This window comes from Ovis aries, chromosome 6 (assembly GCF_016772045.2).
Source record: "Ovis aries strain OAR_USU_Benz2616 breed Rambouillet chromosome 6, ARS-UI_Ramb_v3.0, whole genome shotgun sequence".
Taxonomy (NCBI): Eukaryota; Metazoa; Chordata; class Mammalia; order Artiodactyla; family Bovidae; genus Ovis; species Ovis aries.
This window is the reverse complement of record NC_056059.1, coordinates 98,143,655-98,720,370: the sequence shown is the minus strand read 5'-3', so window position 1 is coordinate 98,720,370 and position 576,716 is coordinate 98,143,655. Positions and strand designations below refer to the sequence as shown.

Below are 576,716 nucleotides of genomic sequence, written 5' to 3'. Positions count from 1 at the left end.
TCCCTGCTATTTACCTGGGCCAAACTATGGTGGGGGTGGTGAAGGTAATGGCAACATCCTTCAAAAGATCCCATGCATGTACTGCTACACTCAGTGTGCCCAACCCTGCAGCAAACCTGCCAAGAGTCTGTTTCCTCAGTCCTGTGTAAGTGCTGAAAGCTCTATGGTGGGGTTAACAACAACCTCCTCCAGGAGGACTTACGCCATACCCACACCCAGAGCCCCTGCCCCGCAGCAGTCCACTGCTGACTGTACTTCCGCAGGAGACGCTCAAACACAGTTCTGGCTGTCTCTGTGGGGTCCCTGGGTCCTGGTGTGCACAAGGCTTGTTTGAGCCCTCCGAGCATCTCTGTCGGGAATGGGGTTTGATTCTAAATGCAAATTCGCCCCTCCTGGCTTCTTGCTGGGGCTTCTCCTTTGCCCCTGGATGTGAGGTATCTCCTCACAGCCGCCCCAGCGCTGCCCAGCCGCCGCTCCAGCGCTCTGGGTTGGGGAGATCCCCTGGAGAAGGGAAAGGCTACCCACTCCAGCCCATGGGGTGGGAAAGAGTGGGATACAACTGAGCGACTTTCACTTACTTTCACTTATTTATTTTGCATTGGTGTATAATCCCCATCCCTGGAGACGGAAATGGCAACCTACTCCAGTATTCTTGCCTGGAAAATTCCATAGACAGAGAAGCCTCACAAGCTATAGTCCATGGGGTCACAAAGAGTCAGGCACAGTTGAGCACACACGCACAACCCCAATACAAAATTATACCCCAATACAAACTAAACAATGTTGTGATAACATTGTGTTAACACAAACATCGTGGTAACACAAATATTGTTTGTTATACAAACAATGTGATAATTTCAGGTAACAGCAAAGTCAAAGTATTTCTTTTGAATGAATTTGCCAGTCTTCTCCAGAGAACTTCTTACTGAACTTACATTTTGTCCAGCATGTTCCACAGCAGACTGCTTCGTGTAAAAATCGGGTCTGGAGATAGGTAATTCACCTTAACGACAATGATGGACTCGAAACAGAATGTTTAGAGGCTTTTGAAACTAAAACTGTCCCCTGCATTGTCCCAGTATACCAACTCCTGGCAGACTACATACGGTTCATCCCTTTTGCTTATCTGGCTTCCTCATTCTGAGTAACAGCTAAAGAAAGGAGTCAACCATGGAGGTGGGAATCCAACAATCATTTCATCCCGAGACTGCAATTTTTATTTACAAAAGACACCCCGACCTGGGTACTTGCCTCTGAACCCAAGTCCCAAGAGCTGCTTTTAAATTACCTTGTTGGGTTTGAATAGTCCTCTAATTCATTTCTCTGTCTGGAGATAGTCCCTGCATATGCTCTGCAGATACCAAGCATCATAATTGCTTTTAGTGAATATTTAACTTGAATCAGGTATTCATTAAACTTAGACTAGTTGACCATTTAGTAGTTGTGGAGAGACTTCCCTGGTGGTTCAACAGCTAAGACTCCATGCTTCCAATGCAGGAAGTCAGGGTTTGACCCCTGGTCAGGGAAATAGATCCCACAAGCTGCAACTAAAGATTCTGTATGCCAAAACTAAGTCCCAGCACAGCCAATAAATAAATATTTACAAAAAATAGTTGCGGAATGCCTTTAACACTCAAGAAAATGAAAACAGATATGAAGTTCTAGGAAAGAACTAAATATCATATGCTAATCTCTTCAAGAAAATTAGAGATACCAAGGGAGCATTTCATGCAAAGATGGGCTCGATAAAGGACAGAAATGGTATGGACCTAACAGAAGCAGATATTAAGCAGAGGTGGCAAGAATACATGGAAGAACTGTACAAAAAAGATCTTCCTGACCCAGATAGTCATGATGATGTGATCACTAATCTAGAGCCAGACATCTTGGAATGTGAAGTCAAGTGGGCCTTAGAAAGCATCACTACGAACAAAGCTAGTGGAGGTGATGGAATTCCAATTGAGCTGTTTCAAATCCTGAAAGATGATGCTGTGAAGGTGCTGTACTCAATATGCCAGCAAATTTGGAAAACTCAGCAGTGGCCACAGGACTGGAAAAAGTCAGTTTTCATTCCAATCCCAAAGAAAGGCAATGCCAAAGAATGCTCAAACTACCACACAATTGTACTCATCTCACATGCTAGTAAAGTAATGCTCAAAATTCTCCAAGCCAGGCTTCAGCAATACGTGCACCGTGAACTCCCTGATGTTCAAGCTGGTTTTAGAAAAGGCGGAGGAGCCAGAGATCAAATTGCTGACATCCGCTGGATCATGAAAAAACCAAGAGAGTTTCAGAAAAACATCTATTTCTGCTTTATTGACTATGCCAAAGCCTTTGACTGTGTGGATCACAATAAACTGGAAAATTCTGAAAGAGATGGGAATATCAGACCACCTGACCTGCCACTTGAGAAATCTGTATGCAGGTCAGGAAGCAACAGTTAGAACTGGACATGGAACAACAGACTGGTTCCAAATAGGAAAAGGAGTACATCAAGGCTGTATATTGTCACCCTGCTTATTTAACTTATATGCAGAGTACATCATGAGAAACGCTGGGCTGGAAGAAACACAAGCTGGAATCAAGATTGCCGGGAGAAATCTCAATAACCTCAGATATGCAGATGACACCACCCTTATGGCAGAAAGTGAAGAGGAACTAAAAAGCCTCTAGATGAAAGTGAAAGAGGAGAATGAAAAAGTTGGCCTAAAGCTTAACATTCAGAAAACGAAGATCATGGTATCCGGTCCCATTACTTCATGGGAAATAGATGGGGAAACAGTGGAAACAGTGTCAGACTTTATTTTTTTGGGCTCCAGAATCACTGCAGATGGTGACTGCAGCCATGAAATTAAAAGACGCTTACTCCTTGGAAGAAAAGTTATGACCAACCTAGATAGCATATTCAAAAGCAGAGAGATTACTTTGCCAACTAAGGTCCGTCTAGTCAAGGCTATGGTTTTTCCTGTGGTCATGTATGGATGTGAGAGTTGGACTGTGAAGAAGGCTGAGCGCCGAAGAATTGATGCTTTTGAACTGTGGTGCTGGAGAAGACTCTTGAGAGTCCCTTGGACTGCAAGGAGATCCAACCAGCCCATTCTGAAGGAGATCAGCCCTGGGATTTCTTTGGAAGGAATGATGCTAAAGCTGAAGCTCCAGTACTTTGGCCACCTCATGCAAAGAGTTGACTCATTGGAAAAGACTCTGATGCTGGGAGGGATTGGGGGCAGGAGGAGAAGGGGACGACCGAGGATGAGATGGCTGGATGGCATCACTGACTCGATGGACGTGAGTCTGAGTGAACTCTGGGAGATGGTGATGAACAGGGAGGCCTGGCGTGCTGCAATTCATGGGGTCGCAAAGAGTCGGACATGACTGAGCGACTGAACTGAACTGAAAAATAAGTCAATAATGATGTTTCTGTAAATATATCTCTTTTGAAGCAGATCTACCTATGAATTTAAACATTTTGGTACACATTTCAAGGATAAACTCTAAAAATAAGATAATTTGTTTCAATTGTCTCAAGCTACCTGAGACAAAGTCTATTATTTTCTAAGATTTAGTAGTTTGCTTTAGATCTATCTCATCGGGCTTCTTCAGATTTTGTGCTTCTAAAATGAGAGGAAAAAGAATTGCCTCTGTTAGTGTTACATTGCCCCCCCCCCAAACTGTATGCAAATAGCTTAATTTTAGATGATTACCCACTCCAAGATGGGAGTGGAGGGAGGATAAAGATGGAAGAGACATAGGTTACTTATGTTAATCTCAGTTTGTGTCAAGTGCATATACTTTTAAAAATAGTTCCTTAGTTTTAAAAAATAAATATTTCCTTAATACTTATTGATTTTTCTGCCTGCCTTAGGTCTTAGTTTCGGCTAGCAGGATCTCCTAGTTGCAGCATGCAAACTCTTAGCTGCCGCATGTGGGATCTAGTTCCCTGACCAGTGATCGAACCTGGGCCTCTTGCATTGGGAGCACTGAGTCTTAGCCACTGGACCATCAAGGAAGTCCCAGTAGCCCCTTCATCTCATTGGATCTTTCCATTCACATCATTTCCAGTAGTGTAGCTGCTAATTTACTTAATAAATGCTTGATCCCAATCTCTTCTGATCATTACCAAATCAACTTTATCCAGTACTTAAGATTGGCATTAGGATAAATTCGTGTAAGATTAGCAGTGCTTCCCTAGAAGTAGTAAATAGAATCTAGGGATTCATTAAAATGTTCAGTACCTATCATTTTGAAAGGAAGTGAGTAATATTATACTTCTGTCAGTTAGTATATCAGTTCTTAACCTGATAAACTGTTTCCATATGTATTACTATTTGAGGTATATGAACTCCCTGGGGACAACAACAGTTATATTTATGTTTTATATCTTACCTGTCATTGTGCCATCATCCAGATTTTCTTCTTTTTCTTTTTTTTTCTGAGGAGAGTTAAGAGGAAGCTTTTTTTTTTCCTTAAAGATTTGTATGCTTGGGAGATGGCAAATTGTATAAAAATTCCACATTTTACTGGCATTTGCTGGAAGGAAAGGAGATGAGACCAAGGTCTTTGGGGGCCGGGGTGGTGCTGCTCTTTGTTGTGGCACGCGGGCTCTCTAGTTGTGGCTCAAAGGCTTTTAGTTTGCCCAACATGCGGAGTTCCCTAACCAGGGGTTGAATCTGCATCCCCTGTGTTGGGAGGTAGATTCTTAACCACTGGACTACCAGGGAAGTCCCCGATGTAGAGGTCTTAATGGCAAAATTAAAAGACAAACTAATCTTTGGGGTAATCTTTGGTGGTATCATAAAATAAGATAGTTCTCAGTAAGATAGTAAAATCCCCACCTTGCTTCTAAGAAAGACTTGAATGCTAAAGAATTGGAGTGACAGAAAAATAGTTTCATCCATGCTAAGCCTTGAGAAATCTGTATGCAGGTCAGGAAGCAAGAGTTAGAACTGGACATGGAACAACAGACAGGTTCCAAATAGGAAAAGGAGTATGTCAAGGCTGTATATTGTCACCCTGCTTATTTAACTTCTATGCAGAGTGCATCATGAGAAACGCTGGACTGGAAGAAACACAAGCTGGAATCAAGATTGCCGGGAGAAATATCAATAACCTCAGATATGCAGATGACACCACCCTTATGGCAGAAAGTGAAGAGGAACTAAAAAGCCTCTTGATGAAAGTGAAAGAGGAGAGTGAAAAAGTTGGCTTAAAGCTCAACATTCAGAAAACAAAGATTATGGCATCTGGTCCCATCACTTCATGGCAAATAGATGGGGAAACAGTGGAAATGGTGTCAGACTTTATTTTTTTGGGCTCCAAAATCACTGCAGATGGTGACTGCAGCTATGCAGTCACATGGTGACGCTTACTCCTTGGAAGAAGAGTTATGACCAACCTAGATAGCATATTCAAAAGCAGAGACATTACTTTGCCGACTAAGGTCTGTCTAGTCAAGGCTATGGTTTTTCCAGTGGTCATGTATGGATGTGAGAGTTGGACTGTGAAGAAGGCTGGGCACTGAAGAACTGATGCTTTTGAACTGTGGTGTTGGAGATGATTCTTGAGAGTCCCTTGGGCTGCAAGGAGATCCAACCAGTCCATTCTAAAGGAGATCAGCCCTGGAATTTCTTTGGAGGGAATGATGCTAAAGCTGAAACTCCAGTACTTTGGCCACCTCATGCGAAGAGTTGACTCATTGGAAAAGACTCTGATGCTGGGAAGGATTGGGGGCAGGAGGAGAAGGGGACAACTGAGGATGAGATGGCTGGATGGCATCACTGACTCGATGGGCGTGAGTCTGAGTGAACTCCAGGAGATGGTGATGGACAGGGAGGCCTGGCGTGCTGCGATTCATGGGGTCGCAAAGAGTCGGACACAACTGAGCGACTGAACTGAACTGAAGCACACTTACACACATATGAGTACTTATTGGAGGAGAAATTCTTTCTATCAAAGGACACCTCAGAGATTCCTGATCCCCAGTTATTATTCTCTTACCGTTTCCTTGCAATGCTTAGTCCAGAGGTAGGTCTGGGTTCCTATGATGGCAGGATACTCACATCACTCAAGATGGTTCATCGTGTCCTCATTGATACATTAACCACAGGCTTCAAGTCAGAGGGGACAGTGAGATAAGAAAATCGTGTCTCCTGATCTCAAAATAGACTCAAGACACTTAACAGCAGTGACACTTTTACGAATTTCTGCTCGGTGTCTGTTTATTTTTCTCCTTCAAGGAGAGTCCTCTCATTGATATGCTATAACTTGGATAGAATATTTGGAAATTCCTGAATCTTGTACTTGAAGATATTTTGACTTTTTTGATAGCAAATCCTTTATGAGGCCTTTGGTCCTGAGATCAGAGCCAGCTGTCACAGGGAGGGTCCTTGCTCCACCGCACAGGACAATAGCAGTTATTTTTGCTGAATCTCACATTGACAATCTTTGAAGTCTATTAGGGAGGTCCAGGGTCTTTTGCTACCGCAGCCAGCATCACCAGGGCTGATTATACCTTGGTTTCCTCAACTCTAAGTGTCCTTACTCTCAGAGCAGGGGACATAATACAAGATTTCTTTCCAACTTCTTAGAACACACTCATAGCAAAATAATGTCCACATTCAATTGCAGTTGATTTGGTCAAGTAGTGTAGACGAAAAAGGAAAACAGAACAAGTCAGATCTTGAAGTCTGGTGAATCTTAGGCAGCCATCTTCCTTCTATAGCCAAAGCTCTCGAACCAACCCTCCAATGCCAACTTTAGAAGTTCCACCCTGTTTTTTATATAAATAATCTCTTACTTCCCCCTCCCTCCCCTTTATCATGAAGTTTATGGAGCAGAGACCATAGGCTGATGATGTGTTAAGAGGTTGAACACACTGATCACCAGTTTTAAGGTCTATGGGCTTTGCCCACATGGTTCCAAAAGTCAACATTCATTGCAGAGCATTCTAGCCTATCACAGAGGAATTCCACATTCACTCATTATTGGTTTACTCAGGATCCTTCAGCTCAAGGGGCAAACTCTACTCTTTCTTTGCTCATAGCTCTTTTACATTATTCTAAGAAAACACAGGGATGCATGCAGACTGGGTTTTTTTTTTTAATTAATTTTTTATTGGAGTATCGTTGCTTCACAATACTGTTAGTCTCTACTGTACAACAAAATGAATCACCCATACATATACATATATCCTCTCCCTTTTGGACTTCCTTCCATTCCACTCACCCCAGTGCATTAAGTAGAATTTCCTGTGCTATACAGTACATTCTTATTAGTTATCTATTTTATCTCAGTATGAATAGAGAATCTCCCAGCTCCTTCCACCCCCCTTTCCTCCTTGGTATCCATGTGTTTGTTCACTACATCTATGTCTTTATTTCTGCTTTGCAAATAAGATGACCTATACCATTTCAGACTGTTTGATTCTATGTATATGGAATTCTAGAATCGGCAAAATGAATCTATAATAAAAATCAGATCCATGGGCACCTAAGGCAGGGTCGAGGATGACTGACTGCATTGGGGCACAAGGATACTTCTGAGGTTGTTGAAAATATTCTATATCTTGACAGGTGTGTACATTTGTTGAAGTTCATCAAGCTGTCCAATTAAATAATATGCTTTTTTTTGTATGTAGTGTCTCAATAAATTTGATTTTTAACTCCTTTCCATTGCCTTTGGAAATTTTCACAAGTATCATATCATTCTGAAGATTGAGCTTCCTGAAACGTGGCTTTCAAAAAGGCCACACTTTAAATTTAATCCTCTTCCCTCTTTTGTGCATGTCCTTTGATATCTGAATTAAACTCATCTTTTTGTAGAGAATTTACTAGACTACCAGGTTTGTCTCTTTAGATAACTCTCCCTTTTCTTCCTATCCAAGATCATCTGTGTTTGCAAGATTTGGAATTGGATGTCAAAGTACTTCTCCCAAACATTTGTCATCTTCCTTTTGGGGGTCTCTATCCAAGAAGTCCTACCATTTATCAAAAACACCTTAGATCTGCCTTACCAAAGTCTAGACTATCTATCTGACCACATCCAACTCTCCCTGACTATCATGAACTCTAGATAACTTGGTCATTCTCTTCCCATGAATTCGTATCACTTCCACTTCTCCGCCTAGCTCTTTCTGGTGGCAAGCATTTGATACTTACTTCCTCTACTCTCTGAGAAAACTCCCACTTGAAAACAATTGGTGGCCCCTGGAGCATGGCATTCTTAGATAAAAAGGACCTTATAGATCAGTAATGACCCATTCATGTGTTATATGAGACATCCAAGCTTTTAAGGACTGATGTGTTTGCCCAAGTCAGGCAGTTAATAAAACTCTGCATTGAAATAGCATCTCTCTCATCTCCTGTACTGTTGGACAGGATGTTCATTTCATGAAAGCAACCAGCTGCTGGATGGATAGGGGCTGAATTTAGCCTGTGCAATGGCAACCCACTCCTGTACTCTTGCCTGGAGAATCCCATGGATGGAGGAGCCTGGTGGGCTGCAGTCCATGGGGTTGCTAAGAGTCGGACATGACTGAGCTACTTCCCTTTCACTTTTCACTTTCATGCATTGGAGAAGGAGATGGCAACCCACTCCAGTGTTCTTGCCTGGAGAATCCCAGGGACGGCGGAGCCTGGTGGGCTGCCGTCTATGAGGTCACACAGAGTCGGACACGACTGAAGCGACCGACTTAGCTGCAGCAGCTGCTTATTTTGCCAAGAGGAGTCCTGCTTAGGGCCATACCCCTCTGTAGAAGAAAGAACTTCTCTCTAATTTTCATAAAAGTATCATTTGGCTAATAGTAGCTCTGATCTATGATTACATTTTCTTTCAAATTATTTCAAATTTAAACTTTTATTAGAAAAAATTTTTATTAGGAAGAAATTTTTATTTTGAAAGAATTAGTACCTGTAACTTTCATGTTCCTAACAATTCTTATTGCATCATTTTCAAAAGCTATTGTGTGAATTCTTAAGCAATCCAGGACATTCCCAGATTGGATGTCTTTCACTTCAACTTCTTGAGAAACAGGGGCCCAGCTGCAGACCCAGTCCAGACTCTCAGGGCCCAGGACAGCTGGAAACGAGAAGGGCTGACCCAGGGCTACAGCAGGGGAGCCAAGGAAGAATTAAGTCCCTCACCACATAAGGCAGCTTTCAGTTTGACATAAAGGGCCTAGTCCAAGGAGACCAGAACTTGATCCTAAGGGAGAGGTCTTGAGTAGAAGACAAGCAGGACAGACAGAGCAGTTCGGAAGCAGAGCCTGGAAAAGCTCCCTGAGACCATGAAATGTATCCTTGGGTAAGGTGCCTCCTTGTGCCTTGGATGAGTCAGGAATAGTACGGAAGACCTAATAGGCTAGTAAGGTCAATGCAAAAATGCCGCTGGAGGCCAGGAGGATTCAGTGTGAGCAGATGCCCATGTCCTGAGCTAAGTGGGACAAGACCCTGCAACCAGAGCCCAGGAAGGGCCCACTGGACCAGACAGAAGCTTGCTGTGAGCCTATCACCACTCCAGTCAATGCTATGTGGATGCATACAGCTTCCTTCTCCCAAGCACCATTTTGGCTAGGGGAAGAGGGAAAGAGGAACATGATTGAAAACCTGAGCTCTTACCCAAAAGAGACTGGATGAACACAAAGTTGCCTCTGGTTCCCTTTAAATGGAGAGCTGATGTTTGGTGATCTACCCTCATTCCATCACACCATCTCTCAGAACGAGAGAAAATAGTTATAGAAAAGAAGAATGCCGTGTTTTTCTGACCCCTGAGTGCAATTTACCCCAATATACTGGTCCTTCTGATTCTAGAGGACGTGCTGTGCACGATATCCAGGGATCACAGAGTCAAACTATAAGTTGTCAGTGAGTCTGTAGATGCTCTTGAGGTTGTTTTTTGTGTGTTAAAAAAAATTCAGAGGTTACATTTTTTTTTTAATATGCGTGATCTATGGTGATCTTCATTTATTTATCGCCATGCCACATGTGGGATCGAACCAGCAACCCTTGCATTAGAAGCTCAGAGTATTAACCACTGAACTGCCAGGGAAGTCCCTACATCTGTTTATAAAATTAATAGTTAATTTACTAAAGTTGAGTCTAAGAACTTAGTTTGCCTTAGGATTTTAAGTTCAACTGAAAATTTGTATTTTTCTTTTATAAATATAGCAAATTTTAAAAACCACTATGAAAGGCCTTAAATGTTATTTGATATCATTTCTGCTGCTGCTGTTAAGTCACTTCAGTCGTATCTGACTCTGTGTGACCCCATAGACAGCAGCCCACCAGGCTCCCCCGTCCCTGGGATTCTCCAGGCAAGAACACTGGAGTGGGTTGCCATCTCCTTCTCCAATGCATGAAAGTGAAAAGTGAAAGGGAAGTCGCTCAGTCGTATCCGACTCTTAGCGACCCCATGGACTGTAGCCTACCAGGCTCCTCCGTCCATAGGATTTTCCAGGCAAGAGTACTGGAGTAGGGTGCCATTGCCTTCTCCGGAGAATGGCAACCCACTCCAGTGTTCTTGCCTGGAGAATCCCAGGGATGGTGGAGCCTGGTGGGCTGCCATCTATGAGGTCGCACAGAGTCAGACACAACTGAAGCGACTTAGCAGCAGCAGCAGCAGGTTGGTCATAACTTTCCTTCCAAGGAGTAAGCATCTTTTAATTTCATGGCTCTAGTCACCATCTGCAGTGATTTTGGAACCCCCCAAAATAAAGTCTGACACTGTTTCCACTGTTTCCCCATCTATTTGCCATGAAGTGATGGGACCGGATGCCATGATCTTTGTTTTCTGAATGTTGACCTTTAAGCCAACTTTTTCACTCTCCTCTTTCACTTTCATCAAGAGGCTTTTTAGTTCCTCTTCACTTTCTGCCATAAGGGTGTCACTAGGTCCACCCTAAACATAAGGGGAGGGGGCATGAAATACCAAGGGCAGGATCATTGAGGATTGCCCTAACGGAAAGCTACCATAATTGATAACTATGAGAGTGAAAGTGAGCTGCTCAGTCATGTCCAACTCTTGGCGACTCTGTGGACTATAGCCCACCAGGCACCTCTGTCCATGGAACTGTCTAGGCAAGAATACTGGAGTGGGTTGCCACTTTCTTCTCCAGGGGATCTTCCCCACTCAGGGATCAAACCCTGGGTCTCCTGCATTGCAGGCAGATTCTTTACCATCTGAGCCAGCAGGGAAGCCCTTGAACCTAGCATAATTGATAACTATATTTCAACGCAATTGTTTTTCTTTGTAATTCAGTGTGTTTTATTTTTAGCATTAAAATCGTTACTCTAAGAAAGGGTCCAAAGCCTTCTCCAGCTATATGTAGCATGTATATAGGCTAAGAGATCCTACTCTAATGCCAGACAGATCAGGGTTCAATCCCTGCCTCACCTACCAGCCATGCAGACCTTCGGCAATTATTTCACCTTTGCAAGCATTGGTTGATCCAACAATAAGATAAAGATAATAATAGTGTAGGCTTCCCAGGTGGTGGTAGTGGTAAAGAATCTTCCCACCAACACAGGAGATGTAAGAGACATAGGTTCAATCCCTGGGTTGGGAAAATCCCTTGGAGGAGGGCATGGCAACCCACTCCAGTATTTTTGCCTGAAGAATCCCATGGACAGAGGAGTCTGGTGGGCTACCACCCATAGGGTCACAAAGAGTTAGACATGACTGAAGCGACTTAGCAGGCACACAGTAATAGTAAGTATCACAGACATGCTGTAGGGATTAAATGAGATCCTACATATAAAACATTAACATTCTGCTTGGGTATACTCAGTTCAGTTCAGTTCAGTCGCTCGGTCATGTCTGACTCTTCAACCCCGTGAACCGCAGCATGCCAGGCCTCCCTGTCCACCACCAACTTCCGGAGTCCACCCAAACTCATGTCCATTGAGTCAGTGATGCCATCCAAACATCTCATCCTGTCATCCCCTTCTCCTCCTGCCTTCAATCTTTCCCAGCATCAGGGTCTTTTCAAATGAGTCAGTTCTTTGCATCAGGTGGCCAAAGTATTGGAGTTTCAACGTCAACATCAGTCCTTCCAATGAACACCCGAGACTGATCTCCTTTAGGATAGACTAATTGGATCTCCTGTAGTCCAAAAGACTGTCAAGAGTCTTCTCCAATATATTAAGATCCAATAAATGATAGCTATTATCAGTATAGAAAACAATGTGTCTAAATCTCACACACATGCGTAGTCTTCTGTTTCACATAATTACAAAGCCCCAGGTCATGTTTATTAATGATTGTGATCCACTGTTTCCACCTGTTATATTCTTTAAATATCTTAAGAAACATATGTGATGAAGACCAATGTCTGTACCTGCTCCTGCACCAAGAAGGCCATGTATTAATAAAACGAAGTATTATTGCACCCAGAAGTGTGAATACAAATGACATCAGTGTAAGAACCAAAAGCTGGGCCTTTGGTTCTTCCATTGGGTGAGGATGTATAACTCAGAAGCTTCTTGCTGACAGAATCTCAAGCCTGACAATCTGCATTTTCAATCAGTAGAACTCCTGCTATGCAGGACATGGGTAAATAGTGGAAGGAGAATTGAGGGAAGATAAGTCTTTCCAACCCACTCCAGTATCCTTGCCTGGAGAACCCCATGGACAGAGGAGCCTGGCAGGTACAGTCCATAGGGTCTCAAAGAGTCGGACACGACTGTAGCAACTTAGCACCCGCAATTTTGCCAACTAGCCGTTCCTCCCTGCCATTGCAGTTCAGAGAGGAAGAGGCCAGGAAAGGACCGCAGCTACACTGTTATCATGTCATCTGTTTGTAAAAGTCCTTTAACAGAGGATACTGGAAACCCGAGAGAAAGTCAGGAATGGTTCTCCGTGTGTTCACTCTTGGGATCTGAAAACTAGGAAGGTGAGTTTTGAAAGAAGCAGTCCCAGTGCTCTTGCAAGTTCCAACCTAGACAACCTGGTCTAGAAATCGCTGGGCTGCACTAACGCAGTCTCTGTTCCACCTGGTGTTCTCACCTGATGTGGCCCTGATTCACCAGCATTCACTCTGATCAAGAAGGGGTGTGAGTCACCACGGAGAAGAAAGCACATTTAGATGTTAAGTTTCAATTTCCCAGCCACCAAGAGGGCAAACTGAAAATACTTTGTTCCTCTCTTCTCACCACCTGTCCCCTGCAAGCTTGCTCTCATTTCCTGGGTACAGTTTTTTCAAAACCATAAGAGAATTGGATTTGAAGTACCTTGATTAATACTGGAATTAAAATTAAACCACGCAGGCAAAGGGTACATGGGATCTCTCTGTATTATTTCCTACAACTGATGTGAATCAACAGTTATCTCAAAATAAAAAGTGTGATTAAAAACACCAAGCTTCTCAGAATGTACTGTGACAGGAAGAAAGAACAATCTCCACTCCTCAAAAAAAAAAAAAAAAAAGAAAAAGAAAAAAGAAAAGAAAACCGTTCTGAAAAATCACCTTTGTGTTATTTTGTTAGATGGTCTTCCTCAATCAAGCTACACATAGATGCCATTCTGCGCCAGGTGGAAACCTGTGCAACAGAAAATGACATCTGGGCTTCCCCAGAGTCCAGTGGTTAAGACAGTCTAGTGGTTAAGACGCCATGCTTCCAAGGCAAGGAGTGTGGGTTCAATCCCTGGTTGGGGAACTTAGATCTTGTATGCCATGTGGCTAGACCCCCCCCCCCAAAAAAAAAGGAAAGAAAACAACACCTGCACCTCTCTTCTCCTTCCCACTTACCAAACCAACAAGTTCCTTATCGACAACTGTGTGGACTATCTCCGGTGGTATAAACAAGAACTGCTAAGAGTATTTGCCCCAGAGAGGAGGACAGGGGAGGGGCCAGGAGGAAAAGGAAGATAAGCCTGTCAAGAGAGATCCTTTTAAACTTTTGAATTTTATTTCATGTGTACATAACTACTCCTAAGATGATCCCCCAATCTCACACAGCCTCCGAAGGTCCAGCACAAAATGACCAGCTCTGTGAGCCTCTCCCATCCTACTGGTTTGAACTCAGCATCCCCTTCTGTGTGTTTCATGGCGCAGTAGCTCTCCAGCTGGCTGGTGGCTGAAAAACCTGAGGACTTTTAAAACAAGTGCCCCTGTTCGGGCCACTCCCCAGACCAACTGAATGAGAAGCCCGGTGGAGGGAAAGTCGGTAGGGATGTTTAAAAAAAATTCCCCAGGAACAGCGATGCAGATGTAGAGAGTGGGTATGTGATGCAGTGTGGGAAGGGGAGTGCGGGACGAGTTGAGAGAGTACCATGTGTAAACCAGCTAGCTAGTGGGCACCTGGCGTATAGCACACAGAGCAAGGCTTGCTGCTTTCTGATGACTTGGAGGGGTGGGATAGGGAAGTGGGGGGTGGTGGTGGGAGGGAGGCTCAAGAAGGAGGGAACATATGCATACATATAGCTGATTCACTTTGTTGTTCAGCAGGAACTAAAGCAACATCGTAAAGCAATTATACTCCAATAAAAAAAATAATAAAAAGAAAAAAATGTAAAAAAACTTCCCAGGTAATGGTAATGCCTAGGATTAAGAATTTCTGCTCTAGCACTTTATGGAGCCAAGATGCAAGCACTCGCCCTAAAAGTAAACAGTGAATAAATGGTTACAAAAATGAAAAACACTCACACACCTTTTATTTCATTTCTGTCTCCAGAGCAACTCTGTGAGCTGGGCATCATTGCCTCACTGCTCAGAAGAGGACGGGAAGAGTCACAGGGCTGCAAGTTGCCAAGGATCTCTATTTCTTTGTACTTCGCCTGTGTCTGACAGTCTTCCCTGAGTCTGAAACTGGATTTCATATTCTACACCCAAATCCTAGCACAGCACCACACACACTGGAGGTGTTCAACCAGTTTCTCAGCAAAGGGGAAAGGAACAGTCCAGCAGCAGGAAGCGTCTCAGCCATGCAGGGCTCCACCCGCAGCTCACCTGAGAGGCTTCCCAGAATTGGAATAAGTGTTGATTTTCCTGTACCTTACCTGTTTGTGTTTGTCTGTGCTAAGTTGCTTCAGTCGTGTCTGACTCTATAAGACCGTATGGACTGCAGCCCACTAGGCTCCTCTGTCCAAGGGATTCTCCAGGCAAGAATACAGGAGAGGGTTGCCATGTCCTCCTCCCAGGGGATCTTCCCGACCCAGGGATTGAACCCGTGTCTCTTACATCTAACCTGCAGTGGCAGGAGTGTTCTTTACTGCCAGCGCCACCTGGGAATCCCAGCAGCTTGTTGCTGCTGCTAAGTTGCTGCTAAGTAGCTTCAGTCATGTCCAACTCTGTGCGACCCCATAGACGGCAGCCCACCAGGCTCCCCTGTTCCTGGGATTCTCCAGGCAAGAACACTGGAGTGGGTTGCCATTTCCTTCTCCAATGCATGAAAGTGAAAAGTGAAAGTGAAGTCGCTCAGTCGTGTCCAACTCTTAGCGACCCCATGGACTGCCGCCCACCAGGCTCCCCCGTCCCTGGGATTCTCCAGGCAAGAGCACTGGAGTGGGGTGCCTTGGTTGTTAACATGTATCAAATCACCACAGTTGCATGTTCAAAATGTGTATTCCTGGGCCCTGGATTTACTGAACAAGGATTTCTCAGGATGATATTTAGGGATATCTAATTTTTCAAATATGTATTTCTGTTTGTGTGTGCATTGTTTAAATACACATAAAATTCATCACTGTCACCATTTTTAAGTGCACGGTTCAGTGGCATTAAGTATATCCATCCTTACCATCCTTACCATCTATCTCTCAGAATTGTCCCTCTTCCTAGACGGAAATTCTGTACCCATTAAATGATAATTTCCCAAGCCCCTGGCGACCTCCATTCTACTTTCTGTCTCTGTGGATTTGGCCACATTAGATACCTCATCGACTCAATGGACATGAGTTTGACCAAACTCTGGGAGATAGCGAAGGACAGGGAAGCCTGGCGTGTGCAGTCAATGGGGTCACAAAGAGTCAGACGTGACTTAGCAACGGAACAACAACAAAAAAGTAGAATGACACAGGATTTGTCTTTTTGTGGCTGGTCTATTTCACTTAGCATAATATCTTTAAGGCTCATCCACACTGTATCATATGACAGAAGTTACTTTTTTTTAAGGCTGAGTAATATTTCATTTTACATATATGACATATTTTCTTTACGTCTTCACCCCTCAGAGGACATTGGGACTGCTTCTCCTTCCACTTCTTGGCTATTGTAAATACTCCACAATGAACATGCATGTGTAAATATCTCTTTGAGTTCCTGTTTTCAGGTTTTTTTTGATATATATATATACACAGAAGCAGAATTGCTGAGTTACATAGTAATTCTATTTTTAATTTTTTGAGGAACTTTCATACTGGTTTCCATAGTGGCTGGCACAGAAGTAGAACTGCTGAGTTACATAGTAATTCTATTTTTAATTTTTTGAGGAACTTTCATACTGGTTTCCATAGTGGCTGGATCACTTTAGATTTCCATCAACAACATGCAAGGATTCCAATTTCTCTACATCCTGGCCAGCACTTGTTATGTCCTTTATTTTTATTTTTTTTCTTTTGGTGGTGGCCCTCCTAATAGATGAGAGGTGATATCTCATCGTGGTTTATATTTGCGTTTCCATGATGGTTAGTAATCTTGAGTATCTTTTCATACGCTTGTTGGCTGTCCATACATCTTCTTTGGAGACATGTCTATTGAAGTCCTTTGCCCATTTTTGAATTGGGTTTTGTGGGGGTTGTTGTTGTTGTTGTTGAGTCTTTTTTTTTCCCTGTTTTTATTTATTTATTTATTTTACTTTACAATATTGTATTGGTTTTGCCATACATCAACATGAATCCACCATGGGTATACACATGTTCCCCATCCTGAACCCCCCTCCCACTTCCCTCCTTGTACCATCCCTCTGGGTCACCAGCCCCAAGCATCCTGTATCCTGCATCGAACCTGGACTGGTGTTTCATTTCATATATGATATTATACATGTTTCAATGCCATTCTCCCAAATCATCCCTCTCCCTCTCCCACAGAGTCCAAAAGACTGTTCTATACATCTGTGTCTTTTTTGCTGTCTCACATACAGGGTTATCGTTACCATTTTTCTAAATTCCATATACTTGCGTTGGTATACTGTATTGGTGTTTTTCTTTCTGGCTTACTTCACTCTGTATAATAGGCTCCAGTTTCATCCACCTCATTAGGACTGATTCAAATGTATTCTTTTTCATGGCTGAATAATACTCCATTGTGTATATGTACCACAGCTTTCTTATCCATTCATCTGCTGATGGACATCTAGGTTGCTTCCATGTCCTGGCTATTACAAACAGTGCTGCGATGAACATTGGGGTACATTCGTCTCTTTCAATTCTGGTTTCCTCGGTGTGTATGCCCAGCAGTGGGATTGCTGGGTCATAAGGCAGTTCTATTTTGTTGTTGAGTCTTAATATTCTAAATATTAACCCCTTATCAGATATATGATTTGCAAATGTTTTCTCCCAACCCTGTATGTTGACTTTTAACTCTGCTGATTGTTGTCTCTGCTGAACAGAACCGAACAGACATTTTAACACTTGACGTATTTGCATTTGTCTATTTTTACTTTTGTTGCCGGTGCTTTTGGCATCATACCCGGAAATCATTCTGAAATACAATATCATAATGTGTGACAGGTTTTCTTCTAGGATATTTATAGCTTTAAGTCTTATATCTAGGTCTTTAATACATTTTGAGTTACTTTTTGTATATAGCATAATGTTAGGGTCCAATTTCATTTTTGTGCCTGTGGGTACCCAGTTTTCTCAGTATCATTTACTGAAGAGACTCTCCTTTTCCCATAGTGGTTTTGAAGATAATTTGACCATATAGTATATATGATGGTTTATTTCTGGGCTGTCTATTCTATTCCACTGGTCTATGTGTCTATTTTTATGCCAGTACTATATGATTTTGTTTAATATAGCTTTGTAATATATTTTGAAATCAGAAAGTATAAGGCCTACAGCTTTATTTTTCTTTCTCAAGAATGTTTTGAATACAAGGTGTTGAGATTTTACATGAATTTTAGGATGGACTTTTCTATTTCTACCATTGGGATTTTGATGAGGATTACATTAAATCTGTGGATTGATTTGGGCAGTGTTCAGTTTTAACAATGTTAAGTCTTCCAGTCTAAGAACATGGGATATCTTTTTATTTACTTATGTATTTTTAAGTTTGTTTCACAGTGTTTTGTAGTTTACCGTGCATGTCTTTTGACCCCTTCAGTTCAGTTCAGTTCAGTCACTCAGTCCTGTCTGACTCTTTGCGAACCCATGGGCTGTAGCATGCCAGGCTTCCCTGTCCTTCACTGACTCCCTGAGTTTGCTCAAACCCATGTCCATTGAGTCGGTGATGCCATCCAACCATCTCATGCTCTGTCATCCCCTGCTTCTCCTGCCTTCAATCTTGCCCAGCATCAGGGTCTTTTCCAATGAGTCGGTTCTTCACATCAGGTGGCCAAAGATTGGAGCTTCAGCTTCAGCATTAGTCCTTCCAATGAATATTCAGGACTGATCTCCTTTAGGATGGACTAGTTTGATCTCCTTGCCGTCCAAGGGACTCTCAAGAGTCTTCTCCAACACCACAGTTCAAAGGCATCAGTTCTTTAGAGCTCAGCCTTCTTTATGTTCCAGCTCTTACCTCCATACATGACTACTGGAAAAACCATAGCTTTGACTAGATGGACTTTTGTTGGCAAAGTAATGTGTCTGCTTTTTAATATGCTGTCTAGGTTTGTCACAGCTTTTCTTCCAAGGAGCAAGCATCTTTTAATTTCATGTCTGCAGTCACTATCAGCAGTGATTTTGGAGCCCTAGTTAAATTTTGACTCCTTAGTGAAATTTATTTCCAAGTATTTTAATATTTTTGATGCTATTAATATTTCAGTGGAATTCCTTTATAAATTTCATTTTCAGATTGTTCATTGTTGGTGCATAGAAATGCAACAGATATCTGCGTGTTAATTTTGTATCCCACAATTCTGTTGGTTTTTTTTTATTGGAATATAGTTGCTTTACAATGCTGTGTTAGTTTCCATTGTACAGTGAACTGATTCACTTCACGTTCACAGTGAAGTGAATATATGTATACATATATCCCCGCCCTGGTGGAGTCTTTAGAGTTTTCTACATATAAGATAATGACTATAAATAGAAATGTTTTATTTCTTCCTTTCCAATTTGAATGCCTTTTATTTCTTTATCTTGCTTAATTGTCTGGCTAGGACATCCAGTATTATTTTAAATAGAAATGGTTAGAATGGGCATTTTTGCCTTGTTTCTGATTTTAGAGGAAAGGCTTTCAGTTTTTCACCATTGGGGTGTGATATTAGCTACGGACTTTCCACATATAGCCTTTATTATGTTCAGGTAATTTCCTTCTAAGGCTGATTTGTTGAGTTCATGAAATGGTATTGCTACTGCTGCTGCTGATGCTAAGCCACTTCAGTCATGCTCAACTCTGTGCAACCCCATAAATGGCAGCCCACCAGGCTCCCCTGTTCCTGGGATTCTCCAGGCAAGAATACTGGAGCCGCCATTTCATTCTCCAGTGCACTAAAGTGAAAAGTGAAAGTGAAGTCGCTCAGTCGTGTCTGACTCTTTGCGACCCCATGGACTGTAGCCCACCAGGCTCCTCCATCCATGGGATTCTCCTGGCAAGAATACTGGAACGGGTTGTCATTTCCTTCTCCCGAAAAGGTATTGGATTTTGTCAAATACTTTTCCTGCATCAGTTTGAGGTAATCTTGTGAGTTTTTCCTTCTTCTGTTAATATGGTGTATTGGATTGACTGATTTGTGTAATTTTAACTATCCTTGCATTCCAGAGATAAATCTCACTTAGACATGGTGTATAATCCTTTCAGTGTGCTGTTTAATTCAGTTTGCTGGTATGTTGCTGAGAATTCTTACCTCAATATTCATCAGAGATATCAGTCTGTAATTTTTTTTTTCTTTTAGTATGTTTGTTCAATTTTGGCATCTGGGTAATGCTAAACTCATAAGGTGAATTTGGAAGGGTTCCCTTCTCTTTCTTTTGAGGAAGAATTTGAAAACTAGTGTTAATTCTTCTTTAAATATTCGGTAGCATTCTCCCGCCATTTAGTCCTGAGCTTTTCTTTGTTGGGAGGTTTATGATTACTAATTCAATTCTCATACTAATTATAAGTCTGTTTAGATTTTTTATTTCTTCATGATTCAGTCTTGCTGGGTTGTATGTTTCCAGAAGTTGATCTCTTTTCTTAGATTATCCAATTTGTTAGCATATAATTGTTGCAAGTAGTCTCATATAATCCATTTTATTTCTGTGATACCAGTTATAGTGTCTCCTTTTCCATTTCTGATTCTTGTGTTTTGAGTCTTCTCTTTTTTCTCTTAGTCTAACTAAAGGTTTGACAATTTAATGGGCTTAAAAAAAAACCCAACTCTTAATTTTGTCATTTTTTTCTTTGTTTTTCTATTTTCTATTTCATTTATTTTTGCTCTAGTCTTTATTAGTCATTCCTTCTGGTAATTTGGGGTTTTGCTCTTTCTTATTATTCTAGTTTCTTGAGGTATAAATTTAGGTTTTTGATTTGAGATTTTTCTACCCATGCCAGTATTCTTGGGCTTCCCTTATGGCTCAGCTGGTAAAGAATCTGCCTGCAATGTGGGAGACCTGGGTTCGATCCCTGGGTTAGGAAGATCCCCTGGAGAAGGGAAAGGCTACCCACTCCAGTATTCTGGCCTGGAGAATTCCATGGGCTGTATAGTCCATGGGGTTGCAAAGAGTCGGACACGACTGAGTGACTTTCACCTTCACTTCATTTTTAGCAGATAGGCATTTCCCTCTCAGTTGTGTTAGCTGCATCCCATAGGTTTTGCAATGCTGTGCTTCGTTTTCATTTGTCTCAATATATTTCCTAGTATCTCTTGTGATTTACTCTTTGACCCATTGGTTCAGTGCTAACTTCCTAGTTTTATGGGGGAAATTTTCTATCTGAGTGAAATCAGGAACAAGGCAGGGCAGAGCTCTGCTTACATGTGGCACGGACTTGGAAGACTCAGGCACTGAGATGCCTACAGTCTGGGGAAGGGTCATTAGAACCAGCCATGGAGACCATGTGGTTTGTTGAGCATCTTGACATTATGTGTGTATTTCTGGCTCTGTCCAGACAAATCTTTGGTTTGTGGTACAGTGGCTATTCCCAGAGCCCAACACAGCTGTGTTGGTACCTAATTTTGTTCCCATACTCAGAGAGAATCAACCATAGGCAGAGAGACGGTCTGGAGACAGGCACATCAAACAAGTCACAGTCGTCAGTGGTTTCTGATGCTGGTAAATTATCCATCTGGTATCCTTATCATTTCCTCTATCCACCTCTTCTTCAGAAATCACTGTTCACCTTTCTTCTCTCCTCTCTCCTCTCACTCAAACAGGATGAGAGAAAGAGTGAATAATACACCACGTGTTTTATAAGCATTACCTCACTGATATCTCACTAAGTATTACTATCCTCATTTTATAGCTGAGAGAACTGAAGCTCACAAAGGTTTAGTAATTTGCTCAATCAATGCTGAATAAGTAGACAGTAGGAGGAAGAGATTGGATCTGAAAATAGGTCTTTTGGGGTCTAACACCCAGACTCTTCTCTCTCTTATTTATTCAACAGATACTTAGTATGTGTTTCCTTGTACTAGGCACTCAGAAAGCTACAAAGAAAAACAAAATATGATTCCTGGAACCCAAGAAAACCACTGCCAGTAGAAGAGATAGATACCAAACTTGTAATTACAAGAGGCTTTTTTTAAAAGTGCTGCGATGGGTAAATACTATGGGAGCACAGAGAAGCAGGAATTATAGGGTGTAAATAGAGAGCCATCTCACATTAGAGCAGGGTTTTACAAGGGAAAAATGAGGAGGAAGAATTTTTTTTAATTTAATAAAATGCCAGAGAGTAAACATTTTAGGCTCTGCAGGCCAGACAATTTCTGCTGCAGCTACTGAACTCTGCTATGGCAGCACGAAAGCAAAGTCCAAATGAAAATGAATGAACGTGGTTGTATTCCAGAAACCTAATTTACAAAAACAAGAAGGCAGCTGGATTTTGCCTGGGTCAGAGTTTGCAGATCCCTACAAAATCAATGATTAAAGCAGGGAAAGGATCAAATCTTTGATCTAGAAAGAACACTCTGGGCAAGGTAAAAGAAAAAGTTCATGTTGTCATTATCTTTTTCCTTGGAGTAGTTCAGGAAAATTTGCACCGTGATTGACCTAAAGGAGGCATCTCTGGTAGCTTAGCTGGTAAAGAATCTGCCTGCAATGCAGGAGATCCCAGTTCGATTCCTGGGCCAGAAAGATCTCCTGGAGAAGGGATAGGCTACTGACTCCAGTATTCTTGGATTTCCCTGGTGGCTCAGATGGTAAAGACTCTGCCTGCAATGTGGGAGACCTGGGTTCGATCCCTGAGTTGGGAAGATTCCTGGAGGAGGACATGGCAGCCCACTCCAGTATTCTGGCCTGGAGAATCCCATGGACAGAGGAGCCTGATGGGCTACCATCCATGGAGTCGGAATTGCAAAGAGTCTGACGTGACTGAGTGACTAAGCACAACACAGACCTGAGGGCCTGGGATTTTGTGAGATGAGGAAGGTAGTACTTAGGGTGTTTTCACACAGTTCTCTCACTCCCTTCTCACTTGCCCTCCCGGTCCCATTTCCTCCTGTATATTTTTACCTGTTCCCCTTTTGAAGGGGTATAGAGTTGCTAGATTTAGCAAATAAAAATACAGGACACCTAGTTAAATTTGAATTTCAGATATACAAAACATAATTTATAGTGTAAGTATGTCTCATGCAATATTTGGGACACACTTTTACTAAAAGTGTATTCATTGTTTATCTAAAATTCAGACTTAACTAGGGACCCTGTATTTGTTTTATTCTTCTCACTTTATGTTTTTATTTTTTTGGCTATGGTGGGTCTTCATTGTTGCAGGGAGTCTTCATTGCAGTACACGGGCTTCTCAAGTTATGGCACACAGGGGGCTCCAGAGCACATGGGTTCAGTAGTTGCAGAACAAGGGTTTCTCTTGTTGCAGCATATAGGCTTAGTTACCCCACCTCATGCGGGATCTTAGTTCCCAGTGAAGTGAAGTGCAAGTTGCTCAGGCATGTCCAAGCAACCCCATGGACTATACAGTCCATGGAATTCTCCAGGCCAGAATACTGGAATGGCTAGTGTTTCCCTTCTCAGGGGGATCTTCCCAACCCAGGGATTGAACCCAGGTCTCCCACATTGCAGGCAGATTCTTCACCAGCCAAGCCACAAGGGCCCAAGAATCCTGGAATGGGTAGCCTATCCCTTCTCCAGGAGATCTTCCTGACCCAGGAATCAAACTGGGGTCTCCTGCATTGCAGGTGGATTCTTTACCAACTGAACTATCAGGGAAGCCCCTAGTTCCCAGACCAGGGATCAAATCCATGTCCCATGCATTAAAGGGCAGATTCTTATCTACTGGATCACCAGGGAAGTCCCGGGACCCTGTATTTTATCTGGCAATGCTCCTGGCAATGCTCCTTCAGTCAGAGTTCCTCAAAATTTTAAAGAAATGTAAGAGGACAAGCTCAGCATAACGTGATGTCTAGATTGGGTTGTGACTGATGGGGACACGTGAACAGCAGGTAGGTGTGGGTAGGACAGTAGAGTGAAGCCTTGTAAAGTGAGTATTAAGTGGATTCCAGCAAAGTCCAAAGGTTGAAGGAAGTGGGTGGGGGGAATGCTGATGAGAGGTTTCTGAGAAGCCTGTGAAACACAGCCTGGGCTCGGAAGTGGAACAAGGGTAAGAGTAGGGCGTTTTAGAATCCCTTCCGTCTGAACAGAGCTTTACAACTTCACACCGGTTATCTCCATTGACTCTTGCAGGAACCTTTCAGAGAGAGTGCATGACTCATTGATCTCAGTGAAAAATGAGGAAACAAAAGACTCAATATAGGTCAGGCAAGTTCCCTTGGATAACCTTGGTGAATGGCCCTGCTGAGACTCAAACAAGGCCTTTGACTACACTTCACTTCCTGTGCTTTCTGAATGTTTGTTCTACGGTCAAAGGAGTTAATCAGAGTGGTAAGAAGAAGCAACACCAGCATCAGCAGCTAACATTTATTGACCACTTACTTGGTGCCAGTTCTAAGCGCCTTATATATTTAATCGCTTCTCACAGTATCCTGAAGAGGTAGGTATTATTACCATCATCAATGTATAACTGGCACAGAGAGATAGAGCAAATTGTTCAAGACGATACAGAATGAGAATTCAAGTCCAGTTATTCTAGTTCAAGAGCCCAAGTAGCTGATGGGTTGCCATTTCCTTCTCCAGCGGATCTTCCCAACCCAGGGATTGAACCCAGGTCTCCCACATTGCAGACAGACACTTTAACCTCTGAGCCACCAGGGAAGCCTGATGAAGACTCAGTTCTGTAAGGCTCCTCTGAGACATCTTCCCCACCAGGTCTCAACCTTGTTGTCCCTGACCTGTCCTTGCTGAGGCCAATGCAGCAAGAATCTTGCTAAGTCCGTTTAGAGAGAATTCCTCACCCTTAATATCTATATGACTTTTGACTACACTGTGCGGCATGTGAGATTTTAGTTCTCTGACCAGGGATTGAACCCATGCCCCTTGCAGTGGAGGCTCAGAATCTTAACCACTGGACTACCAGGGAATTCCTCCCTGACTTTTGTATCTGATCAAATTCCTCCTCCCCCTCCTCCCCCACAGTTATCTCATCACTCTGGTCTGTCTTCAGCAAGAATCTTATTCAGTCATTTAGCAAGAACCTTATTAAGTCAGTTTAGCAAGAATCCCCCTACCCGTAATGTCTTCCCTTACAACCTCACAGTTTACTACTGACCTCCTCAGACTACTTGTCAGCTGTAAATTCCCAGCTGTGATTTCTGTGTTCAGAATTTTTGTTGTTTAGTTGTAAAGTCATGTCCGACTCTTTTGTGACCTGATGGACTGTAGCTTCCTCTGTCCATGGGATTTCCCAAGCAAGAATACTGGAGTGCATTGCCATTTTCTTCTCCAGGAGATCTTCCTGACCCAGGGATCAAACTTACGTCTCCTGCATTGGCAGGTGGATTCTTTACCACTAAGCCACCAGGAAGCCCAAGAGATAATTCTTATTTGAACTGCGTGGCAGGACAGACACCTAATAACAAGAATATCTGCTTTTCTTACCATTCCATAAATCACCACCTCTTTTTGAAGTCCCAGGGCCATCCCATTCCTTGGCTATAATTACCTAACTTGTCCTTGGATCTCATTGTCTTTGTGGGGCTCCTGTACAAACATAACTAGCTTTGTTTTTCTCCTGTTAATTATCTTATGTCAATTTCATTAACAGACCAGCCACAAGAACCTAGAAGGGTAGAGGAAAATATTTCCTCTCCTACACAAGTAATCCATTGATCTTGTGTAGTATGCAAACACTCTATTGGAAACAGATACACAATAACAGATAAGACAAGGGAGTCCCTTGTCTCCAAGGAGCTGTGGTTGGACCAGGAACTGAATAATCTGAAATTGGGACAGGTCCAGAAAGTCCGGAAAGCAAGATTCCTGTAGTCGTAGACTATAATCTATAGAAGAGCAGCAAGAATAAAGTCTTTGGTGCATCTTTATAACCCAGGGACCAACGCAATGATCCGCTCAGTTTGTTGAGCCTAGTGTATTCAGAGCTCTGCAACATTCAATGGCAGTGGTTAAGTTCATACAGTGTGTTAAAATGAATGTTAATTACAAGAATGCAAGTAACTGAAGAAACATGTTCTTTTTTTTTTTCTTTTAAGCAGAAGTGAGTTCTTTCGAATGTTACTGTTAATTTTTGCAATTGTGTCTTGAAAGCACTTTCCTGTCAACTTTTTCCATGATTGTGTCAACTTGGAGGAAGAGAGCAATGCAGCAGTCTCTTTTTCAAAATTTGTATCAAGTCAAACAACACTTTTCATCCCCACAAAGATGAGAGGCTCCTCCCTTGCTTGGAGTAGAGTAGGTGATGAGCCACGTGCTACTTTCTCACCCAGGATCTAATTTTAGTTTTTGCTCCAAAATAGTGTATTTAAACAAAATTTTTCATAGAGTGTGTATTTCACAGGATGTGAAAACCCAAACCAGCTTCACTGGTCTGGGTGGGGTTGAACCTTCTACCCACAATTCGATTGAACCCACCTGTGCAGTAACTGAATCATCCCACAAGGCAAAACAAGCATGAATGCATTTGGCTGTGTAGGCAATAGAAATTAAGGGCTGGGTCCTGAAGCTTTGTTTTCAGAAGGAAAATGCTTGTTTGTGATTCCCTTCCTACTATGATTCTTCCACCCCCTACCTCACTTCAGCCCAGGTGGGTTTCCCTTGTTTTACTCTCCCAAAGCCCCCTTTTGCAATGCATTTGTGATCTTCTGTGATTTTCCATCTTCTTGCAGTGCAACCTTGGCTAGCAAAGGACTGGTTTACTGGGATCTCATTTACTACTGGGTCCTGGATGCCTGGCAGAGTAAGTGCTCAACAAATAAGTGTGTTGATGACCAATCGACCGGGTCTTCCCAGGTGGCTCCATGATCAAGAATCTGCCTGCCAATTCAGGAGATTCAGGTTCAATCCCTGGGTCAGGGAAGATCCCCTGGAGGAGGTAATGGCAACCCACTCCAGTATTCTTGCCTGAAAAGTCCCATGGACAGAGGAGTCTGGCAGGCTACAGTCCATGGGGCTGCAAAAGAGTCAGACACAACTGAGTGACTTAGCACAGATGCACGACCCATTGACTGCCCACTTTCTAGCTGTAGTTAACATACGCGGAAATCAAGAGAGCTCCGCCTTTATTCAGAGCCACTGAGGCCATCTTGACTCTACCTTTTCTAGTTTTGTGACTCTGGAAAATTCACCCAGGCTTTCTGAACTTCATTTTTTCATCTGCAAAATAAAGATGGTAATAATAACATCCTCCTCTGGGGCATTTCTAAGGAGTTAATATGATGATGGACTTGTAAATACTTAGTAGACATTCCAAGTATATCAGCCAAATTTAGTTAAGTGGTGAATATATCAGTGTGGATGCTATAAAAGATGGTAGAAAATGAGTGACTTAAAAATTACAGAGACTTCCCTGGTAGCCCAGTGCTTGAGAGTCCGCCTCTCAATGCAGGGGACTTGGCTTTGATCCCTGGTCAGGGAACTAAGATCCCACACGGATTTTAGTGTCTATGAATCCACCCCTGAATTTTGTTTCCTCTTGGCGTAGAATTGTACCTAGTCACTAATCCTCTGGATTAATCAAATGACACACTAATTTCTATGGGTACCTACCAATTCTGGTTTCCCAGGGATGTCATAAGGACACCCACCCAGGCAGAACTTCCAGGAAATCGACCCAAAAAGAAAAGTTACCATCAGAGTGATTGCCAGGAGTGGGATGGGGAAGGAAATAGGGAGTTTTTGTTTAATGAATATAGAGTTTCAGTGTTGCAAGATGAAAAATTCTGGAGATTGGTGGAACAAAAATGTGAGTATATTTAGTTTTACTGAATTGTGCACTTAAAAAAAGGTGATCAGCGTGGTGACCCAAGGACAAAAGAGCAGATAAAACCCAGGAGGGTCTTGGAATGCAGGAATGGAAAAACCAGACCCTTATCATCTTTCCCTCCCCCATGTTGTAACTATTAATAGATTTCAGGTCCTCCTGAGCAGTATAACCTGTCTCCCCTGCTACCCCATAGGGAGAAGGTATTTTTTACTCTTTATTCTTTACTCTTTCCCCTACCCAGGATACATGCCTCATCCAATCAGCAAATGACCCACAAGACTCTTATCCCACTCCTTGTACATGGCTATAAAAGTGGACCCTGTTCACTAAGAGTTTACTAAGAACCCCTGTTCAACGTCAGCTCTCCCTTGAGCTGGCCCGCTGTTCTAACAGTGTCTCCCACTCTAATAAACTTTATTTCCCTCTCATTCTGTCTATGTCTGGAAATTCTTTTCCAACCAGTGCCTGGACCATGAAAAATCAGTAAGTTTTATGTTATGCATATTTTTACCACAGTATTTAAAAATGTAATCATTGGAAGTCTCCACCATACACTCAAGAAAAAGGATGAGACCTCCAAGGAATAAGGATACTACATTTTATTTTATGACAGATTATATTTAAAGCTTAGGTGTTCTTATCACCTCCTGGAATTTTTATAGCTACAGAGAAACATCGATCTGTAGGGTCAACCGGGAATAAAACATCATCCAAATATTTCACATTCCTAGACAAAAATGGAGCTTAGGAAAATTAGTGTCCACCCTATAAAACAGCATGTGAAAGTTATTAAATGCACAAAATACATGGACCCAAATTAGCTATAATGTTATAGCCATGCGTTCCGGAAACACTCACTCAGAAGGACAATGCAGATAGTGGAGTGCAGTTTATTACACCGGTGGACCCAAGGCAGAGTCTCCTCTTAAGCAAGGACCCCGACCAGTTTTTGTGAAAACCTTATATACCCTAAGTGTATGTGCTCAGACCCACCTCCCCAAATTCCTTGAAACTAGTCTGGACAAAGTAAAAGAGAGATACAATCAAAGTTAACCCATGATTCATGTGTCATAAGCCTAGATAGTTAAACAGTGGACATTTATCAATAGGCCTGTGGTCATACCCCATAAGCATAATGGGATTTACGACTTTGTTCTGTTACAGAGATAATTAGCACATTCTTTTAGGCGAAGGAGAGTCTAGGTACAAGTCCTGAGGCTCCTTCATCGGGGGATCTGGTTTTCCAGTTAGTATCTCGTTTCCATAGATACCGGGCATATAGCTCAAAGTCCACAGTCCGGCCCAAGATGGAGTCCTGCTTTCAAGATGGAACCTGTTCTGTCTGTTTCCTCCTTCAATAACACATGGGATTTTCCCCAGCCTTATTGACATATCACTGACATATAACATTCAGTGAGTATAAGGTTTGCAAACTGTTGAGCTGATACACTTACCTATTGGCAAAGATTACCACCTGCTGCTAACACTTCCATCAAGTCACACAATTACAGCTTCTTTTCTGTGCTGAAAACATAAGATCTACTCTCTTAACAGCTTTGAAGTGTGTCACACAGTATTAACAGTGTTAGGGTTTTGAACAAAAGTTGGTTAACTGGAAACTTCTCTAGCAACAACTGACCTGTGGGGTAGAATACACACACCTGGTTTTCCAGCGTTACTATTCAACATCTCCATTCAAGTTACTCTGCTGAATTTGCATGCCTTTTGTCTTCTAGCTTCACAGAGCAAGGTTACCTAGAGCTAACGGAAATAGGAAAAGTTTCAGTGCTTGCATTTCCCTTCTTTAGAAACCCAAAGACTTTCATCCATCAGCTTTGCCACTTTTCATAGTTACACAATTGTTTCAGTGGCAGCCACACTGTAACCAGAGCAATTTACAGTTAATCCAGGGCTTTCTCGCATTCCTCTCTCAGTTTTGCTTCTTAAAGCATACAGCATCATTGCCCTGCCTCCTTTACAAAACTGTTCTCTACAACTTGTCTCCAGCTGCGGTTTGTTGTTGTTGTTGTTGTTTTCTGGAGGGGGTTTCCTCCTCCTCCTCTGGCTCTATCCCTCCTGTTATCTTTCTCACTTGGTTTTCTCCTCTATTCACTCAGTGAATATTTCCAGAGGGGCTGCAATGTGCTCCCAAGAGGGAGCAAAATGGATGTACAGCCTGCTCCCTAGGGGGTGCCCCTGAGACCAGAGAGACAGGTATGAATCAAATCAACACAGGAAACAAAGGTGGGCTTGCAATGGCAGTTCATGATGGGGCACTGGGCCAAGGGGCGATCAGGGAAGACCGCTGGGTCTGAGATCTGAAGGATGGGTAGGTGTCTGTGGACCAGGTGAAAGGGTGAGGCCAGAACCCCAGTGCTCAGTGTCAGGCAGCACCACTCTCACCCACATCTTTAATTTGCATCATGCTTGCTGGTTTACAACCACGACCACAACCACTCAGACATCACGCTTATGTTCTGTGGAGTGGAGGGCAGATGTTAATATTAATAGCTCTTCGTGTAACTGAGTACACAGACAAGGTTCATTAAAGCCATTGAATGGTGTACCCAGAATGACATGGTCTGGAGGTAGCACTGGAGTAACAACTGGACTGGCCTCAGGTCTCCAACCATAACTCCTGGGAATATCATTTTCTCTTCCTTGGTAACTCAGCCATTCATAAGATCTCAACAGAAAGTTCTCAGACCCACTTCTCTGGTCCTACCAGAGAATGAAAATCGCATTTTCTCACGTTAGCAGCTGGATATTTCTACATGGGCATCCCCCAAAAAATGTCACTTAAATAAAACATCAAAACCTATTTGTTGTTGTTCAGTTGCTAAGTCATGTCTGACTCCGTGATTCCATGGACTGCAGAATTCCAGGCTTCCCTGTCCTTCACTGTCTCCTGGAATTTCCTCAAACTCATGTCCATTGAGACAGTGATGCCATCCAACCATCTCATCCTGTCGTCCCCTTCTCCTCCTGCCTTCAATCTTTCCTAGCATCAGGGTCTTTTCCAATGAGTTGGCTCTTCACATCAGGTAGCCAAAGTACTGGAGCTTCAGCTTTAGATACTATTTCCCTTTTTTATAGTTTTCTTAACCTAATATTGGACTTATCTTCCCCAATGAACTATATGATTATTTTATCTAATTCAAAGAAAGAAAAAAAAACCCTTGTTTTCATTCTAATGGAACTGCATGAAATCAATTTTAAAAGAATTGACTTTATTATAAGATTTCTCATCCAAAAACATGAAAATTTTCCAGCTATTCAGATTTTTTTTTTTTTGATTTAACAAGACAGTAAGATTTTGTTCTCTATATTTTCTCTTACATTCTTATTAGAATTATTCCTAAGTAGTTTATAGTTTTCATCGTTATTATAAATGGAAAAAATACGTTCCCATTTTTACTTTTTGCTGGTTCTTGTTAGAGCAGAAACCTAAAGGAGATCAGTCCTGAGTGTTCATTGGAAGTACTGATGCTGAAGCTGAAACTCCAATACTTTGGCCACCTCATGCGAAGAGCTGACTCATTGGAAAAGACCCTGATGCTGGGAGGGATTGGGGGCAGGAGAAGAAGGGGACGACAGAGGATGAGATGGCTGGGTGGCATCACCAACTCAATGGACATGAGTTTGGGTGAACTCCGGGGGTTGGTGATGGACAGGGAGGCCTGGTGTGCTGCGACTCATGGGGTTGCAAAGAGTCGGACATGACTGAGTGACTGAACTAAACCGATTAGAGCTGAAAAAGACCTTTTGATTTCTGTATGTTCATCTAGTATCCATCCATCTTATCATATTCTCTTAAGATAATATTTGTTATTGGTTTGGAATATAGTCTTTTGCCTGTTTAAATAATTTTCTTTTATACCTACCTGCTTCGAATTTTTATTCAGATTGAATGGTTGTTGAATTTAAGCAAGTGTTGTTAGAATATCTGCTGATGTTTTCTCTTAGTTTATCAGTGTAATAAATTATGGTGATGGATTTAGAGACTGACCCACTCATGCAGTTGTGGAATAAACCTTGCTTATTTATTGCCTTTTATTCTTTTGATATAATGTATAAAGAAGTCTTCTATAATTTTCCTCTCTAAATCATCAGTGATATTAATCTATAATTATAATTAGTACTTAAAAATAATCTATACATTTTTTTCTTTCTTAAATTTTGGTGTTAAAATTACATTGGCTTCAAAACATCATTTTAAAAGACTTTTCTATGGCTTGGAGGAGTGGCTGAATTTCCATTTCTAACCAGCTCCCAGGTGATACTAATACTACCAGTCCATGAACACACTTTGAGGAGCAAGGGTCTAAATTACTTGGCACTGGAATTGTCGGCATTTAGAGGTAGATTAAAGCCCAACTCTGAGGCCATCGGGTCCTAGAATCTTTTCAGTATTGACCTCCAAGCACATTATTGTTGTTCTGCTTTTGTTTTCTCTGTCTTCTTGGGTCTGTTTTAAATAGCTTGTGTTTTGCCAGGAAATCACACATTTCTGTAGGCTTTCATAAGCATTGCTGTAGACTTGCCTATAACGAGTCTCTCAAATTTTTAAATTTCTCACATGCCTATGGTCATGCCTTTTTTTCTCATTCCTACCCTCTTTTATTTCCTTCTCTTTTTTGACCTCGTCAACTTTGCGCATTATTTTGGTCTGTTTTATATACAGTTTATTAGTCTATTCACTAACTTTTGGAGTTATTTCCAGCAGATTCTAATTCATCCTTCTTACTAATACTATTTTAATCTATTATTTTTCTATATCATTAATTTCAACTTTTACCTTTGTTGATTGATTTCAGTTTTGTGTTTTCTTTTTCTATCTTTCTTAAGATGAATATTTAGTTCCTTTTTTTTGGTTTTACTTTTAAATTATGAAGGCATTTTAGAGCTCTAAATGTTCCTTTTAGTACTGTTTCAGGGTCCTATTAATCTCAATAAAAGTGAAATCTTTTTCATTGGTTTCTAGAGAGTTTTTTCTACCTACATCATTCTTGTGAAAATTACAAGTGTCAATATATATAAAAAGAGTAGTTGCCTGCTCTTTTTGGTGTAAGCAAATGTGGGTGTTAACTACTGTTATTATTTACCTATTTATTATAGACGATCTGAGAGGACAAGTCTGGAGCTGTTGGTGGCCCCTGTACCTCCATGTGATGTTTGAGAAGGAATGAAGTTGGCATGAAGCAGAGCAGAGCTAAGACCACTGAGCCTTGATCACATGGTTGGACCTGGAGCAAGTTGGTCCCAAAACTGGTTGCACCCAAGATTTTTCAGATATGAGGCAATAAATTTCCTTTTTTGCTTAATATGGTCTTCTCTGGTAGCTCGGGCATAAAGAATCTACCTGCAATTCAGGAGACCCCGGTTCAATCCCAGAGTCAGGAAGATCCCCTGGAGAAGGGACAGGCTACCCACTCCAGGATTCTTGGGCTCTTGGTGGCTCAGACAGTAAAGAATCCACCTCATGTTGGACTTTTGTGACTCCATGAACTGTAGCCCGCCAGGCTCCTCTGTCCATGGGATTCTCCAGGCAAGAATACTGGAGCGGGTTGCAATTTCCTTCTCCAGGGGATCTTCCTGACCCAGAAATCAACTCTGGGTCTCCTGCATTGCAAGCAGATTCTTTACCAACTGAGCTATGAGGGAAGCCCATGACTGACACTTAATATTTACAGTTAATATTCTGTGACTGGAGTCAGAAAGAGTCTTAAACAATACAACTGCCAAGCAGTGTCCCAGGATAGAAACTTGAGATCCATTTCAATTTTGCTGTCTCACTGTCCACATTCCATATAGCAAGTCTGCGGATTCTACTTCTTAAATTTCTTTTCGTTATGATTCCTTTTCCCCACTTCCTTAATTCAAGGGACGGGCGGGGGGGGGGGGGGGGCGAAAAGCAGTATTTGCTGAATACTAACCTGCCTTTTGAGAAATCTGTATGCAGGTCAGGAAGCAAGAGTTAGAACTGGACATGGAACAACAGACTGGTTCCAAATAGGAAAAGGAGTATGTCAAGGCTGTATATTGTCACCATGCTTATTTAACTTCTATGCAGAGTACATCATGAGAAACGCTGGACTAGAAGAAACACAAGCTGGAATCAAGATTGCCGGGAGAAATATCAATCACCTCAGATATGCAGATGACACCACCCTTATGGCAGAAAGTGAAGAGAACTAAAAAGCCTCTTGATGAAAGTGAAAGAGGAGAGTGAAAAAGTTGGCTTAAAGCTCAACATTCAGAAAACGAAGATCATGGCATCTGGTCCCATCACTTCATGGGAAATAGATGGGGAAACAGTAGAAACAATGTCAGACTTTATTTTTGGGGGCTCCAAAATCACTGCAGATGGTGACTGCAGCCATGAAATTAAAAGACGCTTACTCCTTGGAAGAAAAGTTATGACCAACCTAGAGAGTATATTCAAAAGCAGAGAGATTACTTTGCCGACTAAGGTCCATCTAGTCAAGGCTATGGTTTTTCCTGTGGTCATGTATGGATGTGAGAGTTGGACTGTGAAGAAGGCTCAGCGCCGAAGAATTGATGCTTTTGAACTGTGGTGTTGGAGAAGACTCTTGAAAGTCCCTTGGACTGCAAGGAGATCCAACCAGTCCATTCTGAAGGAGATCAACCCTGGGATTTCTTTGGAAGGAATGATGCTAAAGCTGAAGCTCCAGTACTTTGGCCACCTCATGCGAAGAGTTGACTCATTAGAAAAGACTCTGATGCTGGGAGAGGTTGGGGGCAGAAGAAGGGGACGACCCAGGATGAGATGGCTGGATGGCATCACGGACTCGATGGATATAAGTCTGAGTGAACTCCGGGAGATGGTGATGGACAGGGAGGCCTGGCGTGCTGCGATTCATGGGGTCGCAAAGAGTTGGACACGACTGAGCGACTGAACTGAACTGAACTATAGACATACTTATAGATTGCTATGTAGTGGCGGTATGACTACATGACTTTAGTCACAAAGTCAAGTCTGACCCTTGTGACCCTTCAGACTGTAGCCCACCAGGCTCCTCTGTCCATAGGATTTCCCAGCAAGAATACTGTAGTGGGTTGCCATTTCCTTCTCCAGGGATCTGACTCAAGGATTGAACCCAAGTCTCCTGCATTGGCAAGCGGATTCTTTACCACTGAGCCACCAGGGAAGCTCAGACTGCTAGGACACGTTCAGTATTTAATCCCAACAGTAACCCTATGAAGAATTTGAAGCAGAGATGGTGACTAGCTAGACCGAGGTCACACAGTGAGCCAGCAGTGATTCTAACTCCAGAAGCCATACTGGGCACCCGTATGCCAGACTGTCTTGATAAACATTTACTCAGTGACTAACCGCAGAAGCAATTGTTATAGAACTCCACCCCAGGCAGTGCCCATATGACGCAGGCCAGCGGCTACTTAGTCCTTTTTGAAAATGGCAATGACTCTCCAAAGCAGTCTAGTCAATACCCAACCTGATCACTTTTCTCAGAGAATTTGTTATCAACCACTAAATCTCCACATTCTCAGCCCCAGAGCTTGTGGAGCCTGTTTGCAAAGAAAAGAGTAACACCAGCCAGGTTGTGGCCATGCCACATCTTTTGATCAAAGAAAGACCAAAAAAAAAAAAAAATGGCCTGGTGATTTTCTCAGCAGGAGTTCACACATACACACACACACACACACACACACACACACACACACACCTGTTCACAAGTCTGTCTCCTTGAAAATATAGTTCTTGGACTTCCCTGGTTGTCCAGTGCTTAAGAAGCTTTCTGTCAATGCAGGGGACATAGGTTCAAGTCCTGGTCCGGGAAGATTCCACATGCTGCAGGTCAACTAAGCCGTACATTGCAAATACTGAAACCCAAGCACCCGAGATCCCATGCTGTGCAACAAGAGAAGCCAATGCAATGAGAAGCCATGCACCACAGCTAGGGAGTAGCCCCTGCTTGCTGCAACTAGAGAAAGCCGACACAGTAATGAAGACCCAGCAGAGCCATAAATAAATAAACACGTTTTAATATATATATAGTTCTTCATGGAGTCTTTTCTGTTGTTTTTGTTCTTAATTTTTTTAGTGTTTGGCCACACAGCGCGTAGGACCCCTGACCAGGGATCGAACCCACACCCCCTGCAGTGGAAACTCGGCGTCTTGACCACTGGACCATCACAGAAGTTCCTGTGGAGCCTTTCCTGAATAGTCCTATAAACCTCTCCCTTCTGCCATTCCAGGACTCCTCACGTAGACCATCTGAACACTTCCTACTTCTACAGATGCTCCTTTCACTTCCTCAAATCCACTGAGCTCACGCCGGGACTTTTGCCCTCTCTTGGAATGCTCCTCCCACCCATCCACACAGCCACCTCCCGATCCTCCTCGGGTGTCTGCTCCAGGGAGGCCTCCCCTGCCCATCCTGTCTGAGGTAGGTCCTGCCTTCCCCGACTCCCTCTTTCAGAACCACAGCCCCTTGATGACTGCCTTTACAACCCTTAGAACAATAGGCAACCGTTTTATTCACTTGGATGTTGGCTTGGGGTTTGTTTGTGTTTGCGTGTGTTTTTCTTTCCTCTTCCTCCCTTAGTAGGATAAACCCAAAGGGGCATCTTGAGAGCAGGAACTCTGTTTGTTGCTCTTATATCGCTGGTACCTCACACAGTCCTGTTGTATAGCAAGGACTCAGCATATATGTATATGTTTGTTGCGTGAATGAATAAAAAAGAATCAGAGACTAGAATATAGAACCTGGGGGGCTTGATTTAACTCCAATCACAGATGACCTGGTAGGTCCCTTTTTAAAGTGTTCAATTGGTATAACTGGGCAGAACGCATGAAGTTCCCAAATCCTGGATCCTTCCCCACTTGATGGAATTCAATTAATCCCTGGGTGGTTCTTTTCCTAATTCTGTGTGACTGGCTCAGTGAGTGAGTGAGTCAATGCTCAGTCATGTCCACCTCTGTGACCCCATGGACTGTAGCCCACCAGGCTCCTCTGTCCCTGGGATTTTCCAGGCAAGAATGATGGAGTCGGTTGCCATCTCCTCCGCTAGGGGATCTTCCTGACCCAGGGATTGAACCCACGTCTCCTGAATTGGCAGGTGGATTCTCTACTACTGTGACACCTGTGGCTGGCTCGGACCATAACTCTAAAGACATTTCAATGTGATCCCAAGGGTCCCTGAATTTCACTCATGCCAGTGACAGAGGCCTCCCCCTGTCCTTCAAAGGGCTCAGTGTCCAGCTGGAGAATGGGGCAGGTGAGATGTCCTACTGTGGAGGAGAGGGGTATACAGATGGCTTTGAAAGAACCTTTAAAAAGGGCCTCATCTTGGGAAAGGGTAGGGGTGAGAGGGGAGGGAAACGCAACTCTATTGCATATCATTCATGTATCCAGGCTCTCCCATATTATCTTATTTAATCTTCACCAGGGTCCTGAGATGTGGATGTTTTCACCACTGTTTTGTAGTTGAGAATCATAGTGGAAAAATACAGACTTTAATGTCAGATAAGCCTGGATTCACATTCCACTCTTTCAGATTAGCTGCTGTAGGGCCCTTGGAAACTACTTGACTTCTCTGGACTTAGTCTCCTTATTAGTGGTAGTAGTAGTAGTAACAATGACAGTTGCTATGAATGTCAAATGAGGAAGATATATGACACATTAGTTGAAATGATTTTGTGCTTTAAGCACATGCTGGAGATTTAATACATTACAACCTTTTTTGTTAAGAGATTTGCCAAAGATCCACAGAATAAGTGGCCTAGAACTTGATGACCTCTTGCTTTGACTCTTGGGAGTCACTTGGACAGCAAGGAGATCAAACTAGTCAATTCTAAAGGAAATCAACCCTGAATATTCATTGGAAGGAGTGATGCTGAAGCTGAAATTCTACTACTTAGGCCACCTGATTTGAAGAGTCAACTCACTGGGAAAGACCCTGGTGCTGGGAAAGATTGAAGGCAGGAGGAGAAAGGGGGTGATGGAGGACAAGACGGTTGGATGGCATCACCAACTCAATGGACATGAGTTTGAGAAAACTCTGAGAGATAGTGAAGGACAGGGTAGCCTGGTGTGCTGCAGTCCATGGGGTCCCAAAGAGTCAGACATGACTGATTGTCTGAACTGAACTGAACTGAAAGAACAACAAAAGGATATTTTCTTTCTTTCTTTCTTTTTTTTAATACTGCAGTAGGTTGCCATTTCCTCCTCCACAGGGTCTTCCGCATCCAGGGGTGGGACCTGTGTCTCCTACACTGGCAGGCAGATTCTTTACTACTGAGCCACCAGGGAAGGATATTTTCTATATGGGCCATACGGTGTGTCTCACCTCCCAGGTCATAAACTCTCCTAGGACGGGAATGATATCACAGCCCATTTTGGCTGAGTGCTATGGTTTTGGCTCACACTCCAGTCTTCTACAATAAGGTCATACGATTGTGCTGATACCTGGGTTTTCTACTCAGTGGTATGTGTGAATGTCAGTAGACTCGATGAAGGTCTCCCTAAAATCAGTGAGTGCCCAGGTATTCCTTTCCCCTTATTTTCCACCTCCAAGAACAACTTCTGTACATACAACTAACCAAGGAGAACATAAAGTAGTTTCAGTGATAAAACTCATTCAAGTTTTATATTCAAACACCATGGGAAAATCTCTACAACTTAGAGTCACATCGAAAAGGATAATGTTTTAACCTCTGCTAAATGAACACATTTTAAATCAGCAACCAGGAAACAATTGAAGTTTTCATATTCAGTATTGCGTATCTGTGTACCTATCTACTGATTCATGAAGTGATTCAGCTCCCTCATCGCTGTGCCCGTTCTCTAAGAACTGCCCATTCCTGTTGTGATTAAACAATAGGAATGCTGGCTTCCGTTAAAGCTACGCTTCTGTTTGCCATCCTTGCTGAGGTCCTCTGCATTCTTCATTGTTGTTGTTTAGTCACTAAGTCGTGTCCAGCTCTTTGCGACCCCATGGGTTATAGCCCACCAGGCTCCTCTGTCCGTGAGATTTCGCAGGCAAGAGTACCAGAGTGGGTAGCCATGCTGTTCTCCAGGGGATCTTCCTGACCAGGGATGGAACCCGAGTCTCCTGCTTTGCAGGCAGTCTTTACTGCTGAGCCACCAGGGAAACCCTGCACCTTCTCTTTCTATGAAATTGTCCCTGCAGTGATCTCCACGATGACAGTCTTGCCTTCTAGAATCCAGGCTCCACACCAGCACCAGACGGGTAACTCCAAAATTGCCACTGTCCCTCCCTGCACTCCTAACCTTCAATATCTTCTCTTGTCTCTCATTGGCCATACAGCACGTTAGCTTAGAAAACAATCTGACAAGAAGGAAATCAAATATGTCTTTAGCATTTTTGAATCGTAAGGCCAGCTGCTCAATTCTCACTTTTAAACATGTGTCAAAACCCTTAAATGCCTTAGGAAATAGATGAATTCTAAAAATTCTAAGTAAATAAAACTTGGACCTTCATAAGATGTGTTGTTTGCCCAATCATAGATACATCTTGCTGTCTAAGGAAGCAGTATCATCAGGCAAATGTCACATAAAATTAATGGAATCAGATGAACGGAGTGTCCACTTTCTTAAACGGAGAAACACTGACCACCCCACCCCACCCCAAGCAGTAAAGACAGGCTTGCTTTCTTTCCTCCAGTCCCACCTCCTAACTTTCCACACCTCCCTCCCACCCAACCCCGCCTTAACTGATGACAGCCCTGGGCTGCACAACAAAACAGTCGTGTTCCAAAGGTTTTTCCTGCTGATCTGAGCTGCTGTCCTCTGTAGTCAGCCTGTGTGTGGTGAGTATTTTTGCAATAACTTTAATGTTGCAAACTTCTTGTCTTTCTCTTTCATCCTCTTTCAAAAGAAAATTATTTTAATAAATTATTGAACCAGTAAATTCTTATCATATAACTAATATAAGATAAGGTAGAATTGAATAATAAGTGAATTTCTGTTAAAACCCACATGTCTGCAACATGTAATTGTCTTTTAAATTAAATTTGACAGGGGCAATTCATAAGATCCTGTGTATAGACTGTTTCCTAAAGATGAAGAGATATTTTTTAAGTGAAAAAAATATTCTCAGTTATAAAGAAGAAATTAAGACTGGTGTGTTTAGGCAGATTATTCTAAATTCCTTTGAGAAACTTTGTTATTTTATAATTAGTTTCAAGATTTGCTGTGGAAATTACCATTGCTAGAGTTTGCAGTTTATTATTACTTTACTGTCTGACGTTAATTCTATCTGTTTTTATATAACAAAAACAATTTTTTGAGATCATCACAGTCTGGCCATTTGTCACCTTTCCTGATTTGCAGTGTTGTTTTTACGGGCAATATTACCAAGGCAAATCTTAGTATTTTCACTGTTGAGGGAATGATTCATTCTTCTCATGTGTATGATTTAAAGAAAGGGGTCAGGGAGAAAAGTTTTTTTTTTAATTTCTTAAAGATGGTTGATAAAAGGCATGACATCTAGATGGATGTCTGGTCTCGAGACTTTGAAATTGTGCGTATGAGACTTACTGTGTCTGTATCCATACATTTGTTCACTGAGCCTCTACTCTGTCCCAGGCATCATGTTAGGATAAAAAGATGAGTGGCCAGAATCCATAGAGCTCAGACTCCAGTAGAGGCAAGGGACCTGAAAACAGCTGATCTTAAAATATCAGGTCAGACGCTCACACACAGCCACACAGTCGTGTCTGACTCTTTTTGGCCCCATGGACTGCAGCCTGCCAGGCTCCTCTGTCCATGGGATTCTCCAGGCAAGAACACTGGAGCAGGTTGCCATTTCCTTTTGCAGGGCATCTTCCCAACCCAGGGATCGAAACTGCATCTCCTGCTTCTCCTGCATTTGCAGGCAGATTCTTTACCATTTGAGCACCTGGGAAGCCTCGAGAGGCCTTGTGTGTGTGTGAGTCAAACAGTCATGTCTGACTGTTTACGACCTCATGGGCTATAACCCGCCAGGCTCCTCTGACAATTGAATTCTCCAGGCAAGAATACAGAAGTGGGTTGCCATTCCCTTCTCCAGGGGATCTTCCCCACCCAGGGACTGAGCCCAGTTCTCCTGCACTGTGGGCAGATTCTTTACTGTCTGAGCCATCAGGGAAGCCCTCTGAGAGGCCTTTTGTTGTCGTTCAGCCACTCAGTAATGTCCGACTCTGCGACCCCATGGATCACAGCACACCCAAACTGAAGGCTTCCATGTCCTTCTTCATCTCCCGGAGTTTGCTCAGACTCATGTCCACTGAGTCAGTGATGAGGTCTTAAACACACTGAAAAACGTGTGGTATGCTATTCATCTACATTCCTCCATATGTAAAGAAGTCCAGTGTAATTGTGATTATTTCCCTCAAAGATTACCTTTATTTGAGGAAGGAGAATAAATATTTTCCCTTTATTTTAGTTCACTTTATTGCCCAAACTTTATTGCAGCCCTGAGGACATGCTTAGTTTAGCTCTTTCGAAGCCATCCAAGCAATCCATCGGAAGTGCACTTCCATGTATTAGCACAATGCAGAGGAAGCCAAGAGTACTGAGCAAGCATCATTGTTTAGCCATCAGCTTTATTGAGAAATTAGCACTTAACACTACTTTTAAACTCATTTGGGTTTTATGGGGGTGGGGTGGGAGGCAGTGAGAATGGAGATAAACATACATGTGCGTTTTTGCATCTGCCCCTCTTAGTGCACAGATATGTAGGGAGGTAAGAACAGAGATAAACGCGTGCACGCAGAAAAATGTGTGGGTCCGTTTAATGGCTGCCCCTCCTAATGCATAGATCATCTTCTGGAAGGACATGTCCAGAGGCTTTTAGGAGAACAAAAGTTTGGTAATTAAGTGTATTGGCTCCTGCTTTTTTTCCTGAGTTAAATTTGTCAACATTTAAGTGTTTCGTGGCCACCAGCTAATCATATTTTCACTGAAGTTTTGAGATCCATTTATACTGACTAGAGCACCCAGAAATGGTTTTAGTTATCGTCGTAGAAAGTATTGGATAGGACTTGCTCAAGTTTTGGATTACAGCTGTTGCTGCTGTTGTTTAGCTGCTAAGTCGTGTCCAACTCTTTGGAAAACCCACTGTAGCCCATCAGGTTCCTCTGCCCATGGGATTTTCCAGGCAAGAATACTGGAGTGGGTTGCCATTTCCTTCTCTAGGGGATCTTCCCAACCCAGGGATTGAACCTGTGTCCCCTGCATTGGCAGGTAGATTCTTTACCACTGAGCCACCACGGAAGCCCTTGGATTACGGACAACACCCAAATTCACCATTCTGTAACTTTTGGCCTTTGATTTTACGGCTAATGACCAGCGCTATCTTAACCCTCTTTTCTTCCATCACCAATGCAATTTGTGGGCATTGAGTGGGGTGGGCAGCTCTTCCTGCTGCCTCCCCCCACAACCCCATCCCATGCTAATAGCACAAAATCTAAAATTATTTAGCAAAGTTGATTGTTGACCAAAAAAAGACTTTTTAAAAAGTCAGCTAAGTCCCTTCAAGATGTTTGTGCTGAAGTGAATGGAGCTATTAGCTGTAAGTGATCTTCAACCCACATGACTCAAAGGACTGATGATTCCAGTTCTAATTTAAGTTGCAGCAAGTTTTAAATTACAGTCCTGTACTTCTTAGGTCTTCTGGTTCTTTTAGCCAAGATATTAAATCTGAGACAGTTACAGGTTTACTATGCTGATAAGACCAGATAATAGATATTCCAAACATGGGTGGAGACAAGCCCTCTGCAAGTCCAGGAACTGGTGATCCCCTCTTCTCTTCCTGGGATTCTCCCCTGCTGAGTTCCTATTGGAGACAAAGATTTCCAAGAAAGAAGTCAAGAGACAACAGATAGAATAAAGGCAAGACATGAGTCTGAGAAAATAATAGCCTAAGGGAGGAATCTGATTTTAGTTGAGAGTTTTCATAGCTGTATATGACTTAAAACTTCTAACTCAAGGATTCATTCACTCAACCAATAATATTTCAGCCTTTTATTCTGCAGACAGAAATAAATTGGGGGATGAGCTGGAAGAACACAAACTCTTTCTTGGAAAGACTTTCTTTTCCTTTACACCAACTCAAGAGTCACGGTAGAAGTTTTAACTAATAATTCTGAGCTAGAGCCCAATGATTGGATCCCAATTCTAAAAGAGATAAATGTTCACTCTCCAGTTACAACAAAAAAGAAAACAGCCTTCTTTTCCCTGTAGGAAAAATGTTTTACTGCCACAGTTGGGAGTAAACTCATTAAAATGTGTTCCTACACACACAAAACAAATTTTTATTGGATTAAATGGAAGGACATACATCACAGATGTCAACAATAGTTAATCTTTGGACTTTCCTGGCAATCCAGTGGTTAAGACTCCGTGCTTTCACTGACAGGATACAGGTTTGATCCGTGGTCAGGGAACTAAAGATCCCACATGCCATGTGCCCCCCTAAAAAAAAATAGTGGTTAGCCTTGTATGCTGGATTTAAAAGAAACATTTTCTTTTGACATTTTTGTGATATTTAGATTTATGTTCATTGATTGTACTATTTGAACTAAGTTTTAAAAATTATACATGTTTGGGGTGAAAAATTAAGTGGGAGGGGAATGTGAAATTAGAGAGGAAATGTGTGTTTTATCTTTGTGTAAAAGACGTATGCACCATTACTTCAGTACTCAAATCATCATTTTGGATAGACGTCCTATAATAATTATGATAACTTAATTCTCAGCCCTCCCTGTACCCTGGAGTCACCTAGGAAGCTTTAAAAATATCAATTCCAAAGCCTCTTTCACTTAGACCAATGGGGCCAGAATCAGAATGAAGCCAAGTGGCCAACTTATCATATAATCTAAGGGTCCATGTTGTAATTTTTGTCTTCATAGCATTGACCAGGAAGTTTATTGTTGTTGCCTAGTCGCTAAGTCACACTGACTCTTTCGGGACCCCATAGACTGTAACCTGCCAGGCTTCTCTGTCTGTGGGATTTCTCGAGCAAGTATACTGGGGTGAGTTGTCATTTCCTTCTCCAAGTAGTCTTCCCAAACCAGGGATAGAATCTGTGTCTCCTGCATTGACCGGTGGATTCTTTACCGCTGAGCCATCACGGAAGCCCAACCAGGAAGTCATATTACGTAAGATGAGAGTCCATGAGCATTTTACTGCTTTCTTCTGTCATCACAATGGGTGGGTTTTGGTAACACCCGGTGTAAAAGTTTTCCAGCTCTCTGGTGTAGAACTTGGACTTTGATCAGTTGTACAGTCAGATGTGATTCATTGGTGTGTGCGGAAGATGCACTGCTCAATGAAACACCAGCTTGTTTTAAATGGATGTTTAAATGCCAGTCGTAGCCCATGTTGGCCAAGTCTCCTTTCTAAGCTTCCCCACTGGTCACTTGCTAAAACAGTTTTATTAATAGAATGGATTTATAAGGAAAACACATTCCTTCCTGCAGGTATGCCTTTAGCTTATCTCCATGTTGAATTAGGATGGCCATCAACTCGCCTCCACACTTCTATTCAGGTGCATGTCCTGTTTGCATCTTTTAATTTTTATAACACTACATTTGCTTTATATGCCTTTTCTTCTGCATACCTGTTGCTACGTGTAATAGGCAGCCCTCGATGGGTATCTGAACTCAGACTCTTGGCAAAGACTTCTAATTTAGCCTCAGTGCTGCACAAATCTTAACAAACCCCAGATGGTGAAAATACTATTCATGGAGGAATATTCAAGAATATCCATCCATGTTTTTCACTGAACAATCTAAAAAAATCTGGTTTTTAATCTTGAATCCTCACAGATTATCAGAGAGGTAGATACTCAGATAGGATCATTTTAGCTTCTTGCTTTCACTGATTCTACCCCAGAATTGTGCTATCACTGTGTATTAGGGAATAGGTTCGGGAAAGTCACTGCTCTTTCTGTTGTAGAGTTATTGAGATAGGCTTTGGCCACTGCATTTTATGTATCATCTCCTTGTTGAGGAAATTGAAAAATCTGTCTAGGTCTCAATCTCGTTTTATTTTATGGGCGTGATCAATCTCCTAAATGTTTGTATTCCCTCTTTGCTTTGCCTAGTGGGAAGCTCAGAGACTAATTTTCAGCCCATACCAAGCACTGTACAGGAACCTTAGAGTAAGTGCCACATTTACTCCTGGCTTTATTTTCCCTGATCTCTTTATTTTTGTGTCTAGTTTTATATGTAATTTAGTAGATGGTTCAAATCTTTTTAAAAACAGGGCAAGACTATGAATCAAAATTTCTCAGCCTTCATGCTAGTGAGTGAAAGAATTTCTTGTTTGTGGGAATGGATACGAAGTGGAAGAGAAGGGAAGGGGCAGAGAGAGAGGAAGAGCCTCCCTGGCCTCTACCTACCAGGTGCCAATAAGCCGTTGTCACCCTGAGCGGTGACAACCAAAATAACACCAGACATTGCCAAATGTCCCCTGTGGGCAAAATCACCCCTGATTGAAACTCACTGGTATAAATGAATCAATAAACTTAGTACTGAATATGTAGGGCAAGAAAAGCTTTCCTTGACCCTCTTAGGGTCCCTGGCTGGGTCTGAAAATTAAACTAAGTTTGACAGGGGAAATCCAGGCAAATGTTATTAAATTTTAACAGGTTCATGGGAACTTTTGCAAGAAAATTAGACTCAAAGAAGTGACCAGAGCAGGAAATTTTTATACTTTTAGACAAAGAAACCATAAATTTTTGGAGTTGACAAGATAAGAGGGTTTGCCCGAGGGGTACTAAATGGTGAAAAAGTAACAAGGTTTGCTTATTCTTAGCCCTAAATTCCATCTCTGGTGCTAAGGATGTCTGCCTTCCTTCTGGTTCAGAGAAGGTACCTTTCTTTTACTTACCTCTTGCTTTCTGGGAAGACATGTGAAGGGAGAGACCTTCCTGCTTTTGCTATTTTCTCAAACCCCTTCAGGAGCTTCCCCGAAGGTGGTGCTAGTGGAAAGAACCCGCCTGCCAATGCAGGAGACTCAGGAGACCCAGGTTTGATCCCTGGGTCAGGAAGATGCCCTGGAGAAGGAAATAGCTACCCACTCTAGTATTCTTGCCTGGAGAATCCCATGGACAGAGGAGTCTGCTGGGCTACGGTCCATGGGGTTGCAAAGAGTCAGATGTGACTGAGGCAACTTAATATGCCTGCAAACTCCTTCAGCTTCAATATGCCAAGGTGTCATATTTTAGGGTACTGGGTCCTGAACCCCACCAAGAACTTAGTAATTTCTAAGCTATGTGGAGGCCACTGTCTCTGAGGGACACAAGGATCACTGAAACCCACTGACCACACTCAACAAAGCCAAAAATAAGCCAAAAAAAAAAAAAAAAAGAAAAAGAAAACGGAAGTTCTCAGAGTATGCATAATTAGATTTGGCTTATATCTGAAGTTATTATAGCTACTGTAGCTCTCCTAATGACTCTGGGGAGAAGGAAGTGAAGGTACTATCATTGTCATTTAGAGAAAAGGCACAGAGGTAACCAAGTATCAATGGTGAAAGCTATGGTTAGAGTCCAGCAACCTGACCCCCAGGTCCAGGGGGCTCTTCACCACACCACCCAAGTGTTGTTGAGCAAGTTCAAAGGAGGGAGAGAGGCAACCCCAACTTGGAGGATTTGGAGTGGCTTCCTGGAGGAGATAGCGTTTGAGATGAGATGTTTGTTGACTGGTCAATAGAGAAAGTGGAGGTATAAACTCACAGCAGGAATGGCATAGATGGAAAGTTTGCAGAGTGGTGAGGAAGCTGACCAGATACGGGAAGGAGAGGGTCGGGGAAGGACTAGGAAAACAGAGTGTGTTGTGCTGTAAAGAGCTTCTGAGGGCAGGCTTATGGGGTTTGGCTGTGAAAAGGCAGTCGTTCCCTAGAACCATGTATGCCTGACAGCCCTTCATAACCTAGATAAAAGTAGAGAAGAAGCTTAATGAATTAGGTCACCAAAGAGATTACTAATGGTAGAATGATAGTGTGGGCCTGGAGGGATCCAGTTTATCAAGTGATCATTATTCTCTACCCTGTCCCCAAATTAAAGGCTTTAGTGAGCCAAGTCCCCTTCACCATCTTGATGAAAGGAGGGTAACTGAACTTTCCTGGTGTCCGAAAATTTCCCAGTCTTGCACTATCAAAAACGCAAGAGGTGGGTGGGACAGAGAGAGGAGTGGAGGGAGGCTCCAGAGGAAGGGGCCATATGTATACTTAAGGTTGACCCACGTTGTTGTATGGCAGAAACCAGCGCAACATTGTAAAGCAGTTATCCTCCAATTAACAAAAAAATATAAGAGGGCTCCCCATTTAAGCATTAGCAGGCATGAGCACCATTTTAACCATGAGGAGAAATGTTTTCCAGTGACCTTTTAAAAATAAAAAGATTTAGCTTCCATTAGAAAATGCCATACCATCAATTGCGCATAATCATTTTAAAATTACCTTATGACTGAGAGTTCTCATTGTTCTGGCTAAGATTTCAGAAATGACATAATTGGGAGGACATTAGGCAGCATCCTTCTAGGATACAGACAACAGGGATTCTTATGAGATCCAGATAATTGGCTCCAGATGCAGATTCGGGCCTGCCATGAGGGGCTGGGTGCTGGAAAAGATCAAGAAAGGAGATGTCTTCTTAGGTGCAGCGGCTGACGGTCTCTGGGGCCGGCTACAGGGGGTTGGAGGTCAGACAGCAATGTGAGACTAATCATCTCTCTTCACTCCCAGTCTATAAACCAAAAGGGACCATTTCCTTCTCTGTCTCCTAACATCACAGTCCAGTGGTTAAGACTCTGCTTCTGATGCAGGGGGCATAGGTTCAATCCTTGGTCAGGGAACTAGAATTCCACATGCCCTGCAGCACAGCCAAAAAAAAAAAAAAATGTTTAAAGAAAAGAAATGACACTGTAGGGGAAAAAAAATAATTTTCCCTCTAACCATCTATCTCCTCAGCTGGAGCCCTGTAACAGAAGATAAAGAGAAAAGCAGAAGTTGATTAACTCCTATATCTCATATACATGGGAGAAAAGAAGGAAAACTGTAACTCTCAGCAGTGGCTTAGACTTCAGGCTTAAATATCATCTTCTGCTAAAAGCAAAAGAGAAGCTGGGAATGGACCAGTTATGGGGAGGAGGCTAGGTCAACAAGAATAAGGTTTGTTATGCAGAAAAGGGCCTGGTCCATCCAAGAGTTTCTTATGATTTATATCTTATTAGAGTCATTCTTCTTTTCTTGGTAGGGCAGGGAGACCACCTTACAAATGGTGATCTTCTTTCTAAATATACATTTCCCTTAAAGCATGGCTTCTACTCTCTTTCCTATCTTCTCCCAAGTCTGCTGTTTCTCAAAATAATCAGCTCAAAATAACTTCCCTGGTGGCTCAGTAATCTGCCTGCAGTTTGGGAGACCCATATTCAAGCCCTGGGTCAGGGAAGATCCCCTGGAGAAAGAACTGGCAACCCACTCCATTATTCTTGCCTGGAGAATCCCATGGACAGAGGAGCCTGGTGGGCTACAGTCCATAGGGTCCAACTCTTTGTGACCCCATGAATTCACAGTCACGACTGAGCAACACACACACACACACACACACACTCCTGTAATCCTAACAAGGCCAAAATGGCATTTGGGGATGCCATTTTCTGGTTAACACTATAACTGGTCCAGTGTGACGGGGAGGCTGCAGAATTCTGCTAAAGACACATTGGAGCTGGGGGGATGGTGTGGGATGCAGACTTAGACCAGGAACTAGAAGACAGGCCTGCTGTGGGTTGCTAAGTGCTGCGGAATCTCAGAGTGATCAAAAGCAAGGCCTTCTCAACTGCCTTTATGTAACTTCCTTGTTCCAGAAATGGGTGGCATAGAACCCATGGAATGATCTGGCAGGAAGCTGAAAGCCAGAAGGAGGTGGACAGAGGAGAAAAGAGGGGATAATCAAGGGAATGAAGAGCCCTGGGAAGCCCTAGTGAATGAATGATAGGCAACAATCACCCAACCCCATCAAGACAGATCAGACTGGCTGAGAGAAACAGAGCCCATGTGAGACCCAGGCAAGTCAATGAAACTCCTTCCACGAGACAGAGGGCTTGATGGAATAGAACTCTGACTTTGGCTTTAGCTGGCCTGACATTGAACCAGGCTGAGCCACTTATCTTCTCGAAGTATCAGATTTCAACACAGGAAGCAAGATTGTTGCAAGGCCAATATCACACATCAGATTGCCAAACATGGAAACTGGCAATAGAAACTGCTCAATAAATTTCAGTTTTCCTTCCTCTATCCATGAATAAACAATTATACGTTCCCAGAGGAAATGCTCTTAAATAATTAAGCTAGAAATCAAATAAACCATTGTCCTTTGGGGCATTATGGCAGGGGCGGCAGGGGTGGGGCGGGTGGTAGTGGAGAAAGGGGCCTACTGCACAACCTAGAAAAGCCCACTGTTTTCACCTCCTCACCATCACTTCCCATTCCTGTAAGTGTGGGGAGCAGTAACTGCCCCTACACTGGTATTCAGTTCAGTTCAGTCGCTCAGTCATGTCCGACTCTTTGTGACACCATGAATTCACAGCATGCCAGGCCTCCCTGTCCATCACCAACTCCCGGAGTCTACCCAAACCCATGTCCATTGAGTTAGTGATGCCATCCAGCCATCTCATCCTCTGTCGTCCCCTTCTCCTCCTGCCCCAAATCCTTCCCAGCATTAGGGTCTTTTCGATATTACCTCATACCAAAATCCTTCTCCAACCCTCCAGATAAAATATAGGATGCCCAGTTAAATTTGAATTTCAAATAACAAATAATTTTTTTTCAGTTCAGTTCAGTTCAGTTGCCCAGTCATGTCCGACTCTGCGACCCCGTGAATCGCAGCACGCCAGGCTTCCCTGTCCATCACCAACTCCCGGAGTTTACTCAAACTCATGTCCATTGAGTTGGTGATGCCATCTAGCCATCTCATCCTCTGTCGTCCCCTTCTCCTCCTGCCTTCAATCTTGAAATGAGTCAGCTCTTCGCATCAGGTGGCCAAAATATTGGAGTTTCAGCTTCAACATCAGTCCTTTCAATGAACACCCAGGACTGATCTCCTTTAGGATGGACTGGTTGGATCTCCTTGCAGTCCAAGGGACTCTCAAGAGTCTTCTCCAACACCACAGTTCAATGTTGCTTGGGACATAATTTTCAAATTTAACTGAATAATCTGTATTTTTGTTTTCATAAATGTGATGACTCTATTTAATCATTTAACCCTAGTTTCTGTTTTTCTCAATTTTAAACCTAGGTGTCTGCTTCCCAGATTCTTTAGAAGCCTGTGAGTAAAAAGAAAGATAGTGGCATTTCCAGATATGGGCTAGGATGTGGAGCAACTGGAACTCTCATACTGATTACTCATTACTGATGAGTAATCAGTTCTCATACTGGAACTCATTACTGATGGAGGTAGCGCCACTACTTTGGAATACTGTTTGGCACTATTTGCAAACCTTGGGACCCAACAATTGCACTCCTAGATATAGATATAACAGAGATGCATACATTGTTCCCCTAAAGATATGTACGGAATGTTCGTAGTAGTATTGTATTATCGGTAACAGTCCAGACTGGAAACAGTACAACGGTAGCATGGGTCAAGAAATCATGGTACGTCTATAAAATGGGATATTATGCAGCAATGAGCAAAAGAAGCCAGAAATAGAAGAGTAAATAATGCTTATAGTTCAATAAATATAAGGCTCAGACACAGGCAGAATGAGCTTCTGATGTCAGAAGAAAGGAGAGAGGTTGCCTCTGGGTGGAGGGCTAGACTCCCTGTAAGAGTAAGGAGGGCTTCTGGGGTTCTATAATATCCTAGTTCTCGATTCAGGCTGTGGTTTCAAGAATTCACTTGATGAAAATTCATCAGTCATGTTTACAATTTCTATCCTTTACTGTATATAAAGAGAAGGGAACGGCTACCTACTCCAGTATTCTGGCCTGGAGAATTTCATGGATGGAGGAGGCTCGCAGGCTACAATCCATATGGTCACAAAGATTAGGACATGACTGAGCAACTTTATATTACATTTCAATTAAAGGGCTATTTAAAGAAAACAGTAGAACTGGAAAGGTTAAACTGTCAACTAGGAACAATAAGCAGAAGGAAGAGACGAGAGGCAGGTATGGGGACAAGTCCCAACAGGACTTGCCACACAGAAGAAGCATTACTGAATAGGATGTAAACACACCTGTGAGGGGACCAAGATCCCGTCCTGATCCTTGAGTTCCAGCACGTGCATTTTGAACATTTTTTAAAAAATATTTATTTATTTGGCTGCACAGGGTCTTAGTTGCGGCTTATGGGACCTAGCTCCCAGACCACGGATGGAATCCAGGCCTCCTGCACGGGAGTGCTGGACCACCAGGGAAGTCCTCACTTTGGACATTTCTGAACTCAGAAGCAAGGAGCAAGGTCTCATTCCTCATGAGGACTGCTGGTCATTGTCTGCTAGGAGACTGCATTCAACAGGCTTCAGGCTCATGTTTCGCCCCATTTTCCTTAAAACAAAATGTACTTTCAGGATGTTTAGAAATATCCTTGGCCTCTCTACACTTGTCCCCCAGTTGGGACAACCCAAAATGTCTCCAGACGTTGCCCAATGTCCCCCAGGAGTTGAAATCATCTCTGGTTGAGAACCAGTTCTGTACACATGTATTGTAAACTCCAGGTCAAGTTTTCATTGACTGATTTCAAGATATTAAAAATACATACATATATACATGCACACATTAAAAAGTAAAAAAGCAGTTAGTCACAAACTGTCTAGCTTCCTGAGACCCCAAAATTCACCTGAGAAGGGACCCTCTAGGAAAATACTGAACAGGGTTTGCTCATTTCAAGTGGTCCCTGATTGACAGAGGTCAGTGGGAAGAAGAATGAAGTTTCTGGAATCCCTTAGAACTAAATTCAAATCGCAGCCCTGCCAGTCTGTCACTTTGGACATGTGGCTTCTTTCCCTTTTACACCAATTTTTTAAAATATTTATTTATTCATTTGGCTGTGTCGGGTCTTAGTTGAGGCTCCTGAGATCTTTTTAGTTGCAGCGTGTGGGATCTAGTTCCCTAACCAGGGATCGAACCTGGGTCTCTTACTTTGGGAGGATATGCTTTTGGCCATTGGACCACCAGGGCTTATTTTCTGTGTGGCTTATTTTCTGTTTCCTCTATCAGTGCTCTTTCTTCTGCAGCCTTGTGGGAAAACTACATACACTTTACAACTCCTACAAGTATAAAAGAAGCATGGGACGGGGGAAGTATTATCTCCTCCAGGGCCCAGTACCACTGTTTTTATTTAACTAACATTCATGAAGTTTTTACTCTGCCAAAATTCCTTCGAAGGACTTTTCAAACATCAACTCATTTAATCTTCATGACAACTTTGTAACCTGGGTGCTATTGATATCCCCCATTTCACAGATGAGGAAACTGAGGCACAGAGAGGCGAAGTAACTCACCCAAGGTCATGTAGCTAGTCACTGGGAGAGCTGGAGCCTGGGGCCAGAGTCCACGACCTTAACCACTTGATCATGCTTCTCGGTCCACTTTCTCATCTTCTGGTTCCTATAACATTTCCCATAAGATGCTCCCCATATCTTTTCCCTGAAGAGACTAAGAACAGCATGTGGAGCCAACACGCAATCTTTGAGACAAGCTACATTTTCTCGTCTATAAATTAAAGAAGTTTGACTAGCGATCATGATTTTTCCTTGGCCTTGGCGCTTACTCTCCTTGATTCAGTTTTCTGGTCTGCAGTGAAAAGAGTCTTAACAGCCTAATCCCCTGAGTGCTCTGGCCTGCTGTGAATATTAAATAGAGACCAATGTGAAGTAGGAGCCAAACATGAGAAGCATAGCACTCTATATAAGCATCAGCTATGACTGAAGTGACTTAGCAGTAGCAGTAGCATGGTCGTATCTACAACACACCACGTTCAGATTTTTTCCATCAACGTCCATTGGCACTTGGGATGCTCTCCCATGTGTATGGTGATTTGCAGCTTTCAAAATGTCTTCATGTATGTATTCTTATTTGAGCTTCCCAAACACTAGCAATGACTAAAATCCAAGCTTTCTGACTTCTAACCCATTGATCCCAGGTGCTTTTCTGTATCAATAAGTCATGCATGGACACTGCTACTTGGCAGCATTTAGTTTAAAACAGACAATGTCAGGTCACTGACACACAGGGAACATGGGGTTTAATAGACAGTCTCATCACATTAACACGACAAAGAAGAAAGTCAGATTATACTCATTTTAAAGATGCTAAAACTGACGCTCAGAGAATTTAGTTTAATTGTCTGAGAACACAGCGCAGGTGGAAAATAGATTTGAATCCAGTTTCATTTGTCTCCACCGGTTCCTAACCATGATCGAGGCCCTAGCAAGTCAGAGTGTGGGCCAGATGCCAATAGCATTGACACCACCCACGAGCTTGTTAAAAATGCGAATCTTGGGTCTCACTCTGGATCTACTGGATAAGGATCTGCTTTCTAAAAGGACGCCTTGGTGAGTCCTGTGCACATCATAATTTAAGAATCACTGATCTCTATTGCCCCTTGGTGAAGGTCTATCTCTGATATTCAGAAATGCAAAATCTGTAAATAAGCACATATATGCACACATACACATCCATACACACATATATTGTATGGTGTTTTTAAAATACACCTCTTCCCTGGTAGCTCAGACTGTAAAGAATCTGCCTCCAATGCAGGAGACCCAGATTTGATTCCTGGGTTGAGAAAATCCCCTAGAGAAGGGTATGGCAACCCACTCCAGTATTCTTGCCCAGAGAATTCTATGGACAGAGGAGCCTGGTGGGCTACAGTCCATGGGGTCGCAAAGAGTTGGACATGACTAAGAAGCTAACGCTTTCACTTTTTTAAAAAAATTTTACTTTAAGAAAGGGAATTTAGGGATTTTAAAGCAAGTGGCATGAGTCCTTGTGTTAGACTGGGAATGGAATTAATAGATACTTAATACATACCAGGACAGATGTTTTCATATATAGCAATGGCAGCATTTGCCAATTCCAGGTTTTGGGGTTTTTTTTTTAATAAATACCTCTTATTTAGGAAATTATTCACTTTTTTTTAAAGCAAACACAGAAAATTTTATCCTTACCCTAAACGACTCAACACAACAAATATATGAAGCACTAGAAGAATATTTAAGATACAATTTTTGCCCTGGAGTAATTTTTAGCTTTGGGATCTGTAGGGAAGTACTTAAGGACAGTTTTCCTTTTTGATATATTGGCTAAACTGATTTTGGTTACCTATACTGATAACCAAAACATTGTTTTTTTTTTATAAAGCAGTTCTCCGTCAAGAGCATAGTCTTACTGTTACATTGCTCTTTCTTTAATAGTATACGCACACCCAGTAGCAGAAGCAGCTTTCTGTATATGTTAACTATACTGATTTTCCCAGTAAATAATTTTTAAAGTAATGGACAATTCTTTCATGAGGCCAGGGGTATATCTGTAACATTCAGAGCTGAACCACACATTACCTATACAACTTACTCTTATTTGTTAACTATGTCTTACGTATCTTGTGCCAACTCTGATCAAACAGTAGGAGCATCGGATACCCTGTCTTGTGAAGATACGTCCAGCAGGAACATTCTAGGATTGATTGGCAATGTCTGCTGCGAGTGTAAGAAAGAGAGCCTGAAGTACCCTTGTTATGCACTCTGACCCTGTTTTCCTACTCCAAAAAGCAAATGTCTTTACTGTTCCTCATGCCTTCCACACTCTTTTTGCCCCCTAGGCATGTCCTCACGTTATTTTCACTGTCTAGAATGTCTATTATCTTGCCTACACAAGAATCACACACATACTCTCCAGTCAGCCTTCCCAAGTTTCTCCAGTACAAATGATGAAAAAAAAAAAAAAAAAAACCAAGGACCCTGTTCCCAAATCATATGTTCAGACTTCAGCTCAGGTCCCTGGGTCAGATGTTTATCTTACACCCCCCATGGGATCAAAGAGATTCACAGAATAGACTTGTTTTTTTGCCTTTTTTTTTTTTCCACTTTTATTTGTTATAATAGTTTCAGGCGAACAGTGAAGGGACTCAGCCATACATATACATGTATCCATTCTCCCCCAAACTCCCCTCTGTCCAGGTTGCCACATAACATTGAGCAGAGTTCCCTGTGCTATATAGTAGGACCTTACTTGTACCCATTTTAAATATCACAGTGTGTACATGTCCATCCCAACTCCCTAACTGTCCTTTCCCCCACCTTCCCTCCTGCCCCCACCCCCACCCCCTGGGCAACCACACGCTCATTCTCTAATTCTGTGAATCTCTTTCTAGAACAGACTTGTTTTGATTGACGATAAATGCCACCACTTCCTCTGTGAACTATTATACCTGTCCTTCCGGGGCTATGCAAGAGTCTCTGCAGTTTCAGATCTTTTATTTCACTACTGGAGAGTCCTACATGATGAGTTCTCTTCTTCGTTTCTCCTCCTTATTCAAAGTTCTGATACCTCCCGTCTGGCTTTGTACCTACACCCAATACCAAAACAAGGCCAGACTTGCTGGACAAAAAGATTTTGAATGAATTATTCTTTTCTTTTCTTATACTCTTTTGATTTGGTTCTCAGAAAAATCAGTGGTTGGGAAAGCAGTCAAACAAATATGATGTAGATTTAAAAGCAGTCAGATTAGGCAATAAAACAGCTGGTCCCCTTCATCACTCTTACATTTTTTTTTATCAGCCCCTCTCCCTTAAGAAGCACTTTGGTACTTATTGAATACATAGATTCCTCAATCCCTTTCTAGACTTTTTAAGTTAAATCCAAATTTCTAGGGATGCATAATTTTAAAACCCCCTCAACTGGTTCTTACCCACAGTAAATTTTTTAAAAGTAAAAGAAAACTTTGTCGATTATAAGCAAGTTTTCTATTGTATTTAAGTAAGTTATATCACAAATGTTAGCTAACAAGGTGACAGTGATTTTCTAAGACAGGTTATCTGTAAACAAACCAGTGGAAAATAACTTCTATGTAGAATATCGTGTCCAACTTTGTGCGACCCTATGGACAGCAGCCCACCAGGCTCTGCTGTCCATGAGACTTTCTAGGCAAGAATACTGGAGTGGGTTGCCATTTCCTTCTCCCATTTTAATTGATAAGACTCCTTTATAATGAGAAATACAAAACACTTCTACATAAAAACTGAAAAGTTGTGTCTTACCCTTCATGAATTTAAATTCACTCAGTTAGACAAGGGAATATTATCCATTCTCATGACTTTTAACCATTACCGCTCTGCTAATTAGTTCAGCAATATCCTGTTGCATATCTACTGTATCTATCTGTAACCGAGCATGAGGATGAATGTGGTGCACAGTCAGGACTGGGAAGCACAGTGGTAGAATCTTTGACTGGAGACTCCCTTAGCAACATAGGGGAGGAAGACTGAAGGGAGCAAAGCAGCGGGAAATGTGGGTAGATGCTGCCCTCCAACTAGTCAAGGGAAGTATTGACAGTGACCCGGGACCAAACCACAGAGCACGCAGGCTTCCCTGGTGGTCCAGTGGCTAAAACTCCTCCCTCCAAAGGCAGGGGTCCCAGGTTCGATCCCTGGTCAGGGAACTAGATCCCACATGTGCATCTAAAAATTCTGTATACTGCAACGAAGATCAAAGATCCCGTGTGCCTCAACTAAACCCAACACAGCCAAATAAATAAATAAATACTAAAAAATAAAATTAAAATATAGAGCACGGCATAGTTAGATTCAATACAAGAAAAGAGAAAGTTTTAGCATTAGTCATTAGTGAAATCAAAGACATTTTCTCTCTTGAGAGCTCTTACTAGGTAACAGCTCACAAGACTTACCTTGATCACTGGATGAAATGTGAAAAGTATAGGGGGGACACCCTTTCCTAGTGGTTTTGCAACCACTGGGTTTTTCTGTGGGACTTGAAGCCTCTTTTTTCAGAGAAACATTCACAAAGAGAAATTCATCTTTTTCTGAGTAAACTTTAGCTGTCAGGATACCACTAGTAATTAGTTGGCTAATGCTGACATTAGCCAGAAACATCTGCTTTCATAACACCAGTTTTATGGAGAAGTAAACAACTTCATCTCACAGAGTTCTCCTACAGAGCAACTGAGAGAATGCCTGTGAACTTGCTTTGTAAAAACTGATTATAATGACCATTAAATGAAAATACTTCAAATGCAAAATAGTTGTCTTGAAAACAGCACACACACACACAAAAATCATCTTGCTGATAAAAGAGGAATCGTGAATGGGGAAAACACACACACACACACACACACACACATACACAACCAGACAACCTGAGGATGGAATCCTCATCCCTTCTCCTTTATGCTGCTTTTCTATCTTTTATATTTTTAATTCTCAAATATCAGCAATAGTCTGGAAATGTTATGCTAAGTTAGTTGAATGTGACTGACTCCAACCAAAGGAGGAGGGAAATGCTTTCTGAATTGAATGTTATATCCAACCAAAACAGTTAAGTGTTAAATAATTTTTTGGTTTTGTTTTCACAGGCAGTACCCTTTTGAACTCAGTCTTGAAAATGAACCCAGTTGTTTCGCAGCCAGGATATGGCTCTGCGGTCTCGGGGTCTAGTGACTGGCAAACCGGCACCTTTGACTGCTTTGATGACATAGGGATCTGTAAGTAAACGTAGCTGTTGCTTTCTCCTGGGCTACAATCACGCAGTCACTGCCATAACAAAAATCGCTTGCTTATCCTCTCACTGAGATCCATGTGTTATTCTAGAGATCAGCGGTCACAAGGTGGAACACCTGGGCAGACTTTACTACTGGGTGTGTTTTGTTTGTCCTGTACATAAAGACCCCTCTTGCTGTATTAACTTTAAAACAGTAGAAACCATACGAAAGTCAGATTCCGGGTACCTCCTTGGCAGTCCAGGGGTTAGGGCTCTTCGCTCCCAGTACAGGGGGCCCCGGTCAGGGAACTAAGATCCTGCATGCCACAGGGCATGGTGCCCTCCCCGCTCAGATCAGATTCCACACAAAACTGTAGCTTTCTAATCTAGATTTCCAGCTTCTCTTGAAAATTTGGAAAATCTGGAAAGAGGAGTCCTCATTCTCTACTGGCAGAAGTAGCTGCTGCCAAGCTGACTTATTGTTCAGTCGCAAAGTCATGTCCGACTCTATGGGACTCCATGAACTGCAGCACACCAGGCTTCCCTGTCCTTCACTATCTCCCGGAGTTTGCCCAAACTCATGTCCATTGAGTTTGTGATGCTATGCAATCATCTCAGTCTCTGCAACCCCCTTCTGTTGCCTTCAATCTTTCCCAGCCTCAGGGTCATTTACAAGGAGTCAGCTCTTCACATCAGGTGGCCAAAGTTCTGGAGCTTCAGCTTCAGCATCAGTCCTTCCAATGAATATTCAGGACTGATTTCCTTTAGGATTGAGTGGTTTGATCTTGCGGTCCAGGGGACTCTTGAGTCTTCTAACCCGCTTAGTTAACCCTATTCAAAGGGGCCTTCACTCTACACTTTGCCATATTCATGTCCATCATCCACTGTTGGCTAGTTTGTGTTCTTTTTTTCAACCAGTTTTATTCATTCGTTTTACCTGCCTGCCTTGAATTTATTATCCTTATCCAGATCGACCATCTGGCTTTATATCTCCCACCTCATTAGCTCCCCGTGTTTCTCCACTCTTCCCTTTACTTCCTCTTTTCCCTGCAGGGCTGAGTCTGTGTTTCCAGATTTCAGTATTCTTGTGACTCTTGTGGTCGGTCCATTTCAGGAAGCTTTCAGGTTTTTAGCTTTCCTAACCTTAAATTCTTTCACGGCACCAAACACACCTTGGTGTAAGACAATTTCCTGTTTCAGAGTCTATTGCCCAAGGGAATGTAGGCATTCTCTGTGTGGCTAGTCTTTCCACTGTCTTGAGAAAGAGCCTCTTTTGTGTGTGTGTGTATATATGATGGAAGTTCCAAGTTCTGTGCAGATAGCCTTTTGCTGAAAACCATCAATCAAAAAATAAGAGTTTTCTTATCTCATCTAGGGTAGAGCCACGACAAAACTCCGCCCTAGAGTTTCTCAAAATAAGCTTGAACTCGGCACGTTTGAGAACAGTTTCCTATTTGTCACTATTTTCTTCGGTCCTTTTTTGTCTCACACAGACTCTTAAAAGTGAAATTTCAGTATGTTTTTTAAGTTTCTATGTCAATATCCCTTAACTTTTACTTGCTTCGATCCTCACGACAATAATAAAACTTTCCTCTTTGCCAGAATGAGCATCTAGAATCTGTTTCCTACCGCTTTTCTCATTTTTCCAATTATTTCTTTACTCAGTGCTTTCTGATCCTAAGCATTCTCCCACAGTTTCCAGAGGGTCGCTCAGACATTCCGACGCCACAAACTTCCTATGCCAGTATGCTCCGTATGTAAACAAAGATAAGGAAGAAAGATACTTTGGACATGCTCAGATCAACAAGGCAGGAACGTTTTTTTTTTTGGATGACTATTTTGATGATTTAATGAGTTAAGGTTGTCGGGGGAGAAGTTAGCAATTATTTTTAAAGCAAATTTTTTTCTAAACTTTTTATTTTGTATTGGGGTATAGCCGATTAACAAACAATGTTGTGATAGTTTTCAGGTGAACAGCGAAGGGACTCAGTCATATGTATACATGTATCCATTCTCACCCAGACTCCCCTCCCATCCTGGCAAGGCAGGCATTTTTGCCATTAAATCTGACCTGGCATATGACGAGCAAGTTTCCCCAGTGTGTGTAGGATCTAGAAGCAAGGCATAAAGAGCCAGGTGACCCCATTGTTTTCACCAAGTGTCCATCAGGGCCATTTCCTGAGTGTGTATTTTCTTGAAAGCGGTGTGTGTTTGCGGGTTCAGTTGTGTTCGACCCTGCAACTCCACTGACTGTAGCCCACCAGGCTCCTCCGTCCATGGGATTCTCCAGCAAGAATACTGGAGTGGGTTGCCATGACCTCCTCCAGGGGATCTTCCCAACCCAGGGACTGAACCCATATCTCTTATGTCTCCTGCATTGGCAGGTGGGTTCTTCACCACTGAGCCCCCCGGGAAGCCCGTGGAAGAGGTATCATTAAGTCAACCTCCTTACAGTCTTGCCTGATTTCTGTGATTTCACCCTGCATTCAGGTCTCTGTGGGGCTTTCTTTCCCCTGTGCCTTTCGTGTCAGATTGCCTCTGACATGAATGAATTCTGCCTGTGCGGATCAAGTGTCGCCATGAGGACAATGTATCGGACCCGATACGGCATCCCGGTGAGTCACCCACGTCCACCAGGAAGTAATCACCCAGACAGCCCAAAGGCCTTCCTTCAGTCTGAGCGTGTCTCCATGATTGCCCTCCTCACCATCATGACTTGACCCTAGCCTTTTATCCACTGCCATCCTAAACATTTTCCCTTTAAACTTTAAACTTTTTATTTTGTATTGGGGTATAGGTGATAAACAATATTGTGACAATTTCAGGTGTCCAGCGAATGGACTCAGTCATACATATAAAAGTATCCATTCTCTCCCAAACCCTGCTCCCATCCAGGCTGCCACATAACACTGAGCAGAATTCCATGTGCTGCACAGTTAGCAGTGTGTACATGACTTTCTTGAACTCCCTAACTATACCTTACCCCTGCATTTTAAACTTTTTAAATGATTTATAGAGACTATCTATCTATCCCTTGGGATATATTCACAATAAAACTTTTTATTGATCCAATAGATGTGTCTCTGAAAAAGCTGCTGGAGATGAGCAAGTCAGCACAGAGTCTCTCCTGGCTTTACTCAGAGTCAGACAGTGGACTCTGCAGGGTGGGTGGCTGTTGCTTAGAAAGTCTTAGGTGAAAAATGGGTGTATATAGATCCCCCCAGAGCTGGCCCATTTTTGAGCCAGTTACCTCACTGCTAACTCGTAAAACAGTGTTCATTCACTCAAAAGATATTATTGAGCACCTAGAACCTTGTTAAGTCATAAGCTAGTGTTCACTCATTCAATGGGGATTTCCTGAATATGCAGAACATACCAAGGACTATTACAGATGCTAAAGACACACCAGTGAACAAAGGAAATAAAAATTCCTGTCTTCATGGAGCTCACTTACAATTTTTTTGAGATTTTTATTTTAACATAATTTCAGACTTAAAGTCTCTGAAATGTTACAAAGACTTCCTAAGCACTCTTCACCCAGATTCCCCCAATATTTAAAAAGATACCAGATTTGATTGATTTTCTCTCTTTCTTGTCTCTATTTACCTATTCTAATTTTTTTCTGAATCATTTGAGAGTAAATTATATACTTGATACCCTATTATCTCTATTTCAGTGTGTATTTCCTAAAAACAAGGACATTCTCTTATTTTATCACAATGTGATTATCAAAAGGAATTTAACATTGATACAGTACTATTAGCTAATCCGTGGGTATTATTTAAACTTTACCAATTATCCCAATAACTTTCTTTAGATGAAAAAAAAAAAATCAGTTGTCTGGACCAGCTTTTGCCAGCCCCTGGCCTTTACTTTCTTTCTTGACTATTCAGGGCAACGAAAATGTGAAATTCTGCCCTCAGCTGAGCTGAGTAAGGGCCCCTGGGGGTTGAATGGAGATGTCTGTGGTATCTGTCTGTCCCTAGAACTGCCTCAAGGGAGTGGTGGCAAAGCTGCAGAGATGAGATGGAGATGTTGAGGAGTTAAGCCAGCTGTTTGCCCTCTCTTGAAGAAGATAGGGTAACATGGGTGTGTGTGCCCATATCACTTGAGGCACAGAGCGCCTGTGGACAGTATTAGAGGGTGTAGGTGGGGAATAATCTGAAGGGAGATCTAATGATGGAAGCTGGCAGAACCTGGCAAGTGATTCTGTCAATGGAAAGTTGAAATCACGCAGGGGCTGGGAGGGTTAAGATGAACTGGGACCTCTGGAACTGAATGACAACTGTTTGTCTTCTATAATATGGAAGATTTTCTCAGTCTTTGTCTTTTTTTTTTAATGAATACAGATCAGTTATTTCGTAGACTCAGTTTGGTTTGTCAAATGTTTCCTCATGATAAGACTTCGGTTATACTTTTGGTATCAACTCTACAAAAGTGATGCTATGGTCATCTTACACCATATGACATCAAGTTATCTCACTGTGTCTAATGTTCACTTTGATTCCTTAATTAAGATAGTGTCTGTCAAGATTCTCCACCACAAAGTTGCTATTTTCCCCTTTATAATGGATAAGGATCTTGTAGAGAGATGCAAATCAAACTTTCACCCACTAGTTCTAACATCTGTGATAGATTCTTGGCTCCGTCAGTTATTACTGTGATGGTTGTCAATGGGAGAGCTTAGACACTAATGGAAGAAAACAGTTACAGTATAACTAAGAATGCTGCTGCTGCTGCTGCTGCTGCTGCTGCTGCTGCTAAGTCACTTCAGTCGTGTCCGACTCTGTGCGACCCCATAGACGGCAGCCCACCAGGCTCCCCCATCCCTGGGATTCTCCAGGCAAGAACACTGGAGTGGGTTGCCATTTCCTTCTCCAATGCATGAAAGTGAAAAGGGAAAGTGAAGTCACTCGGTCATGTCCGACTCCTAGCGACCCCATGGAGTGCAGCCTACTAGGCTCCTCCATCCATGGGATTTTCCAGGCAAGAGTACTGGAGTGGGGTGCCATTGCCTTCTCCAATAACTAAGAATAAGTAAGAATATAATGTATATGTTGGTGATACATACAACAGAGGAAAATGAAGCAAGAAAGAGGAATTTAGTGTTGAAAGGTTCTAATTTTAAATTGCATTATCAGGAAAGACTCAGTAAGAAGGTAAAGACCTAGTCTACACCTCAGTTCAGTCACTCAGTTGTGTTCGACTCTTTGCGACCCCATGAATCGCAGCACGCCAGGCCTCCCTGTCCATCACCATCTCCCGGAGTTCACTCAAACTCACATCCATCGAGTCCATGATACCATCCAGCCATCTCATCCTCTGTTGTCCTCTTCTCCTCCTGCCCCCAATCCCTCCCAGCATCAGAATCTTTTCCAATGGGTCAACTCTTCGCATGAGGTGGCCAAAGTACTAGAGTTTCAGCTTTAGCATCATTCCTTCCAAAGAATACCCAGGACTGATCTCCTTTAAGATGGACTGGTTGGCTCTCCTTGCAGTCCAAGAGACTCTCGAGTCTTCTCCAACACCACAGTTCAAAAGCATCAGTTCTTCGGTGCTCAGCCTTCTTCACAGTCCAACTCTCACATCCACACATGACTACTGGAAAACCATAGCCTTGACTAGATGGACCTTTGTTGGGAAAGTAATGTCTCTGCTTTTGAATATGCTATCTAGATAGGTTGGTCATAACTTTCCTTCCAAGGAGTAAGCATCTTTTAATTTCATGGCTGCAATCACCATCTGCAGCAATTTTGGAGTCCCCAAAAATAAAGTCTGACACTGTTTCCGCTTATACCACCCTAAATACGCTCAGTCTCTACTCAGTATCTAAACAGTGTTGGGCCTGGTTAGTGCTTGGATGGGGGAGAAAGTAAAGACCTAAAAGGATGACAGGATGACTCATCTGCGAAACGTCCCAGCAGAGGAATGAGCTAGAGCCAAGGTCCAGAAGTAGAGCTTACCTGGAAGGTCCGAGACATAGCAAGCAGCCAGAGAGATGGAAAGGCTGGAGGTGGGGTGGGAGATGGGGAGTGGTAATAAAAGAAGATGATATCGCAGCAAGACCTTGCAGACCATTTTAAGAAATATAGCTTTCATTTTAAGTAATCTAATGGCAACCCACTCCAGTACTCTTGCCTGGAAAATCCCACGGATGGAAGACCCTGGTAGGCTACAGTCCATGGGGTCGCAACGAGTCGGACACGACTGAGCAACTTCACCTAGCTTTCATTTTAAGTGATCTGGAAAGCGTTTAAAATGCTTTTAAACACAGAAGTGACCTGAAAACTTAGCCTCTCACTCATTGTAACCAATAACAATTCATCTGCCTAAGCCTTGGCTCTCTGATAAAATGGTACCAATGATACCTCCCCTAAGGTGGTGCAGTAAGAGTCACAGCAGATAATGCAGGGAAAGGACTTAGCACAGTGTATGGCAAGTAGTAAGTGCTCAGTGAGTAACTATTATAATTTTTGTTCTTAGCTTAGCTGCCTCCAGGCAGCCTGCATTCCTCCCATGGGCTTGCTCAGCTGCCTCAGCACTCCCTGTGCTCTCATTTACATCCCTCAAAAGGCAGCAGAACTTAACACGAGGGTTCTTAACTTTGTGACTGTTCCATAAACTTCCCAAAACCATACGCTAAGTGTCGGGTGTATGTACTTGTGTACATAATTGTGTACATGGATATATGTAGTTGTGAGTATGGGAGTGAGATTCTCAAAGTAGTCCCTAAGCAGGTAGAGGAAGGAGAGCTTAGCTGAATTCTGGAGCCAAGTTTCTGGAAACAGCTCAGCAAATAGCTCAATTTGGGGCTCTCTGACAAGTCATTTGTTAGCATCAGTTTTCTCATCTTTCATGAGAAATTCATGCAAGGTGATTTCTAAGGTCTTCCTAGGGTCTAGGATTCTATAATAAGTTTTCTTGCTGTATATTATATAAGTGTATTTATAGACAGTGTATCTCTAGCTTCTTTCTTAGAACAGAACTTTAAAATGGCTAATAAACCCTAGGACTGATTTGCATAGTTCAGGTTCTCTGCTTTGTTCCCCCTTTACATCTATGCAAACATTTATAAGGCTGCCCCAGCACAGCCTCTCTGACCTCCCCCTCCCTTCATGGACACAGACAGGCAAGAGAGCATCCCCTTATCCATGGCCACAACCTGCACAGCAGAGGAGAAAGAGAAGAAACAACCCATTGAACTCCTATGTGCTGGAATACTGCCTGGACATATATTTGCTCATATGCTGCTTCAAACGCTCTGCGGTACAGGCAGTGGTATCTCCACTTCATGGACATGAAAAGCAGGAATGAGAAAGCCTTAAGGTCATAGAACATGGAAGCGCTGAAATTTGGGCTCAAGTTTTTTTTTTTTAATTATTACTTTATTTGTAAAAATGGAAATATAAACAAAGTTTACAATGTTGTGTTCATTTCTGTACAGCAACATGAATCAGTTCTATGTATATATATAAAAATCCCTCCCTCTTGGACCTCCCACCCACCATGCTTCATCCCACGCCTCTAGGTCATCACAGGGCACTGAGCTGACCTCCCAGTGCTGTACAGCAGCTTCCCACTAGCTAGTTTACACATGGTAGTGTATATATGTCTATGCCACTCTCTCAATCCACCCCACCCCATGGGCTCATGTTTATTCTGACTTACAGTCAGGCCTGGTTCTTCCCACTTGACCATCTTGTCTTCTCAAGTCCCTGTGTGTCTTGGGTCACGCACCACAACTCATTCATTTGCTCAGCGATTCTGTAACCAGTCCTCATGACCAGATTTCTTTTTTTTTTTTTAAAACAGCTTCCAAACGAGTGAAGCACCAGTTCCCTTTTCCAAACAGAGTGATGAAAGCAAAAATCTTTGTTTCTGGTACCATTTCCCAAGAAGCTATTCTGGGCAAGGCGTCTATGTCCCTTGCTAACTTCAGCATGGTTTAAACCCATAGTTCATGTCCTCTCATTTGAAAGAGGAATTTTTTTCTTCTCAATATTCTTTATATCTGTATTATGAAACAGACTTAGAATTAGGGTATGTTTTCTAAAGTTTTCCCTAGGTTTCTCTGCAAATAATAGTGGGACTTTTTCTCCTACAAACTTCCTGAGATAAAGACAGGCATAGACATGCTGGAACAGAAAACTAGATACATCCTTGATGAATATTTTATTTTTTGTATTAATAATGTATTATGTATATTCAATAAATGTTGGTTTAATGGAGGCTTAAAAGATGAATAAATATAAACAATGAATTGAAGCATGGGAAAAAATCAAGCACTTTGAGGAAGGGTTAAAGGATTTGGATTATTTTTCAGGGAAAAAGAAATGGCCAAGGGACCAAACTGTCTTCAAACTGAGTATCCGTTCCTCTGTCTGATGAGGGTCAAGACTTTAGATTTCTAACATGGTTATCTCATTGTCCAGTCTTTGTCCCACACACTTTCTCCGTTAGATAAAAATCAAAATCACTACAGCAAGGAAAAAAGTTACGAAAAGTAAATCACTTTTCTCACCACTTAGGAACTCCCAAACTTTATAGGCTAAATCTACTCTCTTTCTCTTTCCTGCTCTCTCTGTGTCTTTCTGTTCACACTGGAAATTGGGAATTGTACTAAATTTTAAAAAAAATTTTGATTTTTAAATTTTAAAAAATAAGTGATATCCAAAAATGGAGTGCAAAATATTTCAGTCGGTTAAGACACACAGTCACATAACCTGCTCATCAGATTAGACCCCTCGGATTAGCCAGTGCTGACTATACAGAGCAAGAGTCCCTTCTGGGGCATCTCTACCCATACGTCATTGAAGACTCAACTGGACCTCCCATGGAGAGGGCCTTCAAAACTCTGCAAAGCAGCTCATCCTACAGGTTTTCTAGCCACTCTTCATTCTCTGATTTCTTCTTTTGCCCATAAGGTTTATGTCCTCTCTCACTATGGACTGCCTCCCTTGCAGAACATGAGGGATGTCAATGAAAAAGATTAGAGGGATACAGGGTGGCGTGTGATCTAGCACTCCACTCACAATCAATTGGAAAAATTGGTGCATTACACAACTGGCTTTAATGGGAACCATTCCACATCAGTAAAAAATAGTAAATCAAAAGATTTTTCAAAAGGAAAAAAATAGAGAGCTCTTCTAGAACAGATAACAGAACTGTGGCTATGATTGTAACCTGCAGATCACTTGAAACATGTTATTATGAACAGGGTACTGGCTTGAGAGGAGAAAGACCAGTCGCTGCCACCAGTCTACGTGATTTAGTTAGCAAGTCAGTTAACTTCACTTGGTCATAGAAAAAATAGGGATGCGCTTCCCTGATGGCTCAGTGGTGAAGAATCCACACGCCAAGGCAGGAGACATGGGTTCTATCCCTGATCCTGGAAGATCCCACAGGCCATGGAGCAACTAAGCCCGTGCGTCACAACTATTCAGCCTGTGCTCTAGAGCCCAGGAGCCGAAACTACTGGAGCGCACACACCTAGAGCCCAGGCTCTGCAACAAGAGAAGCCACTGAAATGAGAAGCCTGTACGCCACAGCTAGAGAGTAGCCTCCACTCACCGCAACTAAAGAGAAGCCCGCTCAATGACAAAGGCCCAGCACAGCCAAAAATAAATGAATGAATAAATAAATGATTTTTATTAAAAGAAAAATAGAAATAACATGATAAACAAGTGACATAAAATGTATGTTTTAAAGAGGTTTGAAAAGTGAAACAAGGGCAGGGAATTGTGACTATTCACAGGCTACCTGTTGATCCATTTGTTTGTTTTTTAACAGGGATCCATTTGCAAGGATTTCCTGTGTCTGGCATTTTTACCGCACTGTGCCCTTTGTCAACTCAAGCGAGATATTGAAAAGAGAAAAGCAATGAATGCTTTATAAAAGATGCTTGGTAAGTTGGCGGGACTTCTTTGATTTATGAGTAGCAAAAGGAAGTCTCAAAGGTATCTTTGATTTCTTTGGTTCTCTATCTCACAGATCCATGACATGGCCCTTGACAAAGGGAGGGCAAATGACTTTCAATGGCCAGTTTGCACCAATCAGTTGGGACTCAGCTTCCCAGAGAGCCTGGGTAGAGAGGGCTAGCCCTGATTGGATGGGAAAGAATTCTGGGATTTCTTAGGATGTCTGCCATAGGTGGAGTGGCCATATGATGTACCAGATAAACATGCCACATATCCTCCATGTGTATCTTCACAGCATGACTGAAGGTACCAGAGATATGTGTACAACTGAACATTCATTTCCCAAAGCCCACAGCTCAGGCCCACTGCTGTCAACAGTAACCCACTGAGACGTCACACTAACCGTGACTGTGTAATGGATCTAGTGACATGTTCTTGTCACCACCACAATATTAAAAGAGTAATTCATTCTCCAAAGTGGTAGAAAGCTACCTTAGTCTCTATGAATGAAGTGCAGACAATTCAACCAGTTATCTAAAATGCCCAAAGCTCCCGTTTAGGAAGAAGAGTACTGCCTTTTGGTGGGGATATCATCAAAGCTGGCCAGCTGCTCATATGCCTAGTTTCCTAAGCTCTCCTGGTCACATTTTTAATCTTCTTAGTTCTTCCTATTTTTCTTAGGCAAGAGGACAATGGCTTACTCAGTCCTGTCTTTCCATCTCTTGCTGCCAATCCCATGGAATTTATCATCCAAGTTTTATTTTCACCTGGAAAAGGCTGTTCTCTAAAAGTTCTATCTCCCGAGAGGTCTTTGAGAGCATTTGATCAGGATACTGCATTCAGCTGTGTGAACGGTTGGCATGGGCGCAATCTGTCTCTCTCTCAGCTCTTTTGCCACATGCAGCACAAAATTATGTCCTCTTCATGAACGTTTTAGCTCATTTCTTTTAGTGCCATTTTAGTATCTTAGTATTTGTCTTCTGACTGCTTTCCTCAATGACTGATGTGCTTAACCCATTTACAAGCAGAGTCAAGATGGTGAGTTTTCTTATTCTTTTTCTCCCTTGTACCCCTGCCTCCTGAGACACAACTGTTGTTTCTCTTCCCAAGCAGTGATGTTTCTTTAAAGCCAGTGGTTACCAATGCAATTCAGAATTTTGCCAAAGTAACCCTAGTCCCCTATATCAGTTCAGTTCAGTCGCTCAGTCGTGTCTGACTCTGTGACCCCATGGACTGCAGCATGCCAGGCTTCCTGTCCATCACCAACTCCCAGAGCCTGCTCATACCCATGTCCATCAAGTGGGTGATGCCATCCCACCGTGTCACCCTCTGTCGTCCCCTTCTCCTGCCTTCAATCTTGCCCAGCATCAGGGTCTTTTCTAGTGAATCAGTTCTTTGCAGCAGGTGGCCAAATTATTAGAGCTTCAGCTTCATTATCAGTCCTTCCAACGAATATGTATGTAGTCCCCTACATAGAATGTGGTAATTTACTGGTCCAGTCATCCAATTAATGAAAAAGATTGTTCTGGGATCTCTGCCTTTTAGAGACTCTTACCTTAGTGTGAATGATGATTCACTGACATTTGATAAGAGAAATTATCTCTGGCATTCTGTTGGTTTACCTAACAGTGTAGCAACAGTACCTGACATAGCAGTCACTTAATAACTATTGTGGATGAATAAATAGATGCAACTTTCAAGCAAGGAAGCATAGTAAGCTTCCTAGACGACTCATTGAATCTTAGCCAGTGGTTGTGACTTGTTCAAATATTGGGTTGACCAAAATGTTCATAAAATCTTATGGAAAAACCTGAATGAACTTCTTGACCAACTGAGTAAACTGTACTGAACCAGGGGTCATGATTTGATATAGATTTTAAATATGTAGCAATTTGGGGGCTTCCCTGGAAGTCCAGTGGTTAAGACTCTGCACTTCCATTGCAGAGGGCATGGGTTCAATCCCTGGTCGGAGAACCAAGAGTCCATATGCCATGTGCCCAAATAAATAAATATTTAAAATAAATAAATATGTAGCAATTTGGCAATAAGATAGCAGTGGGATGAAAGTTTTGATACTTGGAACAAGGTTAATGTAAAGATGGAATTCTTTCATTGATTTGGTCTTTCTTTTTCTGATTTCTACAGGTCAAATTCACATGGTAGTGAAAGATTATGCTGCAATGAAATACTGCATTTATTCAGTGCTATCTCACCTTAAATCTTAGAAACTAATTCAGCTAATCATATGGTTTCAAATGGCTTCAAAACATTTTTAATTTTTGATTTGCTTTGAAAGAAATATATTTCTAGTGCTCTTCTCTAAGATGACTGCCATTAAAAATTAATTTCTTCAACAATTCTTGTGTCTTTAAGTACTTCATCATGGAATTAACATTCCCGTATGCTTCTGTTTTTGTTGTTATTGTTGTTGTTTGTATTAGGGTATAGCCAATTAGGGGCTTCCCAGGTGACATGAGTTTGATCCCTGGATTGGGAAGGTCCCCTGGAGGAGGGCACAGCAACCCACTCCTGTACTTTTGCCTAGAGAATCCCATGGACAGAGGAGCCTGGCAGGCTACAGTCCATAGAGTTGCAAAGAATCAGACACAACTGAAGTGACTTAGCATGCACACATGTGACTCAATGGTAAAGAATCCACCTACCAGTTTAGGAGATACAAGAGACACAGGTTTGATCCCTGGAATGGGAAGATTCTCTGGAGGAGGAAATGGCAACTCACTCCAGTATTCTTGCTGTGATAATCCCATGGACAATGTAGCCTGGTGGGCTACAGTCCATGGGTCTCCAAGGTCAGACACAACTGAGCAACTGAGCGTGTCATAGCTGATTAACAATGTTGTGATGGTACCAGGTGAACAGCAAAAGGCTTACCCACGCATGTACATGTAACTATTCTCCCCCAGACTGCCCTGTCATCCAGGCTGCCACGTAGCATACAATAGGTTTCTTTTAAAAAATGAGCCGTTTGTCAAAATGTCAAAGTTGAATGATGAGTATGTACAGATGCTTCATTCTACTTTTCTACCTTTACACAAGTTTGAAAATGTCCAGTACAAAAAGTGTTTTAAGTGTTGTCAAAATGCTTTTGTTATTTTGGATTTTCCTTGCACCCGGAGACCAGGTGTTACCCTGCAAGGCTCCTCACCCCAGGAAAGTGTGGTTTCCTCCCCCAGGGAGTTTCATTGGCCTTGGCAGGTCTTCACAGTAAATCATTTCCAGGAATTAATTGCCTAACAATGCAGAGTTTACTGTAGAGCTTATACACACAGGGAGGATTTGTGCTATAAACCCCACAGCAAACCACCTAATTAAAATTCCCATTGCACATCTCTGTCCTCTCCCAAGTCGTCTCTGGTAGCAAGCCAGCCACAGGGACTCCACTTTATTTTTCTTTTATTTTTTCCCCCAGGTTAACTTGGCATTTTATTTCATTTTGCAATTGAGATATAGTTGACATATAACATTGCATTAGGGGTGTGTATGTGTGTGTGTGTGCACTTAGTTGCTCAGTCATGTCCAGCTCCTTGTGACCCATGGACTCTAGCCCTCCAGACCCCTCTGTCCACAGGTATACAACATAACAATTTGATACATGTGTATATTGCAAAATGGTCACCACAATCATTTTAGTTCACATCCATCACGGCACAGTTACAAGATTTTTTCTCATGATGAGAACTTTCAAAATCTACTCTCTCAGCAACTTTCAAATATGCAATAAAGAGAAGTGAAATGGCATTTACAAGGTCATCAGTATATACAGAATGGCAGTGCTGGGTCCAGAGTGCAGGGTTTTGAGTCCTATTTTGTTATTCATAACAGCACACTAAAGTTTTTTTTTTTTTCCTTATAAAAATTAACCCTAGGACTTCCCTGGTGGTCCAGTGGTTAAGAATCCGCCTGCAATGCAGGAAATACAGGTTTTATACCTGGTCAGGGAACTAAGATTCCACAGGCCATGGGGCAACTAAGCTCATGCTCCACAGCTACTGAGCCTGAGGGAAACGGACCCTGTATTCTGCAACAAGAGAAGCCTCTGCAGTGAGAAGCCCACACATCACAGCTAGAGAGTAGCCGCTGCTCACCATAGCTAGAGAAAACCAGCATGCAGAAACAAGGACCCGGTGCAGCCAAAAATTAATAAATAAAATTTAAAAAACTGGCCCCAGTGCTCAGGCTTCCAAGGATTGCTATTATAAACTTAGAGAATACCCTGTCTTTTGCCTTCCTAGCAGTCTTCATCTTTCTGTGTTTTGGTTTAACATCTGTACCGATGGTAATTGATAAGCATCATGAAAACAGAGACAGACCATATTTGTCCTAATTTCTTTCTTTCTCACCCAGCACATGGAAAATATTGTGTCAAGAAGTCACTAGATTAGGTTCAAAGGTATAAAAGATGGCAAGAATTGTAATCAGATAAGACATTTGTGCAAAATGAAACTATTTGGAGTTTTTTCCTAGTCATTTTCCTTATGAAATAACGGGGTGATGTGCATGCTAGTTTATAAATTGTCTTGTTTTATGGCTTAACCACAAATTATGAAAGATTTCTCATATTAGTAAATATCAAAAATAAGCAATACAATGTTACTGACTATAGTCAGCATGTTGTACTTTGTACCCCCATGACTTATTCACTAGAAGTTTGTGTCTTTGGACCACCCTCATTTGCCCACCTCCCGCCTCTGGCAACCAACAATCTGTTCTCCGTATCTGTGAATCTGGGTGTTTTCGGTTTTGATTTGGTTTGGTTTTTTAGATTCCACCTGTATGTGAGATCATATGATATTTGTCTTTCTCTGTCTGACTTATTTCACTAAGCATAATGTCTTTAAGTGGATATGTTTACACACACACACACACACACACACACACACACACACGGTTTTCTTTATCCATTCATCTGTCTTGGTTGTTTCCATGTATTGGCTACTGTAAACAATGCTGCAGTGAGCGTGGGGGTGAAACCCACGTACCTTTCTCATGCAGAGCAATTTAGTTCCATCTCAGCTTTCTAGTCCCGAAAACCATAGTCCCAAAGATGCTGAATGGGTCTCGTTGTTGTTCCGTCTCTAAGTTGTGTCCGATTCTTTGCAACCCCATGGACTGCAGCACACCAGGCTTCCCTGTCCTTCACTATCTTCCCGGAGCTTTCTCAAACTCATGTCCATTGAGTCAGTGATGCCATCCAACCATCTCATCCTCTGTTGCCCCCTTCTCCTCCTGCCTTCAATCTTTCCCAGCATCAGAATATTTTCCAATGAGCTGACTCTTTGCATCAGGTGGCCAAAGTATTGGAGCTTCAGCATCAGTCCTTCCAATAATACTCAGGGTTGATTGGAATGGGTGTGGAACTCTGCTATTAAGCAAAATAATGTGCTTCCCATGTAGCTTATTTTAAAATTACTTTAAAGTTATGATAAATTAAAAAAAAATTTTTTAATCTTTGCTGTAGCTGTTGACAGTTTTTAGTAGTCTCAGTTTCCCACTCTTGATATTATGCTGTATCCAATATATTCCCAGTGGCTAAGGTTCCCTCACACCAGGCCAGTTCCCTTGTGTGTTAGTTGCTCAGTCATGTCTGAGTCTTTGTGAGCACCACCAGGCTCCTCTGTCCCTGGGATTTCCCAGGGACTAGAATGCTAGAGCGGGTAGCCATTGACTTCTCCAAGGACTCTTCCCAACCCAGGGATCAAACCCTGGTCTTCTGCATTGCAAGCAGATTGCCATCTGAGTCACCAGGGAAACCTCCTGAAATAAAAACCTCCTTACATGCTACTTCATGCTAGAAGCAAATTGCCAGAGACAAGAAGGAGCAACTCTTCAGAGGAGGCTGAGGTTGGGGAGAAGACAAGTATTAATAGATTTACAAATTGACAAAGCCAAAGACAGCAGAAGAGAATTCATTTCACTTTTCCAGGGTATGTAATGATTATCCACGGAGCAGGCAATGGCACCCCACTCCAGTACTCTTGCCTGGAAAATCCCATGGACGGAGGAGCCTGGTGGGCTGCAGTCCATGGGGTCACTAAGAGTCAAACATGGCTAAGTGACTTCACTTTCACTTTTCACTTTCATGCATTGGAAAAGGAAATGGCAACCCACTCCAGTGTTCTTGCCTGTAGAATCCCAGGGACGGGGGAGCCTGGTGGGCTGCCATCTATGGGGTCACACAGAGTCAGACACGACTGAGGTGACAGCAGCAGCAGCAGCAGCAGCAATGATTATCCACACATTCTATCTGCCGTGGCTGCTCTATCAGAGTCAGCTGTTGCTGCTTAGTGGCTTAAACAACAGTCATTTCTTCTACTCAAGAGTCAATAATTTGTGGGACTTCCCTGGTGGTGCAGTGGATAGGAATTCACCTGCCAATGGAGAGGACACAGGTTCAATCCTTGGTCTAGGAGGATCCCACATGCCACAAGGCAACTAAGCCTGTGCACCAAACTACTGAGCCCGTGCTCCACAACGAGAGAAGCCACCACAATGAAAAGCAACTAGAGAGTAGCCCTTGCTAGCTGCGTCTAGAGAAAGCCCATATGCACCAACAAGGACCCAGTGCAGCCAAAAATGAATTAATTACTTAAAAAAAAAAAGAGTTTATATTTTGGCCCTTCCCTGGTGGCTCAGATTGTAAAGAATCCACCTGCCAATGCAGGAGACTTGGGTTCGATCCCCGGGTTGGGAAGATCCCCTGGAGAAGGAAATGGTTACTCACTCCGGTATTCTTGCCTAGAGAATTCTGTAGACAGAGGCGCCTGGTGGGCTACAGTCCAGGGAGTCGAAAAGAGTCAGCCACGACTGAGTGACTTTCATACTTTGGGTAGGATACTCTGCCTCTGTTCATGACGTGTGAACCGGGGAAGCTCAGCCAGGGCTGGGAAACAGTGCTGCCTCTTGGCTGTGGTTCAGCCAGGCCCGAGCCTAAGGGTTTGGGTTCCTCTCCACATTAGCCACGCCAACAGCTGCTCGGACTATCTCACCGTGGGGTTGTGGGTGTCCAGGGCAAGCATCTTGAGAAAACCATAAGGAAGTGAGTGATGTTTTTATGATCTAGTTTTAGGAGTCACACAGCTTCACTTCTGCTGAACTGTCTTTATTGAGGAAGTGGCAAAGGTTCGCCTGGTTTCAAGAGAGAGTGGACACAGACTCTTACTTTTTAAAAACAAAAAAAAAGGAAGAAAGAAAGTTTACTGCATCCAGGGAAAACAAGAACAACTTCTTATTTAAAGAACTCCAGACTCTAACTCGGCAGTCCCCAAGCTTTTTGGCACCAGGGACTGGTTTTGTGAGAGACAATAGGGGTTTCCCTGGTGGCTCACTTGGTCAAGAACCCGCCTGCCAGTGGAGAAGACATAAAGAAATGTGGGTTCAACCCCTGGGTCAGGAAGATCTCCTGGAGGAGGGAATGGCTACCCACTCTAGTACTCTTGCCTGGAAAATCCCATGGATGGAGGAGCCTGGTGGTCTACAGACCATGGGGTGGCAAAGAGTTGGACACGACTGAGGGACTAACATTAATTTTTCTATGGATGGAGGCTGGGGGGATGGTTTGGGGATGATTCAAGTGCATTAGTTAGTGTGCACTTTATTTCTATTATTACATCAGTTCCACCTCATACTATCAGGCATTAGATCCTGGAGGTTGGGGACTCCTCCTCTAACTCTTAACGGAGTGTGGCCAAGTGCTTGAAGAATGCAAGAGACAGCTACTGTTGTAGCCATTTTGGAAAATGCAATCTGCCACAGACACCTCGAAGTGCTCCATGTCGTGTGTCTTGGGTCAGAGCTGCAGGCCATCTGTTCTCAGTAAAGTTCCTCTTGGAGGGCTGAGGCAAAGTGATGGCACGCTGCCCAGCCCGGGTTGTCAGTTATAATGGCATAAATTCCATAGTACCAGCTAAGTCTTCCTGGTGACATTGAAAAGACTTCAGAGCATAAACGTGGTTGAAGCTTATAACAATGGCCTATTCTTCCAGAGATTCTCATTCAGATCTACGGTGGGATCCAGGAGTCTGAATTTTTTTAAGGACAGCAAGTTTTTCTTTCTTTAATTTTTATTGGAATATAGTTGCTTTACAGTTAGTTTCTACACTACACCAAAATGAATCAGCCATATGTGTATATATATATATATCCCTTCCCTTTTGGATTTCTTTTCCATTCTGGTCCCACAGAGCATTAAGGACAGTTCCCTCTGCTGTACAATAGGTTCTTATTGTTATCTGCTTCGTGCATGATAAGTGTATATGTCAAACCCAATCTCCCAATTTCTCCCACCCACCCCCTTTCCCCTTGGTGTCCATACATTTGTTTTCTACATCTGTGTCTCTATTTATCCTTTGCAAAGAGGCTCATCTGTACCCTTTTTCTAGATTCCAGATATATGTGTTAATATGCAATATTGGTTTTTCTCTTTCTGACTTACCTCACTCTGTATGACGGTCTCTAGGAAAAAGGACCACAAGTTTTCCTTATGCAGGCTGTCCCTCTGCTGTGAGACCAGTACCCTTCCCAGTCGACAGTCACTGAAGGAGCCCAGATGTGGTAACTCAGGTACAGACCATGCTTACAGCACTGGGGTTGAAGTTCTGAGCTGGGGTACCTGCTGTTTTACCCTCTGCTTCCTTTCTCAGTCCTCTCCACTTTAGTTTTCTTTTCCATTTCTGCTCTGAGTCCTATGTCCTGGCAATCTGGTTCTCTCTGTAGGGACAAAACCTCTATTCTATTCTGTTTTACTCCTATTCTATTCTATCCTATCCTATCCTATCTTGGGAACAGGGCAGAACACAGTATTGTCGTTGCTCAGTGGCTGAGTCGTGTTAGCCACTTGCAATCCCATGGACTGCAGCACGTCAGGCTTCCCGGTCCCTCTATAACAAGTCATTTTTTGCATTTCCCACAATCTCATCCTCCCGTTAATCAGTCTAATTTTCTCCACCCTCTACAGAATGTCGAGGTTTTCATTCTAGAGCGGCTGCTTTCTGCTCTGAATTGCTGGGGGGCTTCTTCTGGGGGAGGTATTTTTGCAGTACTCTAGTAGAGAATGTCCCTAAAGACTTCTGAGCTGGAGCCCGGTCCAGATCATCTTACCACCTGATGAAGGTGACCCCCAAGCTTTGTTCTTACTCACTTTCTTCTGTCTCAAGCTTTCACAGAACCTCTGCTTCAGACTAGAAGTTAAGTTCCATTCCGCCACAAATTTCCATGTGGCAGCAGGTTCTAAAACTGTTACCACTAATTTTTTCCAATATTTCTTATTGAGGTAAAATACACAACATAAAATTCACCACTTTAAAGTGCACTGTTCAGCAGTATTAAGTACATTCACACTGTGGTACAGCCATCACATCGCCCACCTCCAGAACTCTCTCCATCCTGTAAAACTGAAACTCTGTACCCAAGTTACATTCCCACCAACTGTGCCCAAGGGTTTTCTTTTCTCCACATCCTCACCGAAGTTTATTGTTTCCTCTCTTTCCGACTGTTCTGATGTGTGTGAGGTGATGTCTCATCGTGGCTTTGATCGGGATGTCCCTGATGATTAGCGTTGTGGAGCACCTTCTCACGTTGGCCATCTGTGTGCCTGCTTTGAAAAAAACAGTCTATTCAAGTTCTCTGCCCATTTGTTTAACTGAGTTGTTTTTCTCCTTCCAGATACAATGAGTTCAGAATCTTTCAGTCTGGCCTAGAACAACCCAGGAATGACGGGTGTGGTAGCACTCCCTATTTGGTGGGTGGGCCACTTACTATTCGGAGAAGGCAATGGCATCCCACTCCAGTACTCTTGCCTGGAAAATCCCATGGATGGAGGAGCCTGGTGGGCTGCAGTCCATGGGGTCGCTAAGAGTCGGACACGACTGAGTGACTTCCCTTTCACTTTTCACTTTCATGCACTGGAGAAGGAAATGGCAACCCATTCCAGTGTTCTTGCCTGGAGAATCCCAGGGACCGGGGAGCCTGGTGGGCTGCCGTCTCTGGGGTCGCACAGAGTCAGACACGACTGAAGCGACTTAGCAGCAGCAACAGCCACTTCCTATTTGGCATGTTCAATTTCAGATAATACTGTTTGGTTGTTGTTGTTCAGTCTCCCAGTCATGTGAGATGCTTTGAGGCCCCATGGACTGCAGCATGCCAGGCGTCCCTGTCCTTCACCATCACCCAAAGTTTGCCCAAGTTCAGGTCCATCGCATCGGTGATACCATCCAGCCATCTCATCCTCTGACACCCTCTTCTCCTTCTGCCCTCAATCTTTCCCAGCATCAGGGTCTCTTCCAACGAGTCAGCTCTTCTCATCAGGTGGTCGAAGAACTGGAGCTTCAGAATCAGTCCTTCCAATGAGTATTCAGGGTTGATTTCCCTAAAGATTGACTTGTTTGATCAACTGGTTACTTACATTTAAAACCACACCGCTTATCTTCTTCTCATTCCTCTAGATGTGTCTGATGAAGATACATTAATACTTTTAAAACCTCTGATGATTTGTTCAAACCAAGAAATGACTTACTTTCCCCTAAATCTGAAAACAAAAGTATTTCTTCCAGGACAAAAGAGGACTCTTCCCTATGAATTTGCAATTTTTACTGACAACAAATATAGAAATTTCTGGTGACTAAAATCAGCCATTTTTCAAGGTTCCCAGCTTTCAAAAGCATGTAGGTCCAAACTCTGAAAGGCACAATCAAGAAAAGCTAAACACTAATGGATTTAACTGAGGGATGTGAAAAAAGGGAAGAAATTCAGGATAATTTGTTTTCCAGCATAAGCAGCCAGCTGGAAGGGAGAGCCACTAAGCAAAACGGAGATTGGAGTAGGGTGAGAAAAGAGTTTCAAGAACAGGAATACTGCAAGTTCTTTGGGGACTTGTTGAGTTTGAGGTGAAACATCCAAGGGGAGTCAAGAGAGCAGATGTCAAGAGTTTATCAGTCAAAGGAGAGACTCAGGAGAGAAACACAAATTTAGGGTTCCATGACACTTGAATCCACGGGAATGAATGAGATCAGCAAGGAAGAGGGAAAAGAGAAGAGGAGGGTTGAGGGCCAGCACTGAAGAACTCCAAGATTGGGAAATCAGCTGGAAAAGGAAAGGATAGGGACTCCCTGGCAGTCCTTGGTTAAGACTTCACCTTCCAATGTAGGGGGTGTGGGCTTGATCCCTGTCAGGGAGCTAGGATCCCATATACCTTGAGGCCAAAAAGCCAAAATATAAAACAGAAGCAATATGTAATAAATTCAGTAAAGACCTATAAAATGGTCCACATCAAAAAAAAAAATCTAAAAACAAAAGGAAAGTTTAGCAAAACTCAGAAGGAACAGCTTGTGTAAAGAGAGAGTAAAACCAAGGAAGATAAAAAAGGAGAGTGTTTCAAAAGTGAGAAACCAAATAATATGCAGACACTCAGTTTGAGCAGGTGGTACCAGTGGTAAAGAACACTCCTGCCAACACAGAAGACATAAAGAGACACGGGTTCAATCCCTGGGTCAGGAAGATCCCCTGGCAAAGGAAATGGCAACCTACTCTGGTATTCTTGCCTGGAAAATCCCTTGGGCAGAGGAGCCTGGAGGGCTACAGTCCTAGGGTTGCAAAGAGTCGGACACCACTGAAGCAACATAGCACGCACACAGACCTTTTGGAGAGCTTCTCTCATTTTGCAGGAGCCTGGGAAAGGACAGAAAATGATTTCCCCTGGAGCTGGCTATGGAAGGGTAAACATCTTGGGGTAGTGAAAGTGCTGGATCTTTCCTTTGTACATGTTGAGGGTGATAAAGCCCAGAACAATGAATGGGGCAAGGGGAGGAGGTAGGAGGGAGACAACGAGAGGACTAAACCGAAGAAAACGTCCCTTGGGTCCCTCAAATGAACTCAGCTTTGTTGGCGTGGCTCACTGTCAAGCCCCAAGGGCCCACTCTACCGAATAATCACTTGCAAAAGACTGATTGCTCAGTTATCTGCATTTCTTTAGAAATAAACTATCATCATTCTGGCATTTTACAGGATATGGCTGTCGTCTCAACCTTGGGTCATTTTTTAAAGACGTGCTGACCTGCATTGCTTTCTCAGAGCTTCAGCCAAGAATATCATTCATGGCAGGATGGGAGGCGGGGGATGGACGGAGGCAGGCTCTGTCCACCTTCCCGGCAGTGTGATCAGGAATCTCACAGAAAGGATCCTGTCTTCTTCACTTCTTTACCCTCTTTGGAGCTTCACAGATAGCTTGGCATGCAGGAAGCACTCCACAAATAATTCATTCAGCAAGTATTTACAGAGTGCCTATGATGTGCCTCTCTGTGCCTCAGTTTTTGAGCTCACAAAATGAGGATAATATTAGTACCTACTTCACAGGGATGATGTAAAGATATAATGAAAAAATATATATAAAATGCTTAGAAGAGAATCGAACACATGGCTGTTCAGTTGCTAAGTCATGTCCGACTGTGCAATCCCTTGAACTGCAGCACACCAGGCCACCCTGTCCTTTATTATCTCCTGGAGCTTGCTCCAATTCATGTTCATTGGTAATGCCATCCAACCATCTCATCTTCTGTTGCCCCCTTCTGCTCCTGCCTTCAATCTTTCCCAGCATCAGGGTCTTTTCCAATGAGTCAGCTCTTGGCATCAAGTGGCAAAAGTACTGGAGCTTCAGCTTCAGCATCAGTCTGGTTCGGTTCAGTCGCTCAGTCGTGTCCGACTCTTTGTGACACCATGAATCGCAGCACACCAGGCCTCCCTGTCCATCACCATCTCCCGGAGTTCACTCAGATTCACATCCATCGAGTCCGTGGTGCCATCCAGCCATCTCATCCTCGGTCGTCCCCTTCTCCTCCTGCCTCCAATCCCTCCCAGCATCAGAGTCTTTTCCAATGAGTCAACTCTTCACATGAGGTGGCCAAAGTACTGAAGCTTCAGCTTTAGCATCATTCCTTCCAAAGAAATCCCAGGGTTGATCTCCTTCAGAATGGACTGGTTGGATCTCCTTGCAGTCCAAGGGACTCTCAAGAGTCTTCTCCAACACCACAGTTCAAAAGCATCAATTCTTTGGCGCTCAGCCTTCTTCACAGTCCAACTCTCACATCCATACATGACCACAGGAAAAACCATAGCCTTGACTAGATGGACCTTAGTCAGCAAAGTAATGTCTCTGCTTTTGAATATGCTATCTAGGTTGGTCATAACTTTCCTTCCAAGGAGTAAGCGTCTTTTAATTTCATGGCTGCAGTCACCATCTGCAGTGATTCTGGAGCCCAAAAAAAATAAAGTCTGACACTGTTTCTACTGTTTCCCCATCTATTTCCCATGAAGTGATGGGACCAGATGCCATGATCTTTGTTTTCTGAATGTTGAGCTTTAAGCCAACTTTTTCACTCTCCTCTTTCACTTTCATCAAGAGGCTTTTTAGTTCCTCTTCACTTTCTGCCATAAGAGTGGTGTCATCTGCATATCTGAGGTTATTGATATTTCTCCCAGCAATCTTGATTCCAGCTTGTGCTTCCTCCAGCCCAGTGTTTCTCATGATGTACTCTGCATATAAGTTAAATAAGCATGGTGACAATGTACAGCCTTGATGTACTCCTTTTCCTATTTGGAACCAGTCTGTTGTTCCATGTCCAGTTCTAACTGTTGCTTCCTGACCTGCACACAGATTTCTCAAGAGGCAGGTCAGGTGGTCTGTATTCCCATCTCTCTCAGAATTTTCCAGTTTATTGTGATCCACACAGTCAAAGGCTTTGGCATAGTCAATAAAGCAGAAATAGATGTTTTTCTGGAACTCTCTTGCTTTTTCGATGATCTAGCCGATGTTGGCAATTTGATCTCTGGCTCCTCTGCCTTTTCTAAAACCAGCTTGAACATCAGGGAGTTCACGGTTCACGTATTGCTGAAGCCTGGCTTGGAGAATTTTGAGCATTACTTTACTAGCATGTGAGATGAGTGCAATTGTGCAGTAGTTTGAGCATTCTTTTGCATTGCCTTTCTTTGGGATTGGAATGAAAACTGACCTTTTCCAGCATCAGTCCTTCCAGTGAATATTCAGTGTTGATTTCCTAATGCCCAAGAAAAGTTAGTCGCCTTTGTTATCATTCTTGTCATTTGCCAAGCATTATTTGAAGCTCTGGGGACACAGTAGGTTAAAAAAAAAAAAAAAAGACTCTATCATCATGGAGCTTAAACTCAAATCTGCCGTTATAGAATGAGCAAATAACCTTTCCAACAATTTCTGTACAGGAATGTTTCCCTTTGTTCTTTCTCTAGATCTCTGCTCACTCCCTCCAAGTTCCCCTGTGGTTCAGATAGTAAAGAGTCTGCCTGCAATGCTGGAGACTCAGGTTCAATCCCTGGGTAGGGAAGACCCTCTGAAGACAGAAATTGCAGTCTACTCCAGTATTTCTGCCTGGAAAATCCCATGGACGGAGGAGCCTGGCAAGCTACAGTCCACGGGGTCACAAAAAGTCAGAAATGACTGAGCAACTAACACACACATACTGCTCACTCCGTACAAGTTCTCCCATCTCTACTCATTAAAAAACAGAAGAAAACAAAGCAGAAATTTCCTGTGAGACTCTCAAATGAGTGATTTCTCTGGAATGGAAGGATTTGTTTTGGCGGCATGGCAAGGGGCCAGTCACTCTATGAAACTGGAGGGAATGCCCCACTCTAGGAGCACCCGCAGTGATGGGCTCCCCTCCGCTCAGCTAATGTGCCCTGAGTGTATTCTGTGGATGGGGGACATGGCATCTGCTCTAAAGGGCTCAGACAGGAGCCCAGCCTGGTCACCACTGCCTCGGCCTAAGCTGTCTGCCCTGCCAGAATTCAAACAGGTTTTCCAATATAGGATGAACTTGCGCCATCTGTAGTCAACCTGCATGAAGACTGCAGAAATCCTGATTTCCCAAACCCCACCTTGCAAGAAAATACTCAGAGGCGTAAGCAGGGTGGGTAGGGAGGGGAGAGGGAAGCTGCACTTTAGCACACTTACTGGTGATTCGGAGACACGCCGAAGTGTGAATATTGCTGCTTATTGGGTTAGTGGAAGTTTGACTCTGCTCTGTGGTTAGTCTCATTAACTATAGGCTTTGCATGCTAAGTCCCTTTAGCCATGTCTGACTCTTTGTGACCCCATGGACTCTAGCTCGCCAGCCTCCTCTGTTCATGAGATTCTCCAGGCAAGAATATTGGAGTGGGTGCCATGCCCCTCTCAGGGGATCTTCAAGACCCAGGAATTGAACCCAAGTCTTTTACACCTCCTGCATTGGCAGGCAAGTTCTTTACCACTAGCATCACCTGTGAAGCCATTCTGTATGCTTAATCCCAGGTTACTTCAATTTCTGAGCTCTCAAGTCTTGGGTGAATTACATGAGTGTTCAGTTCAGTTCAGTCGCTCAGTCATGTCCACCTCTTTGCGACCCCATGCACTGCATCAAGCCAGGCTTCCCTGTCCATCACCAACTCCCAGAGCTTACTCAAACCCATGTCCATTGCATCAGTGATGCCATCCAACCATCTCATCCTCTGTCGTCCCCTTCTCCTCCCTCCCTCAATCTTTCCCAGCATCAGGGTCTTTCAAATGAGTCAGTTCTTTGCTTCAGCTGGCCAAAGTATTGGAGTTTCAACTTCAACATCTGTCCTTCCAATGAATATTTAGGACCAATTTCCTTTAGGATGGACTGGTTGGATCTCCTTGCTGTTCATGAATGTTAGTTCTGTTTATGACAGCTACCCTGCTTTTGGTTTTTCAAAGCACCTTACCAGACGATAATTTTAAAATGTCACTTCATTCATCAACATCCAAAGAAAAGTTTTGAGATTTCATTTTTTTTGCAGATCATAAAGATGACTGTATTCACCGTCATTCCAACTTCTCCCATCTTTCTTAGTTCCTTATTCATGCACAACAAAATTTTCCTATACTTACTGGTTTAAAATAACAATCATCATGTATTCTACCTCATGGTTTCTACGAGTCAGGAATTCAGGCAGCATCAATGTGAACAGCTTATCTTTGCTCCATCATATCTGATATCTAATTGAAAGACTCTAAGGCCAGGATCTGGAACAATGTGAAGTTCATTCATTCACGTATCTGGTAGTTGATGCTGGCTTGTTGACTGAGGGCTTTGTGACTGTTGGCCAGAGCACCCACATGTGGCCTCTCCATATAGCTTGGTCTTCATCAAAATACGGTGGGGCTTTCCTGATGGCTCAGATGATAAAGAATCCTCCTTCAATGCAGGAGACCTGGGTTTGATCCCTGGGTTGGGAAGATTCCCTGGAGCAGGGAATGGCTACCCACTGCAATATTCTTGCTGGGAGAATCCCATGGACCAAGGAGCCTGGCGGGCTACAAGCCATGGGATAGCAAAGAGTCAGACATGCCTGAGTGACCAATAATTTCACTTTTGCAGGGATAAGCACGGAGGGTGAGACAATCATTTATATGACTGAGCTTGGAAGACACGTGGCATCACTTCCACTGCTGCTCCACAGGTTGAGCAGCCACAAGCCTCTATCCAGATTCAAAGAGAGGGACATAGACCCCTACGTGTGAGATGAGATTATCAGTCACATAGTGTGAGAAGATTATGACAAGCCTGTGGATTTTTATCTTTGGGAAATGTGATCTGCTATGTGCATGTACTTGGTAACAGGAACTTGTGATAAGATCCTTTCACCTTATGTCAATAAACTTATCCTTGAGCACTGACACATAATTAACGAGGTTTGTTGCTATTCAGTCGCTCAGTCATGTCCGGCTCTTTGCGACCCCATGGATTGCAGCACACCAGGATTCCCTGTCCTTCACCATCTCCCGGAGCTTGCTCAAACTCATGTCCATTAAGTCGGTGATGCCATCCAACCATCTCATCCTCTGTCGTCCCCTTCTTCTGAGGTTAGACCCCACAGAGGTTAAAACTCTTCCAGTGTGATACTAGAGCATCCTGCTTGCATGTACCACATGGAACTAGAATTGCCCTTCTGTCGGTCTTCCCTGAGAAAATGACCTAGACTCAGGAATTCTGTCCTGCTCACTTCTGCATTCTCAGAGCTCTGTGATGCCAGCTACATGCCTGGCGTTGATCGTCCCACCAGTGCTGGCTGACCCAAAAAGCTGACCAAGCACGTCCCAAGTGAAAAAAGAAGTGAAAGTGTTAGCTGCTCAGTTGTGTCCTACTCTTTCTGACCCCATGAACAGTAGCCCCCCAGGCTCCTCTGTCCACAGAATTCTCCAGGCAAGAATACTGGAGTGGGTAGCCATTCCCTTCTCCGAGGGATCTTCCAGACCCAGGGATCAAACTCAAGTCTCCCGAATTGCAGGCAGATTCTTTATCCTCTGAGTCACCAGCCCAAGCACATACCCAGGGACCAAGCAAATCAGGGACACACACAGAGAAAAGAAAGGGAACAAGGTATTTCTCACCATTTGTCTAAGATTTGGCAAATTAAAAATGCATTTGAATTTCTGCACATATAAATGCTGGGTCATTTCAAAAAGTAAACATTTATTTTGAACTAGATTTGGTAAGACAGAGAAACCATGATCTTTTCAGGGCTCAAGAGCTTGCAAGATTCCATCTGCAGCTCCGTTTCTTCACTATGGTGTGGTTACTTCCCCCCCCCCCCCCCATCCATCCCTACAGGCGAGATGCCGTGGAGGGGATGGCATTCTCATCACTGCTCCTTTCCTTTAATCCCTCCTACCATCACACACACAAGGCCTTCTGGCTGGATTATGCTTTTCTAAAACACTGGCAGCTATTGCAAGGAATTATTGAATTTAATGGACAGGGAGAAAAAAAGAAATGATTAAAACGTGTATAAATTTATAAACCAAGACACATAAAATACTTTTTAAAAAAAGTAGAGGTTGTACCTACTGGGATTTATTTTGTACTTTAGATTTTGTCAGAAACACAAATCTTCAAGATAGATTGACAAAAATGCAAACAAAACACAGAGCCAGGAGGAGCATACAGCCATCGTATATAAGCCATTGTGTCTTTATACAGGGAGACAGTATAACTGGGGGTCCAGAGAGGGAAAGGAGACTTACTTTTCACACTGCACTCTTCTATCGCTTTTGAATTTTGTATATTATCTTTCCAAGTAAATGACACAATATTTAGAAAGAAAAATAACCGAAAGGGACAGTAACTGAAGAGAAACAGAATTCACTTAATCAGCAGAACCAATCAAACAAGGCTTGTCAGCAAGAAAGTAGTGCCTGGGTCAACAAGACACAGAGGAAATACTGGACAATTTGACATCCTTGAGATGAGAGGCAAGACAGAAGGCCGGGGTGGGGGAGGATTTAGGAGGAAGCTGTGCAGAGAAATGGCAACCCACTCCAGTATTCATGCCTGGAAAATCCCATGGACTGAGGAGCCTGGTGGGCTACAGTCCATGGGGTCGCAAGGAGTCAGACATGACTGAGCAACTTCACTTCACTGTGCAGAAGTCATAGAACGAAACCATGTAAGGGAGACGGTCCAGCCCCGAGGTTGTGGGGCGGGGGTGGCGGGCGTATGTCGTATTAACGGAAAGAAATACACAGCACGAAGCGCTGAAGGTAGCAGGTCCGGAAAAGCTTCTCAAGGAAGCTGACAATTGAACTGAAATCTAGAAGATGATTAAGAATCAACCAGCCAAGAGGGACGGGAAGGGCAGTGCAGACAGTGAGTGAAAGAGCATGTGCAAAGGCAACGTGTGCAGAGAGCACAGACGCAGTTCACACTCAGAGCCCACACACCCGCTGCCACCAGGGAATTCAGATTTAGCAATCAGAATGTTCACTCCTCCCTCTGCCCAAGAGAAACCCTCCTCCACAGAGCTAAACTGTGGTGGGGAGCTGGCACCAATTATGTATCAGGGGAGGACATCTGATATAAATTGTGTGAGTGATAGTCACTCAGCCACGTCCAACTCTTTGTGACCCCATGGACAGCAGCCTGCCAGGCTCCTCTGTCCACGGGATTCTCCAGGCAAGAATACTGGAGTGGGTTGCCATTTCCTTCTCCAGGGGATCTTCCTGACCCAGGGACTGAACCTGGATCTTCCACACTGCATAACGCCTATGATTTTCTCTATTTACTCACTGGTATATCTAGCATAGGAGAGAGAAGGAGAAGAGGGTGGCAGAGGATGAGACGGTTTGATAGCATCACCGATTCAATGGACATGAACTTGGGTGAACTCTGGGAGATATTGAGAGACAGGGAAGCCTGGCGTGCTGCAGTCCATGGGGTTGCAAAGAGTTGGAGACGACTTAGTGACTGAACAACAACATATCTAGTATTATTACCTCCATTTGAAACTAAAGCACAGATAAGAGAATCAACTTCTCTGTCCTAGATTATGCAGTTAGTGAGTAAAGGGTATTTGGGGGCACTCATTCAGGTGTACAGGTATGATTTCATCCAGGCACAGACTTCAATTCCTTTAGCTCTAGGCAATCCTCTCCCATTGGTTCAGTTTTCTCTCTGTATCTCAGAAAAACTGACAGAGTTTTGTGCTGAAGAGTCAACAAACAAGCATTTAAAAGATATTCCTGAAGGCCTGATGCATGAGACAGAGTGCTCAGGGCTGGTGCACTGGGATGACCTTGAGGGATGGGATGGGGAGGGAGGTTGGAGGGGGGTTCAGGATGGGAAACACATGTACACCCTTGACTGATTCATGTCAATGTATGGCAGAAACCACTACAATATTGTAAAGTAAATAGCCTCCAATTAAAATAAATTAATTAATTAAAAAATATTCCTGGAGACTTATAGTTAAAATCAAGAAACTGGGAAAAGGGTCATCATAAAAAAGAAGAGAGTTCAGTGAATTTCTAGATGTAGAGTAGATGAGAAAGTGGTAGTTGAAGAAAAACTAGGGGAAGCTATATTCTAGAATGCTTGTCTTCTACGAAGCTAAAGAGTGGTGGGAGATGCTCTTTCCCGTAAAATCCTGAAGACTGTTTCAGAAATATTGAAAACAATGGGAGATGGGATTAAGACATGCACTGTCATCAGAAGCAATAGCTGAATGAAATAACATGAGATTTTCCTAGTGCTGAAGGAATGAGTTTTTAGAGTGAAAGGAACCACGCAGGACCCAGCACAATGAAGGGGGGAATAGCTACAGCTAGACACCTGAGGTTACAAAACTTCAGAAACATAAGCATCAAAAAGAAAATTCTAAAAGCTTCCAAAGACACATTGCTTCCAAGGAATAAGTACTAGGTTGACATCTCAGTCACATCAAATAGTAGAAGACCATGGAGCAATGCCTTCAAAATTCCAAAGGATATTTGTAAACAAGAGTGCATATAACATACAAACTTGGCTTTAAAATAATAGTAAATGAACACTCATGAATCTTCCACTTCACTGAAGACACTATAAACCAGGCCCTGTGACACACCCGCCAGCTCCACCATGGTCCTGCTCTTTCTTTCCCCACCAGAGGTAATCTGAATTTTGCACTAATCATTTTCTTTATTTCTATTATAATTTCACCACATATGTGAGTTGGACCATAAGGAAAACTGCACCGAAGAACTGATGTTTTTGAACTGTGATGTTGGAAAATACTTGACAGCCCCTTGGAAATCAGTCCTTAGAAGCATGGAAGGACTGATGTTGAAGCTGAAGAAGCTCCAATACTTTGGAGCTGATGTGAAGATGAGCCATCTGATGAGAAGAACTGACTCATTGGAAAAGACCTTGAAGCTGGGAAAGGTTGAAGGCAGGAGGGACGACAGAGGATGAGATGGTTGGTTGGCATCATCAACTCAGTGGACATGAGTTTGAGCAAACTCCAGGAGTTGGTGATGGACAGGGAAGCCTGGTGTGCTGCAGCCCGTGGGATCACAAAGAGTCGGACACAACTGAGCGACTGAACTGAACTGATGTGTATTTTGCTGACCGATATAAATTTTGGTTTGGAAATATTACTATAAAACATACATTCATTATGTGAAATTTCTATAAATATCTTCTTACCATGTGTACTCTTTTGACGTGCTTTTTCCATGTGTTTTTGAGCTCACCCGTGTGGGTATTGACCTCTGAGGTTTACCTACTTTCACTGCATTATAACATATTTGTCTCATAGTACTTAAATGATACTATCTTGCTTTTGGCTCGTTGCCTGGTAGATTTTTATCTCTCCCTTGACTTTTAAAGTCTCTGTGTATTATGTTCCTGCAACTCTTGATGAGAACATGTGGTTAGATTTATCGGTTTATTTTAAATGTCTGATCTGATCTTTTTTGTGTTATAATTGAGGTATTTAAAGTGAGTAATACGTCTGAGGGAGGGGGGAAATCTGCCATCTTATTTTCTGCTTTCTATTTCTCTCTCTTTCTTTTCCTTCCTTCTTGTCTTCTTTTGGCTTCTGTCTCTCCTTGCATCTCATTCCTCCTTCCCATTTAGGACTTTTCTTTTAATTTATAATGTGATAATTTATTACATGTCTTTTCCAGTATTCTGGCCTAGAGAATTCCACAGACTCTATAGTCCATGGGGTCGAAAAGAGTCGGACATGACTGAGTGACTTTCACTTTCACCTCACTTTTTCCCATAAATAGCTCAATTACATTCTCCGTATATTTAACAGTTCCATCTGGGGCAGCTCGTACCATACAGGGCAAAGCTGCAGTTTCTATTTTTCATTTGTGACTTGTTCCCATTAGAGAAGGTGTTTCCTCTTTTGCTCCATCCCTGGCTCCTTCCTCAACTCACCATGACAAGGCACATATAGCTCAGATGTATCCATGTTGTTTTAAGTAAGGAGAGAAATACAAAGAAAAAGAGGATCTGGTCCCTCCCCTCGAGGGGCTTATTATTTAGCTTGGGAAGAGAAGACTAAGACGCATAGAGCAAATGGAAAACAGCCCAGAAGACACACTAATGAAGCGCTGGAGCAGATGTCGTCTCCTTGTGCTGGGGGTTGGCGGGGCGGGGGGAGAGATGGAGCTGTGTATTAGTGGGCTGAGGTTATAGGAGGGGGTCCTCTCCTGGCTCACCTACTCATTGACTTGCACCTTCAAGGGGACTTTTCTTCATCTTTTATCCTCAGAGTTCCTGCAGCTTCAATTTCTAAGGGGAATTTATTTTAAATGTAGTTATAAGTCTAACTGAACTATGAGGTATGAAGGAAAGAAAAAAATTTTTTTTCAGATGTAGAAAGACTCAAAAAATGAACTTGCCAGACTTCTTGTCTTAGGAAGTCCCATTCAGTGTGATCGAGCTAAATGAGAGCGTGAACCATGAAAAAGGATGACTTAGACTCTGAAACCTCCTGAGAAGAACTAAAGGAAAGATTCGAGTGAATAGAAACACAGCAGGTCTAGAAAACAACTGGGTTGGCTGAGCGCCAGAGAACTGATGCTTTCAAACTGTGGGGCTGGAGAAGGCTCTTGAGAGTCCCTTGGACTGCAAGGAGATTGAACTAATCAATTCTAAAGGAGATCAACCCGGACTGTTCATTGAGGGGACTGATGCTGAAGCTGAAGCTCCAATACTTCGGCCACTTTATCCAAAAAGCCGACTCACTAGAAAAGACCCTGATGCTGGGAAAGATTGAAGGCAGGAGGAGAAGGGGGCAACAGAGGACGAGATGGTTTGATGGCATCACTGACTCAATGGACATGAGTTTGAACAAACTCTGGGAGATGGTGAAAGACAGGGATGCCTGGCAAGCTGTAGTCCATGAGGTCACAAAGAGTCAGCCTGACTTAGAAACTGAACTACAAGAACAAACGAGAACAACTGGTCCAAATTGGAACAAGAAGATGGAAGGTTTTAGGAAGGAGCCCTCCAGGTACAACAGAATTCCCAAGATTTGAAACTGGCATTGAGAAGGTGATTAAAGTGCATAAGAAATACAGGAATAGAAAATTCAGAGGAAAAAAATCCTGACTCTTCAGTTAACTAACTCTGTGACTTTTTGCTAGTTGCTTAACTTTTCTACCTGGCAGTTTCAAAACTCATAATACGAGGTTAATTATAGTCCGTCTTTATAGAGCTGTCATGAGAACTAAGTTAGTAATTGCACAGTAACTACAAAAGAGCCCAGCAATTAATAAGGGTGCATTAAATGCATAAGGAAAAATGAAGTTTGGCTCTGCCCTTAAACAGTAATATAGTCATAATAATGTTAATATTGCTTTAAAAAACTATTTAGATACAACAATTGGGCAATATACACATTTCTGAATTATGGGCACATAACAGGATGTAAGTTGTATCAGTTTCAAAAATGGAAAAGTAAAAACAGAAAGGACAGAAGCTAGGAAACAGAAATGGGAAGGAAGGCAGGAGGGTATGGTCATGACAAGACTCCTCTCACAAAAGGCAAAATTGGGAAATACGGTCACAAGTAGAGAAAACCAAAAACAAAGGTCTACATACAGCATTTAAAGTCACGAAGGAAGGACTTCCCTGGTGGTCCAGAGGCTGAGAACCTGCCTGCCGGTGCACGGGTCACAGGTTCAATCCCTGGTCCAGGAAGATTTCACATGCCAAGGGGCAGCTAAGCCTGTGTGCCACAACTACTGAGCCCGTGTGCCACAGCTGCTGAAGTCCATGAGCCCTAGAGCCCGTGCTCCACAGAGAAGCCACCACAATGCCCACGCACCACAGGAGAATGGCCCCCACGTGCTGCAACTAGGGAAAACCCACTTGCAGCAAAGAAGACCCACCGCATCCTCCCCCTCATCATCAGTTCAGTTGCTCAGTCATGTCCGACTCTTTGTGACCCCATGAACCACAGCATGCCAGGCCCCTGTCCATCACCAACTCCCGGAGCTTACCCAAACTCATGTCCATTGAGTTGGTGATGCCATCCAACCATCTCATTCTCTGTCACCCTCTTCTCCCCCCACCCTCAATCTTTCCGAGCATCAGGGACTTTTCAAATGAGTCAGTTCTCTGCATCAGGTGGCCAAAGTATTGGAGTTTCAGCTTCAACATCAGTCCTTCCAGTGAATAATCAGGACCGATGATCTCCTTTAGGATGGATTGGTTGGATCTCCTTGCAGTCCAAAGGACTCTCAAGAGTCTTCTCCAACACCACAGTTCAACCACAGCCATTAATAAAAAATTTTTAAATAAAGTTATGAAGCAATGAATGCAGAAGTTTAAAATAGTCCTGATGCTATATCGAGAGTGGAGAGAAGAAGGAAACTGGGAATGTGTAATCCTCCATCATGCAGCAAGCCAGAGATAATGTCTAAAATTATTAACCAAGAAAGAGTAGTATATTTATGAGAGATATGAAGATAAGCCCCAAAAAACTAAAAACAGAAACAAAAATGATTGAGATAACATGATTTTGCTCTATGGAACAAGATTGCATCAACTGAAGGGTGGAACAGAAAGCTGCTACTTCTCTGGTTATAAAAACCTTCTGTATCATTTGGAAAAGTTCAGTTATTTGTATGATCTTCACTAGTGGCTCAGTGGTAAAGAACCCACCTGCCAATGCAGGAGATGCCGGCTTAATCCCTGGGTCAGGAAGATCCCCTGGAGAAGGAAATGGCAGCCCACTCCAGTATTCCTGCGTGGAAAATTCCATGGACAGAGGAACCTGGCAGGCTACAGTTCATGGAGTCACAAAAGATTTGGACACTACTTAGCCACTGAACAAAAAAAGTTCACTTTGAAAAAAAATGAAAATGTTTTTGAAAATATATATTTACAATTTTTCTTGTAACAATTTTGCAGTTGTCAGATTCTTAAGTGGTTACTGTAATTTGTTATCATTAGCATCTGAAACTGTTTTCAAATTCCTTCTTTTTTTCCTTTGGAAAGATGTATATGTATATGTATGGCTGAGTCCTTTTACTATTCACGTGACACTATCACATTGTCAATTGGCTATATCCCAATACAAAATAAAAAGATCAAAAGCAAAAAAGATAGAGACTTTTATTCAAGCCAACCTGAGGGTTATAACCCAGAAGATAGTCTTTCTTTCTTTGTTTTCAATACAGTTCCAGTTTGGGGAGGCTTTTTTTTTTTTTTTTTGGTTGTTTTTTGCTTTTTTTAATGACTCCTTGAAGATTAAATTTCTCTCTGATGCTGGAAGGAGGTTTTGATGTTGAACAAATATTGGTAAGTTTGAAGTTTACTAGCTTTCCCAGTGAGTCCTCAAGCTGCAGTCTCTCCATTTTAGTTATTTATTCCCTTGGTCTCTTGTTCAAGAGCTGGCAGATTTGCACAAAAATTAAAGCTTTCTAAACCCTCTAGAAACTTCCACCACAGCTGTCATTTCTCTTATATGCGTCAGTTTTCTTTCTTGGTTGAGATGGGGAGGAAGTTAAGAAGAATCAAAGAATCAAGGTTTCCTTGATACTGGGAAGGAGGTTCAAGATCTTGCAAGGGTCCTCGGACTCAGTAACAAAGCTGGGTCTTTGCACATCTGAGCGCAAAGGGACGCCAGTGAAACCAAGGACACGGCTCAGTTCCCGGGTTCCTACTGAGCCATCACAGGGACCAAGGACACACTGGGGCAGTTGCACCTCCTCTTCAGTGTGCTTCTGCCAAGTGCCAGGCAAGCCTGTGATAAAAGACATTTTCACCTGTTGAGATAGAAGGAAGTCATTCTGGCTATGCATGAGTTAACTTGAATTTTATGCTAAGATATCCTGTTTGTGGCCTATCAAGGATACACCACCGTACATCTGTTTTAATTAGTATAGAAAAGGGCATGCTAATCAGAAGTAAAGAATGTCTGTGTGAAAAATATAGAGGGTGGGATGATTTGGGAGAATGGCATTGAAACGTATACTATCACGTAAGAAACGAATCACCAGTCTATGTTTGATACAGGATACAGGATGCTTGGGGCTGGTGCACGGGGATGATTCAGAGAGATGATATGGGGTGGGAGGTGGGAGGGGGATTCAGGATTGGGAACTCATGTACACCCGTGGCTGATTCATGTCAATGTATGGCAAAACCAATACAGTATTGTAAAGCAAAATGAAGTAAAAATAAAAATTAAAAATAAATAAATAAAATGCCGCTCTTCCTGGAATTCCAGTGCTGGTCCTGCTTCGAGGATAAGATTTCCTTCCTAGGTGGCAAGGCCACACTGACTGGCTGTATATGTGCTGATCAATGTGGGGTGATTTTTGGGGAAATCTTGAAGACATGTATGGGTTTCTCTGGTGGCTCAGATGGTAAAGAATCTGTCTGCAATGTGGATGACCTGGGTTCTGTCCCTGGGTTGGGAAGATCTGCTGGAGGAGGGCATGGTAACCCACTCCAGTATTCTCGCCTGGAGAATCCCCGTGGATGGAGGAGCCTGGTGGGCTATGGTCCACAGGGTCACGAAGAGTCAGACACGACTGAGTGCCAACGCACCGCACGGATATGTATTCCCAGGTTGGTTTGTTTTTGTTTGTTTTCTTTGTTTTTGTTTTGTTTGTCTGGGCTGAGTCTTCTTTGCTGCACAAGGGCTTTCTTTAGTTGTGGTGAGTAGGCGGGGGCGGCTTCTCTCTAGTTGCAGTGGTTGGGCTTCTCACTGCGGTGGCTTCTCATGTTTCAGAGTATGGGCTTTAGGGCACATGGGCTCAGTAGTTTGGCTCACAGACTTACTTGCCCTGATGCATGTGGGATCTTCTTGGACCAGGGATCAAACCCGTGTCCCCTGCACTAGCGGACAGATTCTTAACCGCTGGACCACCAGGGAAGTCCCATTTAATGTTCTTTGTTCTGACAAGATACAAAATTGTGCTGGAAACCATGCTTTTCTGGAGCAGCATCTCAGAGCTCTCTGGGAAACTGACTTCTGGGCTAGTCTGTAGTTGGGCTCAGATAAAACTCTTTTGGGATTGTTCATTGATTATTTTCATTGACACTGTTCTACCACAGGTAGAATCCTTGCAGCTTCCACTTCAGTGAGTCTGGAGGAGTCCCATCATTTGATATGATTTTTGTCCACCCTGAGCCACACACCCACTTCCTATTTCAGACAAGGCCAGTACACAGTTTTAAAAAAGATGAGATGAAAAGAGATCACAACCTTATCCAAGTCCCTGGTTCTAGACATTTGGAAGGGCTGTTAAAACCCCTGTCTCAGTCTCTTGTTTCTTATTTTTTATGTTTGCTTGGGGAAAGGCGGGGGGGAGTTGGGTAAGTAAGTGGGTTCTATTACCTGCAGCCTATACACGGCCTCTCCCTAAGGAGAGTTGCTACATTTCATGAAGAAAGTTGGGCCTGTCTACAAGTCTACAGCCACTGAGTATGGAGACCGGATTCCCCCAAGAAAGGGAGAGTTGTCTTCTAGCTATAGAAGGACAGGCATTTAACCTGCAGTTGGAGCCCCTCAATAAGATACAGGGAAACAAATGTCACAACCTCTTCTATAGCACTTCCTCATTTATCATAAAACCATGTTCTCAATTGCAACCTTCTGGAAATGTATATCCACCAGATATAAACTGACAGATTGCTGGCATGAGCTGGGGTGAATGCATATCTAAGCACAGAAATATATTTCCACAGAAACTGGTTTTGTAATATTGATCTTCTCCTCATTGGTACATATATACAATGGAATATTATTCAGTCATTAAAAAGAATGAAATAATGCCTTTAGCATGAGCTTCCCTGGAAGCTCAGCTGGTAAAGAATCTGCCAGCAATGCCGGAGACCCTGGTTAAATCCCTGGGTCGGGAAGATCCACCAAAGAAGGAATATGCTACCCACTTCAGTATTCTTGAGTTTCCCTGGTAGCTCAGCTGATAAAGAATCCACCTGCAATGCAGGAAACCTGGGTTCAGTCCCTGGGTTGGGAAGATCCCTTGGAGAAGGGAAAGGCTACCCACTCCAGTATTCTGGCCTGGAGAATTCCATGAATTGTATAGCAGCCCATGGGGTCACAAAGAGTCTGACACGACCAAGCAACTTTCACTAACGCCATTAGCAGCAACATGGACGAACCTAGACAGCGTCATATTGACACTGTCTGAAGTAAGTCAGACAGAGAAGGTGAAATATCATATGACATCCCTTAAATGAGAAATCTACAAAGAAATGATGCAAATGAACTTACTTACAAAACAGAAAGAGATTCACAGACTTAGAAAATGAACTTATGGTTGCCAGAGGGACAGGATAGGTTAGGGACTTTGGGAAGGGCATGTACACACCACTATATTTGAAATGGATAACCAACAAGAGCTATTGTATAGCACGAGGAACTCTGCTCAACGTTATGTGCCAGCCTGGATGGGAGGGAGGTTTGGGGGAGAATGGATGCATATATATGTATGGCTGAGCCCCTTTGCTGTTCACTTGAAACTACCAAAACATTGTTATTGGCTATATCCCAATACAAAATAATTTTTGGTGTTAAAAAAATTAAAATTAAAAAAATTTTAATAATAAAAACCTTTTTTGATTTTTTAAAATATATTCTTCATTTCCTTTAACAAGTGTGCTGTGAATCATCTGGTATTTATTTATTCATTTTCCTTCCCCAGGAAAGGAATAATTATGTGAGCTGGACCCCTCTCTGAGCTGCACTAACTGTGCCGGCCAGTTCCTCCTCAGTCAGAGGTCACAGACTCTTAGTCTTCTCTCCACAGGAAGCTTAATCATTTGTATGCTATAACTAAAAAACAAGAACTCATAAACCAAAAGAATCTTTGGGATGTCTTTTTAGGACAAAATATGACTGCTCCTGGAGAGCTGCCATGATTTCGAACAATGTTTATAACAATGAGCCCAGAGTAAAGCAAAGGAAACCAAGATTCATTTACACATGCCCTGAGAAAGCCCTGAGAAAGAGAAACGCTTTGCCCTCATTCACATCTGAAACTGCTCAATTTTTCTATGAAATTTTTTATATAGTGGTCAATTTTCTGGCTAGAGGAATATGAATTACAGTTTCAAAAGAAACTGACCCTCTGCTTGCTATGAATGATAGCTTCAATTATTCCAGATGCTGATTAGAAAATGGCATTCAGTACAGAACATAGCTCCAACTATTTTCTTTTTAAGAACGAAAAAGATTTCTAACTCACAGCTTTTTAAAATTTGACAGATGATTCACATATAAAATTCACCCTTTCAGAGTACAGTTCAGTGACTTTTGGCGTGTTCACAAAATTGTTCAGAGGTGTAGCTTGTGCTAGATGTCAGTTCCTCTCCACATGAGTACAACATAAATGAACGAAGAAACGAGAAACCAGAAACTAAAGAAGCTGGTTATCTACAGGGGATGGGCAGGTAAAGAAGGTGGGAGGGGGACGGGAATAGGGCAGCAGAGATGAAGTGGGATAACCCTTTTCTGGGTAACCACATCAAAGTGGACAGGAAAGAAAAGCAATAACCTACATAACTTTGGATACCCGTGCTTTGACCTGAACCTGTAAAGCTAAAAACAAAAGAACTGTACACAGCTGAAGTCTAGTTGGTACATTGGCTGCTCACAGAAGTATGGGTTAGCAATTCTGAAAGCATCCTGTGTACATACTAGGAGTGAACAAATAAGTAAATATATTGTAGAAACCGAGAGCTCACTTTTTCATTGTCTGAAAAAGAACTTAAAATAAGACAAGGGGGAAAGCTAGAATTAAACCTCATGGAACTGGATTAGAATTAGAAGTATCAGTATGAAGTCATGGTTTTTATGGATAATGATGGATGGATGTACATGTATACAGATTCATTCATGTGTATAAGTGAATATACATATATCTCCTCTCTTTACTAAAGGACCCTAAAAGCAATGAGAATCCAACAGCCATAAGCTTGCCTAAAACAGATCTTTTCTAAATACCATTCTCCAGTGAAAGAACCTAGGGCTTCTTGAGAAAGAGGTTAATTCCGCACAGATACTCTTCAAACAAGCCAGTCATGAAAACCAAGAGAAACCTGGGGCGCTTCTCCAGTTAGCCAACCCAATAGTTGAGGCATTCTCTACAGAGTTTGTCGTGTGTTGCTTTGTCAAACAAGACTAGGTTATTGAGCTTGTCACAAACTCTGCCTTCAGACTTCTTTTTGGCCTGGCCCCTGGATTTGTTCACTGGGTCTTTGTCTTTCTTGGCCGACTTTCCAGCATCTTTCTTCCTCTTGTCATCTTTGAGTGGCACAGTGAAGCTGAAAGAGCAGATGCTACCTCTGCCACCTTGCTAAGATGTTGGTCCAAAAGGCTAGTCTTCTAATTTTAGAGGTAAGGAACCCAAAGGTTACATTTTGAGTTGACTTCCAGAGGCCTCACAGCTATCAAGGTGCACAACCAGGATTTTATTCCACATCCGCTCAGCTACAAACATGTCTAATTTCTACACGTGATGTTACTACATCACATCCAATTTCTATATAACATTTTTTTTACACTTGAGCTTCTTCTTTTTGAAATAGCTTCATAACATTTTGATTTCTGATTCATAATTTAAGCCTTTCAGGTATGAGAGTGGCCAGTCTTTTCACTCCCTCTGAGGTTGTGTGGAATGGCAGATCTTTCTCCCTAGAGCAGACTGCAAGGTGAAAATGTGGGGCGGGATACAGCGTAGACCTCAGTGGACAAAGACTAGAGTCCCACGTCAGCCAATTCCTAGCTGCCACTTCACATTGCTGTGACTCAGTTTCCTTGCCAGTTAAATGGAGGTGACAATCATACCTACCCCACAGAATTGTGTGTGTGTGTGTTCAGCTGCTCAGCCATGTTCAATTCTTTGGGACCTCATGGATGGTAGCCCACCAGGCTCCTCTGTTTATGGGATTCTCCAGGCAAGAATACCGGAGTGGGTTGCCATTTCCTCCCCCAGGGGTTCTTCTCAAGCTAGGGATTGAACCCTCATCTCCTGCATCTCCGGCACTGCAGGTGGATTCTTTACCACTGGGCTGCCATACAATTTTACATACAGAATTGTGAGGAAAATTCAATAAATCAACACATAAAAAGCTTTTAGAGGACCTCCCTGGTGGTCCAGTGGCCAAGACTCTGTGCTCTCACTGCCGGAGGCCCAGGTTTGATCCCTAATCAGGGAACTAGACCCACATGCTGCAACTAAAAGCTCACATGTGTCAACCACAAGTTGTCATTTGCCATCTGCCTCTGCAGGAATTCCTTGTGACTCAGCTGGTAAAGAATCTGCACGCAATGCAGGAGACCTAGGTTTGATCCCTGGGTTGGGAAAATGCCCTGGAGAAGGGAAAGGCTACCCACTCCGGTATTCTGGCCTGGAGAATTCCATGGGTCCATGGGGTCACAAAGAGTCGAACATGACTGAGCGACTTTCACTTCGCTGCAAAGAGTCGAACATGGCTGAGCGACTTTCACTTCGCTTCGCTTCACTTCTGCCGGAACTGATTTCTGTGCTGCTGCGGCTCTTGACCTTCAACACGCCCTGAAGGGAATTCAGGAGTGGGGCACTCTGTGTTGGCAGAGTCAGGTCTTCAGAGAGTTAAATATTTTCGGGAACTGATTTTCTGAGCCCAATCCTTGCATTTCCTCGTCTCTAGAAAAGTACTAAATCCCTTCATGGGGGACATCAGCTCCTTGTGACTAGAAGAAAACTTTTGCCAATCAGGCAAAAAATTTTGCCTGATTGAATGAACTCCCCCTTCATCAAAACCACATGTATACCGACTGTCCCCCCATCACTGTGGAGCAGCTTCTCAGCACTATCTGAGGTGCTATCTCCTGGGCTACAGTCCTCATTTTGCCCCAAAGAAAACTTAACTAGCAACTCTCACGTTGTGCATCTTTTTAAGCTGACACATACCACCACTAAAGATCCCACATGACCCAATGCAACCAAATCCAAAATAAATAAATACTTAAATTAAAAAAAAATTTTTTTTCGTACAGTGCCTCAAGTATTCCCACATGGCTCAGTGGTAAAGAACCCGCCTGCCAATGCAGGAGACACAGTTTCGATCCCTGGGTGGGGAAGATCCCCTTGGAGAGGAAATGGTAACCCACTCCGGTATTCTTGCCAGGGAAATCTCATGGACAGAGGAGCCTGGTGGGCTACAGTTCATGGGGTTGCAAAGAGTCAGACACGACTTAGCAACTAAATAATAACAACAATAAGGGAAAACAAATGAGTCCAAAGAGGCAGAAGAAAACAAGCAGTGTATGATTAGATACAGAATTCCCGATAGCTTGTTTTCTCTTAACACTACCGAAGCTCCCCAGTTTAAAAATGGCAATAAATACACACTAAATCTTATTTATTGAGTTAAAGGGTAAAATTTTAAAATTGCTAAGTTCTGCCTGGCAGGGAAAATCAATCAAATTATATAATGAATCAAATCTGTTTTCACCTTAAAAAGATATGAGTGTACGTGATAAAAGGTAGGAGAAGGAACACTTTTTTTTCTTTTAATAGTTTCAGTTTGTAGGAAAAAGAAACATACTTCGAAAATTCTTCTGCCTGGATTTCACTGGCCAATAAAAAACCGCTGAGTATGTACTTTGACTACAACAAACTGCAATTGAATACACTTCTTTCCTGAGTCTTTCACTTCTAGTGAGATTCTCTAAGCCACAAGACACAGCTGCCCAGAACCTATTTCTTAACTGTAAGTACTTTGAAATGAAGCATTTCTTTAAAACTTATCTCAGCACTTAACAAAGAAAGTTCTTTTTAAAAGTATTTGATTTCCTTGTTTCTATTTCTCAACTATAGAGAAATGTTTTAATTTGAGGTTCAGCAGAAGGACCAATGTTTTCTTGTCTAATTGTTTTTTAACTGTAGTAAATTGAGTCATATTCAACATGTGCTAAGCGTGTGTGAGGTGCCGCACTTTTCATAAGGTAGTCTTGAACTACTGCTTTCAGCAGGAAACATATATTAGTCTTTGTGTCTATAACTGGGTCATGAATTTCACTGTTTATTTCATACATAGGTATGTTTACTTGTGCTGGTCTAATGTCTTTGTATTTTGTAAACATTTTGCTTGGTTTTTGAAACTTGAGTTTTGAAACTATTCTACTTGAAAACAGAAGATGAAATTTTGCAGTTTTAGCTAAATTATGAGAATAATGAACGAACGAGAATAAATCTTGAGAATCCTTGAATGTGAATTTTTGGTAAGAAAGTAAGGAAAACAGACTAGAATGCTTCAAACTTAAATTCTAGTGCTTTATTTATATGTGTAAAGAAAGAGACCATTTCTCACTATACATTTGTGAGCTTTCAAGATGAGAAGTTATGAGATGAAAATGCTTCCATCCAAGTAAAAAAAAAATTTAACATGGATAAACACCAGAAAGAAGAGGAAAATTGAAGTGATATATTGTTTAATATTAATGAATTAGTGTAGTGTATTAATACTATTAGAAAGATAAGGGGCTATCCTTTTCAAGATAAGGGGCTATTCTTAGAACAATGACGTGTTCCAAGACTGGAAAGACAGGTATAATATTAATTGTGACTATTAATGAATGAAATGAGAACGTTTAAATGGTGAACCAAATCCTGCAAGGTTTCTAGCCATTGAGATCACCTCATGAAAGGAGTCTTTTGCAGACAGGAGTCCCAGTCTCTCTTCCAAGCCTCTCCACCAAGATCCTCACTTCAATTCCTCCCACCTCCATTCTACCTTTTTTCCTGAGTGGCCCCCGTCAATTCTTTCATCACTCACTCTGCTCTGTGGGATCAAAGTTGGCAAGAAATGCAACAACCGTGTAGTCACTCAGTGTTGGGCAGAGTTGCTGATCATGGGAAGGGAACTACAAACTCTCTTGAACCTCCGCTACATTAAACACAGACACTTCACACATTGGGCACCCAGCAGTGTTTGCTAAAGTGGGTTCGATCTGCAGGTATGTTTGAATTTGTTTTCAGTTCTGCTGGGTCTTCACTGCAGCACACGAGCTCTCCTTGTGGTTTGGAGCATGGACTTGTGTGATTGCAAGGTGGATTCCTAACCATCAGACCACCAGGGAAGCCCTATGTCAGCAGTTATTCTTTTTATTTTTTAAATTTTTACTTATCTATGGCTGAGTTGGGTCTTTGTTGCTGCACAGGTTTTCCCTAGTTGTGGCAAGCAGGGGCTACCCTCTAGTCGTGGTACACGAGCTTCTCATTCCAGTAGCTTCTCTTGAGGAGCTCTAGGGTGCGCGGGCTTCCATAGTTGCCGCATGGGCTTAGCTGCCCCTTGGCATGTGGAATCTTCTTGGACCACGGATCAAACCCGGGTCCCCTGCATTGACAGGTGGATTCTTAACCACTAGACCACCAGGGAAATCCTACAGTTATTCTTAACAGACGAGAAATAAAAACGCCCAGAGATGTGGGTTAGAAGTGTCCCTGGTAAAGTCACTGATGCTCCATTTTCCTGAGATGCACGGGCACACAGCCAGGGGTGAGCGGGGCTAGGTCAGCCTGTGCTCCTTGACCAGCTGGAGGCCCTGGCATGACTGCATCTACCTGAAGAAGAGGAAGGCATTTTTTTCAGATTCTCACCAAGGTGGGTCTATGAAGAAGGGCTACATTACTCTACATGACAGCACCCTACGGCAAATGGGGCAGCAGGCCTGGAGGGTCTCAGTCAGATTCCTGGACCTCAGCCCAGCCCACCTAAATCACAATCTCCGGAGATAGTGCCCAAGAATCTACATCATAAACAGCCTCTCCGAGCGGCTTTTACGCACTGAAGCACTGAAGAACACTGAACGGAGGAGACAGGCTTATAGACAAGGTCCCAGAAATTCTTAGGAACGTTGCCAGGCACTAAAGTGATTTCAGGGAAGTTGTCTTTTGTTATCTTGCCCTCCCTCAACTCCTGCTGTTGATCTTTAACCTTGAGGGGTTACAGTTAAACACCGTCAGGGACTTAATGCCTGAAGCAACGAAATTTGCAGTTGTTTGGATGTTTTGTGTTTGTTTTTCTTTTATATTTTATTGCAACCTAAAGGATCCCTAGCGGAAAAGGCAATGGCACCCCAATCCAGTACTCTTGCCTGGAGAATCCCATGGACAGGGGGAGCCTGGTAGGCTGCAGTCCGTGGGGTCGCTAAGAGTAGGACACGACTGAGCGACTTCACTTTCACTTTTCACTTTCATGCATTGGAGAAGGAAATGGCAACCCACTCCAGTGTTCTCGCCTGGAGAATCCCAGGGATGGCGGAGCCTGGTGGGCTGCCGTCTATGGGGTCACACAGAGTTGGACACGACTGAAGCGACTTAGCGGTAGCGGCAGCAAAGGATCCCTAGACTTGTGAAATGCTATTTAAGCCTCAGAGAAGCAAGCGTGTTTGTTTTCTCTCCCACTTGATGACTATCAGAGAGTTGAGTAAGAACTTGAATAAGTTCTTGAGTAACAACTCTCATGTGAGAAGATGCAAGATCTTTTACAGGATAAGCTACATTGGTCAAAAAAGAAGTCTGGGATGCTGGTTCTTACTGCTGTCTGCTCTGAGCCAGGCTGGATGGAGCAAGCTTCCCCACTGCTATAGGAAACCTTCCCGAGAAATGAAATTTGAAACCTCCTGGGGCCCCCACTCTCTGCTTGCTTCTCTGTGCTGAAGTCCACAGGTGCACCTGGGGCCTCACCATTTTTCATATTCAAAAGAGGAAGTCAAAAGAAATGAAAGAAACAGAAACCAACCAGAACTTTGACTTTGGGACTAAAAACTGTTTAGGCTCCTGTAAACTTTCCAACAAACTAACTGGCAGTCAGCACACAGCTGCTGGCTACAAAATATTCATATTACCATTGGTGGACTTCAAAAGCACTCAGAGGATGCTCCAGTCTCTGCTTTCAGGGCTAACAGGAGCCAATCTGAATACACAAATACATGTAGTATATACTGAGTGAAGACAGTCAAAGGAAGGAAAGGATGGCTAGATAATTGCAGGCAGGTTTTTATTCTGAAATCTTCAGAAGATTATAATTAAATATTCATATAATGATATTAAAAATCACAGCATAAGTTTTCCCCATGGCTCAGTGGCAAAGAATCCACCTGTAAAGCAGGAGACACAGCAGATGCAGGTTCGATCCCTGGGTTGGGAAGATCCCTTGGAGGAGGAAATGGCAACCCACTCCAGTATTCTTGCCTGGAAAATTCCACAGACAGAGGAGCCTGGTGGGCTACAGTCCACAAGGTCACAAAGACTCAGAAGTAACTGAGCATGAGACAGTCAAACAGACAAACAAACATGTTTTTCCTGAAAGAGAACATGAGAAGCATATCAATTCATTCATTCATTCCTGAGTTTCATGAAATTCATGAATGCTAACTGTTTCCAGGCATTGGCTAGGGTCTAAGGAGAAAAACATTCAGACAGCTATAGGATAATCGGTGCAAACCTATACATTATTTTTTGGTCACTGCATTTTCTCTTTGTTTCCAAAATGGGTATTTCTTGCTTTGATTATAAAAGGAATAACTGCTAATTGTAAAACAAAGCTTTTTTCAGACAATGTACAAAATCACAAAGGTAGTTAAAAATATCTATCAACCAGGAACCTAGTGACAACCCCACTCTGCCCAGTTCTCTGTGCTGAAGAGAGAAAACGTGCAACATTTTGTATAGCCTTTCCTGGTTGTTTTGTTCTGATATGTGAAGATGAAAAGGAAAGGTAAAAGAAAGTTCAAACATACTTTAAAAAAAAAAAAAAAAGCATTTCCTGCAATGCCTCTTCTTCCCAGGCCCCAGAAACGGGAAGCCATCATTCAAAAGGATGGTTTCTGTCATGTGAGTACTGAGGTTTGGAATGTGGGCTGCCTGGCAGTCTAAGGAGTTTGGGAAAGAACTGCCACTGCTTAAGTGGTTTCCAAGGATGAGCGCTAGACTGTGTCTGATGCACCCCAGCTGTAGTCAGGACGACACACTGAGACTAGTACCAGGCACACTAATGGGCACCTACTGTGAGCCAGGCCCTCCACTGAGATTTGGAGATACGTCAGCAGACAAAGCCCACAAATATTCCCTGCCCTGGTAGAGCTTACATGCAGGATTGGGAGCTTCCTTTTCCTAAAATCAAGACAATTATTGTTTAAAAAAAAAAAAAAAAGGTGTGCAACAGAAATGGCATGACTGCAGTTTGTTGGAGAAGGCAATGGCACCCCCCTCCAGTACTCCACTCCAGTACTCTTGCCTAGAAAATCCATGGGCGGAGGAGCCTGGTAGGCTGCAGTCCATGGGGTCGCTAAGAGTCGGACACGACTAAGCAACTTCACTTTCATTTTTCCCTTTCATGCATTGGAGAAGGAAATGGCAACCCACTGCAGTGTTCTTGCCTGGAGAATCCCAGGGACGGGGAAGCCTAGTGGGCTGCTGTCTATGGGGTCGCACAGAGTCAGACACGACTGGGCGACTTAGCATCAGCAGTAGCAGTAGCAGCAGCAGTTTGTTTACTTTTTTGTCATGAATCCACAGAAGGAGTTTGTTTTGAAAGCTGTGGTTGCTTCTTCTTATAAAAAAAAAAAAAATAGACGTGGGCAGGAAGTAGAATCTGAGGCCAGCCTGTGTGTGTGCTGTGCTAAATCGCTTCGGCCGTGTGTGACTCTTTGCCACCCCATGGGCCATAGCCTGCCTGGCTCCTCTGTCCATGGGATTCTCCAGGCAAGAATACTGCAGTGGGTTGCCATGCCCTCCTCCAGGGGATCTTCCTTACCTAGGGATCAAATCTGGGTCTCCTATATTGGCAGGCAGGTTCTTTACCAAAGTCATGCCGTCTGGGAAGCCCGCTAAAGGGGTGCTAAAGTCAGCAGGGCCAGGAGTAGGGTGCTGGTGATGATATTTCTGTCTGTCTTACTTCCTGATCAGAAGTGAGCTGATCAGTCTACTCATCTGATGAAAACTTTTTAAAATGTATTATAAATGTCTGGTGAGGCTGGGTGACTCCTGCAGACAGAGCGACACGGGGCCAGGAAGGAGTGGGGCCCCAACCTCTGTCTCCGAGACAGGGACCAGCCCGAGTCCTGGCCTCGATACCCTCCCCACGGCCTTGAAGGTGCAACCGCCTGGAGCCAGCCTGGCCCTGATGGCCTGTGACCCTGCCCTCTGGCTCCCGGTTGGCTGCCCCCGGCGGAAAAAGGTCAAAGTCTGGCCCCAGCAGAGAAGAAAGCCGGGTGCACAACCCACATCCTGGAAGGCCGAGTGTGGGTGCCTTGTGAACACCGCACGCCGCGGGCACTCTCCATCCTGAGAGGCGAGCAGTCACCCAGGGGAGAACCCCACCCCGCCCTCCGCCCCGCCTTGCCTCCCCGCGGAGACCACACCTCCCGCGGGCACTGGAAAGGCAGGCGAGCGAGTTCTCAGCCCTAAAGGGCAAGGCCGAATCTCTTGCTGGGCAGAGATGGTTTGATAACTTGGTTCTGCCTAACGCGGACCTACCCGTCGGAACACACTCTGTCCTGCCCTTGTTACGGCCCCCCCTTGACCCTCCTCCCTGCAAGGGAGCCAGAGCCCAGGCAGAGAGGTAAGTTCACTTCGTTCTCTCGCCTGATGAACCTGCCCTTGAAGACAGACACCTCCTCCCTACACAAAGAGACCCACAAATAACACACGCCCACCACCACCAACACCAACACCATCCCTTCCTGCTTTTTGTTCACTTGCTAGAACCTTCTTTCGCATTGTTTCCTGAGAGATCCACAGTGGTTAGCATCTCTCTTTCATTGTAAAAAAGCAGTAAAAAGTCATTATGGCACATTGAAAAAAATAAAAAAACAAAATAAAAAGCCACCTTAATGTATATAAAAAATACAAACCTAGTAAATTTTAAATAAGCTTCACCTATTCTGAATGCATTTGACAGTGCTTTATACAAAAAAAAAAAAAAAAAGAAAGAAATTCTTTAGGATGGTTCCTAAGAATTATAAGGGGGAAAAGCAACCAGAGTTCAGAAATATTACAGCTATATTTACACCATATACTACTAGGATTTAGAAATATATATTTTTTACAGCTTTTGTGATAGATTGCTTTTGTATTTTTCGCTCTAAGTCCTATGGGGGCTTTTCCTTTTCCCATATTCTCTTTCATATTCTGTTTTTTATTTTTTGGAAATAATTTTAGCCTTATGAAAAGTATTGCAAAGTAACACATAGAAAGACAAGCAATAACAAATGTTGGCCACGACAGAAACTGCAAACAAAACCCAACCTTTTTGGAAAATAGTTTGAAGTAGTTGGAAACACTAAACATGGCTTTGATGGTATAGTGGTGAGCATAGCTACTTTCCAAAATGCTAAACATAAGTTAGCATTTTGACCCAGCAATTCTACTTCGAGATATGCCCAAGAGAAATGAAAATACATGTCCTCACAAAAACCTGTGTGGTAGGCAGATAGTAACAGGAGCATTATTCATAGTAACAAAAAAGTAGAAACAACCTCAATATCCATTCACTGATGAATGGATAAACACAAAATGGTCTATCCACATAATGGAATATTATTCAGCAGTTTAGAAAAAGTACTAATACATGTTGTGACAAGACTGAGCCTTGAAAACATTGTGCTAACTAAAGGACATCAGTCACAAAAGATCATATATTCTCTGATTCCATTTATATGAAATGACTAGAATAAGCAAAGCAATAGAGACAAAAAGCACATTAGATGTTGTTTGGAGGTGGAGGAGGCAAGAGGAAAGAGGAGTAACTGATAATGGATGTGAGTTTTCTTTAGAGGGTGTGCGTGAACATATTTCACAATTAGATTATGGTGGTGGTTGGGCAACTATAAATAGGCTAAAACCACTGAACTATATCCATTTGGAATGAGTGAATTCTATAGTATGTAAAATGATCAGTCCAGTGGTTAAGAAGACTCTGTATTTCCACTGTGGTGGGGCTGAGGGGGACAGGGTGTGCAAGTTCAATCCCTGATGGGGGAACTAGGATACGGCATGCTCTACAGGGCAGCCAAAAAAAAAAAAAAATACTGCTGGCTACTATATTGTATGTAAAATGAGTGTAAAATATATCTCAATAAAATATTTTTAAAATAACACACAGAGTCCCCATACAGCCCTCACCTGGCTTTCCCAGTTAATATTTTACAAACCATAGTATAATATCGAAACCAGGAAATTGATGTTGGCAAACTACTATCAACAAATTAACCTATGGATCTATCTTATCCAAGTGTTACCAGTTGTCCCACTCACATCCTGAGAAAGAGAAAGCAGCGCCTGCCACCTTGGAACTTGAGCGCGTGAGCTAGACTTTGGTCAGCTGTGAGCTGGCCTGGCACGCACACCAGGATGTTGGGTTTCTGGAGGGGTGGTTTGGAGATATAATTGACAGATAACATTATATTAGTTTCACTTGTACAACATAATGATTTGACATGTGTATATGTTGTGAAATGATTATCACAGTAAATCATTAACATCCATCACCACACAGTTACAAGTTTTTTCCTTGAGATGAGAACTTTTAAGACTTATTCTCTTAGAAACTTTGAAATATGCAATACATGTTAGTAATGATAGTCACCATGCTGTATATCACTTCCCAAGACTTATTTATTTTAAAACTGCAATTTTATACTGCTAGATAGTATAGCTTGTTGTTACTTCACCCATTTCACCCACACCCCACCCCTTACCTCTGACAACCCCCAACCTGCTCTTCATATACATAGTTCGGTTTGCTTATTTTAGATTCCAGGTATAAGCGAGATCATACTGTATGTGTCTTGCTCTGTCTGACTTATTTCACTTAGTGTAATGATAGCTCAGTTGGTAAAAAATCCGCCTGCAATGCGGGAGACCTGGGTTTGATCCCTGGGTTGGGAAGATCCCCTGGAGAAGTGAAAGGCTGCCCACTCCAGTATTCTGGCCTGGAGAATTCCATGGATTGTATACCATAGGGTCGCGAAGAGTCAGACACGATCTTTCACTTAATGTCTTAAAGAATCAGACACGATCTTTCACTTAATGCCTTTAAGGTCCATTCATATTGTCCTTCACGCTGAGTCCTGATGCTCTCCTCTAGCACATGAACAATTTCACAGAGCATCAACATCAGCTAAGACCATGAGGGATCAAATAAAAATACTAGCACTCCATAATCAAATTTGAACACAGATGAACTTTAAACATTATCCAAGCCATAAAATATCAAACACTTCCCTTTCTTGAATAATATGAGTGATTGCTGTTTCTTTGCCTACTGCATAGTCAGACATGCTCTAGTCACCCCTACTCCATAGATGAGATTTATTAATATATCCAGTCATAGCATTGTCTCCACTTTTTGGAACACATCAGTATGTCCCACTACTGACAACTACTAACTTTGGTCACTTGACTGAGATAGTGTCTGCCAGCTTATCCATTGGAGAGTTGCTATTTTTCCCTTTGTAATTAGTCAGCAGCCTGTGGGGTAATACTTTGAGATCATGTAAATGTGTTGTTTCTCATCATACTTTCGAAGTCTAGAACTAGCATCTACCCATGAGCCTTGCCTATAACAATTATTACTGTTGCTGTGCTTAGTTGCTCAGTCATGTCTGACTCTTTGTGACCCCATGGACTGTAGCTTGCCAGGCTCCTCCATCCATGGGAATTCTCCAGGCCAGAACACTGGAGTGGGTTGTCAGGCCCTCCACCAGGGGATTTTCCCAAACCAGGGATCGAACCCAGGTCTCCCACATTGCAGGTGGATCTGAGCCATCAGGGAAGCGCAAGAATACTCGAGTGGGTATCCTATCCCTTCTCCAGGGGAACTTCCTGGCCCAGGAATCGAATGGGGTTCTCCTGCCTTGCAGGCAGATTCTTTACCAGCTGAGCTTCCAGGGAAGCCCCAATTATTACTGTAGCATTTGCCAAATGATAATTTTATATTTCCATCACTCCTTCTTTATTAATTAATGGGAAATCTACCAAAAGAAAGCACTATCCCTTCTCCCTCATTTTAAAATTTATTCTTTTATTTTTATCAGTACTTGCATGTGTCCTAAGTTGCTTCAGTCGTGTCCAACTCTTTGCAACCCCGTGGACTGTAGCCCTCCAGGCTTCTCTGTTCATGGGATTTTCCAGGCAAGAATACTGGAGTGATTTGCCATTTCCTCCTTCAGGGAATCTTCCTAACCCAGGAATCGAACCAGCCATCTCTTATTGGCAGGCATGTTGTTATTTATTTATTTATTTTATAATTTATTTATTTTAATTGGAGGCTAATTACTTTACAATATTGTATTGGTTTTGCCAAACATCAAAGGTTTTTATTTTTACCACTAGCGCCGCCTCAGTATAGAATTATGGATAGTTACTTTGCCTATAAGTTATAACCCAATATTGACATTGTTTGGTTACTCATATTGTCCCAGATTTAGCTATTGGAAGAGCTCTGAGGCCCTGTCTCTAGTCCAATTTTGAACTTTTTCACCTTGTGATTCCACAGGATGTTCCAGGCTTATCTTGTACTTTACCTGCCCCAGTCCTGGAATCAGCCATTTCTCCAATAAACTCAGGCTCTTTTTTTAAACTGGAAAATGGCATTTAGAAACCAAGATTTGGGCACAAGATATGTTCATTGACAGTGGGCTGTTTTTGCTTCTAGGTCCTCTCAACAGAGAGGGCTAGGAAATATTTATGTATTCATACATATGCACAAACTTCCCTGGTGGCTCAGCGGTAAAGAATTCACCCGCCAATGCAGGAGATGTGGGGGTTTTGATCCCTGGGTAGAAAAGATCCCCTGGAGGAGGAAATGATAACCCACTCCAGTACGCTTGCCTGGAGAATCCCATGGACAGAGGAACCTGGTGGACTATAATCCATGGGGTCGTGAAAAGCTGAACATGACTTAGCAACAAAACAATGAATAACAACATACACACACATTTCTGTGTGTGTGTGTGTGTGTGTGTGTGTGTGTGTGTGTGTGTGTGTAAAGCTGTTGTTTGTTGCCTCGGTGGCTTCCTAAGTGCTTGTCTTGAACTTTGACAGGGTTACTGCCCATTTCTAAGTTCTAAGCGACTGTACTAAGTCGCTTCATTTGTGTCTGACTCTGTGTGACCCATGGACTGTAGCCCACCAGGCTCTTCCGTCCTTGGGATTCTCCAGGCAAGAATACTGGAGTGGGTTTCCATGCCCTCCTCCAGGGACTCTTCCCGACCCAGGGATTGCACCCACGTCTCTTATGTCTCCTGCGTTGGCAGGCATGTTCTTTATCACTGAGTCACCTGGGAAGCCCTCTTATTGTATAACTATAATCCTTTAATTGAAGTTTAGAAAAATATATGTTTGTATACTGCACTCACCAATGGAAAGGGAAATACCTAGAGCTATTTCTGGTGGTAGAAATGTCTAACAGGTATGAACATTTAGAAGAACATTTTACAGCTTCTTCTGTCTAAAAAATAAAATAAAAATAAACTCGTTTTATTCTCATCCAAAAACACTGAGTATTCTTCACATGAGGCTGTTGCTAGGACTCAGGGGACAATTTATAATGATAGATCTGGCTAATTTACAATTAGCTCCACTGGATCATAGAAAAAGTAAGAAAGTTCCAGAAAAACATCTACTTCTGCTTTATTGATTATGCCAAAGCCTTTGTGTGGATTACAACAATCTTAAAGAGATGGGAATAACAGACCACCATACCTGCCTCCTGAAAAATCTGTATACAGGTCAAGAAGCAAGAGTTAGAACCGGACATGAAACAATAGACTGGTTCCAAACTGGGAAAGGAATTTGTCAGGGCTGTATACTGTCACTCTGCTTATTTAAAGTATATGCAGAGTATGTCATGTGAAATGCCAGGCTGGATAAAGCATAAGCTAGAATCAAGATTGCTGGGAGAAAGATCAATAACCTCAGATATGCAGATGACACCACCTTTATGGCAGAAAGCGAAGAAGAAATAAAGAGCCTCTTGATGAAAGTGAAAGAGGAGAGTGAAAAACCTGGCTTAAAACTCAACATTCAAAAAACTAAGATCATGGCATCTGGTCCCATCACCTCATGGCAAATAGATGGGGAAACAAGAAAAACAGAGACAGACTTTCTCTTCTTGGGCTTCAAAATCACTGCAAATGGTGACTGCAGCCATGAAATTAAAAGATGCTTACTCCTTGGAAGAAAAGCTATGACCAACATAGACAGCATATTAAAAAGCAGAGATATTACTTTGCAGACAAAGGTCCATCTAGTCAAAGCTGTGGCTTTTCCAGTAGTAATGTATGGATGTGAGAGTTGGACCATAAGGAAAGCTGAGCACCGAAGAACTGATGCTTCTGAACTGTATTGGAGAAAACTCTTGAGAGTCCCTTGGACTGCAATGAGATCAAGCCAGTCAATCCTAAAGGAAATCAATCCTGAATATTCATTGGAAAGACTGATGCTGAAGCTGAAACTCCAATACTTTGGCCACCTGATGTGAAGAGGGGACTCACTGGAAAAGACCCTGATGCTGCGAAGGATTGTAGGCAAGAGGAGAAGGGGACGACAGAGGATGAGATGGTTGGACGGCATCACCAACTTGATGGACATGAGTTTGAGCAAGCTCCGGGAGTTGGTGATGGACAGGGAAAGCTTGGCATGCTGCAGTCCATGGAGTCACAAAGTGTCGGACACAACTGAACAACTGAGCTGACGATGAAGCCTGGGCAGATTTAGGCATGTTTGGATCATTGCTGATACACTGTCCCTGTGTGGATAAATATCCAGGGTGTTGCCCTGTGTTATGTACTGCTCTCCTTTTTTTGTTATGGGCACTACCCAACTATCCAGCTTACCTCAGACATGACTGAGTAGTGAAATCTAGAAAAGAAACCAGTGAACTCAAGAAATAGAAAAAGTAATATAGAACAACTGAGGTAATTTGCTTGTTTTTGAAACTGCCCTATGAGGAAAACAATACAAGAAAGCAAAGAGTATAATCATATTTCCTGAGTATCCAGAAGCACTGTATTTTCAATTTTAGTGTTTTTCTTTTGTCCTGATTCTGAAGTGGAAATGTATTACATCTCACTGTCTAACACACTGTGAGTGAATTAAGCATATAACAAGTGCTTAGTTCAAGAAGACAATGAAAAGTACCTCCTATGAGCCTAATGCTTAATGTGATGATAACAGAATAAATGGGAAGAGAGGGTTCCAGTTTCCAGTTCTCAAGGAGATCACGACAAACCAATGGCAATGCTACAATGCAGTCAGTGCTCTGAAGGAGCAGGCTCTTTAGCTGAGAGCAAAGGAAGGAACAGGGCCTGTAGAGTGAGCCAGAGAAGGGTTTGAATTTCACAATTTACTTAAAGTCTCAGAGCCTCCATTTCCTCATCAACTCAGTACTTAGCAGGGGCTATTGTAACATGAGGTGGACAGTGTGAGTCTAGTACAGTGCCTGATATAGGGTGACATCTCAGTAAATATTAACTGATACTTTTGCCAAGAATTATTTGTGGAAATGATCAAAAGAAATTTCCTTGCTGCATTTTTGTACATTTTAGCCACTCTCCTTTATACGAGTCTGATTTTTTTAAATTGTTCATTAAATTCATCCTTGGACTTTATCTTACTTAATGCTCTCAATGAGTATATAAGGTGGATAGGTCAGACACCACTTCCATTTCACAGATGAGTAGGAGGAAATTTAAATGGCTAGTTAAATGACTAGGCTGATCAAAGACTAGTCCAAGATCACATAGTTTAGAAAAAGAGAATTTGAGCAAAGATATTCTCACTTCCTGGTATTCCCTGGTAGCTCAGCTGGTAAAGAATCTTCCTGCATTGCAGGAGACCCCGGTTCAATTCCTGGGTTGAGAAGATCTCCTGGAGAAGGGAAAGGCTATCCACTCCAGTATTCTGGCCTGGGGAATTCCATGGACAGAAGAGCCTAATGGGCTACAGTCCATGGGGTCACAAAGAGCCAGACATGACTGAGTAACTAAGCGCAGAACAGCACATTCTCACTCCAAATCAAATCAGGGACTTTCCTGGCAGTCCAATGGTTAGGACTTTGCCTTCCAATGCAGGGGATGCAAGAGAGATCACTGGTTGGGGAGGGAGCTAAGATCCCATATGCCTGGTGACCAAAACATAAAACAGAAACAATACAATTCAATAAAGAATTTTAAAAATGGTTCACATCAAAAAAAAATTTTTTTAATCAAATCAATATTTAATTACTCCACACTGCCTTTCAGGATGGAGATAAATTAGGACAAACCTAACAAAATGTACTTCATAATAAGCTTTGCTTGGGCACGCTATCTTTGCTTGCCCCCTAACAAGGCTTCAGGTAAATTTCAGGTGAAGGATCAATTTGGATGCAGGAAGATTGGAGAGGATTACTGTCATATCCCTGAAGAATGGATAGGTTACCCACTCCAGCATTCTTGGATTTCCTTGGTGGCTCAGATGGTAAAGAATCTGCCTGCAATGTGGGAGACCTGGGTTTGAGCCCTGGGTTGGGAATATCCCCTGGAGAAGGGATAGGGAACCCACTCCAGTGTTCTTGCCTAGAGAACCCCATGGACAGAGGAGCCTGGTGTACTACTGTCCACGGGGTCGCAAAAAGTCAGACACAACTGAATGACTAACACTTTGACTTTTGACTGTGATATTGTGGTTTATACATATTTGACTTTCATTCCTGTTCAGGGTACAGAGCTCCTAAAACCTTTGGAATTTATTAAGTGATAAAAGTGATAAAGGTGTCTTGTTATTCATAACAAGCTCCTCTCAACTACAGAGTTTATGCTAATGAAGGAACTTTTGGAAAACTCTTGAGGATGGGGGCTGGTTGCCAGGGGAACCAACCTGTGATTGTTGTTGTTGTTGTTCAGTCGTGTCCGACTCTTTGCAGCTCCGTGGACTGCAGCACACCAGGCTTCCCTGTCATTTACAGTCTCCTGGAGTTTGCTCAAACTCATGTCCATTGAGTTGGCGATGCCATCCAACCATATCATCCTCTGCCACCCCCTTCTCCTCTTGCCTTCAATCTTACCCAGCATCAAGGTCTTTTCCAGTGAGTCGGCTCCTCACATCAAGTGGTCAAAGCTTGGAGTTTCAGCTTCAGCATCAGTTCTTCTAATGAATATTCAGGATTGATTTCCTTTAGGATTTACTAGGGGTGGAATGTTCAGCCCCACCTCCCAGACTTCGAGGCAGGGAGGGGAGAAGAGTTTGGAGACTGAATTCAATCACCAATGGCCAATGATTTCATTAATTACGCCCATGAAATGAAGCCTCCATAAAACCCCAAAAGGACAGAGTTCAGAGAGTTTGGGGGTTTGTGTGCTGGGAGAGTGACGCACCCCAAACTCCACAGGCTCTGAAGCTCCCCTTAGATATCTTTTCATCTGAGTGTCCATCTGTATCCTTTAATACCCTTTGTAGTATATCAATAATATAATAATACACTGTTTTCCTGAGTTCTGTGAACCACTTCAGCAAATTAATGGAAATGAAGAGGGGATCATGGGAACCTCTGATCTGCCTGGTCAGAAGCACAGGTGAGGACTTTCCTGGTGGCTCACTGGATTGGAAGTCTGCCTGCCAATGCAGCGGCACGTGTGTTTGATCCCTGGTCTTGGAAGGTTCCACATGCTGTGGGATGTGCGCTACAACGACTGAGCCCAGGCACTATAGCCCTTGAGCAGCAACCACTGAGCCCAGGTGCTGCAAAACTACTGAAGCCCATGTGCCTAGAGCCTGCGCTCCTCAGTAAGGGAAGCCGTCGAAATGAGAAGCTGGTGCACCCCAGTGAAGAGCGGCCTCTGCTTGTTGCAACCTGAGAAAGCCCGCGTGCAGTGAAGAAGACCCTGTACAGCCAAAACATTTAAAAATGAATAAATGAAAGAAATGCTTTAAAAAGAGGCACAGGTAACAACGTGGATGTACAGTGGATATCTGAAGTAGGAGAGGGAGGGCAGTCCTATGGGACTGAGCCTTTAATACGTGGAATCTGACACTGTTTGCAGGTGGCAGTGTCAGAATTGAGCTGAATTGCCCTGTATGGGCAGGCTACCCAAGGTGACTGTACTCTTGCTTTCTCTGTCCATCCTCTGCTTGACCAGTCCCGTGTCACCTACATTCTACTCAGATGACTGACCTTCCCCAATCAGTAGTTGCCTGCGTCCTTGCCAGCGACCCCAGCTATTAATTGTTCTAGGTTTTAGATCAGAACATCTCCACCCTGAGAGCTTATCAAAAGTGAAAGTGAAGTTGCTCAGTCGAGTCTGACTCTTTTGGACCCCATGGACTGTAGCCTGCCAGGCTCCTCTGTCCATGGGATTCTCCAGGCAAGAGTACTGGAGTGGGTTGCCATTTCCTTCTCCAGGGGATCTTCCCAACCCAGGGATCAAGCCCAGGTCTCTGGCATCTGCTGCATTGGCAGACAGATTCTTTACCACTAGCGCCACTTGGGAAGCTATCTGTCTCCCAGAGTTTGCTCAAATTCATGTCCACTGAGTCGGTGATGTTATCTAACCATCTCATCCTCTGCTGCCTCTCCTAGAACCTGTACGAGAGAAAGCTCATGCAGCAAAGAAGATCCAGTGCAACTGAGAGTAATAAATAAAATTTTTTAAATGTGAGATCCCTCTATCCATGAAATTGAGGCAGGATGTAGATAGAACCCTCCCCCGTACCCCACCCCGACCCCCTCCTCTGGCCCACAGGGTAAATCTCAGGGTAAAATTCACTCTCTGTGGACAGAAACCCCATGACAAGAGTTAAGGGAGGAGGCCAGGCCCTGCCCAGACCACATATTTCTCATTCTTGAAGTCAGAAGACCTCCTGTAGACTGAAACTCCAAGATAATAATAGCAGGACAATTAAGGGAGGACTCTGGGCCCTGCCCAGACCACATATTTCTTGTTATCAAAATCAGATCCCCAACCACACATGCACAGAAAGGTCCCCTGGCGGTCAAAGGCTAATGATGCCAAGGGATGCTCTACCCTTTTGCCTTTTTGGTAGAATCCATCTTGGCTAAGAGATAAGAGATGCATGCACACACATGGGAGGATCCTGTGATATACCAAATATAGACTGTGAACCAGGCAAACCAAAATGATTGGCCAAGGAAACCCAGAAGAAATGCCACATGGAACTGTTCAGACTGCCACAAGAGCAAAACTCAGTGACTCTCTCTGAGTCCCCCGCCTTGAGTCTATCCACATGTACTGTGCTCTCTTCCTCCTAATAATCACTTTATTTGTTTCACTACTTTCTGTCTTTGCGGGGATTCTTTTTTGCAAAGCCAGGAAGCCAGGGTCTTGTCACTGACCATAGGTCTAGTGGTTAGGATCTGGTGCTCTCATCGCTGTGACCCAGACTCAATCTCTGGCCGGTGAGCCCAAACCCCACTTCAAGCTGCTGCAGACTGAGGCCCCCCGAGATCAGATCTGGTATGGCAACTCGGGAATTTGGAAAGTCAAGATAAACCACGGGCTTCGCCCAGCTGTCACTTACAGCCCCTGACTTTTACTCCTGCCTTCTTTCTCTCATCTCCTCTTCACTTTCTTTTCAAGATTCAAATAATGCTTGGGTGACAGTTGATGCTGTCCTCTGGGACAAGGTGGACACGCAATTTCCAACCATGCAGGAGCCTGAAAGGCCTCTGTCTCTCCCTTGTTCTCACCATCTCTCTCTCACTGTCCTGTGTGAAACCCTCCACTACAGTTTTCTTTTCCACTTTACTCCCACAACTAGTTCTCTTTCTCACTCCTTATCTCCTTCTTATATATCCTTCTTCTAGGGAAGGATTTCTTGGATATCATTCCTAAGCTGCATCCCAGCCACTCTCACACTCTGTGCTGTCTGTGTCAGACAAAATCATCAGATGATTCTTAATTCTATCTCAGCTGCCAGGAAGACAGAGAAAAGGATTTGGGGGTTCTTCTGTTGTCTAGTCTCTCACCTCACTCAATGCCCAGAAATCTACTCTGAGAATTCTTTTGCCTGCTGGGCCTCAAAGCTTGAGCCCCATGCCGTCTTCCATAGTGCTCAACTCTAATCTCTCCAAGTTTCTTCTTTGCATCTATTGGACCCCTTCATTCCAGGCCTTGGTAGCCTACACATTCTTCTAGGGACAGCCTATTGGACTGGCTACTACCCAGAAGCCCAAATCATAATCATTGCAGATGCTCAGTAATGAGGAATACACCCCCGCATGGGAAGACTAATCATAGGACATAAGCTCTACAGACAAGGGATCCCTCCTAAGGAAAGTCCTGGCAACCAGTTTATACTTAGCTTGAAAGCACTTCTCTAATTGCTGTGTGGGGTGTTCTGCATGTGGTATTACGGAGGCCAGAGATATCTGGTCAGAAATCAGTGGGAGAGAAGAGGATGCTTGAAATACCATTAGGTCCAAAGAGAAACCCCTTCAGGTTAAAACCTGGTAAAAGTTTCCGGGATGATGGATTCCATCCTAGGAGCACTGTCTTGCTCTCAGTTGCAGGTTACTCAACATGGGAGGATCCCCCTCCAAGTCAGAAAAAAACATCTCTGGAGTGTATCCTTAAGAACTGGAAATTCTTTAAAACTGAAGGGTTCAAGAAGGAGAAACTTAAATTCTACTGTAGCAGTGCCCAGACTTTGTTTAAGTTGGGAAACGGAGAAAAATGGCCTGAAAATGGGTCTCTAAATTATAATAACCTTCTGCAATTGCATCTTTATTGCCACCAGATGAGAAAGTAGAGTGACATTTCCTATATTCAGGCTTTCGCAGTCCTTTACCAAAATCCTACCCTATGTGGCTCCTGTAATTTAAAACCTGGAGAACCAGAAGACTCTCCCAACACTTTAGATGATCCCCTTCTAAGCTCTCTGATCTCTCAAGGTGGAAAAACCTAGCATATCCTCCTCCTGACAGTATTCCCACTTAGCCAGTCCACCCCTCATATCAGGCAGAAACTCCCAAAATTACAACTGGGCGCACGAACGCCCATGCCCCAGCTCACAGATGTGGCCTTTGGGGTATTTAATAATCAAGACCAAGCTCAGGAGGAAGAGAGAACCCAACATGAGAAAAGACAGGCCAGGGCTCGTGCAAAACTGATAGCTGTTGCTCTCAGTCATGCTTTGTGGCCTCAGGGGGGCCAAGAAAGCTCAACTATTCATCTGGAAATAAGACCAACAAGAGAAAATGCTACAAATGCAAGTCAACTGGCCACTGTGCCCAAGACTGCCAGAAAGAACCTCTCCACCCGGGCTATGCCCAGAGAGCAGACAAACAGGTCATCGGAAGAGGGACTGCCCCCAGTCCTGAAGGGGAAGGGGGACTTTGGCTCCTGAGATGGCCATGCTGGACAACTGTTGTGGCCCTGGGGATTCTGGCAGCTCCCCCCAGTGAGATGCTAATCTCCATCAAGGATCCCTGGGTAGTCCTTGACTCCCATAGCAAAAAAGAAAATTGATTACTTAATTGATACAGGAGCCACTTGACTTTATCTTAATTTTTCACACTGGACCTCTCTCCTCCAAAAACTGTACTGTGACTGGCGTCGATGGAAATCCTTGCACTCATTATTTTACTGGGCATTTCACTTGCCAGTTTAAACCGGTGGATTTTGCATGCCTTTCTAGTTGTGCTTCAGTGTCCTACCCCATCCTTAGGAGAGATCTTCTGAGCTCCCCTGGGTCCATACTCACGTCAGGAGGCCCTGAGCAGGCTTTTATCTTGACTCTGACTAAGATAGAACAGCTGCAAGGGCCTATTCCCAGCCATATCCTACGGGCAGTAGACCCTTATCGAGATAAAGGAACCGTTGCAAGAGCAGTAAAGGCCCAACCTGTAAGAATGAGCCTTAGGCCAGAACCTGGCTATACGATAAAGCTGGAAGGGAAGAAGAGTTTACAACCCCTCATGGATAAATTCCTAAAAGCTGACTCCATAAGTCAGGTTATTTGCCTTTTTACTTTAGTTCTGCAAATCCTCCCCTTCTGTTCTATAAAAGAAACTGGCATCCAGACCCTGCCAAGATGGTTATTTTGAGACATTAGTCAACTATCCTCTCCGTCAGTCGGCTTTCCGAATAAAGTCGCATTCCTTGCCTCAACATCTCATCTCTTGGATTTATTGGCCTGTTGTGCTGCAAGCAAAGTGAGCTTGGACTCATTAACAGGCAGGTGTGAGTTAAGTTTTATTTGGGGCAAATGAGGTCTATAGCCTGAGAGACAGCTACTCAGATAGCTCTGAGGAACTGCTCTGAGAAGGTCAGAGGGGAGGTCGGTATGTATATGATTTTAGTGAAGAGGACACGTGCCATCAAGCATGCATTTGGGCAGAAGGTTGCTGCAGGTCACATGGAGCAGTTGTCTCCATTAATGATTTTTGTTCTTTTCTAGATATGAGACGATGTGAGAGACTGGGCTCATAAAATCTTGTCTCAAAAATATCTAACTCTCTGAAGGCCTGTTCCCTAGAGCACAGAGTGCTTCATTCCTAATTTCCTTTCAGGAACTCCTTTCGGGGCGTGTTGAAAGTCAGCAACTGGAGTGGTTAATGACTTAGTTCTTGTGGCACCAGATAATGAGTGACACTTTTTAGTTGGCATGGCTTTGCAGGTGGCACAGTGGTAAAGAATCTACCTGCCAATGCAGGAGACGCAGGAAACAAGGGTTTGATCCCTGCGTCAGGACAATCCCCTGGAGGAGGAAATGGCAAACCACTCCAGTGTTCTTGCCTGGGGAATCCCACGGCCAGAGGAGCCTGGTGGGCTATAGTCTATGCGGTCACAAAGAGTCAGACACGACTGTGCACACACAAGTGCCATTTACACAGGTTTCCTCATCTGTTTCCCTGTCTTGTGTGGAGACCAGATAGCTGTTTAAAACAGTACTTACAAGCCTGTCTCATTCCCTAACTCCAAGAGAAGCATCTGTTCCTTTAACCGATTCAGTGAATCCCTTCCTCCAGGAGCCTCTGTAGAAACAGGTTCTTCCAAGATCAGCCAGCAACTTGATCTAAACTGCCTCACTTGCCTGTGAAGCACAGTCCCTGAAAACAGGCTTCCAAGAGCAACCTCCAGACTACTGACACCAAGTTTTTCCTTTCAGATCACACCTGCCTAAGGCCCTGCATCGAAAATGCAAGCTGCACCTTCTCCAGTGGTCATTGTAACTCAGCCCGGAGTTGCAAGCGGTCCAGTACCTCAAAACTCCAACTGGCAGACAGGCATGTGTGACTGTTTCAGCGACTGCGGTGTCTGTAAGTGCTGGGATAACCTGTAACTGACTCAGAAGTGAATTTTAACCTTGTTGTCCAGTCACTAAGTTGTATATAACTCTTGGTGACCCCATGGACTGTAGCATGCCAGGGTCCTCTGTCCTCCACAATTTCCCAGAGTTCACTCATATCTTTCCTTCATTTCTCCCTTATGGTGTAATAAAAGTTCCCCTCTCATTCCTGCCTGTCAGGCAGTGCTTTGCTAACAGAAAAATCCTGTACCAGTTGTAGGTTCATTCTTCTTCACCCTTCAAAGGATAGTCTTACTAAAAAGTAAGTAAAAGTAAAAAGTAAAAAAAAGTTCTGGAGTTAAGATAACTGTAAAAAAAAAAAGCCAATGATTTGAACAATGAACAGGCTTGGCTTAATTATTATAAATAGACCATACATTATATTAGAAGAGACATTTAAAGTTTAACTTGTTTAAAAAGAAAAAAGACTGCTTTTGTTACACATCAATTAAACTCATTACAGTTACACTGTGGCCCATACACAAGGGTTCATTTTCATCCATGGTTTCAGCATGAGCTCACATAAGCATTCTTTTTATTTATACATTTAGAATTGTTATACAGACAAGAATAAAGAACTCTGAAGGCAATTAACTGCTCAGCGGGTAAAATATCTCTAACTCTGCTTCATCTTCTGTTTTGTTTCATTTTATGAGATCTAAGACAACCTGAGAGAAGAAAAGTTTGGGCTAAGATGTGCATGTCAGAGAGAACAAATGCTTAGTTCTCAACACCAAGCAAGAAACAAACCTGCCTACAAAATAAAAAAATGAAACAAATTTTACTCTGAGGTTTTTTTGTTCATTTGTTTCTTATTTTCACCTGTTTCAAATCTACCCAGTGTTCTGAGACAGGGAAGGAAAACCTTTTAACCTTTAACTTGGCAGAAGAATTAAAATTTGGAATGGGGTTGATAATTACATTGAAAAGCGTAGAGGGAAAGAATCACCTGGGACATGGAACCACTGAGCCTGTTGCTTTGCTCTCCTTGTCCTGCTGTATGACCCGGGCTGATGACTTGCACTTCTCAGGAGGTTAGTTCAGCATCTGCAAATCAGAGTGATCATGAAACCACAGTAATAAAACCTTCTAAAGAGGAATATTCTAATCCTCCAAACCCTAGGACTGTTACTTGAATAAGTGAATTACAAGTTCTAATATGAGCTTAAAACCTTCACATAGAATATCTTAAATCACAGATCTGACCAAATCATTCTCCCTTCTTAAAATATTTCAGAGGTTCCTCATGACTTCCGTGACCCCCTCTGAACACTCATACTTCCAAATCATCCAGTCCCCACCCTGCCTTGGATCCAGCTTCATCCCCATTCTTCCCCATCCCTGGTTCCAGCCACGTTATGTGTAACCAGCCATTTGCTAAGACAAACCAAGTTATCTAAAGAGGCTCTTTCCCCTTTCCTCAATCTATAAAATTCCTAATCATCATTACATATTCAGATCAAGCAATAGCATCTTCCCAGAGCACTGAAGGCCCCATTTCTGTGAGTGACACCTTGGCATCTTGAGTAGGTTCCTGTTGGAGAACTTTTCACATTATTTGACCTCACTCCTGGACTTCAGACAGAGGCATCATGGGTAGTGAGGATAACCTCTGGAACAGGGCCGGGTTTCAGTGAGTCATTCAATACATGGAAGAAGGCAGTACCGGGGGAGGTTGGGGGAAGCCGATGTGATGCTGAACAGAAGCAGTGAGGATGGCCTTGGCAGCAGACTAAGGCCCCAGGGTTTGGAACCCTGACAAAGGCCCCAGGGTTTGGAACTCCCATCCATGAGCACACCCTAACTCTCAACCACGGTGGAGGGCAGAATGGAGTAATTTGTACCTCTGATGTCATGCATCCAGGTCTCTGCGGCACATTTTGCTTCACGTGCCTTGCGTGTCAAGTTGCATCTGATATGAATGAATGCTGTCTGTGCGGAACAAGTGTTGCAATGAGGACCCTCTACAGGACTCGATATGGCATTCCGGTGAATCTTTTACAATATTGTATCATTCGAATATGCACCCACATTCAAAATAATTGTGATAAACATGGAGGCCATTTGATGGTATCTGTCAACTGAATGGGGGCTTCCCAGGTAGCGCTAGTAGTAAAGAAAGAGGCAGATGAAGGAGACGTAAGAGATGTGGGTTCGATCCCTGGGTGGGAAAGATCCCCTGGAGGAGAACACAGCCACCCACTCCAGTACTCTTGCCTGGAGAATCCCATGGACATAGGAGCCTGGCAGGCTACAGCCCACAGGGTCACAAAGAGTAGGACACAGCTGAAGCGACTTAGCAGGCCCACAGGCATCAACTAAATTTGGTTGGTAGGAGTCTCCTGGCATGTTCATTCTATTGTTGTAGCAATAGATCCTCTGGTTATGTGATCTCCTTCTACATTTCTGTGAAAACCGTAGAAAACAAACGACTCTCATATTTGCAATGTATGTCATACAATGAAAGAGGATTGTTCAGGGCCATGCATGTATTATGCCCCAAGTACATTACATGTTACATCACAAAACCTTGCACCATCTCTGTAAAGTAAGTAGGTCCATCACACTCCACAGATGAGAAACGTTTTAAAAGGTAGAATAACTCAGGCAAAGATATGCACTAGTCATAAAGGAGTCATTACTCAACTTTTCATCCCTGCACATTCCATTACACCATGCTAAGTCACGTCAGTCGCGTCGGACTCTCTGTGGCCCTGTGCACTGTAGCCCTCAAGGGCTCTGTCCATGGGACCCTGTCCATGGGATTCTCCAGGCAAGAATACTGGAGTGGGTTGCCATGCCCTCCTCCAGGGGATCTTCCTGACCCAAGGATCGAACCAGCGTCTTATGTTTCCTGCATTGGCGGGCAGGTTCTTTAGCACTAATGCCACCTGGGATGACCTCTTCATTACACCATAAGCTTCACTTACGTAACAGAAGATTTTAGTGCTCTCCAGAAACAGAAGCAAAAGGAGATAGAGATGATGTGAATACAGATATATAAAGAGAGCAAGAAATTTTAAGGAATTGCCTCATCACATTGTAGGGACTGGTAAGTCCAAAAAGCAAGATAAGCTGACAGGCTGGGAAGAGCTGCGGAGTCCAAAGGCAGGCTGCCGGCAGCATTCCTTCTTGCTCAGGGGAGATCGCTCTTTCTCTATTAAGGCCTTCAACAATTAGGTGAGGCCCCCCCACGTTCTGGATGGTTACTCTAAGTTTACTGATTTAAGTCTTAATTTCATCTGAAATATTACCCTCATAGAAACATCCAGAATAACATTTGACTGAATATGTGGGTACTATGGCCTAGCCACGTTGACACATAAAATTAACCATCACAGAAGAAATAAATAGAATATTTAAGGAACTAATTTTACTCCGTTGAAACTATTTTATTTTTTTTTTGCTTAAAATGTTTGTTAGATTTTTAATCATAAAAATACTACATGTATAGGTAATGTTATGACAAATTCAAACACAGAGATATAAAAAATGAAAATTTAATTGCTTTATGCCCAATTCCACTACTCAGTGATAAATTTTATTAATATCGATGATTTGCTGTGCACCCTCCCATAAGGCTTTACCTCTTAGTGGTAAAGAATCTGCCTGCCAGTGCAGGAGACACAAGAGACACCAGTTTGATCCCTGGATTGGGAATATTCCCTGGAGTACGAAATGGAAACCCACTCTAGTAACCTTGCCTGGGAAATTCCATGAGCAGGGGAGCCTGATGGGCTATAGTCCATGGGGTCACAAAGAGTAAGACACAACAGAGCACTCAGTCTTTGGGCTTTTGGTTTCCTCTAAGGCATATAACGGGGAGCAGGCAATGGCACCCCACTCCAGTACTCTTGCCTGAAAAATCCCATGGGCGGAGGAGCCTGGTGGGCTGCAGTCCCTGGGGTCGCTAAGAGTCGGACACGACTGAGCGACTTCACTTTCCCTTTTCACTTTCATGCATTGGAGAAGGAAATGGCAACCCACTCCAGTGTTCTTGCCTGGAGAATCCCAGGGACGGGGGAGCCTGATGGGCTACCATCTATGGGGTCGCACAGAGTCAGACATAAGCGACTTAGCAGCAGCAGCAAGGCATATAAACAGATAGATAGATAGACAGACTAGATGAAGCTACAGCTATAGCTGTAGAGCTAGACATATGTGATTTGGGATTTACAGGGCTCTTTTATTCTGTTTCTATGTTTTAATGGGTTCATACTATACTGTAACCTGTTTTTTTTCCACTTAATATATAGTAGACCCCCTTTATGTCCGTAATATAGATTCTTCTTCATGTCTGCATAGTATTCCATCATATAGATTATTTACTTAATCACTTTCTTATTAATGAAAGCTTAAACAACGTTGCGGTTGTACATATATGATTTTGTACACACGCTGGTATTTTTGTAGAATCAGTTCAGTCACTCAGTTGTGTCCGACTCTTTGCAACCCCATGAATTGCAGCACACCAGGCCTCCCTGTCTATCACCAACTCCCGGAGTTCACTCAGACACTGATCTCCAGTAGCGTGTTGGGCACCTACTGACCTGGGGAGTTCCTCTTTCAGTGTCCTATCATTTTGCCTTTTCATACTGTTCATGGGGTTCTCAAGGCAAGAATACTGAAGTGGTTTGCCATTCCCTTCTCCAGTGGACCACATTCTGTCAGCCCTCTCCACCATGACCTGTCCGTCTTGGGTGGCCCCACGGGCATGGCTTAGTTTCATTGTTTTTGTAGGGTAGTGTACTGTTAATAGATTTGATTGATAGATCACAGGATATGCACATTCAAAATCTGAAAGGTACTATCTACTCACATAACTTTTGTAATCTTTCCTTCTTTTCCCCTTCTTCCCAAAGTAACCACAAATACGCTTTCTGTCACGGTAGATTAGTTTTCATTTTCTGCCATTTTATATAACAGAACTACATAGTGTGTGGGCTTCCCTGGTAGCTCAGCTGATAAAGAATCCGCCTACAGTGCAGGAGATCCCAGTTCAATTCCTGGGTCAGGAAGATCAGCTGAAGAAGGCATAAGCTACCCAGTCCAGTATTTTGGGGCTTTTCTGGTGGCTCAGCTGGTAAAGAATCTGCCTGCAATGCAGAAGACTTGGATTCAATCCCTGGGTTGGGAAGGTCCCCTGGAGAAGGAAACAGCTACCCGCTCCAGTATACAGTCCATGGGGTTGTAAAGAGCTGGACAGGACTGAACGACTTTCACTTTTCACCACACACTGTGTACTATTTTATGCAGCTTCTTTCACTCAGTATGATTTTTTGAGGATTCATCAAGTTGTTGTGTACACCTAAAATGTGTTAAGAAGGCAGATCTCATGTTAAGTATTTTTAACCCCCCAAAAAATTAGAAAAAAAAGAAAATATTTGAATGGCAAATAAGTACATAAAAAGATGTTCAACATCATCAGTCACTAGAGAAATGCAAATGAAAACCATAGCGAGGTACTGCCAGACACCTACTGGGACAGCTAAAATAAACAGATGAACTCACACCAAGTGTTAGCTTATATGGAGGAACTGAAACCCTCATGCACTGATGGTTGGAGTGTAAAATATAGTTTCTTAAAAAGTTAAACATAGACCTGCTTTTTGGCCCAGCCATTCTGCTCCTAGATATCTACCCTGCAAAAATATATATCTGTATCAAGACTTGTACGCAAATGTTTAGCGTAGTTTTGCTTGCAATAGCCAAAAACTAAAAATAACAACCCAAATGCCCCCCAGCAGGTGAATGAATAAACAAATTGTGGTCTATCCATGTAATAGGATACTACTCAACAAAAAAAAGGAATGAACTATTGATACAATTTGGATGAATCTCAAGATAAATATAATATTAAGTTGCGGGTAAAAATTTCAGGATCATCACTAAAAGGATAAAAATTAGTTGTGGAACATCTGAAAGTACTAGACGAGGACTTCGCTGATGGTCCAGTGGTTAAGACTTCACTTTTCAACGTAGGGTGGGGCATTCAATCTCTGCTCAAGGAGCCAAGATCCCACCTGTCTCAAGGCCAAAGAAACAAACATGAAACGGAAGCAATAACGTAACAAATTCAATAAAGGCTTTAAAAACAGTCCCCATCAAAAAGAAAAAAAAACTACTAAAGGGAACAAAGGGCTTCCCTAGTGGCTCAGAAGGTAAAGAAACTGCCTGCAATGGGGCAGACCTGGGTTCAATCCCTGGGCTGGGAAGATCCCCTGGAGGAGGGCATGGCAACCCACTCCAGTATTCTTGCCTCCACGGGGTCGCAAAGAGTCCAACACGACTGAGTGACTAAGCATAGCACAGCAAAGGGAACAAAAGGAACCAGGAAAGGTCTATTCAGCCAAAAAAAAAAAAAAAAAAGTAGGAAAAATTAACATTTGATGAATAGGAAACATAAAACAATTTGCCTATCTCATCGGTGGGAATGATTTAGATGTCTCTGCTGTGCTAAAATGTCTTTACCTCTTATTATTTCTCTTAGCGCTTTTGTGGTGAGTCCTTGGGAGCCTGCCCTGTTATGCAGTGGGTAAATAGCTCCCCACTTATCTCACCCCTCTTCTTCCCTGGGGCCCCGAAACCCACATGAGGGCTGTCTGTTAAACAGCTCTGCACTGCGTCCCAGGCAAGGCCACAGCTGGCCAGCCACTGAAGCTGGCTTCAGTTAACCTCCCATCTTTCATTCCCCAGCCTGTTCCTTCCTCCTATCTGATCGCACAGGTTTTGGTTTGGGGTTTATCTAATGCAGTGCCCCTGACTAAGTTTCATGCTTCTGAGTTCTGTTTTACTTTCTCCATCAACATAATCCCATCTGCTTCATTTTTTTTTTTAATTTCTGAAGATCTCTGGCTTACTAAGTTCCCCTAGCCCTATTTTCTAGTGCAGCTTGAATGTTATTTAACAAAGCTCTGCAAGCACATAATTGTTAAAATTATCTAATTTACAAGGTTTGTTGAGAAAAATAATAGTCCCCAAACTTCTATTCCCTATTTCCTCTTTCCCAGAGCTGTTTACCTCCATCTCTAAATTGTAGACTGATATTGCTACCTTTTGACTGTTCAGTTGGGGGCGTTGTCTATGGGCCTCCCATTGTGGAAGATGAGAATTTAGTTCTGTTTTCTCCCCCTTCTGCACCACGGACATGCACCCTACCCCCATCCCACTGCCTCCAATATGTGAAGTGAAAGCTGCTCAGTCTTGTCCAACTCTTTGCAACCCCATGGACTATACAGCCTACAGAATTCTCCAGGCCAGAATATTGGAGTGGGTAGCATTTCCTTTCTCCAAGGGATCTTCCCAATCCAGGGATCAAACCCAGGTCTCCCACATTATAGGTGGATTCTTTACCAGCTGAGCCACAAGGGAAGCCCCCTTCCAATATGATTATATATAATTTTGGCTAAGTCCATATTTAGCATTTACATTATGACACCTATATTTGCTCTTCAGAGCTGAGTTGAATTGTGTAATGAACAATGATTGTCTTTTCTGCTAAACTTAGTTTTTCCTACTATTAATAACTTTTGACTTTTTCATTAGGAGTTTCCCATTTACTTAGAAGTAATCCAATCCCAAACTCTTTCCAGTTTTCTAAATCTCTTCCCTAAACATCAGACAGACATTATATCATCTTCATCTTCTTGATGAAATCACTCCAAGACCCTGCCATCTCCATCGTCATGACCTGGGGATTCCTTTAACCAATCCTGCATGTTAGGCTCTGGTTTCTTATACCCCACATCCTCTTCTTTCTTAGTCTGCTTCTTCATTCTGGTGGGGGCACCCTCTAGGAGCTTCCTGATACAGGGAAGGGTATAGGAGAAAAGAATTTTGAGATTTTACTTCCTGAAACCGTTTATTTTACCTTCCTTTGATAGTTTGTTGGATATTTTCTTTTTTTTTTTTTCAATCTTTTACCTCTCTTTAATCTTTTACCTCTTTTGCCTCATGGACTCTTTTTCCTTTTTAAATTTTATGTATTTAATTTCGGGGGCGCTGTGTTGGGTCTCTGTTCCTGCGAAGGCTTTTCTCCGGTTGCGGTACATGGGGGCTCTGCAGGGTGCGGGCTTCTCATTGCAGTAGCTTCTCTTGCTGCAGGGAACGGGCTCTAGGGAGCATGGACTTCAGCAGCTGTGGCACGTGGACTCAGTAATTGTGGCTCCTGGGGTCTGGAGTGTGGGCTCAATAGTTGTACGGGGCTTAGTTGCTCCATAGCATGTGGGATCTTCCCAGACCAGGGATCCAACCTGGGTCTTCTGCACTGGCAGGCAGGTTCTTTACCACTGAGCCACAGGGAAGCCCCTGGTTGGATATCTTCTATTTTATATATTATAAAGTACAGGAAAACATTTGATGTGATAAAAAGAGACAGGAGTTATATGGAGACATCAACTAACATTTTCCTGAATGTATCCATCCAAACTTCAAATTCAAAGGCTCAGCGCCTTCTGCTTCTCTTCAAAATGTCTTGAAAACCCACAAGTCTTTATTTCCACATAGGTGGGTTTTTACATTCTGTTTCTTTACCATTTTCCAACAGGGATCCATTTGTGACGACTACATGGTGACCCTTTTCTGTCCTCTGTGCTCTCTTTGCCAAATCAAGAGAGACATCAACAGAAGGAGAGCCAATCGCACTTTCTAAAAAAAGAATCAATGGTAAGTCCCAGAATCTGTGAATGTTTAGGAATGTAATAAAGGGCTTTGTAAATGAAGCATTATTTTGAACAATAATTCAATAATAGCAATTCTTTAAGTCTTTCAAATGTTATCTTAATATAAAGATAGATTTTGATTTCTTCTTATGAAGAAGATAGCCGTACTGGCTTGTTAAAGCTACTGTGACAAAATCGCCTGAACAGGTTAAACATCAGGAACTTATGTCTCACAGTTCTAGAGAGAGAATATGTTTTGGTCTTTCTTCTTATTAGGACAGTAATCCCATCAAAGGGACCTCATCTAAACCTTGGGGACTTCATGATCTCATCTAAACCTTATTACCTCCCAAAGGCTGCATATCCTAATACCATCCCAGTTTGGGAAGTGAGACACAAACATTCAGCTCATAACTCTGTATTTTGAAACTGTATTTTTATAAATAAAGGGATGACTTTTCTAGACTTCTCAGAATTCTGGTGGTCTAATGAAAACATCACTTGCAAAATCATATATATATATAATTATATATATATATAATACAAGAGTGTGGTGAGATACGAAAGTAGTGGAAAACATGCTCCCTCCTAATACAAACCAGCTGACAAAAGAAAATGGTAAATAATTATAAAGTAGTACAGCAAATGAAAATTATGTTCTGTAATATTTGGATTGATTGTGGCATAAAGCATATCAATACTTGAGGTGAGGTTAAACAGAAAAGTCCTATTGGAGATGGTGGAATTTGAAAGAGGTGAAATACTATATAGAATATTTGGAAATGTTATGTAGAATGGCATCATCTCAAATTCAATCAAGTCATTTTTCAACTCACTCTTTCAAGATTCTCAGAATTAGCTATTGAGGATGTAGTAAAGTAGAAATCAACCTGATTTGGACAATCTTCTATAGAACATATCTTGAGTATGGGAAGAAAACATTAATTTTCCCATTCTTTGCAAAAATTCCACTTCTTTTCTCAAGTGAATGAGAACTCTGCATAGGTTAACAAACATAACTCTTGGAAGGTACTTTTTTAAATAGTCACGCATTTAGCAAATAATGTCTCAAGTACCTAGTACCGTGCAGGACACTGTTAGGGGATTTGGGGGAACAAAAGGATATAAGTTGTCCTCTTGTCCTTTGAGACTTTATACTCCAAAGAACAGCATTGATAAAATGCAAACTTTGACCAGTGCCTTTAGTCAAAGTGCTATTTTATGCTCAGAGGAAGAAAAGGTGATATTCTGTGAGATGTACAAGTGAAAGTTTCTTGAAAGAAGTGGTTTTTGATTCTGAAGAGGAAGTGAGCATCAGGGTCTCAAGAGGAAATAGGTGGCACTCAAGCTGTGGGAATAGAAGGATTTAACGAAACCACCTGCAGGGTGGGCGGGAGGCACAGGGACTTGCGGGGTGGGTGGGAGGAGACAGAAGATGGGAACCACAACCACCCCTGGGCCTCTGGAGGAGGGGAGGGAGCAGTGACTAGAACCCCGAAGGAGAAAGCTGTATGATGGCTGCCCCGAGAGGACCTGAGCAGCCGGGGCAACCCTACAGGAAGAGTCACCGGGGAAGGCGCCCTGACCACATTCTGACATCCTTCTGGGCTTCCCATTGGCTGAACCCACCAGGAAGGCAGAGACAAGGGTGGTATTGCTGGGGTACACAGGTCAGCCTCCCAGAGCACGAGGCAGGGTGGACAAGGGTAGAAATAGATCAGATGGGACCAACAGAAGATTTCTGACTCAGGATGGGATTTTAATGAATAGAAAAGGGTGTTGCCTCTCAAGAGCAACATGAGTGAAACCTGAGTGCTGTGCTGTGATAAGGCGCTTCAGTCATGCCTGATTCTTTGTGACCCTATAGACCATAGCCCACCAGGCTCCTCTGTCCATGGGATTCCCCTGGCAAGAATATTGAAGTGGGTAGCCATGCTCTCCTCCAGGGTATCTTCCCAACCCAGGGATTGAACCTTCGTCTCCTACGGCTACTGCACTGCAGATGGATGCTTTCTGGTTGAGCCACCAGGGAAGCCCAATGATACTGCAGAGGCAAAAAGAGGAAAAACATATTTATGAGTTTAGGTTCCTCTTGGCAGGAACATAAAAGGGGGAAAATAATGAGAAATGAAATATTTTACTGCAGTGTCATGAATATTAGGCTAATGATCTGGGCTTTTATTTGGTAAGCACTGGGGAGTTATTTGGGGGCTTCCCAGGTGACCCTAGTGATAAAGAATCTTCCCACCAACGCAGGAGACATAAGAGACATGGGTCCAGTCCCTGAGTCGGGAAGATCCCCTGGAGAAGGGCACGGCAACCTACTCCAGTATTCTTGCCTGGGGAATCCCAAGGACAGAGGAGTCTGTTGGGCTACTACGGTCCATAGGGTTGTAAAGATTTGGACATGACTAAAGCAACTTAGCATGCAGGCAGGGGAATTATTTTAGGTTGTAAGTAAAGGAGTAACATAGGTAGAGTTATGTTTGAGAAAAATTAACCTGGTAATGTTATGTACACAGACTGGACAGGGTAAGATCAGAAGCAAAGAGGTGGCATTTCAACACTGCTTAAATAAACACATGAGACAATTTGGATAAAATATTAAGAGCTACCCACACATACATAAATCCTGGCATCTGAGCTTTTTTTTTTTTTGACTTCAAGGAAATTATTTCTCTGAATTTTTAAGCTGGTATGCTGTAGAAATATCTTGGTGGTCCTGACTCTTGCTCATCAGCTTGGACCCTATGTTATTCATTGACAATAAAACTTTAGATCTCCAAATATCTGTAATGGGAGAATCAAAAGATAAAGATCAATGAATAATGTGATTTATGTTGAAAACAGACTGAGGCAGAGAGGTACAAGAACCAACTAAAAAGGGAGAATATACAAATTTCCCAGAAGCACAGAATTTTAAATAATTAATGAAGGTATGCCTCCCCATAAGGAAAGAAAGCATTATTTCCCACCTCTTAAGTATGGGTTTGCATAGTGACTTTCAAAGTGTACAGTATGAAAGGGGGAGGGGTGGGGAGGCGAGAATAACCTTGGAAGACTAACCAGGTGGAAAAGCCTGACAAAATTACTTTAGCCAGTTATCATCATCGGTGGTGTCCTGTTGATAGCACATACCCCTGAAATGATGTGATGAAACTGGTGCTTCACCTCTGTGGTCTTCCTCTCAACACCCCACAACTCCATTCTAACCACCAGAAAAACATTAGACGAAAAACTGAGGCCCATTCTGCAAAATACAAAAATTAAGGCAGATTCTCCTCAAAACTGTCAAGGTCATCAGAAACAAGAAATGTCCAGTCACGGTTTAGAGGAGCCTGCTGCTGCTGCTGCTGCTGCTAAGTCGCTTCAGTCGTGTCCGACTCTGTGCGACCCCATAGACAGCAGCCCACCAGGCTCCCCCGTCCCTGGGATTCTCCAGGCAAGAACACTCGAGTGGGTTGCCATTTCCTTTTCCAACGCATGAAAGTGAAACGGGAAAGTGAAGTCGCTCAGCCGTGTCCGACCCTCAGCGACCCCATGGACTGCAGCCCACCAGGCTCCTCCATCTATGGGATTTTCCAGGCAAGAGTAACTCATTATGTTTCCTTAGGCACGACTGAGTGACTTCACTGAGTGGGGTGCCATCTCCTTCTCCAATGCATGAAAGTGAAAAGTGAAAGTGAAGTTGCTCAGTTGTGCCTAAGGAAACATAATGAGTAAAGGTAATATGCTCTCTGAATGGAATCTTGGAACAGCAAAGGGACATTATGTAAAAACTGAGCAATCTGAATAAAGAACAGGCTTTGATTAAATAATCTATCAACACTGGTTCATTAGCTGTGACACACCTACCATAGTAAGATGCTAGCCAGTCAGGAAACTGGTACAGGTATATGGAAACTCTCTTGCAACTTTTTTATAAATCTAAAATGATTCTAAAATTAAATCTTTGTTAAAAATTAAAAAGTAGATTGAGAAAATTTAACCATATTTTTTGTTTGTCCCTCGTAGGTGAAGAGCTCCCTTTCCCCTTTTTTTCTGTGGTCTCTCTCCTGACCCGGTGAAGAGCTCTTCCTGAAGCAACTAAAATCAACACCTCTTCAGCTTTTCCACTTTCTGCAAGTGAAATAAAATTGATATTTTAAATCACAATCAGTGGGGTTTAAAAAAAAACTGAACTTTTATTTCAAAGGAGTGTTATCCCTTAGTTTTGCTAAATGGTCCAGCGTAGTTTCTCCTTGCTATTAAGTTTTCCACCTTATAAATTCTGTATTACATTTTAAAACATAATCAAATAAAAGATTTTACTAGCATGACTCTTTACAGTTCTTTGCTGTCAATAAAATGTCTTTATGTCATTAGTCAATTCCAAGGGTCAATATCATAATTTTGTTCTCGTAGTTTGTTTTCCTAACAGGAGATTTTGGCCCACAGCAATTCCGCTCTCTTTCATCTAAGAAGTTTAAGAGAGAGAGAAAAAGACTATGGACAACTCTTCTAAGAAAGTGGTCCCCAACCTTTTTGAACCAGGGACCGGTTCCATGGAAGACAATTTTGCCATGAAGGAGGGCTGGGGGCAGGGGTGGGGTGGGGTGGGGTGGGTGGAGGAGAGAGAGGGAAGGATGATTCAAGCACATTACATTAATTGTGCACTTTATTTCTATTATTATTACATCAGCTCCACCTCAGATCATCAGGCATTACATTCCAGAGGTTGGGGACTCCTGTTCTAAGACACTCACAGTACATTTAACCAACGCTTTCCCTCCTTTTCATGCTACCTACAAGCAGTATTAATGCTGACAAAGCAATAATGCACTAAGCTCTGCTTCCCAACTGCATACCTGATGGTTTCATTGTTGTGTTATTAATTTTCTCTTTTGCAAATGAGGTATCAAAGCAGGTAATAAAAATTCAATTGTCAAATTCAGTATGATTCAATTTTGGTTAAAAACTGATAGATCAATGTGTGAAGTCATCATTTCTTTTTTTCACATTTCTCATCCTGTTTATCCTCTGCAACATTTTGCCCTGCTGAAAATCTCACTTCCTAATTTCCTTTCTTTCTCCCCCTACACTTCTGAGTCCATTTCATTTGTTGGGGTGGAGGGTGGGGGAAGGCAACCTTCAGACTAGTAGAAATAGCTACTGTAAGTAGAAATATCTATTAGCAGAAACATCTACTGTAAATAAATATTTCACTATAAGTATATTGTGAAATTTCAGTGAGAAAAAATGTAAAACCACCTGGAACTTAATAGGCACTCAAACTTGAGTCCTTTGCCCCCTTTTTTCACTTGCCTTATAGGTGTAGGTGTTTTGCAAGGTTCTTTCCTGGGTCCATTCCTTTCACACCTCCTAGTCTTCTTGGAATCATCTACTCTCATAGCTTCAGATGCCTCCTATACACCAAGGAGGACTGTATTTCTAGTTCTTCTCATACTATTGATCAGAATGTCTCTTCCACTGCTTACAAAACAAGTGCTTCTTGGTCCCCTACCCATTCTCTACCCAACAGGTCAAACGACTTCACTACCCAGGTTTTCAAGGTAAGAAATCTAGATATCAGTGAAACCTAGATTGTCTCATCACACCCTTCTCCCTTCTCACATCTACTCAGACACCAACTTCAGTCACTTAAACTCCACTTGATAACCCTAGTGGACGATCTTGTTTGTTCCTGTATCTGCAGTGCCTAGAAAAATGCCTGACACCTAGTAGATACATATGCAAATCGCTTGGGCCACCTGATACCAAGAACTGACTCACTGGAAAAGACCCTGATGCTGGGAAAGATTGAGGGCGGAAGGAGAAGGGACAACAGAGGATGAGATGGTTGGATGGCATCACTGACTCAATGGACATGAGTTTGAGCAGCCTCCAGGAGTTGGTGATGGACAGGGAAGCCTGGCATGCTGCAGTCCATGGAGTCACAGAGTCGGACATGACTGAGCAACTGAACTGAAGAGATCGTTTATTGAATGAATTAATCTGTCCTCTCCTCTTTGTCAGAGAAGGCAATGGCTCCCCACTCCAGTACTCTTGCCTGGAAAATCCCATGGATGGAGGGGCCTGGTGAGCTGCAGCTTATGGGGTCGCTAAGAGTTGGGCACAACTGAGCAACTTCACTTTCACCTTTCACTTTCATGCATTGGAGAAGGAAATGGCAACCCACTCCAGTGTTCTTGCCTGGAGAATCCCAGGGATGGGGGAGCCTGGTGGGCTACCGTCTATGGGGTCGCACAGAGTTGGACACAACTGAAGTGACTTAGCAGCAGTAGCAGCAGCTCCTGTTTGTCTCCACTGCCAAGAATGTAGTCCAAGCCCGTATTACATCTTTTGAGAATCATGTTTACAGCTCCTGAATTAGTTTCTTGGCCTCTAGTAACTCCAGCTCCCATTGCTTTCTCCCCAGTCCATCCTGTACACTGCTTGCCATGAAAAAATTGTAAACATCCTAAAAATCTTAAAAAACTTTCCCTGATCCTTCATGACGTAGCCTCAATCTACCTCTTTAGCCTATTCCACCACCATCATCATGTTTTCCCTCTCCAAATTTCCTGTTTTCCCTACTTCGAACACGCATACTTATTTCAAATTTCCAATTCCAAATGCTCGATGTTTAAAATATATCAATTGACTTTTTAAAATATATCTATCTGGTTGTGCTGGGTCTTGGTTGCAGCGCTTGGGATCTTCACTGCGGCACACAGGACCTATCGTTGCACTGTGGAGGCTTCTCCAGTTGTAGCACCGGGCTCAGTAGTTGCAGCATGTAGGCTCAGTTGCCCTATGACACACGGGTTCTTAGTTCCTGGACCAGGAATCAAACCTGCAACCCCGCATTGGAAGGCAGATTTGTAACCACTGGACCACCAGGAAAGTCCTGAAAGCAACTGACTTTTGTATATTAACCTCATATCCTGCAACTTTGCTATAACTGCTTATTAGTTGCAAGAATTTTTTCTTCTGGTTCCTTGAGATTTTCTACAGAGATAATCATGTCAACTGTGAACAGAGATAGTTTTATTTCTTCCTTCCCAGTTCAGTTCAGTAGCTCAGTCATGTCCACTCTTTGTGACCCCATAGACTGCAGCATACCAAGCTTCCTTGTCCATCACCAACTCCCAGAACTTGCTCAAACTCATGTCCATTGAGTTGGTGATGCCATCCAACCATCTCATCCTGTGTCGTCCCCTTCTCCTCCTGCCTTCAATCTTTCCCATCATCAGGGTCTTTTCCAAGGAGTCACTTCTATGCATCAGGTGGTCAAAGTATTGGAGTTTCAGCTTCAGCATCAGTCCTTCCAATGAATATTCAGGACTGATTTCCTTTAGGATTGACTGGTTTGATCTCCTTGCAGTCCAAAAGACTCTCAAGAGTTTTTTCCAACACCACAGTTCAAAAGCATTAATTCTTCAGAACTTTCTTTATGGTCCAAATCTCACATCCATACATGACTACTGGAAAAACCATAGCTTTGACTATACGGACCTTTGTCAGCAAAGTAACATCTCCATTTTTTAATATGCTGTCTGGGTTGGTCATAGCTTTTCTTGCAAGGAGCAAATGTCTTTAATTTCATGGCTGCAGTCACTATCTGCGGCCAATCTGTATTTAAAGGCTAACTTTCTTTTCTGGTCTTACGGCATCACCCAGGACTCATAATACAATGTCCAATAAGAGTGGTGAGGGAATTCCCTGGTAGTCCAGTAGTTAGGACTCTGTGCTTTCGGTGCCAAGGGTGCAGGTTCAATTACTGGTGGGGGATTCCACAAGCCCCTGGGCATGGCCAAAAGAATTGGAGTGGTGAGAGTGGACAGCTTTGCCTTATTCCTGATTTTAGGGAAAAGAATGTAGCAATCTAGTTTCTCACCATTATAATCTTAGCTATAGGGTTTATGTACATCAGTTCAGTTCAGTCGCTCAGTCATGTCCGACTCTGCAACCCCATGAATCGCAGCACGCCAGGCCTCCCTGTCCATCACCAACTACCAGAGTTCACTCAGACTCACGTCCATCGAGTCAGTGATGCCATCCAGCCATCTCATCCTCTGCCATCCCCTTCTCCTCCTGCCCCCAATCCCTCCCAGCATCAGAGTCTTTTCCAATGAGTCAACTCTTTGCATGAGGTGGCCAAAGTACCGTACTGGAGTTTCAGCTTTAGCATCATTCCTTTTGTAAATATTCTTTATTAAATTGAGGAAATTCCTCTGTATTCCTAGCTTGTTGAAATTTATCATGAATAGGTGTTGGGTTTTATAAAAATGCTTTTTCTGTACTTACTGGTATGATCAAAGAACTTTTCTTCTATAGCTTATGGATGTGATGAAGTACATTAATTGATTTTTTAATGTTGAACAATTTATACACCTGGAATAAATCCCACTTGGCCATGGCATATAATTCTTTTTATGTATTGCTGGATTTGACTCACTAATATTTTGTTAAGAATTTTTGCATCTATGTTCATGATAGATACAGAACTGCACTTTTCCTTTCTTATAATATCTTTATCTGGCTTTGGTGGAAGGATGATGCTTGCCTTAAAAAAAAAAATAAATGAAGAAGTGTTCTCATGCTTCTATTTTCTGAGATTGTAGAGAATTGGTATGATTTCTTCCTTAAATGTTTGATAAAATTCACTAGTGAACTCATCTAGGCCCAGTGCTTTCTGTTATGGAAGGTTATTAATTATTGATTTAAAAAATTTAATAGTTATAGGCCTATTCAGATTATTTCTTGTGAGAATTGGTAGATATCGCTCATAGAATTGGTCCATATCATCTAAGTTATCAAATTTATCAGCATAGAGCTATTTATAATCATCCTTAATTATTCCTCTAATCTTCATAGGATCCGTAGTGATGACCCTTTTATTTCTGATATTAGTAACTTTTGTCTTCTCTTTTTATCTTAGTCTGGCTAGAGTCAATCATTTTATTCATTTTTTCAAAGAAACAGGCTTTGATTTCATTGATTTTCTATTAACGTCCTGTTTCCAAGTTTCACTATTTACACTCTACTCTGATTTTTCTTATTTCATCCTTTCTGCTTACTTTGGATTTAATTTTCTTTTTTTCTAGTTTCCTCTTGTGGAAGCTTATTTAGATCTTTCTTCTTTCCTAATACATGCACTGCATCCCACAAATTTTGATAAGTTGTATTTTCATTTCGTTCAAAATATTTTCAAATTCTTGAGATTTCTTCTTTAATCTGCATGTTATTTAGAAGTATGTTGTTTAATCTCCAAGTTTTAGGGAAATTTCCAGCTATGTTTATTTTCAGTTTCGTTTCATTGTGGTCAGAGAGCATACATTTTATGATTTCTATTTTTTTTAACTTGTTAAGGTGTGTTTTATGACCCAGGATATGGTCTACTCTGGTGAATGTTCTATGTGAGCTTGAGTGTACTATCGTTGTATGTAGTTTAGAAATATCAGATTAGATCCAGTTGATTGATGGTGCTGTTGAGTTCAAACACGTACTTAGTAACTTTCTGCCTGCTCAATCTGCCCACGGCTGACAGAATGGTGGTGAAGTTTTCAAGTACAGTGGATTCATCTCTCTCTCCTTGCAGTTTCATCAGTTTTTGCCTCACATTTTTTGTTGTTGATTAAAAATATTGTGATTCCATTTTCCCCATCCTTTCTTAGTGTATCAATTATATATATTTCTAAAATTTTATAGTTCTGAAATTTCAATCTCTCTGATTACACTACCCATCTGTCCTTGACACCTTCAGTTTCAGTTCAGTCGCTCAGTTGTGTCCGACTCTTTGCGACCCCATGAAATCACAGCACGCCAGCCTCCCTGTCCATCACCAACTCCCAGAGTTCACTCAGACTCACGTCCATTGAGTCAGTGATGCCATCCAGCTATCTCATCCTGTTGTCCTCTTTTCCTCCTGCCCCCAATCCCTCCCAGCATCAGTCTTTTCCAATAAGTCAACTCTTGACATGTTGTCTAAAAAAAAAATTGTTGTTTAGTTGCTAAGTCATGTCATAAGTAGGCTAACAGGGACTGCAAATATCCAGCTGGCTTTTCCCCAGGTCAGATAAGGCCTTGGTAGAGTAATTTCCTTCAGAGGGCAGGCCTTTGTCATGGAAAATGATCTGGAAGTATTTCAAAATAGTCGCTTTCTCCTCCCCTGAAACACAAGGGGATCCCTCATCTTAATCATGAGAACTTCCTGGAGTACCAGGGGGTTTTAACTGTCCTGCCAATCCAAACTTATTGCTATTATTTCAACCCCATGGGCTGCAGCCCACCAGACTCCTCTGTCCATGGGATTTCCCAGGCAAGAATACTGGAGTGGGCTGCCATTTCCCTCTTCAGGGGATCTTCCCAAAGCAGGGATCTAACGCACATCTCCCGCATTGCAGGCATTCTTTACCACTGAGCCTCCACAGAAGCCCTAGTCCATAGTTAGCCTCCAGTAATTTCTCAAAGTTACCATTTCACTATTCACCAGTTACTGGCTCAAGCTGGTCTGCTCCTGGTAAGCTGACCTTTACTGTGACTCTGTTTATTTTTCCAGTTTTGGGAGTGGTGGTGTGCCCTGTGACCTCAATTCTCTGGTGGACCTAAGAAAAGGAATTGATTTTTTTCCACCTGTTAAGCCTTCTCTTGCTGTGAGGATGGAGTGACTACTTGAGCTCCTTACATGTTTGAGTTGAAACTGGTAGTTGCCTACAGACTCTTTTTTAAAAGTCCTTCCCCATGTTCTCTATGAAGGGAGGCTGGAATGATTCTGAGGAGTCTTTGCTGATCCTTCTCTGCTAAATAAAAAATTCCCCACTGTGTGCTCTCAGACTTGGTACAAGTATTTCAAGTGCTGACTCTTGGCTCTGTGACTGTGAATACCTAGGGAAGAGGCTTTTTGGCTTATCTTTTCATTTCTTGCCTACGGGACAAATAATTGTCTGCAGAAGCAAAAGGGAAAAGGAACAAAAGAATATTCACTAATTAAAAACAAAAGTACTACTTTTATTTGGCTCACTTCTCCATTTATTAGAATAACCACCTGTGGAGAGGCACAAAGCACTTATTTTTACATGACTACAAAGTTATCACAAATCCCAAACTCCTTAGCCACAGATATGTCACTTACTCTGTTTAAAGAAAAAGCTTTCAAAACATCTGAGTTAGCTTGATACACAGAGACCCTGAATAAATGGGAACTACATATTTTTTAAATGCTTGTACTTCCTGCTCTAATAATGTCTTCTTTAAATAAAATCCAGCATAAAAGGGATTGAACGATGCAAGGTCATGATGCAAATGTTTCTGAGAGATAGTGAAATGAATCTGTACAACATGGGAAAGGTGTAGTGTGCACAGACGGCCTGCAGGAGTCACTGAGCCATCTGGGCCTCCATGGCTTGAGCTGTCCATTCTGGTGCTGTCTGGCTAATCTTCTCCAGCAGGTTATTCACTTGGAAACACAGTGACTGGATCTGTTTGTCCCATGTTGGCAGGGCTTCTCGTGCTAGAGAAAAAAGGAATAATGTACAAAGCTGAAGTTACTCCTTTGCGACCATAGTGAATGTGAATTAGAAGACAAAATACAGAAACGCTGATTTTTAAAAGTTTAATACGAAACTCTTGGCTGATAAAATTAAGCTAATTAAGCAACAGTTAAGAAAAGTACTCCAGTCACTGGCACAGAATATAAAACAAAACAAAAATATACAAAATAAAACCAATCAAACCACCTCATCCACAACAGTAAGATGACTTCACTGAAGTTAAAGCACTGAAGTGCTTTTCTCACTCAGTTTATACCTTAAGATCCCCTGGAGGAGGGACAGGCTACCCACTCCAGGATTCTTGGGCTTCCCTGGTGGCTCAGTTGGTAAAAAATCTGCCGGCAACGCAGGAGACCTGGGTTTGATCCTTGGATTGGGAAGATCCCCTGGAGAAGGGAAAGGCTACCCACTCCAGTATTCTGGCCTAGAGAATTCCATGGAGTGTATAGTCTGTGGGGTCACAAAGAGTTCGACAGGACTGAGCGACTTTCACTTTCTTTCACTTTATACCTTCATAAGACACTGCCACCTACTGGGGAAAGTAAGCCTATTTACCTACTCCACGCTGTCTCTACTGGACTCTAAAGAATATTTTAATATTTAAACTCCAAACAAAAAACCTCATGATCTAGCAGGCTTTTCTCTGCACAGCAATCTGCAGTTAGAAATGAAAAACTAGGGAGGGAGCAGCTCCATCCAAAACAGCATCAACATTTACAAATTTGGGCACAGAATTAATGACGGGAAAAAAAACTATAAAATCTGACTAAAGGACATAAAATAACTTGAGCAGATACAAACCACATTTCCAGCTGGAAAGATGTAGTATCTTAGAAATATCAGTCCTTTTCTATTAATACATAAATTTAAAGAAATTTCCAAGACAATCCCCCCTTTCTCTGTTTTGCTTCCTGAACAAGATAAAATTACTGAAGTTAATATGGAAAAACTGATGTTTGAGAATAGCCAAGATAATTTTGAAAATTAAAAACAGGGGAAGGATTATAGTACATCTACACAACTAAGTATTACTCAGCCTTAGAAAGGAATGAAGTACTGACTACATGTTATAACATGAGTGAAACTTGAAAACACTACATTACGTGAAAGAAGCTGAAAGGTCACATATTGCATGGTTTCATTCATATCAAATATCCACAACAGGTAAATCCATAGAAACAACAGAAATTAGCTGCCAGGGCCTGGAGAGAGAGAGGTATGAGGAGTAAGTGCTTAAGGGGCATGGGGCTTCTTTTTGAGAAGATAAAACTATTCTGGAACCAGGCAGAGATGGTGGCTGTACAACACTGGAAACATACTAAATGATACGGAATGATTAATCTCACAGATGTGAATCTCGACTCAATTAAAAAATAGTAGTGGAGGGACAGGGTCTGCTCTATCAAGAGCAAACTCTCTTATAAATTATGCAATATTGTTACAGATCCATGGAACAGAAAGAGATCCAAACTAATTTGTGAAACGTGTGTGCGTGCTAAGCCGCTTCAGTTGTGTCTGACTCTTTGCAGCTCTACGGACTGCAGCCCGCCAGGCTCCTCTGCCCATGGGATTCTCCGGGCAAGAATACTGGAGTAGGTTGCCTTGCCCTACTCCACGGGATCTTCCTGACCCAGGGATCAAGCCCACGTCTCTTACATTTCCTGCACTGGCAGTCGGGTTCTTTACAACTAGCACCACGTGAAACCTAATACACTTCAAAGATCAGAAAGGATGCTTTATTTAATAAATGATACTCACATAATTGGCAATCTATCTTTAAAAAAAAACAGCTAGACTATGATTTAAAATTATACACAAAAATGAACTACAGACTGAATTTGTAAATATAAAACAATAAATAAAATATTAAAGAAACTTTAAATATTAATTTAACCCCAAAATGAAGGAGACTTTCTTACTCAATACAGAAAACACAAAAGTCATAAAATTAAAAATGGACAGATTTGGCTGCAAAAAAACTTTTAAATGTGTCTGGGGTTAGGGTTTATGGTACACATTGCCTAACAGAAACTCAACTGATAGAATGAGAAAAGTATCTGTAACATTGATATAGGAAAGGTATGGAGAAGAAAGGAAGGAAATATGTAAGAAAAAATAACAATTCACAGATGAGAAAATGCTAATGACCAACACATGGAAAGATTTAAACTTCACCAGTGCCAAGGAAATGTACAGTAAGACAATAATGCAGTATTTCCCCCCAACAACAGGCAAAAGATGAAAAACAAAGAATATCCAATTGTTAAAGCTTCATTTCTCATGTTGGTGGAAGCGTAAATGGCTATAGCTTTCTGAGTAGCTATTAATCAAAATACATATATCCTCTGAAACATCAAAGTATGCAACTTCTGAGACTTCATTCTAGAGAACTAAGTGTCCCAGGACTTAAAGATTTGCACAAGGAAACCACCTGAATGTCTAGCAACAGGTGAACAGTTGAACTCCATGAAATAACCACACAACTATTAAAACAAATAAATTAGATTTTATATCTAGTGACTTGAAAATATGTTCATGGTACATTAACTTAAAAAAAAAAAAAAAACACTTTGTAGAATACTATGTACTTTAAGGCAGGACGCCATTTTTTAAAGTCCCTACCTTTTTTTACTTCTCTATATAAGCATGCAGAAAGACAGACAAGATTTCAGACTGATATTAGTTGTGCCAGACAGGTGGGGTTAGAGGAATGCAAGAGACAGTGAAAAGATATTAGAGACTCTTCCTTTAGTTACTGGTGTAATATTTACTTCTTAATAAGAGCAGATTTACCATTGTAATTTTTTTAATCTAAGAAAATTAGAAAGGAAAATATTCCATATTCTATCAAGTTGGCAGACATTAATTTAAATTGTTCTTTTACTTGGTGACCCCTCTGCTATACTATTCATCATATACTGTATTTGTTAATTCAATAATTATTTATTTCCCACTTACAATAGGCAGGGCATTGGAAAAGATGTTGGACATATGGAGAACAAGAAACACTTAATATTGATCACTAGGAAGCTGAGCTTGGTAACAGAAACAGGCATTTAGACAAAGAGCTACAGAAATGGAAATAATTATGATTAATGCTAGCAAGAAATTCAGGGTGACAAGAACATATAACTTAGAGCTACTCCTAAACTGAGGAGTCAGGAAAATCATTATTGATTAACGCTGTTGAAACTAAGACATGGGGACCAATAGAAGATGACTGGAGAGGCTAGCTGTGGAGGGATGGCTATTCTGGAATGTCTGATATGGGAAGGAACTTACAGTGATGGAGAAAACAAAAAGACCTGTGGGCTGGACTGGAAAGAGAAATTCATAAAGGGTCATGCACGATCTTTTGGAGACTTTGCAGAATTTTACTCTACAAGCAATGGGGAAACCATTCAACCAGCATGTAATGGAATAGACACTGAATCATTTGGTTTTTATTTCTTTTTTCTGCCTGTTTGCATTTTTCAAAGATCATGATCACTCTGGCTATAGCAGGGCAATGGGACTAGAAAGAAGCAATTGCAGACATGAAGAAAAACTTAAGAGGCTATTTCTTAAGCCCAAAAGAGGGTACAGGAACTTAGAATAGAGTGGTCACAGGAACAAATGAAGAAAAGTATGTGGATTCTAGATACACATAAGACAGAAAGTTGAAAGGATTCTGAGCAGCAAAGAAAAGAAGGGGTCAATGATAAGGGTGCTGGAGAAGGTGAACACTCTAGTTCTGGATAGCTGGTTGGTTGTTCTGAGAGGCAGGCAGGGAGGGGAAATGGTCAATGTGGTTTTGGATATGTTCCTTCTGAGATGCCCACAAAGCAGTCAGGTGGGAAACACCTATTTGTCAATTAGAGCCGCTGAGTCTGGGATTCAGAAGGGAGACTTACACTAGAAATCTAAGTATTATCTGCATAGAGATGGATCAATAGGAGTAGATGAGAGGGTACCAGGTTACTAGGGTAACTCAGCAGAGCAAGAAGAAAAGGCCAAGGAGTAAGTCCTAAGCAGCCCCAATATTCAAATGTAAAGCACTACAGAGTCTACAGAGATGGCTGGAAAGAACACCTGGAGAAAAAGGCGGAGAAGCAGGAGAACATGGTGAAGGAGATGGACAGAAGTCAAGGGGGTGGGGGGCAATCAAAAAGGAGTAAGTGGTCAACCCTATGCGATATGATGCAAAGCCAAGATGAAGCCTGAAAGATAAAAGGATTTTTACTAAAACAGAAGAGACCCGAGTATGTTTAAATATTGATAGAAAAAAGCCAACAAAGGAGGGGGGAAAAGGATGAAAATGGACAAAATAATTGCTAAGCTCAAGTTCTTTAAAAAGATTTCTGTTGGGGGTAGGGAGTGGCAGAGTTCGGAGAAGGAATCCCAAGTGGAAGAACTAGAAAGAGAGATGGAAACCATCTCCAGCATAACATGAAAGAAGAAAAAGACAAAATTCAATCTATATTTAACATTTAGGAGTTTATAAATCTGATAAAGAAGTTAAGGTAATTTCATATGAACAGCTTTTTTTTCCTTCTTTCTATGAACAGGAAATGCAGTTTTCTCCTGGGTGAAGGAGGACAAAAGTCGGAGATTTAGGAAACTGAGATCAGAACCAGTCACAGCAGAGTAAGGAAAAAGAGTGGGCTAGAGAAATGTATGAAGAATCCCAGGCAGTGTGGAGAACCGAGGACCCTGGATTTGCAGCGCTATCAATCAATCTGGGACTCTTGACTCTTGTCCAGCAACCCTAGTTTAGCTACTCAAGGACAGGCCTGGAAAAGCCGAAGGATGGGGTCATTCAAGGTGAAGACCTGCTGGAGAGCAGGAACAAAGTTAGTAGGCAAGTGGTCTGGGGCCTCTGCAAAAGAGTAACTGAAATGATGAACCATGAACTCTAAGCTGGATAGGAAGAACAGCAAAACTTTAAAAAGGGAGACGTCCCTGGAGGTCCTGTGGTTAAGACTCTGTACTCCCAATGCAGGGGATCCGGGTTCAATCCCTGGTCAGGGAACTAGATCCCACATGCCGTAACTAAAGAGTTCCTATGCTGCAACTTAGGAAAAAAAAAAGATCCTGCATGCCACAACGAGGCACAGCCAAATACAAACAACTTTTTAAAATAATAAGATAAAGTAAAAGACTTTTAAAGGGCTAGGATGACAGGAGGAAAGTGAAAGTCACAGACGGAAGGCTCCAGAACGGTCAAGGAAGAGGTGAAGCAGACGTACCCGAGAGAGACCACTAGAAAGGCTGGGGAAAGGCCATGGCCAGAGTCGGGTATTTCAAGTCACAACTGTCCAAGCAGAATGGTTCTGGTACAGTAAGGTCCAGGGCACAAGTGAGGCGGCAAGAGGGGCTGAGGAGGCATTAAGACAAACGAGATCTACTTATCCGTCTGCCTCCATCAGTTTAGTGAGCTGTTGAATAGGAAATGCAACTGTCCTTTCTACACACCCATTACATGGTACAGTCAATAAATGTTTGGTGAGTAAATGAATGAATACAGCAATCCCAGTTTCAATTTTTCCTCCTTGCGTTCGGACTGCAAGGAGACCGAACTAGTCAATCCTAAAGAAAAGCTCCAATACTTTAACCACCTGATGCATAGAAGTGACTCCCTAGAAAAGACCCTGATGCTGGGAAAGACTGAAGGCAGGAGAAGGGGATGATAGCGAATGAGATGGTTGGATGGCATCACTAACTCAATGGACATGAGTTTGAACAAGCTCCTGCTCATGGTGAAGGATGGGAAGCCTGGCATGCTGCAGTCCATGGGGTCACAAAGAGTCGGACCCGACTGAGTGACTGAACAACAACAACAACAATTTCTCTAGGAAATAAGTTCATTCCAGTAGTAAGATTCTGCGTCAAAGGAAAATGCTTGGCAATTGCTCACTCAGCATGTTTTAATCACAAATACACAATACTGTCATTTCATCATGCTATAACCAAGCAAAACTTCTTACTTTCAAAATGAACTATCCCATCAATCTGATCAATAAATCCATTCATACGTCCTTCTGTGATCATTTGTGATGCTATCTTTTCTGCCTGTTTAAAAAAAAAACAAAACTCTTAGACATTTTAATTATCACATCGAGTTATTCACACATGCTCATCAACAGAACTGAAAGCTTTTGGGTTAGCTGACCATCACTAAGCCTTATGCATGTGTTCATCTGCCGTTTGTTACAAGAGCAAATCTTGTAAGTCTGCCTATTTAATTCCCCAATTCTTTCTGGGTACAATCCATTCTTTTACGCTAACTGGGATCTGTTTCTCTTGTAAGATTTTGAACAAGTACCTAGCCCTCTTAGCAATTTTTCCTCTCTGCTCAAAATCAAACTCACAATTTTTCTTCTCTCTGGGATCCACACCTCAAAAAAATCCCTAGCTTTTCTTATTCCATTTCAGTTCAGTTTTCACATTATCACCCCCAAAACTATTTAAGACAGTAGTTTTTTTGAAGGAAAAACTGAAAGGAAGAAGAGTGTTCAAATTTAACAGGGAAATGAAAGGACTTAAAAGACAATTAAAGGGGAGCAGAAAGTCCTCTGATTCCTAAAGACATACTTCATGTTTACTGTCTATTAAGGAAACTGGATTGTAAGTCATAGTAATTCTGATCATGTTCATAATCAACCCTAATTCACTCCCGAACAGACTGTGACTAGCATTTACTGCTAAAAATATATTCACTTCCCTTAGTCTCAGCAAGGAAGTTATGCCTCAAAGCCTAAGAAGCAAGCATCTATTAATGGGAACTAAAGCTTTGGTTCCAAAATGGTTCCACTGCCTCCATTATGTATGAAATGCATACATGTAAAGGAACCGTGTTAGTGAAATTTTAATTCAGTATTTTCTACCAGATAAAGGAGACATGACCATAACTGCATGACTTTAAGGTCTACAAGTTAGTAAAAGTAAGGTTGATTGCTTGCTTTATCTAAAATTAACAGAGTGTTCTGTAGATGACACCTGAAATACCCTCTAAATAATACTGGCACTTTTCTGGAATTTACACATAGCCAACCAAATCATGACTAAGAATGAAATCAACTCCCTAATAACGCAGCCAACTTCTTAAGTTAAATCCACCACAGAAGTTACAATAGAATAGCTTATAGTATTACCATAGTCATTAAAGGGCAGGAAAAAGAACTGAGGCAAATGGTAGTTAAAAATCAGAAACCACTTTGAAGTGGATTTGAACAGATACGAAACAAAGATATTCTTACAAAATGGGAATCATAACCTGGAACCCCTTTAAGATTTCCATTCTAGGTCACTTTACCATGAATTACAACTTAAAAAAAATCCAAAACCAAAGACAATTAATTCCATTATAGTACTATTTTAACACTCAAATAATTTACTTCCATTTATCTGAGGCTTTTTATTTATGTTTTTATTGTATACATACAATGTATACAATATTTACCGATTATAGCCATCCCTCAATATCAGCCCTGGGGGGTTGGTTCCATGAGGGCCCTGGCTACCAAAATCCACTGAGGCTCCAGACCCTTACATAAAATGGAGTAGTACAATGAATACAGCTGGCCCCCTCCATATCCACAAATTTTTCATCCACAGTTCTTGAGGTCCAACTGTATGTATTTTATTTTCTCTTTATATCAATGATTTAGTCTCTTAACTTCCTTTTTATGTATTGGAAATAAGAAAATACCTTAGCTGCAGGAATCTCTAAAAGGGCTCCAAGTTCTTCAAAAGTAATATTATTATATAATTTGCTTGCAGACAATAAATTGTGTTCAATAACAGCTCTGTCCAAGATGCTAGAACCTTAAATATAAATAAGAAAGTTATAATTTTGAAACTAGGTTTACACTCTTAAAAAACGTGTCTTTAAAAAAAAAAATTTCCAGACATGCAATAATTCATAATCATTGTCTTTATTCTTATCAACATTTTAAAAGCAACCAAGATACCCTAATTGGTACATTTGGAATCATACAATTAAATAAAAATAACATTTAGAAGATGACTGGCAAGTAGCTACTTATTAGCTGAACAGATTTAGTCCTCTGGATTTGGGCTTTTGCTTCCTTGGACTAGTTAGCAGCTTCATTGCCTTCTCTTCTCTTGCTATAAGCACAGATTTCATCAGCAAGCAGCAGCAAAACACTCATGCAATCATGCTTACAGCTTGATAAGTAAAAACATACAGAGCAATGGGAATGTCTCTATTTCTCTGGGCACTGCACAAGCACTGTCCTGAGGCAAATGTGAGAAGTGTTTGGATGGCAAGATCCCTTCGTGAGATCTCAGGCATAGGATCTTCCCCTAAGAAAGATAAAACAGGGCCTGACAGAGTTCTGGACCTAAGGTCCCATCCTGAAAGTGTTAGACTGTTGGGCTCACCCAATTCTTTTTTTCCCTTTTATTGAGATATAATTAACATGTAACATTGTATTCATTTAAGGTATATAACAGTGAGTTGATATATGTATATACTGTGAAATGATCATCACCAGTTTAGTTAACTAGCATCATCACCTCACAGTTATAATTTTTTTCTTGTGATGAGGACTTTTAAGATTGACTCTCTTAGCCACTTTCCAATATAAAGACCTAAATAAATAGGAAAATATAGAAGATTTAATATTGTTAACTCCCCAAATTGATCTACAGGCTCGGTGCGGTCCCTAACAAAATCCCATCTGGCTTCTTCACAGAGATTGACAAACTCATCTTAAAATTCACATGGAAACTCAAAGGACCCAGAGGAGCCAAAACAATTCTGAAAAGGAACAAAGCTGAAAGGCTCAAAATTTCTGATTTTCTGATTTTACTACTGAGACACAGTAATCAAGACCGGGGAATTCTGGTGTGAAGACAGACGTATAGAATAACGGAATAGAATTTAGAGTCCAGAAATAAAGTCACATTTACAGTCAACTGATTGCCACCAAAGATGCCAAGGTAATTCAGTGGGGAAATAAGAGTCCAACAAATGGTGCTAGGACAGCTGAATATTCACAGGCAAAGTAAAGTTGGACCCCTACTTCACACCACATACAAAAATTAATTTAACATTAATCAAAGACCTAAATATAAGTGCTGCAATTATAAAACTTATAGAAGAAAACAGAGCAACTTTTCATGACCCTGGATTAGGCAACAGCCTTTTAGATACAACACTTAAAGTACAAACAACAAAAGAAAAAACATAAATTGGATAAAAATTAATTAATAACTTTTGGGTCTCAAAAGATACCATCAACAGTGAAGAAACAACACATACAATGGGAGAAGACATTTATCTGGCAATGATAACATCTAGAATATATAAGAATTCACACAATTTAATAATAAAAAAAAAAAATAACCCAATTTAAAAGTGGTCAATAAGCACATGAAAAGGTGTTCAACATCATTAAGCCCTCAGGGAAATGCAAGTCAAAACCATAACAAGATACCACACTTCATACCCACTAGGATGACTAGTGGGTATGAAGACAATCAAAAAGACAGATAATAACAACTGTAGGAGAAAACATGGAGAAAATGGAACCCTCACACACAGGAAGGTAAACTGCGGCGGTCATTTTGGAAAACAGTCTGGCAGCTCCTCAAAAGAATAAATATAGTTACCATGCAGCTGTTGCTATTCAGGTGCCCAGTCATGTCCAACTCTTTATGACCCCATGGACTGCAGCATACCTCTTTACCAGCTGATGGACATTTAGGGTGTTTAATGCTGTTGTGAACATTCATGTAAGAGTGTTTGTACAGACATTACCTACCATATGACCCAGTAATTCCACTCCTAGATATATATCCAAGAGAATCAAAAATTAAAAAAATAAAAAACCTATGTCTGTACAAAAACTTTTACATGAATGTTCACAACAGAACCTAACTGTCCATCAACTGATGAAATAAAATGAGGTAACACAATGTTATCTGGCAATAAAAGCGAATGAAGTACTGATGTACACTACAACACAGATGAACCGTGGAAACATCAAGGCAAGTGAAAGAAGCCAGTCACAACAGATCACACACTGTATGGTTCCGTTTATATGAAATGATCAGAATAGTCAAATCTACAGAGCAGAAAACAGCTTAGCAGTAACACTGTAAAACCCTGGGAATATGCTAAAACCGCTGAATTGTAAGAGTAACAACACTGTATCTCAAGAGTGCTAGCCTAGGGGTTGTAATGACAATAAACAGAGACGGTCACGAAAAATAAATAAAGTAACAAAGGCTAAAATGGAAGAAGAAGACAAAATACCTGTCCTATATATACAGTCTCCTGTGAGAAATTTGAAAATCATTTGCATTCTCAGAGATCCTAGTTAGAATCCCTCATTTTAGAAGAGTAATCTGATTTTATTTTTTCTTTCTCTGGCCAGAAAGCACAAAGTCAAATCTGAAGTTTAACTATATCAGTTCTGGAAACTTTTTCTTATTTATTTAGCTTTTATCAGATAACTTCCTGCAAAATAATTTATTAAAGTTGCTCAGAATACACAGGAGACAAGAAATCTTAAAATTAAAAAAGAAAAAGAAGAATAGCAATGGTCAAAACACACCCATTACAGGTGGGCTACAAGTTTAATTTTTTAAACTTTCTAGCAGCCTATCAAATTAAGAAAATCAATCAGTTTATCAACTCACATTATTTAAATTAAATCAAGTGCTTGGAGAATTACAACTAATCCTAATGGAATTTTTCTCACTATCTTCATAAAGAATATTCTATAGAATAAATTATCTCCTTTAGACAGAAAGATAATTATTTGTTTCTTAATGTACAATTAAATAAAAGAAATTCAATAGATCAATATAATTGCTTCAGTAAATCTGGGATCTAGGGCAGTGACTGGTGAGGTATACATACCTTTTTGCCAAATCTTATATAAATAATTGTATACAGCTAGATTCTCTTCAATATGGGATGACAGTGAGTCCAAGGCAATGAGTTTGACAGATCTGCATGTCTGTCTTGACCTTTTCCATATTTCTAGTGATCTACATCTGTATTTTTAGTCATGTGTGCTACTGTTATAAGCTACCTTAAAATCTCTATAGATGAACATACATAAAATTATTGATGTTATGAACAAGCATCTATTAAAAAATCTTTCCCAGCAAAGATAGTCTGACTTAAGCAAATAGTAGGAAACACAACACCAAGTTCTATTCTTATTGGAAACACTTACCCCTTAATAAGCTTGCACAAGCTACTGTGCCAAATTTTGCTCTGTCTAGAACAGGACTGAGTAATTATGCTGTTACAAACTGATGTTTAAAATTCATTAAGGTACTTACCAAATGGTTTGAGTTTTAAAAAAAAATCAGGTGCTATAAGCCTAGCCTATAATTCTTCTGCCTTTTCAGTTTCCAAAAAATATTCCAAAAAATGCTTTCCAATAGGTCTACCCTTATATTTCAAACTCATATCCATGTATGATATTCATCTTCAGTCAATATTCAGTTTTTATCAAGCATTAGATAAAAATATTACAGAAAGATATCAAGACCCTTCAAATTTAAAATATGTTCCACTAGTGTGACCCGAATGTTCACTACCACATACTTATAAGAAGCAGTCATTACCATCAGCTGTAGTTGCTTTCTGGTGAGGCATCAGCATGGCAGCAAATTCTTGAAGTTGATTTCCTCTGATGATCCTATCTAGGTACATTTTCTCTAGGATCCCATAAGCAGCAAGCTGCTGGCACCTTTCATCCTTAAAAAGAGTAGCTAGCATCCGAGAACGCTGCTGTCCTAAGGGAAACAAATGAGCATCAAATATTCTCACTCTTCTTTCAGTGAAAAACAATCTTTCTTAGGACCCAATTTTTGCCTACTAAAATATACAGTTGATCCTCATCATTTGTAGTAGCTATGTCCTATAAAGTCACTGCCAACACTGAATTAGTGAATACTCAACTGCTGCTCCTACGGTTGACACAGGATTAGGTTCCTATGAGCTCCTGGTCACAGGATTTTTGTCAGCTGGTCAACATGTAATCTCGTCTCGTGTGTTTGTTTAAAGGTACCTTAATTTATGGCTTACACTATAAACTCATGTGAAAGAACTTATCTAACTTACCACATGTATATTTTCCATAAGACACATCACAGACTTGCCACACTTGAGAACACAATACTATGACACTATGCTTGGGGACCATTTAAAAACAGCAAAACCATCAACAAATGTGTGAAAATGTGAAGAGTATCAAATAGACCACAAAAAAGGACATTTGTTTATAGTAGGAGAGCTGAAACAATGTAGAACATCACCTTGTTTGACACCAGCTGGAAACAATATAAATAAGTAGAGGGGCTCAAATTTTTTGCTGCTCTGCACATGTCTGCAAATGACTGTAAAAGCACCTCAAGTATTGATTTGGGAGGGGGTGACAAATTTTAGCAAGGAGGTAGATTCACCTACATGGAATCTGTGAATAATAAGGATCAACTCTTTATTCATCTGTGAAGACTATGATACACAATCATTCTCTCAGTAGCCAACAGGGCCTGGTTCCAAGACTCCCTCATAAATACCAAAACCTGCCAATGCAAAAGTCACTTAAGTAAAATGATGCTCTATTTACACCACCTTCATATATCCTCTCATATTTTAGATCATCTCCAGATTATGTATAATACAATGTACATTGTAATGTAATGTAATACAATGTAAATGTAAATACAATGTAAATGTTATATAAATAGTTCTGGCTGGCAAATTCAAGTTTTGCTTTTGGAACGTTCTAAAAAATTTTTCCCCAAATATTTTTAATCCATGGGTGGTTGAATTTGCAGATGCAGAACCCATGGATATGGAGAACCAGTCATATGCCAAAATGTTACAAATGGTTCAAATTACAGCTAACTGCTATTTTCTTCTTCTTGCTTACTTATATTTCTGTAACAAACATGCATCCTTCTGGTAATAATAAACAATTGATGAAAGATGAACAAACATTTCTCAGATGGAAAACTTGATTTTCATAGTCTCAATTTACACCTTCGAGTACCTTTAAGTGATGGAAAATCGCATGATAACTGATGATATTAAAAAGTGAACTAATGGAAATAAAATTATGAATAAACTTTTTCTTTTTAAATTTATTTTTAGCTCTATATATTCAAAGAGCCTAAATGACAATGACATCCAGCATCAGTGAGCATATCTAGTATTCTGATCTTGCTAACCTCATTAAGAGGAACTAGAAATCCTTAAAAAATAGCTGATTTCATGTCTGGGGCAGGGAAAAAAACAAAAGGACCCTAAGGCATCTTCTTATACTATATATCAGGCAAGTACTCAAAGACTAACAGGGGGACCGTGTCAAAAAGACATAATTTGGTCATATTTGGGACAACTTGAGCATCAAGAAGAATCACAACCATAATTTATTGTAACACACAAATAAAACTTAAAAACTGAGTCAAATATGTAAAAATATTCATAGCAGTACTATTACTAATAGCCAATGACAAGGCAATAGGATAAACAATGCGGTATATTCACAGAATGGGATACCACATAACAACAAAAATGAAGAAAATACCTCTAACAATGTGGATAAATTTCATAAAGTTAAGCAAAAGAAGAAAGACAAGAGTATATATACTACATGACTTCATTTATATAAACATAAGAAGCAGGCAAAATTAATATATACTAATGACCACTCTTAGGGGTTGGGGGTTAGGGATAGAGATTAGGAGAAAGCAGGACAGAGGCTTTCATGGTGCTGGTAATATTTTGCTTCTTTTTCTGAGCACTGACTATATGGTGGCTTTCACTTGTGACAATTCACTGAAGTGTATACTTTTGATATGTACAGTTTTCTGCGTGTACATGTTTTCTGTGCACACACGTTTCTGTATGTACAGTTTTGTGTGCTTCTACATGCAGAAGAATAAGCACAGAAAAAGTTCACAGTGATATTTGGGAAAAAAAGGAACAAAGAATGAATAATTCACCATTTTTCATTTTCATTTTATACTACATGCAATGAGTGATCCAGCAAGGATTATTAACAGATATTAAATTATGGAAAGGAATTTGGAAAACAGAATTGTTGTGGTGTCAAAGCAGCACCCCATGAATTGCTTACAAAATACAGAGAGGACAATGTACCTTTACAATGGAGTTTCTGCCTTAATTAAATGAACAAACTCAGCATCACTAACAGTGGGACAATGTAGCAGTATGTGCTGACATGATTCAATAGCAAGTATATAGTATCATTATAAGGTATTCTTGCTAGAAAAAAAATTAACCTGAATCTAATATAACCTTTGGGTGTAACTTCTATTTTATAAGGAATCTATGGGATTAAGGAATAAATTAACTATATACATCATAGATACATGATATATATATGACAGATACATATATATATCTCAAAGAGGGCTTCCCAGATGGTACAGTGTAAAGAATCCACCAAGCAGGAGACGCAAGAGACACAAGTTCAATCTCTAGGTAGGAAAGATCCCCAGGAGGAGGAAATGGCAATTCCTTCCAATATTCTTGCCTAGAAAATTCCATGGACAGAGGAACCTGGTGGGCTATAGTCCATGGTGTCACAAAGAGTCAGACATGACTGTGTGACTAAGCACAGTACATATCATATAGATCAAAAAATCTAGGATAAAGGATATTCTTTATAATAACTTCAAAGTCAGTATTTTCTTTTTTTTGGACAGGAATGTAAGATTCATCGGTGGGCAAGAGGAAGGAGGCAACCGCGCCAAGGCTCTCAAAAGGGCAGGGCCCCTCATTTGTCCAGAGGGCCACCATCAGGGTTGTATACATAATATGTGACCCCTCGCCATCTGGGATGAGCTGTTTTTCTGCCACCATGCTTTCAAGTTCATCTGCACTAAACTTAGTAAACGCCCAGTTCTTGGAGATGTAGATCTTCTGGTGGCCAGGGAACTTGAACTTGGCCCCAAGGAGGGTCTCAATCACAGGCTCCATGTTCTGCAGCTCAGTGCGGATGGACATTATGACTTGGCCAATGTGGACCCTGGCCAGTGTGCCCCAGGGCTTTCCAAAGGGACCATGCATACCTGTCTGGAGCCTAGACTGGGGACAGCATGCTAGTCATGAATGTCCACTGGAAAGAGGTGTATCCAAGGTCCCTTAGGGCAACCTGTACAAGCAACAGGCTGCATACACTACCGAGGAGGCTGCTGTTTGCAGCCACTGCACACTGGGCCCCCATGGGGAAAAGAGCACAGTCGGCTTAATTGGCTGCAAAAGTTGTTTTTTTTTTTAAGTGAGGAAACTATATACAATGTTGTATGTGAACTATACCACAATAAAGTTGGGGGTAGGGGGAATGAGGAAACTCTTCTAGACTAAAAGAATCTAAAGAATCATAATCACCAAATAACACACATAAAATTCCTCCTTATTTAAGATGAAAAAGGCAGGTATAAAAGATATCCTTGAGCTAACTGAAGCAGTGATAATACGGACCAGCTGCTAAATTCTACAGTGTTAACTTTTTTAGGGATGATAATGGTATTACAGTTACACAGAAAAAAATGTTTCTATTCTTAGGAACTACATCATGATATATGAAGGAGTGTCATGATGGCCCTCAAATTACTTTAAAATGATACATCAAAATGTGTGTGTGTGTGTGCACGTGTGTGCATGCATGAGTGTGGGTGTGAGAAAGAAAGAGAGACAATGAGAGAATGCAAATATAACAAAAAGCCAGGAAATTTTAGGAAAGAGTAATGAAGAGTAAGAAGATCTGCTAAGACACTATAAAGATAAAGCTATAATAATTTGAAAAGCATAGTATTAATATATTCAGAAATACACAGGCTAATTAATGGAACAGAATACTATGTCCAGAAATCTATTATAATGTGCTTCAAAGCAACAGGGAGAAAAGGGATTCACAATTCAATAAAGAATGCCAACTCAAATAACTAGCCATTTAGAAAAACAAGCATGGACGTCTCTGATGGTCCCAGGGTTAGGATTCCATACTTCCACTAAAGAGGATATGGATTCAATTCCTGGTCAGGAACTAAGAAGCCATGTGGTATGTCCAAAAAAGTCACTTATGTTTATATGTAACAGATCTATTACTGTTACTTTTAAATGAATTAGTAAATATTTTTAAATTACTCACTTCAATTTCTAATACACTAAACAGCAGACATACTCTACATAAACAAAAGCTCTCTAGGGTTCTCAATTTTTCAGAGTCTAAATCACTGCAAATGGTGATTGCAGCCACAAAATTAAAAGACGCTTACTCCTTAGAAGGAAAGTTATGACCAACCTAGACAGCATATTAAAAAGCAGAGACATTACTTTGTCAACAAAGGTCCAGCTAGTCAAGGCTATGGTTTTTCCAGTGGTCATGTATGGAGATGAGAGCTGGACCATAAAGAAGGCTAAGCGCCAAAGAATTGAAGCTTTTGAACTGTGGTGTTGGAGAAGACTCTTGAGAGTCCCCTGGACTGCAAGGAGATCCAACCAGTCCATCCTAAAGGAGATCAGTCCTGGGTGTTCATTGGAAGGACTGATGTTGAAGCTGAAACTCCAATACTTTGGCCACCTGATGGGAAGAGCTGACTCATTTGAAAAGACCTTGATGCTGGGAAAGATTGAGGGCAGGAGAAGAAGGGGATGACAGAGGATGAGATGGTTGGATGGCATCACTGACTCAATGGACATGAGTTTGGGTAAACTCCAAGAGTTGGTGATGGACAGGGAGGCCTGGCGTCCTGGGGTTCACGGGGTCGCAAAGAGTCGGACACGACTGAGTGACTGAACTGAACTAAACTGAAAGATCAGAGGATTCAAGAACTTAAAGTACCAGAAGAAAACATGAAGAAATCTAAAATATGTAATTTCAGAATAGGAAAGACCTTTTAAGCAAGTCAATATAACCCCAAAGCTATAAAAGATTAAAATATTTAACTATATAGAAATCTAAAGTTTCTGAGTGGCAAAAATTAAAAAATAAATAAAGCCAAAAAAGAGATAATAAACTGGGAGAAAAACTTGTTAATTTCTTATATATGTGAACAGTTTTTATAAGAAAAAGATAAAAAATGGCTAATGAACATAAACAGACTAATCTACTCCAAAAAAATGGGTTTTTCAATAATGATTTTTTAAAAAATTTTTTTTAACACATGAAAAGATGCTCAAAAGCATTCATAGTAAATGAAATGCAAATTAAAACTAGAATGAAATATTACCTTTCTTCTACCAGGTTAGTAAGGATAGAAAAATTTGGAAATGTGTGTGTGAATAGCCAGGTACATCGGAAAAGACCTTGATGCTGGGAAAGACTGAAGGCAAAAGGAGAAGAGGGCGGCAGAGGATGAGATGGTTAGACAGTATCACTAATCCAATGGACATGAACTTGAGTAAACTCCAAGAGATAGTGAAGGACAAGGAAGCATGGCTTGCTGCAGTCCATGGGGTCACAAAAAGTCAGACACAACTAAGCAACTGAACAACACTACGACAATTAGGTACACACAGACATTATTGTTTACAGGGTAACGTTAAAAGGCAACTTTAATTTCTATCAAAATTTTAAATGTATGCACCATTAGATTCAAGAATTTAACCTATACATACACGTATAATCACTACAGCATCGTAATTGGCTAATTATGATAAAGCCAAAGGATAGAAAATAAAAAAGAATGAGTTTTATGAGTTATATAAAGACCACTGTGATGGACAGCCACATAAAAAAAGCACCCTGCAAAAGTGTGTATATCATCTTATAATTTGTGTATAAAAAGGAGGATACACACTTATATACTGAAAGAGATAGAAGAAATCAGTAATAGTTCTTCAGAGTAGAAAGTGGTACCATTTTATGTACTGTCTTTTCAGTAACAAAAATAAATAAGATCACCGCTTTATACAGAATGAAATGTGTAGTCTGAATATGTCATTAGGGTCTCAACTAAACACAGTTCAAAAACAAACATTATAAAATGATTTAGAAACACCATGGCTTAGAATTATCAGCATTTCTTCTCAATGCCCTTTCCTGCTTTATAAGTTGAATGATTTACATGCTGTAGTTTAGTAAAAAGGACAAAGAGCAGTTTCCTACTTATATTTACTGGAGAAAAAGATAAGTGCCAGGTCTAAACTGAGGCTTCAAGATTAAAAATTTTTAAAAATCCCCAAAGCAGTACATTAATTATATTACCCATTTCTAGATTTTAATTTTCATTTCCCTTTGTGTAATTCTCAATTTAATATCCATTTTGTTCAGTGATATTTTAGCAGAACTAACCTTCAGATTATCTCTTAACAATTCCTAATATCTGTGGGTAAGAGGCTGGTAAATACATATTTTCAAAATGTCTTAAGTTAGCAACCTACTCTTACTGCTTAAATGTTTTAATTAAATTTATCATAACTGTATTAATAAGACATTCTCTTGAAGAACAGTTTCTCACCAAATCCTCAAATAGCAGTGAAAGTCACTCCATCGTGTCTGATTCTTTGCGACCCCATGGACTATATAGTCCATGCAATTCTCCACGCCAGAATACTGGAGTGGGTAGCCTTTCCCTTCTCCAGGGGATCTTCCCAACCCAGGGATCAAACCCAGGTCTCCCGCATTATAGGTGGATTCTTTACCAACTGAGACACTAGGGAAGCCCAAGAATATTAGAGTGGGTAGCCTATCCCTTCTCCAGCGGATAGCAACGAACCTAAAATTATTAAGCAAAGATAGCTTTCTACTCATTAAAGCATAAATGATTTGTTTACCTGCTGACGCTAAGATGGTACAGTGCAGAGCATGTTTTAAGGCCTCTAGTCTTTCACTTTCATGTACTATTGTCTTGTAAGAGAGTTCATTGTACCTTTGTGCAGCTTCAATGAATTTTCTTCTATAATCAAGAACACGTGCATAGCATACCTTTAAGAGGGAAAACGTTTCAATTAGGAGGAAGAATTAAAAAGCAAAAGAAAAGAGAATTTCTAATGTATAACAACAGCATTTATCAGATATTCTGGAGCACCTTAATATTGTGGGATTCTCCAACACAAAATTAATTCCAAACCAGTTCATCAGTTACCTTATAATGTATCTGTAACTGTTCATTGGTTGATTCATTCTGAAGCAACGATGCCCGATTTATGTAAGCCTCTGCCTGGACTGGATCATCGTCCTCCAGATATAGCCGAGCAATCTTCAGATAGGTCTCCAGTTTATAATCAACATTGTACTGTCTAGGTGATAACAGAAAGACACAGAATGACTACTTCACCAAGAAAATTTTTAGGGGTGGTAGAAAATAAGTTATGTTTTCCTGATATGTACACATATATTCTGTTACTATAAGGGACTCAAACTTTTTACTGCATTGGAAAAACACAGAGAAGCTAAAAAACATTTCCAAATACATTTTACTGAATTTTCATTATTTTTGTCATTATTCATATCTATTTTAGCTTCTTCTAATCCTCAGATAATCTCACAAATCAAAGATCTTTAAAAAAATTTTAAAAGCCCAGTTCAAGGACATATCATGTACCACCACCAAAAGAACTATGGATATGTACATCCATTCTGGACAATTTGGCAGTATGCTCTCCAACCATTCTTTGAATCCTTTAAAATGCATATACTCTTCACCTACTGTATTCTACCTCTAAAAAATAAATCCCCCCCAAAATCATGCATGTGCACACATATATGTGTAGAGAATATTCATTTGTAAAGTTATTCATAAATATCCATAATAGGAAAAAAATGGAAATCACCCATAATGGTATTTATGGTAATTAAGTTGCGATATATAAAGATGACAGACACTACACAATTACATATATACAAATAATTATATACAGTGTCATTATAATAATTATTTTTGATAATAGTCATAAGTTTTCAGTAAATGAACAAAAGGATAAAAAAGCACACAAAAACACTATCAAAATGTATTTCCATATACATACATCAAGAGAGGAATCGCAATTATCTCTCGGAGTGATAATACAGGTAGTTTTCATTTTTCTTCTTATCCCAAAGGTCACATTTATACGCAAGAAATGCATAACTGAAGACCTTATATAATTCAAAACTCACATAATTCAAGATTTACCCTCACAGAAAAGTTAATTCTACTTATCACCAAAAGTGGTGTTACCATGTGGCAAGAACAGAGTTTACAATTGACTTGGCCCTAACTTTGAAACTAATTCTTCAAAAAATTTTATATCAATTCAAAATTTTCCATAAGTCATATATTATTAATATTTTCTATTATCTCTATTCACAACTCATATTTACATATATTGCTATAAACAGCACTGTATTTTTCGGCATTTTCATTTCTTATGCCAAGTATATCTATTACTTTCATAATCAGAATGAATCCTTTTTTAGGGAAACAAGCTCTCAATAATTTCTCCAAATCACTTTAACTTGTTTAGAAAACCATAGAAATTTCAGTTCTTGGTGTTCTCATACATAATGTTACAGTACTCTCAAAACGTTAACCACCACTGCAAAGAACAGTATTCACGTCAACTACCAATGAAAAATAAATCATTTGCTCTGTACTAACGAGACACTGCTCCGGACAGCATAAGACTAAAGCGATTAAGAAAGCCCTCAGCCTTTTCAGAGGCTTCCATGGAGGTTCAGATGGTAAAGAATCTGCCTACAATGCAGGAGACCTAAGTTTGATCCACGGGTCAGGAAGACCCCCTGGAGAAGGGAATGGCAACCCGTTCTAGTATTCTTGCCTGGAGAATTCTCTGGACAGAGGAGCCTGGCGGGCTTCAGTCTATAGGGTCGCAAAGAGTCAGACACAACTGAGAAACTAACACTTTAACTTTTTCAGCCTTTTCAAACTATCAAAGGAAAAAACTGAATTAACAAGAAGCCTTAGAAAACAAAATTCAACATCTATATATAAAGGCATTTTTATATACTGACTGCTTTTTCAAGGGGCATCATTTCACACAAAAGGCAAGATACCTGAAATAGCATTTGCCTTATGATCACAAATACTAAGGAAGACAAAATAAGAATCCCTTATTCATCTGGTGAAAGAGTAGAGAAGTAACTGAAAATATTTTTTGTCATTTAGTTCATATTTTTATAGTTGCCAACTGAGAAAGGAAGTATATTCAATAATACAACCAAGAGTTTCACAACTTTCATCTTTCTTATACAATATAAAGAACTATAAATTTTTTTAGAATCATATCAAAGGCAAGATTGGCTGAATAAGAGTTACAAACTATCATCTTAATTTTTCTAATCATTCTTCCATCTCATTTTCTCTAGTATCTCAAATCCAAAAATCCACTGAACTCACTGTGACCCCCAAACCACTGATCCTATTACATTGTTACTGTATTTTTCTCCTTAAAAGCCTCGCTTTCCTCCTGACCTCACTTGACCCCTATGGCCAATCATTACAATCACTTAATTGCGTATGCACTCGTCTGCCTTGTTCCTCTCATGCTGTTGTACTTGTTGGGCAAAATCAAAATACTGGTTAAATCGGAGAATTCATCCACTCCTTTCTTCCAACCATGTAGCTGAACTCCGATGGAGAAAAACAGCCGACCAATCTGCCAGATCTCATTTCACAGACTACGACTGTTAAACGAGCCTTAATGCTGCCAAGTATACTGTCCATCTTCAGTCTATTTACTATCCCGCTCTCCTAGAGAATTTTTCTGATATTCTTGTATCTCTTCAACCTCACTACTCCCACCCCTATCAGCTGATGACTCTGACTCCAACTTCGCTAAGGATACTGAAATAATCAGAGTACTTACACAAGCTCCACCGCCGTATTACTACCATCTACACCATATACTCTGTGTCCCTGGCTGTTAGGGTAGATCACTGGGGACTAGTCTGCCCACCAGGGACTATTCGGCAATGTCTGCATTTTTGATAGTCACAGCTAGGAGTAGTGGCACCACTGGCATCCAGTGAATAGAGGCCCCTGGTGCTGCTACACGGCTGCGTATACCTAGCACAGGCCCCCAACAGGGAACTATCCAATCTAAAGGGCCAACAGCACCAAGGTTGAAAAACTCTGCCAAGTATGAACTATCTGCTGGCCTATCTGAAGCCTATCCCTCCACTGGATTCCTTCCCCTCTCTTCTACTCCTGCAAGAATCCCCTCCATTACTCCCCAAGATCAGAGTTTTGCCTTCCACTGAATCATGGAAAAAAACAATCTCTACCTAATGTCTGCTGTCATCTTCTACCCTACTTCTCTGCTCCCTTTGATGAACACTTCCCTGAGGACTTGCCCATGCTCACCAGCTCCAATTCTTCTCTTCCCTCTCCTGTAAACAACTCCAGTTGGGCTTTCGCTCTCACCATTTCACCAAATCAGCTTCCGTCAAGGCCACCAATGATCTCCACATCACTCACTCTTATGGTTAACCTTCAACTCCTCATCTTATGTGACCATCAACACCGAATTGACCACTTGCTCCTTCCTGATACACTTTCCTCGTTTGGCTCCGCAGATACCACACTCCACATTCTCCTGGTTTCCCTCTTACCTCAGTGGACAATCCTCCTCTCCTGCCCTGACCTCTTAATGTCAGAATACCCAGTACTCAGTCCCCTTCTCTACCTCTATGCCCTGCCTCGGAGATCTCATCCAGTCTAATGGCTTTAAATTCCATTTATATACCAATGGTTCCCACAGGCGTCAATACATCTCTAGTCCAGACCTCTCTTCTAAACTCCAGACTAACAAATTCAACTCTCTACTAGGTATTTCTGCTTGGTTATCACATGTCCAAAACAGAACTCTTGATCTTCCCTCAAAACCTGTTCTCTACCATTCAGTAGATGGCAACTGTTTTTCCAGTTGCTCAAACCAAAACTCAGGACTACTTCTCTTGGCTCTTTCTCTTATATCCAAGCTGTCAAGAAATCCTTAGCTTTACCTTAGAAACATATTCAAAGTCCAACATTTCTCACAATCTGTCTCACCTACAGTAGTGCATAAACCTCTCAGCTAATGTCCCTACTTCTATCACTGCATGCCTACAGTTCATTCTCAACCCAGTAGTTAGAATGACTCTAAAATATGCCAAGTACTTCCCTCGTGGGCCAGTGATTAAGAATGCATCCTCCAATGCAGGGGATGTGGGTCTGATCCCTGGTCAGGGAACCAGGAATCCCACATGCTGTGGGGCAACTAAGCCCATGCAACGTAACTACTGAGCCCACGTATCACAACTAGAGAAGCCCGGAAGCCAAAACAGAGAGCCTGTGCGCTACAACTAGGACCTGACGCAGCCAAGTAAATAAATGTTTTTTTAAAAAATGAAACATAACTCAGATCACGTCAGTCCTCTGTACAAAATCCCTCAAAGGCTTTTCACAGTTTCACTTAGAAAAATGCCAAAGGCCTTACAATGACTGACAAGGCTCCACGTACTCTGGTCCCCGGTCCTCTCTGATCTCACCCTCCATCACTTTCCCCTTTGCTCATTCCACCCACAGTGGTCTCCTTGGTCTTCTTAAAACACTCTGAGCAAGCTCCCATCTTACAGCCTTTGCACTAGCCATCCTCTCCAAGAGGATCTATTGACACTCTTCTCTCAGGGAGTGCACAGCCTCTCCGTTACCCCCTTCAAGTGTTTAGAAAGGTGGTTATCAGGACCACCCTACCACTCTAATCACCCTGTTTAGTAACACATCCTGCCCCCCACTTTATCCCCTTTCTCTATAGCCCTTATCACCTTCTAACATGGGACAAAATTTATCTATTTATTCATTAAATTGTTCATTATCTGTTTCCTGTTCTAAAATGGAAGAAAAAAGTAAGTGAACAGTTATACATATCCATCCAATATCCACTATTTACTATACTTTTGTCCTGTTTCCAAAGGAATTCCCACCAACACTTGGGCTGCATTTCTCCAATCTTCTTCTTTTTCATATATGGATGCAAGATGCTGTCTTATGGAAGCAACCTGAAATAGGAAGTATATGGGTTAAATTATTTCTATTGATATTAGCAACTAATTAAAATAAATAGAATGATAGTCTATCATGACAATGCTCTTATTCAACACACTCTACAGGCAAGTAAATAGTAAAAGTTTACCTTTACTACCCAAATTTCTTTTGTGAACTTTGCAGTCATAAAATATCAAAACAGTGAACGAACACATTTCTGTAATGTGGATTATGGCAATAATTTAAATATTAAGTTTTGCTTTTGTGTCACTGCACATATAATGCTGGAGTTCTCCGATGTTCTCAGCCTAATTAACAATTTATTGATTTTTAAAAATAATCTAGGGCTTCCCTGGAAGTCTGGTGGTAAACAATCTGCCTGCCAATGCAGGGGACACAGGTTTGATCCCTGGGTCAGGAAGAATTCCACTTCCTGAGGAGCAACTAAGCCCATGAGCCACAACTACTGAGCCTGTGTGCCGAGAGCCTGCACTCTGCAACAAGAGAAGCCACTGCAATGAGAAGCCCTCACATTGCGACTAGAGAGTGGCCCCTGGTCCCCACAACTACAGAAAAGCCTGCGCAGCAATAAAGACCCAGCACAGTCCTAAGTAAATACATAAATAACTTTCAAAAATAAAATAGTCTAAAAAGTAGTACTTGGTTCACAAAAGAAAATTATAGTATATAAGCAAATGTCAGCTGGACTTAAAGGATCATAATACTTATTTGATCTTATATTGTAAAATGCTGTTTGGCACACTATTTTATAGAAATAAAATTGAATGATTATCTCCTTTAAAAATTTAATGGTATCTCTCAAAATAATTGCTATCTCAGGTTTAAAAATCACCACTCTTAATAGCCAATACTTTACAATATTAACTATAAATGGGATATAACCTGTAAAACTTGTGAATCACTCTACCATACACCTGAAACTTATAATCAACAATCAACAATACTTAAAAAAAAAGAAAACATAATGAACAAATTCCTAAAAATAAAACAAAAATCACTGCTCTAGGTATTTACCTGCTCCTCAAAGGAAATGACTCTAGGCTGGATCTTTTCCAAGGTGAAATGATAGATTTCTTTGGCTGTGCTATCAGGCAGGTTAGGGAGATGGGTGCAGAAATCAGTCAGCAACTGGCGAGAGATCACGAGGCTGACATTCTCATTTACCACTTGTTAAAAAAAGGTAAAGGATAAGAAAAACATGAATAATCTGTATATTTTCACTAAGCAATCAATTTTCACCTAAAATTAATACTAAAATATATTAGTGTACCTTTCAAAGCATTACTTACTGATCTCCATACTCCTATGACCTTATATTACAGAACCAGTTTTTCTTATTCTGAATTATTTGATCACTTAACAACTGCACCAAAACATTAAAAACACCTAGTGCCACCTGGTGAAGGCAATGGCACCCCACTCCAGTACTCTTGCCTGGAAAATCCCATGGATGGAGGAGCCTGGTAGGCTGCAGTCCATGGGGTCGCTAAGAGTCAGACACGACTGAGCGACTTCACTTTCACTTTTCACTTTCATGCATTGGAGAAGGAAATAGCAACCCACTCCAGTGTTCTTGCTTGGAGAATCCCAGGGACAGGGGAGCCTGGTGGGCTGCCGTCTATGGGGTCGCACAGAGTCGGACACGACTGAAGTGGCTTAGCAGCAGTAGCAGCAGTAGTAGTGCCACCTGGGAAGCACTTTAAATACCACAACTTTTCTAAGAATCAGAAATGGCTGAGAAAAGTTAACAGTTGAGAATTTTATGTAATTCCTTTCTCTTCTTTTGGACTTTCCTGGTGGCTCAGACGGTAAAGTGTCTGTCTACAATGCAGGAGACCCGGGTTCGATCGCTGGGTTGGGAAGATCCCCTAGAGAAGGAAATGGCAATCCACTCCAGTACTATTGCCTAGAAAATCCCATGGACAGAGGAGCCTAGTAGGCTACAGTCCATGGAGTCTCAAAGAGTCAGACACTTTAAATACCACAACTTTTCTAAGAATCAGAAATGGCTGAGAAAAGTTAACAGGCGAGAATTTTATGTTATTCCTTTCTCTTCTTTATATTTCTACAAAGTGAAGGCACAGAAGTACCTATATTTTTATTTACATCCTTATAGCCCACGTAGCTACAGAAAAAAAAGCTAAAGAAGAAACAGTGAAACAATTTTCATTCAGTTTAAATAAAGTGAGTAGAGATAGTTACTGCCACTTGTACTTTACCAACAAAAACAACAAATAAGAACTTAGGTCAGTACTAGGAAATTTCCTGGTTGTCCAGTGGTCAGGAAGCCATGATTTCACAGGAGTGGGCATGGGTTTGATCCCTGTCAGTGAACTAAGATCCATATGCTGAACTAACATCCTGTATGCTGCATGGTGAAGCCAAAAAAGAAAAGAACAAAAAAATTTTAATAAATAGAGGCTTAAAAATATTTTTTTTAAAAAGTTATTTTCTACTATAAAAAAAAGAACTTAGGTCAGCACAGATGTATGGATGGATTTCCCTGGTGGCTCAGAGGTAAAGAATCTGCCTGCCAACGCAGGAGACGCAGGTTTGAGCCTTGAGTCGGGAAGATCCCCTGGAGAAGGAAATGGCAATCCACTCCAGTATTCTTGCTTGGAGAATCCCCTGGACAGAGGAGCCTGGAGGGTTACAGTTCATGGGGTTGCAAAGAGTTGGACAGGACTTAGTGACAAAACAACAAGATGTATAAACATATTTTATGCCTTTGCTTGTAAACATTTATGCTGTATTATTATACACAATTAAGGATAAAAACTCTGAAGCCACACTGCTTACAAACCCTCCTGATTATATGCCCTCAGGCAAGAGACTTATTTCCCTGCGCTTCTCTTTCCTCTTTTGTGAAGTTAGGTTCACAGAAGAAACCTGTGAAGAAGGTTGCTGTGAAACTTAAATGCAATTTACCTAAAGCGCTTTAAGCAATACCTGGCACATATCACTCAACAAATGTCAGTTATTATTATCACTTTAATCACATTTTTAAAAGACGCATCGTGTTTGTAAACCACTCCTTAGATAAATTAAGTTTAAATCAGTAGTTACTAGGGAAATAAACGATGGTTCAAAAACTATTCAGCTGATGCAAATGATTGTAACAGTAGACTGCTTTTTTTGGGGGGGGTTCACTGGATTCAAAGTTTATAAAAAGCACTACTCTTACTACTAAGTGCAGTGGCCTTTAAAAAGCTATGAGTTTTTCTGAAACCACTGCCAGTTTGTTTCACATTGCAAGCCCGAGTTATCTGAGGCAGTAACTGACAGGCTGTGTAACTAATCAGTTTACAGTGTATTAATTGGAACTGGACGATACCGGATGTGACGGAGAACAGTTTCATTACAAATGCCATTAGGCACCTATAACTGTTAAAAGTCTAGGCTCTGCCACAGACTAACGAAATGTCCTTGGGGAAAAAAATTACTTAATCCTGAGACTCATTTTATAATATATTATATAGGGCTAGCGAAGACTCTTGAAAGTCCCTTGGACTGCAAGGAGAGCCAACCAGTCCATTCTGAAGGAGATCAGCCCTGGGATTTCTTTGGAAGGAACGATGCTGAAGCTGAAACTCCAGTACTTTGGCCACCTCATGTGAAGAGTTGACTCACTGGAAAAGACTCTGATGCTGGGAGGGATTGGGGGCAGGAGGAGAAGGGGACGACTGAGGATGAGATGGCTGGATGGCATCACTGACTCGATGGACGTGAGTCTGAGTGAACTGAGGGAGTTGGTGATGGACAGGGAGGCCTGGCGTGCTTGCGACTCATGGGGTCGCAAAGAGTCAGACACGACTGAGCGACTGAACTGAACTGAACTCACACCTATATTGTTAATCACAGGGTTACAAAACAGAGCCTGTGTGACGCATGTGCGTGAAAGCATACTGTAACTAAAGCACCATCAAGTATCATTAATACTGTGAACTCAGAATAAATTCCAGCCTGAATCCTGAGTAATTTTCAAAATAACTGGGTATGTTTGAAGTAAGGGAGTAGGGAAGACTATCTTAAAAGAATGGAAATTTCTAGTTCCCATTCAAAAGAAATGTTCTTAACAACAGCTAATTCTTCTCTAGCACTTATCATATGCCAGGTACTGTTGTAAGCAGTTTATTATGGATATTAACTCATTTAATTTTCCAACAATTCTACGGGGTAGTTATCATATCCCCATTTTATAGACAAGGAAATAAGGAGGCATAGAGAGGTTATATAACCTACCCAAGATCTCACAGCTAATAAAAGAGCAGACCAGGATTTGAATCCCGACTATTCTCTGTCATTTGCTATACTGCTTCTCAGCAGTTATTATATTAATAACTATGCAAAACCACATATGTAAACGTAACAACGTCTTCACAGTTGATTGAAAAACAAATATCAAGTGGCACGTAGTTTAAATTCTAAAATCAATCAAGCTCAATGCATATTTCATTTACTTGCAATGTAAATTATATTGACAATTTAATCTAAAACAAGGCTTGAGCAAGCTTTTAAGTCTTAACTTGGTAATATAAGGCAAACATGGAATTTTTCTTCCACTTACTTGATTCCACAAAAGCTTTTAAAGCTTCTAGTTGTTCTGCCCCAGATAACTGAATGGCTTTTTCCAGGATCTGACGATACCTAAAATAATACAGAGAAAAAATGTGTGTTTAGAAGTCACCTATATAGACTATGGGCTTCCCAGGTGGCTCACTAATAAAGAATCTGTCTGCCAATGCAAGAGATACAGGACACACGAGTTTGATTCCTGGCTCAGGAAGATCCCCTGGAGGAAATGGCAATCCACTCCAACATTTTGCCTAAATAATTCCATGGATAAAGGAGCCTGGAGGGCTGCAGTCCATGGGGTCGCACACTGAGCAACTGAGCATGAGCATATAATCTAATACTAACTTTGATGTTTATTTCTATTTACCCTGGTTTCTTTCATTGTGCTCTAGTTTGTGGCTTTCTTTATAGTAGTACACTACAGATTTTTTTTTAAGTTTTCAGTGCATCATAAGAAACATTAAATCTATAATTCAAAGTGCCACTTCTAATTTTCTTTACAGTATACCACAATTTTTAAAGTTTTCATGTCCATCACAAAAAGACTAAGTTACTGGATCTAAGATGCCACTTTTTCTTTAAAGTTTCAGTTCTGAATTTAAAACATCAATTTTCTTTCAAGTGCCTCAAAAGGTAAACTATATATCCTTCACTAATGTACACACAAGGACATTATTTGAAGTGACCCAGAACCTTTTCCTTATGGCCCTAATGAATATAGGATTACCAACAACAGGGTAATGTTGACTGGCAATGAAGCCAAATACTAGAGATCAAGTGTCTTAGTGTGTACAGAACACACCCTACCAAGCCAAATGTACTGACTGAACGTCCTTCATGCTGTCAGGCAGTGCCCGTTACTTCTTTACTTGCATTCGCTTCTAACAACTATTCTAATATTCATGATCACAAAAATTCAAAGCAGCATTCTAAAAATGAGGGGGTAATGCTAAAAACAAGACTGATAAGAATTATTAAGCGATAGCAAATTGCTTCCTAACCTGTCAACTCCATCAGGACAAGGATTTTTTGTTTTGTTTACTCCTATGTGGAGGAGGGCATGGCAACCCACTCCAATATTCTTGCCTGGAGAATCCCCATGGACAGAGGAGCCTGGTGGGCTATAGTCCATGGGGTCACAGAGGGTCAAACATGACTGAGCAACTAAGTATAGCACATATAATGCCTAGAACAGTACTTGGCACATCATAAGCACTCAAAGATACAATGGTATTAAAACATTTTATTTCTTAAATTGAGTGGTTGATACATAGGTATTATACTATTCTTAACCCTCTTTATTTGTCTCAATCATAATATTTATTAAAAGCATTCATTAATGCTTTTTAAAAACCTAATTGCAATTATTCAAAACAGTATCCAGAATATAGTCAAGAAACAAAAGCACACAAATAGAACCCAAATTCTTTCAAATTTATGACTTCTATTTGTAAGGCACATCCTCAAGCTACAGTTCAGCACTCACTGATTCTTATCTGATATTCTCACAAGCTTGACTGTCTGATTTCTCAAAACTGCAATGAATCAAACTGGCTTTGTAAAGCAGGTATACTGACAGAAAAGACAGCCAACTCCAAAAGAAAAGTCAAACTAGTCTAAGAAAGAAAGGAAATACTATTAAGCTTTAAAATAAAAATTGCTAAATTTGAGGGATAAAATACAGTCATCCAATAACTTATTCAGACGGAATCTCATTTTCAAGAGTTCCCTGGTGCCCTACTAGTTAGGATTCCAGGCTTTCACTGCCATGGTCCGGGGTTCAATCCCTGGTCAAGGAACTGAGATCCCACACACAAAAAATCTCATTCTCTCTGTATATATACATATACACACACTCATACGCACATCGATTTTTTTCCCTATCTACATTTATACATACACTTTATTGCCCTGGGCATGATTTTACTTAATACAGTCATTGGTTTATGATTTCTTTTTTAGATTAGCTTATTTTTCATACAAATTAAATCAAGACTATGGCTAAACCCTCTTATTCTTAAATCCCAGTTATCTTATACTAATAATATTATATTCAAAAATGACAATGTCTCACTTATAAAAATTTGCTAATAACTTAAGTTTTAATATACAGTTTCACAACTTAACTAATCTACATTGGGAACATCAAAAAATTTTTTTAAAATCTAAAACAATGGAAAGATGGAAAAATGCCTGATGTGGAGTGGTACATGACAAGTACCATATATTTTTCCTTAAAAAAAAAAAAATACTATGGAGGAAAAGAAATTTAGTTAATTAAGGCAATCCTGTATCTGTCCCATGCATTTATCATCAACAAATGTTTATCAAGCACCTATCACTTGTGTGAATTAAAGTTCAGTATATCAATTTCTGATTTCTTGGCGCTTGAAGGGATTTGGAGGTCAATAAAACACATACACGTGAAAATGTACCACAGTCACTATATATGCTCAAAACGAGTATAACAGGTATGTATTCACAGATCTTTCTGTTTATAATATTGGTGAACTAGAGATTGGACCACAATTACCTCCAAAAAAACATAGAAAGTTGAAAGAAATGAAAAAAAAAAAAATTTAACAGCATAAAATCCTAACAAGAAAGGGTAATCAGAAGAGACTAAGGGCACAAAGAGGTTCACAGCTTCTGCCTGAAAGCGTGGAAGGATGTCTGAGAGGCAGAGGCGCGCCTGGGGGGAGAAGGGAGTGGGCTGGCTCTGGGGTGTTCTGCTGTCTGCTGGAAACACGGCAAGCTGCAATTTCTGGCCAACTAATAAAAACTAGAACAGGAGTCTGAGGGGTTTTATGTGCCAGAGGAAGAAACACTCACACTTTGCAAGTAAGGTTACAAATTCTATTCTAAGGATCATCTGGTAGGAAGACCAGTAAATCTGGAAACCTTGGTCCTAGACTCCTAGTACTGTCAGGTACCTGGCAGAAGGAAATGAAATTCCTCCCTGAAAGGTAATGTCATAGGTCTCCAGTTGTTTCTAAAAATACATTTTAAAATAATTTGCCCAACAAAAAACATTACAAGGTATATGACAGTATTAATAATACGCTGAGATGCTCAGGCACGTCTGACTCTTTGTGACCCCACAGACTGCATGCAGCCCACCAGACTCCCCAGTCCATGGGATTTTCCAGGCAAAGATACTGGAGTGGGCTGCCATTTCCTTCTCCAGCAGATCTTCCCGACCCAGGGATCGAACCTGGGTCTCCTGTACCGCAGGCAGATTCGTTACCAACTAAGCCATCAGGGAAACCACTATGACAATATTACCTGGAATCAACAGAAACAACAGACAACAGCAAAAAACAGGGACTCCAGATACTGGTGTTATCAGAAAGACTGAAACACACTTATGCTTATCAGGTTTATAGAGAAAAAGACAAGCTTTTAAAGTTTCAGCAAGAAACTCAGTTCAGTTCAGTTCAGTCGCTCTTTGTGTCCGACTCTTTGTGACCCCATGAACCACAGCATGCCAGGCCTCCCTGTCCATCATCAACTCCCAGAGTCCACCCAAACCCATGTCCATTGAGTCAGTGATGCCATCCAACCATCTCATCCTCTGTCGTCCCCTTCTCCTCCTGCCCTCAATCTTTCCCAAAACCTTGCTTCTATCCCCAGTCCCATCCACAACTGGGTGTTGTTTTTGCTTTGGCTCCATCCCTTCATTCTTTCTAGATTTATTTCTCCACTGAACTCCAGTAGCATATTAGGCACCTACTGACCTGGAGAGTTCATCTTTCAGTGTCCTATCTTTTTGCCTTTTCATACTGTTCGTGGGGTTCTCAAGGCAAGAATACTGAAGTGGTTTGCCATTCCCTTCTCCAGTGGACCACATTCTGTCAGACCTCTCCACCATGACCCATCCGTCTTGGGTGGCTCCACACGGCATGGCTTAGTTTTGAGTTAGACAAGGCTATGGTCCGTGTGATCAGATTGGCTAGTTGTCTTTATAAAAAGTTCATTTGAAAAAAAAAATCACCAAAACTATGTAACTAAGAAGTAATGTCACCAAAACTTAAAACTCAGTTGAGTTCTTCCCAGTGGACTAGACACTCTTGAAGAACTGGTAAACTAGAAAGCAGGTCGGAAGAACTTATCCAGAATAAAGCACTGAAACGGAAAGTACAGAAGACAGAGTAAAGGGCAGAGGGGTCACAGTAAGACGGCCTGACAAGGGTTTCCCTGGGGTCCTAGAGGAGAAAACAGAATATGATAGAGGCAACATTTACAGATAGCGAGCTGAAAAACCTCTAAGACAATGAAATAATCCAATCCTTTGATTCAAGAAACGCAAGGAAGCTTAACCAGGATAATGCCATAGAGCATTTACAAAAATTGGCCCCAATTCTTTTACTCTCTCTATGTGCCTTTGCAATGTGACTTTTTGTAGGTCTTTGCATCAAGAGGTAGAGTTTATCTCCCCACCCTCTGATCTGAGCTTGTTTTGACCAGTAGAAGGCAGCGGAAGTAACATGCCTGTTCCAAGGACAGACTTCAAGAGAATTTGTGTTTATCTTTATCTCCTGGAACCTGACTTTGCCACATGAATTAGTCCAGGCCAACTTACTGGATGGGGCTTCCCTGGTGGCTCAGATGGTAAAGAATCGGCCTGCAATGCAAGAGACCTGGCTTTGATCTTTGGGTTGGGAAGATCCCCTGGAGAAGAGAATGGCTTCCCACTTCAGTATGCTTGCCTGGAGAATTCCATGGACAGAGGAGCCTGGCGGGCTGCAGCCCATGGGGTTACATAGAGTTGGACCCAACTGAGCAACTTTCACTTGCACAATCTTTTGGATAATAAGGTTAAGTAGCCTAGTCAGCGCCACTGCCCCAGCCAACTCAGAGAAGCAGAGTTGCCTACCTGATCTGATACACGTGGAGCCCCTGTGGAACCAAGACCATGTGGAGAAGGGAAGAATCAACCAGTTGGGCCCAGCTCAAACTGCCAACAACGCAACTGTGAGCTAAATAAATGACTCTCGTTTTAAGCCTCAAAGTTCTGGGGTGGTTTATTTCACAGCAAAACTTAATTGACACAGATGAGCAAAATCAAATCCACAGACTCATCATAATGAAGTTGCACAAAATTAAAGACAAAATCTTACAGCTAAGCACTAATATAATTTAGAAGAGAAATAATTTTCTAATGAGGTTAATCTGTAAGCATTTTAAATATCTGAACTTAGTGGTAAGTGGGAAACATGGGAGAAGAAGATACCCCAGGCAAAAAAAAAAAAAAAAGTCAGTATCTGAAAAGGCGTCCAGTTTGCTGAAATATAAAACCAAAAGGTAGGTGTGTTTCGAGTTAAGGGCATTGAGCCAAGCAGACAGACTGTATTCTGGCTTTGTCACTAGCTATGCGACCTTGGAGCAAAGGATTTCACCTGTTTTCTCATATGTAATGTAAATAATATCTGGGGCTTCCCTGGTGACTCAGATACTACAGAATCTGCCTGCAATGCAGGTGACCTGGGTTCAATTCCTCGGTCGGGAAGACCCTCCAGAGAAGGGGATGGCTACCCACTCTAGTATTCTTGCCTGGAAATTTCAAGGACAGAGGAGCGAGCCTGGCGGGCTACAGTCCATGGGCCACAAAGAGTCAGACACGACTGAGCAACTACCACCACCATCACCAATGTAAATAATATCATTTACTGTTTAAGATTAAAATGTAATTAAAGTTATGCTTGGCATATGGCAAACACTAGACTTTACAGAACACCTCTCTTTCAGATCACTGAAATTTGTATGTGGGAATAACAGAGAACCAGAGAATCTGCATTAGAAGGGGTCTTTGAGGCTATGTAATCTGCCTGTGGGGCATGTGTGTGTATAGTGTATGTAATGTGTGTGTATAGTGTATGTAATGTGTATAGTCTGTCATGGACAGAGGACTCTGGCGGGCTACAGTGCACAGGGTCGCAGAGAGTTGGACGTGACTGAGCGTATTTTTTGACAATCTATTCTACTGTATTATCAGAAAGCTCTGATCCAAAATCTCCCTCTGTGAGGCAGAAAAGTCTTATTTTCTTTTCTGCAAAACAACCTTTTTTATAGTCATGGCAACTAAAAGAGCCCCCATTCTCTTCTTTCTCCAGGTTAACAGTTTTCTTGTAAAATGCAATGTTTAGATTTCAAAGGCCTGATATCTTCCTCTGGGTACCCTCCATCCCACAGAACTGGGGGTGGGGTAGGCAGGGTCATATCTGTATAACATTGACTCAGCAAAGACCTTTAATCCATGACCTCAAACCTGCCCTCAGAGAAGTAACAATCTAGCTGGAAAAGCAGAGAAGTTAAAAGACAAAACAGTGACGCGCTATCCTAGAGGTAAACACAGGATGCCACTGGGCAGAGGGAGAGCAGATAACCGAGTCCTCGACGTGATAATGGTTGTTCCCAGAAGGCTTTATGGAAGAAGTAACATCTGAACTGAATTCTGAAGAGCCACACAGGTTTTAGCCAAGTGAATAAGCTAGCACAACAAATGCCCTCTCTCAAGGATTTCCTCTTATGAAACTTATATGAGATTATCAACACAATGCATACGTACAAAAGCAGCATATATAATCTCCAAAATTGCTTCCCACATGGCCGATTTTTTGTATCAATTTTAAACTGCAATATTATTTCACAGTTATGGGAAAGTATTTCTAATTGAAGTTTTGACAAGAAAAGCAGTGTAGTCTGGCGGGTTAAAAATTAGCTTTTTGGAGTACAGAAACCTGGTTTCAAATATAAACTCTACACCTTTCCAGCTATTCACTGAGTCAAGCAATATTTATTGAATAACTACTCATAGATATTCTGTAAATTGCTGGTAATTCAGCAATATTTCAAAAAGGAATTTATTCCATTATTTCTTAATATGGACTCCTCTGTTGCATGCATGCGTGCTAAGTCGGTTCAGTCGTGACCGACTCTGTGTGACCCCATGGACAGCAGCCCACCAAGTTCCTCTGCCCACAGAATTCTCCAGGCAAGAATACTGGAATGGGTTGCCATTTCCTTCTCCACCTTTGTTACTCCGCTCCTAATACAAACCCTAAAACCACTGGTATAAGAGTATTTCTCTCATAGAGCATGTAGCTGGCAGAACTGTTTTCTTGTGAAAATAAATATGACATATTCTTGCCCGGACAAGACCAGATATGTACCTACAGGCAAGGCCAAAACTTTCCTTAAGAAGCACTGGCTAGTAGTTATCAAGTACTTTATTCCATTTAACCTTCACAATAATCGGTGCACTAGACTCTTACAATAATAGCATCCAATTACTGCCTCCCCCTAACCCCGCCCCTCTGCAAGGTAACCTGGCCACTAGAGGTAGATTGCATTTCCTCTAGCCTTGAATCCAGCCTGGTCTTGGGACTTACTCTGACCAGTGCTTGAGACCAGATGTTGTGAGACTTCCAAGGGTAGCCTTAAGAGGACTTGCCAGCTTCTTCTTTCACCCCCTTGAAACCTTCCTAAGGCCCTGAATGAGTGACAGTGTGCAGAAAGAGAGACCCAGCCAACAGTGACATGTGTATGCAAGTCCATTTTAGCCCTACCAACCCCAGCTGAGCTGCCAGATGACTGCACTTGCATGACAAGACCAGCAAAACGATCTACTTGATCTAAAGCATATTGAGAAATTACACTTCTTTTACACCACTAAGTTTTTTATTTGTTACAGAGCAGTAAATAACTGACGCACCCAATAAGGCAGATACTATCGTTTATCTGCAATTCAGAGCTGAGGAAGTAAATGCTTAGCTTAAGTTTCAGAATTCTGCAAATACGTGAAAACTATATCTCTTCTGATAACTAACACACTTATCTTTTTTTTAACAAAACAAAAAGGAAAGCAAACATGGAAAAAAAAATGTGAGTTTTACTTTCATCCAAATCTATCAAAATTACATGCAAAAAGAATTGAGCAGTGAGACATATTCAATTTATTTCCAACCCAGGGATTAAGTCAATACGTACTTACCAGCTTCTTAATAATAATAAGGAGGACAATCCTGTGGCTCTAAGTGTCAGGTACTGTTCTAGGTGCATATACACACTCTATTTTGTCCTCAGACAGAATAATTATCTTATAATTATCCCATCTTCCTGAGAGGGAAATTGCCCCACAAAGTAGTTAAGCCCAATAGCACTGCTAAATTTCCCAATGATATACTGGATTACATTTACTAGCAGACAAAATACATTACAGCCTACATAAAACAAAGTCAATGTTTCAATGGCCAGGTTAAAACAGGTGTAGCCAGTTAAAATGGATCAACCTGATCTTAGCTGTCAAATGTAAATAGGATCAATTTGAGAAGCACACTTGAAACAGAATGCATGTTAATTACCAAAAAAAAATTTAGTGCTGTGAAATCTACAAAGAGGAAACAGACATCTATCTATCTCCCTGTCTATCTAGATGTAATTAACACTGTTGAATAACTGTCTGCAGGGCAGGCACAAATCACAAATTTAAGTTGGCGTGGACTTAACCCTTCTACATAAATTCCGACAAAATTTCTAATCATGTTTAAAATTCTGCAAACATCACTACTCTAGACATCCTGACCCACGTTGTGGTGACATTCCTCCATGCCCTCCTTCAGAGTTGGTGGCAGGGAGAGAGAGTACCCAAAACACAACCCACAGAAGATGGTTCAAGTAGTTCTGGACGTCATGATAGCGGCCATACCTGAGCAGCCCCCGTCAGCCTCAAGAAGCCATCTCCGCGGAAAACTCTAAACCAAGGTTCCAGAATACAAATGGCCCTCAGTCAAAGAGAAAAAACGGGCGCAGCAAAGGCAAACAGAGGCCAGAATTCGGTGTGAGAGGCCGGCCAGCGAAGGGAAGGGGCGCCAGGGTAGGTTTAGAAGGCCATGGGCGCAGTCGTCCCACAGACCGCGCTTCCAGAATCTTTAGAGAACGGAAAGGATGCCATCAAGGGCTGAAAAAGTTGACAGCCACTCCAGATCTATGGTCCTGAGCGCTCCCTGCACAAGGTCCCCTCCAGTTTTCTGCTGCTCCCAACATCTGCCTCCACGACCGACCTCAGGCCCGCCCCCTTCATCTTCAGGCCCGCTCCTAGCTTCACATCCGAAAGCCGCCGTCAATCCAAGGAGAACAAGTCTCTGGCTTGCCTCTCCACCTCCCAGGCTCCCGGGAAATACTCACTTGCCCGCCAGATCTTTATGAGAGCCGCTCGAATTCATGAGCTGGGCCAAATCCTGTCGCACGGCTGCCGCCATCTTTCTCCCAGCTCGGCGGAGGCTGCGGGGCCTCTCGCGGCCGAAAGAAACCGAGTGTAGTCCTCCAGAGTGCGGCTAGAGGGAACCCGAGATGCCACAGAGTAGCGCCTGTGTAGGCCAGACCGCCGAGCCTGCGTTAGGTCCGCCCCCAAGGTTGATTGACGCGAAGCTCCACTCCTCAAATCCTAGGCCCGCCCGGGCTTCTCTTACAGGCTCGGGCTCACGCGCTCCCACTTCGGATTGGCGGATGAACTCCAAGGGACTGTGTCGCTTGTGCAACCCCAGTAAGTGCCCGATTCGCAAAACTTCGGGGTTTTCGTCAAGTTCCGTATCTCATATATGTAGTTTACCATCCCTTGTTCTTTAAGGCTGCACTTAAACTACCCGTGGTAAAGAACGAGGTTTTTTGTTTGTTTGTTTACAATTCACTACAGACCGGTACTTTTGTAAAGTACAATAAAAAATGTCCCCATTCCGTTCCTACTCTGCGTCTGTATATAGATTGATCATACATCTCAGTTTATCCAGGACAGTGCCATTTTCCATCTGTCGTCCTGGAGTAATTGTTAATAACATGCCCTTTCACTCTGGAAACTGTTCCATTTAGATGACAAATTATATTATAGCCTTACTTTGATACGTAATTGTATTTATGTATTTATATAGGAGTGCAAATTTCTGCAGCCTTGCCTACAAAGGATGTTAAACTTGAATTTCTGCCATTTTATATGTGAAAAAGAACATGTTCCTTATTTGGGGAAGGGGAAAGAAAAGTCCAGAACAAAGAAATCCTTTGAGAAAGTACTGTGGCAATTTGTTGTCGTTGTTCCGTCTCTCAGTCGTGTCCAAAACTTTGTGACCCCATGGACTGCAGCAAGCCAGGCTTTCCTGTCCTTCACTATCAGTTCAGATGTCCCTCCATAGTTAAAAACTTAGTGAGATCTCCATGCCTGGTAACTCTGAGTCTGGATATTTAGTTTCCTTTTGCCTAGGACAAAGGAAAGGATGGTTTTGGAGCGTCAACCAGCAGTCTCCACTACCGTTTGTCCCTCTGATCATAATACAGTATCTGTGTGTATCCTTCCTACAGTAGGATACTCAACCCTAAAGAAGAGAGTTCAAGTTCCCACTCAGTTTCTGTATCAGCTTAAAATCCAGGATGTCTGATAATGTACAACCCTCTCCAAAAGTTTGGATGTAATTGTTCATGGTCCAGACACATATACACTATAGAAGAAATTATCAGCCTCAGGCCCAAACATGTAATACAAAACAATAGAGGAGCAAGGACAGAAGCAATAGGATAACTACAGTTCCAGAAAAGTAAGAGTGTGAAACACAGTAGTTACTTGTCCACAGCAATGGTAGAATCCTGCCCAGGAATTATGAACACCCACTACCGTTGTTATATCTGCATGGTGGTGAGACACCATGGTTAGTACTGCATTTTGAGAGGATAATTGCATTGTTCATTGTATTTGGTGGATCCCAGCTTTGCCTTCTCGGAGAAGGCAATGGCACCCCACTCCAGTACTCTTGCCTGGCAAATCCACTGGACGGAGGAGCCTGGTAGGCAACAGTCCACGAGCAGTCTCTAAGAGTCGGACACGACTGAGCAACTTCACTTTCACTTTTCACTTTCATGCATTGGAGAAGGAAATGGCAACCCACTCCGGTGTTCTTGCCTGGAGAATCCCAGGGACGGGGGAGCCTGGTGGGCTGCCGTCTATGGGGTCGCACAGAGTTGGACACGACTGAAGCAACTTAGCAGCAGCAGCAGCTTTGCCTTCTAAATACAAGTTAACTGGATGTTGGAGGGTATTCCCTCTCTGCTGCTGCTGCTGCTAAATTACTTCAGTCGTGTCCTACTCTGTGTGACCCCAGAGATGGCAGCCCACCAGGCTCCCCCATCCCTGGGATTCTCCAGGCAAGAACACTGGAGTGGGTTGCCATTTCCTTCTCCAATGCATGAAAGTGAAAAGTGAAAGTGAAGTCGCTCAGTCGTGTCCGACTCCCAGTGACCCCATGGACTGCAGCCCACCAGGCTCCTCCGTCCAAGGGATTTGCCAGGCAAGAGTACTGAAGTGGGTTGCCATTGCCTTCTCCATTCCCTCTCTAGAGGAACGCTTTAGGACTTGAACAGTTGAGGGCATTTGTAGTCCCGGTTTTTCAGTGGGATTTTTTTTAACATAACTTTATTGAATATTCAGTAAACTCTGCTTCCTTTACAGACAGTTTCAGGTGCCAATAAACATACTCAAAGTCGTTTTTGAAGTGAGGTGTTAATTGCTCAGTCATGTCCAGCTCTTTGCGATCCCATGGACTGTAGCCCACGGGGCTCCTCTGTCCATGGTATTCTCTAGGCAAGAATACTAGAGTGGGTTGCCATTTCCTCCTCCACGGGATCTTCCCGACTCAGGGACTGAACCCAGGTCTCTTGCATGGTAGGCAAATTCTTTAATGTCTGAGCCACCAAGGGAGCTCCTAAAGGTTTTTTTTAGAAGTAGTCATTAAATCTGCCCTATATCCTGACTTCCATATGCAACCCATTCTTAACATCTTAATGATGATATCCTTGAAATCATCTGAAAGAATAAGCTTAAGTGAGAAGAGAACTCTGTTAATAGTTTGATTTTTGCTTCAGTGTATCTTTCCTTTCTGTTGTTTTTTGTTTATGTGTGTTTGCCAAAAAAAAAATCACATTGGGCTCTGAGAAATCTCTAAGCCAAGTTTTCTCTCCTGTAATTTAGGGTTACACAAGTCGTCAACTTTTTCAACTTAGTGAAGCTCCAGAATTTCCAGACATTCTGTTCTCTATCTACCCTGACTTCAAACTTTACATGTAGTACCTTATGCCTGCTTGCTCAGTTACCCCTGACTCTTTGCGGCCCCATGGGCTGTAGCTCTCCAGGCTCCTCCTTGCCCTGGAATTTTCCAGGCAAGAAATACTGGAGTGGGGTTTCATTTACTACTCTAGGGGATCTTTCTAACCCAGTGATTGAACTTGAATCTCTTGTGTCTCTGGAACTGGCAGGCAGATTCTTTCCCACTAGCGCCACCTGGGAAACTCTTGTAATACCTTGCTGAAAAATAAAAGCAGCAGCCACATACATAAAGTAGCTCTTTTCAAAATATCTCCACTAGACCTACAAGCTAGTGAGGGAGGTTCTCTGCCTTTCTAGTTATTGTAGGCAACAGTTTTACTAAAACTTTTTGATGTGACAAAGCCTCCCTTTCCAGACTATTACGCATGCTCAACTATTACGCTCAACTATTACGCATGTAGTATTCTAAGAGAATACGACATAGTTTTAGGTTTGGTTATAGCAGTGAGAAAAACAATTGGGTGGCAATGAGAATTTTTCCCTCCCTTATTTCAGTTGCTTAACAAGAAACTAGCTGGGCATCTCTGAGTTATGGGAAGTGCACAAATCTTAGTTCTTTTAATTAGGTCAAACCTTGGGTCCCAGTCCCAACTTAACTGAGTCAAAACTGTCATGTTGACAAAATTCCTCTAGTAATCGTTGCACATTAAATTTGAGTAGCACTGCTTTAGCAGATGTCACTACTAGTAGAGCTCTTCTCACTAAACCCTTATTTAATAAGGCCATTTCCTTGGTCAGACATCTCCTGTTTTCACATAATCAGCTCTTAGTAGATGGTCTCTTCCTCCTTACAGTTTCCCTACAGATATGCAAAGAAGGCTATCCTAGGGTCCTTTTCCTGGCACATCTTCCACTCTGCGTCTTGTGTGCCCAGCTCAAATATGCCTTGCTGTAGAAGTAATAATAATAATTTTAAAAAAAGAATAGGTGAGTGCATATGTTCTGCTGTTTTCTGAGCACTAGTTCCTACTCTGAATCTGTTCCATATGTTCTTGATGCTATTATCAATATTGTTCTAGAGTTATCTTGTGTTTCCCAGACTACTCCCTGAATCAGCCATTTCTCCAAGAAGGCCTTGTTCCTTTAAAAAAAAAAAAATCTTTAAAAAATTTTATTTTTATTTTTTTTAACACCAAAAACATTTTGTATTGGGGTATGGCAGACTAATAATGTTGTGATAGTTTCAGGTGAACACCCTTTTATGTTTGAAAATAAATTTTCTTAGATATAATCAACCTTGGCTCACTTTTCTTTAGACTGTTAAGTGTGATACTCTATTTTCCTGGGGAATAAAGCATTGCTGAAAAATGCCTCATGAGAGTCTAATTTTCTTTTCTTGTAAATGACTTACATTTTTTTTTTTACCTAGATTTCCCCCAATTTATTTTCTTCTCACATTAAGTAGTTTTACTAGACTATGTGTTGTTTTTTGTCATTCTGGGTCATTCTCAGGTACACAGTGTGCTCTTTTAATACCTAGTTTCAATTTTTTTTCAACATCATTTTCTTTCATTATAATTTCTTGTACTTGCTGTATTCCCTTGGTTTCTTTCTTCAGAAACTACTATATCTATATGTTAAATCTGAAGATCTACCTATCTTTAATACTATCTACCTTTCTTCAAAATCTTTTTATTCTTATTTTAAAAAATTTCCTCCTTTTCACTCTCTCTGTCTCTTAAGGCATTATTTGTTATTTTAATTTACTCCTGGTTTCCTCCTAGTTTAGTCTTCATTTCAAAAATTATATTTTTATTTCTAATTCTTTCCCAAGTTCCACCATTCATTCTGGGTGTTTCTAATTTTATGGTGTTACCCCAGTATGTCCTCTGTTGTTTTTTTTTTTCAATTTCACTCATGAAAAAAGTGTATGAAGGCTTAAAAAAATATAGCATCTTCTTTTCAGTTTGACTACTGATTACCTTCCCCAACATGAGTTTGAGCAAGCTCTGGGAGTTGGTAAAGGACAGGGAAGCCTGATGTGTTGAAGTCCATGGGGTCACAAAGAGTTGGACACAGCTGAGCGACTGAACTGAAATACCTTCCCTCTTCTGACATTCACTATCAAACACTTTTTCTTCAGTAATATATGAGAATGTGTTTTCATGTTTCCTTCCTTTTAGACATGTTAGTACCCCCATTGCCTCTTTGTGGCAGTGGTTTAGTTACTCAGTCATATCCGACTCTTATGACCCCATGGACTGTAGTCTACCAGGCTCCTCTGTCCATGGGTTTCTCCAGGCAAGAATACTGAAGTGGGTTGCTATGGCCTCCTCCAGGGGATCTTCCTGACCCAGAGATCAAACTCAAGTCTCATGCATTGCAGGCAGATTCTTAACTGGCTGAGCCACCATGGAAGCCCTCATTGCCTCTTTATTACACCTCAAGAAGTGGGACTCTTAAAATTTTATTTCTACCCTCTTCAGTCCTAGTGGAAACCTTCAGATCATAGAGTATTTATTTCTGCCCCTTCCACTTCATTACATTCCTAGGTTTCACTGAGAAAAGTTGGTACTTTTATTCTATTCCACCAAATATTTTGTTTTCCTTTGCACTGTTTCTTCTATTCAAGGAATCCTTAATTTACCACGTGTGTTATAATCCCCAGTTACATTGTCATTATTCACTTGAACTACTATATAAATTTGAAGTGAATTACTCACCAAATTTCCTCTCTCTTCGTCTTCCTTGTCTTGTTATGAGGTCTCTGTTCCCGATTGTTTCGTTGTTTGGTAGTGTTTACTCTGAAGTGGTCCCCCAGATATGGTGCCTGGGTAACAAACTTGTGAATCTGTACACATTCATAAATATCTATCATCCTGACGTTTAAATGGAATTTGAGCTGAGTTGCTGTCCTTTTCCCTCAGTGATCTGTAAATGGTATTCCACACAGTCTTCTAGCTTCCAGGATTTCAGGTAAGACCAGTGCAGTGGCGGATATGTAGGAGACGTAAGAGATGTGGGTTCAGTCCCCAGGGCGGGAAGATCCCCTGCAGGAGGGCACAGCAACGCACTCCAGTATTCTTGCCAGGAGAGTCTCATGGACAGAGGAGGCTGGTGGGCTACAGTCCATGGGGTTGCAAAGAGTCAGACACGACTGAGCATGCATGCGTGCTCCAATGCAGTGGTTTCGCTCTCTCTCTATCCTGCTCCCTCTCTTTTTCTTTCTCCTTCCTTTACTCCCTCCCTCCTCCATTCTCTATCTTCCCTTTTTTTCTCTTTCTTTATTCTCTTTGAGAGACTAAATAGGCAAACAGGCAGTGGCAAGACCATATATTAAAATAAAACTCTTGACCCACAGTCTACAGCATCTGGACCAAGAAATCAATTCACCATCTGCATCAACCATTACAGGATCCGAACAGCAGCTCCTATAGCCTTCAGTTCCAAATAGTCACCACTTGATCAATAACTACCAGACTCCCGAATTTTTGCTCCCAGTTGTAACTTCAGTTCAATCCAGTCGCTCAGTAGTGTCCGACTCTTTGCGACCCCATGGACTGCAGCACACCACGCCTCTCTGTTCATCACCAACTCCCAGAGCTTGCTCAAGCTCATGTCCATGGAGTCGGTGATGCCATCTAACCAACTCACCCTCTGTCATCCCCGTCTCCTGCTGCCTTCAGTCTTTCCTAGGATCAGAGTCTTTTCCAATGAGTCAGTTCTTCGCAAAAGGTGGCCAAGGTATTGGAACCTCAGCTATAACTTAAGACCAACCAAGGAAAACTAAATATGCACCCCCTAACGATTCACATGATACCTCCCTTCAAGTTAGGCTGCTGGCAGCCTCCTCATGTCCACAGCCTCTTGTCAGGGCACACCTGAATTCCCTTTTTTCCACTGTAAAGATGCCTGCCTTTGACTCAGACACAAGTGATGGTGACCACCTCCTTGCTATAGAAAGCTCTGAATAAATAGCTTTTGCTTATTGTCATTTGATTGCTCCCTGTCTGTTTCCACACTTTCTTCCTCCGTTTTCTTCCCAGTACCTTGTCTCCCTCTCCCCCACCCCTTATCCTCCTCATTGTTCTTCTTTCTTTTTTCATCTTTTTGTAGGAAACTTGTTCTTTCCACCCGGAAGCTTTTAAAATCTTTTCTTAACAGGAATTTCCCTCAAATGTGCTTGGGTGTGTCTTTTCCCACTGATCTTAGTTTAAACTCAGCAACCTCTTTTATCTGTAAATGCAAATCTGTCTTTAGGTGAGGGAAATTTTCTAGTATCATCTGTTTAATATTACCTCTCTTTTTTTTTAAATCATTTTCTTTCTTTTCTTCTGAAACTGCAACTAGTCAAAAATGACAGATCTCTTGGGTATCTCTTCAAAGTGATTTGCCTTTTTCATTGTAATTTCTCTCCTTATATTTTTGTTTTGTTTTGAGTTCTCTCTTCCACTTTTTTGGCCACTTAGCAAGATTCAGTTTTCCTTCAATATATCTTCAATGTTATATTTTAAAAATCATGATTTTCATGTGGATAGTTGTATAAAAATGTTATAACTGCTTTATTTATAATGGTGCCAAGGACAGAAATGGTATGGACCTAACAAAAGCAGAAGATGTTAAGAAGATGTGGCAAGAATGCACAGAAGAACTATACAAAAAGATCTTCATGACCCAGGTAACCACAATGGTGTGATTACTCACCTAGAGCCAGACATCCTGGAATGTGAAGTCAAGTGGGCCTTAGGAAGCATCACTACAAACAAAGCTAGTGGAGGTGATGGAGTTCCAACTGAGTTATTTCAGATCCTAAAAGATGATGCTGTGAAAGTGTTGCACTCAATATGCCAGCAAATTTGGAGAACTCAGCAGTGACCACAGGACTGGAAAAGATCAGTTTTCATTTCAATCTTACAGAAAGGCAAAAACAAAGAATGTTGAAACTACCTCACAATTGCACTCATCACACATGCTAGCAAAGTAATGCTGAAAATTTTCCAAGCTAGGCTTCAACAGTATGTGAACCAAGAAATTCCAGATGTTCAAGCTGGATTTAGAAAAGGCAGAGGAACCAGAGATAAAATGGCCAACATCCATTGGATCATAGAAAAAGCAAGAGAGTTCCAGAAAAACATCTGCTTCATTGACTACTCTAAGCCTTTGACTGTGTGGATCACAACAAACTGTGGCAAATTCTTCAAGAGATGGGAATTTCTTATCTGCCTTACCTACCTACCTCCTATGAAACCTGTATGCAGGTCAAGAAGCAACAATTAGAACTGGACATGGAACAATGGACGGATTCCAAATTGGGAAAGGAGTACATCAAGGCTGTATATTGTCACCCTGCTTATTTAACTTATATGCAGAGAACATCATGCAAAATGCCAGGCTGGATGAAGCACAAGCTGGAATCAAGATTGCCAGGAGAAATATCAGTAACTTCAGATAGGCAGATGACACCACACTTATGGCAGAAAGTGAAGACGAACTCAAGAATCTCTTGATGAAAGTGAAAGAGGAGAGTGAAAAGGTTGGCTTAAAGCTCAACATTCAGAAAATGAAGATCATGGCTTCTGGTCCTATCACTTCATGGGAAATAGATGGGGAAACAGTGGAAACAGTAGCTGACTTTATTTTGGGGGGCTCCAAAATCACTGCAGATGGTGATTACAGCCATGAAATTAAAAGATGCTTACTCTTTGGAAGGAAAGTTATGACCAACCTAGACAGCATATTAAAAAGCAGAGACATTACTTTGCCAGCAAAGGTCTGTCTAGTCAAGTCTATGGTTTCCCCAGTAGTCATGTATGGATGTGAGAGTTGGACTATAAAGAAAGCTGAGCATCAAAGAATTGATGCTTTTGAACTGTGGTGTTGGAGAAGCCGCTTGAGAGTCCCTGGGACTGCAAGGAGATCAAACCAGTCAATCCTGAATATTCACTGGAGGGACTGATGCTGAAGCTGAAGCTGCAATACTTTTGCCACCTGATGTGAAGAGCTAACTCATTAGAAAAGACCCTGATGCTGGGAAAGATTGAAGGCAGGAGGAGAGGGGGATGACAGAGGATGAGATGGTTGGATGGCATCACTGACTCAATGGACATGAGTTGGAGCAAACTCTGGGAGTTGGTAATGGACAGGGAAGCCTGGCGTGCTGCAGTCCATGGGGTCAAAAAGTCCACATGACTGAGGGACTGAACAATGACAACAGGTGAAAACAAAAAACATATCATCAAGAAAGTGGGTAAACAAAGTGTGGTATATTCATTCAATACAATACTACTCAGCATTGAAAAGGAAAAACTACAGATATATGCAACAACATAAATGAATATCAGAAACAATATGCTGAGTGAAAGAAGCCAGACAGTAAAAAAAAAAAAAATGCATGTAATATGGTTCCATCTATATGAAGTTCTGAATTAGGAAGAGCTAATCTATGATAATAGAGAATCAGAAACTGCTTAAAAAGAAGAAAGTGGAGAAGGGTAGGAATTTACTGGGAGATAACAAGAGGTGTAAGTGATGGAAATGTTCCATATGTTGGTAGGTGTGTGGGTTACATGAAGTATATGGATTTATCAAGTTTTATCAGACTGTACACTTAAGATCTGTGCATTTCACTAAGTGTTAAACCTTAATGTTAAAAGGGAACAAAATCATGCTTTTTGTTCCATAATCTTGTGTGTATGTATTGAATTTAGCCTTCTTGGGTGCTTTTTTGAGTTTTATGTGTTTTTATGTTTATGGTTTAAGTTGTCTTAAGTTGTCTTCTGCCTTCTCTCGTGGTTTCAAAGGCTATGCTCTTAGAACCTTTGAGGAAGAGACGTTCTAACACAACTGTGTGGCTTCCCCAAAGGTCCTCTGATACAGATCCTCTAAACAATAGTGCCAGGGTAGGTTTTATCGTTCCACCGTGAGGTCCATAGATGTTCACAGGCTACACTCTCTTTATTATCCAGTTGTTCCAATCTTCTTTGCTTTCTGTCTCTATACTCACTGTAACCTGAGGCTTCATTTGTGCCACCTAACGCCTGCCATGTCTGTCTGCTGGTTCCCCTGTGTTTCAAGCGGAGTCATATCGTTGAAAGTGGGTGAAAGAGATGTGCTAGCCTGATTGTTTTTTGTAAACCACCCAGTATGCAGAACTGTGTGCTTTGTATTATGTAATCACTCAAAAAATACCTGTTGAGTAGAGAACACAGCTGGACACAGACTTCCCTGGTGGCCCAGTGGTTAAGACTTTGTCTTCCAATGCAAAGGGTGTGGGTTCGATCCCTGGTTGGGGAGGTAAGATCCCACATGCGTGGTGGCCAAAAATACAAAACATAAAACAGAAACAATATTGTAACAAATTCAATAAAGACTTTTAAAATGGTCCACGTCAAAAAATCTTTTCAAAAAGAACATAGTTGGATAAATAGGAGACCCAGAGAATCCCAGCATCATAGAATGTGCTAGTGTTTCAATCGAAGTCTCCCTTCTCTGGGGGCATTACAAACAAGGCGTAGACAACTCCAAAGCTGAGTAGGAACTCATGTTGGGAAGGTGAAGAGGATGATCCGAATCTGCCAGCAACCAGAAGCAGATATTCAACATGTGTTGTAAAGCAAGAGGTCTGTGGGCTACCAAGACAAATAGGAAGGGGTGGGTTGAGAGAGTAAGCAGAAGGATTGTCCTTGGAAAAACTGTGTAAGCTTTGTGGTCCAACAATAGAGACCCTCAGACCCCCTTAATAAAGTAACACCTGGAGGACTTCCAGCTTCTGTTTAGCTGGAGAGAGCTGGAAAAAACATTGCTCCCTCCATACAACAGTAATCTAGGTAACCTAAAGAATCGTAGATTTTATTAAGCCACTCAAAGAGCTGAGGACATAGAGCAACTCATGACCTGAAATCTCGGGAAAGATAGGTGCCTCTAAATGCAGAGGGGATGCAGGCACCGTGTCACCTGTGGGAGAGTGTGGGCAAGAAGATGGGGCAGCCATACAGAGAGGAAGGTAGAATTCTGCTGAATGTTTAAATACATTGCTAATGACTAAGTGCAGACTAGGGCTTCCTAGATGGCATTAGTGGTAGAGAACCTGCCTGCCAATGCAGGAAACATAAGAGGTGTGGGTTTGATCCCTGGTTAAGGAAGACCCCCTGGAGTAGGAAATGACAACCCACTCCAGTATTCTTGCCTGGAAAATCTCATTGACAAAGGAGCCTGGAGGGCTACAGTCCATGGGGTTGCAAAGAGTTGGACACGATGAAGCAACTCAGCACGCAGAGACAAGTGCAGGTTGGCATGCCTGTAGAACCCCGTGGGAACCACAATCATATAAAGAGTTCATATCCACTCACAGGCTCTTCTCCAGGGACCACTGAGCAGCCAAGACAAAGATTGGGGGCAGAGTGGAAGGTAAGGGAAAGACTTCTGTGTCCTTCAGGCCTAGCGGAGAGGCGTGGCTGCCATTGCAGGAAAAGCAGGGAGAAACCCAGACCCTCCTCCTGAAAGGAACAAAGACTTAAACTGATGGGAGAAGGCAGCAAACCCGGTTGTTCTCCAGGGGACAGGTAAAGCCCTACTGCAGCTGGAAAAATGGGAAAAATGAAACAAACAAAAAATCCCCAAAGCGTAATCCCCAAAGCAAAACTTCTAATCCTGAAGAGTGGCCTGGAAACTGTCTAATGCTCAAGAAAGGGTCAGGATCCCCAAGACCCAGAGACACAGAGCCTGCCTGAGAATGAACCTGGAACAGGACCACAGAGAAACTGTCTTCCTTCCCCATCACCACAAGCAGTCTAGTAAGCACCAAATAGCAAGCAGGTTACTGCTGGAAAAAGTGCATGACCTTAGAGGGACTCCTCTGAGTGGTAAAAGCACAGAAAGCCTAAAGGCTGAAAGTGGAACAGTAACACTGATGGGAAAAAAAAAAACAAAAAACCTTTAGAAAAGCAGCCCCAACTCTAAGCAGAAAATAACTTTAGAGGAATTTGAAAATGATGATGCACTGAAGGTAACCATAGCAACACTAAAACCCAAGCCCAGCTCAACTCCTGACTAGAATAACTCAAACTCTTACACTAACAGCTTAGCAGAAAAAGATGTGTGCTCATTTCCAGGCATATATAATATTTACCTCCATCTCTCCAGTTCACAGCTTCCCTGGTGGCTCAATGGTAAAGAATGTGCCTGCCAATGCAGGAGATGTGGGTTTGATCCCTGGGTTGGGGAACATCCCCTGGAGTAGGAAATGAAAATACACTCTAGTATTCTTGCCTGCAAAATTCTGTGGAGAGAGGAGCCCGGCGGGCTTCAGTCCGTGGGAGCACAGACAGTCAGACACAACTGCACGACTAAGCGCAGCACAGAAGGGTCACAAATTACGCGATTCAGAAGACAATGGAGTGATATGTTGGAGTGATAAAAGGGAAGGTGCCTGGACCTTACATTTTAATGGTTTTCCCTTCAGCTGTACCTTTTCTTTGGGGATAGTTCAATAAACACTATCATTCTAAGAAAACAGAAATGAAAACCCACTGCTACCCCATAACATCCTCACACCCATCTACGCATTGACTTTTCCTTTAATTTACCCCAGCAGCGGTGGATGATGGAACCATTCAGTAATGGTTTCTAAGATTTAACTCAGGGCTTGGGGAGAGCAGAGGAAATTACACGTGTGTGACGTGGCAATCCTAACACTGGTACTGTGCTCAGGGAAGGTAGGCCTGTCTTCATTTCCTAAGGCAGGTCATGGTCGGTCTGGGCAGGAGCCTGCAAGCGCTTTCTGTTAAGGGTCAAATTGTATTTTAGATATTGTGAGTCACATTGTCGTCTTTGCTGCTGCTTCTTCGTCTTTGGCTTCCTTTCCCCTTTTTCCCTTCTTCTTCCATTTACAAGTGTAAAAACAGAGAAACATTCTTAGCTTGTGGGCCATTGAAAAAAGGCCAAATGTGCCCTGTGAGACAATTTAATTTGCCAACCCTGCTCTAGGCCATTTACTGTAACTCCATTTCCTTTTGATAGTGAATGGTTTAAGATGACATATGCAGTCCAGGTCTGGCCAGTGCATCGTGATGGGAAGTCTTCCAGGGAACAAGTTGAACCTTGCAAATAAAAAGTGGTGCAGGGGAAGAAATCTCTCTCCCCTGTGGTTAATATTTGTGTGTTGTGTGTGTTATGTCTGTGTATGGTACTAGGTGATAGCCACTGGAAGGCAAACCTGTGAATTAAAACCTTGAGAACTGTGGTATGGCAAGGAGGAATGAGCCAGGAAGTTTAAGGATATCTTTTCTTTACTGAATTATCCCAGAGAAGTCTGCTGCTGCTGCTGCTAAGTCGCTTCAGTTGTGTCCAACTCTGTGCGACCCCATAGACAGCAGCCCATGAGGCTCCCCCGTCCCTGGGTTTCTCCAGGCAAGAACACTGGAGTGGGTTGCCATTTCCTTCTCCAATGCATGAAAGTGAAAAGTGAAAGTGAAGACGCTCAGTTGTATCCAACTCTCAGCGACCCCATGGACCCCAGCCTACCAGGCTCCTCCGTCCATGGGATTTTCCAGGCAAAAGTACTGGAGTGGGGTGCCATTGCCTTCTCCGAAGAGAAGTCCGTTTCTCTGCTATTTATTTTATTAGCTGTGCAGACAGTTCATGGTGGTCCAATGGTTGGGACTCCAGACTCCCAATGCAGGGGCCTGGGTTTCATCCCTGATCTGGAAGCTGGGTCCCACATGCCGCAACTAAAGACCCCTAGTAACTATGACACAGTACAGCCAGATAAATAAATAATACATAGGGGTAACCCATAAGGACCTGCATATAGCACTGGGAACTCTGCTCAATGTTATGTGGCACCTTGGACGCAAGGGGAATTTGGGGGAGAATGGATACATGCATATATAGGGCTGAGTCCTTTTGCTGTCTATCTGAAACTATCACAACATTGTTAATTGGCTATATGCCAATACAAAATTAAAAGTTAAAAAAAAATGAATGAAATATATAAGCTACTTTTCCTTGGGCTTTCTGTGGCTTGCGACTCAAAGCAGAGTAGTTACTATAGTCAGTAAGTTACAACTATGTAGCAGATAGCTTTGTGGGTAGCTTTGTGAGTTCACAGGCTCCAGGCCAGGGCAGGTCTAGAAGTTTTACAGAGGAAGAACAAAGAATAACAGTTTCACTGGAATAAGGAGGTTGATTCTGTGTAAGCACTGCAATTTACAAAAGATGGAAGGGTCATTTGTCTTCGTCAAAGAAAGGGGGTGTTTTCATGAAGATTATAAAGTGTGAAGTGCTCTGACCTCCTCCCATGCTACACCTGTTTAGGCTGATGTACACTGCATCTTCGCATTTACCTCTGCCGGTTGGAATCCACGCTCCCAATTCGTCATTTCCTCTTTGTATTAGAATTTGTAATACATCCATACCCTTTGCAGTACCTCTCACTAGAGTACAAAGAAATATATACCCTCCATCTCATTGATGTTGGGCTTGGTTGTAAGACTTGTTTTGGCCAATCGAACGTAAGCAGAAGTGACTGTGTGCCCGTTGATTAAAGGGGAGTGTTAGTTGCTCAAGTCGTGTCTGACTCTGTGTGACCCCATGGATTGTAGACCCCGCCGGGCTCCTTTGTCCGTGAAATTCTCCAGGCAAGAATACTGGAGTGGGTAACCATTCCCTTCTCCAGGGGATGGTCCCAAGCCAGGGATCTCCTGAATTGCAGCCAGATTCTTTACCATCTGAGCCACCAAGTTAAAGCAGAGGGGTAACCTTTAAAAGGATACCATGTTTCCATTCTATTTTGTTGTGTTCCTGTGATCCATTAGGAGAAGAGTGTGCCCTAGGTAGCTAATACCCTATTAGCTTGGGCCCAGAATTAAAATATATGGAACAGATGGAAGCCCAACCAAAAGCCTAGGTTCCCACCTGGCCTATGTGAGACCAGCGATCTAGGCTAAACCAGGAGACAAATAAATGCTTGTGATTATAAGCCATGAGCAATTTTAAGATATTTTATAATTACAATGAAAAGCAAAGCCTTCCCTGGGTTGTTCTGAAAGTGAAAGTCGCTCAGTCATGTCTGTCTCTTTGCAACCCCATGGACTAGATAATCCATGGACTTCTCCAGGCCAGAATACTGGAGTGGGTAGCCATTCCCTTCTCCAGGGGATCTTCCCAATGCAGGGATCAAACCCAGGTCTCCCTCACTGCAGATAGGTTCTTTACCACCTGAGCCACAATTCTAGTGGTTAAGAATTCCCCTGCCAATGCAGGGAACATCAGTTTGGTCCCTGGTCCGAGAAGATTCCACACGCTGAGGGGCAACTAAGCCCGTGCTCCACAACTAGAGAGGTCACTGCAGTGAGAAGCCACACATCTCAACTAAAGAGAAGCCCCCACTTGCCACAACTAGAGAAAAGCTCATGCACAGCAACAAAGACCCAGTGCAGCCAAAAATAAATAAATAAACATTAAATACTTAAAGAAGTCAACTAAAAAAAGCCTCAGTTTTTAGTCTTTCTGGAGGCAGACATTTTCTTTTCCCAACTAGATGGAAAGGGGAAATATTCCTTCAAACTCATTAAAGACTCTGTGAATGTATGTTAATTGCTCAGTCATGTCCGATCTATGCAACCCCATGGACTGTAGCCTGCCAGTCTCCTTTGTCCTTGGGGTTTCCCAGGCAAGAATACTGGAGCGGGTTGCCATTCCCTTCTCCAGGGCATCTTCCCGACCCGGGGTCTGCTGCATTGCAGGCAGATTCTTTACCATTTGAGCCACCAGGGAAGCCTGGAACTCTGTGTCCAAGTCTGAATAAACAAGGCTGAGAAGAAGCACTTCCCTCTCTCTGTGTGAACCCTTCTTTCAAGTTCCCATATCCTGTCTCAAGAAGTGCCTCCCAGGATGGCTGATATTAGCAATATCTGCTTCCTCCAAGGGAAAACCCCATTCCTAACCACAGGGATGGTTATAACCTGAACAGGGCAACAACCTCAGAACATAATAGAGGAGCCCCTACTTCTATCCTTTGTAGTAGAAAAACAAAAATGACTAATATGGAGGCAAAGGAATCATAAAGCCAGAGGAGATGTAAATGAACTTTACTTGATATCAACAGATGATTTTAGTGGTTGGTTTTGTTTTTTAGGTGGTTTGACATTATTAATCACATCCTGCACCATAAGTGAAAAAACCTGGCATGTGTTCAAAGTGATACTGATCTGCACCCGTGAGTCTGAGTTGCTTCAGTCATGTCCAACTCTTTGCGACCCCTATGGACTGTAACCCACCAGACTCCTCTGTCCATGGGATTCTCCAGGCAAGAATACTGGAATGGGTTGTCATGTGCTCCTCCAGGGAATCTTTCTGATCCAGGGATCGAACCTACAGCTCCTATGACTCCTGCATTGCAGGCGGATTCTTTACTGCTGAGCTACCAGGGAATCCCTGATACTGATCTGCTGCTGCTGCCACTAAGTCGCTTCAGTCGTGTCCGACTCTGTGCGACCCCATAGACGGCCGCCCACCAGGCTCCCCTGTCCGTGGGATTCTCCAGGCAAGAACACTGGAGTGGGTTGCCATTGCCTTCTCTGATACTGATCTACATTCCCTTATTCCAAACCGTTGGGTAGCGATGTGTTTTGGAATTGAGGATATTTTGAATTTTAGAAAGCAAGTGCACAAATTTTAAGAACTGTCTTTTTTTTTTTTTCCTTTTAACACCAACTTTAATGGATAATTTACACATGTGTTATAATAAAACACATCCATTGTAAGTATACTCAATGAGTTTAGGCCATGGTATATGCCCTTATACAACCAAGACCACAATTAAGGTCAAACACATTTCCATCACCTCAGGAAGTTTCTTCCAAACTCTTTAGCCTTTATCAAATTCCATAATCAAACACATTCGTATTTCTGCACTGACACATAGGTATATTCACACGAGATGTTCTAGAGAACATTAATACCTTATTGTCATATTGCTCTTTCTATTAAATGAGTTTGCCATAAGCTTCCAGAAACTTTTCAGTTTTCCAAACATTTTGGATTTTAAAATTGTTGATAAGGGGTTTGTGTATCTATTATAAAAAGTTATGTGATAATGAAAAAGAAATAAAAGTGATAATTACACCTATATAGATTTACACACGATGGTTGCTTTATAGAGACATCCTTGATTTATGAAAATGGACCCAAGAGCAAAAAACTTCTAAATAATCTTTTGGAAATGAATATATATTAAGAAAATTTTATTAACTTGTGTGTACTTTGTATCTAGCAGTATATCTGGCACATAATAGGTGTCCAGTAATACATTTTGGTTTTTTTCATCTAAGCAACTCATACCTCTACACCATCCTTTAATTTTTTTTGTTTTAATATCTTCCTGAGAAAAAATCTCTTAGTTTTTTTCCTGTTACTTTTTGCCTGTCACTTCCTGTAAAGCTGTTCTGTCTAGTGCTGTAGTCATCAGCCATGTGTGGCTATTTATTAAATTAATGACAATGAAATGAAATGAAAATTCACACTAGCCATGTTTCCTTTGCATGCAGCCACAGGTGACAAGTGGCTACTATCAGATGGTGTGGATACAGAACAGTTCTGCCGTGGCAGAAAGTTCCACAGGATAGAGTGCTCCCTCCTCTGTTCACCACTTCATTCTCACTGCCTTGCTGAGTGTTTGGCATTTGGTAGATGATCAACAAATACTTGCTAAATAAATGCTTTTAGTCCATCTGGAAAAGTCCTGAGGCAAATATAAACAAAATTTCCCTTTTGTTCGAACAGTGGTTCTTAGGGGCTAAGAATGCTCTCCTTGAAAAAAGTAAAAAGTTAGATTTATTTTAGGCTGTATTGTAGCTTTGGTTATTACTAGTTTTTCAGTCATGGTGCTCACCACATGCCAGGTACTGGTACATGTGCTTTACACATAATACCTTATTAATCTTCGTGACAACCTTGTGATGATACTTTTATTTCCAATTTATAGATAAGGAAGCGGAGGTGCAAGAGGAAAGTAACTTGCTTAGGTTCACACAGCAACTAAGTAGCAGGGCCAGAATTTGTACCCAGTCAGTCTGTCTCCAGAGCCCATGCAATTAACCACAACACTGAGCTCTTTGTGATTATTTTTTAATAAGGACCATTTTGTCTCTTTTTTCCACTACTTAAACCTCTCTATGTAATGTTCTTATTTATTGCATTTAGCTATGATGCCCTGAAAAATATTAAATAACTGTTATAACCCGCCTTTTTACTCTAACCTATGATATTCCTGTTGTTTTCTGATGATAATCTTGATCCAATTAAGGAACTGTGCTTCTATTTCTAGTTTGCTGAGCATTTTTAAAATTCAGAAATGGCTGTTGAGGGCATTCCCTGGTGCTTCAGTGATTGTGGCTCTTCCCTTCCACTGAAGAATGCCTGGGTTCTACCCCTGATTGGGAAATTAGGATCCTGCAGGCCACACAGCAAGGCCAAAAAAAAAAAAAAAAAAAGCTCTAATATTGACTGTGGTGATGGCAGCATAACTTTGTGAATAAACTAAAAACAACTGAATTACACACTTAAAAAAAGAGAAACGAATGTCGAATGTTATATGAAACATCTCTAAGAAATATAATTTGGCTCTTCTCCTTTAACAAGCGTCCTAAGTAGATTTCTTAATGTTAAATCATTCTTGAAATGAAGTGTACTTTGTTACAGTGTGAATTTTTTTATTACTGTGTTACTGAATTTTATGTCTTAATACTCAATTTTGTCTTTGTTACAAAGACATAGTGAGAATAGAAGAATTCTCCTTTTCTTTTGGTGCTCTTTGCCTTGGAGGGGTTTTAGCATCCAGATTATGCTAGCCTTGTGGAATAACCTGAGAATTTTTCTCCTTCTGTGGGAGAGTCTTTGTTTCCCTAGGTTCCAGCCCGGTTTGGGTACCCATCTCTTCTTCCTTCCAGAGGTGCCCCATGGTAACCACGAGGATATTTTCTTTCTGCTGCTGCTGCTTAGTCGCTTCAGTCGGGTCCGACTCTTGTTTTCTTACACTAGCTCCCAAAGCTCTTCATAAATGGAACTCACCTACTGATCCTTAATAACGCCTGGGCATCATTCAGCTTTCTCAACATTTCCTTGCACAGACCCGGCCTCTGCTAATTTCATGCCACTTGCCTTGCTAAATCCTATACAGTCCATGGAATTCTCCAAGCCAGAATACTGGAGTAGGTAGCCTTTCCCTTCTCCAGGGATCTTCCCAACCCAGGGATGGAACCCAGGTCTCCTGCATTGTAGATGGATTCTTTACCAGCTGAGCCACAAGGGAAGCCCCTGAACTGCCTTGCTAAATCCTAACCATAGAATTTGAGGTAGACGGGATGGGTGTGCTGTTGATTCTGGCAAAACAGAACTAACATTTGAGGCGGACAGTGTGTGTAGCTGCTTGACACCCCTCACTTTACATGATCGTCAGGATCCTGGGAAGCTTTGTTATTTTTCTTATGTAGATGGGAAAAGAAACTTGATAACGTTATATACCAATTAGTGAAGGTGCCAGAATTTGAAACCAGGACTGCTTGACTCCAAAGTGACTGCCGCTTCCACTACAGCATGCCTCACCTCCTCCATTGTGTTCCCAAGCTACAGCCTCCCTCGCTGACCTGTATGTCCTTCGTGCTCCATTAGCAATTACAGACTGTACCACACCATTTATATTACGTATACTCTGTATATTTTGTTGTTTCCTCGGCAGTTTATGTCTCACACAGGGCAGTTATTAACGGAATCTCTGTGCGTGTGCTGATCCGACTCCAAATGTGGGTATCTTTTCTTACTTTATAAAAAGAATAGCGGGAAAAATACAAGGAAAAGGTGACCAAATACCAAGAATTTGGATTTTGTTAGTCTTGGCAGTACACTGTAAAAAAAAAAAAAGTCCCTTTCAAAATAAGTTTAACTCTGAGTGCTGTTCCAGGGGCTTTTTAGCGACCCCTGCAAAAACACTGCCTCAGAAACTAAGAGATTTGGCATTATGTGACGACCGATCACTTTCCCACGCAAGAACATCAAACAGCGGCAAGACACTGGAAATCGCACCTACTGCACAGACTTCCTAACAAGGAAAGCTGGACGGTAAGGCAGTCCCTCCAACCGCAGGCGCGATCCCGCGCTTCGGCCCCCACCCCGCCCCTACCGGGTTCAGCCGGATGGAACATTCCATGCGAAAGGTTTGACAGAGCGCCCACTCGGCGTCACGTGGAGCCGGAGCGCACTCTCGGCGCCTTGCGGGATGACGCCGAGCAGGGTTGCCAAGGGGCGGGGCCAGGCGCCGCGGAAGGGGCGGGAAGGAAGCCGGCCGGGGAGGCGGGGCGGGCCGAGCGGAGGGGCGGGCCGAGAGGGGCGCGCGGGAGGGGAGGGCCCAGCGTATTATGGGATGCGGCGGTGGAATGGCGCTGGGCGCGTGATTTTGAACAAACCCGGGTCTGTGTCTCGGAGGCGCCGCCGCCGCCGCGGCTGCTGGGAGGCCAGGGAGCGCGGCGTGAGAAGGAGGCGGCGGCGCCGCCGGCTTTGGTGAGTGTCAGTCCCCCAGGGTGGGGGGCCCCCTGGGCAGGCGGGCGGGAAAGGGGGCGCGCGGGAGGGGGCGCCGGACCGCCCCCTCCGGGAGCCCGGGCTAGAGGGGTCATGGCGGAGAGCGGGAACCTGCAGTCTTGGGGGCCGCCGCGCCCCATCCCCCGGGCCGCAGGAGGCGGGAGGATCCTCCGGGCTCGGCCCCTTCCCGCCGGCACTCGAGAGGGCGGCTGTCACCCGGCTGGGCCGGCGCTCGGCCGGCAGCCCGCCCTTCCCGGCGATCCGGAGGAAGGGCTCCCGCGGCTGTTGACAAGCACGCTGCGCGGCCGGAGGAGCCGCCGTGTCGGCCCCGGGTTTCTGGGAACCGGTTTGGCTGCTGTGTCATTTTGTACCAGCCCCTCCTTTTCCCTGCTGCCCGCCGCCCCGACCTTCCTGTGCCCCTTTGTAGTGGTGTCTTCTTCGTGTCTGTCCGTTTTCCTCGCGAAGCCCACCGGCCAAATGTCATAATGTTCCCGAGGTGCACGGGGTAGGGAGCGGGCCAGCACTTAGCTTGGCCAAGCAACGGTAAGCACCAAGCGGAGTGCGGGTGGCCGGGGCTGGCGGTGGGGAAGTAAAGTTTACAGATGAAAAAATTGGGAAGGGTGGATACTCTCAGCGTCTAGCCGGCTGCATATAGAAAACGGCGACGGGGTTGGGTGATGATAGCACTTGTTTAAGCCTGAAGCTATCGACTTTTCTATGGAGTTGTCATTCAAGCCAGGTAAGGAAATGAAATGCCTTATTCAGCTTCTACCCTTCTCTTCTTAAACAAACTTCTTGAAAAAGACAGTAGAGTGGCTCTGTTCGAAACCTGGAAATTGAGTTTGCTCATTTCAGATAGATCTTTCAGAGCGTATACTGTAGTTGAATGGTGGGCACAGAATTGACCTTTTAAAAAATGGATGGTTATCAAATCTGAAATTAGCAAAGGTAGCCAATTTAGCTTTTTAGAAAAATTTTATTCTTTTCAGAAGCCATGCAGCTTATGTTTTCTTGTTATTTCTTTGATGATTAAAACATGCCTATCTTCTCTTTTAGTTATTTATTAAACTACATGATGAGAGATGCTGGTGGAGCTGGGTAGGTAATTCTAGGGTCTTTTCTAAAGCACGCTGCTTATTTTCACTGTATCAAAAATTTCAGCGGCAGATTTTTTTTGTTAATTTGATGACTTAGATTCTAAAAACTTTTGCCAAAAAAAATTTTTAACTCTGAGGTATATTTTCTGTATTGTAGAGATTGTTCACTCATGAGTAGGATCCGTACATTTTAAACCTAGTTGCTCTTTGACGTCTTAAACCAATGACAAACGAACTGGAAGTCACAGTGTTTATGGACAGAAATGATCAGAGGAAGTTAAGAGGAAACAGTTCGGAACTTTTGTTTTGAAAACTTAGACGTCGTGACCACTGTATCTGCATAAGAATCAATGCCTGTAAATTTACAAATGTATCCGAGAGGTCTGAAGTGCGGTGGGAAACAGCCCTTTCTGTCAAAAGCGGTGCTGGCGGTGGAGGAAAATGTCAGAGCTGGTGAATGACATTCCAGGTCTTGATCCTGTTGTTGTTTCGTGTCTGCGATGGACACAGCGCATCAAAGGCATTCCATCATCTCTCTCAAGTTGCTGTCCTGAAAGTGGCATAGAGTGGAAGCTCTTGGTGGTCCCTCTGCCCCCTTCCGCTTTTTTTTTTTTCTTTTTTCTTTTGCTCTTCAAAACAAAAGTATGCCGGACTGGGGACCCTGCAGGTAGCGCGATTTCCCCTTCGTGGCGGGGTGAAAGGTCTCGGCGTGGGCTGTGTGTGCAGTGGTGTCTCCCCGAGCATTTGAAGGTTGGCGGGGCCGGCGGGAGGTTTCCCCGGATATGTGGGTGTGCGCCTCTCCGGAGGGGAGGGCCGGGGAGGGGAGGAGGAGGAAGGGGGAGGTTACTGGCGGCGGCGGCGGCGGCCCGGGCTCGGGCTGTCGGGGAAGCTGCTGAGCTGTGATGGTGATGACGAGGTGAAAATGGCGGATCTTTCGAAATACAATCCCGGCCCCTGACATACCAGAGGCGGCGGCCGCGGCGGCGTCGCCACCCGGGACTCCGTCCGCGGCCCCCGGGTTCCCCAGTAGCGTTCCAGGTCCGGCAGACGAGGGGAGGAAGCGGCTGGCCGGAGCCAGCGTGCACACGCAAAAGCAGCACCGCCCGGGCTCGGGATTGCCCGGGACCTTCTGGAGCCCCCACCTCGGAGCCGGAGGGAGGAGAAAGCGGCCGCCGCCGGAGGTAGAGGAGCCAGGGGCTACCCGAGGGCTGCTCCGCTGCGAGGTCGATTTATTTGTGGGGAGGGGTCGGGTGGGCGAAGGATCGCCCCGATGATCAAGGAAGGGCTAGTTTAGAGTGGAAAGGATCGGCAGCCTCGTCATGACATCAACATTATTCTTTTGAGTATTAAGAGGACTCGAGTTTGCTCTTATACCCAAGGCTGCTGCTGAGGCCTAGAGGAACCGCTAGCAGTTATCCTGGTTTCCTGATTGAATGTTTAAAATATCCACTCCAGCGGGTGTTGGTTTGATGATGTCCAGCAGTTTATGGGGTTGTACGTTTCCTTAAGGAGGCCGAACGTTGGCATTTTATTCTGCATTTAAGCTCTGGGTCTTAGATCATAGTCTGTAACTTGTTGGGGTGTGGATGTTCACGTTTTGTGAGCCTGTGGACCAGTTCTGTAATCACTGAAAATGTTGCCTCTTTCTTTGATGGCTCTGTCATCTATAGAGGACTCCTTGGCCCCTGCCATTCGGCAGATGACAGTTGAGATACTGTCCGTCATATCTGATATCCATGTGTTTCCCTGCCTCTCATCCATTTCATGAATTCAGAGAGTAAAGTTATGGAAGATTTTACAGTAGATTTTAGGATCCAAGCGAAATACAGCTTTGGGAGCCCTATTTTGGTTCACAAGTTTTGCCTTCATTGTTAAGAAGGAAGTTCGTGATGACTTGATGCTCACACTTGATATGAGTCAAATTTTAAGTTGGTTAAAGACAAATTGAGACCTCTGTTTTATTTAACCTACTGGACTTTTTAGCCCTTCGTTTCAAGAGCTGGAGAATTGGGCTGATTGAGCTTTTGACAGCCACAGTCTGGTTTTGTTAGGTTGCCTAAAGATCCATGTATGCTTTAGATTGTGCTGCAGATCCTGGACAGTAGTGTTACTGAAAAGTTACATATGAATCACATTTTTATACATTAACTTGGGGCCCTCTGATTTTTTTTTTTCCTCCAGCTTTTGTAGTGGTAGGTTGGGTCAGTTGAAGGTTGAGTATATGAGTAAACAGAGAGATGAATGTTTAAGAAATGTCCCCTGGTCATGTAGCAATGGTTTTCCATATCCAAGTTTCCTACAAAGAGATGATGTCATAGCATGTCATACAGTTTTATTCTTTGTGTGTTCTATTCAGAGAAGAAATATTTTGTGTGTATGTGTGTGTATAGCTTGCACATTGTGTGTCCGAATTTATTCACTAGAGGACTGAGAGACCAAAAGTATTTTTTCAGGGGAACTAACTGAGAGGTACTCAGAGGTTTTAGTTAATGAGTTTTTAAAATCGTTTTTTCCTAATGTTTTATCCAGTAGGAATTTGATTGTTGTTACTGTTTTTTGGTTATAATTCTTACATTGCTGTTGTTTGGTCTCTGCCAGCTCAGCTGCTAAGTCAGTACTAAGAATTTTAAAAATAAAATAAGTGAAAGTCACTCAGTCATGTCCCCAACTCTGCAACCCCATGGACTATACAGTCCCTGGAATTCTCCAGGCCGGAATACTGGAGTGGGTAGCTATTTCCTTCTCCAGGGGATCTTCCCAACCTAGGGATCTAACCCACATCTCCCGCATTGCAGGCGGAGTCTTTACCAGCTGAGCCACCAGGGAAGCCGAGTAAATAAAGAAGCATGCTTATTCAGTGGCTTTTTTTGTTTTTTTTAAATCACCCATTGCCATTGTCTTTTTGTGATTCCTTGTGATTGTCTTTAAAGACCAGTTTTTAGATTATTGTTGAAAGAGTTGCCTTTTAATAGTTAGAAGTGTGTTAGAAAGAGGTGAAGAGTTATGCCAGTGGAGTTAGTCGGGTGTCTTTTTTGGTGGAGGAGCATTGCAGATTCCCACTACTTTTTTTTTTTTCGAATGTTACTATTGGGTTTCTACTGTGTGTCACATACTGTGCTAGGGCTTGTAGACGCCTCAGTATCTTTGCCTCTGCAGACTATTCATGGGGTTCTTGCGGCAAGAATACTGGGGTAGTCTGCCATTCCCTCCTCCAGGAAACTATAACTTTTGGAATCGGTGGAGGTAACATTGGAAGGATAGGTTGGGTAGGGCCGTAATGCAGAAGGCCTTCAGGGTTACAGAAAATGTTTGAGTAGGAGAATGACAGCCTCAGAGGTGCACTCAGGTGAGATAAGTCCTGTAGCTTTTTCTGTGGGATGTGTCGCAGTAAGAGAAGATAAAGGTAAAAAATACAGTAGTTGGCTCTGAGCTTTGGAGATTTAAAAACTCTTGGTTGCAGTGGGAAGGAGATATTGTGATGGATTAAAAATCTTATGGGGAGGGGATTCCCTGGTGGTCCAGTGGTTAGGACTCTGAGCTGTCACTGCCCAGGGCCCTGGCTCAATCTCTGGTCAGCGAACTGAAATCCCACATGTCATGTGGCACAGCCCCCCCCCCCCCCCAAATTATAAAAATTAAACAAGACAGAAGTCAGGAGAAGCTAATTTAGATAGAGAAAGAAGAGAAGAATTTTCATTTGTGCTTTAGCATACCACATAACTATCTTCACAGTAACTCTGCTAGTAAACTGGGGCTTAGAGAGATTAGTGCTTAGGGCTACACGATAAGCAGTGAGGAGAGTCAAGATTTGGAAACACATCTTTCTGATTTGAATCTCCATGTTTTTTCCTCCATGTTAGTCTTACAGCATGAATAATATACAGTCCCCCTTTAAAGGGAAAAAATATTGTGAATTGTCAGGATTGACCTAAATAGTTTCACTGTATTAAAATACTTAACTTTTAGATGTATATAAATTCCTTATGCTTATTGCTTTTAGGGAAGTATAAATGAAATATATACAAAACTATAGAGCCAGTAAAATTTAGGGTAATGAATGATGTTTTGATGAAACGGAAACTTTGCTTGCATAGTCGGTCTGCCATGACTAGAGGTGGAGCTTTCCATATGCTGTGTGTGGGTGTGCGTGCTCAGTCACTTAGTCGTGTCAGACTCTTTGGGACCCCATGGACTGTAGTCCACCAGGCTCCTCTGTCCGTGGAATTCTGCAGGCAAGAATACAGAGGGGTTGCCAGGTTCTAGTCCAGGGGATCCTCCTGACCCCGGGTCGAACTGCATCTGCTGCATTGGCAGGCAGATTCTTGACCACTGAGCCACCTGGGAAGCCCCATGCTGTGTATCATACGATAGATAACTCAACTCCTACACTATTTTTCTAAGTTTGAGTGTCGCAGAACTTTACTCCTTAGATCACCGGTTAGGTGGTTTGACTTCCACGTGGCTTAAATGTATCATTTACCTTGTAAGATTCTTAGATACCTTTTTTCTTTAGCTCACTCTAATTCTGGTACCACTGATGGTGGTAATCCAGAATATACTTAAAAAGAAAATATATTACTGAAATGAAAATACAAACTTCCCAGCATTTCTTCAAGACTCATGTCTTACAGTCCATTGCTCCCAGTTTAGTTTGAGAAATGTAATTCTGTACTTAGTTTTTGAGTTGTTGATGCTAGACCTTAGAAATGGAAGCTAAAATCCAAGTAGTATACTTAACCAGTTAGTGCTGGTGGTAAGCTTTAGATACAAAAGTGTAGTTCTTAAACACCCAGATGTTTCTGTCCCAACATCTGATAAGTTATCTATAATATGGTGGTAGTTCACCACTTTATATTATTATGTGCAAGAGTGAAAATAGTTGTTTACCAGGTTGTCCTCCACCTGTAACTAAGAAAAAGAACAGTGCTTCAGCTCTGGCAATAGTCTCAAAAAAAAAAAAAAAAAATTGAAAGTATGAAAGCATAGAGCATTTGTTGTTTCTATCTTACATTGTTTTTTTGTTGTATTTATTTATTTTAATGTCCTAAATCAGATCCTCCGTTTATCTCTGACTTGAACTAATTACTGTAATAGCCTTGTAACTGGTTTCCCTACCTTCCATCCAATAAAACTCCAAGATGAAGTTAATCCTCCCAAACTATAGCTGTGATCATGCCACTTTTCTGTTGACTTCTGAGGTCTCTGTTGATTTCTAAGGTCTGTCTGGGCAAGGGCTTTGGTTAATTTCTCTCCAGAAAGTTGGGAAGCAATACATATTTGTTAAGTAAATACTGATAAAAATTAAAAAGTAGTTTAAAACTAAAGCTTTAGAAACTTTGTTTTATGAGCAGAAAATATTGGAAGTATGGGAAATGTGTTGTACATTTGCTATTCTTTTCTTTCCATACCTTGAGAGGTAACCCTTCAGATACACGAGGTAAACTACAGCTCCTCTATCTTGTCGGCTTGTGAAGATCCTCTCTTCTCTCTCTTCTTGGAGTGGTCCTCAACACAGGGGTGATGAGGTTGCATGTGCTGGGGCATATCTTCCATTCCTAAGGGATAAAATTAGAGTGATGATTCATGTCACTAGATGGCCAAACCCTTTCCTGCCATGCCCACAAGCTCCTTCTGAGAGTTTTCTTTTAGCGGAGGCCACCCTGCCCTGCATGTGACCCTGATTGAAACAGCTAGGGATGTCTAATCATAAAGCAGTTATTACAATCTGCTCAGTGGCCTGTGAGGTGTGCTGGCTCCAGAACTCTGCACAGCCCATGCTACTTAGAGACCGGCCAGACTGATCAGACCTTTTCTGGTTGGAAGTTTGAACTTTACTCCTACTTCCAAGGGAGACTCCTAGTCCTATAGCTCCTGGTCTCTTTTAATAGGACCAGTCAGAAGAGGACATGCTCTTCCTAATAACAGAGCTTTAAAATACACGAGGAACTAAAAATGCACAGGAGAAACAAATCCACAATCATATTTGAGAATTTTAACAGTCTGTCTCAGTAATGGATAGAAGAGGAAAAAGAAAGACTGGAAGGTCTGAACAGCACTCTCAGCCATTTTGGCCTATTGGACATTTATGGGGCACTCCTCTCAGCAGCCACAGAGCACAGGTTCTCTTCCAACTGTTCACCAAGGTGGGCCATGCGCTGAGCCTCCAACAAGTCTCCAAATGTCATCTCACAGTGGAAATGGTAGAGTATTACACTCTCTGACAATGGTAGGAGTAAATTAGAAATTGATAATAAAAGGTAGAAAAGTCCCCAAATATTTGGGGATTAAATAGCACACTTCTGTATTTTCCATGTGTCTAAGATGGAATCACAAGGAATATTAGGAAAGATTTGAAGTGAATGATAATAAAAACATTGAGATTAGCAGAATGCAGTTAAAGCAGTGTGGGGGGAATTTTTAACACTAAATGTTTATTTTAGGAAAGAAGAAAGGTTTAAAATCAATGATCTAAACCATGTGTTGGCAAACTTTCTGTAAAGGGACAGATGGCAACTATTTTAGGTTTTGTAGACCCCTCCCCCAACTATTTACAAATGTAAAAATCATTCTTAGTTGGAGAATAATACATAAATGGACTATGGTCTTAATTTGATCTGTAGGCTATGGTTTGTTGAATCCTGATCTGTGCTTCCATTTTAAGCTTCTAGAAGAAACAAAGTAAGCAGAAGGAAGGAGATAAAGATAATGGTCAATTAAGTTAAAAATGGACAAACTGTTGGGAAAAGTCAATGAAGCCGAAATGATTCTTGAGAAGATCAATAAAACTGAAAAATCTCCAGACTGATAAGAAAAAAAAGGAGAAAAGACAGAAACTACCAAAATAAGAAATGAAGAGTTGCCACCTCTACAGACATTGAAATAATACTATGTGTAACATTATGCTAATAAATTTGGCAACTTAGAGGGATGGACATATTCCTTAAAAGATACAAACTATCAAATATCAAAGGTCATTTGAAAGAAAAAGATAACCCGAATAACCCTACATCTATTTAAGAAATTGAATTTATAGTTAAATAGATGGCTTTACTGGTGAATTCTAACAAACATTTCAGGGGGAAATAGTAACAGTTCCATGTAGATGCTTCTTGAAAATTGAAAAAGGGCAATGTCCCAGCTTATTTTGTTAGACTGGCATTGTCGCCAGAGAGCCACTACAAAAAAACTACAGACTAAGAGCTCTTATAAGTGTAGACAGAATTAATAAGGTATTAGCCAACAGAATTTGGCAATATATATAGAATATAATTATATATAATTTTACTGAGTAAGGTTTATTTCAGCAGTGCAAATTGGCTTAATAAAATCAATATAACTCAGAAACTAAAAGAGAAAATGGGTTTCCCTGATAGCTCAGTTGGTAAAGAATCCACGTGCAGTGCAGGAGACACCGGTTCAATTCCTGGGTTGGGAAGATATGCTAGAGAAGGGATAGGCTACCCTCTCTAGTATTCTTGGGCTTCCCTTGTAGCTCAGCCGGTAAAGAATCTGCCTGCAGTGTGGGAGAGCTGGGTTGGGAAGATCCCCTGGAGAAGGGAAATGCTACCCACTCTGGCCTGGAGAATTTCATGGACTGTGTAGTCCATGGGGTCGCAAAGAGTCAGACACAACTGAGTGACTTTCACAAAGGAGAAAAAGCCATATGTTTATCTCACTAGTTGCAGGAAAAAAAACATGATTAGGGATCCATTTGAAAAAAGAAACAACTACACTCTGGCACTATAAGTTGCCTTCCTCAACCCAACAGCGAATTTATGAAAAACCTACAGCTAAGATTAAGACTGGAAACAAGGTAACATGTCTGCACTTACCGCTTTTATGCAACATTCTGCTGGAGGTCCTAGCCTGTTTGGCAAGGCAAGAAAAGAAACAAAAGGTGTGCAGGCTGGAAAGGAAAAACTACAGGTTGTTGTTATTATAAATAATAATACAGAGAATTATTATTCTCAAATAATATGAATTATCTTTCTAAAAAATCTACACAAGATTTAGTGAGTTTAGCAAGGTTGTAAGATACATGGACAATGTAAAATAGTCAGCTGAATTCCTATATACTAGCAACAACCAACCAGTTGGAAAATAAGGCCATTTACAATACATCAAAAAACACAAAACACTTAGGGATAAATTTACCAAAATATATACAAGGCCTAAACACTTGAAGTACAAAACACGTTGCTAAAATAAATAAGTAGAGAGGTATACTGTTGGGAGACAGCTCCCCATGGATCTCTCTAGTTTTGTACTGTTACAGGAGAGGCAGTGACAGCTTTCTCCAGGATGTTTGTATAGCATAAAGCCTTGGGTAATCGAGTTAGTGACTCCTGTCGTAGCAGAGGGCAGGTTTGCTTATACGTCCAGTGTCATAAAGATAATATCTCCCTTTGGACAAAGGGCAGGTGTGCTTCAGCCCATGAGAAACGATTCAGGTTCCTTAGGCTCAGGGTTCCTCAGTGTAAACCCACTGCCTGCACAGCATACGCCTGGGCACCTCTCCATGTCTGCCCTGTGGGACACGGGGGCAACAAGGGAACCAAGACACACACGGTGCTTCCATTCCTTGCCGTGCTGGGTGTGATAAGTCCCCGTCTCTGTTCTAGGACAACCGCGGCGTCTGCCAGTCTCCACGAAACAGTGGCAGGCAGCTTTGTTAGCCTGCAAGGAGAGTCTAGAGTCTCAACTGCCTCCCAGTTCTGGACAGTTTTAAGCCATAAGCATAAAGTGCTGACATAGACGTGGCTTCTTGAAAGAGGAAAGATGAGCGCCTTGAAGGCTGGGCTAGGGGATCTGCAAAGACTGGCATCTGGTAGGGAATGCTCTCACCCACGTGGCAGGCAAGGGTGGTGGGGGCAGGAGGAGTAGGAGCCCTTCCCTGTTCTACCTCCTAGAATCTTCAGGGATTGAGCTGAGAGGTGGCCTGGATGATGCTTGCTTTGGTTGCTGTACACTCCACTCCATGGCCCTAGCCGAAAGGCAGTTAGGCTGTAGCTGCTGAGTCCAGGAGTCCCCCAGGCCAAGAGAAGGATCTCAGAAGTGAGGATTTGGGTGGACTGAAAACATTAGTAATTTGTTCAGTTGAGCTGTGAGTGTGAGTGGATGAAACTGAAAGTAAATGCACTGTCAGGCCACCATCGCCCTCTGTGGTGTGACCTCTCCTCCTCTAACACCTTGACTTCAGGTCTGAACCTGCCGGGGGAAATTTAGGGAGAAGAGAGTCAAACTTAATGGTTGCATTGGGTAGTGACACCCAAGTCATCCTCCTCCTCCTCCTCGTTCTTTGTCGGGTGGAATGTTGAGAAACAGCTGATAGGGCTTGGACAAGGTTTGCAGTAGGAATGGGAAGCTGATGTGCCACTGTGTGTGTGTGTGGCGGGGGAGTGTAGTTGGTATTGATGTTTCAGCAAGCCTGTTCCATAAATACCTTGTTCTGAAAGTGCGGGAAGGGGACTCTACTGACCAGGACGAGCTGAATCTAGAGAAGTGCTCATACTTTGGGATCCCCCAAACCCTAGTGATTTCCTCTGAGCTATAAGTTACTGCAATTGATGATGTTGTAATATGCATAAGGAACTCACCCAACTCAATAAGAAGATTAAAAACCCCAGTCCTTTTTTGTAATTGGCAAAAGACTTAACACACAGGTACTTTAAAAAAGAAGATATACAAATAGGTAATATTCATGTGAAAAGGTGCTCAACATATTTAGTCATCTGAAGATGACAAATGAAAACCACGATGAGCTATCACTTTACACCCACTAGAATGGCTGAAGTTAAAAAGACTGACAAAACCAGATGTTGGTGAGGAAGTGGAGCAGCTGGAAATCCCATGCATTGCTGGTAGGTGTACAGAATGGTACAGCTAAGTTGGGAAATAGTCTGGCATAATTCATTCAAAGTTTAAAATTGTCGTTGTTTACTCACTAAGTTGTGTCCGACTTTTGCAACCCCTTGGACTGTAGCCCACCAAGCTTCTCGGTTCCCAGGCAAGAGCACTAAAGTGGGTTGCCATTTCCTTCTCCAGGGGATCTTTCTGACCCCAGGATTGAACCGCTTCTGCATTGGCAGGCAGGTTCCTTACCACTGAGCCATAAAGGAAGCCCAAAGTTAAAAGTAAATTTCCCTTATGATCCATCAAGTCCACATCTAGGTAATTATTCAAAAGAAATGAAAATGTCTATCCACAAAAACCTCGAATGATTTTTAGCAATATTATTCATGATAGTCCCAAACAACGAACAGTCAAAATGTCCATCCACAGATGAATGGATAAACAAATAGTGGTGGATTCATCCAATGGAATATTACTCAGCAGTAAAAAGGAACTGAGCTACTAATAAATGTAAGAATAAAGATAAATCTCAAAAAGTATGCTAAGGGGAGAGGCTCATCCTTTATACCGTGGGTTTATATGTGTGATTCCATCTTTGTGAAGTTCTAAAACGGGCAAAAAAGGCAACACTAGTGAAGTTGTAGAATAGACCAGTGGTTGTGTAGAGTAGGAATGTTGGGGTAGAGGGTTGACTGTAAAGGAGTAGACTTATTTTTTAAGGCAGTAAATTGTGTGATTAAAATTATGAACTTTGGTATCATAAAACATATCCTGAGTTTGAGTTCTGGCTCTATCATTTACAAGCTATGTGACCTTGGGCATAGAGTTTAACCTTTCTAAGTTTCCTCATCTGTAAAATGGTGCATCTTGGAGTTGTTATCAGGATAGGTTAAATTATGCCATCACTGGTAGGTAGTAAATGCTCAATAATGATGATTAATTTTGGCAGTATTAGTTTTTATTAGTGCTACTCAATTATAATTTGCCACTCATGTCTGTTAACTATTAATCTTGGAATGGGTATTGCATTTTTATATTAAAAAAAAAAGGTGAAAGAAAGAATTACTGATTAGGTTGCTGTGAATCTTTGATGTACTCTGGGCAAATAACTTGTTTGGTGGTGGTGGTTTAGTCACTGAGTCGTGTACAACTCTTTTGTGACCCTGTGGACTGTAGCCTGCCATGCTGCTCTGTCCATGGGATTTCTCGGGCAAGAATACTGGAGTGGGTAGCCATTTCCTTCTCCAGGGAATCTTCCCGATGCATAGATCAAACCCACGTCTCCTGCATTGCAGAAGGATTCTTTACTGCTGAGCCAGCAGGGAAGTCCAAATAAGATATGTAGTCAGTCATAAATATGAGATACTCTTTAATATGTGAAGATAATGGTACTGACTCTTCTACTGGAAGTTTTTCATGACCTTTGGCTGAAAACATCACAGTTCTGATTTGTGATCTGCTTATTATCATTACCATCTTTTTTTTCCTTTATGGGAACTGGTTGTATACCTCTTAAATGGTTCCCTTTTTGACATTCTAAATAGCTGAGGAGGAGTTGAGAATCTTTTTTCCAAATAAAAATTTCTTTAATATGAAGCTGATGGATCAAACTGGGGACTTATAACCCATTTGACCTACAGTTGCTGAGGTGGCTTACTCTAGAAACTTCTTTAACATCAATTTGCATATTTAATGGATTTTTATAAATAACATAGTAACCTCATTTTAGGACCGCTTTCACTAGAGTTTCGACTATATTTTCTAATACCTGTTTTTATTTAAATCTTTATTTCCTTGTGCAAATCAGAAGTTTTCAAGTGTTGTTAGTAGAAAACCCTAGAACTGGGAAGAAATAAGATGATCAGACATGTCAAAGATTAAAAGGTTTTATTTATGAGCAGGAATTGGAAAGGAGTTTCCTGTAATTATGTATTGCCTGAATGCAGTATACTTTAGATTGAGACATGGTAAATGAGAATGTTTGCTTCTAGTTTTGTGTCCCGTAAGACTTATATTTCAAATTTTTGAAGGTTGAGAATTTGTTGAAATGTTTTAACACAGATACGCATTAGGAATATTCTTCACTCAGCTATACCTCAGTAGAAATTTTTGTCATTTGCATTTTCTCTTGGCTTATTTTTTTTCTCTTGTATGTGTTTTGAAACATAGTAATTTATTCATTTTTTAACTTTTATTGCAGCACCTGATCAACTCTTTCGAAGGAGAACGATCATGGAGGTGGTGCCAGCTGAGGTGAATAGTTTGCTTCCAGAGGAGATAATGGACACTGGTATAACTTTAGTGGATGATGATAGTATTGAGGCTGTTATTGTTTCATCCCCAATTCCCATGGAGACAGAACTGGAAGAAATTGTCAACATAAATTCTACTGGTGACTCTGCAGCCACGCCCATTTCCACGGAACCAATCACAGTGCACAGTAACCACACTACCCGAGTTGCAGTGAACACCACAGTCACTAAAGCAGATTCTAATACCACAGTGAAACCAGCTTTTCCAAGTGGCCTTCAAAAACTTGGTGCTCAGACTCCTGTGACTATATCAGCCAATCAGATTATTTTAAACAAAGTATCACAGACATCTGATCTTAAACTTGGCAATCAGACCCTTAAACCAGATGGACAGAAGTTAATTTTAACAACTTTGGGCAAGTCTGGTTCACCAATTGTTTTAGCACTACCCCATAGCCAACCCCAGGCTCAGAAAGTTACAACTCAGGCCCAGTCAGGAGATGCTAAGTTACCACCGCAGCAAATTAAAGTAGTTACCATTGGAGGGAGGCCAGAGGTGAAACCTGTCATTGGTGTCTCAGCATTGACCCCAGGAAGTCAACTGCTTAATACTACAACTCAGCCCTCTGTGTTACAGACCCAACAGTTAAAAACAGTACAGGTAAAAAAAAAAAAAAGAGGGGGCTTCTTAATGAAAATGCATGTTAAATATTAAATTGATTCATAGTTGTATGTGTAGGGTGATAAATGCATAGTTGTTACTGAATCCTGTTGAATGTTGCTTTTAGTAATTGTGCTTTTTTTTTTTTTTTGTAAAGTCTTTGATATGTCTAATGCTTTTGATAATTTCTGCCAGAGAACTTAGAACTTAATTGTGGTTAAATTCCAATGTGTAGTGTATTTATAGCTTTTTACTCATTTTGAAACACATTTTATTCTCAGTCGTAGTTTGAGTCCAAGGATGTTCTGCTGGTGTAAAGATGGCAGAGTTGATGCTGGGCTGTCAAAAAATCATTCAGACATGATATTTTCAGCTAACAGATGGCCAAAGTCTAGGAGAAGTTGCTGCTCTGAGAAACCGTTCGAGCCAGCAGTAGTGCAAACCAGCCAGTATGTGCCTCTTTGGAATTTACTGTCCCCTGCATCACTCATATTTGCAGTGTAGAAAGACAGTGCTGTGTGACGGAAGGTTTAGAATTGGACCAACTGGACTTCAGTCACATTTCTGCAGGACTGACTGTGCTGTGGAACTTTGGACAGGCTACTTATTTTCTCTGAGTTTTTTACTTTAGCTATAAGATGGCTATTTGATCATGACGAAACACGTAAGATCAATACTTGGTATGGTTCTCTAAACACTGAAGATCCTTCAAAATAGTACCCATTGTTAGTATGAGTAGAAACCCAAGCTAGAAGGTTATCAGAACATATGTTAAGTGGTTGCCCATTTTTCGTGTCCAGGTAGGCCTTTCTAGGTCAGCACTATGCTTAGAAATACAGTGATCCATTTAAGACCAGGAAACACAAATGCATCTCCTGTTTTAAAGAGTTGGCTTTTAGAAAAAAGAAGAAGGCATGAGAACTAAATGCATAAAAGGAAGGGAGGAAGGTTTGGGGAATTATCCACTCTCAGCTGATACTAGAAAAAATGTTTTTGTTATTATGTTGGCAAAACAGAATCTTATTTTTCGTGGGCTTTTTATTTAAGAATTTCATACGATTTCTCAGACTTTATATATAATTTGCCCATGTCTCTTTTGCCACTGTTAAACACTTAATGTTCTTTGCTTTCTTATTCACAATCATCTCTCACTTATCTCTGATTTCCTTTTACTTCTTTTGATGAGGATCTCTTGAATGAGATCCTGTCACCATCAAGCACCTTGTCCTCAACTTGTCCTTTTAAAAATCAGTTGTGAAACTTGTTTTTACTGGTTTACCAGAGTTTGTCTGGCTTTGGGGATGTGGATGATAGCCATGTTTATAAGATACTGATAATGTAAATCAGAATGTTGTGGGTTTTTTTCCATTTAATAGAGCGTGTATACATACTGTTTGTAAGACCAGTTTACTTGTACCCACTAGTTTTCTTCTATAATCCCCCAAGTACCAACAATAAAAACAAAAACGGGGGTCTAATTTTTATAACTTCTCTTATTGTCATTACCTTTATAACATGTGATTCTATTTATTTAAAAAGAACTTCTATTTAAAAAACAAAGGAAACCGCATTTAGAATATTGTTCTTCTTGGCCAGTTATTTTTAGGCAACTCAAATCTTTTCAGCTCATGAGTAGCCTCTAAAGCTCTGAGGCTCAGAAAAAAACAAGCAAAAAGCTACATGCCTATCTGTATCCATTTTAGGTACCAGAGTGTTTGGTTTAGTATTACATAGTGTGTATGATCATCTCATTTTTTTTTCCCCAGATGGTCCTCAGCATTGTCTTAAGTTTAATTGGATTGAAGCTGTTAGGGAGTGGACAATAGGAAAGGGTGGAAGAAGGAGACCCATCTTGAAAAATGAAGGAAAGAGGTGACAGTTGAAACCAGAGGCAGTAACAGAGATAGTTACACCTAATTACAGATACATAAACCCCTTCCTATGATTCGTCTGCATAGTATGTAAGGATAATAAATAATTAGCAGTCTTGAACAACATAACTCCTTATTAGTTCCTAAATCTGTACAACACAGTGCCCGAAATTACCTGCATGTATTATTTGATCACATATTTGGCAGTCTTATTTGTAAATATCCTTTTCTGATTCATTTTTGTGTTAATCTGTTAATTAGATACATTTGTTTAAAAATGATCCTTTATGCTCTGTTCTATTTAATAAAACTAAGTTTCTCCTAGGGTAGTTTAATTCATGATACAAAAAGCAAGGTTCCTTAACAGAACTGGAAATCCTTATTTTCAGCTATGCTCCATTAAAGAAACAAAACCACACGGGCAAGTTAAGATTGTTCGTTTGAATAATTAATGAGCTTTTGATAGTATTGTTTACATTTTTTTCCTTGTTGGTAAGTATTTGTGTTGTTGTGTGATTGTGAAAATCAGTTAAAAATGGGGAAATACTTTAAGTTCCCAAACTGTAGCTAAGATTATTTTTTGCAAGATACAGATTTCCAAAAATATCAGGACCTCTGCCTCTTGAGATTCTTAATACTAAGTCAATAGACAACCTATTCTAACTTACTTTAGAGTTCTGGGCCTGTAAATACACTTGGGAAATATTTCCCCTTTATGTCTCTCAAATAGCATCAGTTTTGTAAAGTACAATTATGGATTTATTTGGGTATGTCAGAGTTTTGCAGTCTGGATATTTTTTAATATGTAGTTGTAGATCTCTCTGGTTTGTTTTTTTAAAGGTGGTTTGTATTTCCTGTACATTTTGTTTTGTCAGTAATGTGTTCTGAGTGTAAGGAAGTAATTTATTCTAGATGGAAGAAGATATGTTTTTAAGTTTAATTTATAGTTAGAGTACAGAGCTGATGTTTACCTGGTTCTGTGATCAGTTGCAGCTTCTAGTATGTTTTGTAATTTAAGTTGGTCATGTTTGTTCATTTTGAGTTATTATTTCCAATAATAGTACTTTCAGGGCCTCAATTTTCATATCTGCCAAAGGTAAAGTTAATATTTAATGTCCTTCCTGCTGTGAAAATTTGTGATTTTTGTCATTGCTAAATTTCTGCTTCTGGCTTTTAGAAAAAGCTTTTCTTTGCATACATTGATAATTTAAATACAAAAACATCAGTAATTCTACATTCCTTGACTTGTGAAGAATTTTAGTTCAGGGCAACAATGGACCATGTATTATGTAAAATCAGAGGTGAATAAAACATAGACTCTCCCTTCAAAGAATTTATAGTCTAGTAAACTATAGTAAATCATATTTTAGTCAATAATATTTCAGAGGCTTCACCTTCAGAATAGTCTTTGTTTTGCCAAACATATCTCTTTGTATCCTAAGGCATTAACTTGTGCAGTTTTTATCTGCCCCTGATACATAGATCTAAAGTTGAAGATGAAGTCATAAGCCTGTCTTTAATGTGGGTTTATATTTTGCTTCCAGGGGCCAGTGAGATTATATTTACAGATGTCTTTATCATTTGCACTATGCTTTCTTATGTATTCTACTCCATCTTTTATTATTGAATAATTTGTTATTTGGAAAAGAATACTGCTATGCCATTTTTTAGTTTCATTATTATTTAACATTTATTTTAAACATTATTTTTAAAAATTAATTTGGTTTTCATGATATGCATATGTCTCAGAGACTAAGATAAGGATTTGAAATAAAATTCAAAGGTATTATTGCATAATGGCTTAAGGATGTGATATTAGTATTTGGGTGAATGGCTGCATTTTGAATGTTTTTAATATTAATACTGAGATATGTTTTTGTTAATTGAGCTGGTTTCACATGTACTTCTGTATATCAGTCTTGTCTAATTTTGATTGAGTAGGTGTTTTATAGAAAAATGGTTTTCATAGTTATTTATATATTTCAGATTGCTAAGAAGCCTCGAACACCAACCTCTGGTCCAGTAATCACGAAGCTGATCTTTGCAAAACCAATTAATAGTAAAGCAGTTACAGGACAGACAACTCAAGTATCACCACCAGTCATTGCAGGTTATATTTCTTTATAGTTTGTTAAGCTTTCCTTTCCTTTAGTTTTAAAAAAGGCTGTTCCATCACCTTGAAATGTTTCAGTGTTTGTTACTGTAAATCACACTGGTTAACGAGATACATTACACTTGTTAAATGTGTGCTTTAAGCAAAATGCCTCATCTCAAAATCAGTCCATCGCTTCGTGTCCTTAGTTTTTGGTATACCTTTGGGAGAAGTGACGCCTCAAACTCTGATCATACCAGCTAACATTTGCATAATGTTTACTGTGGGCCCCATGCTGTTCTTAGCCCTTCACAAAGAGTGATGTATTTAATTCTCTGGCAATCCTACGGGATAGGTTCAAGTAACATCCCCATTTTGCCAGTATGGGAACAGGCACTCAACTAGTAAATGGCCAAGCTGGGATTTGAATCCAGGCAGTTTGTCTTCCGAGCACATGCAAAGCCTAGTAAGTTTAAAGTAGTATATGTAATTGTATAGTATCTCATGGTTTCTGTTTGAATTTTTGGTTTCAGTGTTTTAATATTTTCAGTATGCAATTGTCTGTGAAACAAAAAATTGTCGTGACAATAATAATTACTTCAGTGCGAACAGCATTTTAGTTGATTACTTTTACCAGCAAATTCTTTAGTGTGGCCCAATTCTTTTATTATATACATTAAAATTTGTCATCACCAATAAAACCTCCAAAATCTTGATTTTTGAGTATTTCATTCTCTTTATTGTTCTAGTTCATCTGCCTTTGTACTTCCAATCTGGCAGTTCTTTCACTTTGAAATCTCTGATCTATTAATTCTTCCACTCATTAATAACGAATTCTTTTCTGTCCTTAAATTCATCTCTATTCAACACAGAGTTCATAACCCATCATTATTGCTCCCTGAAAACACCGTTGATTTTCTTTTCACTCTCTTTCCATACTGGCCCAGCTCTCTTATTTCTTCTTGACTGGCAGGTACCTCAGTGCTTCTAGAGAATATCACACAGCCATGGTACAGCCCCAAGGACTGTAGCCCAAGGGCTCCCGCGCCCAGGGAGTTTCTCAGGCAAGAATACTGGAACTGGTTGCGGTTTCCTGCTCCAGGCCACAGCGGCTGGTCTTTAATTCAGAGCTACGCTAACACTACTCCTTTCACCATTTAGGAGTTCATTTCTACTTTCCATTGTGCTAGGAGCTTACGGAAGCATCTCTGGGTGGTAGACTTTGACTAGAGACTTTCAAATGCTAATTACCCATTTCCACAATGTGTATTTTTTATGAAGGTACTTCAAATGTTAACAAACCATCCCTGGGGTATGTATTAAAGCCACCTAGTACTGTCTTTCCCTGTTGACTGAGATGGTAAAGAAAGAGTGCAGAAAACCTGGGTTTGATCCCTGGGTCGGGAAGATCCTCTGGAGGAGGAAATGGCAATCCACTCAAGTATTCTTGCCTGGAGAATCCCATGGACAGAGGAGCCTAGCGGGCTACGGTCCATGGGGTCACGAGGAGTCTGATACGACTGAGCAACTAAGCATTTTTATAACAGTAGGCAACTCTGAAGTCAGTGGCAAAGACTTAATCGTTTTCCCGAGGCTTTGAATTATTTGCAGGGAGGCTTCTCTTTTGTAGCAAGTGAGAAAAGGCCTGGGGAGGTGGTTGTTAGAGGACAGTGTTGGGTAAATTCTCCTTTTGTTCTTTTTCTTTTGGTCTTCAGTAGAGATTTGGGGTTATACAGGATGCTGTGTCTTGAGGGCTGTCATGGGAGCTAGGTATAGTCCCAGAGGAAAAATTGGAAAGGGTTTAGGTTTAGAGCTGCCTTAGGAACTGGGCTTCAGTTGGCTGAAAATGAGTAAGGCTTGGGTATACTGGTGATAAAGGGACCACCAGACCCTTGGAAGGTAAGGTGGGTGGAAGTGGTTAACTAGGAGGACTGTCTCAGTGTAAAGTTCTTTACTATTTTTGAGTTTGAGAGCATCCCTTAAAACTTTTAATCACAAGTGGGGCAGGGGGAGTTGTATGCTAAATAATTGTAGTTTTTCAGAAGTGTATCTGAGTGAATATTTGGTAATGTCAAGATTGTACCTCTCACATTTGACTGTAATGGATGTCATTGCTGGGTCTTTGGGTTATTTACAGTGTGTTCCACACTAATCATAGCTTTACCTTTTAATTACAGACATTAACCCTCCCAAAATGCATAGGGACAGACTTCTGTTAAATTTCACTAGGGTTAAGTTCAGTTTGGAGGGATAATTTCAACTGGTAACTAGTAGTTCATAGCTTTTAAAATTCATGTAAGCCAAATTTAAACCACCAAAATAGCTCTCCTGTTGAACTGTCTTATCGAGGCGATTCCATTGTCTTTAAGTTGTAGCTAATGATCTTTCAATGGAGAAGGCAATGACAACCGACTCCAGTACTCTTGCCTGGAAAATCCCATGGATGGAGGAGCCTGGTAGGCTGCAGTCCATGAGGTCGCTAAGAGTCTGAGCGACTTCACTTTCACTTTTCACTTTCATGCATTGGAGAAGGAAATGGCAACCCACTCTGGTATTCTTGCCTGGAGAATCCCAGGGACAGAGGAGCCTAGTGGGCTGCCATCTATGGGGTCGCACAGAGTCAGACACGACAGAAGTGACTTAGCAGCAATCATCTTTCAAACTACATTTAGACTGCTTTTTAAGATTTTTGGGCTTCTCTTGGAAGATGAAAATCATTTTTCTTTCTTTCAGTCAAGATGAACTTAATGTTTATAAAATTGACTTTTCTAAAATGCTGATCTTGTCACTCCTTGCTTAAAATCTCCTTGGTCACATCCATTTCTTTTCCATATCCTGGCCTTATATCATCAGGTATAGGTTCAAATGCCAGAGCTCGCTTAGCATTAAAGTCATTTATTATCTAATATATACCTTTTTCATTTTCACCTTCTGTTCGCTCCAGGCCTATTGATGTAACTTATTTCTAAGAGGTCATCAAATTGACCATGTTCTCTTAGAACTTAGGCTCTTGGCAATGTTGGGTTTACCAGAAATGATTGTTGTTTTTGCTTCCCTCATGGCTAAGTCATCCATTTTATCTTTGGATTATCTCCACTGTCCCGTAGTTTTTTGATCCTTAGGTTAGCAAGGTACTCTTTCTCTGACCATCTCCTACGTATTTCCATAAAACTTGGTTCTGCCTACCAAATACTTGAATACTTCTGTTACATTTCACAGTGACTTTTAGTGTTTGTGTTAGTCTTAATGTATTGTAAAACTTGATTTCTTACCTGTCTGTCTCCCCTACTACACTTAAGATTTCTCTCAATAGTAGTTTTAGATTTTGTTTGCCATTTAGTTTTTTTAAATTATTTTTAAAAATTGTGATAAATATGCATAATATGAAATTGACCATTTTAACCATTGGTGGCTTTAAGTATATTCATGCTGTTATGCAACCATCATCACTCTCTAGGACTTTTCATGTTGCAAAACTAAATCTCTGTATCCATTAAACTACAACTTCTCAATTTCTTCCTTCTCCCAGCCCCTAGCAGAGACTTTCTGTCTCTATCAATCTGACTTTTCTGTGTATCTTGTATAGGTAGAATCAGACAGTGTTTATCCTTTTATGACTAGCTTTTTATGAGTCTCTGGTACCTCCAGTTTCTGGTACATAATGTGTTCAGTGAATGTGTATTGTTGAGTGAATGTGTATATCATGGAGGCAGTGTGGTGTGGTATGTTGGAGGAGCTATTTGGAGACTTGGGTTTTGGTCATGGTTCTTCTATTAATTTTCTCCCTGATCTTGGGTAAATATATTTTCTGTTCCTCTTATTTCTTTCTATAAAATGTTGATCATTTTATAGAACTATTGTATAGTATTGTATAGTTCTATAAAATATAATAATATAGAATATTATAACCCATCACTTCACGTGACTTTTGAGATGGTTAAATGAGGTACAGAGGTCCTCATTGTCAGAGCTTGCAAGGTAACAAGTTGCTATATTAGAGTAAACTTCATCAGTTAAAATATTTGATAATGAATTAATCTCTTTAGATTTAGTCCTGGCTCAGGTAAGCTAGCTCCTGCCCCAAGCCTGTCCTGTCTGTAGCTTTTTGGATTATGTCTCTTGTTTCTTGGAGAATACCTGACAGCAGAGTGTGAAATGCCTTACAAATGGATTTCATAGTGAGACTGTGACTTGTATATGTTTGTGTGTCTGTATGAAGAGCCAAGGATACATGGGGATTTGGACATTAATCAGGAGAAATGCTATCTGGGTGAAAAAAAAGTAGCCCTTCAAAAGAGAGTAATTTGAATTTTAAAGGATGTAGAGGGTTATTGGGAAAATTGATGAAATCCTGAGATATTTTTTCAGAAATCATCTTCTGTGTCATCATCTCCCCATCAAATAGGATGTGTCATTGTGCTGTCATATTAATTTTCAGAAGAATCCTCTCTCCCTCAAATTCAACACTTTATTCTAAGAGACAGTATAGTTGAAATTATAAACAGAATTTTTATGAAATATTACCCAATAACTTTTAGAGGTTTTTGTTGTTGTTAATTACAATGACATTTTTGTCCTTATTTTAAATGTAATTCACTTTAAGTGGCCTTTTCTTTTCTTTTGATGTACTTACCCAATTTTCATTTTAATTTTTAAAATTTTACAAAATACTTTAACTATAATCACATTTTATTACTTATAACAACCTTCTGACTTACTATTATTCCTTTGACAGATGATAGAATGCTTAAGGTCATGTTGTTTTTATTTTTTAATATTTATTTATTTTTAATTGATTGATGACTGCTTTATGATATTGGTTTGATTTCTGTCATATGTCAACATGAATTAACCATAGGTGTACATATGTCCCCTCCATTTTGAATCTCCCTTCCACCTCCCGTACAGTCCCACCCCTCTAGGTTATCTCAGAGTAAGTGGCATTTTTTGGTACCAGTTATCCTCAGGAATTGGAGATTTTATTTATATATGTTTTCTGAAATGTATGTAATGCTTAACAAGAAATTATAGTAATAGTCATTAAAATGAGCATTTTATAAAAATGTGTCTTTATTGTTAGTTTTTTTTTTTTTCTTTTTTCTTAAAATAATGATTGCTGGGGCTTCAGGCTTATCCCACAGGTATTAGTTTTGGAAATCAGAACAGATAAACATGTTACTTGAGGCAGGCTCCATGCTTGAGGGTGGCCTTCTAAAAATATTTGATACAGATTGATTTAGTTTCTGTAGAATTGACTTATTTAGTTATGATGTCAGTCAATTCCATCACTAAGTCATGTCTCACTCTTTGTGACCCCATGGACTGCAGCACGCCAGGCTTCTCTGTCCTTCTCCATCTCCCAGAGCTTGCTCAGACTCGTGTCCAGCAAGTCAGTGATGCCATCCAACCATCTCATCCTCTGTCATCTCCTTCTCCTCCTGCCTTTGATCTTTCCCGGCATCAGGGTCTTTTCCAATGAGTCAGTTCTTTGCATCAGGTGGCCAAAGTATTGTATGGGAGCTTCAGCTTCAGCGTCAGTCCTTCCAATGAATATTCAAGGTTGATTTCCTTTAGGATTGACTTGTTTGATCCAAGAGACTCTCAAGAGTCTTCTCCAGCACCACAGTTCAAAAGCATCAATTCTTCCTCACTCTGCTTTCTTTATAGTCCAGCTTTCACATCCATACATGACTACCCGAAAAACCATGTTTTTGACTAGACGGACTTTTGTTGGCAAAGTAATGTCTCTGCTTTTTAATGAGCTGTCTAGGTTGGTCATAGCTTTTCTTCCAAGGAGCAAGCGTCTTTTAATTTCATCGCTGCAGTCACCATCTGCAGTGATTTTGGAGCCCAAGGAAAGAGAGTCTCTCAGTTTCCGTTGTTTCCCCATCTGTTTGCCAGGAAGTGATGGGACCAGATGCCTTAATCTTAGTTTTCTGCATGTTGAGTTTTAAGCCAGCTTTTTCATTCTCTTTCACTTTCATCAAGAGGCTCTTTGATTCCTCTTCACTTTCTGCCATAAGGGTGATGTCATCTGCATATCTGAGGTTATTGATATTTCTCCGAGCAATCTTGGTTCCAGCTTGTGCTTCATCCAGCCCAACGTTTCTCATGATGTACTCTGCATATAAGTTAAATAAACAGGGTGACAATATACAGCTCTGATGCTCTCCTTTCCCAATTTGGAACCAGTGCATTGTTCTATGTCAGGTTCTAACTTGCTTCTTGACCTGTGTACAGATTTCTCAGGAGGCAGGTAAGGTGGTCTGGTATTCCTATCTCTTAAAGAATTTTCCGCAGTTTGTTGTGATCCATACAGTCAAAGGGATTGATCCACATAGTCAAAGGGGTTTTGGTAGGGTTTGCTGCTGCTGCTGCTAAGTCGCTTCAGTTGTGTCTGACTCTGTGCGACCCCAGAGACAGCAGCCCACCAGGCTCCCCTGTCCCTGGGATTCTCCAGGCAAGAACACTGGAGTGGGTTGCCATTTCCTTCTCCAATGCATGAAAGTGAAAAATAAAAGTGAAGTCACTCAGTTGTGTCCGACTCCTAGCAACCCCATGGACTGCAGCCCACTGGGCTCCTCTGTCCATGGGATTTTCCAGGCAAGAGTACTGGAGTGGGTTGCCATTGCCTTCTCCGGGTAGGGTTTGCTAGGATTTTTTGTTGTTGTTGTTCAGCTTAGCTATGATGTAAGCCAGGCTAGAAAAACCCTAGCAAAACTCTCAGCTAAAATTCACTAAGGAGTATGGCTGTAATATAAAATGTAATTATGAAGTAAAAGGAATTTTTAAAAATATATTTTAAATAATTTAAAATTCATAAATGGCTGGTAAAATTTAACTCATTTAAAAAAATTTTTTTAATAACTCATTTGTAAAAAATTGCTATTAGTAATAGCCCTGAAACTCTTACATGCTAGTTTTCTGTTAAGTCCCATCTTTTTTCTTCCTCTCTCCTTCTCTTTCATCTTTAACTAATAGTTGTTGTTTTGTTGTTCAGTACTGCTCTGAGTCACGTTCGGCTCTGCGACCCCATGGACTACAGCATACCAGGCTTCTTTGTCTGTCCTTCATGGTCTCCTGGAGTTTGCTCAGACTCATGTCCATTGAGTCAGTGGTGCCACTGAATCACCTCATTCTCTGTTGCCACCTTCTTCTCCTGCCCTCAAATCTTTCCCAACATCAGGGTCTTTTCTAATGAGTCAGCTCTTCACATCAGGTGGCCAGAGTATTGGAGCTTCAGCGTTATTCCTTCCAATAAATATTCAGAGTTGATTTCCTTTAGAATTGACTGGTTTGATCTCCTTGCTGTCCAAAATCATAGCATCTAAGGGGATCTTAGAGATAATTTAGTTATCTACCCTCTCTGTTTCTTGAGTGCTTGAGTTTCCTGTTTAGCCAGTAGATTTGATTATCCAGCATCTGTTTCATACAGCTTCAGCGAGTAGGAACTCACTCATATTAGAACAGTCATTTCAACTGGAAATTTTTTTTGGAAGTTCTTCCTTACTGATAGACTGAAAATTTTCTGTTCCTGTATATTAGTGCTATGCACCTCGATGGTTCTGATCCTTCAGCCTGACAACCTTGGTTTTTCTGCCATAATAAACAGTCTAAATCTCAGAAGTTAAAGAAGTTTTCTTTTAGATTTTTACTTCAGGGTTATCTACATGTCTCTTGTGGGTTCGGAAGTGGTGGGTCTTATCAAGGTCCCTCAAGGACCCAGGCTGACAGAGGAACCACCATCTCAGCTGTGGAAGAAGAGACAGCCTGGCAAGGTCTTGCATAGGCAGTAAATGATACACGTCATGTCTGCTCACAGTCTGTTGGTCAGAACTAGTCATATGGCCCCAGTCTCACCGCAGGGAAGAGATGGGGGTAGGAAGGGCAGTCCTACTGTGTGCCCAGGATGGGGGGCACCAGAAGGGTAAATGGCACCATCGCTCAGTCTTTGAGGAATTTGGAGGAGTTGTCATGTCTTTGTAATCCTCTCCTACCCAGGATAAAAATTCCTAATATTTCAACACCTCATCTGATTTCCAGTTCCATTAGCCATCCAGACACAGTGTAGTTTTTCTGTGTTGTTCCGAAAGTGTATTTCCAGACTGTTCAAGTTAGCCCAGTAGCTGTCTGTTTTATAGATGTGGACTTAGATCGTATGCTGAGGTTTAAGTTCAAACAGGAAGAAGCTGAGGTAGAGAACAGAGACTGAAGCTTTAAGGCTTGGATTCACGTCCTGGCATTGGGAACCCCTTTCACAGGACACACTGCATACTTGTTCTGAGCCCATTTTCTGATAGGTATCACTTAACAGTATTATTGATGAGGCCCGTCTCTGGTGGTCCAGTGCTTGGGGCTCAGTGCTTTCACTGCAAGGGTGTGACTTCACTCCCTAGTTGGAGAACTGAGATCCCAAGAGCGGGCAGAAAAGCCCCCACAAAACAGTTTTGATGAGAATGTGAGCAGAGGTGTTTTTGTGGACTTTCCTAAGGTGGTATTAAGATGCTGAGTGCTACTAAAGAGCATTGTTTGTGTCTTTCTGTCTAGGTCCATCATAGGTCAGTAGGTTCACCATGGTTCATTAGACCTCCTTACGTGTTTCAGTTCATATGTGGCTATATGTGAAGTGTTGAGCATATGTACTGCAGTGGGTGTAAATCATCACCACATTCGTTTTTATACGATTATTGAAAAAAGTCAAACTGATGTGCTGCCTCTCATTTGCAGGTAGGGTTCTTTCACAGTCTACTCCGGGGACTCCATCAAAGACCATAACAATATCTGAAAGTGGTGTTATTGGATCAACTTTAAATTCTACAACACAGACACCAAATAAAATAGCCATCTCACCTTTGAAATCGCCAAATAAGGTAAAAAAAAAAAAAGAATTAGCCACAAATGTCAAGTATTGTGGTTAATGACTTTATTTATATTCCCAAACAATTAATAGGTATTTGGTGAATACCAGATTTAGTAATCAAGAATGTGTGGCAGATAAAAAGCTTAGTTCTAAACGCGTAGTAACACAGTAGTCATTTTGCATGCTAAGATGATTTCCATGGCCCATGTGCGTGTGGGTACAACATAAATCTTTTGAATGAAGTATTCTATGTAAGTATGTGATTCCTCTTCAGTTTATATTTGTGCACAATTATTTTCTTTGGGTCAGTCGCATACATAGTGACTCTAAAATGCTAAATTCAGGTTTTTTGAAAATAGGATATTGACGTCTTCTGCTTAAGCTGTCCTTGATTTTGTAGAGAGCTAAGATTTTGCTGGGTAACAGAGCACCCAGAGTATGAGCAATTGCCATCAAATGCTGGTTACCATATTACTGGGTTAACACAGTCCATGCAAAGCATTTGAAAACTTGTCATAATTTGTTTTCATTTTAACAGTGTGAAGTACCTATCATTTTAGGTGAAGTAGGTAGTCTTAGCTCAGTTTCCTAAAACGTACAGATGTCATACAGTGCAGCATTTTGAAAACAGTATATTTGAATGGATATGTTCAAGGGAAAAGCCAGGAATCTATTCTGTAAGGTGCCATCCTTGGGATTCCGGAAACACACTACCATTTGTACCTGCCTTTTCCCTTAACTTGTTACTCTGTTCATGAATAGAATGAACATTAAATGTTTGCCTTACATGTTTAAACAGTCTTAACTGTTGGCTTCTGTTTCAGTAAGACTTGACTATAAGGTATAAATATGGTATCTATTACAGTTTATTAAAATGATCTCCTACCTGCATAATAACACAGATAATTATTTACTTAAATGGAATGAATTTAACAGAAATTTTGAGTGCTCACTGTGTGTTCTTCATAGTGATAGGCTAGGCATAAAAACATAGATCAGCTTTAGTTTCAGGTAGTTTAGTAGGCAAGTTAGTCTTAAAAGTTAAAAATTACTCTACAGGATTGTCACGGTTACAAGTGGATTGATGAGCCCTGCTGTATGTGTCAGGGGTTTTTGTACAAAGACTGCTGTTCCTGAAAGGTCTTAACCTTAAAGGTGGTTTGGGCCTTGGCTGTGCGTGGATTGAGGTAATACTTTACATGAAAGCATAAAAGCATGGCCCATGTATAAATGTAGTATAGGGAGCTACATTGCTTTGGTAGTGTGGAAGCTGAGGGTGCTAAGGTAGGATGCAAGTTTTCTCTGCCCTCAGGGGAGTTTGGATTGTACTGTTCTTGAAGACTTGCTGTGACTTCCCATTGCTTCTAGGACAATGGTGCTCAGCCTTGTCTACACATTAGAGTCATCTAGGGAGTTCTGATAAAAACCAAGGCCTGGTTCTTATCCCTAGGGCCTCTGTTTTAATTGGCCTGGAGTTAGGCCTGGTATCAGGAATCTTTACAGTATGTGATTCTGAAGGGGCAGCCTAGATTGAAAATGTGGGATAATACGAAATTTGCATTTTTAAAAAGATGACTCTTATAGCATAATGAAAGATAGTTTGGAGGAAGGTAAGCCTGGATTCTAGAAGAGATCAGGTAGGTTAAGTTATTCTCAATCTTGGCTGTACTTGCGAAGCGCCTGGGGACCTCTGGAAAACCTCATGGCTGGCCTCTGTCTGATCCCATTTAAATCAGTCTCTGGGCTGGGGCCTAGGTATTACAAATAATATTTTAAAAATTTAAGGTGTAGGCCACACAACACTGTAAAGCAATTATACTCAAATTTAAAAATAATAATAATAAAGTATAGGCCAGGGTAGAGAATCATTAAATTAGATTATTATAGTACTTCAGACTCAAGCTAGATTGGTAGCTCTAGGGCCAGGGAGAAGCGATGTGTATCACATAATGACCGGATGCCAGGGTGTTGGGAAGAGGGAGACTCTGGGGGATGACTCCTAGATTCCTAACTTGAGTAACAAGAGTAGGTGGTGGCACTGTGGACTGGTATATGGGCTGTATCTGATAGCATACAAGTAAGAACTTGCTTTATTTTCCTTTTATCCTTGACTGTAGCCCCGTAGAATCTTCCTTCTCTGCCTCTTTGACAAGACATCATTTTTACTATAAGAATGAGCCTTATTGTGATGATTAAATTCAAAGGCATGAAAAGTCCACTCCAAATCTCACATCCAGTTGAATGGAGGTAACTTACATCTAACCATGACCCTGCAGGGTCCATGCAGTGGAGGGGCATTGTGCTTTACTTCACTCTTCCATTTCCTGCCTCTTTCTGTGCTTGACTTCTGATTGGCAGGCAGGTTAGAAGAGAAAGGACGGAGTTGTACGTGACTGGGACTGTTGTAGTCCGGCTGCCGGTGCCCTCTGTGGCAGGTGTCCAAGTGTGGCCTTTAGCATTGGGCGTTTAGGATGGTTTCTGCAGGCCCCGTGGTGTGCGCACGTTGCCCAGGGTGTTCCTGTCTGGAACACACCCCAGCGGCCTTTGGCAGTCTTCTCGCTCCCTCTTCCTCCTGTAGTTCACCTACAGCCTGTCACTGCTGAGTATGCTTCCTCGAGATGGCACATGTCTTTGGCCTAGCACATGCTTTATCCCTTCTACATCTCTTTGGCTAATGGGAAACCTATAGAACCCAGTGGTAGAAACATAGCTCATCTAACTGTGGTCCTGTGTGTCCTTGCTCTGCTGCTTTGAAGCTTCTTCCAACCTCTTTTTACAAAATCACTTATTTATTTATTGATTTTACGTTTGGCTATGCTCGCCAGCTTTCTCTAGCTATGGTGAGCAGAGACTGTTCTTCACCGCAGTGAGCGGACTTCTCATTGCTGTGGCTTCTCTTTTGCAGAGCACAGACTCTGAACAGACACAGGCTTCAGTAGTTGGAGCTCATGGGCTCAGTAGTTGTGGCTTTTGGGCTTAGTTGCACCGAGGCATGAAGGATCTTCCTGGACCAGGGATCAAACCCATATCCCCCTGCATTGGCAGGCAGATTCTTATCTACTGTACCACCAGGGAAGTCCCTCCATCTAACCTCTTGCTTTTTACAGGCTGGGACCCCTGTTCACATAAGGCCTAAATTCCTGGGGATGTATGTCAGGTCCTTCTGGTGGCTAGACCCAAATGGGCTTAAGAGTTCCTTTATCTCAGTATATCGCCAGCCAGAGATTGAGATGTCAAGTTTCCCAGTCTGTCCCAGAGATTTTCTGGGGGAACCCCTGCCCTTGTTCTCCCTAAGATGTAAAGCCCTAGCGTTATCTATGTTTGTGAATTCACTTCTGTTTCTAGTCTGTTTTGTTTCATTTTCGATAGGCAGCAGGTAGATAATAGGGGTACTGTCTTTTAGCAACTCACTCTGGCATGAATGGTTTGTTCTTTTTAGAGAATGGGGGAGTTTATCATTTGTCGTTCTCATCTTTGAAGGTTTCGCTAGAGCCACATTTTAAGACAGGAGAGAACTCTCATTATCCCTTTATCCTAGAGAGGAAATACAGAAGGAATAGCCAGTTTGGGCAAACAGATACTGTTTAGCTCTTGGAGCTGTTTGTCATTAAAGTGCCCACTGCCTGTCTAAAGGAGGATGTCCATCAGGAAGCTGAATGTAGGTGGTGGCTAAAGCTGTGTGTATGGATGAAGTCCATCAGGGAGCATGAGGTTGTGTGTGGAGTGAAAAGAAAGGCAGGACTGAACCACAGAATATTAAGAGTGGGCAGAAGAAAAGAAGCCAATGGACGAGAAGGAGTAAGAGAGGTAGTGTGAGAAACTTAAAGAAGTGGGAAGGGAAGAGGGTCTCAAATGTCAAATGTTAAGAAGAATCAATCAATTAAGAAAAAGACTAAAAAGTCAGGATTTGCTGGAGGTTTCCTTGCTCTCCCATTAATCGAAAGTGGTCAAAAGAAACCTCAAACACCCATCCTTCCTTCCCTGCCAGCACTCACAATCTGACCATCATCTTCCTTGAATCTGCCAGGACTTCTCTCATGATTTATTCCTGTTTATATGGTACTGGCTATCATCAAAAGAGCCAGACTCCTTGATTACCTTTCCTTTCTCACATCTGATCTCCTTGAAGTTGTCAATATCTTCTGTCCCCTTACCCGCTGCTGTTGCTAAGTCGCTCCAGTCGTGTCTGACTCTGTGCGACTCCATAGACGGCCTCCCACCAGGCTCCCCCATCCCTGGGATTCTCCAGGCAAGAACACTGAAGTGGGTTGCCATTTTCTTCTCCAGTGCATGAAAGTGAAAAGTGAAAGTGAAGTCGCCTAGTCGAGTCTGACTCTTCGTGACCCCATTGACTGCAGCCTACCAGGCTCCTCCGTCCATGTGCTTTTCCAGGCAAGAACACTGGAGTGGGGTGCCATTGCCCTCTCTGCCTTACCTGCTACCCACCCCCTTACCCACTACCCACCCTCAACTCTTGAAACCCTACCACCATACCCTATCTGGGGTTCACGAGCAAAATAATCCCCTAAGCCCTCAACCTCTTCCTCAAAGATTCCTTTATCTTTTTCTCTAACGGATACCTGACTCTTCCGGATGGCACTGTTTCCCCTGCAGACCCCTTGAGTGCGGTCTGTGATTCCACCCCGCCATCGAACCTGGGAGGGGGGACCTATTATGTGAGATGTGTGTTTTGTTCCTGTTCTCTTCTTTTTAAAGTGCATGCATGCATGCTGAGTCACTTCAGTCATGTCCAACTCTTTGCGATCCCGTGGGCTGTATCCTGCCAGGCTCCTCTGTCCATGAATCCTGGGATTCTCCAGACAAGAATACTGGAGTGGGTTGCCATTCCCTTCTTCAGGGGATCTTCCTGACCCAGGGGTCAAACCTATGTTGCTTACTTCTCTTGCGTTGGCAGGTGAGTTCTTTACCATTACCACTATGCCAAAAACGGGTATGTATCTCAATTTTAAAGCTTCTTGGACTTCTGATTTATTGTCTTTTATTTTGGAAAACTTTGGACTATATCTCTTGAACTCTTTATTCTGCCTCATTTTTTCTTTCTCTTCATTCTAGGACTCTGGTTTCAAAAGGGCTAGACTGAGATCGTTCCGAAGCTCTTGGATGCTCTGTTCTGCTCCCTCCCCACTTTTTCTTTGTTTCACTTGGGTCATTTCTGTTGACCTGTCATCAAATTAATTGATTCTTTCCTCAGTTGTGTGGACTCTACTTAAGAGCCCACTGAAGGACTTCTTCATCCCTGATAATTATGTTTATCGTATTTCTGTCATTTCCATTTGGCTCTTTTTTATAGTTTCTGTCTCCCTACTGACATTCCCCTCTGTTCATTGCGTGTTGTTTTCCTTTCATGCTAGGCCTGTTAACATTTTGATCATAGTTATTTTAAAGTCCTTATCTGATGGTTGCAGCATTCAGGTTATCTTTAAGTCTGGCTTTCATTTTAGAATGCCATCTGGGCCTTTTTTTTTTTTTTTTTTTTAACAAAGCTTATACATCTAGAATGGGGAAGCTATTCTATTAAAGGTGAATAACTTAGCACAAGCACTGAAGCTGGGTTGTTGATTCTTAACAAACCTGATTAGAAAGACTTCAGGACAGTTAAATTTTTGGATACCTGAAGTTCAGAAAATAAATATTTGTAGAGTTTAGGTCCTGGAAAATGAGATCAAAGAAACAAGGTTTAAAAACCTCAAAACCCTTTCTTTCTCACTAATTTGGTCTTATAAGTAAATATTCTTAAAATGTAAGGCCTGGTCACCCTTTACCTGATGTTGATGGATGGGTTCTTTTTTTTCTTTTTTCCCCTGACTATCTTTATAATGAACACAAATACATTTTCAAAATATCCTGCTCTTTACCTTTAAAAGTCTCTGGAAGTTATCCTGGACATCCTTGAAACTACCTTATTCACACTCTTGTCGGTTTTTCTCTCCTACCCAGTGGAGTGCTCCTCTTTTTTGGCCTTATTTGGCAAACAGGGAAGATCTGTTGGTAATTGAATCATCACATAGCCATTTAGGATGCAGAATGTACTTCAGTCCCAGGGGAGGAATTTCAGAGCATAAGCTGTGTACAAATGAAAAGTTGCTTATTCCTCTGAAATCTATGATCAGTACAACTTCTTGAACTCTTTCTACTTCTGAGCCTTCTAGCATGGGTAGAATTCTGTAAAGCTTCTTCTATAATTAAACTTTGAACTCATCATTTATTTACCCATCCTTCTCTCCATTAATCATCTTATTTTTAAAATGCATTTCAAAGTAAGTTGCATATATTCAGTATACTTCTCCCCCCATATTCCAAGTATACCATTAACTAGAATTCTCTGTTTAGAGGGTTTTCTTTTTCATTTTGAGAAAAATTTCACATATACTGAAATATGCAAATCTTAAAGGTACAAATATGCAAATCCTAAACATTCAGATATTTTCAGCTTAAATGTATACATCTATACAACAAAAACATCCTCTGTGAAGATAAAGAACGTTATCACCACCATAAGAAGTTAATAATTAAAAAAATGTTTTTTCCTATTTCTGAACATATTACGGTAAACAGTGCACCTGTCATTTGGTAGGTTTTGGTCATATTTCCTAGAAACTGATAAAACAAATGACTGCAGATTATTAAAAATTAGTTTGCTAGTACTTCAGATAGTTTCCAGTTTTTTTTCCCCACTAAATTGAAGGAGGACATAAGTAAGTTTATAGATAATTAGAAATAATTTTTGATGGTAGAATACAATGCGATTTGGGGTATAAAACTCAGAAGAATTCTAAGTATTAATGTATATTATTATAATAAATATCTTTGTTCATATATAGATTTATGAAAATAATGTTTTTCAGTGTTTATTTAAAAATAGGAATAGAATTGATGCTGAACTCTCACTCTAGTGATATATAATATACATTTATGGATACAGGAAGTAATCTTTTAAAATGAGTCCCATCATCTTATGGAGCAATGCATTCCAATAAAATTATTATATTGTAATAATCACAATTTGTAATATATTTGTTGTTTTCAATGTATACAATAACTGTATTATGAACTCAGTCAAGACAAAATTATTTAACACATAGAGCTTTATGTAACAGGTAATGTGTGTGTTCAGTCATGTCTGACTCTTTGCAACCCCATGGACTGTATCCCGCCAGGCTCCTCTGTTCATGGGATTCTCCAGGCAAGAATACTGGAGTAGGTTACCATTCCCCTCTCCAACATCAGGGTGATACAAAATGTTTTTAAATTTTCAGTTTATATACACCTTTTTGTTTCAGAGAATTATGATAAAAGAATTTCAAGGGTAAAAATGTTACACTAGAATAAAATTTTTAGAGGATATGGAATTCAGAGACAAGTTCATAGAGGAAAAGGAATAATGTAAATTTCTGACTGCTGAAGAGTTCTTGATTTATGTTTTAAAAAGTGTAATAGATACTGGTGAGTATCAAATCACTATGTTGATTTGATTCCATTGAATACATTTAAAAAAGTAATGTGACAGTTTTATTTCTTTAAATGCTAATATTTGTAATGGGCTAGAAATTGCAGTAAACTGAATGATGTGCTCAGTCTCCCTGAAGGGAAAAGTCAGGGAAAAGGTACATGGTGGTACATTTATGGACCGGACCAGATGCATGGTGCATTTTTCACCTCACTAGCTAAATGTCTTGTGGCCTTACCTTGACTGCAAGGGAGCCTAGGAAATGTAACCTGGTTGTATGCCTAGGAAGCAGAAGAGAGTATGGATTTTGGTTAGCAGTGAGCAGTCTATAGTGTAATTGTCCATATATAGAGTAAGTAGTGCTATATTAACACAAGTAATTGACGTGAATTAGGCGATAAACTGGAAGCCTGAACAATAATGAAGATTTCCTGTTATTAAGAGTCACTCTTGGAGACTTCCCTGGCAGTCCAGGGGTCAAGTCTCCACACTTCCAGGGCAGAGGGTAGTACAAGTTGGATTCCTGGTCAGGGAACTAAGATCCCACATGCTGCATGGTGCAGCCGGGAAACAGACAGACAGAGAGTCACTCTTTCCTTCTCTGTGAATGGCTATCAGTAGGTCAGTGTGTGCTGTGTGCTGAGGCTGTGGAAACCATGGAAGAGTTTATGGTGGTCGGTCAGACAGAATTGAATGCATGTAAAATAATAATGAACAATGAAATAGGTGCTAAGTTGTGTGTATGGGCAAGGTGAGGTGAAACTAAGGAGGAAAGAAAAAGAAGCCCTGGGATTCCTTCATTCTACACTCAGCAATACCTGCCCTGTGTTAGGGGCTGTACTCTTTGGGGAAATAGAGCAAAAATAGACATGTGGGACCTAAAGTCTGTGAAGGTGCAGGAGGGGATGTGACAGAAATGACTTTAATGATATACAAAAATATAAAATTACAAAAGCTCAAGTGATGACATGAACTCCTATATAAGAGGATTTAGCTGCAGTTGGGATGATCAGAGAAGTCATCCCTGAGCTAAGATTTTTTTAATGGGTAGAATTGGAGTGGATGTCAGCCACCAGAGAGGAGGATTGGAAGTAAAAATACTTATAATGTACACATATGTATACCTATGAGAGTACCTGCATACAGAGTAGTAAGATTGGATTGGATTGACTCTGATTGGAATTAGTAATCCTTTGCAGGGAGTGGAGAACATAAAAAGATAGGGTTAGATTTTGGATAATTTTTCAAAACCAAGCAAATTTAGACTTAATTTTGTCATTTCATGAAGACTTATAAAGTGTCTCTAATTACTTAGGCAGTGTTTGTGTGGTGGATTCAAAGCAGGTAGAGGTGAATCATGAGCTGATTTTGAGTTTGTTTTACATATATCCAGGTAAGAAGTGATATGAACAATGACGTTATTGGGAAGTTGAGAGAACACTTTTGGGACAGAGGTTTCAGAAGTTGATAGCTTCTGCTTTTGCTGTGAGTCTCTTAAATGGGGATGGTCCTGTGAGTATAGTTTGAAGTGAAGGGGATCTGTTTTCCTGATAAACTTTAACATAGGTTGTTTCAAGATTAACAGTTAAAGTTAGGGTGATTGCAGGTTCCTAGTCCCATTAATTCAGTTGCCTAAGTTACTTTGTGTATAAATATGTTTTTCATATCAGCACCTGTTAGCAGAGAATTTCTTTTCTATGTTACTATGTTGGTTTTGTTTTTATGCTTTTATACTTAATAATGTTTGAATGCCTGTGGGGTCCTGTTGCAGTTTTATTAAAAACTTTTTTAATATAGAAATTTATAATATGCTAAAAAGTTAGAATAGTATAATTAACCCCTGTGTACACTTCATCCAACTTTGGAATTATCCACTATTAGGTTATCATCTATAACACTTCCTACTTTTTTAAAAAGTAAATCGTGTCATTTTATCTGTAGGTATTTTGTTACATATATAAAAGATAGGGATACTTTCTTTTAACTTATTCACATTCCATTAATGCCATTAAATACCTAGTTAATTCACATTTCCCCAGGCACCTAAAGTTTTACACTGTGCTTGAACTTGGGATTCAGAAAAGTTTGTGAATGATTGCTATTTCTCTTACTTTCCTCTTCTTCCTTTTTTCCTCTTGCCCTTTAAATAAAAAATTAAGTTGTTTACATCCTATATTTTTCATAGCCTGGAGTTTGCTGGTTGCATCACTATGGTGCCATTTAATTTTGAGAATTTCTGGAATACAACTCAGATGACTCCTGTATCTTTAGACCTTAACATATGTTTTACAGGTATTCTCTTCCAGTCTTCGGCTTGTCTTTTTATTTTTTTAACAGTGTCTTTTACAGAGCAGAAGTTTTCAGTTTTAATGAAGTTTGACTCATCAGTTTTTTCTTTCATGGATTGTACTTTTGGTATTTTATCTAAAAAGTCATCACCAAACCCAGGGTAACCTAACTTTTCTGCTGTTATCTTCCATGAGCTTTGTAGTTTAGTTTTATAGTTTTAGGTCTGTGATCCATATGTGAAAAATATCAGATCTGTGTTGAAATTCACTTTTTGTGTGTGGATGTCCCACTGTCCCAGCATCATTTGTTGAAAATACCCTTTCTCCATTGAATTGCCTTTGTTCCTTAGTCAGAAGTCAGTTGGCTCTATTTGTATGGGTCTACTTCTGTGCTCTCTTATCAGTCATTTTTAGTTTGCCAACATAACTGATTTAAAGATCTCAAATAGATTTATATTTTTTAAAATTCTTCATATTTGTGTGTCTTCTGGACTCTTCCTCTGAACTCTGATGCTTTGTGTGGTTTGTCTTTTTTGTTCGTTTGCGAACTAAAACAGGCTCATAGCATATTATGTAAAGTACTCCTTTGTTATCAATGTGGTTGCAAACCTTTTTCTCAGTTGGTTTCATCTTTTTATTCTTGCCAGACATTTTGCACATTAAATTTGTCAAAATAGTGTCTTTAGTTGTGAATTTTGAGTTTTTGATCTATGCTTAGGTAAGTCTTCCTTCAGTTCAGTTCAGTTCAGTCGCTCAGCCATGCCCGACTCTTTGCGACCCCATGAATCGCAGCACGCCAGGCCTCCCTGTCCATCACCATCTCCTGGAGTTCACTCAGACTCACGTCCATCGAGTCCGTGATGCCATCCAGCCATCTCATCCTCTGTCATCACCTTCTCCTCCTGCCCCCAATCCCTCCCAGCATCAGAGTCTTTTCCAGTGAGTCAACTCTTCTCATGAGGTGGCCAAAGTACTGGAGTTTCAGCTTTAGCATCATTCCTTTCAAAGAAATCCCAGCGTTGATCTCCTTCAGAATGGACTGGTTGGATCTCCTTGCAGTCCAAGGGACTCTCAAGACTCTTCTCAACCACCACAGTTCAAAAGCATCAATTCTTTGGCGCTCAGCCTTCTTCACAGTCCAACTCTCACATCCATACATGACCACAGGAAAAATCATAGCCTTGACTAGACGGACCTTAGTCGGCAAAGTAATGTCTCTACTTTTGAATGTACTGTCTAGGTTGGTCATAACTTTTCTTCCAAGGAGTAAGCGTCTTTTAATTTAATGGCTGCAGTCACCATCTGCAGTGATTTTGGAGCCCCCCAAAATAAAGTCTGACACTGTTTGCACTGTTTCCCCATCTATTTCCCATGAAGTGATGGGACCGGATGCCATGATCTTCGTTTTCTGAATGTTGAGCTTTAAGCCAACTTTTTCGCTCCTTACTCCCAGTATTTTATTTATCTATTAAAAAATTATCTGGTTTTATGTAGTTATTTTGCATATAATATTTTATTACAAATTAAACACAAGAACAAATAGATTTATTGTTTTTTAAGCATGATGGAATGGTTAAATTTATATTCACCTGTCTACCAGTTTGATCCTGACTGATTTATATAACACATCTTGCAGGATGGGCATCTGATTTTTATATTGAGGTAAAATACACACAGCATAAAATGTGCCATCTTTGTATACATTTTTAAGCGTTCAGTTCAGTGGTATTAAGTACATTCGTGTTGTTGTGCGGTCTTCTCTACCATCCATCTCCAGAGCACTTTCCGTCTTGGAAAACTCAGGCTCTTTGCCCATTCTCCCCTCTCCCTAGCCCTTGACAGCCACTAATCTATTTTCTGTCACTGGGATTTTGGCTACTCTACTTCATAAAACTGAGATTATAGATTATTTGTCCTTTACTGGTTATTGGCTTATTTCGCTTAGCATAGTGTCGTCAAGGTTCACCAGTCAGAATTTCCTGCCTTTTTAAGGCTAGATGATGAATGCTCCATTGTATGTATATTCATTTGTGGAGGGACACTTGGATTGTTTCCATATATTAGCTCTTATGATTAACGTTACTATGAACATTAGGTGTACAAATATCTCTTGGAGACCCTGCTTTGAATTCATTTCTTTAAAATCTCTCTAATGACGTGGTCCTTTCTTTATTGAATTTTTTTTTTAAATTATTTTTAATTGAAGGATAATTGAGTCATTTCTAATGAGGTATATGAACCTAGAGCCTGTTATACAGAGTGAAGTAAAAAAGAGAAAAATAAGTATATATTAACGTGTATATATGGAATCTAGAAAGATGGTACTGATGAATCTATTTGCAGGGCAGCATAACTATATATATTATAATTCCCTGGTAGCTCAGCTGGTAAAGAATCCGCCTGCAATGCAAAAGACCTGGGTTCGATCACTGGGTTGAGAAGATACCCTGGAGAAGGGAAAGGCTACCCACTCCAGTATTCTGACCTGGAGAATTCCATGGACTGTATATAGTTCATGGGGTTGTAAAGAGTCAGACATGACTGAGAGACTTTCACTTTCAGTGGAGATGCAGACATAGAGAACAGAGCTATGGGCATGGGGGAGAAGCAGAGGGTGGGACAAATGGAGAAAGCAGCATGGAAGCATATACGTTACCGTATGTAAAATAGACAGCCAGTGGAAATTTGCTGTATGGCTCAGGGAACTCAAACAGGGGCTCTGTAACAAGCCAGAGGGGCAGGATGGGGTGGGAGCTGTGAGGGAGGTTCAAGAGGAAGGGGACATATGTATACCTGTGGCGAATTCATGTTGATGCACTGCTTTCAGTTCTTTTGGGTGTATCCCCAGAAGCTGAATTTCTGGATCATATGGTAATGCTGTATTTAATTTTTTGAGGTACCAGCATACTGTTTTCCACAATAACTACTATTTTACATTCCCACCAACAGTGCACAAGGGTTCTCACGTCTCTGTCTTCTTGCCAACACTGTTTTTCTGATAGTAGCCATCCTAGTGTATGTGAGGCGGTATATCGTTGTAGTTTTCATCTTTCACTAATGATGTTTGAGTATTTTTTCATGTATTTATCGGTCATTGTATATCTTCTTTGTTGTCCAGTCACTCAGTCGTGTCCAGCTTTTGCAACTTCATGGACTGCAGCACGCCAGTCTTCCCTGTTTCACGGTCTCCTGGAGTTTGCTGAAAGTCATGTCCATTGAATTGATGATGCCCTGATGGTTTAGTCACTAAGTTGTGTCCAACTCTTGTGATCTCAAGGACCTTAGCCTACCAGGCTCCCTCTGTCCATGGGATTTTCCAGGCAGAAATACTGGAGTGGTTTGCCATTTCCTTCTCCAGGGGATCTTCCTGATCCAGGGATCGAACCCAGGTTTCCTGCACTGCAGGCAGATTCTTTACCATCTGAGCTACCAGGTGACGATGCTTTGGAGAAATGTATATTCAAATTCTTGACCCATTTTTTAATTGATTTGTTTTAGAAGTTCCCTATATATACTGGATCTCAACCCCCCATTAGACATATGATTTGCAAATTTCTGCTTTTCTGTGAGTTACCATTTTACTCTGTTGACAGTGTCTTTTGAGGCATAAAATTTAAAAATAGCTGCAACACCTAGGGTGGAAGCACAGAGTCCTAAACACTGAACCACGAGGGAATTCCCTGCTTTCTGGTTTTTATAAGACTGCTGCCTCCTAAATCACATTGTCTAAACTTGCCTGATATGGTCATTTGACCCTTTCCTTGAATGCTCCCATAGATTCTAACACATCACATTTAAATTACTTATCTTTGTCACTGTAAGTGTGAATAAAGCATACATTAGGTTAATATCCATGAAAAACGGGCAAATGAACACCTTACATCTTTTTCGTAATATTTCACCAGTCAGTACATCAGTGCCAAAAGTTCTAGTATCCATCCCAAGGTTTGATGCTGTCTTTTTTAGTCATATAATATTTATAATATCTATCTTTTCTCATTTTCTCATTTGTCTCTTATAGCTTGAAAGCATTTTAAAGCTTTCAAATTGGTAGGTTTATTTTAGTAACCTAAAGTTTAGAAATTAGGATGATATAAACATAGTTTTTCCATGATGATAAGGTCTATAAACATTCTGTCACAAATTTCTAAAAAGCATATTAAGATGGAACCCTATAAATTCCTGATTTCAAACTATATTATAAAACTTTAATAGTCAAAACAGTGTGATATTGGTATAAACACAGGAAAATTGATCAATGGAACACAATAGAGAGCCCAGAGATAAACTCATGTGTATGTGATCAATTAATTTGTAATCAATTAATTTGTAAGAAAAGAGCCAAGAATATATGGTAGGTATTGGGAAACCTGGACAGCCACATGCAAAAGAATGAAACTGAACCACTCTCTTGTACCACACATAAAATTTAACTCAAAGTGGATTAAAGACTTGTATGTAACACCTGAAAGTATAAAACTCCTAGAAGGAAACATAGGAGATGGTACGCTCCTTGACATTGATTGGTCTTGGCAGTTTTTAAATAAGTTTGGGAAACATACACCATACCCATCTAGGAGATCTGTCATGCTCACTGGCATATTAAAGACTCTAAGAATTCCCATAGCAAAGGCCTTTGTCTAACTTTGTTTACTTCAGGGCTTCATATTAATGTGATAAAAGTAGATTGTTTCATGTACTAATCTTGAAGAGCTTATGTTTAAAGAACCAGCTTTAAAGAACAAGTTTAAAGAACAAACTTTAGTAAGTGGTACCCAGCCAGCATTGAGGAAAGTATTATTCTGACTTTGCAGTAGATTAAACAAATAGCGTCTTAATATCTGTTCAAAACAGTGAGATTTGTGCAGGTGTCCCAAAGTGTATAAGAATTTCATTCAGTGGTAACGTTCTCCCCTGCACAGATAAGAGACAAAGGTATAAAGAAGCATTAGGTTGCTTGACAGAGTATGCACAAGATTGAGACAAACTGGAACCAAAATTCCTATGTCCAAACATTTGTTTCTAAGCTGTATTTACAAACAGAATCAAATTGCAAAGTGTACTCCTCCCCCTCAAAAAAAAGCTAACATTTATATGGAACCGCACAGATTCAGGGTTTGGATATTGATTGAACCCTCTGTCTATCTCCAATTCACTAAATAAGAATCTTCATTTATAGAACAAGAGTATTTTATTATTCCTTTTTTCCCCCCTTTAAGGTAAATCTTCAATTAAGCAAGGACTTCTGGTATTTGCTAATTAGAAAACAATAAAGAAGTATATCCCTATATAATTATTACATTGATATTTAAATAAAAATGGCTTAAAAATAGTACAAATAAAAAAACATCAAGTCCATGTTTTTCAGGACAACCACTGATACATGTTAAATGTAGCTAGTTTGAATATAAATTATTTGCTTTTTAACCCAACTGTCAGTAAGGAATAGCAATAACTGAAGATTTTTACTGAATGTATGTGAACTATTTTTCTGCTGATGTGGTATGTTCAGAGAGACATGCCTTCACATGAAGTTTCTCAGGCTTCTCCAAGGAAGGTACCAACTTGTGAATTTTTAAAGCAGTTAAGTGTAGTATTCAGATGCTTTTGTCTTTTACAAAATTAGTAGCTTTGATATGTTTATTTTCGGTGTTAAAAAATGCAGTTTAATCAGTGGTTGCCAAGAATTAGGGTTGTGACTATAGAGGGAAGTGCCATAGAGTCTTTGTGGTGATGGAAAAATTTTGTATCTTGATGATGATGTAGGTTACATGAATTTATACAATCTTTAGTGTGCATACAAAGTGCATAAAAACTGGTGACATCTGAATAAGGTCTGGTCTGTGGTTTAGTTGATAGTATTATACCAAATGTCAATTTCCTGGTTTTGATAATATCCTATGGTTATATGAGATTTTTTTTGAGGGGGAGGAGAAGGGCATATGGGAACTTGGTAGTAGTTTTGCAATTTCTTGTGAAATCTAAAATTATTTCAAAATTAAAAAGTTTTTTAAAATGCTATTTATACTTCTATTCAGGATTCTGGGGCGGTGGTTTAGTTGCTAAGTCATATGTGACTTACAGTCTGCATGGACTGTAGCCTGCCAGGCTCCTCTGGGCATGGGATTCTCCAGGCAAGAATACTGGAGTGGATTGCCATTTCCTTCTCCAGAGGATCTTCCTGAACCAGGGATCGAACCCTGGTCTCCGGCATTGCAGGTGGATTCTTCACCATCTGAGCCACCAGGGAAGTCCAAATGTCTACAGTAGGAGGCATTACAATGTCTTACTTAAGAAAATGGGTTTCAGAGTTGGCTCTGGTTCAAACCCTAACTCAGTTGCTCTTAGCTATGTGAACTTGGGGAAGTTAACTAAATCTATCTGAGCTTCAGTTTCTCCATCTATAACGGGCATAATGATAATACAAATAGCAGCTAACATTTTTTTAGTTTTATATCAATAATATGTGATTAGTTACTGTTTGCACCTTATATAATTTAGCTCAGTTAATTCTGATAACAGTCCTATGTGAAAGGTGCCATTTTAAGATTTTCAAATAGGGAAACTTAGCTCAGAGAAGCTAAGTTACTTGCATAAGGTCACTCACCTAGGAAATGTTGAAACCAAGATTAAAACTCAGTCTGGATTTTCTGTTTCTGACTATACGAAACTAGCTTGTGAAGACCAACGATCCCACCAAGAACAACTAAAAAGAAAATGTATTTGTAAAATTTGTTTGAAGGCATTGTAGACCCACCAAGGGACCCAGGACCTTATAGGTTACCATCTTGAAGTCAAGGGAAGCCTAGAGAAGTCCCCTGGTATTCAGTGTGACCCTTTGCCTTAGGGCATTTGTGAGGTGTGGCTGAGAGACTGAGAAGAAAAGCAGAAAGTGGTCCCAGAGAGTTGAGGAGCTGAACAGACCTTTAGTCTTACAGACCTCAAGGACAAAACTTTCGGTTCAGGCCCCAAAAAGGAGAAGGAAGCTAGGTAAAGCCTGGAGTCCTAGTTGGGGGAGGAGTGAACCTGCCCCTACTCTTAACTGCCTGCCATAAGCTGACTTGAATGCTTTCTGGAGGAAAAGAAAAACATTCTGAACCTCAATAAACAATGCTTGGTACTCAGTCAAAAATCATTAAATATATCAGGCAACCAAACCAAAGTATTCAGAACAGGTATAGGTAGTATAATTATCAGATTGGCTTTTAAAATAACTAAGATTAATATATTCAGGAATTTAAAAGCTATGACAAACCTAGACAGCATATTAAAAACCAGAGCCATCACATTGCCAGCAAAGGTCTGTGTAGTCAAAAGCTATGATTTTTCCATTAGTCATATGTGGGTGTTAGAGTTGGACCACAGAGAAGGCTGAGTTCCAAAGAATTGATGCTCTCAAATTGGGATGCTAGAGAAAAGTCTTGAGAGTCCCTTGGACAAGCAGGGAGATTAAACCTGTCAATCTTAAAGGAAATCAACCCTGAACATTCATTGGAAGGACACGCTGAAGCTGAAGCTCCAGTACTTTGGCCACCTGATGCAAATAACTGACTCATTGGCGAAGACCCTGATGCTGAGAAAGACTGAAGGCAGGAGGAGAAGGGGGCAACGGGATGAGATGGTTGGATAGCATCGCTGACTCGATGGACATGAGTTTGAACAAACTCCAGGAGACAGTGAAGGACAGGGAAACCTGGTGTGCTGCAGTCCATGGGGTTGCAAAGAGTCAGACACGACTTAGTGACTGAACAACAATTTAACAAGACAAAGAACTCCGGCAGGGAATTAAAAGCTATAAAAAGGATCAGATGAGTATTTTCAAACTGAAAGCTTAAAACTGAGATTAAGAATTCAGTAGATGAGTTTGTCAGCAAAACAGATACAGATTAAACAAAAAGGATTAAATATTTTTTGAGAAACAAAGGGTAGAGTTTCTCAGCAGACCAGCACTTAAGGAAATCCTGAAGTGAGTTCTTTAGGCAGAAGGAAAACAATCCCAAATGGAAGCGCAGAAAGAGTATAGAAAGGATGGAAAGGTTAAACTTGTGGGTGTGGGTATATTTAAATGAATATCTTACAGAGTTTCAATTAAATGGAGAATTTAAAAATATTTACATATTTTTGTAACACAAAGTTGGGGCAGGAATAAATGCTGTTAGTGTTCGGTGGTTCTTTCCTTGTCTGGGTGATATTTAAAGTACTGATTTAATTCCAACATTGAACATTGTAGTCTCTAGGGTAATACTATATAAAAGTAATAACATAATATACATAAATAACAAACTACCATGGGGGAAACAAATAATAAAACGTTTAACCCTAAAGCAGGCAAAAAAAGGAAAAGGGACAGAAGAGGACAGGTTGTTCAGATAGGAAATAGTTCAATGGTAGATTTAAATCCACATAGTTACTTACCTGTTAGATGTAAGTAGATGTATATCGATAAAAAATAAACTCAGATCCGATTTTGTCCTCAGAGACCCAGTTACATACAGCATGTGAGAGTTGTAGATTGATGTTTAGAGAAGTTGAGAGAATTCTCTGGCAGTGCAGTGGTTAGGATTCAGCATTTTCACTGCCATGGCCTAAGTTCGATCCTTGGTCAGGGAACCAAGATCTTAAAAGCTGCGTGGTGAGCCAAAAGAAAAAAAAAAAAATTGAAAGTATAGTTGGAAACACAGTATACTGTGCAAACTTAGCTAAACCAGCCCCCGTACTTATGGTATGCTGTGTCTAGCTCCTAATGTGATTGTTAGATTAAAATTCGATGATCTTAAGAGTCTTCAGAAGCACTGCCCTCTGTGTATTAAGTATCCAGTAAATTTAATTATATCTGAAGCACCTTGTTTACAAGCACCTTGTTAACAGAATTTTTCTTTTCTGTTAAAGACATATTTTAATTGAAATATCGTTCACTTATAGTGTTGTGTTAGTTTCAAGTGTACAACAGAGTGAGTCAGTTACACATGTATGTATCCTTTTTCAGATCATTTTCCCGATAAGTTATTGTCAGATATTGAATATAGTCCCCTGTGCTATTCAGTAGGTCTTTGTTGTTTATTTCATATAGAGTAACATGTATTTGTTAATCCCAGATCCCTCGTTTATCTGTCCTCCCCCCCTTTCCCCTACCTTGTTTCTTAAAATAATATTCTTTTTCCGTTTAGAGTTGATGTCCCAAAGATAATGTCTCTTGCATCATTATATACCTGACTCATAGGTTGCTTGACTTTTAAGTAGCTTCCATATGTATACAGTTTTTTAAGCTTTATATTTTCATTTAACTCACTGACCATCAACCTGTTTTATCTTTATTTTAAATCTGCTTTGTGGTGCCTCTGCCTAATGATAATATGTGAATTATTTTATGCTGAAGTAATGTACTTTGAGTATTACTTGTAGAGTTGCCAAACTAAATGACACTCTTCCTTTTTCCCCTGTACTTTTATGAAAATGGTCAAATTCTTCAGAATTATTCTCTCATGAATTGTTATCCATAGAATGAATTTGGACTACCTCCCGCATGTCACTTGTCTTCTAGCATGAGGGCTGTTTGAAGAATAGGTGGGGGGTAATTCTTTATCAAATAGTACCATAGAACTAGTTAGAGAATTTTGTCTGGACATTTTTTGTGTGTGACAGCCTGTTGTACATTGGTTAAACATTAATTGGAGACATCTTAAAAGACTTTTGTTCTTTTCTGCCTTTGATGTTTCATTTAGCTTTTTGGAGAGTCATATTGCTTTTTTGTTGGACTGAAGGAAAGGATTTTAAATGATTATATTGACTTAGATCTGAATCATCTAAAATTAGTTTCCCTAGACCAACCAAAATATAGTTGTAATTTTGGACTGAGTTTGGCCTTCTGCCCATAGGCTAGTGGGTACAGTTGTATATATATATGCCTTCCAGAATTGGCTAGATTTAATGAAGGCTTTTCTTTTGATTTCTTTCTCCTTTAGGACATGTGAATATGAAATTTGCCATAGTTAATTTGGTGGGTAGCAATAAAACCAAATATCTGTGTCCTTTTTTCCTCTGTGTTGAAAATGAGGCTTAATTCTGTAAGTTTTGAAATAATCTTTTTCTTACAAATTTTACCTGATATTAACAAAACTGTGTGAGTGCTTGTAATTTACACAGTAGTTTCTTCATAGCAAGTCATCTGACCTGGACTGTCAAGGAAGTTTGCTACTAGAGATGGAAGGCAGAGCTCGCTGACTTTGGTTACACTGGTGTTTTCATTACTATTCATTTCTCTTTGAACAGGTCATTCCTTTCAACAGCTGTACTCTTTCACTGAGCAATTGTCATGAGTGCCAAGGAGTAGGAAAGTGAAATCCCAGATTAATGATAGCCATGTTGTATTGTTTAATAGGCAGTGAAATCAACTGTGCAGACCATCACTGTTGGAGGCGTGAGCACATCACAGTTTAAGACAATTATTCCTCTGGCAACTGCTCCCAATGTCCAGCAGATTCAAGTGCCTGGAAGCAAGTTTCATTATGTCCGACTTGTTACTGCCACAACAGCCAGTAGCTCAACCCAGCCAGTTAGTCAGAATCCCAGTACAAACACTCAGCCTCTCCAGCAAGGTTGGTAACCGTTTTTTTTAAAAAACAGTAATGAATGTTTTAAACCTTATCATAGGAAGTGATCCTTTTCTTGCTGAAATCCTGATTAAGCAGGCATTTCAGCTGAGAGTTGAATCAGCAGCTGTTGCAGGAGGCAGTGAAATAGAATATATCCCAGTTGTATATAACTATAGTATTTCGTTCTGCTAGAAACTGAGACAGTGCGCTGTAATACCAGATGATTATTTATCAGTTTGTGGGTAGCCATTTGATTGCTGATTTAAAAACCTACCATTATGCCAGTGGGATTGATTTAAAGGGAACCAAATTATTTATAATCTTTTTTTCTAAGCTGCAAAGCTGTCTAAATTACATAGGGCTTGGGGTCAGTTGAAATGACCAGTAGGCAAGGTATAAATGGTTAGTATGTACTTCATCTTTTATGTACTTTGAATGTATAATTGATAATGAAAATCAGTTAAAATGTCATTTTGCTCAATTGTATTTTTCCTGGCAAGTATTCCTGTTAGTAGTCCTACTTCTGTTTGTACTTAATCCTTCAAGCTGCCTGATGTACATACACAAGTTCACACATGTAACCTTTATCCATGTTTATCTACTTGTTAAAAAATGGAAACAGAAAGGATCAGGACAGCTTATATTGAGGGTCTAATTTTTTTCCTGGGAAGATCACTGCATATTCCATCAGTGTCAAATGGCAGGTGAATGATCTGTTGTTTATTGGATGTAGCTAGACGGATTAAAGACCATTTGTTTGCTCCTTCATTTTTATTAAGGGATCAGAGGGTTGGAGCAAAAGAAAGTCTTTTATTATTATAGTGTTCTTAATGAGAGGAAAAATGACATTTGCATGTACTGGTGACTAAGGGAGTCACGTTTATATTCTCATTAGGAAGTGCTGCTCAGTGCTACAGTTTTCTTAAATATCATAACAATATAAAGCAGTCACTAGATACAGTTGGTTATATTTTATGTTTGTGTGTTTATATGTACTCAAATATGCTGAGCTTCCAGTGTGACTTAACGCTGATTGATTCATCATCGAGACTAAGTCTTTGGTGTGAGCAGAAGAGGAAGCTGAAGATCTAGGGAGAGTAGAGGAGTGGGTTGGGTGTTCCTAATTCTGGTGTGTGTACGGGTTCCTTCTTTCCCCACCGTACCTCTGTCTCTCTGCTTCCCTCTGCTTCTCTGTTCTCTTTGCCTCCTTGCGGTTCCTCACCCCCTCCTGCTTCCCCACAGCTTCCTTTTTTGCTTTCCTTCAGTCTCTCCATCCGCTCCCTGCATCTCCTTCACGTCTATCTATTCCCTCTTTCCCCCTACTTGCATACATATCCCACCCATGCTGTTTCCCTTCTATTCACCCAGTTTTCCTCTCTTTGTCTTTCTCTCCTATCCCATGGAAGATCTGGGTGTATGTAAAAGATATTTTTTTCGTAGGAATAGCAAATTAATACGGGTATTTTTGTTAGAGATATACGAAATAGTCACTCTAGTTCATGAAACATGCTTAAATCTTTCTAAAGGCTTAATTCCTTTAAAAGCCAAAGGGAACTGGCTTATCTTGTCCATTTTCCCATCAAAGCCATATAGACACCAGTAGTCAAAGGTTCTGCCATGTTAATTGCTGGCTGGATGGCAGATAGCACAATAGAAGGACCCAGAAGATTGCTTGGTTAATTAACCTCTTTAGAATATAATCTACAGTCTTGGTGAGGGAGGAAATCGATTTAAGAAACTAAAAGCCGTCAAAGCAGGTATGGTTTCTGAAGTTTTGAAGGAGACTATTCTAAAAGGATTGTTCAGAATTCCTATTGAAGACCAAAACATTAAAGATTATGCCAGCTTCTGTGAAAGCTGCAGTAGGGATAATGTGGGACCATGCTCAAAAGTTGAGGAGGAGAAATCTAGACTGTCGCCTAAGACATGTAACATCAATATGACCACACCCCGCCATGAATATTTTATCATGTTCTATTTTTCTGGCCACTGTGTTTTCTGTTTTCTCCATTCTCCAGATTTCAGTTAAAACCCAGCATGCAGATGCCAAGCTAATGTAATCCTAGAGATCCCAAGTTTTCTAGCTCTGTGTGTGTACATGTGTGCGTGCTAGTGTGTGCAGGCATGTGTGTGCGCACACGTGGGGACATTTCCACTGTCCTAATCCAAATGAGATCCACTCAAGTCTCCTGTGGGAGGTGAATAAGGGCAAGAGGCACAGTCCTTCCCTGTCATCTCACAGCTCACCAGGAAAGTCCCTGCGTTTCTGTGCACTTGCCTCCAAATCACTGCTGGCACACTCATGGAGCAGTGACCAGCGTCGCCTTTTCAAGGAACAGGTGGTATAGAGAGCCCCCTCTTCAGTGTCCCAGGCGTGAATTCAGGCTTTTAATTTTTTAATTCATCTTTTAATTCTTCATAGTATCGCTGAGACCAGTCTAACCTGTATTAAAATCAAATCAGAATAGGAAACAGTTTCAGCTCGGGTGTCAGACGTCACTGCTCCTGTAATTCTTGGTCATACACTTTTTTCGTATAGCAACTTGATCGAGATGCAGTGCAGATCTGCCATAGGATTGACCCTTATGTCAAACACAGGACAGTTCAGTGATGTTTAGTATATTGAGAGACAGCGCAGCCCCCGCACTGACCATGCACTCTTTCTGGAGGTCTCTCCCTTTTCCACCTCCCCCCTCCTCCCTAATTTGTTACCTTGCTGCGGAGGCCTGCGCCCTTTCAGATCAGAGTACTCTCTCTGTCTCATGTTCTTCCAGGGCTCTCAACTTTTTGTCTTCAGCCATCACGCCTCCCATCCCAAACAAAAGTAAAAAAAAGACAAAAACAAAGAAAACCCTCTTAGCATTGTTAACAGCCTTTTTGTGCAAGGAAGTCTGTTTTTTACTGTTCAGAACAGTTTGTCTCAGTGTCCACAGCAGCTTATTATCTCAGCCTCTCTCTCATCGCAGGCTCTAGGCCTTTGGTGTAAATGAGACCTGAAGGGTGCCCTCTCTGTCTTCTCAGATCCCTCCTGGAGACTGTGGGAGTGGCAGCAGGCTTGACTGGAACTTGTGCGACTTTTGATCGAAACATGCAGGTCTAGTGCAGCCTGCCTCCTGCATTTCATCGTCTCACGCCATTTCTCCACGTTGGCTTTCATCTTCCCTTCCGATCAGCGCATCCTTGAATGTTTCGCGCTAATGGCCACCATTTTCCCTTTCACTTGAGGGTTCCAGGATGGCTGACTCTTCTTCCCTGTGCTTACGTCTCTCTCCCTCCTTTCCCTGCCACCCTGACTTCTCAGCTTTTCCCTCCTTTCCGTTCCCAGTGCCGTCACCCAGGCCAGGCTCTCCGGCTCTGTACTCTCCTAACTTCCTCTGCTCCTCTCAGCTCTGTTGGGTTTTACATGCTGCTGCCACGAACAGCTTCCCTTGGTGCACTTCCAGTAATGTTTCTTTACGTCACGATGCTCAGAGACTTCTGATTGCCTACTGAATTAAAAATACAGATGAAGTATATAGATCTGTGCCCTGACATTCAAAACCTTCAACAAAACAGCCAGAGTCAGCCTTCTTTTTTTTTTTCTTTGCCAGCACTAGCCTACTTTTAGGAGAAGGAAATGGCAACCCACTCCAGTGTTCTTGCCCTGAGAATCCCAGGGACAGGGGGAGCCTGGTGGGTTGCCATCTCTGGGGTCGCACAGAGTCGGACATGACTGAAGCGACTTAGCAGCAGCAGCAGCAGCCTACTTTTAATCCCTAGTCCCAGCCAGACTTGTCTGTTTCCAAGCATTTTGTGAAGAGAAGCTTCAAATGCGAAGTTTCCCAGAGTCAGGCCCCCCACTTGTCAGGCTCTGCCTCTGTGGCGACCTCCCTCCTCCAGTGTGCATGCTCGCCCTGCAGCCTGGCTGTCGGTTCTGACCCATCTCAGGCTCCGTCTTCCAGTCTCTGTGCTCGCCCTGCAGCCTGGCTGTTGGTCAGGACCCATCTCAGGCTTTGTCCTCCAGGACCCATCTCAGGCTCTGTCCTCCAGTCTGCGTGCCTGCTCTGCAGCCTGGCCATCGGTCAGGACCTGTCTTAGGCTCCGTCTTCCAGTCTGCGTGCTCGCCCTTGAGTCTGGCCGTCGGTCAGGACCCATCTCAGGCTCCGTCCTCCAGTCTGCGTGCCCGCTCTGCAGCCTGGCCGTAGGTCAGGACCTATCTTAGGCTCCGTCTTCCAGTCTGCGTGCCCGCCCTGCAGCCTGGCCATTGGTCAGGACCCATCTCAGGCTCCGTCCTCCAGTCTGCATGCCCGCTCTGCAGCCTGGCCGTCGATCAGGACCCATCTCAGGCTCCGTCTTCCAGTCTCTGTGCCCGCCCTGCAGCCTGGCCGTCGATCAGGACCCATCTCAGGCTCCGTCTTCCAGTCTCTGTGCCCGCCCTGCAGCCTGGCTGTTGGTCAGGACCCATCTTAGGCTTTGTCCTCCGGGACCCATCTCAGGCTCTGACCTCCAGGCTGCGTGCCTGCCCTGCAGCCTGGCCGTCGGTCAGGACCCATCTCAGGCTCCGTCCTCCAGTCTGCATGCCTGCCCTGCAGCCTGGCCATTGGTCAGGACCCATCTCAGGCTCTGTCCTCCATAGGATGCAGCTTCTCCCGTTCCCATCCCCCGCCAGGCAGATGTATGTTCCGTCTCCTCTGGACTCCCACAGTGCTATCTCTTTTTTTAAAATTAATTTTTATTTTGAGTACTTGTCTAATCTGCTCTGCTTGAATGTAATAATCTCTCTGAGCAAGTGTCTTGCACTGTAGTTTCCCTGGAACACTGTCCACAATGACATTTGTGTAGCAGTAAGGGTTGTAACAACACCAGTAACAAAAATGGCTACTAACATGTATTGAGCACTTGCTGTTTGTTGAGCATTGTTCTAATAAATTTTCATAAATTAACATATTTAATCCTCTTACCCCGTAAGGGAGATACTATGCCTACACTGCAGGCGAGGATACAGGAAAGAGAACTTAAGTAGTGAGAAAGCAGCAGGATTGGGGTTTGAACCCCCCAGTCTTAACTTATGACTTAGGAGACTATGTTCATTTTTTTTTAATTTATTTTTTTATTGAAGTGTAGTTGAATTAAGGGGACGATATTATTAACCTTCCTGCTATGCTGCCTTTTCGTAATACTCTGTAAATAATGAATTGTACAAGAATGATATTTTCTCTGGCTTGAAGATAAACACAGAGGTAGAAATAGATAGAACAGCATGGTAATCCACGCTCCTGAATGGCAGTTTTTAATTTATGCATCATTTCATCTGACTGGATTTAGCAGTGAATCTACGTAGCCTCCAAATACAGGTTGAAATATTTTCAGGAGAATATCTTAAACGACAGACAATCCCTCATAGAGCAGGCAGACTAGAGCTACCTTAGATAAAAGTTCCCCGGTACATGGGTTAAAGAATTTTGAAAATAACTCTCTTGGTTAAAGATTATTCCAAATAGGAAACCAGTGGAATTATTTAAGCTTTTTCATGAGGATATTCGGAAGGAACTAAGTATCTTAAATGTTTTAAACAACTATTTTCTGTAAATAAACTGTCTTTTTCCTCCCTCCTTTTTTACAAAGCTAAACCAGTTGTTGTTAACACCACCCCAGTGCGGATGTCCGTCCCACTTGTCTCAGCGCAGACAGTCAAACAAGTGAGTGTCACGCCGCTTCTTTCAGTCTCTCCCAAACAGAAGTTTACCTCTAGAATGGAAAGTTAAGAAAAGATTTATTTATGTATTTTTATTAAAGCAGAGTTGATATACAATATTATATGTTACAGGTGTACAGTATAGTGACTCACAGTTTGTAACAGTATACTCCATTTCTAGTTACTATAAAATGTTGGGTATACTCCCTGTGTTGTACAGTTCCCTATATTGTACAACACAGCTTATTTCTGTATAATGGTTTGGACCTTTTAATCCCCTAAGTCTAAGAGATTTCAACTGAATTGAGAAGCTATGAAATTTATTTTTGTGGTCCCTGATACACTGCCTTTCTTTGTAGGTTGTTCCAAAACCGATCAATCCAACTTCTCAGATAGTCACCACCAGCCAGCCACAGCAGCGGCTCATCATGCCTGCCACCCCACTGCCACAAATCCAGCCAAACCTCACGAACCTGCCACCAGGCACTGTGCTGGCGCCAGCCCCAGGAACAGGGAATGTGGGCTACGCAGTGCTTCCTGCTCAGTATGTGACTCAGGTATGGGCAGAAAATCCAGTCACTGCATTTCAAAAAGCTTGTGTGTGTGTGTGTGTGTGTGTGTGTGTGTGTGTGTGTGTGTGTGTGTGTGTGTGTGTGCTCAGTTGACTGTTGGCTACTCCATGGACTGTAGCCCTCCGGGCTTCGCTGTCCATGGGATTCTCCAGGTGAGAATACTGGAGTGGGTTGTCATTTCCTACTCCAGGGGATCTTCTCGACCCAGGGATTGAACCCACATCTCCTGCTTTGGCAGGCAGGTTCTTTACCCCTGCGCCACCTGGGAAGTCTCCTTGGAAAGGTTAATCAGGTCTAAGATGTCTAGCATTGTCACATTCTAAAACTACTCAAAAACATGTAACTCAGTGTTAAGACTCTTTGCAAAACCTTGACATGTTAATAAAAACTTTCAAGTTTATTTTTATATATCTTTAGCATTTAGATATGTACAATGCAAGTCAGGTATACAAGTCAGACAGTTTGGAGCTGAGAACAGTTTGGTGGGAGGGCGAGATCATGTAGATAGAAGGGAAAGTAGTTTGAGTCAAGATGAGCCGTCCCAGTGAGTTTAGAAAGGGCTGTGACTGTAATGAAGAAGGTGCCACTGACTTGTTCTTAGAAAATAGACTGTGAGATGTGTTTCCAGGTGATGTATCTGGTAGCGGTCTGTCTAGACCTGGTCATCTTTAGATGACAGCTGTAGATGGCATCTGGTTATCTTTGGCATCAGAGCCACATTGTCTAGTTGGCTGGCTTTCATTAGGAGTGCTGCTTTCTAGGAAGCAGATAGAAGTTTTCCTTTTCATGTAAGAATCAATCCCTGGTATCTCAGATGGTAAAGAATCTGCCTGCAATTGAGGAGACTCAGGTTCTATCCCTGGGTTAGGAAGATCCTCTGGAGAAGTGGGTGGTCCAGTATTCTTGCCTGGAGAATTCCATGGCTGGAGGAACCTGGTGGGCTACAGTCCATAGGGTCGCAAAGAGTCAGACATAACAGAGCAGTTAACACTTCCACTTTTCTAAGCTGTTGTTCAGTTTTGATGTATTCAGATTATAAGAGAGAGAGGCAAATTTTTCTCTGTACTTTAAAGAAATGAACTTTAGAGTATAATTTCTGGCCACTGGTTGAAAAAATTAGTATTCAGTATTTTTATCATTATATCTCTTTTCTTATATTTAGAATCAGTATGAAATAGAAACTTAATTATTATGCATATCACTTCTCATTCTCTATAACTTGTGATAAATGACCCCAGTGTATTTGCAAGTAGATGCATTGCATTTTTCTTGCTGATACAAGTTACTATAGTATTTTCAGGACATTCATCAAGAATTTTCTAATTTTGCTACAATTATTCCTCTGTGAAAGAATTTCTTCCGTTTGTGCCCTGTAGTACTTTAAAATGTTCACATTGTTTTTTTACCTCTGGTATTAGTTTTGGGTCTTTAGAAGAGTTCCATGAGGTAGTAAGTATTTTTGTATGAAATTTTCCATTCTGTTATTCCAATTTTAAGAGGTGATTTTATGCTTCTTCCCCATCATTATATTTAGGAATATTGTCCATTTTTGTAAACAGGGTCTGAAATTACCTTTCTTTATATGTAGCTACAGCAGTCTTCCTATGTGTCTATAGCAAGCAACTCTAACTTCACCGGAACACCTGGTATCCAGACCCAGGCAAGGCTTCCGTTCAATGGGTGAGTGAGTTATTTGAATGTGTTTTAAGTTGTTGCATCAGGTTAAATGCAGCATCAAATATCCATACGTATTTCAAAATACATGTATGTGATTTTTCTCCCCTCAAAGCCATGTGAGCATGTCCCTGCAGTACTTTTTATTTTGTAATACTTTAAACAGAAAAGTTGCAGGAATAGTCAGAGAACTCCCAAATTATCTTTTACTCCCATTCACCAATTCAGCCGCAGGTGTTTTGTTATTTTCTTTCTGTCTGTCTTCTCTCTTTCTCTATCTCCTCCTGAATATGTCTTAAAAATTATATTACCTAGTTTTTAAATTATTGTTTAGAGCCTTGCTTTGGCAAGTTTTTTAAAAAATCCATTAATTGCTGTCTTTATAATGCTGGTTGAGAAGCTTTAGTTAGTTACATGGGACCAGTCTTCCCCTTCTCTCCCCTCCTGAATTCCAACCTCACACACCCTTTTCTACTTAGTACATTTTATAATTGAATCTCAAAAGAGTTGAGGAGACTTCAACTTTAGTTCTCTTAGAGGAGAGAGTACTTTTTGTGGATTGTTCTTTAGAAACTGCTGATAACTTCCTTTTCTCTGTTTTAGTCCATATCTTGGCTTTATCTTTCTTTTCACATTACAACTTGCTTTTTGAATTTAATGTATATGCAACAACATAGCAAATTTTTATTAGAGGTGGATATATTTGTTAACCTTTATTTTAGGAGGAATTTACAGGTTATACACTTTTCTAATTTTACATAGTTACCTTCGATTGATTAAAATGTGTATTTTTGTGTGTGTCTCTATAGCATAATCCCATCAGAGTCTGCCAGTCGGCCCAGAAAGCCCTGTAATTGTACAAAATCGCTGTGTTTGAAATTGTAAGTCTTTCTGCAACTGTTTCCTCATTTGATATAACTGAAAATGCTTTAAAAAATAAATGGAGCTAACAAAATTCTTAGCAGACCGATTTCGTAAGTCCTAAGTAAACAGCCAAGTGCATGCTGGAGCACATATGGTAGTGCACAGACATTCTCAGTTGGGAAGAAAGAAGCAGTTTTAGGGTCTCTGCCACAGGGGAGGCACAGCAGCATGAGACAGACCTGGTCTCTGTCCTTACTAAGACGTCTGAACTTATTTAGGTCTCCTAAGTGAGATGGTACTCTTGAGTAGTCTTTTAAATTGCTGATTAATTTGCTTGTTAGTACTGAACTAAGAGGTTTGACACGAAACAGTTATATGAAAAGCAATGGTCTTATGAGGGTTTAGAATCCAGAGAAACATGACAATAGTTTAAGTGAGCAGGTTCCCATGTTTTTCCTTTTTGTGACTTTGAAATAACTTACTTTGAGTGCATAAGGTCACATAGCTCTTCTATTGACAGCGGTTACTACTGGACCTAAGTTTATAAACCAAAATTCTAGAGGTTGGGGGCTTTACCTTTGAGCCCTGTCTTATAGTTGACAATCAGTGTATGTTGTCAACTCTGTAAGTAAGTGGCTCAGAGTGCATTTCTAAAGTGCTTTACTGCATGTATAATGCTATTAAATAAGATAATTTCTAGCTTCGTGTTTCTTTAAACAATGACTTTTTTGTGTGACTTACACTGATTTTTACATTCCAGATATTGTGATTGCTTTGCAAATGGTGAATTTTGCAACAACTGCAATTGCACTAATTGTTATAATAACTTGGAACACGAAAATGAAAGGCAAAAAGCAATAAAGGTGATTATTTTTTATTTCTTTTATCTGACAAGTTTCTTGCTTCACCTGTTTTTTGTTGAGCTCAAGTATTTTACAAAGAAAGTTAATTCCCTTTGCAGAGTTGAAGTTTAATCTACTGTGATTTAACATGGCTTGATATCTGATCTGTTTTGATAGGCATGCCTTGACAGAAATCCAGAAGCTTTTAAGCCTAAGATAGGGAAAGGGAAGGAGGGAGAATCTGATCGACGTCACAGCAAAGGATGTAATTGCAAACGATCAGGATGTCTTAAGAACTACTGTGAATGCTATGAGGTGAGATGGCTTGGGAAAAATGATCTAACCATCTTTTGAAAATAACTTGAGAAAGGGCATACAAAGAAATTTATTGTGGGACTTAACCTGGTGATCCAGTGGTTAAGACTGCATGCTTCCACTGCAGGGGACGCAGGTTCAATCCCTGGTTGGGGAACTAGGATCCCGCATGCCTCACAGCACAGCCAAAAAAAAAAAATGTTGGGAAATTACTTTGCTTTTGCAGTTTCAAAATACTGCAGTTGGAAAAGTCAGCCTTAATTTGAGGAAGACCTGCCTTCTGGCTTCCCAAGCAGGACTTTGGAGGAACAATATCTTCATTTTGTCATTACAGTTTGGGGTCTCATTGGCAGCTTTATCAGCTCATAACTTCTTGTACCTGGAAGTATGCAAACCATAGTACCAGTTTATGGATTTTCAATAAAAATAACATCAAAGTGGATGAAAAGTCTGTAGTAGTGGTTCTTCACTGAGAGGTATTACTACACAGTTTCTCCCCCAGAAATTTTTTGGAAAAATATGTGGATAACAAAATAGCCTGCATTCCAGGGTGCAGTCCCGAGAGTGTAGCCTTATCCTGCCCCAAATGCCACTAGTGCTCTGTTGAAGAACTTTGTAAAAAACCAAATTGTGTTAGGAGGTTTGCCTTGTGAGCATAAAAGTAGGTAAGGAGGAATATGTAGTTGCTGGATAAGGTTACGGAACTACTGAAGGGTTTGGGGTATCCAGAGGGGAAAGTAGGGTGGGAGAGGTATTCATAATAAAAATAGTATCTGTGAAATCCCTTTAATGTGATACTGTGTGTGTGTGTTTGCATAAGTGGGAGGTCACCAACGTGTTCATGGTGATTTGACTGAGGTGGCTGGATTATGGATGACCTTTATTTTTTAGTATTGTAATGTATCATATTTTTTAGAACGAATATATGGTATTCATACCAGGAAGAAAACCTATATAGTGAGAAAATTGGTATGGAAGGCCTCAACCATAGTGTAGCCACTCTCAGAATGGCCAACAATACTGGACCTGTCTACATGCAGAGCTGGCCCGTTGGGTGTTGCTAGCAAGAGATGTTTCCATTTTATCTTCTGTCAGTTGACCAGCTAACTCTGTAATAATGTGTTGATCACGGAATCTACTGTAGTGATGCCCTGTGGTTTTTGTTTTGTCTCTGTTTTTATTGGCGTTGAGCTGCTTTACAACGTTGTGTTCATTTCTGCAGTACAGCCAAGTGGAATGAGCTGTAATACGTACACATGTGTCCCCCCCTCTGTCACCACGGAGCACTGAGTAGAGTTCCCTGTGCTGGATCGTTGGTTCTCCTTCTCTCTTGGTTTTGATTTGGAAGCTTTTCTTTTGTAAATCTTTTAGGCAAAAATAATGTGTTCCTCAATATGCAAGTGCATTGGCTGTAAGAATTTTGAAGAAAGCCCAGAAAGAAAGACGCTGATGCACTTGGCAGATGCAGCTGAAGTCAGGGTGCAGCAGCAGACGGCAGCGAAGACCAAGTTATCCTCCCAGATTTCGGACTTGCTGACCAGGCCAACACCAGCTTTGAATAGCGGAGGAGGAAAGTAAGTTGACATTTTAATACCTTTCTATAGTCTGATGTATTCATTTCTGATAAAGTTTCTCTTGTGGGGCAGAATTGGGCTCCTATTTTTGGTTGTTGCAAACCTGACTTTTCTGCTTTCTACCATTAATTACTTGTGAAGGAATATAAAAGTAACAGAAAAATCACTGTCATATATAGTTGTAAAATGCACAGTACTGTTTTAGGTCACTAGGCTTATTAATTGGATTTCTTCCTACTAAGATGAGGTAATTATGTAATTTGACAAACCCTGAAGAAAAACAAAATTTTTGTATCTCTTACTGGTTGTGTTGTTATTCATCTTTATTCCCATTCTTACCTTCTCTTGCCTTTCCCGTGCCCCCCTGGCACTTTGCCCACCTCACTGGAGCCGCTCAAATACTGTATTATTGAAGCTCCTCCTTTTCTTAGACTGCCGAGCTCTGGAGCAGGAAAGCTGGGGCCCTACACTCAGGCCAGTCAGAGTTTTACAGTTACCGGTGCGCTCGTGGTTTGTGACTGTGACAGGCACTTCATCTCCCTGAGCCTCACCTCAGTCTTCTTTTCTTCACCGTCACCCTTTTCATGTGGCTGTGAGGAGCCAAGGAGAGTTTGGCAGGCCCAATGCAACAGTCTGCTGATTTGAATTTGTATTTGAGTCTGTAAGAGGTTAACTTGAATTATCAAATGGAATGAGCCTTGCAAATGGAATTTTATTTAAAATGCCTAAGTTGAAATAAGATCCAATTTATAAAACTTATAAAAGTAAGGCTTTTGTACAATATATTTTGGATATTAATTCTAGAGAACTCTTAATGCTGCTGCTAAGTCGCTTCAGTTGTGTCTGACTCTGTGCAACCCCATAGACGGCAGCCCATCAGGCTCCCCCGTCCCTGGGATTCTCCAGGCAAGAACACTGAGTGGGTTGCCATTTCCTTCTCCAATGCATGAAAGTGAAAAGTGAAGTCGCTCAGTTGTGTCCGACTCTTCGCGACCCCATGGACTGCAGCCCACCAGGCTCCTCCATCCGTGGGATTTTCCAGGCAAGAGTACTGGAGTCGGGTGCCATCGCCTTCTCCGAGAGAACTCTTATAACTGGCATATAATCAGCAAGAGGTTCTTGGACTGACTGAAGTAGAAATGGCAGACACCTTCATGAGAGGTGCCACAGGGGGTCCTTTCTGATCCCAGTATACCTTTAGCTGATTAAATCTAATCTCGCCTGTTAGTCACTCAGTCGTGTCCAACTCTGCTTACTACATGGGCAGCAGGCCACCAGGCTCCTCTGTCCATGGGATTCTCCGGGCAAGAATACTAGAGTGGGTAGCCTTTCCCTTCTCCAGGGGATCTTCCAACCCAGGATTGAACTGGTCTCCTGCATTGCAGGCAGATCCTTTACCACTGAGCCACCAGGGAAGCCCAATCTAATATCGATGGGGAGATTAAAGATAATGCTATGCTAAAACATTTACAGGTAATTTTTAAACTCTGAAAAATGTTTGTTATTATGAAGTGTGAAAGAACACAAAATTATACACTATAATCAAAACTTAAGTACAGAGACTTCCCCAGTGTGGTTATGACTTCATGCTTCCATTATAGGGGGCAAGAGTTCAATCCCTGGTCAGGGAACAGAGATCCCACATGCCACGTAGCACAGCCAAAAGAAAAAAAACACTAAGTCTAAGAAAAACTGTATTAAAAACCCCTACTAGCATGTTAATAGGCTTTTGTCTTTGAGTGGCGAAAATTTGAATTTTTTTCTTTCCATTTACTCTCCTATAGTTTCCAAATACTATATAATGAATGCTACTATTATACATGATTACTTAATTATACAATATTATTATAATATTAACTTTAGTATTTGAAGATATTTTCTAATTTAAAATTAGAAGTTTTAGTATTTTAATTCTATTAAAAAAATTTCCATGCAAGTGTATAGCAGCCGAAATCCTGTACCCTGTCTTATCATAGTGGGCCTTCATTTCTGACTTCATTCATTTGGTGGTCCCTTTGATCAGTGACTGCTCACTTACAGGTTGTTTAGTGGTTAGAGCAGGTTACCTGATTTTTGTCTCTTAGGCTTTAAGACTTGGTTCCATATAGCTAGCCTCAGGATGGATTCCTGAGTTAATACTCAATAGTTTAGGTCTTTATGACTGAAATTTCCTGTACAGAACAGCATCTGTGTCCCCATTGTTTTGTTTTTGTTATGGAATAATGGTAAATTTTGGTGTGGTTTTTTTTACAAAAACATTATAAGGGACCATACGAAAGAGCTTTATTTTCTGTGTTGTCCAGGAGATGACAGTGCTTTCAGTTTCCAACGTGACACATTTCATTCATTGAGCAAATATTCATGGAGTGTCTTTGTATGTCAGGCACTGCTCTCAGAAGTGCAGAAACAAGAGTAAGTAAAACAAAAACTGCACTCAGAGCTTACATTCCTGAATCAGGAGGACTTTTGTTATAGCAGTAGCCCGTCAACATGTAGAATTACATCACTCAGTTAACCAGGTAATCTTGTCTAGGTCAATGTATTTTACATCAACTGTTATATTTTTAAAATATGACATTCTTTGGGATGTGCTTGTGTTCATGGCACAAACTGTGATGTTCACTGTGCCAGCTGAATCATGAAAGTGTAGACGGAGTTGTCCAGGTGAATGTCAGCCACTTCTGCCGATATTCAACACCACCATCATCTCTCTCTTTCTCAAAAATCATTGCAGGTTGCCATTTACGTTTGTCACTAAGGAAGTAGCTGAAGCCACGTGTAACTGCCTTCTTGCCCAGGCGGAGCAGGCAGACAAGAAGGGAAAATCAAAGGCAGCTGCTGAACGGATGATACTTGAGGAATTTGGGCGATGCTTAATGAGTGTCATCAACTCTGCAGGAAAAGCAAAAAGTGACCCTTGTGCCATGAATTGCTAACTCGTGCACAAAAAAACTGCTAAATGGAACTGTACAGAAAATTGAAGGTTCAGGGACACTTGATTTTTCTGGAAATAGCTTGATAATTATTGTATTGTTAATTCAGTCCTTGAGACCTGAAATTATATTGATGGAGAAGAAATTTTAAATAAGGAAATTAGTACATTTTAAATCTTAGTTAAATCTGCTTATGCCCCTTCTAAATTGAATTTTTCTTCATTGTATTATATGTTTTTAATTTGCTTGGGTTTCTTAAGAACTAGATGTTCTATCCTTCTGATTCTATTGACAAAGAACATTTATAAATTACTATTATATAATTTATAATGTATGGCGTTGTATGACTTTATTCCAGTACAAAAAGCCAAAGTAGTACTGGTATTACCCAGTCATTCTTTGGTACTAGCAGATAGAATGTCTGTATAAACAAATTCTCACAAAACATATTCAAATGACATTTTGTGTTTAGAAAAGGATTATCTTTTTAAGAAAAATCAACTTTTTAGGGTGAATCCTGGAATAATATCCTGTTGTCAACTTTGGGAATTGTCAGAAGGGGAAATCATTTGTAGGTACACTTCTAAAATAAAAGAGTTATTTTGCTTTTTTAAAAAACATAAAAGTGTTAAGGGACAGAAAATAATTCTCAAAAGATGGACAATTTGTTTCTACAATAAGGAGTGACTAAGAAAGGTTCTGAGATATTTCCATTTTCTTTCAGAGAGGTGGTATGTATTTGAAATAATAAATTGCCAGTGATTAAGGGGTACTATTAAAATGAATGGTGCATATAGAAGTAAACATATTATTATTATGTAGTGATAAAGTAGAACCTTACATAATTATCAGGTATGAAATTTGGCTTGGATGGAGAAATAAAGGTTATTGAAGCTCTAAGAGATGAATTTAGAGGAGGATTTTTCATCTATCCATACAGTTCTCTTTATAGACTTTTGAACTATGAGGTTTCAAACCAATGTATGGCTCTTACTTGATTTACTGAAAGGGGCCTCCTAACAAAGCTTTCAGAATTATAGTGGGGTTTCTTTTTATAAGGGAAGCTTAATATGGCATTATTTTTAGCCAGTGATTTGGTAAGCCTACAGTATGAATGTTTTCATATAATTACTAAAATAACATGAATCATTTTCAGTAATTCAGAATTCAAAAGCTTTATGAATTTAACAGCCTGTTATAATAGGACTCTCGATTTTATGATGAGAAAACATGTTGGAGTTCAGGCATTTTGTTAGGTACCTTAATCCTCAGTAATTAGTAGAATATGATTATTACATTTCCTACAAGGAATCTATAGTTGTATGTATTAAGTGTGTATATATGTTCATATGAACATGCAAGATATAGGCAATAGAAATTAAGCAATCCAAAAGAAGATTCCGTTATTAAGTATCTTCCTTTTGAAATCTGGATTTATAAAGTCATAGTGCAGTAACTTTAAATGTAGATAGTGCCGACATTCTTAGCACCTCACTCTAGTATGTTTAATTAAAATTTGTATAAATGTAAATTAGTGTAAGAGGATAAAGTAATATCTAATCAAGTTATTTTTCAAAAGATTACAATACCTTTTTGGTCTACACCTAAACTATGTTCATTTTGTACATATTCTGTGTTTAATTCTAATTGCACCTTTGTGATGTGTATTTATATACAGTGTGCATAATATGTTTGTGAAATTTGGATTACAATTGTAGATTATGTATGATGGCATTGCTTGAGAATGTTTTGCTTGTAAAAATTTGAAGGTGCAATCAAATGCTACTAGTTTTTCTGATTTTCAAGAAGCTATCTAAAGTATTAAGCCTTTTCCTTCCTGTGTAGTACTTACTAAACAACTTTTTGTATTTAGGCATTTGCATCAAATTGCTGAACAAGATTAATATCCACATTAATTCAACAATTTTAAAAGACTATTTGGGGAGGGTTGGGTATATAATTTTTTAGCTCTATTTACATCCCAAAGTAGAAAGATAAAATTTATATTTACTAGAGCTATTCAAAGAATACACTTTTCTATATTGTAAAAACAGGAACAGCAAAGTAAATCATACAGAAAATAAACATTTATACTATTCTGTAAAAAAAAGGTTTTGCATTTTTTTCTTTAATAGTACCACTTTTAACTACTGAGCATGCAAGAAACCTTTAAAAATACCTGATATTAAATAAACTTGACATTACTTCTGAAGGCACACAACGGAAAAATAAATCTATCATTTTGCCCAGTTATCATGAACATAAATTGCTGTGAAATGAGAATATCTTATTTCCACTATTCTTTTAAAGAGAAACTCAATCTACTCTCTTTCCTCTTCATGTTTGATGTTCTTATGGAGAGCACCTTTCTTAATATTCTTTTCTCAAGAACTGTAGGTCTTACCTCTGGACTGTATGGGAAAACAGAAACTTAATGTTGCAGGTAATAAAAGAAGCAGAGCAGTGACATTGGGGGATAGACAACTGCTTTAGCCTCCCCATTTTCTGATATGGACAACTGACATTTTCTCAGTCTTATGTAAATAAAAATACCTTTAGAAAAGTTTTCTATTTTTATTGTTTGATAACACAAATAACTAAGATGATGAATACTTGTTATGTAAATGCAGCTTCAAACCAGGACCTCCCACCCTGTGACCATACTGCATCCTTAAGTATTAATATTTTATATAGGGATTCTGGAACAGTAGCTCAAAGCAGAGGGAAGCCAATCAGCTAAGAAGCCTTTATCACTGTAGTTACTTTTCATTATGTTAATACTTAGGATGTTTTTTTTTCTTATTAGGGCTTCTTTAATGCACATTTTTTCCCTTATCTATAGACCAAATGTGAACTTTTTTAATCCAAATGATTTTTATAAAATACTAAGTTTTAAAGGCTTTAATTAAAACTTTATTTTGCATTTAAGGCATTTTTAGTTTATTCAAAAACAAAAAGTATATTCAGGGTAATGTTTATTATAAGGCCACAAACTTTAATGTAACTGTAATTTAGTCAAACAGTGACAGATTTTATTTTCTTGGGCTTCAAAATCATTGTGGACAGTGACTGCAGCCATGAATTTAAAAGACGCTTGCTCCTCGGAAGAAAAGCTATGACAAACCTAGATAGCGCATTTGAAAGCAGAGACATCACTTTGCCGACAAAGGTCTGTACAGTCAAAGCTATGGCTTTTCCAGTAGTCATGTACAGATGTGAGAGTTGGACCATAAAGAAGGCTGAGTGCCGAAAAATTGATACTTTCGAACTGTGGTGCTGGAGAAAACTCTTGAGAGTCCTTTGGACAGCAAGGAGATCAAACCAGTCAATTCCAAAGGAAATCAACCCTGAATACTCATTGGAAGGACTGAAGTTGAAGCTCCAGTACTTTGGCCCCCTGGTGCAAAGAGTCGACTCATTAGAAAAGACCTTGTTGCTGGGAAAGATAAAAGGCAGGAGAGGGGCTGACAGAGGACAAGATGGTTGGATGGCATCACCGACTCAATGGACATGAGTTTGAACAAGCTCCAGGAGATGGTGAAGGACAGGGAAACCTGGCGTGCTGCAGTCCATGGGTTGGACACGACTTAGCAACTGAACAACAACAAAAAAACCTGACAGTAAATAAAAAGAATACATCGTGAACAGGTTGGGTTTACCCCAGAAATAAAAGGTTGACCCAACATTCAAAGAAATCAATGTAGTTCAGTGTGTCAGCATAGAAAAGAAAAACAATCATCTCAAAAACTTCAGAAAACCACCTTTTGACTATACCAACTACTACTAGATTACATGCTTTAAAAGGGTGACTACTATGGTATGTAAATTAGATCTCAAAAATTTTCTGCCAGAAATGTGCAGAAAAATCATCTGAGACAGTTCCAACACCCATTTATGGTTTAAAAAAAACTTCTGCAATTTAGGAATAGAAAGGATCCTCAACCAAAAAGCCTGCGACTAACATCACATGAATGATGAAGACTGTTTTCCCCTAAGATTGGGAACAAAACACTCCTGTCCAGTGTTGTGTTTGAGGCCACTGTACAATAAGATTTTCTGTTTGTTTTTTTTTTTTTGTAAAATGGCCTTAGATTGGGAATGAATAAATAGGACAGTGTCTGTGTGGATGGTGTGATGTGATTGCCTATATAAGAAAAGTCAAAGGATCTTAATAAAAAGGTACTAGGATTAACAAGTGCATTTAGTAATATTAGTATGCAAAAGTATATTTCTACATAGCAATGAACATTTAAAAACTGAAATTCTAAAATTACCATTTATAGCAGCACAACAAAACATGAAACATAACAAAAACATGTACAAGATCTGTATGTGAAACAAAAACATTGATTTTTAAAAATGAAGATCTTCTATATAAATATATAATTTTCATGGTTTGGAAGTCAATATTACGATATCATTTCTCCTCAGCCTATAGATTCAACATAACTCCAGTGAGAATCCCACAAGGAATTTTTGTAACAACAAGCTGATTATAAAATTTACACGGAAAGGTACAACTAGAATAGCCAAACATTTTTTATAAAAGAACAAAGTTGGAAGACTCCTGCCTGACTTCAGGAATTATATAAGGCTAATCAAGGTAATGTGGTATTGATGAAAGACCCATGGATCAAGGCAACAGAATACAGAGGCCAGAAATAGATTCATATTTATGTGGTCAGTTTTTGCCAAGGGATCAAAGGTAATTTACTGGAAAAAGAACAGTCCTTTTAACAAATGGTGCTGGGATACCATCAGTATGTAAAAATATGAAGTACGCACATGGAAGTCAACTGAAAATGGATCATAACCTAAATGCAAAACCTAAAACTGGAAAATATCTACAAGAAAACAGGAAGAAAAATCTGGGACTGGTTTAGACAAAGATTTCTTAGATAAGAAACTAAGAAGTATGATCCCTAGAAAAATCAATAAATTAGACTAAAATTAATGTCTTCTTCAAAACATGGTAAAGTAAAAGTCACATCCTAACCTTAAAAAATTGTGAACCACTCACTATGTTGTACACTTGCAACTTCAACTATACATCAACTTTACCTCAATCAAATTTTAAAAGCCATGGACTGGGAGAAGATATTTGCAAGATACATCTAATAATGTACTTTTATCCAGAATATTTAACTAACTTACTGTTAGTTTTTATTTCTTAACTGTTTTCAATAAGAAAACAATCAACCTTCCTTAAAATAGAGGCAAAAGACTTGAACAGACATTTCACCGAAGATGACAGTGAATGGCATATAAGCCTATGCAAAGATGTTCAGCATCATTAGAAAGGTGTTCAGTCATTAGAAAAAGAAATGAAAGCCACAATGAAATACCATGGCACACCCATTAGAACGGCTGATTCCAAACAGAACCCTGATAATAGCAAATGTTGGGGAGGAAGTAGAGAACTAGAACTTTTCATGTATTTCTGGTTAATGTACTGCATGGTACATCACAGCAAAAGATAGTTTGTTACAATGTAAAACATATACCGTGTGACCCACTGTACGAATACAACACAGTTTTTATATATCCACTCATGAGTTGGACATTTGGACTTTTTCACTTTTTAGCTGTTTTAATGCTGCTGTGAAATTTGTACATTTCTCTTGGGTATATGCCCATTGGTAGAATTGCTGGGTCATCTGGCAATTCTATGTTTAACCTTCTGAAGAACTGCTAGGCTGTTTTCCAAAGGATGTGCATTCCTACCAACAATGTATGAGGGTTCCGGTTTCTCCACATTCTTGCCAATGCCTGTGATCTTTTTTATTACAGCCATCCTAGTGGGTGTGAAGTGGTATCTCATTGTGGTTTTGATTTGCATTTCCCAAAAGGCTAGTGATGTTGAGCACACATTCACGTATATCTCCTTTGAAGAATAACTTCGTATTCTTGACCCATTTAGAAAACTGGGTTGTTTTATCCTTTATTATTGAGTTATTTGTATACTCAGATACAAGTCCTTTACCAGACACATGATTTGGAAAATGTTTCTATAGCTTGTCTTTTACTTTCTTGATGGGTGTCCTTTAAAGCACAAAGTTTCCCATTTTGATGAAGTTTTTGCTTGTACTTTTGGTGTCCTAAGAAGCTATTGCTGAATCCAAGTCTCCACTATTTTAATCTGAGAGTTGTTTTACCTCTTACATTTGTGTCTTTGCTCCATTTAGAGTTAACATTTGCACGTGTATATCCAGTTATTCCAGCACTATCTGTTGAAAGTAGGAAGGATACATTTCTGAATATTTGTTTTCTCTGAAGAAGAGAAAGAACAAGGGTGCTGAGTAGAAACTGTAAACTGTTAATTACCCTAATCAAGTATGAACAGAAAGTTCACTGTGAAGAGTATCATATCAAGTAAATCTGACATCAGACTTGGAACACCGCACTAAGGCAAGAACAATTAACTGTGCTAGTGGCAGTGATGGAAAAATTCTTGTCTTCAGGGTTTGTCCAGTTTATACCCAGCACTTAAATAAATGCAAAACACTATTTTAATAAATTACAGAAGACATGGGTCAGATGTAACAGCGAGAACATAAGACACTACAGATATGAACCTAGTTTTAAGCAAAAATAACTACAAAACTTGACTTTATATAAGCAATAAGTTAAAGGTGGTGACATAAACAGGCTTCCTTTAAATAAGATTTATCCTGGTGCATCTAAACTCATTCTACTGCAAACAAAACCAAACCCACAGTATTCAGACTTCCTAGAAATATCTCCTTATAAAATGCAATACAGGACAATTCTGGTTACAGTTCAAAACTGAAGCCTTTGTTTGAGGTAGACCCAGCAGAAATATATCAAAATATACTATTTATGGGGAATTTCAATTAATAAAACTGAAGTTTTACCTGTCCTTAATCTTTTATAACTTTGTTTTCATATTAACTGTAGTCTATGAACATTAATGACAATAAGAGATATTTTACATACACAGGTGAATAATGTGTGTTCATTTTTTTTTCCATTTAAATACCATTTCTGAAAGTACATATAACTATATGTTATCATATTTTATCTTTTCAGATCTGGATATGAGAGAACAGAGAAAATTGTTCTTAGTGTGTTTTCATCTTCAGATTATTTAAGCTTCTACCAAATTTCTGAAAAATCTCATTATATGATTAAGACAAACTTTTTCATACTCTCCCAACTGACTGTTTTTTCCCCAACTGATTTATCACATATGAAACAACAGTATTCCAAACTGAAAATGTTTCATTATTATCCTCTTCAGAAGAAGTTAAACAAAGGCTTCTTTTCATTCTCTGATGAGCACTGTGCTCCTCCAATAGGAGTCAAGTACCCACTTTATTCAAAGTAGTAGTATGAAGTCCAGACAAATGGGCTGTGGAAATTACATCACCTGCATACTCCCCAGACAACATTTCCAAGCTTGGTTGTAGCACAAGGAATCGTCCATTTCATGGCTCATGTGTTTGTTTACCTTCTGCCTAATAGAGTTTAATTATTTCTATTTAAAGGTACCCCAGCAAAAGGATTTTTGTAGTGTTTGGTATTTAACTTGGCTTAATTTTCATGTGTAAGTAAACTATATTCACAGTTTGATAGGTATTCTGATTAACAGTCTTCTTTTTTTTTCAGGTGTTATTCTTAAGAGTTGTAGACCAAATCTCTTTCTGGGAATGTAGTCTTTATAAAAGGAGTCAATGGTTTAGTAACTCCTTTGTCATTATTCTCACCTTTTAAAACTTTTATTGGAGGATAACTGTTTTACAATATTGTGCTCGTTTCTGCCATTCTCACTTGTTTTTAAAATATGTCCAGTTGATTACTCGGTTGGATAGTGGTAAATTCAAACACAGCACCTGTTGGCTAGTCTGTTCTTACTGACTTCTCACTTTTTACTTTTTAGGTAACTCTGAAATGCAAGCCCTACCAAATTCCATGCAGATTTGATAACGTGCATAATAGAAATTCCTAAGACATAAACACAAACTTGTCCACTGTGCAGAATTTGTAAAATATTGTCAGTTGAATTTTAAAATAAATGTTGGCCAATTATTTTTAATAAAAATGTTAATATATTTTAGGTCCTTCATTTGAATGGGTATCTGTTGTTCCTTAGCAAATGTCTGAATTTATTGGTATTGGCAAAACTTGAACATCTGTAATTCTGTGAAGATGACCAGTATTTCCTTGACAAAGTTTTCAACTCAATTCTTTCTGAGTGGTGTTTTAAGGAGTACTGAGTTATATCTTTAGCTCTGATCTTTAAGAAACAGATTATGATATTCTTTAGTAACTTTACAAAGTGATTGATGGCATATACTTCTCCATCAAAGAGATGCTCATCTAACTCTACAAAAAGATAAATGTGCCCAGAAAGCTCATATAATATTTTCTGTTGAAGGTAACATTCCCTCTGTTTGGGAAGCAGTGGTTCATGAACTGTCGGTTTTGAATGGGTTCTCACAACTCGCTCACAAGTATTTATGACTCGGCACAAACTTTCAGAAGGGAAATGCACACCATTCTCCTTTTTAACACATAACAGGGATCCAATCTTAGAGGCTTTGAGATCCGATGCGTACAGTGCACTGAGGCAGTCCTCGCATGTTAAAAGAGCTGATAACTTATTGGCAATATAACCAGCGCAAGAGGTGAGATTTCGCCTACGAACTGACAGGTCTAGTAATGCCTCACTTAGCAAACAGTCAGACCAGTCTGGGCAAATATCCTCTTTGTAAAAAAGACTCTCTATAACGCTGACACCATACTCACGCTGAACTGTCCCGAGGGCCAGGTCTGTCCTTCGAGCAATTGAAATGTCAAGGCTGCTTACTTCACTTAGAAAGACCTCATCTTGCAATCTGTGTCTCGTCTCCAAATTATGGTAGGCTTTCTGGAATGCCATGCAGGTAGGGTTAGAAGTGGTTACTGATACCTGTCTGAGCATCTTTAGAAATAATTCCAGATGATCCTGACTGAATTTGTACATCAGGAGATAGGGGAAAGGCATGACTTTGGGGAAAACATAATTTTGGTAGAGCCATTTTAAGCTCTCAGCATTAAGCAAAAATCCCAGGAATCCCAGTTTTCGCTTACCTTTAAGGATTTGATTATTGCTAGTGTCAGATAATGTAACAAAAATAGTCTTGGCTTCAGTTAACACATGGTTGATTTTATTAAAAGTTTCAGGTAATAGAGGTCCTTTAAATCCCTTTCCATAAAAGTTCCTACTATTAAAAATGTCAAACAGATTGTTAATTAAGCGTAAGAAGTGGATGGTACCAACACAGTTCTGAAAAGAAGGCAGGCCTAATGATAGCAAACACTCTAGTGCCCTGACCACGCTCTCACTGAAGACTTGGGCAGCACAATTCGTTTTTAGTATGTGGTTCTTCAGATTTGCAAGTTTTCTTGGGATTCTCTCCATGTGTGATAATTCCTGTTCCTCTAGCGCTGCTAACTCCACAAGGTGCTGCCAATGTGCTGTGCCATTGATAAACTGAATGCTTTGGAAATTCTGAAATGCATTTCTTATTAATTTAAGCAAGTGGCAAGAATCAAAGAAGTAGGCAATCTGTTGGCTGGAAGATGAAGGATGCTGAAATGTACACTTCGTGTTGTCTCCGTCGAGATGTATCCCCAGGGCCTTTGCCATCTGAACGCTGTGAGCTGAGGCATCTGACGTGACAGCCAGCACCGTGATCCCTATGTCACTTAGTCTGCCAATCGTCAGACGAAGCAGCTGAGCTTGCAAATATCCAGAGGCCCTGCTTACAAAAAAATAACCAAGAGGTGTACTCCAGTGACCAGAAATACCCACTGCCGTGAGCAAAATAGTTTCTGAGGCGAGTGGCATTTCATCAGCATCAAGTGTGCCAAGACCGAAGTCCATAAACCCTTGCAGATGGTGACTGCTGGGGTCCCACTGAAGCTGCTGTGTGAGAGACAGACCTTTAATCATCAGTGAACAAGACTGATATCGCTGGTCTCCATTCTCTACTTTTTGCTGAAGAAAAGAAAAAATGTTGCTGTTGAAACCTGGACCAGGTTTGCATTTGGACAGCCATCTAGAAAATGTAAAAGATGAAAAATAATAAGACGCAGAAGAAGACGGACTTTCCTGGTGGTCTAGTGGCTAAGACTCCCCGCTCCGAGTGTAGGGGGCCTGGGTTTGATCCCTGGTCAGGGAACTGATCCCACGTGCTACAGCTAAGACATGGTGCAGCCAAATATTTTTTTAAAAACCGCTAATGAAGACATTAAAAAAGGGGAAATGCCTTAAATGGTTCTAAAGTAGCCTCAACTCCCTGTTGAAATAAAGGCAAGTAGCCAAATTGTACTGACACTTTCAAGCATATATTCCTATTGTGACCATAAAACAGTAAGATAATGGAGAAACTAGAGTGTGTGCACTCAGTTGCTCAGTCGTGTCCAGCTCTGCAACCCAAAGGACAGGCACCTCTGTCTACGAAATTTTCCAAGCAAGAATAATGTAGTGGGTTGCCGTTTCCTCCTCCAGGGGATTTTCCCGACCAGGGATCGAACCAGCATCTGTTGCACCTCCTGCATTGGGCAGGCGGATTCTTTACCACTGTGCCACCTGGGGAGCCCCAGTAGAGAAACTTAAAAAAAACAGAACAGCATTTTTAAGACGCAAACATACCACAAAATAATTTTAAACTTCTTATTCACTTAAAAGAAGTGTACAAATCAATTACCTAGTTTGTTCTAATTCATGTGTTTATAATTTAGATGATAAACCAGCCTTCCCTGTATATTCACTGAAATGAGAAAATTGTAGAGGGAGAAGAAAACTTTGAGAAATCTAGTACATCTACCCCATTTTATAGATGAGGAGATAGTGAGGCAGCTGCTGTGCTATGCTGAGTTGCTCAGCCGTGTCCGACTCTTTGCAACCCCATGAACTGTGGCCCGCCAGGCACCTCTGTCCATGGGGATTCTCCAGGCAAGAATACTGGAATGAGTTGCCATGCTCTCCTCCAGGGGATCTACCCAACCCAGGGATTGAACTCAGAGGGATAGGGTAAGATGCCTGGCCCATGCTGTGCTGCTGGTCATGCACAAATAGGAAACAGCTTTCCTGAGACCCTCGTTCAGTGCCTTCTTGACTGTCTTTACAGTCAAAGAATTATGCCCTTTGGGACAATTAAGTGTCTGCTTGCTCCCAACAAAAGCACCTATACTATGATATTTATCTTGGGAGTTTGGTTTGTTTTTTATCTTGGCTGCACCGGGTCTTCGTTGCTGCCCGAGGGCTTCCTCTAGTTGCAGAGTGGGGGCTGCTCCTTGTTGCACGGCACGGGCTTCTCACGGTGGTGGCTCCGACGCTGCAGAGCACCAGCTCTAGGTGCACGTGTTCAGTGCTCGTGGGCCGCAGGCTTCGTCACCCTGCAGCACGTGGGATCCTGGACCAGGGATCGGACCCATGTCCCCTGCACTGGCAGGCAGATTCTTAGCCACTGGGCCACCAGGGAAGTCTTTTACAGTTTCCTTGACCTTTCCAGGCTGTTGCTAATTGTCTCCTATTACTGTTGGTGACTGTCACTAACTGACAGAATTCTCATCAGTTCTAATTTACCCTACCTTGCTACAGATCAGGAGAGGAAGTAGTCACGTTTCATAACTGTCTAAAATAAGACTAAATGGATTCTGAGGTAGACTGAAGTGTCTGTCTTTGCTGAAGTTTACTTTTATAACTCTCAAAGGACTTTTTTTAGGTTGAATTTCTGATTCGGGGGCTATATTCTAGGTTGCCAAGATTACTTCCTAGACTAGCCGATCTCTATTTAATTGAAATTTTAAAGTATGTTTCCATAAGTATTTCAGGACAGGGCTTTCCAAATATTTTGCTGCAATCTGAAAGTGTTAGTTGCTCAGTCGTGTGTGACTCTTTGTGACCCCGTGGACTGTAGCCCGCCAGACTCCTCTGTCCACGGACTTCTCCAGGCAAGAATACTGGAGTGGGTAGCCATTCCCTTCTCCAGGGGATCTTCTAGACCCAGGGATCAAACCCAGGTCCCCTACATTGCAGGTAAATTGCTGCAACCCAGAATTTTGATAAACAGAATTTACCCTTATTATATGCCATATCCTTACTATATGTATGTGTGCATATAAATGCATATATAAAATTTAATGTGAATTATGACTCACTAAATTGATTTCAAGATGCATTTGAAAGATTTGAAAAACAATTATAGGATGCAAAAGACATACTGTAACTATTTAGAAGGCAAAAAGTATTAATCAGTTGTTTATATTTTAAAATAGGGGAAAATAAGACAATGAGAAAACATATAGTGGCTCTCAACCAGGGTGCTACAATTCACTGGTATGGTGAAAAACCCTTTTCAAGTGTGTCACCAAATTTTAATCAACTGTTTAAAATTTATTCTTTCGCATTAGGATTCTCAAATGAACTCTAAAGATGCTGTGTTACACATACAGTAAGTATATAATGAAACTCTTTAATGCTTCTAAGTAAGAGTTCTAGCTTAAACAGGTTAAAAAAGCTTACGTTCTGGTGAGCCTGCCTTTTAAATGGAAATCTGAATGATATCTTAATGTCCACAACTACTAGACTAAAGCTTATCTGGCAGAAAGACAAGTGAACTTCTTCATTTTCTTTAAGTTTTTATAACTTAGAGTAGAAATACCCAAACCAGGTTTTCAGAGTTGTAAGGAAGCAACTGATTTCTCTCTCACACCAACTTTTCCCCTGACTCAAAAGTGAAAAAAAAATTTTTTTCTGATTGTATAAAATGATACTTTCATTTTTTTAAAAAAAATGAAATACAAAAAAGTACAAAATGGAAAGTTAAAAAAAAATCACTGTTAATAGGTGAACTTTATAAAACCAACAGACTCATAGACATAGAAGACAAAAGTATGGATCCCAAAGGCAAAAAGGCAGAAGGGATAAATTAGGAATCTGGAATTAACATATACACACCACTCTATATAAAGCAGATACAAAACAAGAGCCTACTGTACAGCACAGGGAACTACATCCAAAGCCTTGCAATAACCGGTAATGGAAAAGACTCTGAAAAAGAATGTATATACACATATCCCTGAATCACTTTGCTGTACACCTGAAACAAAGCCCTGTTCACTGTAAATCAACTGCGTGTGCTAAGTTGCTTCAGTTGTGTCCGACTCTGTGCGACCCTAGAGACTGCAGCCCACCAGGCTTCTCTGTCCATTGGCTTCTCCAGGCAAGAATACTGGAGTGGGTTGCCATGCCCTCCTCCAAGGGATCTTCCCAAATCAACTATACTTCAATATAAATACATAATCTTTTAAAAAATCACTTAATATTTTAAAGACATTCTTCCAGATCTTTTCCTTACATCTGTTCACAATCTTAAATGCCCATCCAGGCATTCTTTCATTCCATAAATATTTATCAAGAGACCACTGTGTTCCAGGCATCCTGCCAGGGCAGGAGGTGTACCAGACGCAGACCTCGTATTTGAGCAGCTCACAGTCTCACAAGGTAGACAGTGTTTTAAGTACTAAGTATTAAGATTTTAAATACTAAGATTCAGTTCCACATTGTGTGTGCAAGAGGGTACCTCGGCCAGAATTGGAGGGACAGCAGGCTGGGCTTCAGAAAGGATGCGACATCTGATCTGAGTCTGAAGGGTGAGGGCTAACCTCCAGGACTAACAGGGAGAATGGGCATATCAGGCAGATGGAGGAGAAAGTCTCCAAGGCCAGAATCGGCAAGAAATGCCTTATGGAAGGAACATGGACTCTAAGAGGGCAGGGAGGGAGGCAGGAGATGAGTTGCAGAGCCCAGCAGGAGCCGCGTTTCGTCACAGAGGCTCCAGGAGCCACAGGAAGGAGTTAGCCTACAGTTCCCAGGTAATGGGAGGCCCAGGCAGCAGGAATGTGACTGGTGTAAATTGAACTGCATCTCTCGAAAAAGAGGTATTGTCATGCTGATCCCCAGTTCCTCAGAGTGTGCTCTTACTTGGAGATGGGAATCTTTACTCATCAAGTTAAAATGAGGTCATTAAGGCACACCCGAATTCAGCACGGCCACGTCCTCATAAGAGGAGGGAATGTGGACACAGAAACACACGCGGATAATGGAAGACGACGTGGAGAAACAGGGAGAAGACCACCATCTATCAGCCAAGGAAAGAGGCCTGGAACAGACCCTCACCTCACAACCGAAGGAACTAACCCTGTCAGCACCTTGATTTTGGACCTCTAGCTTCCAGAAGTGTGAGGCAATGCACTGTTGCCATTTGAACCAAAGAAAAATAAAGGGATCTGTAAAACCAGTATTTTGAATAACCGTGAATAGTGAGTATTACATCACATCACAGTCACTGTGTTTTTTTGCTTCCCACTAAGAGAAAATAATAGGGAATAATAGGGAAGCCTGGTGTGCTGCAGTCCATGGGGTGGCAAAGAGTCAGACACGATTTAGTGACTGAACAACAAGAAGAGAGAATAAACATATCTATGTATTTTGACCACAGATATTTTTCATAAATCTGTTCTCTGGATAACTGCACTGGCACCAGTGATCTTTGCCTCAAACCAACGGTATCAGTCTAGAACTCTTCTAGATTTTCTAGATTAGTCACATATTAAAACTACTGAAGTATATGAAGTATACAAAACTACTGAAGTATATTCCACTATTTCAAGATTCAGTTGTTACCACCCAGAGGGTCTCTACCATCTGAAAAATGCAAAAAAATATTGTCAGCCTACATGCCCTCACTCTGCTGATCAAATATCGAGACTGTGATACTATGCAAATACCACCTAGAAGTTTTTAAAAAGAGAAAGACGAAACGAAGAGTATGAATACACACAGCGTTAGTGTATAAACTGCAAGAAAGAACAGTATGTTTTATTTTACATCGAAAAGGTCATTCACTTACGTTCTGAGGATGGAAGAATGAGGCAGCTTAAGAATCTTTCTGACATAATCATAGACTTTGCTACTGCACAAGTAGAGTGTACATGCAAACTGCTTCATTTCTGCAGAGTACTCAGCTGTTTCTCTCCAGTTATACAACTCCCACTTAAAATCTGTTAAGAGTAAATTTATTCTTCGTCATGAAAAATGTGTACAGTAACATTTTCAGACATAGATCATCGTATTTGGATATAAAAATGTGCTAGGCACCAAAATTCAAATATAATCACATTTTAACTGAGTTGGTTCAGAGGTTACTATCCATTCTTAGAGACGATCAATTTATCTTGTTCACTGTGGACCATTTCACTAAAAAGAGGGACAAAAAGTGTTTCAACTTGAGTTATTATGTTTTACTATTCATTAGCAGCTTATGTGGATATTTTTGGAGGAACAGGAAAGAAAATGAAATAAATGAGTAAAATTTATTTAAAAAATTATTATTAAAATTATTTAAAATTTCCTCTGGATTGTGAGGACATTCATTTGTTTTAGTTTGTTCCTTGGTTATCATTTATTTGAGAGTAAAAATTAGACATGAGAAACATTTTGAGGGATATGGTGTACAGCATTAATCAGAATAAACAGACAAATCTTTCCTACCATTGAGAAAACAAAATTCTTTGTTCCTGGTGAGGACCCCTATTTATAACCTATATTCCCCTCCTAGAAAAACACAAAATATGCTCCTCCACTGGAGGTATCTACTCCTTTTGACATGCTTCTTTCTTTCTTTTTTTTTTTTTACCAGAATGCAAGCCCAAAAATCCCTACTCCTTTCATCAAAGAGTATGTTGGCAATTCTTATGTGGCTACTGCTACTGCTGCTGCTAAGTCGCTTCAGTCGTGTTACCCCTCTTCAAATATCCTGGTTCACGAAGAAGACTAGACAGTCTTTCAATGGACGTATATATACTCTATAGAGTATTTTAGAAAAAACTTTGGAGACTTACACAATTTTCAGACTCGAAGAGATCTTGCAAATTATCTAGTTCAACTCACTGCAAAAAAGGCTTTAGTGATAAATTATGCAGCAGTTAAAACTGCTTACGAAGAATTTGCAGTGACAAGAGTGTGACTATAAAAAGTGAAAAGGACAATATATGGTATAAGCTATATGATCTCATTTCTGGGTTGTAGGATTATGTGTTATTTTTATCATTTATACATTTCTTGGCTTCTCCTGTAATAAACATAGAATTTTTAAAAATGGACAATTGTAACAAGATTTTGGTGATTATTTTTCATTTTTCTTATTTATGCTAGAGACTCTTTGGCTAAAGGCATATTTTCACAGGCAATACAAAATAAAAATGTAATGATATTTCATAAAAATTAGGAGCTGTGCAGTAAGTATTGCACAGGTCGTTGGGGAACATACCAGAAAATTGTGCTCGTAGCAGACATTCTGTTTCCTCTGTAAGTAGCTTCTCTTCTATAAGCGCATCAATTAGTTGTAAGCCCTTTCTCTTCTTGATCATCCTGTAGTTTTTTGCAGAAGCAAGTCTCTTTTTGGACACTTGTAGCATCTGCTGCACCTCAGCTAGTTTCTCTGCTCCTCCTGTCAGAGGTCTCTTTAAACTGTAGTTATGGTCTTCAGTAGCAACCTCCTGAGAATTATCAGGAAGTGGCTGTTTGAGGATTTTCTGTCTTGCTTTACCTTTAAGGTGTACACCTTGGAGAACCTAGGACACAAATGGAAAATGAGGTTTATTTTAGAAATTATCACACAATGATTATCTATTAAAATATCACTGAATACAAAGCACTCACCTGGTTGCTGTGGAGAATTAGGTATGAAAGAAAAGGTAATAATTTCTGATTTTTAAAAATGTATAGTCTCCAGGACAATGTACACAAGTTTTTTGGTGGTGGGATCCATACAGAAATAGTAGCATAATGCTGAGTTTCTGAAATGATTCAAGTAACCAGTGAAGGATGTTGATAATTTGGGAAGGTTTTGAGTTGTTCTTTGAAAGAGAAACAACATGGTTAATGAAGGGGACTGGGAAGTTATTTGTGCAGAAGGGAAGGCATAGGACAGAGCATGGGCCCTGGAATTAAGACTCCTGGCTCCCTCACTTAAAGCTGTAATTTAACCTCTATAATCCCTTACCTTTTCATGTATAAAATGTGGATAACAATACAGAGTTGACTTGAGGATACAATAAGCTAATTTACATAAATTGCCTAGTATACTGCCTGGACCACTGTGAGTCTCAATAAATTGTAACTATTACTGATTTTAAACAAAATCATAAAAGCAAGGCAATTTATCATATATGCAGTGGGTAAGTATTTGTGGTTCCAAAAGAGAATTCAGAGCAGTTAGAGATGCACAAATCAATTAATAAAAAGCTCTTGGAACTTGTAAATTTGGATGTGACACCAAGTATATTCTTCTGAAAGAGGGAATGAGATAAAACAACAACAAAAAGAGATTCCAATGAATAAGAAGATAGGGCAGTGCCAGGATAGAGTAGTTGGGTGACTATATGAAGACTGCAGACAGTGACTGAGTAATATATGAGTGAGTGCGTGACTAAGGCGTAAAAGGATAACATAAAAACAATGAAAAGAAACATAAAAATATAACACCAATACTGGTGATTGACTCATAGAAAATCTTCTATTTCCCATATACTTCCTTCCATATCAATGCTAATGATTAGGTACATTTCTGGTCAAAATCAATAACATTTTGGGGGAGAGCCAAAGTAAAGGGTAGATAATTTCAAAGTATTGGGTTGGCCAAAGAGTTCATTCTTTTTTGTAAGATGGCTCTAACAAAAAAGAGCCATCTTACAAAAAGTTGTCTTTAACCTCATTTGAAACAATTTTGTTAGACTGTTTTGAGACAGCTGTCATATCAGTATGCATTAAAAAAAACAAACCTATCAAAACTGGTGAATTTTTGTGTAGCCATTTTAATATTGAAGGTGGGGCAAAAGCAACAGTTTCAGCATATTACACTTAATTACTGATATTTCAAGAAAGGCAAAAATGCAACTGAAATGCAAAAAAAGATTTGTGCAGTGAATGGAGAAGGTGCTGTGACTGACTGAATGCATCAAAAGTGGTTTGCAAAGTTTTATGCTGCAGGTTTCACTGAATGATGCTCCATGGTCAGGTAGACCAGTTGAAGTTGATAGCAATCAAATCGAGGCATTGAAAACGATCAACATTACACCATATGGGAGATAGCAAACTTACTCAAAACATCCAAATCAAGCACTGGAAATCATTTGCACCAGCCTGGTAATGTTCATCACTTTGATATATGGGTTCTACATAAGTTAAGCGAAAAAAAACCTCGACCATATTTCCACATGTGAGAATTCTCTACTGAAATGTAACAAAAACATTCCATTTTGAAGACAAATTGGGATGGGCAATGAAAAGTGGATATTAGACAATAATGCGGAATGGAAGAGACTGTGAGGCAAATGAAATGAACCACCACCAACCACAAAGGCCAGACTTCATCCAAAGAAGGTGATATTGTATATATGGTGGGTTTGGAAAGGGGTCCTCTATTATGAGCTCCTTCTGGAAAACCAAGTGATTAACCCCAATGAGACCAACTGAAAGCATCTCTCAATGAAAAGCATCTAGAATTACTCATTAGAAAATACACAATCTTCCACCAGGCTAACGGAAGACTGTGTGTTTCTTTAATGACCAGGCAAAGTCTGTTACGGCTTTGTTGGGAAGTTTTGATTCACCTGCTGTATTCACCAGACACTGCACCTTTGGATTTCCAATTATTTCAGTTTTTACAAAGTTACCTTAACAGAAAAAAATTTAATTCCCTGGAATATTGTGAAAGACACTTGCAACAGTTCTTTGCTCAAAAACATAGAAAGTTTTGGGAAGACAGAATTATGAAATTGCCTGGAAAATAGCAGAAGATAATGGAACAAAACAATAAATATGTTACTCAGAGAAGTTCTTGGTGAAATGAAAAATGTGTCTTTTATTTTCACTTAAAAACTAAAGGAACTTTTTGGCCAGCTCAGTATTATGAAAACTGTCTCATATTTAAACAAAACCCTGAATTCTAAGGCTATTTACATTCACTAGTTGATTTTTATGATCATGTCAGTAACCTTTACATATTTCTAGGCATGATTTGCATATATACACCTTCCAAAGCATAATTATTAATACATATGTATTTTAAAAATATTACATAATATTACATATATATTAAAAAAAAACAAAAGTATTGTATTATTGGATTACTTTTTAAGGCCTAGGTTTTTGGTTTTGCTTTTATCTCTGTAAATCCTGACTATAATGTGAGCAGTCTAGACTTTCAGTTTCTATAAAATTGAATTTTGTTTACACCTAGATTTAAGTACCTTGTATAGAGAAACGGAAGGCACAGCTCCTTTTTTCAGCTTTCTTCTTATGCCATATGACTCAAAGTCACTTTCTTGAAAATGTTTGGAACATAGCATAGCACCTGGTCCTGGGATCCAAATCTTTTTGCTTCTGGGGTCCATACGATTCACAGCCCTGATCCATTTTGAGCGCTGAATAGTATCAGTTGGAAATCTACAGCAATCATATTAAAGTTCCGTTAACATGAAAACATCAGAGTAATACTACAGCATTATTTATTACACAAACCCATTTATTATTTAATGGCTTCACATAAACACTAAGTCCAGCTAAAAGTTTAACTCACTTGATCTGATTTCATTTTTCTAAGTTCTTTGACTTTTTAAATCCAAAAGCTCAGTATCAAAGTGATCCCATCTGTTACAACTTGTATGTGGACAATTCTCACATTTAATATCCTGCACATTCTATCTGCACAGCCTACACTTAACAGAATCTACTCAAATTTAACATGTGTGTCTTTCCTTTACTGTGGCAATTTTAAACTATATCCACAGAGTCTTTGGTATGCCCCCTTTCAAGGGGTGGAGCCTATTTCCCTCCCCTTGAGTATGAGCTGGAGTTTGTGATTTGCTTCTAAAGAATATTTAAAAAGCAGAGGTGATAATGGGCTATAAGAGTAGCTCAGGAAAAAATACTGAAGATTTGTCTTCCTTGCTCTATTGAATGGTTTTTCTTTGGGGGAAGTTACCTGCCATATCATAAGCAGCCCTGTGGAGAGTCCACTTGGCTAGAAACTTGAATTCTCCAGTCAAAGACCACATGAGAGAGCCTTTTTGAAAGGATATCCTTCGGCCTCAATCAAGGCTTCAAGTGACTGCAGTCTTGGCTAACATTTTGACTGCAATCTTATGAAACTCCCAGTCATACCCAGTTAATCCACTCCACAATTCCTGACCCTCAGAAATTTTGTGAGAAAACAGATGCTTCTGATGAATTTTGAGGAAATTCATTACTAAACAGTAGAAAACAAGTAGAAAAATCCGCTGGATCACAGAAAAAGCAAGCAAATACCAGAAAAACTTCTGCTTCTGCTTCACTGACTATGCTAAAGCCTTTGACTGTGTGGATCACAACAAACTGGAAAATTCTTAAGAGATGGGACTATCAGACCACCTGACCTGCCTCAAGAGAAACCTGTATGCAGGTCAAAAAGCAATAGTTAGAATCAGACAAGAAACAACAGACTGGTTCCAAACTGGGAAAGGATCACATCAAGGCTCTATATTGTCACTCTGCTTATTTAACTTATATGCAGAATACATCATCCGAAACGGCAGACTGGATGAACCACAAGCTGGAATCAAGACTGCCAGGAGAAATATCAACTACCTTAGAAATGCAGGTGATACCACCCTAATGGGAGAAAGTGAAGAGGACCTAAATAGCCTCTTGATGAGGGTGAAAGGAGAGTGAAAAAGCTGGCTTAAAACTTAACATTCAAAAACCAAAGATGATGACATCCAGTCTTATCACACCAAGGGAAATAGACTGGAGAAAAAATGGAAACAGCAACAGACTTTATTTTCTTGGGCTCCAAAATCACTGCAGATGGTGACAGCCATGAGATTAAAAGACGCTTGCTTCGTCGAAGAAAAGCTACAACAAACCTAGACAGCGTATTAAAAAGACATCACTTTGCTGACAGAGGTCCATGTACTCACAGCTATGGTTTTTCCAGTGGTCATGTATGGATGTGAGAATTGGACCATAAAGAACTGGTGCTTTTGAACTGTGGTGCTGGAGAAGACTCTTGAGAGTCCCTTGGACTGCAAGGAGATCCAACCAGTCAATTGTAAAGGAAATCAACCCTGAATATTCATCTGAAGGACTGATGGGGAAGCTCCAATACTTTGGCCACCTGATGCAATGAGCTGACTCACTGGAAAAGACCCGGATGCTGGGAAAGACTGAAGGCAAGTGGAAAAGGGGATGACAGAGGATGAGATGGTTGGACAGTATCATCGACTCTATTGACATGAGTTTGAAGAAACTCCAGGAGATGGTGAAGGATAGGGAATCCTGGCGTGCTGCAGTCTATGGGGTTGCAAAGAGTTGGACACGACTTAGCAACTAAACAACAAAAGAAAACAAGTACATTTCCTACACTCAGTTTTTCTATTTTATTTTGAAAGGACAACTTTTTCCTACCCTTGAACATAAAAACTACCTTGCATTTTTCTACTTGTCAATCCCAGCCAAATTATTATATTCAGAAATGAGTGAGGGAAAAAACTCATGAGATTAATGTAATGAAAATCACAGAACTGCTCTTTCTGCACCTTCTTCTTTATCTTGGAGACAGATCGACAGGTATCACTCTTACATATTTTAACTCATGCTTCAAAGCACACAGTTGTAAAGAACTGAAACTGGTAAAAAAAAAAAAAAAGTTTCATTTCCTCAGCTAATTTTGTTAGGGAAATGATATGTCAAAATGGCAAAATATAATTCTGAGATACTCTCTCAATCACTTTCAGAAACAACACTGAGTTGGAAAACCTGCATTTAAGCCTCAATTCCCTTTTATCAGCCATGTGGTATTAGATACATCGCTCAATCTATCAGCTTCCTCCAGGGCGGCAGTAAGAGTATATGACACAGATGTGTTCAGAAGCACTCTGTAAATGGAAAGGTTCCATCTAAAGTTTGTTCTTCGTTAGGAACAACTAATTCCACTTTGGGGATTTTTTATCTTATTGTTCCAGGAAAATGATGCTACACAATCACGAGAGAATGTACAGGGAATTATTTTCCAATAAAGAAAGGCACATCTCTTTTCACTGGGGTTTCTTAATGATGGTACGTGTTTGTGAGGCAACATTTCCAGACTGAGTGTAGTCTCTCAACAAGTCAGGGACCATCAAAAGTTGGCTGGTCTACCAAGTTACATTACTAGCCTGACTTTCTGATGCAAAGCTTCCCAACTGGCACACCTGGAGAGCACAGCTATCAACCCCCTTAGCCCATGGGTTGGGCCTGGGCCACCTGGAGCTCTAAGTAGTTACATTAAGCCAGTCCCAAGCAGCTTTCTAGGTTTGTAGGTTTCTGATGTGTAAAATGACATGGAAAAGGCTGGTAAATACTGTAGTCTAACCAGCATGATTCTTGATGAAAGTGAAAGAGAGGAGAGTGAAAAAGTTGGCTTAAAGCGCAACATTCAGAAAACGAAGATCATGGCATCCGGTCCCATCACTTCATGGCAAATAGATGGGGAAACACTGCAAACAGTGTCAGAGTTTATTTTTGGGGGGCTCCAAAATCACTGCAGATGGTGACTGCAGCCATGAAATTAAAAGACGCTTATTACTTGGAAGAAAAGTTATGACCAACCTAGATAGTATATTCAAAAGCAAAGACATTCCTTTGCCAACTAAAGTCCGTCTGGTCAAGGCTATGGTTTTTCCAGTGGTCATGTATGGATGTGAGAGTTGGACTGTGAAGAAGGCTGAGTGCCGAAGAATTGATGCTTTTGAACTGTGGTGTTGGAGAAGACTCTTGAGAGTCCCTTGGACTGCAAGGAGATCCAACCAGTCCATTCTGAAGGAGATCAACCCTGGGATTTCTTTGGAAGGAATGATGCTAAAGCTGAAGCTCCAGTACTTTGGCCACCTGATGCAAAGAGCTGACTCATTGGAAAAGACTCTGATGCTGGGAGGGATTAGGGGCAGGAGGAGAAGGGGAAGACCCAGGATGAGATGGCTGGATGGCATCATGGACTCGATGGATGTGAGTCTGAGTGAACTCTGGGAGATGGTGATGGACAGGGAGGCCAGCGTGCTGCAATTCATGGGGTCACAAAGAGTCGGACACGACTGAGCAACTGAACTGAACTGAACTGAACCAGCATGATTGAGTTCTGGACAAAAATAAATTGGTATTAACAACTGATAATACTTTTAAAGCATTTACCTTGTGTTTTGTATGTTTTAAAGACATTTTTAGCCTCAAAAAAAAAAAAAAAAAAAGGGCTCGGTAAGACAGGTTTTTATCCTTTTACAGAAGATGAAACCAAGACTGGAGCAGCCAAGTTTAGCCATCAGTAAACAGTCAGTTAAAATTGGAATTCAGGAACTTCCCCGGTGGTCCAGTAGCTAAGACTCTGCTCCCAAAGTAGGGGGCCTTGATTCCATCCCTGGCCAGGGAACTATATCCCACATGCTACAGCTAGGAGTTGCAAAGACACAACTAAAGATCCCACATGCTGCAACTAAGACCAGGAGCTCCTGTGTCACAGCTATGACCCAGAGCAGCCGAATAACATTTACAAGCAAATAGATTAACTAATCAAATAAAACTGCAATCCAGAGGTCCCTAGTCTAAAGCCACCTCTCAAAGTGAAGGTCACTTATTCGTGTCCGACTCTTTGCGACCCCATGGAATTCTCCAGGCCAGAATACTGGAGTGGGTAGCCTTTCCCTTCTCCAGGGGATCTTTCCAACCCAGGGACGGAACCCAGGTCTCCCGCATTGCAGGCGGGTTCTTTACCAGAAAAATTCTAAACCAATCACCATCTCATATACACAATAATGAATTGGCTTACACTGTAACACAGAATCCATTTTCTTCCTCCTGTTGACAATGCCTGTTTTATACTGTTAGTGAGGATTTACCTCTGGCTCCCTCTGCATCAAATATTTTCCAGAAAAGTGGCTAACAAAAAAACCTCTTCTACAGAGGTTACATCCAGGGAGAGAGAGAGAAAGGACTGAAGGGGAGGGCTTTAATTACACCTACAGCTTAAGCCTCTTCCAAAAAAGAGAAAAAAGCAAACACCTTACCATCTGCTTATTCCCGGTGATGGGAAACAGATGTTTGTTACATATAAATACAAGTTTAAAATAGAATTCATTACAACAGTTCAGGCAAAACTGTTCCAAATTACCAATATATATATTTCCTTGGATATGAAATAAATTTCTTAATCTCTTTATACCTACAGAAAGAGAATATATCAAAGGGTCATTTCAAATTTTAACTTGCCAGTCCCACTTTCCATTTAAGTCATTCAAATGTTTGACAGAGCACCAATATTCTCATAATAATATCAGAGGCATGTATTCAAAATTTTTGTTATTGAAAGAGTGCCATGATCAAATAGTTTGAAGATAGCAGCTTTAGGCAACAGCAAGTTGATTAACTCTCTCCTTCCCATACTACCTTTTTGCTGAGCCCTTACTGCAGACCAAAGCCTTGGACTGTGTGGATCACAATACACTGTGGAAAATTCTGAGAGAGATGGGAATTCCAGACCACCTGACCTGCCTCTTGAGAAACCTACATGCAGGTCAGGAAGCAACAGTTAGAACTGGACATGGAACAACAGACTGGTTCCAAATAGGAAAAGGTGTACGTCAAGGCTGTATATTGTCACCCTGCTTATTTAACTTATATATGCAGAGTACATCATGAGAAACGCTGGGCTGGAAGAAGCACAAGCTGGAATCAAGATTGCCAGAAAATATCAATAACCTCAGATATGCAGATGACACCATGCTTATGGCAGAAAGTGAAGAGGAACTAAAAAGCCTCTTGATGAAAGTGAAAGAGGAGAGAGAAAAAGTTGGCTTAAAGCTCAACATTCAGAAAACAGATCATGGCATCCGGTCCCATCACTTCATGGCAAATAGATGGGGAAACACTGCAAACAGTGTCAGACTTTATTTTTCTGGGCTCCAAAATCACCGCAGATGGTGATTGCAGCCATGAAATTAAAAGACGCTTACTCCTTGGAAGGACAGTTATGACCAACCTAGATAGCATATTCAAAAGCAGAGACATTACTTTGCCAACAAAGGTCCGTCTAGTCAGGGCTATGGTTTTCCAGTGGTCATGTATAGATGTGAGAGTTGGACTGTGAAGAAGGCTGAGCGCCAAAGAATTGATGCTTTTGAACTGTGGTGTTGGAGAAGACTCTTGAGAGTCCCTTGGACTGCAGGGAGATCCAACCAGTCCATTCTAAAGGAGATCAGTCTTGGGTGTTCATTGGAAGGACTGATGCTAAAGCTGAAACTCCAATACTTTGGCCACCTCATGCGAAGTGCTGACTCATTGGAAAAGACTCTGATGCTGGGAAGGATTGTGGATAGGAGGAGAAGGGGATGACAGATGATGAGATGGCTGGATGGCATCACCGACTCGATGGACATGAGTTTTACTGAGGGAGTTGGTGACGGACAGGGAGGCCTGGCGTGCTATGATTCATGGGGTCGCAAAGAGTCGGACACAACTGAGCGACTGAACTGAACTACTGTAGACGAGTGTTACCTTGTCACTAGGACTTACACCACAGTATCCTAACTCCTTCTCCCCTCTCTATTCTTTCCTGTCTTCCTTACAACTTTCTAGCTGTCAGGAAGGCCGACAACTCCTCATTCATACATAGACTGTGTTTAATTCTGCTCACATGTACCATTAACAGAAGTACAATGGAATGTATTTAGGTTGGAACAGAGGTATAGAGGAAAGGCCACACAGAGGAGCTTAGACTCTTATTTTTTAGGCACTAAAGAGTCCGAGGGATTAAAACACTTCCCTAAGGGAGCGAGCATGATAAAATCTGCATTTTTAGAAACATAATTTTCAGGAATCTAGAAAATGAGGGCTTTCCTGATAGCTCAGTTGGTAAAGAATCTGCCTGCAATGCAGGAGACCCCAGTTCGATTCCTGGGTCGGGAAGATCCCCTGGAAAAGGGAAAGGCTACCCACTCTAGTTTTCTGGCATGGGTTGCAAAGAGTCAGACACGACTGAGTGACTTTCACTTCACTAATCTAGAAAATGAAATGAACGGAGAAGAAATCAGGCTGGAAGAGTTAAAGCACACTGGTGTAATAATTGCATCCAAAAAAAAAATTTTTTTTTTTAATTAAGCAGGTCTTGCTTTGGTCCTCAACATATGAAACAAATAAGGCAATATGTGAGTTCTTCCTTATTTAAAGAAACTAGCGGAAAGGTACAGGAAAAACAGGGCAGCAAACGTTGAGAAAAAATCAAAGAAAAGGGAGAGAACTAGGGAGAGGATGTCAGGAACAGCCAAAGGAGGTGTGGGTTCCAAGTAGTGACCAGCATGATTAAAGTTAAACAGGGCTAAGAGAAAGACTTATTAACAGAATTGCTCATTTAGGTTTGGCAAGATTACTGATAACCCTCAGTCAGCGGGTGTGGACAGATATCTGGCTGCGGTAGGTTGATAAGTCAACAGGAGTTAGGGAAGTAGGCTTCTGTTTTCAGGAACTTGGTTGTGAATGGAAGGAGAGTGGTAGGGTAGTGCAGAGGTGCACAAAGGTTCAAGAGTTTGTGTATATTTAAAAGTGGAGGTAATTCAAGCATGCTCAGTGTTTTTAGGCAAGTAGCCAGCAGAGAGAGCAATTTAAAATGAAACTAGAATAAGAACTAAGTGATGGAAACAAATATCAGAGAAGAAAGGATACAATTATAGCAGCTTAGGTGCAGGAAGTGGCCTTCCTTAAAAATAAGATATACTACAAAAGGCCTACCATACATAGTTGAAACTCCTTAACTTGACACGTTTGTAGATAATTTGTTTCCAAACTACTTTGCCCAGCTTCTACATCTTCACTTTCCATTCTTTATTTTCCCATGCTGTTTTCTGTGCTGTGCTTCTTTGCTCAGTCCTGTCCAACTGTTTGCGACCCCATGGACTGTAGCCTGCCAGGCTCCTCTGTCCATGGGGATTCTCCAGGCAAGAATACTGGAGTGGTTCGCCATTTCTTCCTCCAGGGGATCCTCCCAACTGAGGGATCAAACCCAGGTCTTGCGCATTGCAGGCAGATTGTTTACCATCAGAGCAGCCAGGGAAGCCCTTTTGCATGCTAGGTCGCTTCAGTTGTGTTCGACTCTGTGCAACCCCATAGACGGCAGCCTACCAAGCTCCTCTGTCCATGGGATTTTCCAGGCAAGAGTACTGGAGTGGGGTGCCATTTCCTTCTCCATGCTATTTCTATTTAAATGCTATCTTCTATCCACCCCACCCTCCATTTTAGATAGGGCTCAAGGTCCAATTCAAATAGCACCTGTCCCATACAGTTCTTTTTGATCTTTTCATAAAAGTCCTTTGTTTATTTTTGTCTAACTCTCTACTTCATCATATTGCCTTATTAGGCTACCACTTTTAAAAATACCGTACATTTCTTTCCCTCTGAGAGGATCTGTTCTACCCACGTTTCTACCTCGCATTAATTTCAGTGACCTTTACTAGACTGTCCCACAGATGTGGGTTCAAATTTGATCGGTCTCTTGTGCCAAATGAAACTTCCTTGCCATGACCAAATACAGCTGGAATTGGACCTGGATTGTAGAGCTGGGCTAATGATAGTGAGCAACTGGTAATGACACACAGTACTAGTTAAAATCTGAAAACAAGGGCCTTCAGAACCCTCCCGGGTACAAAAGCCCTGTGTCTCCTGTTTCTTATTTTTAAAAGTGGGGTGTTGTGTGTGTGTGTTGGGGGGAGGATAGTGGAATTCAGTCTCCCAGGCCTTCCCTGAGTTCCAAAGAGTAGATCAAAGCAATGACTAATTAGGGAAGTCAGGGAAAGCAGAAAAGAAAAGTGGCACTTAAACCAGAAAGCCTGAACGATAAATAGTTCAGTGACAATACAACGGTCCCAATTCCTCCTCAAGGGATACACATAACAACGTTTTGGCTATCTTTAGGTAGTTCTGTAAAAACTAAACCCCACCCAGGTGGAGAATGGTGACTACCTGAGGATCACAAGCCCTTAGACCTCAGGTTTGGAACCAGAGGTCTAACCACAACCAGAAAACTGATGATTCAGCTTCTCCAAACACCAACCTGTTACCCCCACTCAATCAGAATAACGTCACGCACCCTCCAGCCCTCATCCCAAATGCCGCTTTGAAATAACCTAAAAGCCATCAGGGAGTTCAAAACTTTTCAACACCATCTATCCATTCCCCTCGCTTGGCACCCTGCAATTAACGCTGGACTTTCCTTCACCACAACCCGCCATCAGTAAATTGGATTTGCTAACCGGAGGGAGAAGGGAGGCGAACTCTATTCCGTAACAAACGCATCTGTACTCATGCTCCCAAGCAAGACACACACTAAAGAATGCGCACGCCTTCAACAGTTCTTCTAAACTGCCTTCCTTTCTCCTCTCTTCAATAAGACGACGGAAAGGCAGCAAGACTCCTTTAGAGTAACTCCTGCTAAGAGCTACAGGGCACCGGTAGGCAAGGAGAAAACAAGCACTCCGCAGACAAACATTGAGCAGAATGACAAAACTGAGTGTTACCCTCCAAGTTGCCCAATTCCCTCCCCCACCCCACGCTACGCACGACACGTCGACGGCGTGACGCACCACCCGGCCCCGCCCCTACCCCCGTGGCCTGCAGCCCGCCAAGCCCTGCTGGGAGTTAGCGCGGAGGCTGTTCTCACGCACTGGTGGAAAGAGAGGCCGCGCTCCCGGCTCAGCACGGTGTCTCGGGTGCTGCAGCCCACTGCCGAGCAACTTCGAGTCATCTTCTCGCTACGTGAGGCTCCACCTCCGGTGTTCCCGCGACAGCATGAGTCGCGGTCAAGTTAGCTCCGCCCGCTGACTCCGCAGCTACCACCTTTATTTGTTTGAGAAAGGCGGGTTCTTAAGGCTCCTTGGCTCCCGCCCTGCCTCTCCGCGGGCGCTGCGCTCGCCGCCGTGGCCAATCACAGAGCACGTCACGTCGCAGCAGCCAATCGGAAAGGCCGGGGGTATTAAGTCAACCTCTGGGCCTCCCCTCGCTCCTCGTTGGAGGGTGATAAGTGTATTTTGTTGCAATGGTCTGTTTTTCGTCCGGCCTGGTGAAATCTAGCGCCATCGCGCTTATTCCGAGGCTCGGCCAGAGAATGCCAAGGGGGAGAGGCAGGACAAAAGTTGAGGCGAATCCAGAGGCATGCCGATGGGTCTCAAGGTGCGAGCTCTGAAAGTGACGGGAGGGCTAGGAAAGGATGAACGTGGCGCCCTAGAAATATTGAAGGCAAAATTAGAACCCAAATAAATTCTTTAATGGGAGGCATGTCATTTTCTTGCATTTTATTTTGCAGTTATCTGGTGCGGAGATAATGTCGGAGCTATTGGTAGAGTAGGTATGTGGCCTCAGGATTTAATGAGAATACCAAGATAAGTCGGTTTTTAATTCAACGAGCTCTTTCCTGCAAGATCCTTTGCCGCAATGGAGATTACGAAGGAGATAAGGTAAAAAGATTCTGGAGGTTTGGGGGGAAGCTCACGGTCTAGTAGGGACTCGTCAATAGAAGTACTAGGAGGGGCAGGAGAGAGGGCAGTGAAATGTTTTGCTTGGGATGTTGGGCATCGTGGATAGTTTTCAGGAGTGAGAAGATCTTAGAACGATGTATTTTTTTAAGCTCTTTATATTTACGGTGTGAGACTTTTAAGTTTTTACAGAAGAAACAAAATGGAGCCAAGGTGAGGCGTACTTTCTATTTTGTATGTTTGAAGAGGTCCTTAGTATATTATGTAGCATCTTTCCTGCTTTAACTTTGGAGGCTCATTAAAGAAAACAGATGTTCCTAACTTTTTTATTTCTGTCTCTAGCTGCAAGAATGAGTCCAACATTTCCAAGCAAGGTTGTTCTTTCTCCCTTGTTACTTAATCCAGACTTTGGCTGAAAAGATTCATCTCAAGGTATTGTTCACAGTTGCTTTCCATTATAATATGCTTATGTAGTATTCAGTTTAGTCCTTGGAAGGAAAGTTATGACCAACCCAGATAGCATATTAAAAAGCAGAGACATTACTTTGCCAACAAAGATCCGTCTAGTCAAGGCTATGGTTTTTTCCAGTGGTCATGTATGGATGTGAGAGTTGGACTATAAAGAAAGCAGAGCGCTGAAGAATTGATGCTTTTGAACTGTGGTGTTGGAGAAGACTCCAGAGTCCCTTGAACTGCAAGGAGGTCCAACCAGTCCATCCTAAAGGAGACCAGTCCTGGGTGTTCATTGGAAGGACTGATGCTAAAGCTGAAACTCCAATATTTTGGCCACCTCATGTGAAGAGTTGACTCATTGGAAAAGACTCTGATGCTGGGAGGGATTGGGAGCAGGAGGAGAAGGGGACGACAGAGGATGAGATGGCTGGATGGCATCACTGACTTGATGGACATGAGTTTGAGTAGACTCCGGGAGTTGGTGATGGACAGGGAGGCCTGGCGTGCTGCGCCAGGGGTCGCAAAGAGTCGGACACGACTGAGCGACTGAACTGAACTGAACAAGTGTTGGTACCAGCGAAGCACGCTTCTGCTCTTTCAACCCATTAAAGGTAACATTAAATGGAGACTTAAAGTTACCATTATGGAGTGTTAAAAGAGCAATGCTTGCGGGTGTTGGACATTTCTGATGGAAGTAGAGCCCTGGGCGAAACGGCTGCTGTTAAAATGGGCTCAGGGATAATCTAACCTGCTGAGAGCTGGGCACGGAGGTGGGTGCTGCTCCTAAGTGAGTCCAGGTGCAGGCACTCATTTTTCATTTTCTTAAGCTAGAGCTGCCAGTTCAGCATCAGAGTACAAAGAAGGGATTTTTTTCTTTCCTGCTGAATTAGTTCATGAGAATGTGGCTCTCAAAGTCTTGACAGTATCCATCTAATTATTTATTACAGATGGGTTTCAGAAAACTGCAATGTTGGGTAACAATTGACTTAAATACACCTGCTCAATGAAAGTAACCAAGTTACTTTACAGCTACAGGGGGTCGCTGCTGTGGGTATACTTAGTGTGCTTCTGGATAGGGAAGCATGCAATCCTTTATAAATGGATTCATTGATGTTGAGTTGTATTTATGTATTTTTAAATTTGCTAATAAGCTTTACATACTTTTTGTTGCTATTTTTCATTTTTTTTCCTGGTCACATTGAAGTTCTCAATTTAATCATTTGATTATATCTTTGCTTCCTTTGGAGCCTGGTGGGCTGCCATCTGTGGGGTCACACAGAGTCGGACACGACTGAAGCGACTTAGCAGTTAGCAGTTGCTTCCTTCGATAGCTTCATATCCAATGATTAAACATTTTCACTGCTGTTCACATAATGAACTTATGTGATTACTGAATACATGAATGAGGATATGTAAGCTGTATTAAAGATATTATTTGTAGAAAGCATTGACCAGTGCAAAAAATAATTTGAAATAAAATATCTCTTTTCAGGAATTGTATTCTTGAAGATGTCAGAAAAAGATTCCTGGGTCTTGGAAGAGAATTACTAAAACTGCAGGGGAGGTAATCTAATGTCTTTCTGTTTTTAGCATATTAAGTATTCCTGGTACAAAAGCAGTGAGTGGAAGGGGAGGATTGTCCAAGTAAAACATATATTTCTAAAGGGTTGAGTGAAATCTAACTTTCTGTTTAAAAAAAAAAACAGAAAATCTCATTATTGTTATAAAATCTCATTAATTGCTTACTTGGGGAAAAATTAGTAACAGCTAATGCTTATTGAATTGTACTAAATATTTTGTATGTGCACGATTTTTTGTTTTTAACACATTTTTCTCAACTATGAAAGCAAAAATAGAGGCTTTGCCTTCTAGGACTGGTATCTTCCTTATTGAATACCTATCTTTTTGTCAGATTTTTAGCTAGTTTTACATTTATTTGTCATCCTGCTATAATAAAATGTAGTATTTTCATCCTGTTGGTTCTCTGGGGATTTTTATTCTTAAGAAGGCCTTGGGGTTTTGAAATCATTGGTGACTGAGTATAAAGTCAGTTCTGAATCCGATCCTTGCCCATGAATTTTAGACCTTTTCAGCTAATTCATAAGTTGTACATTTTACTTTTTTGGATATGGATTATAACCTTCTGGGACTTCCCTTTGTGGCTTGGTTGGTTAAGAATCCACCTGCAATGCGGGAGACCTGGGTTCGATTCCTGGGTTGGGACGATCCCCTGGGGAAGGGAAAGGCTACCCACTCCAGTGTTCTGCCCTAGAGAATTCCATGGACTGTATAGTCCATGGGGTTGCAAAGAGTCGGACATGACTGAGAAACTTTCACTTCACTTCAATTCTGACCTGTGTTAGTGTTTATTGCTGTGTAACAGATTGCTCAATATTTGGCAATTTAAAACAAACACTGATCAAACAGTAAGGAAAGGAGGTAGAAGACAGACGTCAGCTTCCAAACTGTCTTCAGTTTGCAAGCCTCCATTCCCTGATGGCTGTTGGCTGAAGGTTTCAGTTCTTCTTCACCCTGTGAGCCTCTCCATGGGCTGCCTGAGTGTTCTTACCACGTGATAGCTAGCTTTCCCCAGAGGGACTGGTCTAAGAGAAAGGCCAAGATGGAAGCTTGTCTTTTAATACTTTTTTTAAAAAATTCACTTGAAAGTGACAAGCCATCACTTCTGCCCTGTTCTGTTGGCCTTCGTGTGGTGTAGGTGGGCACTATACAAAGGTGTGACTACCAAGAGGGGAGGGGTCATCAGAGACCACCTTGGAGCCTGACTGCTGCTGCGGCTGCTAAGTCACTTCAGTCGTGTCCGACTCTGTGCGACCCCAGAGACGGCAGCCCACGTAATTAAATACTTTAGGTATTATTGTTGTTGGACCCATTTCCCCTCTCCTAATTCCTCCTAGGTGGAAGTGGTTAGAGAAGCTCAGTAACACTAAACTGTAGATAGAAATTGTGTATCCTTTGCCTTATTTTTCTTGGGGTACAGAATGACTTGGAAAATTTGAAGTTTCTATTTAGAGTATTTCAAGGAATAGAGTCTGATTGCTTGTAGGCAGTTACACAAATATTTGAGATAGGATGGATTAAAAATACAAATATGCAGCAGCAGAATTAGAGCAGTTTGCCCTTTTTCCCCAAAGGGTGAGTATATGTCCTTTTCTTTCTGCTGCTCGCCGTCGCCCTGGGCTCTGTCCCTCTTAATGAGTAAAACATAGACCTTGTCAAGCAGTCATAATGTTCTGCTGCTGCTGCTAAATCACTTCAGTCCTGTCCAACTCTGTGTGACTCCATAGATGGCACTCCATCAGGCTCCACCGTCCCTGGGATTCTCCAGGCAAGAACACTGCAGCGGGTTGCCATTTCCTTCCTCAGTGCATGAAAGTGCAAAGTGAAAATGAAGTCGCTCAGTTGTGGCCGACTCTTGGGAACCCCATAGACTAGAACCTACCAGGCTCCTCTGTCCATGGGATTTTCCAGGCAAGAGTACTGGAGTGGGGTGCCATTGCCTTGTCCACATAATGTTCTAAATAGGCAGAATTCTAATTAGTTCTGGAGTCTTGTAATCTTTTGAGTCTTTACCCATCATCACTGCTTGAAAGTTCTTTGTTAGCAGAGACGACTCTCCCACTTTTCCTCTTTTAGTGTTTTTGATCATTGGAAACCTTGTCTGATAACAAAGACATTACACACAGAGTGAGGCATAACCAGTTTGGGGATGTGTTAAGGTATGGGTTCAGTTCAGTCACTCAGTCGTGTCCTACTCTTAGCGACCCCATGAATCACAGCACGCCAGGCCTCCCTGTCCATCACTAACTCCAGGAGTTCACCCAAACCCATGTGCATCGAGTTGGTGATGCCATCCAGCCATCTCATCCTCTGTCATCCCCTTCTCCTCCTGCCCTCAATCTTTCCCAGCATCAGTCTTTTTCCAGTGAGGCAACCCTTCACATGAGGTGGCCAAAGTATTGGAGTTTCAGCCTCAGCATCAGTCCTTCCAGTGAGCACCCAGGACTGGTCTCCTTTAGGATAGACTGGTTGGATCTCCTTGCAGATCATCGAAAAAGCAAGAAGGTTCCAGAGAAACATCTATTCCTGCTTGTTAACATGCCAAAGCTTTTGACTATGTGGATCACAATAAACTGTGGAAAATTCTGAAAGAGATGGGAATACCAGACCACCTGACCTGCCTCTTAAGAAACCTATATGCAGGTCAGGAAGGTATGGGTACTCTTCCAATACCAGGGTTAATGTTGAGAAGACACCTCCAAGTTAGCATAAGCTAACCTGTACACTAGGACCACAGCCTTGTCTAACTTAATGAAACTAAGCCATGCCTGCAGGGCAACCCAAGACAGGCGGGTCATGGTGGAGAGATTTGACAATGTGTTCCACTGGAGAAGGGAATGGCAAACCACGTCAGTATTCTTGCCTTGAGAACCCCATGAACAGTATGAAAAGGCAAAATGATAGGATACTGAAAGAGGAACTCCCCAGATCAGTAGGTGCCCAATATGTTACTGGAGATGAGTGGAGAAGTAATTCCAGAAAGAATGAAGGGATGGAGCCAAAGCAAAAACAATACCCAGCTGTGGATGTGACTGGTGATAGAAGCAAGGTCCGATGCTGTAAAGAACAACATTGCATAGGAACCTGGAATGTCGGGGATTGGGGGCAGGAGGAGAAGGGGACGACAGAGGATGAGATGGCTGGGTGGTATCACTGACTCGATGGACGTGAGTCTGAGTGAACTCTGGGAGTTGGTGATGGACAGGGAGGCCTGGTGTGCTGCAATTTATGGGGTTGCAAAGAGTCGGACATGACTGAGCGACTGAACTGAATTGAACCTGTACAAAGTAGTAAGTGACATGCTTGAAATTATCTTTGTTATGAGTTTTTTCCAGTCATAGTAAAATTGGAAGTCTAATCTGTTCTACGTGCGAAAACGGAAAACTATAGAAATGTGCCTATATGTATTTTTTTTTTTGAATTTATTCTTTATTTTTATTTTATTTTATTTTATTTTTTTTTTCTTTAGTTTTTTATTTTTTAAATTTTAAAATCTTTAAATCTTACATGCATTCCCACCTATATGTATTTTTAAAAGGGAGCTAAGCAATAAAAACTTAAAACTAGAGCTCAAGTTGAAAATAAGTACAAATGTCCAATGATTAAACTTTCCCACTGCTGTTCACATCATGATTTGTTGTGATTAATGTATGTGAATGAGGACATAATGAAGAAAAGAAAATCATGATGCATATAGTTAAGATGTGGTTTTTGTACATTGACTTGCCTGTAAATGTTTTTCGTTTTAGGAATAAAACTGAAGGGTGTTTTTCTTAGAGAACACCATGTGTGAGATTTATCAAGAATTTGAAGATTATATAAGGTAAGAAGTTTATAAACTTATTTAAGATAGTAATTTTAGAAAAACATTGGATTTTGTATTTGTTATGTATTGAGCATAATGTGGATATTTAATTAAAATTTTTCCCCATTCAGCTTTCAAAGATAAAAAATATTTCAAAGATAGTATAATTTTCATTTGATTCAGGAGAGGCTGTTGGGTGGGTGGGGGGGTGGCAGAACTTTTAACCTTGATAGTCATCTTTTTAAAAAAAATAATGATAATTCTTTCAGGCCCTGAAATTCTTAGAGGTCATATATTCTTCGGTTTAAATTGGTTGAACTATTGGATATTCTATAAATCTTTGGTATGCTGGTGGATGCCCATCCTTTTACTTGAGCTTTATTCAAGAACAGTAGATAGGCAGGTAGTCAGAGCTGAGAATCTCAAACCTAATACCAGATTAACCTGCTATGAATTAGGCATGGTATCTTAGGGTGTTTCTCAAATTTAACTAAGTTATTTTCTATTTCTTAAAGTTTGATGTAAACTTTATGGCCCTTAGTGATAAGATATATGAAATTAACGGATTCAGAAACAGAATTTAAACATTAATGGGCTGGATGCTACTGTTTTCCAGAAGTAAACACGGTACTGGCTGCTGTTCAGTGAATGTTATACACATATGGTCTTGCGCCTTGTGATTGTGAAGTTCTACAGTCTGGACAACAGTGCAGTTATCCAGAACTTTAATCTTCTGCAGTCCTTAAGACTATTGAAAGGAGGGGAGGGGCTGTAAATTCTCAATAAATTTAAACACTCTAAAGGGTGTTTTTGGACTGTCTGCAAATCCTTATTTGAAGACTTGTATATAACATTATCTCCAAACATTCTTTCAGTGAGTATTTCAGAGTCTTAGAATTAACATTCATTTCAGAAAAACTTCAGTTTTATTTGATCTCGAACTTGGCTTGGCTAGTAGTTAACTAAATTGGGTTAAAAGTTGACTATTTTGTGAATTACCAACACAAGTTTTTCTTTTTTAGACACAGGTCCTTTGCACCATTTCAACATGTGTGAATCTTTTCACACAGTAGTTAAACAGCACCTGACCCACAACAACACAGCTGAAGTTTTAGTTGTCACAATATTAACTGTGTATTATCGAATAAACTTGGCTATGGCTCTTTATTCCAGAATCATTATGCAAAGAAAAGGTGTGCATCAAGAATGGATTCAGTTACATCACTTCTTTCAAAGTCTTGGTCATTGAACATCTATTAGTTACACAGATAGCAAAGCATGTAACTGTGTTGCCTCCTTGTCTCCCAGTGATAAGCCCATGGAACATTCTACAAAAATGGATAATCAGAAGAGGGAATTGGTCAATAAATATGACTGAACTACAAAGAACTGAAAAATGATTAACACTGCAGGTAAAATTAGTGTTAGAAGCTTTGAAAATGGCCACTGCAAAGCAAGTATAGGATGATACCACGACCTACATGAAGCTACAGTACAAGCCACATTTTAAGAGCAAGGTAAAGTTGCTTCAACATCTTTCAGTGTAAAATTTCACCAAGAAGAGAAAGCCACTTATGGTTGAAGTGAAGCATTTACTTCTCCTTTGTAGTGTAATCAAGAACAAAAACCAATCAGTTTGGCATTGAAGTTAGTTGCTACATTGAAGGAAATGGTAATTACAAGGACATCTATTTACTGCCAGTAAAGGCTGGTTTCATCGCAAAGTCAACACTAATGTTAAACTACCTAGTGAAACTACAAACTCAGATAAGGATGTTACTGTGGAATGTGCACTCAGATTCCAAGAATTAGAGGCAGTCCTTGCAGTAGTGAGAGGCTGTACTGTGGAAAAACTGCAGGATTTGGATGGGATGTAAATGGAGTTAGAAGATAGAGATGACTGTGAGAGTGTTGACACTGCTGCCATTCAAGAAACAGTTCTAGGTGTGTAGGAGGCAGAACTTAGTGAAGTTTTACGTAGGAAAGCAGTTGTAAACAATGAATGCGTCTCAAAAGAAGTGATGTTGAACAACTTCACATTGAAGGAACTTGCAGAACTGTATCATGACATTGACTGTTAAAAGATAAAATTGTGGAAGCTGATTCAAACTTGGAAATGAGAATGACAGTTTGCCAAGGCACAGATAAGATGCCTTGGCATCTCACTCCATATTATAAGTTTTATAATGAGAAAGCAAGCACATTTCAAAACTGCTTGATACATTTTTTAAAATAAAGAAATAAAACATAACTTTCAGTGTCTCTAGTGGTTTGTTTTGGGGTTTTTTGTTTGGTGGGGGAGATTATTGTTGGGTTTGATTTTTTTTTTTCGGCTGCACCAAGTGGCTTGTGGGACCTTAGTTCCCCAGCCAGGAATTGATCTCAACCCCAGCAGTGAAAGCTAAAAAATCCTAACAACTCGACTGCCAGGGAATTCCCAATGTTTGTAGTGTTGCTACAAATATTAAAGCTATAAATTACAAAATTACACAAAAATTTATAAATTACATTTATAACCAACATCAAGAGGCTTTTTAATGTTTTGCCAAGTCTCAGAATAGTTGTTAAATAGTAACAATTACTGTTAATCCCATAGATTAAGACTTTGCACCATTTCAACTTGCGTAGTCAAAGAACTACCTGCGTTTAAAACAAGGTGAGTTTTTATATTCAGTCAGATATAAGTGCATCAAGTCTAGCTTTATCATAACCAATTATTATTCACACTTTGCACATTGTATGCTACCACATCAAGGCTTTGAAATTAAAAGTTATTACACAAAGTCATTTCGACTTTGCAGGCAAAATCCTGTCTTAACAGAATGAAAGAAAGTCACTAGCATCCAACTCTGACTCCACCAGGCTCCTCTGTCCGTGGAATTCTCCAGGCAAGAATACTGGGGTGGGTTGCCATTTCCTTCTGCAGGGGATCTTTCCGAGCCAGGGATTGAAGCTGGGTCTCCTGCATTGCAGGCAGATGCTTTACTGGCTGAGCTACTAGGGGAGCCCCCAAATATGGTCTGACTTTTAAGTCGGATTTTTATTGACACCTTTTTAGGTAAACTAGTCCTTGGAATGGTAAGTGAAAAATGGAAGGCTTTTTAGAACTTGAAATTAACAACTATCGTAAGCCTCTTGAGTGGGTCTACTTCAGCCTTACAGAAATAACTATTTGCTTTTTAAACTGAACCATAAGTGTATACCACCACTAAATGGTTTTACAACTGATGCCAAAATCTTGTCTCTGATGCTGAACAGAAATAGTATGGAAGAGAAACAGTGGCTTTATTTCTTTGGCAAGCAAAGAGGGAACACAGCAGGCTAGCACATCAAAAACCGCCTCCTTTAGGGAATAGGGAGAGGCTTTGTATCCCAATGAAGGTCCCGCTTTTTTTTTCTTCTGCAAAATTTCAGAACAGCCACAGCTGGCATGGCACAACTCAGTAATCAGATCATGTCTCCCTGAAGTTAAAATAACCTGTGACCTTTTTTGAAATGTTACAAGAGAATGCAGGGGGAGAAGAATGCCAGATGCAAAGTATAATTCATACAGAATTAGTGATTAGTTTTGTTTATCTTTGTGGAGGACAAATCTAGCAGATAAATAATAAACAAGATTGCTTAACTCTAGCAGTCCTGTTTGGTTGGTATGTGCCTAAGACCATTCATACATTTATGTTTTTGCTAAAACAGTATAGTGAGCACAAAAACTTGCCTACTCTTAAATAACAAGAGTTTGCTATGTTTTACTTCGTGTAGGCGTTTAGAAAAGACCGTTTTGACTGCTGTATTGGGAAGAGAACTGCACATGTACAGGTAGGCTCTGGCGAAACCAGTCAAGTTACAGTGTGACAAATGTTAACAGATCTCAAATAGTATCGCAGGATACTAACTATAGCACCTATTCACTCCACTGTGCCTCTAGGGGCTTCCCTGGTAACTCAGCTGATAAAGAATCCGCCTGCGATGTAGGAGACCCCGGTTCGATTCCAGGGTCGGGAAGATACGGAGGAAAAAAAAATGGCAACCCACTCCAGTATTCTTGCCTGGGAAAGCCCATGGACAGAGAAGCCTGGCGAGCTACAGTCTGGGGTCGCAAAGAGTCGGCCATGACTGGGCGATTTTCACATTCATGCCTCTTTAGAGTAACAAATCAAGCATGTTCACAACAGCCTTTGGGTATGACCAGATCGTTTGGTTCTAAAGATATTCTCAATAAGCAATACCGTAGAACCGAGTAAATAAGTGAAATAACCCAGTAACAGCCTTGTAATGAGGCCCTTGCAGCCCGATTTTTCGGTGGCCGGTCGCGTCGGCAGCGTGGCGGGGGCCGCTGACGTCTCATAGGACCAGCGCTACGTGGCGTTTCTGCTGGCCGGGGCCGGCCTCCCGCCAGACGGCTACGCCCACCCGGACTTCTCTTTTTCGCATCATCCTGGCCACCGCACGCCGCCCCTCTGAACTCACAAGTGCACGCGCGGCGCGGAAGCGAGTCCTCCCAGACTCCCACGCGCTCCAGAACCCCGGCCCGGGCCTCGGGCCCGGCCCCGGTCCCGGAAGTGCCGTGGCGGGCCCCGTATCGGGGTGGGCGGGGCAGGGCGTCGCTCCCGGAAGCGTCGGCCAGCCGGCTGGGCGGGGCTGCGGCTGCCACGTTGGAGCGGAACGTGGAGGTGGCCCCGGCCAGGAGGAGGGGCGGCGGCGAATGCTGGGAGAGTCCGACTGGCGCCGCGCTCACGCAGAAACCGGTCTCCGGGGGTCCCCGCCAGGTGCGTCCTCTTGTGCTCTCCTGTCCTCTTTGCGGCTCCTGGGGCCTTCGGGAGAGCCCAGGCCCACGCCGGTATCCCGGTTTCGGTCTCCGCTGGTCCCCTGCAGCCTGCGGCCCGGTCTCCGGCGGCGGCGCGCCCGGGTCTTCGTTTCGGGCCCGGCGGGACAGCGCCTGGTGTCACGGCTGCTTCGGGGATCGCGCCGGCCCGCATCCGCCGACGTTTCCTCCGCTGAGCAGAAGCGCCCCAGAGGCTTGCGCCAGGGTGTCCAGCCGGGGCGCGTAGCTGTCGTCTGAGGTTAGGAGACCTTCGGACCCTGGTGCACAAAGAGGCGCGGCCCCCAAGGGCGAGGGAAGGAAACAGACCTCATCAGCATTGCCTTGGTTGACTTTAGTTTGGGATTTTTTGTTATTATCTGAGCTGTTGCCAGATTTAAAGGTTCGTAGGTTTTAACTACGGGCTTCTGTCACTTAACTGGGATTGTTTTATTTTAAGGGCAGTCGCCGCCGGTCGCAGCCTGTATCTCGAAGGAAGTATCATTCAGTGTTGTATGTTTTTGCTACTGGTCTACTATAATGAGAGGTTAAATTACCGGGGCAGGTGTAAAATAAATCAAAATGTTGCCTGGGCTTGTGGGCATTGTAAACTTTTTCATAACTCGGGGAACTAATTTTACCCAGGTCTTTCTGAAGTTTCAGTGATGGTCTTTTACAAATCCTTCCCGCGAAACTGTCTTTTCTAGCACACAAGACTGAAATTGATTGTCGTTTTGGGCAACTGTAACTGTTTAATCAGTAGTTAGAGCTTCATCCTTGAATCATACTATCTTATGTTTTCTGTACATAACGACTGTTCTAGAGTTGGCTAAAGTTTGCTTACCTTTTCTCAGTGATTCTTCTGTGCTCCTGTTTTCTCATTTCTCCCTAATTACAGCCCTGGGAATGGTTTGTAGACCCTTACGAACTTTTGGATAAGTTGAAGTGTTTTTGTTGTTGTGGATTTATGTTACACACATCTAAGGTTATTTAGGAAGTGTCAGATTTGAAATGGATTTCCAATTATATAACTTAATTTTATATAAGCAAGTTATTTTCTGAAACCAGTAAGAACAGAAAGAAATTTGTAAACTAGAAAGAGCAGTGATTCTTAATCTTTGGGGATTCCTCTCTCTCTCTCTTTTTTCTAGAAGTATTTGTGATTTTATTTTGTTTTCTGATGTTCTTTTGATATTTACATGTTAATTTCTAAATTTTTATTGGAGTATAGTTGCTCTACATTGTGTTAATGTCTGTTATGCAGCAAAGTGAATCATTTATATGTGTACCTGTATCCCATCCTTTTTGGATTTCCTTCCCATTATAGGTCACCACAGAGCATTGAGTAGAGTCCCCTGTGTTGTACAATAGGTACTCCTTTCTCCTTAGTTATCTGTTTTATCCAGAATATCAAGAGTGCATGTATGTCAATCCCAGTCTCCCAATTCATCCCCCATCCTCCTCCACCCCCACCCCCCCACCCCCGCCCTTGGTATCTGTAAGCTTGTTTTCTAGATCTCTGTCTCTATTTGTGCTTTCAAATAAATTCATCCGTACCATTTTTCTAGATTCCATATATAAGCGATATTATACATTTGTTTTTCTGACTTAACTTCACTCTGTATGACAGTCTCTAGGTATATCCATGTCTCTGCAAATGGCATAAAAAGGAATTATTTCATTCCTTTTTATGGCTAAGAAGTATTACCTTGTGGGCTTCTGAGGTGGCTCAGTGGTAGAGAATCTGCTTGCCAATACAGGAGATGCAGGTTTGATCCCTGGGCTGGGAAGATCCCCTGGAGAAGGAAAGGGCAACCCACTCCAGAATTCTTGCCTGGGAAATTCCATGGACAGGGGAGCTTGGTGGGCTACAGTCCGTAGGGTCCCAAAGAGTTGGACACAACTTAATGAGTAAAGAACAGCAATGACATTGTATATATCACTCCACTCTCTTTTAAGGATCTGATGAAACTACTGGATCATCTTCCTGGAAACACGCACAGACGCACATACAGGATTTTCTGTATAATATCATGAGGTTTATACAATTCTAATGAAAGATTCTTATAAAATGATATTATTAAATTATCACATTGTTTTTCTAGAAATGTCATAATTCTTAAATAGATTAATTTCAGGGACTCCCCGGTGGTCCAGTGATTAGGACTCCGGAGGGCACGGATGGAATCCCTGATTGGGGAACTGGGGATCCCGTATGCCATGTGATGTGGTCCAAAAGAGGGTTAATTTTAGCTCAAAAAGTTTTGTTGTATTAAGACTGCAGATAAGTGTGACACCATTTAGTTCAATGACCAGCGCACAGTTGCATCTTTGATTTGGTTTTGGCTGAGTGAGATGAGCTTAGACCATCAGGAACATTAAATAAATTCTCTGGAACAAATGTGCCCATGCTAATGAGGTGTCTTGTCCATACAAGGTGAATTTTTATCAGCCACAGTGGCAGCCGGGTATTGTGTTTCTGGTTTGGGAGTCAGAGTTTCCAGTTCTGATACCTCTTTGACTTTTTACTTTCTGAGGTTTAGTTCAGTGCTCCATGTATGATAACATTGTGAGGCTGGAGCTGTTTAGAGGTTAGTACTGTTGGGTTTTAGTGTTGCTTTACAAAATCAGCTTTTAGAAAATGCAGGAGGAAAGTTTCATTTCACTGCACACAATTGTTGCGGAGAGAAACTTGGATGAATAAATAAAAGTTGTGGTCTGGATCATAAATTTTCTTCAGTAGATGTATTCTTTTGAAGATTCACTGGGGTAAACATTTTAAATAGTGACTTTTGTATTAGCTGCCGTTCACAAGCATTTATTTACCAGGTGCCAGGCACTGTTCTCTGTGAATTCTCACAGCAAACCTATGGCGTAGATGCTTTTATTATAGTTATTTTACCAAATGGTTAGCCAAGACACACATAGATAAAATTACATACCAAAAGTCAGAGCTAGGACACGTGGAACTGGGATTTAAACTGACAGGGTTGGCTCCAGTCTCCATATCTTAACTGCTCTTCTTTTGGTGCTCTCTTATGGGGGCATGTGTGAACAAACCATTGTCCTCGCAGTTTTCTTTTCATATTTTCACAATGATTGTGTTCTGTGTAAAATAGTTCCGAATGAAATAAATCTGTGTGGTGTGAATTCTAGTCACATACAATATTGAAAAAAATTACATAGAGAATTCCCTGGCAGTCCAGTGGTTGGGAATCTGTGCTTCCCCTGCAGGGTGACATAAGTTTGATCGATCCCCTGATCAATTAACTAAAATCCCACGTGCCACGCAGCACAGCCAGATAAATAAACTGAAATAAAAATATGTCATTAAAAACTACAGAAAGTTTTTAAAGCAAGTCTTACTTGGGAAATTGACATGGTTTAATCTAAGACTTCTTCCTATTTTTAAGGAAACTAGTTACAACTAAATGATCAATTGTAAGAGAAGGAAATACACATGTATCTGATGAAGCTGTATTTTCATAGTATTCTTAATAGTTTGAGAATGATTGTAGCTTATGATATTTTTGTTTAATTAGATTCAAACCGCTTAATGTAGTTCAAGGCCATTGTTGTGGTATAGTATTTGATTTTTTTTTCAAACAATGGTATTTAAACCTTATGTTCAATACAGGTTATTAAGTGGAACTGCTTCTGGTGGCACATTGAGTACTAAGGCTAGGAAACAGATTTTATAAATGCTTTGAATTCCCTCTTCACTCTTTTATGTCTTGTAAATTAGTCTCTCTCTTTCAGTAAATGTTACACATTAACTAAATGCTCCTGAATTCCTGTAGCCCTTGTACCTTTCTTCCTGGAGATACTGTAATTATATTCAACTGGGTTTAAATATATATATATATATGTGTGTGTGTAGCTATTTTGTTTTCAATATTAGAAATTATTCTAAAGGCATTTTAGGAAACCTTTTTTTTCTCCCCAAGCAGTACTTTCCCACTTTTTAAATAAGAAAGATCCTTTAAACAGTTAAGAATTTAAAAATTAAATATTTTACTTAAAATTGGTCTTTCTAGCGCATCAGTCTTTTTGTATTCCTCTAAATATAGACATTGAGAATCAAGCAATGCATATCTCACCCTGTGTGAAGCAGTTTTAGATCCAAAAAGGATAAAAGTTGTAAGACTTGATTGAAAACAAGACGGTATTTGTCGATTTGGTGAAACAAGATGACCAAACAAGATGAAACAAGTTGATAAAACAGACAGTGGGGAAATATGTAAACAGTATGTAAATAAGAGAATGTTATAAAGTTTTACCAAGATAAATGAGTTGCTTAAAGTGTGGTACAGGCAAATACAAAGAGTTAGGATCGGTGTCGATGGGATCAGTGGAGCAGGTTTCATGAAGGAGATGGGACTTGAACTTCTTACTAAAAACTATTGACTGAGAGGAGAAAGAAGGCCTTTCATAGAAAGAAAATAGGCCTCTTTTTTACCTCCTAGAAAATTGTGGGTTTTTTTTTTCCTTTTTTCCTGCACAATAATCTTAAGAAACTAGCTGTGCAATTTTCTTGATTAGTCTCATGATGATAATAATCTTTCAAGTAGTTAGTGTATTAAAATGCTTTTTGACTTATGTGCTAGGCATTGTGTTTGGACCTTTGTAAAATACATTTCTTTCATTTGAACGTCACAACATCCCCTGAGGTAGTCACACTTATCCCCATCTTACAAGTGTGGGAATTGGGGCTCAGAGAGATCAAATAATGTGTAAAGGTGTCAAAAGTAGCAGAGTCAATGTTCAGGTTGAAGGACCAGAAGGACCAGAAGTCAATGTTCAGGACCAGAGGTCCTGCCTCTTTGTGGTGTTATTCAGCCTCCTAATTCACCCAGTTTGCCTGACCTCGCCTAGTTTCTAAAATTCATTTCTTCTTCCCTTAATTTCATCATGCATTGTAGCTTCTTTGCCATTCATTATTTCTCCTAAATTTTAATGTTTTTTTATGATTAAAACTGAATACTTGAGCTTGTAACAAGTAAGAGGCTGGACTCTGGAGCTCACTTCTGAGTTCAGATCTTGGCTCTGTCCCTTGCTGGTGTGTTCAAATTATTTAATCTTTCTGTGCATTCCTTTTATCATCTGTTCTTCAAATGTAAACAACTTGACTGTGTAAGACTCCGGGCATATTTTCAGTCTAAGGCCCTCTTAAGAAAACTATCAGAGGATGAGCTTCATCCTCCAGAGATGAGTAAGAATACTGGCAAGAGTGCTGTTGGAGAACATTGAGTATATTTAACTACCATTGACCTGAGGCTGAAACCAAAGTGGGAATAAGGAAGAAAAGATAGAGTGTACATGTTACGTATCTGATGATGTAGAAATTGGTCATAAAACTAAAAAATTGAGAGAACTGGGAAGCAGGAAGAAAATTGGAGGTAGAATAAATTTGTGGATTGCCTAATCTGTAATGTCTAGGAGTCAAAGGGCATCATTTAAAGCTGACAAATCAGTTAGTAGAAGTATAAGTGTATTTAACAGTACAAAGGTAAACACTGAGGAAGATAATACTATGATTATAACTGTGTACTGCAGGAGAGGCAGTAAGATTATATAAGCTGATTCTGTTAGTGCTCATAGTAATTAACTATGTGAAGAAATGAAGGATTAATGGTATTAAATGGAAATTATCTAAAATTACAGTTACAAAGATAAGACCAGAAACATACATTACAACAAATCAGTGCTCAGGGAAAATTCAAGGCCTAAAGAAATAGTAAAAATGAGTAAGTGAAGCATTTAACTAAAAAGCTAGGAAAACTTTTAAAAAGTGAAACTAATAAGTAAATAAACGTAGACTGTTATGTGAACTGTATCCGGCCAGTGGAAATGAAAACTGAAAAAGACTGTAAATAATTAATTCCAAATGATTTCTCTGTATAAATGAATTATACAATTAAAAAAAAAGTCACACCCATAAAAAAAAAAAAGTTTGACTCTTTGTAAATACTCAGTGAAGCAGGTAAGTCACTTAGCTAAGCTAATTTTTCAAAAGAGGGTGGGATAAAACATGAATATCATAAGGACTAATCACCACACACAGCACAAATTAGAAGAAGCATGAGTCTATGTTTGAGTCTAAACAAATAAATTAGAAGATTGTAAAAAAGAGTACAAGAAAGGAATATCATGGGAAAATATAATTTACAAAATGACCTTGGATAAAGAAAATTCAAATAGATCAATATCCATAGAAGAAACAGAGAAAATTACCACTTCCCTTCCCTTCATAACACCAGACCCAGATATCTCATAGGAGAATTCTGGTAAATCCTTAAAGAAATAGTAATTTCAGTGTTGTTATTGAAAGTGTTCCAGAGCATGGGAATAGAAGAAAACCTCCCACATTTGTTATGAACAAGTATAACATTGATACCAAAATCTGACAAAGAATGTACAAAAGAGGAAAACTATCGATTAAATCTCATTTAGGACTCTAGGAATGAAACTCTTTTTAAACAAAATCTAGGAGCTCTGTAGTAGAATCATGGTCAAGAGAAGTTTACTCATGGTATAAAAAGATGATTCAGTATTAGGAAATCTGTTCATGCTTTGTTTTGTTAGTAAACTGAAGGAGAAAAATCATATGGTCATCTCCAATTACCTAATGAAAAAACATTCAACAAAATTTAACACCCAGTCTTTATGAATAGCATTCAGTAAGATAGTAATCAATGGCTATTTCCACATACATGTTTGTATACATATGTATATTTATTTACTTGTACAGATGTAAGTGTGTGTGGACACACACTTATCTGTACGAATATATGTATATATATCTCAAATTCCAAAACCATGCCGAGTGGTGATACAGTAGGCTTTCGCACTGCAGAACAGGACAAGACAAGAAATAGCACTGTTATCACTGCTGTTGAGTATGATACTGTTAGTCCTGGCTAGCTCACACAAGAGGATATCAGAGGAGTGACAATGTGAAATGAGGAGGTTGGCTCTGTTGGCATATGGTATGAATATATATGTGGAAAACCCAACAGAATCTACTGAAACACTACTCCAGAAAGAGAATTCAGTAAGAAAGCAGGATTAAAAATTAATGTAGCGAAATCATTAGCCTTCATTTAACAGTGAGATCATAAGACATAATAGTGGAAGGAAAAAAAGCCACATTTACAAATGAACCAAAAGGTGAAATACTTAGGGGTAAGCAAACCCAGTATGTCAAAAAATTTCAAACAATACTGAAAAATAAAACAGACGGCTTAACTCTAAAGACATGTTCTTGATAGGAAGATTCACTGTTCTGTCAGTTCACCATAAATTAATTTATTAATTTGGTACAGGTTCAGTAAAAAATACTAACATGCTCTTTTTTCTGGAATTAGACAAAAAATTTTCTGATTGTTTATGTAGTTAAAAAATAGCAAGGAAAATGGGTGGGGATTATTGAAATCATGCTCATGTAAAGCCTCAGTATTTAAAGTAGTGACATGCCTAGCATGTAAATACATGGGCATAAGGAATGGTAATCACAGAATAAATGTAAAGGAATCCTGAAATGTAAACCTTAGCCTATATCCTGATATGTACAGGAATATAAACCTAAATACTAAATCTAGAAATAAATACAGGAAGTTGGTACATGATAAAGGTGGTATCTAAAGTTAGTAAGAAAAAAATTTCAATAAATGATTTTGAAGTAATAAAAAATACATATTTTGAACATATTCAATACACTGTATACCAGGATATATTTCAAGTGGCAATATCCATCAGAATTAAAATTACTTTTATTCTTTAACCCATCAGTTTTACCTCTGGAAAACTATAGCTTTCCTTGTCCATAAGTGAAGTAACATGTATGTGTGGCCATTTATTTCAGCATTGTTTGTAAAAATAATAGCTCAGTTGATAAAGAATCCGCCTGCAATGCAGGAGACCCCAGTTCGATTCCTGGGTCAGGAAGATCCCCTGGAGAAGGGATAGGCTACCCACTCCAGTATTCTTGTGGAGAATACTGGAAAGCCACAAGCTTTCCTTGTCCTGGGTCAGGAAGGTCTGCTGGAGAAGAGGAAGGCTACCCACTCCAGTATCCTGGTGTGGAGAATTCCATGGACTCTACAGTCCATGGGGTCACAGAGTCAGACACTCCTGAGCGACTTTCACTTTCAAAAACAATTCGGGTGTTCCTCAGTAGGAGACGAAGTAATTAAATTAGGGTACATCTGAGAGTGGAATACTGTGCCATGCCAATTCATTTATGTAAAATCACAAAGTTGTTTCTGTTGGTGGTGTTTTGGCAGAATGTGGGATCTTAGTTGCCTGACTAGGGATTGAACCCACACCCCCTACATTGGAAATGTGGCATCTTAACCATGGGACCACCCGGGAAATTCCAACAAAGATGTTTTTAATACTGTAGCGCAGTATCTCCTGAGTTTTTCTACCAAAGTAACTTGCACGTAGAATATATAAAATAATAGCATATGGGATTGTAGCTTGGAGTGACCATTTAAAAATTTCTTTCTACTTTATCTTTAAAATTCTTTGGGTTTGCTATATTCACCTCTGTCTTAGTCTGCTTTATTTAAAATTAGTTTGTCAAACTGCTCTTATTGTTGGGCGGTCCTGCTCCAGGAAAGTGCACCTTGTTTGTTCTGTGCCTTCCCTTAGCCCTGCTACACTGCCACCCATCTTATCTTGACTTGAGAAGCATTCTGTATGCCAAGATTAATTAGCCACATGCTATCCCTGTTTTTGCACATTTCCTTCCAGACAGATTTTTCAACTGAAGGATGATAATCTGAAAACAGAATAGCACTATACTTGTCTCAAAATAATTTAACAAGTTTCTTTCAAATGGTCCACATTTCCCAACAAATGATACCTAGACCAATTTGATTTATTGGCATTCCAGCATTACTATTAATGTACTGGGTTTGTCCAGTATATTTCCATGTTAAAAAACGTTCCCTCTTACATGTTTATTATATTTCTATGTGACATGTTCTCTTTAGCAGGATGAAGTTAAAGGAAGTAGATCGTACCGCCATGCAGGCATGGAGCCCTGCGCAGAATCATCCCATTTACCTAGCTACAGGTAAGCTCAACAGAGAGAAGACAGTATGAGTCACCTGATTTCTTCTTTTCCACATCTGACTTATTTATACTTGTCCTTTAAGATTCAGGTCAAGCTTCAGCTTCTCTAGAAAGCCTCTCCTTTCCTGATGAGATATGTGCAAGCTTCCTGTCGGCTGAGTTCAGTGGCCTTCCCATATGCTTGTACAGCATGGTGTTAATCATGGTCTATTACATTTATAGCATCTTCCTCACTGCAGGACCATGCTGTATCTTTATTCCTCTGGTATTAAGAAGCACAATAGATAAAATGTTAACAAGTTAATAAATACCGATTTGAATGAATGAACAACAGTTTTGATGCTCCATTTTTATATAAATAGCGTTGAAATTATATCATTTGTGACTATAAGCATGGAACTGTTCTTTCAGAGATTTTATCTATAGACTTAAAAAATTGTCTGCCCTACCCACTCTTACAAACATCATATCTGAGCCTTGCATCAGAATCTTAACTGCTGTAGTAATGTAAGCATCTGTTCAGTGGTATACGTGGTGAGATTTTAGTCGTTAATGTAGCATTCATGAGTGAGATAATTGAAAAACAAGCATTTAATTTCTGTTTTGTATGGTTTTCTCTGAGTCTGTCTGTCTTTGCATGTGTAGTTACCGTGAATATATTTTCTATAGGAACATCTGCTCAACAGTTGGATGCAACATTTAGTACCAGTGCTTCTCTTGAGATATTTGAATTAGACCTTTCTGATCCATCCTTGGATATGAAATCTTGTGCCACGTTCTCTTCTTCTCACAGGTATGAGATTCAACCTGAAATTTACATGATTATTTGATTATATGTTGTGGTTGATGCCTAATGTGTCTATAAGTGTTCCATTATGAACTTGTAAGGAATACCATTAGTGACATGTTTTGTGAAAAAACATATGAGTTGTTTAGGCAGAAGTTTAAAAAGTGTCTATATATGTTCTGTTGAATTTCCTTTTTTTATGGACTGCTGTGTGTAAGAAGGAAAGCCTCTAGTTTCTAGTATTGTTTTCCTCATGATACAGTAGAGTTACTTTCTTTTGCTTTTGTTAATCTTACCTCTTTACAGAAAAAGGTAGTCATGACCAGAAAAAGTAGTTAGATGAATATTAAAATGTTAATAGTGATTTTCTTTGAATAAAGGTTGCTTTTTTCCCCTATCTACTAATGTATATTTCAAATTACATTTCACAGAGAATTTTATTGACATAGTTTCTGATACGATAAGTATTTAGATAGGTAGATTTCCAAGTACTTAAGCTATGTAGAAGGATACTTTAATATCAGTAGCAAAATGTGCTTTATAGCCTAATACCTTGGCAAATTTTGGTGAAGAGATTGTACCTTGGCTAACAATACAGTTCAAATCATGGCGTCTCCCATGGGATGGCTTATAATCATCCAAGCCCTCCCACTGTACTGGGAACCCCAGATGCCTTTCATCTGGCAGTTTTTCTACTCAGTACCATTGTTATATATCTCCATGCCACCTCCATACCAAATTGTAATCTTTTATTCTCCACCAGTGGGTGGAGAATTATGTCATAATAGACATAATTTTGATATCACCTTTTTACTGTCAGAATACATTATTTTTCTTAGAAAATTTCAGATAAAAAAAAAAGAAAATTTCAGATGACTCCCTTAACTGCTTTACTATTTAACAGATGACATGTTACTGAGTACTTCTGTAGTCAAATAAAATCCAGGGAAGTGGTTGATTAGCTCTATTTTATAAATGAATCAAAAGCAGCTTAGGGAGATTAAGTAACTGGCTCAGGGTCTCACAGATTCTAAATGGTAAAACCATTCTTAGGCTCTTATCTTCTGACACACAAATCAAGTATACTTTGTTGTATTAGCTGTACAAAAGAGTTTTTGTATCCTTCAAGGTTACAAAATGAAACATGAGTATGAATAAAACCTAAAATGCCATTTCACCAAGTTATGTACAGTTATCAGGAATAGAGGAGAAGCAGGGTTTTTGGTGTATTTATGGAAAGGCTTAAATGTATAATTTCCAAATTCTTTTCTAAGTTTATCTGACTTCAAAAAAGAGTATTTTTGCTCATTTTCTTTTAAAGGTACCACAAGTTGATTTGGGGACCTCATAAGATGGATTCCAAAGGAAATATCTCTGGAGTCCTGATTGCAGGTGGTGAAAATGGAAATATTATTCTTTATGATCCTTCTAAAATTATCGCTGGGGATAAGGAAGTTGTGATTGCCCAGAATGACAAGCATACTGGCCCAGTGAGAGCATTGGATGTGAACATTTTCCAGGTTAGACTTTTGACGTTTATTCATATTTCTTGAGATACGTGCTGCCTATTTGAAATAAGTATATGACTCTACTGTGCCTCAGTCTTGGAGAAAGCTAAAACTGTGCCTGTGCAGGTTGATGAGTGAGTCTATTTGTATGAAGAATGAAAAGTTCAGAGCTGGCTTCAGTAATACACTAGCCCCAGGGAAGGGATCAGGGTGATGGGTTTAGTTCTAGAAGTCTAGAGATGTCATGTCATTTTATGGACATTTTTAAAATATTAGGCACCTCAGAGGTTGAAGACCTAGTCTTTTTAAGTTTGTCAGGCTACTTCCCTGGTGGTCCAGTGGCTGAGACTCTGCATTCCCAGTGCAGGAGGGCCTAGATTTGATCCCTGATCAGAGAACTAGATCCCACACGCTGCAACTAAAGACGCTCCATGCCACAAGTAAGACCTGGTGCATCCAAATAAATAAGTAAATAAAATAATTCTTAAAATTCAAAAGTTTGTGCTAGTTCAGCATTAGGCTGGTGCTGTTGTGTGTGGGTTAATCTGTTGTTTTACTACTGCTAAATGTATTTATGTCAGATTACTACTCTATCAAATAATAAGATATATACATAAATATAGTATAAATTTAATGGGCAATTAAGAGTCTTTGTACTGTTGCCATTGTAAGAATTACTGAATGTTAATTGTAGAAATGTTAAATGGCAGCCCACTCCAGTGTTCTTGCCTGGAGAATCCCAGGGACGGGAACCTTGGTAGGCTGCCGTCTGTGGGGTCGCACAGAGTTGGACATGACTGACGTGACTTAGCAGTAGCAGCATACATTAATAAAAATCTTGAGTTAGTAGGATATTTGAGTATAATCAGAAAATAAATATTATCTTAAAAAAGTTTGATAGTTATTTTTCTTGTATTATAAATAGATATTTTAGATATAGAAATACAGAAACCCAGCTTCTCCATTTTCTGTGGTTTGTGGTGCCTACTCTTTAGATTAGATAGCTAATTTCCAACAACTGCTGATTTTTGGCTCGTGTCTTATATCATAGGTGGCTACTGCCATGGAATTCCTCTGTTTTCAGAGTTGTATGTCATTTGTTATAGTAGATTAATGAGAGTGAACAGTAAAGGATGAAGGTCAGTATATGAACCTCATTGTCTTCCTGGACTTCATATCACAATTTTAGGGTCTTTTTGATCCAAAAGGTATACAACATAGTTTACCTGGAAATACTACCACCTGGCGCAAGATGGAGCATACATGAAATAGAAATAGGTGAGGACAGACACAGAAAACAAGTCTATAGTTACCAAGGGGGAAAGGGGATTGGAGAGGGATAAGTTAAGAATTTGGGATTAGCAGATATAAACTACTATATATAAAACAGGTAAATAGCAAGATCCTACTGTATAGCACAGGGAACTAGTAATATAGTCAAAATCCTATAATAAAATAAACTATAATGGAAATATATATATATATATATGACTGAGTCACTTTACACCAGAAACTATAGTTTTATTTGTTTATTTATTTATTTTAATTGGAGGCTAATTACTTTACAGTTTTGTAGTGGTTTTTACCATACATTGACATGAATCAGCCATGGACAAACTATAGTTTTTTTAATTGAAATAAGTCAACTATACTTCAGTTTAAAAATTTTTTTAAATAAATACATGAGGATTTTTACTAGTCTTATCTTGATCCAGCTCCAGAGGCTGTCTTTGAAGTGCCTGGTATAGACACCAGTATTTTAGCATTCAGCTATTTGAAGCCAACAGGGTGACCTATTTTTGTCTCCCACAATCGGATTCCCTTCCAGAGATCCAAACCACAGGCAATAATCACCATATAAGAATTTATCTATTTAATTATTTTATTAGTGTCTTATATTGAAATGGCAGTAGATGTGTTATCTTTTTTAGTTTAATAGAGTTTTACAATATGTTTCTTTAGAAACTGATTAAATTTCAGATTATTATATATAGTTTTTAGGGGTTCATGCATTTTGGTTTTTTTTAATTAAACAGAAAAATTATATGCCTTAAAACTGAAAGATTTTTAAAATTATTTTTAATTGAAGGATAATTGCTTTACAGTATGGTGTTCAGCCATAGGCTTACCCATGTCCCCTCCCACTTGAACCGTACCTCCCACCTCCCTCCCCATCCCTCCTCTCTAGGTTGTTAATAAGCCGGTTTGAGTTCCCTGAGTCATACAACAAATTCCTGTTGGCTATCTATTTTACATACCATAATGTAAGTTTCCGTGTTACTTTCTCCATACAGCCCACTCTCCCTCCTCCCCAACCAGCCATGTCCCTGGCTGTTCTCAGTGTCTGTGAAAACGTACAGATCTTTCCAGCTCCAAATTGGGTTATTCTGAATTCTCTTCATTATTTGTAAGTGCTATTTATTTGTTAATTCTTTCTTATTGCAGACTAATCTGGTGGCCTCTGGTGCTAATGAATCTGAAATCTACATTTGGGATCTAAATAATTTTGCAACTCCAATGACACCAGGAGCCAAAACGCAGGTATTACATTGATTTCAATATAATCAAAAGAACCAAAATTGGTTTTTCTGCACTTATTTGTTTTTTTTACGCAAAATATATCTGTTTAAAATCAGTGTTTAAATGTCATTGATTTTTCTTTACCATGATCAAGTGTTAATAAATATGTTTCCTAAGAGTATCAGCAAGTCCTTCAACAGTAAGTATTTAGTACTTGCCATCTCCCAGGCACTGTTTGAGGTACTAGACTTGTGGTAGTAAATAAAATAGTCTTTAAAAGGTTTTTTAGGTATAATATTTTATGTAATATAGTGTTCTATATTATATAGTATTTTAGCAATATCCAACCTCAGAATAAAAATCATAGAGAGGAAACTTACTTAAAAAAAGAAACACACCCTGTTTCCTATATAATTCTAATAAGCTGAGAAAGAACAGACATCTCCGCCTTCTTTACACTGTATTAACTATTCAGTTTGAGTGGCTGTTATAACAGGCCCTAACATTTTGGTGATCTGAGAGGTAGTGTAACGACAGTATATGGTTTTCTAGGCCTAGGCTGTGATTTTTGCTCTGCCTAGATGTCTGTCACATTGACTAGCGTCTACTTTGTGGTCCATTATCTTCCATGGGGCAGTTGCAAAGTAAAGAAACAGTGCTTGATTTGTAACAGGAACTTAATAAGTGGCTGGTGAATAGACAGGGTAAAGTACTTGAACTGGTATATACCTGAGATTTAAACTGCATATGTTGAGAACTTAAGAATATAAAAATAAATTTATGGAAGGAATAGATCAAATTTTTAAGTAATCCATTTTCTAAAAAGAAGAATTAGATTTTGTAGTTAAACTTGATTACAGTTGAGAAATGGTTCTTAGTAGTTTATTCCTCACAGCCCCCAGAAGATATCAGCTGCATTGCATGGAACAGACAAGTTCAGCATATTTTGGCATCAGCCAGTCCCAGTGGTCGGGCCACTGTGTGGGATCTTAGAAAAAATGAGCCTATCATCAAAGTTAGTGATCATAGTAACAGGGTAAGTATGTGATTGATTTGTGAGAAACATGTTTTATTTCTGCTGTAGCTGTTCCTATATTGTTTGTCAGAGTTGGCAACAAATCAGATTTCTATAAAGTCAAATCCTATTTTCTTAGGGACCAATCATGTTGGAATGAGAGGTTGTTTTTCCCTTTGGGGAAAATAATAAAATCCCTGCTAAACCACATTGGATATATTAATGATAAAGAGAAAGATTGGTTAATCAAAGGAGTTATTCCATGATACACTAGTTGTTTTGCTTTGCCAGCTGTTCCAAAGCATTATAGCAACTAGAATGTAAAATTTTTCCCTGCTAGTAATTTTATGACTATGAAGCTGTAGTTTCCAGACTCTTGGGTTCCTCTTTTCTGATTAGGCAGTGCTAAAATGAACTGGTATTCTTCTCCCACTTGCTCAGTAGACACTGTTGTATAACACCTTACATTTTAACCTTACAGATTCATTAATATTATGTCATCATATGTTATAAAGTAATTTAGACACACTTTAGGGCTTGCCTTATTAATTTGTTTTTAATTACTGTTTTTAGTTGGACATTTAAAAAGTGAGTTTGCCTAAATCAGAGAATGCATATATAATTTAAAAACGACAATAGCAATGAGAAAACATTATTTATAAGAATATTTCCTCAACGTATTGTTTTTCAGTGAGTCAGGAGTTTTAAAACAAGTTTCAGTGGAATAAAGTACACAATAAGCATTTCAGTCACCTTCTAGAACACTTAACAGGATCTGAGCTTCCAAGTATTTCTCAGTAATAATGTTAATTTATCCCATATGAAAATTTAAACAGTAGTTGTTGGTTTAGTCACTTTATCTTGATTTTTCTGATAAAGTAGAGGAAAGGTATTAATTTTTTTAAATCTTTTCATCTTCATTTCTCTAAAAGTATTAAATTTTAAATTTATGTAAAGCTTTTCCCCTGATTACAATTTTGACAGGACAGCTCATTTGTGGTATAGAATTACTCTGGCCTGGAATGATTTGGTGTATCAAAGGGTTGGTTGAATTGAGATCATTTAAACTTGTTTGTTTAAGACCACTGTTTAAGAGTGTTTAATAGAATTTAATAGTTTAGCGGGTTTTTAAAAAACAAATTTTAAGTAAATGGAAATAATAAAATAATGACTACATGAGTAAGAATACTTTTTTCATAAGCCTGAGCTGATGTTTTCTACTATTTGCTTCAACAAACATATATTCCTCGTGTTCATTTTGGCTTTTCATAAAGTAGTGTGATTGATAAGATGTGAGCCTTGCCTGTGTGCAGATGCATTGCTCTGGGTTGGCGTGGCATCCTGATGTTGCCACTCAGATGGTCCTTGCCTCTGAGGATGACAGGCTACCTGTGGTCCAGATGTGGGATCTTCGCTTTGCCTCCTCTCCACTCCGTGTCCTGGAAAACCATGCCAGGTATCTTGCTGCTCTTCCAAAAAGCTTGATTTATGAATTGTAAAAAATGTATTTACTTACTGCTTTGAATTATCAGATAATTTTTTAAAATTAGGGAATCTACTCCGTCTCTGTCTTACGGAAGTTAGTATAAATAGTTCATTTCTATTTTAAGCAATAGTCATCTGATTTTTTGTACCAAAACATGATAGCCAAATCATATCACAAAAACATGAAAATGTGTTTATGGATTTTCTACAACTTATTTCAAATAATAGGTAATAGATCAAAATTCTAGTGAATCATAGCTCTTTGGGACAACTCTTGAATCTTTGGGCCATTATACAGTTTGATCTTTATTTGATTCATCATACTTATGAAGAGTCTTCCATGACATTAATGTCAAGCAACAATTGAAAAGTTTGTTTTACTTCTGAGTGTTTATCTTAATTTAAAAGCAAACATTTTTAAGATATTAAGTGGTTCATTCTGCCTTCAACTTAATAAGTGTGTGGATGCTCTAAAAAACATGAGCATTGTCTTGTGTTAACTTTAGTAGCATTAAATTTAGTTTGTGGGAATTCCCTGGCAGTCCAGTGGTTAGGGCTCTGTGTTTCCACTGTAAGTGGCATGGGAGCTAAGATCCACAAGGTGCAAAATTAGTTTGTAATTGTGAAGATTTCCTATGATTTTTATATTCAGGTACCCAGGGAGTTTATGTATGTTTTGTTAAGTGTTTTTAAACAAGAAACAAATCTCTTTTAGTGTTAAAGTATTTTCACTGCTTTGGGCTTTTTTCTTCTTTCCTTTTTAGGGATATAGAAACTAAAGCTTTAAGTTTCTTTTCCCCTGTGTGTGGTGGAATTACACACTTTGAGAAGTCTTAAAGTTTGTGACCTCTCCTTGAGCTTCTTATAAAGGAGAAAAGAATCTGGTCACAATGTAATCCTATTTAGATGTTATGCTTCTGTCAGCTTTTTAGTAAAGAAGGGGTGATTCTGAGAAGTTTTAATATTGTTCCCATGTTTGGTAAGGTTTTATTTATTTATTAAACACTTGCTTATCGAACACATGCCAACCAGTGTATTAGGATTCAGTAATACCACAAAAATCCCTGCCCAGTGTTGGACAGAGTTCCCTGTGCTATACAACAGGTCGTTGTTGGGTGTCTATTTTAAATATAGCAGTGTATACATATTAGTCCCTAATTCCCAAAAGTTAGCTTGATTAAGACTCATAGTAAACCTGTAGTGTAAATGCTGTTATCCCATTTTACACATTGGAAATTGAAACTTGGTTTAGATTAAAACTAGTCAGCTGCTGACTTCCAACTCAAACATCCTGGTCATTGTATCTATGCTCTTAACATTACATTATACTGCCAGTTTTCAGAGTGGCTACAGTTCAGCAAGACAGAATACCATACTGGGTGCCAGGAGCAAATCAACCACTCTGTTTCCGTTTTCTCCCTCTAGTAAATGCGGTTATATGATCTTTAAGGTCCTTCCAGTTATATAGTTCAGTGATTTTTTTTTAACACTTGCTAAGAATTTAAATGTTCCTTAAGATGTGATATTAAATATGATACTGATATCTAAACGCATTCTTGACGTGCCTTGAAACTTTTGACATGCATAATTGGATTCTAAAGAGGAGACAGTAAGACTCCATTATTCCTAAATGGACTTCCCGGGTGGCGCTAGTGGTAAAGAACCTGCCTGCCAATAGAGGAGATGTAAGAGATGTGGGTTCAGTCCCGGGGTCAGGAAGATCCCCTGGAGGAGGGCAGGGCAACCTACTCCAGTATTCTTGCCTGGAGAATTCCATGGACAGAGGACTCTGGCGGGCTACAGTCCACGGGGTTGCAGAGTCAAGCAAGACTGAAGCGACTTAAGCACACACACAGGCATTGCTACAGTTGGGGAAAGTTGAATATGGACTGGCTATTTAGAGTATTGCATGAAAATAACATTTTCAGTATGAGATTGTATATAGGAGAAGGTTCTTATCACCAGAGAGAAGTGTAGAGGTGCCATGTAATAACCTGCATTTGACAGATGCAATATATATAGAGAGAGAGCGTGTAAAAAATAAAGACCTAAAGTAAATGTGGCCAGATTGATGAATCTAGGTGAGAAGGATAAGGGTGTACATCACACTATCCTACAATTTTTACAAAGATTTTAATGCTTAAAAAATAAAATGTTGGAAGCAAAGGCATTCTTAAATAATTTGAGTTCTTTTCCTATAGCGTATTTTTCTGATTCTGAGAGGACTTAGATTGTAAGAAATATCATCATATTAAAAACAACTTTTGGGGAAAAGAGTAATATCTACCTCATTGGTGAGGTTTACCTGTATTTTGGAAACTGAAAACAAAATTATTTTAGAATTACTATAATGTTTTCAGAATAATTGAGGACTATTTGTATGTTTTTGTTTTAAGAAAGATACAGACATAATTCTAGTTTCTAGTATTTTTCTTCATGGTCTGGTAATGTTAACTTTTCTTTCATCTCCTAATAGCAGAGGCATGAATGTAGAAAAAACAAACTATTAATATTATATAGTACTTGTTTCTGGATGGTAGGATACAGGATTTTTTAAATTTTTGCAGGGGATGCTAATCTGAATTTTTCAAAACATTTACTGAAAATGTTACTTTGTTTGGAAGTAAAAGTGTTAGTCACTCAGTCGTGTCCGACTCTTTGCAACCCCATGGACTATATAGTCCATGGAATTCTCCAGGCCAGAATACAGGAGTGGGTAGCCATTTCCTTCTCCAGGGGATCTTCCCAACCCAGGGATCACATCCAGGTCTCCCACATTGCAGGTGGATTCTTTACCTGCTGAGCCACCAGGAAAACCCCGTGTAGACCATGTTGTTGGGCATTTGTTTTCATTTTTTTGCCATCATACACTGTACTCTATATTGAGCATCTTTGTAATGATCACAGAGCATACCCATTGCTAAATTGCTTTCCAGAAAGATTATATGAAATTGTACTTCTGTTAGCAGTGTGTCTCTCAAAAGCCTAGACAGAAATAATTTGCAGATTTCATTTTCTTGAGATTAAAAATTTCATCTTTGTGTTTTAAAGGGGGATTTTGGCAATTGCTTGGAGCATGGCGGATCCTGAATTGTTGCTGAGCTGTGGGAAAGATGCTAAGATTCTGTGCTCCAACCCAAACACAGGAGAGGTATGGGGAGGAGATATTTCTCAGACTTGGAGTGATTGTAATATTTAACTCTAGCTGAATAAGAAAATTTCTATATGAATTCTTTAGTACATGATTAAAATTAAGAATGTGAAAGTAGATGGAGGTGTGTATGAAATGTTAACCTAGCAGAGACTTTATCTAAACCCAGCTATTTTCATCTGGAAATATCAGCCATTGAAAATGGTGTATTTGAACCTAGTAATCACCCCACCCCCACCCCTCATTAACAATATAAGGCATTTATCTAGACTCTGAAATGGTTGGTTGGATTTATTTAGTGTGTTTTCTAGAAATCAGTGTCCTCAGAGTAGGAGTGTTCAAGGTTTGGGTCCTGAAGGTCCTCTTTGATTTTTGGAAATCAGTGGATGCAGATTTTCAATCTCTCTTCTGAACGGTACAGCAAGAATAGGATACTTTATCATGAAATATTTGTCATGTGTTCTATTTATGGAAATTTAGATGGATAAGCTAAACGAGCAGGCTAAATGCCTTTTCACTTAATTCTGTTTCCTTATAGAGTAAAACATTATTTAAATGTCACATGAAGTCCAAATTAAGCTAATTTGACTTATTTCTTAAACCCATAAAACTTATGCTCCTAAGAGCATCAGTTAGCATCACCCTAACTTTTAGTTAGCAACAATTATTACATGATTACATTGTAAAGTTAGTAAACAATTACTACATTATTTATATCAGCCATTTTTAATCATTTTTCTATATTCTGTTCCTCCTAAAGAAAACTGTTTATGCCAAATTCTGCAGCAGTAAGAATGATGTGTGTGTGTTTTCTCACTTGACAAGAAAGAAGGCAGTCTTCTCAGTGAATTCTTCCTTCTCAAGACTTTTTTTTTAAATTTTTATTGGAGTATAGTTGCTTTACAACGTTGTGTTAGTTTCTGCTGTACAACAAAGTGAATCACAAGTGTACATATATCCCCTTTTTTTAAATTTTCTTCTCAGTTAGGTCACCACGGAGCATTGAGTATAGTTCCCTGAGCTATACAGTAGATTCTCACAATTAGTCATCTATTATGCACAGCGATGTGTATATGTCAGTCGCAGTCTCCCAGTTCATCCCATCCCCCACTGCCCCGCAAGAGTTGTTTTTGAAATTTGATCTTCAAATGATTTAAGCGTGGTACTTTGGATCTTGGCCAGCAAAGTCAGTTGGATAGAACCCTTTTAGAGTTCAGGAAGTTGATCCTAATACAGTATTCTGATCTTTCAGATGCATCTTCTATTACAATTTCAACAAAAATAGGAAAATCTCAGTTTTTAAAATGTTCTTATTCCAAATCTGGTCAAAATTTTGATCACCTTTTGTTTTTGTCGTAATGAACTTTGCTTGTATTTGAAAGAAATTTTTTAAATTGTTGTTTTTCCTGGCTGTACACTTCCTAAAAGTAAATGTTTAATTAAAGTTGTACTTGTTGATCATAGTGATTCAGGTATTTTGGCTATAAAGCCCCTGTATACTTTTTTTTTGGTCTAGGTGTTGTATGAACTTCCCACCAACACACAATGGTGCTTTGATATTCAGTGGTGTCCCAGAAATCCTGCTGTCTTATCAGCTGCTTCCTTTGATGGGCGTATCAGCGTTTATTCTATCATGGGAGGGAGCGCAGATGGTTTAAGGCAGAAACAAGTTGACAAGGTAATAGGAAATACTACACTTTTTTTATTACAACACCTGGAAAGAATGATCTTACTGTATAATTATTTTGAACATGACTTTACAGATCAGCGATACCAATTACTTGGAAAATTGTGTAAAAAAATTTATTCGGTATGACTTGAAAACATGTAACATAGTCTTGTATAAGTTATGAAAATCCCACTTTATTTTTTAGCTTTCATCATCTTTTGGGAATCTTGACCCCTTCGGCACAGGACAGCCCCTTCCCCCATTACAAATTCCTCAGCAGACGACCCCACATAGTATCGTGCTGCCTCTGAAGAAGCCACCCAGATGGATCCGAAGGCCTGTTGGTGCTTCCTTCTCAGTAGGTGGATTTGTTTCTATGGTCCATAAACACCGAGGACAGAGTATTATTATAAGATCTCTCAGATGGAAGAGGGCCGAGTTTGAGATGTGTTTCTGAGCTTTCATCTTTCAGAAAGACTTCTCAGGAAGAGTGGAACCTACTCCCTTTTTTCTTCTAAATTGTGATAAAATATGCATAACATAAAATTGACCATTTTAACCATTTTAACATATAGCAGTTCAGTGGCATTGGGTGCCTTCACCTTGTTTTGCAGCCTTTGCACTGTTCCCGCTGCCCCACTTTATCATACTTGTCACCCTTCTCTGTCTCTGCTTCCTTCATTCCTTTTCTTTTCTTTTGGTGGGGCAGGGTGCTGCATTCCAGTTGTTACGAGGTCCACTGTGGTTGCACATCTAATCTGTGGCCTCTCACCTTGTAGCACTTACTCCAGCACTAAAGCTGACATTTGGATTCTCTATCTCATCCTCGGTGCCAGACTCATGTGGGGAAGAAGAGAGTGTTAGTTATTATCTTCATAATACTTCAGTACTAGTGAACGGACCTTCACTTTCCCTTCCAAAGATAAATGTATAATGAACATCCTCAGTCAGGCACCCTCCTAGGCACTGGAGACACACCTGTCAACTAGATAGAGTCTGTGTCTCAAATAGTGTGTGTTGGGGGGCAGGGAAACTTTTCTGTACAGTTTGAGTTTTAAACCTTATCCATACATAATTTTATAATAATAAGTTTTAATTATTTTGGGAAGTAGAGAACTAACTAGATGGATGGTTAGGATTCAGTAAGTAAAGTGGAAAGTCACAAGTGAAAGTGAAGATTCAGAGACAGGAGAGCAGATAGTAGAGAAGACCAGCACTAGGGATGAGAGATTAATTAAATCAAGAATGAATTTACAAGTGATGTAAGCAACCATCTGTTATTTAGGAAGATTAGTATGTAGCCAAAAGGCAAAATGATTGTCTGAGGAGGCCTTACAAACAGATATGAAAAGAAGAGAAGCAAAAGGCAAAGGAGAAAAGGAAAGATATACCCATTTGAATGCAGAGTTCCAAAGAATAGTGAGAGATAAGAAACCGTTCCTCAGTGATCAGTGCAAAGAAATAGAGGAAAATAATAGAATGGGAAAGACTAGAGCTCTCTTCAAGAAAATTAGATACCAAGGGAACATTTCATGCAAAGATGGGCTCAATAAAGGTCAGAAATGGTATGGACCTAACAGAAGCAGAAGATATTAAGAGGTGGCAAGAATACACAGAAGAAGTGTACAAAAAAGATCTTCACGACTCAGATAATCATGATGGTGTGATCACTCACCTAGAGCCAGACATCCCAGAACGCGAAGTGAAGTAGGCCTTAGGAAGCATCAGTACCAACAAAGCTAGTGGAGGTGATGGAATTCCAGTTAAGCTATTTCAAATCCTAAAAGATGACACTGTGAAAGTGCTGCACTCAATATGCCAGCAAATTTGGAGAGCTCAGCAGAGGCCACAGGACTGGAAAAGGTCAGTTTTCATTCCAATTCCAAAGAAAGACAATGCCAAAGAATGCTCGAACTACCGCACAATTGCACTTATCTCGCATGCTAGTAAAGTAATGCTCAAAATTCTCCAAGCCAGGTTTCAACAGTACATGAACCGTGAACTTCCAGATGTTCAAGCTGGATTTAGAAAAGGCAGAGGAACCAGAGATCAAATTGCCAACATTCACTGGATCATTGAAAAAGCAAGAGAGTTCCAGGAAAACATCTACTTCTGCTTTATTGACTATGCCAAAGCCTTTGTGTGGATCGCAACAAACTGTAGAAAATTCTTAAAGAGAAGGGAATACCAGACCACCTGACCTGCCTCCTGAGAAATGTGTATGCAGGTCAAGAAGCAACAGTTAGAACTGAACATGGAACAACAGACTGGTTCCAAATCAGGAAAGGAGTGCATGAAGGCTGTATATTGTTATCCTGCTTATTTAACTTATATGCAGAGTACATCATGAGAAACACTGGGCTGGAGGAAGCGCAAGCTAGAATCAAGATTGCTGGGAGAAATATCAATAACCTCAGATAAGCAAATGACACCACCCTTATGGCAGAAAGTGAAGAAGAACTAGAGAGCTTCTTGATGAAAGTGAAAGAGGAGAGTGAAAAATTTGGCTTAAAACTCAGCATTTAGAAAACTAAGATCAGTTCGATACAGGATGCTTGGGGCTGGTGCACAGGGAAGATCCAGAGAGATGATATAGGGTGGGAGGGGGGTTTAGGATTGGGAACTCATGTACACCCGTGGCGGATTCATGTCAATGTATGGCAAAACCAATACAGTATTGTAAAGCAAAATAAAGTAAAAATAAAAATTAAAAAAACTAAGATCATGGCATCTGGTCCCATCATCACTTCATGGCAAATAGATGGGGAAACAGTGAGAGCCTTTATTTTTCTGGGCTCCAAAATCACTGCAGATCTTGACTGTAGCCATGAGATTAAAAGACACTTGCTCCTTGGAAGGAAAGCTATGACCAAACTAGACAGTTTGACATCACTTTGCCAACAAAGGTCCGTCTAGTCAAAGCTATGGTTTTTCCAGTGGTCATGTAAAGATGTGAGAGTTGAACCATAAAGAAGACTGAGCACTGAAGAACTGATGCTTTTGAACTGTGGTGGTGTCCTGCAGCAAGGAGATCCAACCAGTCCATCCTAAAGGAAATCAATCCTGAATATTCATTGGAAGGACTGATGGTGAAGCTGAAACTCCAGTACTTTGGCCACTGGTGTGAAGAACTGACTCATTTGAAAAGACCCTGATGCTGGGAATGATTGAAGGCAGGAGGAGAAGGGGACAACAGAGGATGAGATGGTTGGATGGCATCACCAACTCAATGGACATGACTTTGAGTAAACTCCAGAAGTTGGTGATGGACAAGGAGGCCTGGTGTGCTGCAGTCCATGGGGTCGCAAAGAGTCGGAAACGACTGAGCAATTGAACTGATAGTATGTAGCATGGATTGGAGGGAGGAGAAGACAACCAGTAGACATGCAGTCATACAGCAGTTCAGTGTGAAAAGAATTAGGCAGAAAAATAGCAATGTCAAAGGAAGAAATGAAAGAGGTTTAAGAAAAAATCAATACCTGAAGCTGAGGAGTGACTGAGCCTGCTTATAACGAGAATGATAGTAAGCCTGTACGTGGGAGCCCCCTAGAGAAATGAAGACCCAAAGGCGTGGCACAGCGAAAGTGCTTCTAGACTAGGTTGAGCAAAGAACGAGAGTTGTGGACCAGTAACTAAAATAGTAGAGAGATGGAGGGAGATGATTTCTATTTATCAAGTTCTGTTTGTGCAGAGTTCTACTGTCCTGGACTCCCCATCTCTGGAGATGAGTGGTTTTTTCCTCCTGATATAAGGAGAGCAGCTCTTACATGGGAGTTTCATCTCCTACTTTCAGAGAGAAAAGAGGAGGTCAGTGTGTCTTTCTTGGTCCTTCTATTTCTCAGTATTCTTTCGGTTCACTTGCTCCATCGTGTCTGACTGCGATCCCAAGGACTGCAGCGAGCCAGGCTTCCCTGTCCATCACCAACCCCCAGAGCTTGCTCAAACTCATGTCAGCTCAAGATAATCCTTATGCCAAATGGCATGTTTTCTGGCAGCATACTCACCCCCTTTTAAAACTTAGAGCCTAGAGTAGAAGATGAGGCAAATACAAAGGCTAATAGTTGAATCAAAAGAGGGAGAGATAAATGTAATATACTGAGGGCATCTGGGGTGGCAGAGGTGACCTTTGCCCAGGCCTTGAGGAGGAGTCGCATTGAATATGTGGAAGTGAGTAAAAGCAAGTAGGTGAGAAATTGTAGGGTGCAGCTGCTAGGACATTGCATCTAGAAGGTGAGTGTTGTGAAGAGGAGTAAAAATTGAAGGCTGGGGTCAGATCGTGGAGTATGGAAGAGAGCATCAGCGAATTGCATGCAGAGGGAGACCTGTGGGTCACAGGTCTTTCCTTTAGCAGGTTTACGAGAAGCACGTTAGGGGGCCATCTCCTTGTGTCTCAAGCTGATTTTGTTTCCTCATCCTATTCTAGTTCGGAGGCAAACTGGTCACCTTTGCGAATGTCAGAACGCAGCCTCAGCCGGGGCCTGAGCAGCAGCCACAGCAGCACCACGTGTTCATCAGTCAGGTGGTGACGGAGAAGGAGTTCCTCAGCCGATCGGACCAGCTGCAGCAGGTCGTTCAGTCACAGGGATTCGTCAGTTACTGTCAGAAGAAGATCGATGCTTCTCAGACTGAGTTTGAAAAAAACGTGTGGTCCTTTTTGAAGGTAAAGTTGGTGATAAGCAGCTTTCCTTCATTATCTGCAAATTTAACTGTTCTCATCACATTCTAAACCTGTCGTCCTGTCAAAGAAACAGCAGGGGCAGTGTGATTTGGGGGATCTCGTGACGAAATTAAAGAAAACCTTATGAAAAGCATGTGAAATAATACTTTATGTCAAGAGTTCCTTCTTGGCTTTGAAAAGCCTAATATGAAATGCTTTTTAAATAATAATATGCTAGATGTTTTTAAGTGCTTAAGTGTTTTTAAGAGATATAATATTCAGCAGACCTATCTTAAAATTAGAACATAGAGCTGAGTATAATAAAAACATAGCATGTTTAATTTCCATAGTAGGTCCAATTAAAGACAACGGGGGAAGAGGGACTAGGTGTAGAGGGGAGAGGTCAGAGGCATTTCTCATCCCTTTTACTGAGTCGTGTTTATGACAGTAAAATAGCAAATAGAATTTTCTTTTTGATTATTTTGCCTCCACTGGAATGTCTGTTTCCCAAGTCTGAGTTTTGCAAAGAAAAGAGCTCTTGAATGCAAGAATATTTCATTCATTTTTATATTTTGTAAGTATTAGTTTCAAGAAAGTTTTAGCATGTGACGTTGAATATTTCACATAATGTGAGTTTTGCATTTATGTAGCCTTTGGACATGACTCAGTTTGTTTTTACAAGTGTTAGTTTGAAAATAAGCTTTATTCAGCTTGGCTAATTAATTACTAGTAGACTTACTATTTCTTAAAAAATAGATTCTTTAAAAAAAAAAACTTTGAATTCTCTTACAGTGAAGCTTCTAGTTGATATAGTAGACTTTAGATATTTTAAATAATTCTACTTGGAATTTGAGCAGTTAATTAAAAACTGGGCCTTCAGATGCAGTTCTTTATTTCAAGAAAATGTCTTTTTTTAAGGTAAACTTTGAGGATGATTCTCGTGGAAAATACCTTGAACTTCTAGGATATAGAAAAGAAGATCTGGAAAAGAAGGTAAGCTTTTGGGAAAGTTTTAAAGGCTGAGCTCACACAAGTGAGATATTTATGTAGTGTAGGTGTTGTTTTTTTTTTTTTTTTAAGTTTTATACGGATTACTTCAAATCATTTAGTAAACATTTCATAAGAATTTATGCTTGGTCGCCCGAGTTTTGGATTCATGTTGTTAAAGTCGAAGCTCTTCATCGGTAATACCCTAATTTAGAAGCTGCCAGAACCATCTTTAAACTTGATCTAAAGAGTTGTGTCAGTGGGCCTTGAAACAAAAAAGACAGTGAGCCTCAAACACTGGAAATAGCACTTAGAGTTTTAAAAGGATGAGTAGTCAGTGGCTCTGGAGGAAAGAGAGGGAAAAGTTTGTTTCCCTGCATTGTCTACAGCTTAAGTGATGAAAATTAGGGTACTGTTTTCCACCCCAGCTATTTATGTCCTCAGCTCACAGTTCCCAAACTGTGTATTGAGTTGGTCCAGCTCACAAGTAACTAGTATTAATAAATATTTTGGAACAAAGGTGTTTTACTGTACTGAGCCTGAATAAACAAAAAGCCCAAGTGGTTTGCTTAATTTTTTTTTCTTTTGTTTGTTTTTGCTTAATATTTTAAGGTTAAAAAAAAAAGATTGCTTTTTAAAAACGGGAGGTCATATTCCAGTTGTTAAGTTTTCTTCTCTGAGGACCTTAATAATTATTCCACAGTGTTGGCCTAACAGCACTTAAAACACTCTGACCTTGGAAACCTTGAAGGAAATATGTTGGATTCTTTGTGTAATCTGTATTAGCCCTTTGCCAGTCTTTGAAAATGACTCAGGTTTTCCATAGCATCGCAGGGTTATTGCGCATGTGCAGCAGGTTGGATCCTGTGTGCTCCTGTCAGTCAGTGCTGAGCACCTGGAAGATTAGTGACTTGGGCTCACGTCAGAGGCCCCCCTGCTCACTGGCCATGTGTCTCTCGCTCACTGCTTTAGATTTTTTTTATATTTAACTTTATTGTTAGTCGGAACTTCTTCATGCTATAACTTGATTTGCAAGAGATTAACATGAAAGTTTTACTGCATACCTGACAGCAAAAAATGAGGAGATAAAATTTGATCGTCAAAATACTCGTAATGTTCTTTCCATAGTGAGTATCTGAAGAAATTTTTTTTTATGGTTATTTAAGACAGAAGAATACATGCTTGTTTTGAGGTTAGTTTTACAACTGAATAGCAGAGTAAGATGACATGTGAGCAATAAATCTACGTAATTGAAACCAGCATCCTTGAGAATCGGTTCTGTACTCATTTTACTCTGCTCTTGAGCATGCTATCCCTGATTTGAACCTGTTTTGGATTTTTGCCAATGAGAATGGAGTAGTAGGTGAACATTTGCTCTATGCCTTGAAATTGAGTTAACTCCCTTTGGTAGCTGAGTTGTTGTCTTTATTTCAGATTGCTTTGGCCTTGAACAAAGTGGATGGACCTGATGTGGTAAGAGAAGGCCTATAAAAATAGCTACCTTCTAAAATTTTGGTCTAGGTCATAAAGAAGAAAATATAATTTAGGAAATTTTTGTCTTACTGCTTTACAATTTAAAAATACTAATTGTAGATATTTTTAATACATGAATAATTCTCATTTGGCAAGAAAAAGGGGTTGGGTCTTAGCAATAATGGCTCTTTGCTTTTCCTCTAATGATGTTTTTCAAATAAATTTACTCAGTGTAACTTCTTGTGATTAAACTAGCTCTGAATGTTGTTGGTTGGGTCTTTTGTCTTCCTTGTTCCCTAATAACCTTTTGATGCCACGTTCTTCAACCCCATCTGTCACTGTTTTGTGTACCAAAGGCTCTTAAAGACTCTGACCAAGTAGCACAGGGTGACGGGGAGGAGAGCCCTGCTGCTGAAGAGCAGCTCTTGGGAGAGGTACTTATTTTTCTCATCTTTAACATGGGGAAAATATGTGGTTTGCTTATCTCACAGTGAAACAAGGAAAATTTCTTGGCTGCATGTTCCAGCTTAAAGCTGGCATATATTTTCTTAGAGATGCTTAAGATCGGAGTCTGTTTACTAATTTGACAGAAGTACCATCTCTAAGGGCTTCCCTGATGGCTCAGACGGAAGACTCCACCTGCAGTGCAGGAGACCTGGGTTCAGTCCCTGGGCTGGGAAGATTCCCTGGAGAAAGGCATGGCAACCCACTCCAGTATTCTTGCTTAGAGAATCCCGTGGACAGAGGAGCCTGGCGGGCTGCAGTCCACAGGGTCACAAAGAGTCGGACATGACTGAGTGACTAAGCACATACCATCTGTAAAGTCTTCAGTTCTCTGACCTAGTTTCTGGATTATCTGGTTTAAAATTAACAGCTGATGTGAGTATATCAGGATGTCAAACTGAAAAAAGATTTTGTTCCGAAATCCACATTGCATTGCATGCAACATTAATGTTTTTTCTTGGCTTGTTAATATTTAAGGCTCACGATCAGTGGCATAGGCCTCTGAATTAATCTTGAATTTTGAGTCCAAGTAAAGAATCTACCCTAATCTCCTGCATTGTGGGTAGATGGGTGCTTTACCATCTAAGCTACCAGGAAAGCCCAAGTAAAGAATATTTCACTAATAATCTGATTGTTCTGACTCACTAGAAAATGCATCCTGAGTTATAGTGACCATTTTTATAACTAGGTAAAGAGTCCTTGAACACAGAGTTGTATCATTAATTTTTTTCCTTTTTAATCTTATGGGTTTTTTAAACCACTGATAAATAATTCTGTAATTTACTTTTCTTGCTTTCTAATTATATTTCTTTCATCTTGGAAAATTAATCAACAGGTTCTTGTTTCTCATCTCATGTTTGACTTTTTCATTGTTCTTTTTGATATGGAGATATCCTGACTATATAAAGTTTCTTAGAGCCTTTTACTAAGTTATAAAAATAATTCCTCTTTAAATTTAGACTATTACAAGATGATTATTATAAATACTTTCCTTAGAATTGGATCTTCAAGCATTTATTTAACTCAAGAATAAAGGGTATGGATAAAATCTTACTAAAAATTTGAACTAATTTTGGGAATACCTAGAATTGTAGGATACATTCAAGAAAGATACTTTGATTCGTATACAGCTGGACTTATTATTTCTATACAAACAGAGAATTGTTTAGAAATCCACTCATGAATTAATAGGTATATGTATATGTAACAAAGCAGTAGTCATCAATATGTGCTTTCAGAATATTTGAAAAAAATGTTTAAGGTGGTCATATCTTCTCCTTAATCCTGATGATGCTATAATTATATAAAATAAAATAGTAGTTTAGACATGAAAGGTACACATTACATAATAAGTTGTGCATATTTTGGCTTTGTGTATGTTTTAGAAGTCCATATATAAGGGTTTATTAGTTTTTTGAAAGCTAATTTGAAAAATCATTAAGAGAAAAAAAGGATTTTTTGGGTAAATTTGTTAGTTACTATAATCAGATCCGTATCTGATTTATTCCTCGGTGCTTCCCAGGTGGTACAGTGGTGTAAAAATTTGCCTGCTGGTACAGGAGATGCAAGAGACACAAGTTCAGTCCCTGGGTTGGGACGATCCTCTGGAGGAGGAAATGGCAATCCACTCCAGTATTCTTGCCTGGAAAATTCCATGGACAGAGGAGCCTGGCAGGCTACAGTCCATGAGGTTACAAAGTTGGACACAACTGAGCCCATCAATACAATATGAATAAGTTTTAAAAGTTTATTTCAGTTTTTAAATTCTAAAAGGCTTCTCTTTTGTTAGGGAAGGAATTAAGATTATGGTTATTTTCCTGTAATAGTCAATTTTAACTAAATTTAACATCATTCACAGATGATGCTATACTCTGTGCTACACTAAAATTATCCAATTCGAAAATGCTCCTGACTTTGAATACTGGGTGCTAAGATCCAAATGTATAGGTAACAGGAGCACAGAAGATAAAATTTTTTTTTTTCTAGAAGATAAAATTTTATCTCATGTAAGACAGACATGTTTTTTCTTTTAGTTCCTCTATAATCTGATATATATTATTTTTTGTCTTCTTTTGAACTTTTATGCATTGAAGAGAAAACATTTAAACTATTTGCCAGCAGAAGGCCTCTATTACATTTCTTTTCTTCTAAAGAAAGAAGATATTGAATTTATTTTTACTCAGTCTTACAGCTAGTTTCAGAAATTTATAACAGAACTGTGTGCATTTTTACCAGACCAGCCTACAGTTCCAGGTATGATTAGTTGAAGTGAACACAAAATCTCTAATTGAATTTGAGTATATTGATAAATAACTGTTTACATTGCATTTATATAAGGATGCCAAGCATTATTTTTTTTCCACAACTGAGTCAGTTACAACCAAAAGACTCTTAAAACTACACCTCTTGGACAGAAGTTTTTAGATGTATGGAAGCAAAGTTGCTTTTAAGATCTAAATGTAATGTAATTTAAAACATATTTTGTGTGTCTCAGGCTACTCTTAGTTGAGATATCTAAGAAAAAGATTTTTCAGCTTCAGTATCTTCTGAGCCACCACCGTGAATATGTACATTTAAGTTTGTCTCACGTTATTTCTGATGGCATTGGATTTTATTTATGATTATCTGATAAGTTAATTCTTAAGGATGTCATAGATCTTAGTGTAAACTTGAATCTGAGAGCTTCTCTGGAATAACTTGGCAGGTCATCTAGGCAGTAAGTAATCATATTTAAATCTTGTTTTGCTGGTAAATTATTGTAGTTCCATTCTGGCTAAGTTGCTGCTCTTTCCATCTCTTTAGCAAATTAAAGAGGAAAAACAAGAATCTGAATTTCTACCAACAGCTGGAGGAACATTTAACATCTCTATCAGTGGGGGTAAGTATCTGTAGGTTTTGATATCAAATTTTTTAACCATTTGAAAGCAAATAGTCCCTGAGTTTAAGTCAGAAACATTTCGTCAAACATGTGGTAAAGGTTGAAAAGAAGAACTCAGTTATCATTTAGTACATGTACTCAGTACCTTAAAAATGATGGCATGATCTGATGATACCTATGTGATAAAAACTGTAAAGGATCTTTATTATTGCATTTAAGCAATCTGAAAAATATGTTATTTTACCTGATTTTATTTACATGCACCTCAGTATGTTTCTGTAGATATCAGCAGTTTGTGATAGAGATTAACCTACCAGTACTATTCAGAATTCAACTTTGTGTTTTCTGCTGAATGTGTACTAATAATTGATAGATGTAGTTGTTTTTTTTCTTGTAACAAAAACTTTTATTAACTTGAGTGTATTATTTCTTTATTGCAGATATTGATGGCTTAATTACTCAGGCTTTGCTAACGGGTAACTTCGAGAGTGCTGTTGACCTTTGTTTACATGATAACCGCATGGCTGATGCCATTATATTGGCCATAGCAGGTGGACAAGAACTCTTAGCTCGAACCCAGAAGAAATACTTTGCAAAATCCCAGAGCAAAATTACCAGGGTATGTTATTTTAATAATAAATAATAGCATTTGTTTGTAAAAAGCAAAGCACTCATTATAGATAATTAAAATGGAGAAAACAATGAAGAACAAAAAAACTACCCATAATCCTTTAACCCAGAAATTAGTTATTGTTAACAGGTTAGTATGATTGTCCCAGGTTTTTGTCGTTTACATATATAATTTTTTAAATTAAAATGCTTTTCATATTTTTACTGTGGAAAGATTAGAACATGGAAAATGTTAAACATTTTAATACTTCCTGATTCTTCAGTCAGATTGGTACATAACCTTTTGTATACCTCTCTGCGCGTTTATAGAATTTTTAAAAACAAAATCAAGATTCTGGAAGTACATATGTGTGTTGTTTTACTTATAGACATTGTCACTTACATTGTAATCATTTTCCCATATCATTGAAGCTTCTTACAAAAAATTTTAATTGCCCTGTAATATTCTATAGGAGGGATATATCATTTCCCTTATTTTGAGATGTTTAGTAGTTTCTTATATTTTCCTAATATAGTTAAGACAGTGGTAAACATCCTTATTGTGCCTAAAGATTTGTACAGATTTCTAATTGTTTAATGAGGCTGAGGTCCTCGGAAAGGAATTTCTGGTGCAGAGGGTCTGTAGAGTTTTAAGCCCCCTGCTCGACGATATTCGATTTCTTCCCATGAAAGTTGCCCCAGCGCTCAGTCCCACCAGCCTGGGTTGCCATTCGTCTCCAGGCTTGTGTCGTGTTGGTCCCGCCTCGTCCACTTTCTGCCCCACTGGCTGCCTTTCAGTTCCTCACACAGCCTAATCCTTTTCTTTCCCAGGACTTTGCCCCTAGTACTTTCTTGGCCAGGAATGTTTTTTAACACCGTATATAGTTTTCCTTCTCAGCCTTTTGTAAAATAGGCTACTGTGATTTTTTTTTTTAATGAGAGAAAATTATATGGCTTTTTTTTTAAATGTCAGTTGGTTTAAGGATGTACTTTGCTGCTCTTTTTTTTTTTGCATGAAATACTGTCAATAGTAGTTTGAAAGATGTGATTGATTGGCCAGAGTTAATTTTTATTAGTATACCAAAGGCTTTTAATTGTCCCTTGGTTTTCCTTCCCCAAGCTAATCATGGCAGTAGTGATGAAGAACTGGAAAGAGATTGTTGAGTCTTGTGATCTTAAAAATTGGAGAGAGGCATTAGCTGCAGTGTTGACTTATGCTAAAGCAGATGAATTTTCCGCCCTTTGTGGTAAGAAAATGAATTTTATATGACATACATGGCATGATACATTGTAAGTAAAATTAGTGACAGATTTTATTTAGAAATTTTTGTAAACCTACTACTAATCACAGAATAAGCAAATGAAGTTCTTGTTTGAATGCTTTTCTCAGAAGTATTGGCTGTGTTGTTTCTCCATAACTTCTAGTCATTTTTTAAAATATTGTTTAATGATTTTGATTTCACACAGACCAAACTGAGACTCTTGCATTTGCTACTTACTAACTGTATGAACTAGGAAAAATTCATTTCTAAGCCTTAGTCTATTCATATGTAAAATGGCACATAATCAGCCTTCTGTTAATAAGTGTTAGCTTGATAAAATAAGTAGAAATTACTGTTAAAGGCCATGACTAAACTCTCATAACTCAGACATAATGTTTATTATATGCAAGAACAGAAGCTTTAGGCTGCTGGTATAAAAATGAATAACCTTAAAAGTATTATGAGAATAGAAAAATTATAGGGTATTAACTTTGTTATTATAAATAATTCAGCATAGTCCTACTTACTGATATTTATGCCAAATGTGCCATAGTTTAGTCCACTGCTTACAAAAGCATCTGGACAAGATAAAATGCAGTTAAATGTTCATTAGGATTTTTCTGTTCAAATATTGTTCCCACTTTTAATTTTTTCTGATGTAATAAAGAGAAATTTATTCTATGGCTAGGTATAGAATCTTGTAAAATTGTATCTAATTTGTCACACCACTTAGTATTTACTGAATATTTACATGACAGTGATTTTATTTCTGCCTGCTATTCAATGGTTATAAAGTTTGATCCATACCTCTGAAAATATTACTGGGCAGCTCATGACCTCATACACAGAGTGCGTTATGTATAAACTTATTTGTTTTCCTCTACAGATCTTCTGGGAACCAGACTTGAAAGTGAAGGTGATAGCCTCCTGCAGACTCAGGCCTGTCTTTGCTACATTTGCGCAGGGAATGTGGAGAAACTAGTTGCATGTTGGACTAAAGCTCAAGATGGTAGCAGTCCTTTGTCCCTCCAGGTTAGTATCTTTGAAACAAAAGGTGCTTCCTCTAGTGCTGTCTTTCACCCTCCTTATATTCTAGAGACTGATTTGTTCCAGGTGTTCATTGCTTTCACCCTACTTAATTACGCTTTAGTTCTTTGGCTGGATAATTATGTGTATTTACTGCTGTATTTGGAAAGGCAACCTTTGAGATGATGGCATAGTGAAGTGGGAATGCAGCTGTTTATGAGGACGAAATTGGAATGTGATAGTGAGGAAAGTAAGTGGCAGGAGCATGGGGACACCCAGTTTCCCTCTTTTCCTCATGCTCCTCCTCTGCCTCCAGGGATCCTGTTTGCCCTGGGCCAGGAAACCCAGTGGGGTCAGGAGTGGGAGGAGTCCTCTGTACCAGCAGACAGTCTTCATGGTTCAGGAGGAATGAGTGTAAGAGATCAACGGAATCCCATGTAGCACTATTACACGGCAAGAGAGAAAGTAAAAAAATCTGGGGACTATGGTCAGGTGCTGAGTACTGTATATTTAGATTTTTTTTACCCCCTGAGCATTTAGTCAGCAGAGTCTCAAGAAATCTCAGTCTCTGTGTTTTCTCTCAGCAAAGATTTTCTCAGTAGGCTTGTGGCTTTAAAGATCACTACTGAAACCAAAAGTCTTATAGGAATCAAGGTTTTTCCTTGTAAGTGCTTCTGAGAGAAAACGCTCTTTTTTCCACAATTCAAGGTTGGATTGGTGTACTTATGAAGGGCAGTTGGGATATTCTTGTACCTTATACCTGATGCATAGCTCTCCATTGTTGAAATGGGTATTGAAGACCAATACGAGAAACTTTGAGTTTGAAATACTAAGCCCATTTGGAGGTCAGCTCATCGTACTACAATTTTTATAGTATAACATTTTCTCTTCTATCTCCTGGGGCCCAGTTTCTGCCTTCGGAATGTGCCTGCCTTTTTCACTTTGGATACTTGCCTGTTTTAACTCACAAAACAAGTATCTGGCAGTTGAAGGATGTTTAGGAGAAGATGGTAACCTGTGCTTTAACCATGTGTAGAAGACCTTCCTCCTTGCTTTTCTAGTTACCTAAATGACGGTCCACTCTTCTAGAGCTTTAAAATGTCGGTGATAATGAACACTTTGCTTTTGGTAGGCTTTGGAGCTCTTCGTAACCCCTTATCTTTTCCTGCTTCCCCTCAGGATACATCTTGGTATCGTTGTCCAGTTCTCCTTCACTCCCCCTTCTTTTTCTCGCTCAGGATCTGATTGAGAAAGTTGTCATCCTGCGAAAAGCTGTACAGCTCACCCAAGCCATGGACACTGACACTGTAGGAGCTCTTCTGGCTGAGAAAATGAGTCAGTATGCCAGCTTGCTGGCAGCCCAGGGCAGCATTGCTGCAGCCTTGGCCTTTCTTCCTGAAAACACCAACCAGGTAATTAGAACTGGCCATTTTTCTTCTTTCACTGTATGAGTAAGGTGAGTTCAGTAGATAGCACACAGCATTAAACATAAATGTATTAGTTTGGGCAGTTGAGTTTCTATCACTTAACTATTGGTGAATATTATTGACGCGTCTTCAAGGTTAATTTTAGGTGTATGCAGGCTATGTCAGAGATAGAGTCTTCTTCCCTTTGTACTGAAGGGCATAGTATTTGAAGAAAATGAGTAGGAAAAGAACCAGTTTTTTATTTCTTAAGCCAAACGCTGATTCTGTGCATAAGATTATTTGTAGGTGTCTTCTGTGTTGAAAAGCTATAAATGTTAATACTTAACCAAACTGGGGTTGTAATTTTAAAATCCCCACAAATGACACTCCAGGTAATAATGTATTCGTTCACTCTGTATGCTGTTTCAGTCAGGTGCTGTCTGTAAGCAAGTATATTTTTAAAGTATCCAAGGCAGAGAACACTACATTACACACATAATTTAGTGTCCTAATTTGGTGTGAAATAACTCAGCCTTGTTCATATGTGTTTATTTCAGTTATTCATTTCATATTGTTCATTTCAGTTCAGCAAGTGACTGAATATGTAGTGATGATTAAGATTGCCAAAATCCTTTCCCTGCGGGAGTTTCCAGACTCACAAGTGACTCTGCATTGTATATCTGCTAGAGCTTAATTTTGAGCCTTTTCTTATTTCTGATCTTTTTATTCTAAACTTCATTCAGTTTTTGACAAATTTTTTAGTTGTTTTCAGTATTTTGTCTGTTCTAGGGCATATCAGTACATTTCATTGAGTAAAAATACTTATACCTAGCTCACATCTTTCTTAATTGTTAGTGAGAACATTAAGTGGAGTAGAAACAAAGTCTTTATAATGACTTTGGTTGAATAGTTTTATAGGATTTTCTACTTAATAGAGTCTCACTATTATATTGAGGTCTAAGACCCTTAATCTTAAGACTAACTTTCTCTTAAGACCTTTAGATCTTCTAGCCTGAGAATTAAACTCTTCATTTTTAATACTGTTTATAGTCATATACATTTTCTATACATTATTCTTCATGCTTTTCTTTGGACTTTTAAAGAGCTTTCTTTGTGTAAAAATTTTAATTTTGACATTACTTCCTACTATATATATATCAGTATACCCTAAGTATTTTCTGGAGAATATTTTCTGAGACTTTGTAATACCATTATGGTATAGTTCTTCTCCATAAAAGACTACCAAGGTATACCCATAGAGTTTAAGTGATATCTTTAAACCTTTAATGAATTTATAGAAAAGTATAATTTTTATAGATACTAAAATGAAGTGTTGCTGAAACATTTAACATATGTATATGGTCAGCTCATACTTACTCTAGATCAATTGTAGGTCTATGTGAGCTGCCCTGAATTTAACATCTGAGTCTTAATTTATTTCAAGCATCTTTCTTTTAATTAATTTTCATCTCTTTCATAGATCACCATTTTTTTCCATGACTGTCTTTAGTAGTTGATTCTCTTTTGGAACCTTTTTTTCCCTACAGAGAAACAAAATTGTATTTTTTTCAACTTTTGTGCTTTTGTGGTTTGTGAGCGTTACTCATCTGTCACTACAAGAAGACAACACACGAGCGGCGATGATGAGTGACATCAGTCTTGGGTACTGCCATGCGGCGGGCGTGACTCAAATGCCTCCCTCAGTTAAATGACAGGTTACAGTGTATATAGTGGACCTTTGGTGCCAGTCTTGAATATTGGAAACCGTGATGTCAAACCCTAATGTGCCAGAGCCTGTGGTGTAATACACAGCATATGAACAAAAACCATAGGGATGATCATGCTTACTTTAAGATCAATATGTCATATATAGTTGGGTGAACTCTGTAATAATTTGCTTGACTTTCTTCCATTGCTTCTTATAGCCAAATATTGTGCAGCTTCGAGACAGACTTTGTAGAGCACAAGGAGATCCAATACCAGGACAACAGGAATCACCCAAAATTCCTTATGAGAGGCATCAAGTGCCCAAGAGCAGGCCTGGACCTGTTGCTGGCCACGCACAGATGCCAAGAGTTCCAGCTCAACAATATTATCCCCATGTGAGTGATGCGGTCCAGACTAAGTAGGAACGTTTATGGATGTCACATTGGTGGTTTTAGTTTGTTGGGGAAAAGGCCTGTGATGAAACTATAGACAACATACTGTTTTAATGGTTATAGTTTTTCTATTCTTGAAAGTAGCATTTATGATCCATTTTTTAAAATTATCCCTCTAATCTAGTCAAATAATTGATAAATTAGATATAATTAATTTAAGCTAGGGAGATTTCTTATTTCTCCATCACTCAAACATATTGCACATGTACGTCTGAAAATTTTTACAATTTGATTCATCTAACAAACTGTAAGTAAAGTGGGAACAATTTTGTGGGTGACTTGGTTACTTTCTTTTAAAACATTTTTAGAAAATAGTCTTTTTTAAAGGTATATTTTCTGAGTCACTAGTGTGGGTGTTCTGTGTCTTCATTATCAGCACAATAGAGTATGCAGAATCCAAGTTGTTTTTTTTAACAACTTGTAAAGAGAAAAGCGAATGACCAAAGGTTTGTGAAGTTGTAGGTCATGGGCAGTGCGAAGTGTTTATTAATTAACTCACTTATTTCTTAAATAAAAATTAGCAAATGGTTAGTGGTATAAAATGGGGCCTCTTATTATCTTTTGCTATTCCATGTAGAAACTTGTATTTCCAGGCCAGATAACCTTCATGTTCTTAAATAAAATTTATTTTCAGAAGTAATAAATAGTCTTGATTTTATAACAAAGTTAGCAGGTACTCTGCCCATTTTAAAATAGAACAGATTGCTAGTAGAATTGTTGGAGTCATTTTTACATTTTGTTGTAGCAAAAGTAAGCATAAAACTGTAAAAACTGAAAAAGATTCATGCTTTTTTGTCAGTTATGCTTTTGCTTGGTACTTAATCAAGATTGGTTACATTTGAATATAATTATAACTATCTGTACTACTCTGCTTTGATTTTTTTTTGATTCATTTGACAAATACAAATTAAGCGCCTGCCTGTATTCTCCCTGTTGAGGGTATGTTGGTAGGCAAAACAACAAATTCCCCACTCTCACTGCTAGTCTTAGAAAGCCTGTAACATAGGGAGGGCACGTCAGGTGATGGCTGGGAAGCTGAGAGGTGGTGGAGAAGGCAGTCACTAATCAGGATTTTAAGACATCAATTTGTCAGCTAGGTAATAGTTAACAGGATTAGAACTCCTCAGCTCAGCACCTTGAGTTCAACCTCTCAGGGCACTGAAGTAAGGCATTATCTTCTTTGGGAGAATACAAGTTTACTCCCTGAATCCTCGAGTTTATCTCTCTTTCAGGGAAAATATGGAAACCTTAAAAGACTTTTGTTATACTTTGACCTAGTGGTCCGCTACTTTAAGAAAAGGAAAACAAGTTCAATCATAAACTAAGAGTAGTTTTTCTTGATTAAAGCTTATGGTGTGCTGAATGAGGGCAGTGGCTTGTGGTTTTATTATTATTATTTTTTTTTTCGACAGCCCCGGGGTCTCCCGGCGCTCGCTTCTCCACCAGGCTGCCTGGGCGCTGGCCCTTTCTCTCCCGGCTTGTGGTTTTAAAGGCAGGCTTACAAGCAGGAGTAAAAGGATGAAAGGGAAGCCAGATCAGGAGTTCTGACTGCGACCAGCACACCTTGGCTATTAATTGTTGATGTGATTGAGTTTCTACAAAGATTTACTTGACAAAAATTATTTTGATGGCTTTAAAAATTGATTTTGAAAGCCTCTGGACTCCAGGGTATAAGCAACACGGTGCAGTGTAGTGAACACTGGCTGGGAGTCAGGAGATGTGGAATCAGCTCTAGCTCCATCACCCCAAGTTGTCTGGACCTCAGCCAGCTCCTTCATTTCCCTGGGCCTTGTTTTTATCTCCATGGTAAATGGTGGGAATTAGATGAGATGATCTTTAATATTCTCCGATTGTATGACTCTAAGCCTCATACAGAACTAACATGATTTTTGTAGCTCTAATGAAGTCCTGAAAAGGGAAGCATACAGCAGCAATATGTCCACAGATATAATCATAGCATGAATACAATTACAGCTTCAAAAATCACTTTTTTCCTCAATAACTGCCCACCTCCACCCCCCAGAATGTCTTCTTTCTTTGCCTACTTACAGAACGTACCTTTCCCCACGTACTCCTGACACTTGAATGGCATTGTTCTCTGTGCTCTGATTTCGTTTTCGTATTGATTTTTCTGCTGTCTCCCTCTGCCTGTCCTCTTCAGACTGTGTTTTCTTTTGGAATCCCAGCTGCCCTGAAACCAGTTGCCTGGCTAGTGTGTGCTGCCGCCTCACTGCTTTCTCGCTTTGCGTCTGGCTGTTAGTGCCTTCAGGGATTTTTTTTTTTTCTTCTTCTTTTAACATTTTCATTTTTTTATGTTCTGTGATTGGTATTTCTTTGTTCAATTCAGGTTAGAATTGCCCCCACTGTCACTACCTGGAGTAACAAAACTCCTACCGCCCTTCCCAGCCATCCACCTGCAGCCTCTCCCTCTGACACACAGGTATATCCTTCATTATCCCTCTTTGAGCAGAGTTCTGCTCACCTGAATATGTATGTAGTTATGTATCTTCTACCCACCTTCCTTGAGTTTCCCACCCCCATCTGTTTGTCTGCTTATTGCATTTTAGTGCTTTTGGGAGGCAAGAAACAGGTGTTTTTGTTTGTTTGTTTTTGTTTGTTTGTTTTGTTTTTAGCACAACTTGAACTAAAAAAACATCAACCAGGGTTCTATCAATGGTTTAAATCTAATTTCACTGAAGATTTTTTTCCCTTTCCTTTTCTTCTTCTTTTCTTTTTTTCCCCCCTGTTTTTAGCATTGCAAAGAAGAAAAAAAAAAATTCCCGTGTGGCATGTATACTTACTTCCCAAAGCATTAGATACGGATGGAATTTAGTAGAGATGGAAAATCCTAGTGACTTTTTATAAATATCATCGATACTATTTGATGAGGCTGTTAGCATCTCTTGCCATTCATCACTGTTATTACTTTGGACCTGTCTAATCTTTAAATCAAGTAGAATGTGTTGCTCAGAAAACATCAGTATGCATAGAATGTAACTTTTTTTTTACATAAGATTTTTTTAAAATTTCATTTCAGAGATTATAAATCCGTCTGGTAAGATTCTTGGTTCTGAAGGTAATCTTCCTTTTTACCATATTCTCATTGCCTAGGGAGAAAATCCTCCACCTCCAGGCTTCGTAATGCATGGAAATGTTAGTCCGAATGTTGCTGCCGCTCAGCTTCCCACATCTCCAGGTCACATGCACACCCAGGTACCACCTTATCCACAGCCACAGCGTAAGTAGCGTGACCCCGAAGTCCTGTCACAGCAGCATGTCTTCTCCAGAGTAGTGACTGTTTACCTTGGAGTTCCAAAGCCGAGATCAAACCAGTTTTAACAAGTGAAGAAAGAGCCATTCAGTGTAGGACTTGAGTCCTTGATGTAGAGCAACTTGGTTTCTCTGAGACGCGTTCTGAACCAGCGTGCTGGGAAACAGCGCCCATGTCACTGCGTTCAGAACAGTGGGTGCCCCCCCACCCGCCCCATTCCTGAGCCTGCTAGACAGTCAGTCGTTCCATGATTTTGGCATTAAAAAAATAGAATTTTGGAAATTACTTGGTGACATATACTTTTCCTTTAGTCAAGATGATGCAAACCACTTTTGGAAAAATAGCTCCAAGGGATGTTTCTTGTGGTTACTTTCCATTTATTTTTGTTTTTTAAAGGGATAGACCATATTTTAGAGCAGTTGTAGATTCACAGCAAAACTGAGTGGAAAGTCCAGAAAGTTTCAATATGCCCCCTGCCTCCGTGCACAACCTCCCCCACCCAGACATCCTGCACCGCGGTGGCGTGCTGTTAGAGTCAGCGAGCCTCCGCTGACAATCATTAGTGCCCAGTGTAGTTTACTTCAGTAGTTCACCTTTTGGCCTTGCATGTTCTATGAATTTCCACAAATGTATAAGAATGATGCTTCTTCATTGGCTTTCTTTTTTTTTTTTTAAGAAACTATTTATACTTGGAAGGGAAAACATCATCACTATTTTAAAATTTAAACAAAAATGAAAATCTCAAAAGGAGAAAATTATATGACCAACTACTATAAAACATGAACATATTGCCTAGCAAAAACAGATCTTAATGAGCCTGTTCTGTGCTAATATGATGTATGTTCCTACTTAACATGAATACAGATTTGATACAGCTTTTCACTCAGTGCTCAGTGTGAAAGTGCTGTCTTCAGAGTAGGCTGAGCAGAGTTCTAGTAGGTTCCTTCTGTGGAGGTTCACATTCTGGGCCTGGTCCCTCAAAAGGGTAATGGTATCTTGAGTTCCAATCTTTGTATTAAAACATCAATTGACTGCCTGATTCCTTACTAACCAACTTTGTATACTGTAAGAAATATAGTTGTCAGGGATCATAGAGCGTTGCCTGTTAATCTGGAACTGTGCTCAAGCCCGGAGTGTGAGTAGCTTATGATTTTACTAGATGTTGGCGAAGGTATCTGGTTCACAGCAGTCATGCTCACCCTGTAGTTGTTTTGGTGGGAGTGATCTTGAGTGGCCACCCAGGTTCCTTAACTTTCACAGTAAAGAGGAGTGTGCTTAGGATGTATCATTCCTGCATGGCTCCATCTGGTGGCTAGTAGATGTCACTGCAGTCTTTTCACAGGAATAGAAGTCCTAGAAAAAGGGTCAGTCCTTTGATTTTCATAGCCAGCAGCAATCTGGAAACGGCAAGGTTCAAATATTGGGTCCAGTGACTTTTGATATAGTTAGGGCAGCTGGAGTATCAAAAGCATGACATTATTTTAAGTGGGTAATGTTTGGTTGTAACTTACTGTTACTAGAAGAATTGGAAATTTCCATAGAGTGAGTTCACTTGGATTTTCCATTGCTGTCTGATTAAATTTGTCACTAATTAAAATTTCTGTTTCTTCTCCTTGGTGTAGCTTATCAACCCGCCCAGCAGTATTCCTTCGGAACAGGGGGGTCAGCAATGTATCGACCTCAGCAGCCTGTTGCTCCTTCCACCTCAAACGCTTACCCTAACACCCCTTACATTCCTCCTGCTGCTTCCTACTCTGGGCAGTCCCAGCTGTACCCAGCACAGCACCAGGCCTCTCCACCCACCTCCAGCCCTGCCGCCTCTTTCCCTCCTCCCCCTCCCTCTGGAGCTTCCTTCCAGCATGGCGGGCCAGGAGCTCCACCAGCATCTTCAGCTTATGCACTGCCTCCTGGAACAACAGGTACACTGCCTGCTGCCAGTGAGCTGCCTGCATCCCAAAGAACAGGTCTGCGCTTGAAAGGGGTTTGGTTTGGCTCCCCCCTACTTTGTTATTTCGTGATCACATGGGTGGATGGAAGGGGATTATTTAAAACTGTAAACTGGCTAACGTGAGGTATTGATTGAATTTTACAACAGAGTCTATAACTATTTCTCAAAATGTGATTTTCCCATAATAAACTTTAGTTGCTAAGCAAGGAAAGCTTGAGTGCCTTAAAAGAGTAAAGAGTATATAATCTGCCGTTGAATTTAAAATAAGCGGTAAGAAATTAGTTGGCAAGAGACATGCTGGTTGGAGTTAAATCTAACTGACACTAATTTCTTTACCAGAGTAGACCTGCGCTCTTGTGTTCTTCCTGAACTTTCCATTTTTAAAATTATTTGTGCCTTAAATTCGTTCATAGAGACTAAATAATGCAGGTATACACATTGTGTAATTTTGTTTGTAAAGGTAAGGAAGGATCTCAACATGTGTACTGAAAGGAAAAAAGCAAAAGAATGCAACTCTTGACAGAGAATCTCTAAGACAGCAGAAAGTCAGTATACATCAATCAGTATAGGGATTCTCCATTAGGACAGTTCTACCCTCTCAAACATTTTAGAAATTTCTAGGTAGTTTACTTGTTAGCGGTCAAGTTCTGCCTAAAATTTTCTAATTAAAATCATAATTTTAAATTATTTTTAGGGGCTCCCCTGGTGGCTCCGATGGTAAAGCGTCTGCCTGCAATGCGGGAGACCCGGGTTCGATCCCTGAGTCAGGAAGATCCCCTGGAGAAGGAAATGGCAATCCACTCCAGTATTCTTGCCTGGACAATTCCATGGACGGAGGAGCCTGGTAGGCTACAGTCCATGGGATTGCAAAGAGTCAGACATGACTGAGCGTAAGACAACAGAAAGTCAGTATACATCAGTACAGGGATTCTCCATTAGGACAGTTCTACCCTCTCAAGCATTTTAGAAATTTCTAGGCAGTTTACTTGTTGTTAGCAGTCAAGTTCTGCCTGAAATTTTCTAATTAAAATCATAATTTTTAATTATTTTTATAGTGAAATACCCACAATTCTTTTTTATCTCTCACATTGCAATTAAAGCATTATATTCATTTTTCAGAAGTAGGTAACATTATCTGATCTTCATATTAGAATTGTAAAAGGGGCCTATAAAGTATGTATTATAAAAAAAGATCAGTTAATTGGGATTAAGAACCACTAACATACTAAAGAATGCAGGCTTTGGAGTCAGACTTCCTGTGTGTGTATCCCAGCTTCACTCTTTTCTAATAGTTACGTGATCTTGAATAAGTTACTTAATGTTAAACCTCAGTTTCCTCATAATAAGAGTGGTACATACTCATAAGCTTATCATGCAAAGGATTGAGTGCATTAATACATTGAAAACATTTATGGACAGTGACCACAGAGTGAGTTAGCTGTGATTACGCAAAACCTCACTCACAGTTAGAGCTCTGTGCCTTTTGGTAACTGAAATTAGTTTCCCTTGCTGATTATAGTTGACGGCTTTGAACTAGAAGGACAAAACAGGAGTGAGTCTTGCTGTCGGATACCAAAGTTTCTCCTGGAAGTCCAGTATAAATTTTCTCTCTCTTTATCTGCTAAGCAGTAGCTTTAATAACTGAAAACACTTATCATATAGTAAGATTTAAGGAAGTACTTTTTTTCTTGAAGTCTTATGGATCCAGAATTATACACATTATCTCTTTCTCTCTTTTTTGGTATATATTCAAACTACCAAAAAATCATACAGTATGTATCACCCTTTACTGCACAAATAAAATTTATATAATTTTCAATACAGAACATTCAGATTGATATTTAGAGAGGAGTGTTAGTTCAGTTGTAGAGTTCAAAAAAAATATTAAACCTGGATGAGTGAAAACAGTATCCATTCTGAATGGTTGCGTAATAATAGATTGAGTGAAAGATAGATTTAAGTAAATCCTCAAGTAAGGAAGTAGTGCAGAGAAGTGGGGAATCAAACTGTCATTTATTGAACATACACTGGACATGTACCAGTGCTTGCCATCTTGCCATCTTTTTTCGTATTTAGTTCTCATAGCCATGAGAAATAGGAATAATTATTTTTTAAAAAATTGACATGAGGAAGCTTGAGTTTCCTAGGGTTACATAACGTTCTCATGATGGCATGGTCATGATCTTCAAGTTGAGGTGCAAACCCAGGTCTCAGTCTCCAGAGCCTGTGTTCATTCTTCACCAGATGGTCTCATGGCACAGTGATAAAGAACCCACCTGTCAGTGCAAGAGAAGCAGGTTCAGTCCCCGGGTCAGGAAGATTCCCTGGAGTAGGAAATGGCAACCCGCTCCAGTACTCTTGGACCCTGTGAGTCCATAGGGTCGCAAAGAGTCAGACACAACTGTGGAAAGTTCTGAAAGAGATGGCAGGGTACAGTCCGTCAAGTCTCAAAGAGGCAGATAAGACTGAGCAACTGGGCACGCACTAGTCCTGATGGAAGAGGCTGAAATAGCTATCAGTGTTGGAATTACAGGAACATCTAGCATCACTGTTTTTAAGTATTTGTTACCTCATCATCTAAATTAACTATTTGCATGGGTATTTTTTCCCTCCTTGGGCTGAAGTGTGTTCAGCCATATAATAAAGTACTTGCTTATGTGTGAAGTAACTGTTCTAACCTGGCTGAGAAGCAGAGCAACTAATAGGAAGAAGAAGCAATACTCAGTATGTACTAAGCTGGCTGCTGTGTAATCTCTTGCATGTTAATAGCCTCTATATTTTAATTAACAGAGCTTTACCTTATTTTTTGATTTCCTGAAAACTTTGCTTAGGTTATACAGATAATTGTCACTAAAAGTTTTACCTTTGTTCCAGTATATCTTAGATTATTATATCATGGTTTTCTATAGGACTTGGAAATTCCACTGGTAAATTGTTCTCGATAGACACTAGGATTTTCAAGCCCTCCGTTAGTGAACCAGAAGGTGACGCACCTGCTTCTCAGAGAAGCTCATGTTGCAATCATCACAACACTCATTCAGTAAATTCTTTTTGAATGCCCATTCAGTCTATGATCAGAATTACTCCAGGCAGAGGTAGGAAGGCAGAAAAGTATGTGCATTTCTAGTGAATTGCACATAGCTTTGCTGTAAGTTGGAATATAAAATTTGTATTGGGGCCAAATTTTGAAAATCATTACATTTCAAGGCAAGAAACTTTAGGTACCTGTTTTTTAACCTTTTCAACAACAGAAAGGAGCATGATAGCCTTCCTTACCTTCTCTGGCTAATTTTGTTTTACCTTATGTCATGAGAAAATGAACACAAGGATACATTCTTCGTCAATTTTAATTCTGAATTTTGTTACTCTTTTAAAAATGCGACATGCTCAGCTTACAGGGGAAGGGGGAGGTATATGGTTATGAGGATGCTCTTTTCTCTCTGTCTCAAATTATGTTCTAGCCAGAAGTCTCCATGCCATTGGCACTAGTATGTTTTCCACTGAAAAATACCTTAACCAGTGCATAGACGCTGCCATCATGTTCTTCTAGTTGTGCCTGAGAAGGTTCCCAGTGGGATGCAGGATTCAGATATGGATGGCAGCAGCTCCACTTCTCTCTGTGAGAGCGAGTGGTTCTCTGTTCCCCAAAGTCCGTGCAGAGGACAGATCCCTACACTAAGGTGGATAGGGGTCTGCAGTATCCAGTGAAATGCCACCACACTCAGATTTTAAGTTAATTTTTTATTAGTTTTTTACTGTAGGATTTTGAAAGAGCTCAACTAACATACAAATCAAATTATAATTCTGCCACCCTTATATGACCACTGATAATGTAGGTGCATTTGTTCACTTCATACACATATATGCATATGTTATATGTATATGTGCATGTATTAAAGTTTTTAATGTAGAATAGACTATAAATTTACCGTTTTCATCATTTTTAAGTGACATTCAGTGCATTTCCATTGTTGTACAATCATCGCTACTAGCTGCAGAAGTTTTTCATCATCCCACATTGAAATTATGCAGCCTTTAAAACTCCTCATTTTCCCAGCCCCTGGTCACCAGTGTTCTACTTTCTGTCTATATATATTCCATTTAGCTCATGTAAGTAGTCATTTTTAGAGGACATTTTAGAAGACAATTTTGTCTTCTTGTAACTGGCTGTTTCACTGTCTTTAAGATTCATCCATGTTTGTAACATGTATCAGAATTTCCTTCTTAAAGCTGAATAATAATCCAAATCACCAAACAGTTTGCATCTTCAGAGCTTTTAGAGCTGCTGCTGAATTATTTACGGAACGTGGTCGTCCTTTGCTTTGCATCCACTCTTATGTATATGCCACGTTTTGTTTGTCCCCTATAAATCTGCACAGGGGCGTTTTGGCTGTCTGAATAATGCCGCTGTGAACAGGAGTATGCAAATACTTGCCCAGCTCCTGGTTGCAGTTCTTTGGGGTATACGCCCAGAGGTGGAATTGCGGGCTCAAATAGTAGTTCAGTGTTTAGTTTTTTGAGGACCCACCGTACTGTTTTCCATAGTGGCGGCGCTCCTCTACGCTCACACTAGCAGTGCATCAGGGTCGCTTCTCCAAGTTCAAGACAGTTGAATTCCTGTGAGTCGTATGTGCCTATTATGTACCTTCACCACACGCTTTTGCTGGAGGCTGGGGCCTGGCCCCACCCTGAGTATCTGACAGCTTTGGAGTTGCTATATTAGTTTCTAGCCTTCTTTCCTCTTGTCCACTGCCAGAACCTTCAGTTCTTTTAAGGAAGACTTGTGTTAAACAGTCTGCACATCTGTGAATTCTTACAGAAAAGACACTATGAGATGGTTCCACACTCTCTGGGCCTGATCCCATTTATGTTCACATTCATGGTGTGACCCCAGAAATTACAGTTCCTCCAGAATGCAGGCCTTTGGGGCCTCCCAGATCCAGCAGCAAAGTAGTACCCCCTCGTTAAGGTTGTCTAACGTGCTGATTATGTTCAGCAGTGTAGTGCTGAAGTCTGTACAACAGGGCAGAAACCCTCCCGTTTCTTTGTAAAACCCTGCTTCTTAAAAAGGGCTTGGGCTTGGACCCGCAGCATTGGCATTTCCTTGACCTAGCCGAGACAGTAGACTCTCAGACCCTATGCTGTACCTAGTGAATTAGAATCTCCATTTTTACAAGGTCCTCAGCTGATTTGGATTCAAGCTTTAAATAATGCTAAAATGGACACAGTTACAACATGTTAGGCAGTGCTCTCCTCCCTCCCTGCATCGTGATATTACTGAGTTTCATTGATCAAATAGTAGAAAAACAGTCCATGTAAACAGTTGGGGAAATAATGTTATCTTAAATAGAAAGGAACAAAATTTTCTCCTTAAAGAAACAGCTGGCATAATAGAATAAAAGTGTCTGAGAGCTAATTGGATCTGACACATTTAAATGAATGAGCTTTGCCTATAAACTGATGACTTTCTTAGATAGAAACCATTTCATGTGATTTGATTTAAAAGTAAGTTTTTTTTTTCCTTGTAAAAGTAGTTTGTTCTTTCCTGAGGTTAACAGCGGGAGCAGAAACAATTAGAAAATGAGTAGAGTTTAGAATGTCTTTGATGATAATACTGTTTAAGTGACTTTTACATTTTGTCTACAGAAAATCAGTCAATGCAAGACCAGGCATCTATATTGGAAGGTGAATTAGTTACAGAATGTATATTTGGAAATCTTCGAATCATTGAATATAATTAATGAATGGACATTCACAATTATGCATGTAACTTCAAAGCAATGAGATCCTAAATCTGACCAGTATCATTTTTTAAATTTGGCTTCTTAATTGAATCAAATCTTAGAACTGATGAAATTAACATAGTGACACAAATGATCTTGAATCAAAAAAGTTGTATATTGGATGTAGACATAAAGACAAGGCTATACCAATATTGTCTTAGATATGAGAAAGATTAGACTGTGATGGGAAAGGCTTGAATGATTAGTTTGTGTATAACCAGAAGTTTAAGAATTTAAGAATTTGCAACATGTGGTTTAATATTTTGTGACTGCCTCCTAAGTGTTTTGAGGCTCATTTGGCATTCTGTCTCCTAGTCGACTTATAGAAAAGTAGTTCTGTTTTTAAAATCGAGGCAAATGAGTTCATGCTGGCTAGGAGAACATCTTGTTTTTTAAAAGAAATTTCTATGACATTATGTTCTTTGGTTTGCGAAGCAAGTTTGTTGTGATTTAATATTGCAGATATCAATTGAGCAAAAATAAAATGCTGAAAGAATTTTAATTTGTTTAAAGAAGAAGAGTTTTTTGCTTTTACATATACACATACACAAAACTTAATAAAAAGTAAAATGATTATATTGTGGTTTAGTAATTATCCTGCTTCTGGCATGTCTTGTTCCTTTTTTCTTTAAAGATAAAGGCAATTAAGTATTCAATACCTTAATGAGTTCTGCTACTGATGTTCTTGTCTCACTTTGAGATGACAGGTTTTGGGAGATTTGGGCTGGGGGGAGAAAATTTACCAAAGATGACAGTAGTTTAATTTTAAATTTGCTGCCAGCCTGGAATTTTTTTGTGTATGTGGCAGTGAAAAAAAAAATCTTACTACAGATATTTGAATGCACTTTTCTACTTTGAGTTAAGATAATTCTTAACTCAAAGGTAGTAAAACATACTGGTGTTGTGTAGTTGGGCTGTTTTTTATTTTTTAACAGTGTTTCTACCATGCGGGTGATTTACGTTTGTTGAATTGCTTATGTTTAAGTGCTTTCTTAGGAAATAGGAGATTGCTACTTTTATTCTTTTCTGTGTGTGTTGAATACATCAGGACCCCCCCCCCCCATTTTTTATTTTAGCAGATTCAGGTGATTTATTTTTTCTTTTTTGGGAGAGAATTGTTTGATCTTTGAAAGTCATGTACCAATATAGACATAAAAGCTTCACTATCCTTGAATTTAGCACAGCTATTTCACTTTAAAAGAAATAATATCAAGATATCCTGCTTTCTAAGCCAGGGCCCTGTGATTACCAGAGGGTTTGATAATGAGTTTGTGAATCCAGGGCTACATAGTGATCCCAGCAGCTCAGCTGGTAAAACTTTGGTGACAGTTATCTCAGGGTGAAGGTAGAATTTGAAGATATTATATGATGGATACAATTTAGTTTCTCTTTCCAGGATTCTAAAGGAAAATGCTCTCTATTATCTGTTACAGGTCCTCAGAATGGTTGGAATGATCCACCAGCTTTGAACAGAGGACCCAAGAAGAAGAAGGTACTAGAAAAAGATGTCTATTTAGTTGCCCCCAGATGTCCTCTCAATCATGTAGCCACCTGAAGCACACCACACTTCACTGTTCTTTAAAGGCAAAGCTTACTGACTGCTGTACTTACTACGTGTATTTTAACTTAAATCTTCTAATCCATGAAGGGAAGGAAAATACAGAACAGTACAGTGGTATGAATTAAACCCCTTTTAGAAGACAAGATGTAAATTCCCGACGTCTGTTTCAAAGAGTAAGAAACAAAATTTCAGGTTACTCAAATGAATTTCTTTTTTAGGAGTTACTTTGGTTTTGGGTCCCAGCAGTAATCATGAATTTGTAATTATATTTTAGACTGTTTTTAATCTATCACATATGATATGAAAAGAAATAGCCTTGTTAGCTGAGCATCATTTAGAGCATAGCATAAGATTCTTCTTTCCTTCTTTTACCCCAAGCCATTTTCTCCTTTTTTTTTTTCTTTACTCCTAGTGATTTCTGTCCCCCAAATATAGTAATGAGAGGCCAGAACATAAAATTGGGAGATACTAAGTGAACAGAATCCCCCAAATTATGTCAATGATAATCAGAAACTTGGTCTACTACTCTGGGTGTGATTGATCACTAAGTAGGTATCACTTAATGGTCTCGGAAAAGGGTATTATATCTGATCACTTGACACCCACACACACACACATTTTTGGCATTTCTTATCCCAGAATAGCTAAATATAATTCTCCATCCTCTTTCAACAATGCCTTGGTTCTGGCCCATTATGGGATGAGTGTGGAAGGCAGAGGGGAGACTGAGAGATCCAGGTTTGAGTCTCCAACCCTCTTAGACAGATTAGCTTTACTTTTACGTTTTACTCTAGGATTCTGCATAAAAATCCATTTTCAAAAGTATTCTACTGTTACTAAAAAATTTTTAACCACAGAATGATCTAACTCCCTTATTTATTTTTTTAAAATTGAAGTATAGTTGATTTACAGTGTTGTGTTAAATACTGCTGTATAGCAAAGTTAATTCAGTTACACATACATATGTTCTTTTCCATTATGGTTTATCATAAGATACAGAATATGTTTCTCTGTGCTGTACAGTAGGCCCCTGTTATTTGTCCATTCTATATATAAAAGTTGACATCTGCTCACCCCAGCTTCCCATTCCATCCCTCGCTCAGCCCCCTGCCCCTTGGTACCACCAGTCTCTTCTGTATGTCCATGATTCTGTTTCTGTTTTGTAAATAAGTTCATCTGTGTCATATTTTAGAGTCTGCGTGTAAGTGATACCATGTGGCATTTGTCTTTCTCTTTCTGACTTACTTCACTCAGTATGATAATCTCTAGTTACACTCATGTTGCTGCAGATGGCTAACTCCTGTATTTAAAGCTGAGGAAATGTTGTTACATCATTTTTTTTCTTACTCCTGGTGCCTTTTGTCCATCTTTTAAAAGATGCCTGAGAACTTTACGCCTCCTGTTCCCATCACATCGCCAATCATGAACCCCTTGGGTGACCCCCAGTCACAGATGCTGCCGCAGCAGCCTTCAGCACCAGTACCGCTGCCCAGCCAAGCTCCGTTCCCACAGCCACACCTCGCCAGTGGCCAGCCCTTCCGTGGCATCCAGCAGCCCCTCAGTCAGCCAGGCATGCCTCCGTCGTTTTCAAAGCCCAATATCGAAGGTGCCCCTGGGGCTCCCATTGGAAATGCCATGCAGGTAACAGTGAATCTGTGGAAGTGGGAGATGGCTCTATTTTAGTGTGTTTCTTCAACGTGTTAACTTTTGTGGTTATACCTTTATTGTTATCTCAGTTTGATTTTCATTTAGACAACTTAAGTAAAAAAGAACTTTTTTTTTAAGATCACACGTGTACAGTATTTTCCAGTGATGTGGCCATATGCAAACATTCTAGATAGGGCTTATGTGTTTACTAGTATATGTTAACAGTAGCTTGGCAATTGAAGTATTTCGTTTCATCTAATCAGTAGCCACAATTTAAGATCAGTGGAATCCATATTGGCATCCAAGGCTGCTCAGCAGAAGCTGTTTCCAAAGGGTTTTTTCCTTTAAAATGTTTAAAGATAAAAATATAATGACTTCGATCTTTTCTTGTGTGTGTGTAAGAGCTAATAATATAGCCATATCTTTGGATAGAGATATCAGTTCATACTTGCTTTTCACATACAAGCAGCTAGTTGGCAGGGCTCTCAGTAATGAAAAAATCTTATCAGGTTTCCATGTAACTGACTTAGGCATAAAAGGTAATCTTGATCTATTCATGAAAAATAAAGAGGTTGGGTCCACAGTTCAACATAAGAAGATGAAATAAATTCCTGCCCAAGTATATAAAACTAGTTCTTCTGTCATTGTCTTTGACTCATTGAAGTCAAATTTATAAAGATTGTATCTATCACAAGAGTATGTTTTGCTGTTAAGAGAGTTCCTAGATATTAACAGTAGCATTATAAACTCCAGTGTTCTGATGGAGGTGGGAGGACCTGCTTCTTTTCACAAGAAGATACACTTGTATGCATTGTTAGTTTCCATGATTACAAGTCTGTGCCATTTGTAAAGCCATTCACTTGGGACCTGGGAGTTCGTGCTACACTCGTCTGGACCAGAACTTCAGTTACCAGGGAGAGGGAGAGCACCATGGATGTGTGTGGTTCAGCCAGGCAATGATACCCAGCTCCCTGTCCACTTGGATGTTTCTGAGGCACCTCACGCTTAGTATATCCAAAGTCCAATTCATAGTCTTCCTCCCAAACCTAGTTGTCTTTTGGTGTGTCTCGTTTCAGTTAATGCTACCATAATCCTTTTCATTTAATCCAGCCAGAAACCTGGGCATCTTTATACTCTTTTTCTTTTAACCTGTTTTCAGATCTATCCCCACATCTTGCTGATACTACTGTAAAGTCTCTCTCCCATCCCTTCTCCATGTTTCCAGTCTAGTCCATGCTGCCTTTGTCTCCAGTCTTCAGCAGTACAGGAGCCTCTCACTGGTCTGCCAGCATCTGCTATGACCCATCTCTTCTCTGGTCTTAGCTCATCGTTGCTTAACATGTTACCACATCCCACTGTTCTCAGGATAAGGACCAACATTTTTCATATTATCTGGAAGCTCTCAGCTCCTACTCCTCTTTGCTGTCTCTCTGCTCCAGCCAAGCTGACCTCCTTTCAGTCCCTATATCATGATCTTTCCTATGTACTGTTCTTCTGTCTGGAATGCACTTTTTCCCCTGTTTAACTCCTACTTAACCTTCTGATAAAACTTCCTTAAAGAGCCTTCCCCTCAGTTAAATCCCAGTTATATTGTCTGTTGGTTCCAGTGATGTGAACTTAACCACAGTTGCTGTTTTACATACATTTATGACATTTTTAAACTTTCCCTCCTGCTAGCCTGTAAACTCCCTGAGAGATAAGATTATTTCTGTATTGATTCATCAGTGCCTAATACATAATTGTCTAATATTTTCTACGAATGAATATAATCGATCAAAATTTTAAGCACTTACACATTCCTTCTTTGTTTATCCCTCTTATGCATTCAGTTAGGTCATGGTCTCTTCTATCCTAACCTTTGATTTAATCTCAGTTTGATAAAAGACCAGTTAACCAACCTTCAAGACTGTTTGAATAAACGAGAAGGAGCCAACAAGCAAAGAATGCAAGACTGTTGGAATAAACAAGGAGCCAACAAGCAAAGCAAGCAGTCACCCCCACCAGCCAGCTTTATAAACACCTGATTCTTTGTTTCTTACTGGCAAGGTCCTCTTGCTGATCAGTTATATACAGTCGTGATCAACATATGTTTCATGATTAAGCAAATACTTTATACCCAACCCTGCTTTTGAAAATAGAAGCTGTAGGAAGACTACCTGTATTTTCTATTGAATATCTGATTTTTCTGTTTGCTTATGCCAGGTGATTCCACGCGTTCATTTTTTGTTTGATTTTGAATGGCCTATCTATAAATTAGTTGTTTTCTCTTTATGACAGATTCAGGACTTTATATACAGGTAGTTTCTGGTCATTTCTGCTCATTTTAATGGTATTATTTCTTCCAGCATGTGCAGTCTTTGCCAACAGAAAAAATTACCAAGAAGCCTATTCCAGATGAACACCTCATTCTAAAGACCACATTCGAGGATCTTATTCAGCGCTGCCTCTCTTCAGCCACAGATCCTGTATGTGTTTTTTATTTTGCTTAATTAAAAGATTCCATTATGGAGCTCTTTTATATTTATTGCTTAAAGTCTTACAAGATGTATTTTGAAAGTTTTTGCAAAAGTGGTAAAGCTAGCATTTATGTATGGTTTGCTTTACATGTAAAAGCATACTCAGTTGTTTTTATATAATCCTTAAACCAGCCTCGTGGAGGTAGGTTTGTCATATTTATTTACAGATGAGGAAGTTAAGGCACAAAATAGTTACAGTATAATCCAGGCAGAGCCAGCATTCAGACCTAGTCTGGCTCCAGAATTCATGTTCTCAACCCCTGAGCTGCACTGACTCATCGACAGACATCATGTCCGGCGCAAGAACAGGGCAGAATGCTAAACTACAAGAAACTCAGACTTGGGGTTTCTTTCAGAGTGTATGTCTAAAGGTTTTAGAAGTAGGGACTTCCCTGGCAGTCTGGTGGTTCAGACTTTGCCTTCCAATTCGAGGGATGCAGGTTCAATCCCTGGTCAGGGAGCTAAGATCGCACATGCCTCATGGCCAAATAAACCAGAACGTGAAACAGAAGCAGTATTATAACAAGTTCAATAAAGACTTTTAATATGGTCCACATCAAAATATCTTTTTTTTAAAAAAAGCTTTTAAAAATAGACAATCTAACTTTGCAAAGTCCTTAACAGTTCAGTGTTTTAGATATTGGAATCATATTCATAGTCAAAGTGACTGATGTGACTTAGTTTATTAGAGGATCTCTGTGTATTGGCAACAACAAAAATTCCACAAAGCCAGTCTTGTTCGAGATGAAATTTCAGTTTCTGCCAACAAGCGTCGAATGTGTTTGTTTAGTCACTGGCCAGTTGTCTGCTTGAAAACACAGCCTCTGGGATTTGCTGTTTCATCAGACATTGAGTATTAATATGTGCCGCCTTCTGCTAGTCTTTTGAAAAGCAGTTCCCTGTCCAGACAGTATCAGGAGGGCAAAGGCAGGGGAAAGTTAACATAAACCTTAGCCCCTGGCATTCTGGAAGTGATGGAAGGACCAGGCGAGGAACAGAGAACAGGTGAAGCTGATAAACAGGTAGGTGTATACTGTCTCCTGGGCACACCTCTAAACAGAGAGGTCGCCATCATGCAGAGTGGAGCAGTCCTAATGGGAAAACTCTAGTCTTCCTTCAGGCGTGAGTCAGTGTAACTAGAAGCTGGCAGGATACGTAGGGCACGGCCTGGCTTAGCACACTTTTGCTGAGCTTCACCTCCTCCAGGTCACAGTATCTGTCACCTCCTTTCTGGTGACCCAGGACCAGGCAGAAGACAGGCTGTTCCCATCAGTATTTGGGGAAGAAGTTCTGACACTGCCCAGGACTTTGAACCGTCCACAAAAGTCCATTTTAATCCATAAAAGTCCATTTTAATCCAGTACTCGAAATCCTGTTTATGGTATGGCTTTGTTCTTATTTTCACTTCAGTTCAGTCCAAACGAGACAAAGTAATGTTACAGCATGTTACAGCCCGGCTTGGTTTGTAAGGCTATCCTTGATGGCTTCAGCTTTTCCTCGCTCCTCTTCTGACATACGGACGTGCCTTCCTCAAACACAGCAAGAGGGCGTCAGCATCGGAGGTTTTGTACCTGCCGCTTCTGCCCAAAGAACGGCAGGGCTCCTGCGCACTAGTTCCCAGCGCCAGCTCAGGTGTCCCGTGAGCCTTCCGGACCTTCCCAGCACCTCGCACTGCCGGCGCCGCCGGCGCCCTTACCCCGTGAACTTTGTTCATGCTGCTCGTCGCCAGCTGACATGCAGCGTATGGTCTAGTTACCTTTCCCCCCAATAGAATATGAGCTCCATGAGACACAAAACCATCCCCAGCATGGCACACAGTAGGCATTCAATAAATGTTGAAAAGTAGTATCACTTCTAGGTATAATGCAGATCATTAAGTTAATCACAGTATTATTTTAAACTTTTAGACTAGTTTTCCCTCACTATACTTAGAGTACTGGAGAAGCGTAGGAGGACTCATTTAAGAACACTTTTTTAACACTTCCCTCTTAATAATCTTAAGACGTCAGAAGATAGTTTTCTCCTTTTTCTTTTTTTGGCTTTTTTAAGATAGGATTAAATGTACCCAATGTGATTGAGTGTATTATTGAGGTTAAAAAAAGATCCCACAGTTCACCCATATGTTTGCTTTCTAGCTCCCGTAATATTCACCTTATTTAATGTACAGTAACTGTTCGGCCTTCTTTTCTGTAGCGCATGACCCATTGCTGCCTCCAGGTGGCTCTCACTGTTGCTTGTGGACGTAGTGTGGTTGGACACACACACCTCAAGTGTGTCGCAGAGCCCCTGAGATCCAGCCAGGGTCCCCTTGTGCACACCTCTGGCCCTCCCTGCCTCAATAGATAACTGTTTTCTGTTCTAATCATCTGTTCAGGTTCCTTGGTGTAAGGTATTGCCATTTCTTTATAAAACAAAGCTGTTCAACACCATGATTATAAGGTTTAGTGAAATGAGATGGGGTAAGTTCTTGGGATAAAAGTTATTGTTCAAATATAGCATCTCTGGTTTTTTCTCTCCTGCAGCAAACCAAGAGGAAGCTAGATGATGCCAGCAAACGTTTGGAGTTTCTGTATGATAAACTTAGGGAACAGACGGTAAGTTCGTGGGGAGAGAAGGGTTTATGATAAACATTTACTCCTGGTTGCTAGTCGTGTGTGTCTGATGAGCACTTGCGTGTCATAGATAGGATATCGTATGTAGTGTGTAGTGTATCTTATGTAGTGTGTAGTGTGTAGGGTATCGTATGTAGTATGTAGTGTGGAGTGTGTTTGGGGGCAGAATGATTGTGACGGCTACAGACTGAGCTTTGCTCTGTCTAAATCTTACATTTCAGTCACTGGGGATAAGGGCATAGGGCTGTATTTGTGTGTGTGAGAGAGAAGTTTTAGCCTTTTTATAACAGAATATAAACTGGCCCACACTGGCTCTAAGGTGACTGGCCTTCTGTTCATATTTATATGTGCCTTGAGTGAGCAGATACTCTGTTTTTCCAGAGACCAAATCTGTCATCTTTCTCGTAGTCGTAAGACTCTGACCCTTTTCTTTGACAATAGCTGTTACCCAGAGGCAACGCCAAATGTAGCCACAGGTGGAGCGGGTCAGTGTGTGTACCTGTGAAGACAGTCAGCAGTGAGGAGCAGACACTGTCTTCTGTTCTCTGTCCCGCCACCTCTCCATGCCTCTCTAGAATTGTTTTGTTTTTTTAATGAAAACAGTTGGAGAGAAAAAAAACATATTGGAATTTTTCATCCTTTTGCATTTTAGCATTCCTCTTCCCCATTCTCCATATCAGTCCCATCAGATAAAAATAACCATTTAGCATGAGACCCCAACCAGAGAAAATTTCTATAGCAGTGGAAAGGGAGTGTAGCCCATGGACTGATCCAAAATAAAAGTCTTCTCTGAAAAGTATGGAAGCCAAGTAATGATATGGAGAGGAAAAACAACTCTAGGTCTTATGATTTTAAGAGATGACAGGACTATGAAAAGCAGTTAAGAGTGAGCAAATTGAGTCCATAACGGGGACTGTTGCCCTCCTGATGAAAGTGGACCAGGAGTACAGAGTTTCTGTTGTCAACAAGATCTTATAGTAAATTGGGCCCCTACTTTAGGATGTCATGATTAAGACTCTCTAACTTCTTCATGTACAAAGGAAACACTTTCAGAGGTGTGAGGCTATATCTAAAGTAATGAAGATTTAAAGCTGTTAAGTGGAGAAAGACATTAACTTTCCAATTTAAGGGAGGAGATCTGGCTGCTTTTCTCTAAGAAAATACCTGGCTGATCATACATGTGTAGTTCATAAATAATTCCTTACATAAATCATTGTGTCGTGGTTCCATTTTATAACTTGTGTGTTGTTTGGTCTGAGAAACTTTCTAGAAATGCTCACCAGTTTATTCATTTTTTAAAATAATGTGTATTTCAAACTCCTAGTAAATGCCAGCATTTCATGTTTATAGCGGGTCTCATGGAAGATTCTCCTTTAATTCTCTATTCCACCTTGATTTCAGCTTTCACCAACAATCATCAATGGTTTACACAACATCGCGCGGAGCATCGAGACCCGAAACTACTCAGAAGGCTTGACTATTCACACCCACATAGTTAGTACTAGCAACTTCAGTGAGACCTCCGCTTTTATGCCAGTTCTCAAAGTTGTTCTCACCCAGGCCAACAAGCTGGGTGTCTAAAGGACGGCTTTACTTTCAGCCAATATCGCCATTTTTCCAAAGAAACATGTTTTAAACGATGATAAGATATGGACCAATCCTCATTAGCATGTTTCCATAGCAGCCAGTCAAAACCATTTATGTTGTTTCTGCAGATGTATTCACATTACTAGACCTGCTCAAAACCCTGGTGCTTTCTTTTGTTTTAATCTTTTATTGCCCGTGATGATTTTCCTATTTCCTGCAAATAATGTATTTCCTGGATTACACATAGTATGCGTTCCCAAAATATTCTGATAAAATCTGGCTTTTGAAACCTCAGTTTGCTCTTTGGAAAAGGAGCCTTTGGTTATACAGAACACAGAGCCGAAACTCAGTTTGTTTCATGTCCTCCCCACTTCCTCCATGTCGATCAGATTAAAGTGTGTAATCCTATTTATGTGTATGTAGTCTTTTTTTTTTTTTTAACAGCTACTCACAGTTTAAAGTTTTATTTTTTGTGTCTTTGGCTTCACTTTGGTCCTGAACAAATAACTAAATCTAGAAGAAGCTGCTACACAGATTTTAGCAAATACCAATGAAAAGTGGGATCACTGGCTTTAAGTCTCTATAAGAAAAGATTGAACATTTTCATTCTGTAGAATGCATTGAACTTTTTTCTATTAATAAATGGTTTTAATATTCTGTTTGAGTTTTTAGACTGAGTTGTCTCCATTTTATATTTAGAAATTTTTTCTTTTCTTTTTTTTTTTAAGTTACTTGTATCTCTGAGGTTTAAGTTCAGAAAGAAAACTTTTACTTGGTTTTTTTTTGGCCATGCCATTCAGCATGTCCACGTCTAGTTCCCCAACCAGGGATGAAACCCACGCCCTCTGCATGGGAAGCACAGAGTCTCAACCACTGGACCTCCAGGGAAGTCCTCAAAACCTCAACTTCTGTCAGCTTCCTGAATCAAAGCCAGACATTTTTTTCATCCAGTTTTTCTGTCAAATGATTTTATTGTAACCTGTCTTAAGAACAGTGTGGTAAACAAAAGGTAAGGGTCCCCACAGACTTTTAAAGAGAATCAGATTACTCATAATTTTCATTGTTTAAGCATTTTACCTAACTGAGTTGGAAAATTAGAAGGTAAAGAGTGTGACTCCTGTGGAGAGAGAGATGCTGTTTCAAGGACCAAGAGTAGTTACCAGGCATTTTGCAGCCTAAGTAAATTAGTTTGCAGGAGCCTCTTAATTGCCTTTGCTGGGATTCCCTGCTCACGACGTAAAACCCCTTTTTAAAAAATAAACGTTTTGTAACTAAAAAAAGGAGGACCTCGACAGCATGTATGAGCGTTGCAGCCTCACGAGTAGGGTGATGTATCTGCCCCCTTGCCCTCAGCCTCCTGGGAGTTTGGTGGTCTAAGTCAGCCCTGCGACTCACTGAATTGGCAAGTTGAACTTCTAGACCTGACCCTCGACTGTGGTATCAGCCCACAACCCCATCCGAACAGCAAGCTGGCCTCTAGTAATTGTCTTGGTGTTTTGCCCTTACAGTTAGGATTTGTGTTATGGCTGCCGATGACCTTGACACAACAATGGCACAATTGGCAGGACTTTACAAACAAGCATGTTCCAAAAAACGAGAAACTGGAGTAGGTGCTAGTGGGGGCCTGACCAACCGCAAAGATTTCACAAGAGTATAACCTATTTGCCCCAACATCTGAACAGCTGTTAATCGCTCCTTTTTCAATACAGTATTGTGATTTATTTTTCCCCCACCATGGAGACATTTTTCCTCATGGCTAATAAGCCTGGAGAAATTTCATATAAATGGATGCAAGTAAGACTTGAGCCCAAAGTACTGTTTAGTTTCTGAAGTAAGAAGATAACAGGAGATGATAGGAAAAGAACAGTTTGTTTTCCTTTTAAGGAAGCAAACAAGGAAAGGGGTGTGAGGCTGAGTGTTGGCTGGGAGCTGGACCAGATCTCTGGGGACGTGCTTTCTTATCCTGCATCTGCTCCTCTCCTCCACTCTGCCTTCTGGGCTGGGGGGTTGGTGGGTGTACCTTGGGCCCCTCTGCTGATGGAGACAGTTGTTCATTTGAATAGTGAGGCAGCAGGAAAGAAGTTGGGAACAACCACTCTGCACCTGATCGTTGAGGGTCCAACAAGCCTATATATTGCTTTGGATTCAGAAAATTGCCGTTTACACTGGGAGGACAGAAAGACGCATTGGGATTCCTGGCAAGCCGGTGTACGCTGTCCGTGTAACCCCTGCCTGAAAGAGAAAGGGAGGGATGGTGACTGGTTCACGCTTTTCTCATAAACACTCTTCATTTCCTGAACCGGACCTGGGTTCGTGTAAGAATGGCTGCAAGGCCGTCCCTGGACTGCTCAGCCGTAGTGGAGACTTCATTTGAAACTTCTCTAAAGATGCAGCACATAGCACATGGACATGTATGTGTGCACACATCCATATCTCAGGTGTCTTTCCACTGCTGTTGTGGGCGGCTGCCTTCCCAACCATCAACCCTGACACATCGGAGGGGGTTCATCAGATGCCAAAGGTGTCTCTCTCAGGCAGGTGGTATCTCCAGTTATCCAGTGAAAAGTCATTGTCTGTGCAGGGAAAATCTCAACTGTTGTCTCTAATAAATAAATGCTCCAAACTAGATTACAAAGAAACTGATCAAATTAGCTTCCTGGCAGTCTGGTTGCTCTACACACCTCTCTGTAGCATCTTTTCTGCTTGGGGCTTTTAGTGACCACACCAATTACTCAGGCTCAGCTGAACAGTACACTTCTGAGCTGACTGGGGTCAGGCTGTGCCATTCCTTAATTTCCAGCCCTTTTCCCCGTTAGGAGATAGGGAATGTGTGAGTTCTAAGCTGTTGAGACAGATCTTGAAAAACCTAATAAAATCAAATAAAAGGAAATAGACTTTGGTTTAACCATGGTACATGTTTTTTGCACCCCGGATTAATGTTTCCAGCGGTCTGCTAAAGTATTTATTTAGCAAGCAATGTTAATGAATCCCCTCAAATGACTTTGTACAAATATCATTACTCAGTAATACCTCAGGCCATTATTTGAATGGTGAAGCACACCTTGCTGAATTTGAATTCAACTTTTGACTGACATTCCACAGGCTTAGAAGCGTGCTGTGCTTCAGGTCAGCCTGACTGCTTCCATTGCTGGTGCCTTATAATTTCCCAATCTGTGAGCTTCTAAAGCCACCTTTTGTGTATCAGTGGATTCACTGTGCAGTTAGGAGAGGGAGAAGCCTTGTGAAATAGAGCAAACTTTGCTGTTTCCAAACGACCCAAGAGCTTGTTGGATTTTTGGTTATTATATATGAAGTTAAAGGCAATGGAACTTGTGTCTCAGGTATATCCATGTTATCACTTCTATATCTTTAAAGGCTATTACATTTCCTAGCTCCTGAGAGTGGCCTCTTAGTGTTGTCATTAACTTTGTTTCTTTACTTCGTTAAATACTTAAGAAGTCCTTTACTCGGTTCAGTAGAGACTTCATGTCCAAATAGATATCCTTCCAAGTAGGCAATGTAAATGAATCAGTAGGGAGCCTATCATAGGATCAGAAAGGATTCAGATTTGATGAGAAGAGAAAACGTCCAGATTTTTTTTTTTTTCCCTGAATAGTGCAAGGGTAGTGAGTGAGTATATAATTTAAAGGCGCCACTAAGGATGACCAGTAAATATGATTGGGCTGATGGTGAAAAATAATTTCATCTTGTACTTGGTCCAATAAAGGAACTACCCACTCCAAGAAAATTAGAATTTATGGTGGAATCAAATCTAAAAACATTTCAGTACTAAAGAAGGAAAGCAACCACCTCCTAAAGGTGACCTAAAAATAACTTGCTTTCTGGATTGTTGCTGTTTTAGTCTCTAAGTCCTATCTGACTCTTTGTGACCCCATGGACTGTAGCCCACCAGGCTCCTCTGTCCATGAGATTCTCCAGGCAAGAATACTGGTGTGGGTTGCTATGCCCTTGCCCAGGGGATCTTCCTGACCCAGGGATCGAAGCCGGGTTTCCTACAATGCAGGCAGATTCTTTTCCATTTGAATCACCAGGCAACTTCAGTTGCCTCTGCTTGGGTCTCATGCCCACCACCTGCCTGATCAAGTTCCTGCCCAGAGACGTAGGGTATCAGAATTGGCTGGCCCAGGTTGTCTGCTCACCCAAGCAGAGTGATGTTAAACCCACCAGAACCACATGAAGTGGTTTCCTAAAGGAAAGGGTGCCATTTTCAGGAGAAGAGTGGAGAAAAGAGTGGGCAAAATGCTCCATTACCTCCTGTAGATCACAAAAGGGAAGTTATGGTACCAGGGTTCTAGACCAGAGAGTCACAGTGAAAAGCTGTTAGGGAAATATAGATAACAAGGGCCTATTGCATAGCATGGGGAACTAAACTCGGTACTCTGTAATAACCTATCTGGGAAAAGACTCTGGAAAAAAAAAGGGTATATGTATAACTGAATCACGTTGCTGTACACCTGAAACACACAGCATTGTAAATCAAAACATTGTAGTCCAAAAATAAATAGATAGATATGTTTGAAAAGAAAGCTGTTAGGGAGCCCACTGTATCCCAGTGGCTGTAATTGTAACCTCACGAGGGACAGTGCAGAAGAGCACCTATCAGAGTCAAGGAGCTGGGTTCCAGTGTCTTCTCTGCCACTTACTGTTGGTCAAACCACTCCCTTCTTTCTCCCTCCACTTCTCACCTGTAAAATGAGGGGGTAGGACTAGATGATCTCTAAGGGTCATCCCAGGTGGCACTAGTGGTAAAGAACCCCCCTGCCAATGTAGGAGATGCAAGAGACTCAGGTTCGATCCCTGGGTTGGGAAGATCCGCTGGAGGAGAACATGGCAACCCGCTCCAGTGTTCTTGCCTGGAGAATCCCATGGACAGAGGAGCCTGGTGGGCTACAGTCCATGGGGTCACAAAGAATCGGACACAACTGAAGCAACTTAGCATGCTTCAGTGCTAAGTTCACTTCCAACTCTAGGAGTCTGTAACCCACCTCTTTCTCACAGCATCTTTGTATCAGTATGTTACATTCCAGTAGGAATGGAAAACAAATTTTGTGATAAGCTCTGAAGCTTTGAAGAAATAGGATGAAAACAACTCAGGCCTATTTATATTTGGAAACTTATTTTCCTCTTGTAGAGTTTCTAACTGGAGAAAAGTCAGTGCACCACTTTCCTTTGTTGGAAATGAATGGCAGGCATTTAAGAAATAGTTGGTGACTTGCGGACTTGGGGACAGATGTATTTGCTTGGCCTTGAGATCCTTAAGTAGTGAGTCCCGCAATTAGCTTTTCCTACAAACCCATTTGTTCCCTCACATCAAGGATACGCCCCATTTGACTACAGAGGATATTCGCGATGAGCCAGTTTTCCCTCTGGTGCTGCAAATCTGGGTCACCCTTTTGACATTCCTGAACTCCACTGACAAATGCCCTCTCCGGGCTGGAAAACCACAGGGCCTTCGTCTTCAGAGCAGCCCATGGTAACTGACAACAGCGGGAGCACAAAGAGGTCATTGACACAGAAACAATGACAGCAGCTAACGCTGAGAAGTAAATAAGAGCTTCTCTGCATTTATCTGCCCTTGGGAAACCAAAATAACGATCCTGAACGAAATGGGGGTGGGCGTTGTGGGAAGGGGGCCGGAGAGCTGGAAGAGATGTGGGTGAAAACTCAATGCTGTCTTTCTTCTGCCACAACAAACAGGATTGTTCTTTTGTTTCAGAGAGCTGGCATTTAGGGGCTGGGAAAGAGACAGATAGAGGAGGAGTGTGTTTGGTTTATGGACCTTGTTTTGAGCCAGATGTTGGTCACAGGGGGACGTGGTGCAATATTAACAAACTTCACGTGTCATGGCTGGGTCATAAAAAGGATGATTCCTCCATAGCATTTGTTAGAGTCTGCGGCATACATTCCTTTTATTTTTTTAATTGGAGGATAATTGGACAATATTGTGTTGGCTTCTGCCATAAAACAATACCTCTCCACACCACCCCTCTAGGTTGTCACAGAGTACAGCGTGGAGCAAGGCCTGTGTTACACAGCCGCTTCCCATTAGCAATCTAGTTCACATATGGTATAGCTATATGTTTCAGTGCTAATCCCTTATTGCGTTCCCTCCCTCCTTCCCCCGATGTGTCCAGAGTCTGTTCTCCGTGTCTCTATTCCTGCCCTGCAAATCGGCTCATCAGTACCATTTCCTGACCATTTTTCTAGATTCCATATACATTGTGGCATACACTTCTTGTAGTGATCATTTGATTCCTCTTTGCCTCCCCTACTGGGCAGTGAGTCCAGGAGGACAGTCATGTACTCTTCCGAACCTGGAGCTGACTGAGCTCAGTGCTTGCTTCTGGAGGAGACTAAATAGACAGATGCCTAATGAAGGTCTGTTCACTGAGTCAACCTGAAGACAACTTGGAAAGATGGGAGAGGCAGGATGTCACTGACAGGTAACATCAGAGTCGGGTTTGGGTTGGTTTCAATCCTCAGTGGTTTTTCGTTAAGTGGACCCCCTCTGATCTATGAATTAGGAACTAAGGGCCTCCATGGGCTATTTCTAAGGCCAGTTTCCTGCTGCCAAATTGCAGCGCTCTCTGAAGAGTGGTCAGGAAAGGAGGGGAAGTGCCTGAAGCACTAAGGCAGGGGGTTTTTGTTTAAAAAAAAAAAAAAAAGCCCCTTCCTGGGCTTCCCTGGTGGCTCAGTGGATAAAAATCTGTCTGCCAATGTATAAAATCTTAATGGGAAAAATTTTCCAACCCATTTAGTACAGAAGCAGGAATGCCAACCCTCCTGTGAATGGAGTAAGCTGAGAAGATGCATTTTCTATCCACCGTGTTGTTGCTGTATCTGAAAACCAATCTTCCCATAATCTTAGAGGGTAACTTCCCAACTTTATGCTCCTCTGAAATCACTCTCATCTAAAGCCTCTGAGTGGTTTTCTCATCCTAAGAGCAGAAAGAGGGTTACATTTGAAATTTCTGTCCATGCACACCTCACCTGAGAGGCAGGCTTTCTCCTCATGCCCCTGCCCCCACCCCCTTCATCCAGAGCCCATTCCTTCCTGAGCTGGAGGAGTTGCTCTAAATGATTACCCTGAGGGAGATTTTATTTCATAGTTCGCTTAGGGTTAAGCGAATCCTGAACTCCTCCACCTCACCCAGTCTGGGGCCCCCAGAAGCACCATGGCTTCCTGGCCAGGCAGGTTTTGTAACTGCATGGAGCCTATCTCTCTGGCCTGATTGAAAACCATCAGATATCCAGCACTTATGAGGTATCAAACCCCGTCCTGAGCTCTAGTCCAGTGAGGAAAGGGGATGTCTCCATTTTGCACGTGAAAAAAAAAGAAGTTAGAGCATTAGGTAAACTGCACAGAGAGCATTCCCAGCATGGAGCTGTCTTATTCTTATATTCTTATCCTTACATTATGTAGGATGAGACTGAAGAGTTAAGAGTCCATCGTCATCCAAACCACCAGAGTACTCAGAATGGCTAGTTCAGAGTGGTGAGGTCAAACTCAAACCCAGTTTTCAGATGCCAAACCTGGATCATTTTCTCAACACTGTAGTTCCTGTCGCCAAAATATAGGTTTACTTAAGAAAACCATAGGCATGTAAATCCACAAGCTAGGAATTGAGCTTGCGCCCTTGTCAGTGAAAGTGCAGAGTCCCAACTGCTGAACCACCAAGGGACTGCTTTCCCTCCACAAACATCTTTTTAATTGGAATATGATTGCTTTACAATGTTATGTTAGTCTCTGCTACACAACAACGTGAATCAGCTATGTGCTGTGCTGTGCTTAGTCACTCAGTTGTGTCTGACTCTTTGCAACCCCATGGACTATAGCCTGCCAGGTTCCTCTGTCCATGGGGATTCTCCAGGACTGTGGGATTCTCCAGGATTGTCCAGGGGATACTCAAGTGGGTTGCCATACCCTCCTCCAGGGGATTTTCCCACCCCAGGGATTGAGCCCAGGTCTCCTGCATTACAGGCAGATTCTTTACTGTCTGAGCCCCCGGGGAAACCCTGAATCAGCTGTAAGTGAACTCATATCCCCTCCCTCCTAAGTCTCCCTCCCACCCCTCCAAGTCATCACAGAGCACTGAGCGGGGCTCCCGGTGCTCTAAAGTAGTTTCCCACTAGTTAACTATTTTGCACATGGCAGTGTACACATGTCAGCGTTACCCTCAATCCATCCCACCTTCTCCTTCCCCTGCTGTGTCCACAGTCAAATATTTTGATGCCATTTTTTTTTAAATTTTGTATTTACGCTTTAGAGGAATACAACCTTAGATAGATAGTCAATCCTTTGCCAGGCTCACTCCAGTCTCTGCGCTGATCCTTGCACAGTTTTCCAACTGGAGGTCGCTACCAGGTCATTCTATCTTTCAGGGCCTTGTTGGCTGCTACCCGCTCCATGAAGCCCTCCTGACCACGCCAGACTACACATCTCACCAGCAAGTCTCACTCACAGTTCCTATAGGTAGTGTTACCATCCAACACTTTCATCTTCTGTCTTCTTTCTCTCTCTCTCCCTGAAGCAACTTCTAATCCAAGGCACATACTACTGGCCAGAGCCTTGGCCCCTGGCTGTGACGGTTTTCTTCCAGTACCTCTCAGAGTTGTTTTTTCCAGTGGTCATGTATGGATATGAGAGCTGGACCATAAAGAAGGCTGAGTGCTGAGAAGATGCTGGAGAAGACTCTTGAGAATCCCTTTGACTGCAAGGAGATCCAACCACTCCATCCTAAAGGAAATAAACCCTGAATATTCACTGGAGGGACTGATGCTGAAGCGCCAATACTTTGACCACCTGATGCAAAGAGCCAATTCATTGGAAAAGACCCTGATGCTGGGAAAGATTGAAGGCAGAAAGAGGAGGGGACGACAGAGGATAAGATGGTTGGATGGCATCACTGACTCAATGGACATGAGTTTGAGCAAGCTTCAGGAGTTGATGAAGGACAGGGAAGCCTGGCGTGCTGCAGTACATGGGGTCACAAAGAATCAGACACGACTTAGCAACTGAACAACAACAATAAAATATATAATCTTGTAACCACTCAATGATATTTGAGAGCTGTTTTCTGTCCTGGTTTCAGAAGCGTCCCCCTGACCCTTGGGCACCTGACTCACCATCTTCTCCAGTTAAACCTGGATGCCACTCTGTGGGACTTCGGTCCCCAGTGGAGGTGCCGTCTTGATCCATCAGCCTCCTCAGCTGCAGCCACTGCCCCTCCTCTAGAATCCTGTGCCTCACCTTGGAGTTAATCAATGGAAACTCTTCTGCCTCTGTTGGTCTGAAGTTCCAAATCCCACTCCCTCCTGGTGCACAACGGCCACTGCTTTCTTTATTCCCGTTTCTTTTTCTCTTTTTGGCTGCACCGTGCAACATGGGGGATCTTAGTTCCTCGACCAGGGCTTGAACCCATGCCCCCTGCATTGGAAGTGTGAAGTCTTAATCACTGGACTGCGGAGGAATTCCCTATTCTCATTCCCTAACAAACAGAAATCTACCTTTCAACTTCTTTAAAACCTCAGCCTTTGCTTCCTTTGCTACCTGTGAGTTCTTAGCTTCCTTCTGATCACATTTCCTTCCCCTCCCAGCAGCCTGGACTCCTTACAAACTTCTGACTCAGGTACCTGGGTCTCCTGTCCCCCTCTTAAGCCTCCACCCCACTTCAATCTGGAGATCCTGTCAGTGAGGCTGCATCACTGCGACTGTGCAGACTGATGCCATGACAAGCTCATGGCATCCATTCTATGTTGGGCCTTTAATTTGGCTCAGCAACCTTTTTAAGGTCCTCGGTCAGCTTCCTTTCTCATTCTGCTCAACAGATCTTGGGATCTTTCATCACTTTTCTCCAACTTTGCACCAAATTCCCACTCTGCTTGGCTGGCAGGTGATCTGACCTTCCCTTTGGAGCCAGTCAGCCATCAGTGCACCCTGCCTCACTATAGTGGCTCCTTCAGCAAGCTCAGTCTACCTTCATTCTCGTTTCCTTCCGTGCCCATGTGCTAAGGCGCTTCAGTCATGTCTGACTCTTTGCGACCCCATAGACTGTAGCCCTCCAGGCTCCTCTGTCTTTGGGATTCTCCAGGCAAGAATACTGAAGTGGGTTGCCATTTCCTTCTCCAGGGGATCTTCCCGACCCAGGGATTGAATCCAGGCCTTCTGCATTGTAGGCGAAATCCTTATCACTGTACCACCTAGGAAGCCCCATTTCCTTCCAGTCTCCAGGAAGAAACTGTCCCTCTGTTCAAAGTTAGGCCAACCAGCTGATCACCTGATCCCACCCTGTCTAACCTTCCCCCAGCCCTAGGAAACTAGCTCCATCAAGCATCCTCTTTCTCATGCATTTGAACTCTGACCTTTCATTATCTTTCCCTCTCCCCAAATTTGAATATATTCAAATCCTTCACATTCAAATCCATAGACGCACACTCAATTTCACCTCTCTGTTCTTCTCTTCTTAAATATTGCCAAGCTTCTTAAAGTTAACTTATACAGGTATACCATGCTGTCTCCTCCTCCTTATTATTATTTTTTTTAATATGGAATGCTTCACGAATTTGCACATCAAGCTTACGAAGCGGCCATGTTAATCTTCTCTGTGTCATTCCAATTTTAGTATGGGCTGCCTAAGCGAGCATCTTCTCCTTATCTTAAACGCACCTCTGTGTAAGGACAGTTCCCATCACTCACTGAAAAGGCCTTAGCAAAGGTCAGTGATGGCCTCTTTGCAGTGGACTCCTCAATCCCATCCTCCCCAGCCTTTCTGTAGTGTTTGAGGTTGCGCTCCCACACTCTGTTCCTTCTTGCCCATCTCTCTTTTGTCCTCAGTCCACACTGGCTTCCCTTTCTTTGCCAGTCTCATAGATAGTCGTTCACTGGAAGTCTGTTCTGAGCCTCATTCTTACCTTCCCTGGGCAACTGCTTCTACTGCTGGGATTTTACTAAACCAAACTACAACTAAGTTACTCTCTCCAGGGGCGTCCCTGGTGCTCCAGTGGGTAAGACTCCACGCTCCCAGTGCAGGGGGCCTGGGTGTGATCCCTGGTCAGGGAAATAGATCCCACATACTCATTTGAAAAGACCCTGATGCTGGGAAAGATCGAAGGCAGGAGGAGAAGGGGACGACAGAAGATGAGATGGTTGGATGGCATCACTGACTCAATGGACATGAGTTTGGGTAAACTCTGGGAGCTGGTGATGGACACGGAAGCCTGGCATGCTGCGGTTCATGGGGTCGCAAAGAGTCGGACACGACTAAGTGACTGAACTGTCATTAAGAGTTCACATGCTGCAACTAAGACCTGATACAGCCAAATATATATATATATATTTAAAAGTTATTTTCTCCAGCCTCAACCTTTGCTGGGTTCCAGGTCTATATAACAACCTACTGGACAGTTTCACTTGGGTGTCCAAAACAAGACTTTTTTTTCCTTATTGAGCTTGCTCCTATTTCTTCAGTCTCATCCCCCAAATCATTGATAAGATAATAATGCTGATGATGACTAATATTTATGGATTCCTTACAACATGCCAGATACAGTTCTAAACTTCAGTCACCATGAAAATATTGCAAGAGAGGCATCATTATCCCCATTTCACAAAAAGGTAATAAACACAGTATGATTTGGCACTCAGTAAGTGGCATTGTGTTTTACCTGAATACCCAATCCAGAGACCCCCAGGGGAATCCTGTCCTTTTTATTTCTCCTCCTTCATGTTCAGTCGAGCATCAAATCCTGTTGGCGCTTCTCTTTGCATTTCTCTGGCTTTATCATCTCCTCTCTAATGCTTCTTTTTCAGAATCTGTACCTGTGTCTTGCTTCAGATCCTCCTCATCAACTGACCAGATTCTTGACGCGGTGTCCTAATAGCTTTTCTTGCCTCCAGTCTTAGCTCTCTCTACTTGCCGTCCAGTCATTCTCCACAGCTCCCCCAGAGTGGTCCTGCTGAAATGCAAGCTTGATCATATTATTACATTGCATAAAGCCAATCAGCGACTCCCCTCACCTACCACGTTGCTTGCTCTGCAGGGCACGAAAAACACCCTCCATGGGCCACCCACTGCATGACTTTTCATCTTCATCTCGCACTCCTCTTTCTCACACACCCCTAGTTTCACTTTGGATATTCCAGATACCTCTCTAGATGGCAAAGGCAAAAGCTTTTGCTCACACTGCTTTCTCTGCCAGTAATGCCCTCCACCATGTCTCTGTCTAGTAAACTAGTCATCCTTCAAAACTGTGCTGTCTAATATGTAGCCAGTAGCCACACGAGGCTACTCTGAATTAAGATATGCTATAAGTATGCTCACGCCCAGCTGCTAAGGCGTGTCTGACTCTTTCATGACCGTGTGGGCTGTATGGAATTTTTCCAGGCAAGAATACTGAAGTGGGTTGCCATTTCTCACAAAATGGAATATTATTTGGATTTTTTTTAAAGGAAGGAAATTCTGACACATGCTATAATATAGATGAAACTTGAAGACACTATGCTAAGTGATCTGAACCAGTCACAACAAGGCAAATACTGTATTATGAGATATCTAGAGGAGTCAAACTCAAAGAAAGAGAAAACACAATAGTGGCTGCCAGGGAGTAGGGAGACAGAGGAATGGAGAGTTGTTTGATGTGTATAGGGTTTCAGTTTTGCTAAGTGAAAAAGTTCTACAGATTAGTTACACACCATTGTGAATACATTTAACACTACTGAAGTGAACACTTGAAGACGGTTAAGATGGTAAATCTTATGTTCTGTGTACTTTACCACAGTGAAATTTTTTTTTAAATCAAGTTCCAAAAAAAGAAAACCACTCCCAGTTACCACAAACCTCCTCCTCTCTAGTGTGAACTAACTACTCCTTCATCATGCCCCCACTTTATCCTGCACATACCACATTTTTGGTAATGATTTGTTCGACAGAATAGAAAGGTTACTGTTCCGTGAATGAGATGATCACACATCCGCTTCTAGGGTCTTGACCAGAAGCTATGAAAACATACTAGGGTCTTTGGCAAGATGGAGAAAAGAGACAGTAGTCCTGATGGTGTAACATACTACAGGGGATGTTCATTATTAGCAATAGGATAACACCTTGTTTCTGTAGAGGTTTCACTCTGAGGCTAGACCTGGAGGGGCTGTTTTCTGTCACCCCTCTTTTGTAAGTATTATCTGAAGGGCATGAAGAGCACTTCCTCCCATCTCCAAAACATAAAAACATCCCCCTCCCTATCCTGAGTTCAACCAGCTGAAGTGGTTGGCAGTACCCAGTCTGACCTGTGGGCAGGACGACAGGAAGATGCTCACTTAAGCCAGATTCAAGCTAGAGTAGTTTAACTAACAGATAAGGGTCTCTGAGGCCACATGAGGAATGATTTGGCCACCCCTCACCCAGACTCTTTGTAGGTATTGGATTGGGCAAAAAGTTCATTCAGGGTTTTCCAGAAAGTCTTATAAAAACCCGAATGAAGTTTTTGGCCAACCCAAATCCACGCGATGCCTGAAACTTTTTTTTTTTCAGATAATGGACTGGACCTTGCTGCCCTTCCCAGTTCATAGCCAAGAGGTAACATTTGTTTAATCTGTCTTCTCTCCTAAATGGAGAGTTCCTTTAGGGCAGGGACCACATCTTATCCATCCTCATATCCTCAGCATCCATCCGTTCTAGCACCTAGCAGGTACCTAATACATGCCCAACCAATGACTGACTGGTTAGAGTGATGGTGGGGTGAGTCATCATGATAACCCAGGGAGAGGCTTTTGACAGAGCAACTAGTCCACCCTGAGATAAAGGACAGGCTGAATAGAGAGCCACAGGGAGTATGTGGGTCTGGGGTTTGCGGGGAGCAGAGGGAACGTGAGAAGTGGTTCAGTATGAAACCAAAGTTGAGCAGGTTGATGAAACTGACACCCTCAAGTTTCAGGTTCTTTTGTCTCACGGGTCTATTCTTGCCTGGAGGATCCCATGCACAGAAGAGCCTGGTGGGTCGCCAAGAATCAGACGCGACTGAGGCAGCTTAGCACGCACACAGACGTTTCGTGTTCTGCTGTCTCACTGGTCTAACAACAGTGCTGACATTTATCTGATGGCCTGGCAAGCATCCTTTCATTCTATAATTTCAGCTTTGTCTGAAGCAACACCCTAACACTCACTCAGTGGCCCCCATTCCACAAGTCACATATCTTGGGTCAGTTTTAAATTATACATTATTTTCTTCTGGCTGATTGGACTGATTCAGGTCTGCTAACAACAAGACACTCATGTGTGGCCCTTTCAAGTAATCAATTCTGGGTAATTGTTTTTTCTGTCTCAGACAATTCGAGAGGGCTTCCCAGGTGGTGGTAATGGTTCTGCCTGCCAATGCAGGGGATGCAAGAGACACAGGTTTGATCCCTGGGTCGGGAAGGTCCCCTAGAGAAGGAAATGGCAACCCACTCCAGTATTCTTGCCTGGGGAATCCCATGGACAGAGGAACCTGGGGGGCTACAGTCCGTGGGGTCACCAAGAGTCGGACATGACTGAGTGCGCAGCATGTTCCACAGAATGCTGCAAAGAATTACTAACAATGGCTGATCCCTAAGTCAGCTTTGTCAGCATAATAGTGTCCTTTCAAACTCACATTTGTAGAATTCGCCAGCTGGAAAGAAGAGCAAAGATTAGATGGTTAGATAGCATCATTGACTCAATGGACATGAATTTGAGTAAACTCCAGCAGATAATGGAGGACAGATGAGCCTGGTGTCCATGGGGTCGAAAAAAGAGTGGGACATGACGGAGCAACTGAACAACAACAAGGAAATTCGTCCCTAGGGGACAGAGTTGGGTCACAGTGAGTAAGAATTAGCATTCAGGGCCCCTGGCTTCCATACCTGGGCCTGTCTCCTTCTGCTCACTGCAGGTGCAGCCACGGCTGTTCTGGGCACAGCCAGCTGCCCCTTCTCTGCACTCCTGTGCCATCAGGGTGCTCTCCGAGGAGCTCTAAATTATCTGCCTTAGGGGGAATGAGCAGACAAGATTTTTTTCTTAGGTTCATTTGCCTTGGAACGTTCTGCGTGATTTTTTTTTTTTTTTTTCCTAAAGCCCCATTCTCAACGGGGGCTGACTTCAAGGCTAAGACAGTCCAGAAGCCGACTGGCTAGAGGAGAATTTGCCACGAACAGCTGCGAGGCTGAGGCGCTGCGCAAGTGGGCCGGGCCCGACTGGACACTAATCGGCCCCTTGATCATTTATCATCTGACAGGCGCTGTCTGAGCACCTACTGTGTGCCTGGCTGCAGTTGTTCAAATAAGAACTGAGCGAGCGGCTGCCTCCATCCCCTCCACACAGGCCCCAGAGCCATAGGAGCCGGGAGACACAGGAACTTCTGATCGTCATCCCAGATCTGGCCTTAACTTGCGCTGCGATTTGGGAACAAGATTGCAAATTCTCCAGCCTGTAGCTTCAAAGATGGGGGGGAAAAAGAAGTCTTTTTCAATAGGGAAAGGTATTTCGGGGAACTGGAGAAACCACCTCAGCAGCGCACAAGTGGTGTGGAGGCTCTGCGGGCTCCCTGACCTTGCAGCCACAGCCCCCTCGACCCACTCCCCCGCACCCCGCCCCCGGCGGAGGCTGCCCACTGCCCTGCGGACTGCCCCGTCCGGCCCCGGGGAGCCCGGGCAGCCGAGGCCAAGGGGGCTCCTTTCTCTTTAAGAGCCGCAAGGGCGACCCTGATTGGCTGTAGCTATGCAGGTCTTTCTTCCCCGCTCCCTCCGAGCAGTCCCTCCCCCGCCGCGCTCTCGGCTCTTTCCACACCCCCTCCCCTCCCCCCGGCGCCCCCTCCCTCCCCGCGCGCTCGCCCCCTCTTCTCGCCGCCGCCGAGTTCTTCTCCGGCAGCCGAGCGGGTGATGCGCCAGCAACAGATGCCGGGCACCAAGATTGGCATCCTTAGGCCACGCTGAACGCCTGAAGAAGCGAGAAGGAAGCAGAGAAGGGCCGGGAAGGCGGGGACAGGAGGTGCCGGAGATCCCCCCCACCCAATCCCCTCAAAAGAAGGCAGAAGCCGCCGCCCCCACCGGAGAGCTCCGCGCCCCGGAGATCGCCGGCTCGCTGCCACTGCCGCGGGCGCCCAGGTCTCCCCAGCCATGCCAGGCCCGGCCGTGGACGCGGAGAAGGTCCCCTTCCGCAGCGCCAAGGAGGAGATCCGTGCGGGGGTCGGGGTCGAGGGCTCGGAGGGCGGCGGCGGCGGCGGCGGCGGCGGCCGGGAGAGGCCCGGCGCGCGCGGGCACCGGCAGGACATCGTCTGGAGGAACGTGTTCCTGATGAGCCTGCTCCACTTGGCGGCCGTGTACTCCCTGGTGCTCATCCCCAAAGCCCAGCCGCTCACTCTGCTCTGGGGTGAGTAGTCCTGCCCGCGCCCCCCTGCGCCCCCGGGCACTGAGGCGCGGTGAGGCCGGCGGCGCCGGGGCGCGCGAGATCGCGGGTCGCCTCTGGCTGCGGGCCGTGTGGAGCCCCCGCGGCTCTCGGTTCGCCTTCTCTCCTGCTCCCCCCCGCTCCTCCCCGCCGCCCCCCGCTCCCAGGCCTGTAGTTGTCCGGCCTTTGGGACGGGAAGGTATTTCTATCCAGATATTTTCAACTTCTGCCCCCTCCGCTGTCTCCTTGAGTAGGCTCCTTTGGCGACCCCTGGATGGAGAGCGAGAGGGACTCGGGGTCCTGCGGCGCAGAGGCGCGCGAAGGGGGATGCCAAGCCCGGGCTCCAGGGCGGGGAGACCAACGTGGTGACTGTGTAGCCCCTGCGCGTCCCAGGGGCGCTCCTATCGGCCGCCTTTCAGCGTCTCAGTCTCCTCCGTGGGCCACGGACCTAGAGGCCGAGTGAAGGGCTAGAAAGGGAGATGTAGCGGGGGTTGGAGAGACCACAGGCGTAGGTTCAGCGCTGATTTTCGCGCAGGAGATGGAAGAAGCCAGTTCACTTCCTGCGCCTGTAAGGCCCCTGTCCCTGCCCTCTCCGGGATCTCTTGTGCCCAGTTGCAGTTTTCCGGTCCCAGAAGTTTCTCGGCGAGCTCTGGCCCAGCACAAAGCTCCGAGGTGGCTGTGCAGACCCTTCCAGGCCTGTCCCCTTACGACCAGGTGCCAGTCGGTCACCTGTAGCGCTCCCTCGCGCCACCCACTTTCCTAGCACCCCCACCCCTCCCAGCATGGGAGGGAACCCCAGAGCCCACTGCCCCTCTAACCCCTCCCCAGCTCCTGGGGCCGGGGGATGGGGGCTTCAGAGCCTGCCCTGCGTGACTCCAGTGGCTGACTCAGAACCGCTTCCAAACCCCCTTCCCTAGTAACCGGTTTTGGCCTCAGTCACTATAGTGGCCACCTTAGCCGGGACAAAAAGGCTCGAGGGCTTTGGTATCCTGGGTTGAGAATCTGGTGAAGTAATTCGAAAAGCCCTTTCAGGTCTCCTGAAAGGAACAGGGGAGCAGGAGAAACATAACCTTCTATTTCCAGAGGGGAAGAGGAAGGAAGAAAATATGAAGACCTCTTTCCGCAAAGCTTCCGACTTGGCATAGTGCCAGCTCCAAGTGCCTGGGTGCAGAATGGGGCCAGTCGGTTTTAAGCTTTCCCTTGAAACTCTGTAGTCTGTGCTCTTGCAAGCAGACCCTTCCAGAAGATGGGTGGGTGCCTCTTGGGGAGGGTGTGTGGCTGAGCAGGGTTGAGGAATGTTGGGAGGGGCAGGGGTCTTTGGGAATCTGTGAAGCCTTCGAAAGTCCCCTGAAAGCTTTGAGTAACCTCTCCAAAAGTCAATACACTTCCTCAATTCAGTGTCCTTTTCTCCATCTTTTTTGTTATGTATTGGTTTCATTCTCCTATCTTCCTTCTTCCTTTACCTCTAGATGATTAGATTGTAAGATGCTCAGCCATTGCTTCCTAGACACACTTCCTCCACCAGCCAACCAAAGCTCTTATTGCCCTGTATCCCCTAGAGCGGCTCCCTCTGCACCCCTCCTCTCCCCGTCCCTCCCCCACCAGGGGCAGGACTGTGCCTTTGGACTTCAGAGCCCTCCTGGCACCAGGAGATTAGGGCTTAGTCTTAATAGCTGCAGTGTCAAAGAGAGCTCAGGGAGAAGTGAGCACTTAAAATATTGTCTTACATGCCCGGAGCTCCACAGGCCCACAGACTCCACCATTACAGCCACCCACCCCCTGGTTTTGGCCTTCCCCCAGGAGCCACAAGGACAAGGCCTCCTCTCCAGGTTTGCCAAGTCACCTCTGCCCTTTCCCGGCCACTCATGGTGGTGGAGGCAGAATCTTTGTTCTGAAAGACCTTGGCCCGAAGATGGCATCCTGGCCCCAGACTCCTCCGGCTCCCTGGAGAAGTCAACACACTGCAGGAGTCTGGGATCCACCTTATGGGTGATGCTGCCAGGCCCATCCTTCTGCCTCCCTGCAGAGTCTTCTGCTTTCAGTTCCATTCCCTGAATTTTGATTCTGTCCCCACCTGGGCTTAATTGCCCTTCCCACCCCTGCTCCCTCCCCTCTGCCCCCCAAAAAGAACAGACAATGGTGGATGTTGTAGCTTCAAGATCCAAACTTGTGACTTAGAAACATTCCAAATAAGTGAATGTTATCTGATGGATATCTTGTGAGAGAAGAAGTGAGGGAGAGAGACAGCCAAGATCAGTGTGCTGATGGTTAAAGGTCTCCTGGAGGACTGTTGATCAGGATTATTTTTGTTGAAAACCCTTGTGCCTTGAGCTACAGATTTCTCCCCACTGGATGCCTTTTCCATCCTCACTCCCACTGGCTCTGTCTAGTGTTAGGGCTGAGCTCATGCACCAGTGGGTTGTTCATCCACTTCAGGGACCTGGGTTGTCAAGGCAATAAGGCTTAGCCAGCCCATCCATTGCTTGCCACCCTCCACCCCAGGTATGGTTGCCCTGGAAACAGGAGGCATCCATGCAGCGTACCCAGCAAAGGATGTGTTAGGTGTGCAGTGTGCGGAGAGTAATTTGCTTGGCGGTGAAATGTCATCCATGAAAGATCTCATCAAGTTGTTCAGTCCAAACCTCCTCCATTGCCTCATCCCCCGCCTTTTTATGACTCTCCTTGGGGCCAGAGCAAGTTGTTTACTCTTCTTATCCTTACAGTTTTCTGAGTGGGCAGGCTGTCAGAATGGAACGCTCTTGGTGCCCACAGGTCCTAAGGGATGAGTTTATGAGTTTCAAGGGCAGAATATGAATTCCAACTGAAGGAAAAATCTTCACCTGAAGGTTCGAGCTCACAAATGGGCCTGCTTTGAGGATTTTTGACCAAAGGGGCAGTTAGTTCATGCCCTGTCTCCCCAGATGAGTAGAATAAGGGAGTGAGGTGCAGTGGTCATGATTCAAGGCCAAAGTCCTAGTGCTTTTTCCCAGCAAGCTTTGCTCTGTGTCTAGGCATTCTGGCCATTGGTCTCCAGAAACATGAGGAACTTTGCTGGTTTCCCTTGAAAGTCATTCGAGTCCCCTAAATATGCCTTGGTGACATCATGACTACTTCAATGAGAGGATCAGGCATGCGAAACAAGTCATCTTCCCTGCTCCTTTGCATCTTGCAGTTCTTGTTGTTGTTCAGTTGCTAAGTCGTGTCCAATTCTTTGCGACCCCATGGATTGCAGCACTCCAGGCTCTTCTGTCCTCCACCATCTCCCAGAGTTTGCTCAAATTCATGTCCATTGAGTCGGTGATGCCATCCAACCATCTCATCCTCTGCTGCCCCCTTCTCCTCCTGCCTTCAATCTTTCTCAGCATCAGGGTCTTTTCCAATGAGTTGGCTCTTCGCATTAGGTGGCCAAAGTGTTGGAACTTCAGCTTCGGCATCAGTTCTTCCAATGAATATTCGGGGTTTATTTCCTTTAGGATTGGCTGGTTTGATCTCCTTGCAGTCCACAGGACTCTCAAGAGCCTTCACCAGGATCACAGTTTGAAAGCATCAGTTCTTCAGCTCTCAGCCTTCCGTCTTGCCCCAGGCCAAATATGTCCATTGCTGAAGTAGACACAGGATTCTCTGGTGTTCTTTTGGTTGCTAGAACCCAGCCTATGGGAGGAAGCTGAGATGTGGCAGAGGTGGAAGGCAGTCTGGCAGGAGCTTGGGTCAGGATAGGCAGGGGTTTGGAACCTGCTGGTCCATCAGTCAAATTCTGTCCAATCCTGTGAGCTGCCCAAGGGTGAGCTATTTTCTGTCAGACATTGGGTAGCCTGAATCCCCACCTTCGATGGTCCTAACGTCTTTGTTGAGCTGTGCTTCTTTTTTTCTGTCAAATCCTTAATATTGTTGAAGAGCTCCAAGAATGCGTGGCCTTGGACTTCTGTTTCATCTCCGGATTTTCTAGGGTGCAAGTGAAAGTGAAGTCACTCAGTCGTGTCAGACTCTTTGAGACCCCATAGACTGTAGCCTACCATAGACTGTAGCCTACAGGCTTCTCCATCCACGGGATTTTCCAGGCAAGAGTACTGGAGTGGGTTTCCATTTCCTTCTCCAGAGGATCTTCCCAACCCAGGGATGGAACCAGGGTCTCCCGCATTGCAGGCAGACACTTTACCCTCTGAGCCACCAGGGAAGCCCACAGCTCAAAAGAGAAACAGCTCTCAATGTGAATCTCTGCTCTTCTACTTGTTCACCAACTGCATAGCCTGATGGGACTAATGAACATCTCCAGACCTCAGCTTTCTCACCTGTAAAATGGATAGATCCGTACTTCTTGCTCATGAGGTTGTGAGAAATAAATTCGATAATAGGTGTAAATTACTTGGCACAGTGGCTGGCCCTTGGTTGATGTCCAGTAATTGTTAGCTCCCCTTATTATTCCTGGTCCTGATACTGGCTTTGTTTTCTTTAGTAGAGGGAAAAAAAGGCCCTCTTGCAGCACAATCGGTTCTACAAAGCTGGCATACAACGTGGCTTCGTTGCCTCTTGCATGGAAAAGATTGCTTTGGTTTGGGAAACAAGGGTTCTTTCTCAAAGTCTCCAAAGAGAAATGAACACAAATAGCCCTGTTCCTTCTCTCTCCCCCATCCCCTTCTCTTTCATCCTCTCTTCCTCCCCTTTTCCTCTAAAAAGTCACTATTTTGTAAATAAGTATCTTTTTGTTCACCTGGTCTCTAGTGTTTTCTTTGGGGCTTTTTGAGCGGAGCCAGTTGCAATTGCTGTAAAAACAGGGCTTAATCATTTCTCTAAATGTCTTAGGTTCTCAGTGTTGAATTTTTCCCGCATTTGTCTTCTTGAGTCATCTTTTTTAAAAAACAAAACTTTAATGTTCAAACTACTAAAAAAACTGAAAAACATCGATGAGACTTCCCTTTAAAGTCTGTAATTCCCAGCCCATTGTTGCAACTCTTCCATTTTTAATAACCAGGCAAGCACTAAGGGCCGCTCCCCAGGCTGGGTGGAGTACAGAGAAACCCGAGAGAATGGAGTGTGCTTTTATTGGCTTCATAGTCTCAACAAGTATAAATATAGGTTGAGATTAACATTATTAACTCGGTTCTTTTTTTCTTCTAAAACTGGTCAAGGTCACTGCCAGCCCACTGTGATCCTAAAATATGAAGTCCTTCTGCAGAGTAGGAACCAGGGCTGAGAACCCAGCTTTGCCTCTTAGGTCAGCTTCAGGCAAGTCTCTTTCCAGTGTGTGAGCCTTGGGTTCCTGGTTTCTGAAATAGAGATGATAATACTGAACTGGAAGTTCCTTTAAGCATCAGGGCAAATGTCAAAGAGGAGCCAAAGGGTAAAGAGTTCTCTCTACTGCTTCTAACCCCCACCGCGGGGGCGGCCTCAGGAAACTCACAGGGCTTCAGTGTCTGTCTCTCTGGGACCTGGAGTTCTTGTGGCTCCAATATAATGCACAATGTTTAAATCCGAATAAAACATCACGACCTTTCCTGTATAACATTAGGTTCTCATCTTGTCCTGACTTGTGTATTGTAGAAAATTATAATAATTGCTTTAAAAAGCCAGTGATAAATTTACAGAACGGTGACACAATGTGAAAGTGTTAGTCGCTCAGTCGTGTCTGACTCTTTGTGACCCCATGGACTGTTGCCCACCAGGCTCCTCTGTCCATGAAATTCTCCAGGCAAGAATACTGGTGTGGGGAGCCATTCCCTTCTCCCAGGGATCTTCCCAACTCAGGGGTTGAACCCCAGGCTCCTGCATTACAGGCAGATTATTTACCATCTGAGCCACCAGAAATTTTCTAAAAAGGGCACCATTATCTTTGGCTGGCATTCTTCTTGTTGAGCATCTGTTTTGATGTCCTGTCTTCTGTGATGTCAGTCTCCCCATCCCTCTGCTGTGACGTGTCCTGTTTCTGTGGAAGTGGCACCATCCTGGGATTGAGAGTATGGGTATTGGAGTCTGAGTGTCTGAGTTCAAAGCCTAGCCCCCCAGGTACAGTCTTGGGCAGATCAGTCACCCTCTCCAGCTTCGGTGTCCCCAGTTGCCCTTTGAGAATGACAGCTCTGCCAGCGTCAGTTCGCAGCTGGAGTGAAATGAAACAAGACAGTAAAGAACTTGACCCTTGCTACTTCCCTTCACTCCCCTTCTTTCAGCTCCTCCTTGGTGGTTAGGACTTGTTCCAGCTTCCACACTACCCCCGACCCCCGACCCTGGTTGTCAGAAAGCCCTGGTCATGGATAAAGCAGTTGGTTTCTGATTTGTTTCCCCTGGCAATGGGCTGGTGGCCACCACAGCAGGGACCCATTCTCCTCCCTTGTAAATGCCCATGGTTTGTTCACTCTGAGTGTGAGCAAGCCACGGGAGAGATCCTCACAGTTGCACATGCAGTCATGTACTCATTCACCCACGAATTCATTCATTTTTTTCCTTTTTCCATTTCAACTATTGTCAAAACATCAGAATCACTTTGATGTCCTTTACAGTATTCGGAAGCCTGGGCCCCCACCTGGACTTAATGAATTGGAATCTCTAGGAGGGAGGCCCTGACTATTTTATTATTATTATTTTAAGACATTTGGGTGTTTCTGAGGCACAGCTGGTGCATTTAATTCCCTGCTCCGTATTCAGTTACGCTTATTATCACCCATGACTTGCCAGGCACCCGCGCCGTCCCTCCCTGACTTCATGGCACTTAAGGCCGGTTGGGGAGACAGAGAGGTGAGAACCACCAAGGCAGCCTTAGCTGCAGAGCACCAGCCTGGAGGAGTCAGGAAGGTGCCCTTGAGGAGGGGACTTCGCAGGGGGCTCAGTGGTAAAGAACCCACCTGCCAATGCAGGAGATGCAGGTTCGATCCCTGGAGAAAGAGCTGGCAACCCACTGCGGTATACTTGCCTGGGCAATCCCATGGACAGAGGAGCCTGGCGGGCTACAGTCCATGGGGTTGCAAAGAGTTGGACACGACTTAGTGACTAAACAACAAGCGAGAGGAGGAGGTGGCTGAACTGAGCCTGGCTGGAGACCCCTGCTGAGGGGTTCGGGTGAGATGGCATTGCAGCCACAGGACAGAGGTCCCCCAGGGGAGAGAGAAGAGCCGGAGCAGGGCCAGTCCAGGACCTGAAGATTCAGAGGGTTGAAGGTGATTGGGGCCCAGATCCAGGGCAGGCAGTCATTAGGACCAGCGGGACTGGGAGGCGATCAGGCTTGCAGAGCGGCTGCCCTTATCCTCTACTTGCCTCTCACCTCTGCTCACCCATCACACACGCCAGTGGTTCTGAGCACATAATTTCTAAACCAGTCACATGCTGGTGGGATGAGTGAGCCCGAAGGTTTTCAGGAAAGACCCTAAGGCAGACACCTTAGAGCAAGTGTGCAGTGGGGCTCGGTGCCTCCCTCTCAGGCTGGCCAGAGTTCAGGGAGAGCTAGAAATAATGTCTCAGCTGGGCCTTTGATCTCACAGACTCGGGGGTATTGTGCCAGGACTAGACTACTAATGTGCCCCCAAGGGTATAATAACGCTGGCATCCCAGACCCAGGGTGCTCTTCTCCTCTTGTGCCCGTCTGCTCTCTTTCCTCTTTCTCTCAAAGGTACAGGTGTGTGGGGGGTTCATCTGACCTCCCTTCCTCCCTGGAACCTGAGTTTAAACAGCTAGTTCTCACTATCCTCCTTCCTACGTCCTGCTCCCCATTTCTGCAGCCTGCTGTTAAAGGCTGATGCTTACATGCTAAGTCCTTTTGGTCATATCCCATTCTTTGCATCCCTATGGACTGTAGCCCACCAGGCTCTTGTCCATGGGATTCTCCAGGCAAGAATACTGGAGTGAGTTGCAGTGCTCTCCTCCAGGGGATCTTCCCAACCCAGGGATCCAACCCGCGTCTGTTTTGTCGCCTACATTAGCAGACAGGTTCTTTACCACTAGCGCCAGCTGGGAAGCCGGTTAAAGGCTGAAGGGCTCTGTAAGTCCCAGCAGGCTGTGGTCCACCAATCAGCAGCAGCATCATCACCTGGGAGTGTGTTAGAAAGACTCTCAGATCCCATCCCCGACCTATTGAATCAATACCTGCCTTTTGATAAGGCCTCCGGGTGACCCGTCTGGGTTGAACTTAGAGAAAACACTCCGTTAAGTTGGGCCATGGACTGACAGGTCAGAGAAACTGGACAAGTGGGATTTGTCAACTTTTTCATCGTCCTTCTAATGGCCTCTTCCCCTTGGTGTCCCCTCCTCCCCTCTTGCCTCCTTGTAGCTTATTTTAGAACATGTCGGGATCCTGCTTCTCTTGCCAGCAAAAGGCTGTTGCTAAAATCTTTCAGCCGGCAGCCGTGATGTTTAATTCATGGGCTAGAAAATTATTTTTATTTTCATGAGTAGAGCTGGGGAAAAATAACAGGGAGGCTCAGTGCATGGCCCTTGGGAACTCAGCTTGAGTCTTTAACAGATGAACTGGTAAAGGTGAGGAGGCCTGGGGAAAGGGCCACCTTCCACAAAGGATGCTTTTGGCTGCAAGTAGCACAAAACTCAGTATGCCATAAAAGACAAGGAAAATTTCTAATTTCACAGGAAAGTAATCCTAAGGTAGGGCGCTTGTAGAATGACTCAGAAATGACATCAAAGAGCAGATTTCATTTCTGCCACGGTGGTCCTGTGGAATTTCGTTTTCCACATGGTTGCAGAATGGCTGCCAGATTTCCAGCAGTTACAACGATGTCCTACAGAAGAAGAGAGAGACTCCCCCCTCCTGAAGTTTCACCAGAGAAATTCTCTCCTGCTTGTCTCACAGCTGTTGTCTGCTCAGGATCATCAGCAGGACTGGGTCCCAAGTCCCTTGTTAAGCTATCATTGGCAAGGGATTCAAGCTAATCAGGGTTGGCCTCTGAGCCACGTGTCACATGAGGTGGGGTTTAAGAACCAAACAAAACCCAGGCTCTGGGGGAGGGAGGAAACCCAGGCTCCGGGGAAGGGAGGAAAGGGCCTGGCTGCTGGGACAGCCAGCACCTCTGCTGCAGGGCCTGCCTTCACTCCCTCTGCTACCCTCCCTCCTTGGTGTCACCTCCATCCCCTGGGAAGGCCCCGGATTCACGTTTCTCCTGCTCTTCCCCTCTCCTCCCTACCCGTTGGGCTTGTCCCCCCTCCTGGTGTCATCACAGTGAGTTGTCAATGTCTGCCCTTTCCATGAGGCTCTGAGCTCTTTCCTGGCAGGTCTGCCTCCCCAGGCCCCCAACACATGGCCTCTGCTTCATAGACATGGTGCTGGGAGGGTGGATGAAGAAAGAGTTGAATGAATGAGTTTGATGTCTGTGTGGCCTTTTTTAAAAATTGGAATACAGTTGCCTTACAAGGTTGTTGTTCATTTCTGCTGTACAAGGAGGTGAATCAGCTACATGTAAGCATCCATCCCCTCCCTCGTGGACCTCCTTCCCACCCCCACCTCCCCTATAGGTCAGCGCGGGGCACAGTTGAATCCCTGTGCTGCTCAGCAGCTCCCCACTAGCTGTCTGTTGTACACAGAGCGGTGTGTATACGTCAGTCCCAATCTCCCGATTCATCCCACCCTCTCCTTCCCCCGGGCTTCCCTTGTGGCTCAGCTGGTAAAGAATCCGCCCGCCATGAGGGAGACCTGGATTCGATCCCTGGGTTGGAAAGATCCCCTGGAGAAGGGAAAGGCTACCCACTCCAGTATTCTGGCCTGGAAAATCCCATGGACAGCATAGTCCATGAGGTCTCAAAGAGTCGGACATGACCGAGTGACTTTCACTTTCACTTTCTCCTTCCCTCACAATGCCCACATGCCCTTTTTCTACGTCTGTTCCTGTCCTGCAAGTCAATTCATCTGTACCATTTTTATAGATTTCTGTGGCCTTTCTTTCTAAGGAAAGTTTTCATTTTGTCTCAACTTTAGAAGTGTTTTTTTTTTTTTTTTTTCTCTCCTGTAAGATAACTTTCCATGTGATTTTGGAGCATGGACTGGGGAGAGAGAAGTCATTCTTAGTGCCCCAGGATTCTGCATGCCCCTACAATATTTTGCATGATATACTCTGCACGTAAGTTAAATAAGCAGGGTGACAATATACAGCCTTGATGTATTATTTTTCCAATTTGGAACCAGTCTGTTGTTCCATGTACAGTTGGTCTCTACCCTCCTTTTATAACTCAAAGGAACAGCTGTGATTTTCCCTAAGTAGTATATACAATTTAATGTAAAAGTTCCATGCATGAAATTAGAAATGAATCCCTAAAATGTAACTGTTCCCTGGAGTAGTCAATTTACTCTTCTAATAAATGTGTTCATAAGAAGCTTTTACAGATGGTTATGATGAAGATCGTCCATATTCCCAGCCTGTGAGTCACTGGAGTGTCCCCAAAAGCAAGTAGCTTTGCCCTAGAGTCTCTATAAGCAAAGGAAGATATTTATTAGCAAGTGTGAATAATACCCACATCTGTCCCCCTCCCATCACCCACCCCCAAACCCACTGTGTTTGGCTCCCTGGCTCTTGACAAGTGGACAAGTTATTAGCATCTTTGAGCTCTACTGGAACTACTCTAGACTCTCTTGACTCTAATGTGGAGCTCTGGGGAGATTTGTCTCTACCTCTCTGAGTATAGTCTGGGTATGAACCTAAACTTAGCAGAGCTCCCATGAGGGCTGGGATAAACCACAGTTATTAGTGCTAATATTCCTTCATGCACAGAGCTGGTATTCAGTCAGCGTGTGCCCAGTGGTTAAAATCATTGAACAGCAGTGCCTTCCCTGGTACTCCTGCAGTTCCCAGCAATCCAAGAACTACAGCTGCAAAGCTTATATCTGAAACTAAATTTGTTCTGATTGGTTTTGATCGGGTGGTGCCCTGGTGGGTTGTTAATTTTTTTTTAATTGAAGTACAGTTGATATGCTATATTGTGTTAGTTTCAAGTGTGTAGCAAAGTGGTTTGGAGATACATACATACGTATGTATATATTCTTTTTTCTGTTCTTTTCTATTACAAGTTATTATGATATTGAATATAGTTCCCTATGCTATATTCAAATACTTTTATGTCATCGCTGCATGAGCATTTTCTTGTTATCATATGATCCAAATAATCATTACTTTATATCCTTGTCTAATTGAATGAGAACTCTAAAAAAAAATCAGTTGATCATTCTGGCTGAAATTTATATTCTAAACCATGTAAGGAAAGGTACTGCTGCTGCTGCTGCAGCTGCTAAGTCGCTTCAGTCGTGTCCGACTCTGCACAACCCCAGAGACGGAAGCCCGCCAGGCTTCCCCGTCCCTGGGATTCTCCAGGCAAGAACACTGGAGTGGGTTGCCATTTCCTTCTCCAATGCATGAAAGTGAAAAGTGAAAGGGAAGTCGCTCAGTTGTGTCCGACTCTTAGCAACCCCATGGACTGCAGCCTACCAGGCTCCGCCGTCCATGGAATTTTCCAGGCAAGAGTACTGGAGTGGGGTGCCATTGCCTTCTCCCAAGGAAAGGTACTAGGACCCAATTAAAATTCTGGGGTTGAAAGTAACTCACCTGTCCTAGTAAAAACTTCTTTTGTGATAGAAGCAGTGTGTATCTAAAAGGTGATTTTTATTTTCTAATTTATAATTGCCTTTATGTAAGGTTTCCCCCAGAGAGATTTGATACTAATTTTATTATCAGAAAAAAATGACATTGTAAAAATAAGGTTGTAAAGGTGTATCTCTAGGTGTCGGGAATGGGGAGTGCAGAATTGGAGGACCTTGCCGCTCATCCAGGTGGTACTCCTAGCTCACAGGTCATTGCTCATGACGTAGTAGATGGTATCTGGGCACCCAGCAGCCCAGGATTCCTGCCACTGAAACCATACCTGAGGCTTGGTACAGGGAACTGTCTTATTGATGCAAAATTCCAAACATACACAAAAGTAAACAGAATGGAGTTTCTGTGTTCTCCCACACTCCCTGCTCATCTGGGGATTTGTCTTTTTCCTTGTAGCTTTTTACTTAGATATATAATTTCAGACACACAGAACCAGTGTTAAGTTCCCTGTTCGTACAGGTAGCTCCCATATACTCTAGGCAGACTGAACTATGCATATGTGTATGAGAGAATATGATAAAGCCAATGGGATAAGATGCAAATAGTTCAGTCTGCCTAGAGTATATATATGTGTACACATATGTGTGTGTGCTATTTTTTTCTGAGCCATTTGAGAATAAATCAGAGCTATCTGTCCTTTTATCTCAAAATACTTCAGTATATATTTCCTAACAGTAAGAATACAGCGAAAGGGAATTTCCTGGTGGTTCAATGGTGAGGGCTCCACATTTTCACTGCCAGAGGCAAGGGTGGGGACCTGAGATCCCACAAGCAGGGAGGCTAAAAATAAATAAATAAAAATAAAATATTTTAAAAAAGAATGCAACCACTGTACAATGTTCAAAACTAGGAATTTAACTTTGATATTATCTAATCCAGGCTTCCCTGATGGCTCAGCGGGTAGAGAATTAATCTGCCTACAATGCAAAAGACACAGGAGATGCAGGTTTGACTCTGGGTGGGGAAGATCCCCTGGAGGAAAGCATAGCAACCAACTCAGTATTCTTGCCTGGAGAATCCCAGGGACAGAGGAGCCTGCTGGGCTACAGTCCATAGGGTTGCAAAGAGTCGGACACGACTGAATCGACTTAAGACACACAGGCATTGTGTTGAGGTAATTCTGGCTACACTGTCCACATAGAAAACCTTGAGGAACAGCTTTTCCCCAACTGCCCCCAGCTCTTTGCGGGGAAACAGCTTTGAGGAGCAGTTTTCAGAAGCAGGAAGGGGTAGAACCCGAGAAGCCGGCATAGGTAATGAGCGAAGCAGTGGTCCCCAGAGTGGTCTGTTACGGGGCTCATCTGAGCTACTCCTCCCGGAGCTGCCCGGACTCTGCATTTTCACAGGTGCCCTGGGTGGCTCTTCAAGCCTGTGGGTTGGAGGTGCTCTGACCTGGGGGACAGGTGGCCTGGGAGTGATGCAGTGTCCCTGGCAGTTCTACATCACATCCCCGCCCACCTGTCCTGTCTCAGAAAAGATGCAGGACTGTGACCTTACCCGAAATCCCACTGGCCCGAGATGCCTTCGGGTTGATAAAAGGCAGCTTTGGGGCAATGGGAAGAGCTGCAGGGGTTCTCCACGTAGGGCTAATCCCGAAGGGCTGGTTGTCTCACTGCAGAGAGGACGTTAAAGCAGATGGAGAACCGCCCCCCGCCCCCGCCACGCCCGGGGAATGTGGTCCTGGACGGCTTTGCGTGTGGTATGTTTTCTGGGGGTAGGGGGCGAGGGCAGAGATGCTTGGCTCATCCCTGAGTCTGTGGCAGGGAAGCTGTTCAGAAGAGGTGGGGAGCGGTGGGGGGGAAGCTCGAGAAAACCTCAAACAAATAGCCCTAGGCTTCAGAAACCCCCGCCTTCTCGGAAGAGGGCTCTGAAACCATTTCTTAGGACGGCGGTAAGGACTAAGTTAGGTGCGGCGTCCAACTGCGCAGCCTCAGCGCCTCCCCTTCTCCAGCTTGCCCTCAGGAAAGGACCAGCCCCAGGAGAGTCGCCGTGGCATCATTAGTAGCGCCCTCGCCGTGGCATCATTAGTAGCGCCCCCAGGACCAGACATGCGCTTTGGTGCTGGAAATCCGATATACAGATGTGAGTTCATTCAGTAAATGTGTCTTTCCTAAATATGTAAGTCGATGGAGCCCTGCTCTCTGGGCCCTTTCATCTCTGAGGGTGGGTGACTTTCCAGACATCTTCATTTGAGGAGGAGCAGATACCGCTGGGATGAAGCAGACGGGGGTGCAGTGCAGCTCTGCCTGGGACAGGACACCTTTAGGGACATCCTGGACCCAGGCTCCTTGGCCACCTGAGATATGAGGGCCCTTGGAAATGTTTCTGACTCATCAACAGATGACAACCATTGGGAAGACACTCTAAATCAGGGGTCCCCAACCCCCGTGTTAGGAACCCAGCCGCACAGCAGGAAGTGAGTGGTGGACAAGCAAGAGAAGCTTTGTATTTACAGCCGCTCCCCGTCAGTTCCATTACCACCTGAGCTCCGCCTCCTGTCAGATCAGTGGTGGTGGTAGATTCTCATAGAAGCTCGAACCCTACTGTGAACTGCCGAGGCGAGGGATCTAGGTTGGGTGCTCCTTATGAGGATCTAATGCTTGATGATCGATTCTGCTTTATGGTGAGCTGTATAATTACTTCATTATATGTGTGTGTGCGTTAGTTGCTCATTCGTGTCTGACTGTTTGTGACCCCATGGACTGTAACCCACCAGGCTCCTCTGTCCATGGGATTTCCCAGACAAGTATACTGGATACTGGAGGGGGTTGCCGTGTCCTCCTCCAGGGGATCTTCCAGATCCAGGGATGGAATTCAGATCTCTTACACTGCAGGCAGATTCTTTACCGTTTGAACCACTAGGGAAGCCTAACACAAGGTAATAATAGTGAAATAAATAAATAAATTCCCGGGTGGTCCAGTGGTTAGAACTCTGAGCTCAAAATGCAGGGGTTTGATCCTTGGTCAGGGAACTAAGATCCCACAAGCCACACAGAATGGCCAGATAAACAAACAATAAATGTAATGTGCTTGAATCATTCAGAACCCCCTCCCCCAACACCGTGTCCATGGAAAAATTGTCTTCCATGGAACCAGTCCCTGGTGTCAAAAAGGTTGGGAACCACTGCTCTAGATGCTCACTGCGCATCCAGTGGGAGGCAGTGGGTTAATCCTAACCTGCATCCTGTCAGGGTGGCCATGTGACTGAGGTGACCACCCTCGCCTAGGACAGTAATCAGTTCCCCCTGCCGAGGAACCTTCCCCTCCGTTCTCCTGGCAAGTTGCTGCTCTCTCCACGTCCTTTTCTCTTTTAGCACCCGTGCGTCTCAGGCTGCAGCCCGCACCTGTGTAGACAGCCGCCTGTGTAGACAGCTGGGCTGGATTTCTCACAGTGATGTGTGTGAAGAGGCGGCCAAGAGCCTTCCAAACCCAGCCAGGCCTGGAGTCTTCCTGGTGAAAGAGAAATGCAAAACCCTGAAAGCAGAGCTCCTGTTGGCCCTGTGCCCGGGCAGCCGGGCGTGTGGGAGAGGCCCCCGGAGCGGTAGACAGACAAGCTGGTCTCACTAGGCTCACCCCCCCCACCCCACCCCCACCCCCCCGGAGGCTGCCAGGTGCTTCTTTAGTCTAAAGGTTGGAGGCAAGACTTTGGACTCAGGTAAATTTTTGCTGGTTAGCAAACTCCCAAGTCTCTCCCTGGTCAGAGCCATTCCTAGTGGTCATTAATCGGGTTTATGACAAAAAATGCTTTAGGAAACTCCCTGGTGATCTAGTGGTTAGAACTCTGAACTCCCAATGCAGGGGTTTGATCCTTGGTCAGGGAACTAAGATCCCACAAGCCGCACAGCATGGCCAGATACACATGCAAACCGATAAATACACAAATGAAAATGTGTTCCTCTGAGCTTATTTTTTTTAAAAAAGCTTAAAGTATTTTAAAGTGTAAAAGAGTTTCCTCTGCACCATGGTAATGTTGCTGACTAAGCAGATTGGTTTCTGTTGTGTGCTCGGGTTCTAGGAACAAGTGAGGGTACGCTTTTGGGATGCACTTTTCCATCTTCTTGGAGACAGGGAGGTGGGAAGATTTAGATGTCTAATTAAATTCTGTTTCACACGCATTTGTGAACATGTGCCTGAGATTCCCTTGGCACTGGTGACAAAGAGCTCGTCTGTCAATGCAGGAGATGTAAGAGACATGAGTTCAATTCCTGGGTGGGAAAGATCCCCTAGAGGAGGGCATGGCAACCCACTCCAGTATTCTTGCCTGGAGAATCCCATGGACAGAGGGTTGGCAGGCTACAGTCCATAGGGTTGCAAAGAGTTGGACACGACTGAAGTGACTTAGCAGGAGCACCAGCCTAGTGTGGGCCATCTGCTGGGAATACATAGATAAGCAAGCTGTCATTCCTGCCCACAAGATGCTCAAAATCTAGAAGGGGAAACAGACTGAGGAGAATTGTAATTCAGTGTGATAAACTCCAGGACAGAAGTGGGCCTGAGGTATGCAGATGGCCGGAGGAGGTGGGCATGGTGGCTCTTTTAATCCACATAATAGTAATCCTTCAGGGCGTTCGTATCTTCACTGCAGTTCTGAACAATAGCAAAACTTTGCAAACAAAATTATTTCACCGCTAAATAATAGTGGGAAAGTGTAACCCAATGAAGCCATTTGGTGGCAACGTCTGACCTAAACTATTTATCCTTTACAGTCTGAATAGTCATACTGATGTGCTTAGGGCTTCCCAGGCGGTGCAGTGATAAAGAATCTGCCTGCCAAGCAGATGTGGGTTCGATCCCTGGGTCGGGAAGACGCCCTATAGAGGAGGAAATGGCAACCCACTCCAGTATTCTTACCTGGAAAATTCCATGGTGGGCTACACAGTCCATGGGGCCACAAAGAGTCAGACATGACTGAGCACGTACACTCACCATTGATGTGTCTGATGAAGGACCCACTGTGGGTATTACTGTAATGGACAGGCACTGTATTACCTTTCTCAGATCTGAACAATTATGAATCTTGAAGCACATCAAACCATTGGGTTTTGATGGGGGCCTGGGGACTTGTCCTGGCATCGTCTGCATTTTGCATCTGAGAAGGCAGAATGCAGGGCGGACTCGTTTGCCTGAGATCAAGAGCTATAAGGGGCTGTCAGGGCTGGCGGGAATGTCCTTCTGATTTCCGGACCCTGCTGGGCAACCCCAGGTGGCACTACCTTGAGAGGCTCCGACTTACACTGCAGTGGTTTGGGCACCGGACTCCTGGGTGACTCTGGAGTGGTGATGGATTGAGGTGGCATTGCCCACGGATGTGCCCAAGCAGCTGTGATGGGGATGTGAGTGTCAGTTTCCCCCCGTTGGTCTGGGCTCGGCCACCTCACTCTGGTGGTAGTCAGGTCCTGTTCGACAAGGAGTGGGTTTTCTGTGCTTCTCTGCCCACAAGACCTGCTCTTGCCCTGTCCAAAAGCTGCCCACTTCCCCACCCTGGGTTCTTTCTCACTGCTCCTTTCTGCCGTTTGTCTCACATTTTGTTCCCATCACTGTCTTCCGGTCTGTTACCCTTAAGGTTTCTTCAATCAGCGGAAAAGATGTACTTGCAAATAATTATGGAGTTTTGTAGGTCAACCCCAGGATCAGCCTTATGTTCAGATAGGGCGTAGCCAATGGTGAGAAGTGGTTTTAGGGACCCAGGATGGGCCTGAAACAGCCCTCAAATCACCTTTCCCAGCTCTCCTACCCACTGAAGCAAGGATTCTGGACTGAGACTGCATGCTTCAGGGGTTTCATGAGCCCCTGAAATAGGTTTTGTGTGAGTTGGCATTTTTTTCTATTGGATTCTCAGCAGAGCCTGTGACTTTAAAAAGGTTAAGTGCTGCTGGACTGGAAAGAGCCTCATTAAACATGTCAGTGTTTCCTAAAAGGATAAACAGTAAATGAGTGTTCATTTATATACTCTCATCCATTATCGCCTCCTGTATCTATAGTCAATATGACCACTTTCATGCTTTATTTAGTAGGCAGGGTAATTAAGCTTTGATAGGCTGAAGGGCGGGGGCTTCCTAGGTGGCGCTAGTGGTAGAGAAGCCTCCTGCCAATTCAGGAGATGTAAGAGAGGTGGGTTCGATCCCTAAATAGGGAAGATCCTCTGGAGGAAGGCACAGCAACCCACTCCAGTATTCTTGCCTGGAGAATCCAACAGGCAGAGGAGCCCACAGGGTTGCACAGAGTCAGACATGACTGAAGTGAGTTAGCACTAGCACGTGCTGAAGGGAAAACCTGATCCCTTCTGGATTCCATAGGTCTTTATCAGGCAGGTCTCCATAGAACACACCAGACCCCCTGCCAAATGGGCTTCCCTAGTGGCTCAGAGGATAAAGAATCTGCCTGCAATGCGGGAGACCTAGGTTCAGTCCCTGGGTTGAGAAGATCGCCTGGAGAAGGGAATGGCAATCCACTCCAGTATTCTTGTGTGGAAAATTCTATAGACAGAGGAGCCTGGCAGGCTGCAGTATATGGGGTCAAAGAGAGTCGGACATGACTGAGTGAGTAACGCTTTCACTTTGTGGAGCACCCTGCCTCTCCCACCTCCATCACCAAATGAGGAATCCACTTGCACTGTGGCACATGCCAAGAACAAAAAACATAGGGTGTTTTTCATCATCTTATTTCATTCACAGTTCTGCCAGGTCTTCTCATTATGAGGGAAGCAGTGATGGTCCCTCCAGGGGCCTTCCCCTGCTGCTGCTTTGCTGTTCAGTCGCTCAGTCTTGTCCGACTCTGCGACCCCATGGAGTGCAGCACGCCAGGCTTCCCTGTCCTTCACCATCTCCCGGAGTTTGCGCAAACTCATGTTCATAGAGTCAATGATGCCATCCAGCCATCCTCTGTCGCCCCCTTCTCCTCCTGCCTTCAGTCTTTCCCAGCATCAGGATCTTTTCCAATGAGTTGGCCCTTCGCATCAGGTGACCCAAGTATTGGAGCTTCAGCTTCAGCATCAGTCCTTCCAATGAATATTCAGGATTAAAGTCTCTGCTTATCTCTGCTTATTGAAACTCATAATAATTATTGAATAAGAGCCCTTTATTTTCATTGTACACTCAGTCCTGTAAATTATTTAACTGGTCCTGATACTGGGAAAGATTCTTGGTCACCTTCTCCCTTCCTCCCCTGTCCCCAACCTCAAGGCTTCCTTCAGGGCCAGGACTGCACACAGTCACAACAAAGGGTGTGTTCCTAGAGCTTCCCCAGTGGTCCAGTGGTTAAGACTCTGCACTTCCAGTGTGGAAGCCACAGGTTCAATTCCTGGTTGGGGAACTAAGATTCCACATATGGCATGGTATGGTGAAGTTAAAAAATAAATAAAAAATTTTAAATGTCCCTTTTTGGTGATGGGAGAGTATTTAGCCAGACTTATTCTATGGCCTTGCATTCTCACCCTGGTCATGCACCATGAAGCGTGAAGAGGCCACTGCCCAGGATAACGTTCATGGTGTGTGTCCTTGGCTCCCTCTGATATCACAAGGGATGTTCCAGAACTGTTTCCCAGAGAACTGCCAAGACCATGGGCCTTGGCCCTGAGGACTTACTTTCTTATCATAGAACTTGTCTCTGTTGCACTGGATAAATAGAATAATGATGCCGCTTGATAGGCACTTTGCCCTGTTTGGCAGGAACCCACATTCCAGGAGCAGGAAGGGAGAGGGCTGTGAGGAGGAGAAACTTGGGATGCTCGGAGCTTCCCATTCCGATAGCGTGACCTTGGACAAGCACCGGAAAGTCTCCCCATCCCAGTTATTCATCTATAAGGTTACTGACTCCAAAATGACTTTGTGAGGCTGGTTGGTTAGGGGGCTCGCTTGTAGGGCCACTAGCTCCCCCACCCATCCAACAGGTCTCTGGCCAGAACAAATGGCCACAGAGTCTGCAGATGAGTGTGGGTGCAGTCCCTGAGGACTAGCCTCATTCACTGTGGCTGACCTGATGTGCTTGCCTGCTGCCCTTTACCTGCCCTCAGCACACCTCCACCCACACCCCCACACCTGTGGAGGTGCTTTCCTCTGCAGGACTGGAAGCCACTGATCTGAGCTTCCCCAGCCCCAGCCTGCCCAGAAGCCTTCCAGCCTGCAGCAGACATCTGAGGAAGACTCGGGATGGACAGGGGAGGGAAACCGCAAGGGAGGAAGGAGCTTGTGGTCCAGTGAATGGGGGATGGCCAGACACTCATCTCCACACTCATTCCCACCAGCACTTGCTGCATCTTTCACAGCAACTGGTTCATGGGCACTGTTGGCGAGAGGCAGAAGGATGGTTAGTATGTCATCTCCCCCACCCACCCGGCTCTGGCCGAGCCCGGGGGGCTAATCAGCCGTGCAGAGGCAGGCTGTACGAGGGAGGGGGTGCCTAGAGGATCTGGAATGTGCCCAAGGAGATATCCCTGCTGCAGAGAGTGGACCGTGGAGAGCCCGGGGCAGCCAGGCCTGGCTGGGGCAGTTAGTACATCTCTGAAGCTTTCCTGGTGGTTGAGTGGCCAGTGCATCTCTTCTCCCAGCTGATAACCTCGCTTTTAAGGGGCATTCTGGGAGGACAGGGTGGGTGGAACAGTGAGCAAGGTTGGAGAGACGCAGAAGGGGAAGACTTTGGATCTGGTTAACAGCTTTCTTCAAGCAACACAGTCCTTTCGCCAAGTAGGAGGAGCAAAGAGTGGGAGTGGGATGGGGCTGGAGACCTGAGGGTGCTCTTTTTCTCTCTGAAGAATCTTATTTTACATCTTTGTTGTTGTTGTTTTAACACGTATTTACTTTATTATTTATGTTTAAAATTAATTTTTCTTGGAGCATGGTTGCTTTGCAATATATAGTTTCTTTGTTGTTCAGTCACTAAGTCGTGTGCAGCTCTTTGCGACGCCATGGACTGCAGCATGCCAGGCTTCCCTGTCCTTCATCATCTCCTTGAGCTTACTCAAAATCATGTCCATTGAGTTGGTGATGCCATCCAGCCTTCTCGTTTTCTGCTGCCCCCTTCTTCTCCTGCCTTCAATCTTTCCCAGCATCAAGGTCTTTTCTAATGAGTTGACTCTTTACATCAGGTGGCCAAAGTATTAGAGCTTTGGCTCAGCATCAGTCCTTTTCATGAATATTCGGGGTTGATTTCCTTTAGGATTGACTGGTTTGATCTCCTTGCTGTCCAAGGGACTCTCAAGAGTCTTCTCCAATCCCTCAGTTAGAAAGCATCAGTTCTTCAGTGCTCAGCCTTCTTTAAGGTTCAGTTCTCACTTCCGTACATGACAACTAGAAAAACCATAGCTTTGACTAGACGGACCTTTGTTGGCAAAGTGATGGCTCTGCTTTTTAATACTCTGTTTAGGTTAGTCATAGATTTTCTTCCAAGGAGCAAGGGTCTTTTAATTTCATGGCTGCAGTCACCATCCTCAGTGATTCTGGAGCCCAAGAAAATTAACGTATCACAGTTTCCATTGTTTCCCCATCTATTTGCCATGAAGTGATGGGACCGGATGCCATGATCTTTGTTTTTTGAATGTTGAATTTTAGGCCAGCTTTTTCACTCTCCTCTTTCACCTTCATCAAGAGGCTCTTTAGTTCCTCTTTGCCTTCTGCCACAAGGGTGGTATTATCTGCATATCTAAGGTTATTGCTGTCTCTCCCAGCAATCTTGATTCCAGCTTGTGCTTCATTCGGTGTCGTTAGTTTCTGCTGTACAGCAAAGTGAGTTGGCCATACGTGTACATAGATCCCCTCTCTTTTGGATTTCCTTCCCATTTAGGTCACCACAGAACACGAGTAGGGTTCCCTTAGTTTATATCTTATAAATACTTATTCCTTGTAGACAGCCTAGGAAAATGCAGGCATGCCAAAGTAAAAAAAAAAAATATCTCCCCATCTGAGAGATGCCATTTCCTTCTCTAGGGGATCTTCCAGACCCAGGGATCGAACTCGTGTCTCCTGCATTGCAGATGCTTTACCATTTGAGCCACCAGGGAAGCCCATATTGCTAACATTCGGGGCTATATCCTTCTGGACATTTTTCTCTGTGCATAACGAAGTTTCATTCTCTGCATTTGTACCACAGTGCTGTTCTGTTATCAGCTTTTGTCACTTGTTGCCACATCAGAGACTTATTTCATGCCCATAGATGTGGATCACGGAATTTTTTAAATGGCAGTGGAGTTTTGCAAAGTTTGGGTGGACTTATTCCCCTATCGTTGGAAATTTAGGAGGTCCTTTTCCTGCTGTTGTTACTCTTATCAACAGCACTCTGCCCTGGTAGCTTCATCTTCATATGTGCCCTTAATTGTTTCCTTAGAAGGCATTTGGATAAGCTTTCCATAATATATATTTCATTCTAAACTTATTTTTTTCAAAATTGAAGTACAATTGATTTGTAATATTGTGTTAGTTTCAGATGTACCACAGAGTGATTCACACACACACACAGACACACACACATATATATATGTATGTATTTTTTCAGATTCTTTTCCATTATAGCTTATTACAAGGTATTGAATATAGTTCCCTGTGCTATACAACAAATCCTTGTTGTTTATCTATTTTATATGTAGTAGTTTGTATCTGTTCATCCTATACTCCTAATTTATCCCTTTCCCTCTCCATAGGATATATTTCTGTGTGCATTTTTAAAGCTTTAGATGAGTGGTTCTCCAGCAGAGATGACACTTCCCTGGCAAAGGGCATTTGGCAATGTATAGAGACAATGCTCAGATGGTAAGCGTCTGTCTACAATGCGGGAGACCTGGGTTTGATCCCTGGGTCGGGAAGATCCCCTGGAGAAGGAAATGGCAATCCACTCTGGTACTATTGCCTGGAAAATCCCATGGACAGAGGAGCCTGGTAGGCTACAATCCATGGGGTCCCAAAGAGTTGGACACGACTGAGTGACTTCACTTCACTTTCAGAGACAATGCAGGAGACCCAAGTTGGACCCCTGGGTTGGGAAGATCCCCTGGAGGGGAGCATGGCAGCCCACTCCAATATTCTTTCCTGGAGAATTCCATGGACAGAAGAGCCTGATGGGCTGCAGTCCATGGGGGTCTCAAAAGAGTCGGACATGACTGAGTGACTAACATTTGCACTTTCAGAGACATTTTTGCCTGTCACAGCTAGAGGTGAGGTTGCTGCCAGTATCTAGTGGTAAGGAAGCATGGTGCTTCTAAACATCCGGCAATTACAGGACAGCTTTCACATCAAAGAATTATCAAGTTCAAAATGTGGATTAGCACTGATGTTGAGAAACTCTGCTTTGAACACATGAATTCCGCTTCTCCCCACTGAGCTTTATTAAGATATAATTGATGTATAACATTGTATAAGTTTAAAATGTATAATGTGTTGATTTCATCTATTGATATCTTGCAAAATGATCGCCACCATAGCATTAGCTAATACTTCCATCTTGTCTCATAGTTACCATTTCTCTTTTATGGTGAGAACATTTAACTTCTACTCGCTTGACAACTTTCAAGTGTAGGTAGATCCCCAGAGCTTGTTAATCTTGTAACTGGAAGTTTGTACCTTTGACCAACATCTTCCCGTCTACCCCTGGTAACCAGCCCTTTACCCTCTGGACCTCTGAGTTTGACTTTTTTAACCTCCACCCATATATGAGATCATGTGGTATTCATCTTTCTCTTACTTCACTTAGTGTGATGCCCTCAGTGTTCATTCAGATTGTCCCAAACAGCCGGATTTCCTTCTGTCTCATGGCTGGATAATATTCCATCACACACACATGGATATTTTTAGTTTTGGCAATATTTGTGGTGCTGGAGCTTGCAAGTGTCCAAGGAAAACAAGGTCAAGGTACTCAGTTTAATTGGCATGCAACTCAGACCAACCCAGTCCCATCCTGTCTCCCACTTGCAGTGTGCCCGCACTGTTTTGGAGAAGGGAAATGACTAATGTGAGCCACTTGGAGCCTGTCCTTGCATCCAGGAGAGAAAGAGGGGCAGAATGCCCCAGGAGGAGGTGCAGGAGAAGGGGGCACTGAGAGAGAAGGAATGGGGAAGGGGGTGGTGCTGTCTGGACAATGCCATCCTTGTTGCAATGAAAAGAGAATTGTATGTATTCTTTAGGGACCTGAAGGCCAGTTCCGGGCACTGAGGACGCAGGCAGGGAGAACACATGCCACTGCAGAGTGCAGGAGCAGGGAGTGATCAGAAAGCCTCTATTGTCTCCCTGAAGCTGGCATGGGGAGCAAGAAGTCCTGTGTCCTGGGGCGCTGGCCAGGGCCCACCCGTTGGGAATGGAAAACATCAGCGCTCCCCATGCTGTATGTTATGAGGTTGTGAGATAACCTGAAATGTTATCCTATCCATAAAGTTTCCTTTTCAGGCAAACCCACGGCTCTAATGGAAACTGGCCACTTCATTTATCTATCTTTGAACTGTTGTTTTAGTTGTCCGAAGTGAAAGTGAAAAGTTAAAGTGTTGGTTGCTCAGTTGTGTCCAACTCTTGGCAACCCCATGGACTGTAGCCCACTAGGCTCCTCTATCCATGGGATTCTCCAGGCAAGAATACTGGAGTGGGTAGCCTATCCCTTCTCCAGGGGATCTTCCAACCCAGGAATCTAACCAGAGTCTCCTGTACTGCAGGTGGATTCTTTACTTTTGGAGCCACCAGGGAAGCCCTGTAGTCATCCATTCATAAGATAAATATTTCCCGAGCTTCTTTGGATGCCAGGCCCCAGGAAACCCAGGGAATCACACATAGTCCCTATCCTCACGGAGCACGGACCCTCCAACAATGTGTCAGGCAGTGTGTGTGCTATGAAGAGGGACACACGTTAGGTGGGGACACTTTACCTAATGGGGACGTGGAGGTGGGTGGAGGGGGCCTGGTGTCAGCGAAACTTCTCGAAAGACGTGGTGTCTTGGTAGATACAGAGGCCAGAGTAGTGGTTACCAGAGGGGAAGGGGCCTGGGGAGGGGCACAGCGAAATGTGTGAAGGGGGTTAACTGTATGCTAATGGATGGAAACTGAACTTTGGGTGGTAAGCAATCTGTAGTGTAGTTATCCCACGTGAAACATACAATGTTATAAACTGGAATAAAGCGAAAGTGAAAGAAGTTACATCAATAAAAAATCAACTTAAACAGTTAAAAAGAGGGCTTCCCTGGTGGCTGAGTGGTAAAATATCCACCCGCCAATGCAGGAGACAGGGTTCAATCCTGGATCTGGGGTGATCCCACATGCTGCGGAGCAACTAAGCCTGTGTGCTACAAGTACTGAGCCTGGGAGCTGCAAGTACTGAACCCACGTGCCACAGATACTGAGACCTGCATACCCTAGAGCCTGTGCTCCACAACAAGAGAAGCCGCCACTGTGAGAGGCCTGTGCACCGGAGCTAGAGAGAAGTCCCACCCCGCCACAACTAGAGAGAAGCACGGAAGACCAGGCACAGCCGACAGTAAAAATAAATAAGATATTTTTAAAAAAATTAAAAACAAGTGGTGTCTAAGTCAAGAACAGAAGGACCAAATGGAGTTCGCCATAAGCAGAGGAAAGTAAAAAAAAGGTTCTGGTCTCCCCAAGGCCATTTCAGGGTGGTCCTCTATGAAGGAGTGCAATTGGACTAGGTATGCCTTCAAAAATCAAGGTTGGGGACTTGCCTGGTAGTCCAGTCGTTAAGACTCTGAGTTCCCACTGCAGGGGACACGGGTTCGATACCTTAGTTGGGAAACTAATATCCTGTATGCAGCCTGTTAAAGTCAGATAAATAAATAAATAAAGTGGAAACAGTGACAGACTTTATTTTTCTTGGGCTCCAAAATCACTGCGGACTGTGACTGCTTAAAAGACACTTGTTCCTCGGAAGAAAAACCGAAGGCAGCATATTAAAAAGTGGAGACATCGCTTTTCCAACACAGGTCTGTGTAGCCAAAGCTATGGGTTTTCCAGTAGTCATGTATGGATGTGAGAGTTGGACCATAAAGAAGACTGGGAGCTGAAGAATTGATGATTTTGAACGGTGGTGTTGGAGAAGACTCTTGAGCATCCCTTGGACAGCAAGGAGATCAAACCAGTCAATCCAAAGGGAAATCAACCCTGAATAGTCATTGGAAGGACTGATGCTGAAGCTCCAATACTTTAGCCACCTGATGTGAAGAGCCAACTCATTGGAAAAGACCCTGATGCTGGGAAGGATTGAAGGCAGGAGGAGAAGGGGAAGACAGAGGATGAGATGGTTGGATGGCATCACCGACTCAATGGACATGAGTTTGAATAAACTCCGGGAGATAGTGAAGGAAGGGAAACCTGCGACCCATGGGGATCGCAAAGAGTCGGACACAACTGAGCGACTGAACAACAAATGAAATATGTGTTAAAAGGTAAATTGAAGCCTAGTTTAAAAAAAGAAACTTAAAAAAAATCAAGGTCTTCTTTAGTCATCTTTTCATCACTATAAATATTTCCATCATATAAAAGTGAATGGGGTAATAGAGAAAACACCTTTCGCGCTGCCACCACTGCTGTCCAAGTTCCCCTGCGTGAGTCTCCCCCTGCAGTGTCTCCCAGCTGCTGCTCTTCCTCTTTAGTCCATCCTCAACACAGCATCCGGAGTGGTCCTGTTAACACGGAGCCCTGTGCTACGGTGTGCTTAGTCGCTCAGCCATCCCCGGCTTTTTGCGACCCCATAGACTGTAGCCCACCAGGATTCTCTGTCCATGGGATTCTCCAGGCAAGAAAACTGGAGTGGGGTGCCATGCCCTCCTCCAGGGGACCTTCCCAGCCCAGGGCCACCCGCATCGGGCGCAGATTCTTTACCAGCTGAGCTACCAGGCAGTCTCGTGGTTCTCTGATCACGCCTCTTCTCTGCTCAAACCCCTCCTACGGCCCCCATCTCACTCAGTGTATGTGCTGTTCCTGCGTGTCCAGCCTGTTACCTCCTTGAGCTCATTTCTAGTCCATTCCACTGGCCTCCTTGCCCTTCCACAAGCATCCCAGGCACAGTCCCAGGAGAGGCTGTTCTCTCTGCCCTGTGATCACTTTGGATGGTATCGCTTTGGATCACTCTAGAAACTCAGTGGTTTCCTTGCTTTGTTCTGGAAGTATAGTAGGAGCAGCTGAAGAGCTATGAACATTGGTTAAGTAGACTCTCAGCCTCACCTCTTCATCCTCTGGTGCTTTCAGGCACTGAAGACACACTCAGGGAGGAGAAAGGGGATCAGGAAGAGAAAGTGATGTGGAGAAAAATGTCACAAATACTCTTTTATATTTCAATATGGCAGGAAGTTTACAGGAAAGGAATGGGAGGAAAATAAATATCAGTTATTTTTCTGAGCATTTGTTTTGTTTTGTTTTGGGGTTGTTCTCTTATACAGCCATGATGGTGGTTTAGTCACTAAGTCATGGCTGACTCTCTCGATCCCATGGACTGTAGCCAGCCAGCCTCTTCTGCCTGTGGGATTCTCCAGGCAAGAATGCTGGAGTGGGTTGCCATTTCCTTCTCCAGGGGATCTTCCCTACCCAGGAATCAAACCTGTGTCTCCTGCATTGCAGGTAGATTCTTTACCATCTGAGCCACCAGGGAAGCCCTCCTACCACAATATATCATTTACCAAATGGGTCGACTTGGCACACTTGTCAATTTTTATCCAGTGAGATACTGAAACACGGGTTATAACTCAACAGAGCTTCCAAATTCTATTGATTTTATTTCGATCTGGAAAAAAAAAGAGAAAAGATATAATTCTCTGTAAAGTGGTGAAACATTTATGGGCCTTGGGAAACACTGTCTACTTGGCTAATATCCTTTTCCCTTAATAGCCTGCTTCAGTGCAATGGTATTTTATTAATTTATTAACCATCAGAATCCTATTAAGAGACAGTGCTAGAGCTGGAATGGATCTTAGAGATTTTTCCAGCCCTATGTGTGTGCATGCAAAGTCACTTCAGTCCTGTCCGACTCTTTGTGACCCCATGGACTGTAGCCCGCCAAGCTCTTCTGTTCATGGGATTCTCCAGGCAAGAATACTGGAGTAGATTACTCCTCCAGGGAGTCTTCCCAACCCAGAGATCGAACCCAAGTCTCTTGCATTGTCAGGTGGGTTCTTTACCACTAACACCATCTGGGAAGCCCTCTTCCAGCCTTCTTTACGATTAAGCAAACTGGGGACCAGAAGGACACAGCCCTAACAGTCTTAGGGCAGTGCTTGGGACTGGAGCCTAGAGAGCTGAACTCCAGATTTGGGAGTCCTTCAGAGACCAGTCTAGTGTCTGTGAGGGGAGCCTGTGAGGCTCCTGGGAACGCGTTGGCTCTAGAGGGTGTAAGGTGAGTGAGGAGAGCCACACCTCCGCCTCCAGCCGCCTTGCTTCCTCTTTTGTTTTACATATACAGCTTCTGCATAAGATTTTTTTTTGTAAATTAATGTATTTATTTTAACTGGAGGCTAATTACTTTACAACATTGTAGTGGTTTTTGCCGTACATTCACATGACTCAGCCATGGGTGTACCTGTGTCCCTGATCCTGAACCCCCATCCCATCCTTCAGGGTCGTCCCAGTGCACCGGCCCTGAGCGCCCTGTCTCATGCATCGAACCTGGACTGGCGATCTGTTTCACATATGGTAATATACATGTTTCAATGCTGTTCTCTCCAATCACCCCACCCTCGCCTTCTCCCACAGAGTCCAAGAGTCTGTTCTTTACATCTGTGTCTCTTCTGCTGTCTCACATACAGGGTCAGCGTTACCATCTGGTCTCAGTGTTACCCAGCAAGTGGATATCAGGGCCAGGTTGCCTGTTGAGTGCATGTCCTGGTCCACCTCCACACTACAGAGCCGCCTCTCAGCCATCTTGCTTTGCTTCTTCTTTTCAAAGGAAAATATTTGCCTTGGGGGAGCAAAGAGCCAAATATTTTAAAAAAGAATAACTCTTAGCAAAGGAAGACTTCATTTCTCCAAAGCTGTCTCCCTACCATCCATTGCTCTCTCACATGGACCTTCACTGTGACACTGGCCGAGATTCCCAGGACACGCTTCTCAAGACAGGACATGAGTCTTGCTCCCCTAGATGATCTCAGAGTTTTTGTAATAATGCATTTCGCTGCAGATCGGTCACATCACTACTAACTCCCCTGTGTAATGCCAAACCCACCGTCCTTCGGAAGTCTTACCTTCACCTTCCACCAGCTAGCTGTATAAAAGGTGATGGCTTGTTTTTCCTTGCCTTTTCCTCATTACTGGTCAGACTTTTCATCTAATAAAGACTATTGTTCCTTATTTGGATTGTTATTCTAATAGTTCTTTTAGGCCAATGTTATTTTTCCTCAGTCAGGCAGTAGTGTTTCTGACTTGCCAGACCTCTCCTATTAATGATGGGTTTAGTGTCAAACACAGAGAAGGCAATGGCACCCCACTCCAGTACTCTTGCCTGGAAAATCCCATGGTTGGAGGAGCCTGGTGGGCTGCAGTCCATGGGGTCGCTAAGAGTCGGACACGACTGAGAGACTTCACTTTCACTTTTCACTCATGCATTGGAGAAGGAAACGGCAACCCACTCCAGTGTTCTTGCCTGAAGAGTCCCAGGGACGGGGGAGCCTGGTGGGCTGCCGTCTATGGGGTCGCACAGAGTCGGACACGACTGAAGTGACTTAGCAGCAGCAGCAGCAGCAACAGCAGTGTCAAACAGACTTATTCCCAGTTCACCCAACTAGTGCATGTCCCTAAGCTAACCTTAAGTCTCTGTTTCCTCATCTATAAATGAGAGTAATTATACTGTTTCGTTTATTGCTGCATTATACTACAATTCATATGAAGCACTTTGAAGAATATGTGATATGTACTGAGCATTTACTGGTTTTATTTTTTATTGGAGTATGATTGTTTCACAATGTTGTGTTAGTTTCTGTTGTACAACAATGTGAACCAGCCATATCCCCTTCCTCTCAAGCTTCCCCCACCATCCCATTTACTATTTCTATATAGGAGCAATTTCTGGTTAATCTCAGTTAGCCAAATAAATGAGAAAATCCAGGGTATTTTTTTTCCTTGTAGGGATGAATCATATAATATACCTGGGATTACTTTTCCCTTCAAGAAGTGAACATGTGGAGAATGTTTATGTAGCATGGGGTGAGTAACCTGATGAAGCCAAGGTTTCTCTGTAGCCATGCAGCATATGGACTTGACACTGCTTGCTAACATCCTTTCTGGTAAATTCCATCATTACCTTGTGATGTGGGTTTTCAGAGTGATACTCCGTTTCATGTACCTTTAGTTTTTAGTACCGATCAAAGAATGAAGAGGCAGAGATAACGTACAAAAGACTACTTTTTGAAGAGCAAGGAGAGAGAATTTTCAGGCAGCAGAGCAAGGAGTGGGAACCCAGGTGACGTCTAACCTTGAGTTGAGGGTATGGAGCTCAGCTAACCTTGAGTCTAACCCAGGTGATGTCTAACCTTGAGTTGAGGATATGGAGCTGGGAATTCAGGGAAGCCAGTGTGGCTAGAGTTCACAGAGAAGAGGACCAAGCAGCAGACAGTTGCACAAAGGGAACAAGAGCTCTGGAGATGTGCAGGGAGTCCTCCCCAAGTGTTCCAGCTAAGTGCATGTGAGGAGACTACCTGAGAGCAGGAAGAAAGCCACACAACAGGAGCGGAAGGAACAATCCCTAGAGCTCACATGGGGCTGGAAATAGTTTGTCTTTCCACCAGCCACAGTGGGGAGCCACACACTTCAGCGTTGGGTACAGTGCTTAGCGAGATATTGCCTTGTTGCTGCTAAGTCGCTTCAGTTGTGTCCGACTCTGTGCGACCCCACAGACGGCAGCCCACCAGGCTCCCCCGTCCCTGGGATTCTCCAGGCAAGAACACTGGAGTGGGTTGCCATTTCCTTCTCCAGCGCATGAAAGTGAAAAGTGAAAGTGAAGTCGCTCAGTCGTGTCTGACTAGTAGCGACCCCATGGACTGCAGTCTACCAAGCTCCTCAGTCCATGAGATTTTCTAGGCAAGAGTACTGGAGTGGGTTGCTATTGCCTTGTTAGTGGGGTATAATTAGCCCTAGACTAAAGATTGCTCTAGTCCCACCTGACAAAGCTTGAAAAAGAAAACTTGAGATATAGAGATTCAATTTCAGAAGTCGAAAAGAGTTCTGGAGATTGGTAGCACAGCAGTGTGAATGTACTTAAGACTACTGGACTGTTGATAAGACAGTAAATTTTATGTGTATTTCACTACAATTAAAAATAATATAGTCCACACACAAAAAGAAGCCTCAAAATGATGAAACTATTTATAGGTAACGTAACTGCATCCTAGAACACAGATCAAGAGTATAATTATAGGATGTAATTTTATATAATGGGATATAGTTTATAGAATAATAATAATATTCTATAAAGAAACAAAAATATCTAGCACCAGACAAGGAGATATTCACAATGTCTGACATACAATCAAAAATTACAAGACAAATAAGAAGGAAAAAGACAGCCTATAAACAGGAGAAGAGTCAGTCAAAAGAAACAGATCCCCAAATGACACTTATATAATGGAATTACTAGACAAGAACACTAAGACTATATCCCATATGTTCAAGAAAGTAAAGAGTGAACATGAAAAGTAAAGAGATGCATGACATCTTTAAAGACCAAAGTCAAGTTTTTAGAGGTGGAAAATATAGACTCTGAGGTTAAAAAAGTACACTAGGTTGAACTTATGGCAGACTAGCACTGCAGAAAAAAGATTAGAGAATTTGAAGACACTGCAATAGAAATGATTAAAAGTAAAGCACACAGAGAAAAATAAAAGCTGAAAGAAGTGTAACTGACAGCATCAGTGAGCTGTGAAACAGTTCCAACTGACCTAATACAGAGTGTAATTAAAGTCCTCAAAGAGGGGATGAGGAAGGAAATATTTGAAGAGATGCTGGCCAAAATTTAAATAATTTGATCAGAATGAAAAACCCCCAGGTTCAAGAAATTCAACAAACCCAAGCACAAGAAATATGAAAAAAATAATTGAAATTGCTTAAAACCAGTGGTAATGAGAAAACCTTAAAAGCATACAGAGGGGGAAAAAAACCACATATTACAGACAGAGGAACAAAAACAAGGAAGAGAGCAAACTTCTTGCTCGGAACAAGGCAAGACAGAAGATAGTGGAGCAATATCTTTATAGTACTGCAAGAAACAAAATAAAGCTGTCAATTGAGCACTTTGTATCCACCAAAGATATCTTTGAAATAAGAGGCTAAAATGACTTTTACAGACATGCAAAAACAGAGGATCCATTGCCAGGAAACCTGCGCTAAGAAATGTTAAAAGAAGTCCTTTAGTTATTAATAGATGGAAAATCTACCAGTTTGAAAAATTGATCAACATAAAGGAATGCTATTTATTTCTGATTCTATTTAGCATCAAAAATGTGAATATAATGATAAATATAAAATACTTTTTCTTATCTTTAAAAGATAATGACTTTTTAAACAAAAATGGTAACTATGGAATTCAAAACATATTAATATGTAGAAGTAAAATATTAAATTGCACAAAGGCCAAGAAGTACATTATCATAAGATTCTTATATGATGTGTGAAGTGTTGTAATTATTACTTAAAGGTAGATGATGATAACTTGAAGATATATACATACTATTAACGCTAAAACAACCGCTGAAGAAAACAAAACAATTATCACTAGTAAACCAACAAAGGAGATTAAGTGAAATCATGAAAAATGCTCAAGCAATTCAAAGAAGACAGAAAAAGATGAAAAAATGAACAAATAACAGTTGGACAAATAAAAAATGCATAGCAAAATGGTAGAGTTAACCAGCTGTAATAGCACCAAATATGAATGATCTAAAGCAGGTTACCCAGTAGAACTGTCTCTGATGATGAAAAAGTTCTTTATCTGTCTTCTTTACTACTCAGTCACATGTGGTTACAGAGTGCCTGTGGAGGGAATTTTAACTTTCATTAAATTCTAGTTAATTTAAGTTAAAATAATCACATGTGGCTAGTGGCCTATTGGGCAGCATAGTTAAAAATACCCAAATTAAAAGGAAAAATTGTTAGATTGGATAAGGAGCAAAACCCATCTGTATGTTGGCAAAACAAACTAGTTTTGTTTTTAAGGTACAGCATCTTTTAAAATAATTAATTAATTGATTTGTCTTTGGTTGTGCTGGGTCTGCATTGCTGTGTGCAGGCTTTCTCTAGTTGCAGTGAGCGAGGGCTTCTCTTGTTGTGGAGCACGTTCCCTAGGACGCACGGGCTTCAGTGGTTTCAGCTCATCAGCTTAGTTGCTCTGCAGCATGTGGAATCTTCCCGGACCAGGGATCAAACCCATGTCCCCTGCACTGGCAGGCTGATTTTTATCCACAATACCACCAGGAAAGTCCAGAAACTCTCTTTAAATCTACAGACATTAAATAAATTAAAAGTAAAAGGATGGGAAAAAATGTATCAGGCAAACATTAAAGGCTGAACTTTTTATGTCAAAGTCAACATCAAGAGAACATCACAACTCTTGTGAGGACAAACATTTTATTTTGTCATCCTTGGTGTTACATCGTTGCTGGTGGGGACAGCCAAGGAAAGAAGGATGGCGTATTAGTTTGCTAGAGCTGTTGTAACAAAATACCATGGACTTGGTGGCTTCAACGACGGACATTTGTTTTCTCACAGTTCTGGAGGCTGGAAGTCCAAGATCAAGGTATCAGCAGGGTTGGTTTGTCCTGAGGCCTCTCTCCTTGGCTTACAGATGGCCACCCTCTTGCTGCCTCTTGACCTGGTCATCCCTCTGTCCATGTGCCCCCCTGATGCCTCTCTCTCATTAGGACACCAGTCATATTGGATTAGGGCCCACAGTCATGGCCTCACTTTAACTTAATTGCCCCTTAAAGGCCCTCTCTTCCAAAGCAGTCATATTCTCACATAATGGGGGTTAGGGCTCAACATACGAATATTGGAGTGGAAGGGATACAATTCAGCCCATAACAGGAAGGGAGATTATTCATCACCACTGTTCTCTTAAGCACAGTGTCTCCCAGCTTCCAGGGTATGGTGTAACTGTCTAGGAACAGGCAGAGACCTCCTTGTGATTACCGTGAGGCAAGGACCAGCCCGAGAGAGAGGAGGGCCCAAGGGTGGGGGGCTATGGCTCACCTCTCAAGAGAGTTGTAGAGGAAGATAGAGTGAGGAGGAGGGGAACCCTGTCCACTCAGAATCTTGTGTGACTGCTATTATTTATGTTGAACCTTCTGACAACAAATCATTCCTCTTAGATACATCTTTTTTGTTACTTGAAGTATTACTATATATTTTTCCCTTTTGAATAATGAAAGAAAAGCTTCAAATAAGCAATGTTGTTTCTTCTGATGTGGAAGAGAGGAACCAACTGAAAATGCTGACCCTTTCCTAAGCCTACCAACTCTCCTCACCCACAACCAGCTGCCTCTTGTTGCCATGACAACATTCATGTGGAGATGCTAGTTTGGGCTTTGCTTTGTTAATGTTGGGAGACTGGAGCAAGTTGATCAATTTAGCCCCTAAGGTGGAGGGTTTCTAGGTGAGGCTTGAAATTTGGAAGAGACATAGGGGAAGGAGGCTACAGGAAGGTCCTGTGGGAGTGAAGGCTTTGGGGGCTCTGGGATACATGATCTGTGAAAGAAGGTAGAGCAGGTCTATAGAGCAATTTAAAACAGATGGATTTCCTGAAGTCACCACTATGTTTCCATGGTAACATCTCAGCTGACTCTGTCAGTTGCTCTAAAGTATTCTCCCCTCTCTGTGGACTGAACCTGGGTGTCAGTTGGAGGAGAGGACCCAGGACAGAATCTATTGGACTAACCTTAGAAGGGAGAAATTTGGGTTAGCTTCTAGGGCTTTTTGGGCTTCCCTGGTGGCTCAGACAGTAAAGAACCTGCCTGCAATGCAGGAGACCCTGGTTCGATCCCTGAGTCAGGAAGATCCCCTGGAGAAGGGAATGGCTACCCACTTCAGTATTCTTGCCTGGGGAATTCCATGGACATAGATGCCTGGTGGGCCACAGTCCATAGGGTCTCAAAGAGTGGGAGACGACTGAGAAACTAACATACAACATGTATATTAGGGCTTTGAGAAAAATCTCCCAAGAGGCAGACCTCATGTCACCAGGGGAGATGAGAGCAGTCACCTGGTCTAATGACTTTTATGGGAATGGTGACAGCCGTTCTTGGTGGAAAGGCTGTGGCGCCTTCCTGCCTGCCTCTAGGCTTTGTTAACCAGCGGACACTGGCCAACCTGTAATTTGTTCATTTAGTAAAATATTTATAGAGTGGCTCACATTAAATTCTGCTAGAGTCATCCATCACACGGTAAAATGCATGCCCGTCATGAAGAATGCTGGTTGCCTACACCCTCCTATGATAGATCTGCAGCAAATAAAGGCTAATATTTTAAATCCTCTAAACAGCCGCTTGCTTCCTTTCACCCACAGTCTTGTGATGCTTAGGGCACCGTGTTAGCTATTGAAGTTACAGAAAGGCATGCAACCAGGTACATTTCCTGCTCATGGATGCTTACAACCTGGATGGGACGATGAACATTTTCCTGAAAAGAATAAATATCAGGACCAGGTGGTATATGCTCCACATTCATGGTGCAGACAGTAAGCACCGTAGGAATTCCAAAGAGCAGCCTTTCTTCCAGGGCTGGGGTCATCAGGGAGTTCACGGAGGGGTGGGACTTGAATAAAGAGCAGTACTTGAGTAACAGATCTTGGAAACCAGCAAGGGGAATGGCAGGAAAAGAAGTACTGAGACAGGAGTCGGTGTGGGTGGCTGTTCAGGAGAAGGAGCAGATTTATTTGAGAATGGTTTGTGGCATGGAGGGTGGAAAATAAACGTGACAAGGCAAAGTCAAGGGCTCTGGTTGTCGGGATTCTGAAGGGCATGGCAGGGAGTTTAGGCTTTATCCTGTAGGCAGTATGGTTTGTCAAAGGTTTTAGAGCAAAACAAACAAAAACCATAATACTGTAGTAGGGTGCTTAATCTGGTAGCTGTGTATAGGATTGAAGGAGGGAAGAAACAGCCAGAAGGGCTGAATGGAAAACTGATTGAAGGGTTGGATGGTGGTTGAGGAAATGGAAAGAGGAATGCTTGGGTGCATGGATGGACTGAACAGATGGGAAGGAGGGACCCCAGGGATACGGAGAAGGAATAGACTGTAACTGGCTGGACACAGCAGAACAGGTGAGGGAAACTGTAATGTTTGAGCTTTGGTGAGTAGCAAAGCAGTTCATAACTTTAAAAGAAAGGATGCTTATGAAACCCTGTGTTAATCAAAAACACAAGAGGAAAATTCTTGCCCTTAAGTAACTCACAGCCAAGTACGAGTACCAAGTAGCCAAGTACCACTGTGATTAGAGATGCCAGGTCAGAAGCATGTGCAGAGTCCAGGGAGGGGCTCACAGGAAGGAGTGGTCCTCGATTCTGGGGAGGAAGTGGATTGTCAGGAAGAGGTTTATAAGAGATGCACTTGAACTGAATGCTGAGGGACTGCTTGTTTGAGGAAGAAATCTGATGTTAGGGGTTGCATTTGACTTCAGAGTTGACTGTGAGGTGAAGCATAACATCTAAGTGGAAGCATTCATTCATTCCATTCATTGTTACACAGGGACTTCTGTGTGAGGCTGCCCTTGGGCAGGAATGAAGAGATGAATGAGGCTCTCTCCCCACCCTGGAGGAACTGCCTGTCCAGAGCGAGGAGGAGCATTCACTGTATCCTTCAGAGGTCTGTGTAGAGACTCATAACCAGCCATGTGCTGCGGGGGACACTGGATCACAGGAGTGAACCGAACGGACCATGTTCCTCCTCTCACAGAGGCTATCTGCTAGTTAAGAACTTTCTCATCAACAGGCAGAATTAGACTAGGTAAGAAAGGACAGGTTGAAGGGAAGTGCCAAAGATGCAAAGAAAAGGAGTAGTGAATTCTTCTCAGACCATCTCCATCCATCACCAGAAGGAGTGTCAGGACGTGAGGGCCACCTGACGAGTGGTTTCATTCACCTCGGTTGAAGCCATCAGTCTGTCTGTAGGGGCTGGGGTTGGGCTGAGAATCTAGTGGCTCTGAGGGATGGATCCCAGTGTTGTATGTGCCTCCTGATTGCGAGGTGATAGGCGTGTTCCTTTGAGAAGGCACCTTTGTAGCTGGCACCCTGAGCCTGGCATGCACGCCCTGGGTGTTTTGTGTACCAGGGTGGTGCAGCACCACCCATGAGCAGTGCGTTCACCTGCTCCATGTCCACGGAGCCCTGGCACTGACACCAATGTCTGTCACAAGACCGAAGCCTCATGTCCTGGTTGCAGAGCGGTCTCTGGAGAGTGGATGTTATGGGCTGAATTGTAATCCCATCTCCCATTTATATGTTGAAGTCTTAACCCTCTGCACCTCAGAAGGTGGCCGTATTTGAGATAGGTCTTTACAAGGTAATCAAACTAAAACAAAGTCATTGGCTATGGTTTTACCATCCATGTACGGATGTGAGAGTTGGACTATTATGGTCCAACTATAAGGCTGAGCGCTGAAGAATTGATGCTTTTAAACTGGTGCTGGGGAAGACTCTCGAGAGTCCTTTTGACAGCAAGGAGATCAAACCAGTCAATCCTAAGGGAAATCAACCCTGAATATTCATCGGAAGGGCTGATGCTGACTCTGACGCTCCAATACTTTGGCCACCTGATGTGAAGAGCTGACTCACTGGAAAAGACCCTGATGCTGGGAAAGATTGAAGGCAGGAGGAGAAGGGGTGGCAGAGGATGAGATGGTTGGATGGGATCACCAGCTCAGTGGACATGAGTTTGAGCAAGCTCTGGGAGGTGGTGAAAGACAGGGAAGCCTGGTCTGCTGCAGTCCATGGGGTTGCAAAGAGTCGGATACAATTGAGTGACTGAACAACAACAAGGGTGGGCCCTATTCAAGTAGAACTGATGTCCTTATAAAGAGGAAAGCTGGGCATAGATGTGCTCACAGGGAGATGCCAGGTGAAGATGAAGGCAGAAGTGAGGAGTGATGGGGGCTGACTGAAGAACGTCAGAGGTTGCCCACAAACCAGCATCGAGGGGAGCAGCCGGGCAATGAACCTCCGTCCAGGTTCTCAGTAGGAAGGTTACTTGCCCACACCTTGATTTCAGGCTTCCAGCCTCCAGAGCCGTGACAGTAAATGTCTTGCAGCCACCCAGACTGCGGGACCTACTATGGCTGCCCTCGTAGACTCAGACAGAGGCTCGGGCGCTCAGGAGTCCATGGGCCTCGAGACCACGGTGACATGGTCCCTGAGTGCCCTTCCCCTCCCTATGCTGTGGAAATCTGTGTTTTCCTTATGGGCTGGGAGAGTCTCAGTCAGAAGTTTTGCTGTGACTGGCCGGCCCTCAGCTCCTTCAGAGACACTGTCGGCAGAGGATCCGCCTTTCCCGCTTGTTTGTTTGCTCAGGATTGTTGTTGTTGCTCAGGTGCTCAGCCGTGTCCGACTCCTCAGGGTTGATTTCCTTTAGGATTGACTGGTTTGATCTTGCAGTCCAAGAGGCTCTCAAGAGTCTTTTCCAGCGCCTAAATACAGCAGAACCTCTGCAAATGCTCTGCAGGTGTTAGATTTGTGAGTAGGCGAGTTAGCAAAGAAAAATCTTTCATACATGCTTGCGGTGGCGTTTGGCAAGATTTACTCCGTTATGTAGCATTTTAATGAACTGAGAGTATTTCCACTCCAGGTCCTGGCATGAAGGGCGGGGAATCATTTCTGATCATCTTCACCCACCGCCGACTCTGCTGGGGCTGGAGGTGTAAGGAAGTCATGGAAACAGATTGGTTAAGAAGGTCCTCTGGGCAAAGTATGGATCTGTTATCCATTGTTAGAGTTTTGGCAAAGCTTAGCTCTGGGGAAGGCTTCCCTGGTAGCTCCGACAGTTAAGAATCTGCCTGCAATGCAGGAGACCTGAGTTCGATCCCTGGGTTGGGAAGATCCCTTGGAGAAGAACCCACTCCAGTATTCTTACCTGGGAAGTCCCAAGGACAGAGGAGTCTGGCAGACTGCAATCCATGGGATTGCAAAGAGTCGGACACGACTGAGTGAGTAACACTGTAGCTCTGGAGAGTTAATCTGCTCTTGTAGAAACTAGCAGAAGGGTCCAGGGATCTGTTGCCCACAGCCTGCTGGAGGTGAGCAGCCTGCTCTGGGCTCACTGTTGTCCTCCAGAACTCTCCAGGATATGTCCCCTAGCTCCTCACAGGGACTGCTCTCAGTAACCCAGTCTCTCAGGAATGGAGCGTAATCACTCCACCTGCTGATTCAGCCCTTTTCTGTCACTGACTTTTTGGAAGTCTCAGAAGCAGCCAAATGAACATCATATCCAAGATTATCTTGGCATAGCCGTTTGTGAGTTCTGCCTATAAAACTACAGCTAGTGGCCATCCTTTTTTTTTTTTAATTTGCATTCTATTGCTATTTTTCATTTGTCAGGATTTTCCCCACTCCCTTGAAGTTTATATATGAGTTTAGGCTGTGCCAGGCACCAGGCTAAAGGCTCTCTGTTAAATTAACCTTGTTGTTTCTTCACAATACGTCTGTGAAGGAGGTACTGCAGTCATCTCCGTTTTACAGATGGGGCTTCACAAGGTCAGTGACACGATCAAGGTCATAGAGCCAGTAAATGCTGGATACGTGCCCAGCACGTGGATTCCAGAGTCCGTGTCCTTAACCCTTGCATCACACAGTCATCTGTTCGGGTTTGAATATATTAGAGTTATAAAGGTACTTGGAATGAGTCCTGCTCTCCAGTTTCAGTCTTACTTGGTGGACGTGGAGCAGGAGAAACACACGGAGCTTTGGGAACCCAGGAGGAGTTTGCACAGGGTTGGGATTCTGGAAGTGAAAACGTTAGTCTCTCAGTTGTGTTCAACTCTTTGCAGCGCTAGGAACTGTAGCCCGTCAGGCGCCTCTATACATGGGATTCTCCAGGCAAGAATACTGGAGTCGCCATTTCCTTTTCCAGGGGATCTTCCTGGACCAGGAATTGAACCTGTGTCTCCTGCTATGGAGAAGGCAATGGCAACCCACTCCAATACTCTTGCCTGGAAAATGCCATGGATGGAGGAACCTGGTAGGCTGCAGTCCATGGGGTCGCTAAGAGTCAGACACGACTGAGTGTCTTCACTTTCACTTTTCACTTTCATGCTTTGGAGAAGGAGATGGCAACCCACTCCAGTGTTCTTGCCTGGAGAATCCCAGGGACAAGGGAGCCTGGTGGGCTGCCGTCTATGGGGTCTCACAGAGTCGGACACGACTGAAGCGACTTAGCAGCGGCAGCAGCTCCTACGTTGGCAGGTGAGTTCTATCCCGGCACCTCTATCCATGGGATTCTCCAGGCAAGAATACTGGAGTCGCCATTTCCTTCTCCAGGGGATCTTCCCGGACCAGGAATTGAACCTGTGTCTCCTGCATTGGCAGGTGGGTTCTTTACCACTGAGCCACCAGGGAGTTCTGGAAGGCTCTCTGAAGGTGAGGATGACTAAATTGGGACCTGGAGAACTTTTCCATAGAGAAATCACACAAACTAAGGCATGGAGGCCGGACTCCGAAAGACGGGGGGTGAACAGCAGCTCAGAGTAGCAGGGCAGCGGGGGCACGGAGAGGAGAGGGGGCGAGAGAGGAGTGGCAGAATTGGAGATGGAGAGAGGGGGGAGGGCAGGCTGGGGAAGGCGCCGTCTGATGCACTAAGAAGTCAGGAAATTTCTTCCTGTGGAGAGCAGGGTGCTGCTGAAGGGCTCTTAGGATGAGTGAAATGTTTGGTTTCGTGGTTTACTTGTTTATTTAAAAATGTTTATTTGTGTGCAACCGGGTCTTAGTTGCAGCATGTATGGTCATGTAAATGCTTAGTCGTGGTATGTGGGATCTAGTTCCCTGACGGGATTGAACTTGGGCCCCTCTTAGCCGCTGGACCCCCAGGAAGTCCCTGGTTTTGTGTTTTGCATATGTCAGTGCCATTGTTCGAGGAAGCTTGGTGGCTCGGATGGTGAAGCGTTTGCCTACAATTCGGGAGACCCAGGTTCGATCCCTGGGTTGGGAAAATGCCCTGGAGAAGGAAATGGCAACCTACTCCAGTACCCTTGCCTGGAAAATCCCATGGATGGAGGAGCCTGGTAGGCTACAGTGCCATTGTTCTATGGAGGATGGATTGGAGGGAACAAGAGTACAGACAAGAAGACCGGGGAGGAAGATGTTAGTCCAGGTGGGAGGTGGTGAGGGCTACGAGAGGAACGAGGATGCAGATGGAGAGGATGTTGAGATTGGCCTGTCCTGACAATTGAGTCCACGAGGCGCTGAGGGCTGGGAACTCTAAACCGACACTGAGTGCCTAATGTGTACCAGGTCTGGTTCTTAGTGGCCTATTTTAATTCATTTACTCCCACAACAGGGCTTCCCTGGTAGCTCTGTGGTTAAAGAATCCGCCTGCCAAGGCAGGGGATGCAGGTTCGATCCCTGATCCGGGAAGATCCCCTGGAGAAGGAAATGGCAGCCCACTCCAGTATTCCTGCCTGGGAAATCCCATGGATGGAGGAGCCTGGCAGGCTACAGTCCCCTGGGGTCGCAGAGTCGGACACGACTGAGCGACTAACCACCGACAACTCTCCCAGCTTTCCGAGGTCTCACAGGTGAGGATGTTGAAGCACAGAGAGGCTGGGGACTTGGCCCAAGGGCAGGCTCGTGGCCGGCCAGGGGTGAAGCAGAGACTCAAGTGAGTCTCTGTCACCTCCTGTCTTTGTGACCCTGCAGCATCTGTCCTGTGTGAGCTCGGGGGGCGGGGGGGGTGGTGCAGCGAGGAGGCATCTAGATGACCCCTCCTCCCCTCACCACTGTCTCCCTCGCTGATGACCAAGTGCATGGTGGTGCCGTTGACCAAGGGTTTAGAAGGCAGCAGAGGAAGATAACGGGATCTGATTTATGTGTTTTTAGAGGGAGATGCTTGGGGAACATGCAGTGGAGACATTTAGCTCGGTCCCTTCCTCTCGGAGCCTCTTGTCATGGAGCCCCCGGGGGCTTGTACACCTCCACTAATCATTACACGGCTTTTCATTTAGATGACAGTCAGATAAGCCAAAAAAAAAAAAAAATTGGTGGTGTCGAGTCTAAAGTCTCATAATCTGAAGTGATTCCTCTCTGTTTCCAGTTCACTGACTGGTTGGCAGATTAAAATGTGAAGGCTTGACGAAAAAATAATGAAGTGCTGCCAACCTTCAGTGTCTGAGGCATAAAATTAAATTTAACGTTGTCTTACATGTCTGAAGCCTTGTCATCAGAAGGCTGGCCAGACAAATATGATTTAGAGGGTTAGGTTTTGAGAAATGAGTAGGAAAAATAAAATGTGGAATAAAAGAAGAGTGGGGATAATGCATTAAAAAAAAAAAAGCATATCCAATGGTTTTAAGCAGTCCTGTCTGATGGCTTTGTTTAATATCGCTTCCTCTTTTGCCTGCTTGGTCAGAAAATTCTGCTATGTTGTGCTAGTTATCCTACTGATATTGGGAAATTCAACCCCTCCTTTACCTCGTCCTGACCACCTTATTCACCTCTTTCACCTCTCCTAATTCTCTGTACATCCTATTGATTTTCTCCTTTCTTGGGCGTTTAGTCCCTGCCCACCTCCCCATATTTTTTTGGTCAGCTGCATGCTCAGTCTGGCTGGGGACTAATTTCCAAGCTCTGAAGTTAAAAGCTAAGATCTGGCTGTCCCCTTCCATCCTAGCTGAGTGCACCCTTTACCCAGCTTTTCCGTCCCCTTCTGTTTCAGCCTCGCATCTCTGTCCACAGTGGGATCTGGTGTCTGACAGCTGCTGCTCCTCCGTGTGAGGTCTTCAGAGGGTGTGGGCCAGCTCTGTGTCCTGGCCTTCGAGGCTTGTCATTCCTGTCAATATTAGAAGCGAAATATAGGTCGGCCTCACAGCTCCCAGTGTTAAAAATAAAAGCTTCCTCCCCAGGCCGTGAGGGTTTGTAGATGGACATGTATTTTTCCCCCTTACCCCCAGCCCCCTTTCTCAGTTGCTTGGAGTTTGGCTGATGCTACTCTCCGTATAAGCATGCTAAGTCGCTTCAGTCATGTCCGACTCTGCGACCCCGTGGACTGTAGCCCACCAGGCTCCTCTGTCCATGGGATTCTCCAGGCAGGAATACTGGAGTGCATAGCCATTCCCTTCCCCTGGGGTCTTCCCGACCTGGGGATCGAATCCAAGTCTCTTATGTCTCCTGCCCTGGCACCCAAGTTCTTTACCACTAGCGCCGCTCTGTGTAAGAGGGAGCCTGAAAATAGAAGAGGGGCTGGAATCATCTCCCTCGCAGACTCCATTCCCAAACGTGAGGATGGCCTAATCGGAAGTTGTGACTGGAAGCACTGAGCAAGCTTCCTCTAAGCTGTGGGGTGACGCACACTGACTGCTGGTAACTGGGGGGAGGAAACTCAGGTTCCTTTTTCTACAAAAGGCGGTCCTGGGATGGAGCCTGGGCAGAATCTCTCTGCTCCAGGACCGCCCAGCACAGCGCTTCTGCCGCAGCCACGTGACCGGGCAGTGGGATGCCTTACACCGTTGCTGCTAGGACCTGCCCTCTCAGCCTTGTCATCCCTCATGCCTGCATTTGCATGATCTCAGGGGCCTCGGCCCTTGTTCTGTGATGTGAAGATGCAGGAGGCAAAAGCAGAGCCTTCTAACGTACTGTTAATAATGTCGCTTCTCTCCTCCTGCCCTCTCGTTTCCTTCTCCTTCTCTCTCCTCTTCTAGTCTGATTTGCCCTCTGATGTCGTTTCACCTTCATTCCATTTTGCCCTTCGACTCCTGCAAGACTTGGGAGATCAGTTTTCCTCCACATGAAGAGCCATGGAACTCTGAGACTCGAACGCTTAACAAAAAAAATTTTTTTTGGTATTGAAGTATAATTGCTCTACAATGTGGTGTAAGTTTCCGCTGTACAACAGCGTGAATCAGTCACAGGTATACACATATCCCCTGCCTCTTGCGCCTCCCTCCCACCCCCCCTGGGTCATCAGAGCACCGAAGTGAGCTCCCTGTGCAGTACAGCAGGTTCTCACTAGCTATCTGTCTTACACATGGAAGCGTGTACATATCAGTCCCAGGCTCTCGGTTCTGAGTCTTTGAATAGATCTTCCCCTCTGCATTTCTCAGACAAGTCTACTTGACAAGCGACTGCAGTGTCTGCTAGGAAGACTGCAAAGAGAAGGCTGCTTCGACTTTTGGACTTCTCATAAGCCACCTCTGCAGTGTCCCGGCCAATCTCAAACCCCAAGCTCATGCCTTCCTTCCCATAGCTGGAATCAGTGTTGCTTTTCTGGTTGAAAATGGGATGCCCGAGTCAGCCTCGGATGTAAGCATTTTCCAAGGCTTCAAGGAAATGGCACATATCCTGATTTGTCTCTCACCCTTCTGAATTGGATTTTCTCAGGGGGTTCTGTTGGGCTGGTGTGTGCTGGTTGTTTTTCTTAGAAACAGGAGTAAGGGAGAGGGGGAGAGAAAAACAGCTAGGAGGGGGACAGGCAGCTATGGATGCATTCACCACATAAATGGTGGGTCAAGCAGAAGTGTTATGGGTCCCTGGTTTTCTAAAGCTGTACTCCAGGCCAAAGTGAAGATGGTTTCTTAGGGAGTAGACTAGGAGGGCTCCGAAAGGAGTGACTGGGGGGGACCCTCTGTGAACACAGGGGGCTTCCTAGGTGGCGCTAGTGGTGAAGAATCCTTCTGCCAATGCAGGTGGTGCAGCAGAGGCAGGTTCGAGCCCTGGGTTGGGAAGATCCCCTGGAGGAGGAAATGGCAACCCACTCCAGTATCCCATGGACAGAGGAGCCTGGCGGGCTACAGTCCCTGGGACCACAGAGAGTCAGACACAACTGGGAGACTAGACAGCAGCAGCGGCTGTAGGAACAGCCTTCTCTCTCAGCCCAACAAGTGCCAGACTCCTGAGGGCACAGGAACAGACCCTTCCACGGCTGGAGCCCACCCTCTGGAGGAGACCCTAGGGCGCATCACCTTATGAATTCAGCCTGACCCCTGTTTTACACTGAGTCCTTGTCAGGTCACTTGGCTTTCTACAGTTCCATTTCTTCATCTGGAAAATGGGAGGGTTGGACAGGAGCTGTGCTACTCAATACTGGCTGCAGAACAGGATCACTGGGGACCCTTTAGCTACCCTGCATCTAGAAATATGCCTGGTTAATTTGCTCTCAGGTAAGAGAGGCCTGGCGTCGGAGGCTTATAAACCTCCCCCGGTGATGCTTCTGGGGAGCCAGGCTGAGAAGCTCTGCCCAGCTGAGGATCAGAATGTGCATGTGAATTACATGGATCTTGTTCAATTTCAGACTCTACTTCCACAAGTTCCTAGGGAGCCAGAGGTTCTGTCCTTCCAGCAGGCTTCTGGCAAGGCTGGTCCTCAGACCGTGCTCCGAGACACAAAAGCGGGGATGGTCTTCAGGGTCTTTGCAGCTCTGATATTCTGCTGTTGCTGCCTGCTGCCAAGTCGCTTCAGTCGTGTCTGACTCTGTGCAACCCCAGAGACGGCAGCCCACCAGGCTCCCTCGACCCTGGGATTCTCCAGGCAAGAACACTGGAATGGGTTGCCATTTCCTTCTCTAATGCATGAAAGTGAAAAGTGAAAGTGAAGTCACTCAGTCGTGTGCGACTCAGCGACCCCATGGACTGCAGCCCCCCAGGCTCCTCCGTCCATGGGATTTTCCAGGCAAGAATACTGGAGTGGGTTGGCACTTGCCTTCTCCGTCTGATATTCTACACTTCCTTAATTATTTTCTTGGCAGGGAGAGGGCAGGGAGTGAGTGAAAGAGAAATTATTTTAATGGTGTAGTGGGTGTAAGTTCCCGTTCATCACTGGAGTGAAATGATGTCTTTGGGAAAATGTGACAGTATTTGGCAGGTAGGGTTCAGTTTTTATCTGTTTTCAATATTGAACTCGGTTTAATTAGGGAGAAAAAGGAAAACAATACATGCGTGTTGGGATGTGTGTGTGTGTGTGTGACAGAGAGAGAGAAAGAGAGAAATAGAACTTGCATACGAGCATGTTTGTGTTCAGTCGTGTCTGACTCTTTGCAACCCCATGGACTATAGCCCTCCAGGCTCCTCTGTCCATGGGATCTTCCAAGTCAAGAATGCTGGAGCGGGTTGCCATTTTCTTTTCCAGGGGATCTTCCTGACCCAGGGATCAAACCACATCTCCTGTGTTTCCTGCATTGGAAGGTGGATTCTATACCACTGGGCCATCTGGGAAGCCTGAGAAATAAAGAGAAATACAGAGACAATGAAAGGGGGCAATGAGTGAATGTATGAGTGTGCCTAGGGTGAATGTTCTGAAGAAATGAATTTTAAGAGGGGATCAAAGGGCATGTGTAGCTTCTCCAGGCCCAGCTATGGTGAGGAGACTAGTGAAGAGGGGCAGGTTTTATTCAGCTGGGATTGAAGGTGGAGCTCTCGCTCCCAGAGCAGTTCAGGGGCCAGGAGGCTCCATCTCCTCAGCACTGTCTCATCCCTGTGCTAAGCAGCTCTTTGCTTAATTTATTCCTGAAATTCTAGGGACACCTTTGGGCTTATCAGAACTTCCCATCATTTGAACCTAGGAGTAGATGTGAGATTGTGCCTTTCTTGGTCAGAAAATTTCAGCTGGCTGCTTTCAAAAGGCTCTCTCCTTGTACCTCCCCAGCCCTTCAGCCTGACCATGAGCCACGAACACTATCTTGGAATGTGAAGACTCAGTCCAACTTCTGCACAATTAAATATATATTTTAAAGTCAAGGTCAGCCTTAGAGATGTTGCCTGCATTTTTGCCTTCTGCTTTTCCTCATCTTGATAGAAGTACAGATTCCTATACATGAATGAATTTCCCCCGGTTTAAAATTATATTTAATTCAGATTAAACACTTCAGACTTTGTGATAGTGATTCTCCTGCCCACATAATTATGGGGATTTGTTTTGCTTGAGCACAGGTCTCACGCAGAGCAGTATTTCTTGCTAGAATTCACAATCCAGGATTTTGTTACTGTCCTATTTTCAGAGATTCCTCCAACTTGTGGTTAAAGGGAGAAGAATGTTTTTGTGATAAAGATATTTTCCAGTCTAGAAAAAGGCAATTTCTCTCTCTCCGTGGCATCATTTTAATCCCCTCCCCTCCATAAGAAGGATTCCTCATAGCCTCACTTTACACATCCGTCTAATGGGAATACCAATTCTATCCCACGTCTTGTGCGAATCAGCTGAGGTCAAAGTCCTGAAAGCAAGGCTAAGGCATCAGGTATTAGTCACATCTTTTCCTCCTCCTTTGTTTCCTCCAATTCTTATTTCTTTCTCTGCCTCAAATGCATTAGCTCCTGGCCTCCTTGGCACTTTGATCAGTCATTAGGTCATTCAAGAAACATTCTCCAAGCACTTATGAGACCGGCCTTGTGCCAGGCACCAAGAATGGAGCTGAAAGACCACCTCTGTCCTCGAGGAGGACACAGAAGGAGATGACCAGGATATTAAATACAGGATAGCAGGTTGGATTATAGAGGAGAGGCGCCTAACTCAGCCTGGCTGAGGATGGAAGGAGGTGGGAGTAGAGGGCCCAGGTGGTCGCGGAAGGCTTACAGAGAAGAATGATAAGTGGGAGTTAGCCAGACAGAACGAATGGGGAAGTGAAAGAACCTGTGATTTCAGCAAACTGAAAATAGTTTCGATGGTTCTTGTGGGGAGCAAACTATCAATAATAAGATTCCCTGAAGGTTAGGACTGAGTTTAGGGGCTTCCCCAGGGGCTCAGTGGTAAAGAATCTGCCTGCAAAGCAGAAGACGGAGTTCCATTCCTGGGTCACGAAGATCCCCTGGAGAAGGAAATGGCAACCCACTCCATTATCCTTGCCTGGGAAATCCCATGGACAGAGGAGCCTGGCAGGCTACAGTTTATGGGGTCACAGAGAGCCTGAGTGAGCATGCACGCACGCAGGACTGAGTTTGTCTTTCACATGGTGGGAGTGATTTTCTGACCCCTTGTGGAAGGAGGAGTAGTTTGAATTATCCTTTTCGTAAGGATAAGGGGTCTGCTCGTTCCCAAGGATGTGTGCTGCTGCCAGGAGTTAGCCACCCACTTGCAGCTTGAAGAGCAGAACTGGGGGCCTGGTGGGGCGTGAGCCCCTGGCCATGGTTCCACCAGTCCAGTGCTCTGTCCAGCTGAGAAAACTCACGCAGGCTCCTTGTGGTGGTGGCCCTGACCTTCGAATTGGGAATTCGCAGACGTAATCCTTTACAGCAGGACCTTTCAAACTGCAGGTTGCAAGCCATACTTCATGTTATGTAGGTTAGAAAATCAATAGGTTGCAACCAGCATTTTAAACAATGAAGTAGAAGAGAATAGAATATCAGAATACAGCCCACAAATAAGGACTAGTATTGTTTAGTGAAACCTGTGCTAGTACTTGATGCAAAATGCCTTTATTTTTGGCTGTACCAGATCTTAGTTGGGGCATGCAGGGTCTGTTTCCCTGACTAGGGATTGAACCTGGGCCCCCTGCATTGGGAGAGCAGAGTCTTAGCCATTGGACTACCAGGGAAGTCCCCAGAATGCCTTGTTTTACTGAGGATCATGGAAAAGAGAATTTGAAATACACTGGACTGTATAGTGCTAGGTCAAGGAGGCTAAGATATTTCCTCTTGTTTTCTAACTTCAGTTGATTCATCGTGGCTGGCTGGGGGACTGGAGTGAAAACAGTTCAGAGGTGGTGCCTAGACTCAGCGAGAAAATGCATCGTGGATTAGCGGTGCTTAACGTGGCCTTACAGCAGTGGCCGGGGACCACAGGGCCTGTGCATTTCCCTCCTTGGGGAAGGCTCTATACAGTTTAAAAGTAGTTGCTAGGGCCTTCCCTGGTGGTCCATCATTTAAGGGGCTTCCCAGGTGGCACAGTGGTAAAGAACCCGCCTGCCAATGCAGGAGCTACAGGAGATGCAAGTTCCATATTTGGGGTTGGGAAGATCCCCTGGAGGAGGAAATGGCTACCCACTCCAGTATTCTTGCCTGAAGAATCCGATGAACAGAGAAGTCTGGTGGGCTACAGTCCATAGAGTCAAAAAGAGTTAGAGACGACGAAAGCAACTTAGCATGCATCCGTGGCGCACACACACATATATGTAGTTACATGTACATGTACACATACATACACAGATACCTACACATACTTCGGTGTACTTTTCATTAATAAGAAACCTCATTATAACAAAGAATTTAAATGGCTATTATTTGCTAATGAGATAGCTTGAAACATTTCAGCCTGTTAAATAGTTTGGAAAGATACTTTTAGGGCTCATCTAGTTGATTTCCATTTAGAAAGGGAAAGATTACAAAGACTGACTTGATTAACCCTGTGCTCTGAGACAGACATTTGTATTAATAACTTGAAAATTTCATGAATTAGGAAGCTACTGCCCAGACTGGTGTTTACAGGGGCTGGGTTTTCTCAGTCCTTTGAGACCAAAAGGCTTAGTGAAACATAAAGAAAGTGTTTCAAGTCGTACCAACAATGGCCCATATAACAAAGAACCAAGTCTCTGGTCCTCCCGACTCTGCTCTCCAGCACTTGTTCAGCAGCTCGTTCATTTATTCCACAGATATTTATGGTGGACCCAGTGTTCACTTGATGCCATGCTCACAGAGCTCTTTGCTAAGCACTTGAGGTACAGCAGAAACCAAAAGCAGGCTTGGCCCCAGTTCTCGTGAAGTTTGAAGGTAGTGAGAGAGACAAGCAGAGATAGAGGAGAATGCAGGTGTGCGAAGTGAGGAAGGAACACAGGTCTCTGAGCGTAGAGCAGAGATTCCAACTTAGACTGTTTTTCTCCAGTCCAGGGGCTCTGGGGAAGGCACATTCTTTGGGATTTGCTGCAGAATTTGAGAGGAACTTTGTACCACAGAGCCCTCAGCAAACAATTTCCACTTGACCCTTAAACATGAACTTATCGCATGTGATCTTCAATATATGCAAATCAATCAATGTGGTACACTATACTAACAAATTGAAGAATGAAAACCACACGATCATCTCCATAGATGCAGAAAAAGCTTTCGACAAAATTCAACATCCATTTGTGATTAAAAAAACTCTCCAGAAAGTCGTCATGGAGGGAGCCTACTTCAACATAATAAAGGCCATATACAACAAACCCCTGTGTGTGTGTGTGTGTGTGTGTGTGTGTGTGCGCATGCTAAGTCACTTCAGTAGTGTCTGACTCTTTGCAACGCCATGGACTGTAGCCTGCCAGGCTCCTCTGTCCATGGGATTCGCCAGGCAAGAATACTGGCGTGAGTTGCCATGCCCTCTTCCAGGGGATCTTTTCAACCCAGGGATCAAACCAGCGTCTCTTACATCTCCTGTATAGGCAGGTGGGTTCTTTACCACTAGAGCCACCTGGGAAGCCCACAGCAAACCCGTAGCAAACATTGTTTTCAATGGTGAAAAACTGAAAGCATTTTCTCTAAAATCAGGAATAAGATAAGAGTGTCCATTTTCACCACTGTTATTCAGCGTAGCCTTGGAAGTCCTTGCCATGGCAATCAGGGAAGAAAAAGAAATAACACTGCATGTGAAATGGGCTTCCAAACCCTCCCCTCCGGGTCAGCCTTCAGACCTTTTAATCAGAGCTTTCTCTTCTTCCCCTCAATACCCTCTCTCAAAGCAGACATAATTACCTGCCTTTTGATCCCGCAACTCTCTTTTTGCTACCAGCAGCTCTCTGGTGCAGGCAGAAATACAGCTGTATTCTCTGAGACTCAAAAGGCTCTTCACAACTTCCCTGAATCTTTAAGAACATTTTTCTGGAAACAGTTTTATTAGCCTTGAAGCATCCTCTCATCCATTGTCCCTATCACCCTCTTTTATCAAAATTTTATAATGTGGGATTTAAGTATTTTTGAATGTTTTTAAAAATTTTTATTGGAATATAGTTGATCTACAATCTTGTGCTGGTTTCTAGTGTAGAGCAAAGTGATTCGGTCATACAGATATATCACAGTCTTACTCTTTTCAAAGTGTGCTTATTTATTTCTAACTTCAAATTTCTTTTTATCATCTCTTGCTTGTGTGGACCAATAATTCCTTTTTTAATCAATATTTTTTATTGAAGTTTAGTTGATTTACAACGGTGTGTTAATTTCCGCTGTACAACAGCGTAATGCAGTTATATATATATATTCTTTCTTAAAATATTCTTTTAAAGTATTATTATAGTTTATCATAGGATATTGAACATGGTTCTCTGTGCTATATGGTAGGAGATTGTGGTTTATCTACTCTCTATATAAAAGCTTACATCTGCTAACCCCAAACTCCAACTCTATCCCTCCCTCAACTCCTCCCGCTTGGTAGGAGTTACCACCAGTCTGTTCTCTGTTGGACCAGTTAATTCTTAAGCAGACATATTGGATGTGTTATTTCCCCACGTGTTGCTCGCTCAGACTGTTGCATGCCTCTTCCCTGTCTCTAGTCTGTGCACTCGCCTGCCTTTACACACTGAGAATGGGGAGGTGGTCTCCGAGTTACCAGTGCAGGGGACCCTTGGCTGTGCAGTGCCCTGGCCTCTGCCAATGGCCATCTCACACCAGCTCTGGCTTAGCCACCTTGTTGAAATAGTCACTAGGGCAGGTATTTTTGTGGACTATGTGCCATCCACTGAGCTGTGTACCTTATGTGCTATGTATTCCTCACCATGATTATATGAGGCAAATCTTTTATTCTCACTTACAGATGAGGAAACCAAGGCTTAGAAGAATTAAGTAACCTGCCTCAGTTACACAGCTGAAAAGTGTAGAAATGGGATTTGAACCCAGGAAATCTGTTCCATAGTCCTTACTCCTAGCTACTAATTTATATTGCCCTCACAAATAAATATAAAATATTGTTAGGAGTATAAAGCCTATAGTCATTTCAGATAAATAACTCTGAAATCAGCATGAGGCTAAAACTGACCATTTTAAACAGGACATAAGGTGATTTTTTTTTTAATGTATTTTTGGCTGCGCTGGGTCTTCACTGCTGCACAGGCTTTCTCTGGCTGCGGTGAGCAGGGGCTGCTCATTGCGGTGGCCGCTCTTGTTGCAGAGCACGTGTTCTAGAGTATGTGGGCTGAGTCATGTGGAATCTTCCCAGACCAGGGGTCAAACCCACGTCCCCTGTATTGGCAGAAACATCCTTAACCATTGGACCACCAAAGAAGCCCAAGGCAGTGTTTTGAACGACTTCTAGGGCAGTGATTCTTCACGTCTCCATCTCACAGGTCTTGAAATGTGAGTCTGTGGTGTGGCTGGATGACTTAGAGTGAAACTGTATGGGGTTGGCACTCAGGGCTCTTCCTCTCTAGAATCATGGCGTGGCTTCTGCAAGATGGGTGTGTTTTTGTAATATGGAGACACTCAGCAGTTTCCAAGGATGATACATTACCCATTTGACCCAGTTTGTATTGTTCTTTATTTTTTCTTTTTATGTGCATGCTTTGTTTCCTTAAATAAGACCCTAAGCTTCTTGAGAACAATGTCCTTAAATGACTCACCCGTTGTGGTGAATGGTGCTTATTGACGGTGGTGGTAACAACTGCAGCTACTCCTGTCTCCTCCCACTGGCCTTTCCCACTGAACGGTGTTGTTCTCTGAGTACGTGACTGCCTGCCTGCTAACCCAACCCAGTTCTGCAGCGTCTGATGATAAATCGAGCACACTGAATCCTCTTTGCTTCTTCCCATTTTGTGTTCTTCTTCCACTAACCTCTGTAAATTCACTTGCACTGTTTCTTGGGTCTCAGAGTTGTTTGGATTCTGCTACAGTAGGGTCCGGGGCTTCCCTGGTGGCTCAGTGGTAAAGAATCCGCCTGCTAGTGCAGAAGACTCAGGCTCAGTCTCTGGTCTGGGAAGATTCCCTGGAGAAGGAAATGGCAACCCACTCCCGTACTCTTGCCTGGGAAATTCCAGGGACAAGGGGTCTGGCAGGCTATAGTCCATGGAATTGCAAAAGAGTTGGACACGACTTAGTGACTAAACAGCAACAACACAGTAGGGTCCAGACTATATATTATATCCCAGCATCTGTGGACTCAATAACAAATTTTAAAATTCCACTTAGTTGGAATCTTTAATGCTTTGCAAGTTTTTTGCCTCTGTAGCTCAGAGATTGCAGCAGTTGTGGTCATCCTCAGCCATGCAGGTATTAAAAGTAAATGTCACTCCCAATGGATTGTTCCAACTTAAATTTAAAATCCTAGCATCTTTAGCCTGGAAATTAAAAGTACACACAGCTGAATTTGATGTCCTTTTCTAGGTGTGTCTATGTGTGTGGAAATAACTGTTCATTCCTGTATCTCTCCCTCCTCCGTCTCCCTCCCCTGTGCCCTGTGCTTACTGAGTTAAATTTGCTCTTAGACCTGAGCCTGGTAAATTCTCCCTTCTGGAGAAAGGTTTATTTAGGTCTTCTGCCCATTTTTTGATTGAGTTGTTTGTTTTGATGGTATCAAGCCTCATGAACTCTTTGTATTACTGAATTTTGGAGACTAATCCCTTGTCAGTCACATCACTTGCAAATATTTTCTCCCAATCTGGGGGTTGTCTTTTCGTTTTGCTGTGCAAAAGCTTTTTGAGTTTAATTAGGTAAATTCTCCCTTCTGGTTTCTGGACAGTGCATGGGCCCGGCTCACCTTTTCCCTTCTCCTAGTTTGGCTCTGTCTAAATTCTGGTTCCTATTTAAGTCTTGGAAAATTAAATCCATCTCCTTGAGGTTAGAACAGGGCTCAGGAAACTGATTAAATTCTTCCCAACCCTAAATCCTCTGTTCTTCTGTGGGGTGACTTCTTCGTGCAGTAAAATGAGCGAAAGCCTCCACTCAAATCCCCAAGTAATTCTTCCTGCCTTCTGCAGTTTATTGAATTCATCCTTCTTGAGACTGATTCGACTGTGGTCTCAAACCGCAGCTCTGCCTTTCTGCCTTCCCAGCTCCATAGGCCTGAGCTAAAACCTTTCAGGAGTGCTGGTTTCCTTATTTTACCCTGCTTCTCCACGCTTTTGCCCTCACTGATGTCTGGTTTTCTCCTAATGCCAGGGCCAGGAGTGCAGTGCTAGGGAAAATGCCCTTTTAAAAAAAAATTTTTTTTTTCCCGCTATGCCGAGTCTTCGTTGAACTCGGACCGCCTGCATTGGGAGCACAGAGTCCCAACCACTGGACCACCAGGGAAGTCCCAGTCCCTTATCTGCTAAGTGTCACTTTCCTTGCTTTTCATTGTAATTAAGGTCATCTGTCTGTAAGAGGCACTGTGAAAATCGTGAAGTGCTTAGCACTATGCCTGGTGCATAGTAAGTATTCAGTCTATATGTATGGTCAATGTTATAATTATGCTAACTTCTGTTTGAATATGATCAAATCGCTCCCATTTACTCGATCATTTCTTTGGAGAAGATGTTTCAGTTTAGCAAACATGATTCAGTCTCTTGCCTTTACCTTATCAGTCACCTTCTACTTGTCCAGATTTTCATGGAACGTGTATCATGTATGAAAGAAGGGCTTGCTGTGTGGGATGGAAGAGTCAATTGATAATAGCTGATACTATTCAAAATTGAGATGAGAACCTGCCTGATCTGAACAGAAGAATTTTACAAGTTCAAGTTTAAACTTGATGATCCATTTTAGCACATCAAAATATGTCATCGTGGTCTCAGAAGAAAGCCAAAAAGAAAGGAAAAAGGCAAAGTGTACATCAGAGAATGAGAATTCTCTCCAGGAAAGAGCGATTTACAGCAACTCATTTCAACAGCATCTTTTCTTTTTTAATTAATTGCTTTGCATTGTTGTGTTTCCACTGTACAGCAATGAGAGTCAGCCATTCATATACACATATTCCTTCTTTTTGCATTCTTTCCCCATTTAGGAAAGAAGTCACCACAGTGCATTAGGAAGTGTTCCTGGTGGTATACGGTGTGTTTGCATTAGTTATCTGCTTTACACCTACGATCAATAATGGATATGTGTCAATTCCTCTTTCATCGTCCTTCACTGAAAAGCATTCCTCAACCTCTGAGGGCTCAAGCCCGGTCACCTGGGATGTCCCTTTGGGTAATTTCCGCTGCTTCTCGTTTTCCGGCAGCCTGGTCCTGCTTCCATAATTCTCTAATTCAAATACAATGGAAACCACCCTTCAGATACAAGGGAAACTGCTGTCCCTGTCAGCATGTCTGACTCCAGTTGTCATAGGAAATCAGTTCTCGTATCTCTGGTGTGGGCAATAGTTTCACAAAGCAATTCTTCCTAATAATGGAAGCTTATACAGTACTTTTGGGGACCCAGGCATAGTCCTCTGCCCTTTAGAGGCATTAAGCCATTTAATTTTCACAGCCAGCTTGGGGGTGAGTACTATTACATTCCCATTTTTGCAAACAAAGAAACTGAGATATAGATTCAATACCTTACTCAGGGTTGTACACCTGGTGTTTGGCCAAGCCAGCGTGTGATCCTCTGGAGCCCGCCTTGAGTGTCTGTCCTTTTCACCACCCCTCTTTACTGCCCCTTACCTCTCTTAATTACATGCAGTGCACTCTGATGCTTTCTACTCTATAGTGGTTTTTTTTTTACATATTTGAAAATTTTAAATTTTCTTATACTTTACAGTGTTGTGTTAGTTTCTGCTGTACAGCAAAGTGATTCAGTTATGTGTATACATATACCCCTCGATTTTGGATTTCCTTCCCCTTTAAGTCACCACAGAGCATTGAGCAGAGTTCCCTGACGTATACAGTGTGTTCTTATTAGTTATCTATTTTATACACAGCATCAGTAGTGTACGTATGTCAATCCCAATCTCCTGATTCATCTCACCGCCCCCTTTCCCCACTTGTTGACCATACGTTTGTTCTCTATGTCTCTGTCTCTATTTTTGCTTTGCAAATAAGGCCATCTATACCATTTTTCTGGGAGAAATATCAATCACTTCAGATATGCAGATGATACCACCTTTATGGCAGAAAGTGAAGAGGAACTCAAAGCCTCTTGATGAAAGTGAAAGAGGAGAGTGAGAAAGTTGGCTTAAAGCTCAACATTCAGAAAACAAAGATCATGGCATCTGATCCCATCACTCACGAGAAATAGATGGGGAAACAGTGGAAACAGTGTCAGACTTTATTTTTTTGGGCTCCACAATCACTGCAGATGGTGATTGCAGCCATGAAATTAAAAGACGCTTACTCCTTGGAAGGAAAGTTATGACCAACCTAGATAGCATATTAAAAAGCAGAGACATTCCTTTGCCAACAAAGGTCCATCTAGTCAAGGCTATGGTTTTTCCAGTGGTCATGTATGGATGTGAGAGTTGGACTGTGCTGAGCACTGAAGAATTGATGCTTTTGAACTGTGGTGTTGAGAAGACTCTTGAGAGTCCCTTGGACTGCAAGGAGATCCAACCAGTCCATCCTAAAGGAGATCAGTCCTGGGTGTTCTTTGGAAGGAATGATGCTAAAGGTGAAACTCCAGTACTTTGGCCACCAGATGCAAAGAGTTGACTCATTGGAAAAGACTCTGATGCTGGGAGAGATTGGGGGCAGGAGGAAAAGGGGACAACAGAGGATGAGATGGCTGGATGGCATCACCGACTCAATGGACGTGAGTTTGAGTGAACTCCGGGAGTTGGTGATGGACAGGGAGGCCTGGCATGCTGTGATTCACGGGGTCGCAAAGAGTCGGACACGACTGAGCGACTGAACTGAACTGAACTGATACCGTTTTTCTGGATTCCGCATGTATGTGTTAATATGTGACATTATTATTAATGTGTCTCAATGTGACTTGAGAAATGATCCCACAGCTCTGATGGTACTGGCACAAAGCTTGAAAACCCTCTGTATCGGGAAAGGACCTGCCAGGCTGCCTTAGTCCAGTGCCTGAAACGTTCCATTCGTGTCTCTCCTTGTTCAGAAGCCACGCTCACCCAGCAATGCAGGGCTTAGGATTTGGTCTCCCATAGAGGTCTGCCTGCAGAGAAAGAACTAATGTCGTATGGACTTCAAGTATCCCTGTGAATTAATAGATTGTCCCTCTGGTTCAGGCTCTGAGGCTGGAAGATGTGACTCTGTCCCCAGGAAATGGATTTGTTGAGAAATGGAGTCATCAGATCAGGCTTCAGTGCCCAGGAGGCTGAAGGCCGCACCCTGGACCTTGTCAGAATCTTCAAGGTCCACCCTGAGATGTCCTTCGTAGGACAGCCTGCAAGATTTCTTCCTGGGGTGGCGATTCCCAGCGTTGAGGAGGGGCTGCAGGAGCACGATTTATGTTTCCACAGCACTGAGCACCGTTTGTTCTGCAGTCAGAAACAGAGCTCTGCGCCCTTGTTCCTCGTCTAATATATATCCTCATTGACTCACATAGCTTCTCACAGAAAAGAAATGCATGCTCCTTTCCCACCTGAGCTTTATTATGCGGCATGAATAAATGTAACACATAACCTGCAAATAATTGATTGAAATGCGATCCCCCTTTTCCTCTCACGCCAGCAATCTCTCTCTCGGAAGACGGTCTCTAGTGAGGCCAGTTCTGCATGTGTTATGCATCTCTATGATTATGCATTAAATTCTGGAGAACTAGCAAGTGATACCTAAATTCTTCAAGCATATTTGGTTGTGCTAAATAATTGATGGCATCTTTTATTTATAAAAATTTACCTGCTGGAATTTCAGAACCAGAGGTTCTGCCAACCCATCTTCTCTATTAGATTTCAGCTTCCCGGCATGAAGTCCAAAGCCTCACCCACAGATCTCAATCTTTGAAAGCTCTTAGGCGGGTCGCCAGGATGAAGTCCTGCGTTTCCAGACAAGTGAGATGGACAGACCTGAAGCCAACACTTGTTCTGACCTCTTCCCGCGGTCATGGGGACAAAGCTTACAAAGACCTGGGGAACTTACTTCCAAGTTTATAGCCTCAGTAGCTCGAAGATCCTAAATGGTGAACAGCGAGGGGCTTTCTGGATTTGGACAAATGTAATCATGTAGTGAGATAAGTTATAAGCCCACCTAGTTTGTATGAAGGGAAGGATCATGTGAACAAAGAGACGTATGAGTAACTGTCTTGGGAAAAGGAGAATTGAACAAAGAGGATATTTTTTGTCTTGAAAAGTATATTCTGCAGGGGTAGGGTTGGGAGGAATTGGGAGTTTGGGATCGACCTATATGTACTATTGATACTATGCAGAAAATAGGTAACTGATGCGAACTTACCGTAGAGCACAGAGAACTCTACTCAGTGATCCGTGGTGACCTAAATGGGAAGGAAATCCAAAAAAAAGAGGGGATGTATGTATACATATAAGTGGCTACCCATTCCAGTATTCTTGCCTGGAGAATTCCATGGACAGAGGAGCCTGGCAGGCTATAGTCCATAGGGTGGCAGAATCAGACACGACTGACTAACACTTTCACTTTCGAAGAAGTTGATACAAAAAAAGAAAAAAGTATATTCTGGAGAAATGGTGAACAGAATAAATTAACCAGCACGTCCAACAAACACAATTAATGGTGTCATCAAAATATTGCTTTTTCTCCTTGTTGCCCTTTAAATTTTATTGAATAGAGGAAGGTGGATGTAAAAACTCAGCAGGCCTGTGACTTTTCAACTCGTTCTTAGAAAATAGTCCTCATGTCATTCTAAGCTGCACTCTGTCTCAATTCAGAAATTAGGATGTCCGGGCCAAGGTGAGAATCGAACCTTCGAACTTGAGTGAACGTTGACCCTCTTCTCCTTTCTATTCTGAAGCCCGCGTCAGGCTGGGGGCCTGCCTTGGGAGCGATGGTGGACAGGTGACAGTCATCTGTGGTCTCTCCCTCGTGCCTTTCGCCTCCCTAGAGTTTTCAGTTTGCCAGCTGGTTTTTGAGTCCCTGAGGATTGGGTGGGCAGGTTAGGAACAAAGGACTCAGCAAGGTTGGTTTCCCACTCTCTGAAACAGGCCAGTGTTTGATGGACTCTTTCCCTTGTTGGGCCTTGTTGCGGGATCTTTAGAAACCCACATTATCGGTCATCTCTTTCCTACAGTCTTCTGGGCATTGTTGTTGTCCAATCGGTAAGTCATGTCCGACTCTTTGTGACCCCATGGACTGCAGCACACCTGGCTTCCCTGTCCCTCAGTATCTCCCAGAATTTGCTCAAATTCATGTCCATTGAGTCGGTGATGCCACCCAACCATCTCATCCTCTGCTGCCTCCTTCTCCTCCTGCCCTCAGTCTTTCCCAGCATCAGGGTCTTTTCCACTGAGTCGACTCTTCACATCAAGTGAGCGAAGTATTGGCACTTCAGCTTCAGCGTCAGTCCTTCCAATGAATATGCAGAGTTGAGTTCCTTAAGGATTGACTGGTCTGATCTCCTTGCTGTCCAAGGGACTGTCAAGAGTCTTCTTCTGCACCATAGTTTGAAAGCATCAGTTCTTCAGCACCCAGTCTTTTTTATGGTCCAACTCGCACATCTGTACATGATTACTGGAAGAACCATAGCTTTGACTACATGAACTTTTGTTGGCAAAGTGATGTCTCTGCTTTTTAAAACGCTGTCTAGATTAGTCATAGCTTTTCTTCCAAGGAGCAAGCGTCTTTTAATTTCATGGTTTCAGTCACTGTTCGCAGTGATTTTGGAGCCCAGAAAATAAAGTCTGTCACTGTTTCAACTTTTTCCCCATCTAGTTGCCTTGAAGTGATGGGACGGGATGCCATGATCTTCGTCTTTTGAAGGTTGAATTTTAAGCCAGCTTTTTCACTCTCCTCTTTCACCCTCATCAAGAAGCTCTTTAATTCCTCTTTGCTTTCTGCCATAAGGTTATTATGAGGCAGATGTTTGTTGATGTATATCTGAGGTTGTTGATGTTTCTGGGCATAAGAAGGTGCATCTATATTCCAGGAGATCTCTTTTGTTTTCTTTCTAAGATCCTATCAGTTCAGTGCACATCTCCACTTTCTTGCTGCTGAGGTCTTTCGGCTTCTGTAGGTGGGCCTATGAGACAGAAGCCAAGCTGATCCCACCCCAGCTTTCTCTTCGGAGTGATCACAGTTGGTCCACAAGACACACATCAGCCAGGAAACCCCGAAAGAGCATATGGCCCCCCCACACCTCTGCCTTACTGCCACAGCCCTCTCTTTATATAGAAAGCATGAATCCAGGGCCCACCGTGTGTGCTGTTTGCCAGCTCTACAGTAAGTCCCCTATATACAAACCTTTACGTTACAAACTTTCAAAGATGTGAAAGTGCATCTGATTCCAGCAAGGAACCAAAACCTGTGCCATCAGCGTCAGACGTGAGTGATACTGCAGCTTGCCCTTCATCTCCTATTGCTGACAATCCTTCAGCTCTACCATCTCCCACCTCCTCTCCTCCACTCAGTAATTCTCCTTGTCTGTTCACTCGATGTCAGCCGCTGTATGCCAGCTGTTGTACCGGACTACTGTACTTTGCAAGGCACTGTACTGTAAGATTCAAAATATTTTCTTTATTTTTTGTTTGTTTTTTTTTTATGTATTATTTCTGTGAGAAGTATTATAAACCTATTACAGTACAGTGTTACATGGCCTACTATGTCAGTTGGTACTTAAGCTAACGTTGGATTTATGAACAAATTGGATTTACGAATGAGCTCTCAGCGTGCTGCTGCATATGAAGCAGACTTACTGAATTTCAAATTTCTCCAAGGGGTCCACGTAAGCCCACTTCACTGGGCTTGAGATGAAGGAGTCACGGCTCTCTGCCCTCTTTCCTTGGGAGTATTCAGCTCACAGCTCATTCACATTTCCTTCTAAGTCTTTGCTATTCTTCATCTGAATGGGGCGTTCGGGAATGGTGGAGCCAGGTCTTGATAATTTCCTTTGTGAATTCTGTGTAAGGGGTTTGTTTCCCATTCACGTGGGTATCTGATATCTATCATATTGGTGCCTCGGGCAAAAGAAATGCAGAAAGAATCCCATTCTGGTATCTTATTCCAAAAACCACAGAGAAACAATAGAAGTGTACATGTTGGTTATTTCTTGCTGCCGAAACACCCCGAAACTGAGCAGCTTTAAATAAGAGCGATGCGTCCTTTCTCCTGCTTCTGGGCTGGCTGGCCTGCTTCTCTGTTGGTCTCACCTGGGCTGGATGGGTTCATCACTCACGCTCACACAGTGGGCACTGGGCGCTGACTGCTGGCTGGACGCCTCGGATCTCTTTCTCAGGACCTCTCATTCTCTGTTAGGCTAAACCAGCTTCCTTCCATGGTGATCCAGGCAATGTTTCAGGGAAGCAAAGCAGAAACTATACTGTCTCCTAGGCTGTGGAAGTCACACAGCATCTTTCTATAGGCCAAAGCGAAATTAATTACAAGGCTAGTCTAGATTCAAGAGGTGGGAAAAAGACTCTACCTTCAGCATTTCCAGTTTGGGGCTCTCCCTAGTTCACTGTAGAAAACCCACCTCTGTCAGCTCTTGCTCTAAACTTTTTCCTGAGCAGACGTGGAGTTAGGGGAGGAAGAAAAATGAATTTATATTGGTTTTAGTCGGCTTACATTCGGAAGAATAGAAAGGAAGAGAAAAGATCCAGAAGATGGGAGAAGAAGCAGAGTCACTGCAGCTGACTTTGGGCAAGCATTCATGGGGGGGAATGGACCACAGGTGGGGAACTGGGAGAACAGGCTAAACTTCCGATCATGAAGATGAGAGCAGGTCAACATCTCTGTGAATTGGGCAAATGAGACCTTCGGACCTGGGAAATCCCATGGACAGAGGAGCCTGGCGGACTATAGTCCATGGGGTCGCAAAGAGTCGGACATGACTTAGAGACTAAACAACAACACCTAAGACCTTCTGGAGCCTATTATGAAATAGACTTCAGCACAGATTGAGTTCTCCTTGGGGCCTGGCCTGAGTGGACACCATAGGATGCTATCTTGATACTGGCTCTTTGATGCCCAAACCCTGTTCTTTCCACCTGTCCCCTTGGATGCAACCCGCCCCCCCCCCTCCACTCCACCCTTTCTCTCCTCTGATCTTGTGCTCACAGGAGGAGGTGAACATCAATAAAGAGGGGTACAGGGTGGTAGCAACACAGCTCTGTCTTCACATGGGGTTTCAGGACCAGGTGAGTGGGAGGAGCAAGGCAACTGAGGCATGATTAAGTCCATTGCTCTGCTCTACTGTGGGCTGCAGATTCGAGGCTCGGAGGTTGTCGTTTTAAAAAAGAAAATCTCTAAAGCCTTTAGAAATGGTTTGGACTTCCCCAGCGGCTCAGAGGGTAAAGAATCTGCCTGAAATGCAGGAGATACAAGAGATGTCAGTTCGATCTCTGGGTCGAGAAGATTCCCTAGAAGAGCAAACAGCAGCCCACTCCAGTATTCTTGCCTGAAAAATCCCGTGGACAGAGGAGCCTAGCAAATTACAATCCAAAGGGTTGCAAAGAGTTGGATACAATTGAGCAATTAAGTACCTCTCACCTCAAGAAATGGTTTTTAAATGGTCTTTTAAAAAATATGTGAATACTTTATGTGTGTTTATCTAGAGTGTAAGGTGAAAGGGCCCACGATCCCCATCAGATGCCCGCATGAGGAAGGGAGCTCAGGCGGGAGACCTTGGAAGGGCAGGTTGCCTTGCTGAAAAATGAAGTGCCTGGGGCTTGTTTTCAGCCTGGAAGGTGAGCAGGCTCAGAGGACAGACTGTTGAAGCTGACAAGCACAGCTTAGGGGGAAGCTCAGAATCTTTACTTGCCTGATATTTTAAACCAGCACACACAAAATCTATAAAGGAATTTTCCACTTTCAGAGAATAGATGTATACCTACCTTGGAGAGAATATTTTTTTCTTTTTTTTTTTTTTTTTTTAAGTTTTGTGACTTGTGGCTTTTTGTTATCAACAAGGCTGAGCACAAGACTTTCCAGCTGCCCCACCCCCACCATCTGCTCGGGCTGCTGTGCAGTGTGTCCAACCCTTTGCAACCCCATGCACTGTAGCCCGCCAGGCTCCCCTGTCCATGGGATTTTTCAGGCAAGAATAACGGAGTGGGTTGCCATTCCTTTCCCCAGGGGATCTTCCCGGCCCAGGAATCGAACCCACGTCTCCTGCATTGCAGGTGGATTCTTTACCGCTGAGCCACTGGGGAGGCCCTCCACCCATCTGACTCCCACCTAAATGATTCTGTAATCATTGAAACCTTTGCCCATCTGATTTCCAAGCACGTTTGTTTCATCGGAACACAGGGCAGTTTAGAGAGGGGAGGAAGAGAGGGGGGATGAGCTGAGGGCAAGTCTGAACCACTTTCCCCCTTGCTGCCCTTTCCCACCGTCCTCCCAGCTCCCGCAGCTCCAAGGCAGAACCAGCAGGCAGAGTGTGTGACCACGGCCTCACTGCCCAGAGGCTGCCGGTAGGGGGTGCTGTGTCCACACCTCCGGGCACCACCAGTGCGATGACACTCCCAGGCAACATAAATCGTTAGACATTTAAAGCTGGCGGGGATGTTTCCTTTTGGCCATGAGGAACCTGTGGTCCAGAGAGGGGAGTTCGTGGTGGGAGTAGGGCTGAAAGACAAGCCTCTTGACTTCCGTGCTGGGGTCCCCACCCTCCATCTTCCTCCTTCACACATTCTCACCCCCAACCCCTCGCGTGATGTCAGGGATCTTGGCAATGTTGAGAGGAAGATGGCTTGCATGTGGAACTGTTAGAAAAGAACAGAAGATGGCAAGGTGCTTCCCGTGGTTGGCCTGGGAAATCAGTCTGGGGCTTTTGCATTTGACCTCGCAGGAACAGTCATTTGGAAAGTAAGAGGGATTGCGTTAAATTGCTTTTTTTTTTTTCTTTTTGTAGTCAAACCTCAGACTTGTGGGAAAAGTTACAATTGATTACAAATCATCAAAAAGTGACAATACCTTGAGAGGAGATATGTTACCATGTCTATTCCCAGTTGTTATTACTAATACTTAGTGGGTGATATTGGCTAAGTTTGTAAATTTCACTTTGTCTCATCTGTAAAATGGGTAAAATAATGTTGGTGAAGATTCAATGAGATAGGCACATAACTGCTCATCTCAGCTCATGGCTGATTCTAGGCACTCACTAATTATTGTTGTGCGAACAGCACAATTATAATTGCACACAATTACTGCAGCAGCAATAATAATAACAAGAGCATCTTTTTGTCATCTGTAACTTGGGCCCTCAGTGTAGCTAATTCAGTGGAGAAATGCCCCTGCCGCTCACCAGTTGGGTAGACAGGTCTCCAGAGTAGCGTCTCTGTCATCTCCTTGGGGTATCTCCACAGACCAAAGTGGCTGGGAGTTGGTGAGGCTGAGGGAGGAGCTGTGGAGGGGCAGAAGTGATGAGTGGGTGGCCTTATAGTAACATTTGTAAGTCAGAAAGAATTGAGTGAGGAAACGTGCTGGGGTGCAGTCTTCCCCAACTGGGGATCCTTCATATAAGTAAGGAGAAAAAAAGTCAAGAAATGACTTTTTTAAAAAGAAATCTTTTGGCTTTTTTTATCAAGTAATTTGATAAATGTTTAGCGTTTCTTATACAGAGGAGCCTGGTGGGCTACAGTCCGTGGGGTCATAAGAGTCAGACACAACCTAGTGATTAAATCATACAGTTTTTAATTTTTATTGTGCTTGTTTTACCATCTTTAGTGATGCCCACGAAAGGGAGATACATTTCTAGATAGTGGGTATTCTTTGAGCTAATTAAATTGATCTTATGTCCATTCTATAATGTGTTTCAGATACTTAAATTTAAAAATTTAACAATTGAGATATAATTAACATAGAACATTGTATTAGTTTTATATACAACATAATGATTTGATGTACGTGCTCTGAGTGCCTAACTGCTTAGTCGTGTCTGACTGTTTGTGACCCCATGGACTGTAGCCCCACCAGGCTCCTCTGTCCATGGAATTTTCCAGGCAAGAATACTGGAGTAGGTTGCCATTTCCGCCTCCAGGGACTCTTCCTCACCCAGGGATGGAACCTGCATCTCTTGAGTCTCCGGCATTGGCAAGCAGATTTTTTTTTACCACTGCGTCAATGATTTGATATACATAGAGCTCAAGGATCATCACAGGAGGTCTAGCTAACATCCATCACCACACATAGCTACAGTTTTGTTTTCTTGTGATGAGAACTTCCACTCTCTTAGCAACTTTCAAAGATATGTAAGATAGTATTATTAACCGTTTACTATCCCAACTCTCAAATACGTTCTGCTTTCATTTGTTTCATTTCATCTTGTCCACGACCTTGTTTTCCTGTTCAGCCCTCCCGCTACCAGAGACCACATCTTGACTGTGGTTCCTTCTTCTCTTTGCAGAGTCTGACCCAGTAGGTGTAGAATGCGTGGAGACCACAGTATGTAAATGCTACCTTGGCGGAAAGGCACAGTTATTAGTCAGGGATGGCCAGGAAGGCAAGCATGAAAATAGCACCCTTGATTTCTTTTTTCCAGTAGCACATGATACAACATTGAATAATTGCTGGCTATATTTGACAGATCGGGAATACAGTTCATTAGGGAGCTAGGGGACTCAAAAAGCAGGCTGCCTTCAGGAAAATTTATGAGGGGATTACTGTGTGCAGCCACCAGTAAATAGGGCGCTGGGAATCTGAGCTGAATTGATGATCTTCTGCCTGAGTGGGACCTGTGTCCACCAAGCAAAACTTTCTTGAGTCAAAGTGACTTAGGGGAGAAATTGTGATTAAAAAAAAGGAAGGATGGAAAAAAAAAAGGAACATTCAGAATCTCTAGGGAATGGAACCACATCTGTAAGAGCAATGTTGTTTTTACTACCTTCATGGTCAAGAATATCAGAATGCGTGATTCACACAAGAACACAAATCCTTGCAAAAGGATGCAGCCTCCCTTGTAATCGTGGGAACTTAAAGCACAAAATTATACACTGCCAGCAAAGCTGGTAAAAGTCCATTATAATTACAAAATCAAAATCTGGCGAGGCTTTGGAGAAAGCTGCATCCTCATACTGACATCAATTAGTACAATATTTCTGGAAAGCAACATGGCAAAGTGTAGTGAGCCATGGACGATCACATCCTTTGGCCTGGTAAACATGTGTTTGAAACCATATCCTGGAGAAACAACTCAAAAGAAGAAAAAATAAGAGGAAAAAAACAGAAAGAAAGAAAAAACAATACCTAGAAATTTTAAATAAAAACAAACTATTGTATAGAAATGAAATTTAATATTACTATTAAGGATAGTAAGTTTGCCTATTATAAAAGCAAATGGAAAAGTTGATATAAAATAATGCCAAGTGAAAAATGTGCTCTGCTTTGTTGCTCAGTTGTGTCTGACTCTTTGCGACTCCATGAACTGGCTCCTATCTCCATGTGATTCTTCAGGCAAGAACACTGGAGTGAGTTGCCATTTTCCTCTCCAGGGGATCCTCCTGACCCAGGGATGGATCACTGGGTCTCCTGCCTTGCAGGCAAATTCTTTGCCATCTCAGCCATTAGGCAAGTCCAAGTGAAAACAGCCTGAGCTCAGATTTTTTGAATATTGACTATAGATATGTAAAAAAAAAATTCTCCAACAACACTAAAGCTAAGAAGAGATCATTCGGTTTTGTTACATCGCAGGGTGAGAAGTGAATGTGAGTCTCTGTTGCTTTGGTGTTTGTGTTTCGTCTGTCATTACAAAATTGTTTAAAAACACGGTTTCATAGGCTGCACTGTATATTGCAGTTTATCAAGGACAGAAAAGAGGTAAATCCTTCCATCTGCATCTTGTGGTTTTTGACAGCTGCACAGACTGTAAACACAAGCTGGAATCACACCAAAACGGCACCCCTTGCCGTTGTTCAGTCACTCAGTCGTGTCCAGCTCTTTGCGACCCCATGGACGGTAGCGCGCCAGGCTCCTTTGTCCTCCACTGTCTCCTGAAATTTGCTCAAATTCATGTTCATTGAGTTGGTGATGCTATCCAGCCATATCGTCCTCTGCCGCCCCCTTCTGTTGCCTTCAGTCTTCCCAGCATCATGGTCTTTTCCAGTGGCTTTGCCTGCTGATTGTGCAGACGGGGGACATGTGATTACCAAGAGCCTGGAGTGGCTGCAGAAGAAAATCAGGTCAGGTTAACTATCCAATTGGCTCATCTAATGCCAGAGCTTTACCTCCTTGGATCTCATGCTTGGATTGTTTGGGGGTTTCTGGAGGCAGAGCATCAACTCCTTTCTCTCCTTGTAAGAATCTCCCCCTAAGTTAAGCTAATTTCACATTTCCCAGTCACAGGCTTCTTTTTCCTTCTAGTCTGATCCTTCTTGTCCCTCAGGCTTGGCATCCTCTTATTTTTCCTTGCATCTGCCTCTGACAGCAACAGTAATCCTAGTAAAATGTAGTCACACATTTCCTCAAAGTTGCAAGATGCTCTGAAGGTTGAGATAGAGATGTCATTTTATTCAGTAGAGGCCGTTTTTCTTTTCGTCCTTACACATGTGTAAGCAGGCCTTACGTTTCATTGGTTTGTTTCACATTTGCCTCTTTGCAGCAGCAGGGATGCCCAAATCTCTGTGCTTGGACACAGAATTCTGCTTGCATCAGGCAGTTCTACAGAGACAGAGGCTGGCGGGCCTGTTCAACACCATCTGCTTTCACAAGAAGATTAAATACACGCATGAGACCCAGGATGGACCCACCCTCACACGTGCACAAGATGCTTCATTAGCGTGCGCGTCACAAGCCGATGAGAGAACCAGCAGGGCCCTCCATGAGTTTTTACCAGAGAAATTGTTGGAGGGTTTCCAACAATTCCTCTGTTCCTTGTCTCATATTTTTCTTCCTTTTTCTTTCCTCCCCTAATTAGAGGCCTTTGAGATAATAAGCTAACACTTACTAAGTATATGCTCTGCATCAGGCATGCTGACATATATTAACCCATTTTAGCTTCACAAAATATGAAGATAAGCCATTTTATCTTCCCTATGAGGTAGATGGGAACAGTTAGTATCACTGTTTCTTTCTTTCTTTTTATTTCATTTATGTATATATATATGTTTAATTGGTGTATAGTTAATTTACAATGCTTTGTTAGTTTCTGGTGTAAGGCAAAGTGATTCATATATATGTATGAATATATATACATACTTGTTTTCAGATTCTTTTTCATTATATATTATTATAAGATGCTGAATATAGTTCCCTGTGCTGTACAGTAGGACCTTGTTATTTGAATATTTTCTATATAGTAGTGTGTATCTGCTAATCACAGAATCTTAATTTACTGAGAGGTCCCCCCAACCCCTGTTATCCCCTTTGATAACCATAAGTTTTCTATGCCTGTGAATCTGTTTTTATTTTAAATAAGTTCATTTGTATCATCAGTGGCTTCCCTGGTGGCTCAGATGGTAAAGAATCTGCCTGCAATGCAGGAGACCTGATTTGATCCCTGGGTTGGAAAGATCCCCTGGAGAAGGGAATGGCTACCCGCTCCAGTATTCTTGCCTTGAGAATTCCATGGACAGAGGAGCCTAGAGGGCTGTAGTTCATGGGGTCATGAAGAGTTGGACATGGCTGAATGACTGACACACATTTGTATCATATTTGAGATTCCACATATTAGTGATATCGTGTGATACTTGTCTTTCTCTGACTTCACTTAACATGCTCATCTCTGGGTCCATTCATGCTGCTGCAGATGGCATTGTTTCCTTCGTTTATGGCTGAGTAATATTCCATTGTATCTGCACCACATCATCTTATCCGTTCTTTAGGTTGTTTCCGTGTCTTGGCTATTGTGAATAATACCGCTGTGAACAAAGGGGTATGTGTATCTTTCTGAATAAGAATTTTCTCTCTATATGCCTATTAGCGGGATTTCAGGATCATATGACTATTTTTAACGTTTTGAGTAACCTCCATACTGTTTTCCATGTGGTGCTAGTGGTAAAGAACCTGCCTGACAATGCAGCAGACTTAAGAGATTCAGGTTCGATTCCTGGGTCAAAAAGATCCCCTGGAGAAGGGCATGGCAACCCACTCCAGTATTCATGCCTGGAGAATCCCATGGACAAAGGAGCCTGGTGGACTCTAGTCCACAGGTCGCAAGAAGCTGGACCTGACTGAAGTGACTTAGCACACATGCGCACACCGTTTTCCATTCTGGCTGCACCAATTTGTCCTCCCACCAACAGCATTTCTCCACGCCTCCTCCAGCCCTTGTTACTTGTAGACTTCTTACTGATGGCCATTCTGACTGGTTTGAGGTGATACCTCACTGTAGCTTTGATTTGCATTTCTCTAATAATTAGCAGTGTTGAGCATATTTTCACATGCTTATTGGCCATCTGTATGTACTTCTTTGGAGAAATGCTTCCTTAGGTCTTCTGCCCATTTTTTAAATTGGGTTGTTTGTTGTATGCGTTCTTTGTATATTTTGGAAATTAAGCCCTGGTTGATTGCATCATGTGCAAATATTTTCTCCCAGTCCATAGGTTATCTTTTCATTTTTCTTCTGCACAGCAAAGGAAACCATAAACAGGTTTCCTTTGCTGTGCAGAAACTTTTAAATTTGACAGAGGTCCCCTTTGTTTAGTTTTGCTTTCATTTTCTATTGCCTTGGGAAATGGACCTAAGGAGACATCACGACAATTTATGTCAGAGAATGTTTTGCCTATGCTCTCCTCTAAGAGTTTTATGGTGTCATGTCTTATATTTAAGTCTTTAAGCTATTTTGAGTTTATCTTTGTGTACGGTGTAAGGGTGTGTTCTCACTTCATTGTTTTACATACAGCTGTCCATCTTTCCCAACACCACTTGCTAAAGAGACTGTCTTTTCTCCATTGTATATTCTTGCCTTCTTTGTTGAAGATTAATTGATCATAGATGTGTGGGTTTATCTCTTTTCTGTTCCCTTGGTCCATATGTCTGTTTTGGTACTGGTATGGTGCTGTTTTGATTATTGTAGCTTTGTAGTATTGTCTGAAGTCTGGGAGCATTTGCCTCCAGCTTTGTCCTTTTTTCTCAATTGCTTTGGCAGTTCTGGGTCTCTTATGGTTCCATATACATTTTAGGATTATTTCTTCTAGTTCTGTGAAAAAAATCCTGTAATTTGGTAGAGATGGCATTAAATCCCCTCTGCCCATTTTATAACTGAGGAAATAGGCACCAGAAACCTAAGTGACTTGCCCAAAGTTAAGATGTGGTAGAAGCAAGCTTCAGACCCAAGCAGTTGGCCCTAAGTGCAAGCTTGGAGCCACTAAACTTCACCATCTGGTGACAGTGAACCAAGCTTACCTTGCCCATGCTCTGGGAAAAAAGACCAAAGCCAGAGAGAGGAGTGAGGTATAGTGTGTGTGTGTGTGTGAGAAAGATTGTGTGTGTAGAGCCTGGCCTGCTGTTCTGTCATGTACTCTACGATTAAACCAAGTTTCTGAGCCTCTCCATTTCTCAGTTTTCACATGGGTAAAACTGCAGGATTTATGAATCGTACTTAACTCCTCCGAGGGTTGTTGTGATGATTAAATATGCTATAAAGTTCTGAGAACCGAGGCTGGTACAGGGCGCCTATGCTTAATCAATGTTAGCCATGATCCTCCTGCCATCATTCATGCCAGTGCTTGGGGACCACTGCCCCGCCTCTTTCTCCTAGACTGATGGAGATGCAAATAGCACTTCTACCACATTCCGGGGCTGCTGCTGCCTCTAGTCTGGGATCCACACTTCAAGGATCACTGAGGAAGAGGATCCAGAGCTCTCGCTATCCTAGCAGCCCACATTCTATTTCTTTCCATGAGCTCTGTTGGAGTCTTTTCGCTTTCTAGAGTGAAGGGACCCAGGGACTGTGCCCCAGCCTGGAGGGCTGTCAATGACCAGTGATGGATGCCATCTCAGAAGCTAGCCAGGGCCTGAGTTTCAGCAGGATCCCACAGATGGTGAGTTTCAGCCATGAGGAGACTCACGTCGGTGGGGGTAGCAAATGTGGAACATGAAATAGGCAGTGGAATGCTTCTGGAGAAGCAGCTCCATGGATTAAAAACTGGATGATTTTAGAAGTAATAGGAGAAGAGAGAAAAGAATCCCCCTCGCTCTGAAAAAAAAAATGGCCTTTGAGCAAAGATGCAAGCTATGAAGGAAAGTTAGGAGAGGAGGAGAGGGACCCTGATCACAGCATTCATAGTTGTAATTGTGGGGCTTGTAAGAGGCAAAAGTTGGTCTGACCCAGGCAGATGACAACTTGTCTTTTCCAAAGTAAAAGGAGAGATAATATAAATGAGAAAAAAGTGGAAACTGCAGTCATTTTCCTGCCTCTGGGGAGGAAGGGGAGTGAGAAGTGAGTTGGCCTGTTCGGGGTTCTTACATGGTCCGGATTCTTTCTAGCTCACTCTCTGTCTTGGTAGGTGGAGTGTGATGGGGTTCCCCTCCCCAGGCTCCAGACCCTGGAGCCCCCCTGCATCCCAGCACCTGGAGAGGCTCTCTGCGGGATGCAGAGCTCTGAGAAGAAGGGCTCCACTTCCAGACTGCGTGCACACAGCTGGATGTGGCCTGTAGCTGCTGCAGCGGCGATGCTTGCTGTGTCCAGGGCTCTCATAGCCCCAGGCTCTGTCCTGGACTGACTCACAGCAGTGGCTGTGAGAAAGTTCCTCTGCGTTGGCAAGAGAGAGAGGGAGGGAGCTGGTGCCCTCTCTTGCTCTGCCCTCACTCGCCCTTACAGACTCCTCGGAGCTGTCCTAGCCAGGCTGAGTATGTGCCAGGCCTCAGCCCAGCAGCGGCAATCTGCACCTTGGATTCCTGATGAAGGCAGAATAGTTGCCAGTCCCAGCTACAACCGGCTGACTACCAGGAGGAGGCGCTCAGCAGAGTCTGCTGTACCTTCACACTTCCATATCCTCAGCTTTCTGCTCTCGAGGATGGCAGACCTGGCTGGTCCACTACACATCAGTCGTCAACTCTCACTGAGTGAAAAAGAAATGAAAGGAACTGAAGAGCACTAAAACACCTAAATGCCCATCAGCAGATGAACGGATAAAGAAGATGAGGCATGTAAACAAAATGGAATATCACTCAGCCATAAAAGAGTGATATGATGCCATTTGCAACAACACGGTTGGACCTAGAGATTATCATACTAGTGAAGTAAGCCAGACAGAGAAGGGCAAATATATATTGCTTATATGTGAAATCTAAAAAGAGAAAATGATACAAATGAACTTATTTCTGAAACAGAAATAAAAACTCATAGACCCAGGGAAGAAACTTTTGCCTCCCAAAGGGGGAAGAGGGTGTAGAAGAAGGGACAGATTAGGAGACTGGGATTAACATGCACACATATGCACACACTGGGTATAAAACTGATAACCATCAAGGACTTACTATATAATACAGGAAACTGTACTCAATATTATGTAACGACCTATACAGGAAGAGAAGCTGAGAAAGAATATATATATATATATAAAACCAAATTCTTGTGCTGCACACCTGAAATTTACATGATATTGTAAATCAACTTCCCAGATAGTACTGGTGGTAAAGAATCTGCCTGCCAATGCAGGAGATGCAAGAAATGCAGCCTCAATCCCTGGGTTGGGAAGATCCCCTGGAGGAGGGCATGGCAACCCACTCCAGTACTTTTGCCTGGAGAATCCCATGCACAGAGGAGCCTGGCAGGCTACAGTCCATGGCGTTGCAAAGAGTTGGACATGACTGAGCACACACACTGATTCACTGATACTTCAATTAAATTTTTTTTTTCTTTTTTTAAAGAAAAGTGCTAAAGCACCCTAGTCGGGTGGAGCATGCCAATCTGGTCTTTGATGAGTCTCATGGTGGGGGTAGGGGTGTTTCTATACAGACAGGAAATGACTTATTTGGAGATTCTCAGCTCTTGACTGGAACCTTCCTTAGAAGAAGCAGTTTTTCAAGAGAGTACGCTCTTTATGTTCAAGAAGATGATGGTGTATTTAAAATGCTTCCTCTTAAACATATCCCTTCCACTCCTCCCTCTGCTTCCATTAATTCCGAGAATATCTACTATTCCACTGACAACCTCTTGTCGGCTCAGACTTATGGGATGCAGAGCTGTGTGCCCATACTCTTGCAGGTGGGGTGGGGTGACAGCTGCTCTCAGAGAGCTTACAGTTGAGCTTATCAAATAAAGTATAAACACAGGAAAAGGTAAATGACTTTTTACAGGACTCTCAGGCTTCCCTGGTGGCTCAGGTGGTAAAGCGTCTGCCTGGAATTCAGGAGACCGGGGTTTGATCGCTGGGTCAGGAAGATCCTCTGGAGAAGGAAATGGCAACCCACTCCAGTGTTCTTGCCTGGAAAACTCCATGGACAGAGGAGCCTGGCGGGCTACAGTCCATGGGGGCACAGAAAGTCTGACGTGACTGAGCAGGCAAACACACACACACACACACACACACACACACAGACACACAGAGTAACCCTAATCTGGTGCTCAGCAGCCACCTACCCAATCTCCAGCTCTGGCCCAGGCTCCGTGGTCCCCTGATGGCCCCCATGGTCCGTGACCACCTGAGGTGCAGCTTCTCGTCTCTGTTGGGAAACCCAGCTTTCCCCTTCCAGCCCAGTCCCATCCTCTCCCTTCTGAGCAACAACCTACTCATTTTCCACGGGTTTGGTGATCCAAGGTGAGGCCACAGCTTCCAGCATTGGTTGGGTCCCTTGGGAGATCAGCATACTGAGAAGAACTGGCTTGATTTCATTTTTTATTTTTTTAATTTTTAGGGCTAAGTGATTTTATTTTTGTTCTTTTAAATTTTTCATTAGTTAATTAGGCTGCACCAGGTCTTAGCTGTGGCACTCGGGATCTTTAGTGCATCATGTCTTTCCCTGTGTGTGCGTGTGTGTGTGTGTGTGTGTGTGTGCGCGTGTGTGTATGTGTGTGTATAAGTCACTTCAGTTGTGTCTGACTCTTTGCCACCCTATGGACTGTGGCCTGCCAAGCTCTTCTGTCCATGAGACTCTCCAGGCAAAAGTACTGGAGTGGGTTTCTATTGCCTTCTCCAGGGGAACTTCCTGACCCAGAGATCAAACCCCCGTCTCTTACGTCTCCTGCATTGGCAGACCAGGGATCAAACCTGGGCCCTCTGCATTGGGAGGGCCAGAATATTAGCCACAGGACCACGGCAGTCCCCTTGATTTTTATTTAAAAGACTGTTTTTTGACATGAGATCTAACCTCTGCAAGTGACCTTCCTGGACAGTGAGGATGAAATAGTCTTCACTCTGGAAATTGGAGCATCTGCTCTCCTACTGGCTGAAGAAGCATCTTAAAACATAAAACCTGCTGTAAATGGGAACAATAAACAATGATTCTCAATCTTGCCTACACTTTGTAATCACCTGGGGAGCTTTAAAAATACCAGGTGGGGCCCCACCCCCAGAGGTCTGATTTAACTGGTCGGGTGTATTTGTGGCTCCAGAGACGTTCAAAAACACCCGGGTGACTCTGGTGAGCCGCCAGGTTGGGAACAGCTGTTTGGATGGCCGCCTGCTGACCCTTTTCAGGCATGAGGAGATCTTTAATTGGTAACTTGGGGGACACGCAATGGCAGGGAGAATTGTGAAAACTAAAGCACCTAGGAATTGATGCTTTTGAATTGTGATGTTGGAGAAGACTCTTGAGGGTCCCTTGGACTGCAAGGAGATCCAACCAGTCCATCCTAATGGAGACCAGTCCTGAATATTCATTGGAAGGACTGATGCTGAAGTTGAAGTTCCAATACTTTGGCCACCTGATGTGAAGAGCCCACTCATTGGAAAAGACCCTGATGCTGGGAAAGATAGAAGGCAGGAGGAGAGGGATGACAGAGGATGAGATGGTTGGATGGCATCACCGACTCAATGGACATGAGTTTGAGCAAGCTCTGGGAGTTGGTGATGGACAGGGAAGCCTGGCATGTTGCAGTCCATGGGGTCGCAAAGAGTCAGACACAACTGAGCAACTGAACAGCAACAACAGAATATGTTAGAGAAAAAAAAGGGACAAGGAGACAAAAACAGGACCTGCATAGGTAAATTCAGAATGATGATTCTTAACTGGCCTAAACTTCTGGACTAATACAAGGTGGCAAACGGTGCAGAGGAGATGAGAGACAGTCTTGCTCACAAAAAAGCTCAAGGCCAAAGAGGAGACACTGAGAGCAGCTGGACTTTCCCAGACCAGGGAAAGTCTGGTCTGGGACGCTCCCAGGGGAGCACCGGACGGTGAGGGATTTACCTGTGGAGTCAGAGCAGTCTTGACTGACCGCTAGGGGATGTCTAAGGGGGCAGACAGGAAGGACCATTAGTTCTCAAAACAACCAAAAGGGAACCAAAGCCTAGAGCAGGCCCTCTCCCTGGAAGATGAAAGGAGGGACGTTCACAGAGGCTGGGGGTGCATGTGAGCCATAACCCCTGACTTGAGGAGCCCTCAGGTGGGGCCTGGACACTCAAAGAGGGTGAGGATATGGGGTGTCCCTGTCGGTCCGGTAATTAAGACTCCACGCTTCCAATGTAGGGGGCTATGGTTCAATTCCTAGTCAGGGAACTAAGACTCTACATGAAAAAAAGCGAAAGCGAAAGTGCAACCCCATAGACTATAGCCTACAGGTTCCTCTGTCTATGGTATTCCCCAGGCAAGAGAGGATTGCCATGCCTTCCTCCAGGGGATCTTTCCAACCCAGGGATCCACCTGAGTCTCCCACATGGCCAGCAGATTCTTACTATCTGAGCCACCAGGGCAGCCCAGATCTCACATATGCCCCCTAAGAAAAGATAGGGTGAGACAAGTGCCTCTCTTGAGTGTTCAGCTGCGGGGCTGGGGTGCACAGGGCACCACTCTCTGTGATCAGGAAGGCTGGCCTCCCTCCATGGACTCTTCCAGAGACAGTGCAGGGTGTATATTCTGCAAGTGGGCAATACCGGGGCACATCCACTGCCTATCACTGTGGCACCCAAATCCTTATGTCCTGTGGTCAAGCTCAGGTTTCCCGTGAATCCAAGGATGAGGACATGTGAGTGGAGTGTCTGATGGGTCTTCTGGTGGAGAAGTCTCTCCTCACTTAGATGTGAACCCAAGAGTCTCAGACACAAGAAGGAGTTTCCCCTTCTGTAACTCAACATTCAATATTCCTGTAAGGGAAACTAGACACCCCCTCCCCCATTAGACATGGGTCAGCCTCCATGATGGATGCCCTTCAGGACTTTGGAAATGCAGAGGAAAAAGAAAACCTGTCTTGTTTTTCTTGACCAATCAAGGTGGGTTTCTGGCAGCTCCTAGGGAAAGGGACTGGGTGAGGAGGGTTAAGATGTGACAGGACTGTACCAAGAGGCCCAGGCTTCATCCAGCCCAGCGTATTTCAAAGCACATTGTAACCTAGTAGACGGTATGAAACTTCAGTTTGAATTGTGACCAACATTTTAAAAATAATAAACAGAAAGTATCAGTGCACTGCATATTGTAAGGATTATTTGGGGGCTTCCCAGGTGGCGCAGCTGGTAAAGAATCCGCCTGCCAATGCAGGAGATACAGGAGACGCAGGTTCAAATCCTGGGTCAAGGATATCCCTGGAGAAGGGAATGATGCCGGAACCCACTCCGGTGTCCTTGCCTGGAGAATTCCATGGACAGAGGAGCCTGGTGGGCTACAGTCTGTGGGGCCAGACACGACTAAGAGTCAGATACAACTAATCAGGCATGCAAGGATTGTTTTCTGAACATTTGCTTCAGTTCTGTCTGTGTCTGTGTTCGACATTGCAGTGTGTAACACATTTTACTGTAAGTCTCTATTAAATAAATAAATAAACAGCTGCCTCCTTAAAAGCAGAATAAAAATAACCACTTTTTTCTACTCAGGGTCTGAGTAATTCAAGTTTGCCTGGTTGGGAGAGTTCTATTAGCTTTGCTGTGAAAATTCAGGGTTATTTTTTAGACAGACATGCTGGTAGCAGAAAGTAGCTTGCCTGTGCCTCTAAGAGCCTTTGGGAAGGACGCTGTCTCCACTCCTTTGGTTCAGGCCCCTGGGAGCTTCAGAAGCTCGTCAACCTTTCAGGTGGCTTTTCCTCACTTTTTTTTCTGTGACTCATCTTGTCCCTTGTATGCTGCTCCCCTTAGGTTTGGACCCAAATCAAATGCCTCTGGAAAAGGGCTTTATCTTCACAAGGCGTCATGTCTTAGAATTTTCATGGATGAGCTAAAGCTGTCACAATAACAAATGGGGAAAAAAAACCCTGCCACCCAAAGCTGTCATTTGTGTTTGCTAGGCGAGACAAAAAGGTACCGTGGAGGTACTTTGAGTAGCTGATGGTGAAATGAAAAGAAAACTGGGATTTGGATTTTACCTTCGGAAAATTAGTGTCGGCTGATGGGGAGTGACAGCTCTCGTGGGGTTTGAGTTGAATTCACATTCAAGGTTTTATTTGAAACATCAAAAGCCTTTGTCCTTCGGCACCTTCCATTCCGAGAATAGCCTAACGTCATCTACATTGCATGTGAAGTGGAAAAGTTTCTTTCTCTTCTAAAGCTCAGGGAAGTTGTTTTTGTTTTAAGCAATACAGTATTACAAGGTCTTGACATAGATTACAGGAAAACTTTGGCCTCTTTCTTGTGGAACTATTCTAACTTTTTCTTTTTTTGTAAAACAGATCTTTGAGAAACCCCTCTTGAGGGGCAAGTCTGGGAGGTGGGATAAATTGGGAGATTGGGATTGGCATATATACACGGAAAGTGTTAGTGGTTTAGTCATGTCCAAATCTTTGCGACCCCAGTGACTGTAGCCCTCCAGGCTCCTCTGTCCATGGAATTTTCCAGCAAGAATACTGGAGTGGGTTACCATGCCTTCCTCCAGGGGATCTTCCCAACTCAGGGATCGAACCCAGGTCACCCGCATTGCAGGCGGATTCTTTACCATCTGAGCCACCAGGGAAGCCACTACTATGCATAAAACAGATAACAATCTATGAGACTGAGAACCTACTGAGAGACCTGCTGCATAGCACAGGGAACTCTATTCAGTGCTCTGCGGTGACCCAAATGGGACAGACATTCGAGGATTCACTTTGCTGCACAGCAGAAACTAAGACACCACTGTAAAGCAACTATACTCCAATTACAAAAAGAAAAAAAGGAAACTCCTCTTGAGTTCTTCCTGATTATTATCCTAAATATGAAGTGTGCCGTCTCAGATGTAGACAGAATGTCTGTCCACTTTTCTCTGCCTGGAGGAGAGTAAACTGCCCTTTTGGTTACCCTTGTTGTGCTCATTAGAAGAAAATGCACGTACAGTTTCTCTCAGAGGCAGTACAGCCTAGCACCACCTGGAGGACAGGCGCTTGGGCCAGGATGTCTAGCTTATTACCTTCCTGCTGCTGCTGGCTGCCCCCACAACTCACAGTCAGAGTAATAACAGCAGTTCAGAGGATATTTATCACCTGTCTACTGTGCGTAGACACTGGGCATCCCTCATCTTCAACCCTGAAAACAATCCTTCCTGATTTGTTTTATTCTCCCCATTTTACAGATGAGGAAACTGAGACTCAGAAAGGATCAGAAGGAGACAGAAGCATAGCCACCTGTACATCTTTTTACAATATTTCTTGTTATCTGGCTTTGCATTCCCCACTTATCTTAGAGCCTGCTTAATTGTGAGCAGAAAAGTGCAGTGGTCGCTTAGTCATGTCTGACTCTTTGTGACCCCACGGACTGTAGCCCTCCAGGCTCCTCTGCCCATGGGATTCTCCAGGCAAGAATACTGGAGTGGGTTGCCATGCCCTCCTCCAGGGGGAATCTTCCTGACCCAGGGATCGAACCAGGGTCTCCCGCATTGCAGGAGGATTCGTTAAGTATGAATATATTTAATTTCTTGAATATAATAAAGCCAGCACAAAGCAAGGTTTAACCCATATTCCCACATGCTGGCCCTCTGTGTTCAACTGGTTGGTATGTTAATGTGTGAAGCAAAAGAAGAAAGTTGACATTTAGTGTCTGTGTTTTGGCTCTCAGTGACATTTGTTTCCTCCAAACTTTTAATATGAACATTTTCAAATACAGAGAATTTTAAAGAATAGTACAGTAAACACCAGCACATCTGCTGCCAAATTTGACAGTTATTAACATTTTGCCACAGTTGCTTTATCTTTAATTTTTTTTCTCAGTCATTTAAAAGGTCTAGGATCTAATACTGATGATCTGAGCTGGAGCTGATGTAATAATAATAGAAATAAAGTGCACAATAAATGTAATGCGCTTGAATCATCCCCAAACCATCGCCTCCCACCTCCACCACCCTGGCCCATGGAAAAATTGTCTTCCCCCAAACCAGTCCCTGGTGCCAAAAATGTTGAGGACCACTGCTTTAAAACTAAGTTACACATGTTGTGGCGCTTTAATCCTAAATAATTCCACATGCATCCCCTAAAAATAAGGATATTATCATAACTTAATAATAATCTATCTCCTTTATATTAAAATTTCTCCAGTTCTCAAAATATCTTTTTAAATTTACTTTTTGACTCCAGATTTAATCAAGATTATTGCATCCCATTTGATATTTATTCTCTGTCTTTAGGAAAGGCTCTCAACTTTGACATAAATGTTTTGAAGAGGACAGTTTTTTCTGTAGAGTGTCCTGCATTTGGAGTTGTCTGATTGTTTTCTTTCCTCCCCACTTTCTGTACACCAGGAGCTGAGAATACAAGCGTATGGAGATTACAGCTAAGCCCAGGTGGCAGCAGTTCCTCCAGGGTGATGTGATATGCTTCACATTCCTCGTGTCAAAAGACATCTAATGTCAAGTTCTTCCACCATTCCTGATGCTAAATTTCTTGGTTGGGTGCCAAATTCCTCCTTTGCAAACTTTTATTTTCTGCTTCACAATTAGTCTGCAGTCCCAGGGGTGATGCTCTGAGACCTTGAGGGTATCCTGCTTTGCATCACTCCTCTGATCTGATTATCTGAGTATCTGTATTAGTTTGGTAGGGGTGCTATAACAAAGAACCATAGACAGGGTGGCTTAAGCAACAGAAGTGTATTGTTCCTCTGTTCTGGAGGCCAGAAGCCTAAAATCAAGATGTTGGCAGGGCTCATTCCTCCTGAGGGCCCCGAGGGAAGGATCTGTTCCAGGCTTCTCTCCTTGGCTTGCAGGGGGCTGTTTCACTTTGTCTTCCCTCTGTGTGTGCTTGTGGGTCCAGATTTCTTCTTATAAGGACACCAGTATACTGGATCAGTGGAGAAGGAAATGGCAACCCACTCCCGTGTTCTTGCCTTGAGAATCCCAGGGACGGGGGAGCCTGGTGGGCTGCCGTCTATGGGGTCGCACGGAGCCGGACACAACTGAAGCGACTTAGCAGCAGCAGCAGCACACTGGATCAGAGCCTATCCTGTCCTACACATTCCATCTGTAAAGACTCTATGTAAGGTTACATTCTGGGTGCATCTGGGAGTTAGGAATTCAATACATCAATTTTGGAAGGACAGAGTTCAACTCATAACAGCATCCATTGATGATTCTTGCCAGAATCCATTACTTATTGGGATCTCAGGTTGGGTTCTTTGGGAAACAGATTTTGAAATGCAGATTCAAAATCTGTTTATCGGGGAGAGTATATCAGGGACTGGGCTTGGTTATGACTTTTGCTGTTACGGGCTCCTTCTGCCATCAGAAAAATTAAAAATTATATTTTATAACTGCTGGTATAAAGACACATATAACCTAGGCTGGATTCATTATTATATATTTACTATTATGTTTGTTTTCCTTCTGAAGAAAATATATAGTGGACTTTCAGAGCTGTGTCTTCTGTGCCTAGCAGATAAGGCCGTGGCCCTGCTCCAGATCAGAGGCTGGGTGGGTGATAAGCGAAGACGGTTGACCCTACTGTGTCCTCGTGTACGCGGTTAGTGGGGGTGGCGTCAGAAAGGAAGGGCCATTTAGCTCCTGATGTTTCCAGATCTCTCTATTTTTCAGAAGAAGGTAGAAACTGAAATTTTAAATTTTGAATCAGCAGAAACTAACACAACATTGTAAAGCAGTTATCCTCCAATTAAAAAAAATCCTATGATTACAAAAAAACTATATATAAAATAAATAATCCATAAGGATATTGCTTCTAGGCCTTTTGGCTAAGATCAAGGGTACAAGGATATATTGTATAGCAACGGGGAATACAGCCAATGTATTATGATAAGTATAAATGGAATATAGCCTTTAAGTTTTTTAATCACTATGCTGTATGCCTGGTGTGTGTTAGTCGCTCAGTCATGTCAGACTCTTTGTGACCCCATGGACTGTAGCCCTCCAGACTCATTCGTTCATGGGATTTTCCAGGCAAGAATACTGGAGTGGGTTGCCATTTCCTTCTCCAGGAGATCTTCCCAACCCAGGGATCAAACCTGGGTCTCCCACATTGCAGGCAGACTCTTTACTCTAAGCTACCACGGAAGCGCCTGAAACTAATACAATATTGTGTATCAATTATACTTCAATAAAAATAATCCTAATAAATGGGCTTCCCAGGTGGCTCGTTGGTAAAGAATCTGCCTGCAATGCAGGAAACACCAGATCGATCCCTGGGCCAGGAAGAGCCCCTGGAGAAGGGAATGGCAACCCACTCCAGTATTCTTGTCTGGGAAATCCCATGGAACCTGCCAGGCTACAGCCACGGGGGGACAAAAGAGCCAGACAAGACTTAGCACCTGAACAACAACAACAAATAAATAAATAAAATTTGAAATCCTTTTGCTTTTTTTTTTTTTTTTTTTTGCCACACCACTGGGCATGTGGGATTTTAGTTCCCCGACCAGGGATGGAACCCACGCTTCCTGCAGGGGAAGCACAGAGTCCTAATCGCTGGACCACCCAGCAATTTCCTGAGATCCTGTATTTTTAATTTTCAGTTTTGTTTTGTTTTGTTTTTTTAATCTGTGGGCTGATTGTGGCCTCAGGGCTGCCAGTTTGAGGAGCTGTCCTGCCATGAGGCTCCTGGGGGACGGCTATTGACCATTTCCGTTCTGAGTACCTTCTAGACAGCCAGGCACACAGAAGGCGTTGGTGTGTGCTTGTTGAGGAAGGAAAGAACCAAATATTTTGCTAAGGCAACTTATAAAATCAGGTTGGACTTTTTGCTTCAGAACCTGTGACGATCAGAAAATCAGGCCCTGGATTATGCTGCAAAGAAAAGACAAACCCAACCCGCCTTGGGTTACTCACAATAACTTAAGGAGACTTGGCAGGAATAGAAATGTGTGAAGGAATCTCTTGAGACTGGAGCTCGTGAACTAGGTCAGGCTGCCCTGAGGATGTGGTTGACAATCAGAGTCGAAGGGGATTTCTTGGTGTCTTGATAGAATACTGTCTTATGAAAAATTTAACTCTTTTCTTTAAGGCAGAAACATTATTGTGGTAAAATAATGTTGGAAGCACTGTGTTTCATCATTTTTCCCTTTGGGGGCATCAAGGCACTTCCACCGCCAAATGGGTTTTGTCTCTGTCCTGTGGCTGCTCCGTGGGGAGGTTTGTTCCAAGCCCACTGTATTCACGTGGAGCCCTGGGGAGGACTCTTCCCTGATCAGAAGAGTGAATGAAGACAGGGAGGAGATCCTTGGGGAGGAATGAAGACAGACAGAGAGCTGTGGTTCCCAGAAGCTTTCCCTACAGTCACTTTAATTCCCTGCCCTTCAAAGGGCTCAGACATCAAAGCAACAGAGGTGCCTTGGGCTTCTCCCGGCAGAACTTTCCTCCGAGACACCTCTCCAGGCCCAGCACTCAGCCCTCTGAGGGTCTGGTTGACACACCTTCATGGTTCACTGCTGTTAATGCCTGCTGACGCCTGCCTAAGCTTCTGGCGTGGGCTTCAACCTCTGGCTGTCTTAATCCCTATAGGGAAATAAATAGCTTGTTAGGGGAGAGAGAGAATGAAAACTCATAAGTACCTGGATAATTCAGATGAGAAGGCCCGAAATTATTCTTTTTTTCCAGTTCCCTCGAATGACCAGTTTGGGTGCTGTTTCTAAATTTTGGTCTTCCTTCCTTCAGGGGGATTGACATTTTAGGTATTGCAGTTTTCTATTTATGGTTAAAGACATTAATGTGTGTGCATATACTTAGAACAATATGATGTATATGAATCCTCTCTGTCTCACTCTCTCTCTCCTCTCTCTTACACACGTGCAGTTACCGCCCAGGAGAAAAATCACAACTGAATAATTGATGAAAAAGGAAGTTCAGTGTGCCTATAGTTCCATGCACTATTCTCTTTGTATTCAATTATCTCTAATTCTAATTTTGATAGTTTTCTCCTGATTTTGACTGTGTGTGTGTGAGAGAGAGTGAGTGAGAGGGAGGGAGGGAATGATGGGAGTTACTCTGTATCATGAACTCTCCTTGCTTTTGCCAAATTCACCTCCAAGAAGCTGGGAGGGCTGAGAATCAGTGTAAGGAAAATTGTTGCTTTGAAACTTGGGGCACCTTTCCTCTGAAGACCCTGCTTACTTTCCTCTGTCTGAAAATCTTTGCCTAGCAATAAGAATAATGGTGTTTTCAGTAATGTGGATTAAGATATTACTATTTGTTAAAACCACTTTATATATATTTTTTATTTGTCTCATGATAACTTTCTGAGGTAGTCTTTTGTTAGCTTGTGTGCTTTATAGATAAGGGAACTAAGACTAAAAAAAAGTAAGATGGTATCCCCCCCATCCTCAGCTAGGAAAAGACAGTCAGGCAATTCACTTGTGAATTGTCGGATTTATTTGTGCACCCCCGCACTTCTCTATATAAAGAGCCAGCATTTTCCATGAGCCGTTCCAATGAGCTCTGATTCCCACACCTAATAAATGATTCCCTCCACCCCAAAGAAAGTTTGTGTTATTTGAGGGAGAGAAGTCTTGAGAGCTTCCCTGGTGGCTTAGTGGTAAAGAATCTGTCTGCCAATGTAAGAGCTGTGGGCTTGATCCCTGATCCAGGAAGATCCCCTGGAGGAGGAAATAACAACCCGTTCCAGCATTCTTGCCTGGAAAATCCCATGGATAAAGGAGGCTGGTGGGCTACAGTCCCTGGGGTCACAAAGAATTGGACATGATTTACTGACTAAACAGTAACAAGAAGTCTTGAACAAGAAAGTAAGAAGCACAGAGGTAGCAGGAAGCCACGCTGAAAAGATCCCATTCTGAGCTAGCTTGTGCTCTGAAATGTTTCTCTCTCAAGGACTTGCTTCAGGGTCGAGTTGTTGTTTTTCAGTCGCTCGGTCATGTTTGACTCTTTGCGACCCCTTGGAGTGCAGCACGCCAGGCTTCCCTGCCCTTCACTATTTTCATAAGTTTGCTCAAACTCATGTCTGTTGAGTCAGTGATGCCATCTAACCATCTCAGTCTCTGTTGCCCCCTTCTCCTCCTGCCTTCAAATTTTCCCAGCATCAGGGCCTTTTCTAATGAGTTGGCTCTTTGCACCAGGTGGTCAAAGGACTGGAGCTTCAACTTCAGCATCAGTCCTTCCAATGAATAGTCAGAACTGATTTCCTTTAGAATGGACTGGTTTGATCTCCTTGCAGTCCAAGGGACTCTCAAGAGTCTTCTCCAACATCACAGTTCGAAGGCATCAGTTCTTCGGCACTCAGCCTTTTTTATTGCCCAACTCTCACACCTGTGCATGACTACTGGAAAAACCATAGCTTTTGACTATACAGACCACTATTGGCAAAGTAATATCTCTGCTTTTTAATATGCTGTCTAGGCTGGTCATAGCTCTTCTTCCAGGGAGCAAGCATCTTTTAATTTCATGGCTGTGGTCACCATCCACAGTGATTTTAGAGGCCAAGAAAATAAAGTTTGTCACTGTTTCCAATGTTTCCCCATCTGTTTGCCATGAGATGATGGGACTGGATGTCATGATCTTCGTTTTATGAACGTTGAGTTTTAAGCCAACTTTTTCACTCTCCTCTTTCACCTTCATCAAGAAAGCTTATTAGTTCCTCTTCGCTTTCTGCCATTAGGGTGGTGTTGTACTGAACAAATATTGATAAATCATAAAATCATAAAATAATCCTGATTTTTATGTTTTTTTGCATTTCTAGTAAAATGTTACATGATTGACAGCTCCAAATATAGCTCTTCTTATACATGTGGCCACTTGCATTAGATGCCAAATATTTTTAGAAATGAACTGGAAGCGGAACAGTGTAAGTTTCTGACATTTTCTTAAGAACCAAAAGAAAATAAATTCCTCTTTTCTCTTCCCCTAACAATTCAGCTTGGTCAACATGTTTTACATACTTTGCTTCAGGGGAAAGGCTGTCAACACCATTCAGTGATGATTAAGAGCTCTTAAGATTCAGTTTAACAAATTCTTGTTCATACCCAGGGACCTTTTTTCTTCAATCAGACCTCTTCCACACCAAGGCCTGACAGTACTGCAGTGCGCAGATGTCTTTAGCCATTGTTCTTTAAGCAGTTCAGTTCTTGTGTTCTTATGTCATGGAGTTGTTTTAGTGATGCTTTGAAGGCAGCCCTTTTCTTGTCTTCTAAACTTTAAAATCTACCTGAAATAAGGATTTCCATGGCAGTTCAGTGGTTAAAACTTCGAGCTTCCACTGCAGAGTGTGTGGGTTCAATCCCTGGTCAGGGAACTACTAAGAACCACATGCTGCATGGTGTAGTGAAAAAATAATAGATAAAAAATAAATTTAAATAAATAAACTTTTTCACTCTGTACCCAAGAAAAGAAAGAAGGCAAGGAAGAGAAGGTAGGAAGAGTGAGCACCGGTTGTGGGTGGGGAGATGAGACCTCGCTCCTGGGCTTCTGTCCTAAACATCCTTTTGCTTGCATAAGAAGTTAAGAGAAGAAGCTGGGTTTCCTTGGTCCTAAACTCTTTGCAGGAGTTACCCAGTGTCTTGCAACTTGAAGTGTAGTCCCTGGGATAATAGCAGTGGCATTACCTGGGAGTTTGTTGGAAATGCAGAATCTCTAGCTCTGCCCAGACCTACTGGATTAGTATCGGCAATTTAATAAAACCCCTAGGTGATTTATGGGGCTTCCCAGATGGCTCAGTGGGTAAAGAATCCTCCTGCAATGCAGGAGACACAGGAGACCTGGGTTTGATCCTTGGGTTGGGAAGATCCCCTGGAAAAGGAAATGGCTACCCACTCCAGTATTCTTGCCTGGAGAATCCTATGGATAGAGGAGCCTGATGAGCTTCAGTCTATGGGGTAGGACAGTCAGACACGACTGAGGGACTGTGTACGCATGCGCTAGGTGATTGATGGACACATTAGTTTAAGGAGCACTCTCCTTGTTTGCCACTCTCCTTGTCCATCACTCCCATAATTGGCTATATGACTGCACCATCTGGAGTTACGTACTCCAGCCTCGTGGGTGTAAGGATCTAGAAGATGTGCATAGATTTTAAAGCTCCTCAAGTAATCCTGAAGCAGCTAGTCCAGCTCCAGAAGGAGCCCTTTGGGCCAGCTGATAGAGGCCAGCTGCCTAGGGCACAGAGCAGCAAAAAGAGAGGTGTGTGTCTGCAAGGGCTGGTGGAGAGTATTCAGCACAAGGGATAGTTTCAGCCTACTAGATTCCATCTTCCATAACACACTCACATCTGTCATTCTAAACTTGATCATATAACATTATTTTTAAATTTTGTTCATTTATTGGTCGAGAGGGCTCTTCGTTTCGGCGTGCAGGCTTTCTGCTTCTGGCTGTGCACACGGGCTTCTCCAGGTGTGGAGCATGCGGTCTAGATCGTGCAGGCTCTCTAGCTGCAGTGTGAGGGCTTAGTTGCCCCATGGCATGTGGGACCTTAGTTCTCCCAACTGGGATAGGACCCACGTCCCCTGCCCTGCAAGGCAGATAGATTCTTAACCACCAGACCACAGGGAAATCCCTGACCATGTAACATTCTTTAGTGGAACCCTCTTGTCCTCAAGATTAAATTCTTTATAACATTAAGCACCTTCCTGGTCGGGTCACTGCCTGTTTTTTGCATTTCATTTCACTCCACATCCCCTCCCAGGAGCCAGACCCCGCCACTTGGCAGGGCTCCTCCCAGGAGCCTCTGTGCCTTTGCGCACAATGTCGCCTCTGCGTGGAACGTCAGTCCCTCCTTTGCGGGCTCCAGCAGCACCTCTGCCTCTCCTTCACTGTGTTCCTCACCCACATATCGACTTTCTTAATATACATCTAGAGATTGCCCACAAGGAAAGGGACCATGTCTGTCTTGGCTGGACTGGTGGGAACAGTTTTGATTGGGATCGGAAGTGAAGATCTGTAATCCACAATCAAGAGACAAGCCATCAATGAATTCTGTGTAAAGAGGAACAGAGAAGGCAAGGAGGTTCTAGTTGAGGGGAGAGTGTCAACAGAGGTTTTTTAATTTTTGTTTCTTAAAATGAGAGAAATAACAGCTTGATTGTAGGCTATGGGAATAGTAAGAGGGTATTCCTGATGCAGAGAGAGGGGTAAATGGCAGAGCAACTGAGTAGGATGGAATGGATAAGATGCATAAGAAAGGGCCGGCCTTAAAGGATGTGTGGACTGGCCATCTGTAGGAATGGAGAAATGCAGGGTGCACAGGCTCAGGCGCTGGAGGGCAAGTGGGCAGAGGTGGTGGGGCCTGGGGAAGTTCTGCCCTCAAACAGAAGCAATGTTATCATATGAAGTGGGGGAGGGAGACTGGCGGGGGTGGGGGGGTGGGCAAGGTGATCAGAACAGGTAAGAAACAGTTGTCTAGGAGGGAGGGAGCCCATATGGACCAGGGGAAAGTAATATGATCTCTGGGTAATACGCAAGCTGAACTATAGTTATGGTTTATGAATTTTAAAGTGAAACCAATAGCATGGTTGCATATTTTTCCCTAGCTATGAGATGGCTGGATGGCATCATGGACTCGATGGACGTGAGTCTGAGTGAACTCCGGGAGATGGTGATGAACAGGGAGGCCTGGAGGGCTGCGATTCATGGGGTCGCAAAGAGTCGGACACGACTGAGCGACTGAACTGAACTGAACTGAAGTTATTATAATGGCTTTCCTGATAGCTCAGTTGATAAAGAATCTGCCTGCAATTCAGGAGACCCCGATTCAATTCCTGGGTTGCAAGGATGCGCTGAAGAAGGGATAGGCTACCCACTCCAGTATTCTTGGGCTTCCTTGGTGGCTCAGCTGGTAAAGAATCCGCCTGCAATGCGGGAGACCTGGGTTCAATCCCTAGGTTGAGAAGATCCCCTGGAGAGGTGAAAGCCTACCCAGTCCAGTATTCTGGCCTAGAGTATTCCATGGACTGTATAGTATATAGGGTCACAAAGAGTTGTTATACAATTATATACATACATTATATAATTATAATAGTTACACAAGTACCAGCTGACAATACATGCAAGGACAGACAAGATTCCTGCCCTCCTAGAGTTTATGTTTTAGATGGTATTAGATGAACAATTCCTTGTTTAATTACAATGTGATGATTTGCATGTTGGAAAACATAGAGGGCCAGGGAGCATCTAACAGGGATGCCTGGCTTAGCCTGAGTACCTGAAGTGACACCTGTGGATACAGAATGAGGTCCTGGAAAAGACTCGAATGCTTACTTTCTTTTTTGTTTATGAAAGTGAAAGAGGAGGGTGAAAAAGATGGTTTAAAACTCAACATTCAAAAAACTGAGGTCATGGCATCTGGTTCCATCACTTCATGGCAAATAGATGGGGAAACAATGGAAACAGTGACAGACTTTTATTTGGGGGGGGGGGGGCTCCAAAATCACTGTGGATGGTGACTGCAGCCATGAAATTAAAAGATGTTTGCTCCTTGGAAGAAATTGACCAACCTAGACAGCATATTAAAAAGTAGAGACATTACTTTGTCAACAAAGGTACATCTAGTCAAAGCTATGGTTTTTCCAGTAGTCATGTATGGATGTGAGAGTTGGACTATAAAGAAAGCTGAGCGCTGAAGAATTGATGCTTTTAGACTGTGGTTCTGGAGAAGGCTCTTGAGAGTCCCTTTGACGGCAAGGAGTTCAAACCAGCCTATCCTAAGTATTCATTGGAAGGACTGATGCGAAGCTGAAACTCCAGTCCTTTGGCCACCTGATGTGAAGAACTGACTTATTAGAAAAGACCCTGATGCTGGGAAAGATTGAGGGCAGGAGGAGAAGGGGACAACAGAGGATGAGATGGTTGGATGGCATCACTGACTCGATGGACATGAGTTCGAGCAAGCTCTGGGAGTTGGTGATGGACAGGGAAGCCTGGTGTGCTGCAGTTCATGGGGTCGCAAAGAGTCAGACACGACTGAGCGACTGAACTGAATAGAAGGTAGGGCGCAACAGCAGAGAGGAAACACGCTATGCTGTACTTTGTGGTTGTTTGTGATCTGCTGTGACTTTTATACTACTCGTCATATATTTTGTAAATCAACCAGGAAAAGGAGGCTTTGCCCAGGACTTCAGAACAGTCTAAGTGAGCCTAACTGAAGGCAGGAAGGATGCTGGAGAAAAATAGGCAGTACCTGTGAAATCTATCTTCTCCCTTCTGTTCTGTTCCCTTTCCGTTGAATCTAGAAGATGTGGGCACTTCCTTCAAGACGCCTGCAGCCTATGTGTCACAGAGGAGAAGGTGGCAAAGAGGAAGGAGGCAGGGATCACAAAGGCTGTTGGTTATTGTGCCATATGCTGGAATTACTAAAACAACACTGTAAATCAACTCAATTTTTAAAAATACAACAGAATTTGGAAGGCTTAATAGTCAAAAGAAGCCCTTTGCCTCTAAGCCCACACTTCTCATGACCTTGTAAAAATGTTCTGATTTCGAGTCAAATGTTCAAATAATATCTAAGAGGAAATTGCCTCAGAATCTCAAGTGTTATAAACCCAAACCTTTCACTGGAAGACCTAAGGTCTAATTGCAACTCTTTGTTACAGCGTCTCATGAGGTGAGTGGCCCTAGAGGGCTAGCCCCTTATTAGCCCCTCTCTCTCGCATCTGGTGGGTCAGCCAAACACTCACTGGTGGATGAGCTAAACACTCAGACCCTGAACCAACAGCACCAGAGCCGCCTGCAGACTTGTTAGAAACAGAACTTCTGGGTCTCTTTCCCAGACCTAAATCTCTGGGATCTCTGAATCTCTGAGAGTGGAGCTGGGCATCTGCATTTTAGCAAGACCGCTGGCCCTTTAAAGTTCAAGAACCAATGACCTAAAATCCTATTGGCTTTTTGTCCTAGTTCTTTGTTTTCAGCTTGTTTATCATATGTTATGTTACATTGGGTTGGCCAAAAAGTTCATTTGAGTTTTTCCATATGATGCAGAAAACCTCAACAAACTTTTGGCCTATATTGCATTGCATTACATTATGTGTATATGTGAAACATGAGTTACTCCTATAACTCCCCATGAAGTCAGAGGTGTAAGGAAGCAAGGCCCGTGTAGTCACACTAGGTTTCGAGAACTGCCCCCAAGAAACCAGAACAGGACTCTCTACTGCAGCACGCCTGACATTTTGGTTGTGGTCCCTCTTTGTTGCAGGCATTGCTGACCACTCAGCAGTATCCCTGGCCTCTACCCACTAGATGCCAGTAACACCCTTCCAGCTGTGGTTGGTGACAATGAACAGTCTGGAGTCTTTGCTAAAGGTCTCAGGAAAGGGAGTAGGCAAGATTGCCCATCCTCTTGAGAATCTCCAGCTCAGAATGATAAACAGCGTGGGTGTCTTTACAGGGGGTTAGCCGGGAAAGGGCTAGTTTCAGAGGCAGTGGGCTGGCGTTCATACTGGGGCAGTAGCACCTGCCAGTGCTGCTTGCCAGGCCCGGCTCACATTGTACATTCACTGCTGCGTTCAGCCCTTACGGCAAACCTCTAGGGCAGGCTGTGTTCCCATTTTATGGATGAAGAAACCAAGGTTTAGAGATAAAGTCACACTGATAGGTGATATACCAGGGATTCAGCCCAGGTTCATCTTAACCATGCTATAGTGCCCATCATTTACTTATTTTATTTTTTGTGAAGACTTTCTCCATTTTAGGGATAAAGATATAAAGCCCAGAGAAAGATTCCTTTTCTGCTGTTAGCTTACTTATTTTCGGCTGCCTCGGGTCTTCCTTGCTGAGCACCTTGCTGAGTGTAGGCTTCCTCTAGTTGCTGCGAATGAGGGCTGCTCTCTAGTTGCGGGTACACAGGCTTCTCGTTGCTGTGGCTTCTCTTATTGCGGAGCACAGGCTGTAGGTGGGCAGTAGTTGTAGCCCACGGGTTTAGGTGCCTCGTCACATGTATGATCTTCCCAGACCAGGGATTGAACACGTGTCCCCTGCATTGGCAGGTGGATTCTTAACTACGGGACCACCAGAGATACGTGCTAAGTCGCTTCAGTCGTGTCTGACTCCACCATTCTGTGGACTGTAGCCTGCCAGGCTCCTCTGTCCCTATAATTCTCCAGGCAAGAATACTGGACTGGGTAGCCACTCTCTTCTCCTTCAGATCTTCCTGACCCATTTCCTTCATTGGCAGATGGGTTCTTTACCACTAGGAAGTCTGCATTATTTACTCATATGTGTATATGTATCTCTGTGTGTATCTCTTGATTCATCTGTGGCTGTGTCTACTTTTCTCCACTGATCTGCCAAATCTAGGAAAGACTGGAGAAGAGAAACAATCATTTGTTGGCCAGAGCCCCAGAGTGACCTTCAAAACACGAGCCAAAAAGGCAGATATCCAAGTGCGCTGTTTTCTCCCATGCAGGCTCTGCCCCTGCCCTCCCCCCCCCCCCCCCCCCCGCCCCCTGCATGTGGCCCTGTCGCCAGGAGCCTTCACCCTCTGATTCCTGCCCCCCGCCTCACCTCCCTGCTTCCCTGGTGGAAGACAAGTCCCTGCAAGCTTGGGTTCTCCCGCCTGGGCCCCCCTGCATACCCACCTTCCAGTCCGGTGGGTGCGTGGATATCAAAGCCTCCAGCGAGGGGACCTGGGGATCATCTCACACCATCAAAGGGAGCCGCCAGGAGAAGAGCACAGGCGGCCTGGGTTCACATGAAAGGACAGCATGCTGTCTCCTGCTCCCAAACCGCTGAGCATTTACCAAGCCCCGTGGGAGTCAGCATGGGATGGGGTGGGGGGCTTGGAGGGAGTGCAGTGCACTCTGGGTTTAGGTTTCTCCATTTGTAAGTTCAGGGGATGGGACCAGATGGTGTCTAAGGGAGGACGTACATTACAGGGCAGTGGTTTCTCAGCCCCGGTTGTGCATCACAGTCCCCTCTGGAGAGAGATCCCTGCTCTGTGGGCCCTCATCTCAGATTCACTGGGCCCTATGGATCTCTCAAATGTTAAAGATCCCAGATGACTGCGGTGGGCAGTCAGGGCTGGCTACCCTGGCACCAGGGGAGAGGGCTTGGGCTAGACTGAGCTGGTTTTTGGGCCCCAGCTCTGTCCTTGTGAGATCCCGAGGCATTTAGGCTCTGGGCTTCAGTTTTACACATCTGTGAAATGGGAATTAGATATCTACCGCATAGAAACAAAACAATAAAGTTAGGCATATTGGTAAAGTGCGGGTCCATGGCAGGCAGGCAGTGAGAGCAGACCCCCTTCTCCAGCCTCCCTGCTGACACTGTTAGGCAGTGCAGTGCATTTTTCTTTTTTTAATTGGAATTTTGCTGTGCGCTCATTTAAGAAATTATAGAAACCAACTTCTTTTTGCACACTCTGTCCCCAAATACCGATTTTTTCATCTTTATTGCTCCCGTAAGAGAGATTGCAATGATCTTATGTGTGCAAAGTATTTGAGGGTGAACGAAAAGAGGCTATTTTAAGATGTTCTATACACACTGAACTGAAAATAAAGTGAAAGAGTCACTCAGTCCTGTCCGACTCTGCGATCGCATGGACTGTAGCCCGACAGGTTCCTCTGTCCATGGAATTCTCCAGGCAAAAATACTGCAGTGGGTTGCCATTTCTTTCTCCAGGGGATCTTCCCCACCCAGGGATCAAACCTGCATCCTCTGCACTGCAGGTAGATTTTTTACCATCTGAGCCACCAGGAAAGCCCAAACTATACACGCTACTATATACAAAATAAACAGAGAGCAAGGACCTACTGTATAGCATTATTAATCTATAACGAATATGCAAAGCCCATATATATACCCCATATATATAATGAATGTACATAGCCTGGTGGTGCTAGTGGTAAGAACCCGCCTGCCAATGCAGGAGATGCAAGGTTGATCCCTGGGTCAGGAAGACCCCTTGGAGAAGGAAATGGCAACCTGCTCCAGTATTCTTGCCTGGAGAATCCCAGTGAAGCCTAGTGGGCTACAGTCCATAGGGTTGCAAAGAGTCCAACATGGCTGAAGTGACTTAGCACACACATACGTATGTATATCGGAGAAGGCAATGGCAACCCACTGCAGTACTCTTGCCTGGAAAATCCCGTGGACAGAGGAGCCTGGTGGGCTGCAGTCCACAGGGTTACTAGGAGTCAGACAGGACTGAGCGACTGACTTCACTTTCACTTCCATGCATTGAAGAAAGAAATGGCAACCCACTCCAGTGTTCTTGCCTTGAGAATCCCAGGGATGGGGGAGCCTGGTGGGCTGTGATCTATGGGTCTGCACAGCGTCGAACATGACTGAAGCAACTTAGCAGCAGCAGCGGCAGCATGTATATATATATACATTTCCCCCCCCTCTGGACTGTTCTCTGGTTTTGTGGTCCGGAGAGGGTCACTTCAGTTATTTTCCACACATTGCTGCAATGGAGGAATCCAGATCGGTGAGAGACTGCCTTCCACCATGGAAGCCAAAGAGACCATAGATTCTCTCTCTTTTGTCGGTAGAGTGTGGACTGTGATCCGAACACTGGTAAGTAGGTGATTCTGCCTTGGAATCTTTGGTCTGGATAGATTCATGCATAGGTGTAAAACAGACACTCTTCTTGGCAGCTATGAAAGATTTAAGGGCCCATGGTGTGATATGTGTGCCCACTGGTAGCAAGTGTCCATCCTAGGCAAATGGTTGATTTTTCTTTGTTTTGTCCTATGTTCTTTTGTGACATGTCTATTTTATTTACACTGAGAAAATATACATAATAAAAAAATCTAATAGAAGCTCAGTCATTTTTTTAGTAATGACTTTATTGAGCTATGTAACTCAAACCATACAACTCAACTATTCAAAATGTGCGATTCATTAATTTTAAGTATATTCACAGGTTTGTGTAACAGTCACCAAAATCAATTTCAGAACATTTTTATCACTCTTTAGCCCCTAAAACCCTATACCTATTAGCAGTCACCCCATGCTTCTCCACCCTGCCCCCCACCCCATGCAACTTGAATCTACTGCCCATCCCTATAGATGGCAAACCATTCTTAAACTGGGATTTAGACTGTACCTTCCATCCCTCATGGGAAGTTTCCTATTCAGGTCTTATATTAATCACTTTCAGCTACAGAACAAAGTACTCCCAAAGTCAGTGGTTTAAAACAACATAGATTCGTTTTCTCATAGTTTATATGGAGCAGGGATCCAGATTCAGCTAGGCTGGACTGTCTGCTTCAGGATCTCTCATAAGGCAGCAGTGTGCTGGCCAGGACTGTGGTCTTAACTGAAGGCTTGACTGGGGAAGGAGCTACTGCCAAGCTCACTTACATTGTTGTTGGTTGGTTCCTTGAGGACTGTTGAACTGAGGGCCTCATTTCCTCACTGACTGTTGGATGAAAGCCATCCTGAGTTCTTTGCCAGCTTAGCCTTCCCAATATGGCAGCTTAGTTCACCAAAACCAAGGAAAGAAAGACTCTGCTAGCAAAATAGAAGTCATATCTTTTGTAACCGAATAATGGAACTGATATTCCCTCAATGTTGCTATGAGCCTTTGGTTAGAAGAAAGTTACTCAAGGGGAGAAGACTGCGCAAAGCCATGAATTGAAGGAGGTAGGCAGCACTGGCGCCATCTTGGAGGCTGTGAACCAAAACCCTATCCTGCAACCTCCTCGTGCGTTCCATAGACTACTTAATATCTATTTAATGCATGTCTTTTTGGCTTCAGCTAACTAGAATTGGTGACTCTTATTTGCATATAGACCAATCCATGTGTTTCTTACTGTTCTGTGATTTTGAGTCCAGTTTCAATTACTTTAGCACTTTGCTCTATGAGGTATGAGTTACTTGGTAAAGTTATTGACACTGCCCATTACTCCTTTTTTTCAAAGTCATCAATTCTGTATCTGATTATTCACTACCTCAGAGCCAACTAGCCAGCATTCATTGAAACATGTTTGGATATTCAGTTCAGTTCAGTTCAGTTCAGTTCAGTCACTCAGTCGTGTCCGACTCTTTGCGACCTCATGAATCACAGCACGCCAGGCCTCCCTGTCCATCACCATCTCCCAGAGTTCACTCAAACTCACGTCCATCGAGTCGGTGATGCCATCCAGCCATCTCATCCTCTGTCGTCCCCTTTTCCTCCTGCTCCCAATCCCTCCCAGCATCAGTCTTTTCCAATGAGTCAACTCTTCGCATGAGGTGACCAAAGTACTGGAGCTTCAGCTTTAGCATCATTCCTTCCAAAGAATACCCAGGGCTGATCTCCTTCAGAATGGACTGGTTGGATCTCCTTGCAGTCCAAGGGACTCTCAAGAGTCTTCTCCAACACCACAGTTCAAAAGCATCAATTCTTCGGCACTCAGCTTTCTTCACAGTCCAACTCTCACATCCATACATGACCACAGGAAAAACCATAGCCTTGACTAGATGGACCTTTGTTGGCAAAGGAATGTCTCTGCTTTTGAATATGCTATCTAGGTTGGTAATAACTTTCCTTCCAAGGAGTAAGCGTCTTTTAATTTCATGGCTGCAATCACCATCTGCAGTGATTTTGGAGCACATACCTCATAGAAGAGAGGTTAAGAATCTCTCCAATTAACCCTGTCAAAGTAGGAAAACTGAGACCTGTTAAATGGAACATCCCATAAAGCCTCATAACCGCCCAAGATTTTTGCTGTTTATACTCATTTGGACTATGACCAAAAGATTGCTTTCTTTCCTAGACATTCTACAGAATTTTAGTTATCAGAAATCTAGTGCAAACTAGCAAGAAAAGGGAATTTGTTGGCTCACATTACTGGGAGGAATACTGGGGAGGATCAAAGGATGAAAAGAACAACTGTAGAACTCCAGGACCTGCAGCCAGTGGCTCAGTGCAGACAGCTGTCCTTCTGTCTCTTGTAGAGCTGGCTCTGTCTGTCATCTTCACATCTTGCTCTCCAGGCCTCATTCTTTGCTGTTTCAATCATGCATTAGTCTTTAAGCCAGAAGAGAGAAAGCTTGGGTCAGGTTTATAGTCCCAGAAGAAGGTAGATGGGGGTACAATGCAAGGCCAAGGCCTGGGTCAAACAGCTACATTCTTGTTGCCAAAAGAAGGACCATGGGAAACCAATAACCACTACTGCCCAGTGCAGGCTCTGACTCAAACCCATTGTCAGGGGCCCAGACATGAACAGATCAACAAGGTAAATGACTCCTGAAATACTGAAGATCTTGAAAAGGACAAGACAACGCCATAGTCATGGCAAGGCCCTGAGAACCATGGTTTGGAGGGATTGCTTTAAGGCCAATATGTTTCATGGAGCCTGGGGAATTCATCTTATTGCACTCAAGGTTCAGTGTCTTAGCCCACTGGCAAGATAGGGTCACATTGAATTTTTCCATCATAGATTTCACTTGACAGAAAAAAATTATTGGCAGAGCCATGAAGGCCAGGGATGACATGGGAAATAGCTGTCCATTTCATGGACTCATGACCAAGGGTAAATTATGATAACAAAAGAGGTCAGAGTGTTTTATTTACTACTACTTTCTGTGATTTATGGGCAGATTGTTGCTTTTTGTTTTTAACCTTTCAAGGAAGGAATAATTTGTCAAGTTCATGAAAACCACACGTACTCAGACTCATTAATCTTAGTGCCAAGGGTGAGTCTTGTTTTTAGACCCATATAAATATCAGGGTCAAGATCAGTCAGGCTTGACTTTTGGAAGCTGTAATATTGTACTCCCTTTAAATACATATATTGACACTGAAGTTGCCCTAGTAATACTTCCAAAGAAGTCCTACAAGGGCCTTCCTAAGAACTTGGCCTGGGTACCATTCATGACTACTCATGTATCTACTCACAGCTGGTCACTTGGTCTTTGACGCTTCCTTATGAAGGGCCTTGTATGTGCTAAGTGGTAGAAACAATTGTCTGGGACTATCTGTCTGACCCTGCTTACATGTAAGTAGTTCAGGACTCTCCCCTCTAATAAGGAAGCAGCTCACTTTTAAATTTAGATTGGGATCCAATATTAAGGATGTTGGGCTTCCCTGATGGCTCAGATAGTAAAGAATCTCTTGCAATGCAGGAGACCCAGGTTCGATCCCTGGGTAGGGAAGATCCCCTGAAGAAAGGAATGGCAACCTCCTCCAGTATTCTTGCCTGGAGAATTTCATGGACAGAGGACCCTGACAGGCTGTAGTCCATGGAGTCACAAAGAGTCAGACATGACTGAAGTGACTTAGCATGCATGCATTAAGGATGTAGGGTGTAGAGGTGGTAGTGGTGGTTTAGTCACTCAGTCGTGTCCGACTCTTGCGACCCCAGGGACTGTAGCCTGCCAGACTCCTCTGTCCATGGGATTCTCCAGGCAAGAGTACTGGAGTGGGTTGCCATGTCCTTCTCCAGGAGGGTGTAGAAAATGAAGCTAAAACTTACCTGATATCTCCTGGAGGCAATGAAAAGTATAGAGGCCAAGTACTCTGTTCTTGGTTCAGGCAGACTCAAGTTTGACTCTTAGCAAAGACACTCCCCAACCTTGTGATACTGGGAAATTAGTTAACTTCTTTAAGCCTTTGACTCAATAATAATATAGACCTATAAGGGTTGTTTGCTATGTTTTAATAAGATAATTCAAGTAAGACATTTAGCATTTTGTGGGAACCTTGCTTTAAAACCACTAGAGGAAAATAATGTCAGGAATTGTGATTTTTGGTCTCCTTTTTACCATGCCCTCAACCTTTCCCAAGTCTTGTGCAAAGAACAAATCACCACCACCATGTAGGGGCAGCATGGGGTCTCTGGGCAGAGGCTTTAGAACCAGGCTGACTTTGGTTTATATGAAGGATTTAACTCAGAGATTTAGTTTCTCAGCTGTAAAATGAGATGCTAACACATGTTATGAAGACTAAAGATAATATATTTAAATGTGTGGCAGATAATAAGCTCCACTGTAGGTTGACTTTAAGAAAATTCCCACCCAGTGTGGAGAAAAGGGAACTCTCCTACACTGTGGGTAGGAACGTAAACTGGCACAGCCCCTATGGAGAAGAGTATAAACGGTCCTTAAAAAACTGAAAATAGAACTGCCATATGATCCAGAAACCCCTCTGCTGGGCATATGTCTGGAGAAAACCATAATTCGAAAAGATACATGCCGGGGTCCAGCCCTGGTGGATCCAGGGAAATTCGAAGCAGGGATGGCGTGGGCGAGGAAAAACTTATTTACTTATAAATATAAGATTAGATTAGGAAGAAATAGTGTAGTAGGAAAATTTAGTGGAGAAAAGAGGCTGAATAACTTGGTTTACGTGGAAAGCCAATAAAGTTCCAGACAAAGAGCTTGCACCATCTACGTTAGGCCACCGGCGTCCTCTTGAATAGCGGGGGATGCCCCACCTTGGGCTCCCTCTCGTGTGGATCTTAGAAGCCGGGGCAAGTAAGTAGACATGGCGAGCCTCCACGCCCCAGATGGAAATTCAGCCAGAAAATAGAGTAAAGAGGAGACATGGGGGAAACCAGTCCAGTGACTGGCCCCTCCTCTATTGTCCAGAACGGCCTTTTATACCTTTTTTTTGTACATAGAGATTAATGGATAATATAAAATTATGTAGCATCAGCAGCCCTGACTCTTACCGAGACCAGGCTTTTTCTCTGCATACTTAGTTGTATACACAAGTCTTAGGTGATTTACATCATCTTCTGGCCAGAAGGCCAATTAACATTTTACGGCCCTTTTCTGATAAAGATTTGTCAACCAGAAGACTTATTTGTGTTGTTCTTCCCAAAGTCTGGTGCCACTGTCAGAAAGCACTAAATAAAGTTACATTCTTACATACCAAAGATACAAGAGTGCAGTGATATATAACAAAGAAAAATAATTAACTCAAAAGTCTAGTGTTGCTAACATCAAAACTACTATATTCCTATTTCTATATCCCAATTACATTAATTAATATCCTTCAGGTGCCTAAAAGATAAAAAATATGGAGGCCTGGTAGCAGTCATTGACTCAACAGTGAAACCCATCACCAGTATAATTTTTAGCTCTTTAGAAAAGGCTCTGTATCTTTAAGATGCTTTAAGCTTTGTGCCTCTCATGGTTGGGGGGCTGTAAACAACTCACAAGTTGCCAAAAGTCCAGGGGAACCTGTTAGGCAAGTTAGAGAGCCATCAGAGGGGGTTAAGCCAAGACATTCTTTTTATATGTAGGAGACTGAAGCCCTAAATTAACTTTTTCCAGAGAATGTCAGAAGAGTGGAAGCACAGTAAAGCAGGCAGACTCTGGTTTTTTTGGGGGGTTAGATGCAGCAGCAGTAGCAGCTCAGGCAGAGGACCCCTTAAGACCTGACTCACCTTGCCCATCAGGTCTCTCCGCATGACCTTGTCATGGGTGGGATCTCCCGTGCCGGCTCCCGGCAGATACATACACCCCAGTGTTCACTGCATCACTGTTTACAATAACTAGGATGTGGAAGCAACCTAAATGTCCATTAACAGAGGAATGGATAAAGATGTGGTACCTATATACAATACAGTATTACTCAGCCACAAAAAAGACCAAAATAATGTGTTTTGCAGCAACATGGATAGAACTAGAGATTCTTAAACTGACTGAAGTAAGTCAAACAGAAAAAGACAAATATCATATGGTATCACTTATATATGAAATCTAAAAAAAAAAAAAAGGCTATGAGTAAACCTATCTATAAACCCAAAATAGAGTTACAGATATAGAAAATAAACTTATGGTTACTGAGGGGTAAGCAGAGTTGGGGGGGGGGGTAAATTGGAAGATTGGGATTGACACATACACACTTCTATAAATAAACTAGACAACTAGTAAGGACCTCCTGTATACCACAGAAACTCTATGCAATACTCTGTAATGGCCTATGTGGGGAAAGAATCTAAAAAAGAGTCGATCTATATATTTCCATAACAGATGCACTTTCTATATACCTAAAACTAACACAACACTATAAATTAATTATATCCCAATGAAATTTTTAACAAATAAGTAGATCCCCACCTGGCCATCTCTACCAGCCCTGTCATAGTGATGGTGATGGTATAAGTGAGGAGTGCTAGAAGACAAATCTCAGCTGTCCTTGATATCAGTTTTAGTCTCATTCTTACTGGCCCTGAGCCAGACTTCATTGCTTTTAGGTCTGGCCTGAGTTCCTTCAAACCATTTAGAAGAGCCCTGAAAATGGGCACTGCCATTTAAAAGAGTCATCCTGGCATAGGTGCCAATTAAGAAGCAAGATTAGAGATCTATTTCAACTCCACCAAGAGTGGACACGTAAGAATTACAAATGAACACTAATAGGGCTGTGATTTTGTATCAAGACTGGCAAGAAATAGATTCCTTTGACATAGAAAAAATGGATGTTCCAAGGTCCCAGTTTCTTAAGCAAAGTTCTCTCTATGTCTCTCTCATACCGGAAAGCTAAAAACCAATAAAAGAAGCCTGCCTTTTCCAAAGTTATTGATTCTTCACACTGCATATGCTTCTGACACCATTCCACATGGATCCCTGTTCAGAAGAGAGAAAAGCTACAGGAAGGTTAAAAGCTCCGACACCTGCTGACTCTCTCCCTGCTTGTGTCTTGCAGCCTATTTCTGCTTCCTCCTGACTGCTCTGGGTGTGACAGCTGGTGCCCATCGTTTGTGGAGCCACAGGTCCTACAAGGCCAAGCTGCCCCTGAGGATATTTCTGGCTGCTGCCAACTCCATGGCTTTCCAGGTGGGAATGGAGGGTCCTCACTCTCAGGGACTCAGCGCGGACGGCAGTGTGGGCGGAGACACAGACACGCTTCCTGTACAGTGGACATCCTCCACACCCATTTTAGGCCCAGGCACTCTCTGCCTGTGTCAAGTTTTTATCTTCTTGTGGCTTTTGATACTGTAAAATGTTCCCTGGGGGTTTTAAGCCCCAAGGCATGCTAAACTACAGAGGAGGAAAGGCAATTCCTTCATCCAGAGTCCATGCTGTAAACATGACCCTGAAACCCTCAATATCTGTCTGGCTCTAATGAGGGTCAGGTTCTGTGCTGAGTGTGATATATGCATATTGCCTTTGATCCTCACCATAACCCCACGAGCTACGTGTGATGCATGTCCCCATTTTACAGATGAGGAAACTAAGGCTTCCTGCTGTTAAAGAACTTTCCTAATTATATGGCTAAAAAATGGTACATCTGGATAGGCCAATGCAAGTCTAACTCCAAAGTCGTTGCTCCTACAACACATATTCTTGAGGTCATGCTTTAGATTTGTGGTGAAAGGTCTGTTACTCAGCGTGGATTAGGAAGACTCAAGATTTCATTCTTACTCTGATGGTTGCTGGGCTTCCTTGGTGCTCAGATGGTAAAGAATCCACCTGCAATGCAGGAGACCTGGGTTTGATCCCTGGGTTGGGAAAAGTCCCTGGAGAAGAGAATGGCTACCCACTCCAGTATTCTTGCCTGGAGAATTCCATAGACAGAGGAGCCTGACAGGCTGCAGTCCATGGGGTTGCAAAAGAGTCAGAAACGACTGAGTGACTTCCACTCCACTCTACTCTATTCCTTATGGTTGCTGGGCTTCCCTGGTGGCTCAGATGGTAAAGAATCTGCCTATAATGCAGGTTCGGGAAGTTGCCTATAATGCAGACCCAGATTCAGGAAGATCCCCCAGAGAAGGAAATGGGAACCCATTCCAGTATTCCTGCCTGGAAAATCCCATAGACAGAGGAGGCTGGCAGATTACAGTCCATGAGGTTGCAAAAGAGTCAGATATGACTGAGCGACTAACACTGACGGTTGCTTGCTTTGATTCATTCATCTCTAGTTTCTTCATCTGTAAATATAAGAATATGACTTCAGTTTCAGAGTCATTATGAAATCATGACACAAATGTAAGAGGGACCATGACTGCACTAGGATTGAGCCATATCCTTGAAGTATTTGGCTTTGTTACCTAGACCATTTCCCACCCCCTTGGGCACTTTCTGAGCTGCTGGAATTTTGTATTGATCATGAATCTCTGTTTTCCCAGTTCCTTATCTGATCCAAATAAGGTGGATGAGAATAACTTGCTTTCAAAATTTCTGCCCATGTTATGAGGACAGATGATTCCAGGTCCTGTGTATTTTCAACCTATTGGGAAGAAATGGTGATTCCCAAAACTACTTTAGGGCCCCGGGAGACAGGTGACCCAGAAGTCTCTCTCTGACCCTCAGATGTGCAGGTCAGGTGGCCACCTGTACAATGGGCATTCTATCCCTACAGGACAGCCTGACCTTGAATATTTCTCTAAGTTGCTCTTGTGTCTTAAGAATTTGTTTCCCAATTCAGGCTTCCTTCCTGTTTGTGCATTCATAAAGCAAAAAGGGTCTAGCACAGTACATCACTTAGGGATCGCAGTTCACGTTATGAATATCTACCGAACAATTCAAGTGCGGTTGGGAATAAGAACCAGCATCCCAGGAGGAAGCTGTTTGCACAGAGGAGTAGCTGGCAGCCTCTCAGTTTTGTGTTCTTTTTGTTCACTGTTGGCAGTGGGAACTATACTGCCCTTCACTTTGAATCCAGCCATCTTAGTTCAGTATTGTGCTTTGTTTACCCTAACAATGAGTTACGATAATTATAATTTAGAAACTCACTGATTTAGGTCTTAGATGCTATTCAGGACTTAACTCAGTAATTTTCATTTATTTTGTTCAAGCAATTTATTATTTTTAGCCTTCAACTACATGAAGCCTTCAAGCCTTCATGTAGTTATAAAGCACCTCTATTACTGGAATGTTTTCCAACATAAATAACTTGAAGTTGAGAGCCTAAACCTCTTTTTCCAAATGAAACTTGGAAAACTTGTATGTAACTTAGTTTTTAAAAACTTAAGTTTCCTTAACAAAACATCACATAGAGAACATCACACTGTGATTTTAAATTCTACTTTTTGAAGAGAAAATATATTGTCGAAGGAAGTATCCAGGTCATTGAATAATTCTTGGCTTTGCCATTTGCTAGGTGTAGGCTTTGGTTCACGTCTCTGTTCCTTCATCTGCAAAAGGTGAGTTGGGGAGTGTAATGATATTTACCTCACACAGTTATTGGGAGAATGAAATAATGAATAATAAGTGCCTAGTTAATAGTAGCACTCAGTGAATACTGTTCCTGCCTTCTTTTTGAGAATTGGCAACCATCTTACTCATTTCTGTATTTTAGTACCTATCACACAGAAAATACTCAGTGACTGTTAAATGAAATAATAGATGAGGGTAAAAGAGGAGAGTGAAAAAGCTGGCTTAAAACTCAACATTCAAAAACCTTAAGATCATGGCATCCAGTCCCATCACTTCATGGCAAATAGAAGGGGAAAAGTGGAAGCAAGGACAGATTTTATTTTATTGGGCTCCAAAATCGCTGAAGATTGTGACTGCAGCCATGAAATTAAAAAATGCTTGCTCCTTAAAAGCAAAGCTATGACAAACCTAGACAGCATATTAAAAAGCAGAGACATCATTTTACTGACAAAGGCCATATAGTCAAAGCTATGGTTTTTCCAATAGTCATGTACAGATATGAGACTTGGACCATAAAGCAGGCTGAGCACCGAAGAATTGATGTTTTTGAACTGTGGTGCTAGAGAAGACTCTTGAGAGTCCCTTGGACAGCACGATGGTCAAACCAGTCAATTCTAAAGGAAATCAGTCCTGAATATTCATTGGAAAGATTGATGCTGAAGCTGAAACTCCAGTACTTTGGCCACCTCATGCGAAGAGCCGACCCTGATGCTGGGAAAGATTGAGGGCAGGAGGAGAAGGGGGTGACAGAGGATGAGGTGGTTGGATGGCATCACTAATTCAATGGACATGAATTTGGGCGAACTCCAGGAGACAGTGAAAGACAGGGAATCCTGGCATGCTGCAGTCCATGGGGTTGCAGAGTCAGACACGACTTAGCAACTGAACAGCAACAACAACAAAGTACTTTTAGAAATCTTCAAATGTGAACTATGCATGCTTCTTCCAGGCCCGCATCTGTAGTGGATTTCTTCATTAATTTAGCACATACTTACTGGGCACCCGCTATGTGGCAGGCACTGAACTAGGCACACTGGCTACAGTGATTTGCAAACATAGTTACAAACCTTGCCTTTATGTAGGCTTCCAGCTAATGAGATGTTTCCCAGTGGAAATGTAGGTGCTTTTGGCGTCTGCAGTTTTGTAACAATGGCACTTCGACTTAGATGAGCTTCCATAAGATCAGCAAAGGGCCAGGTTCTATATAATGCCTGAGTCAGAGGAAAGAATGCAGTTGATTCAGGCCACTTAATCTTAGGAAGAGAACCACCTGGGAAAGTAGCAAAGTGTGTAACAAAGTAACAAAGTGCTGTGACTGCCAGTCTAGGGCACTGACCTACAACTTTAACTTAGAGCGGTATCATTGATTCAGTTTCCCTTTGATGTCCCCTTGCATTTTAAAAGATCCTTTCAAAGGTTCTCTTCTGCTTTTTTCCATAAGAATAGTCATGCCTTTGGCCAAAACAGACAAGTCATGCCATGGTTATCTCTGTTTGAGGATCAACAGGGCTTTTGCTAGATGCTGCTAAGATCTTGATCATCAAGAACAATCTTAAAAATATGACTGAAATGTTCGAAACTTCTTTTTCTCTTTCTTCTGCAGAGGACCTGTGTATAGGGGAGAGGGCAGTAGTGGGAAAGCTGAGTCTGAAAAGATGATGATGGGCAAGGAATGCCAGATAAGGAGCTGTAATAATCCTCTGTCCCGTCCATACCCTTGCATTCAGCAAAGACCCCATGAATTCCTCTCTGGCTTGTTCTCCTTCCTTCGGTTCAGTTGCTCAGTCATTTCCGACTGATTTGATCTCCTTGCAGCCCAAGGGACTCTCCTTCCTTACCAGTAGGATATAAGTCACTCAAAAGGTTGCTTGTGAACTTTTAAATAATTTTCTCGTCATCTATGAACCTGGGTGAGGGATTCCTGCCATCCAGTGGTCTCCAAGAGTTTGGTTTTCACAGAGTACCCACAACTTTGGATTTGGGCTGTCGTGTTCATGCACACACACCCCTGCTGGCTGCAGCTGGGTCTGTGGTGACCTCAGTCCAAGCAAAAGCACCTGTAAATGCTTTAGTCCCCTCCCTTACTGTCCACATTTACTCATCAGACCCTAGTGGAGATGCGCTGGATTTCAGTCTGTAAGGGGACTACAGGGATTTGGCCGAGGTCCTCCTATTTTATGGAAAGATAAAGAGAGGCAGCAGGTATGGGGTTCGATTCCAAACACAATTTTGCCCTGCATACTGTCTCGTTGATGGGCTTCCCTCATATCTCAGTTGGTAAAGAATCTGCCTGCGATGCAGGAGACCCCGGTTTAATTCCTGGGACAGGAAGATCCACTGGAGAAGGGATAGGCCACCCACTCCAGTATTCTTGGGCTTCCCTTGTGGCTCAGCTGGTATAGAATCCACCTGCAATATGAGAGACCTGGGTTTGATCCCTGGGTTGGGAAGATCCCCTGGAGAAGGAAAAGGCTACCCACTCCAGTATTCTGGCCTGGAGAATTCCATGGACTAAGTCAATGGGGGTCGCAAAGAGTCAGACACCACTGAGCGACTTTCACTTTCACTGCCTTGTTGGGGCTTATGCTTTGCCCTTGGATGTAGGGTATTATTTTTTGGTGGGAGCCAACTTTCTCCTGTTGATGGTTGTTTAGCAGTGAGTTGCAGTTTTGGAGTTCTCAAAGAAGGTGAGCGCACATCCTTCTTCTCCATCATTTTGTGTAGGGAAAAGAAAAAAGCTATAGTCAAAGCTGTGGTTTTTCCAGTAGTCATGTTTGGATGTGAGAGTTGGACCATAAAGAAAGCTGGGTGCCAAAGAATGATGCTTTTGAATTGTGATGCTGAAGAGTCCCTTGGACAGCAAAGAGATCAAACCAGTCAATCCTAAAGGAAATCAGTCCTGAATATTCATTGGAAGGACTGTTGCTGAAGCTGAAACTCCAATACTTTGGCCACCTGATTTGAAGAACTGACTCTTTGGAAAAGACCCTGATGCTGGGAAAGATTGAAGGCAGGAAGAGAAGGAGATGACAGAGGATGAGATGGTTGGATGGCATCACCAACTCAATGGACACGAGTTTGAGTAAGCTCCGGAGTTGGTGATGGACAGGAAGCCTGGCCTGCTGCAGTCCATGGGGTCACAAAGCGACTGAACTAAACTGAAAGAATATCCGGGACTTGTTGAAGGTCACAAACTAGTTAGTGGATAGACCAGACTGAAACTTAAGTCTCCTGACCCTTGGTTTACACATGGATGTTCTCTTGTGATGCTCAACAGTGTGACTTGTAAACAACTTTTAGTTGGATCTTGTTCTTTTATCCACCCCAACAGTCCCTGTCTTTTAATTGGTGTCTGTAGACCATTTACACGCAAAGTGATTATTAAGATATGTGAATTAATATCTACCATATTTCTGTTTGCTATTCATTGCCCTTGTTCTTTGTTTCTTTCTTTTGTCTTCGTCATTTTCCTGTCTCCCCTGGTTTTATTTGAACATTTTACAGGGTTCTATTTTCTTTCCTCTCTTGACATGTCGATTATACTTCTTTTCAGATTCTTTTAGTCATTGCTCTAGAGTTTGCAAAATACATTTAAAGGTAATCCAAGTCCACTTTCAGATAACACTGTACCATTTCATGGGACTGCACTAATATTCCCACTTCCTCTCTCTTGTCCCTAATGACATCACTGTCATTCATGTCATACACCCATAAGCTATAATCACCAATTTTATTTTTGCTGTTATTACTGCAAGTCAATTATTGTCTATTAGATCGATTAAGAATAATAAAATTTGAAAGTTTTATTTTACCTTCATTTATTCATTCTCTAATATTCTTTCTTTGTGTAGATCTGAGTTTCCAACCTGTGCCATTTTCCTTCGCTGTGAAGAATTTCTGGCATTTCTTGCCAGGCAGATCTACTGGTGACAAATTTCTTCAATTTTTGTTTGTCTAAGGAAGTCTTTATTTCCCGTTCACTTTTGAGGAATAACTTTCTGAGTACAGAATTCAAGTATGTGGATTTTTCTTTCAACATTTATAATAGTTTACTCCACTTTCTTCTTGCTGATATGTGTCTTAAGAGAAACCCGGTATACCTGGTGCAATTCTTATCCTCACTTCTCTACAGGTGTTTTTTTTCCCTTCACTTTTTGGTTTCTTTCAAGATTTTTGTCTTTTATTTTTTTTCTAGGTGAATATGATACACTCAACATTCAATAGATTTTTTGCTATGTATCCTGCTTGGTGCTTGGTCTCTGAACTTCCTAGATCAGTGGTTGGGTGTCTGTCTTTAATTTTAGAAACATCTCTTTCAGCCATTATTTCCTCACATATTTCTACTGTTGGGTCCTTCTTCTCTCCTGCCCACCCTCTTTTGCTCTTTCCCGCCTTCCCTCCTTTCTTTCCTTCCTTCTCCCTTTGGTATTCCCATCACACCCAACTTACACCTTTTGTAGTTGTCCCACAGTTCTCAGATACTCTATTACAATCTTTTCACATTTCAGTTTGGGGACACTGCCATCGACATGCCTTAAAGATCAGTGATTCTTTCCTTAGCCGTGTCCAGTCTAGTGATGAGCCAATCAAAGACATTCTTCATTTGTTACGGTTTTTCTGACTTCTGTTGGTTTCTTCTCATTCTTTCTTAGACTTCCCATCTCTCTTCTTAAAATATCCATATGTTCTTGTATGTGATTTACTTTTTCTATTAGAGTCCTTAGCACATCAATTGTAATTACTTTAAATAGCCAGTCTGATAGCTCCAACATCTCTCTCATATCTGAGTCTGGTTCTGATGCTTGCTTTTTCTTTTAAAATGATATGTTTTGCTTTTTGACATATTCCATAATTTTTTGTTGAGAACTGGACATGATGTACTGAGTAACAGGGACTGAGGAAATAGGGTTTTAGTGTGAGGTTTTTTGCTTATCCGGCTAGGAATTAGGCTGTGTTACTGTGTGCAGCATCTGTAGTGTTGAAGGTCCAGTGACTTTCTTTTTGTCCCTGCATTCCTGGGTTTTCCTAGAGACTTCTTAAACAGGAGTTAAAGCTTTCGGTTCTTTCAGTTGAACCCCCTGTTGTACAGAATCCTTTGAGGGAACACCTCCTCCATCCCATGATTAGGTCTCACTTTTCCATTGACCTGGAGCTGAGTATTTCCCTCCCCTGCCCCCAGATTAGTCAGGCTTTGGTAAAATCCCAGTTGATTAAGCTCTGCTGAAATAATTTCTCTTAAGAACAGATCTTGCTAAGGGGAACAAAGGGCTCTGTCCTGTATTTCAAAATGTTTACTTTTCTCCTCCTGCTGGAAGAGCAAGGGGATTTTTCTTGGTTGATCATAGCTAGAGGGCTCCTGGAGGGAAGATTCGTGAAAGTGTGGGGGTGCCTGCACTGGGCCCCCTAAGAGTTTTTCACTCTCACGCTCGCCCACACTAAACCTCCAGCAATTCATCAATTACAGCTTAAAGTATTGCTGCCACGCTGCTGCCAGCTGCAGGCTTTTCCTCCTGGCCTCTGCTCCTGCTAGGCTGTGATTCTGTCTGTCCATCTAGGCTGTGATTTTGTCTGTCTGTCTCTCTAGCTTTTGGTGCAGCAGTTTGCCCTGTGACCTCAATTCTCTGACAGATCTAAGAAGACTTGTTGATTTTTCAGTTTACTGGGCTTTTTTCTTTCTTGTTACAAAAGATAAGAGTAAATAACTTCCAAGCTCTTTACATATCAGATCAGAAAGTGGAAGTTGCAGTGTGATTCATAAATATAGTCAAGTGAATCTCAGAGTCATGGGCCATGAACTTTGGCAATTATATAACAACAAAACAAAAACAGTTACTGAGGACTGACTACATACCAGCACTTCATTTAGTATTTTAGCCATCTGACAATACCCGTACAAAGTAGATACTGTTCTTTTCCTCATTTGATAGATGAAAACATTGAATCTTTCCAAGGACATACAGATTTAAATAACAGAAGGGGAATTCGCGTGCAGGCACCTTAACTCTAGAGGTCACCCTGTCACTGCAATGCCCTCATGCCTCTCCCAGCATTCAAGTGTCTATTTATCTTTCATTTGGCAGATACATGTGCCAAACATCATTTCCAGCACTGGAGAAGTAAAGGGCAAGGTCTCTGTTCTCGTGAACATGTATATTCCAGTGGGAGAGACAGCAGATAAACAAGCAGTGAATAAACAAGCTTATTCAGAAAGAGAAGGAATTCTCTAGGCCAGAATACTGGAGTGCCTTTCCCTTCTCCAGGGGATATTTCCAACCCAGGGATCAAACCCAGGTCTCCCCACATTGCAGGCGGATTCTTTACCAGCTGAGCCACAAGGGAAGCCCAACAAGCAAAGAATACACAAGTTTATTTAGAAAGAGAGAAGAGCTGAAGAATTGAAACACAGTGTATGATAAAGAATGCCAGGGAGGGTGACTCCTTTAGAGAGTATGGTTAGAGAGATTGTCACTTAGGGGGTGGCCTGAGAACTGAGACATGATGGAGGGGACAGGTAGGGGAAGAGCATTCCAGATAGAAGGAGGAGTCGGAAGTGGGAAGAAGTATGGCACGTTCAAGGAGGAGCAAGATGGCCCATGTGACTAGGCCACGTGAGTGAGGGAGAAGGTGGTCATAGGAGAGGCCAGAGAGGAGGGCTGGGCCACACCAGTGCAGGGCTCTGCCAGGAGTGGCAAGGAGTTTGGATATTCTTCTAAAAGCCCTAGAGGCCCTTCCCTGTTGGTCCAGTAGCTGAGACTCTGTGCTTCCAATGCAGGGGGCCTGGGTTCAGTCCCTGGTCAGGGAACTTAGATGCTGCATGCCATGTGATGTAGCCAAAAAAATAACATAAAATAAAGCCCCAGGAAGGCACTGCAAGCTTTTAGGCAGTGGGGCGACATGCCTCACACATTTCGACGGCACATACGAGCCTCAGACCGCCGTCATGAGACCCCAAAGATGTACCAGATTCAGGATCGGGGACCCACCCCTAAGGCTGGGTCTCTCTGGGAGACTGCATGTGAGGCAGTGCCCTCGAGGATGGCTTGGGGTGTTGGCAGCAGCATGGAGTGACTGTTGGTTAGAAGGAGAAGAAAACCCCAGAATGTGCCACAGGCTCAAGAATCCCGAAGCTTATGTGGCTCTTGGGTCCTGACTCTCACTGCAGAGCTCCTCTTTCAGGTTCTACCGCCTTCCCTAACAGCTACCCTAAGTTTCAGATGTACAACCTTTCTTCCCTATGGCGGAAACATGTTCTCCTTCTTCTGTTTCGACTGGTGAATGTGGTTGGTTTCCTCCCACCGTGTCAACAGCCAGCGCAGAAGTGGTCCTGACCCCAGTGCCCAGAAAAGACCTCCCGGTATGGTTTCCGAAGATGACTCGCATGCCTGCCTCACACCGTCTCCTTCTTGGAGGGCATCTTGCCCTCCTGGTCACCTCTGGTATCAAGCAGAAATAGGGCTTCCCGGGTGACTCAGTGGTAAAGATTCTGCCTGCCAATACAGGAATAGCAGGAGACGCGGGTTCAATCCCTGCGTCAGGAAGATCCCCTAGAGGAGGAAATGGCAGTTGTTTCTGGTGATATACGGATTCATCAAAGCATTGTTACATACATGCTGCTTTGTGACTCCATCAGGATCGAGAGACACTCCGAGAGATGACGGGGAGGAGGTTGGAGGCAGGAAAGAAGACAAATTCTCCCAAGGCTACTGCATGGGGCTCAGCATTTTCCTTCCTTCTGGTAGGATAAACTACATATTTCCTGCCAAGAAAAATGTACCATTTAAGGTAGAGATTAAGATGGCTCTGCTACTGCTGCTACTGCTAAGTCGCTTCAATCGTGTCTGACTCTGTGCGACCCCATGGACGGCAGCCTACCAGGCTCCTCCGTCCATGGGATTTTCCAGGCAAGAGTACTGGAGTGGGGTGCCATTGCCTTACCCGCCTAAAATGCTTCACCTCCTTCTTTGTTATGGATCTAGGTCAGTGGAAACAGGTGACGTGAGGGAAACCATCTCAAGGGAAGGAAAAGGTAATCGCCTGAGGTGGCCTGAGAAGAGAGAGTAACTGCAGATGGACATGCCAACCAATAAGACTAGTCTGGTCTCTTGTGTTACTCTTCCCAAATATAGCAAGATTTTTTTACAAAATCTTACCCTCTTTGTACTACAGATGTATTCCTAAGCATTTCAAAGTGATCAAACTTTGTAAGCAAATAATGACAGACTTTCAAGGCATACAGAGAGCTTTTATTGAAAGAAACACTTGGTAAAGTTGAGGGGGTTTTTGCAAACAAATAGCCACCAGATTTTTACTGATACATGTGAATTTGGCTCCACACCTCTACTGAAAGATACTTTTAAGATGAATTTCACATGCAGTTCTGTCCATTTGGAATCTGTCTTGAAACATATTTTCAAGCTAAATGTTTCTTCCTCCCTTCTTTTCACACCTTAGATGTTTAAAAGTGCAGAGACAGGGCATCTTAACAGTATTCAGTCCCTACCCTCTCTTCACCTGTCTCCCCACCTCCACTCCCCACTGCCAGTCTCTTCTGAAACCACAAAAGTTTGAAGCTGAGGGACATTAAAAACTAAGTCATATTCCTTTTCTAACAACTGAAAAGCGCTGAGTCGCTCAGTTGTGTCCGACTCTGCAACCCTGTGGATGGTAGTCTGCCAGGCTCCTCTGTCCATGGGGATTCTCCAGGCAAGAATACTGGGGTGGGTTGCCATGTCCTTCAACAACTGAAAAATGAAGGATCAAATATCATACTTAGTTTTGTTTATTTTTTCCACATTGTCTCCAAAAAAATGCTGGTGGGTGTTGAAGGAGACTGTGTCATAGTGCCATTCCCTGACAAGCCATTTCTTTCTGTACCTGCCACCAAGCGTTGGGGCTGAGCCAGCAGGTTGTCACTGCTTATTCTTCATTCCATTGCTCTCCTGCCAGAAGCTCTTCTGTTGCTGCTTTCTAGGTTTCCCAACCCACTGATTATTTTGCATTTTGGATGATTTCTCTCCCAGCTGCCTTCATTTGCATTTTGCCTAAATCAAATCTCATTGTGATAATTTCTCTTCCTATTTCTAACCTCTTTAGATCCATCTGTGTTATTTCTCTGTCCCTCAATGATGTCTGCAGCACCCCCTAATTTGGCACCAGTCAAAAATGTTATTAAATGTGTACGGCTTGTTCCTAGTCATTAATGAAGATGCTAAATAAAGCTAGAGCTAACAGCTACTTTGGAGCCTTCCATTAGCTGCATCCCCCACCCGATCCCCATAGACTCTGAGCTGTTTTTCATCTCTGGTTCTTGTTTATTAAAGTTCAGGCTTTTCAGTCATACTGTTCTAGTTCCTTCTAGTGCCAACCAGAGCTCTTGTCACAGGAATGTTTCAAGGATGCGGTTTTATATGCTTCATTAAGCTCCAGAGGTACAATAGCTACAGAAGTCACTGAATCAAGAATTTTAATTAACAGTAAAATTTATAGTTTCATATGCCGGAGGAAATTTTTCGCCTTTTAAAAACTCTTTTGCAAGGCAAACACATTTGATTACCCTTTATCTTCTCCTATTTATTCTTTAGAGCTTTTTGTGTAAATCTGCTAGTTAATTCTCTTTAAATTTAAAGGTGCATAAACCATTATGTGCTGGTGAAGAACACAGGCTATGAAAATGAAATGGCCCTTGTTATGAGAAACTTATGATCTGCTAGAGCAGGCTAGATTCATGTATAATGAAGAAGGACTCTACCCAGATGATGTGGCATTAAATTGCTTGAAAGTTTCAAACTGACTCTTAGGTCTGCAAAAATAGGAGTCTGGGTTAGGATATTAGGATAAAGCCTAATGCAGAAGGAAAATTTTGAGCTGAAAACTCAAAAGGAGAAAAGGATTTGCATTGGCAAGGAAGAAGGGGAAGATAGGGAAACATTTGAGCAACAATGGCACCCCACTCCAGTACTCTTGCCTGGAAAATCCCATGGACGGAGGAGCCTGGTGGGCTGCCGTCTATGGGGTCGCACAGAGTCGGACATGACTGAAGCGACTTAGCAGCAGCAGCAGCAGCAGCGGCAGAGACAAAGAAGGGCTTCTCAGGTGGTGCTAGTGGTAAAGAACCCGACTTTCAAAGGGAGATGTAAGAGAGGCCGATTTGATCCCTGGGTTGGGCTTCCCTGGTGGCTCAGCTGGTAAAGAATCCGCCTGCAATGTGGGAGACCTGGGTTCGATCCCTGGGTTAGGAAGATCCCCTGGAGAAGGTAAAGGCTACCCAGTCCAGTATTCTTGCCTGGAGAATTCCATGGGCTTGTCCATGGGATTGAAAAGAGTTGGGCACAACTGAGCGACTTTCACTTCACTCACTTTGGGAAGATCCCCTGGAGGAGGGCATGGCAACGCACTCTAGTATTCTTGCCTGGAAAAATCCCATGGACTGAGGAGCCTGGCAGGCTGCCGACCATAGGGTCACACAGAGGCAGACATGACAGAAGTGACTTAACACAGCATAGCACTGAGAGAGAGAAATGATTGTGACATACTGCGTCGAGTCCCTGAGTAGTAGAACATCGGTCTGATTGAAGAAAAAACTGGGGTGGCGCATTGCAGATATACGGCATCTCTCACCGCACTGTACGGCACCTCTCACCGCACTGTACGGCACCTCTCACCGCACTGTACGGCACCTCTCACCGGACGTGTCTGAGGCATCTTAAAGCCAGTGTGCCTTGAATCAAAATTGTTACTCCATCTTCTCCCCGAAACTACTTCTCTCCCAGTTTTGCCCGTCAGAAATCTGGATGCCTTCCATGATTTCTCTAGCTCCCTAATCATCCCTTACCCAATATTTTAGCCCATCTCTTTAGGTTCTGCTGCACAGTTGTATCTTGCATCTGCGTGCTTCTCATGTGTGCCACTCTAGTCTCAGCCTGGACTACTGCAAAAACCCCACACACGTGTCTTCCTCCTCCAGCAGTTGCCCTTCTCCATACCACAGCCACACAGAACTTACTGAAAATGAAACCACTCTCTAACAAGAAAAGAAAATCTTTGAGTGACTCAGTGGTGCCTTTGAAGTGAAATCCAACCTTGTTATCCTGACATAGATAGCCAGGTACGGTCAGGCTATTACATACCAGTGCTTTTTCCACCACACGTGGGTGCACTTCAATAAAATTCTAATACTAACCACTCGCATTGGCTTCAGATACACAAGGAAAGACACCACTTTGCTGACAAAGGTCCGTCTAGTCAAAGCTATGGTTTTTCCAGTAGTCACATCCGGATGTGAGAGTTGGACCTTAAAGAAGACTGAGCACCAAAGAGTTGATGCTTTTGAATTGTGGTGCTGGAGAAGACTCTTGAGAGTCCCTTGAACAGCAAGGGGATCAAACCAGTCAATCCTAAAAAAATCAATCCTGAGTATTCATTGGAAGGACTGGTGCTAAAATTGAAACTCCAACACTTTGGCCACCTGATGCAAAGAGCTGACTCATTGAAAAAGACCCTGATGCTGGGAAAGATTGCGGGCAGGAAAAGAAGCAGAAGCAGAGGATGAGATGGTTCGATGGCATCACTGACTCAATGGACATGAGTTTAAGCAAACTCCGGGAGATAGTGAAGGACAGGGAAGCCTGATGCACTGCAGTCCGTGGGGTCACAAAGGGTCAGACACGACTTATTGACTTAGTCAAAAGACAACACAAGGGAAAGCCCCAGTCTTCCATATGGGTGCCCCTACTTCATATGCCAGCCACAAGCCGGGGTCTCCAGTCCCCTCATACCTACAGATTCAGGGATTCCCACAAATCCCTCTGGTTTAATAATTTGCTAGAACAACTCACAGAACTAGAAGAGTGCTATACTTACTCTTACAGTTTTGTTATAAAGAGTGGAATAGACACACAGTAGGAGGTCTGAGAGGATTCCTCACGCAGAGCTTCCTCACCTCTCCCCATGGAGTCAGGGGCCTCACTTTGCCTGCCTGTCTGTGGGTTCACCAGCCAGGGAGTTCCTCTGAACCTCAGCATCCAGAGCTTTTACTGGAGTTTCATTACAAAGGCTTGGTTGATTAAATCATTGGCCATGTTACCGAGCTCCATCTCCAGTCCCCTTCTCCTCCCAAAGTGCCAGCACTCTAATCATATGCTTGATCTTTCTGGTGACTAGCCCCAATCCTGAAGCTATCCAGTGGTCCGTACTGAGTCATCTAATTAATGCAGTAAAGTCACTTCTATCATTTAGGAAACCCCAACAGATCCTGAAGCTCTCTGCCAGCAACCGCTGGGGACAGGTATATCTTTATTATATCACAATACTTCTCAGATCTCATCTAGCACCACTCTTACACCCCACCCACCAGACATGCTGGACTTCTCTTAACTCCTGGACTGTGCCAACTCCTTTCCTCTCCCTGAGATAATTCCTTCTTCCCTGTTGCATTCCTGCCTATCTCCCCCAGCCTAAGAATATATGTCCAGTGCAATGGACATGAACTTGGGCAAACTTTGGGAGATGGTGAGGGACAGGGAGGCCCGGCAAGCTGCAGTCCATGGGGTCGCAAAGAGTCAGACGCCACTGGGCAACTGAACAACAACAACAAGATTATCTGATTAGAAAGCCTTTGCCTGTCTCAATGTCATCCTTTTATCTCCCCATACTTATCTGCTTCATGGGACTAATTCCAAACTGAAATGATTTATGTTTATGCCTCTATAAAATGTAAACTCCTTGATGACATAGCCTTGATTGTCTTGTTCCTTCTTTATCTTCTAGCACATACCAACATTCAGTAAATATTTATCAAACTAAAGAAAGTGGGAAAGATAATAATCAGGCCAGTTGAAGCTATTTGATTGCTAAGAAGAAGAAATGTTTAGGCTTGATGAGAACAGTGATATGGTGAAGTTGTCAAATCAGAAGCAAGAGAATGATAGATATTTGGGGAAAAAGAGTATGTCAAGTGTAATCACAGTTTATCAAATGCATTGTGGAGGGAAAGGACTAGAGGCAGGAGGCCCTTCCAGGAGTCCAGGTAAACTGATGGAAGTCTGAACAAGCGTGGTGGAGTAGGAACGGAATGAAAGGGGGAAACTGAGAGTTTTAAGAAAGATGCGCTTGACATTCTTTCTTTTTAGGTTTAACTTTTTATTTTGAAATAATTTCAAACTGACAAAAAAGTTGCAAAAACATTATGAAGGACTCCTGTGTACCTTCACCCAGATCCACTCATTGTTCACATATTGCTTCATTTGCTTTATTATTCTCTTTCTTTCTTTGTATGCGTGTAGAGTATGCATTCTTCTGTGTTATTTTCTTCATGAATCCTTTGCAAGTAAGCTATCAACTCCATGCCTCTTCATCCCCAAATACTTCAGTGTGCATTTCCTAATGGGAAAGACATTTCACAGTAACACAATGCTTGCACCAACACCAGGGAATTTAATGTTGATACAGTACTGTATCCAGGGTCCTAGCCCAGGAACCAGCTCAAGATCCTACATAACAGTGAGTTGACCTGTCCCTTTAGTCCCTTTCATTTGGAATAGTTCCTTGGTCTTTGAAGTTAGACATTTTTGAAGTATGCAGACCGTTTATTTTGCAGAATACTCATTTTTGGTTTGCTCAAGTTTCCTCATAGCTTCACTCAGATTGGGCATTTAGGACAGGAATGCTACATTAATAATCTTGTGTCCTAGCATCAGACAAGAGGCCCATGATACCACTTTGTCATATTATTGGTGGTATGAACGTAAATCGCTTAGCTAAGGTAGTGTCCACCCTGTTTCTCCACAGTAAGATTACTATGTTTCCATTGGTAATCAATGAGTAATTTATGCTGAGATCCTATGAGCTGATGTAATATGTTTTTTATTTTAATCAACCTTTTGATTTTAGTAATTTTAGCACACCTTGGTGAGTCTTGCCTGAATCGGTTATTGCCAAGGCACCTGCAAAACGGTGATTTTTCTAGCTCCATTATTTTTTCTACATTTGTTGGTTGACATTTTACTTCTTATTTATTCATTGTGGGTTCATGGGTTCTTATTTTATTAATCCATTCCTGTTAGTATTCATCGTAACGCACCCAAATCATTCATCAGAGGACCCGAGTTTGTTCAGTGGGAGCACTGGAGATGGACTCCTGTGTCCTTTTGACAGGTCCCCATCATGTTTTGGAGCAATTCCTTACTTTTCTCATGTAACAAAATGTACCAAGTTCTTCTTGTGCTTTTCCTGCCTTCGTCCTGGCACCAGCCATTACACCGAAGAGTTCTGATTCCTTTTCAGTGGGGAATGGTATTTAAAAACCAAGATCTGGGAGTGAGGTGTATCTGTGGTGACTGGACTGTCTTTGTTTCCCAGGTCCTTTCTTCCCTGAAATTTTGACTCATTGAGTGAGAGAGATCTAGGTTAGGAGACTAAGCAATGGTCACCTCACAGACCAAAATCATCCAAAACCCAAACTGGAAATGATTCACAGAAGGCAAACTAGTCTACCAAGGTGCTGGTGCTAAGTCTGACTCTTTGCGACCACATGGACTGTAGCCCGCCAGGTTTCTCTGTCCATGGGATTCTCTAGCCAAGAGTACTGGAGTGGGTTGCCATGCCCTCCTCCAGGGGATCTTCCCAACACAGGGATCAAACCCACGTCTCTTATGTCTCCTTGTTGGCAGGAGAGTTCTTTACCATTGAGCTACCAGAGAAGTCTACCAAGAGGACTACCTAAGCCATCTTAAAAATGTGTCTTAAAAATATGTCTTACACAAATATATTCTTTGTGTAAGAATTTAAGTACTGGCGGAATAAAAGAAAACATGAATCACCCCTGCAGTCTTTAAGTTTTGTCAGCAAACACTTTCTAAATGCTAAAACTGGTTTTTCAACGTTTGCCCAGCTCCTAAAACTTCCCCAGGCTTAGCACTACATGAGGGCCAGACAGCAGGTGGGGACTTGTTCTGTTGAAGCTGCAATTTGCCAGGTGGTGAAGGCTGATGCCAGGCCTTCCTGGGGACTTTCTGGGCCCTTCTTACAGATTGTCAGTGTTATCTGGAGGGAAATCAATACTGACCCAGTATCAACTGTGGGGAAAGCACCGAATGTTCTTCACTGTTTGAATAGCGCAGTGTTGTTGTCATCTGAACTGGGGGAGATGAGATTCAGACTTGGAGACTGAGATAAAGTCTGTTTCGAATGGGTCTTAGGGTCCTTGAAGAGTGGAGGCAACAGCGTCTTTCCCTCTTTGATAAAATGACTCCTTTCTCAGATAGGATGCCATTACTCACAAGACTCACACACATACACACACTCTAAAACTTGCCTGTTCAAAGCTGACATGGTCCTAGTTTCTTTTTCACTGCTGACTGGAGACAAAGGTGTATTACGAATACAAGTTGGAATTACCTGGGGGTGTGTTTTGAGACCACCTGGTAAATGTTCCCTTTAGGAATTGTAAGCAGCCGCACGCTTGAATTAGGGGACAGAACAGCCACACGGGTGTCTGGTCAGAAGCAAGCATCTGTTTGCAGTTCATTTAGGGGAAAGGCAGCCAGTGATGCCAGTGATGCCAGTCTCAGCAGGGAACTCTGCTCAATGTTATGTGGCAGCCTGGGTGGCAGGGGTGGTGGAGTTTGGGGGAGAATGGACACGTGTATGTGCATGGCTGAGTCCCTTTGCTGTCCACCTGAAACTATCACACTGTTAATCGACTGTACTCCAATACAAAATGAAAAGTTAAAAAAATGATTCTGGTCTTAGATCTGCTGACTGGGACAAGCTCAATGCCATTCGCACTTGGTCTTCATCTCCCAGAGCAAATGAGGCGGGCCTTAAAAGACAGGTTCCCCTACTGCCATTTGGGGGATTAGACTCAAGAATTTATTTTCAATATAAAAGGAGGTTGGGAGAAAAGTAGTTCTTATAGAGCTGCTGCAGCTAAGTCACTTCAGTCGTGTCCGACTCTGTGAGACCCGATAGATGGCAGCCTACCAGGCTTCCCCGTCCCTGGGGTTCTCCAGGCAAGAACACTGGAGTGGGTTGCCATTTCCTTCTCCAATGCATGAAAGTGAAAAGTCCAAGTGAAGTCGCCCAGTCGTGTCTGACTCCTAGCGACCCCATGGACTGCAGCCTACCAGGCTCCTCAGCAGATTCTTTCTAATCTGCATCAGTGGAGCTTTTGAGATTGATTACCTTTGCTCAAGTTCCAGAGAACACGCAAAGGCTGACTGAGTTTATGGAGAAATATTACCACAGGATCAATTTCAGTTTCTACAGTCTCAGCAGGGACCCAGTTAGGGATATTATCTCTGATGGAGAGTGAAGTAATAAAGGTACAGGACCCAGGGTGAGTTTCAGCGAGGGCACTGTCACTGTACTTCAGTTGGGATTGGTTGATTAGTGCTCATAAGAGATGGAAGAAGGGTGATATAAAGATCTATCTCTGACTGCCTTACTAGATGAATATTACTGCCTCATCATTTTCTCCTAACACGGGGCTGGTGGCAGAAGCTGATTGTTTCGATTCAGGTATATAGAAACTTAAAAATAATTTGTTACCCTCATATTACAGACGAAAAACTTGATTATTTTAAAAATGTAACAAACAACGAAAAAAATTAAGTCATCCACTGCCCCACTTCCTAGGGAGAACAGCTGTAAACAGATTGACATATACTTTAACATTTTTTCTATGCTTAAATACATATTTTTATCAAGAATCCATTCATTCCTGTGTTCCTGCTCAGTCGTGTCTGACTCTTTGCGACCCTATGGACTGTAGCCCACCAGGCTCCTCTGTCCATGGGATTCTCTAGGCAAGAACACTGGAGTGGGTCACCATTTCCTGCTCCAGGGGATCTTCCTGACTCGGGGGCCAAACCCGTGTCTCCCGCGTCTCCTGCATTCGTAGGTGGATTCTTTACCTGTGAGCCCCCAGGGAAGCCCAATGCGTTCATTATTCTATCATTTATTTTGTCTTTCACTTAACTACTTTCTACCTCATCTCTCCATGTCAATGCTACAGTATCGTTTTTTGGTCAGTTTTTTAAAAATATTTTTTTTGGTGTGGACCATTTTTAAAGTCTTTATTGAATTTGCTACAACATTGCTCCTATTTTAGGTTTTGGTTTTTATTTTGGCCCTGAAGCATGGGGGTTCTTATTTCACCTGCCAGGGATTGAACCCACACCCCCTGCATTAGAAGGTGAAGTCTTAACCACTGGACCACCCAGGAAGTCCCTTTTTGCTAGTTTGAAATACAGAACCAACAGATGCTCTTGTTAAACATTTCTGAGTATAGAATAAAAAGTATTTCTCCTATCTTCCAGTCTTCCTTCCTTGATGTAACCCTAAGACCGTGTACTTCATGTTTCTCTCCAGAAAATTTCTATGGACACACACACACAAATAGTATTCAATTAATGAATGTATCACAAGGTAGTAAGTAAAATCCTGTTATGTGGAAAATCAGGGTTTTTCCAAGTTCAGTGGACGTCTTTGTGATTAAGCATTTGCACAGAGCCATGATTATTTCCCTGAGATAAACTCCAGAAAACAAATCGCACCATTTTAGCACGTCTGATATGTGCAGTGCATTCGCCTTTCATACGATTTATGCCAGTTTCTCACTGTCATCCATAAGCAACTTTCACTTTTTAAAAATCTTTAAAAGTATAACACATATAGAAAAGTGTCCAAATCACGGGTTAAACCTGCCCTGTCCAATACGGTAACCACCAGCCACACGTGGCACACTAGAACTGTGGATGGTCCGAATTAAGGTGTGGCTGGGAGTGTAAAATACCCAGTTTCGAAAAACTGGTCCAGAAAAAAGTCCTGGGAAATATTTCGTTAATGATTTTATGCTAATAATATATTGCATGGCATTTTGCGTGTAGTCTGGTTAGTAAAGATACATGAGTAAAATTGATCCCACTTGTCTAATTTCACTGTTTTCGTGTACTTACTAGGGAAATGCAAGTCACATGTGTGGCTTGCACTCGGTGTGTCGTGGACAGCACAGAGTAGGACCCCGTACAGATCCTCAGACAACAAACCGGACACTGAGGGATGCACTTCTGATAGGCTCTCTTCCTCTCCCGCTCCTCCCGCCCCACGCCCACCTGTGCCTCAGTTACAGCCAGCACTCTTAGCACTAATGTAGCCCCCTTCACCACCAACAATCCTCTGTCGGGTTCAGTTCAGCTGCTCAGTCGTATCCGACTCTCTGCAACCCCATGGACTGCAGCACTCCAGGCTTCCCTGTCCATCACCAACTCCCGGAGCTTGCTCAAACTCATGTCCATCGAGTCAGTGATACCATCCAACCATCTCATCCTCTATCATCCCACTCCTCCTGCCCTCAGTCTTTCCCTCTGTCAGGAATGATCAGTAAACACGTGGCGAATGCCCACTTTTGAAGGTAACGGGGTACTAAGACCGTAATCTACCAGAACCAACCGGAAGTACAAGCTCTAAGCTGCATCACGTGCTAATTGATTGCTGAGAAAGGGTATGTATTTCGACTTCAGGAATTGCTGCTGGATTCAACATCATGCTCCTGCTAAAATGTGCACACAGAGCATGGAAAGACGGAATATGCAGACTTGATGGACAGTTCATTGATGGAAGGCTGCCGTCTCTTATCAGCCCTCAGCTTTCACTTCCTCACTTATTGATTGTACCAGACACACCCTTGGTGCACGTACCTTTTCATCAAACACGAATGCTGTTCCCACGTTGGCTTCCACACTCAACCTGAAGTGTGGAAACAAAATGCAGAGAAGTAGGAAGAAAAAGCCCTAGGGATTAGCGTGTGACTCTCGCTTCCTTTCTGCCCTATTGTTGGCTTATGTCTTGTTCTTTGAGTCACTTTTTCACTGGACTCATTTTTAGAGTAAAAAATAAATAAAAGATTTTTCAAAGTACCTCATAAAGTATTTGGGCTCGATTGTATGCTCAATTATTTGGAATGTGGCCAAAATCCTTACTTCATTCCATTGCTTCACTCAGAGTAGCTTCTGTAGGGAAGGTCTCCAAGGTGAGAGGAATTAAAGAAACATCTCTGCTGCAACTTGTCCTCATTATCACTCTTTTGTTATCATTATACCATGCTTAATTTTATAAGAATAATGTTTCTAGCCCTTTGGAGCCCTCCACTTAGTTTTTATAAAATTGCATTGTAATAAATTCAGGAGTCAACATAGCCTTTTAACAAGAAAAATGAGACTTCTCTTTCAAAGATTCCCTCTCCCCTGAATTTGAAGGATAAGGGAAATATCTTGCTGAAATTAGTGTGAACTAAGAACCGAAAGAGCTCTCTTTGTTCCGTGATTAGTTAAACTTACTAGATGAACTTGAATACCTATCTTCTAAGCCTTAATTTTGCCATCTGTGAACTGGGGAGAGAGTGTTCCCCCATAGTCCTATGTTCAGATGGGTTTGCAATAAAAGCAATACATTGGATGAAAAAGTAATAAATTATTCCCCAGGCTGCAGTGATCTTGACATTCCTTCCTGACTCGATTCTGTGATTATAAGTAATGAATGCTTTCACTCTTTCCAACCACTGTGTTTCAACACACTGGTAAAATTTAAAGACCTCTTTCTTATCACAGTAAGCCAAGCTATAATTTTCGCCTTACACAGACTTCTAAGCACCTTTTTCCCCTCTTTGCATTCAAAGCTGAGCATATACTTTTTAAGGTCTTTCTACTTTCCCTCTTTGTCCCATTACCAAAATGTTAAGCAAATTTTTAAAGTTATAAGATAAAGAAGATTGCATCACCTTCCAGCAGCACTGGGTGAGCTAGAGACACACACACATACAAAATTCCATAAATCCTTTTCTGATTAAAAGAACTGTTAGAACTTTGAGAAAAAAGCAGTTCTCTCTCTTCTCATCACTAGGAAGAACCCAATATCCGTGAAATGACAGATTCCTAATGAAAGCATGACTCAGTACTGAATAATACAGTATAAAACATTATTACCTCTTTTTAAATGGTTTATACACTATATACATTTATTTTTATTTTCAGATTATAGTTGACCGCTGAACAAGTCGGAGGTTAATCCACCTATAATTTTTCGTTGACTTTTCCTATCTGTGGTTCCTTTACATCCTCAGAGTCAACCAACCGCAAACCATGAAGTACTATAGCATTTCCTATTGAAAGATATCTGTGTATAAGTGGATCTGTGCAATTCAAACCCATGTTGTTCAAGGGTCAGCTGCAATTTTCCTAGCAAAAATGCTACTTCCCAACTTAATTTGCCATTCTCAAAGTTTTGAAAGCATTATCAAATAATAGCAAAACAGAGTATAAACTGAAAAAGTCTATAGGTCTCTCTGGCCCATGGCTATAATAGTTAAGGTTTCATTAACAGTTTCAGCTGAAATACTTCCTCGGATAGCTTACCTAGGACCCCCAGACCCTGACACTGTCTCCCATCATGAGGTCAACAGCCGATCCCCCATGTGCCTGAGCCCTGCCCCATCTGTGGGTTTGGCAGAATCTGCTGGACTCCGACGTGTCTGCTTCTTTGGGCACCAGAGTCTCTCTTGGGATTCCAGTGAGTGCTGCCTGCCTCTCCACATGGGATGCTGCCAAGCAGACCAGATTCCTCAAAGAGCCAAGTCCCCTCCCTTCCTGTCTGTGACACACTGTTAGAGCAGTCCTCAGACAATGTTATTTGTGCCTTGGCATTTTGCAGAGATTTGGTCAAGTAGCTCTTTGGGCTTTTACTTACTGACTTCCTGTTCTCTGGTGTGTTGGACAGGAAGCCCATTGAAGAGAAGGAGGAAGGATAGAGAGAGTCAGGCCAAGAACTAACCCCCTTCTATACTTAGGGTTGCCCCTTTCCTTGAGGATGAATGTCTCTTTTCTGGACATGAACGATCTCTCAGTGGGCTTCAGTTCAGTTCAGTTCAGTCGCTCAGTCGTGTCCAACTCTGCGACCCCATGAATTGCAGCACGCCAGGCCTCCCTGTCCATCACCAACTCCCAGAGTTCGCTCAGACCCATGTCCATCGAGTTGGGGGTGCCATCCAGCCATCTCATCCTCTGTCGTCCCCTTCTCCTCCTGCTCCCAATCCCTCCCAGCATCAGAGTCTTTCCCAATGAGTCAACTCTTCACATCAGTAGTCCCCACCAGAACTTTCTTCTGGCCTCCTTACTAGTTCACTCATCAAGGCAGAACCTCCTACAGTGGGCACATCCTAATTCCCTGGTGACTCAATCAGTAAAGAATCCACCTGCAATGCAGGAAACCCGGGTTCAATCCCTGGGTAGAGAAGATCTGCTGGAGAAGGGCATGGCAACCCACTCCAGTATTCTTGCCTGGAGAATCCCATGCACAGAGGAGCCTGGCAGGCTGCAGTCCATAAGGTCTCAGAGTTAAACATGACTGAAGTGACTTAGCACACACGCAAGGACAAGCTAAGATGCCTACTAAGTGAGGATGTATTTTTGTTTGGATGAAAACCACCCCAAACCAACCCCTGGGGATTGAACTTGAGGTTGAGAGACTGTGGGTTGAGGATGGGAGCAAGTCTGCCAGTGATGAGGATGGAAGTGGGGATGGGAGTAGGTGGGGGGGGTGGGGGAAATTGGGGAACTTTCAGGAAACGCCGGGATGCTTGATCCTTTCACTCAGGTCTGCCTTCTCCCTGCAGAACGACATCTTCGAGTGGTCGAGGGACCACCGAGTCCATCACAAGTACTCGGAGACGGATGCTGACCCGCACAATGCCCGCCGGGGCTTCTTCTTCTCCCACATCGGCTGGCTATTTGTCCGCAAGCATCGGGACGTCATTGAGAAGGGGAGGAAGCTTGACGTCACCGACTTGCTGGCTGACCCCGTGGTCCGGTTCCAGAGAAAGTAAGTGAGCAATCACTATCGATGTCCCTGAGGGACAGGACCCAGAGACAGAGCCCAGTGTGGTGTAATAATATCCCCAGGCAGTTCCCCTGCAGATTGGATCTTCCTGCGATCGCTCTCTGTTGATTCATTCCCTTTTGATCATGATGGTTTTCTCTGTTCACACATTTGTTTTCAATCTGACCTTGATTTTGAAATGGAGTTCCTGTAAGCCCACTTGTCATTTCTTTCCGACCCATCTGCATGACTGATTTCATGGAATGTTTCTGTTGTTTTCCTCACTCGCTCATCCGTGTTTCCCTGGGCTGGCGAGGAGGGCAGAGAGGATTTGCTTTGTTTTAGTGACACGCTGGACTCCAATGGGACTGGTCTCCCTCTCGGTCCCCTGCTCTGTGCTCCCGGAATCCTCCCCTCCCCAACTCCTGGAACTATTAACACCAGAAGGTTTCTGTGCAGAGAAAACATGCCCGGGTAACAAAGAGCCTCAAAGTGCTTGTGTGCATGCACGGTGTCAGCTGAGCGGTTTCCGCCCGTCAGCGTTTACAGGGTGACTCTCCTTTCAGCAGCCCGCCTGTCACTGCTGCAAGTGGGGAGCATCCAAGGTTCACATTTCCACTAGGAAGCTGGCTGCATCCATGTTGCTCTAGATCCGCAGAGCTGGCCACAGTGTGTTAGTTGCTCAGTCATGTACGACTCTTTGCCACCCTGTGGACTGTAGCCCACCAGGCTCTTCTGTTCATGGGATTCTGCAGGCAAGAATACTGGAGTGGGTTGCCATTGCCCTCTCCAGGGGATCTACCTGACCCAGAGATCAAACCCGGGTCTCAGGCATTGTAGGCAGATTCTTTACCATCTGAGCCACCAGGGAAACTCATGTTGGTTTAAATCAGCAGAGTTGGCCACGATGAGAGCACTTAATAGATAGATTCCCTGCCCCCAAAACAATGGATTTATGTGCAAAGAGAGATGATTTGAGAATGGCATTCTAGTGAGATCCTTGAGCTGGTATGGTGGACAAATGGTCCCTGGATACCATCTCCACTGACAGGCAAGAATCATTTGAAGTGTTCTCTCAAACAGAATCTCCTGATAATGGAAATGGAGTTTGTACCTTTGACGCAAAGTTCCTTGCGTGAGAGGAAGTATGGCTTAGAAATGTGCCCCTTTGATCCTTTAGCCTCTCTTCTCACATCGAAGATGGTGGTGAGAAAAGGAAGGGTGGAAGAGACAGATCGCATAGGCCTGTACTTGAGCACCTCCACATCCTTGCAAAAGAGCTGACTGCTCTCAGGGCTCAGCTGTGGCTGTAAGATGGGGGTAACAGTAGCACCTGTCTCTTACAGTTTTTGTGAGGACATAATGAAAACAAAAAGGATGGGAAATGCCTGGCACATGGTATAGATTTGTGATGACTCACGCCCTGGGCGGGAGCTACTCCAATCCCCCCCACCTGCTTCCTTTCTTTTTTTCAATTGCGCTGGGTCTTTGCTGTGGTGGGCTCAGGAGTTGTGGTGCATGAGATTAGTTACCAGCATGTGGGACGACCTTAGTTCCCCAACCACGGATCGAACCTTTTGTCCCCTGCATTAGAAGGAGGATTCTTAATCACAAGACCACCAGGGAAGTCTGCGAACCTCTGCTTCTGTTGACTTCACCACAGGCTCTTCTTTCTCTCCTCCATACAGTTCTTTCAGGCGGATGCAACAAGTTATCGGTAGCCAAAAGTTTTATAGCAGAAAATAATAAGATGCTTTCAATTAAATGACTTCTTGATTCTAATTTTTTTTTTGTCATGAGGGTAAAATAGGAAAATCTGCAGAATTCAGAGAAGTAGAAAGAAAATCACCCACAGTTCTAACACATAAACACAACCACAGTTTAGATTCTATAACATCTTCTACATTTATGCCTACATTTGACATATTTTTACATGATGAAAGTCATACTGCTTATGTAGTTTTATGTCTTGCCTTTTAACTTCAGATTATGTTGTAGGCACCATTATCAAAGGCTGCATGGGTTCACTGTTTGAGTGTCAGAGTTTATTTAACCATCACTCCGTGATAGGATATGTATGTCGTTTCCAATTTTGTGATATAAATGATGTTGCTAAATGATTAGTAATGCTTTGGGACAATCAGACCTTAGATTAGTTTGAAGAGCTCAGATGAGAAGGCAGAGGATCTTCTATTTTATTCATGAGAAGTGAGCCAAGTATAATAGTGTGGTTTCTCTGACCATAAAAATGGAAAAATTTTTTTCAAGTTTTCCCCTTTAAACAATGTGGTAATCTGATTCTTTAGGTGTATACTCATGGTACATATGTCCAAAGACTATCTCTAAAGGCAGGCAGAAGAACAAAGACTATTTCAGCATGTTCCCTGAATAGATGTCTGAGAACATCTATCATTACCAGTTCAGTGACCGAAGGATTGCAGTATCAAAAACCATTCATTCACAGTATCGTTTCAGATATCATTGAGCTCCTGCTGGAAGTCAGAGCTGAGGATACAGTCTTAAAGATTGGTCTCAGTTCCCCCAGAGTTTGCAGACTAGCAGGGAACCCACAAATTAACTTCCAGATAATTATACTCTAGATGGAGGACAATGACGTATTATAGGGTAGAGTAAGGCACCATGGGAACACAGAGAGGGGTCTCCTCGCCCACCCTGCAAGCTGGAAGGAACCAACTCCCAAGCCAAGACCTGAAGGATGAGAAGTTAGATAAGGATGGGGGCTAGAATATTTATTATGTCTGTCACTTCATAGAAGTCTATAGAGCCCATGAGTTTTGGAGCTTTTTACAAATCAGTTAACCCATGCCTTCCATTTTTCCTATGAGAAAACAGATAAACAAAATGTAAATAGAAAGTTGGGAATCGAAGTCCTGTCAGTCTGTTTGTGCTACTATAACAAAAATACTGACCACCAGGTGGCTTACACAACAGACATTTATTTCTCACAGTTTTGGGGGCTGGGAAGCCCAAGATCAAGGCACCGGAAGATTTGGTGTCCGGTGAGAGCCTGCTTCCTGGTTCCTAGATAGCTGTCTTCTTATGTTCTCACAGGGCAGAGGGGCAAGAGAGCTCTCTGGGGTCTTTCTCATAAGAGCCCTAATTCTGTTCATGAGGGCTTCACTTTTGTGACTTACTCACCTCCCAAAGCCCGTCATTACCTTGAGGATTAGATTTCAACATAAGAAGTTCGTTGTTCAACCACTCAGTCGTGTCCAACTCTTTGTGACCCCATGGACTGAAGCCCGCCAGGCTCCTCTGTCCATGGGATTCTCCAGGCATGAGTACTGGAGTGGGTTGCCATGCCCTCCTCCAGGGCATCTTCCTGACCCAGAGATTGAACCCATATCTCCCGCAGCTCCTGCGTTGCAAGCAGGCTCTTTACCACTGAGCCAGCAGGGAAGCCCTAAGACCCGATGCAGCCTCATAAATAAATAATAATAATAAAAGAATCACTGAATTACAGCAAGAGAGCTACATTCATGAAGCCAGCTTTACCCATCATTCAGGCCCCATAGAGGACGCAGATTCCTTAAAGAGTGAGTCCTTGCTCATAGGGATGGGAGCTGGAACAGTGGGTCCCATCATGGGTGGCACTGCCACATCGGGTCTCAGACCTTGCTGTTCTGTGCCAAGTTGGAGGGCCATCTTGAAAAACAGAAGATGCTCACTTGGAGCCCAGTCTTGTGCCATTTCAGCAGCACTCCTTAGAGAGTCCCTCTCCTGGATGGAATTCCCATCCCCTCTGTAGTCCTCTGAGGGCAACAGTCCTTCTTCCATTTTTAGTGGCTGGGGTTTACCGCTGATTCACTACCTCCCGGAGAGCAATGTTTGTGCAAAGAGACCCAGCTAAACACTTGGAGAGTTTTCTCAAACAGGCAAATGTGTAAATGACAGAGACCCAGGATTTAGAGACTCCTCCTTCAGTCAGAAGGAGGCACAGGTGGCAGAAGTTGCCCAGGTGGCACAATAGTAAAGAATCCACCTGTCAACCAGGAGACTCATATTCAGTCCCTGGGTTGGAAAGATTCCCTGGAGGAGGAAATGGCAACCCACTGCTATTCTTGCCTGGAGAATCCCGTGGACAGAGGAGCCTACTGGGCCACAGTCCATGGGGTCCCAAAGAGTTAGACACGACTCAGTCAGCACACACACACCTTCAATCAGAACATAAGCACTGATAATTTTAGTTTATTTATTCTTTTGGCCACTGTGTGCGGCATGTGGGATCTTAGTTTCCCAACCAGGGATTGAACCAATACCACCTGCAGTGGAAATGTGGCATCTTAACCACTGGACCACCGGGAAAGTCCCCTAGCACTAATATTACAATTGATGGATCCACTGTGCTTGGTCATCCTAATGACAACCCATCAAAAGAAAAGCTTGCCTGAGAGCCAAGCTTGCTCAGCTTTCCATTATACGGTCTAATAGAAGAGAGAAAATAGTGGCCTTAAGGGTAATAGGGCTTCCCTTGTGACTCAGCTGGTAAAGAATCTGCCTGCAATGTGGGAGACCTGGGTTCGATCCCTGGGTTGGGAAGATCCCCTGGAGAAGGGAAAGGCTACCCACTCCAGTATTCTTGCCTGGAGAATTCCATGGACTGTATAGTCCGTGGGGTCGCAAAGAGTCGGACATGACTAAGCGACTTTCACTTAAGGGTAATAGGAAAGAGACACGGTTCAGTCCTGGTTCCAAACTTTTCCTCTAAGAGATCATTCTACCAAAGTGATTACAAGCAGGTAGCTGGACAACTTCAGGTTTCACTCTGTTGTCAAGCTGTGAACGCCGAAAGGACAGGTATTAGGAGATGAGAGGTTGAGAAGCCAGTGGTGTCACATTTAGACCCTGGCGGCTTGGGTCCCTGCCTGGCTCCTGTGCCTTCAACAGCTGTGTTTGTCCTCGCAGGGCAAGAAGATCACAGAGCAAAAGGGCTTGCCACCTGGAGCCTCCTTCCACTTCTAGACCTTGCCTTAGGGTCCTAGGGTCCTGGAATTCCCTGCCAAGTGTCTCTGAGCTCACTTTCAGAGTCTGCACCAGCCTCTCCCAGGCTCTGTCCTCCTGAAGGGAAGTGTGTGCGCCCTAGACCGAGAGTGGCTGAGGGGCCATGTTGGCGTGGGGAGGAGCTTAAATGCCTGGGCCTGGATTTCATTGCAAAGAAGACAGACATGGGAAGAGAAGGGGTTCAGCCACAGCTAAGGGCCTCCACCTCTTCTCTTGGCCTGGACCCTGAAAATGTTGGGGGTGAGCCTAGAAGGGGCTACTCATAAGGTTGGCAGTGGGTCTCTCAGGTGGGAATTGTGTTTGTCTTAAGATAGAGGTTCGTTTCTCTCGCATATGAAAGAATTGCCCAGGTCCAGGTTATGGCAGCCATACAGAGCCAGGAGAGGGCTGGATTCTTTTGTCCTTCTGCTCCGTCCTTAGCATATGACTTTCCATGTTTCATTCTGTGGTCCAAGGTCACCACTAAAGTTTCACCCAAAGGAAGGTGGGGGTAGGGATGGGGTTGTGCTGTCTTTAGTCCCTCAGTCATGTCTGACTCTCTGTGGCCCCATGCACTGTAGCCCATCAGGCTACAAGCGATTTTCCAGGCAAGAATACTGGAGTGGGTTGCCATTTCCTCCTCCAGATCTTTCTGACCCAGGGATCGAAGCAGCGTCTCTTGTAGTCTCCTGCATTGGCAGATGGGTTCTTTTACCACTGAGCCATGTGGGAAGCCCTTAGAAGAGATGAAAATGTGTAAATCTTGCCATTTCAGGAAGAAAGGCATTTGAATCTTTTTGAGGTCGATTTCACCTCACTTTGTCTCCTAATTTGTTACCGTTTGTCTTTTTTTTTTTTTCTCCCCTTTCTTAAGGACAAGCACCAACTCTCTCAGTAATACCGTCCTTCCTATGACTTCGTTCTAGTCCTCTCTGTGTAAACCCTAAATGTAATATTTCTCTGTTGGTAACATCACATAACCAAGACAGAGCAGTCAAACAAGTCTACAACTGACTCATCTTCACTTCTCTATCCTCGCAGCTTCATCCTCCACTTAGGGGATTCCCTAGGTGGGGGGTGGTGGGATGAATCACCTGGGAATTTACAAACAAGTTGGCTCCATCTCTGTTGACCAAATCCATTGCCCTCTGGTTCTGGCTCCATGCTGGGTCTTGGGGAATCTCTCTCCACCCTGAGTTCTTTAGCCTTGCGGCCCTACTCTAACTGTTGCTAGAGTGATACAACAATTCTTGTCTAGAATTTAGTGACTTCGAATGGCTGAGCACATTGGTTGGCTAATTGTATTTTATGGAAAACTCTATAGAAATCCCCTGCGAGAGATTCTAGATAGTGAGACATTCAAACATCCAAACGTGTGCATGAGATGTTGGAGACAGAGCCTTTCAAACATAAATACCCTCTGTAGCTCCCTTGCTCATCAGTCACTTGTGGTTTGACCACTGCCTGTCTCACTTGGGTCCTTGATGGTCTTGCAAGAGCAGAATCAAACCGTCCCCAGGGTGAGCATCACTCAGGCATGCTGTATGCAGAGCCCAGCTCTTGGGCATCATCTCTGCCCACTTACACCTCGATAATGAAAGTCTTTGGATTTCCCCCCATGGTTCAGTGGCAAAGACTTCACACTCCCAATGCAGGGGGGCCAGGTTTGATCCCTGGTCAGAGAACTAGATCCTGTTTGCTGCAGCTGAGAATTCAAACACAACTTAAAGATCCCACATGCCTCAAGGCAGATTGAAGATCCCGAGTGCCACAGCTAAGACCTGGCACAGCCAAATAAAGAAATATTAAAAAATAATGGAAGCCATGAGGCACATGGGCTTCCCTCATGGCTCAGATGGTAAAGAATCTGCCTGCAATTCTGGAGAACCTGGGTTCAATCCCTGGATTGGGAAAATCCCCTGGAGAAGGGAATGGCAGCCCACTCTAATATTCTTGCCTGGAGAATCCCATGGACAGAGGAGCCTGTTGGGCTGCAGTTCATACAGCAGAAAAGAGCTGAACACAGCTGAAGCGACTAATACGCACGTGAGACACGTGGTGTTTCTAGGGCATCCAGCCTCCTTTTCCTTTCTACGTGTATCACTTGTCATTCAACCACTGTGCTTTGAATATTTGCTGCATACCAGGCTCTGCTCTAGAAGCTGGCAATGAAACAGGAACAAGAGAACCGTATTCTGGACAGAACTTGCTCTTTCTGTCTAGAGCCCACATTTGGGTTTGGGAAAGTGAGAAAGGAAGCCTCGCTGGGCACCCGCCCATGGCCTGACTGGGTGTCTCTCTCCACGGACGCCTTGGCTGCTCCCTGTTCCGCCTCTCCTGTTACTGAGTCCTGTCCCCCGAAGCTGTCTCCAGTTCATGCCATCTTGTTGATGGGCCTCTTCCCATCTTGGCTGTCTTTGTCTCTTTCCCTGCCGGAGGGCTTTGTTCCTTGGTGCCCTTCTCTGCACGAGGACACTTTCCCTCTCTATCACACAGCGTTCTCCCTTCTTTGATGTTCCCCATGCCTTCCTCTCCTCCAGCCTCTTGAGGGAACAGAAGCCATTCAACCTATTGCTCAGGCGTTTTGTTTTTGATGGCGTGAGGGTTTTGTCCTCTTGTAATCTCTCCTCGCTCCATTGTCTTGCTCAGGTTTATTCTTTTCACACATTCTTTGTATCTGTAAACGTTCCTTCTCCTTGAATCTTTTCTTCCACTTGAGCCCCCAGTCGTGTCCGACTCCTTCTGACCCCACAGACTGTAGCCCGCCAAGCTCCTCAGTCCGTGGAATTTTCCTGGCAAGAATACTAGAGTGGGTAGCCATTTCCTTCTCCAGGGAATCTTCCCAACTCAGGGATCAAACCCACATCTTTTGGGTTTCCTGCACTGGCAGGTGAGTTCTTTACCACTAGCACCACCTGGCAATGGCACCCCACTCCAGCACTCTTGCCTGAAAAATCCCATGGATGGAGGAGCCTGGTGGGCTGCAGTCCATGGGGTTGCGAAGAGTCTGACACGACTGAGCAACTTCACTTTCACTTTTCACTTTCATGCACTGGAGAAGGAAATGGCAACCCACTCCAGTGTTCTTGCCTGGAGAGTCCCAGGAACGGGGGAGCCTGGTGGGCTGCCGTCTATGAGGTCACACAGAGTCGGACACAACTGAAGCAACTTAGCAGCAGCAGCAGCAGCAGCAGTAGCGCCACCTGGGAAGCTCTGTGAGACAGCCTATCTCTGGTTAACAGCCTGGGCCCTAGAATCTTCTCTCCCACTCTGTCCTCACTTTAAAACTGTCGCATCTTATCCGGGCTCTGTAAAATTTTTAAGAATGAAATAATTTATTTCTTTGAATAACTTTCTCTATATCCAGCTATCATTGATGGGAGTTAAAATTCTGAATTTTTGAGGTCCAAGGACTTGATAAAAATCAGTGGAAGAGATATGAGCTGTATTCAGTCAGATCCCTTTGTTAAAAGTCAATAGGAAAGAAAAAGAAAGAAAAAAAGTCAATAGGAAGAGGTGAAACATCCCAAGCCAAACTTCTGGCCTTTCCTTTAAAAACATTTTTATTGGGGTATTGTTGCCTTACAGTGTTGTTTTTGGCCTTTCTAAAGAGACTGTGCTGTAGTCAAACACCTGGATGACACTCTGGGATACAGGACAGAGATGATTCAATATTGAGGTGGCAGCACCAACAAAGTTTCCCTGTTTTAGTGGCTAAAAATTTGGACAGGGAAGAAAACATGTGACCCATAGTTCAAGAACTCATTTTGACTTTTTAAAAATTTCCAAGTGAAAATGTCATTTGTTTGCCTCTATAAGGGGTACTTTTCCTACTAGGACTTTGGGAGAACTTGCCTGAGTGTGTGTGTGTGTGTGTGTGTGTGTGTGTGTGTGTGAACACACACATCAACCGCATTAGTATCATTTTTCTTTCCCCACACTGACCATCCATGTCTATGTGTGAAATTCCCCTGCAAGATGAAGAGACAGCGTCTCAAATGTCATCTGAATATTCCAGTCACGAGCATGTTAGACATATTAATCAGCAGGTGTCAATGGATTTTTGAACTGCTGTTTGTAAAGTGTTATCTTTGCTTCACTGCTGATGGCAATAAGGCATCTTCTTGCATCTTCGAGTCAGTTCAGTAGGCAATAATAGCTGCTGTTTATCCTGGTGGCTCAGATGGTGAAGATCTGCCTGCAATGCAGGAGACCCGGGTTCAATCCTTCGGTCTGGAAGATCCCCTGGAGAAGGGAATGGCTACCCAGTCCAGGGTTCTGGCCTGGAGAATCCCATGGACAGAGGGCTACAGTCCATGAGGTTGAAAAGAGTTGGACACGACTGAGCAACCAGCACTTTCACGAACTGCCTACTGTGTACTTACATCATGTCTTTGTTCTTGCTGTTCAGTCTATTTCTGATCCTTTCAATAACTCTGTCATGTAAATGATGATACCTGGATTCTGTTCTTGAATTCTAAAGATTCAGGCTCCCCATGGCCTTGATTAACCACGTGCTCTTCATCAAAAACGAAGAGCACAGTAAAAATTCTTAAAAATAAAAAAAAAGTAAAGAAGAACAGCCCATATACCTGCACAAAATTGTTCTTTCAAAATCACTGTGGACAGTGATTGCAGCCACGAAATTAAAAGATGCTTGCTCCTTGGAAGAAAAACTATGACAAACCTAGATAGTGTATTAAAATGCAGAGACATCACTTTGCTGATAAAGGTCCATCTAGTCAAATTTATGGTTTTTCCAGTAGTTATGTACTAGTGTGAGAGTTGGACCATAAAGAAAGCTGAGCGCCAAAGAATTGATGCTTTTGAACTGTGGTGCTGGAGAAGGCTCTTGAGAGTCCCTTGGACTGCAAGGAGATCAAGCCAGTCCATCCTAAAGGAAGTCAACCCTGAATATTCATTGGAAGGACTGATGCTGAAGCTAAGGCTCCAATACTTTGGCCCCCTGATGTGAAGAGTCAAATCACTGGAGAAGACCCTGATGCTGGGAAGGAATGAAGGCAAGAGGAGAATGGAACAACAGAAGAAGAGATGGTTGGGTGGCATCACCGACTCATGGACATGAGTTTGAGCAAACTCCAGGAGATGATGAGGGACAGGGAAGCCTGGCATGCTGCAGTCCACAGGGTCACAAAGAGTCGGGCTTGACTTAGCGACTGAACAACAAATAAAATATTAATGTGCTCAGTTATGTCAGACTCTGCAACCTTATGGACTGTAGCCCACCAGGCTCCTCTGTCCATGGAATTTTCCAGGCAAGAATACTGGAGTGGGTTGCCATTTCCTTCTCCAGGGGATCACTCCAACCCAGCGATTGAACCCCTGTCTCTTGTATCTACTGCATTGACAGGCAGATTCTTTTACCACTGCGCCACCTGGGAATCTACCAAAACTAAAAAGTCTTAGTTAGTTTTCATGTAAATTTTGAATAATTACAGAGATGTCAAAGCAAAATTAGAATGACATTTGAAAGACTGACAAAATGAAAGACATTTTGGTGCAAGTAGATAACATTCTCACTAATATTTAGATATTATCAATTCCTGGCTCTATTTCTAGACCATGTAGAGATTAGTCTTTTAATATTTTCTTGGAATAAACAACCCTTCAAGTGATGTATATGGCTCCAGTCCCAAAGTTTTGGCCTGCAAAGAGAACATCCACAACCTTTCTAAGAGGCTTCTAGTTAGTCCTTATTTATTATCTAGAAACTTAACTTTATTACTATTGGCTTATGCATCAAAGAAGCCCTTTTTGCCTTTTCTTTGCCTCTTCTTTCCCATATAGTAGGGAGAAAAAAGTGGGAAAAGTTTTTCGTAACAGAAAATTCATTTCCTAGTTATTATTTCTTCTAACAGTTAACTTAGAAAATTTCTCTAACCTCTGAGCTCTTGAAATCTGCACATTATTTTTAAAAGGTATTTTTAGCACAAAATGTAATATAAATCAATGCAAAAAATTCAGAAAATGCAAATAAAATTTGTAAAAAATAAAATAATATGTAGTATGTAGTCCTTCCACTCAGAAAACCTTAGTTGAAATTTTGATGTATAGCTTTCTAAAGTCTTTTTAAAGTACATTATGCTGTTCTTTCTACAAAATATATCCATACTCTATATACTATTTAAAAGTGATTAAAATAAGAAAAATATATTTAATATTTCCCTTAATTATTTCCTTTCCAGCCTATTTACTGTGTGTGTATCCTAATTTCCATTTGATATCATCCTTCTACCCAAAGAATTTTCTTTACTATTTCTTGTAGCACAGTTTTATTGGCAATAAATTCTCAACTTTAGTTTGTTTGGAGGTCTTTATTTTAATTCCATCTTCGAAAGGTATTTTACTGAACATAAAACTCTGGATTAACACAATGTTAAAGCAGACTTTCAGAACAACAAGATATCAATCTTGCCTTGTATAGAATCTGAGAAGTCTGCTGGAATTCTTAGCATTATTCCTGATCTAGTTCCCTGACCAGGGTTGAATCCGGGCCGCTTGCACTGGGATCGCAGAGTCTTAGCCATTGGACCACCAGAGGTCCATAAGCAAGATCCAGTGTCAGTAACTCAGTCGTGTGCGACTCTTTGTGATCCCATAGATTTTAGCCCTCCAGGCTCCTCTGTCCACCGAATTCTCCAGGCAAGAATTCTGGAGTGGATTGCCATTTCCTTTTCCAGGGGATCTTCCCGACCCAGGAATCAAATCCGTGTCTCCTGTACTGCAGGCAAATTCTTTACCTTCTGACCCAGGCCCTCATGTAATGTTTTTCTTGCTGCCTTCAAGATTTTTTTTGTCTTTGGTTTTAAGCAGTTTGACTCTGCTGTGTCTAGGTTTGTCTGTTTGTTTGTTTTGAGTAAGGGCAGAGCAAGAGAGTGCTATCCTGCTTGAGAGTCTTTGAGCTTCCTGGAAATGTGGCTTGTTGTCTTTCATTAACTTTTTTAAATTCATTTTTTATTGAAGTATATTTGAATCACAATACCGTTTATTATAGGATACTGAGTATAGTTTCCTGTGCTACACAGTGGGACCTTGTTGTTTATCCATTCCATATATACCAGTTTGCATCTGCTAATCCCAGATTCCCACTCCTACCCTCTTTCATCCCCCCAAGCCCTTGGCAACCACTGTTCTCTCTGTCCCCTAATTCTGTTTCTGTTTCATAGATAGGTTTATTCGTGTCTTATTTTAGATTCCACATGTAAGTGATACTGTCTGGTATTTGTCTTTCTCTTTCTGACTTGCTTCATTAGCGTGGTAATCTCTAGCTGCATCCATGTTGCTGCAAATAGCATTATTTTTCTACTTTCTTATGGCTGAATGTGAAATGTATATATGTACCACATCTTCTTAATCCAGTCACCTGTCGATGGACATTGGTTTCCATGTCTTGGCTATAGTGAATAGTGCTGCTGTGAACATAGGGATGCAAGTATCTTTTTGAATTATTGTCTGGATATATGCCTAGCAGTGGGATTCCTGAATCATATGGTAATTCTATTTTTAGTTTTTTTCTGAGGAACCTCCATACTGTTTTCCACAGTGGCTGCATCAATTTACATTCCCACCAACTGTATAGGAGGGTTCCCTTTCTTCCACGCCCTCTCCAGCATTTGTTAGACTTTAATGATGGCTGTTCTGACCAGCATGAGGTAGTATCTCATTGTAGTTTTGATTTGCATTTCTCTAATAATTTAAGATTGCAGCCATGAAATTAAAAGACGCTTACTCCTTGGAAGAAAAGTTATGACCAACTTAGATAGCATATTCAAAAGCAGACACATCACTTTGCTAACAAAGTTCCGTCTAGTCAAGGCTATGGTTTTTCCAGTGGTCATGTATGGATGTGAGAGTTGGACTGTGAAGAAAGGTGAGTGCTGAAGAATTGATGCTTTTGAACTGTGGTGTTGGAGAAGACTCTTGAGAGTCTCTTGGACTGCAAGGAGATCCAACCAGTCCATTCTAAAGGAGGTCAGTTCTGGGTGTTCAATGGAAGGACTGATGCTAAAGCTGAAACTCCCAATACTTTGACCACCTCATGCGAAGAGTTGATTCATTGGAAAAGACCCTGATGCTGGGAGGGATTGGGGGCAGGAGGAGAAGGGGATGACAGAAGATGAGATGGCTGGATGGCATCACCAACTCAATGGACATGGGTTTGGGTGAACCCTGGGAGTTAGTAATAGGGAGGCCTGGCATGCTGCAATTCATGGGATCACAGAATCAGACACGACTGAGCGACTGAACTGAACTGAACTGAATAATTTAAGATGTTGAGCATCTTTTCATGTGCCTGTTGGCCGTCTGTGTTTCTTCTTTTGGAGAAATGTCTCTTTATGTCTTCTGCCCATTTTTCAGTTGGGTTGTTTTTGTTGTTGTTGAGTTGTATGAATTGTTTGTATATTATTTCATTAATTTTTGAAAATTCTTGGTCATTATATCTTCAGATTATTTTTGACCTTGTTTTCTATCTTTGTCTTTTTCTAGGACTCTAATTACACAGATGTCTTGCTGTTTCATGTTCCACAACTCTTGAAAGTGCTGTCCTGTTTAATTCACTCTTTTTATCTTTATATTTCAGTTTGAATAATTTCTGTTGACATATCTTCAAGTTCATGAATTCTTTTCTCAGCTATGCCCTAACAATACGCCCATCAAAGAAACTCATCTCTGATACTGGTTTTTATGTACAACATTTGCATTTGACACTTTTGTACTTTCTATCTCTTTGCTGAAATTTCCCGTCTGTTCATGTATATTGTCCATCTTTTCCACTAGATCCCTTTAACATGTTAACTATAGTTATCTTAAAGTGCCTATCTGATTGATACAACATCTGGGTCATCCTTGAGTCCGGTTCTATTTATTACTTATGTCTTGATAATTTTTTTCCTGTGCTTTTATGTGATTCATAATTTTTAATTATATGCTAGACATTGTGCCTGGAAGAACAGAGAGACTGAGGTAAATACCATTTCTTACTGAGAATGGGCATACTTATTCTTTCAATCCATCAATGTTGGAGGTGTGTGGCAGAGGGTGGAGGCTGAGTCAGTGAATCAAGAGGTGAGCTGGATTTGGGTTTCATTGTTGCTATGGTTACAGTTAGTGCACCACAGATTTCAATGGATGGTTGCTGTTACTGTGTGTGTGTGGATTGGAACCTGGGGTGCGAGAGGAGTTTTCTAAGCATTTATTCTTTACCCTCAGCTTTCAGCTGTCTCTGCACACCTGCACACAGAGTAGATCTCTCTCGTACTCTTGTCCTCTCCCGTTTCTCTGGGCACGGCTTGTTGTAGGGGTGATGGGGTTTCTTTGTTGTCCTGGCCTTGTATCAGTCTTAGGCAGGCCTGAACCTTGGGGTTAAGGCTTTCTAAGCATCCCTGCCTTTCTCTGCAGTGAGAGACCTGCTTTGGAGCAGTGCGTAAGCCAGTGGACAGAAGATTTTTGCTTCCACCCTTCGCTAAGCTGCAGAGGCTCTTTGCTTATGTCTGGGGGAGAGAGATTCCTACTCCTCCCTTAGAGAAAAGCAAGTTTTGCTTTTATTCTTCTCCCAGAAGCAATGGACTTCTGCCTGGTCCTAGAGGCCAGAGGGTTTTCTGCCCTCCCCACAGGAGCTTGAGATTTTTGCTTTGCAAGAAAGCAAATGAAAGAAGATGAAGCTATCTTGTCTTCCAGCAGCAGCTGCTTGTCTGTGTCACCTCCTGAATGTCTGTGAAGTGGAGGGGGCCTCGCACCAGTTTCCTCCTCTGCCTCTAACCTTTCTTATGAACACCCAGGGGAGGTGTAGCAAAGAGCTTGAGAGTAAGTGTGAGCTCCCTCTTGTCTGAGACTCTAAGCTATTCCACATCGACATTCTGACCCACCCTGAGCCTTTAAGTACGCGTTGAATGTTCAGCTAATTACATGGTGACCACCTCCTGTGCTTGTGCTCAGCCAAAAGTGAGGCAGTTCCTGGATGGACCTCTCCTTCTTTGAAATTCAGTTTACTTGGTTGCCTTGTGACCTCAACTCTCTGATGGGCTCAAGAAAAGTTATTATTTTGTAAATTACTCAGCTTTTTCTCATCATTCAGATGGAAACAACGTTCTCTTAGGACTTTCCACATTGTAAGTAGAAGCAGAACTCAGCATCCTACTTTATAATCTGCAGTTTTCTTTTTTTTTTTTTAATTTTAAAATCTTTAATTCTTACATGCGTTCCCAAACATGTGCAGTTTTCTTTTAACAGAATACTGTGAAGTCTTTCCAGTTTTAATTTTGTAATTTATTTTTTAAATTGGAGTATAATTGCTTTACAATGTTTTGTCAGTTTCTGCTGTACAACAGCATGAATCAACCATAGGTATACATGTGTCCCCTCCCTCCTGGGCCTCCCTCCCACCCCCATCCCACCACTCTAGGTCGTCAGAGAGCACCGAGTTGAGCTCCCCGTGCTATACAGCAGATTCCCATTAGCTATCGACTTCATACATGACAGTGCATTTATGTTAATGCTATTCTTTCCTTCATTCCACCCTCTTTCCCACCCTGTGTCCACAAATCTGGTCTCTACATCTGCACCTCTATTCCTGCCCAGCAAATAAGTTCATCAGTACCATTTTTCTAGATTCCATATATATGTGTTAGTATGTGATATTTGTTTTTCTCTTTCTGACTTACTTTGCCTTGTATTACAGATTCTAGGGTCATCCACATCACTACTGCTAAGCTAAGTCACTTCAGTCGTGTCCGACTCTGTGCGACCCCAGAGACGGTAGCCCACCAGGCTCCCCTGTCCCTGGGATTCTCCAGGCAAGAACACTGGAGTGGGTTGCCATTTCCTTCTCCAGTGCATGAAAGTGAAAGGTGAAAGTGAAGTCGCTCAGTTGTGTCCGACTCTTAGTGACCCCATGGACTGCAGCCTACCAGGCTCCTCCGTCCATAGGATTTCCCACATCACTGCAAATGACCCCAATTTTGTTTCTTTTTATGGCTGAGTAATATTCCATTGTGTATGTGTACCATATCTTCTTCATCATTCCTCTGTTGGTGGACGTTTAGGTTGCTTGCATGTCCTGGCTGTTGTAAACAGTGCTGTGATGAACATTGGGGTAGTCTTTCCAGTTGTAATCCCTGCTTAGTATCTCATTGTGAAGGTGTATTGTAATTATTTCCAATGAATAATGAGGGATTCCCACCCCTTTAAATTCCCACCATGCTCCACAGCTAGAGAACAAATCCCGTGCTCCACAACCAGAGAACTAAGCCCATGCGCCACAGCTAGAGAACTAAGTCCATGCTCCACAACTAAAGAACTAAGTCCATGCTCCACAACCAGAGAACTGAGCCCGTGCTCCACAACCAAAGAACTAAGCCCATGCTCCACAACCAGAGAACTGAGCCCGTGCTCCACAACCAGAGAACTAAGCCCATGCGCCACAACCAGAGAACTAAGCCCATGGGCCACAACCAGAGAACTGAGCCCATGCTCCACAACCAGAGAACTAAGCCTGTGCACCACAGCCAGAGAACTAAGCCCATGGGCCACAACCAGAGAACTAAGCCCGTGCTCCACAACCAGAGAACTGAGCCCGTGTGCCACAACCAGAGAACTGAGTCCATGCTCCGCAGCTAGAGAACTAAACCGGTAACCCACAGCGAGAGAAGTCTGCATGGCACAGCCAAGACCCAGCAGAGCCAAAAAGTAAATAAACTATAAATGCAAGAATTTCATTTTGTTTTTTTTTTTTCAAAAAAGAGAGACTGTCTCCTCATCTCTCTTCCTTTCTGTTTGCTGTTAAAGAGAGATATCTGAGAAAGTGAGGTGACAATGCCTACTTTTTCTTTAATGGTTTTATTTATTTGTGGGCGTGTGGGATCCCCGTTGCTGCCTGGGCTTTGCTCTAGCTGTGGCGAGCAGGGGCTACTCTCTGGTTGTGGAGCACAGGCTTCTCACTGTGGTGGCTTCTCTTGTTGCGGAGCATGGGCTTTGTGCCCACAGACTGCAGGAGCTGCAGCTCCCGGGTCCTGGAGCACAGGCTCAGTAGTGGCGGCATGGGCTTAGCTGCTCTGTGCCGTGTGGGATCTTCCTGGGATGGAACTCGCATCTCCTGCATTGGAAAGTAAGGATCCTTTACCACTGAGACACCAGGAAAGCCCTCAGGAATATTTTAGATTCTAGTTTTCCATACTCGTATCTGGTGAGAGAGGCCAGGATGAAGAGGCCTGGGAGCTGGGAGTCTTCAGCCACAGTTCTGGCTCTGCCATCAAAAGCTCTGGGGCCTCTGGAGAGCGCCTGCTGCTTCCTCAGTCATGTCCAACTCTTTGCGAGCCCATGGACTGGAGCCCCCCAGGCTCCTCTTGTCCATGGAATTTCCCAGGCAAGACTGCTGGAGTTGGTTACCATTTCCTTCTCCAAAGCCTACTTTTTTTTTTTTTTAATCTAGAATCCTGCCTATCATGGGACAAGAAGGTAGAACAGTCACAAGTGAGTCTGATGTCTAGATAGGCAAATTCACCCATGGAGTGTTACATGTGTCTTGTCCATCCTCCCTTCAGTGGTCTGAGCTGGGCTATGTTTACACAGGTAGAGTCATTTTAGTGCTGTTTTTCTTCATGCAAGATTCTCTTCTGTTCCAGCTCCTCTCCACATCTATCCGGAGAGAACTACTAAGCTAGAAAGAAGATGTTTAAACAGGCATCTGAAACCGCCAGTGCATACATTTAAAGAAATAGACTAGTTAACCAGAAACAGATCCATTACTTATCATATGGGGCTTCCCTGGTGGCTCAGACGGTAAAGTGTCTATACAACCATAATTCTTGCTGTGAAATGATTTGCAAAGTTTATGTCATTGTGACAGCTGTTTTGTGAAAATTTTCAATGAGGCTGACTCTGTTTTTGAAACCGAAAGAGTATGATGCCTACGTATTTGTGAAATTCAAGTATGTTTCTCTCTCTTACTGATGCAGACTGCTGATTGGTAATGTATTATGGAGCTCCCTTGTCCATTGACAGTTGAAGTGAAAATATTGTCTTAAGTAATGAATTTATTGGTAGCTGTTCCATTACCCAAAATGAATGTTTAGATTACTCATGAGAGTCTGTCATGTCAGAGCTACCAGGGAGCTTTTCCTGTGACACAATTTATTCTAATTCCTAAGCCCCTGTCTCACCATGTTATAGCCTGTTAAATGTATCATGGAATGATTAGGTAGAGAGATATGAGGTTTTGTTATTAACACAATTTACACAGGAGCACTGCAGAAATGAAACCCCTGCTGAACAAACTTGGGTTGAACTCTCAGCTGTTTTCTCTGTTTTTATCAGTACAAAGGATGTCCAGAGGCAAATCAGGATTCTCAACCCTGAGCATGCACTATGAGGTGCTCTGTGAATTGCATCAAGGATGCATACTGAAAAGTAACCCTCATGGCTTCATCATGGACTTCTTGAAACCACTCCAAACAAAGCGTCTCGATGCCCCCTCCCATGCCCCTTCTAACATCCCTGGAGGTATTTTGAAGGTCAGAAGAGAGACAGAATATGGGACTTGTGGCATTACATAATATAACATTGGTGGCGTATATATTACATGTATTGACAACATTATATACAACAACAGACGTGCATTCAGAAACCAAGCCATTTTTAAAACTATGTGAAGCATAGAGAGAATTATGATCTGTGTATTCATTCATTTAGTTGACCCAAAGAGGTAGTTTTGGAGAGGTTAAATACAGTCTTGGAATCAAAAGATCTGACTTTTACATTCTCTGAGATTCTGTTTCTTCCACACCCATAAAATGATGACAGTGATATCTACCTGACGAAGTTTTTGGGTGAGTAAATTAATTTATATGAAAATGTGGGGAACTATTCAGTAAACATTTGTGTAATTAATCACACATCCAGCACTCCATGAAAGCCATACTGTTTGTGAAGACCTTGGGGTTTTTTTTTTTCCTAGTATTCTAGTTATTTTGTTGTTTATTTATTTATTGGCTGCTCTGGGTCTTCATTGCTGTACGCAAGCTTTCTCTCGTTGGGGCGAGTTGGGGCTACTCTGTAATTACAGTGCATGGGCTTCTCATTGCGGTGGAGTGCAGGCTCTGGGCACGTGGGCTTCAGCATTTGCAGCACTTGGGCTCAGTAGCTGTGGCACGTGGGTGAACTGCCCCGCAGCAAGGGGATTCTTAACCACTGGACCATCAGGGAAGTCCAAAACCTTAGGTTTTAAAAGCCTGTTCATTTGCCCGGTTTTCATATAAATCCAAAGCGACTGAGGTTTTATATCTCCATAAATAAAAACATAAGTGGATCCTTCACCTTCAAAGCTTTAAAACCAGAGTACACTTCTCTTTCATGCATTGGATCCAACATTTCCCCCCAGATGTGAACCTCCCAGAGCTTGCTCGAACTCATGTCCATTGAGTTGGTGATGCCATCCAACCATTTCATCCTCTGTCATCCCCTTCTCCTCCTGCCTTCAGTCTTTCCCAGCATCAGGATCTTTCCCCCCCAGATGTGGGCCTTGTTTTTTGGGCTCCAAAATCACTGCGGATGGTGACTGCAGCCATGAAATTAAAAGATGCTTGCTCCTTGGAAAAAAAGCTATGACCAACTTAGAAAGTATATTAAAAAGCAGAGACATTACTTTGCCAACAAAGGTCCATTTAGTCAAAGCTGTAGTTTTTCCAGTGGTCATGTATGGATGTGAGAGTTGGGCTGTAAAGAAAGCTGAGTGCAGAAGAATTGATGCTTTTGAACTGTGGTATTGGAGAAGACTCTTAAGAGTCTCTTGGACTGCAAGGAGATCTAACCAGTCTGTCCTAAAGAAAATCAGTTCTGAATATGCATTGGAAGGACTGATGCTGAAGCTGAAACTCCAATACTTTGGCCACCTGATGCGAAAAGCCGACTCGTTGGAAAAGACCCTGATGCTGGGAAAAATTGAAGGCAGGAGGAGAAGGGGATAACAGAGGATGAGATGCTTGGATGGCATCACTGACTTGACGGATATGAGTTTGAGCAAACTCCAGGGGTTGGTGATGAACAGGGAGGCCTGGCGTGCTATAGTCCATGGGGTTGCAAAGATTTGGACACGACTGAACAACTGAACTGAACCGAACTGAACTGAACTGAAAAGAGACAGTCCTTGTTTTTATTTATCTTATCATTTAAGTAGAGAAGACTCTTCAGAGTACCTTGGACAACAAGGAGATCAAACCAGTCAATCTTAAAGGAAATCAACCCCAAATATTCATTAGAAGGACTGATGCTTAAGCTGAAGCTCTAATACTCTGGCCACCTGATGTGAAGAGCTGACATATTAGAAAAGATCCTGATGCTGGGAAAGCTTGAGGGCAGGAGGAGAAGGGGATGACAGTGGATGAGATGGTTGAATGGTATCAATGGTATTCAATAGACATGAGTTTGAGCAAACTTTGGGAGATAGTGAAGGACAGGGAAGCCTGGTGTACTGCAGTCCATGGGATCTCAAAGAGTTGGACAGGACTTGGTGACTGAACAACAAAATCATTTAATTGAGAAGACATTCATGAAATCGCCAGAGACCTCCAAGTCCACGTATGAAAGTAACACTGGTAGATGATTATATCATGAACTGAGAAAATCCACGATAAAGTAGGGAAGAAAGAACAGGGTTCTTTTGAAGTCTGCATGAGAATGATGGTTCTTTATGAGGTGAAGGCATTCTCCTGAATCTCTTTGTCCAGGAACAGAGTTGATTCCTTTGTCATACTGTCCTTCAGTAAATGTTCATAGTTTTCTAAATATAGATCTTGCGTGCTTCTTGTTTGGTTCATTCCTAGGCATGCTACAATTTTTGTTATTGTTAACAGCACCACTGAATTTGTATCCCAGGGACAGGGAGTGGATGCCCAGACCTTAACTTGTTGCCCTAGGTATCTCAGGTAAATGACAGGAACTGGTGAATTACTAGGAAATGGTGAGTTACCCGGACTTTTCACAAAACACCTCGGAGGCTCATACCTGTAGAGAATGTGGAGGTTGTTGCCGCAAGGGGTGCTGGCAGGAGGCGTGCGTGCATGCTCAGTCATTGCAGCCTCGTGGACTGTAGCCCACCAGACTCTTCTGTCCATCGGATTATCCCAGGCAAAATTACTAGAGTGGGTTGCCATTTGCTTCTCCAGGAGATCTTCCCAACCCAGGGATCGAAACTGAGTCTTTTGCATCTCATACATTGGCAGGCGGATTCTTTACCACTGAACCACCTGGGAAGCCCCTCTGGCTAGAGGCAGAGGGCACCAACCCAGAACCACCATCAAGACAGGTAGGGTAGCTACCCCAGCTTTCAGTTCAGCTCAGTTCAGTCGCTCAGTCGTGTCTGACTCTTTGCGACCCCATGAATCGCAGCACGCCAGGCCTCCCTGTTCATCACCATCTCCCGGAGTTCACTCAGACTCATGTCCATCGAGTCGGTGATGCCATCCAGCCATCTCATCCTCGGTCGTCCCCTTCTCCTCCTGCCCCCAATCCCTCCCAGCATCAGAGTCTTTTCCAATGAGTCAACTCATTGCACAAGGTGGCCAAAGTACTGGAGTTTCAGCTTTAGCATCATCAGAGGCTTTTCCAATGAGTCAACTCTTCTCATGAGGTGGCCAAAGTACTGGAATTTCAGCTTTAGCATCATTCCTTCCAAAGAAATCCCAGGGTTAATCTCCTTCAGAATGGACTGGTTGGATCTCCTTGCAGTCCAAGGGACTCTCAAGAGTCTTCTCCAGCTTTAGAAATTAAAAATTCACCCTCCTTCCCTCTTTGCTTTCTTTCAAGAGATGCTTTTGTGGATTCAGAGATTCTTAAAATGAGTGAGTGGAGACTTCCCTGGTGGTCCTGGGACTAAGACTCTGTGTTCCAAATGCAGGGGGCCCAGGCTCAATCCCTGGTCACGGAACTATATCTCACTTACCACAACTAAGACCTGTTGAAGCCAAATAATTAAGTATTAAAATAATAAAATAAATAAAGTAAAATAAAGCACAGGCTAATTCTCCCTTTGTGGGAAGTTCTAAGGGCTTACGGCAAGGATGTTCTAAGAGCCAAGTTCTCGTAGAATACGGAAATTACAAAGATTAAGAAAGATGAATTCCCAGTGATTAGAAAGACCCAGGAAATCACCATCAGCCGCTAGCTGAGGAAAGCCTTGTCAGAAATTGGCTTTGAACTGTCTCCCTGTCCAAGTCACTTATTTCTCCTCACACTGCCCATTTTCATATAAAACAATAACAAATCATTCACACGGATACAGAGACTCGTAGTGCTGGGATAATGTGGTTTGTCCAGACATGCTCACTGACGACTCAGATGAAGCAAGCTATCTCTTCTGACATTTGGCTTTCTCTCATAAACCTCCTCTTATCTTGCCTTTCCTTTCAAAGTAAAGAAAAACAATTCCTCAGATGTCCTAACTATCAAGAGATTTAGGCAAACCCCATATATGTCTTTTCTTCAAGATAAATTAATAGGCTTTCAAATTCTGCCCAACTAAGAATCTGTTTTTAGAGTAATGAAAACTTTCATTTACGGTCAGACGGCCAATGGTTGCTCTAATGGAGTGAGAAAGCGACACCTCATATGTGACTTCAATAATTCACACTTCAAGCCAAGAATGAAGTATTAGGAGTCTCAGAATCCCAGGTGGTGCCAAGGGAATTTCTGGATTCTGCAAGCCAAGTGTTATAGAGAAAGAGGACTAGAAAGACCTACTGGGAGTGCTCAGGCAGAGAGAGCACTTTTAAACCTGTGGTGGCTGTATTTCACATGCATAAAATTTTCCTCTGTGCCCTTGTATCTTTGCCCATTATTATCTGCCATTATAACCACCAGGAAACTAGAAGGGGGAAAAATAATCTAAGATTTAAACCCTTCAACTTTTGTATTGGAACTTTGGGTCCAAGTTGTATTAAAAAATAATTAGCTTGAGGCCTGAGGTCCTTCTCTTCCAGTTGCCACCAGCATCTAATGTCTCTCTCCTTTTCCATTATTTTTGATTTGATTTGATTTTTTTTTTCAGCCACAGCTTGAGGTATGCAGAACTTCGCAGATCAGGGGTCGAACCCGTGTCCCCTGCAGTAGGAATGCAGATTCTTAACCCCTGGACCACCAGGGAAGTGCAGCTCCTCCCTATGGGCTGACACTGCCTGGCACATCAGTAGGAACACATTTACTTCTAGGTGATTCCCCTCTGTTCTTCATTCTGAATGTTTTTTGCTCTTGAAAAAAACAAAACCCTTAAGCCCCATTGTCTTGTTTCATGCTTTCCTCTAATGTTAAAATGACAGCAATAACTTCCAGTTTTTATTTTTAAAATTATCTCTATAATTCTTTATTGTGTTCATTTCAGCGTTTTGAGTACCTACTATGCACCAGACTCATTCTCTGTGAATGTAATTCATATCTCTTTACACGGCGTGGGATCTGAAGCTCTGAAATGTTAACTGGGTGGCATTTTGATCTTAGCCAAAAGGCCAAGAAGCGATTCGGTAACATTTTGAAGAAGGCAAAGTTGGAATTTAGACAAACTCAATCCTCATCCAAAGCACATGTTCTTCCCAATAAACTCTGTTGTAATAATATCCACTGAGAATATTACTTCCTCCACTTCATCCTTTTCATGCTTACTTTGCTCATATGTTTTGTGTTTATTGCAGTTCTGAGTTATTTTGTGTTGTTGTTGTTGTTCAGTTGCCAAGTTGCAACCCCATGGACTGCAGCATGCCGGGCTTCCCTGTCCTTCGCCATCTCCCGGAGTTTGTTCAAACTCAGGTCCATTGAGTCAGTGAAGCCGTCCAGCCATCCCATCTGATACTTCGTGTGAGCCAGGCTTGTCTCCTGCCTAAGACCCTTCCGTGGCTTCCCCTCGGGAAAAGTTGCCACTGTCATCTCCGAGACCAGGTCTGCTTCCCTTCTCCCCGGAACTGCCCGCCTTGTGCTCTTCTCTCGAGTCATGCCATTCCCTTGCACTTTAGCCTGCTCTCTGACACTTTGCCTTCGATTCCTGCTTTTTCTCTGGCTTAGATTTATGCTACTCAAACTGCGGTTCTGGGGACCAGCAGCATCAGTATCACTTGGGAGCTTGTTAGAAAAGCAGAATTCCAGCCACACCCTCAGATCCCAGGTGATTAGGATGTGCTGTGATTCTTTGGGAAGCACAGACCTAGAACTGGAGGAGGGCACGGCAACCCACTCCGGTATTCTTGCCTGGAGAATCCCATGGACAGAGGAGCCTGGTGGGCTACAGTCCATGGGGTCGCACAGAGTAGGACACAAGTGAAGCAACTTAGCACATGCGCAGGACCTAGAATGTTCTTGTCTTGTCATGTTGCCTTGACAACTCTTATTCTTCACAACTTACCCTTGGAGAGCTGAGGTCAGTTTTCAAGGTCCCTCTGGGTGAGAGGTCCCCAAGCGTACAAGCTTTATATGTAGCATATAAGCTCTTGCCTTTTTGGAGGGGGGTGTCTGTGAGGTTCTCCTGTTTCTACGCACAGAGCTGTGTAAGGCAGCTTTTCTTCAGTCATCAAGCAAAACGGGATATTACAGCAGACTGACTGCAGGCACAGATATGTCAATCCAGCTGCCTCTGTTAAGCCAGACATTAAAGAGAGTAGCAATTATGTAAAATGAGGCCATTCTTCACACTGAAACTCTTTTTTTGTTTTGGAAGATAGTTATTTTTCATCAACATGTGTTATTTATGCTACCATGTAATAGGTTTATTGTTATTTTAATGAACTGATCAATTTAATATTCCTGTATGACATGAACAAACACATTTATTTACTTTATATGTAATCCTGTATTATTGATATATATTAACATTTAGTATTTATTCAATCAAGGAGATATTTTTATTTTAATTTCCCTTATAGTTAATGTTGGGCTTCCCAAGTGGCTCATTGGTAAAGAATCTGCCTGCCAAAAATGCAGGAGACGAAAGAGACGTGGGTTCCATCCCTCAGTCGGGAAGACGCCCTGGAGAAGGAAATGCCTACCTGGCAACTGGTTCTGGTGTTCTTGCCTGGCCCACTTGTATAGTTCTCTCATTAGATCATAAGCTCCTTGAGGACTATGACTATGACCAATTCATCTCTCTTATTTATTGAGACTAAAAAAAAATGCAGCATCCTCCCTGAATACTTTGGGGACTAAGGAGTATGTTTACCCTCCAGTTTATAGAGAGAGCCCTGGGCAGCCTACATCTGAGAACCGGCTTCAGGGGTGATGATTTGTGTATGGTGCTCTAACCCTCAGTTGCTAAAGTGAGTGACTCATGGACGTTACCACCAGCCCCGGGGGTACTCTGCTCCATGTTTCAGCTGCCTGGAGTCCCACCTCCCTCGGGAGGTAGGGGAGTTCCATGAGCAGCAGCACCCATTTGTGCCCGGCATCATCACACCAGCGGTCATCTTCCCCTGCGTCCATGGTTCTCTGACCCAGAAAGGTACAGGGAGAGAACTAGTACAGAAACATAGATGGTGCCGCAGGAGACTCATCTGGCCACGTATGCTGGGAACTGACTTTGGCCAACTCCAGTGTGAGAGGAGGAAGAAGCCCATGGGAATAGAATCCCACATCACACTAAATTCTACCGCTATGAGGGACAAAAACAGCCACGTACCACATCTGCAAGCTTCATGAATCCCTGATTCCTACCCTTTAAAAGTTTTTTTTAAATTTTGTATTGGAATGTAGCTGATTAACAATGTTGTAATAGTTTCAGGTGGACAGCAAAGGGACACACCCATACATATGCATGTATCCATTCTCCCTGCAAACTCCTCTCCCATCCAGGTTGCCACATAAGCAGAGTTCCCCGTGCTGTACACTAGGTCCTTGTTGGCTATCCATTTTAGATATAGCAGTGTTTAGAATTCCATCCCAAACTCCTGAACCATCCCTTTCCCCTATCCTTCCCCGCCGCACCCCCAGGGCAACTGTAAGTTCATTCTCTAAGTCTGTGGGTCTGTTTCTGTTTGCAAGTAAGTTCATTTGTATTTCTTTTTAGAGTCTGCGTAGAATGTATGTCATTTGCTATTTCCCCTCCTCTGTCTGGCTTGCTTCACTCAGCATGACAATCTCTAGACCCATCCATGTTGCTGCAAATGATTTTATTTCATTCTTTTTAAAAACCCTGCTTCCTGCCCTTTTGAATGCCACAAGCCCCTTGCATGGAAGCCAAGATGCAGTCATATCCTCTTCCTGTTGGAATCCAGCAACAGAATTCTGTCAGTGGCTGGGCACAGGGTGGAACAAAAGCTTAGGTGATACCACGCTGATCCTGCTGAGAGGTACCTACCTAGTATTTCTAGCTGACCCACGTGTTTGGACCACTCATTTATCAGTGAAAATTTATTTTCCTTATCCTAATTACAAACTCTTTAGGGCTGGTTGGAGATAACAGTAGTTGAACTCTATAACAGACCTCTGGTTTATGAACTATGAGAGTTTGTCAAATGCTAACTAATGAAGTGTGGGTTCCTAATGAGGGTACTTCAGATGTTAATGGACATCCCCTAGGGTGAAGAATAAAACGTGCGTGCACACGCGCACACACACACACACACACACACACACACACCCTGTCTCACACTGTTTATGCTGAAGTATCTTCAAGTAAATCACAGGCAGCATAACAATATCATTAAGTTCAAATACACACAGTATAGTGAAAACTAAATATGGTAGAGTCTCATTTATCTGAAATTCAGCTATGCCATCATTTCATTTAACTGGAATAAAGCCAAGAACCTGTGAATAAACAGAGAGAATTGTCACAGTAGATGCTCAGTACCAGATTCACCGTATTTCATGGAATCCTCTAACCTCCAAAATACATGTCCCCCCCTTTGCCTCCATAGAAAGAGATCTTTGAATAAACGTCACACTCCTAGTAATTCTGTATTTTCAGTCTCAGCCCCAGTTACCCTCTTTGGCCCTGACTCAGAGCCTGTGTGTTCTCCATCTGCATGCAAATACAAATGCAAATTCAGCTCTCTAGGGTTTTTGGACCCTTCACAGATTAAGAAGGAGACAGGGAAGCTGCTGCAGGTGGGAAAACTGACAAACGGAAATGGCAGCTTTTCAGTGCACCTGAAAATAAAGGCGGAATCGGCAAAGTTTAATAAGTAAATATAAGAACTCAGTTCTTGTAATGACTAAGTCATATAATAAGTCAGTTACTTGAGGCCAAGAGCGCTTCGTACCTTAACAGACCCTGTGGGCTAAACAGAGTCTAAGGCTCACGCTCATTGTATCAGACAGCTGTTAGGCAATATTACAGACGTCTGGACTGCCTCTATCCTGAGGCTGAAGCCCCTCATTCTTGGCAGTTCTCTGCGCTCCAGCTGGTTTCCGGCAGGTTCATCCTGACAGCGCTATCCTTATGCCCGAGCCTCCTGCACTGGGGCGTCTCTTATTGGTGCTGGAGCCTGTGACACCTCTCAGCACCCATGTTGACAATCCAGAAGTTTCCGTGCGGTGGTAGTGGGGATGTGGGCAATGTAGGGCGGCTGGTAGATGCACTTTCCCCCCTTCTTCCTCCCAGAAGGGTTGTTCCAAGTCTCCGTCACCCATCTGGCCTCTTGGAAGATGGAGCCCCCAGGTTGAGTGGTCAAGCAGTGGCCAGCTCAGGCCAGCCCCTGACTTTCCCTGCTGCCCACATTCTGTCTGCCCGGGACTGAGCCCTCCACATAGAGTAATTCATAGAAGCTTTGCTTAGACTTGCCTTTTGAGAAACCCAGGCCAAAACACTCATCACCATCATGGAAGGTCAAGTTATTTCAAAAAATTGATGGTGAAGAATCTGCCTGCAGTCAGGAAGACCTGGGTTCAATCCCTGGGTTGGGAAGATCCTCTGGAGAAGGGAAGAGCTTCCCACTCCAGTATTCTTGCCTGGAGAATCCCATGGACAGAGGAGCCTGGTGGGCTACAGTCCATGGGGTCACCAAGAGTCGGACATGACTGAGCAACTTTCACTGATTAAGATGGACCAAAAACTGGGCACTGATTTCCACATACTATTTATTTGGCACATAGAAATTCCCATTAAAAAATTTTATTGTTTATTTTATTTATTTTTGGTTGCACTGGGTCTTGGTGGCTTTGCTCAGGCTTTCTCTAGTTGTGGCAAACAGGGATTACTTTCTTTTTTTTAATTTATTTATTTTATTTGGAGGCTAATTACTTTACAATATTGTAGTGGTTTTTGCCATACATTGACATGAATCAGCCATGGGTGTGCATGTGTTCCCCATCCTGAACTCCCCTCCCACCTCCCTCCCCATCCCATCCCTCAGGGTCATCCCAGTGCACCAGCCCTGAGGACCCTGTCTCATGCATCGAACCTGGACTGGCAATCTGTTTCACATATGATAGTATACATGTTTCAATGCTATTCTCTCAAATCATCCCACCCTCTCCTTCTCCCACAGAGTCCAAAAGACTGTTCTATACATCTGTGTCTCTTATGCTGTCTCACAAATAGGATTATCTTTACCATCTTTCTAAATTCCATGTATATGTGTTAGTATACTGTATTGGTGTTTTTCTTTCTGACTTACTTCACTCTGTATAATAGGCTCCAGTTTCATCCACCTCCTTAGAACTGATTCAAATGTATTCTTTTTAATGGCTGAGTAATATTCCATTGCAGCCATGAAATTAAAAGACGCTTACTCCTTGGAAGAAAAGTTATGACCAACCTAGATAGCATATTCAAAAGCAGAGACATTACTTTGCCAACAAAGGTCTGTCTAGTCAAGGCTATGGTTTTTCCTGTGGTCATGTATGGATGTGAGAGTTGGACTGTGAAGAAAGCTGACCACCAAAGAATTGATGCTTTTGAACTGTGGTGTTGGAGAAGACTCTTGACAGTCCTTGGACTGCAAGGAGATCCAACCAGTCCATTCTGAAGGAGATCAGCCCTGGGTGTTCATTGGAAGGACTGATGCTAAAGCTGAAACTCTAGTACTTTGGCCACCTCATGTGAAGAGTTGACTCATTGGAAAAGACTCTGATGCTGGAAGGGATTAGGGGCAGGAGGAGAAGGGGACAACCGAGCATGAGATGGCTGAATGGCAACACTGACTCGATGGACGTGAGTTTGAGTGAACTCCTGGAGTTGGTGATGGACAGGGAGGCCTTGCGATTCATGGGGTCGCAAAGGTTCAGACACAACTGAACTGAACTGAATATTCCATTGTGTCTATGTACCACAGCTTTCTTGTCCATTCGTCTGCAGATGGACATCTAGGTTGCTTCCACGTCCTGGCTAGGGGTTACTCGTCATTGCAGTATTCCGGCTTCTCATTGAGGTGGCTTCTCTCATTTTGGAGCAGGGGCTCTAGGGCTCAGGCTCAACAGTCATGGTGCACAGGCTTAGGTGCTCCGCGAGCTTAGGTGCTCTGTGGGTTTGTCTGCTCCACAGCGTGTGGAATCTTCCTGGACCAGGGATCGAACCCATGTCCCCTGCATTGGCAGGTGGATTTTTAATCCACTCTGCCACCAGGGAAGTCCAGAAATACCCATCTTTAATGAGGTATAATTGACATAACGTTATATTAGTTTCAGATGAACAACAACATGCTTCAGTATTTGTAAATAATACAGAATGATCACCACAGTAAGTCCAGTTAACATGCCTCACCATACAGAGTTACAAATCTTTATCTCATGATGAGAACTTTCAAGATCCATTCCCCTACGTACTTTCAAGCATACAACACAGGTATGTAACACAGTTTTATTAACTATAGTTACCATGCACATTATAGACCCAGGACTTACTAATTATAACTGGAAATTTGTATCTTTTGGCCCCTTTCATGTAGAAATTTCCCATTTTGATTCAGATTCCATTGGATGGAATTCCATCTTATCCTTTGCCACAAACAATTTAAAAGAAAGTAGGGGTAATTAAACGTTTATATCTTCAACTAGCAAGAAAACCCAGCTGTCTAAAGTAGTTGTCTTCTTGAGTCTTGACAGCACAGTTGTACTGAGGGGTATTGGAAAATGCAATCAGCAGACTTGGAAGGAGATTTACCAGAATAGGCTTTCTTTCTTTTTTCTATTTATTTACTTTCGGCTGCGTTGGGTCTTAGTTGTGGCTAGCGGGCTTGGTTACTGCGCAGCTTGTGGGATCTTAGTTCCTCGAACAGGAATCGAACTGGCATTTCCTGCACTGGAAAGTGGTTTCTTAACCCCTGGACCACCAGGGAAGTCCCAGAATAGCTTTCTGCAGGAAATCAGACTTCAGCTGAGTTCTGAAGTCCTGGAGACCTTTGAAAGGATGGTGCAGCTTGAGTTTAGGGATGGAAACCGTGGGCTAGAAAGCATGCATTGTGCACAAGGGTGATATTTCTTCCACGTGAAATGGAAAAAAAATCATGTTTTGTCAGCCTGTTCATTTTTGCGCACAAGGAACATAGTCAGCCCACCTAAATCAGTTCATCTGTAGCAGTTGATATTGATCATGCAAATAGCCAAAATTACTCCAGTGGCTTCTTTCTTGTGCAGAAACCAGCTACTGGTGAGTAACTTATCATTGATAGTGTTTGGGAATCAAGCTTACTCCCTTGGGTGGGGCAAGAGGATTGTACTCTTGTCACTTGGCTATCGTCCTTTCAGTACAAGATCCACATGTGAGCACACACACACACACACACACACACACACACAGAGAGAATGCTATCTACTGTCACTAATTCTATAAAAAATTTCACCTTTAAATAGAGAAGGGAGGACAATCTCATATTTTAAAGGACCACTCTTTAAAAAAATTTTTTAAATACATCAAAGGACCACTCTTTAAAATGAATTAAAATTTTCTTACTTAAATCTTAGGCCAGATCCTAAAGGAAACAGAGAAGAAAAGACTTAAATAACAACAGCACGATCAAAGCAGAAAGTAGTAACCTAACATATTGGGCTTTCATTCTTTTGGGAATTGAATATCTCTTTGAGAATTTGATGAAAGCTCTGGACCTTGAACCCCAGAAAAATGGAAATGCAAAAAAAAAAAAAAGTTTGCATATAATTCCATGGGTCCCAGGTTAAAGAAAATGGTTATGTTTTCCCCGTGATGTTCAGTTTATCTCAGATAGCAAGAGTTGAGGTAGAATGCAGTTTTAAGGGTGCAGTCTTATGAGAGAAAGTAGATGTGCAGTGACTTTGTTTTAAAGTTATTTTGTAAATAATTTTAATTGTTCATCTTTGGTCATCATATTCTGTTACCATGGGAGTTAATCTGTCATTCTTATAATTTATTGAGAATGATTGATAACTAATTAGGAAGGGAGGGGGGAGAGTGGGGGAAATGAAGGACAAAGACAAAAAATCCTCAAGAGAGACACAGATTGACATAGTGTCTAAATCAACTTAAATTTCTAAAGGAGACTGGAGAAATCCTAAATATCAAACAGTTGAGGGTGGACTGACTTAATATTTTTTGGCCAAAGACAGGTGGACTCCTGTCACGCAAGTCAATAATTCAGCTACTTATTGGGCACCTGCTGTGTTAACCAGCATTTTGTGTTCAAGGAACAACGAATGATGTGAATTAGATCAAGACAAAGCCTAACCTCAAAGAATTTGTCCTGCGTTCATTATAATGGAATCAAAGCTTTGAAAAGGGAAAAAGTCCTTTTAACCTTCCTTCCATGGTCTTAGCAATCAATATGTCTGGGCATTTTTCTTCAAGTCCTTCATTGTTAATGAGGTAGGGATAATGCTCTTTTGTGTTAAAATTCTGCAGTGATGGTGTTTATCTTTTGAAACGCTGCTTAGTGAGCTCATGCAAGCTGTTTGTACAAAGACAAATTAAAATCAAGTAGATAGATGCAACTAGCCTCCACATTCAGACCTCAAGTCTGAAGTTGAAGAGAAAACAGAAAATAAAAATATGTCTTTTTTCCACACGTTGCAAGTTTCCGACAGAGATGCTTTCATGGAGAGGCTGGTTGCTATCTCTGGTTCCTCCATGGGAGGAATTAGCCAGGATATGGGAATTATGCATCTAGGTAGTCTAGTTAAAGGTTTTCTTCTAAGGGAATGCTTATTGTGAAGTAGCACAGGGAAAGTGATGTCAAGACTAACTAAGGGTCAAAAACAAATCTGGAGTGGTTAAAACTTTCTGAGAATACTCCAAATGCAGCCATCGTGAAACATTCTCACTTAAAGACACTGAAGCATCCAAGAAGCAGGCTCCGGGGTACAGCGGTGAAGCCTCTTTTCAACTTAATTCAGAGAGTCTGGAAGATTTTCTGAAGCCCATCAATGGGCTTCTGTCTTCAGATCTGCCTCCAAACAAATCACATATTCCACCTCCTGGTGGTCGATAAAAGAGGAGGCAAAGGAAGGAGGAAATGATCCATTCATTTAACCAGCTGCCAGGGCAGATCATCTGTCCTCAAAATAAATGTTTATTGTAAGCACCCAGATGATTTTGCCTGGTCCCCTACAAGATGCGAAAATTGCAGGGAAGATGAATTTCTGACTTGGCCGTAAGTGGAATCACAGAAGCAAACATATTTAATCAAGATGCCAGTGACGGCTCATCCCTCATCATTACGATACATTTGAGGACTGTAATTTCTCTCTCACCCGTTATATTTGCTTCTTTTCACATTTCCTGAGCTGACTGTGTTTGGAAGTCAGCAGGTCATTTCCCCTTCTTTCATGCTCTAATAGATTTCACTCTCAAGATCTCATACCCCAGCAGCACTGGACTGCTGTGCAAGGGTTAGTCAAGCAACAAGAAATGCTTGCAGACAGAGAACAGCAATTTCTTTTTCATCTGAAGAAAAATGAGAGTTTTAAGATGCTTATCACACCCAGATTTGAATATATATATATATATGAAATCCCTGATTCTTCTCCATAGAAAAAACTTTTGGTCTCAAGGCCTTTAATGTTTCAATTCTTATTGTGATCCAGTTTATTGGCATAAGGATATTCTTCAAAGCATTGAAAGGTTAGGGCCTGTGTCAATATCTATGTCCTGTAATCAGAGCCTAGTTGGACGGGAGTGTTGTGGCGTGATGCATTTGATGTGTGAAAATGGACTGCACGTGCGTGCTTGGTCACTTCAGTTGTGTCTGACTCTGCAATTCCATGGACTGTAGCCCACCAGGCTCCTCTATCCGTGGGATTCTCCAAGCAAGAGTACTGGAGTGGGTTGCCATGCCCTTCTCTAGGGGATCTGCCCCACCCAGGGATTGAAACTGCACCTCTTAAAGTCTCCTGCATTGGCAGGTGAGTTTTTTGTTGCTGTTTTTACCACTAACGCCACCTGGAAAGCCCAATGGACTGCATATCTTGGAATGCTGAAAACCATCTTCCCACTTTGATATTGGTGTCATGAGCAACTGTGAGATGGGAACTGAAAGGTTTCCAACATCTATTGTGGGTCTCCTCTTATAAGCTGTCACTTTGAAGCTCTAGGACACGCCTCCCAAGTTACTGTAAGGTGAGCTTGAGTGTTGACTTTTGTGATTCTGGCTTAAATGTTTGAGTCTCTGGGTGCAGCTACTCTTCCTTGGGTCGTTCTCAGATTTCTACCGCCCCTTCTCTCTTCACCCCTTTCTTTTTCTTTCTCCCTTGATGGTTTTAGGAGGCTTCTCCTATCCTTTCTTTTCCTATCAGATAACTCCCATCTGAGCGTTCACAGAAAGACAAAGAGGAAGTCACTCACATTCCAAGAAAAGACCAAACCTGTTAGACTGGCTGTTAATCTTAAATGTTGCCTAAAATGTAGCATATTTGGCAGCTCAGAGAATGACCTAGAAGCTCATGCTCAGAAATCACTCATTAAACTGGAGGTAGGATGTAAGATATAGTTTGGGCCAAGGCAGAAAAGAAGGAGAGACGACCTCAATGGGTTGCCATTTCCTTCTCCAATGCATGAAAGTGAAAAGTGAAAGTGAAGTTGCTCAGTCGTGTCCGACTCTTAGCGACCCCATGGACTGCAGCCTACGAGGCTCCTCCGTCCATGGGATTTTTCAGGCAAGAGTACTGGAGTGGGATGCCATTGCCTTCTCATTGGAGGTAGGTTACCTTTATTCAGGCAAGGAGGGGCAACAGTTGGCCTAAGGCTGAGCATGAGAGGGATCAGGGAGGCTTCATATTTAAAGGGAGGTTTGTGGAAGCGATAAGGGAAGCGTTAGTCAGGCGAGACATTTTGGGTAATCTTTAGTTGAGATGGCATTTGTAGTTGAACAAGGGATGGGAGGTTTTGGGCAGGGGGTGATAAGTCCCCTGGGCAGGGGGCGGTAATTCCTGGGCAGATGTAGGGGGTGGGAGGTTTCTGGGCAGGGGGTGATAAGTTCCAGGTAGATGCAACCGGCCCGGAGCATCAGGGCAGGACTTGTTTTCCCCAAAGTTAGATGATTCAGCAAGGGCCTTTAAGACCATTGTTTTCTTTTCCAGGCCCAAGGACTCCTTCATAGGAAGCCTCACAGTGAAACCTGTTGGTGGAAGCTGGGGGTTGAGTCTCAGGGAACACAAATGTCTTTCATTGAGTTGTTGGCTTCACATACACAATCCTGTGTTGGCACCAGTCCAAGAGATGAACATCTCATGAGGAACCCAAAAGCAGGCTGAACATTCATTGTACAATTTGTGGGTTTTTTGGAAAACCTTGGCATCTTATCAGTCATACTCTGAACAGCCCTGCTGAAGTCACATAAGCGCTTTTATTTTTCTGAGAACTCATCATTGACTAACCGTTCCTGTAAACATATTTAGCAGTGCCTGCTCTGTGCAGGGCTCTGTGCTAGACGCTGCAGAGTCTGATTTTATGCCTCACTCCACAGGCCCAGCAGTCTATCCTGTGGCAAGACAGGTTACCCTGAAGTTGCCTCTGGGATGGATATTACATTGTAGAAAGTTTCCTGGGGAGGGTTGTTGGGGTCAACACCTGTGGAAGAAGGGACAGAAACAGGATTGAGGAAGGGAAGAAACTGGGCCTTGACTGGTCTCAATGGAGGCTTAAGCCAGCCCTGCAGGTGGTTTATTCTTCAGAGTCATGGTGAGTTGGAGCAGCGGTACTCCACCTGGGTAATGGACTTCTGCTCTTTTAGGTCAGTCACTGGATGGGGTTGTTGGGAAAAGGTGTGACTTAGGGCAAGATGACTCCGTTGGGCAGAGACAGCATTGCCATCGCCTGGGAGATGAAGCCTTCTGATCCTAAGAGGAATCTGGATGCCTCACCATAGTGTCCACTACATTATGCTAGAAGGCTTTTGGCTACTCCACAGAACCTCTTGACTGTCTTGTCCCAGAGTAATACCTCAGGAATAAAGCCACTGAAGGGGCAGTTAGTTCGGTGGCTCAGCAACACATTCAAGAGCCTTTGCATCTTTCTGCTCCGTCAACCGGAGAGGTCTCCTTTCTTTTCTGATCCTCCTTCCTGTCGCCGTCGCAAGGGTAATGACGGTGGAGCAGGTCCAGGAGACGCTATGAAGAAAAGAGACGCCATCTTTCCCTCTGAGCCCTTTCTGTTATCAAGGAAAAATGTTCTTTCATCACTCTCTTTTTTTCGTTGAGGTAAAATATATGCAACATGCTATTTATTATTTTAACCATTCATAAGTGTATTAATTCTGTAGCATTAAGTATATTCACAGTGTTGTATGTGGACTTCCCAGGTGGCGCTAGTGGTAAAGAATCCGCCTGCCAATGCAGGAGACCCAGGTTCGATCCCTGGGTCTGGAAGATCCCCTGGAGAAGGGCATTGCAACCCAAGCCAATAAGATTCCCATGCTTATAGAATCCCTGTGGACAGAGGAGCCTGGTGGGCTACGGTCCATGGAGTCACAAAGAGTCAGACATGACTGAAGTGACTTGGCACATGGCACAGTGTTGTATACCTATCTTCACTTTTATATTCAAATATTTTTCATCACTCTCAAAAAAAAAAAAACCCCTATACCTATGAAGCAATAGGTATTGCTTTTCCTTTCCTCTTCCTTCCCAATTCCTAGTGATCTCCATTCTACTTTCTCTATGAATTGCTTTTTCTACGTTCTTTGTATAAGTGGAATCGTAACCATATTTGTCCTTCTGTGCCTGGTTTATTTCATATTTTCAAGTTTCATCCATGTTGTGACTTGTATCAAAAGTTTGTTCCTTTTTATGGCTGAATAGTATTCCATTGTATGGATGGACAGCATTTTGTTTATCCATTCATCTACTAATGGACACTTGGGTTACTTCCACCTTGTGGCTATTGTTAATAATGTTTCTATGAACATTGGTGCTCAAATGCCTGTTCAAGTCCCTGCTTTCCAACCTTCTGAATAGATACATAGATTTGGAATGGCTGGATCATATGATAATTTGATATTTAACCTTTTGAGAAGCTTTTATTTTTTGCAGCAGCAGCAGCTTCACCACTTTCCATTCCCGTCAGTGATGCATAAGGGTTCCAGTTTCTCTACATTGTCATTAACACTTGTTATTTCCCTTTCAAAAGTTATAGCCATCCTTTCTCTCTGAGAAGTACAATAACCTGGGGCTTCCTGCCTGGTCCAAGGGGGCTATAGAAATCCTCTGAGAGAGAAGAATGGTTAGACTGAAGCCGAAGCCTGTGGGCTGCAGTCAAACCAGAGACAGTGGATTCCATAGGGTGGGGACAAAGCAAGAGAGTCACGGCAAGGGCCAGGCTTCTCCCTGGGAAACCACAGCCCCTCTGCACCACGGCACAGCACCCTCATTGACGGAGTGTGTCCATCCTGAGTCCATGGCGAGGAGTAAATGAGAGAAAGCCTGTGGCACGCTTAGCCCAACATCCAGCACAGAGTCAGCCATTAATATGTGATTTCTGTTTCCTTTCCAGGAGCAAAATGAGGGTCCCAGACTGTGGCTCAGAACAGGACTAGGGGGACTTCCCTTGTGATCCAGTGGTTTAAGAACCCGACTCGCAATGCAGGGTACATGGGTTTGATCCCTAGTTGGGGGACAAAGATCCCACATGCTTTGGGGCAACTAAGCCCCGGTGCCGGGAAAGGTAGGAAGGAAGAAACTGCATTTTAAAAAAGAACAGGACTTCGAGAGGCTCCTTTCAGAGGTACTGGATTGTAACCCAGAGTGGAGGGACAGAAGGAAGCTCCCGAGTTGCAGGGTGCCCTATGGAAACATTCAGCTGCTTCCTGTCTTTCCCAGAGGCACCCACGATGAGCAGCCACTGCAGACCATCATCTCTGGGCTTCCTGTCAGAGCCCCTGGCTCCTCACACACCCGCACAAGCTCCCAGGACCCTTGGCCACGGCCTGCGTGCTTCTTGCAGATCCGCTCTTTAGTGGATGCTCCCACCCAGCTGCTGTCCTTTCTGGAGAGTTGCCCTTGTACACAGGTTCACCCAGCTCAGGAGGCACCCTGAGGCTGGATGATGCAGAGTCACCTGGCTCCACGGGATCTGCCAAGGCTCACTGTGCATGAGCTTCTCCCCGGGCCCATCCTGCCTTCCTCGCGTCAAACATCTCCCCAAAAGCCTTGTGCATCGGACTCTGGGAGCCCAGACTCAGACCAGCAATCTCTTCACTGTGTGTTGTCATTGCCCCTCCAACTACAGCCACTCATCTGACCTCCCAGGCACCCTCCTTCCACTAAAATGCAGTCATATCTTATGCCGAAATGGGTGCTGATAGGTTAACGTGCATGCGTGATAATCTCTTCAGTCACATCCAACTCTGCAACCCTATGGACTGCAGCCTGCCAGGCTCCTCTGTCCATGGGATTCTCTAGGCAAGAATACTGGTGTGGGCTGCCATGCCCTCCTCCAGGGGATCTTCTTGACCTAGGGATCGAACCCCTCTCTTTTATGTCTACCTGCATTGGCAGGTTGGTTCTTTACCACTAGCACCACATGGGAAGCCTGATGGATTAATATGTTGCCCAATAAAAACAGTGACAATTATGTGGGAACTGACCCTTATGTGCATCTAGCAATCTGCAAAACCTACATGATTTTATTTGCAAATTAGAATAGCCTGATAGTCTCTGAAATGCTTCTGCCTGGATTTGAATCTTGGTCCTGCTGCTTATTAGCCTTGTGACCTTGACCCAACTATATAACCTATAAAAGGCTCAATTTTCCCATCTGTAAAATGAGGGTACTACTGGTGCCCTCCTCCTAAATTTTTGTTAGAATTAAATGAGCCCGTACATGGATGGGTCTCAGAATAACCAGGACACGTAGTAAGCACATAGTATCCATTAGGCATTAGTGTTTTTCAAATTGGAGTGTAATTGCCTTACAATGTTGTGTTGGTTTCTGCTGTACAGCGAAGTGAATCAGCTATGTGTATACATATATCCCCTCCCTCTTGAACTTCCCTCCCATCTCACTCCCATCCCACTCCTCTGCTGCTAAGTCACTTCAGTCGTGACTGACTCTGTGCGACCCCATAGACGGCAGTCCACCAGGCTCCCCCATCCCTGGGATTCTCCAGGCAAGAACACTGGAGCAGGTTGCCATTTCCTTCTCCAATGCATGAAAGTGAAAAGTGAAAGTGAAGTCGCTCAGTCGTGTCCGACTCTTAGCGACCCCATGGACTGCAGCCTATCAGGCTCCTCCATCCATGGGATTTTTCAGGCAAGAGTACTGGAGTAGGGTGCCATTGCCTTCTCCAATCCCACCCCTCTGGGTCATCCCAGAGCCCCGAGCTGAGCTCCCCAGGCTGGCATTCGTACTTGCTCCTCTCAAGAACCCCGTGTGCTATTGTAATTCCTGCCTGTGTTGGACACCTCTTGTGCCCACCTCATGCTCCCAGCCCACCTTTTCACTCCAGCTGTTCCTGCGGCACAAGTGTAACTCACCAGCAACGTGCCCAGCCACACTGCCTACTTCCTGCCCTGGCTTCTCTGCCACCCCCACCTGAGATGCCCGTGACTACACTCAGCCATTCTGACCCAAGCAAACCTGAAAGTGTGAGAGAGCTGACCTCCCACGTAGACCCCTTGACCAAAAAGGAACTGGGGCCAAAGGGAAAACAGTCCCCTTTTCATTCCTAGAGAGAATTCTGAGCTATAATGTGTCCCATGGAGGTCCCGCAGCAGTGGGCACCCACAGCTTGACTCTTCCCTCCTTTCATTTCCCTCTTCCCAGCTGCCTACTCCTGTTACTCGAGGTCACTTCCCCAAATGAACTACCCACATACAAGCCCTTGCCTCATGCTCTGTTTGGGGAACCATCTCACTGTGTACACAAAGAGTGGCAGAACAAAGAGAGGCTTGTTTTCCGTGAAGAATCAGACCTGGACTCAAGTCAGATTTCTTGCACCTCCCACATCTCGTTTCCTCAAGCTGTGCCCCGTCCCGGTTCATACATGTGCCTTTTAACGGAGGCCTCCCACGAGCTGGGTAAGCCGAAGGAAAACCGAGGAGAAAACAGCTGTGACCAGGCAGCTTTGTTTTGTTTTGTTGTTTTGGAGTGGGGCAGGGGTTGGTTTATTTTTTAGCCAAACTGCGTGGCATGTGAGATCTTAGTTCCTTGACCAAGGATAGAACCTGTGGCCCCTGCAGTGGAAGTGTGGAGTCTTAACCACTGGCCCTCCAGGGAAGTTCTGGAACAGGCAGCTTTGGACTTTTTCATTTCACAGCCCCTTCATGTCCCTGCTAAGAGCCTGTGCCACACAGCCAAAGGTTTCACATGACCGGAGCAGGGACTCTTGTCAAATTTGTCTTGGTACCACTGGCCCTTGGGGCCTGGTATACAGGAGGCGCTCAGGAAACACTTGCTCGGTACACAAGTCCAGCAAGCAAACTACTGATGGTTTCTTTTTAATCTTTGCTTTATATGTGGCCATGTTTGTTCATATACTTGTTTATTTTTATGCTGGTTTAGAACATAATTGCGGATGGACAGAGAACATTTAAGGAAGGGTTGTTTACCTTTTTCCCGAGCTACATTAAAACAGATTCACATGCCTGCAAAGTATTCAAAGAATATTGGATATTTCTTGAAATTATGGTTAAAAAAAAAAAACAAAACTGTTTGTCGGGTTGACTGGTGAAAGAAATAGAAGCCCTCGAACTGTGGCTTGTAGGACACACGTAGCTCAGAGATGCAGGGGTTTCACCTGTACCGATTGTTTAATACTTGAAATTCTGAAGTTTGCAGAGGGTCCTACCACTTCCTATAACTTCTGCCTGCCCTAATTCTCAAGTTGGTGTTACCTGCCTAGCCCTGGTAGGTGGATTAGTTTGTGATCCCCATACAGAGACACAACAGGCTCCAAGAGTTGACGGAACTGACTGGCATCATTCCTGACTCCCCCTGCAGCTTGCTCACTGCCCCCCACCACCATCAACAGGTGCCCCATGGCAGCGTGACTTCCTCCTCTTTCCAGGTACTACAAGATCACCGTGGTGCTCATGTGCTTCGTAGTCCCCACGCTGGTGCCCTGGTACATCTGGGGAGAGAGCCTGTGGAACTCCTACTTCCTGGCCTCCATCCTCCGCTACACCATCTCACTCAACGTCACCTGGCTGGTCAACAGCGTCGCCCACATGTATGGAAACAGGCCCTATGACAAGCACATCAGTCCTCGGCAGAACCCGCTCGTCACCCTGGGTGCCATCGGTGAGTGTCACGTGGGAACCCCTGGGGACAGTGGGTGTTCAGACCTTCTTGATTTCTCGGGGGTTTTGCAGGACGTGTCAAGGGAGGCAAGGGAGTGGAGTGGACTGAAATGGATTTGGGCTTTGGCGTTAGAATCCTGGCTCTTGGACAAGCCTCTTACTCTCTGGTTTACACCTTTCTTATTTGTGAAATGGAAACAGGAATACCTGCTTCATAAAGGTATTATGGGTTCAGTCCCTGGGTTGAGGAGATCCCTTGGAGAAGGAAATGGCAACCCACTCCAGTATTCTTGCCTGGAGAATCCCCATAGACAGAGGAGCTTGGGGGGCTACAGTCCATGGGATCGCAGAGAGTCAGACCTGACTGAGGGACTCACACTTCACTTTCAAAGGGGTTATGAGAATTAAATAAGATACTATAGATCATCTGCTTAGTATGGTGCCTGGCACATAGTAGGTAATCAGTAATTAGCAGCTATTTATTTTTACGCTAGCCATTTCCCTACTAAAGGAGGAGTAGCAGTTGATGTCGCTCTCAAACTGCCTGACCGCCCTTAGCCTCAGCTGTCCAACATTTGGCTGACCATTTAAAAAGGCCCTCAAACAGAGGGATGGAGAGAAACGGGACCTTGACAATCTCGTGGGACCGCAGAATGGTTAAGAGTCAGTCTGACAGGCTTAGTTGAGGCTTGGTTCCTCTGCTCAATCTCTGGGCAAGTTAGCAGGCTCCTCCCCACCTTGTGTTCTCATCTGTAAAGTGGGGATAAGAGTAGCGTTGACCTTCGCCCAGGGTCACCATAGGGTTAGGTTACCTAGTGTTTGCAGCAGTGCTTAGCAGGAAACAAGCCTTCAGGGATGTTGTTTTCCTTACTAGCCTAATGGTCTTAGGCAAATAACTTGTCCCTTCTGTGCACTTCCATCCTCATTTTAAAGTAGGGTTATTCATAGCAGCTAGCTGAGTGATGTGAGGATTATAAGTACTAATACCCTTTGATGAATTCAGCCCTGTGGTTGGCACACAATAAGTGATTAATAGATGTTACCAGGACTTCCCTGGTAGCTCAGCTGGTAAAGAATCCGCCTGCAATGCAGGAGATCCAGGTTCGATTCCTGGATTGGGCAGATCCCCTGGAGAAGAGGTAGGCTACCCACTCTAGTATTCTTGGGCTTCCCTGTGGCTCAGTTTGTAAAGAATCCGCCTACAATGCGGGAGACCTGGGTTCAGTCCCTGGGTTGGGAAGATCCTCTGGAAGAGGGCATGGCAAACCACTCCAGTATTCTTGCCTGGAGAATCCCCGTGGACAGAGGAGCCTGGCAGGCTGCAGTCCATGGGATTGCAAAGAGCTGGACACGATTGAGCGACTAAGCACAGCTGTGTCTTGATGGAAGCGTCTTGGGCTTCTGTATAAGCTGAGCTTGAGCTCGAGACTAAACCCAGGAAGGAAGTTTCCTGCTGTTAAGTATAAACAGTCTCTGCATCACTCTGCAATGAATTTCTGCCATCGTGGTGTACGGGTCACCCATTCATTAAGACCCTAGGGATCTTGTGTTGACAAGAGCAATGTAAGTTGAATAAAGACCCTATTTCGCTTTGGGAATAACTTGATAAGCAGAGAGAAAAGTATGAGCTTCCTGACCCCTCCTATTGTTTTCTCTTCATCTCACTCTTTGTCTTTAATAAGAATCGTGGTGAGGGAAGCCACATCCAGTGGTGACTCTGAGAGCGACAAGAGTGGGCCCCATGCATCTGTTACCACCTTACATAGGGGATGGTGGGCCAGGAAACCCAAGGAATGTGCCCACGACACAGGTCCTGAAAAACTGGGTGTTGGCTTGAAGACTCTCAAGGTCTACACTGAACTCTCAGCCAGCTTTCCTGATAAAGGTCACTAGAAGATTCTTGTTACACCAGCCATATGGGAGACCCAGGGCTATGTTCAGAGTTCTTAGAACAGTGCCTATTTCTGAAAAATAGGGGGAAACTCTAGAACTCTAGTCCAAGAATGATGGGTAGAAAAGACCTAAATTAAAAAGAAGAGCACAGACCACAGACTGATCCATCTGATGGACTCATCGTACAGCAGAATCTTCCAAATGCGGTCAGTAGAAGAACTGTATGGTGACCAGTAGCCACTTAAGAAGTAAAGGAAGAATCTGGCAGTTCCTCAAATAGTTAAAAATGGTTACTATAGGATACAGCAACTCCACTCCTATATTTATACCCTAGAGAAAAGACAATGTATGTCCACATAAAAACTTGTATATGAGTGTTCATAGCAGCATTATTCATAACAGCTAAAAAGTAGAAATACAGCAAATGTCACTCACCTGATGAATGGATGAATGCAATGTGGTATATCCATACCATGGAATACTCTTCAGCAATGAAAACAGATGAAGTACTGATACCTGCTACAACCTTGAAAACAGTATACTGAGTGAAAGAAGCCAGTCGCAAAAGACTGCATATTATTCGATTTCATTTACACGAAATGTTCAGAATAAGCCAATCTATAGAGACTGTATTAGTAAAAGTAAATGTGAAAGTTGCTCAGTCGAGTCCGACTCTTTGTGACAGTATATGTGTGTGTGTATATATGAGAAGAAAATGGCAACCCACTCCAGTATCCTTGCCTGGGAAATCCCATGGACAGAGGAGCCTGGCAGGCTATGGTCCTGGGGTCACAAAGAGTCAGAGACGATGTATATACATATACACGCACGTGGCAGTTTAGTTGCTAAGTTGTCTCCAACTCTTAGCTCCTCTGTCTGTGGAATTTCCCAGGCAAGGATATTGGAATATATATATGTAATTATATATATAATATTGCTTATAATAAATCTCTCTCTACCTATATATTGGGTGTGTTCTGTAAGATCACATGGAAACCTGACCGAACTTTTTGGCCAGCCCAACATACATCTGCATAGAGGCAGATGTGTTCTGTTTCTGCGTGTGCCCATGTGTGTGTGTTTCCGGGAACGGGGTGGGGGAAGGAGGAGAGATTGATGATGAGGAACTGGCTGGTGAGATTACGGAGGCTGAGTCCCACTGTCTGCCATCTGCAAGCGGGAGACCCTGGAAAGCCAGTGGTATAACTAAATCTGAGCACCAAGGCCTGAGAACTAGGGGAGCTGATGATGCAGGTCCCAGTCTGAGGGCAGGAGAAGATGAAATATACATTCAATCAGTGTCCAGAAAACAGGGGGCAATTCCTCCTCCGGGCCCTTAAGGCACTGGCTGATGCCCACTCAACATGGAGGAGGACCGTCTACTTTACTGACTCCACTGCTTCAGATGCTAATCTCATCCAGAAACACCTTCACAGACACCCAGAAATAAGGGTTAATCTGCACACTCCTTGGCCAGTCAGGTTAACATGTAAACTTAACCATCACAGAGAAAGAAAGTAGGACTGGAAGGATGGGGGGATGGATGGGGCTCAACATCCATCCATCCTTGGGGAGTGGAGTTTCTTTTTAGGTAGTGAAAATGTTATAAAGATCGTTGTGGGGATGCCTGCACAACTCTGCAAATATACTGAAAGCCATTAACTTGGATACTTTAAATGGGTGAATTGTACGGTGAATTACATTTCAATAAAGCTGTTTGAAAAAAAATGAAAAAAGATGTGAGACTCCTCCTGAAAACACCCTGGGGGAGGGGCAGTAAGGGAGGAAAAGTTACTCACTGTGAAGGGAAGAGTAATATATAGGCAGATTTTGGATATTTAAAGATCCAACTCCTTAATTCACTTACTTATGGGAACGATTATCATTTATCTCTTCCGAGCTTTCCCAAGAAGTCTTCCTTTAATCCCTTCAGTCGACAGAGGCTATTTTTCTTTTATGAACATACATCAAAATGATGATCTGTTATCAGCCATTCGGCATTTAGCTTCCGAAGTACATCTCTAAAGTCATGGGAGCATGTCACCAGTTCACAGGGAAAATTCATCTTGAGACTTTATGCTGATAACTTTATTGTTATTTTTCTGTTCCTATCGTTTGTCTAGCCAATTCAGTGAATGCTCCCTAAGGGCAGATGTCAAGTACAGTAAGTCCCCTACATACAAACACGTTCTATTCCGAGAGCAAGTTCGGAAGTCCGGTTTGTTCAGAAATCCAACAAAGTTAGCCTAGGTAGCCATCTAACTCAATCGGCTATATAGTACTGAACTGTAATAAGTCTCTAATACTTTTCACATAGATAATACATACATAAAAAGGAAACAAAAAATAAAGCATCTCTAATCTTACAGTCCAGTATCTTGAAATGCATGTGCAGTACAACAGATGGCACACCACACATCTTTGTAGGTTTGTACATAGAGGACCTTCTGTAAGATTTTTTTTCCCCATGGAGCCTAACACAGGGTCTTGCAATCTCGTGGCATTTAAAAGCTCTGCAGAGAGGTGCTGATAGTGTTATTTCAAGCCTACTTTGTCTTCCAGGTGAAGGTTTCCATAACTACCATCACACCTTTCCCTTTGACTACTCTGCGAGTGAATTTGGCTTAAATTTCAACCCAACCACCTGGTTCATTGACTTCATGTGTTGGCTGGGGCTAGCCACTGACCGCAAACGGGCAACCAAGCAGATGATCGAAGCCCGGAAAGCCCGGACTGGAGACGGGAGCGCCTGACTTCTGGACCCTGCATCTGCGCCCGCTGTCAACGACGCCTCGGTTCACGGCCTTTGTTACCACACTACTCTTGTTCATTGGATCGTGGGAGGGGGCGCAAGCTGGGGAGAGAACAGAATCCACGCAGTTTGCGGATTTTTCTCGTTGGTCTCAAAATAATGTCAAGATACAAACTATCAATGAAAAGAATTTTTTAAAAGTCAGTGTAACTATGCTTTAACACTAGAACGCGGACATGTGATTTAATCGCTATAGCTACAACATGTCATTCAAACATACATCGTCATGTGCTTGTACTTGTACTGTGATGTTACCCCGACAGGATGAAGGAATTTCGCATTCTTTCAGTGTGATTCAGGAGAGCCTTTGTTTTCTGTTTTAAACCCAGCCTTATTTTCAAACAGACTATCTGAAGGAGCAGAGAGGCAGGGTGGAAGACAAAAGAGAGGGTCTAAATAGTAAGGAAAGAATGTTTCTGCTTTGTAATTATTGTGTGTGTTTGTTGTTGCTTTAAAGGAAGAAAATTGAAAATGTTAAAAAGTGAGAATACAGGAAATGGCTCTCTTATTTTTTTGCCCTGTTTCCAGCTTGTTGATGTTCCACTTTCTTTGCTTCAAGGGGTCTGTTCACTGCTCAGCTAGCTTTGTGTCCTGAGCTGTCCGTCCAGCTGACCCTATAAATCAGTGCCTGTTTTAAGTGTTTGATTTTGTTCTCTTTGCTATTGTCATTTTAAGATGTAGAGCTCAGAAGTGCCAGACATCAAATGAAGCTCAAATGAAGCTCTCATTTAAATGTTTAGACACCTAATTTATATTCTAATTGATCCTAGCCACTGATGCATGTACTTTACCTAGTCCTGCTAAATAAGCATATTAATTTTCCACACCAGGTCCTCAGATCTGAATAACCAACAGTTATCTAGAACTCAGTGTCTACAAATGTTTCACCTGCATGCGGCCTTCATTGATTTTGCAGCAAGACATAAAGTGATCATTATGTAGCCTCTGGATTTTAAAAAAATTTGTGTGTTAAGTCGCCTTGTAAAGAGCATGTCGAATTAATGGGACAGCGTGCCCTTTGTGTTAGATGTTAGAGCAAAAGAGAGCCTTATAGTTTGGCATCAGAGCACTTCGAAGATAGTGCTGCAAAGATAGGGAAGATGTAGGATTTAAATTCACATTTTTGAAAAGAAGTGACGCCAGTAAGGAATTGTCATAATAAAGTTCTTCATCCAGCAGGTGTTTAACGGTGTTATTTTTGCCATTAATAATGTGTAAACTATGAGTGATTCACAATAAATGATTATGAATTCGTTGGTGTTCCTGACCTGATACTTAAACCCAGTTTGAATGTCCCTCAAGGGTGCCTTATGCTTTGTGATGACCACATAATGCACGTTTGATTTGGGCTCTGGGCTAACAACAGCCCCTAAGACAGGACCTCTCCTATCCCATCAGTCTTACGCATAACCAGAGGGAAAATCAGCAGGTTTTATTTGGACTGTAGAGCACCAGGGACTGGTTTTGTGAAAGACAATTTTTTTTCACAGACTTGGGGTGAGTGTGTTGGGGGGGGTGGTTTCAGAATGATTCAAGTGCATTATATTTATTGTGCCCTTTATTGCATCAGCTTTACCTCAGGTCATCAGGCATTAGATCCCAGAATTTGGGGACCCCTGCTGCCCCAGTGGTGTCATTTCTCACTCACCAGCACCTTTGCTTGTACTGCTTCGAGCTGACACATGGGAACCCAACTCCTATATGTCATCAAAACATCACAAAGCATCCCTTCCTCCCCACAGCCCTGCCGAGGTGGGCAGATGGACTCAACTCTCACAGCCCTGCCTCTCAGCTCTGCTCCATTCCATGCTCCTCACTCTCTGCCCATCTTTTGCCCCAAAGCAGTGCTCTGGCCGTCAGCTGTCAACGTCCTAGCCTGCCTGCGGTTGAGTGAGAGGCCAGCCCTCAGTGGGGGCCAGACTGGATTTCATTCATAAGGACTCTTATGAGGCGGCGTTGTTCAGCTGTTCCATACCCTAACCATATGTTGCTAAGACTTTGAATGCAGTGTTGGTAGAGTGTAGATATAGTCCAAGACGAATCTATATCCACCATATTTGGCCATATTTCTGATTGGCCATATTTCTGTGAATTTTTGAGCTCTCAAAGTACTAAACTTATTTGCTTGTCTATTAATAGAAAAGATTACACTTGGAATCTTTGTAATCTTCTCATAAAAGGAGGCTGTTTCACAGCTAATCCAAGTAAATCCAGAACCTCTGGATTTACACTCCTCTGAACTTGAGTGCCACATTTTAAAAAAAATCTATTTTTGTTGTGCTTCATGGAATGTGGGATCTTAGTTCCCCAACCAGGGATTGAACCTGAGCCCCTGTATTGGTGTCAAGAAGTCTTACCTGCTGGACCCCTGGGAAGTCCTGGGTGCCGCATTTTTACCCAGGAATGAGATAAGGACTGCAATGTTTTTTTTTTCTTTTTTAATCAACCCCAAATTACACATTTTATTATAATTTTTATTAGAGGATAATTGCTTTACAACATTGTGTTAGTTTCTGCTGTACTATGAAGTGAGTCAGTTATACGTATACATATAGCCCCTCCCTCTTAAATCTCCCTCCCACCTACCCCCATCCCACCCTTCCGGTCATCATAGAGCACCAAGCTGAGTTCCCCATGCTATACAGAAGCTTCCCACTAGCTATCTACTTTACACATGGTAGTATATACATTGGAGAAGGAACTGGCAACCCACTCCAGTGTTCTTGCCTGGAGAATCCCAGGGACAGAAGAGCCTGGTGGGCTGCCGTCTATGAGGTCACACAGTCAGACACGACTGAAGCGACTTGGCAGCAGCAGCAGCAGTGTATATCTTGGGAGAGTTCTACTCTCCCAATTCATCCCACCCTCCCCTTCTCCCCTCCCCTCCCCGCCGCCAAGGACTGTTGATGGAGTGGATGAAGGTGAGAGCACACCAGAGGCTTCCATACTCACCTTCCCCCAGGCCTCTGCAGCATCTAAGGATGCAGCTTTCTCATCTGTAAGGAGAAGGGATGAAATGAGACTCTGTCTCAGGTCCCACCCAGCCCTAACGTTCACTAGCAGCAGCACAGGAATATGCTTGTGTCCAGATTGCAAGCACCTCTCAAGCCTTCCCAGAACCTAGGAGGTCAAAATCGAGGGGAAATAATTGAGTCTGAGTGGGAAACTACAGACTGAGGCCAAAAGCAAAGCGTGTTCTCAGTAAAAATAAAAAAGTGTATGTGTCTCATTTATTTCCAACATATAGTGAAGCAGTAAAAGTAAGTATAACCCATGAAAAATAGTAAAAGAAAGTACTGCCAAAGACCCCAGCTTAGTAGAGTAGTAGAAATAGCACCGGACTCAGAGACCAGAAAGTGGGAGTTCCTAGTGGCTTAGACGGTAAAGAATCTGCCTGTAATGCAGGAGACCCAGGTTTGATCCTTGGGTCGGGAAGATCCCCTGGAGGACATGACAACCCACTCCATATTCTTGCTGGAGAATTCCATGGAAAGAGGAGCCCAGTAGACTACAATCCATGGAGTTGCAGAGTCAGACACGACTGAGCGACTAAGACTTTCACTTTCAGAGACCTGAGCTTGAATTCACTTTTTTTCCCCCAACTGAGATGAAACTGACATATAACGTTATATTAGTTTCAGGTGTAGAGCACTGTGATTTGATATTTTTATGTACTGCAGAATGACCACCATCGTAAGCCTAGTTAACAACCATTACCACACAGAGTTAAATAATTTATTTCTTGTGATGAGAATTTTAAAGATCTCCCCTCTTACAAACTTTCAAATATACAATCAGTCAGGTTTTTTTTTTTTTTTAATACAATCAATCAGACAGGGACGCCAGGCCTCCCTATCAATCACCTACTCCCAGAGTTTACCCAAACCCATGTCCACTGAGTCAGTGATGCCATCCAACCATCTCATCCTCTGTCATCCCTTTCTACTCCCACCTTCAATCTTTCCCAGCATCAGGGTCTTTTCAAATGAATCAACTCTTTCCATCAGGTGGCCAAAGTATTGGAGTATCAGCTTCAGCATCAGTCCTTCCAATGAATATTCAGGACCGATTTCCTTTAGGATGGACTGGTTGGATACAATGTTATTAACTGGGTCAGGAAGAGTCCGGCATGACTGAAGCAACTTAGCACACACTTGAAGTTGCCATTTACTAATCCACTGAGCCGCTCTGAACCTGAGTCCTCATCCACAAAATAAGAGTAATACTATGTTCGAACCCCAGAGGCCTCGAGCATAGGGCCTGGTGCTTCCTAGACCACCAAGGAAACAATTGCCATGGGTGAGTGCTTGTAGTGAGAGGGAAACTGAGATGTAGTCAAATAACCACAGGCCAGAAGTGAGGAGGACCAACTTGCAGTTCTTGTTTTGCTACTAACTAGCTGGATGGTAAAAGGTAGTAGAATATGGCCAAACAAGCTAGTTTGACATAAGATTATTTTGAGTTAGAGATATTTTTAAAACAGCAAATGCAAGAAGGCGCCCTGACTTCCTTTTTCCTTCTTAAAAGCAGAAGACAAAACTCCAGTGTGAAAGATGCCCTCTCTGTACCAAGAGGAAAGAAACATTCTTATCTCCACAGACAGGGAGAAGGTGCCAAGAGAAATCAGTACAAACTTTGTTCAAATAGCCCTTATCTTCCTTGAGCAGCCCCATATATTTCAGTTACCTTTTCACAGTTACTACTCTCTGTTCAACCTAGTGCTGTGCTGAGTCGCTCAGTTGTGTCCGACTCTTTGCGACCCTATGGACCATAGGCCACCAGGCTCCTCTGTCCATGGGGATTTTTCAGGCAAGAGTACTGGAGTGGGGTGCCATGCCCTCCTCCAAGGTATCTTCACAACCCAGGGATCGAACCCAGGTCTCCCACATTACAGGCGAATTCTTTACCATCTGAGCCACCAGGGAAATTAGTTCAACCTAGTATATGAGCTCTTAGACCCAACCATTTTGGGGGTCTTGTTTTAAATTTATTTATGGAAGTATAGTTTATTTACAATGTGCCAATCTTCACTGTACAGTATACTGACCGCGACACACATATACATTCTTTTTAAAATATCTTTTCCATCATGTCTATCCCAGGTGATTGGATATAGCCCCCTGTGCTATACAGTAGGACCTTGTTATTTATCCATTTAGAATGAGGGGGGGGGGTCTTCATTTTTTCTGTGAAAGCTCCCATGTCCATGTAAGAATAAAAATCGGTATGCATTTCTCCTGCGAATCCATCTTTGTTTTTGTTCAGTTGCTTAAGTCGTGTCTGACTCTGTGCGACCCCAGGGATTGCCGCACATGGCATGGCCAGGTGGCACAGTTGGTAAAGAATCTGCCTGCCAATGCAGGAGACACAGTTTCGATTCCTGGGTTAGGAATATCCCCTAGAGAAAGAAATGGCAACCCACTCTGGTATTCTTGCCTGGAAAATCCCTTGGACAGAGTAACCTGGTGGTCACACACGCACGAACTGCTGCACACTAGACTCTTCCTCCACAATCTCCCAGAGTTTGCTCAAATTCATGTCCATCGATTCACGTCCATGGAGATGCCATCCAAATATCTCATCCTCTCTCACCCCATCTCCTCTTGCCCTCAGTCTTTCCCAGGATCAGGGTCTTTTCCAATGAGTTGGCCCTTTGCATCAGGTAGCTAAAGTATTGGAGCTTCAGCTTCTGCATCAGTCCTTCCAAGGAATATTCAGGGTCGATTCCCTTTAGAATTGACTGGTATGACCTCCTTGCTGTCCAAGGGACTCTCAAGAGTCTTCTCCAGCACCACAATCTGTCTTATGTCAACTTAACTCTGCCTTGACAATAAGAGGGTAAAAGAAAAGTTTTGCTTTCCTTGCAATTCTAACCTCTCAGCGCTTCTGTGTCCACCTCACTCCCTCCACTGTATAGGAACCAACTGGATTGGGGGATTGGGTTATCCATGGGTTATCCTGTCGAGTTCTGTAAGTCTGTCCTCTCTGCAGACAGAAGGCCCCAAAGGCTGGCTCTGTCCAGCCTCAGGTGGTTCCCTCTGCACCTCTGCCTTCTTTCCTGAGCCTTCACACTCCTATCAGAGGACAGGTCTGGCTTGCAATGTCCTTTATGCTTCGGTAGCTCATTTTTCTCCTCATCAGGAGCTGGGATAGATTTGTTCAGGGGAGAGGTTGAAGCTAATGGAAAAGAATGAGCTTGGGGATTACCTGGGAGGTTCATTTATCCATTTCAATCCTGTCCCCAATTACACAGGAGACTGAAAGCCAGTTGTGTTCTGCGTGGCTGCTCATGTGAAAAACAGGGAAGGAAGAAAGAAACTTTACAATCCTTTTTAAAATTTCCCCATTTTTAGGTCAGGGTAAGTGTCAGACTTTATTTTGGGGGGCTCTAAAATCACTGCAGATGGTGACTGCAGCCATGAAATAAAAAGACACTTACTCCTTGGAAAAAAAGTTATGACCAACCTAGACAGCATATTCAAAAGCAGACACATTACTTTGCCAACAAAGGTCTGTCTAGTCAAGGCTATGGTTTTTCCAATGGTCATATATGGATGTGAGATTTGGACTGTGAAGAAAGCTGAGCGCTGAAGAATTGATGCTTTTGAACTGTGGTGTTAGAGAAGACTCTTGAGAGTCCCTTGGACTGCAAGGAGATCCAACCAGTCCATTCTAAAGGAGATCAGCCCTGGGTGTTCTATGGAAGGAATGATGCTAAAGCTGAAACTCCGGTACTATGGCCACCTCATGCAAAGATTTGACTCATTGGAAAAGACTCTGATGCTGGGAGGGATTGTGGGCAGAAGAAGGGGACGACCGAGGATGAGATGGCTGGATGGCATCACTGACTCAATGGATGTGAGTCTGAGTGAACTCCGGGAGTTGGTGATGGACAGGGAGGCCTGGTGTGCTGCGATTCATGGGGTCGCAAAGAGTTGGACATGACTGAGCGACTTAACTGAACTGAACTGAACTGAACTGATGAGCCCCACAGACCTGTCTTTACCCTTCCTCGATGTTGGGGGTTGGCGGGGGAAATCCTCTTGTTCTCCCTGGGGAGCTGTGGTGTCCACCTCCCCATCCTCCCTCTCCACTGCCCCAGGAATGTTCCTGGTTCTAAGTCTGCACCATCACAGGAGGAAGGCACATGCTCGCCCAGGAATGCCCGTGAGACACAAAGCCCGTGCGCAGCTTCCTGTGGGCTCCGGGACAGCGGCCTTTTCCTTCTCCTGCCCCTTCCCCCACCCTCCACCCCTCACCCCCACTTCCATCCCCCACCCCCCCCACAACACCTCTGACTCCCCATGTGGAAGATCAGCCAGCTACCTCCTGCCTCCTCACAGGATGCAAAATGAGAAGAGTGGCTGGCAGCACCGGAGCCGGTTGGCCCGTGCAGGCTTTGGCCCCAGAAAGTGCCCTTCCTCACAAGGCTAGTCGGACCAGGAAGGACCCTTCCTGAACCACAGTTGCTGGTGGAAAGAGACTCTGCCTGCGACCATCTCTCCAGATCCCTACAACTCAGGGTTCACTACCTCGGCATCCCTTCTCCACCGCCCTTTCCTCCCTTCCCGTCACTGAAAGAAATCTCCCAAGTTGCTTTTCTAATAGAAGCGCCAACTGCTGGGTACCACCCCTCCGTCCCCACCCCACCCACCCTGTGGCCCGTGGCCAAAACCACCGGTTCCCACTGGATGGGGTGTGATTGTGTTTTTAACACCAGATTTTGCTTAAGCCTGTGCTCACAGCTTGTGGAAAGAGAGGAGCTGTGTGTGGACAGTGCTCCTCTCCTGGGACCAGGGTTCTTCGCCTTCCCCAATCAATGAAAATTGACTAGAGGCCAGATAAGAAATTCAGGCAAGGCTTTACTGGGGCCCTGCTGCAGTGTGTGTCGGCTGGGGGGGGGAGGGGGTCAGTGGAGGGGTGGGAGAAGAAACAACAGGTTCCCTGACTTGCTTGTTCCTGGCTAGGAGGGGCAGCTTGTCCTTATATGGGGTAGGGATGTGGGTAGGGATGTGCCCAGGGGTCTGGCGGAGGAGTGGCTTAGGTGGTTTGCCTACCCTTCGGGTGATACAGTGTGCAGGGGACATGGGCCGTAACTTGCTTTTGCTCCTGACACTCTGTTTTTGCTCCAGGCTCCCCGAAGGTAGCAGTTAGGTTTTTTGGTCTCTTTGCCAAAATTTGCCCCACTATGCATGCACGCAGTTATTTTTAGTTCCATATAGTTTCTTTGTCTTTTGTTGCTAGAGGAGAAGTGTGTCCAGGAGCAAGCATTGCAGCACTGCAGCACAGGGCCCCATGTCCCAGCCTGTCTCAATGTGACGACGCTGTGTGTGAGGGTGGGTGTCCACGCCAGGTACACGTTGTGGTCATTGTGATCACTGCTAGGAGATGACCTGGGCTGCTCACTAGGATATCCAGGGTCTCAAAGCAAGAGTGAGTGAGCGATGTGGGTGATGCCGTTCTTGTTCCAGTAAGCAGGCTTCTCACACCTGACGGGGAGAGGATGGGAAGACCCACTTCAGCTCCTTCCTGGCCCCAGAGGAACCATCCATTGAACGCACGCACAGCTCCTTGAGAGCCAGAGGGGCTCCCTCAAATCCCTTCTGTGGACTAAAAGGCACTTAAGTGCTCCTGACGTCATAGAGTGTTTGTTCCAGGTGTGCCAAGCACCGAGCTCAGCTGTTTGCACTGTTCTCTTCACCACCTGCTAGACCGAGCCATTTGTAACACACAGGATCAGAATTCTGAGAGTCAGCTTATTACAATACGTACAACTGAGGTGGGATGGGAAAAATGATCTCCAAGTGGATACTTTATCTTTAGTGTTAGTTGCTCAGTGGTGTCTGACTCTGATGCTGTGGACTGTAGCCCGCCAGGCTCCTTTATCCGTGGGATTCTCCAGGCAAGATTACTGGAGTGGGTTGCCATTTCCTTCTCCAAGGGATCTTCTGATCCAGGGAATCAAACAGGGGTCTGCCTCATTGCAGGCAGATTCTTTACTGTCTAATCCACCAGGGAAGCCTTATATATACTTTGGCCTGGATGGTTTCAAAGTACTATTCTAAACGTGAAGACCTTGGGACTTCCCTGGTGGTTCAGTGCTAGGAATCCACATTCCCAGTGCAGGAGGTCTGGGTTTGATCCCTGCTTGGGGAACTGGATCCCACATGCCACAACAAAGATCCAGTGCAGTCAAATAAACAAATATATTTTAAAAAAGTGAAGCCCTTGCTTTTGCCTTGATGTGGGAGATTTTTAAGCAATGATACTTTGGAGCCTTTTCCACCACCTGCTTGTTCATTTTGAAGCCCGGGGCCTGAATCCATTTAAAGGCACTGAAATGGACAGGCCATTTTCATGTGGTTTTATTTAAACATTACTTGACTCCTTGGCCTACATTCATACCACCCAGGGATGGCTGCATTGTCAGCAGGGAGACAAACAGCCCAAGGAAAAATATGCAAAATTGCTGCTTCTCCATCCATCATGTGTAAGAGCTATTAATAGAACAATGATTGCTGCATCCATTCTTAGGCCAGAAACTACAAGAATTGATTGCAAGCAAGCTTAGGAAGTACTCGATTCAGCTTTACCCAAGCAAAAGATGTGGCCAGAAGCCATCCTAGTTGTGTATCCCTAAAAAAGGAAAGAAGGGACAAGTCTCAAAGACAGCATCACTCAGAAAACTGACCCTCTTTCCAAGCTCATGTGAACAGCTGGTGGAGATATTCATGAGGCATCGTTGGGATGGCTAGATACTTATGCACCATCTCGGGGTTTTTTTTGTTTGTCTTTGTTTCTCTTTGAATTGTTTGAAGTTCCAATCGAAGGGGAAGTTGCTCAGTCGTGTCCGACTCTGTGTGACCCCATAGACAGCAGCCCACCAGGCTCCCCCGTCCCTGGGATTCTCCAGGCAAGAAGAGATGCCCTTAAAATGAGCATTGCTGTGTCCAGGAAATTGCAGCTTTTTAACACTTGGAAACAATAACTTTCTTCAGAATAAGGTCACCACCCATCGTATGCCATGGGGATTTGGCTGCCAAAGCTCCCTACTCCATGTTGGAATCGGGCTGCTCAGAGATGGTTTAAACCTTCCAACCAACTTGTCTTGGCTAATCTGATTTTTACAATGTCTTCCGTTGTAACAGTCAGTCTGTTGTTTTCCCATTTGCTTTAACTTGAGCACATCAGAGAGAGAGAGAGAGAGAAAATAGGACAGCTTGAGGAGGTGTAAAAATATAATTACTCTTTGAAAGTATGCATATGTATCTATTTTTTTGCTACTCCCATTTCACTTGTCTTTTCAGCTCTAAATAGGAGAATGCTCCTGGCTTATGGGTATATATTACTTAAATTTATTTCTAACTGAAAAGAACATCCTTTATGACAAGTTCTAGGCCAATGATTGCAGTGCATTTCTAAAATTTCTTTTGCATTAGACGACTATTTAGTATTGCTGTCTTAGGTTTGTAACTCATTCCGTTCTTTACCTTGTTAAAGGTGAAACCCCAGGCAGGCAATCCCAAGTCTGTGGTGTGCACACCAGTATCCTAAGCTCCCAGCAGAGAGCTTACCACGTACCAAAGCCTCAACACTGTTGGTCCAGCTGCCACTGTTTGTGAATACAGATGGGATGCAGCAATACAACCTACAAAAGTAAACTGTGGATTAAAAAATATTCACAACCTCCAAGTTGAGGTATAGCCAGTTGACAATGTTGTGATAATTTCGAGTACAGCGAAGGGACTCAGCCATACATATACATGCATCCATTCTCCCCCAAACTCCCCTCCCATCCAGGCTGCCATAACATCGAGCAGAGTTGCCTGTGCTATACAGTAGGTCCTTGTTGGTTATCCGTTTTAAATACAGCAGTGTATACATGTCAATCCCGAACTTTCCTTTCCCCTCATCCTTCCCTCCACCCCAGCAACCATGAGTTCCTTTTCTAAGTCTGTGAGTCTCTTTCTGTTTTCTAAGTACGTTCATTTGTATCATTTCTTTTGAGATTCCACATACAAAGGATGTCAGAGGAAATTTCTCCTTCTCTGTTTGACTTACTTCACTCAGTGGGACAGTCTCTAGGTCCATGTTTCCACAAATGGCATTATTTCATTCTTTTTATTGGGTAATATTCTATTAATGGCAACCCACTCCAGTATTCCTGCCTAGAGAATCCGATGGGCAGAGAAGCCTGTCAGGCTACAGTCCATAGCACCGCAAAGAGCTAGACATGACTGAAGTGACTTCGCAGAACCACAGCTTCTTTATCCATTTCTCTGTCAGTGGGCATCATTTAGGTCACTTCTTGTTGCTATTTAGTCACTAAGTTGTATCTGACTGTTTGCAACCTCAAAGAGTGTAGCTCACCAGGCTCCTCTGTGGGATTTCCCAGGCAAGAAAGTTATGTTTTCTTCAGTGGGAATTTTTAGCACTTCAAGCCTGGGAGATGGCATCTCAGGTAACCCTGAGAGGAAAGAGGTGAGGGAATGAGCTAGGTTACACAGAAGTTTTACAATGAAGGGAAGGTAGTCTGAAAGCAAAAGATTATTATTAATTAAAGAAAACCAGATAGCTCAACTTAAGAAATTTAGCATTTTTCTATGTATGCGAAGATGCAGGAGCCTGGGCTCACTGAAATAATTCCTTGGTTCCCCTCAGCTATGCCGAGGGAGGTGGGCAGTATCCTGTTTTCACATCCTGAGCTTCCTCAGGGCTCACCGTTGGGAGTGGCTGTAGTCTGATGACTGCTACATGACAGGTATTCTTTCCTTCCTGAGTTCCCCCAGGGCGCACCAGCTCTCCATCCGTAGTAGCTCGCGGTGACATCCTCGTTTACCGGTATGGCAGGAAATAGTCCATTACTCAAAATCAATTAGAAGACAATTCATAGTAGTATATATATTTATGTCAACCCCAAACTCCCTATACATCCCACCCTCCTTCCCCTCTTGGTGTCTGTAAGTCTGTCCTCTACATCCCAATCTCTCTGCTTTGCAAATAGGTTCAACACCAACACAGTATATTAATGCATATATATGGAATTTAGAGGGCTTCCCTGGTGGTTCAGACAGTAAAGTGTCTGCCTGTAATGCGGGAGACCTGGGTTCAATCCCTGGGTTGGGAAGATCCCCTGGAGAAGGAAATGGCAACCCACTTCAGTACTCTTGCCTGGAAAATTCCATGGACTGAGGAGCCCGAGGAGTCCATGGGCCCTCAAAGAGTCGGACACAACTGAGCAACTTCACTTTTTTTTTTTCTTTCTTTCACTTTCTTGTACCACTTTTTCTAGAGTCTACACATATGTGTTGAGATATTTGCTTTTCTCTTTTGGACTTACTTCACTCTTTATGACAGCCTCTAGGTCCATCCACATCTCTGTAAATTGTACAGTTTCATTCCTTTTTATGGCTGAAGATAATATTCCAGTGTGTGTGTATATATGCACACACACATATATATACATAGGATATATATTCCATTCCACACATATATATATATATATGCCACATCTTGTTTATCCATCCCTCTGTCAGTGGGTATTTAGGGTGCTTCCGCGTCGTAGCTATTGTAAATAGTGCTGCAATGAACACTGGGCTGCGTATATCTTTTGGAATTATGGTTTTCTCCCAGTATATGTCCAGGAGTGGAATTGCTGGGTCATATGATAGTTCTATTGTTAGTTTTTGTTCTCCACAGTGCCTGCACCAATTATTTCTTACTCTTAAGAAGGAAACAAATTCTTGTGGAAAGGAAGGCATCTTCCCCATCTCCCATCCCATGATCCCAGTACTGTCACATGGCTTGGACGTCTTTCACAATCACTTTTCTAAATGTAGGAAAAGAAGTAACTTAGTAAGTCCTGAGCCTTCACTTAAGGGTTTGACCCTTGATGATTAAGTGGGGGTGGGGGGAGGTGCTTGGAATTATAGACAAAAAGAGTTACGTGCTTTCACTGAAAATAGGCCAAGCATCATCAAACAATTAAATACATTATTTCCCTTTAATAGAAGCTCAAATCAAATGTCTCACTCAATCAAACTAAGTTAGGAGAAAAACCATCTGCCCACTCCGGGTTCAACTCCAGCAGGCCTGTGTCGAACACCATTGGCTGAGGCCTGTTTGTATCATTAAAAAATTATCTTAACTGCTCGCTGCCAAAAGTAATTTGCCTAGCATTGTCCACTCCTCGGAAGCAGAACTAATGTTTCCTGTGGCTGTGAATGTCTGTGAAATAACATCACAAAATAAATGCCTACAGGCAGCTGGAGAGAGTGAGCTGATAATGGAGAGGAGCCCTCTGTAGGAGTTGATAAGAAAGACCTAAGGGGACGCGTGTGCTGATGGCCACAGGGTACTCCTAGAAGCCGCCAGACCTCTGAAAGATGGACTGATTTGGGGAGTCTGGACCACACACACAGGTTTATAAGTAGTCTAGGGCGTGTCACTGACTTCAGATTCTGGTTCCCTCAATGCCTCATACTCAGATGTAAGATCTAGGAAAGTACTGATCAAACAAAATGTGTGGTGTGTGTGAGGGCACGCTCTCAGTCCCTGTCTTTCTCCCCTTCTTCCTCCTCCTCCCCAGCACCATGATCACCACCATCCTCTTTCTCCTGCTCCTGCTTCTCTCTCTCTCTCTCTCTATCTCTCTCTCATCTCTGTCTCTATCTCTCTCCCTCCCTTCCTTCCTCCACTTCCAAGGACTTGTTGTTGTTCAGTTGATCAGTCGTGTCCGACTCTTTGTGACCCCATGGACTGCAGCACACCAGGCTTCCCTGTCCTTCGCCATCTCCCAGAGTTTGCTCAAACTCCTGTCCATTGAGTCGATGATGCCATCCACCCATCCAAGGAATTTCTCGACCATCTGCCACTGAGGACCTTGCTTTGGGAACTGCAGCTGCTGAGGGTTGGAGAGCCGTGGTCTAGAACCTAGCCAGCAATCACAGGAAGCACGCAGGTGGGGAGAAGCTCAGCAAGGCAACAGCCTGTCCTGACTCCTGCCTTCTCCAAGGCTGCGTTCTCTCCCCCTCTGTAGTTGCTCCTCGGAAGTTGCCCTTGGATGCTGGATGCACTTGTTTGCCCCTCCACCCCACTCTCTTCTTGGGGAGGCTGACGGGCACACGTGATGTCAGCGAGCTGGCTGGGACTGGCGAATGGGAGCACCAGCAGGATGGAGGACGGTGAGTGAGGTCCAGGCACTGGTGCCCCGATTCCCTCCATCCTTGCTGCATCCTCGTCATGGTCAGTCTCTCTGTCCTCGGAGCTAAGGGGGCTAGTGGTGCCCCTGTCTCACTAGCTCCGACTGTTGCTTCCAGTGGCTTAACAACCCCATGCCCCATGCTTTTTCAAGTAGCCCGGATGACAGCCATAGAGGTGTGTCTCTCAAATCTTTTTTCAAGAAAGAATTTTCCAGCACGTCCCTGGTGGTCCAGTGGCTAAGATTCCACACTTTCAGTGCCAGGGTTCCAGGTTCCGTCCCTGGTCAGGAAACTAGATCCCACCTTCTGAAATAAAGATCAAAGATCCCACGTGCTGCAACTAAGACCCACTGTGGCCAAAAAAAAAAAAAAAAAAGAATTAGCCATTGAGCTGCAAGGCTGCAGCTAACCAATGGCCTTCAGATTTCGAGATCAGAATTGTTGCTGTTGCTTCCATCTTCCTGAACAGCCCCAGACGGTGACTAAGCATCATGGGTAAGCCTGGCTGTTTCTGCCCAACAAGAGGGACTCCACTAACTGGCAGTCTTTGCTCACTGTCCCTGCTGAATCAGTTAAGACTGTCAGATCTGAATGGTGCTCTGAGGCTTCCCTGCCCAGTCTTGCTTCCTCCTCTGTGTTCTTTCACAGGGATCAGATCAGCATCAAAGAGCACAGCATTTCCCTGTTCATTCCTGTTTCCTTCCCCTTCATCTTCCACAGACATTACCTCCAATAAGTCAGTTACACCCAAACTCCACCCTAGCATCTGTTTCCTGGAGAATCCAGCTAAGCCACCCTTTCTAACACTCTCTTCAGATGACCCTATTTGATTATACCCCCTCTTCCCTCCCAGGCCCTCGATGGACATCCCTTAGTATTCACTGAATACGTTTCCCCTGGGTTCACAAACTGACCTGGGGGTGGGGAGAAGCCCCTGAGAGCTTCGAGGACTGCCCTGCCCATGACAGTGGACAAAGGGAAATGACACTGTGAGGCCCCAGTTCCCATCACATCCCAGCTTCCCCACCACGTTTGCTCAGCATCCACCCCTGTGCTTCCATCCTCGCTCCTCCAGGCCTGGGAATAGCGTCCCAAGACAACAAGCTGGAGCAACAGGGAGAATCTCCTGGAATGTGGGATCCAGCAGTGACAGATATAGGAAGTGTAGGTCTCTGGGTTTTCTCAAAAGAACCTTAGAAACGCACATTTAATCTTAACCTTCCCTGGTGGCTCTGCTGGTAAAGAATCCGCCTGCAGTGTGGGAGACCTGGGTCTGATCCCTGGGTTGGGAAGATCCTCTGGAGAAGGGAAGATCCCCTGGAGAAGGGAACTACCCTGGTAGCTCAGACAGTAAAGCATCTGCCTACAATGTGGGAGACCCAGGTTCAATCCCTGGATTGGAAAGATCTCCTGGAGAAGGAAACGGCAACCCACTCCAGTATTCTTGGCTGGAGAATATCATGTCAGAGGAGCCTGGTAAGCTACAGTCCATGGGGTTGCAGAGTCGGACACGACTGAGCAGCTTGACTTTCACCTGCTCCAGTATTCCAGCCTGGAGAACTCCATGGACTGTACAGTCCATGGGGTTGCAAAGACTCAGACATGACTGAGTGACTTTCACATTCACATTCATTCACAGTCTTAACCAGTTGGAAGAAAGCATCCAAAGTCATTGCAGACAGCATCCAAAGTCATTGCAGACAGCCAGCCAAAAACAGAAACCTCCAAAGTCTATTCATTTTCCCTGGAATCCAAACATGTTACGTCTTGGGAGCTGGACTGTTTGGACATCCTGGGCCTGATAGGTGCTATAAAGAAGAGGTAAAGAAGTGGGTGTTCTCTGCAGGGAGGAGACTGTGCATGGCTTGGGTTAGGACCTGTGATGACTAAGGCACGTTGGGGCAATATCTGGCTTAGTCACTCCTAGCCCTATCTTTGCAACATTTCACATATTTCCTAATTCTCTCAAGATGGGGTGAGTGTCATGAAATCCTAAAAACAGAATTAACTTGGTTATAGAAAGTGAATATGGGGGGCTTCCCTGGTGCCCCAGCAGTTAAGATCTGCTTTGCAGAGAGAGGGGACATATGTATACCTATGGCTGACTCATGAAGTCTGACAGAAAACAACAAAATTCTGTAAAGCAATTATCCTTTAATTTAAAAACAAATTTATAAAAAGAATCTGCCTGCAATGTAGAGGACACCAGTTCGATCCCTGATCTGGGGAGATCCCACATGCCATGGGGCAACTAAGCCATATGCCACAAACGCTGAGCCCATGTGCTGCAATTACTGAAGCCTGGGCACCTAAAGTCCACGCTCTGCAATGAGAGGAGCCACTATCATGAGAAACCCATGACTGCAACTAGAGAGTAGATCCCACTCTCGACAACTAAAGAAAGCCCGTGCTCAGAACGGCCAAAAATAAATAAATATTTTTCTAAACAGTGAGTATGTCCTGGAGAGCCTACATGTGAAGCAGGGGCGGGGAGGCAGGTCTAATTTCAAGAATTCTGGCTTATTATCAAAAATACACTTATGATCAGAGCTTTTATTGTCTTTAGGGTTCAGAGAATTTAGTCCTATTGTTCATGCATCATTTTTAGGAGAGGAAAGGGACAAGGAAAGAGGAAATATGGCTGCAATACTCTTGAACTTCAGAAACGCTAATCCTATCAGACATTGGTTCTTTGATGTAATACATGCAGCCAAGTAGTTCTCCACTTGTGGCCTCCACCCCCAAATCCTTAGATTTGTGATTTTCCCTTGATTTTCTTTTGACTACAGGGGTGCCTAAGAAAATATCAAGTAAGGGAGAAACTGTACCTCTCTCCAAAGAGCCTGGTAAAAACCCTAATTCTCAGATACCTCAACTTCAGGCAACTTTCTGATCCTGAGGTTCTTCACCGAGAATCTTCCGTTTTTGGACTGAGCTTCCACATGTAGGGGCGTCCCAGGTGGCGCTAGTGGTAAAGAACCTTCCTGCCAACACAGGAGACATCAGAGACGTGGGTTCCATCTCTAGGTCGGAAGATCCCCTGGAGGAGGGCATGGCAACCCAATCCAGTATTCTTGCCTGGAGCATTCCATGGACAGAGGAGGCTGGCAGGCTACAGTCCATGGGGTCACAAAGAGTCAGACGTGATCGAAGCAACTTAGCAGCATGCCACCTATATGATACTGGAGTTAGAATCAACATTTGTGACTAGACTCATCCTTGCTACCATGCACAAGTGTGTCCCTGAATAGCAGCAAAAATGCAGAACCTTTCAGGCTCCAGTTCTAACCCATGGGGCCTTGCTGCCCTCAACCACTAAGCCTCGATCAGTGGCTGAAACACTGCAAGCCTTTCTCTCTGTGCTTCTATTCTTTCTAATCCTTGGACACTTTGCCCCCAGAGGCAGCACTCCACACTTCCCCCCATCCTCTCCTCTCTCTTTACCTCAGTCTCATTTTCTGATTTATTTCCTCTGACTCTTCCCTTCACTTGATAGAGCTCCCCTGTCCATTTCAATTATTTTCCAAAACTCCCACTGGAAACAAACTCTTCCATTTCAGCCTTCTAGCCTAGAAGCTATTCCTCTGCTTCACCCCACAATCACTGGGGCCAGGCAGGGGATGTAAACATTCTCCCACTGGCTGCCTTCCACTGATGTTTCCAATCCATTACTTCTCCACTCTCGTGCGAAAACTCTGCTCGCTTGATTCCCCCAACATTCACACATTCTCATAACTGCCACCGCCCTCTTGCTCCTCTCATCTGTGACCTCCAAGTCATGCCCCCTTATACACAAAGTGCTTTGCCATCTTGTTTACGTACTTTCTTTCTCTCTACACCATGTTCAGCAGAAGTTCCTATTGTTATGTCTGTGTGAACAGCATCTCTGTATAAGTCTGTGTGCATGCTAAGTCACTTCAGTTGTGTCCAACTCTTTGCAACCCCATGGACTGAAGGCTGCTAGGCTCCAGTCAAGAATACTGGAGTGGGTTTCTCCAGGCAAGAATACTGGAGTGGGTTGCCATGCCCTTCTTCAGGGAATCTTCCCAACCCAGGGATCGAACCCGAGTCTCTTATGTCTCCTGCGTTGGTAAGCAAGTTCTTTACCACTAGCGCCGTCTGGGAAGCATAAGTTTAGCTATACCTAAAATCCCCAAGTAAGTGGCTTAAATAATACAGAGTTCATTTACATAAAACAAGTCTAGAAACTAGGCGGAACAGGGTGAGAAGGGTGAATCCATGTTACTGGGAACTCAGTCTTTCTGTTCTTAGCCTGGGTTTCTATCCTTCAAGTGGCCTCAGGGTTCAAACTGACTGAAAGGCTAAAAGAAAAAAAGAGGGAAACAAAACGGCAAATGGGTGCACCTTCCAGACGGCTGCTCACTGCAATTTTCCCAGATCCCCCTCCCCTCTGAGCACTTCTACTTACTATATTCTTTGCTATGCCACCTGCAGAGGAAGCTGAGAAGGGCGGTCTTTTAGCTGTTCAGAGTAAAATCAGTGAAAACTAAAATTCTTGCCTTATAGTTTTTGTCCAGTATCATTGACCTTCACTTCTACTCTGCTTCACCCACCCTATTCTTCATGACCATTCTTGGTACTTTGTTACACCTCGCCTCCTGATCAACTAAATTTTCATATCCTCCTCTCTGGGCTTTCCAGGTGGTTCAGTGGTAAAGAATCTGCCTGCCAATGCCAGAGACCCAGGAGATGTGGGTTCAGTCCCTGGTTCAGGAAGATCCCCTGGAGGGGGAAATGGCAAACCATTCACTTATTCTTGCCTGGGAAATCCTATGGACAGAGGAGCCTGTTGGGCCACCATCCATGGGGTCGAAAAGAGTTGGACGTGACTTAGAGACGGAGCACACACACACACACACATCCTCCTCTCTGATCCTTACCGTCTACCCTTGCAACCCCCATGCTCTCAGATCTATTCTTTCACCACATCAAATTAAGTCTCTTGGTCCATTTATTTTAAGATTTTTTTTCATGTGGACCATTTCTAAAGTGTTCATTGAATTTGTTACACTATTGCTTCTGTTTTATGCTTTGAATTTTTGGCCACAAAGCATGTTAGATCTTAGCTGGAGATCAGCACCCCCTGCATTGGAAGGTGAAGCCTTAACCTCTGGACCACCAGCGAGGTCCCTCCCTTGATCCTTTTATCTCCTGCCCCTGCCCCTGCATTTGGGTAACTTACAAACTGTCACATCATTTTGGACCCTTGACGAGCCAGACACAAAGATGGAATTAAATGTACTAGAGATTTACTGAGGGAAATGCCTGTAAAGATAAACGGGAAGGGAGTGGGAGTCATCAAGGAGAGGTTTTCAGCCATGATGCCGGTGTGACACCTGTGAAAGGAGATAGGGAAGGCAGGTCCTGACTGCAGCACAGGTCTGAGAAAATCTCCATCAGGTCACTGGAAAGTCCCGAAGCCAAGGTTACCAATTAGAGGGACCCTGTGTTTGGCAGAAGCAGCCCAGATCCAGTGTGTCCCTTGCACTCATCTTCCGGTTGCCCACGCTTTCATCTACATCCCCTACCATTTCTACACTGCTCCTGAAATCCCAGCAGAGCTCTCCTGCCTGTCTTCCTGTGTCTCTGATCACTTGTCTTCTATGTCTTCCAGCTTCTTGCCTCATTCCTTAGTCCGTTTGCTCCTGCTTCTTCAACCCTACCAGCAAGAGATGATAGCAGGAGCATAAGGCAACACAGGGCGAGGTCAGGGAACTGCCAGGGGCTGGTAGGGCTGGAGCAAAATGTGTGAGGCTGGACATCCTTCATCATGCCAGCAAGGGCCACACAGAGAGGGCTTGAGGGCTCTGCCCAAGAGCTAGAGCTTCATCCCACAGTGGGGAGGAGTGAGCCACTGAAATGGCATGAAAATGTCATTTAAGGAATTAATCAGGAAATGGCAGATTAGCATTTCATTTGGATCCCTCTGGGGGCAGGATGAAGAGAGAATTTCATGGAGCAGAGACCAGAGCTGAGGCCAGGAGAAGAGCTATTAAGAGATTGTCACAGTGGGCTTGGGAAAGTGAGAATAACAAAGAGACCCCAAAACAAAAGTGAGGATGTTTTGTTGGCAGTAGGATGTACTTCAGGTGTCCTGAACTTCTGGCTAAGCTTTTGCAGAGCTCTCTTGAACTTCCCTTCAGGCAGCCCGCACTCAGCACCTCCCAAACCCACAATTTTATCTTCCTACCTCTGACATCCATCCTCTCCTGCTTGGGAGTCAAAGTCACCCCACCTAGTGCCTCTGGGATAATCGATCAGATCTTTACAATTCTTCCTCATAAACACCTCTAGAGCACGTTTTCTCCCATCTGCACCCTGGGTGTCCCATGATCAGATCAGGCTTGCCTGGACCACTCAACACACTCCTCAGCTCTCACCTGCCACCTTTCTTCCACCCTGATTTATCCTCCATGTTGCCGTCAGCCACTCATTATCCCTCTGATTGCAATCTTGCAATGGCTTTCATTTGCTACAAAAAAAACCCCAAGCCCTTTATTACTGTATATGAGAGCTGACTGTAGTACATCTACACACAGCCTTAGCTCAGATGAGTCATCAATCTGCTATGCCACATGGCCTTTCACTGAAGTTACATTGTTAGTTACAGAGGCTCCTCAAAGTAAATGTTGGATGGCTAGATGAATGAACGAGGGAATGAATGAACATTAGCCATCTAATTTTGACCCGAACTTACTAGATCACAGGTATTATGAATAGTACAAAGTTGCTGAGCTAGTGCTATAGTCTGAATATTTCTGCCCCACCTCCAAAATTCATGTTTTGAAATCTTGACCCCCAAAGATGATATACTATATTACTATTTATAATATTTGGGTTCTTTTTAGTCACTAAGACATGTCTGACTCTTTGTAACTCTATGGATTACCCAGGCAAAAATACTAGAGTGGGTTGCCATTTCCTTCTCCAAGGGATCTTCCCGAATCAGGGATCAAACCGACATCTCCTACCCTGGAAGGCAGATTCTCTACCTCTGAGCCTCAGGGAAGGTCATATTATAGTGTACTATACTACTACATACACACATATAGTATATATATTCTAATATACATAGTATATATAGATTATAGGGGGCTTCCTGGGGGGCTTAGACGATAATTTGCCTGTAATTCAGGAGACCTGGGTTTGATCCCTGAGTTGGGAAGATCCCCTGGAGGAGAAAATGGCAACCCACTCCAGTATTCTTGCCTGAAAAATCCCATGGACAGAGGAGCCTGGAGGGCTATAGTCCATAGGGTTGCAAGGAGTCGGACATGACTGAGCAACTGAGCACATATAGTATACTATATTACTATATGCTAATATACTAATATAGTATTAAGAGACAAGGCCTTTAGAAGGGGCTTAAGTCATGAGAGTAGAGCCCTCTTGAATGGGCTCCTTCGTCCCTTCCACGTGTGAAGACACAGGAAGATAGCTCATCACCCAACCCTGTGGGTAGCCTGATCTCAGACCTCTAGCCTCCAGAAATACACGAAATAAATTCCTGTTGTTTGTAAGTTATTTTGTGATAGCAGCCCAATGGACTCAGCTAGGAAAGATGATCTGCTGATTTCTTACTATATTGCAAACAAAATCATTTTTCCAAGTTCCTCATTTCATTTAGAAGATGACTTTAGGGAATAGCTAAGTTCAGAATAGAGCCAAATAATAGAGTATTATGGATTTTCCCTAAACTAAACAAACAAAAAATTATCTATTTAAAAGCCCTCACATTACAGCACAAGGGCTTAAGCAAAGGAAAATCTAAAAGCTGTGCTGAAAGAAACATTTAAAGAATCACACTGAACAGATGAAGATTCTCTTAATCCATGAGTCTTACATCCCCATCAGTAGGGAAACGGAGACTATGAATAACGTTTAGATCACAATTTTCATCTTCACAGAATTAAAAATCTGGGTGGTTCTCCTGACTCATATTTTTATTAGGACACCATCCTAAATCCACATATGAAAGTCTTCGAGGATGGTACATTGTACACAGTATTAGTGACTAACTGTTAGGTTGGAATATCCATTAAAATCCAGCTGGTGAACAAAATGACAGTATCACTTTTTTTCAATGCCTCATCGAGAGATGCAAAAAAAAAATTTCCCTGAGTCACCAAGTGATTGTTCATATTAATCGAGATAAAACTATAATAAGCTGCAGACAGAAGCCCTCAGGGCACACCGGAGCCCTCAGAGGCGGGACCCACGCAGAGAACTCAGGAAGTGCCTTGCAGTCCAGGTTGCCTTGACAACTGCTTCCATAGAACCCAGCGTTCAAAGATAAACTCCAACCAAGCAACGAGGAAGACTAATTGGTGATCAGGCTCCCACGTCTAAGGAGGGCTTGTGTTTGGATGGTATCCTGCAAACTATTTCTCAGTTTAAATGGAAATTTAGGTGGCAGTGTATTTTCAACCTTACTTCTCTTCTTTCACTGTTATTTTTCGTGGAATTCCCCCTGCTTCTTTCTCAGTTCCAAAATAAGACATCCCTTCTTAAAAAGGATAACCACCACAGTTAAATTGCTACCTTGGAAAAATCTAACCTAAAAAATAATTCTTTCTCATGTAAAACCAAAATTCCCACCAAAGGGCAGCAGGAGAGCCAGGCGGAAGTGAGTGACAAATGGGAGGGACTTTGGGGGAGATTTAATCAGAACTCTTTCTCCATGTGTGTGTGTTTTGGGGCGGGGGGAGAGGATGCAACGGATGCGTCAACAATCCTGGTGTGCTGCCAAACACTGGGAAATTAGTTCATCGCCCAAACTGTCACAGAAATGGAAGCACACGCTGAAAAAGAGCAGGCGACACTCCTACTGAAACAACCTCTTTTCAATTTGCTTGCAGACGGAGATGTCTTGGCAAACAATTCCAGGTGCAAGAAGAAACTAGCGTGCGAACAATAGAAAATCTGCAAAGGGATGGAGGGGGCAGAGAAGTGATGAAAGACATTCAGGACAAACAGTCCAAAGGAACTGAATATATTGGAACAAAACCTCTGAGGTGTTGAAAGAATCTTACTAAGCCAACTCTGAAGAAGAAAGTCCAGGAATGCAATTACTCCAGCCCTGAGGAGTAAATACCTAAAATGAGAAGCCAGACAGAAAGCAAACCAGAATAAAGACTTAAATTAATGGAAGCACCCCCAACAAGTCACCTTTTTCTTCTCATATTTTCTTGGTGATATTTTAGCTGTCTTTTCCCAAACGTGCAATTATCACAGCAGAACGAAGTGAGAAATGAAATGGTAATGTGCGCACCCCAGAGTGGATGAGTGCAAACCCAGAAATCGAGGGCTAAAGGACAGTTGCTAGGCACAGGCTCTGCTGGTCACCCGGGTGGACCGTCATGTGGGAAATTCAACAAGTCTTTGAAAGACTGAGCCTTAGAAAACTGCTTTGAATCATTTCATCCTAAGCAAAACAAACGACTATTCCTCAGTGTCAACAGCAACAGCAAATCTACAGTAAGCTAGAGTCCTTTCGTTGTGGGAAGGCAAAGTGGAATGTCCAGGTGGTGAGCCACTTCCGGTTGTGCGATTTGACCTTGTCGCTTTTCTAATGTGGTTTGAGAGAGCAGAGATGGGTCTGCATGCAACATGAGGCCAGCTCAGCAATTTAGTCATCCCAGTAGGCTGATGGTATGCAGCTCACAGCTCTTGCCTGCTAAGGGAGGGGTTCTCAACTCCAAGGCATTTCTTGTAGTTTGGTCATTTCATGAAATAACTGACTCCCTCCAAAGAGAAATAATGTGAATTAACTTTCACTTCTAAAATTTTAAGCAATACATTAATTCACTGTTGGTGACGGTATAGAGAAAGTGGTTTAGTTGCTAAACCGTGTCCAACTCTTGTGATCCCATAGACTATAGCTCGCCAGTTCCTCTGTTCATGGGATTTCCCTGGCAAGAATATCGGGTATCTCCTGACCCAGGAATCAAACCTGAGTTTCCTGTATGGTCGGTAGATTCTTTACCAACTGAGCTACGAAGAAATCCCATTAAATTGCCCATCAGTTCAGTTCAGTTCAGTTCAGTCGCTTAGTTGTGTCTGACTCTTTGTGACTGCATGAACCAGTGCACGCCAGGCCTCCTTGTCCATCACCAACTCCAGGAGTCCACCCAAACCCATGTCCATTGAGTTGGTGATGCCATCCAGCCATCTTATCCTCTGCTGTCCCCTTCTCCTCCTGCCCTCAATCTTTCCCAACATCAGGGTCTTTTCAAATGAGTCAGCCCTTTACATCAGGTGGCCAAAGTATTGGAGTTTCAGCTTCAACCAATGAACACCTACCAATGAACACCTAGGACTGATCTCCTTTAGGATGGACTGCTTGGATCTCCTTACAGCCCAAGGGTCTTCTCCAACACCACAGTTCAAAAGCATCAATTCTTCAGCTCTCAACTTTCTTTATAGTCCAACTCTCACATCCACACATGACCAGTGGAAAAACCATAGCCTTGACTAGATGGACCTTTGTTGACAAAGTAATGTCTCTGCTTTTTAATATGCTGTCTAGGTTGGTCACAATTTTCCTTTCAAGGAGTAAGCGTCTTTTAGTTTCATGGCAGCAGTCACCATCTGTACTGATTTTGGAGCCCAAAAAAATCAAGTCAGCCACTGTTTCCACTGTTTCCCCATCTATTTGCCATGACGTGATGGGACCGGATGCCATGATCTTCGTTTTCTGAATGTTAAGCTTTAAGCCAAACTTTTCACTCTCCTCTTTCACTTTCATCAAGAGGCTCTTTAGTTCTTCTTCACTTTCTGCCATAAGGGTGGTGTCATCTGCGTATCTGAGGTTATAATTTGCCCATAGGAAGTACTAATTGGCATAAGTTTTCTGGAAGAAAATGTGGCTATTGTATCAACACTGAAAAGGAAGTCATCAGACAAGTGGTTCCATCTTCCAGATATGTTTATAAGCTGACCTCTTTTCATCACCACAGCCAGCTCCCTGATCCAGGTCACCATGTTTCTCTGGTCTGCTGTTCTGCAGAAGCCTCCAGATTCTTCAGTGAGCTTTCACGCTTGACCCTTCAGTCTCTACTCAACAAGCTGTCAGATCATATGATACCTCTTGCCACACCCTCCAGTGTCTTCCCACTTCATCCCAGGTTAAAAGCCGAGACCTTATATACGTTTTATTTTCTACCCCAAGCTGCTCAGTCTCCACATTCTGCTTCTCTCTACTTTGCTGGCTCTGCTCCAGGCAGATCAGCCTCTGGGTTCCTGAACTCACCAGACATGGGGGCCTTTGAACTTGCTGGAAAGGTTGCACCCTCTCTGTCCTACCTCCACCCCTCTTGCAACAACTTCAAGTCTTTTCTCGAAAGCCACATTCTTGGGGAGGCTTTATCCAGGATGCTTAACACTGCTCTGTCCCCTCACTCCCTAGTCCTCTCTCCTGCTTAACTTCCTCCATAGAATTTGGCAACTCATCACCATCTGATAACCTATGTAGTTGAAAATTTTTATTTAAATATTATCTAACAGAGTGGCTCCCACAATTCTGGAATATCTGGGGTGTACCCAGGCAGCTGATCTCTGAGTTATATAAACTAACAAAAGAATTCATAACTATCATAAAAAATCAGTTGTCTTACTTTTTGATTACCTCTCCCTGGTGACTCAGATGGTAATGAATCTGTCTGCAATGCAGAAGACCTGGGTTCGATCCCTGGATCGAGAGGATCCCCTGGAGAAAGAAGTGACTACCCACTCCAGTATTCTTGCCTGGAGAATTTCATGGACAGAGGAGCCTGGTGGGCTATAGTCCATGTGGTTGCAAAGGGTTGGATATGACTGATCATCAGGAAGCAATGGTTAGAACAGACTGGTTCCAAATAGGAAAAGGAGTACGTCAAGGCTGTATATTGTCACCCTGCTTGTTTAACTTATATGCAGAGTACATCATGAGAAATACTGGGCTGGCTGGAAGAAGTGCAAGCTGGAATCAGAATTGCCAGGAGAATTATCAATAACCTCAGATATGCAGATGACACCACCCTTATGGCAGAAAGTGAAGAAGCACTAAAGAGCCTCTTGATGAAAGTGAAAGAGGAGAGTGAAAAAGTTGGCTTAGAGCTCAACATTCAGAAAACGAAGATCATGGCATCCAGTCCCATCACTTCATGGCAAATAGATGGGGAAACTAGAAACAGTGGCTGACTTTATTTTAGGGGGCTCCAAAACAATGCAGATGGTGACTGCAGCCATGAAATTAAAAGATGCTTACTCCTTGGAAGGAAAGTTGTGACCAACCTAGACAGCATATTAAAAAGCAGAGACATTACTTTGTCAACAAAGATCTGTCTGGTCAAGGCTATGGTTTTTCCAGTGGTCATGTATGAATGTGAGAGTTGGACTATAAAGAAAGCTGAATGCCGAAGAATTGATGCTTTTGAACTGTGGTGTTGGAGAAGACTCTTGAGAGGCCCTTGGACTGCAAGGAGATCCAAGCAGTCCATCCTAAAGGAGATCAGTCTTAGGTGTTCATTGGTAGGACTGATGTTGAAGCTGAAACTCTAATACTTTGGCCACCTGATGAGAAGAGCTGACTCACTGGAAAAGACCCTGATATTGGGAAAGACTGAGGGCAGGAGGAGAAGGGGACGACAGAAGATGAGATGGTTGGATGGCATCACTGACTCAATGGACATGAGTTTGGGTGGACTCCAGGAGTTGGTGATGGACAGGGAGGCCTGGCATGCTGCAGTTCATGGGGGTCACAAAGAGTCGGACACAATTGAGCGACTGAAGTGAACTGAACTGAACTGAGCAGCTAACACTTTTAGTTTCCTGCTATAAATACCTATAGTTGATATTTATATATGTCATGACTCATTTCTCCAGCAGGAAAAAAAATCAGCCGCTATGACATCTAATCATTTGTTAGTTCCAGGTCTGCTGATTTATCTTCCTAATGTGGAGCATATCTTAGTATCAGATGGAAGCTGGATTTTTCAGTACAAGATGAGATTTGAGAAATGTAAATTCTTATGTGCAAATTAGAACATATCATAGTTAATTTAATACAGGCAAGACATCTTCTCAAAATCCTATTTGATGAATTTAACCATCAGCTTTAGAGGTAAATAAATAGGACAACCTCAACCATGGCCTTAACCCCATTCTGTTAATTTTGCAGTCTTATGATTGATGTGAGCTTCCCAGGTCGTTCTAGTGGTAAAAAAAAAAAAAAACCTTGAAAATTCCATGGACAGAGGCGACTTGGAGGGCTGCAGTCCATGGGGTCGCAAAGAGTAGAATACAACTGAGCAACTAACACACACGCCAATGCAGGAAACATAAGAGACGCTGGATCGATCCTTGGGTCAGGAAGATCCCCTCGAGTAGGGCATGGCAAGCTACTCCAATAATCTTGCCTAGAGAATCCCATGGACAGAGGAGCCTGGCGGGCTATAGTCCATAGGGTCACAAAGAGTCAGACACAACTGAAGCAACTTAGCAAGCACACACTCATGATTGCTTGTCGATTGCTTTCATTAGTGGCAAACTTTTCAAGCCCAAAGCTTATGTGTGTGTAGAGGGGAGTCTTCTGTTTCTTTTAGTCTGTGTGATTGTCAGGAATTCAGTTTACAAATATTTCCAGATGACTCCCTGTGTGTTGATGCTGGAGACGTGGCATTAAGCAAGCTGAATAAGGGCCCTCCAGCAGAATGGAGAAGACAGAGGTTGGACTGGAGCCGTGAGTGTTACAAACATGAGCAAAGCAAGCCCTTGGTGTGTGTAACTGAGGGACCAAAACTCACAGAGGGTCCAGGGCGGGGGTGGTAGAGTGAGTGGAGGGGTGGGGACCAGGGTCAAGAAATACTTCTCTGAAATGTGGAGTTTAACCTTGAACTTCCTTGGCAAAAATGGCGAAGAAAGGAGGGCTCTTCAGGCAGAAGGAACAGCTTGTGTAGAGAAAAACTTGGAAGTAGCAGAAAAGAATGTCCCAGAAGCAGAAGGAAAACCTGTAAGACTGGAAAGGTGAACAGTCTTGGAGTCTGGGTAAGGACTGTTAAACTTGACCCTGAGGGCACAGAGGCAGCGAAAAGTTTTAAGTCAGGGATCGGTTTGCCCTGTGCCCTGGGGTCAGCTGGTCTCTGCAGCCTTTTGATTTTCTAACCATGTCCTTGCCTAACGGCTGTGCTCTTCTGTAAAAACAATTTCAGACTCATTTTTCCAGGACTTTAGGGGAATATATTACATCTGTTTTACTCTGGATCATGCTTATTTGTAGGATATAAAACAGATTTTAAATACACCTAAAAGGCACTTTCCTGGCGGTTCAGGGTTTAAGACTTCGTCTTCCAATGCAGTGGTGTAGGTTTGATCCCTGGTTGGGGAGGTAAAATCCCGCATGCCTCATGGCCAAAAAACCAAACCATAAAGCAGAAGCAATATTGTAACAAATTCAATAAAGACTTTTTTAAAAAAGAATGGTCCGCATCAAAACAAATACTAAAAAAATAACATCTAAAGCACATAATTATTTAGCAAAACGTTGTATTTCACTTATAGTATCTCTACTCTTCCATATTCTTCTACCAGATGTAGTGCAAATGTGTTGTTTCTTGTTTAGGAGAGCATGGATTCTGGAGTTTGGGTTCAGATCTCAACTCTGTCCCTCACTTCCTTGTGTGAGCTTGGGCAGATTCTTGAATTGCTCTGTGCCTTGGTTTCCTCATTTGTAAAATGGGGGATAGTAATAGGACTTCATGGGGCTTCCCTGGTGGTTCAGTGGTAAAGAAACTGCCTGAAATGCAAGAGACTCAGGGTCGATCCCTGGTTTGGGAAGATCCCCTAGGAGGAGGGCATGGCAATCCACTCCCATATTCGTGCCCGGAGAATCCCATGGACAGAGGAGCCTGGGGGGCTACAATCTATAGGGTTGCAAAGAGTCAGACACAACAAGCGACTGAGTGCTCGCACACACACACTCACATACACCTGTATGCACAATAGGACTTCAGAGTCAGGGTAATCGCATCATTGATTATTGACGGCTTCTTTGTATGTTCACATGGTCTTCTTATGAGAACACCAGTCACTGGATTCAGGCTCCAACATAGTCCAATATGACCTCATCCTAACTAATTACTTTTTATTTAGGTATCCTAACTAAATACCCTATTTCCAAATAAAGTCATATTTTGGAGATGAAGAGGGTTCTAGCCCAGGTCAATGTGTAAACGCACAGAATAATGCCCAGCACAGAGTAAGGCTGATCGTTATCATTATCGAGGTTCTTTCGTTTATTCCTTAGAAGACTAGAAACACCAGCTAATTTTAAACATCAACATGGTTAGAAGGAAGAATTGAGAAATAAACTTCACTGGCTTGTGGAGTTTTGTAACTTGAAGAGGATTATCTTTTGACAGAAAATAAAACAAAGAAATAAAAAACTAAACAAAGGCAAACCATAGCTGTGGTTAGAAAGACAAATACATTTGGCGGGCAATATTGGTTAAACCAGTAAAAGTACTTTTTATTTTTAATATTTATTTATTTACTTCGAGTGCACCAGGTCTTGGCATATGGGTCTTCAATCTTTGTTGTGGCATGTAGGATCTAGTCCCCTACCAGAGAGTGACCCCCAGGTTCCTGCATTGGGAGCACGGAGCCTTAGCCACTGGACCACCAGGGAAGTCCCTGTAAGTACTTTTAAAAGCGGGATTTAAAGCAATCCGATTTACAGATTTGGGTGTTAATGTGCCAGAAGCATCCATTAGAGGAGCAGTTAATTTAGTTCTGATTATTAAAGCAATAACTGCTGGTTATAGAAAAACTGAAGGAGAAAAAAGAAGGAAATAAAAGTTGATCATTTTTATACCACTAAAAATAACCACAGCTAAAATTTTGCTACAGGTCCTTTGTGTAAGATCCCACTTTTTTGTATGCCTTCCCCTGTGAATACACATACACGTACTTATCTATCATTTTTTTCAAAATTAAGATCATTCTATAAATGCATGTGTATTAGTTTCCTAGGGCTGTTGGAACAAAGTACCAGACCCTGCCTCTGTCTTCACATGGTCTTCTTCCTTGTGAGTCTGCGTCTTTGTATGTTCACCTGGTCTTCTTATAAGAACTCCAGTCACTGGATTTAGGCTCCAACATAGTCCAATATGACCTCATCCTGACTAATTCCTTTTGCAAATAACCTATTTCCAAATAAAGTCACATTCTGACTTTAAAGTGACAGTCTCAGGTGGACACAAATGTTGGGAACGGGTCACTCTTTAACCCAGTAGAACCTGTAATGCAGATATCTGACTTCATAGTATAAGACAGAACACAATCCCTCCATCCCCTGGTTTCCCAAAGAGAAGTACTTAAATTTCTTAACCAAGGTTC

General features: G+C 42.5%; 7 protein-coding genes, 2 long non-coding RNA genes and 3 other non-coding genes across 90 annotated transcripts; 7 read left to right on the top strand and 5 right to left on the bottom strand.

Annotated features, from left to right (window-relative positions):
- The first annotated feature begins 23,813 nt into the window (after positions 1-23,813).
- LOC121819844 (uncharacterized) lies at positions 23,814-32,907 on the top strand. Its single transcript, XR_006060190.2, has 2 exons — positions 23,814-26,557; positions 32,702-32,907. It is a non-coding gene; the product is annotated as an uncharacterized LOC121819844 (long non-coding RNA).
- Positions 32,908-35,946: 3,039 nt separating this feature from the next.
- LOC101118024 (placenta-specific gene 8 protein-like) lies at positions 35,947-83,944 on the top strand. Of its 6 annotated transcripts, none has more exons than XM_060417364.1 (6): positions 39,337-39,401; positions 54,212-54,292; positions 57,176-57,304; positions 59,791-59,915; positions 67,090-67,204; positions 69,363-69,574. In XM_060417364.1, exons 3-5 carry the CDS (start codon positions 57,205-57,207, stop codon positions 67,192-67,194), a joined length of 330 nt encoding a protein of 109 aa, XP_060273347.1. In that variant the 5' UTR covers positions 39,337-39,401; positions 54,212-54,292; positions 57,176-57,204; the 3' UTR covers positions 67,195-67,204; positions 69,363-69,574. The 6 variants fall into 6 exon arrangements, with proteins under 6 accessions (XP_042107516.1, XP_060273347.1, XP_060273348.1 ...); XM_060417365.1 differs by lacking the exon at positions 54,212-54,292 and adding an exon at positions 49,877-50,034; XM_042251583.1 differs by lacking the exon at positions 54,212-54,292 and adding an exon at positions 44,681-44,737.
- Positions 83,945-99,707: 15,763 nt separating this feature from the next.
- On the top strand, positions 99,708-133,327 carry PLAC8 (placenta associated 8). The gene is made up of 5 exons (XM_004009959.4): positions 99,708-99,766; positions 120,172-120,322; positions 122,216-122,340; positions 128,897-129,015; positions 133,026-133,327. Exons 2-4 carry the CDS (start codon positions 120,202-120,204, stop codon positions 128,999-129,001), a joined length of 351 nt encoding a protein of 116 aa, XP_004010008.1. The 5' UTR covers positions 99,708-99,766; positions 120,172-120,201; the 3' UTR covers positions 129,002-129,015; positions 133,026-133,327.
- A 6,655-nt stretch (positions 133,328-139,982) lies between these two features.
- Positions 139,983-178,398, bottom strand: COPS4 (COP9 signalosome subunit 4). Of its 2 annotated transcripts, XM_004009957.5 has the most exons (10): positions 178,301-178,398; positions 169,107-169,186; positions 165,554-165,705; positions 164,429-164,532; positions 159,638-159,791; positions 159,327-159,477; positions 152,138-152,308; positions 148,236-148,351; positions 146,512-146,596; positions 139,983-140,505 (listed from the first exon to the last, which is right to left on the bottom strand). In XM_004009957.5, the coding sequence occupies exons 1-10, from the start codon at positions 178,372-178,374 to the stop codon at positions 140,372-140,374; spliced, it is 1,221 nt and encodes a 406-aa protein (XP_004010006.1). In that variant the 5' UTR covers positions 178,375-178,398; the 3' UTR covers positions 139,983-140,371. The 2 variants fall into 2 exon arrangements, with proteins under 2 accessions (XP_004010006.1, XP_004010007.1); XM_004009958.5 differs by lacking the exon at positions 146,512-146,596 and having other exon boundaries at positions 140,449-140,505.
- Positions 155,673-155,807, bottom strand: LOC114115448 (small nucleolar RNA SNORA70). The gene has a single exon (XR_003589788.1). It is a non-coding gene; the product is annotated as a small nucleolar RNA SNORA70 (small nucleolar RNA).
- Positions 178,399-178,611: 213 nt separating the features above from the next.
- LIN54 (lin-54 DREAM MuvB core complex component) lies at positions 178,612-262,361 on the top strand. 22 transcript variants are annotated; one of them, XM_042251574.2, is made up of 14 exons: positions 198,603-198,752; positions 199,827-199,868; positions 211,920-211,972; positions 216,490-216,613; positions 225,323-225,465; positions 245,590-245,806; positions 251,408-251,481; positions 251,837-252,034; positions 253,638-253,729; positions 254,533-254,604; positions 255,348-255,450; positions 255,607-255,744; positions 257,116-257,318; positions 260,053-262,361. In XM_042251574.2, the coding sequence occupies exons 2-14, from the start codon at positions 199,853-199,855 to the stop codon at positions 260,252-260,254; spliced, it is 1,635 nt and encodes a 544-aa protein (XP_042107508.1). In that variant the 5' UTR covers positions 198,603-198,752; positions 199,827-199,852; the 3' UTR covers positions 260,255-262,361. The 22 variants fall into 22 exon arrangements, with proteins under 22 accessions (XP_060273341.1, XP_060273330.1, XP_060273345.1 ...); XM_042251566.2 differs by having other exon boundaries at positions 211,920-212,632; XM_042251575.2 differs by having other exon boundaries at positions 198,723-199,313.
- A 780-nt stretch (positions 262,362-263,141) lies between these two features.
- THAP9 (THAP domain containing 9) lies at positions 263,142-289,221 on the bottom strand. Of its 2 annotated transcripts, none has more exons than XM_015096596.4 (5): positions 289,046-289,221; positions 279,578-279,773; positions 276,595-276,898; positions 275,176-275,326; positions 263,142-270,315 (listed from the first exon to the last, which is right to left on the bottom strand). In XM_015096596.4, the coding sequence occupies exons 1-5, from the start codon at positions 289,123-289,125 to the stop codon at positions 268,335-268,337; spliced, it is 2,712 nt and encodes a 903-aa protein (XP_014952082.2). In that variant the 5' UTR covers positions 289,126-289,221; the 3' UTR covers positions 263,142-268,334. The 2 variants fall into 2 exon arrangements, with proteins under 2 accessions (XP_014952082.2, XP_014952083.2); XM_015096597.4 differs by lacking the exon at positions 289,046-289,221 and adding an exon at positions 280,312-288,925.
- A 146-nt stretch (positions 289,222-289,367) lies between these two features.
- LOC101116315 (uncharacterized) lies at positions 289,368-292,276 on the top strand. Of its 2 annotated transcripts, XR_006060188.2 has the most exons (5): positions 289,368-289,550; positions 289,684-289,834; positions 290,195-290,284; positions 290,442-290,916; positions 291,798-291,870. It is a non-coding gene; the product is annotated as an uncharacterized LOC101116315 (long non-coding RNA). The 2 variants fall into 2 exon arrangements; XR_006060187.2 differs by lacking the exon at positions 290,442-290,916 and having other exon boundaries at positions 291,798-292,276.
- Positions 292,277-300,385: 8,109 nt separating this feature from the next.
- SEC31A (SEC31 homolog A, COPII coat complex component) lies at positions 300,386-359,996 on the top strand. 50 transcript variants are annotated; one of them, XM_042251555.1, is made up of 29 exons: positions 300,386-300,454; positions 309,489-309,568; positions 310,237-310,360; positions 311,676-311,874; positions 314,308-314,403; positions 315,278-315,418; positions 316,711-316,853; positions 319,934-320,033; positions 321,550-321,711; positions 321,908-322,060; positions 326,126-326,362; positions 327,278-327,352; positions 328,781-328,819; positions 329,176-329,253; positions 332,126-332,201; positions 332,642-332,820; positions 333,931-334,057; positions 334,959-335,104; positions 336,337-336,510; positions 338,430-338,606; positions 341,011-341,103; positions 341,775-341,901; positions 343,557-343,898; positions 349,529-349,567; positions 351,099-351,157; positions 352,604-352,867; positions 355,219-355,338; positions 357,912-357,983; positions 359,403-359,996. In XM_042251555.1, exons 2-29 carry the CDS (start codon positions 309,490-309,492, stop codon positions 359,580-359,582), a joined length of 3,801 nt encoding a protein of 1,266 aa, XP_042107489.1. In that variant the 5' UTR covers positions 300,386-300,454; position 309,489; the 3' UTR covers positions 359,583-359,996. The 50 variants fall into 50 exon arrangements, with proteins under 50 accessions (XP_042107489.1, XP_042107493.1, XP_042107488.1 ...); XM_042251559.1 differs by having other exon boundaries at positions 309,486-309,568; positions 343,557-343,853; XM_042251554.1 differs by having other exon boundaries at positions 309,486-309,568.
- A 10,152-nt stretch (positions 359,997-370,148) lies between these two features.
- On the bottom strand, positions 370,149-370,251 carry LOC114115436 (U6 spliceosomal RNA). Its single transcript, XR_003589779.1, has one exon. It is a non-coding gene; the product is annotated as a U6 spliceosomal RNA (small nuclear RNA).
- A 5,246-nt stretch (positions 370,252-375,497) lies between these two features.
- On the top strand, positions 375,498-547,373 carry SCD5 (stearoyl-CoA desaturase 5). The gene is given in 5 exon segments (NM_001112815.1): positions 375,498-375,988; positions 476,467-476,597; positions 500,584-500,789; positions 541,184-541,416; positions 545,871-547,373. Coding segments are annotated over 5 exon segments (1,014 nt in total). The 5' UTR covers positions 375,498-375,735; the 3' UTR covers positions 546,062-547,373.
- Positions 424,103-424,175, bottom strand: TRNAG-CCC (transfer RNA glycine (anticodon CCC)). The gene has a single exon. It is a non-coding gene; the product is annotated as a tRNA-Gly (tRNA).
- Positions 547,374-576,716: the final 29,343 nt, after the last annotated feature.

Excerpts from the sequence above, each read along its gene's own strand:
- LOC101118024 (XM_042251587.1), top strand. The coding sequence starts at position 57,205 with ATGAACCCAGTTGTTTCGCAGCCAGGATATGGCTCTGCGGTCTCGGGG. Across the intron at positions 57,305-59,790 it reads CTTTGATGACATAGGGATCT|GTCTCTGTGGGGCTTTCTTT; the intron begins GTAAGTAAACGT and ends CCCTGCATTCAG. Across the intron at positions 59,916-67,089 it reads GGACCCGATACGGCATCCCG|GGATCCATTTGCAAGGATTT; the intron begins GTGAGTCACCCA and ends GTTTTTTAACAG.
- PLAC8 (XM_004009959.4), top strand. The coding sequence starts at position 120,202 with ATGCAAGCTGCACCTTCTCCAGTGGTCATTGTAACTCAGCCCGGAGTT. Across the intron at positions 120,323-122,215 it reads TTTCAGCGACTGCGGTGTCT|GTCTCTGCGGCACATTTTGC; the intron begins GTAAGTGCTGGG and ends TCATGCATCCAG. Across the intron at positions 122,341-128,896 it reads GGACTCGATATGGCATTCCG|GGATCCATTTGTGACGACTA; the intron begins GTGAATCTTTTA and ends ATTTTCCAACAG.
- COPS4 (XM_004009957.5), bottom strand. The coding sequence starts at position 178,374 with ATGGCGGCAGCCGTGCGACAGGATTTGGCCCAGCTCATGAATTCGAGC. Across the intron at positions 159,792-164,428 it reads CCTTTGGAAACAGGACAAAA|ACAGTACAATGTTGATTATA; the intron begins GTATAGTAAATA and ends GTTATCACCTAG. Across the intron at positions 148,352-152,137 it reads GAAAGCAACTACAGCTGATG|GTTCTAGCATCTTGGACAGA; the intron begins GTAATGACTGCT and ends TTTATATTTAAG.
- LIN54 (XM_060417347.1), top strand. The coding sequence starts at position 178,622 with ATGAACTCCAAGGGACTGTGTCGCTTGTGCAACCCCA. Across the intron at positions 245,807-251,407 it reads CACTCAGCCTCTCCAGCAAG|CTAAACCAGTTGTTGTTAAC; the intron begins GTTGGTAACCGT and ends TTTTTTACAAAG. Across the intron at positions 252,035-253,637 it reads CTGCTCAGTATGTGACTCAG|CTACAGCAGTCTTCCTATGT; the intron begins GTATGGGCAGAA and ends CTTTATATGTAG.
- THAP9 (XM_015096596.4), bottom strand. The coding sequence starts at position 289,125 with ATGACTCGAAGTTGCTCGGCAGTGGGCTGCAGCACCCGAGACACCGTG. Across the intron at positions 276,899-279,577 it reads CTTCCGTTTCTCTATACAAG|GTTCTCCAAGGTGTACACCT; the intron begins GTACTTAAATCT and ends TTTGTGTCCTAG. Across the intron at positions 275,327-276,594 it reads GCTACGAGCACAATTTTCTG|ATTTTAAGTGGGAGTTGTAT; the intron begins GTATGTTCCCCA and ends TACTCTTAACAG.
- SEC31A (XM_042251555.1), top strand. The coding sequence starts at position 309,490 with ATGAAGTTAAAGGAAGTAGATCGTACCGCCATGCAGGCATGGAGCCCT. Across the intron at positions 320,034-321,549 it reads CCAACCCAAACACAGGAGAG|GTGTTGTATGAACTTCCCAC; the intron begins GTATGGGGAGGA and ends TTTTTGGTCTAG. Across the intron at positions 332,821-333,930 it reads CCCAGAGCAAAATTACCAGG|CTAATCATGGCAGTAGTGAT; the intron begins GTATGTTATTTT and ends TCCTTCCCCAAG.